At 41.3% G+C, this 576716-nt stretch overlaps 2 protein-coding genes and 1 long non-coding RNA gene across 7 annotated transcripts; 1 reads left to right on the top strand and 2 right to left on the bottom strand.

The window, feature by feature from the left end:
- Positions 1-5624: 5624 nt before the first annotated feature.
- On the bottom strand, positions 5625-11472 carry LOC140211440 (major intrinsically disordered NOTCH2-binding receptor 1-like). The gene is made up of 3 exons (XM_072281149.1): positions 11311-11472; positions 10652-10900; positions 5625-5807 (listed from the first exon to the last, which is right to left on the bottom strand). The coding sequence occupies exons 1-3, from the start codon at positions 11470-11472 to the stop codon at positions 5625-5627; spliced, it is 594 nt and encodes a 197-aa protein (XP_072137250.1).
- A 43189-nt stretch (positions 11473-54661) lies between these two features.
- LOC140211678 (A disintegrin and metalloproteinase with thrombospondin motifs 19-like) lies at positions 54662-441670 on the bottom strand. 5 transcript variants are annotated; one of them, XM_072281716.1, is made up of 24 exons: positions 441585-441666; positions 441356-441439; positions 440628-441103; positions 419645-419807; positions 414947-415119; positions 411501-411584; positions 410477-410634; positions 407947-407990; positions 313659-313764; positions 268819-268959; positions 234775-234925; positions 214994-215095; positions 203579-203724; positions 198506-198675; positions 180411-180538; positions 159714-159834; positions 137900-137980; positions 135382-135539; positions 131122-131275; positions 105064-105199; positions 100646-100850; positions 89605-89757; positions 65905-66082; positions 54662-58208 (listed from the first exon to the last, which is right to left on the bottom strand). In XM_072281716.1, exons 2-24 carry the CDS (start codon positions 441417-441419, stop codon positions 58057-58059), a joined length of 3444 nt encoding a protein of 1147 aa, XP_072137817.1. In that variant the 5' UTR covers positions 441420-441439; positions 441585-441666; the 3' UTR covers positions 54662-58056. The 5 variants fall into 5 exon arrangements, 2 of the variants coding, with proteins under 2 accessions (XP_072137817.1, XP_072137818.1); XM_072281717.1 differs by lacking the exon at positions 54662-58208 and adding an exon at positions 59797-59987 and having other exon boundaries at positions 441356-441670; XR_011889546.1 differs by lacking the exon at positions 54662-58208 and adding an exon at positions 87627-87765 and having other exon boundaries at positions 66007-66082; positions 441356-441670.
- Positions 69813-79755, top strand: LOC140211679 (uncharacterized). The gene is made up of 3 exons (XR_011889549.1): positions 69813-69932; positions 71503-71592; positions 79375-79755. It is a non-coding gene; the product is annotated as an uncharacterized lncRNA (long non-coding RNA).
- Positions 441671-576716: the final 135046 nt, after the last annotated feature.

Genomic DNA, 576716 nt, shown 5'->3' on the forward strand with positions numbered 1-576716 from the left:
GAACAAGGGGGGATAAAACCGTGTCGAGGTATGCAGAAGTGAGTTCGGTGGGGCAGGAGCAAGCTGAGACAATAGGTCGGCCAGGACAGGCAGGTTTGTGGATCTTGGATAGGAGGTAAAAATGGGAAGTGCGAGGTGTGGGAACTATAAGATTGGTAGCAGTGGATGGGAGATCGCCTGAGTGGATAAAGTCGGTGATGGTGTGGGAGACAATGGCCTGGTGCTCCTTAGTGGGGTCACGATCGAGGGGTAAATAAGAGGAGGTATCCGCGAGTTGTCGCTGTGCCTCGGCAAGGTAGAGGTCAATACGCCAGACTACAACAGCACCTCCCTTATCAGTGGGTTTAGTAATAAGGTTAGGATTAGTGCGGAGGGAGTGGAGAGCAGAGCGTTGCGAAGGAGTGAGGTTGGAATGGGGACAAGGTGCGGTGAAGTCGAGACAGTTGGTGTCCCGTTGGCTGTTAGCGATAAAGAGATCCAGAGCAGGCAGAAGACCAGAGCGGGGTGTCCATGATGAAGAGGAGGGTTGAATACGGGAGAAGGGGTCATCGGTGGGGGTGGAAGAGTCCTCGCCGAAGAAGTAGGCTCGGAGACGGAGACGGCGGAAGAAAAGTTCCGCATCATGGTGAATGCGGAACTCGCTGGGGTGTGGGCGAAGGGGGACAAAGGTGAGGCCCTTACTGAGAACAGAGCGTTCTGCCTCTGACAGTTGAAGGTCGGAGGGGATGGTAAAGACCCGGCACAGATGAGAACTGGTATCAGAAGGGGGAGGGGGGAGGCTGGGGGTGTCAATGGAGAGGGGAGGGTTGGGGTGAGAGGAAGATGGAGCCTCTGAGGACCCAGGAGCTGACGATGGGATCTGAAGGAGACGGGATTGCAGAGTATTGGTGTGGGAAGGGGAGATGTGATTGCAGAGTATTGGTGTGGGAAGGGGAGACGGGAGTCACAATAGCAGCACATAAAGACCCGGCCTGGAGTTCAAGGCTCGAATCTTGAGAGCTGGGATCAGAGGCGGGAGGGGGGAGTCTGGGGGTGTCAGTGGAGAGGGGATGGTTGGGGTGAGAGGAAGATGGAGCCTCTGAGTACCCAGGAGCTGACGATGGGATCTGAAGGAGACGGGATTGCAGAGTATTGGTGGGGGAAGGGGCGATGGGAGTCACAATAGCAGCACATAAAGACCCGGCCTTTATCACTGGATTATTATTTAGTTTTTGTACCATTCCCTGTAAACTCTATAAACTGCTATGCATGAAAATCCCAGAAAATCAGCAGTTTCTGAGATACTCAAACCACCGCCTCTGGCACCAACAATCATTCCATGGTCAAACCCACTTAGATCACATTTCCTCCCCATTCTGATGTTTGGACTGAACAACAACTGAACCTCTTGATCTGTCAGTAAGCTTTTCATGCATTAAATTTGTGCTACATGATAAGCTGATTAGATATTTGCATTAATGTGTAGATGTACAGTGGCCACTGAGTGTATCTTTTATTTTAAAGATCATACCAATGGTGATCACAGAGGTAAGGCATTGTGCAAAACACATCAAATTATATGCTGAGGAATAATAGGGATGGCCTCTCTTCTTCAGCCGTTTTAATTTCACTCTTGGCAGCAAGAGGACTAAGGCCAATGCGTTCTCCCACCAGTTTGACATCTATGGGGACAACACCAATCCAGAGCCCATCCTTCCTCACATGTGCACAGCTGCTCCTGTGATTTGAGGAACAGAAACAGAGGCAAAGGTCACCCGACAGTCATATCCAAGCCAACTGGATTTCATCACCGGTCTTCCTTCAGCAGATGGGAACGCTACCATTCCAGTAGTTGTGGACTGGTTCTCCAAAGCAGCCCACTTCATTGCTCTCCCCAAGCTTCCATCAGCTCATGAGACTGCCAGCCTCATGGTTTAGCATGTGTTAAGGATGCATGGCGTCCCTCAGGACATAGTGTCTGATGGAGGATCATGGTTCACGTCCTGTTATTTGAAGCTTTCTGTTCTCTTTTGGGAGCCACAGCCAGCCTCTCATCTGGTTTCCACCCCCAATCTGGTTGGCAGAAGATGGCAGTGCGACGCAGCGTGCATGGCCACTCCGAATTGATATCGTATTTGTGAACTAGGATGCCGTGCACAATCCTGATTTGATGGAGACAGCCGTGAGAAGCATGGAGGAACATCTGGAGAAACTTCTGAAATGCCTGCTTCGCTGCCGCTGCTACTGTGCGACTGAGAATCTCCGGAGGGGAAGGCCCCAAATCCTCGGCTTTGCCTATTGCCTGTTGCCAGGGCTGGGGTCAAAGCACTTGGCAGAGCTGGTGCTCGGTGCTCGGTGTGAGAGAGCTGGTCGGAGGCTCAAAGTTTTCGGACGGACTCGGAGTTGGACTGTGGTCAGGTGCTTCCAGGGTGCTGCATTGGCAAGTTTGCGGCGCTGGAAGCTCATGGCAGGGAGAGTTTCTCCCTTCAACCATCTGCGTGAGATGATGGGACTTTCGAGAGACTTTGAGACTTTTTTTACCGTGCCCATGGTCTGTTCTTCTATCAAATTACGGTATTGCTTGCACTGTTGTAACTATATGTTATTATTATGTGGTTTTTGTCAGTTTTTTAGTCTTGGTTTGTCTTGCGTTTCTGTGATATCACACTGGAGGAACAAACTGTATCATTTCTGAATGCATGCATTACTAAATGACAATAAAAAAGGACTGCGTGTCCTCATAATCTAATAATCTAATCTAACGGCCAAACTGAGAGAGTGAATCGGGAGCTGGCAACAGTCCTGCGCCACTTTCTGTCTTCTAACCACACAACCTGGAGCTCCCCATTGGTATGGGCAGAGATCGCCCACAATAACCTCCAGCCACCACTCTTCCCTGACAAGAGATTGACATGGGAGTCCGTGTTGCTGAGTAGTTGGTCCAACACTACAAGCGGACATGAAGAGTGTGCACCTACAAACAAAATGCCTGACAGGCCGAACAGCTCTGCCGACAGGTGAGGCCTCTCAAGCCAGTAAAAAAAAGTCTTGCTGGTGTCTAAACATCTTCCACTGAGAGTTGAGTGCTGCAAATTGACACCATATGATATGGGACCATTTGTAGTGGAGGGGGTTATCAACAGAGCCTCCGGTAAGCTGTGCCCACCATCATCCATTTAGTTTCACCCAGTGGTCCATGTTTCTCAGCCAATGCCGGTGACTTCTGCCCTCTTTGCTCAAGACGCCGCCATCTTCCTCCCCATTTAGTGGATGGGTCCCAGGTCTATTCTGCACAGTGCCTCCTAGTTTCTTGTCCAATGCATGGATTGAGAGGGGTATGACCCAGAGGATATTCTTAGATTCCAGCCTAGGATATCTTAGTCAGGACTCTCATCCCAGCCTTCCAGCAGGCACAGGTGTCCGGCACTTTGGGAGTGGTACCTAGGGCAGGTCCCTGTCACAAGCACGGAATCTGCGGAGGAGCCTAAGCGAACTCACATGCAGGCAGCTGGAAGAAAACAGCAATCTCACATATGAGAATGCATGTTCTAGCCAGCTGGAGTTTCCTAGTATCTGTATTTTACTCCCTTAAGGAAGCACAGCAACAAAAACACTCCCTTGCTCTCTGTTGCCTACGTTCTGGGAAAGAAGACTAGTGGTTTAAATAGATGCTGTTAAAGGAGTGGTATCTGTTCAGTTCAAGGTTAGTGCTTTCAATCTGCGTTGATCGCATGAGTTTTATTTAGCTTAAGAGTTTCTAGTTGGTGGCTCTGTTGGCCTGGTGTTTATTATTTTTCTTTGTTCTGTACAGTTCTAATTAAAACTAAGTGAACTGTTCATTCAGAGTCTGTGTCTCTCCCTCTGTACTTGGGTCGTCACTGAACTCATGTCATAAACTTTAGATTTCTAATGCAACCAGGTTGAAACTGCGGTGAGGGTGGAAGGAGGATGGAGCTGATCCTCTGTCGTCTTGCACTCCATGGCACTGGACGCGGACCTCAATCTGTCATGACACTTGTGGTGGCTGCCTGTGCTTCAGCCTCCCCACGTTAAACAAATTTAGACATAGGTGTTCTCCATTAATGGAATCCACCCTAACATCCCAGATCGACCTCTACAGCCACTTGAGGATCCTTCAAAAGACAACCCCTTAGGACAGGGGTTCCCAACCTGAGGTCCACAGACTCCTTACTTAATAATATTGGTCCACGGCATAAAAAAGGAGAACATCGTACTTGACTTGAGTGATCACGCTGTAGCCTTTTGGAGATAAAAAGGTGGAGGTGTTTTATATTTCAGAAAAGACATAGCAATTCATTTATTGAACACCAAAAAACTGAATGCAAAACCCACCACAAACCCTTTATGTAATCAGGCCAGCCTCTTAAAATGAAACCCCAACTCAATGTTGGTGGTTGTGAATTACGTATATTTCCACCCTTAAGTAACACTAGAATTCATATCCAGTCCTCCCCCCAGAATTCACTAAAGCTGGCCTCGTGAGCCTGTGCAGAGCTCAGATGAGTTGCCTGGCTCAGGTCCCATGTTCCAAGGGTAGAGAACAGCGGGTACCTCTGGCTCATCCAGTGTTAGTTAGCACTGACACGCTTGTGGCCATGTCATGATGCCAGGGGCATGGTAGTGGAATTCTACAAATCTTGGTGGGATGGTTTAAGGCAATCTCCCGAAATACATTCAGGTTTACCCCTCTGACCTATGATAAAAGTCTATTCGCTCCATTCTAAAGCACGGAATGGGCCACCATAAGGGGGCCTAAGGGGATGTTGGTGTCCATCATGGCAGACAAAAACAAACGAGATGGAATGTAGGTCAACAGGAACCCAAGAGTGCTGTACGCCACGATGGGAGGTAGGAACAGGTGAAAAGGAATTGAATTTACTGAGGAGGATGAAACATTTTGTACTTATTCAGGAATGACAGTCACCGTGCTGGGCAAAGCAGCTGGTGCCTCAGTATCCAACTGCAGTTGCCTGATCTGTCAGTTTTTGAGGAGGTCTTCTGACTCAACAGCTTATCCGTTTATTTTAATTTACACGAGATCCATTCTATACAGCTTTGTCTCCAACTTATAATATATAGAGTTTTCTCGTTCCAACTGTTGATAGTGCCAGTAAAATAATGAATACTAAGAGTCATGGAGAACTGTTAGAACATCCATCTTTTTTATTTCACTCTCTTTAATTAAACTGTGCATGATGTACATGACAAACATGTCATATGTTTACGCAAGTTAGAGTAAACTTATAAAGAACATGAGATTTAGAATTCTTTCAGCTCTATTGTTAATCAGCATTTTAATTTTGAGTGTTAGTTTAATACATGATAGTAATAATATGAATATAGTAAGAAGCTAACATTTTAATTGTTGAGGAGGGTGCGAGGGTGGAAGAGAGAGAGGATGATTGACAGCAATGGGATACAAAGTTAAGGTAACCGGAATCACAAAATGATGGTGGAAAAGGATGGCGTTTACAGGGCTAAGAGGGAAGAGCAGGAGAGTGAGATAAATTGGATACTCATTTGAAAAACTAGCCTTGTCAAATATGACCAGTGCTACTTTAAGAACCTATGTATAACATGAACAGGATTACTGAAGTTTTTTACACAAATCTACATTAACTAATTTAGTAGATGACAACAACTAATAGTACAGTAATTACAGTGATTAAAATGCAAGCCGCCAGAACTATCACAGTTACTAATTTACAGCATTTGGCTCTTTCCAGTTCAGCCTCCTTCTTTTTCAGTAAAGAATCGTATCCTGGTGTATAAATGTCATCCAGCCAAAACTTCACGTCATTGGGATCCTCCTGAATGAAAGTAAATCAAATCAAATGGTTGAAATCATTACAAATGCATCTTTTTGTTAAAAAAAGATTCCTCAGATGCAAGGAACGTGACTGTAGGTGTCAAAGCCAGAGCCCAACGGAATTCGGGAAAGAGAGGATTGAAGGAGCATAACCAGACAAGGCCAGTCGTTTTGGGCTGTGCAGGCGCAAGAATAGTTGGCATCGGAGGCCTAAACTGAGCTGCAAATAGAAGGAGGCTGAACTCAAGCAGAGCAGCCATTGTTTGATTAAACTAGTGATAGAGTGTGAAGGCTTTGGCTCAACAGGCTTCAGCATGAACAGACAGAGGCACAGTTAAGAAGAGGCAAGACTTTTTCCTTTTTAGTGCAGAGTAGCCAGCTTCGAAAGCTCCTCCTGTCGGATGTGGGAATTCAGGATACCTGACAGTTTCCTTGATGACTATATTTACGGGAAGTGCATCCAACACCAGCGGCTGACTGACCGGGTCAAGGAGTCGGAGCTGGAATTGGATATACTCTGAGTCATTCGGGAGGCTGAGGATATTATAAACGAGTCTTTTGAAAAGGTGGTCACACCCAGAGTGCAGGCTTCGGTGACCACCAAGAGAGGTAAGGGGATTAAGAAGTCGGTGCAGGGTTCCCCTGTGGCTATTCCCCTCAGCAACAACTATACCTCTTTAGATACTGCTGGGGCGGGATGACCCATCGGGGCATGGCAGCAGCTGCCAGGCTGGTGGCACTGTGGCCGGCTCTGAGGATCGACAGCGAAAGGTAAAGTCAAGCTGTGCTCTAGTTCTAGGGGACTCGAAAGTTAGGGGACAGAAAAAAGATTCTGTGGCCACAAAAGGAACACCAGGATAGTGACTTGCCTCCTTGGTGCTAGGGTCCAGGATGAATCGGAGTGGCTGCAGGATATTCTCAAGGGGGAGAGGGAACAGCCAGAAGACATGGTGCATGTTGGAACCAATGACATAGGCAGAAAAGGGGAAGAGATCCTATGCAGTGAGTATGTAGATTTAGGAAAGAGGCCTAAGAGAAGGACCTCCAAGGTTGCAATCACTGGATTACTCCCTGTGCCATGGGCTAGTGCAGGTAGGAATGGGGTGTTAGCACAGATGAAAGAGTGGCTGCAGAGACGTACAGGGGACAGGGTTTCAAGTTCCTAGATCATTGGAACGTTTCCTGGGGAAGGGGTGATTGTGCAAGAGAGGACGGGTTGCACCTGAACTGGAGGAGAACCAATATCCTGGCTGCGAGATTTGCTCATGCTACTTGGGAGAGTTTAAAACTAGTTTTGCAGGGGGCTGGAAACCAGAGCCCCAGGTCAGTAAGGGAAGGATCGGACCAGAAGACAGATGTCAGGGAAAGTTTTGAAAGGCAGAAATCGAAGTAACTGGTGTGATGGGTCGGATAGTTTGAAGTGTGTATATTTTTAATGCTGGCTGGCTGGTGGTGTAGTGGCATCAGCACTGGACTTCAAAACAAATGGTCCCAAGTTCGAATCCGGCCAACTCAATGCACGCTTTCCATCCGTGCTGGGTTGAGGGTCAAGCTAACAAATCGGCCTCATAATAAAACAGTCAACCGCTACGGAAATGGTAAAAATGTCGCCCAATGCGTCACAAGGTGTGAAAAGGAACAACATCGCATTTTAATGCTAGGAGTACTATGGGTAAGGGTGATGAACTTAGATCATGAATCAGTACAAGGATCTACTAAGTTGTAGCCATTACTGAAACTTGGTTGAGAGAGGGGTAGGAATGGGTAATTAATGTACCAGATTTTTGAAATTTTAGAGAAGATAGAGGAAGAAGTAAAGCCGGGGGGGGGGGGGGATGTTGCACTACTAATCAGGGACAGTATCACAGCTGCACTCAGAGGACATATAATGGAGGGGGGGGGTCAGATACTGAGTCCGTTTAGGTGGAACTCAGGAATAGGAAGGGTGCAATCACACTGAAGGGATTGTATTACAGAACACCCCTCCCCCCTCCAATAGCCGCCGGGACGTTGAGGAACAGATAGGAAATCAAATTAAGGGAATGTGTAAAAATAATGGGGTTGTTGTCATAGGTGATTTCAACTTCCCTAATATAAACTGGGACCTTCTTAGAGCAAGGGGTTTAGATGGAGAAGAATTTGTTGAGTGTATCCAGGAAGGTTTCTTAAATCAATATGTGTATGCTCCAATGAGAGGAGAGACTGTACTGGACATGGTGTTGGGTAATGAGCCTGGCCAGCTGACTGACCTTTCAGTGGGTGAACAGCTAAGGAACAGTGCCCACAACTTTTTAACTATCAGGATAACTATAGATAAGGATAGATATGGTCCTTATAGGAGGGCTTTAAATTGATGTAGGACAAATTACAGGAGCATTAGGCTGGAACTAAGAAACATTAATTGGGAACACCTTTTCTCTGGCAAGTCCACATCAGACATGTGGAGGGTATTTAAAGATCAATTACACAGAGTACAGAAAAGGTATGTTCCTGTCAGAAGGAAGGATGGGGATAGAAAGATAAGAGAACCTTGGACATCCAGAGAGGCGATGAATTTAGTCAAGAAGAAAAAGGAAAAGTGTGTAAAGCTTTGGAAGTTAGGATCAAATGAAGCACATGAGGAGTATAAAGAAGCTAGAAAAGAACCAAAGAAAAGAATTAGGAAAGCCAGGAGGGCCATAAAAAGTCCATTGGCAAGAAGGATTATGGTGAATCCCAAGGCATTCTATACAGAGATCAAGAGCAAGAGGATCACTAGGGAGAGGATGGGACCATCAAGGATAAAGGGAGGAACATTTGCTTGGTTTTAGAGAATGTGAGTGAGATCCTTAATGAGTACTTTGCTTCAGTTTTTATAAGGAAAAAGATATGGAGGACCAGGAGATCAGTGAGTATATAAATATGTTAGGACATTTAGAGTGTTTGATGGCTCTGGGCCTGTACTTGTTAGAGTTTAGAAGAATGACAATGATCTCATTGGGTGGAGCTAAAGATGGCACCAGTGGGCAATTTCTCCCAGCTCATCAGCAAAACAATTGAATTGTTCCTATCTAATAGCTGTATTTTCCTTTTCAGGATGGCTTGTGTCCTAACAGGATCTTTGATCTAAGAACATAAGAAACCAGAGCAGGAGTAGGCCATCTGGCCCATCGAGCCTCCTCCGCCTTTCAATAAGATCATGGTTGATCTGGCCATGAACTCATCTCCACCTACCTACCTTTTCTCCATAACCCTTAATTCTCCAACTATGTAAAAATCTATCCAACCTTGTCCTAAATATATTTACTGAGGTAGCGTCCACTGCTTCGTTGGGCAGAGAATTCCACAGATTCACCACTCTTTGGGAAAAGTAGTTCTTCCTCATCTCCATTCTAAATTTATTGCCCTGAACCTTGAGGCTGTGTCCCCTAGTTCTAGTTGCACCTACCAGTGGAAACAACTGCCTCTATCTTATCTATCTCTTTCATAATTTTATATATTTCTGTAGGATCTCCTCTCATCCTTCTGAATTCCAGCAAGTACAGTCACAGTCAACTCATTCTCTCCTCATAGTCTAACCCACTCATCTCTAAAATCAACCTGGTGAACCTCCTCTGCACTGCCTCCAAAGCCAGTATATCCTTCCGCAAGTAAGGAGACCAGAACTGCGTGCAGTCCTCCAGATGCTGCCTCACCAGTGCCATATATAGTTGCAGCATAACCTCCCTGCTCTTGAATTCTACAGGGACACTCAAAAAGCTGTGGTTCCGCATGACGATATGTTCCCGTTCTTGGAGCTCCCCAATCAGCCACCTGACATTCTCAACTTTCTAGCATACTGCTGGTAACTTCCACTGTGAAGACTGACACAAGACACTTATTCAGATCATTCGCCATATCTTTGCTCCCCATTATTACCTCTTCAGTGTTATTTTTCCAGCTATCTGATATTCACTCTCATCTCCCTTTTACTCTTTACTGTATATACCTGAAAAACAACTTTTAGTATCTGCTTTTACGTTATTGGCTAACTTAAGTTCATATTTAACCCTTTCTCTCCTTATTGTTTTTTTAGTTGCCTTCTCTTAGTTATTAAAACAATTTTCAATCTTTTAACTTCCCACTGTTTTTACTATATTATATACTCCCTCTTTTATGCTGTCCTTGACTTCTCTTGTCAGCCATGTTTGCCTCAACCTCCCTTTGGAATACTTGTTCTCCTTTGGGATGTGTCTGTCCTGTGCCTTCTGAATTGCTCCCAGAAGCTCCAGCCATTGCTGTTCTCTGTTTTCCCTCCTAGTTTCCCCATCCGAACAACTTTGGCCAGCTCCTCTTTTGTACCCCTGCAATTCCCCTTACTCCATTGTAATACAGAGAAATCTAATTTTACCTTCTCCCTCTCAAACTGCAGGTGAATTCTATCATATTATGATAACTGTCTCCAGAGTGTTCCCTTACCTTAAATTCTCTAATCCAATCTAACACAACACTCAACCCGGAATTGCCTTTTCCCCAGCGAGCTCAACTTCAAGCTACTCTCCTCCACATGGCATAATGCTCACTGCGTTCTGGGGTCTACCATGCATTCACTTCACTGTCTGTTTCTTGCACCCCCCTGAACTAGATACTTAATCTATTTTGCAAACACACCAAAATATTCTTTCTAAATCCTTTTACTATCATGTTGTCTCTCTTCTTTTGTTTGAAAAGTTTTTATAATCAATCAATGATTCCAAGCCTCTGCTGCTCTAAGAATTCTCAATCAATTCTTATGTCCAATTTACATTATGATATTTGATAGAAGAGCAATGGAAATGAATGTATTAGTATCTGTCCATCGTGATTTTTTCTATAATATATCACCTTGCTTAGATGCATTGCTAAGTTTGTTTGCATTGATTGTCTGTCGTAGTCCTGAATTGTCCAAGAAGGTTGAGCCTTGCTCTGTCCCCAGCCTTCAACTAGCCTACAGTCTTTGTACAGAGGATTCTTCTTAATGGTTGACTTCAAGGTTAGAGGAGTGATATGTTGGCTCAGTACTTCATCGATGAGAACCGGGGAGTCATCCTTCCACTGCAAGCCGATTGTTCCTACTAACTTTTGGTGCTTACTCTGGAAGACAGTGCATTAACTGCATTATTATCAGAATTAATTTGTGATCTGTTAAAATCCATTGATTTATATCATACAGTAAATCAGATGCAATTAATGTTTCTTTTTCAGTAATGGTTGGAAGCGTCGAGCTGATTTTTTAAAAAATTTAGCAAACTGATACAGCTAATTGTTAGTAGTTGCAAGGATCAATTACATAATTGTATTCAATTGCACTCAGTTTATTTGTCCAACCTGGTCATGTTTGTAACTAAGGGGTCATTTACAGCAGAAGTTTCCATCCTTATTATTTAAGCAAAATTATTTTAATTACAAGGTTAAAGAATATTAGAACAAAATTCTGCAAAGACTTATTTTCATTTCTCATCACAAGAATTAAGGCACTGATCAGAATCGTTCAAAACTCCTACCTGTGAATAGACTTGGTTGTGCCACTGCTGACTGTGCAGAACTGCTCCAGAGAGACCCATGAAACCAACTGGACCAAAACCAGGTCTTGTACTCAATGCCTTTACATCTAACTGCAGAAATTTATCAGGATGATTGTTATTTGGCAAGACAGATAAGTCCATGTTTCACTCTAATATTGCACTCCAGTCACACGTTGGTTCTGACAAGCAATACGCTCACTTCTAAATTATGCAATAACCATTGAATGTTTAGGTAGAAAGCTGAAACACCATCTGTCTAAAGAGCTCCTCATGAATAATGCACACCTTTTGTTGATGGATCACATGTCAGATTACGTGATGGTTTTGAGGCATTATGTAAGGATTGGATGGAGTTGGTGGAAATGAGGAGTTTCCAGCTGTTGATTGGTTGAATGGTCTAAGAATGAAGTGTGTGAACACAAGATTGGGTGTTATTAGCTCCTCACTAAGCTTACTATAAGGGAGACAGGACTGTTACCTGAGTGTTGCAGCCATATTTCAATAGCACCTTTCTTTCACAGGGATGGGAATCTTTAAGTAACTGTAGGAATGGCCAAACTGACAGTTCTCTATGATTACGTAAGTCCATCTGACCTTTACGAGCATTACAAGTAAGACAAAGAATATTTAATCAGATACTCATCTATTTTGTGTCACCTTAAAAAGCTGATTATGTTGTATTAGTTAATGTATTGTCCCTGCCCGTTTTCCCTCTCCTGCATATATTTTCCATGCTACAGAGACAGATTCCGTGGACTAGAAAGATTGCTGCATAATTACTTACAAAACTCTTTAACAAGTAACCAAAAAAATTAAGTATTTAATTTTCAGATGACATATTTTATCTTGGAAAAAATAAAGGTTTTGCATCTTATCCAAAATCTTATAATTAAGCTTTTTGCAACAAGGAAATGTTATTGGCATTTCAATTGGTATTTCAAACATGACTATGAATATACAAACTTATTCTATATTTCCTGCTGGTATCAAGAGGAAATATTTCTACATGGTTCTCTTGAAAGTCCACCTCCTCCAACTTTATTTACTGCATTCAGTGCTCCCAATGTGTCCTCCTCTGCACTGGTGAGACCAAGTCCAGACTCTGTGACAGGGTTGCAATGTGCTTGTGCTCTGTCTGTAATGGCCATCTCAAGCTCCTTTTCCCATTCCCACACTGATCTATCAGTCCTTCGCCTTCCTTACTGCCAGGGTGAAGAAAGCAGAAAGGCAAATCGTGTATTTCCTGGATGATCTACAACCCAATAATATGAGCATTGAATTTTCCATTTTAAAGTTATCTTTACCTCCTGTGTTTCCCTCCCTCTTCTTCTGATCCATTTTCAGTCTTCCCATTTTTGTTCTCATTCCCATATCCACCCTACCCCCACCCAGCCGCCATTCCCTATGCTTTTAAATATTTTCAACCCACTCACTACCTACACACCTTTCCCTCCTTATCTCCTCCCCCACCTGGGTCTATCTCCCCTTCATCTCTCCCTTAATTGTTCCTATTATCACCTTCCTTACTTATTAGATTCCAGTGCTTGTGACATTTGTGACCTAGTTTATCATCCAGTGGCCTTTGCCTTCCATCTCCAGCCCCCACCCCCACCCCCGTCCATGAACCTGACTCCATCTACCCATTATCCTTCACCCCTCTTTAGTCTACATGTCAGCCCTGACTTCATCCCTCCCGGTCTCACCTTTATTCTTGCAATCTTTGCTCTCTATCCTCAATCTTGATGTTGGATCTTAACCCAAAACACTGTCAATTCCTCCCCAGGGAACTTTGAAGAAGAGGAGGTGCTGCACAATAACACATTGTGAGCTTAGGCTCCTGCACAATGCCCACCTTTCACCCACCCTGTTGTTCCTGATTTTCTCTACTTTCTTTGCTGTTTCCTCATGAGAAAGACTCCTAAAGATTAGCTTTGCTTGTTACATGTACGTCGATGCAAACAGTGAAATGTGTCATTTGCGTCATATCAATGTTAAATAGGGTACCATGAACAATTCTGATTTGATGGAGACAGCCATGAGAGCACGGAGGAACATCTGGAGTAACTTCTGAAATGCCCGGTTTGCGCCGCTGCTACTGTGCGATGGAGAATCTCTGGAGGGAAGACCCCAAAATCCCCAGCTTTGCCTGCTGCTGGCGGCCGGAGTTGGGGTCGAAGCGCTCGGCAGAGATGGTGCTCGCTGCTTGGTGTCGGAGGGCTGGTCGGAGCTCGAAGTTTTTGGATGACTCAGAGTCGGACTGTGGTCGGGCATGGCAGGGAGAGTTTTCTTCCTTCTCCCGTCTGCGTGAGATGTGGGACTTTCGAGAAACTTTGAACTTTTTTACCGTGCTCATGGCCTGTTCTTCATCAAATTATGGTATTGCTTGCACTGTTGTAACTATATGTTATCATTATGTGGTTTTTGTCAGTTTTTCAGTCTTGGTCTGTTCTGTGTTTCTGTGATACCACACCGGAGGAATATTGTATCATTTCTTAATGCATGCATTACTAAATGACAATAAAAGGGGACTGTGTGTCCTCATAATCTAATCTAATCTAATCTAATCTGCAACAATTATGCTGGGCATCTCGCAAGTGCTGCTACGCTTCCGGCACCAATATAACAAGCCCACAACTCGCTCACCCTAACCGTACTTCCTTGGAATGTGGGAGAAAGATATGAGCACACACAGGAAACCCATGCTGAATGCAGAGGGAACATGCAAGCTTCTTACAGACAGTGGCAGGAATCGAACCCTGATCTCACATCTGGCACTGTAATAGTGTTACACTGACCGCTCTTCTCCAGTGTTGAAGGCAGAACACAATGACTGGAATGAACTCTCTCCAAAAGAAATCAGAACCAATCTAGAACCAACACAAAGGTATTGACTGTGGTGAAAATTCAATTATGGAATGCAGAAAGCATGATCAGAAGTGAATCAACAAAGTTTAGAGAACAAATTAGCAAACAATTTGAAACTGCTGAAATATGATGTAATCTCTTTCCTAACTAATCGCGCAAAGTATTACAAATCAAGTTTATTGCAACATGTCACAAAAGGGTCATTGAGCAGGCATATTGCAATGTTAATAAACCATTGAAAATACTAGTATAATTATGGAAAAGATGTAGCATATGCAAGGATCAATGCACACATTGCCATATTTATTCATCCATTTTTGACTGAGAACCAACTCCGGCGTTAATGAATTTTTTACCTTTTTTATTTTAGGAATTGGCTCAATGCTGACATCAGGTATCCAGGCAATATGTCCTATTGCCTTAAATTTGCCTTATAGTCCCAGTCTTTGTACCCTGTAGACAGAGGTGGAGGAAAATAACGAAGATAATGTACATTTAATAAGAAGCAAGTTAATGAATTTTGGCTCATTTATTGCCAACTTTCTCTTTTGTTATAATTTTGGAACAAAGTGCAGTTTTCCCAGAGTGTTTTATAAACTTCTAGTGTTTTCAGGCCTGCACGTGTAGGCTCCTTCCAGTCTCCAGCCAGCTAACAAAAGTCACCTGCCACTTGTTTCCAACTCATCGCCTCATCAGCCAGCTCTCATCCACAATCCTTATTCACTCACATGAACCAACCAGTTTCAACCAAGTTTTCAATTGCCTTGTTGTGTTAAGTATCTGTTCTCTCTTGTGGCCTCTCATGGCTTGTAATTTTGCAGTTTATTAGTAAGATGTTACTTATTGCTAAGATGTCTCTGCTGCTCTGCTTTTGGGTTAAATCTCCTCTACATTTCCTGACAGGTTGAGTGACCCAATGATTGACCCAGCAGAGTATGCGTGGTTGTCTGTTGACAGGAGCGTCTGATCCCAAACCAGCAGGAAGCCACTCTCGACCAAGTCTCTGCCTCAATACCGCAACCATGCACCAGTTAACCTCCTCTCTCTGAGCCATGGAGTCCAGTGCCCAAACACGCTGTTGGGTCCACAGCCTGATGGTGTATTTTCCTGTCCCAGTGTGTCTTAGACTTCGAGCTCCAGCCTTCTCTGTATTCTATAGAATGAGCAAGATTGCCATTGTCATCTCTCTCTTCACTGGGTGAGCTCTGACCTGGTCTGCCACTAAATGGGACAATAAAAACCATCATTTAGATTAGACTATGAGGACACTCAGTCCTCATTTATTGTCATTTAGAAATGCATGCATTAAAGAATGATACAATGCTCCTCCAGTATGATATCACAGAAGCACAAGACAGACCAAGACTAAAACTGACAAAAACCACATAATTATAACATAGTTACAACAGTGCAAAGCAATACCGTAATTTGATAAGAGCAGACCATGAGCACAGTAAAAAACAGTCTCAAAGTCCCGATAGCCCCAACATCTCACGCAGATGGTAGAAGGGATAAACTCTCCCTGCCATGCGCTTCCAGTGTCGCAAACTTGCCGATGCAGCACCCTGGAAGCACCCAACCACAGTCCGACTCTGATTCCGTCTGAAAACTTCGAGCCTCCGACCGGTCCTCCGACACCCAGCATCGAGCACCATCTCTGCCGAGCGCTTCAACCCCGACCCCAGCCGCCAAGCAACAGGCAAAACCGAGGATTCGGGGCCTTCCCCTCCGGAGATTTCGGATCACACCGTAGCGGCGGCAGCGAAACAGGCATTTCAGAAGTTTCACCGTATGTTCCTCCGTGCTCTCACGTCTGCCTCCATCAAATCAGGATTGTGCACGGCATCCTACTTGACAGATAACAGATATCATTCACCGGAGAGGCCGCCCGCGCTGCGTCATGCTGCCATCTTCTCCTCCCACAATAAAAATGAACAATTCACCACTGCATGTGCTGGATTTTCTACCATTTGGGAAGTGGAACAGGGTAGCGGATCAGGTACTTCACCTGCGTTAAGGCTCACACTCAGTGCTGGATTACACCGTGGAATTCAGTCAGGACCCTTGTTGCAGAGTGCAGCTGGAATGCAGAAGCATTGCTGGCCCGTTACCATCACGGCCACTCAGTGCATTAGAAGGACAATATGTCTATCAGCAAGATGCCCACAGACCTCGAAAGCCTCATCACCTTGGCCCTCCAAATTGACAAGTATCTTATACAGCGATGCTCCAGATCATCAGCCAGAAGGGTAGTTCTGTTCCCAGAACCATTTCAGGCTGCAGGATCTCAATTGGCAATTGGTCCACGTCCCCTGCAGATCGGGAGAGCACTCTTAAGCCCCCATAAGCATGAGAGTTGGTGGGGAAACAGCTGTGATGCCGGTCATCCACACATCAAATCCCTGCTGCATCCGTGAAGAAGACACCACCAGGTAGAGATGAGGCCTCTTCGCCTCTTGTTCCAGCACCATAGCCCAACCTACACCCTCTGTGCCCCTCTACACCCCGATAGCTCTACACACACAGAAGATTCCAGCCAGCAGGCAGCTTTCTAGACCAGATTCTGTGTGTGCAGCTTAGATTCCCCACCCAGCCTGTTGCTAACTCTGCTGCATCATGGTCATTGAGGGATGTCCCTTGGGGTCTGGGATCGTCAGAGTGAGCACACAGCCAATGCACATCAGCATTAAGGAACATCTTGTCGTTCTCCTCATTGACTCACCCAACACTCCTCTCATCTTGGGTTACCCCTGCTCTCCACTCACGCCCCTCACTTTGCCTGGTCATCTGGTTCACTGCTGAGCTGGGGACCCACCTACCTGTAGCCTCAGTTGCCCTTACCCCGTAAAGTCATGGAGATGGAGGAAACTCTCGACCTCACCAAACTTCCAGCGGTATCACGACATTGCCATTGCCTTCAGTAATAGGGAAACCAGCACCCCACTTCTTCACAGTCCTGATGACCTCATCCTGGGTAACACTACCCCCCAAAGCCATCCATTCTCCCTCTCTCCTCCTGATGCCCAAGCTGAGAACAACTACATCACCAAAGCATGACAGCATAGCTTTATTTGACCATCCCAGTCCCCAGCCAGTGCAGGATTCTTCGTTGTCAAAAAGAAAGATGGGGGTCTTCGTCCCTGCATTGACTACCGTGGACCGAACAAGAATGGCTATTCTCTCCCATTGATGGATAGTGCATTCAGAACACACCACGGGGCCCAGATCTTCACCAAACTGGATCTATGGAGCGCGTACAACCTGATCTGCATCCGCCAGAGAGATGAGTGTAAGATGGCATTCATAGCAACCGCTGGCTACTACGAGTACTTTCGGATCTTACTGCAGTTCATCTGTTTTCCAAGCCTTCATCAATGAAATCCTCCGAGACATGCTACACACGTATCTGTTCCTCTACTTCAACGACATCCTCATCTTCTTCAAGGACCCCAAGACCACATCTGTCACACTATACAGTCGTACAGTGACTCCTCTGCACTGCAAATTAGAAAAATGCTAGTTTCACACCCCAGTCATTTCCTTTTTGGGAAAGTCCTTTCATCCCAAGACATAACCATGGACCCAGAGAAAGTGTGCGCTGACATTGAATTTCCACAACAGCACTCCCTCAAGCAGCTACAATACTTCTTCGGCTTTTCCAACTTATATGGCCGTTTCATCAAGTGCTACAGCCAAATTGCTGCTCCTCTCACCTCCCTCACCCAATCACTACCTCACGGATAACCTGCTCTGCTGCCGCAGACCATGCGTTTGAGGAGCTCCAGAGATACTTCACCACTGCTTCCATTCTCCACCATCCGAACCCCTCTGGACCTTTTGTGGTAGAGATGGGTGTACCTGATGTGGTCGCTGGGGCCATCCTCTCCCAGCGCGGACTGGATGGGAAGGCACACACTGTTGCTGCCTTCTTGCGCAAATTTAAAGCTACACAGTGCTGTTATGGAGTAGGAGACAGGGAGTTATTCACCATTAAATGGACCTTGGAGGAATGGAGATATTGGCTGCTAGAAAACACCGAGCCCTTCCTGATTTGGACTGACCATCAGAAACGGGTATCTAACTGACCCACTACCTCAACCCAGGTCAGGCTGCCTGGGCCTTCTTCTTCAAGCTATTAAACTCACCACGTCCTCCAGGCCTGGCTCCAAGAATACTAAGGTGGATGCCCTGTCATGTCAGTTCGACCCAGCTGAGATGGAGATCGATCCTTAGCCCAACATTCCATCCTCCCAGATCTTCGCCCTGTTCATCTGGGACCCTGAGAACCTGATTCACAAGAGCATAAGCCTATTCTGGCCAACACACCTGACAACTGCATGTACGTGCAGGTGGCCGTGGGCTCTTGGTTACTCCAGTAATCATGAGCCACATGCTGGAACCTGGATTTTCTGCGACACCAGTTCTGGTAGTCCATTGTAATCACAGATGTACACCAGTTCACCACAGCCTATCCTCAATGTACCCAGTTCAATTCCTCCACCCAGCAGCTCCCTGGGCTCCTGCAGCCCCTGCCGGTCCCTCGACACCAGTGGTCCCACATCGCCATAGATGTCAACATGAATTGCGGCCTCAGTGATCATGACATTGGTGGACTGGTTCTTCAAGGCAGCCACTTCATTGTTCCCCTTAAACATCCCTCAGCTGCTGAGACTTCAGACCTGGTTCTCCAACATGTAGTTCATCTCCATGGTTTCTCCCAGGACATTGTGTTAGACTGGGGCCCACAATTCATCTGCTTCTGGCGAGCCTTCTGCTCCCTCCTCTGCACTTCAGTGAATTTGTCCTTTGGTTGTATAGTGTTATTACTGTGTACCAAAGAGGACAATATGGGTGTTCCCAAACCAGAAACCATGTATGCACTGGGAGATCCACTCTCTACTGAAGTCTTGAACGGCAGTTCAAAGCAGAGAAACAAGAAATCAAGATACTACTTCTATAAAACTATCCAGGATGCCAAGAGACAATGCCAGTCCAAAACTGAGTCCCAGACCAGCTGTCACTTATGGCATGGCATACAATACATGCTACGCAGAGTAAGTCAAGCATCATTGCCAACAACAGCACTCTCCTTCCCAATAAGCTCAACATATTTTTTTTGCATGTTTTGAACAGAAGACTAGAATGTCACCACTCGCCCTGACAATCTCCAATGCATCTGAACCCACAGTTACTGTTCTGGATGTAAGATCAATCTTCTGGCGAGTGAACCCACAGAAAGCATCTGGCCCAGATGGTGCGAGATTAGATCTTGCTCGGGTTAGCTGGTGTGTTTATTTGCAGAAATTTTTAACCTCTCCTTGATTCAATCCGATCTTCCCACCTTCTTAAAGACCATTACAATCCCAGAACCTAAGGAAATCAAGGTAACATGCCCAACTGACCACTACCAGCTGGCTCTGTTGGTCGCCATCATGAATTGTTTCAAGAAGCTGGTTATGTCACACAGCAGCTCCAGCCTCCCTCACAAACTTGACCAACTGTACTTCACCTACTGCTGAAACAGATCTACGGCAGACACCATTTTGCTAGTTATTCACTCATCCCTGAAGCATCTGGATGGTAACGACATTTACACTAGGCTATTGTTTATTGACTACAACTCTGCTTTCAGTCCTATAATTCCAAACAAACTTATCTCCGGTCTTGTAAACCTGGGCCTTAATACCTCTCTTTGCAACTGGATCCTTGACTTCCTGACCAACAGACCGCAATCAGTAAGGACAGGCAATAATGCTTCTGCCATGATTACCCTCAACACTGATCCCACACAAAGCTGCGTCCTCAGCTCTTACTCTACTCCCAATACACGCATGGCCATGTGGCCAGATTCTGCTCTAACTCAACTTACAAGAAGGGTTCCCTACCTTTTTTATGCCATGGACCAATACCATTAAGCGAGGGGTCTGTAGACCCAAGGTTGGGAACCCCTGATCAATTTTGCAGATGATACCACTGCAGTGGATTATCTCAAATAACAATGAGTCGGAGTACAGGAAAGAGATTTACAGCTTAGTGACATGGGTTTTGTTTTGCTGTTGTCATTTTGTTTTGTCACTGTTGTTGCTTGTGGTGTTCTGCTGAAAACTGTAGGCATTCTATGTTGGCGCCAGGACATGTGGGAACTCTTGGGTGCTGCCCCCAGCACATCCCTTAGGTTTTTAATGCAAATAATACACTTCACTGTATGTTTTGATGTACATGTAACAAATAAAACTGAATCTGAGGAGACCATCAACAGGGCACTTAAAGGAATAGGATAAGAGCGGACTATAAGCCAATTACGGGAAATGTTATGAATGCAGTCTGTCCGAGGCTTGAAAAATGTAAAGCTCATTCCTAAGGTACACTGCAATTTTATTGCCATTTCAGTTGTTTTCCATTTTTCAATGGCAGGCCTTTGATGATTTTCCACTCACAGCAAAAGACATTGCCGTCTGTACAGAGGAAGAAATTGCATGAAAATGCCTTTTCAAGATGGAATGAGGAAATTGGATCCCTCTGGAAAAGAGCATGAGAAATGAGTCGGGTTGCCTGAAATGGGACTGATGTGATTCAGGGAGAAGCTCCTCAGTCACTGCAAGTACCGACTGAAGGGCACCCTGGAAATGTTTATTTGTGACAGACAGGACATGCAAAATGTTGGTAGTGGGTCATCAGCAAACTGCAGTGTAAATTTTAATTTGAGAATGATAATAATACTACCTTTTATAAATCTAATTGTGTCGGCTTGAGGAGCTAGAACATGGACCAGTACAGCACAGGAAGAGGCACTTTGGCCAACAGTGTTGTACCAAACTAATATGGCTAATGATGCCTAATTGCACTAATCTTTTCTGCCTGCATGTGGTCAATATCTCCACTCTCTACCCTTTAATGATAAAGCCTTTTAAACACTGCTATCATATCTAAAGACAGATGGATGGACTATAGCCTCTTCCTATATTCATTGATATATACCCAAAACTTTGATGATTCCTTTCTCCTAAAGATGCTACTCAACCTATAAACACATGCGATCTGCAGTTGCTGGAAATCTTGAGCAACACACACACCCAAAATGCAGGAGGAACTCAGTAAGTTAGGCAGAATCAATGGAGGGGCATAAACAGTTGACATTTTGGGTCAAGACCCTTCATCAGGACTGGACAGTAAGGGGGCAGGAGACAAAATAAGAAGGTTGTGGCAGGGGAAGAGGTTCAACTTGGCAGATGATAGGTGAAACCAGGTGATGGGGAAGGTGGATGGGTGGGGGAGGGACAGTTAAAGTAAGAAGATGGGAGGGGTAGGTGGAAAAGGTAAAAGGCTGAAGAATGAGGGAATTATTTCTGAACCCCTCTTGTGTATTTCTTTATCAACACCATGAATCCACCATTTTCTGATTTCAACATCCTTTTCAAAGTAGTCTCTGATTAACTGCTGCTTTAGTTTTCATCTTCATTTGCAGGAATGTAATAACCTGCCTCAATGACATTTGTCCAATAAAATATTTGTCCACCAAGATGAAATGCTTTGAAGGGTTGGTCATGAAATATATCAACTACTGCCTGAGAAGTGATCTGGATCCACTCCAATTTGCCAACCGTCTCAACAGGTCAACAGCAGATGCTAGTTCATTGGCCCTTCAATAAGTTGTGGAACACCTGGACAATGAGGGTGCATATGTCCGGATGCTGTTTGTTGATTACAGTTTGGTATTCAATACTATCAACCTCTTGAAACACACCACTAGGCTTCAGTACTTCCCTGTGCAATAGGATCCTCCATTTCCTCACTTGCAGACTGCAGTTAATACAGATTGGCAATAACATCTCCTCCACAATCACCATCGACACAGATACACCACAGGGCAGTGTGTTTAACTCCCTGTTCAAATGACATTATACCTAAGATTGTGTGGCTGCATACAGTTCCAATGCTGTATTTAAGTTTGCTGATGACAGCCCTGTGGTTAGCTGAATTAAGAGTGGTGATGAATCATCATGTGGAAAGGAAATTGAAGGTCTTGTTGAGTGGTGCCACAACAACCATTCATTCAACATCAGAAAAACCAGAGCACAAATCTCAACTACAGGAGGAAGAAAGAGGAGGTCCTGTTGGGTTCTGTCCATTTGGGTTATGTAAGCACTCAGTCGGGATGTTCACTTTCCTTGTTATGGGCCTGTGCATGAGGGTGATTGGGGGAATGTTGGATAAGAAGATGACAGCCTGGTGTACTAAATGTGAACAGAGAAAGTAAAGTTATTACAATGAAAGAAAGCCTTTGTTGTTTGAATGTTAACGTTGGTAGCAGAGGATGCTTAAAAACAATAAGGTTCCATTGGCATTCGATGAGAACAAGCTGGAAAAATGAGATTGGAGTATGGACTTGGGTTACTGAGCTTGAGAAGAAGTAGGACCTTGCAGTTGTACTGTCACTTTTGGGAAGAGTGAGAGAGACTCTGATGGGAATTTCAGTAGAAGACTTGAACAAAGATGACAGTATGACTGCACTAATAAATGCACTTGAATCAGTTTATCTGACGGGAGAAAAGGATTGGATTTATGAGACATACTCAGATTTTGATAAAATTTCCAGAGATACTTTTACAAATATGACTGATTATATTAATGATTTTGAACACAAGTACAGATACAAAATGGAACTTCCTGATGCAGTATTAGCTGTCAAATCATTGGATATTGTGTATCTAGACATAAAGGACAGATAGTTAGCGTTAACTGCATGTACAGAACTTACATTTACATCTATGAAAGTGGCATAGAAGAGGATTTTTGAAATTAAGGTTGCAAGACAACAATTGGAATTAGTTGGAGTCAGAAAATGGCATACTTTACTGAGCAGAAATGAGAGAGGAGCAAGCATATATCCCAGAGTGATCAGATGAGGATACCATTACCTGGCACAAATCCACTAGATAAATATGGCATGAGTTCGAAATGTGCTGTTTTTCAAAGTACTTACCACTGGGCAATAAACTGTCCACGCAGAACCGATTAAGCTAACTGAAGAAAACAACAAATCTGAAGATGTAGAAGAATGCTATGTAACATTGCTTGCAAAGGCATCACTTACCACTGCAGAGATTTTGATAATAGAATCTCTAGGGTCTGCTGTTATTGATACAGCATGCGCACATACTGTGTGTGGAGAAAAATGGCTTGATAGCTATGTAAGTGAATTAAACAAGAATGAAGTGCATAAACTGGTGAACACAGATACACAAAGCATTCAGATTTGGAGATGGAAAGATCATTTATTCTGCTAGAGAGTGAAAATTCCTGCAAAAATTGGGCAGGCAAAATGTTACACCTATAAAGGAGTGGTACCAGTGTACATTCCATTACAGTTGAGTGAAACTTCCCGACAGAAAGTGGGGGCAGTACTGGAGATGGAGAATGACCAAGCAATACTGTTCCAGCAGCCAGTGTCTTGAACTCACCAGCTCTGAAATTTGTGTGAACATTTTATAGAAAGGCATCACTGAGGATCCATGTGAGAATAGGCACAGAGATCATGACCCCAGATGAGAAGCACAAAGCGTTGTTCAAGCTTCACAAGCAGTTTGGATTTGCTTTGACTGCTAGATGCAGTTTACTTTTCCATTCTAAAGCAGATAGTTGACAGCTGTGAGACATGCCAAAGGCTTGGCAAGTCCAAACCTAAGCCTACAGTTGGTCTGCCACTAGCAACTGAATACAATGAAACAGTAGCCGTGGACCGACATGAACTTGAGTAAGGTGTGTGGTATCTTCATATCATTGATGAGTTCACACGTCTTAATGCTGGTAGCATTGCAAACACAAAGAAACCCTCAGTGGTAGTGAAAAAAAATTCATCCATTCCTGGATAAATGCATGGCCCATCTCAAAAATTATTCAGTGAAAATGGAGGTGAATTTAATAATGATGAATCCAGAGATATAGTGGAGAACTTCAACATTGAAACAAAGACAACAGCATCAGACAGTTCTTGGAATAATGAACTTCTGGAGAGACACAATGAAGTGCTTACTGAAATAACGCTGAAGGTAAAGAAGAGCAATAGCTGTGATTGGAACACAGCTACGGAGTGGACCCTTATGGTGAAGAATATCATGCACATGGTTCTAGCCTGTTTCAGTTTGAGTTCAACCAGAATCCAAACCTTCCCTCTGTACTGGTTGACAGACCACCTGTTCTAGAGGGCATTACATGGAGTGAACGGGTTGGGAAGCACATTTCAGCACCTCATGCATCAAGGAAGGCTTTCATTGAAGCAGAGTGTTCAGAAAGAATTTGAAGAGCACTGAGGGCACAGCTCCGTCCTACAGATGAGAAATTTGAGAAAGGCGGCAAAGTGTGTTGTAAAAGGCGAGACTATACAGAATGGAAAGGTCCTGGAGTTGTCACTGGTCAGGATAGAGTTGTGGTATTCGTGAGACATGGAGGTATGTATGTGAGAGTGCATCATTCCAGACTACTTAAAGCAGAAACGGAAGACAATCAGAACTTTGTGGAGAATGACACAAAAATGAAGTGCATTTACCTGCTACAGTGTCACAAAGCAGAGACAGAACTGAGAAGAGTACAGTTGAGGACCCCACAGAGTTGCTCAACAGTGCTGAAGAGAGTGCAGTTGGGTACTCAACAGACAGGAACAGGAATCATCATGTGCCAAGACAACATGGCAGCTTCAGTCTTAAAACAGGACAAACTGTGAGACTTATAGACTAAAACAATGGTATCTCATACAAAGTTGAAATCTTAGGACGAGCAGGCAAAGCCACTGGGAGAATCAAAAGTTGGCATAACTCGAAATACCTAGAACCAGTCATTGTCACTGACTCTGCAGCGTCTGTTGACATGTCATGTGTAGACAGACTTCATATTGAACCAAGTAAAGATCAGGTTGGACTATCTGGGAAATGTCAAGGTGAAGATGTCCTAGAAACTAAGGAGATGTCATTTGAATCTGCTAAAAACAGAATGAAATCAGAATTCTGAGAAATAATGGAGTGTCTGAGGAAGTCAGCGACTCTAGCCAAAAGACAGTGTCTACAAGATGGGTGAGCATCCTGAAAGAAATCTCGACAGGAATTACACCAAACGCACGTCTGACGGTTAGATGTTTTGAGGAACTGAACATAAAAGAACTCCAGAAAGATTTACCAATATGTGCATCAGAGTCTCTCCAATAAGTTCTCATAGTGATATGCCCAAAGCATTGGCAACCTCATTGCATAGACATAAAATCTACATTCTTACAGGGAATGGAACGGTCATGTGACATTTACATTCAAACCCTGCCTGAAGACAGTAGTGAAGGAACACAGTGGAAACTCAAAAAGTATATGTATGGTCTAGCAGATTCATCACTTTACTGGTATAAAAGAGTCAAGGAAATAACGTTGATAACAGATGGAAAGATGTCACAAGTGGATCCAACTGTTTTTTTACTAGTAAGATTCAGAATGTCATGTAATTGGAGTACTTGCCTGTCACATAGATAACTTTATATGGGGAAGCTCACAAACTTTGCCACAACAGTCATCCCTTCAGGTTGAGCATGAGGAATATGAAAGATTCTGCTATGTAGGGATAGACATCATCGTTGTTGATGGAACAGTACAAGTGCAGCAAGAAAGCTACATCAGGGATCTTCGCATAATCCGCATGGAATCTTCACATGCACCCCTCAGTGAAGCTGAAGCTGAGCAAGTCAGGTCAAAGATAGGTCAAGTTCTATGGGCGGCAACTCAGAGCAGGCCTGACAGCATGTTTGATGCCTACAACTTGGCATCCAGCACAAATCCCACCGTGCAAACTTTACATGAGGCAAACAAGATACTGTGCAGAATTCAATCTGAAAAAAATAGTCTTGAAGTTTCAACAGCTTGGAAAAGATGGCTCACTGAGGCGCATTGCTTTCAGTGATTCCTCACTTGGAAGTCTCCCTGATGGAGGTACTCAAGGGTGACATTTTATTGTACTGATGGAAGAGGGGGGAAGATTTTTACCTCTCTGTTGGCAATCAAAAAGGACCTGAAGAGTTGTACGTATTATGTAGCATGCTGACAGGAGAAGTCCTGACGAAGGGTCTCGGCCCGAAACGTCGACTGTGCTTCTTCCACCAGCATTTTGTGTGTGTTGCTTGAATTTCCAGCATCTGCAGATTTCCTCGTGTTTGCAAGGAGAAACGCTTGCAATGTCTGACGGTATTGACAATGCCATTTATATGACCTCACTTTATTCTGAGCTTGTCTGTGGCGACCCAAAGAAAACACTGCAAATAACTTGTGTCACAGACAACTATCATCTGGTTGATGCCATCAAATCCACCAAGTCAGTTACAGAGAACAGGTTTCATCCAGAGGTAAGCAGCATCAAGGAACTCATCCAAGCACAGAAAATTCATCATTTGCTATGATCAACTACAAAGGAGCAACTAGCTGACTGACTGGCAAAGAAGGAAGCACCAGTTCTTGTGCTGCTGAAGGCATTTGATACCTTAAGAAATATCCAAAAGGATATCTGAGTTGATATTTATCATTTTTTATTTTGAAGTACTCTGAAGGCATTAAGTATGCGTAAAGGGTATCTGAAGAAATTTATTAGGCCTAACAACTACAGGTAAAAGTAATACATCTTAACCAATGGACATTTATTTTTTTATACATAATAAGGATGGGAGATTGTTAAGTTCTGCTCATTTGGGTTATGCAAGCATTTAATTGGGATGTTCATTTTCTCTGTTATGGGCCTGCACATGAAGGTGGTTGGGGGGAAAGTTGGGTAAGAAAATGGCAACCTAGTGTATTAAACATGAACAGGGCAAGTAAAGTTGTTGAAATGAATATCTTGCCTTTGTTGTTTGAACTTTAACAGTCCATGAGCAGTCCTCATTAGGGGAGCGGAAGTGGAGGGGGTCAGCAGCTTTAAATTTCTTGGTGTTAGCATATAAAAGGATCTGTCCTGGGACTAGCACACAAGTGTCATCACAAAGAAGGCACGACAGTGCCTCTGTTTTCGTAGAAGTTTGCATAGATTTGGTATGCCACCAAAAAACTTTGACAAATGTCTATCGATGCACAATGGAGAGTATCCTAACTGGTGACATCACTGCCTTGTATGGAAACAACAATGCTATGAATGGAAAAGGCTACAGAAAGTGATGAATACAGCTCAGTCCATCACAGATAAAGACCTCCCAATCATTAAGCACATTTACAAAGGCCACTGGCAAAAGAAATCGGCATCCATCATCAAAGAACCCCATTATCCAGGCCGTGCTCTCTTATTGCTGCTACCATCAAACAGGAGGTACAGAAGCCTTAGGTCCCACACCACTAGGTTCAAAGTACATAAATGTCACCATATTTAACCTTAAGATTCATTTTCTTGTGGGCATACTCAATATATCCATGGAATAATAACTATAACATAATCATTGAAAAACTGCACCAACTATGCTCCATTATTCCTAGATCCCTCTGTTCTAAAGCATTCTTTAATGCCCTACCATTGACCATGTATGTCCCATTTTGATTAGTTCTACCAAAATGTAGCACCTCACATTTTTCAGCATTAAACTCCATCTGCCATCTTTCAGCCCACTCTTCTAACTGTCCTAAATCTCTCTGCAAGTTTTGAAAACCTACCTCATCATCCACAACACCACCTATCTTAGTATCATCAGTTCTATGTTGTCGTTTAAAGTTAAATTGGATAGATATATGGACAGGAAAGGAATGGAGGGTTATGGGCTGAGTGCAGGTCAGAGGGAATAGGGTAAGAGTTCAGCACGGACTAGAAGGGCCGAGATGGCCTGTTTCTGTGCTGTAATTGTTACATGGTTATATGATTATTGGGTGTTCAATCAGTGTACAAAAGACAATAAACTGAGCAAATACAAAAAGGAAGAATCAGAATCAGGTTTATTATCACCGGCATGTGACAAGAAATTCATTAACTTAGCAGCAGCAGTTCAATACTATACATAATATAGGAGAAAAAAGGGGTAACAATAAATAAATAAATAAATAAATTATAGTATATGTATACTGAATAGATTAAAAATCATGCAAAAACAGAAATAATATATATTAAAAAAGTGAGGTAATGTTCAAGGGTTCAATATCCATTGAGGAATCGGATGGCAGAGGAGAAGAAGCTGTTCCTGAATCACTGAGTGTGTGCCTTCAGGTTTCTGCACCTCCTACCTGATGGTAACAATGAGAAAAGGGCATGCGCTTGGTGATGGAGGTCCTTAATGATGGACACTGACTATCTGAGACTTTCTGAGACAACGCTCCTTAAAGATGTCCTGGGTGCTTGTAGGATGGGTACAAGATCAAGCCAACTAAACTTATGCAGCTTCTTTTGGTCCTATGCAGAAGCTGCCCAACCTCCCACACCAGACAGTGATGCAGCCTGTCAGAATGCTCTCCACAGTATATCTGTAGAAGTCTGAGTGTTTTTGTTGACATACCAAATCTCTTCAAACTCCGAATTAAGTATAGTTGCTGTCTTCCCTTCTTTATAGCTGCATTGATATGTTGGGACCAGGTTATAGATGGTATTTGAGCTATGTCTAGCCACACAGTCATGGGTATAGAGAGAGTAGAGCAGTGAGCTAAGCACACAACCCTGAGGTGCACCAGTGTTGATTGTCAGCAAGGAGGAGATATTATCACCAATCCACACAGATTGTTGTCTTCTGATTAGGAAGATGAGGATCTAATTGCAGAGGGAGGTACAGAGGCCAATGTTCTGTAGTTTATCAATCAGGATTGTTGGAATAGGAACACTCACAACACACTGGAGGAACTCAGCAGGTCGGGCAGCATCCATGGAAAAGATCGGGCGACGTTTCCGGCCAGAACCCTTCATCAGGACTGTAGAGGGAAGGGGCAGAGGCCCTATAAAGAAGGTGGAGGGAGGGTGAGAAGGAGAAGGCTGGTATGTTCCAGGTGAAAAACCAGTAAGGGGAAAGATAAAGGGGTGGGGGAGGGGAGACAGGGAGGTGATAGGCAGGAAAGGTAAAGAAAGAATAGGGGAAAACACAATGGGTAGTAGAAGGAGGCAGAACCATGCGGGAGGTGATAGGCAGCTGGGGGAGGGGGCAGAGTGACATAGGGATAGGGGAAGGGAGGGGGAGGGAATTACCGGAAGTTGGAGAATTCAATGTTCATACCAAGAGGCTGGAGACTGCCCAGACGGTGTATGAGGTGTTGCTCTTCCATATACCGTCTGGGTAGTCTCTAGCCCCTTGGTATGAACACAGAATTCTCCAACTTCCGGTAATTCCCTCCCCCTCCTTTCCCCTATCCCTATGTCACTCTGCCCCCTCCCCCAGCTGCCTATCACCTCCCGCATGGTTCTGCCTCCTTCTACTACCCATTGTGTTTTCCCCTATTCTTTCTTCACCTTTCCTGCCTATCACCTCCCTGCCTCCCCTCCCCCACCCCTTTATCTTTCCCCTTACTGGTTTTTCACCTGGAACCCACCAGCTTTCTCCTTCCCACCTTCCCCCCACCTTCTTTATAGGGCCTCTGCCCCTTCCCTCTTCAGTCCTGATGAAGGGTTCCGGCCCGAAACATCGACTGAGCTTTTCCACGGATGCTGCCCGACCTGCTGAGTTCCTCCAGTGTGTTGTGAGTGTTGCTTTGACCCCAGCATCTGCAGATTATTTTGTGTTTAGGATTGTGAGAATGATGGTCTTAATTACTGAGCTATAGTCGATGAACAACATCCTGACATAGGTGTTTGTATTGTCCAGGTGGTCTAAGGCCATATGAAGAGCCATTGAGGTTGTGTCTGCTGTTGATCTATTGTGGTGATAGGCAGATTGCAGTGGGTTCAGGTCCTTGCTGAGGCAGGAGGTCAGTCTCGTCATGACCAACCTCTCAAAGCATTTCATCACAGTAGATGAGGAAATAATAAGAAGAAATAATGATAAATAAATAAGCAATAAATGTTGAGAATGTGAAATGAAAGCAAGTCCATAGGTCAAGGGAACATTTCAATGATGGGGCAAGTAAAGTTGAGTGAAGTTACACACACAAAACGCTGGAGGATCTCAGAAGGCCAGGCAGCAGCTGCGGAAAAGAGTGTAGTCAATGTTTCGGGTGAAGACCTGTCATCAGGACTGGAGAAGGAAAGATGAAGAGTCAGAGACTCTGGACTCTGAATCATCATCTTTTATTCTCCTGTCCTGATGAAGGGTCTCGGCCTGAAATGTTGGCAATATTCTTTTCCATAGATGCTGCCTGGCCCTCTGAGTTCCTCCAGCATTTTGTGTGTGTTGCTTGGATTTCCAGCATCTGCAGATTTTCTCCTGTTTGTGTTGAGTGAAGTTATTCCCTTTAACTCAAGATCCTGATGGCTGAGAGGCACAATTATTTCCAAACCAGGTGCTACAAGTCCAGAGGCTCCTGAACCTTCTTCCTGATGGCGGCAGTGAGAAGAGAGCATGTCCTGGGTGATGAGGGTCCCTAATGATGGATGTTGCTTTTTTGTGACAGTGCTTTGTGTAGGTGTACTCAATGATGGTAAGGGCTTTACCTATGATGGACTGGGCTGTATCCACTACAACTTGTGGGATTTTCTGTTCAAGTGCATTGGTGGGTATTTCTATACCAGACTCTAATGCAGCTAGTCAATATACTCTCCACTACATGTCTATAGAAGTTTGTTAAGTTTTAGATGACATGCTGAAGCTTTGCAAACTCCTAAGGATATTGAGGTGCTGCCGTGCTTTCTTTGTAATTGCACTTTAGTACTGGGCCCAGGACAGGTCCTCCAAAATAATAACTGAGAAATTTAAAGTTGCTGACCCTCTCAGCCTCTCACCCTCCGATGAGGATGGATTCATGAGCCTCAAATTTCCCTCTCCTGAAGTTATTTATAAGCTCCTTCGTTTGGCTGATATTGAGTAAGAGGTTGTTGTTATGGCACCACTCAGCCAGATTTTCAATCTCCCTCCTGTATGCTGATTCATCGCCACTTTTGATTTGGCCTGAAACAGTAGTATCATCAGCGAATTTGAATATGGCATTGGAGATGTACTTAGCCACACAGTCCCAAGTTTAAAATGAGTAGAACGGGAGCGAAGCACACAGCCCTGTGGTGCACCGGTGCTGATGGAGATCACCGAGGAGATGTTGTTGCCAATCCAAACTGACTGGGGTCTGCAAGTGGTGGAATCAAGGATCCAATTACTCAAGAAGGTATTTGCACCTAGGTCTTGGAGCTTATTGATTAGTTTTGAGGGGATGGTGGTATTGAATGCTGGGCTGTAGTTGATAAAAAGCATCATGATGTACAGTATAGAAACATAGAAACATAGAAAATAGGTGCAGGAGTAGGCCATTTGGCCCTTCGAGCCTGCACCGGCATTCAGTATGATCATGGCTGATCATCCAACTCAGAATTCTGTACCAGCCTTCCCTCCATACCCCCTGATCCCTTTAGCCACAAGGGCCTTATCTAACTCCCTCTTAAATATAGCCAATGATCCCCCCTCAATCTTCTAAATTCCAACCAGTATAAGCCTAGTTCATCCAGTCTTTCATCATATGAAAGTCCTGCCATCCCAGGAATCAATCTGGTGAACCTTCTTTGTACTCCCTCTATGGCAAGGATGTCTTTCCTCAGATTAGGGGACCAAAACTGCACACAATACTCCAGGTGTGGTCTCACCAAGGCCTTATACAACTGCAGTAGTACCTCCCTGCTCCTGTACTCGAATCCTCTTGCTATAAATGCCAGCATACCATTTGCCTTTTTCACCGCCTGCTGTACCTGCATGCCCACTTTCAATGACTGGTGTATAATGACACCCAGGTCTCGTTGCACCTCCCCTTTTCCTGATCGGCCACCATTCAGATAATAATCTGCTTTCCTGTTTTTGCCACCAAAGTGGATAACTTCACATTTATCCACATTAAATTGCATCTGCCATGAATTTGCCCACTCACCTAACCTATCCAAATCACCCTGCATCCTCTTAGCATCCTCCTCACAGCTAACACTGCCGCCCAGCTTCGTGTCATCCGCAAACTTGGAGATGCTGCATTTAATTCCCTCATCCAAGTCATTAATATATATTGTAAACAACTAGGGTCCCAGCACTGAGCCTTGCGGTACCCCACTAGTCACTGCCTGCCATTCTGAAAAGGTCCCGTTTATTCCCACTCTTTGCTTCCTGTCTGCCAACCAATTCTCTATCCACATCAATACCTTACCCCCAATACCATGTGCTTTAAGTTTGCACACTAATCTCCTGTGTGGGACCTTGTCAAAAGCCTTTTGAAAATCCAAATATACCACATCCACTGGTTCTCCCCTATCCACTCTACTAGTTACATCCTCAAAAAATTCTATGAGATTTGTCAGACATGATTTTCCTTTCACAAATCCATGCTGGCTTTGTCCAATGATTTCACTGCTTTCCAAATGTGCTGTTATCACATCTTTGATAACCGACTCTAGCAGTTTCCCCACCACCGATGTTAGGCTAACCGGTCTATAATTCGCTGGTTTCTCTCTCCCTCCTTTTTTAAAAAGTGGGGTTACATTAGCCACCCTCCAATCCTCAGGAACTAGTCCGGAATCTAAAGAGTTTTGAAAAATTATCACTAATGCATCCACTATTTCTTGGCTTACTTCCTTAAGCACTCTGGGATGCAGACCATCTGACCCTGGGGATTTATCTGCCTTTAATCCCTTCAATTTACCTAACAACACTTCCCTACTAACATGTATTTCCCTCAGTTCCTCCATCTCACTGGATCCTCTGTCCCCTTCTATTTCTGGAAGATTATTTATGTCCTCCTTAGTGAAGCCAGAACCAAAGTAGTTATTCAATTGGTCTGCCATGTCCTTGCTCCCCATAATCAATTCACCTGTTTCTGTCTGTAGGGGACCTACATTTGTCTTAACCAATCTTTTTCTTTTCACATATCTATAAAAGCTTTTACAGTCAGTTTTTATGTTCCCTGCCAGTTTTCTCTCATAACCTTTTTTCCCCTTCCTAATTAAGCCCTTTGTCCTCCTCTGCTGAACTCTGAATTTCTCCCAGTCCTCAGGTGAGCCACTTTCTCTGGCTAATTTGTATGCTTCTTCTTTGGAATTGACACTATCCCTAATTTCCCTTGTCAGCCAGGGGTGCACTACCTTCCTTGATTTATTCTTTTGCCAAACTGGGATGAACAATTGTTGTAGCTCATCCATGCGATCTTTAAATGCTTGCCATTGCATATCCACCGTCAACCCTTTAAGTGTCATTTGCCAGTCTATCTTAGCTAATTCACGTCTCATACCTTCAAAGTTACCCCTCTTTAAGTTCAGAATCTTTGTTTCTGAATTAACGATGTCACTCTCCATCTTAATGAAGAATTCCACCATATTATGGTCACTCTTACCCAAGGGGCCTCTCACGACAAGATTGCTAATTAACCCTTCCTCATTGCACCTTTGCTGTCCAGATGTTTCAAGGTTGAGAAAGGGGCCAATAGGATGGCATCTGCTGTGGACCAGTAGGCAAATTGGAACATATCGCTTCTCAGGCAGGAGCTGACATGTTCATCACCAGCCTCTCAAAACACTTCACCACTGTGGATATAAGTGCTACCAGTTGATAGTGTTTGAGGAAGGTCACCACATTCTTTTTAGGCACTGGTATAATTGAAGCCTGCTTGAAGCAGATGGGTACCTCAGACTGTCAAAGTGAGAGGTTACAGGTCTCAGTGAACAGTCCAGTCAGTTGATCGGCACAGGTCTTCAGTACTTATTCAGGAACAGTTATCACTCTACAGCCATCAGGCTCCTGAACCAGCTTCGATAACTTCAGTCACCACTAATCTGAACTGATTCTATGACCTACAGAGTCACGTTCAAGGACACTTTACAAATCATATTCTCAGTATTAGTGTTATTTGCATAATTAGTCTTCTTTTGCAAATTGGTAGTTTGTCAGTATTTGTCTGTTTATATACAGCTTTCTGTCAAATTCCATTGTACTTTTTTCCTGTAAATGACTGTAAGAAAAAGTAAGTCAAGGGATATGGTCCAGGTGCAGGTCAGTGGGACTAGGCAGAAAAATGGTTTGGCACAGCCAAGAAGGGCAAAAAGGCCTGTTTCTGTGCTGTAACGTTCTATGGTTCTAAGGTAATATACGGTAACATATGTGTATTTTGATAGAAAATTTACATTAAACTTACTTTAAACTTTGAACTCACTAAATAAGTGTTTTGTACACTTACCTAGTAGTTTCAGAAGATGAAGAAAGGATACATTCTAGAAGATGTGGGGTGATCCAGTCAGCCATATTACTGCTCTGGTGTCATTAGAGATTGATCTTTCCTCTGTAATCATCACTCATTGTACATTATTCTACATGCACTCTTCACAATGGCATTTTTCCAAAGCAGATGTATCAATATGCTTATCAATTTTTCTTTTTTTTTTAGTGAATGTGTTTTTGAAGCAATCCTCAGAATATTTCTAAACAGAGGAATCACATTCTATTGATGTATTGTATTGGAGGCTGCATCACCATCTGGTATGGGGTGGGGTGGGGTGGGGTGGGGGGTGGGGGGTGGGGTTGCTACTGCCAGGATTGAAGTAAGCTGCAGAGGTTCATATACCTGGTCTGCTCCATCATGGGCACGAACCTCCATAGTATCCAGGACATCTTCAAGGAGTGACGCCTCAAAAAGGCGGTGTCCATCATTAAGTATCCCATCACCCAGGGCATGCCTCTGCTCATTGCTACCATCAGGAATGAGGCACACACTCAATGATTCAGGAACAGCTTCTTCCCCTCTGCCATCCGATTTCTGAATGGAAATTGAACCATTGAACACTACCTCACTACTTTTTTAATTTCATTTTTTGCACTACTTACTTAATTTAACTATTTAAGATACATATTCTGTAATAGACTGTAATTCACAGATCTTCTCTACTATTACGTATTGCATCGTACTGCTGCCACAAAGTTATCGAATTTCATGACATAGAGTATGCCGGTGATATTAAAGCTGATTCTGATTCCGTTTTTTTCTCATGGTTCATGAAACTTTAGCACTAAAGTTAGTTGGCAATGGAAATTGTAGTTGCTAATGGCAAAATTAAATTGAAAAATATGAGACAACATAAAGACGACATAAAATATAAAAGATGCACAGGATTATGCTATTACTTTTAACAAGCTGTCAATTACTTTAGATGACAATGTAATTATTAACATTTTAACCAATAAATTTTTACTCATATGAAGAGTGTTTGCTGGCTCTGAGCCTGTAGTCATCAGAATTCTGAGGAATGAGAGGTGAACTAATTGAAACCTATCGAAAAGCCTTGATAGAGTAGATGTGGAGAGGATGCTTTCTATGGCGTGAGAGTCGAGGACCAGAGGACACAGACTTAGAATACAGGTGCATCCTTTTAGAACAGAGATGAAGAGGAGTTTTTTTAGCCAGAGAGTGGTGAATCTGTGGAATTCATTGCCACAGGTGTCCGTGGAGCCAAGTCTTTACATGTATTTAAGGCAGAGTTTGATAAATTCTTGATTGGTCAGTGCATGAAGCAATATGGGGAGATGGCAGAAGATTAGGCTGAGAGAAAAATTGGATCAGCCATGATGAAATGGCATAACTCTGCTCCATTATTCTTATGGTCTTATAAGCGAATTGTCAAAACTTTGAAAATGTAGGAGTTGTCTTATGAACCTTCACTTCTGACTTTCTGTCTTGTAGACAAATATTCCAGTTCAAGATATCAGGTCTAAAGGTCCTGCTGCATTTTTTTTTCACTGGAACGTTTTAAAGACTCCGTCAATAAAGGACTTTTGTTCAGAGCATGTTAAGCAGGACGATGAGTTTTTCTGCCTGTCAGTTAACCATGTTATCTAAATAGAAAATACACTGTTTGCCTCAACATAGAACATAGAATAGTACAGCACAGTACAGGCCCTTTGGCCCACAATGTTGTGCCAACCCTCAAACCCTGCCTCCCATATAACCTCCCACCTTAAATTCCTCCATATACCTGTCTAGTAGTCTCTCATTAGATTATTAGATTATGAGGACACGCAGTCCTCTTTTATTGTCATTTAGTAATGCATGCATTAAGAAATGATACAATATTCCTCCGGTGTGATATCACAAAAACACAGGACAGACCAAGACTTAAAAACGAACAAAACCACATAATTATAACATATAGTTACAACAGTGCAACAATACCATAATTGATGAAGAACAGTCCATGGCACAGTAAAAAACTTCAAAGTTTCTCGTAAGTCCCATATCTCACGCAGACGGGAGAAGGAAGAAAACTCTCCCTGCCATGCCTGACCACAGTCCGACACCAAAAACTTTGAGCTCTGATCAGCCCTCCGACACCAAGTACCGAGCACTATCTCTATCCGATTGTTTCGACCTCAGCCTCGGTCGCCAGCAGCAGGCAAAGCCGGGGATTTTGGGGCCTTCCCTTCGGAGATTCTTGATCGCACAGTAACAACAGCAGTGAACCAGGCATTCCAGAAATTTCTCCAGATGTTCCTCTACTTCTCACGTCTGTCTTCATCAAATCAGAATTGTCCACGGCCCCTATTTCACAGATACGATATAATTTCACCGGAGAGCTGCGCGCACTGCGTCGCGCTGCCATCTTCTCCTCCCGCCTTCACTAGTGTATCTGCCTCTACCACTGACTCAGGCAGTGCATTCCACGCACCAACCACTCTCTGAGTAAAAAACCTTCCTCTAATATCCCCCTTGAACTTCCCACCCTGTATCTTAAAGCCATGTCCTCTTGTATTGAGCAGTGGTGCCCCGGGGAAGAGGCACTGGCTGTCCACTCTATCTATTCCTCTTAATATCTTGTACATCTCTATCATGTCTCCTCTCATCCTCCTTCCCTCCAAAAGGTAAAGCCCTAGCTCCCTTAATCTCTGATCATAATCCATACTCTCTAAACCAGGCAGCATCCTGGTAAATCTCCTCTGTACCCTTTCCAATGCCTCCACATCCTTCCTATAGTGAGGCGAAATGCCTTCTGATTGATAGTACAAATTAAAACGTACTGTCTGCACAATCTACCCTGTTCGATTTTAGAGGAAATAATGGGCATGATTTCTAACTAGGCTCATCACTTGACTTGTTACCTCACACCTAAATTGTTATCCATTATTCTGTGTGGCTAAATGAAACTTTAAAATTTTTCTACAAACCATGGAAACCATGTATTTTGTGCCACAGGTCATGCTGTAGCTCTCCACATGGAAGATTATTCAGTGAGAACTGATAAAGATTTTACAATAATAGAACAGGAGGGGGCCTAATTTCCTTAGCTTTGGTGTTGAGGATTTGGAATGTGCTAGAGAATGCAAAATAGAATCATTTAACAGATTGGTTTCTATAGATGTCAAAATAGTTTTAACTTCATTATACAGCATATATTATCATTCTTCATCTACCACAGGGAGTTGGAGACAATTGAAAGTATATGTAATTTTCAGTCAACATCAGCAAAATGTGTATTGGTGTAAGCTGGAAGTACTGTGAATTTTAAAAATATGATGTTTATCAGTGTGCCATCTAAGATATATGATGCCAAATAAGGGAAAGAATACACAAATAAATAAAATTCAAAAATAACATAAAGAAACTGGATCAAAATATTCCAGTCAGTAGATGATCACTATATGACAATGAACAGCACTGAATATTACTATTAACATTGCATTCTGACCGTTGCTATATATTGTTCTCAATATCGCATACTGTCCGTTGCTTTATATTATCAGCCTTCAGTGGCTTGAATGCAAAAATTAAGGACTGTCTGTTGCAGAACGTGACTAGCAAACATTCACAACGAATGGCAAGAATATGTTGGAGGCAAGAAAGAGTGACGGAGGAGCAGGTGATGGAGTTGCACAGCATCAGAACTCCTGAAACCACACTCATACCACACAGTTATGACTCTAAAAAGCTGGTCCTTCAGACCAACTGGTCCACGCCAACCAAGGTTCCCATCTAAGCTTGTCCCATTTCTCGCACTTGGCCCATCCCCTCTCACCCTTTCTTATCCATGTACCTGCCCAAGCACCTTTTTAAGTAGATGCCTGCCCTCTTCAAAGCTGTCAATATAAGCCGGCTAACAAGTTCCAGGAAGTTCAATAGATGCTCAATGACACTTATCATGTGAGAATCAGGAATGGAAAGATGAAATCCATTGCCAAAGTTTCCTGAGGTTATGTTACAACATGTTGTTTGCAAACCTGTAGTGCCTTTTTTTTTGCCGGTGGGGGGAGGGGGATTGTTGCTTGCTGCCACATACGTGCGGGAGGGAGGGGAACTGGGGGGACTTTGGGGTTCTAACATTTAACTGTCATTCATTCTTTGGGGCACTCCTCTGTTTTCGTGGATGGTTGAGAAGAAAAAGCATTTCAGGATGTATATTGTATACATTTCTCTGATACTGAATGTACCTTTGAAACCTTTTACATGATAAATCTACACATATTTCCATAGCTGTTTTGTACACATTTATTCCTAATAAGTTTAAACATTTATCTATGATAATAGTGGATTTATTTGATAGAAGAAGAGGAAATCAATGAGATAGGAAAGCAAAGGAAGGGAGAAGAAAGAGATGCAGTCCTATTTTGGCCTGGCTGTTGAAGGCCCATCCATTAGATTGTGTTATTAGTAAATGTAACCTCACGAAACTTTGGCAATTGATTTCATCTTACCGTTCCTGATCCTCAGAACTTGACCATGAAACAAAAACAAGAGATGCCTTAACATCAGTAAACTTTATGTACTGTCTGCACTGGATTGAACAGGTGCATATCCTGATTTTTAGATAGTTGATTTAATTGTTCCATACTACCCAGTTGTACCATGATCTCTGTGTTAAAGCAGAGAAAGAAGATACCAAATGACCACTGCAGGCACCCAGGTTAAATACAGTATAACAAAGTTAGTCCCAGCCAAATCAACTGTTGGCCAGAAAGAACTACAGTCTACAAATCAGTGAATTTGAATGAATCAAGGACAGTGGAAGCAGACAGACTAATTACCTTTGTCCTTGCTATGAAGGAGGAGATGGAGGCTGCCATTTTATGAAGAGACACTCCATTTTGTGATCTAGTTGCTGGGCTTGGTCAGTGTTTTAAAGTCATCACAATGATTCCTCAGGTAATCCGCTGAACAAGAGATCATTTCTAAATAAGAAGTTATTTGTGCGGTAACTATGAGAAAATCTGCAGATGCTGGAAGTTCATGCAACACACACAAAATGCTGGTAGAACACAGCAGGCCAGGCAGCGTCTATAGGAAGAGGTTCTTTGCTTGTATATAACATGCAGGTTTGTGAATGTTGGGGTCTGTGTCTGGTCTGTGAGATCCAAGCTGGTTGCTGATTGAGAACAAAGAGCAATAGATTACCAGTTGTCACTTGCTGGGAAAAGGGCAATAAATGGATGCTGGCAGAGCCAATAAAAAGTTGTTAAAGGTCAGGCACATGACCTACAGCCAATGACACTGGAATGCAATATTTGAATTGGTAAGCAATGAATATAAAAGCAGATGCTTCAAGTGTCCTGGTGGTGGTAACTCTGTAGAACAACTATTGCAGATGTAAGGTGCCCCATGGACACGTGGCGATTCGAAATGGGACAATGATGAACATGTGACCAGCAGCAGAAACTCCTTTTTATCTGGTATCACGTTTTCTGTTCTTTGACTGTACATGAAAGGTCAGGAAAACTTAGCTGGTGTGCACACAGGTATTGTTCTCATGTGTTCTTTCATTGAGACAATAAAGTTACCTGCCCTTCTCAACCATTGAGGTCAGACTCAGGCCTATAATTTCCTTTCTTCTGTTTGTCTCCCTTCTTGAAGAGAGGAATGACATTTGCAGTTTCCCAGTGGAATCATGCCAGAATCTATTAATTCTCGAAAGGTCAAGATTCAAGTATATTTATTACCAAAGAATATATAAGTTATACAACTTGAACATTTGCTTGCTCACAGGAAGCCACAAAGCAAAAAACCCAAAAGACTCCCAATAAAAATATAATAATAAAGGACCAACACTCGATGAGCAAGAAAAAGGGGAGAAAATGCAAATCATGCAAACAATTGAAGTGGACAACAACATTCCGAACCAAAATGGAGTCCTCAGATCTGAGCCCCGGAGCAGGCCCAAGGCCTTGATTATCAGTTCATCATATTAACGGGTACAGAGCCCAGCAGGTGGGTCAATCTTCATAGTCTCAGCACCGCGGAGAGAGGAGCGACCATCGTGGAGAGTGAGTGAAATCAGCTCTCGTCCCAGATCCTGACTCCCTGCCTTTTCAGTCTATCTGGGCTGGTATTTAAATTGACCAAATGATGAAAAGCTCTGGCGCCTGGAGAGAGAAGTTAACATTGCGGAGAGCGAGCAAAATTGGTTCTCGCCTCCGATCTGGGCCAGTGCTTAAACTGTGTTAACGGCAAATCCTACCTCACATTAGGACCTGGCTGCAGTGAAAGGCCCTGGGCCTAGACCACGCTGCCCAGTGACATGCTCTGGGCCCAGATTTCACCAGCTAACCCAGAGCCATGCTCAAGCTCTTCAAATCAGCTTGGCACCCAGAGCAATCCAACCTCTTGATCCAGGCCAGCTGAACTGGCATCAGACTCTGTCTGGGCCCCAGTTGCTCCTTTCCGCGACCAGTGCAATCCATTCTCGCACCTGGGCCAGTTGTATGGGCACCGTAACCCTATCTGCAACAATTTTGCAACACACCATCTCGGCTCATCCCCCGAGCTCACCTAGCCATCGCTCACCTCTTCATTGTTTGCAGCAATAACTTTACACAACGTACCTCAGCAAATGTAATTTTAGTGACGTTTTTAGTCCAATTTTTAAATTTTTTAACTACCCCGGAGAGCTATTGCACGTGTTCGGTAGTGCTAGCTTAACCTTACTAATACCTCCGCAATCTCTTCAACCACCTCTTTCAGAACCCTGGCATGTAGGCCATCTGGTCCTGGTGACTTATCTACCTTCAGACCTTTTAATTTACCAAGCACTTTCTCCCTAGTAATGAGAACTTCACACATTTCTGCCCCGTGATTCTCTTGAACTTCCAGCATACTGCTAGTGTCTTCCACAGTGAAGACTGATGCAAAAAGGAGAGGAAAGAAAGAACAATCATCCTGTTATATCTTCCTTAATTTTTCTATATATAGGCTGATAATTCCTCTTTTTATGCCAGGATGAGGCAACATTCAGGATGGAGGAGAAACACCTTATATTCTGTTTGGGTGGCCTCCAACTTGATGGCATGATTATTGATTTCTCCTTCCGGTAAAAAAATCCACACCCTCACTTCCTCCATTCCCCACTCTGACTTTTTACCTTTTCTCACCAGCCTATCACTTCCCCCTGGGTCCCTTCCTCCTTCCCTTTTTCCTATGGTCCACTATCCTGTCCTAATACATTCCTTCTTCTCCAGCCCTTGACCTGCCCCACCCACCTGGCATCTCCTGTCACCTTCCATCTCGACTCATTCCCTTCCCCGACTTTTTTAATCTGGCATCTTCCCCCTTCCTTCTCAGTCCTGAAGACTGGGCCTGAAATGTCAACTGTTTATCCCTTGCCATAGATGCTGCCCAACCTGCTGAATTCCTCCAGAATTTTGTGTATGTAGCTTTGGATTTCTAGCATCTACAGACTTCCTTGTATTTATGATATGGAAGTTCTTCACTGGATGGTGAAATTGTGAATCTTGCCAGTTAATAACTGTTTATCAATGCTGTCTCTGGACATACAACAGCTGCACATTGAGGGAACGGAAACTTTCAGTTCGGTGAAAATGTCTAATTTCAGAAAAGGTATACAGTACACCAGGCATTATGTGTGCAGTCAGTAACACTGCACTCATGGGGAACACTGTACTCTTGAGAAATTGCTTGAGCTCCCTCTATCTGATTGTCCATGGCAAGAGGAATGAATGAAAGGCCAGACTCTCTGTGACCAGAGAGCCTCATCATTGCCACTCATCCAACATTGGACAGCGAATTATAATGTATATTTGTCTCTTCAGCAACAGCCTGGAAAAGGAGACAAATGCAAAACCATTAATTGATTGATTTTGCTTGTGTCTCTTTGGCAATGCTGCCAGTACCTTATTCTATGGTCATAGTTATGCCTGCAGTACTCAGGCATTACTGACTTCTTTTCTGAAACAAGTAGCCTTGGTATTGGTAAACGTCGACTGTACCTCTTCCTAGAGATGCTGCCTGGCCTGCTGCGTTCACCAGCAACTTTTATGTGTATTGCTTGAAATTCCCGCATCTGCAGATTTCTTCGTGTTAGCCTTGGTATTATTCCTTATTGAAACTGTTGTTAGAAGATTTCTCCATAAAAAAGCAAAGATAGCTTTTGTCAATTTTTTTTGTCTCCACATTGGCCAACTGTTTTGCTTTCATTTGCATGGCCTCTTTTCATTCTCACAAATTTGCTCACTTCCAAGAAACCTCACCAGGCCACTCATGTCTGGAAGCAGCTCAAGTTAGCACAAGCTTTTCAACGAACTGAAGATCACTTCAGCAGAAATCACTCCCTGTAGACTCTGCATACTGTAGCCAAGTTTAAGCAAGTCCCAAAATTACACTGATATTTAGAAGAAATAATCCTGCAGCTGACCAGTCAGCATTTCATGGTCCCTTTAAATTGAAGTGTTTGTAGAAACAGAGGGGCTGAGTTGTACCTTGCTACATGCCATGTTCAGCTGAGTGAAGTGAAGATGGGTATTAGCTGGAAGTCTTGGTGTTGTAATCCTGTTCTGTTTGACCTAAAGGCTATTAGGAGAGTGATTGAATTTAAATGGCTTGCATGTACACACAGACATCTGTCTGTGAGTGTGTGTCTCTGTATGTGCCAATGTGTTTGTGCGAATGAGAGTAGGCCACTTTACCAATGCCGTACGTGGCATCAAATCTGCAGGAAGCATGTGAACATACTGTATATTGAACTTTTTGCTCATTCTGAAGGTGGTCATGTTATACTACAAGGCAGGTATCACAATGCCAGCCAGTATCACAATTTTATGGACTGCCTTCAAGGAGAAAGATGTAGCTAAGCACAGAGAATTAGATGATGAATTCCAGAGCTGAAGATAAGCTGCCATTGATTTAGTATGCAATACCTCAGAGTTGCACAAATTCAGAAATTCCAAACGGATAGTGGGGTTGGAGATGGTCATAGAGCACTTCATTTTCTGACAGAATGTTTGACCCTTTATTCATCTTATTAATATCAAAAAATTGGGAACTGTTTTTGCTTACCAAGGCAATCAATAATGAGGCACTGACTAGCTCAAAATATGATTGGTAAACTTAACTATTAGTTAATTAGCTCCTGCCATATTACATCAACAGGTGGCAAAAGTGTCAGGAAGTGATAGTTCTGAAATATGAAAATATAGGTGTTACAATGTACAGTTTGTACTTAATAAATCCAATTCCCCCATTTTTTGACTAAGATGGCTGGAAATACTATGAATTCTTTGAGTGGTTATGTAGGCGGTAAAGCCAAAGGGTGCTCATCAAAGAACTTTGTAACAACTGGCTGCACACAGCAACAAGAATATTCACAGAAAGGTTAGAGATGATTAGGTAATTCCCCTATCAATCAATCTGTTTGATTGCATTAGTATAGATGACTGTAATTAATTCAATGTACAATATTTTGTATTGAACTATTCCATATTCACTGCATATCCTGTATTTATTTGAATAAGTTGCCATGGTTTCCCTTATAAGTTCTGTTCTTCTTCACCTTAAACAGATTGTTATGGACTAAATTGGCATTGTTTGCTATACAGACATTCATACAAACTAAATTTGACAGAGTTGTCAATAGACACCCTGTAATTATTTTTGTTGGAACATGAGATGGCTCCAAGAGTTTGCTATTGGAAAGTGTGTACTTCTGTCTGCACTATTGATTTGTTAACATTTCCAATGAAACACATTCAACAAGGTCTTATCCTTCGAAATGTATTGTTTTTTGTCAATGAGCATACAGTTCAGCAACGATCATACCGTCATCTGAATGTGGGTTCAGATTACTGAATTTAATTTCTATATTTGGCACATTAAAATACCATCAACAACGCAATCATGAATTATTTTGAAGAATTAAAGAAAAATCTTTACATTGCTGGAAGCTGAAAACAAAAAGCAGTATTTCATCTGAATGAAATGACAATTCAACAACAAATAAAGCCAATCTGCCCAAGATAGCGGTTCCAATGCAAGGTGATCAGCCCAAAAAGAAATGTGACTTCTCTCTCAACAGATGCTGCCTGACCTTCTGAATATCTCTTGAAATCTGTTCTTATTTCAGATTTTTGGCTGTTGCATTTTTCTGTTGGTAAGGATATGAGAATCTGCATCAATCACTGCCAGTTAACGTTTATTAAATATTTTGAGACGGTGATATGTGACGTATAGGAGCAGTCAACTCAGCATTGACCCTTGCTAACAACAGAGCTATAGGAAAGTCTACCTTTAAGCATTCTTATTAGGAACATCTTAAAGTCTTGGAGCTATTGGTTTTCTAACCAACTTTCAATCATTTTGATCAATTTCAAATGGATGTGTGGGTAAAAAGTAGCTGAATTACAATTAGAAATGGACTTCAAGTTAGGCTTCATTCAAAAATTAGAAACACAGAAACATAGAAAAACCTACAACACAATACAGGCCCTTTGGCCCACAAAGCTGTGCCGAACATGTACTTACTTTAGAAATTACCTCAGGTTACCCATAACCCTCAATTTTTCTAAGCTCCATATACCTATCCAGGAGTCTCTTAAAAGACCCTATCATATTCACCTCCACCACAGTTGCCGGCAGCCCATTCCACGCACTCACCAATCTCTGCGTAAAAAACTTACCCCTGACATCTCCTCTGTACCTGCTTCCAAGCACCTTAAAACTGTGTCCTCTTGTGTTAGCCATTTCAGCCCTGGGCAAAAGCCTCAGACTATCCGCACGATCAAAGCCTCTCATCATCTTATACACCTCTATCAGGTCACCTCTCATCCTCTGTTGTTTCAAGGAGAAAAGGCCGAGTTCACTCAACCTATTCTCATAAGGCATGCTCTCCAATCCAGGCAACATCCTTGTAAATCTCCTCTGAACTATTTCTATGGCTTCCACATCCTTCCTGCAGTGAGGCTACCAGTACTGAGCACAGTACTCCAAGTGGGGTCTGGCCAGGGTCCTATATAGCTGTAACATTACCTCTTGGCTCTTGAACTTAATCCTACGGTTGATGAGGGCCGATACACTGTATGCTTTCTTAACCACACAGTCAACCTGCGCAGCAGCTTTGAGTGTCTTGTGGACTCAGACCCCAAGATCCATCTGATCCTCCACACTGCCAAGAGTCTTACCATTAATATTATATTCTGCCATCATATTTGACCTACCAAAATGAACCACCTCACACTTATCTGAGTTGAACTCCATCTGTCACTTCTCAGCCCAGTTTTGCATGGTATCGATGTCCCACTGTAACCTCTGACAGCCCTGAACACTATCCACAACACCCCGAACTTTTGTGTTATCAGCAAATTTACTAACCCATCCCTCCACTTCCTCATCCAGGTTGCTTATTAAAATCACAAACAGAAGGGGTCCCAGAACAGATCCCTGAGGCACACCACTGGTCACCAACCTCCATGCAGAATATGACCCAAAAACAACCAGTCTTTGCCTTCTGTGTGCAAGTCAATTCTGGATTCACAAAGCAAGGTCCCCTTGAATCCCATGCCTACTCATTTCCTCAATAAGCCTTGCATGGGGTACCTTATCAAATGCCTTGCTGAAATCCATATATACTACATCTACTGCTCTACCTTCATCAATGTGTTCAGTCATATCCTCAGAAAATTCAATTAGGCTCGTAGGGGATGACCTGCCCTTGACAAAGCCATGCTGACTATTCCTAATCATATTATATCTCTCCAAATGTTCATAAATCCTGCCTCTCAGGATCTTCTCCATCTTCTTACCAACCACTAAATTAAGACTGACTGGTCTATAATTTCCTGGGCTATCTCTACTCACTTTCTTGAATAAGGGAACAACATCTGCAACCCTCCAATCCTCCGGAACCTCTCCCGTCCCCATTGATGATGCAAAGATCATTGCCAGAGGCTCAGTAATCTCCTCCCTCACTTCCCACAGTAGCCTGGGGTATATCTCGTCCGGTCCTGGTGACTTATCCAATTTGCTGCTTTCCAAATGCTCCAGCGCATCCTCTTTCTTAATGTCTATATGCCCAAGCTTTTCATTCCACTGTAAGTCATCCCTACAATTGCCAGGCTCCTTTTCCATAGTGAATACTGAAGCAAGGTATTTATTAAGTACCTCTGCTGTCTCCTCCGGTTCCATACACACTTTACCACTGTCACACTTGATTGGTACTATTCTCTCATGTCTTATCCTCTTGCTCTTCACATACAGTAGAATGCCTTGGGGTTTTCCTTAATCCTGCTTGCCAGGACCTTCACATGGCCCCTTCTGGCTCTTCTAATTTCATTCTTAAACTCCTTCCTGCTAGCCTTATTATTTTCTAGATCTCTATCATTATCTAGTTATTTGAACCTTTTGTAAGCTTTTCTTTTCTTCTTGACTAGATTTCCAACTTCCTTTGTACACCACGATTCCTGTACCCTACCATCCTTTCCCTGTCTCATTGGAGCCTACCTGTGCAGAACGCCATGCAAATATCCCCTGAACATTTGCCACATTTCTGCCATACATTTCCCTGAGAACATCTGTCCCCAGTTTATACTTCCAAGTTCCTGCCTGATAGCTTCATATTTTCCCTTACTCCAATTAATCAGTTTCCTAACTTGTCTGTTTCTATCCTTCCCCAATGCTGTGGTAAAGGAGATAGAATTCTGATCACTATCTCCAAAATGCTCTTTTACTGAGACACTTGTCACCTGACCAGGTTCATTTCCCAATACCAGATCAAGTACAGCCTCTTCTCTTGTAGGCTTATCTGCATACTGTGTCAGGAATGCACCTAACAAACTCCACTGCATCTAAACCCCTCGCTCAAGGGAGATGCCAATCAATATTGGGGAAATTAAAATCCCCCATCATGACAACCCTGTTATTACTGCACCGTTCCAGAATCTGTCTCCCTATCTGCTCCGCGATGTCCCTGTAACTATTGGGTGGTCTATAAAAAACTCTCAGTGGAGTTACTGACCCCTTCCTGTTTCTAACATCCACCCACAGAGAGTCAGTAGGCAATCCCTCCATGACTTCCTCCTTTTCTGCAGCCGTGACACTATCTCTGATCAGTAGTGCCACGCCCCCACCTCTTTTGTCTCCCTCCCTGTCTTTTCTGAAACATCAAAAGCCTGGCACTCTAAGTAGCCATTCCTTCCCCTGAGCCATCCATTTCTCTGTAATGGCCACAACATAGCTCCAAGTACTGATTCATGCTCTGAGCCCATTCATTTTGTTCACGATACTTCTTGCATTAAAATTGACGCATGTTAAATCATCAATCTGAGCGCATCTCTTCTCTATCATCTGCCTATCCTCCCTCTCACACTCCCTCTCTATTTGTGAACCAGCCGCCCCTTCCTCTGTCTCTTCTGTTTGGTTCCCACCCCTTAGTTTAAACTCTCCCCAGTAGCCTTAGCAAACCCCCTTAGATTCAAGTGGAACCCGTCCTTTTTGTATAGGTCGTGCCTGCCCCAAAAAAGGTCCCAATGATACCGAAATCTGAATCCCTGCTCCCTGTTCAATCCCTCAGCTACGCATTTATCTTCCACCTCACTTTATTCCTATACTCACTGTCGGGTGGCACAGGCAGTATAGTATAATTGTTAAATGAAGGTACTGTTACTAGCTACAATTTCTGTTACTCTTTCAACCTTAACCTTAATTCAACAATTTGCGCTCTAACTAATGATCTTATTTTGTTTATTAAGGTATCACAAGATCTAGTAAACATATGTTGATAGAAATGTATGCTCACAATAAAGATGGTAAAGGAAATAGCAGGAAGAAACTTTGTCCCACTTCATAAAGTGTTAGCCAGATGTAGATATATTTTATTATATATTTTTTCAAGGTTCCCTAATGGTTTGTGAGTGAAACACTTGGTTATGTCATTCTAAATCCTATAGGGCACAATCCCTGAACTCCAATGAAGTGGATAAATCTGAATTTTATGAAATTGCAAGGGGCCTCCCTGTTGCTGGGTTAACACAAAATAATTAGTAAGACTCGTCACTCATGATTACTTTCCAGCAGTCCCGATGGAAAAGTATACGTTTATTAATATAACCTCTTGTACCACCTCAGATCATCCCTAAAAATTGCATGGCCAATAAGGCAATTTTGAATTCTAAATACTGTTAACTTCTATTTATAATGTACACTCTGTGGCCACTTTATTAGGTACCTTCTCTACCTAATAGAGTGGCCACCAAGTGTATGTTTGTGATCTTCAGCTGCTGTAGCCCATCCACTTCAAGGTTTGACATTCAGGGATGCTGTTCTGCACACCACTGATGTAACATGTGGTTATTTGAGTTACTGTTGCCTTCCTGTCAGTCTGAACCAGTCTGGCCATTCTCCTCTGATCTCCCTCATTAACAAGGCAATTTTGCCCACAGAACCGCTGCTCACTGGAAGTTTTTAGTTTCTTGCACCATTCTCTGTGAATTCTGAATGTTCTGTGTGAAAATCCCATGAGATCAGCAAGTTCTGAGATAGTCAAAACACATAGTCACTTAAATTATTCTTTGTCCCTATTTTGATGTTTGGTCTGACCACTGAACCTCTAGACCCTGTCTGAATGCTTTTATGCATTGAGGTGCTGCCAAGTGTTTGGCTGATTAGATATTTGCATTAACTAGGTGTACAGGTGTACCCAATAAAGTGGCCACTGAGTGTATTTGTTCTATAGCAAAAACCTTCTGCAACATTTCATAGGCACTTAGTCAAGCAAAGGACTCGAAGCTAAGCTACAGAAGAAGTTAATTGGCCAGATGACCAAAAGTTTCAATGGAGGGCAGTCTTTAAGGAGAGAAAAGGCAGAGAGCTAGGTGTGAATTCTAATGCTAAGGTTCTTAAGAGCTGAAGGCATGGCTGCTAAAAAGAGAGTACTTAAATTTAGGAATATTCAAGAGAACAGATTTGGAGCAGCACATATTTCTTGGAGGATTAAAAGCTGGAGGTGATTATAGATGGAGGAAAGAATTGATGCTATGGAAGGGTTTGAAAACAAGGATAATTATTTTTAAATGGAGGCGCTGATTAATCAGGAGCCAGAGTCACCCAGCAAGCATAAAGGTATTAGCTGAACAGCACTTGTGAGTTGGGGTGGTGGGAAGTGGAATAGCAGGAAATCTGAAATAGGACAGAGGCAGAGAAATTAACACTGCTGCTGCTGCGTCACCCTTGTAACCAGTTTCAGCTCTGCCCTCTGGTGCTACCCATGTGAAGTTTACTTGTTCCCCCTGTGATCTCATAGCTTTCCCCAGTGCTTCAGTTTCTTCCCACATCCCAAAGAGTGTGAGTTCGAAGGTTAATTGGTACTGTAAATTAATTCAAATGTTCGTGGGTGGCAGGAGAATTGGGAGGAGATGTCAGGCATATGTGAGAGAAAAAGATTTCAGGGAAATAAGTGGGAGCTAATGGAGATGTACAGAGAACTGGCATAGAGAATATACTAAATGTCTTTCTATATTGTAAGAAAATCTGAGCTTGTGCAGGAACAGTCGTCTTGAGTAATAAATATGTGTACCGAGAAACAGAGATTAAGGAGATGAAAATATGTGATCTTTGAGCTGACGTAGATTTATATGCCAAAATTCAACTCAGCATCAAATTTGAGACCCAAGATTACAAGCAGTCTGATTCAGGATTGGACAGTCACAGAGAAGAGAGATGGTGTCAAGAGTCAGGGAATGGAGTTTGCAACAGAGAGTGAAGGTAGTGCCTTCAGCTTTTACTTAAACTGCGAGGGAACATCTGTTAACCTAGTCCTAATTATTGTGTAGAATGCCTGACAATTCATAGAAAGTGAAAGCTCAGGACAGGTGGTGATGTAAAACTAGGTGCCATATGCACACATGAACTATTTATGGATAACTATTGACAATCTTTTGTGATGGGTGTAACAACAATCTAGCCCTTTTCATCCTCTACAACTCTTTGGGAATGTTGACCATCCCTTTCCCCTCCCTATCTTTATCTAGTGGGATTTAACGAGACTGATCTCATTTACTTCCATTCTTATGTATGCAGACACATCCAGGGTATCACCAGCACAGGCTTTGTACTAAGATTCGTCCTTGCTCCCTTCATTTTTCTCACCTACTTGCTGCACCTTTGGAACCCCAACCACTGTCAGTCCCCATCTCCAGCTTGAATTCACCAGCACGTTTCAAGTCTTCAGTTTCTCTAAATCATCAGGCTGCAGGATTAAACAAGGAATTCTGCATCACAAGGACATATATTTAGGAGCTTAGAAACTTGGAATCATAAATAATTTCATAGTAATGTTACCAGACTCCTTGTTCATTTATTAAATAATTAGATATGGTGGCAGCTTGCAATTTTTAATCCATGCCTGATTGCTAATCCACCATATAAGGTTAACCTGAGGTCACAAAGAGTCCAGAATAGGCAAGAGTGGCAGATTTCTTTTCTAGGACACCAATTAACAAGGTGAGTTTTATAATAATTTGAAACTTTCATGGTTATGTTACTGAAGATAGCCTTAAAAAATTCCAGATTTAATTTGACCTTATGTTTATGGATCAATGGTCAAGCAACTTAACAATTGAATTACTGTGTCTACTTACATGCTACCAAGCTGCCAAAAAACATTGTATGTTTTTGAATTTCACATATTTAAAGACTATTAAAAAGTCATACTATTAAATAGATTAATCTTCAACTTTTAAGATTAATTTAAGTAATTGAAACACTGTAAACAATGAAACCAGTTGGTATATTTAAATATATAAAAATCAACAATCAGATACATTTAAATTTAATTAATTTGAAGAATGTGAATTACATGAAACTTTGCTCTCAGCATCATTTCTCTTCATTGAAACAAACAGAGATGTCGATGGTCTACTGCGGCTGAAGGATTTTCCAGCTTCCTTGCTGGGTTCTGTTAGGATCGGAGATAGTTCAAAACAGTTCAAATATATAAAGAGCAAAAAAAAAGCGTGAAGTAGAATAGAAAAGAAATAAATTTATTTGAAGTCCCTTAAAATACAAACCCCATTTCCAGAAAAGTTGGGATATTTTCCAAAATGCAATAAAAACAAAAATCTGTGATGTGTTAATTCACGTGAACCTTTATTTAACTGACAAAAGTACAAAGACAAGATTTTCAATAGTTTTACTGACCAACTTAATTGTATTTTGCAAATATACACAAATTTAGAATTTGATGGCTGCAACACACTCAACAAAAGTTGGGACAGAGTTAAAATAAGATTGAAAAGTGCACAGAATATTAAACACCAGTTTGGATCCTTCACATTAAGCAGGCTAATTGGTAGCAGGTGAGGTATCATGACTGGGTATAAAAGTAGCGTCCATCAAAGGCTCAGTCTTTGCAAGCAAGGATGGGTCGTAGCTCACCCCTTTGTGCCAAAATTTGTGAGAGAATTGTTAGTCAGTTCAAAAGGAACATTTCTCAACGCAAGATTGCAGAGAATTTAGGTCTTTCAACATCTACAGTACATAATATTGTGAAAAGATTCAGCAAATTCAGAGACATCTCAGTGCGTAAAGGGCAAGGTCGGAAACCACTGTTGAATGCACGTGATCTTCGAGCCCTCAGGTGGCACTGCCTAAGAAACCGTCATGCTACTGTGACAATTATAGCCACCTGGGATCGGGAGTACTCGGAAAACCATTGTCACTCAACACAGTCCGTCGCTGCATCCAGGAATGCAACTTGAAACTGTATTACGCAAGGAGAAAGCCATACATCAACTCTATGCAGAAATGCTGGTGAGTTCTCTGGGCCCGAGCTCATCTCAGATGGACCAAAAGTCTGTGGAACCGTGTGCTGTGGTCAGATGAGTCCACATTTCAGCTAGTTTTCAGAAAAAACGGGCGTCGAGTTCTCCGTGCCAAAGATGAAAACAACCATCCAGATTGTTATTAGTGAAAGGTGCAAAAGCCAGCATCTGTGATGGTATGGGGGTGCATCAGTGCCCACGGCATGGGTGAGTTGTATGTATGTGAAGGTACCATTGACTCTGAGGCGTATATTAGGATTTTAGAGAGAGATATGTTGCCATCAAGGTAACATCTCTTCCCGGGACATCCATGCTTATTTCAGCAGGACAATGCCAGACCACATTCTGCACGGGCTACATCAGCGCTGCTTTGTAGACACAGAGTGCGTGTGCTTGACTGGCCTGCTGCCAGTCCAGATCTATCTCCTATTGAAAATGTATGGCGCATCATGAAGAGGAGAATCAGACAACGGAGACCACGGACTGTTGAGCAGCTGAAGTCTTATATCAAGCAAGAATGGACAAAATTTCCAATTGCAAATCTACTACAATTAGTATCCTCAGTTCCAAAACGATTAAAAAGTGTTATTAAAAGGAAAGGTGATGTAACACAATGGTAAACATGCCTCTGTCCCAACTCTTGTTGTGTGTCTTGCAGCCATCAAATTCTAAATTTGTGTATGTTTACAAAATACAATTAAGTTGGTCAGTAAAACTACTGAAAATCTTTTCTTTGTACTTCTGTCAGTTAAACAAAGGTTCACATGAATTAACATATCACAGGTTTTTTTTATTGCATTTTGGAAAATATCCCAACTTTTCTGGAAATGGGGTTTGTACTAAAAAACATTAAGAAAAGTAAAATAACAAACCATTGATTTGCACTTAATTTTTGTTCAAGGTTGTAGACACCAGTCAAATGAATGTGTTCATGTTATATCTTCAACCTAGAAGTGAGGATTTTCAGTATGGAATGCATTCAAACCCTTATCTCAAGAGGCTTATCACCACTGAACTCAGCACCAGGTCAAGTAGTGGAAAAGAATGTTTAGATATTTTGGTATCCGACTTTCAACAGGTGCCTGGCATCTATTTGTGCCGAGGAGTTATTGGTGAGATAAACTGGCCAGTGAGGAGTACGTTGACAGCACTTCTTAATGGTAACCTTGGCACAAGAAAAGCTCCAATCCACTGAAACAGGAAAGCATTCATATAGGGGTAAGTGAAGCTGACTGACAGACAGTGGCCCTGTGGAGAATTGCCAGGTATCACCCGCATCTAATTTTGGATGTCTGCGCAGCCTTGGCAAAGCAAATAACCCTGAAACAAATTGAAAGTCAGATGCCAGCACATGTAACTTGCTGCTGGATTCACCTCTGAGTCTGGTACAGTGCCACTGATGTGCTGTAAGGATGGGTTAGATGTGAAATGCATCAGCTTTATGGCAGAGATCTATGGCACATAGACAATGGAACTATTCACCAGAATGAGGCTGATGTCCCTGTGAAAGTGATAAGTGCAGGTAACAGAATGTTTTCATTTCTTGAATGATTTCACAGCATCTCAGTATCAATGTGGGAACCACATCAGAGCTGCTTGAGTACCAGTTTATGAGCTTCTTCAGTGCTGTCGGAATATCAGTTCAGATGCTCCCTTAGTAATAACCAAAGATCAGTTTATTGCGCTGACCCAATATCATACTGGATGCTCATGAAGTTTGCTGCCAAAGAAAGACGTTTCTTGAGCAATGTCCCATTTTTGCTTTGTTCTAATATCAATCCAGGCCACTCTTAGCACTGACCCCGTCTCTGTCTGGGCCCTCTCTCAGAGCTGCCCCAGTATCAGCCCAAAGACTCAGTTAACATCTTGGTTACTGGAGCATGCCTGCTAGGGATCTATTTGAAATTTAAACTTATATTCCTTTTTGTCATTAGGCAGCCCTGCATTACTGCCTGAAAGTAGACCAAATAATAACTATAGATGGAAATTGGTTTATGATAACCCTCATGACCTGTGCGAGCTGTGTGTGGAGTGAATTCAGAGCTTTTAAATAGTATACTTACCAATGCACATGTGCTGAAGTGCAGACGTTTGGGCACACAAAATTTCTGTCCAATAAAATGAAATGCAACTAGGTTAAATTCCTTTGTTACTTATGTAAAAATCAAGTTGATGTTTTTTGATTTGATAAATATTTAGTGCTCATAAAAGTCAGGGATGCAAAGCATGCAGAATTTGCTCGTAATTAGACGATATTTGAGAAATCAACACAGGCAATCAAGTGGATTTGCAGATCAATGGACTCATACTGTAGCAAAAACAGATTTTAATATATTGTTTATTTCACAATTTACAGTTTGGAGAAATGTCTGGTGCTGTGAGGCATTACATACATAAGATAGTTGATTAATACATACAATTTCACAAGTTTGCAAATCCCATTACACTCAGCATTTCTTCAAAACTTTATTAAAAGCAAAGAATGCAAGACAATAATAAAGGGAATTATTTCAATATTACACTTCTAAGATCTACAGTTTTATAAAGATAATTTCAAGTAATAGCACCGAAGTAAAAATTAAAAAAAATTCAGAAAGCTGCCAAATAATATCTTTAACTATTTATATGATTCTGGATGAGTTAATATGAAATTTCTTCCTAAAATAAAGTAATTTGTCATTTAGTCTTCAAATAAAGAAAAATATAAAACTAAAAGGGGAAACCAATGGATAAGAAATTCTTGCTTCTCCACTGTTGCTAGCTTCTTGTTTTGGTTCATATGTCAATGATCATCTCGTTCACAATTTAAAAATTGGCAACCGAGGAGAGCTGGGTAATTTTTTATTAGTTATATGAAAGAGTCCAGCTGTTAAAATGCACCAGATCTGGGCATATCAAGAGACAGAAGGAGCTTCAGTACAGCTTGCTCATTTAAGTTGAAGTGTTTCAGCTTCGTTGGTATGCTGCCACATGGAGTAGATGTCCACAAACTAACTTTATGTAATCAGGATGTTTTCACTAATGTCAGGTAACTAGAGTTTCCATAGACACAAATGAAAGTGTGTACATAAACAATAAGTCATCCTCTTTGAAAAGGATTTATTGTTCATTTTCTGAAGAATACTATTTAAGTTAACTATGGTGCCAAGAGAGATAGAGCCAGCCAGCATTTCTGAAATAAAACATTCTTATAAAAAGCTACATTTTACTGACAGTCTGAATACAGCATTGATGCTTGCGCTTAGTCATCTGAATTCAGATTTTACATAATTCTCTAAAAAAGCAAGCCCTTAATTTTTGAAGCCTGAAACTCAGATCAACCCATCTTTACTTTTTCAGAGAGTGATAGTTATGTTTAAAATAATGACTGATAAGATGCAAAAGTTTTTAAAAAATGATATACTTTAGTTTTATACGCAGTACCCAGCTGGACGAGGAGCTCTGATGCACTGAATAATAGAAGAATAAGGATCAGCTGCTAGTTCTTTATAAACCTCCCAACTCAAAACATAGAAATGTAATGTGTATGTGTGTTGAAAATAACGTGTTAGTAAACTTACCATTAAGTTTGGAAGAAATATGGGTTATTGCATAATCCATCGAACTGCTGTAAACCTCAGGGGTATGTGATGGAGGCAAAGAACATACTACATAATGACTACAGTTAAAACCAGCATTGTGTAGCAAAGCCTTGAAATTATGCTCTGAAAGACCTCGTAATTTCATATAGGTATTTTACATTAATTTAATTAATACTTCCATAAAAATAGCAGACCAAGATAATTTGGTGTATCTCTGTTAGTTTCATTGAGAGTCACATGTGACTCATTGAACATAAAAAAATACTCATCAATGGAAATATCACAAATAGAGCAAAATTCTAGCAAAGGAGTCAAAAGCTGGAGTTGACCCAGGCCAAGCAGGTCTTCTTCCATTATCCAGTTGCTAGCTAGAGTAAGTGTACTCCTGGATGTTAACCTGAGCAGACAGGTCCTCTGCATGCAGTTTTGTAGCATGTCAATGGGGCGCACTCCCACGCTGATTCAATGCGTGGTCCCTTGAAGGACTTGCTTCTGCTGAGAACAGGCAACTGTCCCACTGCGGGTCTCCAGTCCACAAGGTGAAGAACAAACAATCGCAGAAAGATTGCTTCTGGCTGGAATAGGGATCTCAATACACTCCAGAGAAAGGCTAAATGAAAAGAAATGTTGACCCTCCACGTCATTCGAATTCAACCTGTGGGATTTCTCACTGGGACCCATGTTCTACTACAATGCTATAAATATGGGGACCCAGCCCTATTATTTAAATCTCAGGAAGTTAACATAGAGTCAGGGTGAAATGAAGATGGCAGATGTGGTTCACCCTACTGCTTTTCTAGTGATACAAGTGTCTTTTGCTCTTATGTTGTATCCAAGTCAAATACAGCATAATGCCATCATGGATTTTAATTTGCTTAACTTTTTTGTCTTTATCTTAGTACTTTATAAATATATTAGCTAATTTAAAAATATTGTTGGAAATGTATAGCTTGTCCTAAAGTATCTGAAAATTTAAAAATGTCATTACTAATGATTTGTAAGCCTGCTGTGTATTTATAGCATTATTTTACAGTTCAGCCAATGCAGAACTTTTTTTTTGCTTTTATATCATATAACTTCTTGTATGGGCAGTTCCCAGGTTCCATAAGGGCCCCGTTCCTGAGTATCGTCTGTAAGCCGATTTTTCCGTAATTCAGAAACGTCCGTCTTTTATTACTATCCATATAGTATCGTTCTGCATACACTTCCTATAATCTTTTCATTTCACTAATTATTCACCCTAATACTCTCCACAATTAAATTAAAGCAACAAATACTGTATTCAGTTGTTAATGAATACCACAAAACTTTCTTTTTATTATTATTACCGCTACCTTGAAAAACCTTGTTACCACTATCTTGTTAATGGGAGAAGTGGTATAAAGTTGGATTTCTGTTAAGTCAGGTCTTCTATAACCCGGGGAGGTACATATATTTGTGTATTTTAATGTACAAATAAGGGATCTAAAGTAGAAAATATTAAACATTGGTAAATCTTCACACACCTTATGTGCATCTAAAATTCAATTTGCAGAGATGAAATTCATAATACTTTAAACTCAGAATTTAGCACATGAAAAATTTAGTTGGCACTTGTGATTTATCACAATTCCATTCAGCATTGTTTTACAAAAATTCTAAGTGTAAACCGCAAATCGTGACTTATTTTACAGTACTATGGTTGATGTTTGCTTCTGACTGTAAAACAGTAGACAGTACCTGAATGATGTAAGGTAATTCAGTGTTATGCTCCACAGTGTTTTACTCTCAAGTCACTGTTGTTTCAAGCAATTAATGTCATTGTCAATACTGATTGTATCATGAGAACTACTTCAATATTTTGCTAGTCTCTGAAATGTTTACAGTAAGTGTTAATGCCAGCTGGTTTAACACAATCCATGAACTTATGGCCCACTATGGGTGAACTACATTCTGACAATTGTCAAGTTATTAGTTGCAAAGAATGGACCCACCTAACATATAAAAATCTAAAATATATGGATTTTGAAAACAGTACTCCAAAAAACTCTTGGTAAACAAAAAATAAATTAAAATGAATAAATTATACCTAATACATCAGTACCTTGGTCTAAACAAATTGTAGTTCTGTATTTTTATAAATTAGATTGTACTTATAAAAAATAAGTTTGGTGATCAATGTTGCAACAAAAGAAGATGTCAACTTTTATGTTGTAGCTTTTGTGCATAGAAGTCTCTACAGGTCTCACAGCAGCGTTGATACCACCTCATGTCCTGACAGAGGTTTGTCTCGCGTATTATTTTGCAATACACTTGCCACTGGTCCTTCAAACATTTGAATGTCAAAGCAGCTAAAAGAAACAAAAAGGAAAATAAAGAAAATCAGTTATTTTATACTTACTTTTGAATCATTAACTCTTACTGGGGATGCTGCTTGGGATTTCTTTTGCTTTCCTTCTGAAAGGAAAAAAAAACTGCTGCTGATGCCAAGTTTGATGGCACGCTGGCTGTTCACCAGGATTTCTCATCAGTGGTCAGCACACATGAACTCTGGGTGAGTGTATAGACATAATTCGTTTTTGGTCATCAAGACAACCAAGGCTCACCCTTTCTTTCCTTCTTGCTTGCACTTCAGCAAGAGTCACCAGCTGGGATCACAAGCAGAAACATGAACTATGCTCCAAGTACTTTATTTTTAATTTAACAGAATCAGATTGCGGTTTCTTATCACTGCGCATTACGTAAAATCTGTTGTTGTGTGGCAGCAGTACAGTCCGTTTAGAAATCTGACAGTGGAGAAGACCGATTGAGAACTCTTGCTTCCTACACAACAGATGGGAAATTTATGTGGTTACTGTAAAGATGCTCAACGTCTGTTACTGAATTGATAACAGTTTATTTTATAAGGCTGTATGTTCCAAGTTGAATGTGAGCTGAGTCAATATTTTACTGACCTGTTTAATAACACACATACAAGGCTTAATTATAGTGTTCAAAATGGAAATACTGTACTCTGATGTTTCACCTGTGTGTGTACAAATTCTGTTGCAGGCTGTACGATATTAAATTTTTTGCTTTGCCTTGAGTGAACTACAACCAGCAATGAGCATTACTTTTCTGACAATCTTATATCAGTTTTTAAACTGATATTCCATATTTTCTGTTTAATAGTAATAATTCTGAGATCTTGATAAGCAGCAGAGTGTAAACTTGGTCTGCTCCATCATAGGCACCTAGATTCCGTAGTATCTAGGACATCTCCAAGGAGCGATGCCTCAAACAAGGCAGCGTCCATCACTAAGAACCCCAATCATCCAGGTCATGCCTTCTTCTCTTTGTTACCAACAGCAAGGAGGTACAGGAGCCTGAAGGCACATACTCAATGATTCAGAAACAGCTTCTTCCCCTCTGCCATCCAATGGATGGCATTCTGAATGGACATTGAACCCAAGAACACTACCTCACTACTTTTTAAAATTTCTATCTTTCCACTACATATTTAATTTAACTTGTCTTGCATTGCACTGCTGCCACAAAGATGACAAATTTCACAACATTATGCAAGTGATATTAAACCTGATTCTGATTCTGAAAAGAACTGAAATGAAGGTAAACAATATCACAGAACCTGCTGATTGGGCAAGGTGAAAAGGACATAAAATGAATGAAAAGGAAGAAGTATGAGCTGCAAAGTGTGAATGCAATAACATGAATGAAGGCTATCTAAATCAATACCAAAAGTCTGTACAGGCTCATTATGGGAAAGAGTTATATTGGCCTTTTAATGACAAACACAAAAGTACTGTTGCAAAATGTAATCAGGAAACGGGAAACTTCCTAAATAGTAACACACAATATTCTGGAAGAACTCAGCAGGTCAGGCTATATCAACAGAGAGAAATAAACAGTCAACGTTTTGGGCCAAGTCCTTTAATCAGAAATGGAAATGAAGGGGGCAGAAGCCAGAATAAAAAGTTGGGGGGAGCAAGAGTGGCAGGTGACACGTCAGCATTTTGTGTGGGTTGCTCACAATTTCCAGCATCCACAGAATCTCTTGTAGTAATCCTGAGTAGTAATTTGTATTAGTCTTCACTGCAGATGATGAAGATACTGGAAAATATCAGGGAAAACTGAAACAAAATCATGCAGAGGGATAACTAGTTTAGCTACACAGTTTGAGTAATAATATTGGGATGGATAAATTGAGACAGATAGCTTAGAAATGGATGCACAAAATAGAGTTCTTTTTAAACCATAGATAAACATTTAAAAATCAATGGTTGAATTATGCCCTCCAGCATTGCCCAGGAAATTACAATTAGTCTCTTGAGGTGTGACTGTCATTAGTCACTTCCAAAAATAAACATCCTCTGAATACTGAGGTGGTTTTGAAAGGTTTATTGTCCATTCAGAAATATAATAGGGGTCCTGAAACATTGAGTGTGAGTGTTTAGGCTCCTGTACCTCCTCCTTGATGGTAGCAATAAGAAGAGGGCAAGTCCTGGGTGAGAAGGGTGTTTAATTATGGATGCTGCATCATTTTTGAGGTTTTGAAGGTTTCCTGGATGCTGGGGAGGCTAGTGCTTACATCTTTCTGCACCTTTTACTGATCCTGTGCAGTGGCCCCTCTGTACCAGATGGTGATGCAACCAGTTAGAATGCTCTCCATGGTACATCTGTGTAAATTCGTGAGTGACTTCAGTAACATACCAATTCTCCTAATAGCCACTGTTGTGCCTTCTTTGTAATTGCATCAGTATGTTGGGCCCAGGAACGTGAAAATGCTCACCCTTTTCACTTCTGATCTCTTAATGAGAACTGGTGTGTTTTCCCTCGACTTCCCTTTCCTGAAGTCCACCATCAATTCCTCAGTCTTACTGGCAATGAGTGCAATGTTGCTGCAGTGACACCACTCAACCGGCTGATTCATCCCACTCCTGTACACTCCCTGATCACCAGCTGAAATTCTGCCAACAATAGTTGTGCTGTTGGCAAATTTACAGACAGTGTTTGATCATGCTGCTGCTATCACTGCTGTACCAATTTCAGAGAATATCTGCTTTGATTTTAGATTTCTCTTAATGTAGTAGTTGGTTTTCTGTTGAAGTCTATGGAATGCTAGCCTTCATCTCAAGACAGCTGAACTCCAGAAGGATGAGAGATATGCATAAAGGACCAATTAAGCCAACTTCTGGCGCGAGACTTGCGAGAGAGATAAATTGACCTGTGATGAGGGCTGCAACATGAAGTCAACAATCCCCCTCAAAATAGAAAATCGCATTATGGGGTGATTTCAATGGATTATTTAGACTTAACATAGGAATTGATACTTCAAATAGAGGGAAACTTATTTCCTTATTTGGTGAGCCTAAAGCACACAAAATCTTAAATTAATCTTTGGATATTCAAACTTAATATCAGGAGTCAAATTCAAAAAATTACTGATTGAAACCTGACAACAGATAAACAATCTGACAATACAGAAGGCGGCATTATGGTTAGTACAACAGTTTACAGTACAGGTGACCTGGGTTCAATTCCCACCATTGCCTGTAGGGAGTTTGTACATTCTCCCCGTGACCGCGTGTGTTTCCTCCGGACGCTCCAGTCCTGCCCCCCACCCCCCCACCCACAGTCCAAAGAGGTAGCAGTTGGTAGGTTAACTGGACTTTGTAAATTGTTCCATGATTAGGTTAGGATTAAATCGGGAGGATTGCCGGGCAGTGTGGTTCGAAGGGCCAGAAGGGCCTATTCTGCCCTGTATCTCAATAAAAAAAAAATCTCAATTGGTGAATTAAAGCTGAAAATTTACATGGAAGATTGATCCCCAAGGGGAAGCGAATAGGCGAGAAGTACGAGGGCAGCAAGGCCAGATCCCAGGGAATAGTCTCAAATCTGATGCTGTGATCAAAGATCACATGTTTCTACACTTTAAGCCCTGGATACATTCTGCAGTATTCTAGACAACTTTTCTTACAGCCTATTCAATACAGGGAGAACTCATGGAATATTCTGATACATGGTATTTGACCTGAAATATTAACTTTGTTTTTCTTCTCTTCCTGATCTGCTAAGTGTTTCAAGCACTTTTTTTTTGTTTACACTATCAATGTTAGGAAGCACTTTTTTTGCATAGTAAGTAAGCAAGCAAGTTTATTTGAATAGCACTTTTCAAACTGTTCAAAGTGCTTTACATAGAGCAAGATATAAAAATCAAACATCAAATTTCAGACAATATATAAGAGAATAAAGGCACACAAAAATAGATATGATAAATAGAAGTTACAGTGCAGGGAATTCTAATTAAAAGCTGCAGCGAAAAGAATAGTTTTAAGCCTCGATTTAAAAGAGCTTAAAGTTGGGGCAGACTTCAGAGGTTGTTCCAGATATGCGGAGCATAGTAACCAAAAGTTGCTTCACCGCGGTTAGTTTTGACCCTAGGGACGGTAAGCAGACCCACCCCAGATGACCTGAGCACTCAGGAAGGTTCATAATGGAGCAAGAGATCGGAGATGTATTTTGGCCCTAGACAACTCAGTGCTTTATAAATCACGAAGTTTATTATCTGTAATAGAAGTATAATATGGGCATAAAGTGTCATAGAGGTCCGGACTTCTTATCCTCTGCAAGTTCTTCAGGCAATGTCAGTTGGACATCTTTATTTCTGTGACTGATAAATTTTGTTAGGCAAGGGAATTAAGGATCATGAAACCAAAGTGATTACACGGAGTTAAGATAAAGTTCAGCCACATTATAATCTGGGTGGCATTACAGACTTATAGAGCAAAATGGTCTGTTCTTGTTTCTGTGTTTCGGAGAGTCTGGATCGGAGAAAAGTATTTTAAGTAAGGGAATTATATACCATAGTCTTTGAGAGTTCTGATCTATTTTGTTAATATGTGGTCTGATATGTATGCAAATTTCTAACGTAATTAATTTTTATTTATTTGCGCTATTTTGATATCTTTTAATTTAAAGTGGAATTTAAAACTTAGAAAACTAAAAAGTATATCGCTTAAATAAATCCAACTTATGAAACCAATTATTGTGTTGTACCAAAATGCCATTGTACAATAAAATAAGTTTTTTTGCCAAGCTATGCTGAATGAGCTGGCTGTTTTTGTTAGTCTTTAGTATGAAACTACCTGGTATGAGCTTCCAGCAGAAGTGGTTGAGGCAGGTTCGATGCTGTCGTTTAAAGTTAAATTGGACAGCTATATGGACAGGAAGAGAATGGAGGGTTATGGCTGAGTGCAGGTTGTTGGGACTTGGTGAGAGTAAGAGTTTGGCACGGACTAGAAGGGCTGAGATGGCCTGTTTCTGTGCTGTAATTGTTATATGGTTATATGATGTACTTTCGAACTATTTATTGATTACAGCTAATTCTAGTTAACTTTAGAACAACAGGTCTGATAAACGTAACTAATGATGTAAACTGCCACTGGCTCCACTGGTAGAAAGGTGGTAGCAGTACCTTGCAATGATATGGGAAAACTTGCCTCTCTATCCTAGCTCCCAATATTGTTTTGTAAATGGATTATCAATGCAGGTTAATGTGCATGACTGAAATTCACTTCCTTTGTTTGAAGACTAACAGTCGCCAATTTACAAAATGGAGCACAGGACATACAGTGTTTTGTTAAGTCTTGTCATACAGCTGAAGAGGACAAGGCATTCTCCAAACAACACAAAAAAATTACCTGGGATACCGACATCCTCCTACCTGACCTACGATACTTAAAATGGCTCAAGTGATCATTTCATGACCTGTAAGAAATCATTGCAAAATACTTCCAATAATCCTTCTGGGGCCAATACTGGTTGGAAGATAATGGAGGTCCTAGAATTAGACTTTCATAACTCAAAGGACCTGCCTGAGGATTATAATTTCTTGGAGTTGCTCTGGAAAGCATACATTCCCTTGCTTCTCTCCATCCTTCTTTCTCTGCAACGTATTTGTTGCCGAAGGTAAAGGAGCAGTTCCAAGCAAACTCCAATTATTAATTGGAGACACAAAAGAGGTGAAGGTGAAGGAACCTGGAACAACAAACAATCTGCTGGAGGAACTCTGATGGTTAGGCAGGTAAGGGGGAAAGGTTGAAACCCTGCATCAGGGCTAAATGTTTCTACAATTTCAGACAATCAATAGTTACTGCTTGTATCACTTATAATATAAGATTATCTTCCTGTAACATTACTGCCTCTCCACAGATGCCGTCTGATGATGTGCTGAATAGTTCTAGTTTTCTCTTTTATTTCAGATATCCAGCAGTTACAGTGTTCAGCACTCACAGTTCCAGCATTTTACTTCTCTCTCCTGTACTCATTCAGCTCCCTCTATTTACACTGACAAATCAGCCATGAATAAGCATTCATCAACCTCTGACAGATGAATTAATGGCAGTTGTGCCAACTGGCCAGCTGTCCTGTTACAAACATTCCCTTGATTCTCTCCACCTTTCCTTCTTTGCAAATTAAATCCTGCCATGTATACGTTATCACTTTTTCTGTACTGACAATATTTTGTGTGTGTTGCTCTGGATTTACAGCATCTGCAGAATCTCTTGCGTTTAAAATTAACTTTGTTCCTCTCTCCCCAGATGCTGTCAAACCCACTGAGAATCTTCAGCACTTTCTGCACTTCTTTCAATTTTCCAGTATCAAGATTATAAAAACTTTTTGGTATCAAACACGATCTAATTTCTGTTTTGGTTTTTGTTTCTAGCACACATGCCAAAAGGATGCATGTTTTAGATGGGCCATATCCTAAACTTTAAAACCACTTTACATTCTAAATAAATAATAGATAAGCTCATCATTTATTTCCAGTGCATATTTGCCTAATGGACTGAAGTTCTATCATAATAACCCTTGCTTACACACAGCAAAAATAATAAACAAAAACAAGCATGGCTGCAATTTCCACGCTGGAACTGTGGTAAACCATGTATATAGGTTGTAACTGGGTTACCTGTCTGGACACGCCTGGACACGCCCCTCTGCTGACTGCTCCTGTGGCTTCTCTCACAGACCCCTGAATAAAGGCGATTGTGTCACTGCTCCTCCCACAGTCCAGGACAGATACTCAGCAGGGACGTGGATCCATTTTACTGTTAATAAAAGCCTTTCAGTATTTACTCTACTTCCAGTCTTTTGGAGTAATTGATAGTGCATCAGGAACACAGGGGGACAACAGAATTTTGAAAGAAAGGTAGCACTATACAAGACAATGAAGCTTAAAAAGAAATGACTTCTACTGTGCACTTCACTCAGATGCTATCTTTTGATATGACAGTGGATGTAATTTAGCAGGATTTGTTTAGTGCTGCAGTTCCCAGCCTTTGCTGTGCCATGGACCAATTCTATTAGGCTAGGAGTTTGTGGACTCCAGGATGGAAAACCCTTTGTTTAGTAGGATCTAATTATTATTCATTCCAATCCTTCCTGAACTATGCCATACCTTGGTAAAAAGCAGCTAATTTTCCAGTTGGGAGGGTAAGGGAGCAGGAGACAGTTGATTTTTGTGGGGATAGATTGTGACGTAAATATAGAGCAAATGTGATTTCATCAAAAAAGGCACAGAGGCTTCCTGCATGGTAAAGTGTACTCTGAATTTTGCCAGTGACAATCTGGAAACTTCATGTGATGATATTTCATATCTATTAACAAAGTTTTATTTGTCTCCTTTACAACAATGACTATTGTTCAAGTGCATTTTGTTTGTTCCAAAGCACTTGGCAATGTCCTGAGATTTATGTGGCAAACTCTTTAAAATGCAAGACTACCTTTTCCTATTAAAACCTGTGGTATTGCATGCCAAAAAGAAACAAGGGCATTTATTTAAGACAGCCCAAAACACGTCATGTACAATAAATTAATTTCAAACTGTAGAGACAGGTTCATGTAGTAACTCACCTTCCTTATTTGCAAGTACAAAAATGAAAATTCAGCTGTAAAGCCTATGGTATGTCGTTTACTCTACCTTATAAAATAAGATTGTGAAACTTACAACTGGAATGAAATAACAGCTGGGATGTGGCTTCATACCTAGTCTGGGTGAAGTTATAGTATTCACATTAACTTTTTCATTGCATGGTTTTAAGTGGCAGGGTCTATAAGCTGCAGGCTTTTCTGATGGGAAACAATCGGTTCCATGTCTTCCAGTCACTTTGTGCATACACTGGATCACTCGTGATTGCATTCCTTTTCCACAGGTGATGGAACACTGTAGGTAAAGACAGAAATGCTGTTAGATCTGAAACCTGTTCAATGCTAACACAATTTCTTTCAGAGTTGTTCTTTTACAAGGAGAAGGACCATGACTTCTTTAATACTTCACCAATCTGCAACCCTCAATATGAGGACAAGGGTCACGGGTACGTTGGCACACCACCCAATACAAATTCTTTAATACTTCACCAATCTGCAACCGCAATATGAGGACAAGGGTCATGGGTACATTGGCACACCACCCAATACAAATTCTCGTCCAAGTCAGAAACCATTCTAACTGAGAAATATATCACTGTTACTGCACTACTAGTGTGTAAAATCCTTGAACTCCACTCCCAACAGTACTGTGTCAGTTCCTTTACCAATGGGACATTAGTGGTATGAGGATCACCACTAACTTCTCAAGAGTCATTTGGAAAAGCCATTAATTAGTTGCCTTGTTAGTGGCCAAAGATCCCAAGATGATGACTGAATTAAAGAACTATTTAAACCATCTCTGAGGGATACATAAAATCCATAAACTCCACCTTCGCAGGGAATACACTTCAACTTCTAACCACACACGGTGCAAAAATGTTTTTCCTCATGTTACTTTTGATACTTTTGCCTGTTGTTGGAAAACCATTTCACTTTTTTTTTTTAGTAGCACTTCATCATATTTAAGTCTCAACTCTTGCTTTTCCTACTCATCTATAAATCTGATTTCCCTCATCCATGAAATCTCTTCTGTTCCCTTTATGAAATCCTCATCCTATTCCTAAAGCGTGGTGCCCAGAACTAAATACAATTCTCTAGCTGGGATTGAACAAGTGATTTATAACTTCCAGGCTTTGGTACTCTCAACCGTTGTTGATAAAAGCTCAGATTCCTAGATACTTTATTAGTTGCTTAGTTGTCATGTTCTGCTATTTTCAACCTTTGTGCAAAAGCACAGGAGTCTCAACTTTCTCTTTAAAATTTTACCATTAGTATGTGAGGTTTTTACTCATACTTCTACTTTGTCGATTCATCAACACCATTCACTGCTAAAGTTGACGTTTGTCCACTCATCCCACTTGCTTCCTTGTGTCCTCCTTTGATCTATTAATATAGTCCTGTTCACAAATCTCCTAAGGTTTGTGCCATCTCTGAATCACGATACGTGCTTTCTCCTCTCAATCTAAATCATTAATCAATATCAAAAATATTAACTGTCCTGAACTACAAATATTGGGGCACATCACTCTACAGACTATTAAACAGCTATTTCCTACAATCTTTTTCTGACATTTTAGCCAATATTGCATTCTTTAGTGTTCATTTTTTTCCCCAACAAACCTTTTAACTAATTAAGGTGAAGCAGAATTGTAAACACATGAAATTGAAGAGGGGCAAAATGCAAAATGAAAATCTTTAGTTTATATAGTAAATCAGTTACTTTACTGTTGTGTTGATTATAGCTAAAATTATATTGTATGAATATTCTGAATATAATGCAATTTTGATAAATGCTTAAGTGATAACAGGTTGCGAGATTGAAATCTGTGATCCTTACATAAGTGGACTGGGAATAAGTAACAAAGTGTATAAATTGTATGCATGAGTAAAATGTTGGGAGTTTATTGTATCCCACAAATGAGACTGGGTACGGGACTTACAGTTGTGGGAATTTAATACATTAGGTTGCAAGGTTGACATGAAAAGTTATGATAATCGAAAAAGGGAAGGAGTAGTCTTAGTGATGGAGGAGTTCAATTCAATGGATAACAGAGGAGGACATAACAAAATGCAACGAGGCAGCTGAAGGCTGGTGAATGGAATGAAAAAGATTTGCGACTCTATTAGTGGTTGTATTTTTCTTCTTCATACCAAATGTGAAGTGGTAGGAAGCATATTTACAAAGACCTGTTTCGTATTTGGTAAAGGAAGAATAATTTTAACGGGAAATGTAAGTTACACGATTAAGTAGTAAAGCAAGCATGTTGAATTCTGCTTCTGAAATTTCAGTTCACTAACTTTAGTCAAACACAATGTTTGAAGTGGAGTTCAGTGGTACTACACCACATGTTTAGCACATACAAGAGTGGTTAAACTCCCATCTGCTCTCCTTTCTAAAATGACGTACCATTGAAGAGGGGGGCAATAAATCAAAGCTGTAATGAAAAACACAATTGGCAGAAATGGGAAGAATTAGCAATAGTAAGGGATGAGAGAAGCAAACCAAGGCGAGAAAAGAAAAAGGAAGGAAAACTTCAAGAAATATTAAATCAACACAAAGTTTGTCAAAACATGTTACAGGAAAATAGTCAGGAGCAAAGGGAGCCTCTTAAAGACATATAATACTGATAATGTAAAATTAAATGGTTGTTGGATATAAGTGTATAATTACTTTTCTCTAGAATATTCAGTAAAATAAAAAGTAACTTCTTGCATGCTCCTGGAAACTGCTACAGATTCAAGAGGAAAGGAGATACCATATTGAAAGAAAACATAGAATAATGGTACAGTACATAAGAAAAAAAAAATCCTCAAGATCAGAGGGTTTTGATGCTGTTTTAAATGAAGTAAGTGAGGACAACTTAAATGTTCAACTATGTTCTAACAAAGCTCTCTTGGTTCAGGAAACAAAAACATAGAAAACCTACAGCACAATACAGGCCCTTCGGCCCACAGAGCTTTGCCGAACATGTACTTACCTTAGAAATTACCTAGGGTTACCCATAGTGCTCTATTTTTCTGAGCTCCATGTACCTATCCAGCAGTCTCTTAAAAGACCCTATCACATCCACCCCCACCACTGTCACCGGCAGCCCATTCCACGCACTCACCATTCTCTGCATAAAAAAAACTTACCCCGACATCTCCTCTGTGCCTACTTCCAAGCACTTTAAAACTGCGCCCTCTCGTGCTAGCCATTTCAGCCCTGGGAAAAAGCCTCTGACTATCCACAGGATCAATGCCTCTCATCATCTTGTACACCTCTATCAGATCACTTCTTATCCTCCGTCACTCCAAGAAAAAAAAGGCCGCGTTCACTCAACCTATTCTCGTAAGGCATGCTCCCCGATCCAGGCAACATCCATGTAAATCATCTCTGCACCTTTCTATGGTTTCCACATCCTTCCTGTAGTGAGGCGACCAGAACTGAGCACAGTACTCCAAGTGGGGTCTGACCAGGGTCCTATATAGCTGCTGCATTACCTCTCGGCACCTAAACTCAATCCCACGACTGATGAAGGCCAATGCATCATATGCTTTCTTAACCACAGAGTCAACCCGCGCAGCAGCTTTGAGTGTCCTATGGACATGGACCCCAAGATCCCTCTGATCCTCCACACTGCCAAGAGTCTTATCATTAATACTATATTCTGCCATCATATTTGACCTACCAAAATGAACCACCTCACACTTATCTGGGTTGAACTCCATCTGCCAATGTTCCTTAAGATTGTAACGTCAGCGTAACACTACTCTTATTCTTATATAAGAACAGGTATTTCTCAATATTTCGATATTCATTCTACCTTGACTTTTTTTATGTTTAAAGGGCAGTAATTTTACAATCTTTGCTTCATACCATTAACTTACTTGCAATGGCTTCTGAAGAATCATTAACTGACCTGCATCATAAAAGGATTACTTCCTTGTGTTGAGGTACAGAGCAAATAATGATTCTGGTTCAGAGGATGTGCAGTAGGCGATATGACAATTTAAATGAAATATATGATGGTGTTAAGTGGAGCAATTGTGACTTGACTGGTATGATTAATTTCTCTTAACATTTAAATTTGTCCCCTGTGGGCTAGATCTTGCTGATGGTTTTGCACAGAACTGCTGACAGCATACAGAACTACAGCATACAGGTAGGCTTACTCTAAACTTTCTTGCCAGCATCATACTGCATGGCAGTATGGAAGGTACTATAAGTTAGATGTGAACACTCCCACTTGCTGAGGTATCGAGCAAAGGGGCTATATAATGTTTGTAGAAACTTGATACCAAACATAAAGTTAACATTAACATCAATAGAAATGAAAATTGGGAGAGATGGGAGCCAGACTGCTGTTTCACTATCACCCACTTTGCACTACAGCTTCCCCCCCACAGATTTTGGAGTAAACAGAGCTGTTCCACGGATAGTCTTATAAGGAATTGGCACTATACCGATGACAACGATCTTCCAGACATAAATACTACGTGTAATTCTTTTGACAGAAGCCCGATTCTGGACATAACACATTATACATAAGACAGCAGCTGTGGAAGAGAGGGTACTGAACAGAGAACACTCTGCTCCAGCTGGCCCGAGTGCCTGCACAGAGCTAACTGACAACTCTGAATTGTCATCATAACATCCTCTGGGCTGTAAAGCATGTAAGAATGGAAAATGTGCAATCAAGAAGTCTGCTGAGCCAAAGTGTAATGAGATGCCAATATCTTCCCCAAAGAGTGAGATAATGTACTGACCAGAATAAACTGGTTTAGTTACAAAAAACTTGTAATACATCACTGCAACATTCAAAGCTGAAGGATATTCTCATGAAGGATATGGCAGGATTTTCCAGTCCTATGTAATATTTCAAACAAAGTGGTAAATAGGGATAAAAGGCAGAGATTCCTAGCTGTTTGAAAAGTAACCGTGGTCCATAGATGGTGATGAAATAACTACAACTAAATTCTCTCATGATCAAGTGCAGTCTTCAGCTGAAGTTGAATTAGAAATTGGAGATGAAAAGCAGGAAAACAGTTTCAAACGAAGTGGTAAATAGGAATAAAAGGCAGAGATTCCTAGCTGTTTGAAAAGTAACCGTGGTCCACAGATGGTGATGAAATAACTACAACTAAATTCTCTCATGATCAAGTGCAGTCTTCAGCTGAAGTTGAATTAGAAATTGGAGATGCAAAGCAGGAAAACAGATTGGCAGAATTCAGTCTTTGCTTTTAAGCTGAAAACTCCTCTCCCAACATTCTACTTCCACCATCTGATATCCACAATTAAAATGGAAATGGCAAAAGTGAACTTGTTAAACTGTAATTATATCTTCCTGCCAACAGTTAGCGCTACAGCGCCTCCACAGGAGGAAAAACACTACTGCAATTTGACAGATTTATGCAGGCAATCGCCATCCTAAATGTTGAAATAAATGGCAACAATTTCTGCCAGGTTTCTCAATCTTCCACTGCAAAAACATGGATATTTCAAAAGAATTTTAAGCAGCTGTCGATGCTTCTTCAAGTTTATGTTAATCGTCTGCTGAAGTCAGGGTGGAAATTCTACTCCGTCATATAATTAAAATTGTTAACTGGGAATGGGACACATATGGATGATGTTCATTCTATTGCTGACATACTTGCATATGTATCACAATTTATTGTATGCAGACATTTCAGTTCTTTATAAATAATTAATTGCTTTGGAACTATGTGTTTCAGCAAATATGGCAACCAGTCTGGACCAACAACGTGATATATTCATTGAGGGAGGAATGTTGGCTGGAGCACGTGTTGGAGCTCGTTGTTCCTGTGAGTGTCATGGGATGTTTAACATCCAAATAAGACAGAATCTTGGTTAATATCTGATCTGAGGAGTGCTATCTTTAACAAGCAAAGCTCCAAACGGTCTGCATGACTCCTGTTACTAAGCACAAAGAGTGAGCCCAACTTTTTCTAACCCAGCTTGAGCCAAACATCAGATAGTCTTCAGAAAGAGCAACAAGGATTGTGATGCTTGGTCAATCCAATCCAATGCAAAGCAGTATGTTTGGTGTTCCCTACTTACTTATATGATTGTTCAGTGTTTTCACTGCTAACTGTACTATTCTTTAGATAACACACCTGTGGAGGGCCCAATTTTGTTTGTGGTGAGCACCTATTTAACCACCTTTGAGTTTTTAAAACCAATCGGCATTTCTTGAAGGGGAAGTGCCCAATATTTACAATAGGTGCTGGCTTAATGGATCTATTTAATTGGTATTCCACATTAATTATTACTAGTCCAAAATATTGCTCAGGCAAAGCCAACAGCATCTGTCAGACCCAGGACTACTACTTTAAAGAAGGACAAGAAGAGCATATGCATGTGATCACTGCCACTCTCAGGTTCCCTTTCCAACTGTCCACTATCCTGACCTGGAAAAATATCATCATTCTTTCTTGTTACTGGGTCTAAATTCTGGAACTCCCTGCCCGATAGCACTGGAGGAGCTTGTTCACTACAGCAGTGGTGATTCCTGGTGACGACCTTCTCACGCCCTACTGGAGAATACATGGATATGAACAGACTGGAATTGAATGGAAAAACATGCTCTTTTACTTTTTGCTCCAAAAAGTACAATTTCTCATTTTCCCAGAAGTTATTCTATTTACCAACCCGCTCACTTAAAGTGTCAGCTTCTCGTAATGTTTCCTTTTAACACTTACTTTTTATTTCTGTTTTTGTGCCATTAGGAAATTCAGCAACCATAACTGTGATGCCTTCATCCAAGTTCTTTACAAACACTGTGAGGTGTTATGTCCTTGCACTAATCCCTATGTCACTACTTGTTTGACCTTGCCAATCATATAAAGCCCCATTTATTTCTAGTCTCCTATAACTAAACCAATGTTCTAACCATAACAATCTGTTATCTCCTACAGTACACCATGGGTTTTTATTTTCCTATATTGTCTCTGCTGTTGCTCCTTATCAAATGCTTTCTAGAACCTGAGGAATCCATTGTACAGGCTATTTCTTCAATAAACTGATCAAACATGGCTCTTCCTTCGCAAAACTATGTTAACTTAGCCTGATTTCCTCAACATTTTCAAAGTGTCCTGCTTTGTTAATGATTTCTAATATTTCTCCTATGTCAGATGTTAAAGTACCATTCTTCAGTTTCTGGTTTTCTGTTTCTTATTATCTTTAATAATCAGTCATATTTATTTCCCAATCTAATGGAACCTTGCTCAAATCCAGAGAAATTTCGCCAACACATCAAGAATCTCACCCACTACTGATGAATTTCATCAAACCCTCAAACTTGTCAACCTATAGATCCAACAATGCACAAGGGTGGCTAGTGACATTTCAATGCACTGTTTCCAGCTTTGATTCCTAAATTTGGTTTAGAGTGTTCATTTTGCTTTGCCTTTCATTTTCAGTTGGTGGCCAAGTTGACATTGTGTTGCTTGTCACCAGATCGTTACAGAACTGGGCTTGTGTTTATTCATATCTTTGTCAATGCATTGATTAAAGACTGTGCAATGTGGACTACCAGGAATAGCTCTCTTTCATGATATATTTAGTGGCAAGAGCTAATCCCTAATGCAGATTTACAGTATATTGCAAATTACCTTGAATTCAGAGATGTGTATTTTTGTGTGTGGTAAGGCTCCTCCAAGAGATATGGGCAGTGGAATCATTGATTCAACATATCAGAGGTCTGCTCCATCTCATTTTGTGCAGCAGCACGGGATTGCACACTAATCAAGAGGCAGGCCTCTAGATAACTGTATGTAACCTGGTCCTCATAACTTCAGAGAGGAAGTGAAAGGAGAAATGAAAAGGCCAAGAGGTTGAATATGAAATGATTGAAATCTGGAAATATTCTTCAGCATGCAGAATAGCAAAGGGTTTATATGAGAAGTGTGCTGATCAGAGACCAAAAGACTAAATAAGTGTTTAAACAGGTTTTAGCACGTGGGCAGCACAGTGGGGCACCAAGGAGAGGAAGGGGCTGAGTGTAGTGACACAACCCCAGCACCTTGGGTTCAATATGAACCTTAGTGACCGACTGTGCAGACTTTTATGTCCTCTTTGAGATCGAGTGTGATTCCCTCCAGGCCCAAACTTGTGTCAGCAGACTGTGTGTGTGTAAACTACCTTGGTGAACACTAAGAATCAAAGGAGCGTGGATAGGCAAATGTGAGAAAGAGTAAATTACAGAGGGACAGAGGAAAATGAGGGGAAACGGTGCTAATAGGAGCGTCCCAGTGGAACAAGTACAAACCCAATGGGCTGAATGGTCTCCTTGAGTATTACAGTATTGTAAGTATAAGAAGATTCTGCTGGAGTTGTAGCAAAAGAAATTGCAGTTGAGATTGTGGATGGACTAAAAATAGCTAAAGAGGAGTTTCTGGAATGGCTGACATATTTAAAGTAGGTAAATCACTCAGTCAAGCAGGGATAGCAAAAATGTTTTTTTGTTCCTGAGGGAAATGTGGGAAGAAACTATAGAGACCCAATAAATTTCCATAGATTCATGGGTGGTGCTTGAGGACCAGAAATTTACAGAAATGATATATCCTCATCAAAATATAGTGTAACGATAATCTTTTTGGGCAAACTTCTAGAAACAAGCATGAGTGTCAAGATAAATGTGGATTAATTAGAGAAAGGCAGCATGGCAAAGTATCCTTAACCAACCTGATAACTTTATTGATGAGTTAACATGGAGTAGAAGAGGAAAAATGTATCAGATTCAGAATCAAAATTGGGTTTAATATCACTAGCAAATGTCGTGAAATTCTTTATCTTTGTGGCAGTGGTACATTGCAATGCATAAAAAAAACTGAATTACAGTAAATATATAATATATATAAATAATAGTTAAGTAAGGGCAAAAATAAAAAAAATAAAAAAGGTAGTGAGGTAGAGTTCATGGTTTCAATGCCCATTCAGGAATCAGAAGGCAGAGGGGTAGAAGCTGGTCCTGGATTTCTGAAATTGCTGCATAACAGATCATGATTGGAGCCCACTGAAGCAACACTGATATAAATGAGCATGTAACAGTAAGCGAAGAGCAGTCTTGAAATCATTTTTGAAATGAAAGGAAACGTATGGTGGAGATCCCCAGGAGGCCAGTATTAAGGCAACTATTTTCCTCAAAATATATTACAGACCTGGATGTACTGAATACAGTTCCTAAATATGCAGCTGACAGAAAACTTGAAGGCAGAAATAACAAAGGTGGCAACAGACTTCAAGGGGATTTAGCCAAGCTGGTAGAATGCATGCTTTATAGGCAGAAGAAATTTATTGTAATGCTGAAAAATGTGAACTGACACATCTTGGAAAGAAGAATGAACAGAGGGTGTAAGTCGAGTTCTAAAACGATATAAGATTGAGTAACATGGGAATACGAAAGCTTATCACATATGTACTTCCTCAGTTGTAATGAGGAGTCTCCAAGTTGAGAAAAAAAACTTTCTCTTTCTGCAGATGCTATTTGTGCATATCCAGCTTTTACTGTTTTTCCTCCTTCATATTATTACTTTAATATGCAGATTTGTTGAAAGTGGCAGGATAGTTAGTGAATGTTGTTAAAAACACTTGGGATTCTGGGCTCTCTAAGGAGAGGGATAAAGCTGAGGCGCAAGGAGGTTATAAACGGGCATAATGAGAGTATCGCATTCAGTTCTCAGTGACACACCTTCAGAAAGGCTTTAGAAAAGATGCACAAAAGATTAGCAAATTTATTCTTGGGGTGAAGGTCTGTAATTACAAGGATTGACGGAAGAACCTATATCCTTAAAAAGCAGAAATTGTGAAGGGATCTGACAGAGGTATTTAACTTCATGAAGGGAATGACAGAATAGATAGCAAAAAAACTGTTGCCATCCGTGGAGGGGGTCAAAAAGCAACAGAATGAGAATGAAGTTGATTGGCAAAAGAATCAAAACTGACGTGAAGAAAAGCCTTGTGTTAGTTTGGGTCTGTGATGCACTGTCAGGAGTAGTAATGAAGGTAAATATGGGGCTCGATGGGATGAATGGCTTTCTTGCATGCTGCTTGCAATCTGCGATGAACAGATAACCATTGTTGCCTAGTAACCACGCTTTGGTTTAACTTGCTGGCAGATGGGAAAATGAATTGCGGCAGATAGAGAGCATGGTGTCTGCCTCACGATGAACCATATATGGTCACCAGCAGCTGGAGTTTAGTGAACAGAATTCCAGAGCTGACATCTGGTATTTACCAAGCAACATGCTTGCTGTCTTCAGCATATAGATCTGCCTATTGCGATTTGTAACTTGTAATGATGACTTTCTTACTGAAGCCCCACCTACTCACACACTGTTCTTTACTAAGGTTTCAGTAACAGAATTATTGCTGGAACACCTGGGATGATCCAGCAGCCTGGTATTAAGTTTTTGTTTCTGAAGTTCCTTCAAGTACTTTTCTCCCGGTAAATGGATTTCCTTTTTAACCTTATTTTAACTTAGTTGCAGGTGTAGGTGTCAATGAGAAGGCTGGTATAATTTTGTCTATTGTTAGTTGCCCTCACATTGAGTGGGGTACTAGGCATTACAGAGGCCACCAGTTGCTGTGGGTTTGGAATCACATACGGGCCAGAGACAACGTGTTATGCCAGTTGGTGCATTTCCTCCTGTGAAATAGATGGGTTTATTGGTCATAATTACTGCTATGTTTATTTAAGTAACCAAATTTAAACTCTCCCTCTGCCATGGTAAAATTCAATCTTTTGTCTCTGCATTGCTGGTCTGGTAGGGTGATCTCTATTTGACTGTATCCTTTGCACGATTACTGATTGATAATTGCTTGCGGCTGCCTGTAAGGAGTTTGTGTGCTCTCCCTGTGACTGCGTGGGTTTCCTCCGGGTGCTCTGGTTTCCTCCCAGTCTAAAGAGGCACTGGTAGGTTGGCCAATTGATCATTGTAAATTGTCCTATGACTAGGCTAGGGTTGAATTGGGGGATTGCCGCACAGCGTGGCTCGGAGGACCAGAGGCGCCTGTTCCATGCTGTATCTCAATAAAATAAATAAAATAATGGGCTGGATTGGGCTTGGCCTCTAATATTGATTGGAATCAAGAAAAGAAAACCTCACTTTTTACATCCAAGTCAGGGACAACGTTCAAATGTATAGACTCACACTAGATACATCAGCAAGTGAAAAGCTGAGGTGCCAAATACAAAGAGTTAGGTATGAGCTTTGCCCTTGAGTTCAGCCTACTACTCTGGAAGGTGAAGTAAAACTAAACAGTGGGGGATGCATGGGCAGTGGGTCTTTATTAGAACCAGGCACCAATAAGATTAATGCAATAGGCTATAACAGATCCAGACTTAAATCTGTTAACTCTGCTTTGAAATGTTTCACATTTGCCTGTTTATTGTTTCTGACACTAACTTAAATTAATTTACCAAACAGGCAATAAAGTAACCCTGGGCAACAATGAACACTCAATTAATGTTTGTGTTCAGTCCAAAGTGACTTTTTTAATATAATAATGCTGCAAAGCACTGTATAATTTTCTGGCTCGGAAAGTCCTGCTAACAGGTTAATTCCTCGGAGGTATTTTGTAGAATTGTAGTTCATTTGTCCCAGTATCAGCATGTGCAGCTTGCTCAGCAGGTGGCACAATCTAGACAGCTGTCATGTTCTCCAGCTTGGGAGTGAGAGCGTGTTGTGCTCTTGAGTATATGGCCAGGGAACTTTCAGAGGTGATGAATGATTCTGCATTGAGGCAGTTGTCGACAGTCAAAACCTCTTACAATTGCATGCAATGTACAACTGCATCCTGGGTAATGGCAAGAAAAGAAAATATTGATTCATATATTCACAGCGAAGCTTACTACAACAAAATTAAGGGAAGTGAAATGGGGTGGGTGCGGATGGAATTATTTTAAGCTTTATTGTTTGCCAGCACGTTGGCCATTCTGATCCATAAATATAAAGGACTGATTTCTGCTAAGGCCACCTTACTCTTAATGAGTATTACAAAACATAGAGGTGGTGTTGTGTTCTTTTGTTATGGACCATGAACCAGATGCAACAATTTTCCTCTACATTATCTGCTTATTTAATAATTATGAGCATCTTAATTATATAAATTTTATTCTCAAATTTACAAACCTAGACTATACAATCTAATCTCAAAACATAACATCCTCTAAAGCTAATTATTTCCTCCTGAGGTTCTGTGCCCAGAACTGAAAGGAGGGTCTAACCATAGCTCTACACAGCTCCAACATTCCTTGCACTCAGTCCTCAGGAGGTTAAGGTGTTTTTTTTAAAAATAAAGGCCCTCCTTAAAGTTGGGGGATGAACTTCAAATTTTGTGGCTAATCTATAGATAAGTGAGACAGAATTGTCTAAAAATATTTACTTTCTATTAATCATTGTACTTGAGGGGGAGAGGGAGGGGGAGAGGGAGACCCCCCGGAAGTGACCAAGTGAGAGGCCAAAGGCTGGAGATACTGCGAGGGAGGAAGAAGCCTAGAAGCAAAAATGCTAGTGACATTCCAAAACATAAATTTGGCAGATGGGATAATGCAGAGGCCTAATACTGTGGGATCTTCAATATCACAATTTAAGTAGGCCATTACTTAAGCAATTCTGGACACATACCTCTGTACTTCCACAACATCTAATCTTGACATTTGAAAAATGCTCTGATCAAAAGTGGATTTTCTCATAAGTCCAAAGTGGATGACCGTGTGTAGGATGAATACCTGTAATTGAGTGATGTCCTTTTGCAATTTTAGCTTCTCACTATGATATTTATTATGCCTCTCGGTGTAGTATTGCCAGCATTTTCAGATTTATGACTCACTTTCATTTCAATCAAGTCATTTCTAAACATAAAGGCTCAGTACAGATTCCTGGTGACAATAAGAATCAAACTCTGCTGATTTCAGTGTTTTCTGTCCTTATAATCCTAATCAATGTTTCATTTTTGTCACTAGCTGTGGCATATTAATGTACCCTTTTGATAAATCCACATGAATGTCACCCACAGGTACACCCCAAAGAGCTCCTCAAAAAAAATCAAACTGAACTCATTAGATAAGACTTACATAATTCCTATATATCCTAGTCCTCTGTCAATTATAGAATGTAATGCCCAGTTAGTCAAGTGACCCATTCTGATAAAACAGATTGGACCAATAAGATCAGAGTTTACTTTTCTTACTGATGTCATATATTGTCACTTTTCCATGTGAAGGCACATTCTCCAAATATAAAGAAAATTGCTTATCCTGACAAATTCTCACACAGCTTTGACAATCCCTTCAATTGAAAAGCAAGGCCTACTAAATGGTGCCCCCAACAGCTTCTAGAAGATGTGCATCCTGAAGATAAATTTACAAATTGATAACGGTAATACTTACATTTTTAGAACCTAACAGTCTTCAGTTCAACCCTTCTAAATTCTTTGATCGTCCCTGTATTTTCTGACTTGGATGTGCAGCCCATCCTATTTCCATTCAGGGCAATAACTTGGATATAAATAAGAAATCAAAAATAAAGCTGAAGAGTTCTTTTAACAGACTCTATGTTTTGATTTTTCTGCTTTGTTTCCAGCAATTTTCTATCCCTAGCTGCATGACAGAAGAAAGCCTATCTTCTCAGTATGGCTCCCAAGAAAGAGGAAACTCACATCTTGCCCAAAGAACCAATCCCGCTTGCTGAGCCCATGGTTTGAATGCCAGCTGGTTTTATTTATACCTTTAAAATTATTTTGCTTCTTTGTGTGTTTAAGCATATTTTCAGCAACTGCTAAAAGCAATCTAACTTGGTGTTCATTTCCACTTAATGTATAAACCTTGCATGGCTTCATTCACAACAGAGATTATGTACTAATGCAAAAATGTAATATTAACTGAGTAGTTTGCTACTTTACAAACTGCAAATGGCACAGAAGTAGTTCTTATGTAATGTGTGAGCAAATCAATATTTGTTGTACCCAAGGGATAAATATGTGTCTAAAATGCTGAAAATTTCAATACCAGCTAACATTTACATTAAACATCTTTCAAGTATGAGAACTGTAATTGCTTAAACATGTGGTTAAGCTGTTGCTGAACACAACTGCCAAAGCACACATTTAAAAAAAAATCTGTGGCTGCTAGAGATTTGAAAATATAAAATGTATGCTGTTAGAGCTTTCTCAATGCAAGAAGTTTCCTGCACCTGATTTGCTGAAGGTCATTTACAAGGTCAGAACACTGAAAGCAATTATTTCACCAGCTGAATTCTTGCACTTTGGGAAGTAAAATTGTCTAAAAAGAAGTTTGAATTCCCAAATTGTCCAATTGAAGGTAATTTGGCATTGCAGCTTGCCAGTACAAAACCTCAGATGTAGTATAATGCCCCCAGGTACTTCAGAGAAGCATTAAGAAACTGATCTTGACACTGAGCCATACATGGTGATATTTGGACAGATGGTCAAAAGTCTGGGCAAAAAGGCAGGCTTTAAAGAGCATCTTAAAAGAGGAACAAAGAGAGAAATGGAAATATTTAGGAAGGAATTATGATGCTTAGGATTTTAGTAGCTGAAAGTAATCCTGCCCATGTTGGAAAGAAAAAAAAATCATTATGCTATATAGAAGGGAAGTAGAAAAATTAGCTCATTAGATCTAAGTCTGCTCTTTGAATAACTCTCTTTTATTCTTTTTTATAAAACAACTGAAATATTCTGTTTTACCTGTCTAAAGTTATTCTGCAGTTTTCTGAGTTTGCTATCTGATTTAATTTGGCCAATGAGAGCAAGTAAAAAAAATTTACATTACTTGATTGTGTCATATTTATGCAGTTAACAGAAAGTCAGAGGTTATGTTTAAACATCAAGATGGGAGACAGCTCCTATTACCTTCTGAGAGCTATTGACAGAATACAAGTTCATTGTCATAATTCCAGTAAATTTTATTCTATGAAGAAGGAGGCACAGAATAATAGCCTAACACTTCCCCAGGGGTAAGGGATTTGATAAAAATGCTCGGATGTTTTCAGATCAGGTTTCTGAAATCTGGAGGACATTTAGATAAGTGGAAATGTTTTACTTCACCATTGGTATCTTTACTTCCAGATTTTCAGTCTCCACTGTAGATGAGTTGACATAATATAAACCAACAAAAGAATCGCAAAAGAATTACTCAGAGGGAGACTTGAAGATGTACGGGAATAGAAAAGGCATGTAAAAATTTGAACGTTAATGAGGCAAATTCCAAAGCCCTTTTCAACTTGACGTACTTTTCGATCTGTTGAGGAGGTAATCTAGGTAAATAGTGGCAAGAAGAAAATCCCTCTTTCATCTTATCAAGAAAGTGTAGAGGGAGGAAGTCAGCAGTCGGTGCTCAGTATTTGGCTCAGTCAGTGGTTTCGCAATCTGACCTAGCCTGATCAGGAAAGGCAAGCACAGCTGTTGATTCACCTATACCCTTCAGTACATGGTCTGCCTTTCACACTGTCTTTCCAAATTTGGGCCATCAAGTCAGTTTTCAGAACTATGTACATTTTATGGCTGTCCATCGTTCATTTCCTACATGATTCTTCAAACCTCACTTTACTCACTTATCTGATGATTTTCTGGCCACCCACCCCATTCCTCATGCAATGTGATAGCACCTCAAAAAACCATGTCCACACTTGCATACTAATGGTGCTTTTCAATCTTACAGTGCCTATAAAAATGTACTCACCCCCTGCCCCCGGAAGTTTTCTTGTTTTATCGCTTTAAGATACTGAATCACGGTGGATTTAATTTGGCTTTTTTGACACTGATCAACAGAAAAAGACTTCCATATCGAAGTGAAAACAGATCTCATCATACAAAGTAATCTCAATTAATTACAAATATAAACCTCAAAATAATTGATTGCACAAGCATTCACCCCCTTTAACGTGACACATCAAATCATCACTGGTGCAGCCAATTGGGTTTAGAAGTCACATAATTAGTTAAATGGAGATCACCTGTGTGCAGTCAAGGTGTTTCGATTGCTTGTAGTAAACATACACCTGTATCTGGAAGGTCGACCTGCTGGTGAGTTAGTATCCCAACTTGTTCAGGCTGTAGTGAAAACATCTGTACAAAGTAATCTAAATTAATTATAAATATAAAACACAAATAATTGATTGCATAAGTATTCAACCCCTTCAAGTCAATTTTCAGTAGACGCACCTTTGACAGCAATTACAGTCTTGAGTCTGTGTGGAGAGGTCTCTATCAGCTTTACACATCTGGCACTGCAATTTTCCCCCATTCTTCTCTAGAAAACTGCTCAAGCTCTGTCAGATTGCATGGGGATCATGAGGAAACAGTTCATTTTAAGTCTAGTCACTAACTTTCAATTAGATTGAGGCCTGGACTCTGACTTACCACTCCAGGACATTAACTTTGTTGTTTTTAAGCCATTTCTTGTAGTTTTGGCTTTATGCTTTGGGTCATTGTCTTGCTGGAAAACAGATCTTCTCCTAATTCACAGTTCCTTGCAGACTGCATCAGGTTTTCCTCCAGGATTTCCCTGTATTTTGCTGCATGATTTTACCCTCCACTTTCACAAGCCTTCCAGGGCCTACTGCAGTGAAGCATCCCTGCAGCATGATGCAGCCACCACCATGTTTCACATTAGGGATGGTCTGTTTTTGATAAAGTGCTGTGTTTCGCTCAGGCCAAACGGTGTTTAGTTTGATGGCCAGAGAGCTCAGTTTTTGGTTTCACATACCTCCTCACAAACTCAAGCCTAGACTTCATGTGAGATTTTTTTCAACAATGGCTTTCTCTTTGCCACTCTCCCATAAAGCTGTGACTGATGAAGCACCTAGGCAACAGTTGTATATGCAGTCACTGAATCTTGTAACTCCTCCAGAATTGTCATAGGTCTCTTGGTAATCTCCCTCACTAGTCCCCTTCTTGCACAGTCACTCAGTTTTTGAGGACAGCCTGCTCTAGGCAGATTTACAGCTCTGCCATATTCTTTCCATTTCTTGAAGATTGACTTAACTGTACTCCAAAGGATATTCAGTGATTTGAAAATTTTCTTGTATCCATCTCCTGAATTGTGCTTTTCAATAACCTTTTTGTAGAGTTGCTTGGAGTGTTCTTTTGGCTTCATGGTGTAGTTTTTGCCAGGATACTGACTCACTAACAGCTGGGCCTTCCAGCAACAGGTGTATTTTTACTGCAAGCAATTGAAGCACCTTGACTGCACAGTGATCTCCATTTAACTAATTATATGACTTCCAAAACCAATTGGCTGCACCAGTGATGATTTGATATGTCATATTAAAAGGGGTGAATACTTATGCAATCACATTTTAAAGATCTGTTTTCATTTTGACATGAAAGAGTCACTTTGTGTTGATCAATGTCAAAAAAGCCAAATTAAATCCACTTGTGTTCAATGTTGTAAAACAATAAAACATGAAAATTTCCGGGGGGGGGGGGGGTGAATACTTTTTATAGGCACTGTACTTCTCACACATAGGAGGCCATTGCACAGTACTACCCACTGGGTCTGTGCTAGTACTCAAATTATCCCATGAGTTCTATTCCTGTATTCCCCATTTCCCCGTTACCCATTTTCCCACATGTCCATTAACTGCTTTTGATTCCTGCTGTCACTCACCTACAGCAAGGTAGCTTTCCAGCATACAGGATGCAGGAAGGAACTAGAGCACTGGAGGGAAGCCCCCACAGCCACTGGGAGAATATGCAAGATCCACTCGGACAGGTCAGGGTCAAGACTGGCTCACTAGAGCTATGGATAGGCTCTAACTGTAACTTCTGTATCATTGAGTCAACTATAGTTAGGGCAATACATGCCTATTCCCAATGATTTCTGCCATTCCATCACAGGGACCAGACTCACCTCTATGGACTCAGTCTGCACTTGGTACTGTCTTGCAAAGCAGCCAGTATAACCAAATCCCCACCTACCCCTGACATTCTCTCTTCCTCCCTCTCCAATTGGGCAGAAACTACAAAAGCCAGAAAGCACATACCACCAGGCTCAAAGACAGCTTCTGTCCCACTGTTATCAGAGTCCTGAGCAGACCAATTGTATAACAAGATGGATTCACAGTCCACCTCATTGTGATTTTGCACTTTATTGTTCACCAGCACTGCATTCTTCAGTAGCTTTTACACTTCATTCTGCATTGCTGTTGTTTCAACTTGTTCAAGTTCAATACACTGTGTAATGATTTGATCTGGATGTACAATATGCTAGACAAACTTTTCACTGTATCTTGGTGCAGCTGAAAATAATGAACCAATACCTATACCTGTTGAAATCAAAAACCGCATTGAATATGGTGGAAGAAAGAAGATACAGAGAGGACCTGCACAAATAGTTCAGCTGATATCTGCAGAATTTGTCACTGATGTATAGTACATCTGTTCCTTACCATCAAAGAGGGAGAGGCGTGGACTTTGCAGCAGCTTGGTTGACAGCATTAAATATCCAAACTTATTTGTGGGATTGATTTGATTTTGGCACTGTAAAATGCAATCATCTCACTTCTTTTCTGAAGCAACAATCCCCTTACTCATTCATCTCTCTCCTAGGACTATTATGTGAAATACATCACCTTGAAATCTACCTGAGCAATGACACCTTGAGATACCTGATACCTGTTAAAGATGCCTCAACACCAACAAATGCATCTGTACCAGGCACTTGTGCAGAGCGAAGGACTTCAGTACTTTTGACTGGTCTTTAGCCTGTAAATCAGATTTATTATCACTGACTTATGTCCTGAAATTTGTTGTTTTCTGGCAGTAGTACAGTGTAATACATGAAAAAACAATAAGCTACAGTCAGAAATATATAAGTAACTAGTACAAAAGAGAGCAAAATAATGACATATTGCTCAAGTGTTCATTCAGTAATCTGAAAGTGGATGTGAAGAAGCTGATCATAAAGCATTGAGTGTGCGTCCTGAGGCTCCTCTTCCTCCTCCCTAATGAGAAGAAGGCATGTGCTGGATGGTGAGGGTCCTTCATAGGGTAGGAGGAGAAGATGGCGGCGTGACGCAGCTCGCAGCAGCCACTTCAGTGGTGATGTCTGTTATCTGTCAAGTAGGGTGCCGTGGACAATCCTGATTTGATGGAGACAGACATGAAAGCATGGAGGAACATCTGGAGAAACTTCTGAAATGCCTGCTTCACTGCCGCTGCTACTGTGTGATCCAGGATCCGGAGGGGAAGGCCCAGAGTTCTCAGCTTTACTTGTTGCTCGGCAGCCGGGGCGGGGTCGAAGCGCTCGGCAGAGGATGGTGCCCAGAGGGGCTGTGTCGGAGGCTCAAAGTTTTCGGATGGACTCAGAGTCCGCTGTGGTTGGGTGCTTCCAATGGTGCTGCATTGGCAAGTTTGCGGCGCTTGGAGGTTCATGGCAGGGAGAGTTTCTCCCTTCTACCATCTGCGTGAGTCAATGTGGCTATCGGGACTTTGAGACTTTTTTTTTTACCGTGCCCATGGTCTGCCCTTTATCAAATTACGATATTGCTTTGCACTGTTGTAACTACATGTTATAATTATGTGGTTTTGTCAGTTTTAGTCTTGGTTTGTCCTGTGTTTCTTGTGATATCTTTCTGGAGGAACATTGTATCATTTTTTAATGCATGCGTTTCTAAATGACAATAAACGAGGACTGAGTGTCCTCATAATCTAATCTAATGTAATGGATGCTGCCTTCTTGAGTCACCACCTTTTGAAGATGTCCTCAATGGTGAGGAGACTAGTGTCCATGATGGCGCTGGCTGACTCTACAGCCCTCTGCAGCTTTTTCCCATCACCTGAGTACATTCTGGTGAGGGGAGCAGCCCAGCTTTAGGCTTCCTTAATTGGACAAAGCTCCCCATTTACCAGGAAGGGGGTATTCATATTGGGTAAGCCACATAATTGGGAGGCACCAGCAGTTTTGCCAAGCAGAGTGTTCATTATCAGAGATAGCACGGAGAAGTCCATCAGAAAGATTAGTCTGCGGAAGATGAATGAAGCCACTGTAAGGTTTCCTCCTGTAGATAACCTGCCTCCTATGGATTTTAAGTGAACAGAATTTTGACGCAGTTGTGATATCTTGATTGTGGAGAGATGAGAGTGAACTGCCTCCACTTTATTATGTTCTTGTCAGTCAGGATCAGACACGCTGCTTTATCCTGTAAGAACAGAGGCTTCCTTTGAATGAACAGGTGGAGCAGTCAATGAGGGGAGTGCTCATGGCCTCTTGAAAATCAACGGTATTCAGTTCTGAGAATCACAGCTGGCAGAGCAGGGATCAAAGCAAGAAATCTTTGGCAACGATGTGAGTGAGTGTGTTTTCCTCTTCTTCCCGTACTCACTCTACATGCCTGGAATCCTCATTAGATGACAAGTAGTGAGAAGTATTTCCTCCTTGCCTTTTTGCCCTCTCTGTGCATTATGTTGTGCAGAACACATTACAAAATATAAATCCTCATTGTTGGATACTAAAGGACACCTCCAAACATATCAAGGACTTCAAGTGCATCCCAAGCAAGAACTGATTGCCTGATTATACAACTAATTATTAAATGGCTCTCACTACAGCAGCCTTGGAGTTCATCAGTGGGTTCTTACAATTGTTGCCTAGCAGCCAATTCCTACATGTGCTTCCAAGTATCACCAGGTTGATTTTGTTATATTATAGCAGGATGAAGCCACAAGACCAGTTTCCAGGGAAGGTAATCCCTCCATTAACATCTTCTTGTGGTGAAAGGCAAGCAAAGAATTTCATTAACAAGAAACTAATCTGAAATGGAATGAAATCCGACGTGGTTGATGCTTTTCTGGGTGTCCACAGACTGCTCCACATGTGCAATCTATGACATTCGGTAAACTATAGGAGCCCAGTCCGGGACACAAATTCAAATGCACAGTTGATCAGGTTATTATCTTCTTAAAAATCTCCACACAATTTCCAGCTATCATAAGCCATCAATTCATGAACCAAATCCCTCATGCACTTACGATAGAGCCAACAAAGAGACACCCTGGTGTTTTCAATAGCATCCCAGAAAGGAACTAGGGACTGATTATGCACAGGGACTATATCCACTTTACAAAACAGGATCAGCTCTCAAAAGCACACTCTTCTAAGAGATACCTAAAAAATAAGCTACTGTCTTTCTCATTGGTAATGCTTTGTTGCTTTTAACTCCTTGACCCCCTTTCGCCCTCTGTTCACCTACAGCTCTTCACACAGCATGCTGTTGCAAGTGCTGACACTCTTCCTGATCTTAAGTTCAGTCCAACACACTCACAGCACGACCCACCCTGAAAGCTTGTGTGTGAGTCCAAATTATGCAAACAAATTTCTTGCAACAACTACTTTCCCTAAGCTATTTCCCAAAGACAACTAAGTAGCTGTGAACACACAACCTTTATGAATCCCGAACAACCTGACCTTTTGGTCTCCCTGTGAAAGCTACAAAACATGCCTCCACTTAAAGCTAAGTTTTGGGAATCTATTATTGAAGATGACACCTTTAAATTCAGGTGAAAATTACAGGGAAGCACTAAGATTCAAGTCAATTACCTACTTCCCTTGTGACATAATCAAACAGGGAGAAGGTACATTTGTACCAGGTCAGATTCGGATTCTAATTTTTTGTAGATTTAATTCCAACCACCTCGCACCCCCTGACATTTGCATTTGCTGCAGGGCAGGCAGGGGTGGGTAGATGAAGTTAAAATTCCATTTTGGAGAGAGTGATGCAGACCAGTCTAGGATAGATTGCTTTCACCATAAAGCACACCCTAGAGCTGTGTAAAGTTACAAAGTAGCACAAGCAGTTTCGTATTGAATTTTTACCAGTTTGTACATCTCCCAGTTGGCATCCAAGACACAGCCAGATGGGAATTCTAATGAACCCACTTGCCAAAAGATCTCATTATCGACGCCAGCTGACTGGCTCCCAGCTGTGTTACAAGACCTGATGTGATGGGTCAGTCTGGGAAGAAAAAAGGAAATTTAAGAAATAAAGCAGCCAAGAATGAATGGTTTCCATACTTAATACTCCCTACTTTGGATGATTGCATTTACACTAGAAGTCCGATTACACTTAGACAGTTTAACAGTGGCATGGAAGTCTGGCACCAGGTTTAAATGGAAGTTAAAAGATTGATGGAGAAACTTAAACTGCAGGGGTAGCACAAGAAACCGGTGCTGTAATTGCAAGAAATAAAAACAGAAAATGCACAGTGGAAAATCAGGCTCTGAGTGAAATAATAAATTTCCAAAAAAAAGTGCCAAGTCTCTGCAGAACATTTCTGATGAAGGTCCATTTTGGCAGTTAACTCTACGTCTATTACAGAGGTTGATTGACCTCTGCAATAAACACTTTTACAAGGGGTGATTGATAAGTTCGTGGCTTAAGGTAGAAGGAGATGAGTTATTAATTTCAAACTTTCTGCATTATCACTCAAAGAGTTGAATTGCACGCGCATGTAACGAGAGCGTCCTGGACCTCCAGGTTGTCCACAGCAGGGGTGATTGATAGGTTCATGGCCTAAGGTAGAAGGAGATGAGTTATACAGCTCTCATTACATTCACATGCAGTTCAACTCTTGGAGTGAAAATGCAGTAAGTTTGAAGTTTCTCCTCACCTCCTTCTACCTTCAGCCACAAACTGATCAATCTCCCCTGTTGTGGACCACTTCTGGAGGTCCAAGAAACTGACTTCTACAAAGAAGGGATCTGTATGCTCCATGACCACTAGACTAAGTGTGTAAATTTAGCAAATATAAATGTGCCAGGTTTTCTAAAATTGACTCCTTCTTCCTTAGGCCACAAACTTATCGATCACCCCTCGTAATAATGAAATAGGAAATTTAAATTTAAGCATTCTCAATGTTTCCTGACAATTTTTCAGCTTTCTTCACAAAGGCACTGACTGATTTTTGAAAAGTGGTTCCCTGGAGTTTGACTGCCCTCAATGCTTTGCTCAAACAGCTCTATGTCTTATGTGAAACTTGAGAATTCAGTATTTTTTCTCTCTCTGTGCCTCATGGCACTTTGGGTGGCAACCTTGCTGCTTCTTTAGCATTTGTCTGTTTACTACAGACAAGTGAGAAGTAGCTCGAAGCTCACCCCAGCATGAACAGAAAGTGTGCAAGGATCCGGCCAGATTTCGAACCTATGACTACTCGCCTCGAAGTTTGGTGTGGATGCCACTATACTACTGGCCACTGTTCAGTATAAGTATGATGGATATTCAATGTGTAAGCATCATGGCTGAACTTGATTTATCTAATTCTCAAGCTATGTCCTGTTTGTGCACCATAAGCCAAGATTCCTACATATTCATCCCTCTCCAATTTTATTCTGCATAACATGGGATAAAGTCACTTTTGGCTTTTCCTGTAACTCTACAGTAGGAATTAACTGATTCAATGTAAATAAAGACCAATTCTATTCCATGTTGATGATGACATTAACGTTGTGACCTTAGGGGGTTCTTCTGTGATTTTAATCTACATTACATTACAATCTTAAATTCATAATTCTGAACATATCTTGTATAATAAAAGTTTGATAAATTTATCTCCAATTATTTCATCTGTTATCATCTATTCAAAAAACACATTCACTACAAAATCTGCTTTACTTTTCACTGTAAAAGCTTAGCCCACTGCATCTTTGATTTGTTGATCAATACCAGACAAATGATTGTGTTAAAACACTCTAGGACCTTACGCCATCTTATGCAGCTGTAGACAAAATACATTGAGCACCCTTAATAAATTGACAGGAAATTTACATGAAAAAAGATTTACTGACTATGTACCACCTTAGACCAGTCTCCTGTTCTCCAGACATAGCATTTTGAATAATCCTCGCAATCTTCTGCCTCCTTTGGGCGTGTTGATAAATCACATTTCTTGCGTGGATTGGTGCACTTTATAGTTCGGTGTCGAGCCCCTTTGCCACATTTCACAGAACACTGTAATATACACCAACATAAGGATATAATTTACAGTAACATCACACCCTATCCAATACTGCTACAGATGTTGACATAGTGCTCAACTCATCTGTCCATAAAAATCTCTAAAGGAAACTAAAACTCTGAAAACACACGACACAACAATCAGAAGAAAGTGATAAATCAACCAGGAAACGTCAGGATTTTGTGACAGCTGTTTCTGTTGAAATCTGTGTTCATTTATATCCACAGGTGAATTACGTTGTCTGCATTCCTAAACTGAGTTGACAGTAAATCATAGGGCTTAACTACTCTGCACTAAACCTCAGCTGGTTCAAGCTATAGGTATCTTGTCTCAATTTATCTTCCTCATAAAATATGTCATGCCAATTTATTGCATCCTTCGAAACTACAGTTTTTTTTGTTTTGGTCAACATAAAAAAAGCACAATGCAGACCACCGTGGTTAGTTAACTGCTTCCTCTCTTGAACTTGCTAAATACTCATTGCTAATACCCATTTGACCATGCATTGCCATTTTACTTTTTCAAATATTATTTATTTGGAGGACGATCAATTTTTAAAGTATTTTAAGTATTCAAGTTTGTTGATCAGATTAACTTCTGTTTTACTAAAATCATTTCTGAGAATATTATACATAACTGAATGAAATTCAAGTATACATATTCACATCAGATTATGGGGAAATCCTGATGAAGGGTCTCGGCCTGTAACGTCAACTGTTTATTCCCATCCATAGATGCTGCCTGATCTGCTGAGCTCCTCCAGCACATTGTGCATATTGCGCTAGATTTCCAGCATCTGCAGTACCTCTTGTATCTATGGGGATATTCTGATGTTCTATTTTCTATTACTTCCTTTAAACTCAGTTAAATAAACACCATTTTTGAACTTTAATCATGTAAATAAAGTGGAATACTGTGGACTCCTAATAAAATTACTTTTGTTGAAAAGAGTGAGTAAACAGAAATATTCTAAATATTTTTAGTCCTGACGAAGGGTCTCGGCCTGAAACGTCAACTGCACCTCTTCCTAGAGATGCTGCCTGGACTGCTGCGTTCACCAGCAACTGTTATGTGCGTTGCTTGAATTTCCAGCATCTGCAGAATTCCTGTTGTTTGTATTCTAAATATTAATGTTTTGCTGAGTACAGATCAGCTAGTGAAGAGTAGCTGTGGAAGATCTACAAAATGCAGTCTAATAGTGAATCACACTGTATATACAGTATATTGACTACCCAAATGAGTGTTGTTATTAATATAATACTGACAGATTTTGTTGTTTACAATATCATTCTTCTTGTTATTTCTGGAATTCATTGAATAGCTGGTACTTAGGATAAGAATTTCCTTTTATTTAAAGATATTTAACGTGGCCCTTAACAGTGAGATTTTAATTAGAACTGGGAGCCTGAAGTGTACCAGACTTTGATTTTGTCCCTTCACAAATTATTTTCTCTGCACTATTTATTATTGCAATGCATGTCCTTGAATTTTTAACAAGATGGGAGTGTGATCATTCTGTCATAGTTCTGTCAATAGATTTTGAATGTGAAATGATTGTCGTCTTTGGATATTTGTTGTAACAGGCCAATCATAAAATGGTGATATTCTGCTCTTGCCAGACACTTGTCTAGTTCAGATTAGTTCAGCATCCCGAGAGAGACACTACAAGTACTGTGAAACCGTACTTGCAAAATTGTTCGGTTTCTGCTTCCAGTATCTTCAATGATGCATTGTGGAAAATAATAGGAAAGTCCGTCAAATGGCAGCTGAGTGAGTGCAGTTAGATATGTTTCTAGCATCAGGTTTGGATTATACCTTGCAAACATAATAATTCTGAACATTTAATTATTACTTAATGAAGTCAAATCAAGACTTAATTTGCTTGTTTTCACAACAAATGAATATACTCAAAAATATCAAATTTAATTTATCCAATTGTTATAACTTATATTTGTTTTAAAACATAATTAGTTCAAAATTCTTCACCATATCAGCAAATCAATGTGTACAAATAGAAAGTAGTCTGGTGGTATTTGGCCTTCTTTTGATCCTAAAGCAGGCGTGGGGCCGTAAGCAACATACATAACCCAAATGCCCAAAACTCAACCAAAACTGGCCCCGGGACATCCGTAGGCCGCTGATCCAAAGATAAGCTTTCGAGTCTGCTGCCTTGTTGGCGGAGTCTTGGAGGGTGGGAATCAACAAAAGAGCAGAGCCCCAAGCATGAGCTTGTGGCAGCTTACAGTTGTAACCTCCCGGCTGCACAGCGTTTGGACTTGGAGATAAAATCACCAGTCTTCCAACATTGAAAAGGTTTAAGTCTTGCACGCAAGAATGTTGTGGAGTCATCTTAACACCATCATTTCAAGGTTGATTAACGATGGCCAAGCATTTACTACTGTTGTTCAAATCATAAAATGATTTGGAAAGTACTGTAGCATCAGGTTCAGTAACTGATGAATGGTAAAGACATGTTCTCTGTCTTTTTTTTTGGAACAGAGGAGATCATTTAGTGTGTACTCTGGACAGTTTCACACAAATGCCTCTAGGAAGAACCCGGGACAGAACCAGGATTCTTAGAACATATGTTTGTAGAATAGTACAGCACAGGAACAAGCCCTTCAGCCATGATGCTGTGCCTAGACTAATTAAGGTTATCACATCTAATCTCTTCTGCTTGGACATGATTCACATTGCTCCACTCTCTGCATTTCCATGTGCCCATCTGTGAGCCTCTTCATTGCCTCTATCCTATCTGCTTCCACTGCCACCCCGAGCAGGACATTAAATGGCATCCACTGCTCTGTCCCATACATCACCTTTGAACATTTTCCCTTCACCTTAAATGCATGTCCTCTGGCATTAGGCATTTCGACTGTGGAAAAAAGATACTGATTTTCTACAGTGCCTTGAAAAAGTATCCAACCCCCCTCATTCACATAAATGAATATTACAGCCAAGGATTTATGTCACATGTATTGCTTAATGCTGAGGCCAAAAGTTGCACTTTAGTCTCATCTGACCACAAGACCTTCTTCTACATCTTTACAGAATCGTCAAAGTGATGCTTTGAAGTCTTTACAGGCGAGGATATGCTTTATTTTAACGGTATGTATGGTGTAAATCTAATGCTGCACATCAGCCAGGTAAGCCAGCCCTACTGTAAAGTATGCTATGGGGATGTTTTCAGCAGCAGGGACTGGAAATCTGTTCAGGATTGATAGGAAGGTGACAGCTGCTAAATACAGAGAGATCCTGGATAAAAACCTGCTAGCCTCTGCCAAAAACCTTAAATTGGGGAGGAAGTTCATCTTTCAGCAGGACAACAACCCAAAGCACACTGCCAGAGCAACCGTGGAGTGGCTCCAAATGAAGAAAATTGATGTCCTCCTGACCTTAACCTGAACAAACATCTCTGGCAAGACCTCAAGATTGCTGTCCACCACCGCTCCCCAACTAACCTGGCACAGCTTGAGCAATTTTGCAAGGAGGATTGGCAAATCTTGCTCCATCATGTTGTGTAAAGCTAATAGAGACGTGTCCAGAAAGACTACTGGCTGTAATAGCTGTGAGAGGTGGTTCAACTAAACACTGAGCAAAGGGAATGAATACTTTTGAACTGCTGTTTCTGAATTTTTAGTTTTCTGATGTTTTACAATTTTCCCCTTTTTTGGCTCGTCTGTGAAAAAGATGTGGATCACAAACAAAATTCTCAGTTAAATTGATCAGAATCCCTGATTGTGATGCTCATTTGTGTGAACAAAGGATTGGGGGGATGAATACATTTTCAAAGCACTGTATCAAAGCCTCTTGTAATTTCATAAACTTTGATCACATCTCCACTCAGCCTCCTCCACATTGGAGTTAACAGACGTAGTGTGTCCTATCTCCCCTTGTAGCACATACACTTTAATCTAGGCAGCATCCTGGTAAACTGGTTCTGCACCCATTCCATAGCCTCCACACCTTCTCATGACTGAGTGAAATATCCCAGCTGGAATCATTCTTTATATATTTAAAATAGGTGTTTCTCCTGATCAAGGTTTTGCTCCCAGATGATCTTAAAATCTTTTATGCTCACTTTGATGGACAGAATATTGAGGCACCCTCATAAATTCACATAGGCTCCCAGCTGACAGTCTCTGAGGCTGATGTTAGAGTATCCTTCAGGAGGGTGATGTCCATCTGGCCCAGGTAGCAGGTGCTGAAAACCTGTGCTAATCAACCAGCTGGAGCGTTCACTGCCATCCTTAACCCCTTGCTTCAGCAGTCTGAGGTACCCACCTGCTTCAAGCAGGTTTTAATCATAGAAGTGCCCAAGAAAAACCCATTAACCTGCCTCAGTGACTATAGTCCAGTAGCGCTTACATCAGCTGTGATGAAGTGGTTTGAGAGGCTGGTCATGAAGCACATCAACTCCTACCTGAGGAGTGAGTTGGATCTGCTCCAGTTTGCTTAATTTCATACACAGGTCAACAGCAGATGCCATTTCATCAGCTCTTCAGTCAACTCTAGAACATCTGCACCGCAAAGATGTATACATCAGCATGCTCTTCACTGACTACAGCTCAGCATTCAACACAATCAACTCCTCAGGAGGAATCACTAAACTTCAAGACTTAGGCCTTGATACATCCTTGTGCAATTGGATCCTCAACTTCCTCCCTTGCAGATCCCAGTCAGTTTGGATTGGCAACAACATCTCCTCCACAATCTCCATCAGCACAGGTGCACCACAAGGTTGCATGCTTAGTCTCCTGCTCTACTCGCTTTATATATATGACTGTGAGGCTAAGTACTGCTCCAATGCCATATTTACATTTGCTTTTGGCCAAAACAAACATGGTGATAAACCAGCATATAGGAGGATGTTTGAAAATCTCATTGAGAAGTGCCACAACAACAACCTCTCACATACATTGGTTGTTTGTCAGTCTGTGTTTTTGTATATTTTTCCAATGGTTGGATTATATTTATTTGATTTACTGTGAATGCCTGCAAGAAAATGAATATCGAGAACATAAGAAAAAGGAACAAGAGTAGGCCATCTGGTCCTTTGAGCCTGCTCCACCATTCAGTAAGATCATGTCTGAGATGGCCATGGACTCATCTCCAGCTACCTACCTTTTCCCTTAATTCCAGCTACTATGCAAAAATCTATCCAATCTTTTCTTAAATATATTTACTGAGGTAGCCTCCACTGCTTCATTGGGCGGAGAATTCCACAGAGATTTCTGAGAAAAGCAGCTCCTCCTCATCTCCATCCCAAATCTACTCCCCGAATCTTGAGGCTACGTCCCCTAGTTCTAGTCTCACCTACTAGTGGAAACAACTTTCCTGCCTCTATCTTCTTTCATAATTACTTTTCATAATTTAATATGCTTCTATAAGATCTCCTGTCATTCTTCTGAATGACAGTCCCAGGCAACTCAATCTCTCCTCATAGTCTAACCCCCTCATCTCTGGAATCAACCTGGTGAACCTCCTCTGCACCACCTCCAAAGCCAGTATATCCTTCCTCAAGTAAGGAGACCAGAACTGCATGCAGTACTCTGGATGCGTCCTCAAGGTAGTATATGGCGACATATAATTACTTTAATATAAATTTACTTTGAACTCTGAACTTTGATTATACAGCAAAGCTGACAAAATAGTGCAGAATATACACTGTATTATCATACACAGAAACAGGCAAATTGGTGACCATTTAATGCAGAATGCAGGTTCAGTAATACCAATGTCTTACAGTTATGTTTATCTATCCAGTAGTATTGAATTTTCTCAGGATGCCCTATGCTTGGCCTTGTAGATTCATGTTTAAAAGACTGATATTGGGGATTTCTGTCTTAGATATTTTGTCCTCATGTTGATTTGTGAAGATGTGGAGGGGTTTAAGGTAGACAACCTCCTTCTCAGTCCCTAATTTCTGCCATAATTAAGGCAAGAGATATTCCAAGACAAATGTACGTGTTGAAAAGCTCTCAAGCGAAATGACCATTGTTAAGAATCTTCAGGGAAAAACATCCTGAGTAGTATTTTAATTACATGCTGCCTCAGTGCATTATCAAAACAAAACAAACCCTAAAGCAGTAAGTTATTTCTAGTTCATTTCTGTGAAACAATAGCAAAATAAAACTGGACAGGTAACTTCAATATGGGAGGAGGGAAATCACATCTCTCCAGAATGATTGTGTGCAGTTCTGGGCACCCCACAACAGGAAAGATGTGGAAGCTTTGAGAAGAGCATGGAAAAGGTTTACCAGGGTGCTGCCTGCATTAGAGGGTATGAGGTTTCTCCGAAGTGCCAGAGGCTGAGATGAGACCTGACAGAAGTTCACAAAAACTATGAGAACCAGTCAGCATCTTTATTCCAGGGTATAAATATCAAATACTAGAGGACAAACAATATATTCAAGGTAAGAGGTGGAAAGTTTAAAGGAGATCTGTGGAGCAATCTTTTTTTTATATACTCAGAGAGGTAGGTGTCAGGAATGGGCTATCAGGGGTTACTAGCTCTTCTTTCAGTTAGTCCTGACGAAGGGTCTCGGCCCGAAACGTTGACTGTACCTCTTCCTAGAGATGCTGCTTGGCCTGCTGCGTTCACCAGCAACTTTTATGTGTGTTGCTTGAAATTCCAGCATCTGCAGATTTCCTCGTAATGGCTTTTAAGAGGGTTTCATATAAACACATTGATATGCAAGAAAATAAGGGATATGGTTCATGTCCAGGCAGAAGAGACTGTTTAATTTAGCATCATGTTCAGCACAGAGATTATGGGTCTGTTCTTGTGCTGTAATTTTCTATGTTCTAACAGATATTTAAAAATGACAATACCATGCACACATGGAATAAAGTAACAGTTGAAATGGTTACATGTTTATGCAGAAACTGAGTTAGAGTTCTAGCCCATCAGCCTGAGAAAATGACTTTCCATTTAAATGACTGACTTACTTTGTGTATCTGTTTAAAGCTGTCAGAACATGTGGGACCTAATTATAGAATTTCTGCACTTTATGTTGTACCTAACATGCCAGTAAATGTTTAAACATACTACTTAGACTCAGATGCAACAGCAATTAACGGAGGCTCTGTTTTTATTAAACACCAAAGAGTCTGTGTTGACAGTTCTGTTTCACAGAGAAAATTTGGGACGGCAGAAACTTCATTAATTTTGAGAAATGAGGGGTGCACACAGGAATATGGAAATGCATTTACAGGACATTTTCCTCCTAGGCTTGAGTAACCGAGACAAGGGATTTATTTGTCTCAGTTGTGATTCTCGTAACGTTATTTCCACCAGTCCTCATTAATATCCTTTTACAGAAGGCCAGAGAAAATCTCTGCTTGCTTAGAATGTTTCGGGTTGTAGCACAGACTGTGTAGTGCTTTTAGGTATCCTGAAATAGAGAAAGGTGCAATTTAAGTGCGTAAGACACACAGAATGCTGGAGGAGGTCGGGCAGTATCTATGGAGGGAAATAAACAGTCAATATTTTGGAGCAAAGCCCTCGATCAGGACCTGAAACACTGACTGTTGATTTCTCTCCATTGATGCTGTCTGACTTGCTGAATTCCTCCAGCATTTTCTATGTGTTGCTCAAGAATTTTTCAGCATCTGTAAAATTTCTTGTGTCTGCTATTTAAATTTTAAGTCCTTTCAACTGTTGTGCTATAGTTGGGTCAAGTTCTAAACTGACAGAATCGACCAATTATTTTGCAGTTTAAAATTTGTGTTAAAGGTTTTGGTCGAGCTAATGCACCTGAAAATCAAAATGATGATCATTCCAGCTTCAATCCATTTTTATAGTAAGGGAACAATGCTCCAGAATATTTGGCACTAAAGATCCACAGATATTCTGAACTGGCTGGAGATGGGACATCCTTTGAATAATATAAACCTTAACTTAATAAGTAAACCTGTCACCCAGATGTGCCTGAACTAGAATTATGCCCTGGGCTATCGACGTCTTTCCCTGTCCTCATGCAGACAAATACTATTGCAGGTGTGATCTCATACAATGGTTTCATGGCGAAACAATGAAACTATTGTGTTTCCATGTAAACAAGCATCTGAATTCTCTAATTGTGTGAACCTGTCACACTGTTCCCATCAGGTAACTGGATTTCAAACCTATTTCAACTTCATATAATTCTTGCTTTAGCATTTATGTGTGACTTTATGCTCATGATAACACAGCCGTAATGAATTGCCAACATGTCACTGGCCGCACCAGGGGTCCCAATGCACTTGACACTGTCACAAAACTATTAGGAAAGCCTACTGTTCCATGGCTAGACTGCATTGCTGGAAATCTGATCACTTGGCTGTCCTCCTACCTGTATACATATAGAGGCTAAAGGGCAAAGCTCCAGAGATAAGGACAACAAAGGGGGGGTCGTGGGAGGCAGGGGAGTGGCTATGGGATTGCCTTAAGTCAATGGACTGGGCCTAGTTCAAGGACTCATTGGAGGATCTGAGCGAGCCAATACACCATGGTTGTCACAGATTTATAAAAACAGTCATAGATGAGTCATAGTTGAGGGCCAGATCAATGGCATTCAGATCTGATGACCAAGCAAAATACAAGAGGTCCAGGTGTGATCACCAAAAAAAACCATCTCACGTGTGAAATGGCAATTCTGGACCGATCTTGAATCATTGAAGGATGCTTGACAGCACTGGCAGGGTGTGAATGCCATCACCTCCTACATAGTGAAGTCAAGCGACATAGGTGAAAACAAGGCTTTGCTCCCAGATGAGCTCAATGTCTATTATGCTTAATCTGATTGTCAATGCATGGGGCACCTTCACGAACACCCACAGCCCCCAATGACCCTGTGTTTTCAGTCTCTGGGGCCAACGTAGAGCATCCTTCACGAGGATGAACCCACGGAAAACATCCGCCCAAGCGGGGTACCTGAGTACCAAAGACTGATCAACTGTCTGGAGTGTTCACCAATATCTTTAACTTCTCAGTTTGGCAGTCTGAGGTACTCACCTGCTTCAAGCAAGCTTCAATTATACTGGTGCCCAAGAAGAATATGGTAATCTGCCTCAATGACTATTGTCCAGTAGCACCTACATGCAGTGTTTTAAGAGACTGATGATGAAACATATCAACTCCTGCCTGAGAAGTGACTTGCATCTTCTCCAATTTGTCTACCGTCACAACAGGTCAACAGCAGGTATCATTTCATTGGCTCTTCGCTCCATCCTGGAACATCTGGACAGTAATGATGCATACAACAAGATGCTCTTTATCAACTACAGCTCAGCATTCAATACGATCATCCCCTCAAAATTAATCATGAGCTTCAAAAGACCTTGGGCTCAATACCTCATTGTGCAACTGGATCCTTGATTTCCTCACTTGCAGACTCTAGTCAGTTTGGATTACACATCAGCATACTCTACTGACTGGAGCTCAGTATATTACACCCTCATCTCCTCAAAATGAATCACTATATTCCAAGACCTAGGCCTTGATACCTCTTTTTGCAATTGGATCTTCGATTTCCTCACTTGCTGACCCCAGTCAGTTTGGACTGACAGCAACATCTCCTCCATAATCTCTATCATCACAGGTGCACCACAATGCTGTGTGCTAATCCCCCTGTTCTACTCACTTTACATTTATGACTGTGAGTATAAGCACATCTCCAATGCTACATTTAAATTTGCTGATGACACAACTGTCTTTGGCCAAATCAAAGGTGGTGATGAGCTATCATATAGGAGGGAGACTGAAAATCTGGCTGAGTGGTGCCACAACAACAACCTCTCACTCAATGTCAGCAAGACCAAGGAGATGATTATTGACGTCAGGAGGAAGGAACCAGAGGTCCATAAGCTGGTCCTCATTGGGGGATCAGAGTTGGAGAGGGTCAGCAACTTTAAATTCCTCTGTGTTAACATTTCAGAGGACCTTTTCTGGGTCTAGCATGAAGAAAGGAGCGCCTCTGCTTTCTCTGAAGTTTGCAAAGATTCAGCATGACATCTAAAACTTTGATAAAATTCTATAGATGTGTGGTGGACAGTGTATTGACTGGTTGCATCATGATCTGGTATGGTAACACCAACGATGCCTTTGAACGGAAAAGCCTAATAAAAGTAATGGATACGGCCCAGTCCTCACCATTCCCCCCTCCACCAATGTGCACACGTACGTGGAAAGCTGTCACAGGAAAGCAGCATACTTCAGCAAGGACCCCTTCATCCCGGCCATACTCTCTTCTTGCTGCTGCCATCAGGAAGAAGGTACAGGAGCCTTGGGACCCACTCCACCAGGTTCAGGAACAATTACTACCCCTTAACTATATGGCTCTTGAACCAGTGGAGATCACTTCATTCGATTTTACTCACCCCATCACTGAAATGTTCCCAGAACCTATGGACTCACTTTCAAGGACTCTGCATCTCATGTTATTGATATTTATTTCTTCTTCAGTATTTTTTTTTCTTTTGTATTTGCACAATCTGTTGACTTTTCAGCATTGATAACTTGTCTGTCCTGTTGGCGGTGGTCTTTCATTGATTCTATTGTATTTCTTGCATTTACTGTGAATGCCCACAGGAGAATGAACCTCAAGGTTGTGTAGTATATTGTGATATATATGTACTTTGATGATAAATTTACTTTGCACTTTGAACAAAGGATGAATTAAAATCTAATCTGACAACATCCTAAATTCTAATCCACTTTTAAGATTTAAATTCTAAGCTTCTTAAATAGAAGGTTAATTGTCTCCATTAACTTTGGACCTCGGAGAATGGTGGACTAGGTTTATATCAATTCCACTGACATAGTAAGAAGCATAGCTTTGCAAGTATTTTTTTCCTATGGAATGAAACACTAAAAAATGTTGAGGAAGTTTCATTTACCTCTGACCATATTCCAGCTTCCCACACCGTCAGACAGTCCTGACCCTCACAGCGTTGTAATGATGCAGGTTTTGGTCCGGGACAGTCTCGCTCGTGAGCTCTAATCAGTGTTCCATTTCGGAGCTGCTGGGTGCATGCCACTTGCCTGCTTTGACTTCCTTTACCACAAGTACGTGAGCATGGTGTCCACTCTGTCATCATCCACCTGTTGTTACAATGCAATTATAATTATGAATCGTTATAATGCAATTCACTGTTATCAGTAATGTGGTAATTTAGGAAGAGTAAGACAAAGGGCTTGAAGTTCCACTGAAGTGCTGGAAATGCCAGCATCCGACGTGTATTCATCATCTCTGCTTTGAATGTTGGACCATGCTCATAATATGAATTTATAATGCCATCTTTGTAAAACCAATACTCAGAAAGTAACTTGGCATGATCTAGTAACTAGTACTTCAGAAATCTCTCATCACAGTTCAGCATTTTCCAACTGCAGAGATACTTTGCACTTGTCAGTAAATTCACCTAGAAGAAGGGTCTCAGCCCGAAACATTGACTGTTTACTCTTTTGCTGTCTGGCCTGCTGAGTTCCTCCAGCATTTTGTGTGTGTTGCTTCTTCTAGACAGTTTACCAAGTACAGAATTGCAGGAACGAACACCATGCTGGAGGAACTCAGTGGTTCGAGAAGCATCTGTGCAAGGAAAGAAATTGATGATGCTTCAGAATGAAACCCTACATCAGGGCTGAGATTGGAGAGGTGAGGTATCAAGCATAACGAGGAGAAACGGTGTGACAAGAAAGGATTCTGAGGTGACTGGTGGACTGAGGAGGGGTTTAAGATGACAGGCAGGTTATTGGCAGTTCAGGAGTTGAGGGGAGCTGGAGTTGGAAAAATGTGGCGAGTAAATGATGGATGAGGGCAGACAGAGAGAGAGGAAGAAGGGAAAAAACATGTAGAGTACAGAGAGGGGGAATGTGAATCCAAAAGAAAGCTGCTGAAGGCAGGAACACAAAGTATTACCAGAGCAGTATTCAGATGAGTAAAGGAGGTGAGAATGGAAGAGGTGAGTGACAGTTGTAACTAGATGGGGTTGTGTTGTGTGCGTGCGGAGCCTGGACATTGTGGGTGGATAGTGCCAGGACGGAGAAGGAGACAAAGATGATTGAAGGGCGACTGGGTGGGGGGGGAGGGGTGAGAAAAATGACAAAATCATTGGAACAAATAGCAAGACCAAACACAGAGGGGTGAAAAGGGAATTAAGAAGGGAGGGGATGGGAAGAGGGGGGAACAAGGAAAGGGGTGAGGAGGTTACCTAAAATTGAAAAGCTTAATATTCATCATTGCATTGTAGACTACCAAGGCTGAAAATAAGAAGTTGCTCCTCCAGTTTGTGTTGGAGTTCATGCCGGCTATGGAGATGGCCAAGGATGGACAGGGAGCTGGACGGGGAGTTGAAATGGCCTGCAACTCGGAACTCAGGGTAGCCATTACAGACTGAGGTGTTCTGTGTAATGGTCGGTAAGTCTGTCCTTGGTCTTGCTGATGTAGGAAAGGCCACATCAGGAGCGCCTGATGCATCAGACAAGGTTGCACGTGAATCTTTGCCTCACCTAGTAAGACTGAGTGGTGGTAAAGGAATGAATTGTAAGGGCAAGTGTTAAATCTACTGCAAGGACAGGAGAAAGTGCCGGTGCTAAAGGAGGGATGGGTGGACACAGAGTCATGCAGGGAATGATCCCTGACGAAATCAGACAGAGTGGGGAGAACATGTGCTGGCAGTGGGATCGCGGTACAGATAGTAGAAATGATGCAGGGCTACCTGGTGGATCAGAAGCTTATAGTGAGAAAGGGAAGGTTCGGGAAACTCTATCCCTGTTCTGTCTGGGGGAGGAGGGATGAGAGCAGAAGTACAAGAAATAGAGGAATACGCTAATGGAGAAACTGGGAGAAAGGAATGGAATCCTTACAAGAGACAGGGGTGAGAAGTGGTGCTGTCCAAGTAGCTGTGGGAGTCTACAGTTACTATAGCCAGTAAATATCAGTAGATAGATCTAAAAAAGGGAGAGAGGTGTCAGAAATGGTTCACGTGAATTTGAGTGGAGGGTGAAAGTTAGTGAGAAAGGTGATAAAATTGATGAGTTCTGTATGGGCACATGAAATAACAATGCAGACTTCAAGGTAACAGAGAACGCGCAGGGAGTGGTACTGGAGAAGGTTTAGAATGGGGACTGCTCTTTACAACCAACAAAAAGCCTGGCATACCTATGGCCTATGATAACACCTTTGATCTGTAAGAAGTGAGAGGAGTTAAAAGAGAAGCAATTTAAGGTAATAACAAGTTCAGCCAGCCATATGAATGTATTGTGGGCAGGGAACTGGTTGGATTGTAAACACAAAATAAATTGCAGATGCTGGGGTCAAAGCAACACTCACAAAATGCTGGAGGAACTCAGCATCGGACAGCATCTGTGGAAACGATCAGTCAACGTTTCGGGCCGAGACCCTTCGTCAGGACTGAAGCGGGAGGGAGCAGAGGCCCTATAAAGAAGGTGGGGGGAGGGTGGGAAGGAGAAGGCTGGTAGGTTCCAGGTGAAAAACCAGTAAGGGGAAAGATAAAAGGGTGGGGGAGGGAAAGCAGAGAGGGGTTAGGCAGGAAAGGTGAAGAAGGAGTAGGGGAAAACACAATGGGTAGTAGAAGGAGGCAGAACCATGAGGGAGGTGATAGGCAGCTGGGGGAGGGGGCGGAGTGAAACTGGGATAGGGGAAGGGAGGGGGAGGGAATTACCGGAAGTTGGAGAATTCTATGTTCATACCAAGGGGCTGGAGACTACCCAGACGGTATATGAGGTGTTGCTCCTCCAGCCTGAGTTTAGCCTCATCATGGCAGTAGAGGAGGCCATTTATGGACATATCCTAATGGAAATGTGAAGCAGAGATGAAGTCAGTGGCAACTAAGAGATCCTGTCTGTTATGGCGGATGGAGTAGAGGTGCTCGACGAAGCGGTCCCACAATCTGCGTCAGTTTTCACCGATGTAGAGGAGGCAGCACCGGATGCAACAGATGACCCCAGCAGACTCACAGGTGAAGTGTTGTCTCATCTGGAAGGACTGTTTGGGGCCCTGACTGGTGGCAAGAGAGGAGGCGTAGGGACAGGTGTAGCACTTACACTTAAAGGGATAAGTGCTGGGTGGGAGATCCGCGGGGAGGGACGTGTGGACCAGGGAGTCGCGGAGGGAACAATCCCTGCGGAAAACGGAGAGGGGTGAAGAGGAAAAGATGTGCTTAGTGGTGGTTGGATTTTTGTTTAGAGGGATGTGGAGGGCTTTAGGACTTCCCTGATAGAGGATGGAGGTATGTAAAGATTGAACAGCTATAGTGAAGATGAGGCAGCTTGGGCGGGGGAGTCGGAAATTGTCCAAATGGTTGAGGTGTGAGTTGTTCCAGACATAGATGGGAAGAAAATGGACAAGGGGAGGCCTATTTATGGATCTTGTGTAAAAGAAGTGGGAACTACGAGGTTGAGGCACTATCAGATTAGATGTTATGGAGTGGAGATTAGCTGATGTAATGAAATTTCTGACAATGTGGGAGTTGATGGACTCTCTTTTCTTATATAGATATAAGATTACTGAGGAATAGAATAGCCAGTGTTACTATAGTACAGTGTTCCTATGGTATAGTGTTACTATAGTATAGTGTTCCTATGGTACAGTGTTACTGTAGCCAGTGATACTATGGTACAGTGTTACCAGTATGTCAAATGTTATGGAGACGCAAGACTGCCATTTATTTCTGTTTTCCTCTCTCTGTTGGTCTGTCTCCAAGTATATTTACCTGCTACAGTCTTCCAACTCAACCCCTGCTCAGACCTCACCTCCCCTACCTGGCAATGCCTGTCAGTCATATCGCTCTTCCCCAGTCCACCAGTTCCTACAATCCTTTCTTGCCTCTCCCCTTCTCCTTTCTATGCTGGCCATTTCATCTTGCTGCTCTACTCTCAGTCCCATTCCAGAGTTTCAACTCGAACCATTGACAATTTCTTTCCTCCTACAGATGCTGTACAACCTGCTGAGTTCCTCTAGCACATTACTTGTCGCTCCACATTACATCATTTGCAGTCTCGTGTCCCCATAGCATTCAACGTACTGGTAACACTGTACTATACCATCACTAGCTATAGTAACACTGTACCATAGGAACACTGTACTATAGTAACACTGGCTATTCTATCCCTTAGTTTCCTTATGTCTATATATTCTACTGTGCCTACAATATAATGAAATTATTGGGCAACATAACCTTTGATTTACCAGCAAGTTTAATTAAACAGCATCTGCAAAGCCTAGCACATGCCAGATAACAGTGTTTACTGGATAAAAGCTGATGGTTGATTTAGATCAATGTCTGTACCTTACCTGGTCTGACAAGGCTGCTGATTGCATTTGCGGACTAGTGGCTCAGGTCTTCTCAGCTGCTTGCATTTCCGGTTATCCACAATAGTTGTAGTTTTGCTCATAATTTTTGTGCAAGTCACAAGTGTTTTTCTTTCTCCTAAAAAAGGGTAAATAAAAGGCTGGTGGTTCACAAAATGATGACTCTTTGTGCTCTTGATCAAAGGTCACACAGGTATTACTTATGCTGCTTCCCCCTCTATCTTGTTTCAATAGACAAAGAACTCTCCTTTCGTTCAGCAGAAAATAAATTAGTAGTTGAAGAGGCAAACTGCGAATTCAGTTAGGACAAGAAAAGTGGTGTACATTGCCAATCAACATTGGTCAGCAGGCAGCATTAAACCTTTCATTTACAAAATGACACATACCAAAATCTGTTAAAAGGTGCTGTATCTTCACATGTGAAACTGCAGAATATGTAGAACATCAGTAAAAGGAGCATGAGTCAATCAGTCCCTTTGGCCTACTCCACGGTTCAGTAAAGATCATGGTTGATCCATTCCTGGCTTAGTACCACTTGTCTCTCACCTTACCCCGTGACTACTGTCTTAAATGTGCCATTCTCTGCTTTGAATATATTCAGTAACTCCACCTCAACAACTGTCTGTACCATAAAATTTGAAAGATTTTGGGACCCTCTGAAAGACAAACTCTTCCTCTCAGATGAGTGAAAACATATATTGCAACCATGCCTTCCAGTTCTAGATAGCCCCACTGGAAAAATCATGCGATCAGCATTATCAATGCTGATCTCCCTCAGAATCTTATATTTCAATATGATCAGCACTCTTTTTTTCTTTCTATAGTTTGAAGAGTTTAGGCCTTCCCTGCGCAATCTCATTTCATATGTGTATCACTTTGCCCCAGGATCAACCATCTGTGCTTTCTCTGAATTGCCTCCAACAGAAGTGTAACCCTGCTTAAAAATAGGGAACATTGAATGCAGTGCTCCAGAGGCAGTTTGTCAGCATTCCGTAAAATTGCATCGAATTTTCCCACATTTAACTCTAAGTCCCTTTCAATACTGGCCAACATTCCAGTAGCTTTCTCAAGTGCTTTCCTTTGTTCTTTCTTGTTTTTCTTTTCTTTTTCTCTTTCTTACCAAAACCAAATTATATGGGCTGAAGGGGCTGTCTCTGTGCTCTAATATTTTATGACTCTAAATCAGGGGTTTCAAACCTGGGATTCACAGACCCTCGGTTAATGGTAGGGGTCCATGGTATAAAAAGATTTGGAACCATTGCTGTAAATTCTGTTCAAGGCATTAAACAAGAGAATGAAAATCCAGGACCTTACAGTTATCCTAACATAATTGATCTTAATTTCCAGGCAAAAGATAGTGATCTAAAATTTCCAATAAACTAAACAGTTAGATAAGATATTGTTTCAATTAGAGATAAATAAAAACTGTGGAGACCTCTAAATCTTATTACTTGTGTTGTGGCAGCCTGCACACGTGGGACTCGAACTGCCATCGGGAGCCACGGGCAGACACGCGGTAGCGCGTTTGGAACTACCCGCTTGGGGCGGACCTTCTGGGGACAGTCTGATGTCACGTCCGCCCCACGGGTCACAGGGGCCCATGGGAGGGGAGATTTAAGTGCGTGATTTTGAATCAGTAAAGGCATTCTGAGTTCAGCTCTATCTGCCTCCATGTTTTTCTTTAGTAGCACGTTTGCGCACGACTACAGTGTCACTTTGAAGGTTAAGATATCTCAGTACTTGCTGCTTTCCAAATTCACCAACCCCTGTGGTCAAACCTGTTTAAATGTAAGCGCCTACCTCTGCCTCCTATCTTAAGACTATAACCTATGGATACCAGGCTTGAGGCAGACGAATCACAGGCAGATATCCTCACTGATGCCCTAAGAAGTCCTCAGACCCTATTTCAGGATCACAGACAAATTCAGAGTAAATTTATTATAAAAGTATATATATGTCTTCATGTACTACCCTGAGATTCATTTTCTTGTGGGCAGCCATAGTTACCACAAACACAATAGAATGGATGAAAAAACACACAACAAAGATGGACAAATAACCAATGTGCAAGAGACAACAAACTGTGCAAATACATAAAAAACACAAAATAACAATTAAGAAAAGCAATAAGTATTGAGAATATGAGCTGTAGAGTCCCTTGAAAGTGAGTCCATAGGTTGTAGAATCAGTTCACTGTTGGGGTGAGTGAAGTTATCCTCTCTGGTTCGAGCTTAATGGTTAAGGGAAAGTAACTGTTCTTGAAACTGTTGGTGTAGGACCCAAGGCTTCTGTACCTCCTTCCTGATGGCAGCAGTGAGAAAAGAGCATGGTCTGGATGTGGTGGTCTTTGATGATGGATGCTGCTTTCCTGCAACAGCACTCCATGTAGATGTTCTCAATGGTGGGGAGGATTTCACCCATGATGGTCTGGGCTCTATCCACTACATTTTGTAGGCTTTTCCATTGAAGAACATTGGTGTTACCATACCAGGCCGTGATGAAACAGGTCAATATACACTCCACCACACAACTATAGAAATCTGTCAAGGTTTCAGATGACATGCCAAATCTTCACAAATTTCTAAGATAGAGGCACCTTGTGCCTTTTTTATAATGGCAGTTATGTCCTGAACCCAGAACTGATCCGCTGCTCAAGGTTCGAAGTTCAAGGTACATTTATTAACAAAAGTATATATGCAGTATACAATTCTTCTCCAGACATCCATGGAACAAAGAAAACCGTGGAGGCCATTCAAAGAAAAACATCAAACCCCCATGCACAAAAAACCCAAGTCACTAAAACAGCAATAAGAACATCAACTGCCGCCCCCCCCCGCCACACGCGCAAATGGCAACAAGAAAGAATTGGCGAAAACACAGAACATTAATAAAACAAAACTGAGAGTGTCCAATTGAACTACAGCGCAACCTAGGTAGATCACAGACCCAGAATTCAACATCAAGGAAGAGAGATCACTCAAACTCAGGGGCCTTCCCTTGGGAGCAGTGAGCAAGAGACTGTCACACGCAGACAGCTTCTCCAGCAGCAGCAAGTGAGAGGCTAGTGGATGGTGCTGAACACTTGCTCACCTCTTTAATCTTCCTCAATGCTTTAATCAGCGAGAAATGGAGACGATCATCAGCTCGTAGCTTCTGTCTCTGAGCTTCTAGGCCTCGAGGCAGCTCACCCTCTGGTACCGTGTTGGAGACAGCAAAGCTCCACATTGCTCAGTTAATCTTCAAACTATAAATCATAGGCTCCAACAGCACCAGAAATGCGTTTAAAATAAATAGAAGATCGAAAAGAAGTGAAAGAAGCATTCCATGGACTATCTGGAAGATGTTGACCAAGGTAGCATTATTTGCTGGCACCATCTTGACCGGATATGATTAACACCAAGGAACTTAAAGTCACTGACCCTCTCCACCTCTGATACCCCGATGACAACTGGCTCATGAACCTTCTGGTTTACTCCTCTTGTAATCAATAATCTGCTTCATGGTCTTGCTGACATTGAGTGACAGGTTGTCGTTTGTGGCACCATTCAGCAAGATTTTCAACTTCCCTCCTATAAGCTGATTTGTTTGTCACCACTTATGATTCTCACATCAATAGTGCTGTCATCAACAAACTTAAATATGGCATTGGAGCTGTACTTGTCCTCACAGTCATCAGTATAAAACGAGTGGACCAAGGGGCTCAGCACACAGCCTTGTGGTGCACCTGTGCTGATGGAGATTGTGGAGGAGATGTTGTTGCCAATCCCAACTGACTGGGGTCTGCAAGTGAGGAAATCAAGAATCCATATGCACGAAAATGTATTGATGCCAAGGACTTGGATCTTATTGACTAGCTTTGAAGGGATGATAGTATTTTATGCAGAGCTGTAGTCAATGAAGAACATCCTAATATATGCATCTTCAATGTCCAGATGTTCCATGGTTGAGTGATGAACCAATAAAATGGCTTCTGCTGTTGATCTGTCGTGATGGATGGGAAATTGGAGCCTGTCCAAGTGCCTCCTCTGGACATTAGGTTACTGTGACAGGGTGCTTTCGATCTGCCACGATCCACACCTTAGAATATAATTAAATTTTATAAATTGCCAGCATTCATCAGAAATCCAAGGAGTTGCTGGGCGTGTGTTAAAAGCAAATGAATGCACTTGGATGAATTGTTTGAAATACTTTTCTCTGGTTTAATTAAACTTGGTTTAATTTTGACATCCGTGTTCCACGAGTGATGTATTGAAAATTTTGATGTTCAGCAAACAAAAGCAGCAAGTGTTCATTTTGAAAGTACATCTCACATGTTGGAACACACTTCAAAATACTTTATGTTAATGATGACAAATTAGATGCCAAGCAGAAAGAGAAAATGTCACAAGTTAAGGTAGTAAAAAAGAGACAATTTTGAAGAGCGGTAAATAAAATTTACATATCAAAAAATTTAAGTGATAAACCATTTCTAATATGGGGTCTGAGGAGGCATTGCATAAGCATTTTAAACGATCAATTGCGTCTAACAAATTCCTCATTTGCAGTAACAAACTGTGACATGGAATTTCAATTGTATAATACTGTGCTTTTCACTGTGATGCATTAGGATAATATTTTGCAATTTGAAAAGTTTTTAAGACGTTCCCAGTTTTTCACACTGACAAAGTTTGACTGGACAATTTCTGTTGTTATTCACATCTCTAACCCAGTGCTAGTTCCAGCTCAGACCACTTAAAAACATCATCATGGGTGCAGGAGAATTACTAAACCTAATGGTATTAAAACATAATAATTAAACCACAACATTTTGTCAAATACAGTAACTTCACTGGATAAATGTTTGAAAGATCTTGGACTATGGAACATTTCTTGATGGGAAAGTACACTCAGGATCGCTGGCTCTGATTAATGTTTTGGGAAGTTTACTGTATCATGGTGGAGCTCAGATCTCCGCAGTAGGCTGAGTTAGTTACAGTGTCTTCAGTGGGTAGCTATCCAGTCAGCAATCCACAATCAGTTCAGACTCTGGGCTAACGGTCTCAGTAAGAGTGAGAGACAGCTAATTTGGACAGCTCCTGATTACGGGCACTGGAATGGCTATGCATGATTAATCCGTGTCTGTTGATTGTTATACAGGCAGCGAGCCAGCTTCATACTGCCTGCTCACAATCATTGCTGCGTACTGTCAGTACTAATTACTTTGTTCATTGGCTGGATGCATTGGTAGGGGGCTCAATGTTGCAAATGGGTAACCCCAATTAAAAGCTACTCTGCACTGTCTAAAGGAGCCAGCTTACACATCCTAAAGGAGGTTGCAGAACATGGTAGTCATTCTGCAGACCTAAAAGAACAGTGAAAATTGGCATGATTTAGGAGGTGGTGAGCTCCAAGGTTTTGGATCCATCAGCAGAGGCTTTGGCTGAAGAACTGGAAAGTGTGAAGGATGTCTCACTCCTGGCAAGGGGCCAGGAGGACATTCAGATAAATTTCTCAATTGCAATTGAATCATATCCGAGGAGAAGTCTTTTTTCCAGAGAGAGTGGTTGTGATTTGGATCTCACTGCTCATAAGTCTGGAGAAGGTAGGATAGTGGGACTGATAGGTTGCTCTCTAGAATGCCAGCATTGGCTTGATGGGCTGAATAGCTCCTTCCTGTGCCAATACAATTCTGTGTTTCTATGTTGAGATGTAGAGATGTAAGAAGGAGATTCTAGGGCATATGGCAACTGGTGTGAAAGCTGGTAGTCACATTATCTATTAAATTTTCACACTGTGAGAAGGTCTGAAATGAATGACAACAGAGAAACTGGAGGCTTGTAGGACTTACAGAGTGGGATGAGGCTGGTGGCTAGGAGCAGAGTTTGTGATGGAGACCAAAGACAGAGGCGCTCATGTTCCCACTATCTAATTGGCAAAACATAGTGATCTGACGAATTTGATCTGGCAAGAAACAAGAGATCTGACAGATTAGGATTTGGAAACTTCTCTAGAAAAATAAAACTATGATGAATAACCACAATGTTCCTATTTACACACATAAGCAATTGTGACAAAAATGTACAGCTGCCTTGGGATAACGATGCATCTAAGCCAGAAATGCAGCTTAGCGATAGCATAGTCTGTTGGGCATTATATTAAGGATCGTAGATAGGGAATTCCATTTCATGCGCAAACTCGGCAAATATCCTCTGAACTGAACCAAGTTATAACTCTTATTGATGACTCTGACTGCAGTTTTACAAGTCCATCTTGAACACTTAGTTCAATAGTTTTGTCAGAGTTTAACTAACCAAGCGAAACATATGAACTGACATCAACTTCCTTGTAAATCAAAAAAAAATTGCTGGAAATCTGAAATAAAACAAAAAAGGTTAGAAAAGCTTGACTGGCCAAGCAGCATCAGCTTCAGTATCTGGTCCTCTGCAATTGTGATTTCAATATTGACTTTCTTGTACCTCCAGGAATGGTTGTAGGGAGTCTGACATCAAGCTCGGTGTCATGGAATAAAATCGCACCAAAGAAGATCATTTGTAAGAGTACATCTGTGTCCTAGAACAGTTCCTGGAAGATGCACATTACCCAAGAGATGACATTGCCTCTGAAATTTCCCTATTGTAGAGCTGCCATCATAAATTAGAAGTAAAGTTCAATTTAGCTTTTAAAACTGTCCCTTCCATTTCCTGTAAGCTAGGTAAGGTTGCTGAAAAAAAATGCCGTTTCGAACCAATTTTGCAAATCTGCAAAATATATGGAATATGAAGACTTATGACACCTCGCACAAGCATCCTGCCTGTGGAGAAAAGCCAGTTGCAATAATATATCAGCATTGGCATAAAAATACTTAACTTGAATATTTTACTAAGATATCACGTACAATACCAAAAAGAAAATGAAATATGCCTGCACAGTCCTTCAAAAGCTATTGTTCCCAGGAGGAGATTATTTGAAAATAATCTGCTGTTATTTAAGTCTAGACAGAATTTGATTACTGTTAAAGAAACACAAAAGTTTTGGACTGCTGTAGTAATTACACAGCCAATCCACCATCAATCAATATGCATTACCCATTTTCTTCTGCAGTAACAGACCTTGTAGTTGTTTCCATAGAAACAAGTGCGTTTAACTGTCTACAACAAAAGTTACTTAATATAAAAGAAATGCTATTCAAAAGCACCATAAAGACACTTTAATCACGTATTGCTTCATCGAAGTATAGGGAAACTAGCATGCAAGGAAATTTCTTACCACAAATAATTTATTAAAATCAGATTATTTGCATTTTTTGTGGAGAAATCCAAAAGAGACTAATTCACATTTTTTGTTTAGACATACTGATCAGCTTGGAGTTTCATAGTCCTTTTCGTTTTCTTCTCTCTCTCTGTGCATTTATCATTTCCTAGTTTTATTTGCACATATGTTAAATTTGAATTTCAAATATACAACAGTTTCAAATGAACTGAAACAACTCAGAGTCTGGGATCATACACTGGAATAATCTAAAGTACACACTTCCAACTTCCCTGCAGTGCTTTTTCCCTTTCGTGTAGTTTATTTTCTTGAGCTGCATAGAATTGGAAATGTTCTAATGCTAATGATGGGAACTTATTTTTGTGTATGCAACAGAACTGTAACTTGTTTGTAAAGGAAACTAGGCTTTCCAATTTCTTACACACATTTTTCCACAGTCTTTTCAAATAAAGACTCAGATATTCATTTTCATCTCAATCCTGTCTTTTGATTTGATATTAAATTGGGGTTCTAGCCAATTAGAAAGTGTTATGTTTTGCAACTTCAAAACACTAAAATAATTCAAGGGAAAACAAGAGGTATGAGTCTAACTCTGTTCTTTACTTTAATCGAGGCACGCATGTATCACATGGTTGCATCATGATGCATGCGATTCACGTATTTTTACATAGAACAATGAATTATATAAACAACAATATACATGATTACTCAAATATTACTGAAATATTAAACACACAACTGAAAACATCATGTAAAATATGACTTAAAATTTCATTTTCAAGGTGACAGACTTTGACATATGCTTGACAATGACTTGAGCAATTGTGTGCATCATGAGCAAAGATCCTTATGATATCCCTACAGAAAACAAAAATAGCTCTCAGGCAATTTATTGGTAAATATAATATGCAGGGCATTACTCATACTTTAGTTACCTGTTCCTGTGTAGGTCAGTTCCTATAAATCTTTTTGCAGGATCCGAATTGTAGTGTTTTTATTGCATTCAATGAAGATGAAAAGCTTCATGGAATGCATGCCTCATGCCTCATGAGGATACCCACCCACTTTCTGGCGAGGCCACAGTACTTGATTTACTGTCCTGGGGAAAAGTAGCCATTCATGTAGAGTAAACACCACATCTTTTTGCAACCACATTGCAATGAGGTCCTCATGAGGCGAGGGGTGCTGAGGGGGAGCAGGGACGGTAGGGAGTGGTTCAATGGCAGGAGAGCCTTGCAACAGCACATTACTCTAGTTTGTCAAAGCAGGTGACAGTAGTTCAACAGAAAGGCACGTTCAAACACAAAAATCTGAATATCTAATTTGTGCCCATGATTGAGAAAATCCATGCTGTGATGAACAACCTTTCGCAAAATGTTTTCAATTTGAAATTTCAATCAAAGTGTTGATATAAAAAAACTACTGCAGATGTTTAAAAGTCTGAAATAAAGACAGAAAATACTGCCATAATGGGCATATTAATCTGTATCTATGGATGAAGCGTTGCAAATCTGGAACACTGACTGTTCCTCTTTCCACGGCAGTTACCTGACTACCAGTTACCGCTTATTTTTTTTTCCCAGCATTTTTACAGATTTCCAGAATCTGTAGTTTTTAAAAAAATATATAGCTTATTTAATGACATAAGGTGACATAAGGTAATGACATAAAGTCAAATATAAGGTGTTTCATTATTAAACTGAATAATCTTTGGGTGTTATTAGATATACTCAGACCCTGCATAATGCTACCTCACATAGCCATGATTCGTTATGACGCAGTTATTCAATTCTTTATTGACATTTTAAAAAATGACAAGAAATCATTCTATATAACAGTTAAAACATCTCAAGAGCAGCCACCATTACAGCAAAGATTCAATCAGCCAATGAAAGCTCTGAGCTACTTACAACCAATCATGTATTAGTTCACGCTCTGCCTTCCCTGCCGTGTATAAACGTTCTTGTTCCCTCTCCAATTTATTCTATTTTTTTCACCCATAATGTCTGGAAAATGGCCTGCAACTTCCAGGGAAGGTAGTATATCCAGGAAGTCTAGGAAAAGTATTAGCACGGATGTGAAATTCCTAGGATTTCAGGCAGAACCAGTCATCATGGACCAGTTCATCGATAATGACCCTGACTGGGGATGAAGCAAAAAGGCGAAGAGTGGTGTTCTCGACATGTCTTCCTGTTACCGAGAACTGCTTCATGAGATGGAACTTAAGAAAAGGCAGTCAAACCTTGATGCCTACTTGAAGAAGAAGCCAAAGTTAGAGAAGGGCCCACAACCTGGACCCTCCTCTAAGGTGTAACCACCACCTGCTTCTCTCCTCTGCTGCGATGTGTTGCTGCTCCACTGATGTTAGGCCTATCTGCATGTTTCTTACTCCACGGATTACTGTGTATACATAATATAACACATCGTATATCTCGGGTTTGATTTTTTAAAAAAATCAGGCACGCATGTCCATTAACGTAATGTTATAATGACCCTGCATAGCACTGATTTACATAGCACTCCATCTCAGAGGAACGCATCCTCAGCGTGAAGCGGGGTCTGAATGTATAGTGAAAACAACCATTAAATTAACCATTGTAATCATTCGCGAATTACAAAATCTCAGGAGACTTTGGCGTGTCTTTTGTAATCATGAACTTCAATCTAATACTAAAGAAGAGCAGTAATATTAGGAGGTTAATTTACATTAAACTGCAAAGTAGGATCCTAAGTGGATTTAAATGACCCATAATGCAATTAGAAGTGCAAGAATGATCTTTCCAAAAACTGATAATTAAAATAAAATATTTTTTTCTTTTGTCCTTTGACTGTACTATCTATTGATAGGTTTACGTTATAATGATGATTTATGGTAAATTGCTATTTACATTGTAAATAATCTGTCATGTTAAGGTGGCACGGTAGCATAGGAGTTAGCACAATGCTTTACAGTACCAGTGACCTACTTCAGCCGGTAAGGAGTTTGTACATTCTCCCTGTGACCTCGTGGGTTTCCTCTGGGTGATACAGTTTCCTGCCACCGTCCAAAGGACATACTAGTTGGTAGGGTAAGGGTCATAATAAATTGTCCCATGATTAGGCTAGGGTTAAGTTGGGGGATTGCTGGGTGGCGCAGCTCGAAGGCCCGGAAGGGCCTATTCCGTGCTGTAACTCAATGTGCTCAGATGCATCATTATTACTGTGGCAGAATATCTTGGGAAAGACACTACGTTTTATGTGTTTTAGCATTTCTATTTTATTTATTCAGAGAAACAGTACAGTAACAAGACCTTCCGGCCCAATGAGCCTGCGCTGTACAATTTCATCTTTGTGACCCATTAACCTAGTGACCTGTATGTTTTTGGGATGTGGGAGGGAGCTAGAGCACCTGGAGGAAATCCGCAAGGTCATGGGGAGAATGCGCAGACTCCTTACAAATGACGGCAGGAATTAAACCTGGGTTGCTGGTGCAGCAATAGCATTACGCTAACTGCTACCGTGCACCCCATGTGACAGCTGGCAAGTGTTATGCTCTGTAACTCCAGAACATAAATCCAAAAGCAGTGCAAAAATAGAAATAACAAAAATAGTGAGGTAGTGTTCATGGGTTCAATGTCCATTCAGAATAACGTCGTAGTTTTGTTTTTACTTTAAGCAATGCACGTACGTATGATGTGGTGGTGTGATGACGGAAGCCATTCATGTACTATATATATGTATATACAAAACTATAATGAATTATTTAAAGAACAAAGAATGATTAATCAAATAGAATTTATTTTTAATATTACTCAAATATTACTGATATACTATATCAAATACACACTTCTACCTGTTTTGCTATAAACTCCAACTCAATATATAATGTACCTCAATTTATATACATATACTGTATATACAGTATACTATATAATACAACTACTATACAGACATTATAAAAATAATAATAGTAATAATTACAATAATAATAAGTGCTTTACTGCTCCGGAGTGGGAAATTATTTTGTTAGAGCAACATTTAAAAACACACTTAGTAGTGTGCAGACAACTAATAATAAAGTACAGAATAATAATATAGAGTGCGGGCATATGGCCAAGTGGTTAAGGCATTGGACTAGCTACCTTAAGGTCGTGAGTTCGAGCCCCAGCTGAGGGAACGAGTTGTGTCGTTGAGCAAGGCACTTAATCACACATTGCTCTGCGATGACACTGGTACCAAGCTGTATGGGTCCTAATGCCCTTCCCTTGGACAACATTGGTGTCGTGGAGAGGGGAGACTTGCAGCATGGGCAACTGCTGGTCTTCCATACAACCTTGCCCAGGCCTGCACCCTGGAAAGTGAAAAGTTGTATGGAAGACTTTCCAGGCACAGATCCATGGTCTTGCAAGACTAATGGATGCCTTAATAATATACACAATAATAATTTACCAATGTGCAAAAACAATGTATGAAGTAATAAAACAGAGACTATTGTACCATGATGTGTGTTCTCCTGTTGCACAGAGATGAACTGTTGTATATGCTTATTGCATTTAGTAGGAAAGATTTTCTGTAACAATCCTTGTGACAGCGGAGCTGAATGAGTCTGCTTATTCAGTAGGTCATGGAGAGGATGTGCCAGATTGTCCATAATGGATAACAGTGTTTAGTAACCTTCTCTCCACCATGAACTCAAAAGAGTCCGGGTTGTAGCCAAGGATGGATCCAGCCCTTTTGATGAGTTTATTTAATCTTATTCATCACCAGCACTGATGCTGCTCCCCCAACATAAAGCGGCAAAGAAGACTGCACTCGCTCCATCGGACCGGTAAAAAATCTCCAGCATCCTGCTGCACACATTGAAGGATCTCAGCTTCCTTAGAAAGTAGACTCTGCTCATCCCCTTCTTGTAAACAGCCTTGGTGTTGGTTTTCCAGTCGTCTGTTGTCAAGGTGAACACCAAGTATTTGTACTCCTCCACCTCTTCTGCCAGAATGTATACAGGACTTGTCACAGTCTTCTTCCTCCTAAAATCAATCACCATCTCCCTGGTTTTGGCCACATTCAAGAGCAGGTGATTCCTCCTGCACTACTCCACAAACTTGTCTACCAGTCTTCAATACTCCAACTGCTGCCCATCTCTGATACAGCCAACTACTGCAGAGTCATCAGAGAACTTCTGCAAGTGGCAAGACTCAGAGATGTACTGAAAGTCTGAGATGTACAGTGTGAACAGAAAGGGAGACAGGACAGTCCTTTGTGACGCTCCAGTGCCACTCTCCAGCATCTCAGAGAGAGAACTACCCAGCCATACAAACTGGGCCTATCTGCTAGGTAGTCAGTAATCCAGGAGATAGTGGATTTTAGCATCCAGACCGTAGTAAATTTTAAATTGTCCCATTCAGGCCCAAAGATATAATTGCTGTGGAGATTTCTTACTCTGATCGGTAAACACCTTTCCTGACAAGGGAGGCCACTCTGCTTGGTAGGTGAGACTTGTGGCTGTGGAAATAATCTCAGGTTCTGGGGCCTCCTCTGTGGTGCTTGGAGGAATTGACTCTGAGACTGCATGAGGTGCTTCTGACAGCTCTGGATGTCTTTCATTCTCCTTTTCTCAGCGTTTCTCTCTCTGAATCGACTTGGATCCTTGCTTCTCACCAGGTCATGGATTCTCTCTCTTTATTTCGTTCTTGATCCCTTTCTTGGTCGCACTCACTTTCCTTATCCTTCATTCTTTCATGATCCCTATCAGGGACTTGTTCACACTTTCATTCCCACCTTTTCTTTCTCATGTTCCTTCTCTCTTTCATTCCTTTCTCTTTCTCACTCTCAAGAAATTAGGTCTCACTTAATCTCTTCCATTTCATAGAAACATTGAAGCATTGAAAACCTACAACACAATACAGGCCCTTCGGCCCACAAAGTTGTGTCGAACATGTCCCTACCTTAGAAATTACTAGGCTTACCCATAGCCCTCTATTTTTCTAAACTCCATGTACCTATCAAAAAGCCTCCTAAAAGACCCTATCATATCCACCCCCATCACCATTGCTGGCAGCCCATTCCATGCAATCACCACTCTCTGCATAAAAAACTTACCCGTGATATCTCCTCTGTACCTGAGCATTAATTCCATAGCACTTATCTCATCCTTCTCTTTCTTTCCTTTTTCTTCTTTCTAGGATGTGTATCTTGACCTTGGGAAGCTGCACTTAGTTCACTGGAATATTATCTTATTAACCCTTCCATTGCTTCCTTTAGAGTCTGATCACTCCTCTGTTTCCTCATCCACAACATCATCTAATGAATCGTCTATTTTCTTTTCTTCATTGACTCCTTTCTTTTGGCCTTCTATTCATCCAGCTGGGCTTTGGTCTTTGCATCTACTTGAAGGTCATGCAATAACCTTAATGCATGCAGAGTAGATTCTGTTTTGTTTTATACTCACAAAAGCTGAATGCTTGCAACTTTCCTGAAGCTCCTTGAGCTCTCTTCCAGATTAAAAACAAACCACATTTTTGCAAGTAACTGCCTGGTTAACATATCAGAAGCTTTCTCAGATATGTTGCCTAAAAAAAAAACTGTTGTAGTTGGACCATTGCTTTCATCACTTTCACAGTTCCTCTAAGCAGTATGGTCTTTCCTTGGTCCAATATGCTTTCCAACCAGAGGCACAGAGGTTGGCACCTACACCTGTTGCCCTCTATTGGTTAATGGTTCATGGTGCAGAAAATGGAGACAGTTGTGGCCTCATTCAGTATCTATCTTATTTCACTTTTAGTTGACTCTATTACAGGGGATGTGGCATGTAAATGGTGAATGGATCTCCAATCAAGTTGTAGTTGTCACAGCCAATCATGACCCCATAACGTAGGTCTTTCTGTTTTCACCACATTCAAACCTAAGGCTGGTTGCTTGTTGTATTTCACTGTTACAAATTTTATTCCCACAGGAGTTATCTTTTCTCCAGTATAAGTTCTTAGTTGGATATCTGCAGGCTTCAGCTCAGTATCTTTGAAATGCCATTCAATCTCATTCTGTAGAAACAGCTGAGCCAGTGTCCAATTCCATTTTAATTAATTTGCCATTCACCTCTGGTGTAAGTCACGTTATGTGTCACTTGTTAGCTTTCACATTCCTACCCAGTCCTATGTTACGCTCATCATTGTCAGATTTTTTCATCAACAATATATGTATTTAGTATCCTTTCTGAAACTGCCACTTGACTTTTTATCTTTTTTTTCCCTGTGCAGATAAACTATTTTTGTCTGCCCGGCATGCCCTCTGTATGTGTCTGACTTTGTTGCATTTTCTATAAGTTTCAACATAAATCTGCATTGGTCTGGTGTACGTGAGCCCCTGTCACAACAGTAACACAATTTGTTCAACCAGGTAGTCTCCGTCTAGTCACTGTAATTTTGTTCATACTCATTTTCATTCTTGACTGCAACTCAATTGTGTCTCTGTCTGCTGTTTCCATTGATACAACAAATTCAACTGCTCTTTTAAATGCAAGTTGTGTTTCAGTTAGCAGCCATTTTGAATGATTTCTTGTAAGATTCCACGAACTAAACTATCTCTTAGTGCATCATTAAGCCCACCATAGAACTGACATATTCAGACAATCACTTCAATTCAGCCACATAAGCTAAAAAGAACTCCCTTTCCTTTTGTTCCTGCTTAAGAAACCTAAAACATTCTGCAATCAACAATGGCCCTGGTTCTAAATATTCTTGAATTGCTTTCACAATATCAGCAAAGCTCATTTTGGCTGACTTGGCTGGAGAAGTTAAACTTCTGAGTAAACTGAATGCCTTTATACCCAAGGTTCTCAGCAAAACTGGCACCTACTTCTCATCGGCTATTCCATTTGCTCAGTAAACAATATCCATTCATCGTTTGTGTAAATCAAATGCATCAATCCTTCCAATGTAGCCAGCTATTTCTATCCTTTCTAAGTGATTATTCTCACTTGGTACTCACTGTTTGTCAACCTGTGAATTCTACCATTTTCTGCCTTTGTTTAGTTCGAAAGTTTCTGTCCATTTCCGAAGAAACACATGAGGAGTTATTTTTCCACTTGACCATTTCTTGCTGCGCTTGTCTAAAAATGTGAACGTCTCTCTGCACTTCTCAGGTTCATTTTAAAAATACCTCATCACCATTGTTATAATGTGTAGCTCCAAAACATAAAATCTAATCGAAATAAGAACATGGAACTGGGAATAACGTCTTAGTTTTGTTTTTACTTTAAGTGAGACACGTACGTATGACATGGGGGCATGATGACACATGCCATTCATGTATTTCATACATAAACCATAATGAATTATTAAAACAACAAAAATACTTGATCAAACAATGTATTTACAATATATTCTTGATTTATTAAATACACAACAGTAATAACTTGTACTCCTACTCAGATCTTAATGTGGTTAGAAGATGCTTAGTTTTCAGTAATACCCTGATTAACATGAAAGAATTTGCTGTTGGATGTTGAGAAAGACAAGATACTTAGGAAGAACGTGCAAGAGAGCTCTTGTTACAGGAGGTAGCGGTGTGAATTCAATCGGTGAACTGCAATCAAGAATCAATTGATTCTGGCATGGTTCTAGATGACCGGAAAATTGAAAATGTCACTGCACTCTTCAAGAAAGGAGAGAGTAAATTATAGACCAGTTGGTCGACTTCAGTAGTTGAGAAGATGTTGGAGTCAATTGTTAAGGATGTGGTTTCAGGGTGCTTGAAGGCACATGATAAAAAGGGCAGTAGTCAGCATCGGTTCCTCAAGGGGAAAATCATGCCTGATAAACCTGATGCAATTCTTTGAAGAAATAACAAGCTGGATAGACAAAGGAGAATTGGTGGATGTTGTGTACTTGGATTTTCAGAAGGCCTTTGTCAAGGTGCCACCCATGAGGCTGTTCAACAAGTTAAGAGTGCATAGTATTACAGGCAAGATACTAGCATTTATAGAGTATTAGCTGATTGGCAGGAGGCAAAGTGTGGGAATAAAGAGAGCCTTTTCTGGGTGGCTGCTGGTGACGAGTGCTGTTCCACAGGGGTCTGTGTTGGGACCGATTCTTTCTTTTACATTAAATGTCAATTATTTGAATGACGGAATTGATGGATTGCAGACAATACAAAAACAGGTGGAGGGGCAGGTAGCTTTGAGAAAGTAAAGAGGCTACAGAAGGACTTGGACTGACTAGGAGAATGAGCAAAGAAGTGACAGGTGGAATACAGTGTTGGCAAGTCTATAGTCATGCTGTTTGGTAAGAGAAATAAAAGGGTTGACTATTTTCTAAATGGAGAGAAAATTCAAATATTTGAGGTGACTCGGGAGTCTTTGTGCAGGATTCCCTAGAGGCTAATTTGCAGGTTGAGTTGGTGGTGAGAAAGGCAAATGCAATGTTAGCATTCATTTTGAGAAGACTAGAATATAAAACCAAGGATGTAATGCTGAGGTTTTATAAGGAAATGGTGAAGCCTCATTTGGAGTATTGTGAGCAGTTTTGGGACCCTTATCTAAAAAAAAGGATAGCTGAAATTGGATTCAAAGGAAGCCCATGAAAATGATTCTGGGCTTGAATGGCTTGTTGTATGAAGAGCGTTTGATGGCTCTGAGCCTCTATTCACCGGAATTCAGAAGAATGAAGCACAACCTCATCGAAACCTATTGAATGTTTAAAGGCCTTGATAGAGTGGATGTGGAAAGGATGTTTCCTATGGTGGGAGAGTTTGGGACCAGAGGACACAGCCTCAGAACAGAGGGGCATCCTTTTGGAATAGAGATGAGGAGGAATTTCTTTAGCCAGAGAGTGGTGAATCTGTGGAATTCATTGCCTCAGGCGGCTGTGGAGGCCAAGTCAATGGGTACTGAACTGTATATTTAAGGCAGAGGTTGATAGATTCATAATTACTCAGAACGTGAAGGGATATGGCGAGAAGGCAGGAGATTGGGGTTAAGAGGGAAAATGGATCAGCTGCAATGAAATGGTGGAGCAGGATTAAAGGGTCAAATGGCCTAATTCTGCCCCTATATCTTATAGTCTTATGGAATTGCAGTTCAGAGCATACATCAAGCCATTAACATTTCTAGTATTTTTTTTAAAAACATCAGATCTTTCAGACATACTTAAATTGCTAAAGAAACATTAGATACATTAAGTGCAAAACAAGTTCATCGCAAGCATTGAAAAAAAAGGAAAGAAGAACAGCAATTTCCATCAGACCATCTAAATGAACATAGAGAAGCTGTAGAGCGTTTACAATGTTTGGACTGCCTTAAACTCAATGTTAACTAGCATCTCTGAAGAGAATCATGGACTTGATACCACAAAACATTAGGACTGGTTTTGTGAGAATGACAGTGAGTTTCGAAAGCTAGTTAACTGCAAATACACAGCACCCTTGATTTTGAAAATCCACCACAACCCAAGGGAAAAGAAACAGCCCTACCAGCACTGTGAGGTTGAGGCCTAAAACAAATCCTGCAAACCAGTGAATATATGATGAGTAGAAGAAGGGCAGGGGGTCCTGTGACAGTCTTATAACCACACGTGAAGTGTTCCATACTGTCAAGGATGCCTCTGGCCCAAACACACAAGAATCAAATGTGATGCCAGTCAAGAACAGAAGGGGGCAGGGAGGCAGTCAGCATCCACTGTAAGGGACACTTCAAAGGACTTTTGAATTATGATGCTGTTGAGTATCGAAGAATTCTGACTCATACAACAAAAAAGCTGGTTGGTCTAACCACAGCCAAAGCTGACTGAATTTGGAAAGGCCATACGCCAACTGAGAAACACCAAGGTCTTTCTGATGCACTTAAATTATTAAAGAATTTTAAAATGCATTAAGTGCAAACCAACTTAATCACAACAATTTCTCATAAAATTTAATATTTTGATAAAGAGGAACCTCAGTCATAGTTCACAACTTTAAAACCTACTCTAAGGAAGAGGGCAGAGGATTTCAGTGGCACAATAGTCAATGACCATCTACAAGAAGGTAAATTTAATGTGGTAATTACATATGGATCTGTTAGTGGTCTGGTACAGTGAAAGTCAATGTGGCTACAAAATGACCAATTTGCACCTCAGAAAAGCCTCTCACTCTATTAATTGAGAAGTGACTATGGAAAATCCTTCTCAGCTTGCTTCTGTGCAGAAACTCTCTTCCATCTTCTACCTGCTCCATAACAGGTTTAATCATTTCATACCAGTGTCCAGAGAGATGGTGTTATTATCCTGACACTTTTCACAACATTTCTTGCCATAAAAATGCATCTTACCTCCAACAAGCTTCCTACTTAAGTGGAGCTAACCTGCTACATAAACGGGAAATCACTGACCCATGACTTCTACACGACAGAAGCAAGGCCATTCCAAATGAGCTTACATATATGTGAGTTCCCAGACTGATATGCAAGTCATAATCAACTTGTTCAGTGAAGGAGACAAGTTCTGTTCTACTTGCTCTGCATGCAGTAGGACTTGCAGTTCCCAGATTGGCCTCTTCCGCCATCTCAAATCCACAGAACTGCAGTGCCTGACAAGTCACCCTCAACCCAAGGAAATTCCTAAGGGAAGAGTTGACAACTTAATCATGATCATGAAAAAAGTGAAAGAGGACCAGCAGTTACCAATGGATCCCCTTAGTTTATCAGCACTTAAGGATGAGAATGACAAAGGTGTGAACATACTAACATTTCATTAATAAGTTGTACTTTATGTTGACTTAAACAACATCAGATAATACTCTCCCAGAGCCAGAAAACAGCCGTGTAAAACTGACCACTTCTCTCCCAAATCAAGATACAATTATTTGGCTGCATGCTTTCAGAAGTACATGGGAAAAACTTGACTGCATACATAGAATGTCCTCACATTAATTTACTATCGTGTTGATTTTGATACAACGATGGGATTTCAAGATCCACAGCAGAAATTGTAAACCTTTCCCAATCTCTCATTTTTTGGACATTAAGTTAACAAATAGATCTGGTCTCAGCAACGGGTCACAATATTTATTATGTGAGAACCGTAATATCACCAGACTGGCATTTGCTTTGGCCATATAAAATAAAAATGATTCAGCAGCAAAGGCGCTTGGCACAATATTTCAAAATAGTAATCCAAGGAACTACAGACAATTGGTGCTGTCCTGTAACGCTGATAGTTGGTCTCACTACCTGCATCGAGGGGTAAACATGCCAGTGTTTGGAGTCATATCTCTTACTAAGGAAGATGGTTGCATTTGTTGGAAGTCATTCATTACTGCATGAGTTCCTCAAGGCAGTATTCTAGGCCCAATATTTTTAACTGTTTCATTAATAAGCTTACTTCTATCATACAGTCAGCTGAGGGAGTCTTAGCACACTCTTCAATTCCATTTGCAGTACTTCAGTGAATGAAGCTGACTGCATTTATTAAGCCCAAAACAATATATAGACTTGGGCAAGTCAGATTAATGAAATAAATGTCCATAGCCATCTCCAACAAGGAAGTGTCCAACCACATATCCTTCATATTCCGTGACATTACCGCTACCATATTCCTGACCAGCAACTTCCTGGGCTGCATCTTTGATCAGAAATGCAATTCGACAGGCTGCATAAATGCTGTAGCTATTAGGTCAGGTCAGAGGCTGGGTATCCCAGACAAGTGTCTCACCTTCTGATGCCTCAAAGCCGTTTCACCATCTACCATCATAAATTAGCACCGTGATGGAAATGTTTCTACTTAACCGGACCAGTGTAGTTAAGTACATTCAAGTCTCACTGACTACTCTAAACACTTTATCTCCCACCACTAATATTCAGTCGCACTGTGTACCATCTACAAAATGCACTATTGTTGCTCACTCAGGTTACTTCAAATGCAAAGCAACACACACAAAATGCTGCAGGAACTCAGCAGGTCAGGCAGCATCCATGGAAAAGAATAAACAGCCAACGTTTCAGGCCAAGACCCTTCGTCAGGACTGAGAAAGAAAGTGGAAGATGCCAGAATAAAAAGGTGGGGGGAGGGGAAAGAGGCTAGCTAGAAGGTGATAGGTGAAGCCTGGTGGGTGGGAAAAGTCAAGAGCTGAAGAAGAAAGAATCTGATAGGAGGGGAAAGTAGAGCACAGGAGAAATGGAAGATGGAGGGGATCCAGGGGGAAGTATTAGGCAGGTGAGAAGTAAAAGGTCAAAGTGGGAAATAGAAGGAGAGGAGGAATTTGTTTACTGGAAGGAGAAATTGATATTTATACCATCAGGTTGGAGGGTCAAATTTCTTCTTATTTTAATTTTTTTCTGAAAAACCATGCAGATCATAAATTGGCTGAAAAATTACTGCAGAAATGAGAATAAAAATAAAGGAATGGCTGGTCAGGTCTGCAAGAAAACTGTTCTTTCACTCATGTTTGAGATTTAGGAACAGCTTATATAAAACATGGAAGATGCATTAGTAGTGGCACACACTATAATCCAGTGGTCTGCTGATTTGGCTAAAGGCAAAGGCAGTTCACCAGTATTCTTTTGCCATCTTCCAGAGTCTCGGATTTGTAATACATTGGTGCACTGAGAACTAGATTGCAGCTTGCCCCTCATTTATTTGGCAGAGCTGTATACCGTGGGCACTACTTACACGTTATGTCATTTCAGCTCTTGTTTTGTATTTATTTTGTAAAAATATTTCAGCTGTGGTTTTGCTCTATGGGAAACCACATCACAATGCAACATGATCATTCCTGAATAGAATTACACTCAGACACATTCCATTAAGCTAGCGACAGACACATTTAACTCTACTTTTCCTTCTCTTTGACAATCACTGGAATTGTGCTCTTATATTGCCTGCATATTTTGAATATGAAACAGGTTGAAGATTTACATATTTTTAACAATAAAATAGATTTGAGTTAATGTAAAATCAAATGTTTCAATTCAGAGTTTCAGAAAAGGGCATTCTACTGATGGTTGTAGAAAGTTCACTTTCATTCACAACTTCTTAGAAAATAAAGTAATCCACACCCGCAGGTGGTAAGGACTGGATAATGTTCAGGCATGGGCTGAAAAATTACAAGTGATATCATGTGTCACCCAAGTACCTGGCAATAACTATTTCCAAAGTGACAATCACGTAAACTTGGCTTTCATTGGCAATACTATTGCTTAATGAATATTACACACAGTTCTATTCAAATAGGATGTGAAAGCTTTGGAGAGGTGCAGAATAGTTTTGTCAAGATGTTGTCTGTATTTGAAGAGGAACAGAAAGAGGTTGGACACACTTGGATTTGTCCTCAGTGTTGGAAAGTGAGGAGTGATGTGATAGAAACATTCAAAATTATGAGAGATATAGATAGAAAGTATTTTATTCAGGATGGAAATGTCAAATACTAGAGGGCATAGCTTTATGAAGGGAGGGGGAACTTTAACGGAGATTTATGAGGCACGGATTTTACACATGGATGCTGAGAGATGTAGTGGAACCATACAGTATATGTTTAATAGCTTTTACAGGCAAGGAATGGAGGGACATAGAGCATGTGCAGGAGATGGCATCACAATCGCTCCCTTGTTTTATGGATCCTCTATCATTAAGATTCTAGAGTGGAGGGTATTGCTATAAAACAATGACTACAACAGCAGCATCTTCTGACACCCCAAAGCATTTCCACCACTGACAAGGCATACATCAAGAATGTGATGGAATACTCTTCACTAGTCAGGATGAGCAGTGATTCTACAACACCCAAACGTTTGATGTTGCCTTGGAGAAAATCCCACTTAATTGATGCCTATCCAAAACTCCTACCCCTATCCTTACCCCTCCAGGACTAACACAACATCATTAGAACAAGGAATATAGAACAGTACAAGCCCTTCGGCCCATGATATTGTGCCAACTTTTTAACCTATTCCAAGATCAATCTAACTCTTCCATCGCACGTAGCCCTCCATTTTACTTTCATTCATGTGCCCAAGTCTCTTAAATGACCCTATTGTATCTTCCTCTACCACCTTCCCTGGCAATAAATTCCATGCACTGACAACTTTCTGTGTGTAAAAACTCTACCTCTGATGTTTCCCCTATACTTTCCTCCAATCGTCTTAAAATTATGACCCATCATATTAGTCATTTCCTTCCTGGGAAAAAGGCATTTACTGTCCACTCCATTTATGCATTTTATTATCTTAAACTTCTCCATCAAGTCACCACTCATCCTCCTTTGCTAACAGAGAAAAACCCTAGACTGCTCAATATTTCCACATCCTTCCTGTAATGAGACTACCAGAACTGAACACAATATTCCAGGCATAATCTAACCAAAGTTTTATAGAGCAGCAACATAACCTCGCAGGTTTTGTACTCAATCCAAAAGGCTAACACACCTAACTCAACGTGCCTTCATAACCACCCTATCAACCTGTGTGGTAACTTTGAGGGATATATGAACGTGGACCCCAAAATCCCTCTGTTCCATCACACTGTTAAAAATCCTGCCATTAACCCCATTCTCGGCCTTGAAGTTTGACCTTCCAAAGTGCATCACTCTACACTTCTCCAGACTGAACTCCATATGGTACCTCAGCCTAGCTCTGCAGCCTATCAATGTCCTGTTAAAATCTACGGCACCCTTCTGCACCATCCACACCACCACCAATCTTCACACCATCTGCAAATTTACTAATCCACCCTTCCACTTTCTAAGCCATTTACAAAAATCATAAAATCAGAGATTCCAAAACAGATCCCTGCAGAACTCTGCTAGTTACAAATCTCCGGGCAGAATATCTCCATCTTCTACCACTCTCTGCCTGGTAGTAGAAATATTGTGTCAGAAATCATTCCTGGACACACCTAACAAATTCTGCCCTAAGGAGGTGCTAATCACCCATGACAACAACCCTGTTATTTTTGGACCTCTCCAAAATCTGCTCTCTGATTTGCTCCTCAGTGGCTCTGTTGCTATTGGAGGGCCTACAGAATACTATAAATGGAGTAATTGTTACGGAATTCCTGTTACGGGATTTCACCCACACTAACTCAGTAGACAACACCTCCCTTTCTGCATCTGATTAGCAACGCCACTTCCACACCTCTCTTATCTCCATTCCTGTATCTTTTGAAACATTTAAACCCTGGAACATCCAGCAGCTATTGCTGCCTTTGTGACAGTCAAGTCTCTGTAATGGCCATAATGTTGTAGTTCTACTTACTGATCCATATTCTCTTAATCACCCTTGCTTCTGAAACATCTCACACTAAAGCAGATACATTTCAAAGCATCCACCTGACTATGATTGTGCCCTATCCACTGCTTATTTTTCCTCTCAGTCTCTCTGCACATTGCATCTACCTTTACACCAACTGTTCTATCATTTGACATATCGTTCTAGTTCCCATGTTCCTGCCAACCTAGCTTAAACCCACCCCACCATTCCAGCAAACTGGCCAAGTATATTGGTCCCCCTTGAGTTCAGTTGTAACCAGTCCCTTTTGTACAGGTCATGCCTTCCCCAGAAGAGATCCCAATGATCTACAAATCTGAAACCTTGCCCTTTGCACCGACTACTCAGCCACAAATTCATGACCATAATACGTATGAGCAGAATTAGGCCACTCGATCAGTCGGGACTGCTCTGCCGTTCCATTGTAGCTGATTTATTCGCCCTCTCAACCACAATATCTTGCTTTCTCACCGTAACCTTTGGCACTCTGACTAATCAAGAACCTATCGCCCCCCCACTTTAAATATGCTCAATAATTTGGACTCCACAAGCATCCATGGCAATGAATTCCACAAATTTACCACCCTCTGGCTAAAGAAATTCTTTCTCATCTCTGTTCTAAATGGATATCCCTCTATTCTAAGATTGTGGCCTCTGGTCCTAGACTCACCCACTATAGAGAACATCCTTTCCACATCCATTCCAATATTTGATGAGTTTCAATGAGCTCACCCCCCCCGCCATTCTTCTAAACTCCTAGATTTATTCTTCTGAACCACCTCTGGGTGGATATGCAGCATATCTTTTCTTAGATAAGAGGTCCAAAACAGAATACTCCAAGTGTGGTCTGACAAGAACCTTATAAAGCCTCAGCATCATATCCTTGCTCTCATATTCTAGCCTTCTCAAAAAAAATTCTTCCATTTTATTTGCTTTCCTTACCACTAACTCAATCTGCAAATTAACCTTTAGGGAATCCTGCACAAGGACTCCCATGTCCCCTTGCACCTCTGATTTCTGAACTTTCTCCCCCATTTAAAAATGTTTTATGCTTTATTCCTTCTACCAACATGCATGTTCATACACTTCTGACACTATATTCCATCTGCCACTTCTTTGCCCATTCTGCCAATCTGTCCAAGTCCTTATATAGACTCCTTGCCTCCTCAACACCACATGCTCCTCCGCTTATGTATGTATTATCTGCAAACTTGGCCACAAAGTCATCAAATCCGTTATTCAAATCATTGACATATAATGTGAAAAGAAGTGGTCCCAATATCGACCCCTGCAAAACACTACTAGTCACTGGAAGCCAGCCAGCGTAGATTCCCTTTATTCCCACTCGTTGCCTTCTGCCAGTCACTCAATCTTCTATGCATGATGATATCTTTCCTGCAATATTGTGAGTTCTTATCTAGTTAGGCAGTCTCAAGTGTGGCACCTTGTCAAAGACCTTCTGAAAATCCAAGTAAACCACATCCATTGACTTTCCTTTGTCTATCTTGCCTGGTATTTCCTCAAAGAGTTCCAACAGATTTGTCAGGAAAGATTTTCTCGAAAGGAAACTAGGCTGACTTTGGCCACAGGGGTATTCTGCAGTGTCTGTCTATTTCAATTCATTCTCCTGACAATCACCCAGCTATCTGCCTCTCTTTAGCTCCTATCTATCAACTCCTCATTCTCCCAAATGATCTATACGTCACTCAGCTCCAGCTCCCTAACATGGTCTGTGAGGAGCTGCATCTAGATGTTCTTCTCGTAGATGTGGCAACTAGGGATAGCTACTCCCAGATTTCCCATATCATGCAAGAGGAGCACACTAATGCACTAAGATCCATTCTCACTACTCTATCTATGTAATAATAAAGATATAAAAACATCAGAAATCTCAATTTAGTCTTCTTTTCTCGCCAAAGCCTCTTGAGCTAAAGCTTCAGTTCCCCACTCTAAGCCTGCCCACTCCAACAATGCCCATTCCGACAGTGGCCGCTCCACTTATATTTAACTTCTTTTTATTGTCCCTTGCCAATTGCCTACTTACCTGAACAGTTTAAAACTGAACAGAAAGTTCCGAATGGTCCCAACTTTTTAAACCACCTGCTTCTTGTAACACTTAACGGTTCCTGCTACCGAAACCAATAACTGTCTCCACAATTGATGAAATATACTGCAATTATTTAATGGACCACTCTGCCATAATCTCTCAAACCTGCAAGCACAGCTCCATTGACACAAGGGTGAAAGTGCAGGGAAAATCCTTCAGTTACAGGTTTCACTCTAAGTGTCACCGTGCAGTGACTTGGAAATACATTATCAACTTTACATTATGATTAGGACTAAATCTAGGAAATCCCCACATTACAGCATTGTGGGATAGCTTTCAATCAAATGATAGCCATGTTTCAAGAGGCAGCATTACTCCATTTTCTCAAGGGAAATCGGTAAGAAAAGCTGGTCATGCCAACAGCAACTATTGTACATCTTGTAAATGAAGTAAAACAAAACTCTCAAGGCTCTCACTAAAAATTACTTTGTATATGTCACTTTCAAAGAGAATATATTAAAAAAGTACATTTCCCAACCTCCACCACACATGGCACCGCAGTCTTCCCAGCCAGAGTGAGTCCACATAAAGTGAGGTACACTGGTCTTAGCAGTGTGATTTCCTGGTCTTGGCTCAATTGGAATTGTATATTCATAGTGAATGCCATAATTTTGATCATTAAAGAGCAATACCTGCAGACAAAAGGGAAGATCAGTCAAATAAACAATAAAATGCTTTCTTGAGTTAATCAAATTGTCAATTCAGAACTAAGCAATTATGCAAATACAGTACATTAAACCTATTAAAAAACTGTTGAGCACTGACAACTATTTTTGTTTTTTTTAATGAGTTTACAGCTCATTTCATTGCATCCTATTATATGATAGTGAGGAATTCTCACTGAAGAGCTGACCACAAGTGCAGATAATTAGTCAAAGGCCTGGAATGATTGACAGTTGGACCTGGACGGACTGGTCAGCTGGTGTGATTAGCCATAGGCAACACTGTGTGTCTGTTTATAAGTTTATGTGCATCATGACCAAAGGAACTATAACAATGGGTGATGCATAAGTAGGGTAAGGTTAGTGATGGGGTGAGTGAAGTTATCCCTTCTTGTTCAGGATCCTAATGGTTGAGGTGTAGGAACTATTCTTCAACCAAGTGGCGTGGGCCCTGCGACTCCTGTACCTTCTTCCTGATGGCAGCGGCAAGAAGAGAGCATGGGTGGTGGGTGTCCCTGATGGTGGATGCTGCTCGCCTGCGACGGTGCTCCATGTAGATGGGCTTAATGGTGGGGAGGGTTTTACTCATTATGGACTGCACCATATCCACTACTTTTTGTAGGATTTTCTGTTCAAAGACATTGGTGTTTCCATACCAGGCTATGATACATCAGTCAATAGACTCTCCACCACACATCAATAGAAGTTTGTCAAGGTTTTAGATGATATGCTGAATCTTCGCAAACTTTTAAGAAAGTAGAGGTGCTATTGCACTTTCTTCCCAATGGCACGTACATGCTGGTGCCAGGACAGATCCGCTAAAATGGTCACAATGAGAAATTTAAAGTTGTTGACCCTCTCCACTCATCATTTGCTGACGAGGACTGAGGACTGGCTCATGGACCTCGGGAAACTTGCTGAATATGGGTAAATAGCAGGCTGATATGATTTGCAACCCTGACACAAGTCTAGATTAATAAATCATTTTAATAGTTACACCCTCTGCTTACCCAACATTAACCAGCTGGTTGCTAAATAAAAAAAAAAGAAATCCTGACTGCTTAGAATAGAGACTTAGACTGATCACTGGTGACATAATGGAGCTGTTCACTGAAGGAATCATTGCTGACATCAAGGCAGTGGTTTCTTGCCAAACACCACATTCAAATGTTAGCTCACTGCAGGGCAGTTGGGAGTCAACCCAATTCTTCCTACCAGAACGGCAAGGCATAAATGCATGAAATATTTTACCTCAAAAATTTAATTCTTAAATATTTCCTTCAATATTATAGTTGATTTACAATGAAAAGAATAGTTAAATTATTCAGTTACTAAAGAGATAGGCGTCATCAGTATTTACACATTTTTTATAATAATATCTACTGCAGTTAAATTTACCTTTGATGTTCTACTAAAACTCTGATCTAAAATTATGACAATTTCCAGAGATAGATGGAGGGAATTATTTGTTAAAACGTGTGAGTGTGTACAAACATATTGCTAGGATGCCTATGACTTTTGCACAGTACTATATTTATCAATGTGGAGCAGTCAGCAAGTTTGTAAATCTGACAAGAGCAAAGGATGTTGGGAATGGTGAGGACGGAGTGCTGTGGTGGCAGAGAACGAGAGCCAGAGGTGGGAGGTGGCAAAGGTGCAGATACACCCAGCTCTCTGACACCAGGCAAGGTCATTTGATTCCAAACAATTGGCTGATTGTTCATTACAGAATGACTTTCTGCTGCTTCCTGCTCCCTCCTTTCTCTCTTCCCCTTTTCCCAATCATGATTCCCCTCTCCCTGCTCCTGCCCACTCTCAGTCTAAAGTACTGACCCACATCTGAATCAGGTTTATTAACACTTGTATATGTCATGATTTTTTTTTTGCAGCAGGGTAGTGCAATAAATAAAATTACAACAGTACTGTGCAAAAGTCTTGGGGACTATATATATATAGCTAACTAGGGTGCCTAAGATTTGGCACAGTACTGCAGATTACAATGCTCTGACATTCATCATTTTCTGGACACTTACATTTACATCACTATAAAGAAACAGTTTTTGAATAGCTTCTTTTCACCCAAGTGGTTGGGTAGTAAAATTGCTAAAGAAACACGTCTATTGGTTTTTGATTCAATGTATTACTCCAATGTTAACGCAATAATTATTGAATGAAATGCTGGTTTTCTCAGTACTGACATTTGTTTTGAGTGAGTATTTTTTTAAGCAAATAGCTCATGTTGACCTTGATCTTAATCAGTACAAATAGGCAAGATGCCTTAACAAAAACTATTATTTTTGTAACCATTTGTAATGCCTAGGTCAAGATGTATAGTGCTAGTGAAATATCCACTATGAAAGGAGGCAGATAACACATCATCATAAAATATTATTTGTGAATATTGCTCCAGCTTACTTATTTGTACCCAGTGATACATTAATCTATGTGATATTCCATTAATTATTTCTTGGGAAGGAAGTTTCCTCCTAAGCAAATAGTTCTCTATACCTACCCCAGAGGCAAGAATGCCCTAAAATAGTCTGTAAATGCTTTCATACAGCACAGCTCTGATGATGAACTTGCCATTTGGAAAATTGTATCATTCTTCTTGTCCTCTTCAATTTATCCCAAAACATTTCATTCTGTTGGCTGACCCCATTTACAAATGAAATAAAGATGTAAAAGCATTGTGCAGACTATAAAACTACTTGGATAACCCATGCTGGCAAATGTATTTATTTCTAATAAATTCTCCTCCTTCACAGTTGCAGACCTTACAAGATATTTACCATAAAGACAAAAAGAAGCATGAAACAAGCAGAAGACACAAGAGATTCTGCATAAAATGTGAAATATGGAGCAACACCTACAAAATGCTGGAGGATCTCTGCAAGTCAGGCAGCATCTGCGGAGGGAAATGAACAATCGACATTTTTGGCTGAGTCCTTTCATCAGGGAGGGTGATAAAGTGTTCTGATGATGGATCCCAGTCTGAAATGTCAAATGCCCTTTTCTGTCCATCAATGCTGTCTGATTTGGTAATTTCCCTCAGCGTTCTGTGTGTGTTAGAACAAGTAGGGATACTTCAGTTGGAAATCACTTACATTATGAGAAGGATGGTGAATTCAAGAATATAGCAACACTGCTGAAATAGGCAAGCATGTGGCAGCTACAATTTAAGCAGAGAGGTGCAAAATGATGTGGTTTGTTATGAAGAAATAAGATAATTAATATAACAAATACAAAAATACAAAACACTGAAGGTGATGTAGGCTTAGTGGAAAGACAGAATGACCAGCTGAATAAGTTGTTACAAAGCATGCTGGGTCCCTAACCTCATACAGCAAGGAAATGATGTTAAACCTTTATAAATTGCTGCTTGAGTTCAGTGCTGGTACTACCCTTTAGGAAAGATGTCAAGTCCTTCATAAAGCTGGAGAGGAAATTTACCGGAGTGGTCACGGAGATACACTGTCTCAGTTATGTAAGTGATCAGAGTACGGAAGGTAGAATTGTTCACGTGAAGCACAACAGCTTAATGAGGACATTTCCGGAAGGTACAAAAAAATCAAAATGATTTTATTGGTTAAATAAGAATAAAACATCTCTACCAGCAACAGAAATGTTTGAGGTCAAAGATAATTGACAAAAGAAGACTAGATTACTTTAATCTAATTTTATGTGTTTTTTTTTGGATCAGGAATGGTTATGGAAAATAAGGTAGAAGTAGATTTGGGACTAATTGAATAAGTCACAAATAGGAAAGAGTCTCTCTGCTGCCTTTCCATGGCAATACTGACATTTTGTACATCCAGTTGGAATCTCTCTGCTGCCTTTTCAGGGTAATACTGACATTTTGTTCAGTTGTCCAGTTGACTATTATGGATCAAATTGTTCAACGAAACTACTGAGAACATCCCAAATACAGAGTTTGTTTTTGTGGTTATCCCGGCTGATTTGCAAAAATCATACCTGGAATTTTAAAGAAGATTATAATTCTTTACAAATTCTATTGACAGCAACTTTGAGCACAAAAAAACAGAATGGAGAAAGACAAGACATTTCAAATACCATACCATAAGATGCAGAGGCGATGTGGTTGGACCTTTAGCAGAAATTTTTTCCCAAAATCCTCTTCGAACATAATGCACCATTGTTCCAGCTATGTTAAAAGTTCCTGGATGTTCGATCTTCCAATCACTATTAATGGAATGTTTGCTGGTATCCCGCAGAGCTACAAGAAACATTACGTTTTAGAAAATAAACATTTAATAATGTTAATGATGGAAACAGTAAATTGCAGTGTAGTTTGAGTACTGAAGGAGTACAAGCGTATTTAAAATTGTCAAGGGTGCAATCTATGAGATGAGTACACTTATTAATAGGAACGATTTTCATTCCTCCTTTTATGGCCTGTATATGATGCATGATCCGAGGACTGAAAAGGGGCGGGGGTGATCTAGTGGTGGAGATATGAGATGGAGCTGGAATGCAATACTTGAGGGAGAACTATCACAACAAATAAGCAAACTCCTAGAAGATGACCAGGCGGGAATACTTCCATCATTGGTCCCAGCTGGGGACCTGCTTGTACAAGAACTTTTAACATGGCAAAGGAGACCTGTAAGCACTGCTAATGTTATCTTCTACATGAGCAGAATGTGCCATCTGTTGATCACAAATGTATCATCCAAAATCACACGGACATCCTGGCACATGGTTCTCATTCACTGGACTCACCGAATATGTCTGGTGGGTAATGCACCGGTAAGGAAGGCTCAAAAGGGGAAATAAAAGGGGCAGGTCCTTTTACTTGTGGTAACACCGTGACCTTCTTTTGCAAATGCTTCTTTTAAACAAAAAGCTGAAATTTAAGCATGTGAGGCACAGAAGTGTGGCATTTTGCAATGTGATTATTTCTAAATGCACATGCAGTAAATGCAACATATTCCAATGGAATTTTGCTGCGAATGTCTCAGTTTCCTTCATGACTTTGTAAGTGGGCCAATGCACGTGAGCTGAGGATTTACTTGGCAATCAATGAATGATAGAACATTGAGGAAATTGCTTCCTGCGTTGAGAAAGGAGTGAGCTCTTAGACTAGCACCATTTATTTTAAAAGTAAATCAGTTTCAAAAAGTCCATTGTTTGGTGGATAATCCAATAAATGCAACCATAATTTGAGGACATTATGATACAGCACATGGCAAACACCTGGTTATAAGTAGTAAATTTCATACAGGACCTTTATGGTTTTCCCAAATGATTAATTGACACCATAGGTGTCTGTTTTAATCACGTCTTTTGGTTAATAGAGAAAGTCTGCATATGTACCTTGAGGATACCCATAAACTATTACTGATAAACTATTTCATGCTGTCACACAGCAGCTTAACCTAATATAACAATGTAATATTTCTATCATTGTCAGACTTGGTCTTAAATTATGTGAACTTATATTTTATTCTTTGATGTCTCTAAATTCTTCAAAAGCACTGTACACATTTAATGACATTTTTATTAAAGCCTCATTTTATTGTCTTATACAAGGTGAAAAAGAAGCATTACTGAAGATCTATTATATCTCTGAACATGCATAACAGAGTGTAAAATTTTCTCTGTCAATATTAATGATTTTTATTTCATGCAGATTTCTGAGTGTAATTAAGAGAAAGTTTTGGGAGAAGTGCACAGTCTATTTAAGAACTGAGAATTCCTGGAAGAGGGAAAAGAAATAATATAAAAGAGAAACAAACTTTGGTGGATAAACATGCATAAAGAGGTGGGCCAAATCTTAACCTCCTGGTTACCTGTTACAAAAGTTAAGTAGTTCTAAATACCTGCATCTAACTTCAAAAACATTATATAGGAGTTGATACTATAATAATATCAACAAGACATCCTTACTGTGAATGTGTTTTTTTTGTTCATGTTCATTTGATCAAATAATCTATTGTGAAATGTTCCAGGATGTAAACTCCTCTTGGTATTACATACTTCAAAAGAAACGTGGACAATTCACCTTTATATCACATCCTGTTCTACAGACAGGTAAATTAATGCCTCTTCACCATTTGTTCCTTTAATTAGATCGTATAAATCTGGCCATAAAGTAAGAACATTTGCTTGAAGAAAATAGCTTATCCCAGCACAATTAGGAATATAGATTCAATTTCTGTGGAAGTTGGCAGATACGAGCACAATTTCCTAAAAATAATAGTGCTTAGCGAAATGCAATTTGATACTCAAAGTCTCCTGAAGATTTTTTAACTTTTGTGTTCGTTATTCTGGAATAATCAAAACCATGCACATTATTTATAAAGTCACATTGATGGAAAGGCATTCAAAAGAATATGGAATAATTACATTAATATAGATTTAATGAAAATAAAGTTTGGTCAAAGGATCATACACCAAAGCATTCCTTTGATATTGAAATTGTGTCCTGTCATGAAGGCAATTTAGAAGATAAAGGATGAAAACAAAAGGGAATTGCAAAAATAGTCTTTGAAAGAATGAAATGAAGTACTTCACTGGGATTTTCTTATTAGCGGTGAAGATGTTGGTCAGTTTAGCTCAAGAGGTGTCAATTACCAAGATAACTGTGGGCCGGTTTTTCTTCAACAACTCGAATCCTTCTCGCTCCTGCAGGTATAACTAGAGCTTCCACGTAGCCTGTAAACAAACCACAAACATTAGAAAGCTGTTGGGAAAAGAGTATGGGAACCCTAGTTTGCAGACAAATATAATAATCAATGAAGAGGATTGTTGCAGAGTTCAAGTGGACATCAAGAATTGGCAAATATGATGGATACATAGTGTTGGTTATATATAACAGGTGATAACTTACTTACTGCCCATTATGCCGCTGGCGTTTAGGGTAGCAATGAAGGTCCCCTATCTCTGTTGGTGTTATTATGTCAATAGCTTCTTCTTGGTTTTCACTATTGTCAGTCATGTACATCCCAGATGGAGTCTTAGGAATATCATTGCACTTAGATGTAGAAGGATTATTTATTGCTGTTTGTGTAACAGCTTTGTTTTACCAGTCAGGGTTGTTAACCATCAGCTGAACCCCTGAATCTGGAGGTCCAGTAGTCCACTCTTAGTCTGGCCTCCTCCCTTTGGCCTGTTTGGCATGGGTGACCCTACCAAGAGCCAAAGCACAAGGCCCTAACTCCAGCCAACATAGCTCACCAGGTCACTGAAGCAAGCAAGCCTGCAATCCATGACAAGGTTGTGAACCTCTTGGACACAGCTGATAAATAATGGGGAAAAAGATAGGGAAGAAATTTTGCTGATAGAATAAGCAAATTCAAGAATTTTGGAGCATTGACAAGTAGGATATATTGAATATATTTGAATCACGTTTCATTTAAAAGAAGATATTTCCAACGGTGCTGGGCTCCCGAAGTTCTGCCTTGAAGAATTATTCTGAATTAGACTCAAGTGTCTGAAGTGGGCAGAAATGCACACATTTCCGACTTCAGAGGCAAGAGCTGCTGGTCTATCATTAGTAATGCATCCAAATATATGTATGGATTTGTGTGATTATAAATATTTTGTTAAGTGTGCAAAATGAAACATAATAACTGATGTAAATGTAAATATGGTCCAATGCTTACCAGATATCCCATCATTTAAAGGAATGCATTTAAATTTAATCAAGATAATATCTATTAAATAACAACTATCTATAACAAATATTATTGAATACACATTTAGAGTTGTTTTGAGATTGCTAGGATATTATTTTGAATATGCAATCTTGTAGAAACAGAAGCAGTGGATAAGTCTAAGCTGAATATTGGGATGACCTACAGATACATTTTATGTTTTCAATTTGTTGATAGCATAAAAGAAAATGATAACTGCTGAGAAATGCACAGTACATACAGGTAAGTATCATAGCTGATCTGCCTTCTCCTGTTGATATAGGAATCCACAGCAATTAGTGTGAGGGAAAAGGGCAATCTAGTGCACCTTTTCATTAATTTTAACAAATTCCTCACAGATATTTTCACCTTCTTTCTCTTTGCAATATTTTACATACATTATATCTTTGTTTTTTTCTATTATTCCAACAAATAACTGCTTGCTTAGTTTACACTTATTATTGAATATGCATTCATTATTACCAATCTTAATTTACAATGTCCAATATAACAATAACCAACAATAATTTACAGTCGCTCCTGTTAGTGCATTCTTCATTTTTCTATATGCATATTTTACAACCATCCTTGGGAAGATTATCCTTATTTACACAAGTAAATAGGGAATACCACTGGAAAGATGAGAAGCAACCTACTATAATGGACTTCTAGCCGTTCAATATTGCGTTTTAGTTAAATTTTGAATTTAATTTCAAGAGTATTTGCCATTTTATTACTAATTTATCAAAACTAATCCCAAATTAAATGTCCATGCACTTTCCTAGATTCTAAGCAAATATAGTGCTCAGGTATGAATTGCTAAAGTTGAGGGTGGTGGATAATTTTAAATCAGTCTAGAAAAGAGGAAATGAACCATTTTTACAGAATTGTGATATCTCTAGTTCTTTTCTAAGTTAGGTAATTGAAGGAGATACCAAATAGAAAAAAAATGTTGCCTTAGCCTCACTGATTCTTGTGTGAAAACTTTGGGGGATAAATTTCTAGACTGGATGTCCATGCCCAATAACTTGATCTTTCTTACCCAGTAGCTGCAGTCATTATAGATATCAATTAGGTGCTAATTATATCCTATTTTAAGATTATTATGCCATATTCAGCCAAAATTGAGTGGAGCATGTACTGTTGATACATTTTTGTGCCATTGTTATTGAGGATACTTTTCTTAACATGCACTGGTGGAATGGCAGGAATAATGTCACACTGCTCAGCTTTTGGTTCTATTCACTGGTGGCGTAGTGCAGCGGTCCCCAACCACCGGTCCACAGACTGGTACCGGGCCGCAAAGCATGTGCTACTGGGCCGCGAGGAAACGATATGATTTGGCGATAGGAGTCAGCTGCACCTTTCCTCATTCCCTGTCACGCCCACTGTTGAGTTTGAACGCACGCGAGGTCATGACCCGCGCGTCATCCATGTCAGCGCAGGAAGGAGATCAACTCCTCGAGCTTGCTAATGACGGCGGGCTGAAAAGCATGTTTGACATAACATCTCTGCCGGTATTCTGGATCAAAGTCAAGGCTAAATATCCTGAGATAGCCACGAAAGCACTGAAAACGTTGCTTCCACTTCCAACATATCTCTGCAATGAATACAACGAAAACTAAATTGCGGAATAGACTGGACATGAGGAACCTCCTTCGAGTATCGCTGTCTCCCATCACCCCTCGATAGGACTGTCTTGTTGCAGGAAAACAAGCCCAGGGCTCCCACTGATTCAGCGATATTGGTGTGTTGCAATGATTTTATATGTTCATATGGGGAAAATATGTGCTGTGTGTTTAATATCCAAACGTTACTTAAAATGTTGTGATGCTATTGACTTATATAACCATATAACAATTACAGCAGGGAAATAGGTGATCTCTGCCCTTCTAGTCCGTGCCGAACGCTACTCTCACCTAGTCCCACCGACCTGCACTCAGCCCATAACCCTCCATTCCTTTTCTGTCTATATAACTATCCAATTTTTCTTTAAATGATAATACCGAACCTGCCTCTACCACTTCTACTGGAAATTCGTTCAACACTTACTTCAAGCTCCCCTGATAATTGACTTATCGCTATATTCATGCAAGGAAAATATGCGCTGCGTGTTTAATATTAAATTCGTTAGATAAACCCTTTTAGAAACGAAATTGAGTGTATTAGCCACTTATCACCCATATTGCATTCGTGATTAACATCCCCCCCGACAGAATCGCCAAAACCGATTTGTAGAAAAAAATCGGCACGTACACGCATGCGCACTGGTGCCTGCGCAAGGCTTCATGGTCATTGTAGTCTTTCTCGGGGTGCTGGACTTCAGGACGAAAGGCTTCCATCCGTGCTGGGTTATGAGCTGGTGATCTCTTTGGAAACTCACCCAGCAGAAGGCAATGGCAAACCACTGCTGTAATTTTCCTCGTATGTGGTTCCCCACTACGTCAGAGAGGTGTGGAGGGAAATCGTCCACTAACCGGAGAAACTCTGGATGCGATGTACCTTTCCTTCCTTCCACATTCAGTATTATCACATAGGACAGCATTGCAGCAGCAAGAAGGAACAAGTCCCTCTTGCTAAATTATTCCCAGCTGATTCAATTTTGGAAGTCCTATACGTAAATGAAGTTTGAAAGTCCTCATGGAAATGATTTCTTCTCACGAGCTTTAAAATGCGAGTAACTATTTTTATAAGACTTCTGTGTTTTCCAAATGACAAACTCAAGCCCTATTTTTTCACTAATATGAAATTTTTTCAGCTTCTAAAGGCGGTTGTCAGTTTTGATGCTTGTATATCTGCTTTGGTGGAGGCACCACATTGTTTTAAGTTAGTCATTAGCCCTGCCTCCAAAAATCCTGTGATAAAACTCTTTCTTATGTCCTCTTCTAAACATACTTTCCTATCTACCTTTGTGTCATTAGCAAATTAATCCACCATTCCTTTGGTACCTTCATCCAAGTCATTTCTTTAAGACGTTAAAAGTTGAGCCCTCAGCACCAGTCCCTATGGCACACTACTTGTTAGCCTTGCCAATCAGAAATAGACCTGTTTATGCTCATTTTGATTGGTCAGCCAGTCTTTTATTCATGTCAGTGTTACCTCCTATACCATGAGTTTCTGTTCCCCACACTATTCATTTGACAAGCAGCTTATCAAATGTTTTCTGGAAACTAGCACATCCACAAGACCTCCTTTATCTTGAGCCCATATCACATCTTAAATTGTCCAAATGTAATTTCCCTTTCACAATAACTTTCTCATGTAGTGAGTGGTGTGTATGTCAAATGAACTGCCAGACGATATGGCTAAGGTAGGTACAAAAGCATTTAAAAGAAATGTTGACAGGATCAAAGTTCGAAGTAAACTTTATTATCAAAGTACATATATGTTAGTATATACAACGCCGAGATTCATTTTCTTGTGGGCATACTCAACAAATCTATAGAATAATAACTGTAACAGAATCAATGAAAGACCACCTAACTAGGGTGTTCAACCAGCATGCAGAAGATAATAAATTGCGCCAATGCAAATATAAATAAATGGCAATAATTAATAAAAACATGAGACGAAGAGTCCTTCAAAGTGAGTCGCTGTGGGAAGTGATGTTGAGTGAAGCTCTCTCCTTTGTTCAAGAGCCTGATGGGTAAGGGGTAGTAACTATTCTTGAGCCTATATGGATAGGAGAGGCTTAGAGATACATGGGTCAAATGCAGCAACTGGGACTAGCTTAGTTGGGCATTTTGGTCAACATAGATCAGAGGGTTGAAGAGCCTAGTTTTGTGCTGCATAACCCTAAGACTATAAATAAAAGGTAAGATCTTTTATCATATTTGCTTTGCTTCATTGAGCAGGCAGAAAAAAAAGTTTGCAGTCAGGATATGAAAAGAGGAAAATATTTTCTTTTTATTCTTTGGAGTTTGTGAAGGAATTGGAGCTAATTAAGATGTTTTATATGTTCATGTTAAAAATCTGCATCTAGAAATAAATTCCTTGTCATGGCACTAAGCAGAATAATATACTCAGTAATAACAGCGGATTATACTCTTATCTTCCAAATTTATTTCTTGAGGTCAACGGAATGAACTTCAGAGTTGGAATAGAACTTGGTGATGCTACTAGATATCCTGTTAGCACTACTGACTGGGATTGAATTACTAGGCAATTATTCTTCAAAATACATATATACTCCTACTCTAAATTTAGATAATCATAAAAAATGCATTGGAGTGCTTGAAAATTTACTGCACTTTTAATATATTGTACCTTGACAGCTACAACCTTACATCAGTTTGTGCCTTGGGAAAATTACTTGCCAATTTTAAGTGCCTGCCATAACTCAATAATACCATTGAAAATTTCAAAGGAAGCACTATTAAAATAAAGCAGGGACACAATCATTGTTTTTCAGGGAGTTAATCAAGCAGCTCTGTTTCTTTGTACTTTAACTACCATTTATTAACTTTGATAGACAGGTTCTTCCGATGCTCAATTATAGCCTTGTGTTTTCAGGAATGATAATGGTAATGGGGAGTTAAATTTTAATTATTTGTCAGAAGAAATGTTATGGAAAAGGCAGTGCCTCAACAGGTTATAAGAACAGAAATAAATATTCATGCAGTGAGCTGCTGATTGCATTGGCTGATTATGTGTAAGTACTTGGCAATGGGAAAGTTCATTGCAGTTCATAGACAAAAAAAATCCCTTGGCCAATCTTCCCAAGTCCGTTCCTTTGCTTTTATTCTCTCTGTGCAAGTAGAAGTAGGCGATGTTGTAGTAGGTGTTGCTGCAATAGGTTGAACTTCGGTCCTGTTATAATCTGCACCACTTTCACTATTGGAGGGTCAAACATTTCCTCCAACTGACATTGGGAAGAATAAAGTTATCCAACATTTATCTTCTCCATTTGCTACATCTTGCACTCCATTATTGGAAGCTCAGTCCTGTCAGTTTGCACCACCATGTCTGTAGCCACCTCTCTTAAGTCCTTTAGCCTCTCCATTAATCTAGTTTAAGTCTCCACCGTAAACAACTGCCCCCATCAATCCAATCTCTGGCAACTACCTGAGGCTGATTTATTTATTTATTCATATACCGTGTGGAATCGACCTGTCCAGCCCTTTGAGCAGCACCATCTACCACCCCCGATTTAACCCTAGTATTTATTTATTGAGGCACAATCCCATTCTTTATGACCTGATGAACTTCTGACAATACATGCACTACCACACAAGGAATACCTGCCACTAGCTCTGTAACACTGCTTGCTTCCGAACCCATCCACTCACCTGTTCTCACCTATCACCTGCCAGTTTGTACTCCTTTGCCTCCCCCCACCTTGAGTTTCTGGCTTCTGACCGCTTCCTTTTCCAGTCCTGATGAAAGCTTTCAGCCCAACACAGAGACTGTTTATTCCCCTCCATAGCTGCTGCTTGACTTGCTGAGAGTTTCTCCAACAATTTGTGTGTGTTGCTCCAGATTTCCAGCACCTGCAGAATCTCGTGTTTATGATTTGCCTCTGTTTCAACCTATTATCACCGGAACAACCATTAGTGATTTTGTTACCTCTTAACTTTAAATGCAACACATGTTTGCTGAGACTTTTTTTTCTACATCCTTTCTTAAAAACTTAAGTTTATCCAAATATCTTCTGTCCAATTTCCTAAATTGTATCAGCTTCTATTCATCAATCACCCCTGTATAATTACAGTGCATACACCAGCAGAAGTGCAATCACTTGAGACAACTACAATGTTCTTATGTTGGCTGTGGATTAAGCAATGCGTTGATTTCAACATTCCCAGCCCTGTTTTCAAATTGCAATAGCTTTGCCTCACTCAATTTCTGTAACCTTAGCCGTAGTAACCAAAACAGCCCCCAGATTAGTGTCTTAATTATTTGATTTTGGCCTCCCCATTAGTGGTCATTTCAGCTACCTACGCACTAAATTTAACAATTTTCACTTAATGTCTCTCCAAATCATTTCCAAGACATTCCTACCTCTTTAACCATGTTTTTGGGCATCTGTCCCAGTATCTCCTGATGTCACAGTGTTAAAAATCTGCCAGCTAACATATTTGAGGAGTCCTACATTAAGACCGACATAGAAATGCAAGATTGTATTTGCTGTGCAGTAGACGCACTGTGTTGTCTTTACTCCCTGTTAAAGGAAGGTCGGCGAGACGCTTTAAATGTAACATCAAAATCAGCCTGAGGAAATTTAAAATTACATCTAAGGACTGGGAAGATATTGCACTCAACAGATACACCTGGAGGAAACCTGCTCAAGGGGAAGGCTGTGCTACATGAGAACAACCTCCCCTGTGCCACAGAGAACGAGTGACAGCTGTGAAAGGAGAACACTGAAAAACTAAGAGCCAGCCGCTAACCACAACCACCACTTACTCTTACCCACACTGCACCACAACGTGTGGATCCAGATCGGCCTCTACAGCCACTAGAGAACCCACCAATAGACAACCTGTTAGAAGAACATCATATTCGCCTCAAGTGATTGCACTTCTACCAGTATATGCACTGTAAAATCTGCCAACACTAACGCAATTCAAAAAAAAACGTTTGTTCTTTCAGTTTATAAATCATATTATCCACCAATAAACTTTGTCTGAAAGTTTTCTAACTTCAAACATAAATGCTTTGTCTCTGCAGATTTCTTTCTCCTTAACACAGTTTTTAAAGTGCATTCCTACTGCACTGGGGAACGATTTTTAGTTTCAGGATCATTTCAGGCCTAACAAAGCTTTCATTATTGATACCAGTCACCTTTTCTATCACTCATGTTTGTGTTATGCATTGAGGTGGAAATTATTCCATTGAGAATCCAGTCACTGCATTTATAACTAGCCAGACAGCAGGAATGGAACATCTCATCTGTGTTACATTAAGAAGCATTTACTCTTAAGATTAATTTTTCACTCTGAACCCTGAAGGGTTACATTGCACATGTTCTACTTCATCAAACTTTGACCAGGTTGTGGCAATATATCATTCAAACTTTTCAATTGATTAGCATACATTTAAAAATCTAACCACTTTGTTGCAAATTATCTATTGAATAATCTGCCTGGCTGTTACTATACATTGAGCACTAAAGTTTAGTAAGTTGCGATACAGAAGAAATGTGACTTCCTAAGATGTAGTACCACTTTGTTTCTGATGTACAACAACTCGTTTCTCTATTTACTTAAATGATACAACGTGCTTTATTGGAATGAAGTCTGGTAAAAATTGTCACCAGGGTAAACATCTTAAAGGAGGTGGGAATAGGTGGAGAAGTGGAGAATTCCACACCTCAGGGCCTAAATGATTGAAGGCAACGCCACTAACAATGGGTTCCAGGGAGAGATGGCTGGCTAAGATACCAATATTCCAGGAAGCCTATGCACTTTATGGCGTCACAGAAGACAGGGGGACAAGATGGTTTCAGCAGGAAGGTGAGAATTTTAAGATCAATTTTCAGTAAATTGTCAGGCGATGTAGATCAGGAAAGTTTTTGGATTTTGGTTTTGCTGTGGGTACACAGGCAACAGTGAGAGAGAGGCCAGTGGACATTAGGAAAGCTTAAATGTGTAGCATGAAAACAAATGTAGGCAGAAAATGAAAGTAAATTACATGTTATGGAAGTAAAGATAGTCCAGATTGGTCAAGGATTTAAATTATTGCTCCGCTAGTTACAGACAATTCCTTTTCACTTTGGAAAATTTGCAGAATTCTTTAATGCTTGTACTTCCAACAGCTGGAGAGGAACTAGTATTTATAAAACAAACAGAATACTTTCAATGTGATCATCAGTGCAGGCAGACCACAGCAGAATAAAAGTCTGGGACCTCTGGAGTTTTAAGAGCGATAGTTTCACATATTTTATTGCCACCTTTAAAAAGCACTTCATAATAAATTAGTGACTGGTTGGGCAACTTATTTATCTTTTGACTGTTTTCCACAAAATATATGCAAGAGACTTTGACCAAGTAAACGGAGAAATGAATTCATGTCAACCTAATATTTGTCTCAACAGGCTTTAATTAATCTGCTGAAACAGATTTCAATACTCACAAATTAACAAATTCAAGGAAAGGAAAATCTAAGGGAAGTTTAAAAGTGTCAAATCATCAAATCATATACTTAATTGTGGAAGTGCATCAATACAAAGCCCAATTTCATGAATAGTTAACATCAGTTCTAGTTAGTCTAGTTAGTTGTTCGGGTTAAAACTAGCCCATATTTCCTATGGGGTGGGGAAGGAGGTATTCAGGCTGCAGGTAGATAATTAATTTATTAAGTTAATTTATGAAGATAATTAAGTTATTTCAAGGATCAATACAGTTTATAAGAGACAGAACAAGGCGGGGAAAGGTATGATTCGGGACTTGCCAACAGGGCATAAGAAGCTTCATTTGATGAATCATGAAAAGATCCCATCTATACTCAGGGACTAGGGAGCCCTTTGGATACAAACTGAAAAATCAGTGGTATGAGTCAGCAGTGGAATTAAATGTGTGTGCAGTTGCAAGCAACTTGATAGAGCATTGCAAAACTCAAAAATGTGCGGGTCAAGATTAATGACTGCAATATTCAGATATGAATCTCACCAAAACATCACTCATTTCAGACCAGATCCCCATTAGTTACCGACCAGATACCAGATCGGGTCTTGACCCGAAATGTTGTCTATCCACAGATGCATCCTAACCCACTGAGTTCCTCCCAGTGTTCATTTATATTTTGTTTTCATCCATCATCAAACAACTACCTCAGTCAATCAATCAGGTGACAGAGACAACATTTCTGTCACACCCCATCTACACACCCACACTCAGAGCTATACACTCACATCTCACAGCATGCTCCAACTGTTAACAAACCATCACTAAAAAAAACAGTCCATGAAAATCACTAGCATTGTTTCTCCCTGGTAGAGCATAATTATAGACAGCAGCAGCCAACCAACAGTTGATATGCAGCTGTATCACAGTACACAGTCAGAGGAGAGCTTCTGTCGTTAGCACCAGTGCCAAGTGCTATCCACTATAGTGGCAGCCATGACAGAATCGGTGGTAATCTGTGGAACTGAGACCACTTTTGGTCACGTAAGATATTCCTTCTTAGAGCCATCATCCCACTACCTAAGTTGATGTGTTAGCCGCAGTATGTATGCAAGTACGCACTTAACGACAGATGCACTGTTGATAGTGTCCTGGCTGGTAGCATCATGGTCTGGTACGGCAATTCCAACACGCAGGAATGCAGCGGGCTGCCGAGAGTTGAGGACACAACCCAGCTCATCACAGGCACAGTCTCCTCCACTTCTGAAAGCATCTACTCGAGGTGCTCCCTCAGGAAGGCGGCACCTATTATTGAGGATCTCCAGCCTCCAGGTCATGCCCTCTTCACATTGCTAACGTCAGGCAGGAGGAGCAGAAACATGAGCTTCAACACCACCATGGTCAGGAACAGCTAATTTCCTACAGGCATTAGGTTTTAGAACCAACTTGCACAACACCTCACCCTATCTCAGCAATGGAATATTATGGACTGCCTCTTGTACTCCCATGGACCTGCCTCTAATTGTGCTTTTCCATTGGGGTCTTGTATTTGCACAGTCTTCTTGTTACATTTTGTATAATTTTTATGTAGTGTATTGAACATATAATTTGCATTCTTTGTGTTGTCTGTACCTGCGCATCTGTGATGCGGTTGCAAGCAAGTTTTTCTTTGTATTGCACCTTACCATTCCTGCACACACAGGAGAATAAACTCATCTCATCAATCCCATCTTGAAAACGTCTCCTTACAAAGCAGTCAAAAACTGTAACCTGGCTAGGGGGTCAAATATCCAGAAAGCGAAGATAAAGGCACATTGTTTTGCGATTTGACATGTTTTGATAGTGGTTCATTATTGTCACATGCACCAAGATATAGTGGAAAGCTTGTCTTGCATATACTGTTCATACTGATTAGATCACTACACAGTGCACTGAGCTCAAATGAGATAAGAAACAATAACTATGCAGAATGAAGTGTAAAAACAACTGAAAAAGTACACCAAAGGTAAATACAGAACATTGAACAGTACAGCACAGGAACAGGCTATTCGGCCCACAGTGGTGTGGCAATCAGCTAAGAAGCAAATCAAAAATAACCAAACACTAATCTCTCCTATCTGCCCAATGTCAATATCCCTCCATCATCCTTACATCCATTTGCCTATGCAAACGTCTCTTAAAAGCCTCTAATGTATTTGCCTCTGTCATCATATCAGGCAACACATTTCATGTATCCACCACTCTGAGTAAAATACTAGCTCCTCACATGCCCTTTGTACCTATCCCCTCTCACCTTTAATTCATACCTTTTGTTATTAGACTTTTCAACCCTGGGAAACAGATACTCCCTGTCTGCTTTATCTTTGTTTCTCATAATTTTATAAACCTCTATCAGATCTCCCCTCAGCCTCCGGCACTCCAGAGAAAACAGCCTAAGTTTATCCAGTCTCTCGTGATAGCAGATGCCCTCTAAACTAGGCAGCTTCCCAGTAAACCTCTTCTGCATCCTCTGTAAAACCTCAACATCCTTCCCATAGTGGGCAACCAGAACTGTACGCAGTACCCCAGGTGTGGCCTAACCAGAGTTTTATAAAGTTGCAACATAACCCCCTGACTTTTGAATTTAATGCCTTGACTAATAAAAGCAAGCAATCCATAAGCCTTCTTAACCACACTATCGACCTGTGTAGCCACTTTCAAGGAGCTATGAACTTGACTCCCAAGATCTCTCTGCTCAGCAGCACTGTTAAGGATCTTGTCCTTAACAGTGCACTGTTTCCTTGCATTTGCCCTATTAAGGTGCAACACCTCACTTATATCTGGATTAAACCCCATCTGCCATTTCTCTGCCCATATCTGCAACTGATCTATATCGCACTGTATTCTTTGCTAGTCTTCTGCACTAATCACAACTCCACCAATCTTAGTTTCATTCACAAACTTACTAATCCACCTGTCTACATTTTCATTCAGGTAATTTATATACATAAGACCATAAGACACAGGAGCAGGATTAGACCATCTGGCCCAGTGAGTCTGCTCTGCCATTCAGTCACGGCTGATCCTTTTTTTTCCATCTCCTCAACCCCAGTTCCCAGCCTTCTCCCCGTAACCTTTGATATCATGTCCAATCAAGAACTTATCAATCTCTGCTTTAAATACACCTAACAACCTGGCCTCCACAGCTACATGTGGCAATAAATTCCACAATTTCACCACCCTTTGGTGAAAGAAATTTCTCCGCATCTCTGTTTTGAAAGGGTGCCCCTCTATCCTGAGGCTGTGCACTCTTGTCCTAGACTCTTCCACCATGGGAAACATCCTTTCTACATCTACTCCGTATCCTCACCATTGACTCAACCTGCAAATTAACCTTCAGGGTGTTCTGCACAAGGGCTCCCAAGTCCCTCTGCATCTCAGATTCCTAGAGTTTCTCCCCATGAAGAAAATAGTCTGCACATTTATTTCTACTACCAGAGTGCATGACCATGCATTTTCCAACATTGTATTTCATTTGCCATTCTCTTGCCCATTCTTCTAATCTGTCCAAGTCCTTTTGCATCCTATTTGTTTCCTCAACACTACTTGCCCCTCCACCAATCTTTGTATCATCTGAAAACTTGGCAACAAAGCCATCTATTCCATCATCTAAAGCATCTATATACAGCATAAAAAGGAGTGGTCCCAACACTGGCCCCTGTGGAACACCACTAGTTACTGGCAGCCAACCAGAAAAGGATCCTTTTAGTCCCACTTGCTGCCTCCTACTAAGCAGTCAATGCTCCAACTATGTTAGTAACTTTCCTGTGAAAACATGGGCTCTTAACTTGGTAAGCAGCTTCATGTGTGGCACCTTGTCAAAGGCCTTCTGAAAGTTCAAATATACAACATTCACTGCATCCTCTTTATCTATCCTACTTGTAATCTCCTCAAAGAATACATCACAAACAGCACAGGTCCCAGCACAAATCCCTGCAGAACTCCACTAATTACAGACCTCCAGCTTGAATAAGTCACTTCAACCACTACCCTCTGTCTTCTACAAACATGCAAGCCAGTTCTGAATCCAAACAGCCAATTCGCCGTGGACCCCAAGAATCTTAATCTTCTGTTTAGCCTCCAGTGAGAGACTCTATCAAATGCCTTACTGAAGTCCATGTAGACAACATCCACTGCCCTACCCTCATTAATCTCTCCTGTCACCTTGTCAAAAAAGTCAATCCAATTGGTAAGATACGACCTGCCCCACACAAAGCCATGTTGGCTCTCCCTAATTAGGTCATAAGTTGCCATAAATGATAAAGTGCAAGGTCATAATCAGGTAGATTGTGAAGCTAAGATTCCATCTTATTGTATAAGAGGTCCATTCAAGAGACTAATAATTGCGGGATGAGAAGCTGTCCTTCAGCCTGCTGGTACATACTTTGAAGCTTTTATCCTCTGCCCAATGGGAGAAGGAAGAAGAGAGAATGTCTATGGTGGGTGCAATCTTTGATTATTCTGGCTGCTTTACTGAGTAGTGGGTATTCTAGACAGAGACCAGAGGGGTGACTGGTACCTGTGATGTACTGAGCTGTACTGAAGTAGTGGGTATTCTAGACAGAGACCAGAGGGGTGACTGGTACCTGTTATGTGCTGAGCTGTACTGAAGTAGTGGGTATTCTAGACAGAGACCAGAGGGGTGACTGGTACCTGTGATGTGCTGAGCTGTACTGAAGTAGTGGGTATTCTAGACAGAGACCAGAGGGGTGACTGGTACCTGTGATGTGCTGAGCTGTACTGAAGTAGTGGGTATTCTAGACAGAGACCAGAGGGGTGACTGGTACCTGTGATGTGCTGAGCTGTACTGAAGTAGTGGGTATTCTAGACAGAGACCAGAGGGGTGACTGGTACCTGTGATGTGCTGAGCTGTACTGAAGTAGTGGGTATTCTAGACAGAGACCAGAGGGGTGACTGGTACCTGTGATGTGCTGAGCTGTACTGAAGTAGTGGGTATTCTAGACAGAGACCAGAGGGGTGACTGGTACCTGTGATGTGCTGAGCTGTACTGAAGTAGTGGGTATTCTAGACAGAGACCAGAGGGGCGACTGGTACCTGTGATGTGCTGAGCTGTACTGAAGTAGTGGGTATTCTAGACAGAGACCAGAGGGGCGACTGGTACCTGTGATGTGCTGAGCTGTACTGAAGTAGTGGGTATTCTAGACAGAGACCAGAGGGGCGACTGGTACCTGTGATGTGCTGAGCTGTACTGAAGTAGTGGGTATTCTAGACAGAGACCAGAGGGGTGACTGGTACCTGTGATGTGCTGAGCTGTACTGAAGTAGTGGGTATTCTAGACAGAGACCAGAGGGGTGACTGGTACCTGTGATGTGCTGAGCTGTACTGAAGTAGTGGGTATTCTAGACAGAGACCAGAGGGGTGACTGGTACCTGTGATGTGCTGAGCTGTACTGAAGTAGTGGGTATTCTAGACAGAGACCAGAGGGGTGACTGGTACCTGTGATGTGCTGAGCTGTACTGAAGTAGTGGGTATTCTAGACAGAGACCAGAGGGGTGACTGGTACCTGTGATGTGCTGAGCTGTACTGAAGTAGTGGGTATTCTAGACAGAGACCAGAGGGGCGACTGGTACCTGTGATGTGCTGAGCTGTACTGAAGTAGTGGGTATTCTAGACAGAGACCAGAGGGGCGACTGGTACCTGTGATGTGCTGAGCTGTATCCACAACTCTACAGTTTCCTGCAGACATGTGCAGAGCAGTTGCCATTATGCATCCAGACAGAATACTTTCCATGGTGCATTGATAAAAAAAATTGGTAAGAGTTCATGGGGATATGCTGAATTTCTCTTGTCTCCTGAAGAAGTAGAGGTACTGTGAGCTTTCTTGGCCATGACGTCAATGTGGTTGAAACAGAACCGGCTATTGGTGATGTTCATACCTAGATCCCTTGAAGATGTCCTTGATGGGAGGAGGGTTATGCCCATGATGGAAGCAGCTGAATCTATAACCTTCTGCAGCTTCTTGTCATCTAACGCATTGGAGGCTCCATATCAGGTAGCAATGCCACCAGTCAGAATGCTCTCTACCATACAGTTGAAGAAACCATACAGTTTTTGATGACATACCAAATCTCCTCAAGCTCCTAATGAAGTTGAGTCACTGGAATGCTCCTTTGAGGTTGTATCAAGGTGTTGGGCTCAGGCTAGATCCTCTGTAATGTCTATGCCCAGGAACATGAAACTGCTCACCCTTTCCACATTGTCCCTTCAATGAGGACTGCTGTGCATTCTCCTGATTTGACCTTCCTGAAGTCCAGAATCAGTCCCTTGGTCTTACTGACCAAGGCTGTTATTATGATGCCCCTCAACCATCTGATCCAACTCACTCCTGTAAGCCTCTTTGTCACTATTGAGGCTCAGAGCGCATTCTTTAATTGAAGAGGTGGACAACTCTACTTCAAATTTTGCATAGAACCTGGTTTGGGCTTTTAATGGATGCATGAAAACAACATTGCATTTAACAGTAATGCCAGATCAGGTGTCCTCCAAAAGCATTCATGATATTGGTGATAATCAAGTCTGGAATAGTGCAAGGGTGTTTTTGGTACTTTGCTGTGTACCGATTCAAGGAGGGATAAATTGTCCACAATGGAGATAGCAGTTCAGACAAGAGTGTGGCTGGCTGTCTGACAGAATATCACATATCTCTTTAAAAACCTGAGCCACAAATGCACTGTTATTAGAGAGGACCAGAAAGGATGTGGCATCTTTGAAGACTCTAGGTATAGTCTCCTCACTGATGGACAAGTGTTTGCTTCCTCACCCACACTGAGGGCCCAGCAATGCACAAATACGCACCTCTAATAATAAGCACTGCTAACAGTGTCACCTGTGAGGCATCAATTGAATGAATACCCTAGCTGGAACACGCTGGATAAAATGTTTACTGTTAACTTTAACACTCTCTGCACTTTGGGTGTTGCCTGAGCAACTCGCATTCAGTTCTGGAGCTGCTTTGATAACTCTTTTCATGCCAGCAGAGTGTCCATTTTGATAACAAGAAAAACAACTAGCTGGAGCGATATGTTCCTCATTTAAATGCAGCTTTCTTTAAGGTTTAAGCTGCAATTTATATTGGTTGAAATGGAAATGAGAGTTGTGCAAAAAGGGTGCACTTCTGCCACTGGGAAAAGATCAGGCAGACATGCATGGATCATGGTTCGAAGTGCCCGCTTCAAATTCAGTATTAAATTATCATTACTCCTCTATTCAAATTTACTCCGGCCAGAACAAAACTGAATTGTGTTAATTTTACAGTCACACAAGAGGCTGCAGATGCTCGAATTGTGTTCTAAATTAGCAATTAGACTCAATTTCTGCATCTCCCAGCATCCAGGAGTAGCATAACCCTTCTGAACATCTTTCCCAGTATCTCGTACCTTTATATTTAAAAAATACAGTCTGTACAGTAAATGTACACATACTATGGGAAATGCGGGACCCCCTACAATTCGCCTACAGACATAACCAATCGACAGATGACGCAATAGCCATAGCTCTACACACTACCCTTACACATCCGGAGAATGCTGTTGTTCAGCATTCAACACCATAATTCCTTCCAGGCTCAACAAGAACCATAGAACCATAGAACACTACAGCACAGAAAATGTGCCATTCGGCCCTTCTAGTCTGTGCCGAAACATTATTCCGCTAGTCCTATTGACCTGCATCCAGTCCATAACCCTCCAGACCTCTCCCATCCATGTACTCATCCAATTTATTCTTAAAACTTAAGAGTGAGCCTGCATTTACCACGTCAGATGGCAGCTCGTTCCACACTCCCACCACTCTCTGAGTGAAGAAGTTCCACCAATGTTCCCCCTAAACCTTTGCCCTTTCACCCTAAAGCCATGTCCTCTTGTATTTATCTCTCCTAATCTAAGTGGAAAGAGCCTATTCACATTTACTCTGTCTATACCCCTCATAATTTTGCAAACCTCTATCAAATCTCCCCTCATTCTTCTATGCTCCAAGGAATAAAGTCCTAACCTGTTCAATCTTTCCCTGTAACTCAATTCCTGAAGACCTGGTAACATCCTAGTAAGTCTTCTCTGCACTCTTTCAATCTTACTGATATTCTTCGTATAGTTAGGTGACCAGAACTGTACACAATACTCCAAATTTGGCCTCACCAATGTCTTATACAACCTCCCCATAACATCCCAACTCCTATACTCAATACTTTGATTTATGAATGTCAGGATGCCAAACGCCTTCTTTACAACCCTGTCTACCTGTGACACCACTTTCAGGGGATTATGTATCTGAACTCTCAGATTTCTTTGTTCCTCTGCACTCTTCAGTGCCGTACCATTTAATGTGTATGTCCTACATTGATTTGTCCTTCCAAAATGCAACACCTCATACTTGTCTGCATTAACTTCCATCTGCCATTTTCTGGCCAACTTTTCCAGTTGGTCCAGATCCCTCTGAAAGCTTTGAAAGCCTTCTCTGTGAGTCTCTGAAAGCTTTGAAGCTCAGAGACCTCTGCTTTCACCCTGCCTTGTGCAGCTGCATCCTGGACTTCCTGTCAGACTGCTGGCAGGGGGTAAGAGTGGTCTCCCTCACTTCTGCCCCTCTGACCCACAACACATGTGCCCATCAGGGCTGTGTCCTAAGCCCCCTCCTTTACTCTCTGTATACTCATGACTATGTTGCCACCCATAGCTCCAATCTGCTAATTAAATTTGCTGATGATACTACATTGATTGGCCTAATCTCAAATAATAATGAGGCAGCCTGCAGAGAAGAAGTCATCACCCTGACATGGTGGTGTCGAGAAACCAACCTCTCCCTCAATGTTGCAAAAACAAAGGAACTGGTTGTGGACTACAGGAGGAATGGAAACAGGCTAGCCCCTATTGACATCAATGGATCTTGGGTTGAGAGGATGAACAGGTTTAAGTTCCTCAGCATACACATCACCGACGATCTCACGCGGTCTGTACATGGTTGCTGTGTAGTGAAAAAGGCAAAACAGTGCCTCTTTCACCTCAGACGGTTGAAGAAATTTAGTATGGGCCCCCAGATCCTAAGAACTTTCTGCAGGGGCACAATTGAGAGCATCCTGACTGGCTGCACCACTGCCTGGTATGGGAACTGTACTTCCCTCAATCACAGGACTCTGCAGAGAGTGATGTGGACGGCCCAGTGCATCTGTAGATATGAACTTCCCACTATTCAGGACATTTACAAAGATGGGTGTAGGATCATTGAGGACTCTAGTCACCCCAACCACAAACTGTTCCAGCTGCTACCATCTGGGAACTGGTACCACAGCATAATAGCCAGGACCAACAGGCTCCCTGACAGCTTCTTCCACCAGGCCATCAGACTGATTAATTCATGCTGATACAATTGTATTTCTATGTTATATTGACCGCCCTGTTCTACATACTATTTATTACAAATTACTATAAATTGCACATTGCATATTTAGATGGAGATATAACATAAAGATTTTCACTCCTTGCGTATATGAAGGATGTAAGGAATCAAGTCAAATAAATTCAATTCAAATGCAGCAATCTATGATAGCAACATGTTAGAAATATCAAATATAAAAAAAGTCTGCAAATGCAATTTGCATGCTCCTGTGTTTTCTTTAATATTACAGTAGCTCAGTGTATCAGATAAAAGACATAAGGGGCTTTCATTTTGATAAAGAAACATAATTGGAAAGTGAGACATGAAGCAAAGAGTTTTGGTTAGTTATTAAGCAAAGTGTTCTCAGGGAACCTGATTTAAAGTTGTTGATGAATAACTGTCAATCAGTTTTGATTTACAGTTTTAAGAATGTAATGCTTTGAAACTGTATGGAAAGTTCTTTAACTGTTATATTGCATTCCAAAAAACAGCATAATGGCCATATTTGTACTTTCTGGTCTTGGTTAATTAGCTGATGTTTAGTTTCTCAAACTTATTTTCAGATTTCCAATCACAGGTAATGCATCAGTTATAAAGGTATCAAGCTCAGCTAACATGATACTATAAGCAGGATGATGAAAGCTTGCTTTGAAAATATTGTTTTGAAAGTGAAATGCCACTTCACTTAATTCATTGTTAATTGTTATTGTTAGCAATTCCACTGGTGAAACTTGCAATCTATAGTTATTCCAGTTAGATGACATAGTTACTTTCATTTAAAGTACTCATGCTTCCAAAGATGAACATCAGTGAAGCAGATGACCTTCACAATTATGTGTAAGACAAATAAATGCAAAACATGGGCTGGGTTTAAGAGCTTCATGTCAGTCGATCAGCTCTAAATTGACAAATTAATAACTTAATGGCAGCTCTTATTTGAGCTACTATAGAAGATCACTGATGTTCTCATTGATAGAATGTACATTTTTCATGTCACAGAGTAATTATATCCTCCTGATTAAACATTGAAATGACCAGACACCATTGCCTGCTCCCACCAAATATTATGTTCCATGACCATTGAAACTCTTCTGGTTACAATCTCAAGCTGAAAGAGACTCTGAGCTGAGCCTTTAGTATCTCCCTGTTGCTGAGATTTTCTTCTTTCCCTTAATTAACACTGGTTAGTCTTTTGTCTCGCCTCAGTTTAGCTGCTGGTAAAGCCCTTAACTATTGTGTATTGTTTCCCTACCCAAGATTGTGATTCAGATTAGTTTACTGTTACGCAGACTAATGAAATCCTTGCCCTCATGACGTTCATAGAGTAGGGAGTACACACTGTAGTAATAAATACAACACGTGCAGAAGCACAGAAAGGAGCGCAGTCTGAGGAACAACAGAAAGAAATGCTAAAGTGGCAATAATGAAATAACCTACAGAGATAGAATTCAAAGTCTGAGAATATGGCAGCACCACAAGAAAGTGGCTTGTGAATGAGGTGATTGGTTCAAAAGTCTCACCACAATCGGCAAGAAGGTGTTCTTGAGTTTGGTCATTTGGGCTTTTAAGCTCCTTGTTCCAGAAGGCAGAAGGGAACAAAGAGAATGGCCCAGGCTAATGGGTAAACTTGATGACTCTGTTAGTCCTCCTAAAGCAATGCTCAATTGAGATGGACTAGAATGAAAGATGTGATGAGCTTAAATGCCACTTTGATAACACAGACTGCTTTTAGGGATGCTCATGAGAAGAGAGCGAACTGACTGGGACTGTATTAATTTTATGGATTTCAGGAGAGACGAGTGGTGTGCCACAAGGGTTGGCTTTAGGACACTTGTTTTCATTATTTATATAAATGATTTGAATGCAAGTGTACAAGGCTGGATTAGCAAGCTTGCAGATGACACAAAATTAGGAGGTGTTATTGATAATGAAGAAGGTTATCATAGATTACAGGGGATCTTGATCGGTTAGGGAAATGGGCTGAGGAATAGCAAATGGATTTCAATACAGATAAACATGATGTGACTTCATACTCATCTGTATTGAAAAGTGAAAGGACACACTATGACTGGGTAATATAGTGGAACTGGGGGTCAGAGGGTCCTACGAGTACACGTGAATAATTTGTTCAAAGCTGTATCACAGGTAGACAGGGTAGGGAAAAAGATTTTTAACAAACTGGACTTCTTTAGTCAGGACATTGAGTATAGGAGTTGGGACGCAATGTTGCAATTGTATAGATTGGTGGTGAAGCCACTCTTGGAGCACTGTGTACAGTTTTGGTCACCGTGTTACAGAAAAGATGTGGTTGGGGCACCATGGTACCGTAGTGTTTAGTGTGACGCTATTATAGCTCGGGGCTTCGGAGTTTGAATCTCAGTGCCGGTGTCCTCTGTAACCAAGTTTGTACCTTCCTTCCCATGTGCATGTGGGTTTCCTCTGGTTGCTCTCATTTCCTCTCACAGTTCAAGGGCGTTCCGGTTAGTAGTTTAACTGATCATTATACGTTGTCCAGTGATTCGGCTGGGGTTAAATAGGTGGGGTAATTAGGGCAGGTGGGTGGCTCGGCAATGCGGCTGAAAGGGCCTGTTCTGTGCTATAGCTCTAAATAAATAAATGAACTGGAAAAAGCACCGTAAAAATTGACAAGAATTTTACCAGGATTGGAGGGCCTGAACTATAGGGAAAGGTTGATCAGGCCATGTCCTCATTCCTTGGACAGATTAATAGTTCCTTGATGTAATGGAGTCCAAACTAGGGGGCATGGAATTAGGTTGAAAGGAGAAAGATCTAAAAGGATCTGAGGCGCAACTTTTTCCACAGAGGGTGGTGAGTAAAAGGAATGAACTGACAGAGGAAGTGGTTGATCCAGGTGCAAGGGTATCATTTAAGAAGCTCTTAGGATAGACACATAGAGGGGAGGGGGCTGGAAGGATATGGGTTCAAATTCAGGAAACTGGGACTAACTAGGTACACAATGTGGCAGCATGGACTCATTGGGGCAATGGAACTGTATCTGTGCTGTATTGCTCGATGACCCTACTTAGTTACATCACAAGTTACAAAAGTCTTAAATGCCTTGACAGGCAGAACAAGGTGGATGTTTCCCCTAACTAAGGAATCTTGAACCAGGGGACATGGTTGGGGAACATTTTTGGGCTGAGACACCTAATACATTGAAATCTTCTACGTGATGGTAATTCACATCAGAAAAGACTCTATAGACCAGAAATATTTAATGTTCACAGAAATAAGCCAACTTGCCTGCCCCTCTGGTGTGATTGAAATCTCCTTTGATGACCTTACATGATCTTCCGTTCCCATTACAAACTCCGCAATGATCTTCTCTGGCAGAGGATCCTAGTATATCATCACAACCAAGTTTCTGCAAAAAAAAAATGCATTTTCTTGTTGAATGACAGATAGTTATCCCCTTGTGACACATTACTGTTTATATCACACTTTACTGTATGTCCTTTGTAATATTGTTTGTATATCTCCAGAGAAGCTCTGGACTGAACATAACCATACTCAGTGATCAAGCATCTGGCTACAATTACCTTGGAGATCTACCCACCGAGGTCCCAATTCTCTCCTTTAGTTTTCCCTTTTAACTTAACATTTTCAGTCAGAAGGAAAAACATTTGCTATAATAGAATCTTCCTCTTTAAATATATCAAAACTGGATCCCAATTACAATCCTTGTCATTGGCAACAGGAAGAGCAGCAGACAAAATAATTCACCTAAACATTATTTTACTTTTCTTGTGGTACCAGTAGGGCCAAATAGCTCAATTTTGCTCAGCCACCTTAAGGCCCAGAAAAAATGAATTCCTTGGAGTTATATGAATCTCAGCGGTTTTCCTCAAATCACTTGGATATGAGTAAATTTCCTCAACATCCACGGTCAAACTCGAAGTTTTCGGACAGACTCAGAGTCCGCTGCGGTCGGGCGCTTCCAATGTATTGGCAAGTTTGCGGCACTTGGAGTTCATGGCAGGGAGCGTTTCTCCCTTCTACCGTCTGCGTGAGCTAATGGGGCTATTGGGACTTGAGACTTTTTTTTTACCGTGCCCATGGTCTGCTCTTTATCAAATTACGGTATTGCTTTGCACTGTTGTAACTATATGTTATAATTATGTGGTTTTGTCAGTTTTAGTCCTGGTTTGTCCCGCGATAGCTCTCTGGAGGAACATTGTATCATTTTTTAATGCATGCATTTCTAAATGACAATAAACTAGGACTGAGTGTCCTCATAATCTAAAAAAAACATCGACCAAATGAAGACTTTCATCCAAAATGTATCACACAATACTCACTGTAACAAATCTGGGCAGAGCTCTTATGGAAATTGTTCTAATTTGATCATATTTTCTATGTCCTATATGCTCAAGAAGGAACTAGGAAGCAAGACATCCCTTTTCCCAGACCCAATGCATAATTCCTGAGCCCTTTTAAGTTTTCATAGCAAAAATGCTAGCTGTGGAAAATTAAAAGGGCTCAGGAATTAGGCAGGTTATTCTCATACCTAAAACCAACTGCAACTTCCTGACTTGGTTTGATTCTTGTCCCTCCCTTCCTGTTGTAGTCAAGTACAGTCCCGGTTAAAATCCAGTTTTACAGATTTCACTCCTAGTGGGCAGAGCTAGCTATTGCTAGAGTAAACCATTCCTGAACAGTGAGACTTCAATTGAACAGGAAGATGTATCAGAGTGCTCAGTGATAAATTCAGTACAGCTTTAGATGATGTAGGACTATTCTTTTGGCTATCTGAATCTCTGAGAACTTCAAATTTGCCATTGTACCTCACGCCATAATACCTTTTGCTGTGAAAACTTAAAAAGGCTCAGGAATTATGCATTGGGTCTAGGAAAAGGGATGTCTTACTTTCCAGTTCCTTCTTGAACATATAGGGCATAGAAAATATGGTCAGACTTGAACAATTTCCATGGGAGCTCTGCCAAGATTTGTTACAGTAAGCATTGCACGATACACTTTGATGGAGGTCCTCCTTTGGTCGAGTTTGACCATGGATATTGAGTCCTAGCTATCTATGTAGTCGATACGCAGGCCAGGGCAGTGCAATATGGAGAGCAAGCTGTTGCTATTGCAGCAGGCTCCCCCTCTCCATGCAGCTGATGAGTCCAAAGGAACGGTAGAGACTGCTAAAGTCTGGCACCGGTGCTATCGCAGGGTTTGCTAGTCAACATTGAACTCAACGTAGGACTGCCTTAGGGACTCCAGCTCCGGAGCTTCCCTTGGGGTTTATGCTTGGATCCTTCCCTATGAGTGTGTATAGCTGCCATGCAGCGGATGTTTCAGATCAGGCACACTTACTGTGGCTAGAAACTGGAACTATTCAAACCTGCAAGCTGTGGGATATCTGGCTCTCTTGGCAGCAAGCTGACCTGACAAATGGCTAAACATGGCTCCTGAACTATTTAAAACTCTGTTCCAGAACATATTCCAAACTAGTTGCAGGCACATTTTTTATAACCTTCTACTGGTAGCTATCTGCAAGGATAAGACGAATTTGTGAAAACTTAATGACAAGATTTACTTGCATCACAACTAATTCATGATGTAAAACTTATCAAGATGCAATTAAGGTACTTGCGGCTTCAAAATCACAAATTAAATAGTACTGATTTATCATAGAATGTAGACATTTTATACAAGGAAAGAAAAGGGGAGCTTTGTACCTTGTAAGCAGTTCTAGTTTTGTGTGCTGCGGCAGTTTGTCCATAAAAATGCACTTATAATGATATGGTAGCTTTTCCTAAAATGGTTCAAGTCTTTGTTCAGATCAATTTGCATAATCACAAACATTAAGTCAATAGTGAATGCACACTATAGAACAACTTCAATCCATTAGAAATGAGAAGTTAAAAATCTTAACTAAAAATAGAAAATTTTGGAGATAGCTAATAGGTACGATAGGGAGAGAAAGAAATAGATTTGATGGACCAAAAGAGGTGAGTGTTGATATTGGACTACTGGAAAATGATGCTGGTACCTATTAGTAATGGGGGACAAAGAAATGGCAGATGAACTTAATGGGTACTTTGCACCTGTCTTCACTGTGGAAGACACTAGTAGTGTGCTGGAGGTCCATGCATGTCAGGGGCTGGAATGAGTTCTATTACAATTACAAAGGAAAAAGTCCTAGACAACCTAAAAGGATAAGTCACATGGGCCCGATGGACTACATCCCAGAATCTTGAGATAAAGAGGTTGTTGAAGAGATAATGGATGCATTGTCATAATCTTTCAAGATCATTTGATTCTTGCATGGTCCTGGAGGACTGGAACATTGCAAATGTCACTCCACTCCTTAAGAAGGGAGGAAGACAAAAGAAAGGAAATTATAGGCCAGTTAGCCTAAACACAGTGGTTGTGGAAGTATTAGTGTCTATTTCTAAGGATGAGGTTTCAGAGTACTTGGAGACCAATGATACAATAAGTCAGTAAGTCAGTTAGCGTGGTTTCTATGAAGGGAAATCTTGTCTGACAAATCTGTTAGAGTTCTTTGAGGAAGTAACAAGCAGGGTGGACAAAGGAGAGGCAGTGGATGTCATTTACTTGGATTTTCAGAAGGCGTTTGATAAGGTGCCACACATGAGGCTGTTAACAAGATAAAATCCTATGGCTTTACAGGAAAGATACTGGCATGGATGGTGGAATGGCTGACAGGCAGGAGGCAGTGAGTGGGAATAAAAGGGTCCTTTTCTGGTTGGCTGCCAGTAACTAGTGGTGTTCCTCAGGGGTCGGTATTGGGACCACTACTTTTCACATTATTTGTCAATGATTTGGATAATGGAATTGATGGCTTTGTGGCAAAGTTAGCAGATGATATGAAGATAGGTGGGGGGGGGGTAGGTAGTGCTGAGGAAACAATGCGATTCAAGTAGGACTTAGACAAATTAGAAGAATGGGCAAAAAAGTGGCAGATGGAATGCAGTGTTGAGAAATGCACCATAATGTATTTTGATAAAAGGAACAACAGTGCAGACTATTATATAAATGTGTAGAAGGTTCAAACTTCAGAGGTGCAGAGGGAGTCTCCGTGCCAGACTCCCAGAAGGTTCATTTATAGGTTGGGTCTGTGATGAAGAAGGCAACTGCAATGTTGGCATTTATTTCAAGGGAAATAGAATATAAAGGCAAGCAGATAATGCTGAGCCTTTGTAAGACACTATTCAGGCCGCATTGGATATATTGTCAACTGTTTTGGGACCCCTTCTCAGAAAGGATGTGTTGTCATAGGAGAGAGTCCAGAGGAGGTTCACTAGAATGATTCCAGGAATGAAAGTGTTAACACATGAGCATTTGGCAGCTTTGGGCCTATACTCACTGGAATTTAGAAGGATATGGTGGGGGGGTGGTCTCATTGAAACCTACCGAATGTTGAAAGGACTAGATAGGGTGGATGTGGAGAGAATGTTTATATGGTGGGGGTATCCAGATCTAGAGGGCACAGCCTCAGAATTGAGGGGAAATCTTTTAGAACGGAGGTAAGGTGGATTTTTTTTTTTAAGCCAGAGAGTAGTGAATCTATAGAATGCTCTGCCACACACTGTGGTAGAGGCCAAGTCAGTGGGTATACTTAAGGTGGATGTTGATCATTTCCTGATTGGTCAGGGCATCAAAGGATATGGCGAGCGGCAGGTGTATGAGGTCGAGTGGGATCCGGGGTCAGCCATGATGGAATGCCAGAGCAGACTTGATGGGCTGAATGGTTTAATTCTGTTCCTATGTTTTATGATCTTATGGACTAGATAGTTCCAGTCAGAGGGCACTAGGTCTAGTATTCTGTACACATGTTTGAAAAGGACTTCTGCCTTTGGTTTTCATAAGGAGCGTGGGACTGTATCCCAGTCTTACTGGAACTGAATCACCACACAGATCCTGGACAGTGTCAATGACTTCCTTGTTTTCAATGAGGGATACGATGCGAAGACGTAAGGTCATAGAAGAGGGTAGGTTACCTCATTTAATTATTTTGCTCTTTTTAATGTTTTTACATTCTGATTATGGTTAAACTTACTTTTAAAATGTTATAAAAATACTTAATAATTATCTTTTATTCCATTTACTTCAATGTTTATAGCTTTTAAATTCTTCTAAATATCAGTGATATTAAAATTAAATGTGAAAGTCCAACTCTTCTTATGGGAATGAGGAGGCCGTCCTTTCATTAAGATTGCAGATAAACATTCAGATCTGTTGCTGTCCATGAATGTTCTGTCATCCCAGGTCCTAATTCACATTGACAACTGCGTGTTGCCAATTCATGATTTAGTTTGGAATATGTTGTTCAGCTGCCACATGGATCTGACTGGGAGAGATCTTGAACTAGTGGTGAGAGTTTCAGGAAGACCCCAGACTGCAAAGGTCAATTAGAGCTCCTACAGCTTACAAAGTCTGCTGGCTGCCAAACTCTGTCAGAGCTGCTCACACGAATTGCCTTTTTAATGGTGTCCTGGATGTTTGGGCTGCCAATTTGCTACCTATGAAATCCTTACTTACTTTCTTACTGAAACTCACTATTTATGACATTGATTATAGTCTTGAACAAACTGTTCTTTGCAGCCATATTCATGAACATGTCTATTTGATAATCTGGAATATTTGTCCCAAATTATTCAATGCATGCAACTCACTGAACTTCCTTTTAGTTTTGACAGTGTGTGTTGTATATAACCTGCTAATAGTTACAAATACAGTGGATTCCACACATAGGAACCAGTATATTTTGGCCCAATTAAGTGGCGGCCCCAATGAGCTGAAGTTTCATGAAAATATTTTAAAAGGTATAAAAAAGAAAAACTGAGCAAATGAAATACAGAATAAACTGGAACAGTACAGATAGTACTACATTACCATATATCCTGCGTATTAGTTCTTAATAGTTATCAATGAAGTGTACATTGTCGTGCTCTTTTGATTGACTGTAAATGAACAAAATCAGCACAGACACCTAGTGAAGATAATGGCCTGCCTTTATACAATGCTATTGACAATTTGGTCCTCCAAATCTTCACTTTCTTTGTAACATTCAAGATGATTGTTGATACCTTCAAATTCCTCGTAGTTCCTAATTTAGTGAAGTAGTGAAATTATTTCATTTTCACTCCTGGCCGTTGCTGGTATCTCTAAGCTTGAATGCTTGAAACCACAGTGAGCAAAACAGTTCTGAATTGTCTTACTGCTTATTTCTCACCAACTATCAGTGGCAAAAATCACTGCTTTTGAACACAAACACACGCAACTGACATTGTTTAAAAACTGTTTAGCAAGTCACCTACCTTTGTTAAGTGGCATTGTGTCCCAAATAAATGAAGGGCACTTCAGCAATTTTCTCAATTAGTTTTTGTTCTTTCAGAGTTTTCTCAAATAAGGGGCTGTCCTGAGTTTTTTTGTTCTGCGCCTGACATGTCCCATTTTATACCTCGTTCTTTTCTAAACTCACAAAAGAAGTTGTCTTTAAAATTGATAGATGAATTCAGTTAAAAGGGACATTAGTATTATGTTTGAGGCACTAAATATAATACAGTTGTTCTAGCACTGAAATTTTCTACAAATCAACTGTAATGTCAAATACACTTAGAATTAAAGTAGAACTAAAAGTTTCATGTTCATCTAGATGAAAGCAGGAAAAAATTTAAGGGTGAGGTCATCTTTATCTACTGTTTATAGAAAAGCAAAAACAGGGGTCTAGCAGCTGCTTGAAAATCAGCCCTATGGCAATGCATTCTAACATCTAAACTTGTCCACACTGCTAACACCATCTATCATACAACACAGAGCTCATCCTACAGTTACTGTTGAAAGCAAAGCTCAAAGAAAACTCATTATCAAAGTACATATATGTCATCATATACATTCTCTTGCGGGCATACTTAATAAATCCATAGAATAATAACCACAACAGAATCAATGAAAGACCACAACATACTGGGCATTCAACAAGAGTACAAAAGACAACAAACTACGCAAATACAAAAAGAAAAAAGAGATTATAATAAATATATAAGTAATAAATATCAAGAACATGAGATGATGAGTTCTTGAAAGTGAGTCCACAGGTTGTGGGAACATTTTAATGATGGGGCAAATGAAGCTGAGTGAAGTTATCCCTTTTGGTTCAAGAACCTACTGGCTGAGGGGTAATAACTGTTCTTGAACATGGTGATGTGAGTCCTGAGGCTCCTGATGGCAGCAGTGAGAAGAGAGCATAGATGGGTGGTGGTCCTTGATGATGAATGCTGCTTTATGTTGTGATGCAAACAGTGTTTCATGTAGATAGATATTTTATTGATCCCAAAGGAAATTACAGTGCAATACAAGTGCACAGATAGAAATATTACAAGAGAAGTAGAAAGACTAAGAAATAAGTTACCATGAACAGTCTAACAGGAGGCTGTCATCACTTCCCCGGCTATAGTTTGATTCTTTATGTAGCCTAATTGCCCAGTACAAGAATGACCTCATACAGCTCATATAGATGTTACACTGGTGGGGAGGGTTTTAGCTGTGATGGACTGGGCTCACATAGATGTTTTCAATGGTGGCGTGGGCTTTACTCGTGATGGTCTGGGCCATAGCCACTACATTTTGTAAGCTTTCCATTTAAGGGCATTGGTGTTTCCATACCAGTCTGTGATGCAACCAGTCAATATAATCTCCATTACACCTCTATAGACAAAATTTTAGATGTCATACCGAATCTTCACAAACTCCTAAGGAAGTAGAGGTACTGCTGTACTTGCTTCGTAATTGCACTTACGTCCTGGGCCCAGGACAGGTCCTCTGAAATATTAACACTGAGAAATTTAAAGTTGCTGACCCTCTGCACCTCTGATCCTCTGACAAAGCATGGCTCATGGACCTCTGGTTTCCTCCTCCTGACGGCAGTAATCAGCTCCTTGATCTTGTTGATGTTGAGTTAGAGGTTGTTGTTGTGACACCACTCAGCCAGATTTTCAGTCTCACTCTTATACGCTGATTCATCACCATCTCTGATTTGGCCAATGACAGTGGTGTCGTCAGCTGCCTCCCAACTTTCTACCAACATAATCAAGGGTTGTGACAAGGATGAATAGGGCTGCAGATTGGTGAATATGCTAAACAATGCAGTGGTTTTATGTTTAAATAGGAGTGTGAGTACTTTCAGGAAAGTACTGGAGATGGGTAGCACTACAGGAGAGGAGTGAACCCAGTCACTGGATCCATGAGGCAACAGCTTTACTAGTTGCCCCACTGTGTCTGCCGCAGGAGTTATCCCAGAGGAAAACTGGTGAGCGAGTGACCAAATCCCATCACACCAACTCATCTTGGAAGAACATGGCTTAGCTTCGCGAACGAAAATTTAGGAAGGGGGTCGCCCACATCTTCTGCAGGCTTCACGAGGCTAATACGGGACAGACAGGCCCAGCCACAGCAGCTGCAAGGGAAATTCTGTTCTGGGTTTGGTGTTGCTGTGTCACGGTTCTTCCTCCTTCTCCTTTTGTCCTCAATGCCAGCCCTGCGTGTGTTCTCGAAGGAGGAGACAGACTAGTGAATGGTGTGTCGCCAGGCCTCGCAATCAGAGGCTAGATTAGACCACTGGCAATGGTCAATGTGACAGGCACCAAGGGATTTCTTCAGAGAGTCCTTGTACCTCTTCTTCAGTGCCTCTCTGTCATGGTGGCCAGTGGAGAGTTCGCCACACCGCACAATCTTGGGTAGGTGATAATCCTCCATCCTGGAGATGTGCCCTGCCCAGCGCAGCTGCGTCTTCAATAGCATGGCTTTGACGCTGGTGACCTCCGCCTGTTCGAGGACTTCAATGTTGGTGACAAAGTCACTCCAGTGGATGTTGAGGATGGTGTGGAGGTAGCGCTGGTGGAAACGCTCAGCGAGTCGTAGGTGGTGACGGTAGGTGACCCATGACTCGGAGCTGTACAGGAGGGTGGTCAGTACAACGGCTCTGTAAACGCTGATCTTTGTGGCTTTCTTCAAACGCTTGTTGTTCCACACTCTTTTGTACAGCCTGCCGAATGTGCTGTTTGCCTTTGCCAGTCTTTTGTCGATCTCTTTGTCAATCTTGGCATCTGACAAGATGGTGCACCCCAGGTAGCTGAACTGGTGGACCGTCTTCAGCTCTACCTCACTGATGGTGATGCGGAGAGGGTGGTAATCTTCCTGAGGTGTGGGCTGATGGAGAACTTCTGTCTTCTTCAAGCTGACTTCCAGTCCGAAGATCTCAGCAGCATCTGGGAAGCAGGGTGTTATACACTGCAGGGCTGTCTCTGTGTGGGCAACAAGGGCAGCATCGTTGGCGAAGAGTAGCTGTCGGATGAGTTGTTCCAATGTCTTGGTGTGGGACTGTAGTCGCCTCAGGTTGAACAGGCTGCCATCGGTGCAGTATCGGATGCAGACACTGTCCTCGTCATCAAGGTCTTCTGTGGCCCTTTTGTGCATCATGCTGAAGAAGATGATGAAGAGGGTCGACGCGAGGACGCAGCCTTGCTTTATTCCATTGCCTATTGGGAAGGGTTCTGAGAGGCCATTGTTGTGTCTGACTTGGCCACTCTGATCTTCATGTAGCTGGATGACTGTGCTGAGGAACTTTGGGGGGCATCCCAGTTGTTCCATGATGTGCCACAGACCTTCCCTGCTCACGGTGTCAAACGCTTTGGTAAGGTCGACAAACGTCACGTACAATCCCTTGTTCTGTTCCCTATGTTTCTCTTGGAGCTGCCTGAGAACAAATATCATGTCGGTGGTGCTCCCGTTGACTATGAAGCCACACTGGCTCTCTGGGAGGTGTTCTTCTGCAACGATCGGCCCCAATCTGTTCAGGAGTACTCTTGTGAGGATTTTTCCTGTGATAGAAAGCAGAGTTATTCCCTGGTAGTTGGAGCAGTTGGACTTTTTCCCCTTGTTCTTATACAGGGCGATGATGACTGCATCATGGAGGTCCTGTGGTAGCTTACCTTGCTCCCAGCAGCAGACAAAGAACTCATGGAGTTTGGTGTGTAACGCTGGGCCCCCATGCCTCCAAATCTCAGATGGGATTCCATCAACTCCCGCTGCCTTGCCACTTTTCAGCTGCTCTGTGGCCTTGACTGTCTCTTCTAGGGTTGGAATCTTGTCCAGTTCTGGTTTCTCTGGCTGTTGTGGGATGCGATGAATTGCTGAGTCTTGGACCATGTGGTTGGCGTGGAAGAGAGTCTGGAAATGTTTCGACCACCGGTTCAGGATGGACGCCTCGTCTGTGAAGAGCGCCTGACTGTTTGCACTGTGCAAGGGAGTCTGGACCTGGTGTGAAAGGCCGTACACCACTCTCAGGGCTTCATAAAAGCCTCTGTAGTCACCGGTGTCTGTGCAAAGCTAAGTTCTCTTTGCGAGGTTGGTCCATCACACATTCTGAATCTCTCGAAACTTGCGCTGGAGGTTGTTGCATACAAGGCGGAAGGCTGCTTTCTTATCAGGACAAGACGGCTGAGCAAGGAGCGCCTGGTGGGCGGATCTCTTCTTCGCCAGCAATTCTTGGATCTCCTGGTTGTTTTCATCGAGCCAGTCCTTGTTCTTCTTTGTGGAAAACCCTCGGACTTCTTCAGAGGTTTGCAGGATGGTGGTTTTTAGGTGTTCCCAAAGCACTTCTGGAGAGGAGTCTATGGGGAAACTGGGATCATGAAGCCTCGACTGAAGATTCATCTGGAAGTCAGCTTTCACTTCAGCTGACTAGAGGTTGCCAACCTGAAACTTCTTCCTTGGAACGCCGCCTCCCTTTGGCTTGGGTTTGAAATGGAGACTGAGCAGCGGACAAGATGATGGTCCATATGACACTCTGCGCTGGGCATCACTCGGGTGAGTAAGACGTCCCAAAGTTCTCTCTGGTGCACCAAGATGTAGTCAATGAGGTGCCAATGCTTGGACCGAGGATGCATCCAGGTTGTCTTCAGACTATCTTTCTGCTGGAAAATGGTGCTAGTGATGGTGAGTTGCTGCTCCACGCAGAACTCTGACAGAAGGCGCCCGTTGTCGTTGCAGTTTCCAACACCATGTTTGCCAAGTACTCCTTTCCAGGCTTCTGAATCTTGGCCTTCTCTGGCATCGAAGTCGCCAAGGATGTGGACCTTGTTGTCTGCAGGGGCGTTCTGTACAAGGTTGCGCAGATCAGTGTAAAACTTGCCCTTTTCTGCAGGATCCACTTGAAGAGTGGGGGCGTACACGCTGAAGAGTGTGGCATGCTGCTTGGCTCGAAGTGGGAGGCGCATGGAGATGATACGGTCGGAGTGACCCATTGGCAATTTTTCAAGTTTGGAGGCAATGGAGTTCTTGACCATAAAGCTAACACCAGAAAGGCATCTCTCAGTCTCTGGCTTGCCTGACCAGTAGAGGGTGTAGCCGGTGCCATGTTCTTGAAGGTTGCCTTCCTCTGGGAAGCGGACTTCACTGACAGCAGTGATGTCGACATTCAGTCTTGGAAGTTCATGCGCAACTAGAGTGGATCGTCGTTCTGATCGTCGTCCCTAAAGAAGGTTGCTCGGTCGTTCAGGGTGCTGCTGAATGATATCGTTGTCTTCGGGGTCAACATAAGACAACCCATACACCTGAACCGCCTGCATGCAGGATTGGAACTGCGGCTTCCAGTGCCATCTCCCACCTGCCGTTTTCGCCTCCTGCCTAGCAGGCCAGACAGTGACCACGCGGCGATCACTACACCGGGAAAGGAGAGGTGATGTATTGCGCGTTCACTTTCCCTGGGTGAGTGGGACGTCAGGCCCAGACCTCACCTGCCCCCCTCTTGGAAGATATAGATATGATATATCTCTAAGCAACTGAAGGTCATACAGTCCATTGCCTCAGTGCGCTCACATCAATCTTATTCCTCAACTGAAACACAAAATACTCTGCAGATGCTGGGGTCAAAGCAACACTCACAACACGCTGGAGGAACTCAGCAGGTCGGGCAGCATCCGTGCCTATTAATGACCCACAGATTCACCCATTAGCCACCCACATGGTTGGGGTAACCAGTGTGAATTTCTGGAAGATATTAGGAAACCAGAGGCAGAATGTGTAAACCGGAGGTCTGAATCATATCGGTGTCACTAGAGCTGTGAGATAGCTATGTCATCTAATTTACAACTAGAAGCGGAAATAGAGTTAACATTTCCACTTCTGATTTAACATGATATGATATCTCATTTTCTCTCTTTCCACAGGTGTTGCCTAACCTGCAGAGTGACTCCACATTTTTTCTTCAAATTTGTGACAATAGCAGTCTTTTGCTTTGGGTTAAGTCAGGCTTTTGGGTGAAACTTTCAACTATTCTGTTCTTTAAACTGCATTGTTAAGAATCCAGGTGGTGGCGCCAGCTAATTGCAGACTTCCAGCCCCTCTGGGGTTTTTACGTTAGCTGAGAAGATCTCATGTAGCTAGCTGCCTGTTAATTTTGCAAATCAACCAGGCAACCTGCTGGATAAATAATCTGACATCTACTTGATAAGAAGTTGCTGAGAAATATTTTTATACTCAAAGGATGGTTACAATCTGGGCCATGATGTCTGAGAAGATGGTGGAGGCAGGTACTCTCACAACCTTAAAAAGCATTGGAACGGCACTTGAATTGTCAAGATATAGGTGGCCACACACCAAGTGCTGGTAAGTGGACTAGTATAGATCAATGGTTCCCTAAGTGGGTGATATCACAGTCCTGGGGGCAGTGGGTGGAGAGTGAGGGTGCTTGGTAGCAAGGGCAGGCTGCTGAGGGATTACAGGCTTAATTTAAGAAATGGATTACTTATTAAAACCATTTGATCCTCATTGCCCCATAATTGATTACAACGACCACATAATCACCTCATCTCTTGCTAACCCACCGTTCTGTTGGATTTGCTCAACCACATTATAGTTGTTGAAAAGTAACATGACACTTCTGTATTTGGCATATCATGAGAATTCTGGACTGAAAAAAACGTGTTATTGTAGTGAGATCATTACCATTTACTACTGTAGTATAGGACAATTCCCATACACTAATCACACAGTATTAGGATTAGGGTATGGATATGTGAATTAGGATATGGATATGTAAATTAGGATATGGCATTCAGTGGGGTAAAGTTAGAATCTGCCCTTTCAAATGGTCTTGACTGCATTTCTTTAGCATATGGCCCAATCGAGATATCACTACTTCACTTTTTGGTACCTGCAGGTAGAATCGGGTTTTGCCTGAGCTGTGATGATGCCAGAACTTTCCCCTTTATTGACCACAGAGCTTGACATTGGAAGTAAACAAAAGGTGATTGACCATGGTTATTATTCTATCAATGAGATGTGGCTGAAAGAAGATCATAGTTGAGAGCTTAGCATTATTGAAAGGGACAGGCATATAGGCAGAGGGGGTGGAGTTGCTTGTTGGTTGAAAAATGAAATAAAATCCTCAGAAAGAGGTGACATAGGATTGGAAGACACAGAATCCTTGTGGGTAGAGTTCAGAAACTGCAAGGGTAAAGACTCTGATGGGAGCCACATACGGGCCCGCGAACAGCAGCCAGAATGTGGGATATTAATCACAACTGAATAGAAAATGCATGGCAAACATGCAATGATATGATAGTCATGGGGAATTTTAATATGCAGGTAGATTGGGAAAATCAAGTTGGTGCTGTATCCCAAGACAGGGAATTTGTAGAATGTCTACCAGCTGGCTTTTTAGAGAAGCTTGCTGTGAACCCACTAGGGGAAAGGAATTCTGAATTGGGTGTTGTGTAATGAACCAGATTTGACTAGGGACCTTTGGGTTACGGAACCCTAAGCAGACAGTGATTATAATATGATAGAATTCACCATGCAGATTGAGAGGGAGAAGCTACAGTCAGATGTATCAGTATTACAGTGGAGTAAAAGGAATTACAGAGGCATGAGAGAGGAGCTGGCCAAAATTGATAGGAAGGGGAAGCTATCAGGAATAATGGCAGAACACCAATGGCTGAATTTTCAGGGGAAATTCGGGAGGCACAGGATAGATACATCCCAAAGATGAAGAGGTATTCTAAAGGGAGGATAAGACAACTGTGGCTGACTAGGGAGGCAAAGACAGCATAAAAGCTCAGGGCGTATAATATAACAACACTAGTGGAAAGTTAGAAGCTTTTAAAAACTGAATGCAGCTAAAAAAGAACCGTAAATAGAGAAAAAAATCAAATATGAAGGTAAGCATGCCCATAATATTAAAGAGGATATTAATTTTTTTCAGATATATAAAGAGTGAAAAAGAGGTGAGAATGGATATTGGGCCATTGAAAATGATGCTGCAAAGGTAGTAATGGGGCAAAGAAATGAATGAAGAACTTAATAAATAATTTTTGCATTATCTGCACTGTGGAAGACACTATGGCGGAAATTTGTGAGTATGAGGGACAGAGTGTAATCACTATTACTAAGGAGAAGGTCCTTGGGAAACTGAAAGACCTGAAGGCACATAAGTCACCTGGACGAGATGGACTACACCCCATAGTCTGAAAGAGGTAGCTGAAGAGATTCTGGAGACATCAGTATTGATCTTTAAAGAATCACTAGTTTCTGGAACGGTTCTGGAGAACTGGAAAATTGTACGTAACACTCCACTCTTTAAGAAGGGAGGCAATTATAGGCTACTTAGCAGTGGTTGGGAAGGTGTTGGGTCCATTATTAAGGATGAGGCTTCAGGGGTACTTGGAGGCACATGATAAAGTAGGCCCAAGATAGGTGGAGGGACAGATAGTGTTGAGGAAGCAGGGAGTCTGCAGAAGGACTTAGACAGATTGGGCAAAGCAGTGGCAGATAGAATATAGTGTATGGAAGTGTACGTTCATACAATTTGGTAGAAGGAATAAAGGTATAGACTATTTTCTAAACAGGGAGAAAATTCAAAAACCAGAGGTGCAAAGGGACTTGGGAGGCAAATGCAGTGTTAGCATTCATTTCAAGGGGACTAGAAGGAAAGAGCAAGGGTGTGACGCTGAGGTTTTAAAAAGCATTGGTTGGACTGTACTTGGAGTATGGTGGGCAGTTTTCAGTTCCTTATCCAAGAAAAGATGTGAATGTATTGGAGAGGGTCCAGAAAAGGTTTACAAGAATGATTCTGGGAATGAACCAATTAACATATGAGGAGCACTTGATGGTTTTGGGCCTGTGCTTACTGGAGTTTAGAAGAATGTGGGGGGATCTCATTGAAACTTATCTAATATTTAAAGGCCAAGATAGAGTGGATGTGAAGGGGATGTTTCCTATAGTTGGTGACTCTATGACCAGAGAGCACAGTTTTAGAATAGATGGACATCCATTTAAAGCAGAGATAAGGAGGAATTTCTTTAGCCAAAGGGTGGTGGATATGAGAAATTCACTGCCATGGATGGCTGTGGAGGACAAGGTAGTGAGTATATTTAAAGTGGAGATTGATATACTCTTCATCAGTCAGACCATCAAAGATTACAAGGAGAAGGCAGTAAAATAGGTTTGAGAGGGCTAATAAATTGTCTGTGAGCAGACTCGGTGGACCAAGTGGCGTAATTCAGGTCCCATGTCTTATGTCTTCTAACAAAAATGGCAGAAGCAACCGAGAATAATAATGAAGCGTAGATAGTGTAGTGTGGAGTATCTGAAATAAGGATTTATACCAGCACCAGGTAAGCAACAGCAGTCAGTTTGCATGTTGTGTGAAAGTTTTTTTTCAAATGAGGCAATGAAACCATTTTTGAACAGTTGAAGAGAAAATACTCTGATAAAGCAATAAGAACTTGGCTTATTTTCAGGCACTTTGTGACAGCTTTCAGAATTGGAAACACTTCAAAACACGTTTGCCAGCACTTCAAAACAAAACCGAGATGGCTTACATGCTTCATACGTTTCATTGCTCATTGCTAAATCTGGAAAGCTCCATACAATTGGAGAGAACTGATTCTACCAGCAGTAAGGAAGGTTCTGAGTACAATTTTGCACAAGTCACCACGCCAAGTAATTAAAGTGATTCCACTCAACGACAACTCTGTTCAAAGAATAGATGAAATTTCTGAGAATGTGGGAAACACATTTTGCAACATAATTAGGACAACAGAATTTCCTCTGCAGTTGGATGAGTCAACTTTGACAATCGATGGATCTTTACTTCTTGGTTATGTTCGCTTTATAAAAGACAAAATCATGGTTCAAGATTTGTTATTTTCAATCGGACTAGAAAAAGATACAAAGAGGGGTTCAATATTTCAGGTTGTTGAGCAAGTTTTCAAAGAGAAGGACATTCCGCTCACCAATATTTTTGCTTGTGCAACAGTTCCAGCAAAATCAATGACAGGATACCACAGTAAGGTTATTACTTTCTTGAGAAAAGCTCTACCTAACATATTTACCATTCATTGCGTAATCCACAGACAACATCTGGTTGTAAGAAACCTATGTCATCGGCTGCACAAATCATTAAATACTGTTATCACAGCAGTAAATAAAGTCAAGTCTCAAGTTCTTAATTCTCAACTTTTTTTTTGAGAATGATGAACAGTTTGAATGCTTTCTGTTGCACACAGAAGTGTGGTGGCTCTCGAAAAGGAAAATCCAGGAGATGCTTTTACGTGCTTTTTCAAACTGCGATAAAATTCTTTGAAGACTTAAATGCTTCATTCTGTAATCAACTCAAGAATATTAGGCTTGACACTGCTTATTTGTCAGAATTATTCATAAAGTTTAATGAATTCATTCTTCAATTGCAAGGAGATGATGTGAATCTTATCAAAGTCAAATCACCACATTTCTGTCCACGTTAACCCTATTTACAACGTTGGCTTTTGCAACACTTTCGAGTTTCCTAACCTCTCTGAGTTGGAAGAGAAAGAAAGAATACCAGATGATGATCTTCAAGTACGCTACATAAAGACATGTAAGAGAGATCTTTGGAATTTCTCTTGATGCACATTCCAGATTGGGTAATAAATCCATTCCTGAAAACTTATGATGAGGAATTAGCAGGAAGGATGGAGGAAGAACTAATCTTGCTACAAAATGACTTTGAGCTGAAGTAAAAGTTCAAATAATCAAACTTGTAGTTGCAGAAAGAAATCTTGGACTTTATTGTGCACTGTGGAGAAAGATCAAGATATTATCAAATGTCCATCCAACATCATATTTAGTGAGCGCAGTTTCAGTGCAGTTACCCAACATCTTTCAAAGCAATGAGACAGATTGAAAATTACTGAGTGAGGGGATCTGAGACTCCTTCTGAGTGACACTCAGCCTGAAGTTGAGAAGCTGATATCACTGTGCCAAGCCCATCCATCTCACTGAAAGGTGACAAAGCAATGAAGTGGTGGACAGTTGACTACTAACATATGCTCTAAAATTATTAGTGAAAATTGTTTTTGCTGTCATTAAATAAAGGCATAATTTTATTTGAAGCTTTATATATATTTGAATAACCTTTCCAAATATTTGTCACTGCTTTGAATTTGCAGCTCCTATTTTACTGTGCATCATAAATCAGAACTCTTCATAGATTTCATGTAATGGCGGGAAAGGGAGAGTGGGGATGTGGTCTGGGAGCCAAAGGGGTACTAACCTAAAAATGTTTGGCAACCACTGGTAAGGTAGATACTTGAATGTCAGCATTGAGTCAGTGGAGGGCTAAGTTCTGTGCTGTATCACACTATGGCTTTTAAGGTGATCGCAGTGGTCATCTACAATGGTGGAAATTATCCTGGATCCAGCAAATTAAATCACTGGTCTCCATATCCGCACATTCGCCTCACACAAATGCACGATGGAATTTTTCTGCGTCTCTGGATCCTGGAACTGCCTAGCAAAGATCAAGAGATGAAGCTTCAAGTGACACAGAGCAGGAAATACTGGAATCAAAGCAGGGCATGGGGATTGGCTAATACCAAGGGTGAGAGATTTTTTAAACAAATTGAAATATCTTTAAAAACTTAAAATTTATGTAAATATAAACAAGTTAACAGATTAAAAAGTTAAAATCCACTAAAGCACAAAATTACTTACAAGTCATTAATTTAATAAAAATCAAACAAAGGTAAAATAATTTAAAAAATGTTATTCAAACTTCATTTTGAAGGGCGAGAACACCTTTCATACTATGAAATGAGGAGTCTCTCATCCAACACTAAGTCTGACTAGCTGTAATACTAGAGAATCCCAGCAAAGCCAAGATTGATGATTGTTATAAAAACCATAAATACGATCTGTGGTTCTTTTGTTATGAACCTGAGTTTAGTAGTTGTGTAATTTATCTGAAAACATGCTTGTATTAGTGATGGTACTATTTTGCTTCCAATATAAGGTTTTCATCATGGTTATCTGCAAAATGAATAATTTCTTGTGGTATATGTAGTCTTTATACCTTTCTTATAATGTAAACACCTGAGGTTAGTTCATCATGAAAAAGTACTTACGATAGATAGGGCTAAAGTTTGGGATGTCTACCCTGTGACATTTATTGTAATTTGCAATAAAAAGTCCTCATAAATTTGTTTGGTAACAGTTTTAACATCACTATCATTGAAATTATGGTGGTATTGTTGTCATTTTTTAAACTTTGCCAAACTCGCCTTCTACTGCTGCTATTTTTAGTCAGACAGTCCAAGAGCATTCATTGCAGTACTTTACTTCAAAGGTGCTCATTTTTAGACACTTGGAAATCCATAGCACTAAAAAATACGGCTGGATTTAAATGCACCAATGATATAGGAATATTTTCACGAAAAGTCTGCACTTCATAAGTGTAGTTACTGATCTGTTACTTGTGTTTAAGTCATCTGGTTTGATTTTAGGTCATCAACACTTATATGAATGAAGACTCCTTGCCTTAATATATTTGTTTTAAAAGTTTACATGTGCTAAAATTTAATCATATGACATGCACAATAAGTGAACTTCTGATCAATTTCTGAATTGCATATCCGATAAATAAGTCTTTTGCTGGAAAAAAAATGTTGTATCTTGATGACTACAAATCCTAGCTTTATACCAGATTAAGGTTTAATTTTTGGTATCATGCTTTAATTTTTTTTCCAATAGTATTTATTTACATTTTTCACAAGGCTTTGCATAATTGGTTTAAGGAGGGGCAATGCTGTTGAGCAACTGGCAGAGATGCAGCCTTGTAGCACTAGAGTGTAAGGTGGTGCTCCAAATCCGACACTCAGTGCCTCAGCTGATGAAGGCAAGCATATGATACCTCTTCTTCCACACTCTGTCCACCTGTGTCACCACTTTCAAGGAATTATGGAAAGTTTTGAGGTCTTTCTCTTCAGTAACACTTGCCAGGGCCCTACCATTCACTGTGAACATCCAGGTCTGGTTTAACTACACATGCCTGCGTTAAGTTCCATTATTTTCCTTTGCATATGTTCCCAGTTAATCGGGGTTCTAGTGTAAATGTGAGACAACCTTCTTCACTATCCACCGTACCACCAGTTTGGGTGTCATCTGTAAGCTTACCGATTAGGCCACTTAGTGTTATCTTCCAATTTTTAATATGTATAACAAACAATATGGGATGGAGGACTGTTTTCAGATCTCCAATCTGAAAATGCAACACCCCACTACCACCATCTGCCTCCTAGCTCATATTGTGCTATTTCACTCTGGACCCCACTTATTCTAATCTTTCAAATCAGCTTAGCATGCAGAACCTTGTCCAAATCCATGGAGACAACATATACCACCCTGCCTTCATCAACCCTCTTGGTCGCATTCTCAAAAACCCCTTCAAATTTGTGAGACACAATCTCCCTCAAACAAAACCATGCAGATTATCCCACATTAGTCCTTGTCTTGCCAATGGAAATAAATCCTGTCCGTTAGAATCCCTCTAGTAACCTTCCCATCACCAGCCTGTAGTTCACTTCCTTGTCCTTGTAGCCTTCTTTAATAAATACGACACATCTGGTCAAGCAAGAGGGATTTTTTTATCTTTAAGCATGTCAAATTATTAGCATCTCCTTTTCTCCTCTTTTTGTAAAGATATTCGGTGCAGGAAAATCTAAGTTGTGATAACAGAGTAGTATTGCTTATGAAGCTGCTGCCTCACTGCTTCAATGACCTGATTTCAATCCTCTTCTCTGGTGCTGTCAGTGTGGAATTTCCATGTTCTCGAGGTGCACGGATCTCCTACATCCCTAAAATACATGGGTTGGTAAATGAAATGCTCACCGTAAATTGTCTGTGGTGCGCAGGTGAGAGGTCAATTCTGGGAGAAGTTGATGGCAATGTTGGGGAGTAAATGAGATGAGATTAGTGTAACTGGTTGCCTCATGGTTAGTGTGAACCTACTGGCCTGAAGAGCTAGCTGCAGTGTTGAATGACGCCATAACAACTCTAAAAGTGTGGCCTTGTATTTTCTTTGTGCCTTTTAACAAGTAGTCAACAAAGTGGATATCCCAGGATACATCTGGTCAAGTGAATACCTTATGAATAAAACTTTATTCCTTATTTATGATGTGAAATTAAAACTTGAACAACTTTAAAATTTGTTGAACAATGTTAAAATAATTAAATAAAAGTTCATCTCTGATCTTTAGTGCAAAACTCCCCTGAATGTATCAGTATCTAATCCTGACAACTTCAATGAAATGTGGTGTTAAGAAATCAGTTCAATTGAGAAATGATAATCTAGTATCCCTCTAATGCTGAAGGCTGTAAAAAAAAATCTCCAGCAGAATATCCAAGAAAATAAATTTCTTGTGCCACTAAGACTTATTTTTTTTCTTCCAATTCTGTGATTCTGTATTTGTATTGATATTAAACAGCTGGAATTGTAGTTTCTATAGTTTTGAATTATTAATGTTTTAAAGTACACTGCTTTGCAGTTGTTTATGCCTGTTAAAATATTACCTGCACATTTCAAAAGAGAGTAACAAATGATTATTTGCAGCATTGAACTTAACCGTTGCTATTTTCTGATGTTATTGTACATACCTGGCATGTGCCATTAGCACAGATGTCTGCTTCATGTGGACCACATGGCGTTCCATCGAGCACTTTTTCTGAGATCAGTATCGGTTGATCTTTCCCCAGGGGAGAGCAAAAGAGTGCACAAGGCTCCTCTGAACAGGAAATCAAACAATATATAACACATCATACATTAGTCTCGTCTATATAACCAAGCCTTGTGTAGAAGTATGTCTTGATCATTTAACTTGACAGTTCTTCAGCTGATTTTTATTGAATTTCCAATATCCATGACAAAACTATACTTATTTAGGTACTTAAATATAAAAAAAAACTAAGTGCCACTATGAAATTTAACAACTCGAGTGGCTATTTTCCCCTTTTGATATCACAATAATCAAACAAAACACCATATTGGTAGAATTCACACTTCATTATATTTTATAAACCTGTGTACCACAACATATAAGCTTAAGACTTCATGAAACATTAGCAATAATTGCAATATTGTTTAGAGTTCAAAAGTAGGTCAATGCTTCATAGCTATTATGAACTATAAATTATTAAAATAATTTGCATTAGAATTTCACCCGGACACAATCATATGTATTGACTAATATCTGAAGTACTGTATAATTTCCTCAGTAAAAATGCATCACAAAATAAACCAAATCTAAATCTACAACTCAGTTTTGAGTCTTAAAATGCACTAACTGAATACTTTTTGTGAAGTCAGTGGTCTCTGGTACATGAAACAGACAGACCCGGGAAGATGGTGGGAATATAATTCTGACAGGTTGTATTGAAATAAGATTTGAGGACAGTTGTTGAATCTAGAATTAAAGTTATACTCAATTTTGACTTGTTTCGTACTGCATAAAGCTATTAAAAGGCTGATACATCTCTCAAATATCTAACATCTCTGTGTTCTTTATAGCTGTGCGAGTTTTCCACTTCTCTTTCTGAAGGTGCTGACTCACAACTGGTATATGGCTCCAGAACATAGACAGCTAACTCTGATCTGACCTTCCAGCAAAAGCGTACATATTAATCTGGAATTGATACCTCAGGGCTTTTTTTTTATCTGTTCACTGAATCAGGATCCATGCAATGTCCCCTACTCTTCCTCCAGTTTCCTTGGTTAATGAAAAGTAAATATGATTATTTTAATATATTAGCTTTTTCGAACATTGGACTGGTATTTTGCAAGTAAAAATGTAATGTATTGAATATTGCTTCCTAACGAGAGCATTCTTCAAATTGCTCCAACTGTAAAAAAATATATATATATTTATCTGATCAGGAGCAAGGTGAGATCATTCACAAATTCTTTGAGAGGATTGAAATAAAGCAGGAATGGCATATTCACGGACCTATAGTTATATGCAAGCCTCTCTTGATCACTCTAACTGCTTATTGTCCTTCAGTTCCCTATGATTCTGATTTATTTATCCTATGTACATCGAAACATCCAGTGAAATGCGTTGAATATGTTAACAACCGACACATCCAAGGACACGATGGGGAAGACCAGAAGTATCACCACACATTCTGGCACTAACATAGCAAGGCCACGATGTTCAGCAGAACAATACAAGCAGCAACAATGACAGAACAAAACAAGACAACCACAGCAAACAAAGCCCTTTCCTGCCCCTCCCACCTACTCTCTCTCTCTCTCTCTCTCTCTCTCACATACACACACACACAGTCCTCTAACCACAGTACAGGCTGTTTTCGGGCCTCCAGTCCTTGGCCAAAGACTCACAAACATTGGCCTCCAACCTGGACTCGCATAAGTGACCTTGGGTCCACTCCCTCCAGACTCACCAACTTCGGTCTTCAACCTTTTGGGATTTACATTAGAATGCAATTTTCCCTGTATTCTGAAACCATGAAGCTGAAATTCCATTCCTAGTACACTTTTGACACAGACCCCCTTTTTTTTAAGGTGCTTCTAACTTTCAGAGATGACTTTCCTGATTCAGTGGAATTCGCACTATCACAGGATGATCTTCTTGAGCCTGGGTGTGTCTAATCCGGTGGTATTTATACCCCTGTTGACTGTCCCTCCTTTATTGATTAGTCCTCATCAAATCAGATTTCTGCTGTTCTAACTTGTTTACAATTGAATTCCAGTTCTTACTTAGAGCAAAACCGTCTTTTGTTAAAATTCTTTTCCTCCAGTTTCATTTCAATGGCTTCATTCACCAGGTGGTCCCAAAAGCCATTGGTGCGGCAAAGTCGTTTTATGCCATCAAAGTCAATCCTATGGCCATTGCGAATGCAATGTTTTGCTACCACCGTTTTCTCCGGGTAACCCAAATGGATACACCTCCTGTGCTCCTTGATGCCGGTTTTCACCGTGTGTCCCATGTGCCCAATATACACTGCTCTGCATTCACAGGGAATTCTGTAAAAATGCCAGCTGTCCTGAGTCCCAGGTCATCTCTGACCCCCCTTAAACTGTGATATGAGCTTCCTTATGGATTTGTGGATGGTAATAATTTGGTATTTCTTCAACCCATTGCTACTGCCTGTCTTCCCTATATTTCCATGTTTTCTGGAAGGATCGCCAAAATTTTATTTTTATTCTTTTTTTTCTTTAATTGGGTTCTTTTGGACTTTTTGCTTTGTGGCTACCTGTGAGCAAGCAAATCCCACGGTTGTATAAATTATACATTCTTTGATAATAAATGTAATTGAGTGGAATATACATATACACACACAGTATACAATACAATATAACTACAATGTACACATCCACATCATAGCAAATTTTAAATTGTCCCATTCAGGCCTAAAGCCTAAAGATTTAATTGTTGTAGAGGCTTTCTTTCTCCTGTGGGATAATGTCTTTCCTGCCAAGGGGGATCACTTTGCTTGACAGGTGAGACTTGTGGCAGTGAAACAATTTCAGGTTTTGTGGCCTCCACTATAGTGGTTGTACAGTTGACTCTGGGACTGCAGGTAGTGGTTCTGCCAGCTGTGGACATCTTTCTTCTGGATGTGTTGGCATCCTGAACAGTGCATGGCAAGGTTCACTGGATGATATGGATCATTATGTGCGAGTAAAATGTGGCAGTGGATCCGGCCCAGTGCACGATGGGTAAAGCCTTCCCAACTATTGAGCTACACGAAACATTGCTGTAGAAAAGCAGCATCCGTCATCAAAGGTCCCCACCACCCAGGCCATGCTCTTTCCTCGCTGCTGCCATCAGGAAGAAGGTACAGCTGCCTCAGGACTTGCTCCACCAGGTTCAAGAACAGTTACTACCCTTCAACCATCAGGCTCTTGTACAAAAGATGATAAGTACATTCTATTTCTGGTGTTGCCACAACCGATGTTTTAAGGACTCTTTATCTTGTTATTTTATGCTCCTGTTATTTATTTATATTTGCACTTGCACAGTTTCATTGATCCTGTTTACAGTTACTGCTCTATAGATCTGCTCAGTTTGCCCGCAGGAAAAAGAACCACAAGGTTGTATGTGATGACATGTATGCACTCTGACAATAAATTTGACTTTGAACTTTGACATCATCATTTTCCTTTACCTTTTGTAAAACCACCTCACACTGCTTTGTTCATTGCCATTTCTTTGCAGTCTGTATCATGGAGTTCAAGGGGTGGCGCACAGTAGACTTGTTTAGCAGGAACATGTTATAGTAATCAAGAAATCCTCAAAAGGACCACACTGTGACATATCCTTTAGCCTTGGGCATCCACCACTATTTGAATTCTCTCAGCACATTTGTGTAATCCTTGTGCATTGATAGTGTGACCACAGTAAGTGATGCTTGGTTTAAAGGACTCACAGGTATTGTGTCATGCTCTGAGCCCTTAATCTTCTATTCTTTTTGTCACTGCCTTGAGATTTTGGAGATGTTCCTTGTCATTCTTACTGGCAACAATGATAACATCCAGGTTCACTGAGTACCTGGGCAGATTTGCAGCACATAGTCCAAAGCTTTCTCTTGGAGAGCAAGCACAGATGTGATTCCAAAAATAAGCCTATTATAGCAATAAAGCCCTTTGTGAGTGATTATGGTGAGAAACACATTCGGCTCTTCTTCGTCTGCATCTGTAGGTAGCTCTCAGCTAAGTCCACTTTCCTGAAGTGGTTCCCTCCAGAAAGGATTGCAAGGATATCCTCAGGGGACATTAATCTAGTTTCAGTACTCAGTTAACAGTGACCTTCAAATCGCCGCAGATCCTGACAGATACATTCTTCTTGGCAACTGAGTCCACAGGTGTTGGTCATGGGGCTCCACTCTCCTTGGAAAGAATTCCTTCAGCCTCCATGCGATCTAATTCACTGGCTACTTTATCACACATGTATGTATAAGGAATCAGACAGGCTTTGTGAAATTTGGGAGTGGCACTTTCATTTAACAGAATTTTACCTTTGATATGTTTGAGTTTTCTAATGTTATTCCTAAACACCGTGGTGCCATTATCCCGTATTTTCTTAATTCGCTTTCAGTTAACCCTTTTGCAGGGGATGTGGCATGCAAATAGTCGATGAATTTCCAATCCAGTTGTAGCTGTCTTAGCCAACCACGTCCCCACAATGCACGCCCTTTAGTTTTTACAACATGTGACTCATTGACTATTGTAATTCACTGTTAGAAATGTCATTCCCATGGGAGTTATCGTTTTTCCAGTATATTCTTAGTTGGATATTTGCAGGTTTCAATTCAGTATCTTTGAAATGCTGTTCAAACTCATCTTGTGGAATGACAGGAACAGCCAAGCCAGTGCCCAATCACAATTTTTTGTCCGTAGATGGGTGACCTTCCTTTTTGTCTGTAGACGGGCGATCTTCTGTTTCATCTGTAGACGGGTGATCTTCATTTCCTTTTAATTAATTTGCTACTCACTTCTGGTGCAAGCCGTATCGCTTGTCAATTGTCAGGTTTCACATGGTACACCTTCAGGCTATCAGTCCTGTGTCACTCTCATCATTATCAGATTTTTCATCAACAGCATGCAGAATAGTGCTCTGTTTTGAAACTGCAATTTGACTTTTTAGCCTTTTCTCTTCCCTGTGCAGTCCATTTATTTTCATCTGCCTGACAGGCTCTTTGTATGTGCCCTTCATTATTGCATGTTCTGCAAGTTTCATTTTTAAACCCACATGGGTCTGGTTTACGTGAGCCCCTACCACAAAGGTAATACAATTTGATCAACCAGGGAGGCTTCTGTTCAGGTGTTACAATTTTAATCACACTCACTTTCATTCTAGACTGCAACTCATTTGTGATCCTGCTGTTTCCATTGATTCAGATATTTCAATTGCTCTTTTTATGTAAGTTGTGCTTCAGTTAGGAGCTATTTTTGAATTCCTTCTTGTAAGATTCCACAAACTAAACAATCTCTCAGTGCACCATTAAGTTCTTCCCTGAACTGACAATGCTCCGAGAACTTCAATTCAACTATGCCTACTGAAATGGACTCCCCTTCCTTTTGATTCTGCTGATAAAACCTAAAGTATTCTACAATCAATAATGGTCCTGCATTACTTTCGCAATATCAGTAAAGCTTATTTCGGTTGGTTTGGTGGGAAAAATCAAATTTCTAAGCCAACTGTATGCGTTTAAACCCAATGCATCAGCAAAGTCGGCACTCACTTCTCATCAGCTATTCCAATTGCTTTAAAATACTGCTCAATCCACTCAGCATACAACATCCAGTTATCTTTTTTGCGATCAAACATGTCTAACATTCTGATGAAGACAGTGATTTCTACTTTTATAACTCACTGTTTATGAACCTGCGAATTTGTGTGTTTTCTGCCTTTTTTTAAACTTGACTGTGTTCTCTCCCGAGACACATGCTGCACTGCTTGTTTTATAAAACTTGAATGTCTCACTGCGTTTCAACAATAAGGTCTTGGGTTCATTTTAAAAATACCTCGTCACCACCGTTTTGTAACTCCAAAACATAAAAACTAATTGAAGGGAAAACAAGGATGCTGGGAAATAACTTGTGTACACTTGTTTTCACTTTGAGCGAAGCACGACATATAATGTGGCAGCATAATAACATATGCCACATATGACCTGCAATGCATTATGTAAACAAAGAGTGCTTAATCAAAAAATGTATTTATAACATTACTTAAATATTACTGAAACATTAAATACACAACAAGTACAGTCTTTCGAACAAAATCAAGAACACTAATTTAATCCAGTTTTGTCTGCAAATGCAAGTACGTCTATGGTAAGGAACAACATTTTTCCCCTAAAGTTTGCATTTGTTCCACATGGATTCAAGGATGACTAATTCAAAGGGGTGATATTAATCCTGGTAGAGATTCCCCAAACTCTTCTCAGGATAAATGCTCATACCATTTTTACAGCACAGACTCACACCTCCTGTAGGTCTCAAATTGTTTCATGCCCAGTGAAGCGTAGCACCTACATTTGCAATGACTGTGTATGCATTTGCATCTACAAGAAGCAAGATTACATGATGCAGCAAAATGCCACATTGGTAAATTTTGAAACACATCATGGGATTTGACACTTAATCAAATGAATTTTATACCCGATTAGAAAGCTGTTGTGAAGAGAAATCAGAAAGTATTTGTTATAATTCTCTAACCAAATATTTTCAAAACAAACTTAATTAAAGACTAATTTCCACAATTTAAATGGTCAGAATATGCTTGTAATAGTTATGGCTTGTAGAAGTTAACATGACTAAACTTGTGGAAGTAATTTCTTAATATGTTTAAAACTTAATTTGGAATGTACTGGACAGAGAGAACATCAAGAATACTGTGAACAACTGATCTGTCTTTATGCCTTGTGACTGATTGCCAATAGGCTGTATATTTGCCCACAGTCTTTCATCAGTTAAGTTTATTAAATATGGTGCATGTCAGAATTTTTTGAACAAACTGTTACCTGAAGCTCACAAATTCTGGAAGGGAGGTTGCAAATCAATAAACATATCCAATACTGTAGTTGAAAATAACCATAGAATACTATATAAGCTCAGGCTACTCTCTCATACGCTCTCATTTTTGGTCTGCCGTGCAGAGTACTTTCCCATAAATGATTATCTCTACTGACTGTCATAAGATACTGCTAATAATAAGTAAATTTTAATTTTCTGCTATTTTCTATCTCTAGCAGCAACTTTGATGGCTTGCAACACAGAAGCCCAAAGAAAAGTTTTGATTTTTCACTAATAATAATCATGTCAAAATAATAAAACCATAAGACATATGAGCATATTTAGGCCATTTGGCCCATCATGTCAGCTCCGCCATTTTATCATAGCAGATTTTATTATCTCTCTCTACCTTATTCTCCTGCTTTCTCCCCACAACTTGAGACGTTTACTAAACAAGAACCTAATCATCATTAGAAAATAAATTGAAGAACTTTTTCTGGTGAACACATTGGCATGATTAACCATTGGCCTGCTTCTGCACAGACTGTGCTATAGTTCTAACTCATAGATAGAATGGGCATTGAAATCCAAGTCAGAGTTGCCCATAATTACCAATGACACATGAGCAAATTTTAAGAAGTTTGAAGAATAAAAATGTAGGTAATTTTTTAATTACATAAGTGATAATGGCTGGCAAACAACTTCAAAACCCTCAAGATTTAATCTTATATGTGCAAAGTTTCATTCTGATAATGCTTAATTAGTGCCTGTCAGTTTTAAAAATAACTTTTTTTCAGATTCATAATCAAACTTCATTTACTTCTGAATGAGATTTTTTTCTCCATGTTAACATAACACTGCATCTCAGTTAGAATTCTTCAGTCCAATTCAGTGAAGAATCAGTCGCTTTCTTGCTTTCACAGGCCGCAGGTAATCTCTGCAAGGTGCTGCATGAGATACACTACCAATAATTCCAATTTTATGGGCAAAAGCTTCAGGCAACCATCAGCGAAGTGAACCATTAATGTGATTCCTTCACCGTTGACTGCAAAACAGAGGCTTATGGGTTCTTACACAGACTAGTTATTCTTTCAAAATATATTAGGCAAAATATTTTGTCTCTTGCACTGTAAAAAGATATTTTTGCGTCTAGTTTTTTTTCACAAATATTCAGGAGAAGAAACAGAAACTGTAAAGTTCAACCTTCCTTAAATATCTTATTGAAGTATTTATGATATGAGACCTGTTCTGTAGAACACTTAGTTTGTAATAGAGTTGTAAGAATAGTACTATAGCTATACCCTTTCACACTTCAAACATAATCTGTGGTTATGACTTTCTAAACTTGGCTGCCTGAATGAGAACTAAGTAAAAAAAATGTGTTTTTTTCACAAAAGAAAGCATTGTGAGTCAGTGATATAGTGCCATGATAGCATTTCTCTTAGTATCTACCAGTGGAATACATTCAGAGACAATGATGTAAAGGAGAATGTTACTTTTTCAAGTTTTCTATCAAAGCAACAGGTCACAGCACATTTATTTTGTTTCAAATATTAGTTTCCCTTCTCATTCTTTTCATCTGCAGCTTTAACCAGTGTCAAAGCAATAAAAAGATGGGAATAAAATTTGTAAGCAACATTTGTCTTTGCAACTTTATTATTGATTTGAGCACACTACTTGGGCTGGTTGTCAATTCTTCCAGCTGCATTATGGTGATAATTGCTGCAACCGATTTGATTTTTTTTTCAGATTGTTTCTCTATTTCTTATTTATCTTACAGAACAAGTCGTTCTGTGCCAACTTCAAGAACACATTCATGAACATATCAAAATTCGTGCCTGAGTTCAAACAGTACTCCTATAAGTCAATAATGATATAAAAAAAATTGGCTTTTTAAACTGGGATGAGAGCATTGCTGGAAATGCCAGAATTAATTAATCATTTCCTAGTACTCTTAAGGCACCTTCTTGAACCACTGCAAAGATCCACTGAATTTATTGACTGAAAATGTCGAAGGTTCAATAGGAAAGGAACAGCAAACTCAGGATAGTCTTCAATATAAGAGCATAGTACCATAAGGCCATTTGGCCCATTGAGTTTGCTCCACCATGGCTGATCCATTTCCCTTTTATCCCCAATCTCCTGCCTCCTCCCTATAACGCTTCATGCCCTGACTGATCAAGAATCTTTCAACCTGTGCCTTAAATATACCCAATGACTTGACCTTCACAGCCACTCATGATAATGCATTCCACAGATTCACTACTCTCTGGCTAAAGAAGTTCCCCTGCATCTCTGTTCTAAATGGACTTCCCTTTATTCTGAGGCTGTGCCATCTGGTCCTAGACTCCCCCACCATAGGAAACATTATTTCCACATCCACTCTATCGAGGTCTTTCCACATTCGATAGGTTTCAATGAGAACTCCCTCATTCTTTTGAATTCCAGTGAGTGCAGGCCCAGATCCATCAATCAGTCCTCATATGGTAACCGTTTCATTCCTGGAATCATTTGTGAACCTCCTCTGAACCTGTTTCAATGTCAGCACGTTTTTTCTTGGATAAGGAGCCAAAGCTGCTTACAATATTCCAAGGGAGGCCTTAGCAGTGCCTTATAAAGCCTCAATGTTATACCCTCGTTTTTGCAGTATATTCTACCCCTCGCAAAGTGAATGCTAACATTGCATTTGCCTCCCTCACCACCAATTCTACCTTAAAATTAACCTTACAGGATCCAGTACGAGTCCCTTTGCACCTCAGATTCTTGAATTGCCTCCCATTTAGAAAATAGTCTACACTTTTTATTTCTTCAACCAAAGTGCGTGACAAATACCTGGGGATACGAATTGACAATAAACTGGACTGGTCAAAGAACACTGAGGCTGTCTACAAGAAGGGTCAGAGCCGTCTCTATTTCCTGAGGAGACTGAGGTCCTTTAACATCTGCCGGATGATGCTGAGGATGTTCTACGAGTCTGTGGTGGCCAGTGCTATCATGTTTGCTGTTGTGTGCTGGGGCAGCAGGCTGAGGGTAGCAGACACCAACAGAATCAACAAACTCATTCGTAAGGCCAGTGATGTTGTGGGGATGGAACTGGACTCTCTGATGGTGGTGTCTGAAAAGAGGATGCTGTCCAAGTTGCATGCCATCTTGGACAATGTCTCCCATCCACTACATAATGTACTGGTTGGGCACAGGAGTACATTCAGCCAGAGACTCATTCCACCGAGATGCAACACAGAGCATCATAGGAAGTCATTCCTGCCTGTGGCCATCAAACTTTACAACTCCTCCCTTGGAGGGTCAGACCCCCTGTGCCAATAGGCTGGTCCTGGCATAATTTACATATTACTATTTAACTATTTATGGTTTTATTACTGTTTAATTATTTATGGTGCAACTGTAACGAAATCCAGTTTCCCCTGGGATCAATAAAGTATGACTATGACTATGTACCGGCACCATATCCCATCTGTAACTTCTCTACCCACTCTCTAAACAGTCTAAGTCCTTCTGCAGCCTCCACAAACAACAATGTCCCCAGCACCTTCCGGTAGAGGCTGAGGGTTTGGAAGATGCTGCTAGAGTAGCCTTGGTAAGTAATTGTAGTGCATCTTGTAAACGGTGAAGCCACAGTAAAATGGTAAGTGTGGGAACAATTTTTTAGGGTGCTGGATGGAATGCTAATCAAATGGTTAGTTTGGGGCAAAATGGCTTGAATGCTGTGGAAACTGCACTCAGCTAGAAAAGAGGATACAATTCCAATAGATCCCAAAAGTGGCTTAAAATTTGATGGGAATTTTTTTTTGGGGGGCTGGGGGGGAAGAGAAAGAATGCAAGTTGCCTTTTGCAGGTTGCCCAGTATTCAACTTTATCTTATTACCAGGATACTGACATGGCAGATCTATAGATATGCAAATATATCTATACATTGTGATAGATAAATAGATATCATGTTTGTACAATTTGTCCTCTTTGCAGACTGGTTGCTGTCCATCTCTGTTTATGCGCAGTCTTACATTGACTCTATTGTGTTTCTTTGTATTTACTGTGAATGTTGACAAGAAAATGAATCTCTGGGTAGTACTTAGTGAGATAAGAGGGGTGATTGATAAGTTCATGGCCTAAGGTAGAAGAAGTCAATTTTAGAAAACCTAGCACATTTATTTTTCCTACATTTACACACTTAGTCCAGCGGTCGTGGAGCATACGGATCCCTTCCTTGTAGAGGTTGGCGTCTTGGACCTCCAGAAGTGGCCCACAGCAGGGGTGATTGATACGTTCATGGCCTAAGGTAGAGGGAGATGAGTTATTAACTTCAAACTTTCTGCATTTTCACTCAAAGAGTTGAATTGCAAGTGCATGTAACAAGAGCTGTATAACTCATCTCCTTCTACCTGAGGCCACGAACTTATCAATCACCCCTGCTGTGGACCACCTGGAGGTCCAAGATGCTCTCATTACATGCACGTGCAGTTCAGCTCTTTGAGTAATAATGCAGAAAGTTTGAAGTTAATAACTCATCTCCTTCTAGCCTAGGTCACAAACTTATCAATCACCCCTGCTGTGGACCACTTCTACAAAGAAGGGATCCGTATGCTCCACGACCACTGGACTAAGTGTGTACATGCAGGAGGAGAGTATGTTGAAAAATAAATGTGCTAGGTTTTCTAAAATTGACTCCTTCTACCTTGGGCCATGAACTTATCAATCACCCCTCGTAATAATTAAGATTACTTTAATCACTTTACTTTGAAGCTGGATCTGTAGATGGCTAAAGAATTCACTGCTCTTAACTACAAGTGATAAAATGTTATAACTATAAATGTTGTAAGTGATATAAGTGTTATAACTCTATCCTGTTGGGCTAAAGCCTGGCCACTCTAACACTGATTACTCCAACATCGGCCAATCCACTTCCACCTCACTTCTTTTTATTCACCCCTGCTGAGTCCCAGGAGATTGTTATGATTACAGCCCACTGAAAGTCTCTAAAGGACCCAAGCTCTTTTTAAACTCGTGGGTGAAAATCCCAGGAGATCAGCAGTTTCTGAAATACTCAAACCACCCCGTCTGGCACCAACAATCATTCCATGGCCAAAGTCACTTAGGTCACATTTCTTCCTCACTCTGAAGTTTGGTCTATACATGCAGCATGACCATATTTGCATGCTTTTATGCATGGAGTTGCTGCCACATGATTGGCTGATTATACATCTGCAGATGCACAGGTTTACCTTATAAGGTGGCCACCGAGTGTACTCAACTACAGTACTTAGAACGTTGGTAATTGTAATACTTGCCTACCAAGAGTATTTTCCTCTGTGATCCTGACCACAGTTTACATACCACCAAAAGCTTATGTTAATCAGGCACTCAAGATATTGAATGTTGTCATCAGCAAACAAGAATTAGCCCATCCAGACACATTTCAAATCGTTCAGGCTTGTCTGAGGAAATCTCTGCCCAATTATCATCAGCGTATAACCAGCAGCACCAGGGGTCCCAACACACAGGACCACAGCTAAACTACGATTATGAATTGCTACCGTTCCACTCTTAGACTGGATTTTGGCTAATCTGATCACTTGCTGTCCCTCCCCTAATAGTACACAAGTAGAGGTCAAAGAACAAGGCTCTAGAGATAAGGACAGCGAAGAGATGGTCAGGGGACGCAGAGGGATGGTTATGGGATTGCTTTGAGTCAGTGGACTGGACTGTGTTCAAAGACTCATCTGTGGATCTGAATGAATGCATCATGGTTGTTCCAGACTTTAAAAAATCAGTCACAGACAAGTGTGTCCCCACAAAATCATTCAGGGTCTTCCCAAACTAGGAGCCTGGATGAACCATGAGATCCGCAAACTACTGAGATATTTAGCGTCATTCAAGTCTGGTTTCAAAATAAGATACAAGATGTCCAATTATGATCTCCGGAAAGCCATCTCACGTGCAAAATGGCAATTCTGGACCAAACTTGAATCACTGAAGGATGCTCGACAGCTGGGCTTGAATGCTAACGCCTCTTACAAAGTGAAACCAAGCGACATAGGTGACAGCAAAGTTTCGCTCCCAGATGAGCTAAGTGCCTTCTATACTCACTTTGACAGTCAAAACAACGAGGCAGCCTCATGAACTCCCACAGCCCCTTATGACCTGATGATTTCAGTCTTTGAGGCCGATGTGAGAGCATCCTTCAGAAGAGTGAACCCACAAAAAAGCATCAGGCTCAAATGGGGTACCTGATTGATTGCTTAAGAGTTGTGCAGATCAACTGGCTGGAGTGTTCTCCAACTCATTTAACCTCTCATTCCACCAGTCTAAAATACCCACCTGCTTCAAGCAGGCTTCAATTACAGTGGTGTCTAAGAAGAACACGATAGCCTGCCTTCCAGTAGAATTACATCCACTGCTTTGAGAGGTTGGTGATGAAACATATCAACTCCTGCCTGAGAAGTGACTTTTATCTGCTCCAATTTGTCTACCATCACAACAGGTCCACAGCAGATGCCATTTCACTGGCTCTTCACTCCTAGAACATCTGTACAGCAAAGATACATACAGCAGGGTGGACTTTATCGACTACAGCTCAGCATTCAAAACTATCATCTCCTCAAAACTAATCTAAAAGCTCCAAGACCTAGGCCTTGATACCTCCTTGTACAGCTGGATCTCGATTTCCTCACTTGCAGACCTCATTCAGTTTGCATTGGCAACAACAATTCCTCCACAATCTCCATCAGCACAGGTGCACCACAAGGCTGTGTGCTTAGTATCCTTCTTCACTCCCTTTATACTTATGTACGTGAGGCTAAGCAGAGCTCCAATGCTAAATATAAATTTGCTGACAATACCGTTGTTGTTGGCCAAGTCAAAGGTGGTATGAATCAGCATATAGGAGGGAGATTGAAAATATGGCTGAGAGGTGCCACAACAACCTCTCACTCAATGTTAGCAAGACCAAGGAGCTGATTATTGACTTTAGGTGGAGAAAGTAGGAGGTCCGTGAACCAGTCCTTATCGGGGGGATCAGAGTTAGAGAGGGTCAGCAACTGTAAATTCCTCGATGTTATCATTTCAGAGGATTTGTACTGGGTCCAGCACGTAAATGCTATTATGAAGAAAGCATGGCAGTGCCTCTGCTTCTTTAGAAGTTTGCGAAGATCTGGCATGACATCTAAAACTTTGAAAAGCTTCCATAGGTGTGTGGTGGAGAGTATATAGACAGGTTGCACCGTGACCTGGTATGGAAACACCAATACTCTTGAATGGTAGATCCTACAAACAGTACAGAATGCAGCCCAATCCATCACAGGTAAAGTATTCCCCACCACTGAGCATATCGACACAGAGCTCTGTTGCAGGAAAGCAGAATCCATCATCAAGGACCCAGGCCATGCTCTCTTTTCACTGTTGCCACCAGGAAGAAGGTACAGGAGCCTCAGGACCCACACCACTAGATTCAGAAACAGGTATTACCCCTCAACCATCTTCAACTTCATTCGCCCCATCATGCAACTGTGCCCACAACCTATAGACTCACTTTCAAGGTCTCTTTGTCTCATGTTCTCAAAATTAATTGCTTATTTATTATTATTTTTTCCTTTGTATTTGCACATTGTTGTCTTTTGCACACTGGTTGTTCATCCATCCTGTTGGGTGTGGTCTTTCACTGATTATATTGCGTTTCTTGGATTTACTGTGTATGCCCATAAGGAAATGAATCACAAGGTTGTATATTGTGACTTATATGTACTTTGATAATAAATTTATTATGAACTTTCTCATGCAATCAACTGCCTATCTCCAGACTTTGAGTCTTTCTACTGCAAGTCTCTGTTCCTCAGCTTCCACCACCACCCCATCCCCACCTTCACACCAGCATTAGATGCAGTGTCCTCTTCAAAACATCTGCTGCACCATCAACTTTGGGCGGCTGGTGGCACAGTGGCATCAGCACCGGACTTTGGAGCAAAGGCTCCCGAGTTCGAATCCAAGTCGGGCCACCCCCCGAGCACGCTTTCCATTCGTACCAGGTTGAGCATCAAGCTAGCCACTCGGCCTCGTAAAGAACAAGGGTTGAGTCAGGAACATTCATATCGTGACCCGGTTAATCCGAAAGGAGACCAATCCTGACACTACACGCCAGACAAGAATGGCTGACTGTCTGATGCGACACACTAGGAAGGACCATCAGCTTCAAAACTCAGGTGGACACTTGTACTTCTGCTTCTATTGTTGAATGTACTATACACCCCAATACAGAAGATCACGTGATCAATTTTTGTGTTTAGTCACCCCAGTGGGGATCAGCAAAATTTGATGCCTCCCTGCCACAAACAGATTTAACAGACTGAATTCCTAAAATACTCAATGGCTAGGAACATACAGCCCTTTGGCTCCTATCATGCTCTAGATTTTATTTCTGTCATGACCTCTGTGATACAGCTCCCCGGAGTCTCTCATCTTTCGTGCCGTAGTGTGTGCACCCCCCCCCATGCTTGCCCCTGCCTCTGAACCCGTCCTGATGGATCACTGTGCATTGTTGCAATTGTCGTTGCTGCTGGGACCTCTGAGTTAAGTTTTCCTTGTAGCTTCTGCTTGCCTCGTGACAGAGTCTCTGCCTCCCTTCTGTTAATTATGCATACATATATTTACAACGGCCACTTCAACTTATCCTGGCAGATATGGCCAAAAGCCTGCACAATATATCTACATGCCATTGAAATCTGTAAATCCTGTCAGCGGCCAGAACTCTGCCCATAACTATTTGACTGAGATTGTGATGCCACAGATTTAAGTCTGATTGCTATCAAGTCCTCCCATGTCATGGTCAGGTACTTCAGCATCAAAATCATTACTTCTCTGCTATGCTGCCCTACTCATCTTGAGCATCCCTCGAGCTCATCTTGAGATATTGTGGATCTGCACTGATTCAGCTCTTTAGGCATTTTGCACTCAGGTCCCACTCCAACTGAGAAAGAGGTAAGCTTGCAGACATCAGATGACATCACCTCTTTCAAAGTTTCAGAAAGAGTGCAGTACATTCAAGGTAGAGATGGATTCATTTTTTTGGTTCCTGGGAAATTAGGGATTATGGGGACCATCAGGAGAGTGGAGCTGAAAACATCAAATAGATCAGCCAGAATTTTCAATGCCAGCTCAAGAGGAGATCTTCTCCCATTTCTTACGTTCTTATGTTCTTAAAACGAATAATATAATTCAATTAACAACATAGCACAATCACCCCCTATCTCAGTGGACAATAGGGAAACAATTCCCCTGATATCCTCTAAAAGGCAAAAATCTTCAGATGCCAGAAATCTGAAATAAAAACAGATTTGTTGGCATTACTCATTAAATCCTGAAAATTGATGGAGACAGAAATCCATTCAATATGTAAGGTCAACAATTGATTGTCAATGGCTAGAAATATTAACTCTCTGTCCAAAGGTACCACCCAAGCTGCAGATTAACTAAAGCATTTTCTGTTTTCGTAACCTTCCTACAATTACAATTGTATTCCTACAATTTATTTAAATTTCTAATTGTGATGTCAATCTCCTTTTCCTACTATGTTAAAATTAGGACATCAGAGTCATCCTATCATGAATTAATTCACAATACTTTTCATTTCAATCTCATTTCTTCAACACTCAGCTGTTGCGGGACCAGAAACTGAGAATGATGGGAGTCCTGGCAACAATAGCACCTTTACTTGGTACTGGCCAGATATGAAAGAATACAAAAAAATCAAAGATTCATTACTTAGCCACGTTCCTGATGTGGTCAACAACTCAAATGCATTCTATTCATCTGGGGATAACATGCACGCAATGAAAATATAGATAACACTTGTAATGACGTTTGAATTAAGGAAATTCACCTTATGGAAATCACAAATTACTACATGGAATAAAATTGGCTCTTACAGAATTTATGCGGGAAAATAAATAAATGAACACAAAATGCTAAAGAAACAACAAATGTTATCAATTTTTACTTCTAGTTACCCATTCCTGAGGCAATAAGTTCTGGCTATGACAACACTGCATCAACTTGGTTGGCAGTCACAGACAAGTCTCTCTTTGCTATGCCCTCTTCAGTCCAAGGGCCTGTGAACAGACATCTCAGAGTGCAATGTTGTTGTGCTCTTCATCTTTGAGGCATTTGTGCTGATGCGCTGCATTGTGGGGACCTGCAGCGGCCATGGCGAGCTCCTAAAAGTAATCCCTCTGCATTTACTCCATCTCCATGAAGTCACTGGGCTTTATTCCATTAGACCCTGAATTCCTTACACCACTTATTTGTTGTAGTTGTAGAAAACCCACGTACTCACAGGGAGAATGTATAAACTCCTGTTAGACCGTCACGGCTTTGAATATATACTGCTGACACTGCAACAGCATCATGCTAACTTCTACACTACCGTGCAGCCCTTTCCTTCATGGACTCATCCCTTTCCCTGATATCCTCACTGGCTGAACCATGAGCCTTGTGTCTCAGTGAAAATGCTTCTCAGTTGAAGAGCATGGCAGCACAGCATAGTGAAATGTCTCCTCCTTCGATGGGAGAGGGCATGGCTGTGGCTGCTAATCTAATTGATGCATTGAAATCATAATCCAAATATTATCATCATAGTATTGGGGGACTGAAAGTAAGAATTAACAGAATTGTTCTTTTTTGCTTGTTTTGCTTAAGCCTCATTCATCCCTTGTCTAGTGTCGGCTTCAGTTGTTATAGTGGTGGGTCACTTTGTCATTGCTGATAAAATGGCTCAGTATGAGAGAAAAACATTTCTGCAGGAAAGCGTCTTTGCTTGTAACATAGGACAATGGGAAAGGGAAGTTTGCATTACAGAAAATGGCAGTACTATTTCTGGGAATGCAAGCCGTCTGTGATACGGGCGTTGCCTATCATACTTCTGTTGCTATGAACCACTGTGATACCTCTGCATTACTTAATAGAACTGGCATCAAACATCGGCCACAAAATACGTGGCTTTTATTCTGTGACTTCTCAGAGATCACTGTTGAGTCACTGATAACCAATTTACTTTGGCACCACTTTGTCAGCTGTCATATACAATCATGATATACTGTATATCAGATTTGCAAATTCTATCAATTCACAAAATTGTTAACAGGAAATCAATAGATTCAGTTGCCTGAAGGGAGCAAACTATATTTTAAGTTTTTAATAGCATAGTTACCTTTATCGGTGACAGCATACCACTGCAACGAATGCTTCTGATATGATGGTCTTTTGAAAGACTGGCATTGTAAATCTCGAAAACTTGCTACTCCTGTTGGACAAGGGGGATTTCTGCATATCCTGTACTGTACACGGGAACCCTGACAGTTTTTGCCTTCAGGACCTGGCCTGCGATGGAAATAAAATAAGTCTGAGATTTGTTGAGAAGGTGCAGTTCCAATAAGTTAGATCATTTAGCTCTGCTTGTAAATAATTTCCAAACCTTTTCCAAGATAAATCTCAACTCAAGAGTTATTGCAATTTTGTACTGACATTGATAGATCTCCCATATTCACCTTAGAGTATCCTGACCAAATAAGTAATTTTCATGGCAGAAAAGTTTGCCATAAATTACTTTCCATTTTGTTTTCCATCTTCTCCATAGCCATCATTCAAATCACTTGAAAAAATCGGCATATTACATGAGGAAAATCAGCCACTTATGCTAGATCTGAATTCTTTTCAATATATTGACACATATTGTAAAAGAGGTTACCTTTTCAGCTGGTGCAACCAGTTGAATAATCAGAAAAATATTTTTTTATTGAAAGTGAAACAACAATGCCTATCCTACTGAGTGCCAGGGCAAACAGTGGAGTAAGAACATCTAAAAAGACACTAGATCTCCTTGAAAATAATCCGATCCCAATTGTTTATTCATGTGGCAGCTCACCAGCTGCCCCAAATATATTTGATAATCTAATGCTTGACACAAGGTTGTCATGGACTTCATAAATTGCATATTTAATTTTAAAGCTGGTTGCTGATTTAAGGTGTAACCTAAAGATCCTTGTTTAGCAGACTTAAGGATTTTGTCCCAGTTATGTATTCTAAAGATAACAGAAGGCATTAGACCAAAATTTGAACAACATAAAGTGGCATCATCTTTATGAACATTTTTTGAGCTCATTTGTGAAAAAATCACTCATACAAATAATCCATCAGGATTAAAATGGATACAAAGTTTTTCTGGATGTTCATAAATTTTCCTAATTACTGCTCTTCAGGCTGATCTCCTTTCCATTCAGAAGTACCTTAAACTGCTCAATTTGAGGTTATTGATTCTCAGTTCTATACATGCAGGTAATCTATTCATTTCACTTTCAAAGTCTGAAACAATGGAAGCAAAACACTGATTGGAATGGCTTTAAATTAAATTCATCATCTTGAGGTCCACTACAATCTTCATATTTGACAATATCCAGGTTTAATTTATTTGTCTTTTCCAGCAAGGGATACACATGTCAGCAACCACTTATAATTAGACTTTACAAAACATTAGGGGTGCAGTCAATAAAAAAAAATGACACATTCATGGTTAGGACATGTAATTAACGCCTGGTCAGAGAGATGAGAAGCATCTTCATGTAGGAAGAAGTAGAGAGATGATGTAGTTTAAACAGTCATTATCAAAGTTGAAAGACTAAACAATTAAAAGCACGATCAATATGGTAGAATATGAGAAAATATCAGAATCAGGTTTAATGTCACTGGCATACATTGTGAAATGTGTTGCAAAACAAAAAAAGGAACATAGTTAAAAAAATTAAATAAGCAGTGCAAAAAGAAAACAAAAAGAAATAGTGAGTTAGTATATATGGATTGATGGTCCATTCAGAACTCTGATAGTGGAGGGACAGAAGCTGTTCCCGAAATGATGGGGGTTCTTAATGATGGATGCCACCTTTTTGAGGCATCACGTTTTGAAGATATCCTCGTTGCTGGGGAGGCTAGTGCCCATGATGGAGCTGGCTGAGTTTACAACTTTCTGTAGCTTTTTCCCAATCCAGTGCAGTGGCCTCTCCATACCAAGCAGTAATGGAAGCTGTTAGAATGCCCTCCATGGTACATCTGTAGAAATCTGTAGGTGTTTTTGGTGACATATCAAGTCTGCTTTAACTCCTAATGAAATATAGCTGCTGTCATGCCTTCTTTGTAATCGCATCAATATGTTTGGCCCAGGATAGATCTTCAGAGATACTGATACCCAGGAACTGAAACTGCTCACCCTTTCCACTGCTTTCACCCTTTCCCTCAATGAGGACCGGTGTGTGTTCCCTCAATTTCCCCTTTCTGATGCCCACAATCAATTTCTCGGACCTAATGATATTGAGTGCAAGGTTGCTGTGGTGACCCCACTCAACCAGCTGATTTATCTTCGTCACCATCTGAAATTCTGTTAACAATAGTTGCGCCTTTGATAAATGTATAGATAGCATTTGAGCTGTGCCTATTAATGGATGTAGAAAGAATGGAGCAGTGGCCTATCCACGCATCCCTAACGTGCGTGAGTGTTGATTGTCAGTGAGGAGAAGATTTTAATGCCAATCAACCCAGACTGTGCTTTCCTTGTGAGGAAGTCGAGGATCCACTTGTAGAGGGAGGTATAGAGGCCCAGGTTTTGGAGCTTGCTGATTAGAAATGAGCGTATGATTGTGTTGAATATTGAGATGAAATCAATAAACAGCAGCCTAACATAGATATTACTATTGTACATGTGACCCAAGGCCAATTGGCGAGCCAGTGAGATAGGATAGCATCTGTTGTAGACTATTGTGGCAATAGGCAAATTGCAGTGCATCTAGGTCCTTACCTAGTCAGAAATTGATTCTGGCCATGACTAACCTCTCAAAGCACTTCAGCACATTTTCTGGGAGTGCAGCTGGGTGACAGTCATTAAGCCAGCTCATCCTACTCTTCTTGGGCACTGATATAAATGCTGCCCCTTTGAAGCAGGTGGGAATATTGAGGATGTCACTGAACACTCCCACCAGTTGGTTGACACAGGTTTCAGGGCCCTACCCGGGACACCATCAGGGCCTGACACTTTACAAGGGTTCACCCTCTTGAAAAATGTTTTGACATCAGACTCCGAGACAGGTATCATAGGGCCACTAGATGTTACAAGGATTTGAGCAGGTATATCTTTATTCTCCCTTTCAACACATACACTAAAGGCTTTGAGCTCATCTGGAAGTGAAGCATCACAGTCATTCATGAGCAGGTTTAAGCTCCTCGGAACCAAAAGGCAGTCTGGCATTCAGTATGATCACACCCGTTCTGTTCCTGGACTCATCTCTTTTGTGCCAATCCTCTACAGCCCTCAAGTTCCAGATCTTTCAAAAATGTATATCACATAGCGGCCACTTATTGGATACCTCTTGTACCAAATAAAGTGGCTACTGCAAGCATGTTTGTGGTCTTCTGATGTTGTAGTCCACCCGCTTCAAGGTTCAACATGTTGTGCATTTAATGATGCTCATCCGTGCATTACTGTTGTAACGAGTGGTTATTTAAGTTACTGTCAACTTCCTGTCAGCTTGAACCAGTCTGGTCATTCTCCTCTGACCTTTCTCATTAACAAGGCATTTTCACCCACACAACTGCCACTCACTGGATTTTCTTTTCTCTTTTGCATGTTCCTCTAAACTCCAGAGAGTGTTGTGCGTGAAAATCCCAGGAGATCAGCAGTTTCTAAGATGCTTAAAAACCCTATTTGCTACCAACAACCATTCCACCGGTCAGACTCACCTAGATCACATGTCTTCCCCATACTGATATTCGGTATGAACAACTGAACCACTTGATCATGTCTGCATTCTTTTATGCCTTGAGTTGCTATCACTTGATTGGCTGTTTAGATATTTGCATTAACCGGCAGCTGTACTCGTGCACCTAACAAGGTAGCCACTGAGCAGATCTCTTCTTTAAGCTCTTCCAGTGATCCATCTCCCCACCTCCCTGAAGTAGAAAATTCTCAACATTCATCACCCCATGGTAGAAGTTCCTGCATACGTCAATATCATCTGACTGCATGCATATCTTCTGACTATGTCCCCTGGTTTGAGATTCTCCCATAAGCAAAGGCAGCTACCCTGTCATGTCCTCTCAGCATCCATCTGCTTCAACAAGATTTCACCATTCTTCTCAATTTGAAAAGAGAGCAAGGGAGGCTTGGGAGTTGGGAACTGCATGAGAGTTGAAGAGATTCTAAGTTTTTGAAGGGCTGTACGACTGGAATGAACACCAGAGAAAGTGAAGAATAAAACCATAGAAAATCTTAGAGACAAAAATGATCATTTTAAATGCAAGAGCAATAAATGGATCAATAAAGCTTGGAATATTTGCCTGGAGGGGATCAAAGTATGGACAAGAATTTCAGTGGAAAAGTATTTGTGGAATTTGGATTTAGAGCAAGTAAGCAGGAAGTGAGTCTGACGGATAAGAAATCAGAGACAAATAAAGGAAGAAAGGAGAAAAGATTATGAACTGATGGCTAAAGAAGGAATGCAGGCTTCATCAACAAAAGGAAGAGAGGGATCTGCCAGAGATGAACATGTTGCCTGAACTTTCATGATATGAGCTCATGAGCTATTCAGACCTGTTCTTGAAGGTAAAGGTTGATGAAGTGGAGAAGGAAAATAGATTTAAGAAGATGTTTGCTAGTGGAAGGAAGAAGCTGGGAGGCTACTTCTACATTTCAGGCAAGTGATCAGTTTGTAGTATTCTCTCCATTGTGCTGGTAAATTTGGTTTCAACAACTATTAGACAAACCAAATTTAATATAAGTAGAATGGGTTATATTTATCCATTTCCACAGGTTTGGCTACACTTAATCAGCAGTTAAAATCCAATTAGAAAATCAATACTTTGACTATTGTTTCTATTCTCCAGAAACTGAAGAGAGATTTATTGCCCCATTTTAAAGCAGACATTGAAGAGTTGCAAGAGGAACAAAGGGTCAAGTGGTCACTTTCTATACTTCAAGCTTCATATTTCTAAGGGCTATGGGGAAGGGGACTTATGATTGCAGCAAACAGGAGACAAATAATGAGACAGATAGAGGAGAGCATAAGCAGGTGTAAGATTTCTGATTGGGAATAGTCTTGGTTGCTACAAAGACCAGGCTAAAACAAATATGTAAATCAGGATACTTTAGACCTGCTCTCCGAATGTCTTATCGAAATGAAAAGCAAGAACATGCTGTGAAATATGAACAAATTAAATGATTAATACGACAAAGTCAATGTACCTGGGATTATCGCATGTACGCTGCCGGAAATGTACCCCGACATCACATGTTCGACTACAAATGCTCCACATGCTCCAGATACTCCATTCCCCATCTATGTAGTCAGGATGAGGTGCTTTACTCACACATTCACCAGCCTTACACCACTGCAAAAGCAAAAAGATTACCTTTACTGCCAACAATCATCGTGATCAAATTACATTAAAATTCACCAGAGGAATTCACCAATAAAGTCAAAATAAAGCAAATAAGAAATGGCAAATTTATAAAGAAATAGTTATAGTTTACAAGTAATATATGCCCCTTTAAGGTAACAGGAAAAGAAGACCAGCTATACATATCAAAAGAAATTAGAGATAGCATTAGATAATTTAAATAATAATAACGTTGCCAACAAGCAGCAAGTCACAGTATTGAAAAAATAATTAGAATTCAGTAAAGAAGAATGAAGGTATTGATAAGGAGAGAGGAACAAGATATTGGAGTAGGTAAACAAGAAACATAAATAAAGATTTTAAATATTATGGGCGTATAAAAAGTAAAAATACAGCTAGAGCAAATACAGATCCCTTGAAATGGAAGCAGGGGAAATTACACTGGGGATATAGAAATGGAAGGGAAATATTTTGTGACTGCCTTCACTGAAAAAGACTCAGAACACCTCCCATACATAGTGGAAAAATACAAGTCTTGTGTAAATGATGAGCTCAAGGAATTGGCATTAACAAGAAAATATCACTAAAGAAATTAATGTGTCAGAAAAGGAATAAATTCTTAGCACCTAATGACTTAGACCTGGGGGCTTTGAAAGATGTTTGATGGCTCTGAGTTTCTGGGTTAAGAATGTGCTAGTGAAGCTTAGCGACTATTTACTGGCAGCAAACAAAACAAAGAATACAACTAAACATGTTATTAATAACACTTTTTCTTATAAAACTTATGGTAAATGATCACTGCAAACAATTGAGAGGCAAGCAATGGTGAGACTGAGTCAAGGTTCGAAGCATGCGGGTGTGAGGTGAAGTCGAGATGAGGTCAAGGAATATTCGAATCAAGGTTGGCGCAAGTGAAGTGGAATAAATTTGGAGTGGAGGAAAGGCAAATTTAAGGTCTGTCTACTTGAATCGAGAGCGAAGTTTGATCAATCTACATGCCTGGTCGATTTGGAAAGGTCGGGTATGGGCCAAAACTTGGAAGCAGGGCCCGGATCCAGACTGTATTGATGCAACAGGGCCCAGGTCCTAGTGTGAGTAATGACCTGATGTTTGAATGATTTAAACATGGGGCCAGGTGGATTGAAATGGCAGAGTGTCGGGACGAGAGACAAGGATCGGGCCAGTTCTGCTCACTGCTCCGTGATGTTTACTCAGCTCCGTGCTAAACTGAGGCTCAGGCTGTGGCCTGCTCCAGGCTTCGATCAATGGACTTATTTTCGTTCCGAATGCCATTTACTTACTTTTATTGCTTGCACATTGGGTGTTTGATAGTCTTCTTTTTTATAGGTTCTTTTCTGTTTCCTTGTTTTGTGGCTGCCTGTTAGGAGATGAATCTCAAGGTTGTATAATGTATACAAACTTTGATAATAAGTGTATTTTGAATTTTGAACTTGCTGGAGTTTAGAATAATGAAGGGAGATCATATTGAAACTTATTGAATATTGAAAAGCCTAGATAGAGTGGATGTGAAGAGGAAGTTTCCTATAGTAGGGGGTGACGAGGACCTAAGGGCACAGACTCAAAAAAGAGGGACATCCATTTAGAATAGAGGATTTCTTTAGCCAGAGGGTGGTGAATCTGTGAAATTCATTGCCACAGGCGGCTGTGCAGGCCAAGTCATTGGGTATATTTAAGACAGAGGTTGATAGCTTCTTGATTAATCAGGGCATTAAAAGCCTCTAGGGAGAAGGCAGGATAACGCAGTTGGGAGGGATAATAATCAGCCACGATGGAATGAATGGTGGAGCAAACTCGATGAGCTGAATTGCCCCTAATTCTGTTCCTATATCTCATGGTTTTATGTGACTGCTGAGGAAATTCTCTCATGTGAATTTCCACAGATCATAGCAAGGTTCTCACAGATTGGAAGATAGTAATGCAAACCTACTTTTGAAAAAGGGAAGGAGTGAGATAAAAGAAACAATTATAGGTAAATTATTAAACATCAGTGGCAGTGACCCTGCACAATGGAAGTGATAACAGAGTACTTGAAAATGCCAGCACAGAGAAAACCAGTATAGGATTGCAACAAGGAAATCATGTTTGAAAGAGCTGTTGAAATATTTTGAGGTTGCAATGAACAGAATAGATAAAAGTTCACCAAAAATACTGCAGCTATTAGAAATCTGAAATAAAAACAATCAATGCTCTGGATCAAGGAGCCTTCATCAAAGGTAGGAGAGAGATGCGATTAGGTTTATGGTAGGAGGGAGGGTGTGGGATGGATGGGAAACATCTGTAATGAGTTTAAAAGGCTCAGTAGGGATAGTTTTCAGCACCTTTAGCTACTAGGTGTCTGTAATGAGCTGCTAATAGTAAATTGTAAGGATTTGCTCCAGCAGGCTAAACTTCTGCATCTACAATGAGAAGAAGAAAGATAAAATAGAAATTGATGGATCTTTACATTCAGTAAATAATCAGGAAATTTAAAGTAGAAATCAAGAAATGTTTAGAAATTAAGGGAATCAAGGAATAAAGGGTTAGCACAGGAAATAGGTGCTGAGATAATGATTAGCCACTTTCTTATTGAATGGCAGAGCAGACACAATGGACTGATTGACCAACTCCTGCTTCTAGTTCTTGTTCCTACCGTCAAGTACATCTGCTCCCTCAATCTACTATTAGCAATCTCAAAGGAGGTTCTCTGCTATGACTCTCTGTTTCACTCTTCTATCTCCACCAACACACACTTCAGTTCTCACAGCACCTTAGCTTAAGATGGCAGGAGTTGTTACACCTGCCCTTTTACTGCTTTGCTTTCCTTTCCACTATCTAAGGACCCAAACAGTCCTTCCAAGTGAAACAGTAATTTGCTTGTACTTTGACCGATTTAGCATACTGTATTCGGTAGTCACAGTCTGATCTCCTCAATGATGATTTTGAGTAAGACCAAGTAACCACTTTGGAAATTATTTCTGTTCAATCCAAATGGATAACCTTGGTTTGCAGTTGCATGTCACTTCCATTCTCTATTCCACTCTCTGCTTATACTGTTCCAATAAAGCCAAACATAAGCTTAAGTAAAAATAGCTCAAATTTCAAACAGGCTTCTACAGCACTTGGGACTCAAGATTTAACTTAACAACTTCAGATAATCAGTCTTTCCAGTGTCAATCAGAAGGTGCAGTTCTGATAAAGGTCATTGTCATTTACTGTGTCCGGTGCTCCCGGTGTGCCCTTCCATATATTGGTGAGACCCGACACAGACTGGGAGACCGCTTCGCTGGACACCTACGCTCTGTCCGCCAGAGGAAGCAGGATCTCCCAGTGGCCACACATTTTAATTCCACGTCCCATTCCCATTCTGATATGTCAATCTACGGCCTCCTCCACTGTCGAGATGAAGCCCCACTCAGGTTGGAGGAACAACATCTTATGCTCCGTCTGGGTAGCCTCCAACCTGAGGGCATGAACATTGATTTCTCTAACTTCTGTTAATGCCCCTCCTCTCCTTCTTACCCCATCCCTAATTTATGTATGTATGTATGTATGTATGTATGTATGTATGTATTTATTTATTTATTTTTCTTTCTATTTCCCTCTCACAATAACTCCTTGCCTGTTCTCCATCTTCCTCTGGTGCTCCCCTCCCCCTTTCTTTCTTCCAAGGCCTTCCATCTCATGATACTCCCCCTTCTCCAGCCTTGTATCCCTTTTGCCAATCAACTTTCCAGCTCTTGGCTTCATCCCTCCGCCTCCGGTCTTCTCCTATCATTTCGGGTCTCCTCCTCCCACTTTCAAATCTCTTTCTATCTCTTTTTTCCATTAGTCCTGATGAAGGGTCTTGACCCAAAACGTTGACTGTACCTCTTCCTATAGATGCTGCCTGGCCTACTGTGTTCCACCATCATCTTGTGTGTGTTGCTCGAATTCCCAGCATCTGCAGATTTTCTCGTGTTGTCATTTGATATTAACTCTATTTTTCTAATTTTATAGACATGGTGAGGATTTTCAACTTTCTGTTTCATTTCAGATTTCAAGCACCTGCAGGTTTTGATCTCTCACAATTCCAGCAATGTTTCTCTCTCCCTGCGTGCCCTGTTTTCATTCACTTCCTATTTACATCACAAGACAGCTTTTTCTCCGTTGATCTCATTATCACTTGCATCTTTCAGTCTCTCTAGGTCCTGACCATATCACATAAATCCCCTTTGTTCATCCCTTTTTCTTCCCTGCATCTTAAAACATATCTGACTTCTACCTTCTACCTGTTTTAATGGAAGGGCATAAACTTAAATCAGAATTCTGTTTCTCTCTCCACAGATGCTGCTTCAAATTCTAAGTACCTCCAGCATCTTCTGTTTGAGGCACATTGTGTAGTTTAACACTGAGAATAGGTGCAGTACGTTACTTACAAGAACAAAGTAGTACAGATGGTGTACATATAAAATAAAAAAACTGAAAATGCTGGAAACACTCAACAAGTCAATGCGATTGTAATTGGGAGATTACCGTAGCAACCTTGCAATTGGGCGTCAGGATAGCATACATAGCATGACATTATTGCAGCGCAGGGCATCAGAATTTGCAGTTCGATCCTAGCATCCTCTGTAAGGAATCTCGGTACATCATGGAATGAATGCATGGGCTTTCTCTGGGTCCTCTGGTTTCGTACCCCCATCCAAAGATGTACTGGGTGGGTTAATTGATCATTTTAAATTATCCAGTGAGTAGGTTAGGATTAAATCGGGAGTGTCAGGGCTGTTGGGTGGTATGGCTCCAAGTACTAGAATGTCCTATTCTACATTGTATTCCAAATACATGAAATAAAAAAAATCTTTGGAGAGAGTGGAATCTAATGTTACAGGTAATCAAACTGAGCCAGTAACTATTTCTCTGTCCATGGAGATTATCTAATCTGCTGAACTAACTGCATTGCTTACAATCACAGTTTGAAAAATAAATTATTTATTATTGCTGAAAGAGAAAAGCTCTTGCTAGGACTGTAACAATCTTTTACAGAAAAAAAGAAATAATGGTATATATTTACACAGATTAAAAGTAGCTCCACTATAACTTCGCTGTCCCTGGAGACGAAATGAGCATTTTAATAACATGACTGACTGATTGCTGGCATCAAACAAAGGTAAGGGGAATCATTTGAACTCAAGCCAAAAACTTGGTTTCATTTGTCAGTCTTCTTCACAGTTGAATTCTGGGTTAAAATTCTGGATTCATCAATATGTGAAAGTCCACATGACCAGTCTTCACTGATGGTATTTATACTAAAGCTACTCCTCTCCTCCAAAACTACCCAGTTAACTTAGCACTGGAGGACTTTCACACTGTAAACTCCTGCCCTCTTGAAACTGAAAATACCGCACTACCACAGTGCAAATGATCATGTGATGACGTGAATAAAGTCTGCCTTTAGAATTGCATCAACTCCACGTGACACTTCCGTAAACTAGTGATAATGAAGACCTTGTTCGTGTCTATTGTCTACTATAAGATTTATTTCTTCCTTGGTCGGTATCAACTCTGGGGTTACCATGAGACCTCAGAATTTTTCTTTTACACATGCTGGACCTAAAGCCAGGAACAAGGAGGTTAAATGCTGAGATTTACCATTAATGGATTCACTTTCCTGAATATGTATATTTGTACACAATTACAGTTTTCTGATCTCTGGCCTGTGATGAAAGTGTGAATATAAAATTATGCAGGAAGTCCTACTACGATTCTCAGGGTTTCGACCTGCAAAGGGTCTGTGCCTGCAGTAGATGAAATTAGTGAATCTTTATACTGTATTTGGAAGGAATAATAGAAGAGCAGATTATTACTTAAATGGTGAAAGATTACAGCATGCTGTTGTGCAGAGGGACTTGGGAGTGCTTGTTCATGAATCACAAAAAAGTTGGCTTGCAGGTACAACAGGTTATTAAGAAGGCAAATGGAATGTTGGCCTTTTTTGCTACAGGGATTGAAGTCAAGAGCAGGGAGGTCTTGCTGCAACTATACAGGGTACTGGTGAGGTCGCACCTGAAGTATTGTGTGCAGTTCTGGTCTCCGTACATGAGGAAGGATATACTGGCTTTGGAGGCAGTGCAGAGGAGGTTCACAAGGTTGATTCCAGGGATGAAGGGGTTAACCTATGTGGGGAGATTGAGTCACCTGGGACTATACTCTCTGGAATTCAGAAGAATGAGAGGGGATCTTATAGAAACATACACAGTTTTGAAAGGGATAGATAAGATAGAAGTAGGAAAGTTGTTTCCATTGGTAGGTGAGACTAGAACTAGGGGACATTGCTTCAAGATTCAGGGGAGAAGATTTAGGATGGAGATGAGGAGAAACTGTTTTTCCTAGGGAGTGGTGAATCTGAGGAATGCTCTGCCTCAGAAGGCAGTGGAGGCCAATTCTTTGGATGCCTTCGAAAAAGAGTTAGATAGAGCTCTTAATGATAGCGGAGTCAAGGGATATGGGGAGAAGGCAGGAATGGGGTATTGATTGTAGATGAGCAGTCATGATCACAGTGAATGGCAGTGCTGGCTCGAAGGGCCAAATGGCCTACTCCTGCACCTATTGTCTATTGTCTATTATCTGTGGAATCCTCTGCCCAGGGAAGCAGTTGAGGCTTCTTCACTAAATATACTTAAGATACAGTTAGATAGATTTTTACATAGTAGGGGAATTAAGGGTTATGGGGAAAAGGCAGGTAGGTGGAGCTGAGCTTATGGACAGATCAGCCATGGTCTTATTGAATGGCGGGGCAGGCTCGATGGGCCGGATGGCCTACTCCTGCTCCTACTTCTTATGTTCACTGTGTATTTTCTATGAATCTAATATCACTCTGATACCGTAATAGTGCAAATGAATTTCTTATCCAATTTGTTTCATTTATGGAAATAATATCATGATTGCACTGGAAAACTAGAATAGCTCAATATTTTTTGCCACATGGACTAAAATAATAGAAAATAAAGAACTTATTGTGTCCAAGATGAAAGTATGGGAGGGATCTCAGATGCAAGGTTTTACACAGAGAGTGCTGAGTGTGTTGAATGCCCTGCCAGGGGTGGTAGTAGACGTAGATACATTAGCGGCATTTAAGAAACTCTTAGAGAGACAAAAGGATGATAGAAAAAAATGAATAGTTATGTAGGCGGGAAGGGTTAGATTGATCTTAGAATACATTAAAAGGTTGGCATAACATCATGGGCTGAAGAGCCTGCAAGGCGCTCTCGTGTTCTCTGTTCTATTTACCCAAAGGTTCATTGTGCATTGCATTGAATTAAAGGTTTTGAGAGGACTCATAACCCTGCGTAATATCTGGTTTAAATATCCTCTTTTGTTCTAAACTCAACTGACACTCATTGTGAACAACTGCCTTTCCTTCAAAGCATCCTCAGGTCTGTAGCTTTCCACAAAACTGACTGACTGAAGGAGAATAAAAAAAATATATTGAATCATTTCTGTATGTTAACCGTTTCATCAGTGGCGGCATATCCTCAATGAAGGTGGTCAAATTTCTGACCAACAGTCATCAAGTTTCTTTATTTATTGACGATGCTATTTTAAGCACTGAACATAGAAAAAAATGATTTCAACATGAGAATAATTTTTGGTTAATTTTCAAAAGGGCTTGCATCCTCAGAGAAACATCAATATTTGCAGCATCCCATGCAAATACACTTCTCGAAGTCATCTGTGTTGTGCCTTCAAAAAGAAGACAAGTCTTGCATTTAGATAGCATCATTCAGGTCCCACATTGTACATTTGATTTTACCCTGCAAATGATCAATTGTTTGAAAAGATTGCCAATTTTAACTCCTACATAATGATATAGGGCAAAATCATTGTGTTAAAAGTGGATTGTAGATTGACAACTTCTTTGTCTACTTGGGACAAAAAGTTTGAGAAACCAAATAGCCATCTCCTCTTCTCGTATTCCTATAAAACGGGATTAACTATCAAGATGGAACTGGAGAAGGGGTAAAATTTGCAGGGATATGGCAGAGGTACAGGAAATGGATCATTCAATTTGCTCTTTCAAAGTACAGGCACAATAGGCCAAATGATGCCATATGGTTCTAAGATAATGAAGACAGAGGACTTCAGTGTTCAGTCCTTTTGCAGTGTTAGGAAGGCAGCACCAATCAGAATCATGGTACTAAATGTGATTTTTGAGTTGCTGCCCAAAGAAAGTGGTATTGTCTCTTAAGATCAAGAACCTGCTGTTCTCTCTCAACATGGCAGGATTTAAGATTTGCTGTTTATTCTCCAGTCCACACTCCCAGCCACTCAAAGTGAGGTGATGTAATAAGGAGCTGGGCCAGAACTGCTGGAGACATTTGACCATCCAACAACATTTTAAGTCTCAGCTTCGAAACCCTTGGGCCATATGATGCAGCTAATGGCAACGACAGCACAGGAGCACCAGTATAGTGCAAGGCACCAGAACAAGCTCTGAAGGATGTAGGGCAACAGTTGATTTTGTTTGGAAGTTAATTGTGTGTTGGGTTTAATTTTTGAATTGAAACCAGGCCAATGTAACTGAGTCCTGAGTTCTCGGTTCTGACCAGAAGTTAAAAATTCTGCTTAAAGAATTTACACTATCAAATCATACTCACAAATAAATCAACTGAAGTTCAGAATTTAAAGATTCTATGAGTAAAATAAATGGAAATTCCAAATGTTTGCTCGTCAGAGATCCAAATAAAGCTAGTCAAATCACTCAATAATTTAATAGAAAAAGAAAGCTTCAAAACACAAGAGATTGGGTGGTGTTCAGTAGTTTCTAAATGACCTTTTACTTTGGGTTCAAATCCAGATAGATGGTTAAGAGTTTCTTTATGCCTTGGCTGAAATAGTTCAATGCATAATGATTTTGAGCAGTCTCAAACAGTTTCATTTGGCATGGACACAATGGATAACCTTTTCCTAATTTTGTATGAATTGGCAATCTCATATGAGGCCACAGAAAATGGGAATGTCACACTAACACAGCAAGTTGTGTTCATTCCCTTGTCCATTCGTCCTTCCCCACTGCTTTCCCACCTGGAATTTGTCCTTGCAAGCAGAACAAGTGCTACACCTGCCCCTACAGTTCCTCCCTCACTACCATTCAGGGCCCTAAACAGTCCTTCCAGATGAGGTGACACTTCACCTGTGAATCTGTTGGGGTCATATACTGTGCTTCTGGTGTGGCCTCCTGTATATTGTGAGACCCAACGTAGATTGGTATACCAATTCGCCAAACACCTGCGCTCCGTATGCCAGAAAAAGCAGGATTTCTATTGCCCACTCATTTTAATTCTACTTCCCACTCTCATTCTGATATGTCCATTCACGGCCTCCTCCAGTGTCATGATGAGGCCACACTTAGGTTGGAGGGACAACTCCTTATATTCTATTGGGTAGCCGCCAACCTGATGGTATGAACGTCAATTTCTCGAACTTCCGGTAATGCCCCCCACCCTCTTTCACCATTCCCCACCTCCTTTTCCCTCCCTCAACTTATCTCCTTGCTTGCCCATCGACTCCCCCTGGTGATCCTCCCCCTTTTCTTTCTTCCATGACCTTCTGTCTCTTTCACCAATCAACTTTCCAGCTCTTCACTTCATCCCCCCCCCCTTCAGGTTTCACGTATTACCTTGTGTTTCTCCCTCCCCTCCCCCTACCTTTTAAATCTACTCCTCATCTTCTTTTTCTCCAGTCCTGCTGAAGGTTTTCGGCCCAAAACATTGACAATACTCTTATCCATAGATGCTACCTGGCCTGTCGAGTTCCTCCAGCATTTTGTATGAGTTGCACAGTAAGTTGAGGTTGGAGCTGAAGTTATCCTGATGAAACGGTGTGTGTGACATGCACTCCAAAAGTAACTCTACTTTCACTATTACAGGGATCATTTCATATTTCATGGCTTTGTACTGTTGCATATTGAAAAAGTGCGGTCCGACACTCGATGATTACCTACTCATTTGAAGTAACAGACAAAATGCCATGGTAGCGTACCTGCAATTTACCAAACCACATTAACAACTAGCTTTCAAGTTACATTTTGAATTCCTCATGGGAAAGTGCTTGGTCCTATGCTTGCTTGATTGCAAGCCTGCTACCAGGCTCATCATTCTCTGACTGTAGTTTCATCTTTCTCTATCTGCATAGGCTATGGATCCTGACCAGGGTCCAAAGAGATTTATATATTTCAGGTTGGAGGAATTCTGAGCGAGGATTGTATTTCATTGAGGGAAGAATAAGTTAGATATTGTAAAATACTTGCAATGGTTGTGTGGATCAATGCACTCTCATCTTACAAGTAAATTGATGTTTGCACCCAGATAAAAGAAGGAAGCAGAACTAAACTGGGCAACTTGACCTAGCAGTCTAACAGCATAGATTAAAAATGAGAATATTCAATTACAAATTTAAGCAGCACCTAACGGGGACAAATCCAATAATGAGCTCAAAGTGTAGTTTCCTAAAGGAAACGTTCCTTGTGAACTCGGAGTGGTGACATTCCAAATAGGTCACTGATCAAGGCGTTAATTATCAGTGATAACAGTATTTGATGAAGTTCACACATAATGGAATTTCAAGGTAAAATCAAGATCAATTTGGAAGGCAGAGGAAGAATTTGAGAAAGTTCCAGGTTTCATTGTCTAGAGTGAAAATGAGGGTTGAAGCACCAAAGTCCACAGCATTTTCTCTTCTATTAACACATTAATGACGTAGCATGGTTTATTAGTTTTTAATGGACAAAGTGGATTCACAAATAATCTGATCAATTGTGCTCTAAACCATAAAGCACATCTAAAGACCCCCATGGAGATTGGATAACACCATATAATTTACAATCTAATTTTTACGTTTGGAAATCTGACATACAACAGAAAAATTGATGGAAAAATTCAGCATATCAGGTAATATCTGGAAGGGAGAGAAACAAACCTGAAGTTCTTTCACTTTGGTATGTTAAATCTGTTTCTCTATCCATGGATGTTATTGGACCTGTCAAGAGTTTCCAGCATTTTCTATTTTTATTTCATGCCTGAGATTTGATTTGCAAAGTGAGTCCATGTTATTTTGCATTGTATGAGCAAATTGTGTCTTTCTTGACTTGTCACGCCAGTTATGGTGATGTGCATCAGAGATGAGGAGCTTCGGGAACAATTTGAAATATCTGCATTTGGGAAGTTTTCAAGTATCACAGAGAAAAACATGGAAGTACTTAAAATACTGAGTTTGGAGTTCTTACCTTTTCTTGTTCACACTCAGTTCCATCTAATGGTGGGTCCAGTTTAGTTTTACACTCTTGTTCACCTTCTAACTTACACCATAGTCCGGTACATATAACATGCTGCAAAATAAAGACAGAATACAATGACATATTCATGAGATAATCATTAAATATTTTTCATCTTCAGAGAAGAAGGGTTTAGTATGAATGAAAATCAGAAAAACTGCAAATGCTGGATAACTAAAGCAAAAACTGATAATGTTGGAAATACTCAGAAGGTCAGGCCACATCAGTGGGAAGGGAAAAAGAATTAACATTTCAGGTAGGAGACTCTTTGTTAGAACAATTTACATCAGAGTTCTGATGAAGGGTCTCCAAGCTGAAACATTAACTCTGATTACCTTTCCACAGACCCATCCTGATTTGCTGAATATTTCTATCACTTTATATTTTCAAAATTAATTTGGATTACAATTTTGCAGTACAAAGGAGTAAAATGTACGGCAATTAACAGCAAATACAGCACAAACAAAATTATAATTGCCACACAAGTGTGGAAATAATACATTGCCATCTGAGTTGCTTTGGTTATCCATACAAGTTACTATGCCAGTATCTCATTTGGAGAGTTAGCATTAAGATATGGAAATGCCATGAAGTTGCTGAATTCATTAAAAACTCTCCATAAACGTTAGTTTGGATAGGTCAAGTGTTTAGTGAATTTTTAGTTGTTTTTCTCCCCAAACAAAATTTCTGATGCTGGATGTTTAATTTTATCCCTTTTCTTCAGATTTCATTACTGCTAATATTTTAAAAAGTCTTTTTATCACTTTTTCATTTCTTATTTTTATTATTACATTTATCCCTCAGTAACATTGTATAAGATGTACGTTTAATCAAATATTATTATAACATCAATTTTAAGCTCTCCAGCTGTACTTTGTTTAAAGGATAAAAACAGCTATATGCTATTGAGACCTATCTATTTGAATGCACAGAATTTGAATACAATTTTAGTTTTAAATGATGATTGCCAGAATTTGACCAGCTTAGTGGTATTAACCAGGTACCCACAGATACCTGGTCCCGCATGGGAGGTTAGTTAGAAAAATTCAGTCGCTAGGTATACATGGAGAGGTGGTAAATTGGATTAGACATTGGCTCAATGGTAGAAGCCAAAGAGCGGTAGTAGAGAATTGCTTCTTCGAGTGGAGGCGTGTGACTAGTGGTGTGCCACAGGGATCAGTGCTGGGTCCATTGTTATTTGTCATCTATATCAATGATCTGGATGATAATGTGGTAAATTGGATCAGCAAATTTGCTGATGATGCAAAGATTGGAGGTGTAGTAGACAGTGAGGAAGGTTTTCAGAGCCTGCAGAGGGACTTGGACCAGCTGGAAAAATGAGCTGAAAAATGGCAGATGGAGTTTAATACAGACAAGTGTGCGGTATTGCATGTTGGAAGGACAAACCAAGGTAGGACATACAGGGTTAATGGTAAGGCACTGAGGAGTGCAGTAGAACAGAGGGATCTGGGAATACAGATACAAAATTCCCTAAAAGTGGCATCACAGGTAGATAGGGTCGTAAGATTGCTTTTGGTACATTGGCCTTTATCAATCAAAGTATTGAGTATAAGAGCTGGAATGTTATGATGAGGTTGTATAAGGCATTGGTGAGGCTGAATCTGGAGTATTGTGTTTAGTTTTGGTCACCAAATTACAGGAAGGATATTAATAAGGTTGAAAGAGTGCAGAGAAGGTTTACAAGGATATTGCCTGGACTTGAGAAACTCAGTTACAGAGAAAGGTTGAATAGGTTAGGACCTTATTCCCTGGAGCGTAGAAGAACGAGGGGAGATTTGATGGAGGTATATAAAATTATGATGGGTATAAATAGAGTGAATGCAAGCAGGCTTTTTCCACTGAGGCAAGGGGAGAAAAAAACCAGAGGACATGGGTTAAGGGTGAGGGGGGAAAAGTTTAAAGGGAACGTTAGGGGGGGGCTTCTTCACACAGAGAGTGGTGGGAGTATGGAATGAGCTGCCAGACGAGGTGGTAAATGCGGGTTCTTTTTTAACATTTAAAAAATAAATTGGACAGATGCATGGATGGGAGGTGTATGGAGGGATATGGTCCATGTGCAGGTCAGTGGGACTAGGCAGAAAATGGTTCGGCACAGCCAAGAAGGGCCAAAAGGCCTGTTTCTGTGCTGTAGTTTTTCTATGGTTTCTATGGTTTTTATATAGTATTCAAGAACAGATGCAATTGTCATGAAGCTGTTTGCAGAGTTCCTTAGCAATACACAAAATACTGGAGGATCTCAGTGGATCAGGTAGCGTCCATAGAGAGGAATAGACATACAACATTTCAGATCAAGACCTTTCAACTGGATTGTAAGAGAAGATAGTTAATGTAAGGGAGCGAGGATGAGGGATGAGCAAGAACTGGCAAATGATTGGTGGATCCAGGTGAGAGAGTGATTACAAAATAAGGGAAGGAAGGATAGACCAGGAGGAAAGAGAATTCATTAGGTTGAAGATTAACCAAGCAGATAATGAGGTGCTCCTCCTCTAGATTGTGTTTGGCTTCATCAATGTATAACAAATCTTCCTGGGGAATGGGAGAAAGAGGCTGAAATGCAGGAGTTGGAGCATAATTGAAGTGCTCAATGAGCAGACATTGGGAGTAACACACAAGATGCTGGAGAAACTTAACTGCCTTGGCAGCATCTATGGAAATGAATAAACAGTCGACGTTTTGGGCCGAAACACGTCATCAGGATTGGAAAGGAAGGGGGAAGGATGCCCGAATAAAAAGATGGGGTGGGGGGGGGAGGAAGACAAGCTAGAGGGTGATAGGTGAAGCCAAGTGGGTGTGAAAGGTAAATGGCCCGAGAAGAAGTAATCTGATAGGAGGAGAGAGTGAACCATAAGAGAAAGGGAAGGAGGAGAGGCACCGGGGAAGGTGATAGGCAGGTGAGAAGAAGAAGTAAGAGGACAGAATGGGGAATAGAAGAAGAGGGAAGGTGGAGGGGAAAAATTACTGGAAGGAGAAACCGAAGTTCATGGCATCAGGTTGGATGCCATCCAGACAGAATATGAGGTGTTGCACATTGGGTGTAGGGCCAGGGACGCAGTTACACCTTTGACAATACCTTCAGGTCCTGCCAGTTTTTAAGACCATATTATTCTGTGATTGAGGGGAAACAGAGAGAGGACTTTAAAATTATGAATGTGAAACTTGCTATCACAACGACTCATTAAGGCAAACAGTGCAAATGCACTTAAGGTGGCAAATTATATGGAAGGAGAGAAAAATCAAAGGATATGTTAACACAGTTAATTGAAGTTGGGTAGGAGGAGCACAATGTGTGAATAAAGGAGTATTATCTGTGAAATGTCAGATTAAGAGATTTTTTCAATTTACTTCTATTACTCTAAAGGTATTTTCAAATTGGAGAACTTTTAATTAAAACAAACCAAAAGATACACTCTGTTCAATTACACTCAAACCCCACAAAACGCTACTCCGTATAGCACTGATTCATTTCTTGGTTATTCAATTCTTTATTGAAATTTTTTTAAATGACAAAAATTCATTCTGAACAATACTTAAAACTTAGTGGCCGCCATTACAGTAAACATTTAGTCAGCCAATGAGAGTGCTTTACATACGCTCTGAGCCACTCACAACCAATCACGTATTAGATCATGCTCTGCCTCCCCTGTGTGTATAAACGCTCTTGCCAATTTATTCCATTTTTTTCACCTACAATGTCTGGAAAACGGGATGAATCTGAGGACACGGATGGAGAAGAAGAGACACCAGCAGGAAACCTTATCACAAAACTCCTCAGCACTAGCACCACCACGATCGCACAAACCATGGACCAGTTCATTGATAATGACCCTGGCAGGGAGCGAGGCAATACGGCAAAGAGAGGTGTTCTTGACATGATTTCCTGCTACCGAGAACTACTTCACGAGTGGAAACTTAAGAAAAGACAGTGAAATCTCGACGCCTTCTTGAAGCGGAAGCCAAAGTTAGAGAAGAACACACAACCTGGTCCCTCCTCTAAGATGTAACCACCAGCCGCTTCTCTCTGTGGCTGCTGTGACGTGTTGCTGCTCCATTGACGTACAGGTTAGGCCTACTTGCATGTTTGTTACTCCATGAATTACTGTGTATACATAACATATCGACATGCCCATTGACATAATGTTATAATGATCCCGCAAGGCGCTGATTTACATAGCACTCGACCTCTGAAGAATGTGTCCTCAGCGTTAAGCGGGTGAACTGTTACAATATCAATGCTTGGAAAAAGAGCAATACAATCTTTTAGCTCAAGTACTATGTGCTATGAAAAAGTCCTTGACTTCGCTCATACTTCTGATGAAGCCAAGATATGCTGGCTTCATTCAACCCTGTATTTCTTAAGTTTTGGACTGGTGCTGTTGGAGAATTTAAATATGACCCGGCTGTGCATTAGTGAAGGTGATACATAATAATGAGTACATTGCAAAATTATCCCTTTATTAACCTTTCAAAGAGTCAAATTCAAAGCAATTTCCACTATATCAAAAAGTACTGTAGTTCTCAGATGCCTTTCTAAATGGCCTCATAAACTGGAACAGCAGAATTAAAAGTAATTGTACCATACTGCAGGTCAATATGTCCACTGAGAAAAATGATGATATTCCAGAGTAACTTCAAATTCCAGCATACTGAAATCTCAATGCTCTTCTCAAATATGACTTACTGCCAGCACAGAATGGCCCAGGCAGCAGTTCTTCCCTCCAAGACTATGGTATGGGGAATTGTGCACAAACTGAGCCATAAACTGTGACGATGTTAGTCCTGTAATGTTTCCAACAGGGATTAAGTACATTCATCTCTGGATTCGTGCACGTGCCAGATAATGAGTGTATGCTCAATGACAGGATTCTTCACTAAACCTTGTCCTGCTGATTTCACACTTTCACAGCCATCGCTAACTGTCTGCATTCTGGACCTTCACAGGTATAACATTTCTACAACTACATATTAAATGTCTGAATTTCTCCAAATTTTAGAATTCACCCCTATTTACAGATCTATGCCCAAAGGATAGCATGTTGTTCCATAATCATCCAAATTAGTCATATATATATATATATATATATATATATTTGTAATCCAATAAATATTGAAAAACTATTATCAGCAAGATATAGTTTTACTTTAGACTTGAAGGTACTATGCCAAAAGTTTTATATAATATTACACTATCTACATTTTGAATGCAAGTATTAATTCTTGCAAAGAACTAGCATTAACTCCAAGGGATGAGTAACTGATTGTGGGTGCTATTACTATTGTTTTGTTTTGTAACTCTAAAACATGAAACTAATTCAAAGGAGTCCAAAATGTGAGTCTAACTTCGTGCCTACTTTAAGCGAGGCATGCACGTATCACTTAGTGGCATGATGACATATGTCATTCACGTGTTCTTACATATGACCCGTAATTAAGTACTTAAATAAACAAGAATGGTTAATCAAACAATGTATTTACAATATTACTCAAATATTACTGATATATTATATACACAGCATCCATTCTATGATTTCATGAGATTAGCATCTCTGTTCAAATCGCAGACATGTAATGCTCTAAAATATAAAAATATCTGCTATTATTAGCAAGAGTAATTTCTAGTCTCCCTTTACAAATCTGTTAATCCACACAATCATTGTGTGCCAGAGAATATTCATCTTGTTCTGACTGCATTAAAGTGCTGAAAGTATAAAGGGAAGTAATTAATAACAACCTACCTCATACTTTCAGACATTAGTAATCAAAAGACAACAGTGGGGAATTACATGCAGCTACTTCAGTACAGAAGGTTAATGAAAACATAAGGGGAAAATGCTTCATCTTATTTGCTTTAATTCTGTTCCCTTCCACTTCTCCTTCAGGAATACCCACTTTGAAGAAGTTCCTCTTCTCCCTCAGATGGGATTTCTGTCTGTCATCCTAATAACCTCAATGGTTCCTGTTTAGCTTCTTGCCTTTAATAAGATGTTGATAAAATAAATAGTTTCCACAGCTGCATCTCTTTCCTTACAAATGACTCCAACTCCTCATTTTTCAGGAGTTCCAACTGAAGTATCACCTTTAAACAGTTCAAATCTACCGATAATCACAGGCATATTAAAGTTATACAGTGTATCCTGCAAGTCATATATCCATGCATATGTTCTTGACCTCACTATATAACACTGACTCATTCTAGTTCAACACTCTCCTACACTGAGGTTCCATTTTGTTCTTCATTACATTCAATGACTCAATAAAAATACTTTTCTCCATCCTTTCAACTTCCAAACATCAAAGATCACAGATTTCAATGGCTTTAAGTATTCTTTTCAATTCTTCTACCTCTCCACACTCTGTTGAATCAATCTCTGGCTCCAGTCTCAACTCTTGTATTTTTACCCCTCTGAATGAAAAAGAAACCTTCCTTAGATTACAAACAACAGGAATTCTGCAGATGCTGGAAATTCAAGCAACATACATCAAAGTTGCTGGTGAACGCAGCAGGCCAGGCAGCATCTCTAGGAAGAGGTACGGTCGACGTTTCAGGCCGAGACCCTTCGTCAGGACTGGCGAAGGGTCTCAGCCTGAAACGTCGACTGTACCTCTTCCTAGAGATGCTGCCTGGCCTGCTGTGTTCACCAGCAACTTTGATGTGTGTTCCTTCCTCAGATTCCCTTCTCCTAAACGGATAGTCTCCAGACTTAGCCATCTCAGCCGTGGAGAAAAGGTTCCTAGTGTCTACCTTATGTCACCCATACATTCCCCTTCATCCTTGTTCACCCCCAGGAAAACAAGCATAGCCTATAAATTCTCTTCTTGTAACTGAAATTCTCCTTCCCAAGCACATAATGGAAAATTTTCTCTGCACCCTCTCCAGTTCACAGATACTCATTCCAGAGAATTGTCATGTGCCCAGATGATAAGACAAGATGTTCTTCTAGTTACTTTGGCTCTCACTATAGCAGTGGAGAAGGCTTCAAAGAGACAATTCAGAATGGGAGTGTGATTGTGGGTACAGCTGGATTATCATTTGAACATCAGAATGGCTGCTGTGGAGTGAGTGGATAGGCTCTGCAAAGCAATTACTAATTGATGTTGGAGACCACATACTGGACACCGAATGTAGTACACAAGACTGAAAGAAGTCCAAATAAATTGCTGCTTCACTTGGAATGGTTGTGTGGGTGACTAGATGGCGGGAACAGAAGAGGTGAACAGACATTAGTTGTATCTTCTCTGTTTACATGGGAAGATGCCAGGGCATGTGGAGTGGTGGTGGCGGGGGGGATGGAAGAGTAAAATATTTTTTCAAGCAACGTATACAGGTTGTGGCCATACTGGAAAAGGGACAATACTTGATCTCTCGTCTAGGATATTAAACTGGAAAAGTGGCTAAAGTCTCAGTGGGGGAGCATTTTGGGACCAGTGACCATAATTCTATTAGTTTTAGAATAGTTATGGTAAAAGATAGAACTGCTCAGTGCAAGGAGTATTGTGGCAAAGGCGGATGAGGGTAGAGTGTGGATCAGCACATGGAATTACAACATTGTAGCCATCAGTAAGACACAGTTGCAGAAGAGGCAGGACTGGCAGCTCAGTGTTCCGTGATTCCATTGTTTTAGACATGATAGAGTGGGAGGGATTAAAGGAGGAAGGGTAGCATTACTACTCAGGGAAAATGTCACAGGACAGAATGAAGAGCTCATCTACTGTGGCACTGGGGAATAAGAAAGGGATGACCAGGTTGATGGGAATATATAATTAACCACCCAATAATCAGTAAGATTTAGTGGAGTAAATTTGTAGAGAGATCACAATCTCAAGAAACATGAGGTTGTGATAGTAGGTGATTTTAGCTTTCCACATATTGACTGGGACTCCCATACTGTAAAAAGGCTGCATGAGACAGTGTTTGCCAAATGTGCTAGAGAGTGTGTGGTAGTAGATCTCCTATTAGAGAATGAGACAGGGCAGGTGGCAGAAGTTTGTTAGTTCCAAGATAAATATGGAAAAGGTTAGGTCTGGTCCTTGGGTTGAGTTTCTAAGTTGGAGAAAGGCCAATATTGATGGTATCAGAAAGCATCTGGCAAGTGCGGATTAGGACAGGGTGTTTTCCAGAAAAAGTGTGCTTGGTAAGTGGGAGGCCTTCAAAGGCGAAACTTTGAGAGTTCAAATTTTGTATGTTCCTGTCAGAATAAAAGGCAAGGATAACAGATTTAGGGAACCTTGGTTTACAAGAGATGTTGAGGCCCTGGTTAAAAAGGAGGAGGGGCATAGCAGGTGTAGGCAGGAAGGAACAGATGAGGTACTTGAAGAGTATAAGAAATGTAAGAAAACACTTCAAAGGTACATTTAATGTCAGAGAAATGGTATACAATATATATCCTGAAATTCTTTTTCTTCACAAACATCCACAAAAACAGGTGTGCCCCAAAGAATGAATGGCAGTTAAATGTTAAAACCCACCACCCCAGCTCCCCCCACCCACACATAAGCAGCAGCAAAGCAACAACTCCCCCTTCCACCAAGCACTCAAGCGTGTAGCAAAGCATCAATAAAGACACAGACCTGCAGTACCCCGAAGACTACTTGTTCACCCGGTAATTCGACATACCTCAGGCTCTCTCTCTACTAAGGGAAAAAGAGGTGTCCCTGTTTCATAGCGAGAGGGGAGACATAACAAACAACTCGCTGATTTACAATGTTAAAAGTCTGCTGCATAGCTTTTTCCGAGCTTTGTGACCAAAGAACTCAGGTCTCTGGGCACACAGCCAGCTGCCAGCTAGCTGCTTTCGATCCTCCATGTACTCCCATGACACACCAGTTTCCTGCGGAGGAACCAACCTCGAGTCCGCCCACCTCCAGAGCCACAAGATCCTGGAACCCCGAAGGTGCACTAGTCCTCTAGGTTACGTCCTTGGTGTATCGAATAGCAGCCAGTCATGAGACCCCGACAGCAGGTCCCATTCCCGCAAAGAACCAAAGTCAGCGTGTAAAAAGGAAATCAGGAAGGTTCAAAGCAGGCACAAGTTTGCTCTAACAGAGAATGTGAAGGAGAATTGCAAAGGCTTCTACAGATATATTTAAAGCTAAAAGATAGCAAAGGAGAAAATTGGTCCTCTGGATGATCAGAGTGCTAACCTATGCGCGGAGCCAAAAGAGATGGGAGATCCTAAATGGATATTTTTGCATCTGTATTTACTCGGGAGATGGACACCGTGTCTCTAGAAGTGATACAAGACAGCAGTGAGGTCATGGATGATATTTAGATTACAGAGGAGGAGGTGTTTGCTGTCCTGAGGCAAATTAAGGTAGATACATCTCCAGAGCCTGACATGGTATTCTCTCAGACCTCGTGGGACACTAATGCAGAAATTGCAGGGGCATGAGCAGAGATATTTAAAACGTTATTAGCATCATCCTCAGACGAGTGGTGTGACGGAGGGATCGGTGCCGTGCCCATTGTTGTTTGTCATCTATATCAACAATCTGGATGATACTGTAGTAAAGTGGCATAATGGACAGTGACGAAGGCTATCAAAGCTTCCAGCAGGATCCGGACAAGCGGAAAAATAGGCTGATAAATGGCAGATGGAAATTAATGCCGAAAATTGTGAGATTTTGCACTTTGGGAGGACAAACCAGGGTAGGACTTACACAGTGAGCGGTAAGGCACTGAGGAGTGCAGTAGACAGAGGGTCTGGGAATACAGGTCCATAATTCCTTGAATGGGGTGTCACAGATACATGGGGTTGTAATGGGAGCTTTTGACATAAGGCCTTCATAAATCTAAGTATTAAGTGCAAGTGTTGGGATGTTATGTTGAAGATATAAAGAAGTTGGTGAGCCCCAATTTGGAATATTGTGTCTAGTTCTGGCCACTTACCTACAGGAAAGATATTAATAAGATTGAAAGAGTGCAGATAAAATTTACAAGAATGTTGCCAGGACTTGAGGACCTGAGCTATAAGGAAACATTGAGGTTAATACTTTATTCCTTAGTGTGTAGGAGAATCAGGGGAGATAAAACTTAGAGATTCATTTTCTTGTGGGCTTTACTCAATAAATTCAATAACCATAATAGAATCAATGAAAGACAACACCAACAGGGCAGATAAGCAGTGTGCAAAAGACAACAATGTGCAAATTCAAAAAGAAAAAAGATATAATCATAATTAATAAATAAGAAATAAATATTGAGAAAATGAGACGACAAGTCCTTGAAAATTAGTCCATAGGTTGCGGGATCAGTTCAGTGATGGGGCAAGTGAAGGTGAGTGAAGTTATCCCCTCTGATCCATGAGCATGATGGTTGAGGGGGTAATGAGTGTTCCTCAACCTGATGGCATGGATCTTGAGGCTCCTGTTCATTCTTCCTGACGTCAAAAGCGAGAAGAGAACATAACCTGGATGGTGAGGGTCCCAGATCACGGATGCTGCTTTCCTGTGACAATGCTCCACATAGATGTGCACAATAGTGCGGAGGGCTTTATCTCTAATGGACTGGGGCATTCCAATGAGAAAGTATTCTTTACTTTTTGTAATGTTTTTTATTCAAGCGCATTGGTGTTTCCATACCAGGCTGTGATGCATCCAGTCAATCCACCACTCCACCACTCATCCACAGAAGTTTGTCAAAGTTTTAGATGTCATGCTAAACCTTTGCAAACTCTTGAGGAAGTAAAGCACTGTCGTGGTTCATTTGTAATTGTTTATTTGTTATTTGGAATTTGTAATTGCTGGGCCCAGGAAAGATCCTCTAAAATGATAACACTGAGGAATTTAAACCTCTCCACCTCTGATCCCTTGATGAAGACGGGCTTATGGACATCTGGTTCCCTCCTCCTGGAGTCAATAATCAGCTCCTTGATCTTGATCACATTGAGTAAGAAGTTGATGATGAGACACCACTCAGCCAGATTTTCAATCCTCGTCCTACATACTGATTCATTACTACCTTTGTTTTGGCCCGCGACAGTGGTGTCATGACCAAACTTAAACATGACATTGGAGCTGTGCTTACCCATACAGTCATAAGTGTAAAGCAAATAGAACAGGGGGCTAAGCATACAGCCTTGTTATGCATCTGTGCTGATGGAGATCATGGAGGAGATGATGTTGCCGATTCAAACTGACTGGAGTCTGCAAGTGAGGAAATCAAGGATCCAATTGCATAAGGGACTATCGAGGCCAAAGTCTTGAAGCTTATTGATTGGTCCTGAGGGGACGATAGTACTGAATGCTGAGCTGTTGTTGCTAAAGAACATCTGGATGCATGCATGTTTCCTGACCAGATGTTCCAGGGTTGAGTGAAGAGCCAATGAAATGGCATCTGTTGTGGACCTTTTGTGCTAGTAGGCAAATTGGAGTGGATACAAGTTGCTTCTCAGTCAGGAGTTGATATGTTTCATCATCAAACTCTCAGCACTTCATTGTTGTGGATGTAAGTGCTACTGGACAATAGTCATTCAGGCAGGTTACCACATGCTTCTTCGGCACTGGCATGGCTGAAACCTGCTTGAAACAGGTGGGTACCTCAGACTGCTGAAGTAAGAAGTTAAAGATCTGTGTGAACACTCCAACCAGTTGATCAGCACAGGTCTTTAGTACTCGTCCAAGTACTCCGTCTGAGCCAGATGCTTTCCATGGGATCACCCTCCTGAAGGAGGCTCTCACATCAGCCTCGGAGACTGAAGTCACAGAATAATCAGGAGCTGTGAGTGTTCATGATGGCTCCTCCATGTTTTGACGGTCAAAGCGAGCATAGAAGGCACTGAGCTCATCTGGAAGTGAAACCCTGTTGTCATCTTTGTCACTTGGTTGCACTTTAAAAGAGGTGAGAGAATTTCAGCCCAGCCACAGCTGTTGAGTGCCCTTCATTGATTCAAGTTTAGTCTGGTACTGCCACTTTGCAGGTAAGATCATACCTGGACCTCTTGTAACTTTCTTGGCTGGCAAACTTGAATGCCTCTGATCTGGCCCTCAGCAGATTGCAGGTATCTTGTTTCATCCAGGGCTTCTGGTTGTGGAAGACTCTGAAAGATTTTGTGGGGACACACTCCTCTACAACTGTTTTTATAAAGTCCGGGACAACCATGGTATGATCATTCAGATCCACAGATGAGTCCTTGAACACAGCCTAAAGAACCGACTCAAAGCAATCCCATCACTGCTCCTCTGCCTCCTGTGACCATCTCTTTGTTATCCTAATCTCTGGAGCATTGTTTTTTAGCCTCTGCCTGTATGCAGGTAGGTGAAGGACAGTCAAGTGATCAGATCTGCTGAAATGCAGTCTAGGCATGGAACGGTAGGCATTCCTTATCGTAGTATAGCAGTGGTCTAGTGTGTTGGGACCTCTGGTGCTACAGGTTTATATGCTGATGGTAATTGGGCATGGATGTCTTCAAACAAGCCTAATTGAAATCCCCGACTATGAAATGAAATGTAAACAACAGGAATTCTGCAGATGCTGGAAATTCAAGCAACACACATCAAAGTTGCTGGTGAACGCAGCAGGCCAAGCAGCATCTGTAGGAAGAGGTGCAGTTGACGTTTCAGGCCGAGACCCTTCGCCAGGACTAACTGAAGGAAGAGTGAGTAAGGGATTTGAAAGTTGGAGGGGGAGGGGGAGATCCAAACTGATAGGAGAAGACAGGAGGGGGAGGGATAGAGCCAAGAGCTGGACAGGTGATAGGCAAAAGGGGATATGAGAGGATCATGGGACAGGAGGTCCGGGAAGAAAGACAAGGGGGGGGGACCCAGAGGATGGGCAAGAGGTATATTCAGAGGGACAGAGGGAGAAAAAGGAGAGTGAGAGAAAGAATATGTGCATAAAAATGAGTAACAGATGGGGTACGAGGGGGAGGTGGGGCCTTAGCGGAAGTTAGAGAAGTCGATGTTCATGCCATCAGGTTGGAGGCTACCCAGACGGAATATAAGGTGTTGTTCCTCCAACCTGAGTGTGGCTTCATCTTTACAGTAGAGGAGGCCGTGGATAGACATGTCAGAATGGGAATGGGATGTGGAATTAAAATGTGTGGCCACTGGGAGATCCTGCTTTCTCTGGCGGACAGAGCGTAGATGTTCAGCAAAGCGGTCTCCCAGTCTGCGTTGGGTCTCGCCAATATATAAAAGGCCACATCGGGAGCACCGGACGCAGTATATCACCCCAGTCGACTCACAGGTGAAGTGTTGCCTCACCTGGAAGGACTGTTTGGGGCCCTGAATGGTGGTAAGGGAGGAAGTGTAAGGTCATGTGTAGCACTTGTTCTGCTTACACGGATAAGTGCCAGGAGGGAGATCAGTGGGGAAGGATGGGGGGGACGAATGGACAAGGGAGTCGCGTAGGGAGCGATCCCTGCGGAATGCAGAGAGAGGGGGGGAGGGAAAGATGTGCTTGGTGGTGGGATCCCGTTGGAGGTGGCGGAAGTTACGGAGAATAATATGTTGGACCCGGAGGCTGGTGGGGTGGTAGGTGAGGACCAGAGGAACCCTATTCCTAGTGGGGTAGCGGGAGGATGGAGTGAGAGCAGATGTACGTGAAATGGGGGAGATGCGTTTAAGAGCAGAGTTGATAGTGAAGGAAGGGAAGCCCCTTTCTTTAAAAAAGGAAGACATCTCCCTCGTCCTAGAATGAAAAGCCTCATCCTGAGAGCAGATGCGGCGGAGACGGAGGAATTGCGAGAAGGGGATGGCGTTTTTGCAAGAGACAGGGTGAGAAGAGGATTAGTCCAGATAGCTGTGAGAGTCAGTAGGCTTATAGTAGACATCAGTGGATAAGCTGTCTCCAGAGACAGAGACAGAAAGATCTAGAAAGGGGAGGGAGGTGTCGGAAATGGACCAGGTAAACTTGAGGGCAGGGTGAAAGTTGGAGGCAAAGTTAATAAAGTCAACGAGTTCTGCATGCGTGCAGGGAGCAGCACCAATGCAGTCATCGATGTAGCGAAGGAAAAGTGGGGGACAGATACCAGAATAGGCACGGAACATAGATTGTTCCACAAACCCAACAAAAAGGCAGGCATAGCTAGGACCCATACGGGTGCCCATAGCTACACCTTTAGTTTGGAGGAAGTGGGAGGAGCCAAAGGAGAAATTATTAAGAGTAAGGATTAATTCCGCTAGACGGAGCAGAGTGGTGGTAGATGGGAGCTGAATATCAACCGTCTCGACTTCACCGCACCTTGTCCCCATTCCAACCTCACTCCTTTGGAACGCTCTGCTCTCCACTCCCTCCGCACTAATCCTAACCTTATTATTAAACCCGCCGATAAGTGGGGTGCTGTTGTAGTCTGGCGTACTGACCTCTACCTTGCCGAGGCACAGCGACAACTCGTGGATACCTCCTCTTATTTACCCCTCGATCGTGACCCCACTAAGGAGCACCAGGCCATTGTCTCCCACACCATCACCGACTTTATCCCCTCAGGGGATCTCCCATCCACTGCTACCAACCTTGTAGTTCCCACACCTCGCACTTCCCGTTTCTACCTCCTACCCAAGATCCACAGACCTGCCTGTCCTGGCCGACCTATTGTCTCTGCTTGCTCCTGCCCCACCAAACTCATTTCTGCATACCTCGACGCTGTTTTATCACCCCTTGTTCAATCCCTTCCGACCTATGTTCGTGACACTTCTCACGCTCTTAAACTTTTCGATGATTTTAAGTTCCCTGGCCCCCACCGCTTTATTTTCACCATGGATGTCCAGTCCTTATATACTTCCATCCCCCATCAGGAAGGTCTCAAAGCTCTTCGCTTCTTTTTGGATTCCAGACCCAATCAGTTCCCCTCTACCACCACTCTGCTCCATCTAGCGGAATTAGTCCTTACTCTTAATAATTTCTCCTTTGGCTCCTCCCACTTCCTCCAAACTAAAGGTGTAGCTATGGGCACCCGTATGGGTGCTAGCTATGCCTGCCTTTTTGTTGGGTTTGTGGAACAATCTATGTTCTGTGCCTATTCTGGTATCTGTCCCCAACTTTTCCTTCGCTACATCGACGACTGCATTGGCGCTGCTTCCTGCATGCATGCAGAACTCGTTGACTTTATTAACTTTGCCTCCAACTTTCACCCTGCCCTCAAGTTTACCTGGTCCATTTCCGACACCTCCCTCCCCTTTCTAGATCTTTCTGTCTCTGTCTCTGGAGACAGCTTATCCACTGATGTCTACTATAAGCCTACTGACTCTCACAGCTATCTGGACTATTCCTCTTCTCACCCTGTCTCTTGCAAAAACGCCATCCCCTTCTCGCAATTCCTCCGTCTCCGCCGCATCTGCTCTCAGGATGAGGCTTTTCATTCTAGGACGAGGGAGATGTCTTCCTTTTTTAAAGAAAGGGGCTTCCCTTCCTCCACTATCAACTCTGCTCTTAAACGTATCTCCCCCATTTCACGTACATCTGCTCTCACTCCATCCTCCCGCCACCCCACTAGGAATAGGGTTCCCCTGGTCCTCACCTACCACCCCACCAGCCTCCGGGTCCAACATATTATTCTCCGTAACTTCCGCCACCTCCAACGGGATCCCACCACTAAGCACATCTTTCCCTCCCCCCCCCCTGCATTCCGCAGGGATCGCTCCCTACACAACTCCCTTGTCCATTCGTCCCCCCCCATCCTTCCCCACTGATCTCCCTCCTGGCACTTATCCTTGTAAGGGGAACAAGTGGTACACATGCCCTTACACTTCCTCCCTGACCACCATTCAGGGCCCCAAACAGTCCTTCCAGGTGAGGCAACACTTCACCTGTGAGTTGACTGGGGTGATATACTGCGTCCGGTGCTCCCGATGTGGCCTTTTATATATTGGCGAGACCCAACGCAGACTGGGAGACCGCTTTGCTGAACATCTACGCTCTGTCCGCCAGAGAAAGCAGGATCTCCCAGTGACCACACATTTTAATTCCACATCCCATTCCCATTCTGACATGTCTATCCACGGCCTCCTCTACTGTAAAGATGAAGCCACACTCAGGTTGGAGGAACAACACCTTGTATTCCGTCTGGGTAGCCTCCAACCTGATAGCATGAACATCGACTTCTCTAACTTCCACTAAGGCCCCACTTCCCCCTCGTACCCCATCTGTTACTCATTTTTATGCACACATTCTTTCTCTCACTCTCCTTTTTCTCCCTCTGTCCCTCTGAATATACCTCTTGCCCATCCTCTGGGTCCCCCCACCCCGTCTTTCTTCCCGGACCTCCTGTCCCATGATCCTCTCGTATCCTCTTTTGCCTATCACCTGTCCAGCTCTTGGCTCTATCCCTCCCCCTCCTGTCTTCTCCTATCATTTTGGATCTCCCCCTCCCCCTCCAACTTTCAAATCCCTTACTCACTCTTCCTTCAGTTAGTCCTGACGAAGGGTCTCAGCCTGAAACGTCAACTGCACCTCTTCCATGAAATGAAATGTGTTGGGGTAGACCGTTTCTTATTTGGTGACAGCATTATGCAGTATCTCAAGCCCTTGATTATAGTCACCGCCTGGTGGTAGGGAAACTACGGTCAGGATCACAGAGAACTCCTAGTAAACAGATTGATACCTGGGACCACTTAACTCGAAGTCTGGTGTGGATCCCACTACACCACCAGCCAACACGAGGCCGATAGTTGTGATGAATTGGCATATCGGAGAAAGATTTAAAATCTGATTGAATCGTGCCACAACATCAGGGAAACCAAAGAACTGATTGACTACAGGAGGGGGAAATGAGAGGCCCTTGAACTGATCAGTGGAGGAAAGGTGGAGAGGGTCAGTAACTTAAAAATTCCTCACTATTTAAAAGGTATTTAGACAAGTACATGGATTGGAGAGATTTAGAGAGATACTGGCCAAGCACAGGGAAATGAGAATTGTTCAGGTAGGCACCTTGGTCTGGATGGATGAGCTGGGCTGAAGACCTGGTTTTGTGCTGAACAACTTCACTGCTCTATGTGACTAGTGACAGAATCATGTTGGAATTGGTATAAATTGCAAAGGATAAAGTTTTGGATTTGTAGGTGGGGGTGGGGAGTGGAAGATTAGTTTGCGTCCCAGGGGAAATTTATCTTTGAGCTCTCCAGTTGGTTTTGAGAGCAGACTTGAATGAAAGAGAGGAAATGCAGCTGAAACCTCCACCCACTATAGCAGAGAGATACTATGCTTCACGGAGGCGGAGGATGTAACTGAGGCACCAGAGCAGACAGCCTCATTATTGGACAAATGCAATGGAAGCAAGGACACTGGGAAAAAAAAACTTGGCATTCTTACAGGATGCAGGAGGAGAGGATGTACAGTCAAAGTAGCTGTGGGAGTCTGGGATGATTAAAAAAAATTTTAGTGTCTGATAGAGACAGAGCGATCCAGAAAGGAAAAAAGAAATGTCAGAGATGGACCACGCAAATGGGAGAGCACTGACATGTGAAATCAGGTTATATTTTCCTGCACTGCAGTAAACAAGTTCAAGTGTAATTGTAATTCAAACATATATGTGAACACAGCCAAATAAAGCAGCATTTCTTCAGGGCAAGGTGCAAAACAGTACTGAAGATTACACAAAGTACACAGCAGTTCTTCATCACATGCTATGGTAGCTGCAGACAAATACAATTCAGCTTGCCTTCCTCCAAATGAGCACTAGAAAGAAGCACCAGTGGGGGGAGGGGGCAGCCCCCAACCCAACACGGAGGCCTCGGCTCTCTCCTCCAGCCTCTTCTCTCCTGGGTGGCTACAACAGGTGACACCGTGCAATGAAAGGCTGGTTTGTGCAACAACTGTGGCAATGCAGCTCCCCCATCTTTGGTCTTGTCAGTTAACCAGTGAACCAAACTTGCAGTAATCTACATTAGCAATGTCCAATAGGGTCATGTAATCACAATAAAGAAGTCAAAGACAATAATTTGCACTGTTTCTTAGACCACGCACCACCTCCGTAAAACAACGGTTCTGTAACAAGTACAGGTGACAACGCGGGATGCAATAAGTTTGACTCCATTGCAATCCAGCAACACTCTAATGGGGTAGGCCTGTACTTGTTGTTCTTAATATCCATCAGTGTCTTGTAATTGTAAAAAAAGAAAGATGGAAAGGGTGAATAATTACAGCTTTGTTTGGATCTGGAAGGCTGCTGCAAACGTGCACGCCACCATCTTGAAGTGAGTACACTTCAAGGTACTTGTGGCTGTAAGGAGCTTCACAACTTCCTGAGGCTATGAAAACTATTATAGACCATTATTTTTTGAGTTGCTGGTTATTGCTGGACTGGGTGAATGTCAAACAATTTACATCTACCATTGTTCCTCTCAGGATATAGAAGCTCAGATGAATTGTGCTGGACAACAATAACTTGCAGTTGTGTGCATTTTTAACACAGCAAAGTGTTAGAGGGCTACTCTATGCTGTATGGGTAGCTAAAAGCGATGAGTTAGAGTGACACCTTGAAAAGAAATAGAAGAGAGTTCTTTTCAAGTCCAGGATTCATCTAGAATACACAATGATTATTACAGTGGCAATTATGTCAGGGCTGATACATCAATGTTTCTTTGGATCAGCAAACTCACAAGAATTGACAATACATGAAACACCTATTATAACCTCACTCCTTCTTTTCCAAACAACTTGTTGCCAATTTGATCCTTGATTTGTCATGACCTCTTATAGGCTTTTCCTGCATACTCTGGCTCAAGTAATAGAGACAATGTGTCATAAACTTTAAAGTTTTTCACAAAAAAGGAACTGAATCCTGGAAACTTAAAATATATGTCAAGTTGATCAGGGGGGTGGAGGACACCCAAAGATACAATATTCCTTCACTTTAGAGTGAAACACAGTAATGACCATTTCGAGGTCACTTTGTGTTGAACAGAAATTGAACTGGACACCTCTGGATACGAGTCACCACACACGATGACGTAATTCTCCATGCAACATTCATTTTGGAGCACTGCAGAGGAACTTGGACTAAGCTGTCCTCAAGGCAACCATTGTGCTCTTTCCAACACAATCATACTTACTTTTAATCATTCTGTAGCCTGGTCCCTACACAGCCCTAAGCACAGGCTAACACCTCAAATCTTCAAGGTGACAGATTCTTTCATTTCCTTGTTTTCCAACACAAATCCAGGCCTCAATTTTCAAACCCCAATTCTCAATTGCCAGTTAATGTCTAAGGAAGGAAATTATTTCTGTTAACCCTAATGTCAAGAAGCAATCAACATTCAGCAAACCATTCCCTGAAGAATTCAACAACTTTAAACAACACAAGAACAGATCAAGAACTTACAGATTTCCAGCCAATTAAATTCAACCTACAACTAACTTGCAAACAGTTGATATAGTTGCTTAAATAACACTGGTGAAATGTGCTTCCAGATGCTAAACTCATATTCAACTATGCTTTTTTTAACAACTGTGTGATCTGGCATCAAATCAGAATTGCATACTGAATGACATTATGATTATGTATTCCTGCCAACTTCCACCAGTTCTTGCTTGCTGCATTATGCCAGCACCTTAATCAATGAGTCCTATGGGAACTCCGGCACAAATGTGCATGTGCTCACTAGTTGGTTCATTGGAACAATTTGCTACCTACACTGCTGCCCCACCACCAACCCCATAAAAATGCAGCAACAAGTTAAACATTATCTTCGTTCCTTCAGGAACCCAAACAATTCGAAGCTACATGAATACATGAATGCGGTGGATATATACAGGACTTGTACCAGTAAAACCAAATTACCTGCATCTCCTTGCAGAATGTTGCCGTTGGACCAAATAGAATCTGACATTGTTCATCTGCTGTGTAGATCACCCCTGGCAACTTGGATGATAACATCACTGAGTTGAGGCTCTGAGGATCTGTGTGCAGTAAACAATTACTGACCTTTGACCTGCCAATACATGTAAATTCGTGAGTTATAACAAAAAGATGTTGTGCATTTTGTTTTGCTTTTTTTAAAAAATGAAAATAAATTTGCAGCTGGAGTGGTATGGCTTCAGTTTGACAACTTAATAACACTTGGCTTAAACAGCACCAGAACAGGGAAGTAATGTAAAGATAAATTAAGAGATCTAGATCCTATGAGGCAACTGACGTAAAGGGAGCTTTATTAGCAAAACTAACTATTATGTTGTTATACTAACCATTGTTCCCCAAGATCAGGCCCCTTCCAGGATTGGTTGATTTATCATGGAAAATGTTCAAATAAACATCATTTCATTTGTTAGTTTCTGAAGTAAATTTTAAGGAAAGTAGAAGTTTGAAATAATGTGAGTTAAATGCTCTTTAAGATGGTAAAAAGAATTGATATATTGTGATTCTGACAAAATTTTGATAACATAAAATATTTGATTATACCTAATATACCTGTTGTTAAATCCTGCTCATCTCTCTCTTCACTTAGTTCAAATCTGTTTTATATTTACTTTCTTCTTCAATATATTACACCACCTACTACTTCCCTACTATTCTGTTCTTGAATGTGAATTAGAAGCAGAGTCAGGTTGAATATCACTGGCATATGTTGTGAAATCCTTATAGTGGCAGCAGTACATTGAAATACATAATAATAAAAACTATAAATTACCATAAGTATACATAAAAAAGTAAATTAAATGTACTGCAAAAAGAGAGATAAAATAGTGAGATAGTGTTCATGGATTCATTATGCATTCAGAAATCCATGGCAGAAGGGAAGAAGCTCATCCTAAAATGTTGAATGTATGTCTTTAGGTTCCTCTACCTCCTCCTTGACGATAGCAATGTGAAGAGAACATGTTTGGGTGACGAAGGACCTTAATGATGGATGCTGCCTTTTTGAGGCAACGCGTTTTGAAGGTGTCCTTGATGTTGGGGAGGCTAGTGCCCATGATGGAACTGGTTGTGCTTGCAAATTTCTGCAGCATTTTCCATGCCTTGGCCCCTCCATATCAGATGGTGAGGCAACCAGTTAGAATGACCTCCACGGTTCATCTATAGAAATTTGTAGGTTTCTTTGCTGACAGAGTAAGTCTCCTCAAACTCGTGAAAAAATATAGTTGCTGTTGTGCCTTCCATGTAATTGCATCAATATGTTGGGCCCAGGATAGATAGTCAGAGATGTTAACACCCAGGAACTTGAAACTGCGCACTCTTTCCACTGCTGATCCCTCAATGAGGACTGGTGTGTGTTCCCTCGATTTCCCCTTCCTGAAGTCCACAATCAATTTCTTGGTCTTACTGATGTTGAGAGCAAGGTTGTTGCTGCACCACTCTACCTGCTGATCTAACTCACTCTGGTACACTTTCTAATCACCATCTGAAATTCTGCCAACAATAGTTCAGAATCAGAATCAGATTTATTATCACCGGCATGTGACGTGAAATTTGTTAACTTAGCGGCAGCAGCAGTTCAATACACTACATAATCTAGCAGAGAGAAGAAAAAAAAATATAGAAAATAAAACATAATCATAATAAATAAACAAATAAATCGGTTACATATATTGAATAGATTTAAAAAAGTGCAAAAACAGAAATACTGTATATTAAAAAAAAAGTGAGGTAGTGTCCAAAGATTCAATGTCCATTTAGGAATCGGATGGCAGAGGGGAAGAAGCTGTCCCTGAATTGCTGAGTGTGTGCCTTCAGGCTTCTGTACCTCCTTCCTGATGGTAACAGTGAGAAAAGGGCAATGACAATAGTTGTGTCATTGGCAAATTTATAGATGGGATTTGAGCTATGCCTAGACACACAGTCGTAGATGTAGAAAGAGTAGAGCAGTGAGCCAATAACACGTCCTTGAGGTGTGCCAGTGTTGATTGTCAGTGAGGAGGAGATGTGATTTCCAATCTGCACAGGCTGTGGTCTTCCAGTGAGGAAATCAAGGATCCAGTTGAAGGTGTAAGTATGGAGGCGTAGATTTTGGAGTTTGTTGATTAGAACTGAGACTATGATTGTGTTGAACAATGAGCTCTAATCAATAAGCAGTAGCCAGATGTTGGCATTACTATTGTCTAGGTGTCCAAGGCTGAGTGGACAGCCAGTGAGGTTGCATCTGCTGTAGACCTATTGTGGCGATAGGCAAATTGCAGTGGGTACAGATCCTTGCAGTAGAAGTTGATTCTAGCCATGACCACCTCTTAAAATACTTCATTACAGTAGATCGGAGTGCAACCGGGCGATAGTTGTTGAGGCAGCCAGCAAAACCTTCATCACCACTACAGTTTAGCAAGACTAATGACCATTCTAACCAACACACACAAAAGACTGGAGGAACTCAGTGGGCCTGGCAGCATTTATGGAAAACAGTACAGTCGACATTTCAGGCTGAGACCCTTCATTCAGATGTAGGTACTTCCAGCATCTGCAGATTTTCTCTTGTTAATGACGACTCTGATCATTTTGCACTAAGATGGACTGTGATCTTTTTCTTGCAAATGTGCTGTATAATTTATGTTTTTCTGCTGAATATTGCCTATATGATGCTAAGTGCCTGTGATGGTGCTGCAAGCAAGTTTTTCATTGCACCTGTGCATACAGGTACTTGTGCAATGACAATAAACTCCACCTTGACTTTAATTATCACACTGGCAATTAATTATCGACACCTCTTTTCCTCTTTTAAGTCTTCCCTGATCTTGTCTTTCATTCCTAGTTAGTTCTTTGTTGAATCAGGAATTTTAATTGCTTACCAAAGTAAATAATTAGCATATCCAAGCTTTGTCATTTCCTTTCATAAACCTGGGAATTTGAAAATAATCCCACCAGTATCTTGACAGTATTTGGAATCTGGGCAGCTCTGATCAGGATTCAATGTAATTTATACAGAATATTTCATCTGCAACCATGTTTAAAATGTTTCAATTTATGGTATTAAATATCATCTATTTACATTAAGCAAAATTAAACTTTTTAATACATTTCCCGCAATCCAGTTCTTGTAGCTCATCAGAGCTAACATTATTCCCACAAAACTAAAGCTGACCTATTATAAAGATCATTCCCCAATCAGGCTACATTATTAAACCCCACACACCATACAAACGAGTAAGATTAGCTCTTGATTACATTGTCACAGGAAGCACTTTAGATTTGGATAACAAAATATAGAAAAGGGGTCAGGGTCACTGTCTTGTAATAGTAAGAATTGGCAAAATTACATCTCTAATCAAAGCATTCTTATCTCCAAGCTTAGAGGAATTACAGCTTCTGACTGATGACACTTCTTTACTCAAAGCTGGAGGAAAATTGTGCTTACAGGTAAGATTATGTAATAAATTAAAATATGCTGCTCCTAAAATAGAAAGCCATTTCTACTTTAATTTATATTAATTATCAAAATGACACACCACTAATGCTTTGTTTTGCTGAAATAATAAATATGATAAACTTTTTTGTGATTACACTTTAGAACATTGTACTTATGGAAAAAACGGTAGTTTTGATATGAATTTCATCCTACGTTGTTTTTGCACAGATTTGTTCTCTTTCACAAATGTAATATTTTTGCTGTACTTCTGTTGTGCGTCATAGTTTACTTTGCATTACCAATATGACACAGAAGTTGTCACTGAACAAGAAAACATTTTTCAATCAAATATCACATGCTTTATTAAGCTTTCTGGACCAATGACAAAGATCATTGTTCACTGTTACACCGGGTCAAAGTTGTGAAGCTCAATATTTGACTGTATTATGTATATGTAATTAAATTTCAAGGACCTCGGAGTTTAAGTCAGCAGCTCACTATCATTTTCACAGAGGATATGAGGTAAAAATTTTCTGGTACAATCACATCCCATGAGCACATTAAGAAACAAATAGATACATGCTGCTGTATTATTGTTTTTAATTATATCTACCATTATCCAACTTCAGGGTTGATCCAATCTTAATTATTGAAATAGTTAGACATATCCTTTAAGGGAAATCTAACAATGAGGACAACATAAACTTACTTCTCATATATCCTTACAACACTGCAGGAGCCCATTTCCATCTATTGAACTTACACTGGCCCACAGACTGATCCATTCTTAAGTGATTTTCCTTACACCTTACTCTCCCCACATTCCTATCAACAGTTGCTAGATTCTACCATTCATCCACACACCAAGGGTAACTTATTGTGTCCAATTAACCTTCCAACCTGCACCTCTTTGGGAAGTGGGACATAACCAGGGGAAGCACGCACAGGCATGGTGTACACTTGCAATCCCCTCAGCATCAGCACTGGAAGCAGGTCTGGTAGCTCCAGCCTACGTTGCCCTCAAATGCTGACTCTTGCTTATCTTTCTATCATCTGCTCTTTAAATCAATAAATGCTTTAAAAAATAGTGATGTTCATTTTAACTTTACTCAATATAATCTGGCTTGTAAACAATTCAACCTTCAAATGTCCTGATTTGCCAAAAGATATTTCACACATTTTATAATGTAGGTTATAGACATAAATAGACAATACCTATATATTCGAGTATGCAGGTTACATCTGTCTTAACCTAATTAAATAAAGTATTTATCAATTGGACCAAAGGCAGTCACTTGCAACAACATGGTTCATTTTCAAGCTGCCAAATGTTAATCAAATCATCAAGGCCAATTAGCTAAAAATTTATGAACAGAATTTTTATTATGAAGACAATTTTAACCACACAGCAAGCAATCTCTTTATTTGGCAGAAGCATTGTGTTTTACCATGGACAAAATAAAACAAGGAACGGAAACATCTGCATGAGATCTGATGGCTTTCTTAGCTGGCTATCATTAAAGTTAATGGTATTCCAACCTTGCTTAGCAGCTTTACCAGATGAAAGAAGGTGTTTCATCTTTATCCTCCACTAACCATGGATAAATCAGACAACCTTATTTAGGTTGTCATATGATTTCAAAACATTCTTGTCCTTGAACTTCATTGTTTATCCACCAGAAACTGTAGCCCAGAGCATATTGTCCTAGTGTCTCTTTTCTACAACTTAAAGCCTTGGCATCTCCATAAAAATGAAAGAAGACTGGGTATATCTATTCCAATGGCTCTACTATTCAGGTATCATGTGTTTTAGGTACTAATTTAATTGTCTTGATCAATTACCTTAAAAGCCTATTCATTTCCCTGCAGGACCATGAGATGCAACTACTCTGTGGTCGTAAGTGCTTAGCACCCTGATCCCAACGACACATGCTAAATTTACCCACATTAAGGAACGTCTGCCACATTTGGCCCAATTCTCCTTTGTATCCTAATCAATGGTCAGTCTCTTTTAATTTGAGATCCAATCTTTTGGGAACATCTTGAGAGATCATCAGCAAATAGTTTTCTAAGTGCCCTCTAAAAATGCAAATGTGGGACACTAGAAATGAATTTCTACTAACGATTGGATGTATGGAACTAACCATCAATAGGTAAATCCAGTCTACAAGAAAGCATCTGAGATATTTCCCAGCTTAAAATCTTCCTGGCAGTCACAGGATACAAATTTTCTTACCAGAACTTTTATGAATCTTGTTTTGGGGAAAATCAGAGTGCCCAGTGTCTACCTGGATATCTGTTTCCAATGCTGGGTGTTGTAGTTTCCTCCAATATCTCACACACTTGTGAACTGGTAGCTTAATTGGCTGGTGTAAATTGCCACCAATAAGTAGGTGAGTTGTAGAATTGGGTGAATTAATGGCAATGAGGGGAGAATAAGAGATCAGAATCAGATATATTATTACTATGACATGGAATGCGTTGCTTTACAGGAAAAAAAATACTATGAATTGCAAAGTAAATCACGCAAAAATAATGAGCTAGTGTTTTGTTTTCATGAACCATTAAAAATTCCAATAGTGGAGGGGAAGCAGTGATTTATGAATCATTGAGTGTGGGTCTTCAAGCTCTTGAACCTTTTCTCTGATGGTAATGCCAAGATAGATTAATATACGATTAAAATAAATGGATGGCTGATGGTCAGTGTTGACTTAGTGGGCTGCAGGACCTGCTTATGTGCCGTATCTCTCCAAATCTATAATATACTGATTTTGTGACGCAGAAAACTGCTGATGAGTTCATGAGTTATCAGCTCAGCTGTCATCTACCAAACTTGACTGTTCTCTGACAATGAAGATGTTCAAGGCCACATGTACGAGGAGCCTTGCTCTTCTTTCAGCTTTACTACTTATTTGCATGCCATAGATCTGATAGTGATAGCAAGGCAAATGTATGCAATACATGGTCTGTAACTATTAGAGCAGAAGTGGGGATGGGATGGGCAAGTATTTTGGCAATGTTGTTTTCTAGGCCTTCTGTTTTATTGAACAAAACGGATAGACTATTGATTATTCAATTTTATCTGCAGATCCCATTTAATCATTTTGGGAATGTGAAAGATTAATGTTTGTTTTAATTATAAAAACACAACCCCAGAATTCTCAATTCTCATTGAAGGGGTTTTGCTATAATGAATCAACTTATCTTGGATACTACCGGGACAGAATGTTGGATTCCATTCTAAAACTTAATGTTTATGTGATCATCATTTCCAAGATGCAGTACAACTCACAAGATTGAAATCCCATATTCAAATTGGCAATTTGCATAAATAGTTTAGTTTTCCAGAATCTGAGGTTGATACATGATTCTGGACACAAGGCATTATCCAACAAGACTGGCCTCCTTAATGGTAATGAAATGCAGATACAACTGATGCACATACTGGGTAAAAAAAACTGGGATTCAAGTACTCTGCTGTTACATACTTTATAGATATCTTGTGATTGTCTTATGAGGATGTTGTAATAGTCCTGCGGAGGTCACATGATGTCATTTTCCCACGATGTGAGGTCACGTGACCACCTGTTCTCACCAGGTATATAAGTGTAGACCCCTGCTGACGCAGTTAGTTTTCAGTTAGATCGTCAGTCAAATACTTCGCTACTCTGCTTATTAATCTCATGATGCAGTATAGTTTTAAAACGGAGTTTTACTTTCTATTGTAAGGTACAGAAGTGTTGGGCTGGCAGTTTCACCAATAGCTGCCAGATTTGTTGATGTACTTTTTCAGTAATATTGGAGGTGAAGATGGGAACCTGAAGGAGTCGTTCGACAGTTTTGGAGTGAATCGACCATTATTGAATTCGTTCAAGTAAGATTGATCTGCATGAGATAACCTTTGCTAAAAGCAGCAGAAAACGTTGTGCAGTATCTAGTCCACGGAGGAAAAAGGTCAGTGCCTTTAAACCGTTTTATTTCCGTCCTCGTGAGTCCTGTGGACAAGGCAAGTTCCGGCTGGGATCGGCAGTAATGTTGAGTCTTCGAGGAATTCTTTACTTCAGGAAAGTCTCTCCTAATTGACTGTATAAATCTCTTGGACTTTCAAATTTACCATTCTAAGAACTGTGTTTGAATTTACCACTTTAAGACTGTTTTCGCATTTATAAAACCTGACTCACTTCTATATTCATTGTTGCCGGTCACGTGACACTGCACAATAAATTAGAGACTTGCCATCTCACTATACAGAACAGAAGGTCATTCAACTCCATGAGCCAAGTTACACATGCTCAGATGGCTAATTTGTACCTTAGCTCCATCAGGTCTTGAAGAGTCTCCATTTTCTGAAAAAGCAATTACATCGATACACTTTCCAATTGGGTTTATTACATTTGTACATCTGCATCGTAGACATGCCACCTACCATGCGGACTTGTATTTCCTTGCAGGCTGAAACAGGTTTCTTTAAAATGTTTGGAAGCTGTAGGAGATGTTGGGGTATTGCAACTGCTTCCAGCTATCAACTTCAGCTTAATAGTAGCGCTCCTGCCTGTGAGTCAGAGAAGGTCTCCCTCCTTTTTTTCTATGTCACAGTATGATACTCTGTGCAGTGCTCAGAAGTGATGGAATTTTGGAATTGTATTTCCAGTTGAGATCTTAAACCCATGTCTCAGCTACCCTCAAAAGCTGATGCAGGAGAATCAGGAAATATAGGGGAGGCTTGACTGAAAAAGCAGAGCAGCAGAGATGATTCAGCGATGAATGGCAACTTTAGTATAGACCAACAAATAATAAGCTATGCGGGACCTCAAAGCAAGAGAGAACATATACTGAGCACCACAGGGAACAAGGCAACTGAAAGTTAAGATCAACTGGTTGAGTCTGGGTGGTTCAATGGGCGCACAAAGGACTGTGGATGAGAGCTCGGTTGAAATAGGACGCAGATGATGAGATGGAAATGGATGGAAGTTGATTCCGGTTAGCAGAATGGAGACTAGGAGGTGCCTATCTGTGCAGACCTGAAAGGACCCACTCTCCTACGGCCAGTATGAGATGGCTCGGGATGATCTGGATGGGTCCGGTGAAACTCCTTGATGAGCAATGGATCCAAGATGAAACTGCACGACCTTTCCTCTGGGCCGTACCCTTCCCATTTGACTAAGTACTGCACACCTCGCCCATGCCAATGTGTATGCATCAACTGGGGAACCAGGTACACTGGATAAACTTCTACCATCCTACAATCTGGAGATGTAGGCTCAGGTATGTTGAATAGTCCATGGACAACAGGCTTGAGGCAGGACTCGTGGAAAGTAGCTGTGATCTTGAGGGACAGTGGCATCTGGAGACAGTTACCAACTGAATTGATGCAATGGGTAACCTTGAAAAGATTACTCGATGCACAGGGCCATATCTTGAGCGAACAGCCAGAGATGGTCCCCAGGTCAGAGTAGTCTGGCTGGGTGCTTCCGGTGGTTGGCCTGACAGCATTAGGCACAGTTGGCAGTTAGGATGGTCCTTCAGGCCTTCTTCCAAGCTGGCATTGGCAAACCAGGGCCCTGGCATATAGGACCTCCACCATTGGCTCCTCTGTGATGTACAGTGGAGGTTGGTAGCCATGAGGCACTTCAAAGTGTGACATGCCCATGGCAGAGGAGATGTGTAAATTGTGGGATTGTTAGGCGCAGAACAGATACTACTTCCATGTGGACGGTTTAGAGGTGGTGAAGCAATGCAGAAACCCCTCCACTTGCTGACTGGATCTTTCTGACTGACCGATGGTCTGTGGATGATAGCCAGATGACAAACTTACTGAGGTGCAGAGGAGAGAACAGAAGGCTCGTCAGAAGCATGAGACGATTTCTGGGCCTCAGTCTGACACAAAGTCCTGAGGGAAGCCATGGAGGCGAACTCCATTTTGGAGAACCAGGTCCACTGTGTTAGCACCTGACAGATGTCTTGGGTGGGGGGGGGCAAAGTAGTGGGCCACCTTGGAGAAATAATTCACCACCATCATGTTCTCTGTAGTCCCACTGCAAGGTGGGAAACCCCATGATGTAATCCATGACGTGAGACCATGGGTGTCAGGGGGCTGCAGCAGCCCAGAGGGCTGCTCGTTGGAGGTTTTGGAGTGGGCACATTGAGGGCAGGCAGCAATGAACTGATGAATATCTCTGATCATGATGGTCCACCAGAACCAGTTTCGCAGAAAATCCAGAGTCCGTTGTGCTCCTGGATGGCCGGACAGAGTTTTTGAGTGGGCCCACTGGAGTACATCCGTCACTGGCATGTGGTTGTCAGGGCAGGCTTGTGCTGTAGTGTGTGGAGGTTTAGGGTTTCAATATTGCAGATGATTAGGATTTGTGAGGATGGAATGATGGGCTGAGATCGATCTCCGTTTCAGCTGGATTGAACTGCAGTGACAGGGTGTCCACTGTAGTGATTATGGAGTCGGTTAAGTAGGAGATGATGGAGTTGAATTGCTCAATAAAAGGGCCCTGGAACCCTGACGTTGGTTAGGTTGGCGGGTCTGGTGTATGTATGAGGTTCTTGTAGTCAGTTCAGATCAGGACGGGCTCGCTGTTTCCCATCAGCCAAGGTTTCCATTCCTCTAAAACCATTTGATGGTGAGCAGCTCCCTGATTTCTACTCCAGAATGGCATAGTGTAGAGTCGAACTTGTATGGGAAGGAGGAACAAAGGTGTGTCCTCGCATCTGGTCCTTACTGCGCAAGGATGCCCATGTCAGATGCTTCCACCTTAACCACAAATGGTCCAGAGGGGTTCAGATGGCGGAGAATGTGAGCAATGGTGAAGCATCTCTTGAGCTCCTCAAAAGCATGGTTTGCAGCAGCAGGTCAGGTTATACATGAGGTAGTGATTTGGTGAGGGAGGTGAGAGGACTGATGATTTGTAGTTCCTGATAAAATAGTAGTAGAAGTTGGAGAAACCCAAGGTGCCCTCTAGCTTTTTGAGGGAGCACAGTGTTATTCAACACTGCACACACTTTCTCTGGGTCCATGGTTATTGTTTTAGAGAGAACAGACATATTTCAGGAAGGAAATGACTGTGTATGGAACTGGCATTTTTCCAACATGCAGTACAGACAGCTGGCTTTCAAGGAGATGCTGAAGGACTGAACAGATGTGACAGTCCTTGTAGAAGATGAGAATGTCGTCAAGGTAGACAAACACGTACCTGTGTAGCACGTCTTGCAGGATCTTGTGAATGAAGGCTTGGAAAATGGCTGGACTGTTGGAAAATCCAGAAGGCATCACGAAGGCTGTGCTGGAATCCACCAGAGCCTTATAGGTATTAATCATGATGGTTTTATTGTCCCAGTTAGCAGCAGCCCAGACTAGAGTTCGTTCAGTCAAGAGAGAAATGAAGAAGACAATCTTGGCTTGGTTCATAGAAAACAGAGATGGCTGGAAGTTCAAAGTCTGAGACACACTGAGACAGGAAGCTACAGCATAGAGTTGGGGATCCATTGAAGCATTCGGGCACCCAAATCTGGCGCTCTGAAGGAAGACGTTGACTAGCATGGGGTTGCTGCAGTGAGACAGAAAGTTGGTTGAGAGTGGCGAGCAGATGGTCAATGGATTTTTGCTGCCTCTGGATCCTATACCTGTGTCAGCAGTAGACTTCCATTAGGCGAGAAAACTCTGCTGAGTCAATCGCATGTTCACCTATCCTGTCAGGATTTGTACAGGAGGCTTGACACAAAAGCAGAGCAGCAGAAACAGTCCAGTGATGAATGGTAATGATAGACTGCAAAATAACAAGCCACAAGGGGCCACAAAACAAGAGAGAGCAGATATAAACACCATAGGCAACAAGGTAACTGAAGACTCGGGACAACCTGTTGAGACTGGCTGGTTCGATGGGTATACAAGAACTGTGGCTGAAAGCTGGGTTTAAATAGGCTGCAGGTGATGCATTGGGAATGAGTGGCAGGTGACTCCTATTAGTTGTGTGGAACTGGGAGGTGCTTGCTTGTGCAGTCCTGACAAGAAATGCCTTGACAATAATTTTAAAATATCTGGTGATTTCTGATGGTTCTCTATCAAATATCTATTGCTCAGATGTGACTAAAAACAAATTATTTAATCCTTATATATTTATAGTTTCTGTTATCATGTAGAAAAGGTAATCGGGTCTTGTTTCTTCCCCTACACTGGAAAAGGCACTGTACTTCAAAATACTTTAGCAAGCTTTAAGGCATTTCAGATTGTTCTGATATCATGAAGAATGTTGAAGAAATTGAAATTCTTTCTTTTATTGTTATAATAATGTCATTGTCAAACTGATAACCGAAAATATCAGGATTGAACATCTTATATTGCAGGAGGAACAAGCAGGCTAGTTGGCTAACTAGAGTGGTATTACTTTACAGCACTTGTGGTGAAGAACTCAGTAATACATTTTCCATTAAACTTTTTGTTGTGTACATTAAGTCAGATTCCAGTAAATGGAAAGAATAGAATTTAAATTATATTTCAATCTCCATTTGTTGTAGCAGTCCATCTTGCATTTAAACTCATGAAACTGCCATTTAACCTCATGTCATCTTAGTCTCTTGGTTCTTCACTTGGATTTGCAATGAACTGATGTCATTAATTAAAAGTTGAGAATGGATTTGCTTTGACCAAATATCTCAGTTGAACCGTATAATGTGATAATCAACCCATTTTCTTGCAATGTTGATTGTGCAAAATTTCAATGCTGAGCAATCTTTTCTTGTGAGGAAGATGACCAAGGATTTAGTTACAGATACCCTTATCTAACATGTTTCATAAGAGCTACAATAGCAAGCATCATAAATAATCTATAATGCAATCACTGCAACACACACAAAATGCTAGAAGAACTCAGCAGGTCAGGCAGCATCTATGGAAGAGAAGGAACAGTCAACGTCTTGGGTCAACACTCTTCTTCAAGATGCATTCTTTCTAATTATTTTCCTCAGAGAAACTCTTTGGAGTGTGCCTGCTTATTATCTAAAACAAAGGTAAGAAAGGTGAAAGCATGAGCAGTCTTTACTTGACTATTTTGACTGACATACTGGAAATGTCAAACTTTTAAGATGTAATATATCCATGCTCACCCCATCTTTCTGCTGCCTTAACAGTGATAGAGCTCCCCTTCATCTTTATCTACCAACTCATGAGCCTCCATGTCCAACACGTCATTCTGCGCAACTCTGCCATCTCCAAAGGACAAAACATATCATTACTTCCCACCTCTCACTCTTCGCTTTCCACAGGAATCACTTTCTCCATGATTCCCTTGTCCATTTGTGCCTCCGCACCAATCTCCATTTTATCACTATTCCTGCAAGTGATCAGAGTGCGACACCTGCCCATTCACCTCATTTCTCACCTTTATTCCGGGCCACAAACAGTCCTTCCAGGTGAGGCTACATTTCACCTGTAAATCTGCAGGGGCCGTCTATTGTGTCTGGTGATCCCAAAGTTCAAAATAAAATTTATTATCAGAGTACATACATATCACCACATACAATCCTGAGTTTCTTTTTCTGTGGGCATACTTTGCAAATCTATTGAACAGTAACTGTGGACAATGGACAACAAGCTGTGCAAATGCAGATATAAATAAATAGCAATAAATACTTAGCATAAAAGAACAATATAATAAGAGTCCTTAATTAAGTGTAGCTATCCTCTTTTGTGCAAGAGCCTGGTGGTTGAGAGGTGGTGACTGTTCTTGAATCTGGTGGTGTGAGTCCTGAGGCACCTGTACCTTCTACCTGATGGCAGCAGCGAGAAAAGAACATGGCCTGGGTGGTGAGTATCTTTCTTTATGGCAAAGTTTCATGTAGACGCATTCAACGGTTGGAAGGGCTTTACCCGTGAGGTACTGGGCTGAATCCACTAACTCCTCCACATTGGTGAGGCCCGCTGTAAATTGGAGGACGGCTTCATCAAGCACCTCCGCTCCATCCACCAGAAGCTGAACATTCCAGTGGCCAAATACTTAAGTCCAATTCTGTTCTGACATGTCAGTCCGTGGTCTCCGCTTGTGCCACAATGAAGCCACCCTCAGGGTGGAGGAGCAACACCTTATATTCTGTCTGGATAGCCTCCAACTTGAAGGCTTGAATTTTGATTTCTCCTGATGGTAACCATTCTGGCCTCTTACCTCTTCTCACCTACCTATCACTTCCCCCTGGGACCCCTTCTTCTTCCCTTTCTCCTGTGGTCCACTCTCCTCTCATGTCAGATTCCTTCCTCTCTAGCCCCTTACCTTTCCTACTCACCTAGTTTGTTACATTATATGTCAATGACTTGGATGATGGAATTGATGGTGTTGTGGCCAAGTTTGTGGATGATATGAAGACAGGTAGAGGGGCAGGTAGTTTTGACGAAGTAGAATGGCTACAGAAGGACTAAAACAGATTAGACGAATGGGCAATGAAGTGGCAGATGCAATAGGATCTGTGTTAGGAAGTGTATGGTCAGGCACTTTGGTAGAAGAAATAAAAGGGTCGACTACTTTCCAAATGGAGAGGAAATTTATAAAATCTGAAGTGCAAAGGGACTTGAGATCCTCATGCAGGATTTCCTAAAGGTTAATATGCAGTTTGAGTTGGTGGTGACGAAGGCAAATGGATGTGGAGAGGGTGTTTCCTGTGACGGGGGAGTCTAAGACCAGAGGATATAGCCTCAGAATATAGGGGCATCCTTTTAGAATGGAGATGAGGAGGAATTTCTTTAGCCAGACTGTGGTGAATCTGTGGAATTCACTGCCGCAGGCAGCTGTGGAGGCCAAGTCATGGAATATGCTTAGGCAGAGGTTGATATATTTTTGATTAGACAGGGCTTGAAAGTGTATGGGGAGAAGGCAGAAGATTTAGAGGCTGAGAGGGATAATGGATCACACATAGTGAAATGGTGGAGCAGACTCGATGGACCAAATGACCTAATTCTGCTCCTATATCTTATGGTCTTATGACTTCACCTTACACCTTCTGAACCTTGAGTGATGAGATCAAGAGGCACAAGGGGTATAATTTTCCCACTTCCTGTATAATAACAGCCACAGTAAATAGTGACACACTTTACATTTTCATGGTCCATGGAACACCAATAAAAAGCCAGGATACCCAGAAGGCGAAAATGAACCAGAAAGTTAAGCTCATGCCAACATGAAACAAGTCATCACTAAATTCAAAGTGACAGGTTGGAGTGATACTGAATCTCCAGTAAACTCTGTTAACTGATTCCCAGGGATCCCCACACACCCATATACCATATCAAGATCAGTGTAAACTTAAATTAAGGAAGTTACATCTTAGTTTGAGATGAAGCCTAATAACTAGGCCTCAAAACATTCTACTCCCCAAAAGGTCAAAATAAAACCAAATAACGATGTCTAAGATACCCCTTAACCCTCGAAACTAAGTGCCTTTCATTACCTTGGTCCATGGGAAAAACACAGACTGACCCTGATCAGACCTTGGCTGGGTCACCTGAGTGAGGGAGTCTAGTGTTTAAAGACTTGAAATACCCAAAGACCACAGGTTTCATTACTGATGATGTGTCCCAGTGCACACCCAGTTAACTAAGCCAAGTGGTGTTGGGCAAGATCAAATTGGTAGGGTCAAGTGACAATGAATCTCCAATAACGAGATCAAGAAGAACAAGAAGGATAATTTTCCCACTACCCACATAACTGCACTCTAGCCCTACCCCTAACCCTAAACCTAAAACTGGCTATTGCACCCCCATCAATTATTGCCTAGACACCACTACACCTGAACACTCATTCCCCACAATCCAACATCACCCCCTCAATATCAAACATAAGTAACAACTCATCACCTTAGCATATTCTTAAACATAAACCTTAAAACTTGTGTAAGGAGGAGGAAGATCCCAAAAAAGGCAAGTGTTAGTCCTGGTTAATGAAGGTGTGGGCCAGATCATATTGGCATGGCATTGAATCTTGAGTAATGAGATCAAGAAGCACATGGGGGATGATTTTCCCACTGCCCATATAATCACACCTACCACCAGGTTCAAGAACAGTTGCTAGCCCTCAACCATCAGGCTCTTGAACAAGGGGATAACTACACTCATTTAAGGACTCCTTTATCTTGTTATTTTATGTTCGTTATTTATAGCTATTTACTTATTATCTGCATTAGCAGTCTGTTCAGTTTACAGATCCTGTTTACAGTTACTGTTCTATAGATTTGCTAAGTATGCCCGCAGAAAAAGAATCTCAGGGTTGTACGTAATGACATGTACGTACTCTGACATTAAATTAACTTAGAACTTTTCTAGCTATCTTCCTTCTTCTCCCCCCCCCACTTCCTTTCCTGTCCATAAGCAGGTTCTCAGCCCGAAATCGACTGTTTATTCAGTTCCATAGATGCTGCCTGACCTGCTGAGTTCCACTAGCACTTTGTGTGCTTTGCAACAAGAGGTGCTTCTAGAATAGTGAGGAGCTTTGTTCAATATAAAGAAACTTAGCTAGAGACATGTGTAATTATCCCTATGATGTGTGATGTAAGTATTTGGCCTTTCTGTGAGTAAATCGCATTAGCTGGTTACATTTGGTCATTTTACAAACAGCTCATTCAATCACACAAAAGCAGTGAGTTTTTCTGACAATATGTGGCATCCATAAAAAGCTCCCACTCAGACAAATAAGTAATCAAAGTTCTGAAGCTAAAAACTATTAATCAATTGCCAACCAATAAAGTGGAGGCAATTAGTTAAATGCTACTTGATTTACAACATTCAGATAGTAAACTTTGTAGGTTTCTTGTATTTCCTGTTTAAAGTAAACATTTTGATAGGATTCTAAGAGCAACACGACTGAATATTGAGGCTGGTGATAATAGAAAACAGATGTGACTATTAACTCTATTGTAAATGGAATGGTGCTTCTAATAAAAGAACAATTTTCTTTATGGAATCGTAGAATAATATTTCATAGAAAGGAGGTGATAATACATGTCCTTCCTTGGGAAAAAATACCTATTTTGACTTTCTTGCCTTCCTCTTCCTGTAATGTTCTTCCTTTCAAATCAATTCCTATTAAAAACAACGTACACACTCAAATTCAGGCTACATATTTCAGGCTACAAAAACTAGCTGCATTCCAAAGTAAATTAGAGCTCATTATCTCTATCTCTTAAATTTGCTTTATCTGAAATATTTGGATAATGGGGGCCTACCCTATCAGAAAGAAGCAATCTCTTCGTACTTCATCAAAGCATCATTCAATACCAACTCTTCCTAACCTTTCCCATTTCATGAAGACAAATCCCTTTTTCATAACTCCTCCAAGCAACTTGCTTTCTTATCTCCGGTACCATTCCAGTAAATTTCTTCTTCACAAAGATGCACGAATTGAAAGCGGAATTCATATTGCGGTTAAATCAAAAATTATTAAAGGTTTATCAATTCTTTGTTGCTTTTGGGATGTTTATGCTTCTATTTAAAAGGTCAAGATTTCTTAAAGCTTTTTTTTAAACAACGATTCCAGCATTGAAACAACTTTGTACTTTTTGGACAGAATAAGTTTTTCTAAAAGACATAATTATGTTAAAAAAAAGAAAACATCTTCTAAGTTTTCCTTCAGTTAGTCCTGACGAAGGGTCTCGGCCTGAAACGTCGACTGAACCTCTTCCTAGAGATGCTGCCTGGCCTGCTGCGTTCACCAGCAACTTGTATGTGTGTTGCTTCTAAATTTAAGATTCAGAATTCCTTTGTTCCTTTATGTTTCTTAGCATCTTATCACAGAACTGAAAGTAGCAGAACTAGTTGCTAAGGGTATTAAGAAATCCTAGTTGCTAAGAAATCCTGCTTCGGGTTTAATTCGGAGAAGGAAGTCTGAGAATCGGAGCTGGAGTGCGGAGGAAGCCATTTTTGAATTTTTCGGTTTTTTTTCCCATCGGCGTTCAGAGAGGTGGGACTGCGCAGGCGTGTGACGTCAGGCAGTGAAGCGCGGAAGATTTTAAAGGAACAGAGCCTCATATAGTGGGCAGTGTCATTTGCGGGCTGCAGAGTGATCCGGGAGCAGAGAGAAGGCTTAAGGGCTTTGGCTCAATGGGCTTAGGTGGAAAGGGGCAAGGCGAAGAAGGTTTGGTATTCATTTTTAGTTGTTATTTGAGGAGAGGGACAGTATGAGTGTGAAGGCAGCTTGTTGTTCTCGGTTCCGGATGTGGGATGCCCTGCAGTCTCCAAGCCTCCCGGATGTCCACATCTGCGCCAGGTGCACCGAGATGCAGCTTCTAAGGGACTGCATTAGGGAACTGGAGCTGCAACTCGATGACCTTTGTCTGGTCAGGGAGAGTGAGGAGTTGATAGAGAGGAGTTACAGGCAGGTGGTCACACCGGGGCCGCGGGAGGCAGACAAGTGGGTCACGGTTAGGAGGGAGAAGGGGAAGAGTCATGTAATAGAGAGTACCCCGGTGGCTGTGCCCCTTGACAATAGGTACTCCTGTTTGAGTACTGTTGGGGGGGGACAGCTTACCTGGGGGAAGTAACAGTGGCCATGCCTCCGGCACAGAGTCTGGCCCTGTAGCTCAGAAGGGTAGGGAAAGGAAGAGGAAGGCAGTTGTAATAGGGGACTCGATAGTAAGGGAATCAGATAGGTGATTCTGTGGACGCAATCCGGAGACCCGGATGGTAGTTTGCCTCCCTGGTGCCAGGGTCCGGGATATTTCTGATCACGTCCAAGATATCCTGAAGTGGGAGGCAGAGGAGCCAGAGGTCGTGGTACATATAGGTACCAATGACATAGGTAGGAAAAGGGAAGAGGTACTGAAAGGAGAATATAGGGAGTTAGGAAGGGAGTTGAGAAAAAGGACCGCAAAGGTAGTAATCTTGGGATTACTGCCTGTGTTACGCGACAGTGAGAGTAGGAATGCAATGAGGTGGAGGATAAATGCGTGGCTGAGGGATTGGAGCAGGGGGCAGGGATTCAAGTTTTTGGATCATTGGGACGTCTTTTGGCGCAGGTGTGACCTGTACAAAAAGGACGGGTTACACTTGAATCCTAGGGGGACCAATATCCTGGTGGGGAGATTTGCGAGGGCTACTGAGGTGACTTTAAACTAGAATGGTTGGGGGGTGGGAATCAAATTAAAGAGACTAGGAGAGAGGAGGTTAGTTCACAACAGGGGAATGGGAACAAGTGCAGAGAGACAGAGGGGTGTAAAATGAGGGTAGAAGCAAAAAATAGCAAGGTGAAAAGTAAAAGTGGCAGGCCGGCAAATCCAGGGCAAAAATCAAAAAGGGCCACTTTTCAACAAAATTGTATAAGGTCTAAGAGTGTTGTAAAAGCGAGCCTGAAGGCTTTGTGTGTCAATGCAAGGAGCATTCATAACAAGGTGGATGAATTAAAAGTGCAGATTGTTATTAATGAATATGATATAGTTGGGATTACAGAGACATGGCTCCAGGGCGACCAAGGATGGGAGCTCAACATTCAGGGATATTCAATATTCAGGAGGGATAGACATGAAAGAAAAGGAGCTGGGGTAGCATTGCTGGTTAGAGAGGAGATTAGCGCAATAGAAAGGAAGAACATTAGCCAAGAGGATGTGGAATCGATATGGGTAGAGCTGCATAACACTAAGGGGCAGAAAACGCTGGTGGGAGTTGTGTACAGGCCACCTAACAGTAGTACTGAGGTTGGGGATGGTATTAAACAGGAAATTAGAAATGCATGCAATAAAGGAACAGCCGTTATAATGGGTGACTTCAATCTACATATAGATTGGGTGAACCAAATTGGTAAGGGTGCTGAGGAAGAGAATTTCTTGGAATGTATGCGGGATGGTTTTTTGAACCAACACGTCGAAGAACCAACTAGAGAGCAGGCTATTCTAGACTGGGTATTGAACAATGTGGAAGGGTTAATTAGCAATCTTGTCGTGAGAGGCCCCTTGGGTAAGAGTGACCATAATATGGTGGAATTCTTCATTAAGATGGAGAGTGACATCGTTAATTCAGAAACAAAGGTTCTGAACTTAAAGAAGGGTAACTTTGAAGGTATGAGACGTAAATTAGCTAAGATAGACTGGCAAATGACACTTAAAGGGTTGACGGTGGATATGCAGTGGCAAGCGTTTAAAGATCGCATGGATGAACTACAACAATTGTTCATCCCAGTTTGGCAAAAGAATAAATCAGGGAAGTTAGTGCACCCGTGGCTGACAAAGGAAATTAGGGATAGTATCAATTCCAAAGAAGAAGCATACAAATTAGCCAGAAAAAGTGGCCTACCTGAGGACTGGGAGAAATTCAGAGTCCAGCAGAGGAGGACAAAGGGCTTAATAGGGAAAGGGAAAAAAGATTATGAGAGAAAACTGGCAGGGAACATAAAAACTGACTGTAAAAGCTTTTATAGATATGTGAAAAGAAAAAGATTGGTTAAGACAAATGTAGATCCCCTACAGACAGAAACAGGTGAATTGATTATGGGGAGCAAGGACATGGCAGACCAATTGAATAACTACTTTGGTTCTGTCTTCACTAGGGAGGACATAAATTATCTTCTGGAAATAGTAGGGGACAGAAGGTCCAGTGAGATGGAGGAACTGAGGGAAATACATGTCAGTAGGGAAGTGGTGTTAGGTAAATTGAAGGCATTAAAGGCAGATAAATCCCCAGGGCCAGATGGTCTGCATCCCAGAGTGCTTAAGGAAGTAGCCCAAGAAATAGTGGATGCATTAGTGATAATTTTTCAAAACTCTTTAGATTCTGGATTAGTTCCTTAGGCTTGGAGGGTGGCTAATGTAGCACTACTTTTTAAAAAAGGAGGGAGAAAGAAACCGGGGAATTATAGACCGGTTAGCCTAACATCATTATTATTTGAATGGTGGCCGGTTAGGAAAAGGGGAGGTGCGACGAGACCTGGGTGTCATTATACACCAGTCATTGAAAGTGAGCATGGAGGTACAGCAGGCGGTGAAAAAGGCGAATGGTATGCTGGCATTTATAGCAAGAGGATTCGAGTACAGGAGCAGGGAGGTACTACTGCAGTTGTACAAGACCTTGGTGAGACCACACCTGGAGTATTGTGTGCAGTTTTGGTCCTCTAATCTGAGGAAAGACATCCTTGCCATAGAGGGAGTACAAAGAAGGTTCACCACATTGATTCCTGGGATGGCAGGACTTTCATATGATGAAAGATTGGATCGACTAGGCTTATAGTCGTTGGAATTTAGAAGATTGAGGGGTGATCTGATTGAAGTGTATAAAACCCTAAAGGGATTGGACAGGCTAGATGCAAGAAGATTGTTCCCGATGTTGGGGAAGTCCAGAACGAGGGGTCACAGTTTGAGGATAAAGGGGAAGCCTTTTAGGACCGAGATGAGGAAAAACTTCTTCACACAGAGAGTGGTGAATCTGTGGAATTCACAGGAAACAGTTGAGGCCAGTTCATTGGCTATATTTAAGAGGGAGTTAAATATGGCCCTTGTGGCGAAAGAGATCAGGGGGTATGGAGGGAAGGCTGGTACAGGGTTCTGAGTTGGATGATCAGCCATGATCATACTGAATGGCGGTGCAGGCTTGAAGGGCTGAGTGGCCTACTCCTGCACCTATTTTCTAAGTTTCTATGTTTCTATTAAGAGTTGGAATATAGTGAAAAGCTTTGGTCACTTTACCTTAGGAAGTATGTGTTAGCATGGAGAGGATCTGGAAGGTTACTCAAAAGTCATCCCAGGAATGAAAGGGTTAATGTATGAGAAGCATTTGATGGGTCTGGGCTTGCACTTGCTGGAGTTTAGAAGAATGAGAAGGAATTTCATTGAGACTATTTGAATATTGAAAGGATGTGGAAAAGAAGTTTTGTACAGTGGGTGAGTCCATTCCAGAGAGCTCAGCCTTATAAGAGAGGGGCATCCACTTAGAACAGGGATGAGGAGAAAATTCTTTAGTCAGAGTGTAGAGAATCTGTGGAATTCATTGCTACAGATAGCTGTGGAGGGCAAGCTCTGAATATATTTAAAGCAGCGGTTGATAGATTTTTTGAGTAGTCAGGGAGTCAAAGTTTACCGGGAGAAGGCAGGTGCATGGGATTGAGAGGGATAATAATCAGCAATGATGGAATGGTGGAGCAGACTCGATAGGCCGATTGGCCTAATTCTTCTCTATGTCTTATGGTCTTCTAATCCATCCATCAAAGGTGCTGTATTTGAAAATTGCAACATTATCTCACAACCAGCCACATCTTCTCCACTTCTCAACTTTCACGGAGACCATTCACTTCATGATCCCTTGGGTCCACTCTTCCATCCCCACCCATCCACTCCCTATCCCTAGGCACCTTTTAATGTAACAGAAGACACAACACCATCCATCACCTCTTCCCTTCCCAGCATCCACAGATCCAAACAATCCTTCCAGGTGACACAGAACTTCACTTCTACTTCCTCCAATTTATTCCATTGCATACAGCATTCACATTACTGTGTCATCGAGATTGGAGAAATTAAATGGAGGTCGGGTGGACATTTTGCACCTGTTTTCAGTGCACAGAAGTTGTTGTAGTTATCCTGTTCCATCCCAGTTTAATTCTCCATCCCACTTCTACTCTGATCTGTCTCCATGAGGCCTCTACTGTCATAATGATTCCTAACAGAAACTAGAAGAACATCCTATCTTGTGCCTTGGTAGTCTGCAACTCTGTGGAACGAACGGTGAATTTTCTCGAAGTAAAACATAAAAAAAAATTGCAAGTGCTAAGAATCAAAAACTGATGAAGATCTCTGACCTAAAACTTTGACTCTACTTTTCTTCCACACATACATGGCCTGATCAGCTGATTATTTACAGCATTTTCAGTTTTTGTATTGAATTTTGCAACTTCAAATAAATTGCTTTCTCATCATTTCCCATTTCATTCTTATGTCTGATTCTCACCTGTTTGCTTTTAATGCCTTGATAAGTGTGTCCTCATCCTTCTTATCACCTCCCTCCATTTCACCTTTCACCACATGGCCTTTTGTATTACACCTTAGTCCTCTCCACCACCCAGATTTCTACTTGTTTCTGATGAAGGGTCCCAGACCCAACACATTATCACTGACTTCTCTTTCCACAGATGCTATTGGACTGATTGAGTTCCAACAATTCTTCCAACAATTTTGTTTTTGTCATGTCATTGTAATGTCCTGATTCAAAATGTGATCCCTCCGAAATACAGTGAATGTAAATAAATTCAAAACACAGTCATTCTTCATTTCACTTCACACCTTGGCACAATAGGCTAAAAGGCTGACAGCAGAAATATTTTCAAGATGGACACATACAGCAGTGTTGTGCAAGTGTGCAATTTCAAAGACCTGCTCATAAAGTCAGAAGATACAACAATAATCGTCATTTGATCTCCAGTCCAAAGCTCATCACTGCCTCAAGAAGTAGAGAATGCCTCTGTTTGAATTCTGTCCTATGCAATGATAAATGAGCCTATCACTGGCAGACTGCCTTGTTTGGGTATTATTAAGTGTGTACATAGCTTCCATGAAGTTTTCGTGTGCTTGATATTGATTGTATGTGGTAGTATTAGCACTTGAAATGTGTTCTGCTTTCTAAGAGTGTCAATGTTCATGCAAAACACTAGCATGAAACTCTGACTAAAACTTGCATAAAGTCAGAGAGTACCAATACATTGAATATACATCTTCATTAAGCTGTACATAGTGAGCTATGATTTGTTACTTTTTAAATTTGGAAAATATAGATTGGAGACTAAACTAATTAAGATGGCAAAGACATGATTTTAAATGCTATTCAGAGGTTTATTCCATCAAAATTCATTATTTTTTTGAGTTTATCTTGGTTTGTGAATTCTTAGGATGATAATTCACAAGTACTGGCTAATTTCCATCACTGAGGAGTCATTTTTCAAATGTGTCCTTGGGCATTGGTTGTAGGCAAATTACAGATCATTACCACAAAGGCTTATGTGTATTTGTCTCAATATCTGCACACTTTCCATCTGGGAGTACAAAGCTTTAGATGCAATGATTTGCAAAACCTAGTCCAATTTATCCAATAAAATAAAACCATACGTGATTCAAATGAAGCATTAAATTCACTTGGATTGTTGCTCTTCTGTTTTACATGGGGTGTTATACCACATTATAGAACACTTTGTGATGAGATCCAGCAGAACATTTTCATGACAACAAAGAGCTTGCCAATGAAATATAACAGAGTACAACTGATGGATAGAATCAATTTATTAACAATCAGTGGTTTTCAGCAAATTTTCCACAAAAGTGAATCATGTGAAAGAAACATTGCTGATCACCACTGTGATGCCAATCATTGAGCTCTTAAAAGAGACAAGCGAAGGATGCATTTCACACACAGAATGTTGGAGGAGACCAATAAGTCACACAGTTATGGAGAAGAATAAACAGTTGAGTTTTAGGCTGAGACCATGATGGAACTTCAAGCCTTGTTTTGTATACAGCTGTCTGAAAAAAAGAGCGTGACTGAGTTGAGAAAAATAAATTACCACATCTTTTTGTCCACATTGCAGTCAAGAATTCTGGTTTCAGTTGCATATTTTTTAACTACAGGCATCAAGATTTTGAGTTCGCCCACATATTGCGTTGCAAGGGAAAGCAGAGAGTATCTGACTGATCTGCTGTTAAGTACAGTATATCTTTAATAATTTCAGTAAAGATTACCTAGCATATAAACTAGAAACAACACATTATTAACGGACTTAGGTTTACTGGATCAATTACACTTATCCCCGGTATAAACAAATTTTACATCTTTACTCTTATCTCAAATGATAAGGCTTCCAATAAAGACAGGCACTTTGAGAATCGGGTGCATATAACTGATCAACTCACAAAAAAAGTGAGTCAATTGATGAAAAAGGAATCTGCATATTCTCTTTTCTCTCTTCCATTGCTGATCTTTAGTTTTTCCAAATCAGAAACACACAAAAAACTTGAATGACAGAAATTTTCAGTTAATACTTGCACTAATGCTTCAACTGAACCTGAAATAAATCCTGTTAATACTGGTCTGACCTTAACACAGACAGCATTGAATCACTCCTGTCAGCGTGGAGTTCAAATTTCACCTTTGATCTCGTTACAAAGGTGCAGTGCTTTGTGCTGAGTGAGCCTTTAGCCCCAGATTACTCGGGAGTCCGTCTGACACCAAACAACTATGCTATATAATTATCTTCACCACGAAAGATGATGTCAGTGAAGGGATGAAAGCAATGATATAAATCAATCACAGCCAAGATGAAGGACAGGAGAACTCCATATGGTAGGTAACAATAATGGCAGTAAAATGATGAATCCTCATCGCAGCAACAGATCATCAGCAGTGTGGGACTTCTTGGGATCAACGAAGTACAATATTCCTGAACTGGGCACAAAAGTGCTTGGAATTTGCTCCAAGGGGTTATAGGAGTGAGCAGGTGCAGAGTCAAAGTTTAATTAAAGGGCATAAAACCTAAAGAGACTGTGCGCTCTGTGACTGCAGCTGGTGACACATGTCATTCCATGTGTTTTGGCACCTTGCAGGCTGCAACGCCGAGTCACAGCTGTGCGGGGGCACTTCTCAACTTTTTGACCAACAAGATGAAGTGAGGAGGTTTTCTGTCCAGGGGATGACAAACAGATTGCCACTGACTGACCGCCACTTTCCTCTCACCTGCGGCCTTTCTTCATTCCCTGCAGTGAAGGCACGAAGCAAGAGTAACATGGAACTATGGTGTTGAGAGAGGCACAGGAATGAGTGCTTAATGCCCCAAGATCTTGCTATTTTAGAAAAGATAAAGAGCCAAGTAAAAGAGATGGGGGAGTTTAAAAACCAGTCAGGAACAATATTGCAGATGCACTCAGAGGGGACATAATGAAGTATAAATGCCTCGGTAGAAATGGTCCACTGCTCATCACAGTGAGTTTTTAATGGTGAAGTTCAGGCCCTTCTGCTTACCGAGGCAGTTCACTGGCACTGTGATTATTGCTGTTTATATCCCCCCACTGTGCCAGTGCTGGGGGAGCTCGACAGTGCTCATCCAGATGGTGTCTTCTTTGTTTCTGGAGACTTCAATCATGCCAACTTAAAAACAGTCCTGCTCAAGTTCTACCAACATGTCACCTTCGCAACCAGAAGAGAGAATATATTAGATCTGGTTTATTCCGATGCTTACGGCACCTACAAGGCTATCCCTTGTCCTCACCTTGGATATGCAGGCCACATGTCCATTTTGCTAATCCCTGCACACAGACCACTAGTTAAACGAGTCAAACCAGTTCACAGGGAGAACAAGACCTGTCCAGAAGTTGCCATCTCAGCGCTGCAGGCCTGCTTCAACAGCGCGGACTGGAGCATATTCAGGGGGCGGTTACCTGTGATCATCACGTCAACCTTGATGAAAATGCAGGGTTGGTGACTGGCTACAAAGGAAAATGCATTGAGAATGTGACGTTGATTAAACAGTACATTGCCAGGGCAAACCAGAAACCATGGCTAACCACAGAGGTTCAGGCACAGCTTTGGGATCGAGACTCTGCCTTTAGGTCGGGGGGAAGACAACTCTAAGGTCAGCAAGAGCCTCTCTCTCCCATGTCATCAGGGAGGCAAAGCGTGAGTATGCACAGAAAATCCACAGGCACCTCTGTGACACCAAGTACACAGAGAGCATGTGTGCAAGATATACAAACCATAACCGATTACAAGCCCATCCTGCATTTCAATGACAGCAAAGCCTCCCTTCCTGACAGGTTGAATGCCTTCTGTGCACGATTTGACCAAGTGAATGATGGGACATCAAGGAAAGGCTCCACTCTTCCTGAGGAACAGGCGCACTGTCTGGTCTCAGCCGAGGTGAGGAGGATCCTAGCCAGGGTAAACCCATGCAAAGCTGCGGGGCCGGACAACATACCTGGTCAGGTGCTGACCGACTGTGCAGCCAAGCTAACAGAGGTCTTAATGGACATCATTAATATCTGTAAGCAGTCCACTGTCCCTGCAGGCTGCAAGGCAGTCACCTTCATTCCAGTGCCCAAGAAAGTGGTGGTAACTGTCCCAAACAATCACCACCAAGTGGCACAGACTTCAACCCTCATGAAGCGCTGAGTGGTTGGTAATGAATCATATAAAATCCCACCTTCCAACTACATCGGAAACTTTCCAGTTCACTTACTGCTCAAACAGATTTGCAAGGCTCCCTGCCCCAATTCTCACAGACTTCTATAGGAACAGCATTAGGAGGGTCCTGTCTGGCTGCAACATTGTGTGTAATCGAAGCTGCAAGGCAACAAACCGCAAGATCCTACAGAGGACAGTAAAAGCCTCTGGGAGGATCATCAGAGTCTCTCTCCTCCCATTTGTGGCATTTACCAGATGAAGGGCCCAAAGCATTATTGAGATCCCTACCACCAATCCCGCAGTGCCTTTGATCCCCTATCACCTGAGTTACAGCTTCTTCCCTCAGGCTGTAAGACTAATGAATACCCTGCCACCACTGGGGTCTTGCCTCTAAGGACAGTCCCTGTTTACTGTTCTGTTATTGTTTACTGCTTACCTGTGCTGTGCTTTACTACACAGGGTTGAAGTTTATGTATTGTGTGTAACATACAGTGCCTTGTAAATTTATTCAGCTCCCACAACTACTTTCATATTTCCCTCTCTCATTTTCTAAATTTAAAATATATTGAGGTAGGATTTTTGAGCTAATCTACAAAACATTGTCCATCATGTCAAATCAAAAGATTTGATTTGGAGATACAGAGATGCTTTTCAGTAGTCAGAACTGCAAATCTTGTCAGGATTGATGGGAAGATAAATGCTGCTAATTACAGAGAGATCCTGGATAAAAACCTACGATCCTCTGTCAGAAAGCTGAAAGTGGGAAGGATGTTCAACAAGCCAAAGCACACTGCCACAGCAACCAAGCAGTGGCTTCAAATGAAGAAAATTGATGTCCTTGAGTAGCCCACTCAGAATCCTGACCTTAATCAAATTGAACATCTCCGGCAAAACCTCAAGATTCTTTATGCTGTCGCTCCCCAACTAACCTGGCACAACTTGAGAAATTTTGAAAGGAGGAATGGGCAAATTGTGTTCCATCACATTGTGCAAAGCTAATAGGGACTTATCCAAAAAGACTGTAATAGCTGTGAGAGGTGGTTCAACTAAATACTGTGCAAAGGAAGATGAATACATTTAAACTACTGACATTTCAGTTTCTGAATTTTTAGATTTTCATGCTTTATAATTTTTCCTGTTTTTGGGCTCTACTGTGAAAACAAGAGCATGTGATTAACAAATTAAAATTCTCAGTTAAATTGATCAAAATCACCGGCTGTAATACTCATCTTTGTGAACAAAGGATCAGATGACTATAAACTTGAACTTGAACTCATCTTTCCATATCAGTTGAGCAACTAGTCCAAGTAACATGATCATGATGTTAAATGGAAACGAGTTCAACAATCAGTCAAAACTTAATCTACAGCTCTGTACTACCAATGACTCTAAATTGTTAAATTGTTACATAGCTTGTCTCACATCTAATCCTAGACGGACAAAAATTTCTTCCAACAAATATCAGAAGACCAAATAATTTCTTCGTTACTTATCCCATATTCAGTTCCATAATAAATTTCCTTATCAGCGGCCCAAGGTTGCACCAGGCTATTCACAGCCCAAGTATCATAGTTGATTTGAAATATGCTTCACACCCCATATCTATTCCATCATTATGACTCCTGTGTCCATCTCACTCCCTATCTTATTTGTTGCTTTCAAATTTCTTCATGAACATGCTCTGTAATCTGCTTAGTCCCATAATCACAGAAAGTTTCTTGGTGAATAGTCATCATTGGCTGGACATCACACAGACAAGGACTTAATAGGACCTGATGAAAGGTCTTGGCCTGAAACATCAGTGGTTTATTGCCTTCCATAGTTGCCCCTTGGCCTGCTGAGTTCTGCCAACATTTTGTATGTGTTGCTGACAATTCCCAGCAGCTGATGAATCTCTTGTGTTTATGCTTTTTGTTCTGGGTACTATTGTTTTGTGAAGTAATATTATAATGCGTAGACTAGAATGGACACGATGAATAGAATGGCCTCCTCTGAAGCAGAACATAGTGAAAACCCATCATTTGTTTATTACCAAAGGATGTATCTTTACATTGTTTGTGATGTATGTTTAAGATCCTAAACTATTCAAAACTCAAATGCAGAAGAAAGCCTCAAAAGCAATCATAAATCTTTTCTTAGAAATGTTTTGTTAACAGCAGCAGAAATTACGGTTATTAATGGGCAACATTACAAGGAAACTTTAAAAAATGAGGTCATTCGATCTTTATGCAGAAACAGCTGGCACAATCAGAAAATCTTTAGTTATATAAATGACTGAAAGCTGCCAAAATCAATTATCAACTGTATTTTATATTATCTGTTGTGTTTGAGCCAAGTCTGCACTTAACATGCAAGCTGTTTGAAACTGTTATAGATATGCTATTACAGATAATTGGACTGGAGAGGACAATATTCCTTTTGCCCTATCTGAAAAGATAATAGTCCTGAAGTCATTGGAGTTTTGGCAGAGCAAGGTGTCCACTCATTCCAGGCAACATACCGCTGCATTATTTGCATAAGGAGCGCCTGTCTTGTTGGACAATAGGGGAGACAGTCCAGTTACCATGAGGAACATGGGGCTATAGCAGAATGGTTTGGTTTAAGTCATTCTTTATTTCCTGCTCGTTTCCTATCATTGAGATATTGCTGAACAACTGTGTTCCAAATGAAAATGATTTATTCCATGTTCAGTTTCCTAATGGTTGGACATGCCAGTACATCTTCATCAGGCCCTGATGGCATTGATCTACATCCTGTTTTACATAACTTTCTGCTACTTTCAAAACTTTACAAAAATCAGCATAATTAAATCATAATTATAAACCAGTTCTGGCAGATTCACAAGTGAATTGACTGAAGATTGAACACAGGAAAGGGAATTCAACCTTCTGTCAATCCATTTCTCTGTGTTTTCAATGGAGACTAAAGTTATAATGATTTTACCAATATAATAGCTGGCGTATGTCAGAGCCTCCTGCAACACTGGCATTAGTTTTAAACTTCTAAAATAGGAATGATATCTTAAAATTTCTCAACTATAACTGTTAAGTTTTGTAACTCCAAAAAACTAATCAGACCTGGATGCATATGCTTTGGTTTGTTTCAGTGAGGTGCTCATATATGACGTGGTGACATACTGATGCACGCCATTCACATACTTTTACATATAATCCACAATGAATTATGTAAGCAACAAAGAATGCTTAATCAAACAATATTTTTACAAAATTACTTAAATATTACTGAAATATTAAGTGCACAACACTCCTCCCTGCTCAGCTATAAGCTATAACACAATCAAGAATGCTTTTCTGCTGTATACACCGAATACTATATAATAACATTTCTATATACAGATATCCACAACATAATAAATTTTAAATTGTCCTACACAGGCCTAAAGATTTAATCATTGTGGAGGATTTTTTACTCTTGTGGGATAACAGCTTTCCTGACAAAGGGAATCACTCTGCTTGGCAGGTGAGACTTGTGGCTGTGAAACAATCTCAGGTTCTGGGGCATCTTGTGTGGTGGTTGTAGGAGTTGACTCTGGGACAGCAGGAAGTAGTTCTGACAGCTCTGGACACCTTTCTTCTGAACATGTTAGCATCCAAAAAGGTGTATGGCAAATTGATCAATCTGCTGATCTAACCCAGGCCACCAGGCAAAGCTTCAACCCAACACTTTCATTTTGACTATGCCTAGGTGACTGGCATGTAGCGCCTCCAACACCTTAGCTCTCAGCTTAGATGGTACAACAACTCTCGATTCCCACATAAGGCAACCCAGTGCTGGTAAAAATGGAGGAACTGGAATTTCTGCTGCACACTCCAGCCATCTTGGGTGGTCATGGCAGCCGTGTGGTGTCTTTTCTGGCTTTCCTTTGCATCATCTCTGCCATAACAGGGAGACTTTTGATTCGCATTAGGGAGAATACATCAAGAGGACGTCCTCGTTTGTAAATTTTTCAGTTATTTCCTTTTCCAAGGGTAAATGGGACAATTCATCAGTATTTTCATGATTAGTTGTCCACTTGAATTCGATCCTGTAATTGCGTCCTCCAATAAACAGAACCCATCTCTGCATTCATGCTGCCGCTGCTAGTGGAACAGCCTCCTATGGATTGAAAATGAATACTGGTGGTTGATGATCAGTAATGAGAGTAAACTCTCTCCCATACAGGTACTGGTTGAAATGTTTTAGATCCCAAGCCAGACTCAAGGCCTCTTGGTCAATCAGTGTGCAATTTTTCTTGGCTATGGAGCACTCACTTTCATCTATCATACCATATGACATGTCTTGCAGCATCATAGGCAAGCTTCACTGGATGGTGTGGATCATAATGTGTGAGTACAATGTCTGACATCACCATTTCCTTTGTGTTTTGGAAAGCCACATCACACTGCCTGGTCCTTCCTGATCTGCAGGAAATGAGTTCAAAGGGTGGAGCACAGTAGCCAGGTTTGGCAGGAACCTGCTATAGTAATTGACAAATCATGAAAAGAACCAGAACTGTGACATGTCCTTTGACCTTGGAGAATCCAACACTGCTTTAATTTTCTCAGCTTACATGTGTAAATCTTGTGCATCAATGGTATGATCACAGTAAAAGATGCTTGGTTTAAAGAATTCACACTTGTCACATTGTGCTCTGAGCCCATAATCTTTAACGTTATAATGATGACTTGAGATTTTGCAGATGTTCCTTGTCATCCCCACAAGTAACAATCATGTCATCCAGGCAACACTAAGTGCCGGGGCGGCCTTGCAGCACGTGGCTCATAGCTTTCTGCTAGCATGCAGGTACAGATGTTACTCCAAAAATAAGCCTATTGTAGCAAGGAAGCCCTTTGTGAGTGTTTCTGGTGACAGACCCTTTCGACTTATCTTCCATTTCTAACCCTCAACTAAACTCATTTTGCCATAGAGTTTCTCTCCAGAAAGGTATGCAGGGATATCCGCTATCCTTGGCATAGGGTATTGATCTACTTTCAGTCCAGAGTTGATGGTAACCTTAAAATCACCACAGATCCTGACAAACCCATTCTCCTTGGCTACACGTGACCACCGGTGTTGCCCATGTGCTCCACTCAACCTTGGAAAGACTCCTTCAGCCTCCATGCAATCTAGCTCACTGGCTACTTTATCATGGATGGTATAAGGAACAGGACGGGCTTTGTAAAACTTGGGTGTGTCATTTTCTTTGAACACTATTTTACCTTTGACATGTTCAAGTTTTCCAGTGCCATCCTCGAACACTGTGACATTATCCAGTACCTTTACGAGTTTACTTTTATTTGCTTCTTTTACTCGGGACGTAGCATACAAATAGTTGATGGATCTCCAATCAGTTTGTAGTTGTCTCAGCCAATCACATCCCCACAATGCTGGCACTCCTGTTTTTATGACATACAAGCTCAATGTAGTTTGTTGGCTATTGTATTTCAATGTTATAAATGTAATTCCCACAGGAGCTATCTTCTATCCAGTATAAGTTCTTTGTCGGATATCTGCACACTTCAGTTTAGTACCTTTGAAATGCCTTTCAAACTCATTTTGTGGAATGACTGAAACAGCCGAGCCAGTGTCCAATTCCATTTTAATTAATTTGCCGTTCACATCGGAAGTAAGTCATATTGTTTGTCTATTATTAGTTTTCACATTGTAAATCTCAAGGCTCCCATGTTGCTCTCATCATTATCAGATTTTTCGTCAACAGCATGCAGATTTGTGCTCTGTTTGAAACTGCAATTTGACTTTTTAGTTTTTTATCTTTCCAGTGCAGTCCATTTATTTTTGTCTCCCTGACATGCTCTCTGTGTGTGTCCTATTTGTTCCATTTTGTGCAAGTTTCACATTTAAATCTGCATTGGTCTTGTGTACATGAGCCTCTGCCACAAAGATAACACAATTTGCTCAGCCAAGCACTTTTATGGTTAGTTCACTTCAATTTTGTTCATACTGACTTTCATTCCAGACGGCAACTCAATTGCATCTTTGCTGCTGTTTCCATTGATATCGTAATTTCAACTGCTCTCTTATATGTGAATTGTGCTTCAGTTAGGAACTATTTTTGAATACTTTCTTGTAAGATTCCACAAACTAAATTATCTCTCAGTGCATCATTAAGCCTATCACTGAACTCACATTACTCGGACAATTTCTTCAATTCAGCCACATAAGCTGAAATGGATTTCCCTTCTTTTTGATTCTGCCTATGAAACCTAAAGCATTCTACAATCACTACTGCCATGATCTCAGCAAAGCTCAGTTTGGCTGGTTTGGTTGGAGCTGTCAAACTTCTAAGTAAATTGTATGAACTGGCACTCAGCTACGCAATTTGGTTCACAATACTGCTCAAATCATTCAGTATACAAGATGCAGTTATCTGCTGTGCAATCGAATGCATCTATCTTTCCAATATAGCCAGCCAGTTCTGTTCTTTTTAAAACTTTTTGATTATTATCACCTTTTACTCACTGTTTATGAACCTGTTTCGTGCACTTTTTTTTAAACATGACCGTCTTTCTCCCCTCATGAAGAAAAAAGTGCTGCAGTTTAACTGGTAGGTGGCCTTCTCAGGTTGATTTTAAAACTTACTTGTCACCACTGTTATGTTTTATAACGCCAAAAACTAAACACAAGAGAAACACGGGAGACTGGGATGTGTGTGCTCAGTTTTACATCAGTGGAGCACTCAAATACGATGTGGTGGCATAGTGACACGTGCCATTCACATACTTTTACATATAATCCATAGCAAGCTATGTAAACAACAAAGAATGCTTAACCAAACAATAGATTTACAATATTACTCAAATATTAAATACTCAACAATAACACAGCCAGTGCAACCAATTTACAACTTTATCAGGTTCTGTAAAAACTATATCACAGTTGGCAATCATGCATTCAGTGCAAATGTACATTGAGACAAGAAGCATCAATGATCAACTCAATCACAATGAAGTACCATGTGGGAATGCTGCTACAAACAAAGCGATATTGAAGGTTAACAATGATATATATTTCATTATGGAACGTTCCATCTAAGAGAACATAATTGTGCCATTAAGTTATCAATTTAAAATGATTAAGTGCATATGCATGTTCCAATGCATTTAATGGTTTAATTTTCTCTGCTGGCATCCCAGTTAATACATTTGCACTTATTTTCACCCAATAACTTTAAACAACCTAATGTTGGCTTCAAAAGTGCACAAAAATTACCAATGTCTGTTTTAATCAAACAAGCAGAGGAAATTTAAACCTTACAACACTTCTCTATGTCCGTTCTCACTTTAGATCTAGCAATGGAAACAAACAAAATATTTGGCTAAGAAACAAGTATTACCTTACGTCTATACATCTATTGTCTATTACATTAATTGCTGCAACAAGATAAAGTAAAATGAATCAGGTATGTACGTACCTTAGAAATCTTTCCAGGTCATCCTTGCTGCATTGTGACCAGGATACATCTCCCAAATTTTGTCCTTTGATCCATTCCCCGGACATGATATGGAGGCCATCTGCACAGGATGGATGATCATTGTCATGATTCATTCCCATACTGAATTTGAAGGAAAGTTTAAAAAAAATGCATATTGTTTTACTGACAGATAAAAACAAATTAAAAGAACATCTGCAGTTTGTCAAGAGCAGGCATTTAATATATAACCACACAAATGACTCTTAATCAATTCAGATATGTTAAATAAAGTCTTATAAAGGATGACACTTAGTATTTTACTAATTAAATTGTTCAACTAGACTTCATTTTATTTTATTTGTTATTTACATCATACCCATAAACAATTCTACAAATTGGAGAAAAAGTAAGTTTATCAAGGTATTTGTATTGTTACTTATGTTAAGTATCATGGCAGACAAAACAAATGGCACATTTTTTAAGAGCAAAATTCAATGATAGGACCATAAATGTAAGAAAAATTACTCCTTTCCTCGGAATATGGAGTATGATTACTCCACATTTGCACTTGGTAGATTGGAAAATATGCAAGGTGGAAAAGCGGCCACCCACCTTCACCTTCTACAGATAATTGACTCAACTCAGTTATATAAAATTATTGATTAGAATGTCCTGCAACGCTGTTTCCTGACCTCCCCATAAAAGACAGTCGACAATGGATGGTTACCTACGTCCACTTATTACTCAAATCCAGGTTAGTTCTTAGAGAATGGTGGAACAGAGTTGATGGGCTGAATGGCTAAATTCTGCTCCTTTGTCTTACCGTCCTATGGATTTTGTGAGAAATATTTCTATGTTCTTTCTATGAACACAGCTGCTGGGTGAGGAAGAATTTCCATCTTGGGCATAAACCTCTAGTGATATTAATCATGTGGTAGTTACAAGAGCAACAACAAGAGGAAGAGGGAAGATGCTTAAAGTAAGAAGAAGCAGTTTTAAAGGGGATTTGAAGGGATTTTTTTTTACACAGTGAATGTTTGATATCTGGAACTCATTGCTAGAGGAGATGGCGTCAAATACAATTACCCTGTTTGAGAGACATTTAGATAGACACTTAAATTATATTGAAAGCTACTTAATAACTAAAACAAAGGTAACCAGCAGAATCTGCTCATGTAACCAAAATCAAGAATCAATTCAGTCAGTATTTTTTAACAGAAAGTAGTTAATCTTATCAAGATTCTCCAATTGATTTAAAATTTCTTTATTCAGGATAAGAAGACAAGACAGGGTTTACTAAGTCTTCCCAATTATTTTTTGTCATACTTTACAGCTAAGATTTTAGCTCAACTAAGTGTAGTAAAATTACACCATACTAAAACTACTTAGAATTTCTAGCACTCTGAATCATCATCAGATATCTTGGATGGGATTGACACCAGCTTTACGACAGGTTCCATGAGATGCTTCAATGAAGTGCCAGAAAATTACCACACAGTTCACAGTGAAGGCCTTTGAAGAACAAAGATTCTTTTTGAGATGTACTTTGTTCAGCCTAGCCTAACTTTCATCAATATGCCAAAAGGATTGTTCTTATCATAACTTTACTTCTGAAGCTGTTATATTATCTAAGGCAATTATTTCTACTAATATTTTCGAGTAGATGTTGCTTTGTCCTAGTACTTCTGTGGCTCAACATTGATTTACAAGAAACCAACACTCAAATATGAAAGCTTGAAGACAATTTTTTTGACAAATGAGAACATTAATGCTGAACTGAATTCCAGACTGACATAAACCTAAAGAGAGCCAATTTTCACCTACTTACAGTAAATCCCTAACTATCAGTTTCTTTCTGAAATTGTGTTACCTTAATAAGGACTCTCTAACAAAAGCACTCTTGACTCCATTGCACAGTGTAACAATCTCAGCACTACCTCAGCCTAGCACTGGATTTAAAAGGCCATTCACCAGCTGACAAATAACAAAGCCTCTGGAGCAACTAAAACCCCTGCTAATGGATGAAAACATGGCAAGGAAACACTTTTGGCTTCAATCCATCACCTCATTTTGGAACACTATATCTCAGAGAAGATGCACTCTTGACCGTCTTCAAGAAAGGAGACATTCAATTGCAGTAACTACAAACAAGTCTCCCTGCTATTTGCCACACACACAGTTATTGCAAGGCTCCTCCACTAATGTTCCCACTCAGTGGCCAAAGAGCTCCTCCCCAAGTCTCTCTGCTGATTTATTTTACTAAAAAATACAATGAATACATCCAAGCAAAATGTAGAGACCAGGACCAACCGCTATACATGTCCTTTAGCAAACTGTTAAGGCCTTAGACTCTATGAACCACAGATATAATGGAGAAACTTTGTCAACTTTAGCTGCTTTGCAAATTTGTTACCGTTCTACACTCAATTACCCTTTTATTAAGCACCACCGATAAAGTGGCCACTGAGTGCGTATTTATGGTCTTCTGCTGCTGTAGTCCATCAATTTCAAGGCTCAATGTGATCTGCATTCAGGAATGCTCTTCTGCACATTACAGAACTGTTGTAATGCGTAGATATCTGAGTTACTGTCATCTTCCTGTCAGCGTAAACCTGTCTGGCCATTCTCCTCTGATCTCTCTCATTAACAAGGTATTTTTGCCCATAGAACTGCCGCTCACTGGATTTTATTTTTTTCGCACCATTTTCTGCAAACTCTAGAGACCGATGTGCATGAAAATCCCAAGAGATCAGCAGTTTCTGAGATACTCAAACCACCCTGTCTGGCACCAACAATCACTCCACAGTCAAAATCACTTAAATCCCATTTCTTTCCCATTCTGACATTTGGTTGCAATAACAACTGAAACTCTTGACTCTGCCTTTATGCATTGAGTTGCTACTACATGATTAGCTAATTAGATATTTAATGAACAGGTATAACTAATTAAGTGGCCACTGCATATATGTCGGCTCCGTGATCACATCCGTGACACAGACCTAAGCATTGTGTTCAAAACGTTCAATGTCATTGCAGGATTCTGATCAGAGACAAGAATGATAATCACTTGAGGAGGAGGGAGAGGTGAATGACAGCTGGAACCAGGTGGGAGGTGGGGATGGGAAATTTGTGAGTAGTTGGTGGAGGGAGGAGGGAAAGGAGACAAAGATGGCTAAAGAGAGGTCCATGTGTAAAGGGGTACAAAATGAGAGGATTAGAGGATCAGAGTGAAGGTGGGAAGTGGAAGTGCGGAGAATGGAAGAAAAAAGATGAAAAAAAGTGGAGGGTTACTTAAAATTGAAAAACTTGATATTTGTGCTATTGTGTTGTAGACTACCCAGGTGGAATATCAGGTGTTGCTCTTCCAGTTTGTGTGGGTTTCGACCTGATGGTACGAAAGCCAAGGATCGCTGGTCCATCCTGTGCCTTCTGTACTGGCAAGAGAGCTGTCTGAATACAAGGCTAGAGCAGACTAAATTTTGCATCACAGGAGAATCACAGGGAACAGAAAGGAATATGGAATTGATGCCAAGGTTAGGCTTTCTATGATCTTATCAATTGTCCGGTTACGGTTAGGGTTGTGGCTGTTAAATCACCTCAGGTTCTGGGGCGTACTCTGTGATGGTTGTAGAAATTGACTCCAGGACTGTAAGAAGTGGATCTGACAGCTCTGTCCACCTTTCTTCTCTAACAATTCACTCTGCTCTCCTCAACTGATTGACGTGTTGTCTCCAGATAACATCTGATGCACCATGTAGGAGTGTGCTCCAGCTCTGTCCTTAATCATTGCAAATACCCATTTTTGGTCATCTCTGTCATCCCTCACCACCACTGTCTGAAAGGAGTTTATACGTTCTCACTGTGACTGCGTGGGTTTCCTCCGGCTGCCCCGGATTCCTCCCACATTCCGTAGATGTACAGGTCAGCAGGCTAATTGGTCACTTGGGTATAATTGGGTGGAGTAGGCTCATTGGCTCGGGAAGTCCTGATACGGTGCTGTATCTTTAAATTAAAAATAAATTGATAATTTATTATACTCAGATTTCTGGAAGGCATTTGATAAGGTGCTGCATCAAAGCTCAATGTGGGATATAAAACCCTCTGATGTAGGAGTTAACATACTGTTTTGATAAAAGCAAGGCTGGCAATCAGGATACAGAAAGTAGCATTAATGGGCCCATCTTATGGCAGGATATAACTTACAATATGTTACAAGGATCAGTGCTCAGCCTCAAACTTTTCAATTTGTGTAAAGATTTGTATTAAGACACTGAAGGTCCACAAAGAAAACCAGTAGGTCAGTCAAAAATTATTTTCTTTTCACAATTCCACAATGGTTTTGCCTATTTTGCTTGATTTTCCCCCTCAATGCCTTGCAATAACAATAGCTTCGAACATCTTCCATATGACAGATGTTAACGGCCTGTTGTTTTCTATTCTTTTGTCTCTCTCCCTTTTTGAGTTTGTTGATGACACCAACACACAAACAGAGCAAAGTCCATGAGTACTTAAGGAGGCTATAAAGTGTATGTGTGTGTGTGTGTGTGTGTGTGTGTGTGTGTGTGTGTGTGTGTGTGTGTATATTAAGTAACAAGATCTTTCAAATGGAGTATAATGTGGGAAAATGCAAAAGAGTCTATTTTGGCAGTAAAGGTTTCAGAGAAAATGTATAATACTCATCTCCCTGTTCAATGATGTTAATACATTGGAAGTAATTCAGAGAAGGATTCTCAAACTAGAACCCAAAAATGCAGTGGCTACCTTAAGGGGAAAGGTTGGCCAGGCTACGCTTGGAGTTTAGAAGTGAAAGAGGAGTTGACTGAAATGTACAAGATCCTGAGATGTCTTGACATGATGAATGTAGAGAGGATGTTTCCTTGAGTCCAAAATCTAGAACTAGAAATAACTGTTTAAAAATAAGGAGAATCTCATTTAAGGAAGTGGGAAGTAGATTTTTTTTTCTCTCAGAGTATCATGAGTCTTTGAAATTTTCTTTCTCAAAGAACATGAAAACAGTCTGAAAAATTGAGGATGAGCTAGACAGATACTTGGTAAGCAAGCTAGTGAAAGGTTCCTGTGGTTAGGCAAAATGCAAGGTTACGTTAACGGTCATATCAGTTATAATATGTTTGAACAGCAGAGCAGACCACAGGGGTCAAGTAGCTGACTCCTGTTCTGAATTTGTATGTTTAATGTATTTTCCTTCCAAATGTTCATTCCTATACCTTCCTGTTTGGCCTTAAATCTCTCCACTCTCTGTAGATTATATTCCATCACTTCCAAACAAAACTCCTGTCCTAGCTGTCCTAACCAGCTTTCAGGTATCTAAGTTCAGAAGTTCAAAGGTTAAGGTAAATTTATTTCACCATATACTACCCTGAGATTCATTTTCTTGCAGGCATTCAGAAGTAGAACAAAGAAATACAACAGAATCACTTAAAAACAACACAAAAAAACTGATAAATGACCAATGTACAAGAGAAGGTAAAATAATAATAATAAAAAATTAGTAAATAAATAACACCGAGGACATAACTTGTAGGTCCTTGAAAGAGAGTCTGTAGGTTGTGCTCAGTGTTGAGGTGAGTGTAATTATCCACGTTGGTTCAGTAGCCTGAAGATAGGATATAACTCCCTACCCTTGTACTTAAACCTGTTTATAACCTCATCCTTCCCAATCCCTGCAGTTACTTGCTTCATAAAGATCACATCTTCCCTACAATTGGCACCAATGCCTCTCCTGCGTTTTACTCCCTAATATCTTTGCCTCCATAATATTCTCTTTTCACGACAGGTACTCCATTAAATCAAGCTACTTGACTCTTCCTTAAAACCTACATTGTTTGGCTTAGCATTTGCTCATCATTCCCTCTGCTTTGCACTTGGGATGTTTTTCCATAGGAAAAGTATAAAAGAAAAATCATTCTGCTGGAGGAACTGAGGGGTTTGAGCAGCATCTATGGGTTAAAAGTAATTATCGATGATTCGGGTCAAAATCCTGCCCTGAAACATGGCTAATTCCTCCCCCCTCCCCACCAACAGATGCTGCTCACCTCATTAAATTCCTTCAGCAGATTATTCGTTGCTCCAGATTCCAGCATTGCAGTCTCTGATGCCTCCAAAATATAATAAAAATTGTAAATGCTAGCATGGTATTTAAGCTCTTTGATTAGCCCTGGCAAAATAAAATATTAAAAGGTGTCCTAATTTACTACAGAATTTAGACAACTTAATCTTGATTACAATGAAACAAAATTGTAAACCTTGTATATTTACAGGGAGATAGACTCGCTGTCAATCAATCGTACTACAGTGCCAAGATTAAAGGTTCATCTGCCAATTCCAGGCATCATAAAATCCAAGATCTTCCAAGTGGTCAAGCTCCAGGTGTGGCAGAGGAAAGCCTGACACAGAACATCAGTCCACACTGATGCCTCAATCCCCTTAGCAACTATTAATGGGGATATTTGGCAACGTTTGGGAAGCAGGCAAGCGAGCCATTCTACAGCAGAGCAATAAGTCAATTTGTATTTAAAATGTCATGGGAACAATTTAATCAAACAAAATTAAAAATTATTGTCAAAGTGAGGGTACAGGGTCACTCACACAACTGAGGCAGTCTGGTGGGCAACACTATTTGTATTACCAGAACATCGTGAAACTGCTCTTAACATCAAAGATGAAGAAGAACGTCTCCCTAATTGTTCCACTCAATCATAGTCCAGAATCATGAGTTGTACTTCGTTGCTGTGGTACAGACTTGCAAAGCAATTTTCCAAAGATTTTTGAACCCCAGCACAGGTTCAATAAGCAAACAATTACTTATAGATGTCTGTAACCTAGTTATAATCTTTGAATGATTTATGTTTATATCTTTTATAAATAGAATGTAACTCCATTCCTTTCACATGCTGCCACGTATAATTCAAAATAAAATCATATTGTGTGCTAGATTTTAACTGTGGGCTATTAACTATGAACATTAACAGCTGTCTAACAAGGTTAAAATAAACATCTGGTGTTCGCAAAAACAGCTTACGTCAAGTTTTAGATACGCAGAGTTCTTCATGACTAAACAATGTAATTCGTTTACATGAGATAATTCTGAATGTTTTCTGGCAGGGTATTTTGAGATGAAGCAAAGGTGGAGAGAGAGTCTGGTCCAGGTTTATGCCAATCCAAGCCCCTTTTCAGACCTTGCTCTGCTTTTGAACCTCTCCATGCCTTAGTTGTGAAGTTTCTTTTCTTCCTGCCCTGCTCCTTATCCCTGATGTGGTGTACAGTTCACAACTTCTCACTTCAAACAGGATTTGCTCAGGAGCAGAAAGAAACAGAGCAAAGTCCAACAAGTTGAGTAGGCAGCTGGAAATCCTTTGTAAGTAACTGCAAGTTATCTGCAGTAAAAGTTCTTCCTTTTCCTAAGTAGCTCTTCCAGCCACAAGATATGCAGTCATCCCACTGTAGCCTCCTTTTAATGAACAACTAAATTGAATCAGTTGCAATATTTGCCTCTCCATTAAATTAATTCCCTGTTTTATACCAGAGCAGAAGTAATCTTTCACTAAAGAGAGTCTACAAATAGTGTGTAAAATGTGTCAGCACAAGTGGGCGGCATAGTGGAACTGCTGCCTTGAAGCTCCAGAGGTTCAGGTTTGATCCTGACCTCTGGTGCTATCTGCAAAGAGCCTGCACATTCTTCCTCTACCAACTGGATTTCTACCAGATTCCCAAAGGTATTTGTGTGGGTGGGTAAGTTCATTGACTATGTAACTGACTGGTAGACTTGGGCCAAAGGACCTATTACTGAGTCTCATCACTATGACATTTGATTATTGTTCTTAAACTTAATATTAAACATACAATGAGGCAACACTTGTGGGGAATAAAATGGGGCTTAAAACCCATAAGCTCCCTACTAGGTATTTTGAAGAAATAGAATATGGTTTACAAGATACATAAAAGTGAATGGGAAGTTGAAACATGGTTAGATTATGAGGACACTCAGTCCTCGTTTATTGTCATTTAGAAATGCATGCATTAAAAAATGATACAATGTTCCTCCAGAATGATATCACAAGAAAACACAGGACAAACCAAGACTAAAACTGACAAAACCACATAATTATAACATATAGTTACAACAGTGCAAAGCAATACCATAATTTGATAAAGCGTGGACCACAGGCACGGTAAAAAAAGTCTCAAAGTCCCGATAGACTCATCATCCCACGCAGGCGGCAGAAGGGATGAACTCTCCCCGCCATGAACCTCCAAGCGCCGCCAACTTGCCAATGCAGCACCATTGGAAGCACCCGACCGCAGCGGACTCTGAGTCCGTCCGAAAACTTTGAGCCTCCAACCTGCCCCTCTGACACATCCTCTCCGAGCACCATCCTCTGCTGAGTGCTTCGACCCCGCCCTGGCCGCCGTGCAACAAGCAAAGCCGAGGACTTGGGGCCTTCTCCTCCGGAGATTCTGGATCACACAGTAGCAGCAGCAGCGAAGCAGGCATTTCAGAAGTTTCACCAGATGTTCCTCCATGCTCTCACATCTGTCTCCATCAAATCAGGATTGTGCACGGCACCCTACTTGACAAATAACAGACATCACCACCGGAGTGGCCGCTGCGAGCTGTGTCGCACCACCATCTTCTCCCTCCTGGTTGCAAACAGTTCTAACTGTATAGCACTGAGAGTCCGCTAGCAATAGAAAACCTAAAGCTGATGTAGGTTTGCTCCTGCTAGAGGAAAATCTAACCCACTGCTCTGAACTAATTCTTCAGTTGTTCAGGTCTCCACAGGCAGGCATCTCTCAGTCTCCACCCAACCTAACAGGAGTCACTTGGCACTCGTTTCCAACTCATCACCTGCAGCCTATTTAAACCCAGCTCTCAGCCACGTGCCTCGACCAGTTGCTCCTGGCCTTTAGTTGCCTTGCTCCTTGTGAATTTAGTATCAGTTCTCTCTTGTTTTGTGGCCTCTCATGGTTTGACATATTGCAGTTGATTAATAAACGTATCAATCACCGCTAAATCGTCTCCGCTGCTCTGCTCTTGGGTCAAGCCTCCTCTACATTTCCTGACAGAATGGATGTACCCATGATACACCCAGCTGAGTTTACTTGCCTAAAGGAAGTTGTCCACCAACGAGAGTGCACGATCCAGAAGCAGCAGGAAACCATTGACCATCTGCTCACCACTCTCAACCAACTCCCATTCTCATAATGCGGCCCTGTGCCAGTCAACCTTCTCGTCTGAGACCCAGATTCCAGTGCCCGAACACCTCAATGGATCCCCAATGCAATGCTGGCAACTGCCTGTTTCAGTGTGACTTAAACTTCGAGCTCAAGCCATCTCTGTATTGTATGGTCTGAGCCAAGATGCTTTCATCATCTCTCTCTGACCTGGGCTGCCATTAACTGGAATAATAAAACCACCATTTCCAATCAATATGAGGAATTCACTGCAGAGATATGCTTGGTTTACGACCATCCTGGAAGTAGAAGAAGGGAGGGAGTGGATCGGATACTTGATTTTTGTCAAGGCTCACACTCAACACTAGATTACACTGGAACTCAAGTCCCTCATGGAGGGCTGCGGCTGGAAGGTGGAACTGCTGCTGGCCCATTACCATCGCCGCCTCTTGGAGTGCTTGAAAGGTGAGTTGTCTTCCCAGGAGATGCCATCTGACCTTGAAAGCCTCATCACTCTAGCCCTCCATATTAACAATGGAACAACCCTCCAGATCATCAGCCAGAACCCCAGTTCTGTTCCAAGAATCATTACGGGCCACAGGACCCACATCAGCAATGCCTCCAGAATCTATGCAGTTACGAAGAGGTCCCCTAACCAGCTCCCCGCTCCCCCAAGAGCATGAGCATCGATGGAGATACAACGTGAGCGCTTACTGCAGAGCACCTGCAGAGCATCAAGTTCCCAATGTGTCCGGATAACGGCTCCTCAAATAGAGACGAGTGGCCTCCTATCTGGTAAGCTGCCTCCAGCCCCTCGTTCCAGCACCACAGCCTGACTCACTCTTTCTAACGGGCTGGATTAGTCACATTCAACATTTCAAGTACCCAAGAGATATGGTAACAAGCGTACATGCACAACCAAATAACTTAAGCCTGATTTATTATCTTAAAATAGAAAGTACAAATAAACCACACAAATACTACATAGCACATCACAAAGATTTCAGGGCTCACAATTCTTAGTCACCACAAGATTGTCGTTGTTGTCGAGGGAACTCTGAATTCCAACTCCCTCAGGAAATCACGACATTTCAGTAGTCCAATGAAACCCTATTAAGTATGAGTTTTGCAAATGCAGAGAGACCCAGGGACCGACAAACTTTTTGATCTTTTGTCTCAACACAGCCTGACTTTTTTGATGCACATCCAGTGTCCTTTAACACAGTGTTCAGCATACCCTCATTAATCAATTAGACATTGTAATGGTCACTTGTCATTAGTCCACCATTGTTTTGGACACAACATTCCTTTGGACTTACAAAGGAACATTAATATGATACATAAGCGACAAGCCTGAATCCAAGCAAGAATCCATCAAGCCAACTTGACATATATTTGCATTTTAATGGTGCCTGAGACTAAGAAAGAAACCAGCTACTATCAACGTACATCAGATATTAAAAGATCTGCAGAGTTTACCTTGTACAGACACTCTACGAGCTCAGAAAGAGTTAAATTGTCATTTTACCTTCCAAACATTCATCCAATGTTTTACAAAATTTAATATAACACACTCTCTCTGCTCTCCTCCACACCCTGCCTACACAATGCACACAGGAGGCTCTGGTGGATTCCAGCGCAGCAGGCAACTTTCTGGTCTTGACTCTATATGTGCAGCTTGAACTCCTTGCAGAGCTTCTCTCACCCCTTCTGCATCAAGGCCATTGACGGATTTCCCATGGGGTCTGGGCTGGTCAGAGTGCACACGGCCTGTGCACATGAGCATCAGAGATCACCACAACTCCACCCAATTCCTCCTTATTAACTCGCTCAACACTCCTCTCATCTTGGATTACCTCAGCTTTCCAGTCACAACCTCACTTTGCCTGGTCATCTGGTTCACTGCTGAGTTGGGGACTCACCCGCCGAACCATGTGCTGTAACCTCAGTTGACTTCAACCTGTAAATCCGTGGAGACAGAGGAAATGCCTGAACTCACCAAACTGCCACAGGAGCACCATGACTTAGCCAACGGCTAAAAGGGAGGCCAACACCCTGCTGCCTCAGACCACATGTTTACACAATAAACCTACTCCCAAGCACCATCTTTCCTCAAGGTCGTCTGTTGTCCCTCTCCTGCCCTGAGACTCAAACCATGAATAACCACATCGCTGAAGTGTTGCAGCACAGCTTCGTTCGACCATCCCAGTTCCCAGCCAGTTCAGGATTCTTCATTGTCAAAAAGAAAGATGGGGGTCTCTATCCCTGTATTGGCTACCATGGACTGAACAAAATCACCATTAAGAACCTTTACCATCTCCCCTTGCTGGATAATGAAACACTCCATGTGCTCCAGATCTTCCAAACAGGATCTGTGGAGCTTGTACACTGGGAGTGATTGGAAGACGGTGTTCATAACACCCACTGGCCACTATGAATACTTGATGATACCTCTCGGACTTTACCACAGACCAACTGTTTTCAATGCCTTCATTAATGCGATCCTCTGAGATATGCTGCACAGGTGTGAGTTCATCTTCCTCTACGTCATCTTCAAGAGCATCACGTCCAATCAGTCCTTCAGCATCTCCTTGGAAACCAGCTGTACTACATGTCAGAGGGATGCCATTTTCACACCCCAGTCATTTCCCTCCAGGGATACGTCTTTTCACCGCAAGGCAAAACCATGGACACAGAAAAAGTGTGTGCCATCGTTGAAGGACCCTGATGGCTCTCCCTTATACCGCTACGGTGCTTTTTGGGCTTCTGCAACTTCTACTGCCATTCCGTCAGGCACTACAGCCAAATTCCCGCACTCCTCACCTCCCTCACCAAATCACCTACCTCACCGATAACCTGGTCTGCTGCTGTGGACCACACTTCTGGGAAGCTCAAGAGACGCTTCACTACCGCTCCCATTCTCTCCGTCTGAACCCCTCCTTTTGTGGTAAAGGTGGGCGCATCTGAAGTGGGTGCAAGGGCCATCCTCTCCCAGTGAGGACCAGGAAGGCACACCCTTCTGCCTTCACCTCGCATGAGTTCAACCCTATACAGTGTCGTAATGGAGTAACGGACAGAGAGCCATTCACCATTAAATAGGCCTTTAGGAATGGAGACACTGACTGATGGAAAAGACTGAGCTCTCTTCCTGATCTGGACTGAGCACCCAGTCATCACATCTATATCACAGACACACCAACTCAACCCACGTCAGGCTTGCTGGGACCTCTTCTTCGAGCAATTCAACTTCACCATTTCCTACTGTGAGCAGTAAGGCGAACATTCTGTCACAACAGTTTGACCCTCATGCCATCATTCCATCCTCTTAGATCCTTGCCCCAATTGTTCGGGATCTTGAGAACCAGGTCTGCCAGGTCCTACAGCACGAGCCTAGTCTAGCCAACGCACCTAACAGCTGCATATATGTGCCAGTGGCCATGCGCTCTGAGCACTCCAATGGGCCCACACCTCACCCCTCTCTGCCATGCACATCCAGATAATTGGAAATGAAGGGGGTAAGCTTATATCTTTATCCCAAGTTTGATTTCAGAGAAAAAATATGAAGATGCAAATTTGCCTCATGATATTATGGTCCAATTGCTTTTTTTTACCCTAACTCCTTGGAAGTTAACTAACTTGGTAAAGAAGATCTATGAAGATATGGAATACAGAGTAATCCATATAGGTCAGTTGTCAGATACTTTCAAGGTGAACACTGGAGTACGATAGGGATGCTTACTGTCACCTTTTCTCTTCCTGCTAGCAGTGGACTGGATTATGAAGCAAACAACAGATGGCAAGGAGAATGGAATACAGTGGACATTGTTCAGACAGCTAGATGATCTTGACTTTGCTGATAACTTGGCACTACTGTCACACAGCCATGCCCAGATGCAAGAGAAAACAGATCTTCTAGACTCTACCTCGCAGAAAATAGGGCTATACATCCATGTAGGGAAAACAAAATTACTAAAAGTAAATGCAGGAAACAACACAGTTATCCTGAGAAATGCTCCTCTGGAAGAAGTTGAGTCACTTGTCTATCTGGGAAGTATTGTCATCAAGGAAGGAGGTACAGATGAGGATGTAAAGACCAGGATCCAAAAAGATGGAGAAGCCTTCATAATACTATGTCCAGTTTGGACAGCAAAAGAACTAAGGTTAAGAACCAAACTGAGAATCTTCAACTCAAGTGTCAAATCTGTCCTCCTATATGGCTTTGAAACTTGGAGACGGACATCAGAAGTAATCAGAAAAATCCAGACGTTCGTCAACAAACGCTTGCATCAGATTTTGGGGCTAACATGGACAGATTATGTGAACAATACAGAATTATGGCAAAGGACCGACCAGACACCAATTGAGGTAGAGATCAAGAGAAGGAAGTGGTGCTGGATAGGACACATGTTGAGAAAGCCCCCAAATAGTATCACCAGATAAGCTCTCACATGGAATCCTCAGGGCAAGTGAAATCGAGGTAGGCCCAAATCCACATGGAGGAGCGAAGTGCTAACCGACGCCAGGAGAGTGGGAATGACATGGTCACAGCTGGAGAGATATGCACAAGACAGGTTGATCTGGAAAGAGATTGTTGATGGCCTATGCTCACTAGTGAGTTGAAAGGCAGAAGAAGAACTCCTAATACACCTACAGTATATAAAGCTGTTTTAAGAATAAAAAAAAACTATTCTGGTTGATGTTAGAGGTGGAATTGGAGGCACATCAGCTCTGGTAGTGTTTGCAGGCCATTACTTCCTTCAAGGCAACAGCTGGCAACATGAATGGCAGTGATGTTTTACTCCCAGATGAGCTCAATGCCTTATATGCACACTTTGAAAGGGAGAATAAAACTACTCCTATGTGAATCCCTGCAGCATCTAGTGACCCTGTGGTCTCTGTCTCAGAAGCAGACCAGAACATCTTTCCAGAGGGTAAACACTCGCAAGGCACCAGGCCCGTATGCTGTACCTGGTAGGCCTCTGAAAACCTGGGCCAACCAACTAGCAGAGTGTTCAAAGACATCTTCAGTCTCTCACTGCTGCATTCAGAGGTCCCCATTTGCTTCAAGAGGGTGACAACCATACCAGTTCCCAAGAGAAGAGCGAGCTACCTCATCGACTATTGCCAGTGGCACTCACACCTACTGTGATGAAGTGCTCTAAGAGGTTGGTCATGGCCAGAATCAACTCCTGCCTAAGTGAGGACCTGGACCCACTACAATCTGCCTATTGCCACAATAGATCTACAGTGGATACAATCTCACTGGCTCTCTATTACCTGGAAAATAACAGTACCTATGTTATACTGTTGTTTATTGATTACAGGTCAGTGTTCAATACCATCATACCCTCGATACCAATAAAGAAGCTCCAAACCCTGAGCTTCCATACCTCCCTCTGCAACTGGATCTTTGTCTTCTTCATCAGGAGACCACAGTCTGTGCAGATTGGTAATAACATCTCCTCTTTGCTGACAATCAGCATTGGTGCACCTCAAGAATGCATACATAGCTCACTGCTCTGCTCTCTCTACACCTGTCTAATAGCATTATAATTCTCGCTCCTCAAGTTAAATTCTTACCCATACCATCTGCTTCTAATCCTGTTCAAAGCTGTAATAAAGGTCAGAAAGTTGTAGTCACTGAGAGATATGACATCTGACCTGGTCCATTGCCCAGCACCAAATCCAATGTGGCCTCTCCTCTAGTTAGCCTGTCTACATATTCTGGGGGAGGGATGAAGCAAACAGCTAGAAAGTTGATTGGTGAAAGAGACAGAAGGCCATGGAAGAAAGAAAAAAGGAGGAGGAGCACCAGAAGGAGGCAATGGGAGGGCAAGGAGATAATATGAGAGGGGGAAAAGGGGTTGGGAAATGGTGAAGGGGGATGGTGGGGGGAGGCATTACTGGAATTTGAGAAGTCAATGTTCATGCCATTAGGTTGGAGACTACCCAGATGGAATATAAGGTGTTGTTCCTCCAACCTGTGTGGCCTTCTCACGACAGTGGAGGAGGCCATGGATGGACATGTCAGAATAGGAATGGGAAGTGGAATTAAAATGGGTGATCACGCTTGATTTGGCGGACAGAGCATAGATGCTTAGCGAAGCGGTCTTCCATTCTATGGCGGGTCTCACCAATATACAGGAGGCCACACTGGGAGCACCGAACACAGTATAGGACCCCAACAGACTTACAGGTGAAGTGTCGCCTCACCTGGAAGGACTATTTGGAGCTCTGAATGGTAGTGAGGGAGGAGGTGTAGAACTTATTCCGCTTGCAAGGGTAAATGCCAGGAGGGAGATCGGTAGGAAGGAACGATTAGATAAGGGAGTTGCATAGGGAGCAATCACTGGGGAAAGCAGAAAGTTGGGGGGGCGAAGGGAAAGGGAAAGATGTGTTTGGTGGTGGGATCCAATTTGGGGGTGGCGGAGATTTCGGAGAATTATATGCTGGACGTGGAGGCTGGTGGAGTGGTAGGTGAAGACAAGAGGAACCTTATCCCTGGTAGGGTGGCAGAAGAATGGGGTAAAAGCAAACGTGCGTGAAATGGAAGAGAAGCGGTTGAGGGCAGTGTTGATGGTGGAGGATGGGAAGCCCCTTTCTTTGAAAATGGAGGACACCTCCTTTGTTCTAGAATGAAAAACCTCATCCTGAGCGCAGATGCGGTAGAGACCAAAGAATTGAGAGAAGGGGATTGCTATCCTGATGATCATGTGACAGACTTCCACTTCTTTCTGGCCAGTGTGTCTGTTTTTTCTGCTAAAAACAAGAAATACATTGAATACCCCAGTCTCCTTTCAGTCATGAGACTGTGCCACATAATGATAGTCTTCCAGTACCGAAGCCACCAGAGACATTGAGTCTAGAGGAGGCTGACTAGGATGCCATGGTACACGAGCCAAGAATGGAAAATGAAACTGATACACATTTTGAACCCTTTACGTTGAGTGAGCCTCATCTGATAACTCAATCTGAGTTAAATGTCCTGGTCAGGGACTTGGGTTGGTCAAAGGTAACAGCAGAATTACTGGGTTCAAGGCTGCAAGGATGGAATCTGCTGTCACCGGGTACACAAACTTCCATGAAAGATTTCGTTACTTGAGACAGATGTTTCCCAGAGTAACTGATGCCAGGATTAAGGAAAGCAGTTTTGTTGGTTCACAAAGACGCATTAGGCATCAATGACAAGCAATTCGATCGGAACTGGTATCGGAGAAAAACACATGGACGGTTATTGTAAATTTTCTTGGCAACAGCAGAGCACCAAACTACATGCAGATGGTTGACAACATGCTTCAAGCAGACAAAACCACGAAGTGCAACATGTCACTAAAGATTTATTTTCTAGATTCCCATTTAGACTTCTTCCCTGCCAATCTTGGCAATGCCAGTGATGAGCGTCATGAAAGCTTTCAACGGAATATTGCAGTCATGGAGAAATGGTATCAAAGCAACTGGAATGCATCAATGCTGGCTGATTATTGTTGGACACTTAAGCAAAAAGCTTCAGACACTGAAGACAAACAAAAATAGTCAACTAAACTGTTGTGTCTGTCCATATACATATTAAAATAAAAGCATGCACGCGGGAGGTAGCTTTAACTAGTATGTTTGCATCACAGGAAGAGAGAGAGAGATCAATGTGCATGTGTGAACAACAGATCAATGCACATAGTAAGTTATCAGTCTATACACACTGCTAAGGGGAGTTGTTGCTCTAAGAGAATTAGATCCATACATTACAGAAACATTTTTAGCTTCATTGAACTATTGCAAAGCATCAGCACCGTTATTCAATCAAACATATTATACTCAATAAAAGTCAAATTCTCGTTTCCCCAAATTCCTACATGATAGTAGCAGACTGAGATTATATTTGTATTCAAATTCAAGCACTCTATCACAACCTCAAAATATTTCTGAGGAAGCAACACTTTCAAGAAAATTTGCTGTCCAGTATAAGTGTATGTGTGGAGCCAAAAGAGATGAGGGAGATCTTAAATCAAATTTTTCCATATTGACTCAGAGGATGGGCACAGTAAAGCAGCAAAAAAAACAAAATAGCAATGAGGTCGTGGGACATATACAGGTTACAGAGGAGGAGGTGTTCGCTGTCTTAAATCACTAGGGCGTGACAAGGTGTTCTCTTGGACCTTGTGAAACGATAGTGCAGAAATTTCAAGGGCTCAGGCAGAGATATCTAAAATGTCCTTAGCAACAGGTGAGGTGTCCAATGATTAGAGGATAGCTAATATTATTCCATTGCTTAAGAAAGGCTCTAAGAATAACCCAGGATAACATAGGCTGATGAGTCTGACATCAGTAGAGGATAATTTATTGGAAGGTTTCTATGGGACTGAATATTTAATATTTGGATAGACAAGGGCCGATAAGTGATAATCAACATAGCTTTGTGCCTGGTAGGTCATGTCTAACCAACCTTATAGAGTTTTTTGAGGAAGTTATCAGGAAGGTTGATGAAAGCAAGTGTTACGTACCCCGTAACTGGGTTGCCAAACCAGCAGAAATGGATCACTCAGTTGGAGTCTGGATTACTAGAACTAAGGAAGTTTTATTAAAGAAACAAGCAACACAGTACTCTAATCAAAAGGATAATAAATGCAACAGTTCAGCAATGATAAACACACATGTACACAGAATTAGGATAACAGGATCAATCAAGCTCTAATCGTCGTCTAGGGGTAAATGACCAGTTTCAAAGTGACGCAAAGTTCAGTTCAATTGAATTCAGTTCAGTTCGCAGTAATCACTGCCGTGGGAGATGGACAGTGGGGGGAAGGAGAGAGTGAGCAAAACGAATGAATATTCAAACAGCTTCCACACAGACCTTTGATATTCTTCGCAGTCAGCTTTCGGGCGAGCCCTTTGTGATGTCTTCTGAGGTCACCGACCATGACCCCTCCGTTTCCAGATACGATCGTTTCTCTGCGGTGAACCTGGCACCCAGGCAAGGGCGGACACACACCAGGTTCCCGCTGATCATGCCTTTCCACCCTGTGCGTCTATGGCTTGGTCCCGCGACCTTCCAAGACTTCCCACCGACTTGTGGGAGATGCACCGCTTCCAGGGTCTCGTTACCTCGGGGTGTCGTGTGTCTTGCCTTAGCGAACCTGTCCCTTTTTATCCCCCTGCTGGGGTATTGCCTGTCCATCACTTCAAACAGTTCAGGGTTCAAAGGGGGAGCCGATCTTGACAGCTCTCTCTCCCGTCCCTTCATTAACATCTCCAAATGCTGCTCCATTGTTTTCCTTATCTCTCTTTCTCCTGAGGACAGGTGGCAGACCAACTGCTGATCCCACTGGTGCCAGCACAGAACAGCTAACATCTTAATCTATGTGTACTCTCGTCACACAAGGCAGTGGAATTTGTCTACATGGAATTAAGCAAGGCATTTGACAGGGTCCCGCATGGGAGTTTGCTCAAGAAGGTTCGGTCTCTTGGCATTCAGGATGAGGTAGTTCATTGGATTGGACATTGGCTTCATGGGAAAAGCCAGACAGTGGTAGTAGATGGTTGCCTCTCTGACTGGAAAACTGTGACCAGTGGCGTGCCGTAGGGACCGGTGTTGGTTCCATTGTTGTTTGTCATCTATATCAACCATCTGTACGATAACACAGTAAACTGGATGTCATCAAGATTGGGAGCATTGTGGACAGTGAGGAAAGCTATTAAAGTTTTCAACAGGATCTAGAACAGCTGGACATGTGGGTTGAAAAATGGAATATGAAATTTAATGCAAACAAGTGTGAGGTGTTGCAGTCTGGGAGGATACACCAGGGTAGGACTTGGATGGTGAAGAGTTGGCAACTAAGAAGTGCAGTAGAATACAGATCCATAATTCCTTGAAAGCATCATCACAGGTAGATAATGATTTAAAGAAAGCTTTTGACACAATCAATGTATTGAGTACAGGAGTTGAGATGTTCTGTTAAAACTGTTAAAGACATTGGTGAGGCCTAATTTAGAGTATGGTCACTAACCTGCAGGAAAGCTAAGAATAAGATTGAAAGAGAGCACAGAAAATTTACAAGGATGTTTCCAGGACTTGAGGACCCCAGTTATAGGAAAAGTTTTGAGTAGGTTAGGAACACAAACACGAGGAAATCTGCAAATGCTAGAAATTCAAGCAACACACACAAGATGCTGGTGGAACGCAGCACGCCAGGTAGCATCTATCGGAAGAGGTACAGTCGACGTTTTGGGCCAAGACCCTTCGTCAGGACTAACTGAAAGAAGAGCTAGTAAGAGATTTGAAAGTGGGAGGGGGAGGGGGAGATCCGAAATGATAGGAGAAGACAGGAGGGGGAGGGATGGAGCCAAGAGCTAGAAAGTTGATTGGCAAATGGGATACAAGGCTGGAGAAGGGAGAGAATCATGGGACAGGAAGCCTAGGGAGAAAGAAAGGGGGAGGGGAGCCCAGAGGAAGATGGAGAGCAGGCAAGGAGTTATAGTGAGAGGGACAGAGGGAGAAAAAAGAGAGAGATAAAAAAAGGGGAATGAATGAATGAATGAATAAATAAATAAATAAATAAATAAGGGATGGGTAAGAAGGGGAGGTGGGGCATCATTAACGTAAGTTAGAGAAGTCAATGTTCATGCCATCATGTTGGAGGCTACCCAGATGGAACATAAGGTGTTGTTCCTCCAACCTGAGTGTGGCTTCATCTTGACAGTAGAGGAGACCGTGGATAGACATATCAGAATGGGACTGGGATGTGGAATTAAAATGTGTGGCCACTGGGAGATCCTGCTTTCTCTGGCGGACAGAACATAGGTGTTCAGCGAAATGGTCTCCCAGCCTGCGTCGGGTCTCGCCAATATATAGAAGGCCGCACCAGAAGCACCGGACGCAGTATATCACCCCAGCCGACTTACAGGTGAAGTGTCGTCTCACCTGCAAGGACTGTCTGGGACCCTGAATGGTGGTGAGGGAGGAAGTGTAAAGGCATGTGTAGCACTTGTTCCGCTTACAAGGATAAGTGCCAGGAGGGAGATCGGTGCAGAGGGATGGGGGAAACAAATGGACAAGGGAGTCACGTAGGGAGCGATCCCTGTGGAAGGCAGAGAGAGGAGGGGAGGGAAAGATGTGCTTAGTGGTGGGATCCCGTTGGAGGCAGCAGAAATTACGGAAAATTACATGTTGGACCCGGAGGCTTGTGGGGTGGTAGGTGAGGATAAGGGGAACCCTATTCCTAGTAGGGTGGCAGGAGAATGGGGTGAGAGCAGATGTGTGTGAAATGGGAGAGATGCGTTTGAGAGCAGAGTTGATGGTGGAGGAAGATAAGCCTCTTTCTTTAAAAAAGGAGAATGTCTCCTTTGTCCTGGAGTGAAAAGCCTCATCCTGAGAGCAGATGTGGCGGAGATGGAGGAATTATGAGAAGGGGATGGCATTTTTGCAAGAGACAGGGTGGGAAGAAGAACAGTCCAGGTAGCTGTGAAAATTCATAGGCTTATAGTAGATATCAGTAGATAAGCTGTCTCCAGAGATTGAGACAGAAGTATCAAGAAAGGGGAGGGAGGTGTCAGAAATGGACCAGGTAAACTTGAGGGCAAGGTGAAAGTTGGAGGCAAAGTGGCAGGGTGAAAGTTGGAGGCAAAGTTAGGACTTTATTTCCTAGAATGCAGAAGAATGAGAACTGATTTGATTGAGGTATACAGAATTATGGGGAAACATAGAAGACACATATTGTTCATAATAGAGATATTGTTCCTATAGAAACATCGACTGTAACTCTTCCTACAGATGCTGCCTGGCCTGCTGCGTTCCACCAGTATTTTGTGTGTGTTGCTTGAATTTCCAGCATCTGCAGATTTCCTTGTGTTTGCGTTGTTCATAATAGAAACTATTCTACATAATTCATAAACACTATTATTGAGTTCTTATGTTCCCATTAAGAGATGCTGTTTGATGTAATGACATTAAGGTGTAAGGTGGCAGCTTTTGGTTTGTTCACAATGGAAGTAAAAGGCTGTGGCTTTTGTTAAGCACAGAAAATGACTCTCACATATTTTATTCACAAAATCCTACATTGGGTAAATGCAAACAGGCTTTTTCAACTGATGTTGGGTATGACTAGAACTACAGGTCTTGGGTTAAGGGTTAAGGGTGAAAGGTGAAATGTTTAAGGGAAACGTGAGGGGGAGCCTCATTCAGAAGGTGGTGAGAGTGTGGAACAAGGAAATGGTAGATACAGGTTTGATTTCAATATTTAAGAGAAATTTGGATAGGTACATCGATGGGTGGATTATGGTCCAGATTCAGGTTGCTAGGTCTAGGCAGATAAAAGGTTTGGCATGGACTAGAAGGCCAAAGGACCTGTTTCTGTGATGTAGTGTTCTATGACTATATGTACAGCTGATATTAAACTTAAATTCCTAGATAAAGATTTTATTTCTTAGTCACATCTGGTCTCTAAAATTCACCAAAGGGAAAAAAAGGTGTTATGTAAGGACTATTTTTATATTTTGACTCATTAAAATACTTATAGCTACTACTTGGCAGATCAAAAAGCCAGTAGCGTTCAGAATATTTACAACTTAATTTCAGTACATAAATTGCTGCCAGCAACAACTGAACAGTCATATCTTTATAAAATTCCCCACCCCTCTTAGGTCAGGCCAAAACTATGCATTTCTGAACAGAGAAAACACAAGTTGGGGTAATAGCCATCCATGGGCACTTATTCCATATTTCTGGCTGATTCAAGGGGTGGCATTGATAAAGCTCTGAATGCAAGCTGACCATGTACAATTAGAACCTCAGTAATTTGCAACAAAGTATATCCTTTCGAAATCCCATTTCAAAGACAGGTAGAAATCAATTCAGAAATGCAAATATACAAATTGAAAGGATTATGAAATCTTTAAAGCTGCCATAGGCAGGGAGGTGAGGGAAGTGGGGATAAGCTCCCATGACCTATTAAATACTGCTAATGGCATGTGTCCCAAATAGCATCCGCAGGACTTGCCGAAGGGTTTCGGCCCGAAACGTCGGCTGTACTTTTTTCCATAGATGCTACCTGGCTTGCTGAGTTCCTCCAGCATTTTATGAGTGTTGTTCCTGTTCTTCACATGTGGCTATGGTACTCAGCCTGGCAGAACCATTTCTACTGACAGGAGAAGGGGCAAAAGCGGGCTACTGGCACCTTAAAACCAGTCGATCCAGGCCGATGGGGTGCGTCAGCCATGGTCGGCAGCTCATCTAGGAAAAGGAAATTCTGATCTCAAACCCCCACTGCCTTGCAGCTATACCCACTCATAGGGAAACCCCAAGCAAAAATCGGAAGTTGGAGTTCCTCAGGCATTCCAATGCTGAGTTCAACACCGGATTGGTAACTCCTGTGACAATGCTCATGCCAAACTGCATTGGTTTCTGGCATTCCATAGAACCATAGAACCATAGAAACCACAGCACAGAAACAGGCCCTTTGGCCCTTCTTGGCTGTGCCGAACCATTTTCTGCCTAGTCCCACTGACCTGCACACGGACCATATCCCTTCATACACCTCCCATCCATGTATCTGTCCAATTTATTCTTAAATGTTAAAAAAGAACCCCCATTTACCACCTTGTCTGGTAGCTCATTCCATACTCCCACCACTCTCTGTGTGAAAAAGCCCCCCCTAATGTTCCCTTTAAACTTTTCCCCCCTCACCCTTAACCTATGTCCTCTGGATTTTTTCTCCCCTTGCCTCAGTGGAAAAAGCCTGCTTGCATTCACTCTATCTATACCCATCATAATTTTATATACCTCTATCAAATCTCCCCTCATTCTTCTACGCTCCAGGGAATAAAGTCCTAACCTATTCAACCTTTCTCTGTAACTGAGTTTCTCAAGTCCCGGCAACATCCTTGTAAACCTTCTCTGCACTCTTTCAACCTTATTTATATCCTTCCTGTAATTTGGTGACCAAAACTAAACGCAATACTCCAGGTTCGGCCTCACCAATGCCTTATACAACCTCATCATAACATTCCAGCTCTTATACTCAATACTTCGATTAATAAAGGCCAATGTACCAAAAGCTCTCTTTACGACCCTATCTACCTGTGACGACACTTTTAGGGAATTTTGTATCTGTTTTCCCAGATCCCTCTGTTCCACTGCACTCCTCAGTGCCTTACCATTAACCCTGTATGTTCTACGTTGGTTTGTCCTTCCAACGTGCAATACCTCACATTTGTCAGTATTAAACTCCATCTGCCATTTTTCAGCCCATTTTTCCAGCTGGTCCAAGTCCCTCTGCAGGCTCTGAAAACCTTCCTCACTGTCTACTACACCTCCAATCTTTGTATCATCAGCAAACTTGCTGATCCAATTTACCACATTATCATCCAGATCATTGATATAGATGACAAATAACAATGGACCCAGCACTGATCCCTGTGGCACACCACTAGTCACAGGCCTCCACTCAGAGAAGCAATTCTCTACCACCACTCTCTGGCTTCTTCCATCGAGCCAATGTCTAATCCAATTTACCACCTCTCCATGTATACCTAGCGACTGAATTTTCCTAACTAACCTCCCATGCGGGACCTTGTCAAAGGCCTTACTGAAGTCCATGTAGACAATATCCACTGCCTTCCCTTCATCCACTTTCCTGGTAACCTCCTCGAAAAACTCCAACAGATTGGTCAAACATGACCTACCACGCACAAAGCCATGTTGACTCTCCCTAATAAGCCCCTGTCTATCCAAATGCTTGTAGATTCTGTCTCTTAGTACTCCCTCCAATAACTTACCTACTACTGACGTTAAACTCACTGGCCTATAATTTCCCGGATTACTTTTCGATCCTTTTTTAAACAACGGAACAACATGAGCCACTCTCCAATCCTCCGGCACTTCACCCGTAGACAGCGACATTTTAAATATTTCTGCCAGGGCCCCCGCAATTTCAGCACTAGTCTCCTTCAAGGTCCGAGGGAACACTCTGTCAGGTCCCGGGGATTTATCCACTTTAATTTTCCTCAAGACAGCAAGCACCTCCTCCTTTTCAATCTGTACAGTTTCCATGGTCTCACTACTTGATTCCCTCAATTCCATAGGTGTCATGCCAGCTTCCTTAGTAAATACAGACGCAAAAAACCTATTTAAGATCTCCCCCATTTCCTTTGGTTCCGCACAAAGCCGACCACTCTGATCTTCAAGAGGACCAATTTTATCCCTTACAATCCTTTTGCTTTTAATATACTTGTAAAAGCTCTTCGGATTATCCTTCACTTTGACTGCCAAGGCAACCTCATGTCTTCTTTTAGCCCTCCTGATTTCTTTCTTAAGTATTTTCTTGCACTTCTTATACTCCTCAAGCACCTGATTTACCCCCTGTTTCCTATACATTTCATACAACTCCCTCTTCTTCTTTATCAGAGTTGCAATATCCCTTGAGAACCAAGGTTCCTTATTCCTATTCAATTTGCCTTTAATCCTGATAGGAACATACAAACTCAGCACTCTCAAAATTTCCCCTTTGAAGGCTTCCCACCTACCAATCTGTACAGTTTCCATGGTCTCACTACTTGATTCCCTCAATTCCATAGATTCCTTTGGAATCGTCAGCTGCGTGGAGAGGGAGAGCCTCTGCATAAGGAACAGCTCGCTCTCTACATTGTACAGCCTTGGCTTGTGTATCGACTGATGGCCTGGCACCAACAACGTAGGCAGCAAGGATGCAACATCCATGGTTAACACTGACCAGTGGAGACCCTCTGCATAATCACAGAAATAATGCTACTGTATCTTTTTCATTCATACACTGAATGTAGGCATCACGGTCTAGGCTAGATTACTGCTCATTGCTCAACGCCCTCAGAAGCTAATGATGGTGAATTGCTTTGTTGATTCATTGGGGTCTATCCAGCACAGCTAAATAGCTAGAGCTGTTGGATTGAGAGGTTCCTCCCATTGATGTTAGAGGAAAGGCAATGTACTGTATTTCCAAAATATGTCGATTCGGAAATGGAACCATTTCCTAAGTGGTAGAGATTATGGATGTTGCATGTGCCGTTGAAGAAGCTGCAATACTGCATCTTTAGAAGTTAAACATTCCCTCCTCAGTGTAGTGGCGTCAGTGTTCATGAACAGTTAAATTAGTAGCTGGGTTGGCAGTCAAGTCTGCTTAGGATGGTGTTGAGCTTCGTGATTGTTGTCAGTCTTGCATTTGTCAAGGCAAGCAGAGAGCATTCCATTGCATTCTTGACTTGAACCCTGTAAGTGATGATAAGGCATCAGGAGGCGACGATAAAGATTTAGGAGCTGGTATGTATCTGAGGGGTAGACAGAGCAGTTAAGAGCCTATCACATTACTCTGAGCATGGCCTCACCATCTGATTTCCTTCACAAGGGCATAAGTGCATCAGCTTGAGCTGCCTAGACATGTCAAACAATGCTGTTTTTACAAACTGAAGCAGGCAGACACCATAAAGCTTGCTGAAACTGTTCCATTTATCACTAAGATCAAATTCAGGTTGGGTTGAACTATGTATCTCAATTCCCTTAGTACCTGTCAACCTTAGCCTTGTACATACTCAAAAGCTGATGTTTTACAGGCCTCTGCTATTGAGAATTCCAAAGATTCACAAGACTTGGTGTAAAGAAATGGATCTTCATCTTACTTCTAAACGGCTGACCCTTTAATGTGAAACTACAGACTTACTGTCATTCAGGAGAAAAAAACCTTTCCAGCTTCTACCTTGCAGAATCATATCTCAGTCTTATAAACTCTTTTTTGAAAAAAAGTGTGTGTGTGTGTGGGGGGGGGGATATTATTATTTAATTTGAATAGAACATCTTGACTTAACCTTGTGGCACTAATTACAATTAAATAGTTAGACAATTACATTTGCCTTTTCTGAAATAGTGTTAAGCCAGTCTCAGCCATGTGGCTGGGGCTACGTGGGAAAGAGAACTTGGATCACAAAAACATGAACCATTGCCAAAGGCTGACCTTTCAGTAGCCAGTTTCAGAGTAATATGAGTACAGAATGGCTACACTATACATTATTCAATTAGAAATACTGTTAGTTATATAAAAATCACCTGAGAATTTGCATTCAAAATGGCACCAGTGACCAACGGTAACATCCTACAGACAGCTCACAAAACAACTTCTTTTTTCCTTTCAATATGTCATTTCTCCTGAACTGAAATCAATTGCAATCTGTAACTTCTACTTTGATGATGCGTTTTTGGGCCAACTGAGCAAGCTGGTGCTTTTGCCTTCCCTGGAGAATTGGGCAAGGTTGGGAGCAGAGTGTGCAGCAATTGGTTCTTAATGGCGGAACACAAACCCATGGTTCACTCTGTTACTCCTCATCGATTAAAGCATCAACCAAGTTTGAAATCGACGAGGATGAGAGCAGAAGACGAGCAAGTGGTCAGCGCCATCTGCCTGCGTTTGGCCAGCCTCCTCCTCTCTGCTGATGGAGGAGGGTGCAGGTTTGATCTCAGTGTTGCTCATGGCTGTGGGACTCTTTTTCAGGGGATGTTGCACTTTGATGTCTAATGTCCTCAGCGCTGAATGCACTACATGGTCGTCGACTCATTTTTGGAGGACTCTGTGTTTCATGTTCCACTTGTTTCTGGTCGCTCTCTTTTGCTAGTTGCGCGTTTTGATCAAGGCTTTTTGGCACAGATCTGGCTCTGCGGCTGAGGCCTGCAGTCATTGACATGGCACTGAACTGAACTGGCTCAGTGGCAGTAACTCCTGGACTGTTTTTGAGGACTTGGTGGTTTCATGTTTAATATCCTCTGTGTTATTCACTTGCTTTTTGCTATTTGCACAATTCGTTCTTTTTTGTGTGTTGTGTGTTTGATGTTTTCTTTAAAAGAGTTTCATGGTGTTACTTTGTTTCATGGCTGCCTGGAGGAGGACGAATTTCAGGATTGTACACAGTATGCATACTTTGATAATAAATGTACTTTGAAACTTTGAAACATGGAATAAGCTATCATCAAGCGAGTAGAATACATTACAAATACGAGAAAATCTGCAGATGCTGGAAAGTCAGCTCAACACACACAAAAGGCTGGAGGAACTCAGCAGCATCTGTTGGGAAAAATAAACTATCGACCTTTCAGGTCGAGACCCTTCTTCAGGACTGAGAAGGAAGGGGGAAAGGTGCTAGAATAAAAAGGAGGGGGAAGTGAAAGAGGCTTTCTGGAAGGTGACAGGTGAAGCCAGGTGGGTGGGAATAGTCAAGGGTTGGAGAAGTAAGAATTTGATTTGAGAGGAGAGTGGACAATTGGAGAACGGGAAGGAGAGGGGAACCAGGTGGAAGTAATAGTCAGGTGAGAATAAGTAAAAGGTCAGAGTGGGGAACAGAGGGAGGGGGGGGATGGAATTTGTTTACCAGGGAATACATTATCTTTCTTCTCTGGATATCAGAGAAGAACAGATAAAACTGTATTTGAAAGTGCTGAAACCACATCATTGAGTTACATTCATTTTGTTCAGATTCAATATTTTTGAAATTTGAATGAAATACTTAGATCAAGTCTCAAACCTAAAACAGTGAGTTCAAGTAAAGCCATTCATTCTGATGATTAATCTTAATGTTTTATGTTCTGAGAGATTACCCAGCCAATGGAAACATGAATAACAATTTTAAGCAGATTAAACATTTCATTTTCAGGGTTATTTGTCAGCAAAATACTCATGTTTGACCCACTTTTGACAAGACCATTGAATAGATTGCCAGAAAAAAAGGAAGTTCTATTTCAGGAAAGATATATAAAAAAAAGCACCCATCTTTCTCACCTAGTTGAAGTATTTCATTGGATAAGAGTGGAACACCATTGTATGCCATTGTTCAGTTCATGAACAGAAGAGATTCTGCAGATACTGGAAATCCAGAGGAACACACACAAAATGCTGGCGGAACTCAGTAGGTCAGGCAGCATCAATGGAAAGAAATAAGCTGCCGACGTTTTGAGCCGACCCCTTCATTCTTTCTGTAGATGCTGCCTGACATGTTGAGTTCCTCCAGCATTTTGTGTGTATTATGCAGAACAAATCTTTCGGGTGCTCAGGCAGAAATGAGGAGTAAATGCTACAGACAACACGTAGGTGAAGTCAACAAAACCTATTTTATCATTAATTTTGCTAAATAGTTCATTCTATCACACTACTGAACCAGTGGAAAAGCTCTGCAATGTGCATTTATCTGTACATTCACGTTGAATGGAATACAAATATTTATATATGTAGCACTTTCAGTTCTATTAGTGTTGTACACAAACCAAACTGCTACCTAATACCTTTGTCCAGAACTAGCATAAAGTTTACTGACAGAAATTTTGTATTGAACATGGTTTAAAAAAAAGTCTCTTTCATCCTTCACGAATTCTGCAGATCATTAAATAGTTACCATTATAGATCATAAAAGAAATTACCATGAAAAATGAATTTGCATGCTGGAATTTAGTATGCTAATTCTTTGCAATGCTGGATATTTGCTGGCCACTTTTCTTTATGTTCTAATATTTATTCCCGAATTTCCACTGAATAGCTGGAGGTTCAATTTTAGAATTGGGATAAACAATTGCCTCAGTTGCTATTTGTTTCAAGGTTCAAGCAAATTAACTACGTGGCACTATTTAAAATGATGTAGAAAAGGGGGTTGAATTTTAATGTCTGGAATTTATCTTTTAACTCCTACTCAGGTTCCAAAAACAGAAACACTTTAATCTTAAATTACGCATTGCTGTAAAATTCCGAGTTGGCTGATTCCACTCGGCACTTTATCTTGCCAGAGATCATGGGGGTCAGCTCCAGAGAATGCAGTGTCCTTTGTTTTTTAATCAGACATAACACAGCGTGGGCTTACATTACCTTACTGAACTTTGTTTAGGATGAAAATTAGGCACTCAATCCAATTAAACCATTCTGAATTCAACAGCATCGGTAATATCATTTTTCCATGACAGCTTTCTTTTTTCTCCCTAGGTTTAGCTGACCTCAACAATAACCTGCAGCACAAAATCCAGAAACGTTGTCACAGCTGAACATTGTAGTTATGTACACGAATGTTGCCAAGACATGACAGATCCCTTTCTAGTTTCTTTGACAAGCCAGCAAATAGACAAGATGTCATCCAGTTCGCCTGCTTGTTCATTAAGTCATGCAGACAGATTTAACTGAACAGCTAAGTTGTTTTCAATGTTCTTAGGACCGTTAATTACACAATGCACTTGGATGATACATTTTCATAAAAACAATTTAGATATTTTGTTATAGCCAATTTGTTTGAAAAACTAAACAAACTGATTCTGTATTGATTTTTCTATAAATACAAATTTGTTCTAAGTTTTGCATGAGTGCCTTCAAAAAATAATCAAAAGTCTGAAACATTATCCCCATAAAGTTCAGATCATGTTGAAAAAGCAACGCATGATTTATATAAATAGAAATAAAAAAGGCATCTGTTAGTCTCGTGAGACCATGGATTTGCGCCTTGGAAGGTTTCCAGGGCGCAGGCCTGGGCAATGTCGTATGAAAGACCGGCAGTTGCCCGTGCTGCAAGTCTCCCCTCTCCACGCCACCGATGTCGTCCAAGGGAAGGGCACTAGGGCCAACACAGCTTGGCACTGGTGCCGTCGCAGAGCAATGTGTGGTTAAGTGCCTTGCTCAAGGAGCAACACACTGCCTCAGCTGAGGCTCGAACTAGCAACCTTCAGATCTCTAGACCGATGCTTTAATCACTTGGTCACGCGCCAACACAGCAATAAACAGTAAGGGTGTTGACTGCAATTGACATCAAGAACAGTGTCGTTGGAAAACCTGTATCTACTTTTATGATATTAAAACTAACTCAGAACACGGTAAAACGTCTGTTGCCTTTCCATGCTCAGATGGAATACACACATTTCCCAGGAGATTGTCTCTGTATTAGAGCTTCATGTCAGACAGAATTCCCAATACAGCAACCACCTCATTAACTTTGTGTTGGATTCTGAGTAGGAAGGATCTTCTGATTTACAGGTAGACAGGGATGGAAAATCCAACTGTATCATTTTAAGTCCTGTCACAATACTGAACACTAAGCCCTAGTAGTCCAAAGATAAGCTGCAAAAAATAACCTCAGACAAACCTGCGAACACAAAGCGCTTTAAAATTTTTACAGGCTTCCAAGATGTGTTTCAAGAGATTTTTTAATTCTGCCAACTCATTAGTTTTTAAGATCCAATTTTCCTTCATTTGTTTGGCCACAACTTTCTTAAATAATAAATTAATGATGATATAATTATATCATAATTATATAATAAAATCCGTAATGAAAATAAACGTGATTCTGATTCTGACAAACTCAGAAAATGGATCTTCTCACTTGATGCAGTCAGAAGAGGAGAAATTACGAACAGTTGCTCTGTTCTCTTAATGGCACAGCAGCTACAGAGAAAATTAACACATCTCACTTTATAGATGTTCAGTTGTTGGTAGCACACTATCGCTATGCATGAAGAGGCTCTAACGACATTTCCTTTACAGAAGTCCCAAACAAGAACAAATGATGGGACAGACAAAAGATCAATGCTCTGAAAACGCCCTCCTGTTCCTTTGCTAATGAAGTGCCATTTTGTGAACTATTGGTTTCATCATTGTATAATCATTACCTCCATTTCCCCAACTAATCCACTAACACAATTAGTTTAAACCATATCAATCATCTACAGAAACACACACAAAATGCTGGAGGAACTCAGCAGGTTAGGCAGCATCTACAGAAATGAATAAACAGTTGACGTTTTAGGCAGAGGCACTTCTTCAGGACTGTTCTAATCGTCAGCATGTATCCACAGTGGGACACATAAGAGAGCAATTGGTACAGTCACTTAAAATGTATGTCTCTGAAATTTGAATTCTTCACTAAAATTAGATCCCTCAGTAGTTATATTATGGAAATTGCAAAATACAGTGGAAAGTGATTAATCAAAACTGATTCAGGATTGTATCTAAACTGGAGTGGGGCTAATATCCTAGTGGGAATGTTTGCTAGTGCTTCACGGATGAGGATGGGGGTGGGAATAGGAGCCAGACTGCCAGAACAAATAATGCACTGGATGTGGAGAAAGCTGTTAAGTTTACATACAATGCCAGGAATCAATGGTGGGACTATTGTTTAGTGCTGCGTACATTTCAATGCAAACTGTACTGTAGGAAAGATGGATCAGTACCTGGAATTATGACATTGCAGCCACTTGTGAGACTTGGTTGCAGGAGGGGCCGGACTGGCAGCTCAGTGTTCTGGGGTTCCATTGTTTTGGACATGATTGAGCGGGAGTGACATTACTAGTCAAGGAAAATGTCACAGCAGTACTCAGTCAGGATAGACTGGAGAGCTCGTTTAGTCAAGCAATATAGGTAGAACTGAGAATTAAGAAAGGTACAGTATGACCACATTAATGGGATTACAACAGTCTGCAGGATTTAGGGGATCAAATTTGTGGAGAGATCACATACTGTTGCAAGGAACATAAGGTTGTGATAGTAAGTGATCTTAACTTTCAACATATTGACTGGGACTCCAATCCTATAAAAGAGCAGGATGGGAAAGAGTTTGTCAAACGTGTTCAGGAAATTTTCCTTATTCAGGACATAAAGTCCCAACTAGAGAATGTGTGATACTAAATCTCATATTTGGGAATGAGACAGGACAGGTGACAGAAGTTTGTGTAGGGGAACGTTTTGCATCTAGTGATCGTAATGTCATTAGTTTTGTCATGTGTGATGCCAAGCAGAGCTACCGGATGGACGATGCTAATGAGAGAGATAACGGAAGACAATGGAGAAACATTCAAATTGCTAATAAGAGAGAAGAGAGGGATTAACGAGAAAGAAACACAATTCAGATATTGACAGACTGTTTGCTTTGAACCTGAACTGTTTGAAGTTTGATGGACAGGTGATACCCCAGCAGGGGGATAAAAAGAGCAGGTTTGCTAAGGCACAAGACACGCCACGAGACCCTGGAAAGAGCAGTGTGCCCCCACAAGTTGGTGGGGTTTGGAGGACTGGTTCGCGGAAATCGGTCAGAGGCTCACAGGGTGTAAAGGTGTGATCGGTGGGAACCTGGGGTGTGTGTCCGCCCTTGCCTGGGTTCCGAGTTCACCGCGGAAGAACGATCGTATCCAGAACGGAGGGGTCACAGTCGGTGACCACAGCGGGATCAGAAGACATCAAAAGGTCTGCCCAAAACCAACTGCATCTCTCACTCTCTCTCTCTCCAACGGTACAACAACAGCAATTACTTCGAACTGCACTAAACTGAACTGAACTCTGCTTCACTTAAGACTGATCATTTTACCCCTAGACTGCGACAGAGCTTGGTTGATTCCTATTACCTTAGTTCTGTGTATATGTGTGTATTATCATTGTTAACCTGTTACATTTATATCCTTGCGATTAGTGTACTGTACTATTTATTTCTTTAATAAAACGTTACTAGTTCCTAGTAATCACAGACTCCAACGAGCGTTCCATTTCTGCTGGTTTGGCAACCCAGTTACGGGGTACGTAACAGTTTCAAGGTAATTATGGAAAGGGGTAGGTCTACTCATCAGCTATCCTGCTCCTGATGCTATCAGAAAGGATCTGGCAAGTGTGGATTGTGATAGGTTGTTTTCTGGCAAAGATGTAGCTGGTAAGTGGGAGTCTTTCAAAAGCGAAATTTAGAGAGTACAGAGTTTGTATGTTCCCGTCAGAATAAAAGAGAAGATAACAGGTTTAGAAAACATTGGTAATCAAGTGATACTGAGGCCCTGGATAAGAAAAGAAACGAGGTGAATAGCATTTATATCTAGGTAGGAACAAATGAAGTACCTATGGAGTACAAGAAATGCAAGAGAACATTTAAGAAAGATATCAGGAGAACTAAAAGAAGGCATGAGATTGCTCTAGCAGACAAGGTGAAGGAGAATCTTAAGGGCTTCTACAGATATATTAAGAGCAGAAAGATAGCAAGGGACAAAACTGTCCTCTGGGAGATCAGAGTGGTAATCTCTTCATGGAGCTGAAAGAGATGGGGAGATTTTAAATGGATTTTTTGCATCTGCATTTCCTCAGGAGATGGACACAGAGTCTATAGAAGTGAGACAAAGCAACTATGAGGTCATGGACCCTGTACAGATTATAGAAGAGGAGGTGTTTGTTATCTTGATTCAAATTACGGTGGATAAATCTCCAGTGAATGACAAGGTGTTCCCTTGGACCCAGTGGGAGCTAATGTAGAAATTGCAGTGCCCTAGCAGAGATTTTTAAAACATCCTTAGCCACAGTGAGGTGCTGGAGGATTAGAAGAAGCTAACGTTATTTAAGAAAGGCTCTAAGAAAGGGCCAGGAAATTATTGGCTGGTAAGTCTCACATCAGTTGGGTGAAAGCTATTGGAAAGTATTCAAAGGGACCAGATATAGAAACATAGAAACATAGAAAACCTACAGCACAATACAGGCCCTTCGGCCCACAAAGCTGTGCCGAATATGTCTTTACCATAGAAATTGCCTAGGGTTACCCATAGCCCTCGATTTTTCTAAGCTCCATGTACCTATCCAGGAGTCGCTTAAGAGACCCTATCGTATCCGCCTCCACCACCGTCGCTGGCAGCCCATTCCATGCACTCACCACTCTCTGCGTAAAAAACTTACCCCTGACATCTCCTCTGTACCTACTTCCAAGCACCTTAAAACTGTGCCCTCTCATGTGAACCATTTCAGCCCTGGGAAAAAGCCTCTGACTATCCAGAGGATTAATGCCTCTCATCATCCTAAACACCTCTATCAGGTTGCCTCTAATCCTCCAGCGTTCCAAGGAGAAAAGGCCAAGTTCACTCAACCTATTTTCATAAGGCATGCTCCCCAATCCAGGCAACATCCTTGTAAATCTCCTCTACATTCTTACTATGGTTTCCTCATCCTTCCTGTAGTGAGGGAACCAGAAATGAGTACGGTACTCCAAATGGGGTCTGATCAGGGTCCTACATAGCTGAAACATTACCTCTAGGCTCCTAAACTCAATCACACAATTGATGAAGGCCAATGCACTGTATGCCTTCTTAACCACAGAGTCAACTTGCACAGCAGCTTAGAGTGTCCTATGGACTCGAACCCCAAGATCCCTCTGATCCTCCACACTGCCAAGAGTTTCACCATTAATACTATATTCTGCCATCATATTTGACCTACAAAAATGAACCACTTCACACTTATCTGGGTTGAACTCCATCTGCCACTTCTCAGTCCAGTTTTGCATCCTATCAACATCTCACTGTAACCTCTGACAGCCCTCCATACTATCCACAACACCCCCAACCTTTGTCTCATCAGCAAATTTACGAACCCATCCCTCCACTTCCTCATCCAGGTCATTTATAAAAATCACTACGAGTAGGGGTCCCAGAACAGATCCCTGAGGCACAACACTGGTCAAAGACCTCCATATGACCTGTCTACAACCACTCTTTGCCCTCTGTGGGCAAGCCAGTTCTGAATCCACAAAGCAATGTCCCCTTGGATCTAATGTCTCCTTACTTTCTCAATAAGCCTTGCATGGGGTACCTTATCAAATGCCTTGCTGAAATCCATATACACTATATCTACTGCTCTACCTTCATCAATGTGTTTAGTCACATCCTCAAAAAATTCAGTCAGGCTTGTAAGACACGACCTGCCTTGACAAAGCCATACTGACTATTCCTAATCATATTATGCCTCTCCAAATGTTCATAAATCCTGCCTCTCAGGATCTTCTCCATCAACTTAGCAACCACTGAAGTAAGACTGACTGGTCTATAATTTCCTGGGCTATCTCTTCTCCCTTTCTCGAATAAAGGAACAACATCCACAACCCTCCAATCCTCCAGAACCTCTCCCATCCCCATTGATGATGCAAAGATCATCGCCAGAGGCTTAGAAATCTCTTCCCTTGCCTCCCACAGTAGCCTGGGGTACATCCCATCCGGTCCCAGTGACTTATCTAACGATGCTTTCCAAAAGCTCCAGCACATCCTCTTTCATAATATCTACATGCTCAAGCTTTTCAGTCCACTGTATGTCATCCCTACAACCACAAAGATCCTTTTCCGTAGTGAATACTGAAGCTAAGTATTCATTAAGTACCTCTGCTATCTCCTTCGGTTCCATACACACATTCCCACTGTCAGACTTGACAGGTCCTATTCTTTCACGTCTTATCCTCTTGCTCTTCACATACTTGGAGAATGCCTTGGGACTTTCCTTAATCCTGTCCTCCAAGGCCTTCTCATGGCTCCTTCTGGCTCTCCCAATTTCATTTGTAAGCTCCGTCCTGCTAGCCTTATAATCTTCTAGATCCCTATCATTACCTAGTTTTTTGAACCTTTCATTTCTTTACTTCATGACTAGATTTACAACAGCCTTTGTACACCATGGTTCCTGTACCCTACCATCCTTTCCCTGTTTCATTGGAACGTACCTATACAGAACTCCATGCAAATATCCTCTGAACATTTACCACATTTCTTCCATACATTTCCCTGAAAACATCTGTTCTTAATTTATGCTTCCAAGTTCTTGCCTGAAAGCCTCATATTTCCCATTACTCCAATTAAATGCTTTCCTAACTTGCCTGTTCCTATCCCTCTCCATAAGTATTTGGATAGACAGGGGCTAATTAGGTATAGACAACATGGCTTTGTGTTTGGTAGGTCGTGACTTACCAATCCTATAGAGTTTTTGAGGAAATTACGAGGAAAGTTGATGAAGGCAAGACAGTGCATGTTGTCTACATGGACTTTAGCAAGGCCTTTAACAAGGTCCTGCATGGGAGGTTGGTCAGGAAGGTTCAGTCACTTGGCAGTCAAGATGAGATTGTATATTGGATTAGACACTGGCTTCACGGGAGAAGCCAGAGAGTGATGGGTGCCTCTCTGATTGGAGGCCTGGGACTAGTGGTGTGCCACAGGGGTCAGTACTGGGTCCATTGTTGTTTGTCATCTATATCAATCATCTGGAAGATCATGTGGTAAACTACATCAACAGTGAGAAAGACTATCAAAGCTTGCAGCAGGATTGAATCATCTGCAAATATGGGCTGAAAAATGCCAGATGGAAGTTAGTGCAGACATTGTTAAGTATTGCACTTTGGGAAGATCAACCAGGGTAGGTCTCATACAGTGAGCAACAGGACACTGAGGCACGTGGTAGAACAGCGCAAGTGGTGGATGCAGATTTAATTTCAACAATTAAGTGAAATTTGGATAGATGTATGGATGGGAGTGGTATGGAGATCTTATGGTCCAGGTGCAGGTCAATGGCACTAAGCTGATTAATGAATGGGCACAAATGAGATGGGCCAAAGAGACTATTTCTGTGTTGCGGTGTTACTTGACTCTATGACACCATGACAAGGCACACCAAGCTTTGATAGCTCATCTTACCATGCCAGATGCATTCTATTTAATTTACCAAGAAGTAATTGGGAGATTTGTATCATTCCTGATGTTGATCATCAAATAACAATTAAAACCAATCCTCACAGTCAGTGCTCTGTTAGCATTTGATTATCGGATTGTGAGTAACTACAGCACCATCTCTGTATCTTTTGGCCTCCTCATTCATGTTTTTCCTTGTTGTGCACATTGAGAAAAGTTGGCTGCATCAAATGGACTTGTATTGAGTTGATGTCAAAATTTCCCTCCATTTATTTTATTTCAGTGAAAGAGAAAACTGAGCGTTATGTAAAATCAGCAGTCAAGACATAGTGAGTAGACTATATGTGCAAGGTGTGTGTGTGTGTGTGTGTGTGTGTGTGTGTGTGTGTGTGTGTGTGTGTATATATACACACATGCGTGAAGGGAGTGCAAAAATGGACATGTAATGTGAGGTTATGCATTTCAGCAAGAATTTGTGCACTGGCCCCTCCAAAAACTGGCAAAATGTAAAATCCTGAACAAACCCCTTCCTAACATATTACTGTAAATCAATTTCATCCCTTTATCCTTTCTTCTTTTCAGTATCACCAACAAATTTGCTTCTTTCCAATATTATCAATTCATTTTATTCAGTTAAATACTGAAAGCAGTTTTTCCAGATGTCACAAAACTTGGAAGCATAGTGAAACTGAGGAAGCTACTTGAGGTTTTTGCAGGAATGGGTGGAGATGCCACACATGAAACATAGAAACATAGAAACATAGAAAATAGGTGCAGGTGTAGGCCATTCGGCCCTTCAAGCCTGCACCATCAGTCAGAACGATCATGGCTGATCATCCAACTCAGAACCCTGTACCTGCCTTCTCTCCATACCCCCTGATCCCTTTAGCCACAAGGGCCATATCTAACTCCCTCTTAAATATAGCCAATGAACTGGCCTCAACTGTTTCCTGTGGCACAGAATTCCACAGATTCACTACTCCCTGAGTGAAGAAGTTTTTCCTCATCTCGGTGCTAAAAGGCTTCCCCTTTATCCTCAGACTGTGACCCCTCGTTCTGGACTTCCCCAACATCGGGAACAATCTTCCTACATCTAGCCTGTCCAATCCCTTTAGAATTTTATACGTTTCAATAAGATCCCCCCTCAATCTTCTAAATTCCAGAGAGTATAAGTCTAGCCGATCCAGTCTTTCATCATATGAAAGTCCTGCCATCCCAGGAATCAATGTGGTGAACCTTCTTTGTACTCCCTCTATGGCAAGGATGTCTTTCCTCAGATTAGGGGACCAAAACTGCACACAATACTCCAGGTGTGGTCTCACCAAGGCCTTGTACAACTGCAGGAGTACCTCCCTAATCCTGTACTCGAATCCTCTTGCTATGAATGCCAGGATGCCATTCGCCTTTTTCACCGCCTGCTGTACCTGCATGCCCACTTTCAATGACTGGTGTATAATGACACCCAGGTCTCGTTGCACCCCCCCCCCCTTTTCCTAACCGGTCACCATTCAGATAACAATCTGTTTTCCTGTTCTTGCCACCAAAGTGGATAACCTCACATTTATCCACATTAAATTGCATCTGCCATGAATTTGCCCACTCACCCAACCTATCCAAGTCACCCTGCATCCTCCTCACAGCTAACACTGCCGCCCAGCTTCGTGTCATCTGCAAACTTGGAGATACTGTATTTAATTCCCTCATCTAAGTCATTAATATATATTGTAAACAACTGGGGTCCCAGCACTGAGCCTTATGGTACCCCAATCGTCATTACCTGCCATTCTGAAAAGGTCTCGTTTATTCCCACTCTTTGCTTCCTGTCTGCCAACCAATTCTCTATCCACATCAATACAATACCCCCAATACCGTGTGCTTTAAGTTTGCACACTAATCTCCTGTGTGGGACCTTGTCAAAAGCCTTTTGAAAATCCAAATATACCACATCCACTGGTTCTCCCCTATCCACACTACTAGTTACATCCTCAAAAAATTCTATGAGATTCGTCAGACATGATTTTCCTTTCACAAATCCATGCTGACTTTGTCCGATGATTTCACCGCTTTCCAAATGTGCTGTTATCACATCTTTGATGACTGACTCTAGCATTTTCCCCACCACCGATGTCAAGCTTACCGGTCTATAATTCCCCGGTTTCTCTCTCCCTCCTTTTTTAAAAGCAGGGTTACATTAGCCACCCCCCAATCCCCAGGAACTAATCCAGAATCTAAAGAGTTTTGAAAAATTATCACTAATGCATCCACTATTTCTTGTGCTAGAAATGCAATGCAAGGTGATACACTTTGAGAGCATTGACAAGGAGAAGAAATATAAACTGGAAGGCACAATTCTGAAAAAGGACCTGTGGCAAAGATGTGCAAGAACTGGCGTAGACTCAATAAGTTGAACGGCCTCTTTTTGTGATGAAGCCTTCTCGGTGTTTCTACAATTATGCACTGCATATCACATATCCCATCATGCACAGAGTGACAATCCAAGACCAAAAAATTGGACTGTGCTGACAACTATTCTTGAATGGCAAGGGACCCACTGGAATGCCATTGAAACCCAGGGACCATGTCATTGACTAGTTAACACCCTCAAAACCATGATCAGAGATATTTAAAATCCATTGTTTAAATATAATTACTGTAATCCTTTTGGATGTAAAAAGAACTTATCCATTGTACTTCCTAAAGGCTGGGACAATTGAAGTTGGTGGTATTACTCTGCCAACAGCAGAGATGAAATCTGAAACTGTCTTAGAGAGGAAAGGCAGAGCGTACCAACAAACAAATTGATTTTTTGTCTGAAGGCAAGTGTTCGGTGGTGTTCTCCATAGCAGAGTATTGGAACTACTGCTTTATGATGTGATTAATGACCTGGGCATGGATATGGAGTCTTAATTTTAAAATAAAAGTATGCCATACAAAATTGTGAAAAAAAACTAATTCCTTTAAATTGGAGTTCAACATCTTTTAGTGCATTATAGATCTGAGGTGGAAAGTTCTAGCACCCAGATGATCTGAAAAAAAAATCACAAAGTCAGGCCAAAATATATCAAAGATAGCACTGTGGGATTTAGTGCATGACTTCATAAGCAATAATGGGACCTGTGTGATTCCCATTTTGAGCTGCCAGCAAAGATCACAGATCCTGCATCAATGCCATGCTGAATGCTTGGAAGCAAGCCAGTGCTTACAGAACACTCCCCATGGCATTAGAAAATGTTGCCATGGAAGTGAGGAAAAATACAGGCAATGGATAACGCATTGGGTCATCCCTGCCAAATGCAATGGATCAACTGGTATGTCACAAGTGGCCTTAAGTCTCTGTAAGCCATGGGTTGAGGACCAGTGAGCACTACCAGAAATTCACAAGGAATTGTAAGTACAAAGCAAGTGATCAGTGAGTTCTTTAACATATTGTTAGCCACTGAGAAGGGGAGCTGGCGAATGCTGTGTACAGTGACAGCAATGTGACAGAGCAGAGTACTTAACCGTGATCTCACCGTAACCCTGTGTAATCTGCACGTGCTTTTTGTGAGTGGGCAGCGAAGAACACTGATGTAACTCACAGGCTTTAATTTCTCTCAGCAGTGAAGTAAAGATAAGCACCTGACCTGTGACATTAACTGTGCAAAGGTTACTGAGAAACCATCAGGTCTGCCAAGGTGAAGTTCCTCAGGCCAATTTTATGATAATCGCTAATCCACCCAGGACTGATGATATGTGATGCAAGCAGGTACAAGCAAAGAATTTATGCATAATCTTGTGCCAGTGGGTCCAATTCCTTGACACAAAGAAGCAATGGGCTTTGGGAGGTGAAATTTGCAGACGTATGGCAGGTGACCTATAATTATGAGAAGAATGATACAATGCATTCTCGGGAGAGGATCGAGGGCAGGTAATATAACTACATCATGTAATTCTAAAGGGAAAACATTCACAGAGATTTGTGATTATGCAAACAAATACTTTAAATTGGCAGCACAAGATGAAACGGCGGTTAAAAATAATGGGTCTTTGAATTTATTTAAGGAGGCACACAGAAAAACAAGGAAATTATTCTTTATAAATCACTAGCTAGGTCTCAGATGGGGTATTGTTTTCAGTCCCAGGCATTCAGATTTTATTAATGATGTTGAGGGAGAGTACAGAATAATTTTATCAGAATATCACCAGTGAACAGTGATTCTGTAAATTGGAGGCTATTCCCTTTAAGAGTGCTGAGGGTTAAGAGGTAATTTGACAGAGGTGTGAATGATCGTGAAGCTGTAACACGTGCAGAAATGTTGCTTTGTACAGTAGGTACAATGTCTGGAGTGTATCATGTGGAATCATGGTGTTAGAAAGTGGAATAATAACTTTTAAGAAAGAAAATTGTTTAAATTGCTGAGGGGAAAAGTTGTAGGGCTATGGGGTTAAAGTGAAGGAATGGAATTAATTTGATTGCTCTTTCAAAGGACGTGCATCAGCACAATTTATCAAATGCAATTTGTATTATACGCAGCTTTATGAAGATTGTGTTGCAGTGCTCCGGGGATGGGGGTGCTGGCCAACAGCTCGCCCTGCATTCCTAGTTGCAAGCACTATTTATTGTCCTTGTTTTAAAATGTGTTTGTGGAATTATGGTGGGATGTTCAAGTTAATTTATTGGTACATTTTAGCTTGGGTCATACAGTTATTCACTTGTGCATTTGTGATTCGGCCTGACTATAACAAGGATGTGCAATAATCACCTCCCCCAACTGTATTTGACTGAAGGGGTTCCCTCCCCGGGTCATAGCGCCTGGTCCGTTTTTGTGTTTATCACAATAAAAATGGCTTTCGAGTTAAACGAGCTTTCTCATCTGTCATCACAGACCAAATGCTTGCCTTGTTGGTGTTAGAAGTGAGATTAGAAACTGACAGTGAGATTGAAGAGCTATGTTGGATGGAACACCTTAAGACCCAAGGATTGAGCAATATGCCTCCCCCACGTCCCCAGGCTGGGCACCCAAAGACGGGGCACTGATTCGGGCGGAGGACCTGGGAACCAAGCATCGTGCCTTGCCAGAGAACCCCAGTGGGGCAACCGTACCCTAGCTCCACAACCTGGGGGACACGGCGGAGCACATCACTCAACTCCTCGGGGCCCACACCGGGGAACTCAAGATACTGCAGCCACAGGAGGGTGGACAACATGGCGGGCATCACCGACATCACAGGAGCAAGAGGAAGACTGATGGGCCTCAGCAATTCATGCCATATCGTCCACCCTAAAGCTCCTCAGATACAAAGGTGCCAGCCTCCTGGAGCCTTACCTGGTGCAAGTCTAACTTGCCACATGGCACAACAGGTTGGGCCCCACCGAGACAGCAGTGGTGCTGGAGGGGGATGCCCTGCGGGCCCTTCGAGACCTAGTGCCAACTGAGCAGCAGGACTACAGGGCCCTCGTAGTGGTTCTGGAGCAGCGTTTCGAGCAGACGCTGCTGGAGGAAGCATTGAGGGAAGAACTGGTCAGCAGGTGGTGCCATGTGGGAGAAAGCCTGGGGGCATTAGCCGCAGATCTCCGCCACTGTGCTTGGCATGGCCAACCCCATTTCCCTCCCGCGGCCCGAGAAGAGCGCCTTCGTAAAGGCAGGGATGCATCACCGTCATCGCTGGCCGAGGTGCTAGCAGAGGCAGAGAAGACAGAAGCAATTTTAGCCTCTCAAGCTGTTGCAGCATCATCTCACACACTGGGAGCCCGTGAGGCAGGTCCGACCAGCACTGCGGCGGCCCCGCTGCGTGTCACGGAGCGATCCCTGCTACCGGTGTGGTGAGGCAGGCCATGTGGCCCTGAACTGCCCCATACCAGCACCACGCCACAGCCCAGCGCAGCCACTGGGAAACGCCAAGCGGGCAGTACTCCTGCGCCCTCCAGCTGGATTCCTGCATTGTCGCCTCTCCAGGTTAGCCGTTTGAGTGAAGAACAAGGTTATACGTGAACTGCGTAATTGAGGGTATCAGATGCCACACGTTGGTGTACACGGGGACAACCATCACCATCATCCGTCCGGGTGTCCTACCCAACACAGACCAGCTATCCTTGCCTGGGTGGATGACAACAGCAGTCCAGCCGCCTTCAATTACCAGCGACCGAACAATGATGAGAGGGAAGAGGTGGCTGCTCATCGCAGTGGCGAAAAGCACACTGGAGCACAAGGTCTAGCTACCTGACATCCGGGAGTCCTGCATCATTGGCCTGGACCTGTTGTCTCACTAGGGGTCCATGTGGATCTGCCAGGGGTAACACTCTACCTTGGCACTGAAGCCGTGGCTCTCCGGCAGAGAAACTCCAGAAAGCAGAGCTGGCGGAGGCAGCAACAAACACTCACTGGTCTCACAGAGGCCTACCGCAGTGTAGCACAGCTCACAGTGGCCCAACGCCACACAGCAAAACCAGGGACAAATGGTGGTGGCAGGCACCCAGTGGCGAGGTAGACCTTCCCACCATCGACCAGGAGCTGCACGGCGAGCAGCTGAGCGATCTGCGCTGTCGCAGGTGAGGGAACGGCTGAGCGTGGGATAGGGCCCAGAGTGGGCAGAGGTGTCCAACCCAGATTCAGAGACCAAAGGCCTATAGTCTCAGTGGAGCGTGCTGGAGATGCACAACGGGTCACTCTTCCAGCGGTAGCCATTCTCTGACAAGGACAGATATCTCCTGCAGCTGGGGCTCCGCGCCGTGGTACTGTGGTCAGTGCACAGGCTGGTGAGGGCTGGCCATTTTGGGGTCGCAAAGCTGCGTGAACGCTTCTATTGGTCTGGGCAGAGGCATGACGTGGAGCCATTCGTGCACTGCTGTGACACTTGCATGTTCCAGAAAAAGCCGGGCTGCCAGTCTAGGGCGCCAATGCAGCAGAACCTGGTGGGGATCCCAGAATGGGTCTACTGCCCCACCCGGAAGAAGGGACTATCCCCCAAGCTTGGAAGCCATTAGAAGGGGCCGAGAGAGGTGCTTGGCTGTATCTCTGATGCGGTATACCGGGTTGCCTGAGCAGCGGAAGGCAGCCGTGTTGCACTGGGATCGGTTGGCACCGTATCAGGGCTTAGTCACCACTGAAGGAAGGAAGTGACACTCTGGGTGCCCTGCCTCTCGCCTCACCAAGCAGTGCCTCCCATGGGCCACCACTGGGATTTTTGGCTTTTGTTGTGGACTCTGGATTTGCTGGGGATGGCTGACCGCTCAGGTGTGGGCAGTGTAGTGCTCTGGGGAGGGGGCATGGTCTACAGCCCACTACAGCATTCCTAGTTGCCAGTATAATGTATTGTTTTTGTTTTAAAATGCTTTTGTGGGATTATGGTGGGACGCTCAAGTTCATTTATTGCTACATTTTAGCTTGGGTTAGACTGTATTTCACAAGTGTGCTTGTGGGTTACCCTGACTGTAACTGTGGTGTGTGATAGTCACCTCCCCTATCTGCATGCGACTGAGTGGGACCTCTCCCCAGGTCATAGCATCCGGTCTCTTTTTGAATTTATCACAATAAAAACGGCTGTTGGTTAAACAAGCTTTCTCATCTCTCATCATGAACCAAATGCTCACCACAGCATGTTCTGTGCACAGGCTGCATCAAGTCAATGAGTTAGATAAATGTCTTTCTGATATTTTGTGTAGGTGCTTTACTAACATGAGGGGAGTGAGCAACTGACAAATTCCCTGGACAACAAACCACTGAGGAAGATTTCAAATAATGCCCATTTTAATACATTTTAAAACAGTTTCAGGGACCCAGGCCATTAGAATTACTCCTTAAAATATTATAACTGAACATATTTGAGTCCACTTTGAAGCTCTACAGAGATAAATGAATCTGCATTTCGAAATTAATGTGACATACTTAGATCCTTCACATCTGTATGTCATGCCCGCCTGTTGCTAAAGGTTACCAGTAAGATGATTACCTTGACCTGATTATGTTTTCCTGAGATAACAGTTTATTAAGATTTATATTTAACCCAAATGGGAGGTGTTCTATAGAGCTAAAACAATACAAATCTCAAAAACAAGAGTGAACTTAGCTGCCTACACTGGACGGGCAGATAACATGAGGCGATGAGCTGACTACTTACTAAATGCTTATCTGATTTTCTTACTTATTTAAGCCAACTTAACAACATTATAAAACAGGAAACCGTCTACAGCTCACCAGTGAGAACAGTTAATTTTATGTGATTATTTATGGTTCTTACTTACTTGTGACCCATCTCATGTGCAATTGTAAATGCCAGATTCAGTCCATTGTCCTCAGCAAGAACACACTTTCTTTTCTCACTGCACATTCCACTAAGATATGCTATACCTGCCAAAAGAAAATACTAGTAAAAACAAAATCTAAACAGTAACTCATATAGATAAATAATAACTCAGTCTGAAAGACTTACAACTTTTTAAAGGTCTATAGTCTTAACATTTATTTAAACAAATTTTGTTTAATGTTATTGTCTGAGTCTTAAGATTGCAATAAATTTTGAAGTACAACATAAAGTTAGCAAAAATGTAAATGTAATTGAAGCAAAAATGTTTTAAGTGTTTTCTTTAAAAATGTCACATGTACAAAAAAAACACACCAGATTTCAAGTAGCTTCAATTATTGCTTCTATGATATTAAGTCAGCAGAATTTCATATCTGAGACCATCACATTAAAATAGTTAAATTATAAACTGACTATTTTAAAAACTTTGAGCTACATAGCCATAACTTCTCAAAGTTTATTCAGCCACTGACAATCAATCTTGATTATAAATCAAAATCAACACAGAGTAAATGTTGGAAATCTATACTAAATTTTCCTAGAAACGATTAGCAGGTGTAGGAAGAGAAACAGAGTGAGCAGTTCGGATTGCTCACCTTTCACCACCAGTATATCAATTTGAATGCATTAAAAAAAACAAATCAGAGCTGTGAATGAAACAATATAGGGTCAAAATTCCAGAAATCCTAACTTATGAAATAAGAGACAGACCCACTATGCAGTAAGATCATTGCTGATATTTTACCTCAGCACATCCTTACTATTCCAGTCCAATTTCCCTTGATTCTGTTTACATCTGAAAACCTATTGACCTCTATCTTGAATATCTGTGACTCCGCTATCTTTTTGGGCAATAAATTCCAGAAATTGATCATTTCCAGAAGAAATTTCTTTTTGCTGTCCTGAACGACTGACCCCTTATTTTAATACTATCATTCTTGATCTGCACCCCAGAGCTAGGCAAAATCTCAAATCCACATCTACCCTGTCAACCACCTTAAGAATGACGTGCATTTCATTAAGTTCACCTCCTACTCTTCTAGGCCCTAGTAAGACGGCCTCTCCTTCTCTGATATCTCCTATCCCACCCCGTATCAACCACCAACGGAGTGAATTTTCTCAGTACTCCCTCTATTGCAGATATATCCATAAGTAGGGAGACCAGATGTGTATAAAATTTTCCAGATGTGATCTTCTCTGTGCCCTATGTAATTGGACCAAGATTACTCTACTTACAACTAATTGTATATGTTCGCTGTACCTGCATGTTAACCATCAGTGCACAAGGATACCCAGGTCCCTCAGAACACCAACACCTTTCACTTTCTCAATAATTTGCAACTAACCACTTTTCCATTCCTTCCACTGACATGGATGATATTTAATCTTTCCATATTAGTTTCCACCTGCTACATGGAAAATAAATCAGTTTTCTTACTTTTAACCAATCCTCAGTCAATACCTATATATGTTCCTCACTGCTGCGCTCTCTTATTTTGGTAAACAGCATCTTGTAAGAATTGAAGGACTTTTAAAAATGAAATGGTTCCTGTTATCTATCAGACACAAGAGATTCTGCAAATGATGTAAATCTGGAGCAACGCAGCAAATCAGGCAGCATCTATGGAGGGAGATAAACAGTCAACATTTTTTGGGCCAAAGTCCATCATCAAAGTCAGGAGCTAATGAAGGATCTCAGTCTGAACGTTGAGAGTTTATTTCCCTCCATAGATGCTGCCTGACTTTCTGAGTTTTCTCAACATTTCAAGTGTGTTGCTCCTTTTATCTATATGTGAGCTCAGTTTCATAAAAAAGGGTATAATCTAATGGCTTTTAAAGATATGTGGTGGCAAAGAGCAGGGTTAGAAAAGAAAGAATACAGGTAGTTGATTTTAGAGAATGGGATAAAAGACATAGTGAAGATGGACCTTGGCTCTGAAAATCAAGTTATATCAATTTATTTTTCATTCGAAGGATCTGAATTTGATTTTCTGCAAGAACTGTTATTTTTGCAAAGAGTTTGATAAGTTATTAAATGAGATTTACTTTGTTTAAAAGTTGTGATGTTGGAGAATTGTTGTGAAAAGAGTTAAGTTATAAATATATATTTTTGGGGGGTTGAATTTGAATTTTTAGATATACTGACTTGAACTGGAACTGAAGTTAACCATAATACTTAAGAATAGAAATTCAATTAGTTCATAACTAACTAGGGATAAATAAAAAGACAAGTGTTAGTCTGTAAACCTTTAAATAGGGAATAACATTAGATGTAATTAATTTGAGAAACTGGAATAATAAAGGTTGTTCTAATGAATCTCACTGATTTTAACTAAAAAGGAATTTGTTTTTGTTTGATATTTGAGATTTGGAACCTAAGTCAGAATGCTGGAATTTTGATTTGTTCTTACTCATCTAAATATTTTGTATATATTGCTATTTTTATAAACAAACTTACCTCCAGAAGTGTGTGTTTACTATTCACTGTCTCCTTTCGATACCTAGAGCTTCTGATAGTCCACTTGCACCTAGTGCAGTACTATGTGATTTGATTTTCCCATAAAGAGTGCAGCAACCAGTCACTCAAGATAAGACAAACGCTACACAGGTGTTACAGTCAGGTAGACACACAAATGTGCAGGGAACAGAGGTATGGAAACAATTTAAGGTAGAATAGATTTAATTTAATTCACCTCATGTTTGGCACAGGCATCATGGGCTGAAGGATCAATTGAGTAAAAGAGGTAAAATTAACATAGAGCAACACTGAAATAGCAAATAAGAGCTGGAGAAGTCGAGGGCTAATGATATTTGGCATAAAGATGAATCGCAGAGTTCCTTCACCTGGTGGCAAATATAAGAATACATTGCTCAAGAGTTGAATGATATTTCCTGAAATATAAGAATTTAGCAGAGGAATAAAAGACATAAAGCAGTCGGCAAAGGTGGAATGGTTTAGGTCAGTTTGGGGCTTGAGCAGCAAGACATTTGGATGCCACTATCAAGGAAACAGCAGGTTCATAAGCAGCTGAAAGCATGGACGATGAAAGCATGAAAGGCCAGGGGAGTGCAGAAAAGATTACAGATTTTAGCAAGGTCAAGGCAACGAACTGAGTTAGAACATACATTTGTGCTTTTAAATTTGATGAGATCAAACTGAGAAGGAGGGCAAGCACAAGAGTGTTGGGGAAGGTGAAAGGTTACAGACAGATGAGATTTAGAAAGCTAAGAGACTGATAACAAAGAAGTTATTGGAATCAGGTGCAGAGATGAAAAGGGCCATTTGAGTTAAGACACATAGGGAGGGGCTGGGCAAGTTAGGTGCAGGTAATTGCTCTTCTGAAGTGGGTACAAAGGTCAGGGTAGAGGCATTGATGTGAAACAATGAAGTTAAATAGTAAAAGTGAACAAAATTAATAGATAGAAAAAGAGCTTAAGCTTGATACTAATGATGAATTTCCAATTTTAGCCTGCATTGCTTTCTGCCTTCTCTTTCATTTCAGATATGAATGGAGCCTCTGCTGAACAAGCTATTCTGCATCAAATACTGTCTCTCCCATGGAGAACTGACCACTTTTTCCCCTTTGGGTTTGATGAATGAAATTTAAGATTTTTGGCCACGTACAATTTACAGACAAGTGCTGAATCAGTGCTAAGTTTGAGACTGAGGTTACCACTTCGATCATCTAAATGATTTTTCAAGCCTTCTTTTCTTCAAAGATTAGCAAATCTCACGAAAATTAATGTTCCAGTGACTAACACCAGGGAAGTAATTTGCCACAAGCACAGAATGGATTTGTTACAGTTGTCAAAGATCTTGACTGTAAACAACGTACACAAACGTAAGGGATTCTGCAGATGCTGGAACTTCAGAGCAACACACACAACAGACATGAGGAACTCAGCAGTTCAGGAGCATCTATGGAAAGACACAACAGGTGGAATTTTCCAGTGGCCACCCATTTCAATTTGACTTCCCAATTCTCATTCCGACATGTCATTCCATGGTCTCCTCTACTGTCACAATGAGGCCACACTCAGGTTGGAGGAGTAGCATTTCATAATCTGTTTTGGTAGCCTCCAACCTAATGGCAGGAACATTGATTTCACTAACTTTTGGTAATTTTTCCTCCTCCCTTCCTCCTTTTCTCTTTTTTTATTCTGCATTCCGGCTCTCCTCTAACTCCTTCCCTTCTCCACACCTCCCTCTCGTGCCACTCATTCTTCCCTTTCTCCCCTGGTTCACTGCTCTCTGCTATCAGATGCCCTCTTTTTCAGCCACCTTTTGCGTCTTCCACCTGTCACCGATCATTCCCTCTCCTGCACCCATCTACCTACACACTCACCTGCTTTCACCTATCACTAGCCGACTTGTACTCCTTCCCCTTCCTCCCAACTTCTTATTCTGTGACTTCCCCCTCACTTTCCAGCCTTGATGAAGGGTTTCAGCCCAAATCATCGACTATTAATTCCTCTTCATAGATGCTACCTGACTTGCTGAATTCCTCCAGCATTATGTGTGTGTTGCTCAACAATATACATAAACAAGTTTATACCATTTAGCCCCACACAAGAAAATCCCCAAAACTAATTCTGTTACAACTGCTAAGTGTTTCCAGAAATAACTTTGGATCTTATTTTTACGGCTCAGCATAATTTCCCAAAACTGGTCATCTCAAACTCCTAAGCGGGTCCGGTCCGACTTCCAACTATGTTTTACTGATCACGTGCCCTGAATAAATTCACATGGGAACACTTGGAATTTCTATTTGCAGTCATGATATTTGCCTAATTATAAGAGATTTGGCCCCATAGAAGCAATGTAAGAATATCAGGGAAAAAGAAAATGTTAGAAGTATAGGAGCCCAGAAAGTTATGTGTGGAAACAAGCAAAATGCTTAAGGTTTTCAGCATATTAGAACATATTATAATTTATAAATGTATTAATGTATTTAAATCATTATAATGAATGTACTAAAATTTCACCCCACAATGGGTCATATTTTCTTTCTCTAACTTCCTTCTCTCCTAAATGCACTAATCTGCTTTCACAAGTGCAACTCTATTGATAATGGTTGACTTCCAGTATATAAACTAGTAAACTGGTAAGTTGGTTTATTATTGTCACATGTACCAAGGAACATTACCTTGTTTTTCTTAGGCACTGGGGCGATAGTTGTCATTTTTTTAGCAAGCGGGAACCTCAAACTGAACCAGGGAGAGGTTTAAAATGTTTGAAAATACCCCTGCCAGCTGATCTGCAAAAGATCAATGTACATGGCAGAATGTGTTAAGCTCATCAGGATGGGATGCACTGTTCCAGCGATGCTACCTGACTTCATTTGGAACCTGTTATAGCACATAAGCTCTGCTACAAATGATGACTGCTCTGGCACACAGTTCTGGACTGGTATTATTTCTTGGCACTTCTGATTGTTTTCTGTAGGTTGTAACGTAATTTCTTGTAAAGGTCAGGTTCACTTAATTTTTGAAACTGCAGTCCTAAACATCAGTCGTGAGTGGATCTCCTGATTCATCTACGATTCCTGGTTGAACTGGGAACGGTCCTCAAGACTCTTGCTGATAAAGTTCCTGTCAATGGTGATATATTCATCTTGGCTTGCTGCTGAGCTAGAATGGACCTGATGACTTGAATGGCCTGCTTCTGTACTTTATAAGCAAATGAAGAAGAAGAAGAAGAAGAAGAAAGCCCTTAACTCCAAGTGGAGTCAGCAGGACGCTGTCATGACAGCGTTTTTTTTAGCAGGCTTTCATATTTTGACGAGGCAGAGTTGCTAGCTCGACGCTCAACCCAGCACGGATGGAAAGCGTGCAAAGGATTCGAACTCGGGAGCCTTCGCTCTGAAGTCCGGCGCTGATGCCACTACGCCACCAGCTGGCATAAGCAAATGAATTCAAGTTGTCAATGCCGTATAAAAAGAGAGAAACAGGATGAGGCATTTTATTCTATGGGTCATTCTCTAGGAAAATGAGCCACAGCCACCAATGATAAAGTGATACAGGAAAGACTAAACTTCAAGGTCTGAGGGGAGAGAACAGGGAGGAAGGAGAACTAGGAGGTGGAAGGAGGGAAGCAGGGCAGAGGGAAAGGAGAAGGCCTATGGATCGCTTTGGGAACAGAATTGTTTTTTTAAAAAAACAGACATGAGTTGCATATCTATTTCATGCTTGCATCTGCCTAGAAATCAGAATTCACCCATTTTTGGTGTGCTAGACCATGGCTATATTTAGCAATAATGTCTAACAGTATAAATGCAAATAAGAAAAAAAAAATCAAGAGCTTGCCAAAAATCTAATTTGGAACAGTGTTAGCATGGTTTACACCCAGTATCTTGTGCTAAATCAGGACTATGCAGTTCCTGATGAGACCACACCCAATTCCATGTATCTTATGGCACTTGGCTACACAACAAATAGAAGAGGGTGTAGGTCCTCAAAGGCCCAATCCCCTTGAAAGCCACAGAGCAGTAAGACACATCAGCTGCCATGAAGAAGACAATGTCTACAGGAGAGGGGACAGTAACTTACATAATCGCTCAAATCACCCCAGGCCATGGAGAAATGTCTGAAGTACCAGGAAGCCCTCCTGGCATCCCAGAAGAGCCTAGCACAAGGTAGAACTCAGTAGTCTCTCCTCAAAATGATAAATCCCACACAATGGAGCAATGTGGAAAGAAACTTCATGACTTCACATGAGATGTCAAGGAGACCTGCAGTTTGGAGATACTCACAAAACTTAATACAGACTTTTAAGTTGTTTAAATGAGGTGCCATTCATTTTAAAGACAGAGGGATTGTTGTAAGCTATTGAAAATAGCTGTTGAAGCTATTCAATCATGTGTTACATTCAGGGAAAATACTAGAACAGTAAAATGGAGAGATTAATAAAGTGAGATAGAATGGAAGGTTCTCCCTGCTAATACCCATGAATTTTATTTTGCAGAATTCTGGTGGAAGTCTGCTCAGGAATTGTTTAATATCCTTGCAGACAGCGCCTGCCTCCTCTGCAGAAATATGAGATGAGACAGTGGATGCTGGTAACAATCTTTGGTAGTTGACACCTTTGTCCTGCGTTCCAGACTCTGCCTCCGCTCCAAGGTTCTGCATATTCTTTGCTACATTGTTGTTATGCACTGCATGCTGACAAAATATCTGCGATCCGTGGTGAATGCTGCAAGGAGCCCACAGAGTGCTATGGGAATAACATCTCAGCTTCAACAGGCCTCAGCTAAGTCCATTTTGCTGAAGTATTTCCCTCCAGAAGGATTTGCAAAGATATTCACTATCCTGGGCAGAGGGTATTGATTTACTTTCTGTACTGGGTTGACAGTGACCTTAAAATCACAACAGATCTGGTTACTGGAACTACTGGGGCCCTTGCAATCATGAAAATAATTTCTTCAGCTTTGAAGTGATCTAGCTCACTGTTTACATTATCAAGGATGTTATAAGGAATTGGAAGGACTTTGTAAAACTCGGGTGTGGTATTTGCATTTAACACTATTTTACCATTGGTATGTTTGAGTTTTCTAATGCCAGCTTTGAACACCGCTGTGGCATCATCCAGTATCTTTCTTAATTCACTTTCGGTTTACTCTCTTGTAGGAGATGTGGCACGCAAATGGTGGATAAATCAATTTGTAGTTGTCTCAGCCGATCAGAACCCACAATGCTGGTCCTCCTCTCTTTACCACATGCAAGCCCAATGTGGCTCATTGGCTACTGTAGTTCACTGTTATGAATGTCATTCCCACAGGAGTTATCTTTTCTCAAATATAGGCTCATAGTTTGGTATCTGCAGGCTTAAGATCAGTATCATTGAAATGTCATTCAAACTCATTTTGTGGAATAACTTAAACAGCCGAGCCAAGGTCCAATTCCATTTTAACTAATTTGCAATTCACTTCTGGTGTAAGCCAAATTGTTTGTCTCATTAGTGTTCACGTTGTAAATCTCAAGGCTAGACAGTCCTCAGTAACTCTCAGCATTATCAGAATTTTCATCAACAGCATACAGATTAGTGTTCTTTATGAAACTGCAACCTGACTTTTAATCTTTTTCTCTTTCCTAAGCAGTCCATTTACTTCGCCTGTCCAAGATGTTCTTTGTATGTGCCCTATTTTGTTGTGTTTTCTGAAAATTTCATATTTAAACCTGCTTTGGTCTGGTCTATGTGAACCCCTGTCACAACGGTAACACAATTTGTTTAGCCAGGAAGATTTCTGTTTAAGTGTTACAATTTTGTTCACACCACTTTCATTCCCAGCTGCATCTCAAATGCCCCTCCAGCTGCCGTTTCTATTGATACAGATATTTCAACTGCTCTTTAAATGTAAGTTGTACTTCAATTAGGAGCCGTTTTTGAATACTTTCTTGTAAGATTCCACAAACTAAACAATCTCTCAGTGTATCATCAAACTCATCATTGAACTGACAATGCTTAGACAATTTCTGCAATTCAGCTACATAAGCTGAAATGAACTCCCCTTCCTTTTGATTCAGTTTATGAAACCTAAATCGTTCTGCAATCCACGGAAGATTAGATCTAAATGTTCCTGTATTACACTCACAATATGAACAAAGCTCCTGTCAGCTGGCTTGATTGGAGCAATTACACTTCTAAGCAAACTGTATGCTTTTCCCCCCATGGTACCCAGCAACACTGGCACTTGTTTCTCATCAGTAAATTCATTTGCTTCAAAATACTGCTCAATTCCTTCAGTGTACATCATCCAGTTATCTATTGTGCAAATGAACATATCTATCTTCCTGATTAAGCCAGCCATTTCTGCTTTTTTATTATTATTATCACCCAGTACTCACTGATTATGAACCCATGCCATACATGTTTCCTGTTAATTTCACCTGTTTTCTGCCTTTTTTTAAAACTTGAATGTCTCTTTCCCCTTCCAAAGGAAAACTTGTAGCACTTTTATTAACTTGAATGTCTCTCTGCCCTTCCAAAGCAAAACGTGCTGTGCTTCAACAGGTACTGCAGGTAGCCATCTCGGATTTGTTTTAAAAATTAGTCGGCACCACTCTTATGTTTTGTATCTCCAGAAACTAATCAAAAGAAAAACACAGGAGCCGATGCGTACTTAGCTTTTCTTTCGTTTTCTTTTTGTGAGGCACCCAATTATGACATGGTGGCAAGATGACGGATGCCATTCTCTTACTTCTTACTATAATACGTAATGAATAATGGCAAAAACAAAGAATGCTTAATCAAACAATACTGTATATTCCCAATATTTCTCAAATAGTATTGAATTATTAAATATAAATATATTATTAAATTATTAATATATTTAAATTATTAACTATATTACACATAATCCAAAACGGAGCAAAATCCCTTCGGATAAAAGAATCTTGTATGTTTCCTTGAAAAAAGAATTGCCACACAAAAATTTCAGTCATGATTCATAACCATCTTAACATGAAGGAAATTAAAATCTTTCCTTCTTTTGAAAAGATTTGGGCTGTTAATGGAAGTCCTCATGGGTGTATGAGCAGTCAATGGCGTGCTGTAGGAGGCCAGCAATATTGGCAAAGCCCAGTGCTGGAGAAATAGCCTGGTCCTTCCTGAGATCAGAGATGATTCAATTGTTTCTTCATGAAAGCCGTGCCTGGGTAAAAGTCCAGCCAAGGGAACATAGACAAATGTATTGCAGCAGCCACAAAACATCCTAAATAAAACATGCTGGAAGAACTCAACAAGTCAGGCAGTTTCTATAGAATAAGAAACAAAACATTTCATGCTTAGGATTCTTTGATTTGTTAATTCATTCTTTTTCTATAGATGCTACCCATCCTGTTATCTGTTTCCTGGAACTTCTGTTTTCAGTTCCAATTTCCAACATCTGCAGTTTGTTTTGATGTAATATACATCTTGCAAATATATTGTTCCTCAGAGACCTGATTAGAATGACGTGACTCTGAAGAGTCTCTAGATTTTAGTCATGGAGTCATAGAACACTACAGCACAGAAACAGGGCCTTTGGCCCATCTAGTCAATGCCAAACTATTAATCTGCCTAGTCCCGTTGACCTGCACCTGGACCAAAGCTTTCCATACCATTCCCATCTATGTACCTATCTTAAATATTTACATCAGACACACATTCACCATTTACGCTAGAAGTTCATTCCATGCTCTCACCATACTTTGAGTGAAGAAGTTCCCCCTCATGGTCCCCTTAAACATTTCACCTTTAATCCATGACTTCTAGTTCTAGTCTCACCAAACCTCAGTGGAAAAAACCTATTTCCTCTATCTATACCCCTCATAATTTTGCATACCTTTATCAAATCACCCTCATTTTCCTACGCTGTAGGAAATAAAGTCTTAACCTATTTAAACTTTCCCTATAACTCAGGTCCTCAAGTCCTGACAACATCCTTGTAAATTTTCTCTCTACTCTTCCAATCTTATTGATGTCCTTCTTGTAGGTTGATGACCAGAACTCTAAATTAAGCATCACTAACATCTTATACAACTTCAATATTACTTCCCAACTCCTGTGCTTAATACTTTGATATATGAAACCAATTTGTCAAAAGCTCCCTTTATGACCCTATCTACCTGTGAATCCACTTTCAAGGAATTATTGATCTGTATTCCAAGGTCCCCCTGTTTGGCCACACTCCTTGGTGTCCTACCGCTCAGGATGGAAGCCCTACCCTGGTTTGCCCACCCAAACTGCAACACCTCACACATGTCAGCTTTAAATTCCATTTTCCATTTTTCAGCCATTTTCCCAGCTGATCCAGATCCCATTGTAAGCTCTGACAGCCTTTCTCACTGTCCCATATGTCCCCAATCTTGATGTCACCTATAAATGTGCTGATCTAGTTTAATACATGATCATCCAGATTGTTGAAGTAGATGACAAATATCAACAGACCCAGCCCTGTGGCACTCCACTAGTAACAGGCCTTCAGTCAAAGAGGCAACCATCTACCACTCGCAAGCTTCTCCCACGAAGCCAATATCTAAACCAATTTACTACCTCATCCTGAATGCCAAGCAGCTGAACCTTCTTGATGAACCTCCCATGTGGGACCTCGTCAAAGGCCTCGCTGAAGTCCATGTGGACAACATTGACTGCCTTGCCTTCATCAGCTTTCCTTCTAACTTCCTTGAAAGACCCTATAGGAGCATCATGCCACATTTATGCACATCTATGTCACCTGTCCTGATTGGCTATAATGACACCTCTGGTAATGGGAGTGCTTGCAGAGGTATCGCCACTAAGGCACCTCCAGAATGATTCTCTCAGCAACTAAATGTCAGGGGAATCTCTGACTGTTGACTGTAGCATATTTTGGTGTGCCTGTGTGTGAGAGGATTCTGAGCTGCTTGCAATCATGTCTGAAGCGCTCAGACGCAGTTAGTGTGCCTGTAATGCATGAAAATAGCAACAAAATGGTGTGGTGTCATTCTTGGATCTTTGCATGTACGTAAACATGTATTTATGTACAGATACAGTACAGAATAGGCCCTTCCAGCCCAATGAGCCACACCACCCAACAATACACCTACTTAACCCTAGCTAATCACAGGACAATTTACAATGGCCAATTAACCTATAACCTGTATATCTTTGGACTGTGGGAGGAAACCAGAGCACTAGGAGGAAACTCATGCCATCATGGAGGGAACATACGAACTCCTTATAGATAGTAGCAGGAATTGAACCCAGGTCACTGGCACTGTAAAGCCCCCTCCCAACACCTTTTCCCTAAATGGTCATATTGCCGAGATTTCAACACCAGTTTATGGGACATGGGTGAAAATGGGCGTGCATAACTAATGACATCATTTTGCAGCACGCTAATACTGGGGAAGCATCACATGTGCTAAGGTGAAGAGCGCATGAAAGAGCCTGGCCCAATTTCACATGGAAATAATTTCCAGCGTGATGTATTCCGAATAAAGTCAAAATTTTACAAGAGGCGGCCAAAAGTAGTTATTGCACAATCCAGTTTCTAGGCTGTTCTTTTTTGCTATGAGTCCATTGACTAACCACCTGCCTTCTCAGCAGAAAACTAATGATGTGATGATATTCCCAGTGGCGCTTCTCATGTGCGGAAGCAGTGGCATTTTCTGAAAACAGACCTGTGCCTAACCATTTATATTGGCTAATTTTCAGGTATGTGCAACGAGTCCAACTGATCCAATTCAGGACACTTACTATTGGCCCCCGTCCATACTACCGTGGTTCAGAATATTACTGAAGCGTTTATCTTCTCCAATTCTCCTTATTATTGGCCAGCCAGAGGTAATAATGCAGTTTTGCTTCTGAAGATCTTAATACACCAGGCTAATTAATACCACAGCTTGAATATTATTTTACTAAAGAGCTTGACTGCATTTTATTTTGAGATGAAGGAATGCCTTTCTTCGAAATAATACCATAATTTTATAAGGCTGCAATCAATACTTCATTGCTTTATTCTTGGTGAATATAGTTCAAGTCCAACATGAAAGACACATCAAATCCAGCTACTGGGCATAAATCAATTGCTACTACAAGCAAGCTGGTTTTCATTCTATGTGAGGATTATTTACTTCACATGTAAAGAACAGAAGTGATTGAAGCAACCAGCTGTTGTTGCTTAGACCCTACATTGTCAAAGACAGCAAAAGGACTATTTCTTCCCTACATGCAAGTGCATCACAACTTCCTGGTGCTTATTAACACCCTGGAATTTATCCAAATTTAAACTGTATGGAAAGTCATACAATAGTGTTTTTGTTAATGTGAAAGCTACTTCAGCCTGCCCTGCTTATTTACCCTAATCCTGGAAAAAAATCGCCAACTGATTTTGTATGCTGCTCTCCACTTCTGCTATTCAACTGCTGTTTTGTTAAAGTTGCAGGCTAAACATTTCAGCTGCTCTAAAAGCCACATTTAATCCCTCTACTCTCTAGTTGTCAATATGTTCTCTGCTATGGGCAATAACTTCTGAGACTTTTGCTATATAAACACGTAGTCCTAAAACAGTTGTAAATACTGTACTTATTAATGCCAGATCCAAGATGTCAGATAAGAATTTAAGTAAATTCCTGCAATGGGATGACCACAGGACATTGAGATGAAATATGCAGTTACTGTTTCTTTGTATTCTAACAAATCATTTTATTGTGCTGCTTTACAGTGGAAGGCTTGGACTCAAAAGAGTCTGAGTTTTGCAGTTTTGTCACCTGGATCTAGAACACCTTCTGAAGGCTCTAGTGCTCATTCATAAATAGGAACAAAGGCATTTCCCTCAGCCCGTAATAAAAAGAACTGTGTTAAGAGGAGGCACTTCCAATAAAGCATCATTTCTAATTATATTCAAGAAATTAAAATTGCAGGTCAAAATTCATGCATCATTATTTAATTAAAAACATTTGAGTGTCATTCAGCTGTAGGTTGACACTCTCTTCATGCTCGCTGAACATCTATTAATGCCTCCAGGCACTCAGTAGTAAATCTACTCATCATCTGCTTTTGAATCTAATGTCACCAAAAAAATACAATCCATGATGCAAACTGATTACCTCAATAACGTGGAAAAATGAGGAAATAAGAAAGCAGCATCCATCCTTAAAGCGCCCTCACCATCTTCTCGCTGCATCCATCAGGAAGGAGATACAGGAGCCTTATGTCCTACACCACCCGATTCAAAAAAGGTATTACCCTTCAACCATCAGGCTCCTAAACCAGCCTGGATAACTTCACTCACTCAAACGATAAACTGATTCCACAACCTATGGAGTTGCTTTCAAGGATATATTCTCAATATTATTTATTACTTATTTGTTTGTTTATTTTTATTTGTGCAGTTTGTTTCCTCCTGCACATAGGTCGTTTGTCAGCCTTTGTAGTTTCTTATTGATTCTGTTGTATTTATTTTTATCTACTGTGAATGCCCGCAAAGGGAAACTGAATCTTAGGTGATGTGTATGTGCTTTAATAATAAATTTAAATTAGGCATGGCCATGAAACAATCTACACATTGAAAGAGACAGTGTAAACAATCTTAAGTTGAGATATAATTTCCAACTTCAGTTAATTTAACTTCTTTGCCTAGGAAATAATTAAGAATCATACAATTTCTTGAAATTCAGGTACATTTGCTTTAATTTAATGTAAATATTTTTTAAATATACATCTGGCTGGTGCTTTGCTCTTTCTGATGACTTAGGTTTAGACAACGTAAAAAAATGGTATTGAATGACCTTGCATAAATGAAGAGAGAATATGTAAATGCTCATTGCTTTTCTCTTTTAAAACACGTTAAGCAATCTTTAAATTTGAAGAGTCTTCACTTCTGCTAGTTTTAGCCATTCCTTAAACTTTTCATTCTAAAGATTGTGAATATCATCACAAAAATAGGGTAGCGGATCATTTATTTTATTGTATGAAAAAATTCCATAGATTTGGCCTGATGTCCCATTGGAATATATGCAGAGGATTGTTGGAATTCCTGGGGCAAAACTATATATGGTTTTTCGAAGCCGTTTCACGATTTATTTGATGGTTCTCCCATACATCCACATGCTACTTTCCCTCTGTTAATCATTGCATCCCGGCTCATAGAACAAGAAACTAATCTGAAAGCAATGGGAGGCACTAGGAAAAGTCACAACACAAGCCAGGCGGCAGAAATCACCAAATTCCACTTGAATACACAGGTGATAAAATTTTGATGGAAATGTGGAAGAAACTGCTTTTTAATTCTCTGGTTTGCCAAGTGTATATTCCTGATTTTTACAGGCCAGAAATATTTTAAATGGCATGGAATTTTAAAGTCATAAACAAACAAGGCCACTAACCACAAAACAAATGCTTTCTGTGTTTATGCAACCTTGATGAGACTAGGTTACCTATTAATGATCTAGTGCTAGACGTTAATTGTTTCAAGCATTGGTGCATTTGGTAACTATACGCCCAGACATGTGTGCATGTTAGTAATTAGCTGCTTTGATCTGACCAGCTTTCAAGCAGCTCCAGACAAAATGGAGCCATTTCTCCAGCGAGCATTTGCAAAAAAGTCATTTTGCGAAGAGCATCTTTCTCAAAAATGACTAATTTTTGTACACTTCAAATTACACAATAGGGAGGAATAAAAATGAGAGAAGTTGTGAAAAACAAATAAATTTTGAAACAGAAATGGAGGCACAAGGGAATGCAGATGCTGGAATACGGAGGCAAAAATACCAAAGGGTTGGAAGAACTCTGTGGAGAAAGGAAGTCGATGTTTCAGGTCGAAACTATGCTCCAGGACTGACATGGGAGAGGAATTCCAGCCAGTTTAAAGGGAGAAGGGGAATGGTGGACAGGAGTTTGAGGTAATTGGTGGACTGAGGAGGGGTGTAAGATGGCAAGCAGTTTGTGCCAGGTTGGGGGAGGGATGGTGGATTTAGAGATCGTGGCAGATGAATGATAAATGGAGGCAAACAAAAAGAAATTAAATATTGAGAGGCAGATGGGGCAAAGTGGAGGAAGGGGAGTGTAAAGGTGGGAGACGACCACTGGTGGAAATTATACACAAAGGGCCACCTGTGCTGGAAAAGGGAGGTGATACTAGGAGCTAGTAGGGAAGAGTTTAATGGTAGATGGAACCAGAACCAGAGGGAAATGGGGAGGAGAGCCTGTGGGTGAACTGTGTGTGTGTAGTAGATGAATAGAACCAGGAGGGAGAAGGATATGAAGATGGATAATGGTGGGGAGGGGTTTGATGGGACAAAAATGGGAGGACTGGTGGAGGATTTAAAGGAGATAGAGAAGGGGAAGTTGGGCAAAGAAGCGAGGGGGAGTGTTACCTAAGATTGGAAAACTCAATGCTTATGCTGATGGATACGGTGGCAATGAAACAAATGTCATGTTTCAATCTGTAGGTAACACTAAGCGAACATGACAAAGGGAAAAGCTGGGTAGTCGTGGGTAGCTGAGAACCCATTCCTTCAAAACAGCAGAACTTGTTTGTAATGCTGTCAAGTCACAGTAGCATTTAATTGAATTTGTGTATGTTGGTTTTAATTTTTGCATGATAAAGGATGGCCCAAGAAACCTGTTCAATGCTAGAGCAGGAAGTAACCATTAATGGATGAGCATGTTCACGGATTAGTAAAATTCTGCCAGAGAGCAATGCAAGAGACAGTTTCTATCATTGAAATCTGGTCCAGTTTATATAAGGTCTTGGTGCCAAAGGATTAAAAATATTGCAACACACATCAAAGTTGCTGGTGGAACGCAGCAGGCCAGGCAGCATCTCTAGGAAGAGATACAGTCGATGTTTCGGGCCGAGATCCTTCGTCAGGACTAACTGAAGGAAGAGTTAGTAAGAGATTTGAAAGTGGGAGGGGGAGGGGGAGATCCGAAATGATAGAGGAGACAGGAGGGGAAGGGATAGAGCCAAGAGCTGGACAGTTGATTGGCAAAAGGGATATGAGAGGATCGTGGGACAGGAGGCCCAGGGAGGAGGAAAAGGGGGAGGGGGGAAAAACCCAGAGGATCAGCAAGGGGTATAGTGAGAGGGACAGAGGGAGAAAAAGGAGAGAGAGAGAGAGAAAGAATGTGTGTATATAAATAAATAAGTAACGGATGAGGTACGAAGGGGAGGTGGGGCATTAGTGGAAGTTAGAGAAGTCGATGTTCATGCCATCAGGTTGGAGCTACCCAGACAGAATATAAGATGTTGTTCCTCCAACCTGAGTGTGGCTTCATCTTTACAGTAGAGGAGGCCGTGGATAGACATATCAGAATGGGAATGGGATGTGGAATTAAAATGTGTGGCCACTGGGAGATCCTGCTTTCTCTGGCAGACAGAGTGTAGGTGTTAGCAAAGCGATCTCCCAGTCTGCGTCGGGTCTTGCCAATACATAGAAGGCCACATCGGGAGCACCGGACGCAGTATATCACCCCAGCCAACTCACAGGTGAAGTGTCGCCTCACCTGGAAGGCCTGTTTGGGGCCCTGAATGGTGATAAGGCAGGAAGTGTAGGGGCATATGTAGCACTTGTTCCGCTTACAAGGATAAGTACCAGGAGGGAGATCAGTGGGGAGGGATGGGGGGGACGAATGGACAAGGGAGTCACGTAGGGAGCAATCCCTGCGGAAAGCAGAGAGAGGCGGGGAGGGAAAGATGTGCTTAGTGGTGGGATCCCATTGGAGGTGGCGGAAGTTATGGAGAATAATATGTTGGACCCGGAGGCTGGTGGGGTGGTAGGTGAGGACCAGGGAAACCCTATTCCTAGTGGGGTGGCGGGAGGATGGAGTGAGAGCAGATGTGCGTGAAATGGGGGAGATGCATTTGAGAGCAGAGTTGATGGTGGAGGAAGGGAAGCCCCTTTCTTTAAAAAAGGAGGACATCTCCCTCGTCCTGGAATGAAAAGCCTCATCCTGAGAGCAGATGCGGTGGAGACGGAGGAATTGCGAGAAGGGGATGACATTTTTGCAACAGACAGGGTGAGAGGAGAAATAGTCCAGATAGCTGTGAGTCAATTGGCTTATCGTAGACATCAGTGGATAAGCTGTCTCCAGAGATATAGATAGTAAGATCTAGAAAGGGGAAGGTGGTGTCGGAAATGGACCAGGTAAACTTGAGGGCAGGGTGACAGTTGGAGGCAAAGTTACTAAAGTCAACGAGCTCAGCATGCGTGCAGGAAGCAGCGCCAATGCAGTCGTCGATGTAGCGAAGGAAAAGTGGGGGGCGGATACCAGAATAGGTTTGGAACATAGATTGTTCCACAAAGCCAACAAAAAGGCAGGCATAGCTAGGACCCATACAGGTGCCCATAGCTACACCTTTAGTTTGGAGGAAGTGGAGGAGCCAAAGGAGAAATTATTAAGAGTAAGGACTAATTCCTCTAGACGGAGCAGAGTGGTGGCAGAGGGGAACTGATTAGGTCTGGAATCCAAAAAGAAGTGGAGAGCTTTGGGACCTTCCTGATGGGGGATGGTAGTATATAGGGACTGGACATCCGTGGTGAAGATAAAGCAGTGGGGGCCAGGGAACTTAAAATCATCGAAAAGTTTAAGAGTGTGAGAAGTGTCACGAACATAGGTAGGAAGGGATTGAACAAGGGGGGACAAAACCGTGTTGAGGTATGCAGAAATGAGTTCGGTGGGGCAGGAGCAAGCTGAGACAATAGGTTTGCCAGGACAGGCAGGTTTGTGGATCTTGGGTAGGAGGTAGAAACGGGAAGTGTGAGGTGTGGGAGCTATAAAGTTGGTAGCAGTGGATGGGAGATCCCCTGAGCAGATAAAGTCGGTGATGGTGTGAGAGACAATGGCCTGGTGCTCCTTAGTGGGGTCACGATCGAGGGGTAAATAAGAGGAGGTATCCACGAGTTGTCGCTGTGCCTCGGCAAGGTAGAGGTCAGTACGCCAGACTACAATAGCACCCCCATTATCGGCAGGTTTAATAGTAAGGTTTGTCTTGTTTGACAAAAAAAATCAACATGGATAAAACCTAATCTTTATTCTTGTAACTAAGCAATGTTTCCTTTCAATGGCAAATACAGAAGCTGGCAGATACATTTCAGCACAAGTACTTGAGACAGAAAGGAGTTGGGATGGGATATAGCAAAAAAAATGTAGGGACATCGGAATTAGCCACCGGCTTTGGTCAGATTATGATGAACTTTCCATTTCCTGGGCAATCTTATACAGATGAAATAAGAAAGTAAGAAGCCAGCAGTAGAAATCTTGGCTCACACAAATGCTCTGACATTGGGTCCAGATCAGATTCATCCAAATAAGCTGTATAACTACTCACCTTTGTGAATTGCCATACAGGATATGTAATGGATGGGAATAAATTTAATTCTTCAAGCAACTCTTATAAATAAAGATATCATAATATGTAAACAAAAGGAATTCTGCAGATGCTGGAAATTCAAGCAACACACATAAAAGTTGCTGGTGAACGCAGCAGGCCAGGCAGCATCTCTAGGAAGAGGTACAGTCGGCGTTTCAGGCCGAGACCCTTCGTCAGGACTAACTGAAGGAAGAGTGAGTAAAGTATTTGAAAGTTGGAGGGGGAGGGGGAGATCCAAAGTGATAGGAGAAGACAGGAGGGGGAGGGATGGAGCCAAGAGCTGGACAGGTGATAGGCAAAAGAGGATACGAGAGGATCATGGGACAGGAGGTCCGGGAAGAAAGACGGGTGGGGGACCCAGAGGATGGGCAAGAGGTATATTCAGAGGGACAGAGGGCGAAAAAGGAGAGTGAGAGAAAGAATGTGTGTATAAAAATAAGTAACAGATGGGGTACGAGGGGGAGCTGGGGCATTAGCGGAAGTTAGAGAAGTCGATGTTCATGCCATCAGGTTGGAGGCTATCCAGATGGAATATAAGGTGTTGTTCCTCCAACCTGAGTGTGGCTTCATCTTTACAGTAGAGGAGGCCGTGGATAGACATGTCAGAATGGGAATGGGATGTGGAATTAAAATGTGTGGCCACTGGGAGATCCTGCTTTCTCTGGCGGACAGAGCGTAGGTGTTCAGCAAAGCGGTCTCCCAGTCTGCGTCGGGTCTCGCCAATATATAAAAGGCCACATCGGGAGCAAACTGAATTCTGAATATTATTCTGCAGGAACGTCAACAATGGCTGACCATGGGAAAGATCAGTAATAATGCACTGCACTGAAGGCCTTAATAGGAGAGATGTCCTGGATCTCAAGTAGGCCAGGTGCCTTCTAGAGACATATTCTGAATGCAAGGACATAGGGACAAAGTTAAAATCCAAGAACCTGGTTGCAGTGCTGGACAAAATTTAAAAATCTCATACACTATCAACTGCACAACTGACCTCAGGCACTTAACAAACAACATTAACAGTTATTCATTCATGGTAGTGACACAAAAAAAAATTCTACAAGATGCTCACCAACATTCTCAGTACATAATCCTGAGAATCTGTCTGTTCCTTATATTGCCAGTGTTTCTAGCAAGCTCCTCAACCTCCTCATCTTCATTCTCAAAACACTTTGCAACCGCTGACACAGCCAACCATACCAGTAGTCTCTAACTTCTCTCCTATGTTTCACAGCTGAGAAACCCTAGCCCATACATCTCTGAAATATGGGAGGAAACTTGAACACTTGGAGAAAATGCATGTAGTCATGGAGAGAACGCACAAACGCTTTACAGACAGCAGTGGGAACTGAACCCCTATTGGTGATGATCACCAGTGCAATGAAGTGATTGGGCTAATTGGTATGTTATCATGCTGGCCTTTAACCCAATTTCAGATTTGCAAATCAAGTTGCTGGTGAACACAGCAGGCCAGGCAGCATCTGAGAACTATTGCAGGAAAAGCTGCAACTAAAACAAATTTAGACACAATAGAAAAATTTGCAATTTATTTGAATAATTTCCAAGCCTTAGTTTTGTTCTGTAGTTACATTTATCTCCATAATACAAAGTGTAGAATTCCTCGTGCTCAGATTTGCAAAACGTATCTATAGAGCCCATGTCCACTTCTACTTGTACACTCCCTCCCTCTGCCTCACTCTCTCTCTCCATTTACTTCCATCTTCAAAGTGTACATTTATGCAAATGTTGACCTTCACTCCCCAGTGCAAACTCTATCAACCAGTTCTATACCTCCCAACTTGACTATACACAGCCCAGATCAGATTGTTTAATGTGTAACTTGACACAAAATGCTTCCAGCTTCATATCTGTCGAATCACGAAAATCACAGTCTATAAATGAATTGCATCACTTAATATTGCTTCCAGAATTCAGTCATCCCATAATTCGTATAGAACTTATGTAGAGGCAGGACCTAACAGTGCTCATGTGGCCAGTTCCGTTATTACTTGGAGGGGACCTGCCTGAGTAGGCCAACTTGTCAGATTGGCTCCCTCTTGTCACCCTCCCACCCTGATCTCAAAGCTAATACCCTCAGAGCTAAAGGCCCTAAAATCCCAATTGATTTCTTGCACTAATACTTCCTGGCTGCTTCTCTCCCACTTATATTATCCCCTTACCGATCATCTGCTGATGAATTAAAACGCAGTTCCATAACATCAGTTTACACCCTCTGCCTTCATAGATGCTGTTTGCCCCCCTCAGTTCTTTCAGTGCTCCGTTTTTGTTCAGGATTTCAACATTTGCAATTTTCTCTGACCCCATGCAAACTCTGATTTGGAGTTTGAACTACAGCCAATCAGTGAATGGGAGCGTGAGAAGAAGGGGTTACTTCACACAGGTCTGCGACGGAAGATGAAAATAGTAGTGCTTCATGGCTATTTTTGGAGCTTGATCTGCGGTGAATCAGTGAATGGAATTCATTAGCAAGGGCAAATAAAAATAAGGTAGGGACAAGCGGAACGGCCATTGTGTGAGTGAGTAAGTGTTAGAGAGGGCAGGCTTTGGCTACGGCTCATCAGGATTAGGGGAGGTCAGTCTTGGATGACGTAAGAATCTGGTAAGTTTCATCTTCTTCTTTTTTATTCTTCCATTCTCATCTGTTAGGGCATAGTTAGAGCAGTGAGAATGACTCCAGGGGCAGTGATATGTTCTTGTGTAAGATGTGGGAATTCTGGAAGACCCACAGCCTCCAAGATAAGCGCATCGGCACCAGGTGTCTCAGAGAACATGTCAAGGATCTGCAGCTGAACGGCATTCAGCTCATACGGGAGACTAAGGAAATGATAGACAGGAGCTACCTCCAGGTGGCAGGAGGCAGGTAGCTGGATGACTGTCAGGAAAAGGAAGGGAAATGGGTAGCCAGTACAGGGTACCCCTGTGACCATTCCCCTGAATAATAAAAAAAAGGCATCCGTTAGTCTTGCGAGACCATGGATCTGTGCCTGGAAAGTCTTCACTCTCCAGGGCGCAGGCCTGGGCAAGGTTGTATGGAAGACCAGCAGTTGCCCATGCTGCAAGTCTCCCCTCTCCACAACACCAATGTTGTCCAAGGAAAGAGCATTAGGACCCATACAGCTTGGCACCAGTGTCATAGCAGAGCAATGTGTGATTAAGTGCCTTGCTCAAGGACACAACACGTTCCCTTGGCTGGGGCTCGAACTCACGACCTTCAGGTCGCTAGTCCAATGATAATAAATACACTGTTTTGGATACTGATAAGTGGACCGACCTACCAGGGGAGCCACAGTGACTGGCTCCCTGGCACTGAATTTGGTGCTGTGGCCCAGAAGAGGTGAAGTAGTAATAGGAGGTTCCATAGTTAGAGGAATAGAGACGAGATTCCGTGGACATGATAGAGACACCCGATGGTATGTTGCCTCCCAGGTGCTGGGGTCAGGGGTGTCTCAGATCAGGTCCACAGCATTCCAAAGGGGGAGGGTGAACAGTCAGAAGTCTTGGTACGTACTGGCACCAATGACAGAAGTACGAAAGGCGAGAAGGTCCTGCAGAGAGATTTTAGGGAGCTAAGTAGAAAGCTGAGAAGCAGGACCACCAGGGTAGTAATCTCTGGATTGCTGCCTGTACCACCCACCAGTGAGGGTAAGAATAGGAGCATTTGGCAGATAAATGCTTGGCAGAGGAACTGATGCAGGCGGCAGGGGTTCAGATTTCTGGATCATTGGGATCTCTTCTGGGAAAGGAATAACCTGTACAAAAGGGATGGATTATACTTGAACCCGAGGGGGACAGATATCCTTGCAGGCAGGTTTGCTAGAGCTGTTCGGGAGGGTTTAAACTAATCTGGCAGGGGGAATGTGAACTTGAGAGAATGGGCTGAAGATAGGGCAATTGGTTTACAAACAGAGGCAGTGTGTCGTGAGACTGCTATAAAGCACAGGCTGATGACAGGGAAAAATTGCAGTCAGCAGGGTAAGTTGCAAAGTAAAAGGGAGGCATGATCAAAAAGGGTGATGGATACAGGATTGAAGGTGCTAAGATTTGAATGCATGCAATATCTGGAATAAGCCAGATGAACTTGTAGCACAGTTAGAGATTGGCGGGAATAATGTTGTGGACATCACTGAGTTGTGGCTTAAAGAAAATTACAGCTGGAAGCATTACATCCAAGGATACACATTGTATCAAGAGGACAGGCAGGGAGGCAGAGTGTGGGGTGGTTCTGTTAGTAAAAAAATGAAATCAAATCCTTTGAAAGAGGTGACATAGGATCGGAAGGTGTTAAATCCTTGTGGGTAGAGCTAAGAAACTGCAAGGGGAAAAAAAAATCTGGTAGGAGTTATGTACAGGCATCTGAGATGTGGGCTACAAGTTACAATAGGAGATAGAAATGTATGTCAAAAGGGCAATGTTATGATAGTCATAGTGGACTTCAATATGCAGGTAGATTGAGAAAATCGAGTTGGTGCTGGATCCCAAGAGACAGAGTCTGTAGAATACCCATGAAATGGCATTTCAAAGTAGCTCATGGTTGAGCCCACTTGGGGATCAGCTATTCCAGATTGGATGTTGTACAAAGAACCAGCTTAGAGAGCTTAAGGTAAAGGAAACTTTAAGAAGCAGTGATTATAATATGATAGCATTCACCCTGTAATTTCAGAGGGAGATGCTAATGTCAGCTGTATCAGTAAACAGTGGAGAAAAAGGAATGACAGAGAAATAAGAGAGGAGCTGACCAAAGGTGATTTAAAGGGGACTCTAGCAGGGATGACAGCAAAGCAGAAATAGCTAGAATTTTTGAGAACAATTCAGAAGGCACAGGATAGATACATCTCAAAGAAGAAGTATTCTAAAGGTAGGATTATGCAACAATGGCCAGCAGGGGAAGTCAAAGCCATTATAAAAGCCAAAGAGAGTGCATATAATAGAGCAAAAAATCATGGGAAGTTAGGGGCTTTGGAAGCTTTTGAAAACCAAATGGCAAATAAAAAAGTTGGTTCCAGAGAACTGAGAAATCGAAAATGTCATTCCATTCTTCAAGAAGGGCATATGGGAGAAGACAGAAAATTATAGGCCATTTAGTTTGACCTCACTGGTTGGGAAGGTGTTGGAGTTGATTGTTAAGGATGTGGCTTCGGGGTACTTGGAGGCACATGAGAAAATAGGCTGAAGTCAGCATGGACTATTCCTCTTCTCACCCCTTCTCTTGCAAAAACGTCATCCCCTTCTCGCAATTCCTCCGTCTCTGCCGCATCTGCTCTCAGGATGAGGCTTTTCATTCTAGGACGAGGGAGATGTCTTTCTTTTTTAAAGAAAGGGGCTTCCCTTCCTCCACTATCAACTCTGCTCTTAAACGCATCTCCCCCATTTCACGTACATCTGCTCTCACTCCATCCTCCTGCCATCCCACTAGGAATAGGGTTCCCCTGGTCCTCACCTACCACTCCACCAGCCTCCGGGTCCAACATATTATTCTCCGTAACTTCCGCCACCTCCAACCACTAAGCACATCTTTCCCTCCCTCCCTCCCTCTCTCTGCATTCCGCAGGGATCGCTCCCTATGCAACTCCCTTGTCCATTCGTTCCCCCATCCCTCCCCACTGATCTCCCTCCTGGCACTTTTCCGTGTAAGCGGAACAAGTGCTACACATGCCCTTACACTTCCTCCCTTACGACCATTCAGGGCCCCAAACAGTCCTTCCAGGTGAGGCAACACTTCACCTGTGAGTTGACTGGGGTGATATACTGCGTCCGGTGCTCCCGATGTGGCCTTTTATATATTGGCGAGACCCAATGCAGACTGGGAGACCGCTTTGCTGAACATCTACGCTCTGTCCGCCAGAGAAAACAGGATCTCCCAGTGGCCACACATTTTAATTCCACATCCCATTCCCATTCTGACATGTCTATCCACGGCCTCCTCTACTGTAAAGATGAAGCCACACTCAGGTTGGAGGAACAACACCTTATATTCCGTCTGGGTAGCCTCCAACCTGATGGCATGAACATCGGCTTCTCTAACTTCCGCTAAGGCCCCACCCCCCCCCCGTACCCCATCTGTTACTTATTTTTATGCACACATTCTTTCTCTCACTCTTCTTTTTCTCCCTCTGTCCCTCTGAATATACCTCTTGCCCATCCTCTGGGTCCCCCCCCCCCTTGTCTTTCTTCCTGGACCTCCTGTCCCATGATCCTCTCGTATCCCCTTTTGCCTATCACCTGTCCAGCTCTTGGCTCTATCCCTCTCCCTCCTGTCTTCTCCTATCATTTTGGATCTCCCCCTCCCCCTCCAACTTTCAAATTCCTTACTCACTCTTCCTTCAGTTAGTCCTGACAAAGGGTCTCAGCCTGAAACGTCGACTGCACCTCTTCCTACAGATGCTGCCTGGCCTGCTGCGTTCACCAGTAACTTTGATGTGTGTTGCTTGAAGTCAGCATGATTTCCTTAAGGGAAAATCTTGCCTGACATATCTGTGGGAATACTTTCAAGCAGTATAGGCAAAGGAGAATTGGTAGATATGTGTAGATACTGGTAGATATTTTCAGAAGGCCTTTAACAAGGTGCCACACATGGAGTTGCTTAACAAGTTAAAAGCCAATGGTATTACAGGAAAGATACTAGTATGGATAGAGCATTGGCTGAATGGCAGGAGACAAAGAGTGGGAATAAAGGGAGCCTTTTCTGGTTGACTGCCAATGACTGGTGGTGTTCCACAGAGTTCTATGTTGGATCCACTTCTTTTGATGTTATATGTCAATGGTTTGGATGAAAAGGTTGATGGGTTTGTGGCCAAGTTTGAGGATGATATGAAGATAGGTGGAGGGCCAGGTAGTATTGAGGAAGCAGGGAAGCTGCATTAGGAGTTAGACAAATTAGGAGAATAGCAAAGAAGTGGCAGTGGAATGCAATGTAGGGAAGTGTATGGTCTTGCACTTTGGTAGAAAAAATAAAGGTATAGACTATTTTCTAAATGGGGAGAAGGTTCAAAAATCCGAAGTGGAAAGGGATTTGGCAGTCCTGGTGCGGGATTCTCTAAAGATTAATTTGCAGGCTGAGTCAGTGGTGAGGAAGGCAATGCAATGTTAGCATTCATTTCAAGAGGACTAGAATATAAGAGCAAGAATGTAATGTTGAGGCTTTTTAAAGCACTGGTAAAGTCTCACTAGGAGTATTGTGAGCAGCTTTGAACCCTTTATCTAAGAAAGGATGTGTTCACATTGGAGAAGGTTCAAAGGAGGTTCTCGAGAATGATTCTAGGAATGAAAGGGTTATCATATGAGGACTAGTTAATGACTCTGGGCTTAAATACATTGGAATTCAGAAAAATGAGGAGGGGATCTCATTGAAACCTATCGAATGTTGAAAGGTCTTGTTAGAGTGAATGTGTAGAGGATGTTTCCTGTGGTGCGGAATCTAGGACTAGACTGCGCAGCATCACAATGGAGGGATGTCCATTTAGAATGGAGATGAGGAGGAATTTCTTCAGGTGTATCCATGGAATGGAGAATAAAGTGGAACAGCTACTGAGAGAACGTGCAGTACCAGGAGACAGTAAGTTCCAAGATCAGAATGAGATAGATTATGAAGTCAAGAATCTATCTCATTGTACTAGAGAACCACTTAATAGTTCTAACAGGACTTTAGAATTTTCTTATTTCTTTCATGAATCTACCAATAGACAATAGACAATAGGTGTAGGAGTAGGCCACTCGGCCCTTCGAGCCAGCACCGCCATTCACTGTGATCATGGCTGATCATCCACAATCAGTATCCAGTTCCTGCCTTATCCCCATAACCTTTGATTCCGCTATCTTTAAGAGCTCTATCCATCTGATTTTTGAAAGCATCCAGAGACCTGGCCTCCACAGCCTTCCGGGGCAGAGCATTCCATCTATCCACCACTCTCTGGTGAAAAAGTTTTTCCTCAACTCTGTTCTAAATGTCCTACCCTTTACTCTTAAACTGTGGCCTCTGGTTCTGGACTCACCCATCAGCGGGAACATGCTTCTTGCCTCCAGCGTGTCCAATCCCTTAATGATCTTATATGTTTCAATAAGATCCCCTCTCAGCCTTCTAAATTCCAGAGTATACAAGCCCAGTCGCTCCAATCTTTCGACATATGACAGTCCTGCCATCCTGGAAATTAACCTTGCGAACCTACGCTGCACTCCCTCAATAGCAAGAATATCCTTCCTTAAATTTGGAGACCAAAACTGCACACAGTACTCCAGGTGTGGTCTCACCAGGGCCCTGTATAGCTGCAGAAGGACCTCTTTGCTCGTATACTCAATTCCCCTTGTTATGAAGGCCATTACCTTTCTTCACTGCCTGCTGTACTTGCATGTTTGCTTTCAGTGACTGATATACAAGAACACCTAGGTCTTGTTGTACTTCCCCTTTTCCTAACTTGACTCCATTTAGATAATAATCTGCCTTCCTGTTCTTACCACCAAAGTGGATAACCTCACATTTATCCACATTAAACTGCATCTGCCATGCATCTGCCCACTCACCCAGCCTGTCCAAGTCACCCTGCATTCTTATAACATCCTCCTCACATTTCACACTGCCACCCAGCTTTGTGTCATCGGCAAATTTGCTAATGTTACTTGTAATTCCCTCATCTAAATCCTTAACATATATTGTAAACAGCTGCGGTCCCAGCACTGAACCCTGCGGTACCCCACTGGTCACTGCCTGCCATTCCGAAAGGGACCCGTTAATCGCTACTCTTTGTTTTCTGTCAGCCAGCCAATTTTCAATCCATGTCAGTACTCTGCCCCCAATACCATGTGCCCCAATTTTGCCCACTAATCTCCTATGTGGGACTTTATCAGAGGCTTTCTGAAAGTCCAGGTACACTACATCCACTGGCTCTCCCTTGTCCATTTTCATATTTACATCCTCAAAAAATTCCAGATTAGTCAAGCACGATTTCCCCTTCATAAATCCATGCTGACTTGGACCAATCCTGTTACTGCTATCCAGATGTGTCGTAATTTCATCTTTTATAATTGACTCCAGCATCTTTCCCACCACCGACGTCAGGCTAACCAGTCTATAATTCCCTGTTTTCGCTCTTCCTCCCTTCTTGAAGCGACAGGCAACATTAGCCACCCTCCAATCCACAGGAACTGATCCTGAATCTATAGAACATTGGAAAATGATTACCAATGCGTCCACGATTTCTAAAGCCACCTCCTTAAGTACCCTGGGATGCAGACCATCAGGTCCCAGGGACTTATCAGCCTTCAGACCCAACAGCCTATCCAACACCATTTCCTGCCTAATATAAATTTCCTTCAATTCATCCATTACCCTAGGTCCTTTGGCCACTATTACATCTGGGAGATTATTTGTGTCTTCCCTAGTGAAGACAGATCCAAAGTACCTGTTCAACTCGTCTGCCATTTCCTTGTTCCCCATAATAAATTCACCCACTTCTGTCTTCAAGGGCCCAATTTTGGTCTTAACTATTTGTTTCCTTTTCACATACTTAAAGAAGCTTTTACTATCCTCCTTTATATTCTTGGCTAGTTTACCTTCGTACCTCATTTTTTCTCCGTGTATTACCTTTTTAGTTACCTTCTGTTGCTCTTTAAAGATTTCCCAATCCTCCGGCTTCCCACTCGCCTTCACTATGTTATAGTTCTTCTCTTTTATTTTTATACTGTCCATTATTTCTCTTGTCAGCCACGGCCTCCCCTTACTCCCCTTAGGATCTTTCTTCCTCTTTGGAATGAACTGATCCTGCATCTTCTGCATTATTCCCAGAAACACTTGCTATTGCTGTTCCACTGTCATCCCTGCTAAGGTATTGTTTCATTGAACTTTGGCCAGCTCCTCCATACTGACACTTCTGAGTTTCCCTTCTCCCTCTCAAATTGGACAACAATACCAGGACAACACTTCGAATATGTCAGGCTGATACAATAACAAATGATATTCTGAGCCTTGTGAGCAAATGAACTTAATGATGTGGCAAATCTGAATAGATCAGTCACTAACCTGCTGCACACCACTCTAATAAGGCATCACTCAGTACCGAGTTAAATCCACTTCCATGTGCACGTTGTACATCACCAAAAAAGAGACTCTCATACATAACCTTGTTGCTTCTGTGCTTGACTATTCCAATGGTTCCCTGGTTAACATCTGATTCTCAACCCCCACAAGCTTCAACTTACCTCGAACTCTTTAAAATGTACATTCTAAATCATACAAAAGCCCTATCTCCCAAGCAATATTTCACACAATACATTTTACATTCTGTATGTACTAATCCCTGAGTGCCCTGTCACAAACTTCCAGTCCTCCGACCCTCTGATTTGATAGGGAGGGCTCTGTGATGTGGCCACTGTAGATGCCAATACAAAAGCAAGAAAATAACTCTTTTCTATGTTCTGAAACTCTCTCCCGTCCAACTCTCCACTGCCATCTTCCCCTTTAAAATAAACCACTTCACCATGTGCTTACTTGTGCCTTCCAATATAATCAGCTTCCATTCATCTGACCTTTGCCTAATTAAACTTTTGGAAAGTGTTTCAGAATAAATTTTCTCTGCAAAATTTGCCCTATAATTTAAGTTATTTTTGAATTCGGAAGTAGTTTATATTTTTCAAAACTATGAAAGTTTCACGGTACGAAGTCTCATATGCTTGCTGAACTACACTGACTGTGACCCATTGATTTACAATTTCTAACCTTGTGTTCAAATAATTCCATGTCTCTTTAACCCTAAACAGCAGAATAAACAGACAAGGTACATGGCCAAATACTGAAGCCCTGTGCTGATCACTGGCTGCAGTGTTCACTAATATCTTTAGCCTCTTGCTTTGGCCGTCTGAGGTACCCACACCACCAGGACCAGGAACAGTTATTTACCCCCAACCAGCGGGGTTGAACCAGAGGAGATAACTTCACTCAACTTCACTTGCTCCATCACTGAACTGTTTCCACAACCTATGGACTCATTTTCAAGGACTCTTCATCTCATATCCTGATATTTATTGCTTTTTTTGTTTTTTTTAATTTCCATTCTATTTTCTGTGAATACCTGCAAGAAGATAAATCTCAAGTTTGTATTTAGTAATATATATGCACTTTGATAACACATTTAATTTGATCACACTTCAATCCTTTCGTTCATTTTGTTCCACCTTGTGCATCTTTCAGCCACTTCCTCTCACCACAATTAGTGATTATATTTTAATTCTGCATGCCCTGACTTCTAGAGTTTAGTCTGGTAAAGTTGATAGAGCTGCTGCTTCATGGCGCTGGAAATCTGGATTCAATTCTGACCTCTGGTGCTGTCTGTGTGGAGTTTGCATGTTCTTCCTGTGATGACATGCGGGTGCTCCGGTTTCCTTCTACATCCCAAAGAATTGCACACCCTTATTTTAATTGGTCACTCTGAACTACTCCGAGCGTATGGATAGGTGTGCAGTTGAGTCTCGGGGAGTGTTGGGCAGAAGGCGAGTTAATGGTAATATGGGAAGAATAAAATTGGAATTAATGTACAATTAAGGTAAATTGTTAGTTGATGGTCTCCTTGCAACATGCGACCAAAGACCCTTTTCAAAGGTGTCTCTCTCTATGTCTTTATCCTTATTTAATCCTTCTACTCTCTTTCCTCTTCCTTTGAGAAATGTTTAATACCTAGCTCTTTCACTAAGTTTCAATTTGCAAATCCCAATATTTCTCCCTTCCATTTATTATTCATTTTATTTTGGCTAATTGCAATTTTCAAAGTGTTTTGAAACACTTTTCTATGTTAAAGACACCAAATACAGCAAGCCGTACAGCAAAGCAAAAACTGAAAGTGAACAGCAAACTTATCAGGAAAAGTACTCCACCGCAGAGCGGCTCTGCTTTCATCATTGGTTTATTTTTTTTTAAAGAAAGAATGAATGCTGCTTTACATCTGTCTCACTACCCTCAAGCCATTTCAATACTTCTGTATCTATACTTTGCAATCTACAGATTAGATTATTTTTAATTAACTTCATTCCAACTGATGCAAAGCGCAGATACAGAAGAAACTGAAAACCATTCAGGATAGATGAAACTAGAAAACAATACAACTTTTATTTGGATAGTTTTTTAATATAATTTTTGTTCTTGGGCTAAACACAGAGTTATCCCATTTTAAGTTCTATCTATCCATACTGTTCATATAGTCCAATTTTCAGTATTCCCATTTTAGTTTTCTGATCTCGCATTTTCAGCTTCTTTGGATTATAAGAGCATAGCACATCATTTCCTTGTCATAAATGGGCTACATTCCCAGTTTTAGACATGATCTCTTCCAGATTTCATTGAAGTTTAGGTAATGCAATGAAAAATACAGCACTCTCTTCTTTTCGATTGAATATAATGAAATAGAGGGCCAGTGATCTGACTCTAAAAAACATTAGGATAGAATTCCTCTTATTGCCATGGCAAGGGAGGATATCCATCCTTTCTCAGAAGTGGAAGAGAAAGCTGGTGCATGGTATTTATTTTATCTGAACTGGAAATAGCCACAAATCTTAAATGTTTTATTCTTCATGTACACCTGCCTCCTTTTGTGTGTGCCTCAAACAAAATTTCTCTTCAGAAACACTTACTGCCTCTTAAGCCATTTATACTGCTTGTTTCAGTGACATTTCCTGGCAATTTATTCCACAGGTCTGTTACCCTTTATGTGAAAAATGCTGGCTTCAATTTCCTCACAAGGAAACTTCCTAATTTTTAGCTTGTATCCCTGAATATCTGAACCCTTCATAAAACAAATGACTAGCACATTAACTGGAATCTTCAGATTAACTGTGAATGTTATTGTCTCAAGATATAAAAGATAAAGGTAAAAAGAAAACAAATTACAAATGATATACATCTGAAATGTGAAAAGCAAATCCACCGTATGTCTATGAGTATTTGTTTGAACTACCCTGTTCGGGAGACTATTTCGAGTATTCATTACAGTTTTGACAGATTTTAACATTATGTGCACAATGGGAATGAAATTGGAGCTGGTATCATTCATTCACAGGTAGAAAACAGGTGGAAAGAACAATAATTTAAAGGGGCCGATCCCAACACCCAGGCAGCATCAGAAGCATATAGGCATCATCCAATTTGTCAACAAATGCAAGACGATCTGGCTGATTACATTATTCACCATCAGGACTGAACTATTCACAGTTTAAACATACTAACCCAAACCTAATGGATATCTCTATCAAATGAAAGATGACCTAAAATTGAATCTCTGCTCCTTCTCTTCATCTGTCAGTTCTGCCTCCAGAGATGGTGCACAGAGGGAACAATGGTGTAGAAACTTACTCCAAAAAATGTTGATTTTACATTTCATCACACTACCTGTTCTCCTTAGAGGATGGTGAAAGATGTGCAAATCCAGAATTAAATCTGGTGCCACTGCTAATCACTACAGCGAGGTGTCAGCTACAAGAAATACAGAGCCTTCTTTGTCAGATATATCCTTGATCACTGACAGATTTTGCAAGCTGATAGGAAAAGAAATTTGTGCTTTGGGCTATAAATTTCAAGGAATGCAGTTTCCAGTGGGCGCAGCATGGGGAAAGTACTCAGAATTCATGTAGAAAGCCACACATACATCCAAAATGCAGTTGCTTCTCTGCTTCCTATGCTACAACCGAATTTTGAACCCATCCTGAGATAGTGTGCATGCTGTCAATCCAGGGCTTAAGCACAAATCGGACAGCATATACAAATGATTTACATTACCCCCAGAGGAACTAGGTTGAAACATGTTGAGGACTGCAAACTGTTAGAGGCAATGCAGGAAGTTTCCCCAAAACACAGACAAGTTAACCGAGAACTTGACAAGTTACAAAAGCAAAGTAAGTATGCAAAACACATTTTAGTTTTGAAGGTGCACTGATGTATGCTTTGAATAAGAAACTTAACAAGTGGAAAACCGGAAAGGTATAGTAGTACTAATGCAAAGGCAAAAAAAAAATCAGCAGCATAGCCGATTTCTCTGGCCAATATAGCACCCATTCCATTCACTCAGAATGGTAGTGCAAGTTGGGCCAGTTATCGGATGGTGCTGTAGTTTTTGCAAAGCTAATGCATTGTCAAGTATCAGCAGCAGACAGATGTCTACCTGTCAGAAACATTCACATTATGCCAGTCCCATCAAACTGGATTTCAACTGTGTAGCTGACATCAGTTTTTATCCTCATATACCTGGAATGACATTCTGTAGTAGGAAGGAACTCTCGCTCCAGGGCTATTCTACGGGTTTGCAAATTGCTTGCTAATTATTTGTTGATTGATTTCTACTGAGAGTTAGTCCAAATAAATTAAGTGTTTGACACTTCCAGAGCCTTTTGAAATTTGGTAAGTCCACTTGGAGTGCTGTGCCAAGACTTTGGAGTTTACGTAGATTTTGAGGTTGCTGTAGCTGCTCCCAGATTTAGATGTTTCCGTGACCATTCCGCTTAGAGGTCAGGAAAACAGTGAGAATAAGCAGAGCAATGCATATTAAGTCAACTTGTGAGGAGGATGAGGGAGGAGGAGAAAAGCCTTCGACAGGAGACTCTATCCTGCAAGGTTATTCTAACCCCACTTCAGTGAGGAACAATACACAAGATGCCAGTAGCTTTTTCAGAAGGCCCTCACTGAAAAATGTGTCATGCTCCTATGATAACCACAACTGTCAGGATCTCCTCTAGTTTAGAAGCCAAGGTATTTGCAAAATCTCTCAAAGTCAAGGTACATTTATTGTCAAAGTACATACAGCGTATGTCATCATATGCTAACTTGGGATTCATTGTCTTGCAGGCATTTACAGGAAAATCAAGAAATACAATATAATTTATGAAAACTACACATAAATAAAGACTGACAAACAACCAAGGTACGAAAGAAGACAAATAATGCAAATTTTAAAAAAATTATATAGAATACTATGAACATGAGTTGTAGAGTCCTTGGAAATGAGTCTATAGGTTGTGGAATCAGTTCAGAGTTGAGGCAAGTCAAGTTATCCAGACTGGTTCAGGAGTCTGATGGTGATGGTGTAATAATGGTTCCTGAACATGGTGGTGTGGAACTTAAGGCTCATTTACCTCTGGCACTTTGGTAGTAGCAAGAAGAATATGTGGCCTAGATGGTGGGAGTCCTTAATGATAGATGCTGCTTTCTTGTGGCAGTGCTCCATACAAATGTTCACTATCTACCCCCTACAAAACGAAGTTCTCAGACATCCTTCATTTTGAGCACTGCATTCACTTTACTCAGATTTTTCAAAGGAAGATACAGAGCACCGGCAGTTTTGGAAGAACTGCAGCTTCCCAAAGGGGCTCTGCATATCAACTCTTGGCTGTAGTACAAGCAGAAGGAATTCCACCCCATGAACATCTTGTTGGAGTGTGATAAACAAGGCATAATGTTTGCTGATGTTCTGTATCCTAGATGCAATCACAACATATTTACTTTGTCTTCTGTTTCATCCATATTGGAGTCTCCATGCCAAATTAAAAAAGGTTATGGGAGTCAAGAGCTTTCACGTAAACACTGAGTGTACAAATCACACAGCTTGGCTGCACATGTACAACAAAAGTCATGGCTACATTATGAAATGTTATAGGCTTTGATTATCTCATTCTGCTGCGTGGATCCAGCTGGAGCGGTCCAGCTGTATTCACCAGAGAGGGTCTTGAGGTTCATCCTGGCCTGCTGCTCAAAGTTCAAAGTTCAAAGCAAATTTATTACTCAAGCACATGTATGTCACAATGCGCTACCCTGAGATTAATTTTTTTTTCACAGCAGAACGAAGAAATACAATAGAATCAATGAATACCTACATACAAAGACTGACAAAGAGCCAATGTGCAAAAGAAAACAAACTGTGTGCAAGTAGTAAATGAATGAATAAGTCAATACCTAGAACATGAATTTCAGAGGCATTAAAAGTGAGTCCATGTGTTGTGGAATCAGTTCAGTGTTGAGATGAGTGACGTTATCCATGCTGGCTCAGGACTGATGGTTGAAGGGCAATAACCGTTCCTGAATCTGGTGGTGTGGGACCTAAGGCTCTTGTACCACTTTCCTGGTGGCAGCAGTGAGAAAAGAGTATGTCCTGAATGGTGGGGGGCGTTTGATGACGGATGTTGCTCTCTTGTGGCAGTTCTCCTCATAGATGTGCTCAATGGTGCAGGGTGGTGGACTGGACTGCACCTAGCATTTTTTGTAGGCTTTTTTGTCTTTGGGCATTGGTATTTTCATATCTTCCTGTGATGCACAACTAATCAGGATACTCTGCACTGTGCATCTTTGAAGTTTGCCAAAGTTAGGGATGACATGCCAAATCTATGCAAACTTCTCAGAAAGTAGCAGCGCTGCCGTGCCTTCTTTGAAATGGCATTTACGTCAAGGGATTTAAAGTTCACTGGCTCATGGACCAATTTCTTCCTCCTGTAGTCCACAATTTTTCCTCCACAACTACAGTATAATGAATATTCAACTCTTATTACTAGCACGACAGAATGATAGCGGGTCTTCAAAGTTTAAACCACAAGAAGGAGAACAAGGAAAATGAACCAGGGACATTACTCTGTCCACGGCCAACTTATCCAATTGAGCTATTCAATTATTCTTTCTTCCTTCTACTTTCTCTGCTCTGCAGTTACCTGGATCACAAGACTCCTTGAATTTGTTCTGCCTCTTGACGAGACTGAAGCAACTCTGTGACAACTCCAAAAGCCTGTCTTTTTCCTATGTCCCTCAATATTGATTTAAAATTAGTAATTTACTTGGCTTCAATGTCATTTGCAGAAGAGAATTCCAACCTTCATTTATACTTTATACTGATACTTTACTTTATACTTTATTGACGCCAAACAATTGATACTAGAACGTATAATCATCACAGCAATATTTGATCTTGCGCTTTCCGCTCCCTGGATTACAAATATTAAATATTAAAAATAGTAAAAATTAGTAAATATTAAAAATTTAAATTATAAATCATAAATAGAAAATAGAAAAATGGAAAGTAAGGTAGTGCAAAAAAACCGAGAGGCAGGTCTGGATATTTGGAGGGTACGGCCCAGATTCGGGTCAGGATCCATTCAGCAGTCTTATCACAGTTGGAAAGAAGCTCTTCCCAAATCTGGCCTTACGAGTCTTCAAGCTCCTGAGCCTTCTCCCGGAGGGAAGAGGGATGAAAAGTGTGTTGGCTGGGTGGGTCGTGTCCTTGATTATCCTGGCAGCACTGCTCCGACAGCGTGCGGTGTAAAGTGAGTCCAAGGATGGAAGATTGGTTTGTGTGATGTGCTGCGCCGTGTTCACAATCTTCCACTTTTGCTGGCAGAAATACTTCCGATGTTACTCTCAAAGGGGCTGGGTCTAAGTTTTTTTTTTAAGACTTTATTTCCTCACTTTTGAATCGGGAGCAATGGTTCAGTGTTATTTACTTTATTTAAGGATACAGTGTAGCTATAGGCCCATCCATCCAAACAAGCCTGCATTTTCCAAATACGCCAAAGTGAACAATTCACTTATCAACATTTACATCTTTGGGATGTGGGAAGAAATCCACGCAGTCACAGGGAGAACGTACAAACTTATTACAGTCAGTGGCAGGAATTGAACCCAGGTCACTGGTACTGTAAAGTATTACGCTAACTGCTATGCCACCATGCTGCCCTGTATCATTCGAAGACTGTTCTCATTGAACTCCCTATATGTATCCACCTGTACGCTTTTGATGCTGGTCAGTACGTGGTTGGGAGAACACTTGGAAAAACTAGGCCCTCAGCTGATGGAATTCAATAAGGATCTCATGTCTAATTACACCTGCTAAACAAACAAACCTTAATGAGCTAGTATTTATCCTATTAGTTCCTTTAAATCTTTGAAATCAAATAACAGTCTTCTAAATTCTGTAGTCTGTCCAAAACTCCTCAAGCTGTTTCTCTGCATCAGAATTCTTGTGCAATCTTATTCTTTGGAGAGTTGGTATGTTAAAGCTATATTAACTTGACGACAGGAAAAGTTCACAAGTTGCACATGCATGGTCAAAGAGCACACATTAATCCAAACAATGTACCCTAATTATACTCCATTGAATTTTATATATTTAAAAAAAAGTCACAGACATTAAATTATATTATAGATCTTATATGCAGGTATTTTTTTTTACCGTGCCCATGGTCTGCTCTTTATTAAACTATGCTATTGCTTTGCACTGTTGTAACTATATGTTATAATTATGTGGTTCTGTCAGTTTTAGTCTTGGTTTGTCCTGTGTTTTCTTGTGATGTCATTCTGGAGGAGCATTGTATCATTTTTTAATGCATGCATTTCTAAATGACAATAAACGAGGACTGAGTGTCCTCATAATCTAATCTAATATAATCTAATCTAATCAATGCATAAAATAAAGAATGTGATCTGAATTTGTACACTGGTCAGAGCACAGAGGAGTAGGGCTTGTGGAACTGCTCTCTCAGATCTCCACCGATCCTGACCTCCTCTCTGTGCAGTTTTTGCACATTCTCCCTCTGACTGCAAGGGTTTCCTCTGCATGTTCTAGTTTACTCCCACATCTCAAGATTTGTGGATCTGTAGTCTAATTGCCCTGGTGTAGAGATGAGTGGTAACATCTAGGGGTTGCTGAGGAGAACATGGAAAGATTTTTAAAAGGCAGGATTAATATAAATAGATGCATTATGATTAGCGTGAACTCAGTACATCGAAGGGCCTGTTTCTGTGCCATATAACTCGATGATAGGGAGAGGAGCAAATGTCACTCTGTATAGCTAATTCTGAGTGATTAGGAGTATGGAAGACAGTTAAAAGTTTTGCTTGACTGATGCCAGAATGAAGAGGCTAGTAGGAAAAGTTTGACAAACTGTTGTCTTTGCTGGAACGATTTCCAAACTGCATTGTTTTTTTTTTCAAAATCATGAATAACGTGAAGGAATGAGACATTAAAACGGGACTAGATTTTCATCTTTGGCATCTAGAAAGAAGACGAACCTCAGGATTGTATACAACATACATACTTTGATAATAAAAGTACTTTCAACTGTCCAGCTCCATTGCATTAGCAGGAGCAGCTCTGAATATATCCTTCAGCTGTGCCAACTATCCTGTAATTATTTGAAGATTGTGAAGTGTGCTACATTGTGGTATGCAAGGAGGAAATTGGTGAGCTTCTGATTCAGTGTCAGGGTAGTGTGTTCTGTTGACATTGCTCGCAGTGCACTCTTTGGACTCTGAACAAATCTTTCCGCCACGCATTTATAGCTGGGTGGCACAGTGCAGATGTAATACGTCTTATTCCACTTACTTACAGGAATGACTGAAACTATTCCACAACAAACTGTGATCCATTGTCACTGACCAAGTGCCCTGGGTCACCAGTCCTTGAGAAGAGGCTTCTCAACACATCAGCAGTGTGCGAGGTTGTAGTGAAGGCTACTGGGAACACTTCTGTCCATTTTGTAGCTGCATCAACTACAAGCAAGAAATTCATGCCCATAAATGGTCTGGCAAAATTCACATGAATCCTCTGCCAGGGCAATGCAGGCCATTCCCAGGGATGGAGCAGATCTGCTCTAGGCATCTTCTGGGAGTTCTGCCTCATATTCTAGCCATTTTGGGTGGCCATGTAGACCTGAATCATGGTGGGATCATTTCTGGTCTCCCTTTGGGTCATATCTGCTGTAAAATGGAGAGTTTCAATTTGCTTTAGGGATGAATGTTTTAAGAGGAGTGTCTTCCTTCATAAATTTTTCAGGTGCATTCTTTTCCAAGAGTAAATAGGACAATCCATCAGCATTTCTGTAATTAGCTATCCTCTTGAATTCGATCTTGTACTACTGCGCCCTCCAAGAAGCAGAGCTCATCTCTGCATTTGTGCTGCTGCTGCTTACGGAACACCCTAATTCTGCGGATTGAAAATGAACACTGGTGGCTGATGGTCAGTAATGACAGTAAACTCTCTCCCATACAAGTTCTGGTTGAAACACGTTACACGCCAAATCAGACTCAAGGCCTGTGCGTAATTCTACTCTGCAGCTGTAAGGCAGCGGTCCCCAACCACCGGGCCGCAAAGCATATGCTACCAGGCCATATGGAAACGATATGATATGGTGATATGATTCAGCTGCACCTTTCCTCATTCCCTGTCATGCACTGTTGAGCTTGAACGCATGCGAGGTCATTACGTGCGCGTCATCCATGTCAGCCCGGGAAGGAGATCAACTCCTCGAGCTTGCAAATGATGGTGGGCTGAAAAGTACGTTTGACATAACATCTCTGCTGGCATTCTGGATCAAAGTCAAGGCTAAATATCCTGAGATAGCCACAAAAACACTGAAAACGTTGCTTCCATTTCCAACATATCTCTGCGAACCGTGGTTTTCTGCAATGAATGCAACAAAAACTAAATTGCGGAATAGACCGGACATAAGGAACCCCCTTCGAGTATCGCTGTCTCCCATCACCCCTCGATAGGACCGTCTTGTTGCAGGACCGGTATGCGCAAAATCACGCATGTGCACTGGTGCTCGCGCAAGGCTTCATGATCATGGTAGTCTTTCTCGGGGTAAGCTCAACGTATTTGACGGCTACTCTTGTCCGTTGGCAACCATAACCCCCCCCACCCCTATGGTCGGCCGGTCCTCAAGAATATTGTCAATATTAAACCGGTCTGCAGTGCAAAAAAGGTTGGGGACCCCTGTTGTAAGGGAATGGGATGCAAAGGCTATGGGATGTTCACTTCCATCACTCATAATTTGAGATCTGACTGCACCTATACCATAAGGCTAGGTGTCACAGGTAAGCTTCTGGTGTAGATCATAATATGTGAGCACAGTGTTTGATGTCACCATTTCCTTTGCCTTTTGGAAAGCTACCTCACACTGGTTTGTCCATTGCCATTTCCTCCTGATCTGTAGTAATGCATTCAAGGACTGGAGTACAGTAGCCAAATTTGGCAGGAATCTTTTATAGTAATTGACAATTCCAAAAAAACGGCCACAACTATGACACGTCCTCTGATCTTTTGGCGTCCACCACTGCTTGAATTTTCGCAGTGCACTTGTGTCAATAGTGTGACCACAGCAAGTGATGCTTGGTTTAAAGATCAAAGTTGCTGGTGAACGCAGCAGGCCAGGCAGCGTCTCTAGGAGGAAGTACAGTCGACCCTTTGCCAGTCCTGACGAAGAGTCTTGGCCTGAAAAGTCGACTGTACCTCTTCCTAGAGATGCTGCCTGGCCTGCTGCGTTCACCAGCAACTTTGATGTGTGTTGCTTGAATTTCCAGCATCTGCAGAATTCCTCGTGCTTGGTTTAAAGAATTCACATTTGTTGAGTTGTGCTCTGAGCTCATAATCTAACCTTTTTAACACTGTCTTGAGATTTTGAGATGTTCCTTGTCATCCTTACTGGTACTGTGCTCCAGTCTTTGAATGCATTACTACAGACCGGGAAGAAATGTCGTCCAGGAAAAACTGAGTGCCTTGGCAGCCTTGAAGCACCTGGTCTATAGCTTTCTGCCAAAGTGCAGGTGCTTCTCCAAAAAATAAGCCTAATGTAGTGAAAAAGCCCTTTGTGAGTGTTTATGCTAAAAAACACTTTGACTCTTCTTCTATCCCTATCTGCAGGTAGGCATCAGCTAAATCCAATTTGCTGAGGTGTTGCCCTCCAGAAAGGTTTGCAAAGATATCCTTTATCCTGGACAGGGTGCATTGATCCACTTACAGTACTGGGTTGAAGGTGACCTTAAAATCATTGCAGAGCCTGACAGACCCATCCTGCAAGGCTTCTGGAATCAATGGTGTTGCCCATGGGCTCCACTCAACTGTGGAATGAATTCCTTTAGCCTCCATGCCACCAAGCTCACTGGCTACTTTATCACTGATGGTATAAGGAACCGGATGGGCTTTGCAAAACATTGCTTTGGCATTTTCATTTAACACTATTTCACACTTGACTTAATTGAGTTTTCCAATGCCATCCTTGAATACTGCTGGGGCATCATCCAGTACCTGTCTTACTTCACTTTCAGTTGCCTCCATTGCAGGGGATGTGCATGCAAATGGTGGATGGATCTCCAGTCAAGCCGTAGTCAATCACATCCACACAATGCTGGCCCTCCTGTTCTTACCACATACAAGCCCAATATGGCTTGCTGATTGTTGTACTTCACTGTTACAAATGCCATTTCCACATGAGTTACATTTTCTCCAGTATAAATTCTTAGTTATATATCTGCAAGCGTCAGTTCAAAATCTTTGAAATGCCATTCAAACTCATTTTGTGGAATGACTGAAACAGCCGAGCCAGTGTCCAATTCCATTTTCATTAATTTGCTGTTCACTTGTGGTGTAAGTCATATTGCTTATCTCTTGTTAGTTTTCAAATTGTAAACCTCGCATCTACTCAGTCCTGTGGCACTCTCATCATCATCAGATTTTTCATCAACTGTATGCAGATTAGTATTCTTTTAAAAACTGCAACTTGACTTTTTAATCTTTTTTTCCTTCCCTGTGCAGTCCATTTATTTTTGTCTGTCCAACATGTTATTTGTATGTCTCCTATTTTGTTGCATTTTCTTCATGTTTCACCTTTAAACCTGCATTGGTCCAATGCACGTGAGCTCCTAGCTCCTACCACAGCAATAACACAATTTATTCCGTCAAGCAGATTTCTGTTTAAACATTGCAATTTTGTTCATGCTCACTTTAATTCCTCACTGCAACTTCATTGCATTTCTGTCTGTAGATTCTATTGGAACAGTGATTTCAACAGCTGTTTTAAATTTGAATTGTGCTTCAATTAGGAAACATTTTTGAATGCTTTCTTGTAAGATTCCACAAGCTAAGTGATCTCTCCATGCATCATTAAGCCCATCACTGATCTGACAATGCTCGGACAATCCCTTCAATTTAGCCACATATGCTGAAATGGACACCCTTCCTTTTCATTCCGTTTACGCAGCCTAAAGTGTTCTGCAATCAACAATGGTTTCAGTTCAAAATGTTCCCACATTACTTTTATTATAACAGCAAAGCTCATTTCAGCTGGTTTGGTTGAAGCAGTTAAGCTTCTAAGCAAACTGTATGCTTTTCCACCTAATACACTCAGTAAAACTGGCACTCACTCTCCATTGGCTATTACATTTGTTTCAAAATACTGTTCAACTTGCTCAGTATACATCAGCTAGTTATCTTTTGTCCAACTGAATATATCTATTGTTCGGATGTAGCCAGACATTTCTGTTTTTTTTTAATTTATGGTTATTATCACCCAGTACTCACTGCTTATGAACCTGTGAATGTATCTGTTTTCTGCCTTCTATTAAACTTGAACGCTCCAAAGGTTAGGGAGTCATTTTGGGTTCATTTGAAACTCCCTCATTACCACCGTTAGATTTTGTAACTCCAAAACATAAAACTAATGAAAAAAACAAGGGAGCTGGGGAGCTGTGTCTAAATTTTGCTTTTACTTTCACCAAGACATGCAATTATGATATGGTGGCATAATGACATATGCCATTCACTTACTTTTACCTGTAACCCATATTGAATTATGTAAACAACAAAATGCTTGATCACACAATATATTTACAATATTACTCTAACAACCTATTCCTGATCTCCACATTGGAACGGAACGCGGAAGCCAGGAGCAGCTGACCTGTGTGCTTTGGATAGCCAGCCATTCTCTGTAGAGCTGCTAGCCAAAATGCAGGCAATCCTGCTCATGAGATATAATACCATTCACTTGTTTGAGCAATAATTTTTCTTGTTTTAATGAGCCTGCTATTTTCAGACTGTGTATTCTGCACCTTGTCCACAAACAGAATCCTCGTGCTCTAGAGTTTGAAATCTGTGTCTCAGATGTGGAAATCCAGCTGAAAGGCTGCATTCTTTTTTTTACTACATACAGCAACATTTTGCTTTCTTTCTGCTTGAAGGCAGACTTTATTATGGGCAGGTTTCCCAGTAAAAATAGTTCCAGGTGGGACAAATTGTGCAGAAAAATGGACTGCAAAATAGAATGTTGCAGTTAAGTAACAGCTTCACCTTTTAGGAACACTTTTTGTAGAAAACCAAGACCATCTGGTTATCTTATGGATGGACAGCAAAATGTTGTCATTTAGATTATGATGTAAGAGGAAGGAAAGGGTCAAATAAGCACAGCGTTTTGAGGCAGTGAAGAAGCTTTAGATCTGATATTTACATGGAAGCAAGACAGTCTAGCATTTTTGGGAGTAGACCCCTCTTTATCTATGGCTCTCACACCAGACCCAATTTGATCACTTGGCCCTTCCCTTTAAAATAAAAAGCATAGCCAGGGAGAAGCTGCTGAATTAGCCAATATTTACTCCAATCAGCAAAGATACACATGTATTTGCACTCTTATTATAGGATTGAAGGATGGTAATAAATTTAGTACCGAGTGAGTCAGTAGGTTAATTGGTAAATTGCCCCCAGTGTATAGATGTTTAGCAGAATGTGGGGTGGGAGAATTGATGAGAAGATGGGAAGATTAAAGGAACTAGAGTAGGATTAGTGATTGATGGTCAGTGAGGACTTAGGGGTGTCAAGGGCTTGCTTCCATGCTGTATCCATCTGTGATTATACTGCCCAGGACAGTGCCTAAATATTAGCGTTGGCAGCAAACAGGAGAATTTGTTTAGTGGACAGGTAAACAGCTACAACTTCTCTTCAGATTTGAAGAACAAATCTCCCTCCCACTCCTGTGCTGAAGCTGGCCAAACAGCTAACATGGCAGCACCCCCTGCAGCAGGCCCCATCCCGCATTGGGAGGTCAGCTCATTTGGATATGTTTGTGCTGCTGCCAGCATGAATTAAGAGCCAGAACTGTGGGTGTGAGCAGTAATAAAAAGATTGCCTGTTGCCTTTAAAGAGTTTATTTTTACACCTTTGAACAATTATGTTCCACTTGAGCCAAGCAAGCAGGGACATAAACCCTGTGTGACCCTTTTTCGGTGGAAGAGTCACCCAGGAGAAAAACTTCAATCACCACATCAGGCCTCATTTCTTCCCTGTGCGCTCAGGTGATAGCCTGCCTTGTGGGGGAAACCACTTTGAGCAGTGTGGTGTGCTAAGTGCTAGCGCAATCCAACCTTTCTCCAGCACTTCTGTTTGCACTGAACATAGAATAACCCTCAGTTCTCTGCACCAAAAGAGAAAAAAATCACCAAATTACTCTGTCACTGCTCAGCACCTTGCATCTTTCTTTTAACATTTCAGTTTCTCTCTTAAGATTCACCACTTCTTTTGGTGTTGTCGGTATTTTCCCAGGATCCTCTTTGAATTTCTGTTAACTCATCTCATTTGTCAGACTAACCCAAATAACCTGCTGCTTTGGCCAGCAGTGCTGTTCTGTAGTTTATTCAGTGACTGATAACAGTTCACTTCCTCCCTTCTGTTGACTCCTCAGAAATCTCCTTTGGAGGGCTCGCACTTTGCTGGTTTAGGGATCTCAGTAAGCTCCTGCTGCTATGAGGTTTACCGTGTCAGTGGATTAACTTGTTGCATTACTGTTCTGCCTATATGATTGATAATTCAATCATCGCTCCTTTTCACATTTCCATTAGCCCTGTGTAATTTGATATTTGACATATCTGAAGACATCTGCACCTTGGTGTTTACTGATGGTTATCTGAAAATGGAAACAGGGAGGCCTGACCTGAAGAGACACGTTCTTTGATCTGCTCTTTCTTTTTCTTCCCTGTAGGGAAGCACCTGGCCTCTGCCCAGGGCTCTTCTTTGATGAAATAACCATGATTTCCTTCACTCATTATTTGCAGTGAAACTGTAAACATAATCACAGAGCAATTGAATGGTACCACCCGACAAACTATCCTCCAATTCTCTTTGTACAAGAAGATTGCACTGATCTAAGTAAACTACCCAATCACCAATAGAAAATTGATAAAATAATTGGGAATAAAATATCCCATAACTTCTGCATGCATCTTGTCCCGCAGTCCATGTCTAGTACTGCTTTATAGTTACCTTTAAATTAAGAAGTTAAAACAACAAGCAGTGATACATATGTATCTAAGCCAGTTCTCCCTTTGAGTAGATGAGACTTGTGAATGAATTGGGGTTGTCACTGAACTAGTAATGCTGAAAAGTAACTGAGAATTAGACCAGTGATGCAGAGGTACAATCCCATCACAGCAGCTAGAGGAACTCAGAAAATTACATCAATTCACGGACCGCTGATGAGGGGTCTCAGCCTGAAAAGTTGCCTGTTTATTTCTTTCCACGGATGCTGTCTGACATGCCGAGTTCCTCCAGCATTGTATATGTTTACTCAGTAATTAGAGGACTGTCATTAAAAACCAATTTGATTCTGTCATGTCCAGGAGAGAAGAAAATCAGCCCTCATGATTCTGGCTAATTTATTTGTACTGCAGTGACACAGATCTGCTTAATCCTGAGCTACTTTTTTAAATGCCCTCACAATGCATTCAATTCAGTGTTAACAGGGGGGCAGAGGGAACATTGTCAGTGACATCCGCATCCTACAGATTATTCTTTTTTAAATCCAGAGTTATTTTACATGCTTAAGGAAGTGAAGAGAATGGAAACATGAGACTCAACTTGACCCTCACAGGAGGAAAGTTTCAGATCTAACTCAGCTAGTAAAGCTTGTTTTTCTTTGGTTCTGAAAGATAAAGTGATAGCAGATTTACAGAGCAAAAAATATGTTTTACACCATGAAGATCACCCAGTAGCTGTAAAGGAAAAAGACAGGTTAGTGTTTCAGGCTCAAACCTTTCCCCAGCTGAATAGGTTCTGGCAAAGGGATTTTTCTTTTCTGATTACAAGTGCTCACTGGCATGTCCACAATTTTCTGCATTTATTTCAAATTTTCTAAAATTCTAGAAGTAATCTTAATGAACATCTTACATATGTGAAATAACAGAGATTACAATTACTTCTCTGTCCAGCACATCTGTAATGTGAATAAGTATTGTAGAAGCATTAACTGAAAAGAGACTAAAAAAACACCTATGGGTATTACTTGGTTTGGAAAATGTTTAGCCTATTTGACCCATAGACACACAGCTGTCATGTATAAGAATCAGAAGCAGGAGCAAGGCATACAGCCCCTTCTGCCTGCACTGCCATTCAATGACTTCGCAGCTGACCTTCTCTCCTACAGCCAGTTTCCTGAACTAAAGTAAATGATCAAAGTACGTATATGTTACCATACACTGCATTCAGATTCGTTGTCTTGCAGGCATACTCTGTTTAGTGGTCAGCGCAATCACTTTACAGCTCCAGCCTGTAAACTCTGGATGTGGCTCCCATAACTGTACGTAAGGAATTTGTACATTCTCCCTGTGACTGTGTGGGGGTCCCCCGCCCTCCACCCCGAGTGCTCTGGTTTCCTCTCAATCCTAAATACATACAGTTAGGGTTAGTGAGTTTTGAGCAAAGTTTGAAGTTCAAAGTAGATTTATTATCAAAGTACATATCTGCCCCCATATACAACCCTGAGATTCATTCTCTTATGGGAAATCACAGTAAATATAAGAAACACAATAGAATCAATGAAAGACCGCATCGGGATAGATAACAACCAGTATGCTAAAAAAAACCAAACTGTGTAAATACAAAAGAAAGATAATACTGTAAAAGAAATAATCATAATAATAGCAATAACAGCCACTAAAAATCTACGCAACAATCAGATAAAACTTCTAAGGATATACTTTCATAAATGAATGGAAGAGCATGACCCTCCATGGAAGACACTCCCGCGATCTGAGCAGACTAGATGTTGACAAGGAAGCATCGAATGAATGCCTGGCTTAGAGTTGGTGACCCCCTTCCCAGAAATAGAAGGGTTCTTTGTGGCAATACAGGACCAGGTGGTTAACACAAAAAATTGCCAAAAATACAGAATAAAGATCAACAAATTCAAGATGATAAATGTAGAAAATGGCAAGAAAAAAACAGAAACAATCCAACACACTACAGGATCCTGTAGCAGTTTAACACAATCTGATTACTTACACCGGCACAATCAAGTGGCAAACGTCTTTCATTAAAATCTTGCTTTAAAATACAATCTCATAAATGAAATCACACCTTACTATAAGTACAAGCCTGATACAGTTTATAGAGTCAGAATACCACAAATTATATTATGATCAATCAGATATTACAGATAAGACAATCCATAATAACCATTCGCATATAATAGTACAGGATAAACAAGAACAACTTATTTAATAGATATAGCCATTCCAAACACATGTAACTTACAGAAATCAAAAAGTAAAATACACCATAAGTATGCTGAATTAAAAGAGGAAATTGAAATAGTTTGGAACATGAACAAGGTATACATTGTCCCGATAGTAATACTGTATCTACAACTGGTGTCATCCCAAAGGCACTACACAATAGCATTTAACAATTGGGGCTACACAGTTAAATCTATGTAAATCTTCAGAAAGTCACAACACTGAACATCACTAGAATAGTATGAAAGTTCCTAGCAATTCAGAAATGAGCGTGCTAGGCTTTGCCTGTACCTCAGGTTTTACCAGCTTGAGCCGAGAAGAAGTAAATAAAAATACAATAATAATAAACAAATAAACAATAAATCTCGAGAACATGAAATGAAGCGTCATCGAAAGTGAGTCAATAGGCTGTGGGAACAGTTCAGTGATGCAGTGAGCGAAGTTGATTGAAGTTATCCCCTCTGGTTCACAAGCCTGATGGTTAAGTGGTAATAACTGCTCCAGAACCTTGTGGTGTGGTTCTTGAGGCTCCCTGATAATGGATGCTGCTTTCCTGAGACAGCACACCATGTAGATGTGCTCAATAGTGGGGAGGGCTTTACCCGTGATGGTCTGGGCCGTATCCACTACTTTCTGGTGGAGTCCAGTGACACTCATGGGCTGCCCAGCACAAACGATGCCGTTCACTGTCTGTTTCGATATACGTGTGACAAATAAAGTAAATCTACTTTTCTAAGAATCTGTGTGTAATGTTTATGAAAGACTCCACAAATTTTCAGTAACATTTGAGAACTTAAAGTAATTAAAACATTAATAATTTTACATTTATCAATCTGAGCAGCAGCAAGAATTGATTAAAATCAGTGAAATTTAGTTCAACAAATAATACACGTAACTACATACCAGTGTACTGGCAGTTCCACAAGTCTTGGCATGGAAGGACTGCCCTGTTATGCTCACAGTCTGTGTTACTTTTCATCCAAACTGAGCTTCCAACCCCATGCTCTTTCCAAAGTTTTCCAACTTCCACCTCTCAGATCACTCCTCGACAGTCCTGTCTGTATTCACCTGCTGCCAAAGATCTCATTCATGCGTTTCCAGCCCTAGATTTGTTTATTCCCATACTCTCCTAGCCAGCGTACCATTTCTCTTCCACACAAACTTCAGCTGATCCAAAACTCTGATGGCTGCATCTGATTCTGCATCAGGTTCAACTTATAACTCCAAACGACAATGGCTCAAGTTCGCATTTAAAATGTCCATTCTCATGGTCAGTTCTCTTATCAACGTTGCCTCTCCATCTCTGACCTTCTTCAGCCGCACTGAGAACTCTAGTTTCTTCTGCTTCAATCCTTTCATTTGTCTAAACCAGTCAGACTAGTCAACCTTGTCATTAATGCTTACACAGCCTGACTGACTACTGTTCAGAGAAGCACGTCGGAGGATTTCAACGAGCTAATGCACCACATAAATGAAAGCTATTGTTGCCAAAAACACAAATAACAACATTTCAAAGTTCAAAGTAAATTTTATTATCAAAGTACATATATGTCACCATATACAACCCCGAGATTCATTTTCTTGTGGGCATATCTATAGAATAGTATCTTAAGTAGGATCAATGAAACATCAACCAGAGTGCAGAAGGCAACAAACTGTGCAATAGCAATAAATAACGAGAACATGAGATAATAAGATTGGGTCATTATTAACTCCCTTTAATCAAAATAACCACCTGAAATCATGTACTTCTGCCATGAAAGCTACTAAGTTGATTCATATCATCACTAAAAATTCTACTCTTCATTCAACTTTAAAAGATGAAGTTATTTTAAATGACTGTTTGAAGGCACTTTGATTCAAAGATCTGTGAAACAGTTGCGTTACCATTCTGATAGCCAAGTATACAGATCATCTGCCTCATTACTGACTAAATGATTCCACAGTCAGCCCATGACATCTACTCCAAGTACCATAAAAGCTGCAACTCATAAATTGCACAGTGGATTCAAAGTTAGTCAGGAAATTATTTATTAAGAGAATGTTATAATTATCAAATAAAGGTTTTGAGAATAAATTATGTAGATCTTCATGTAGTAAAGTACCCCAGATTAAAACAATGTCTGCTCTTTTAAGTACCTGCTAAAACCAGTTTTTTCAAATGAAGATAATTGCAGGTGGAAATTTCACAGTGCATCACTGGAACTGTAAGAGAAACTTTTATTTATTACAAAGGGTAAAACTTCTGATCAATGTTTGGTTTTTGTCCTTGATTAAGCTATATTAGACTTTCAGATTCTAACATGAATAATTGTGATCCATTAGTCAACAAGCAGTCAATCTACCTGATTAATTACAAATCAAGGTTAGCAAACAGGTCAATAGCAATGGTTCAAAATGCAATTCAAAAATGTTTCTTAGAAGTTTAAGGTGACATATGGACCCAAGATTCATGTAAAGTAGGACAGGCTATTTTCCTGGCGCTTATCCTTGTAACTAAGCACATCTTTCCCTCCCCACCCCTGCTTTCCGCAGGGATTGCTCCCTACGCGACTCCCTTGTCCATTCGTACCCCCCCCATCCCTCCCCACTGATCTCTCTCCTGGCACTTATCCGTGTAAGCAGAACAAGTGCTACACATGCCGTTACACTTCCTCCCTTACCACCATTCAGGGCCCCAGACAGTCCTTCCAGGTGAGGCGACACTTCACCTGTGAGTCGGCTGGGGTGATATACTGCGTCCGGTGTTCCCGATGTGGCCTTCTATATATTGGCGAGACCCAACGCAGACTGGGAGACCGCTTTGCTGAACACCTACGCTCTGTCCGCCAGAGAAAGCAGGATCTCCCAGTGGCCACACATTTTAATTCCACATCCCATTCCCATTCTGACATGTCTATCCACGGCCTCCTCTACTGTAAGATGAAGCCACACTCAGGTTGGAGGAACAACACCTTATATTCCGTCTGTGTAGCCTCCAACCTGATGGCATGAACATCGACTTCTCTAACTTCCGCTAATGTCCCACCTCCCCCTCGTACCCCATCCATTATTTATTTTTATACACACATTCTTTCTCCCACTCTCCTTTTTCTTCCTTTGTCCCTCTGACTATACCCCTTGCCCATCCTCTGGGTTCTTCCCCCCGCTTGTCTTTCTCCCCAGACCTCCTGTCCCATGATCCTCTCATATCCGCTTTGCCAATCACCTGTCCAGCTCTTGGCTCCATCCCTCCCCCTCCTGTCTTCTCCTATCATTTGGGATCTCCCCTCCCCCTCCCACTTTCAAATCTCTTACTAACTCTTCCTTCAGTTAGTCCTGATGAAGGGTCTCAGCCTGAAACGTCGACTGTACCTCTTCCTAGAGATGCTGCCTGGCCTGCTGCGTTCACCAGCAACTTTGATGTGTGTTGCCAGGCTTTTTGAGTTCATCTGCAATTTCCTAGTCCTAAAAATTCTGCAAACCTATTTGTCAATTAGTTTCCATGGATTTTGTATCAATGTTCTTCCTTTGTATGCAATATTTTGAGTCAGTCATACTGCCCAGAAACAAGCTAACCTTGGGCTAACCATATCCATTCTATTAAATATCTGCTAAAACAAAACTTTGAAATCTTAGAAAACTACAATCTTAGAGCACAATTTCATTCCTTTAACTGTCTTAGATTCACCCACTGTGACTGCACCAACCTTCCAAGAACTCAGTTATGATGCAAAAGTATCAGTAAAATATACCATTCCTAACTGTGACCATTATTCCACTCATTCCCCAATATTATGTGAGATTTAGCCACTCACTTGTTAACAATATTTGCATAAATAACTATTACAGTTTTAGCCCCAATAGAAAAACAACAATAAACTCAATTAGTAACTCTGCCACCAAATTCAAAATAGCATTTTATTGGGATAGACCAGTGTATCCCAATCTTTTTAGACCAACACCCCCCTAAAGCACCTTCATTCTTGCCATTGCCCCTCTTAGTCAAAATATACTTTCCGGCACCTCCACAGTGTAAAAACACGTCTACCATATGGTAACATGAGAAAAAATTATTCTGCTTTAAATTTTTATTTATCTTTAAAGCTAGCTTACACAGTACCTGTGCACTGTACAGCAGCTTCAACATCAATGTGATCCTCCAGCTTGGAGATTTTTAGCAGGAGTTGAGATACCTGATTCAAGTTGTGACAGTAAAAGCCTCAAGTCCCCACGCGTAACAATGTCCAAGCAATTTCTGTTTTTTGTGAGTATGTGAAGCCTCTTTCAACAAGGTAGGAGGATTGAAATGCAATGAAGAGCAGATTGGCTCTTCACCAAAGACCAGGAAACTTCATATGAGAGTGTAGCCACATACCACAAAAGATGACATTTTTGAAAAGCTTTTTTTCTTCTTCATCATTCTGAATTTTGATAATTTCTTCTTGCGAGGCTTCTTCCTGTCCTTCCACCTTGCAAACAAATGGGTTAATGACCCTGTCCGCAATTTCCAGATCATTCAAATCCTTGAATCAATTCTGAAAATCCTTCTTCTATGATTGCAGGTGTAAGCAAGTATTCTTGCAAATCACCGTCTGTGAAAGAGAGTGCCATGCTTTCCATGCACGGAAACTGTGAGAACATTCTTCTCCCAATGTTTTGCTTATATATTTCCAATTTTCTGATAAAAGTGGACACTGCACTTTTTGCCTAGATTAAACTGAAATTCTCATCCTGCAGTTTCACATTTAGAATGTTCATTATGTCATATGGATCGGTTAGGTGTGCCATGTTATCACAAGGAAATTTAAACTTGTTTCCCAAGCTCCTGTTCACTTTGAGCAAAAATACATCCACAGTGTCAAAAAGATCAAAGAAAAGTTTTTAGCAGCAGCCTTTTGACAACCAGTGTGAAGAAGCAAGCATTCAAATTCTTCATCATTATCTTGGAATAATGAGTGAAATATTCTACTATTTAACTGATGAGCTTTAATTTTGTTGTTAGCAGATATTACAAGAGTCATGCTTAAAAAAATACATTGGCTTTGGTTTTTGGCTACGAGATATCGATGATGAATTACATAATGGATCGTAAACAGACTTGGACTTTCTTATTTCACAACTGTCACTAACCCAGTATGGTGACCTATCATATACGAGGGTTGATTGATAAGTTTGTGGCCTAAGCTAGATGAGGTCAATTTTAGAAAACCTAGCACATTTACTTTTCAACATAGTCTCCTCCTACATTTACACACTTAGTCCGGCGGTCGTGGAGCATACAAATCCCTTCTTTGTAGAAGTCGGCATCTTGGACCTCCAGAAAGTGGTCCATAGGAGGAGTGATTAATAAATTTGAGGTCTAAGGTAGAAAGAGATGAGTTATACAGCTCTCGTTACATTAGATTAGATTAGATTATAAGGACACTCAGTCCTCGTTTATTATCATTTAGAAATGCATGCATTAAGAAATGATACAATGTTCCTCCAATATGATATAGAAACATAGAAAATAGGTGCAGGAGTAGGCCATTCGGCCCTTCGAGCCTGCACCGCCATTTATTATGATCATGGCTAATCATCCAACTCAGAACCCTGCACCAGCCTTCCCTCCATACCCCCTGATCCCCGTAGCCACAAGGGCCATATCTAACTCCCTCTTAAATATAGCTAATGAACCGGCCTCAACTGTTTCCTGTGGCAGAGAATTCCACAGATTCACCACTCTCTGTGTGAAGAAGTTTTTCCTAATCTCAGTCCTAAAAGGCTTCTCCTTTATCCTCAAACAGTGACCCCTCGTTCTGGACTTCCCCAACATCGGGAACAATCTTCCTGCATCTAGCCTGTCCAATCCCTTTAGGATTTTATACGTTTCAATCAGATCCCCCCTCAATCTTCTAAATTCCAACGAGTACAAGCCTAGTTCATCCAGTCACAGAAACACAGGACAGACCAAAACTAAAACTGACAAAAACCACATAATTGTAACATATAGTTACAACAGTGCAAAGCAATACCATAATTTGATAAAGAGCAGACCATAGGCATGGTAAAAAAAAGTCTCAAAGTCCCGATAGCCCCATCATTTCACGCAGACTGTAGGAGGGAGAAACTCTCCCTGCCGTGAACCTCCAGCGCCGCAAACTTGCCGATGCAGCACCCTGGAAGCACCCAACCGCAGCTGACTTTGAGTCCATCCAAAAACTTCGAGCCTCCGACCAGCGCTCTGACACCAAGCACCGAGCACCATCCTCTGCTGAGGGCTTCGACTCCGTCACGACCGCCGAGCAACAAACAAAGCCGAGGACTTGGGGCCTTCCCCTCCAGAGATTCTGGATCACACAGTAGCAGCAGCAGCGAAGAAGGCATTTCAGAAGTTTCTCTAGATGTTCCTCCGTACTCTCACGTCTGCCTCCATCAAATCAGGATTGTGCACGGCACCCTACTTGACAGATAACAGATATTCATCACCAGAGTGGCCACTGTGCACTGCGTCGCGTCGCCATCTTCTCCTCTCTCGGAGAACCTATGCACGTGCATGTGCAGTTCAACTGTTTGAGTGATTATGCAGAAAGTTTGAAGTTAATAACTCATCTCCTTCTACCTTAGGCCACGAACTTATCAATCACCCCTGCGGTGGACCACTTTCTGGAGGTCCAAGATGCCGACTGCTACAAAGAAGGGATCCGTATGCTCCACAACCGCTGGGCTAAGTGTGTAAATGTAGGAGGGGACTATGTTGAAAAATAAATGTGCTAGGTTTTCTAAAATTGACTCCTTCTACCTTCGGCCATGAACTTACCAATCACCCCTCATATGGTGCTCCACCTGTTGTACTTTCTGTAATTCCTGTTTCTTAGCAGGATTAGAATTCAATACCTCACTGCCTTCAGGCACATAGAGGTTGCACCGTACATATTCATCCGTCATTAACTGGGCTAAGTTAAAATTACATATTAACACAAACTGGGACTATCAGATGTTGACAACAGCAGCAAGTGGATACAGTTGGTCAGGTCTCATGCCTTGTTAGGATGCTGCTTACCGCTCCCCACCCAAGAATGTTGAACGCTCCCCCATCGACTTCTATTTCTCCTAATGCCCCCTTAGGACACATATCTGCTCCCCTGGGGGGTGGTACTGCCTCCATTGGGAATCACTGGGTTAGACAATAGAAGAACACTTCTAAAAGACACAAAATTGTTTCTTGCCACTATAATAAAATTGTCATCTGAATTTAACATTTCTTTAAAAAATTAGATTGATCAAAGCTGATAACATTTTCAGGGTTAATATTAAAAAGTCATTTATTTTTATTCTGATCAGCTGGAAACTAGAAGGTTTCCAAAAAGAACTCAGATAATCCTTCAGTTATATGTTTCTCGAGATGATTTGCAGCAGTCTGTAACTTCTTTAGATGTCAAATCTATTTTTTTGATCTGGTGTCTGATATTTTGGCCCAAATAAAATTTTACAAACACTTGTCACCAAATTAATGCAAATGTTTGCTTTTGCAGCCTATCCAATGTAAGAATACTTTGCCCACTTTACTTTACTTTTACCGTTTACATCTTGAAATGATAAGGAACCAAAAATTCACAAAAGGGAAAAGGAGCACATGAGATCTGAGTGACTGCGTGATTTTAAAGACTGGAAAACTAAATAAAGGAATGACTGTGATGGGAGATGCTTTTAAACTGTGAATTCTGTGCCAGATCATTTGTAAATCTAAAGTAAGGATTGGGAAGGAAAGATTAAGTTAAGAGAGAAAAGATAATAAAAGATAGTTAACAAAATAAAACAAAACTTAACAATTTTTAAATCTGCCCAAAAATGTTAAAAACTTGAAATTTGAATCCACTTATAACGAGTAGTTTTTGGTAAGAGAGAGGCCATATGGCCTTTGTTGATACTCATCATGTCACTAAAATTGCACGTATATTTGTAATTTAACAGCTCTGATTCTCTGTACAGCAGGGGTCCCCAACCTTTTTTGCACTGCAGACTGGTTTAATATTGATAATATTCTTGTGGACCGGCTGACCGGGCCGGGGGGGTGGGGGGGGGCGCGGTTCGCAGTTATTCAAGTAGGGTTAAACTCACCTCAACATGTCTTTTAAAGTTAGGGTTGCCAACTTTCTCACTGCCAAATAAGGAACAAAAGTAGCAGTCGAATACGCGATGGTGTTTACCCTGAGAAAGACTACCATGACCATGAAGCCTTGCGCGGGCACCTGTGTGCGCATGCGCATACATGCCGATTTTCTTCCACAAATCAATTTTGACTTAATCTTCCCGACTACACTGTACATACATTACTTCTACTTTATATAGGCTATGCATTATTCATATCATTCCTGCTTTTACTATATGTTAATGTCATTTTAGGTTTTATGTGTTATTTGGAATGATTTGGTAGGTTACTTTTTGGGTCTGGGAACGCTCAAAAATTTTTCCCATATAAATTAATGGTAATTTCGGCACGAACGTTTACATTGGAACGCTTTACCTTAGTGGGGGAAATACGGGACAAGGGAGGTCCCCTATGGGACAAACCAATTTAGTCCACTACGGGATGTCCCGGTGATACGGGGCAGTTGGCAGCCCTATGTTCAAGTTCAACAGCGTGTGACAGGGAATGAAGAAAGGTGTCGCTGACTCATATCGTTTCCTCACGGCCCGGTAGCACATGCTTTGCGGCCCAGTACCGGTCCGAGGCCCGGTGATTGGGGACCACTGCTGTACAGAATATTGTCAGTATCATTCCTTAAAAAGTATGTTGGAAATTCAGTCCACTAATTTGGCTAGCACCTTTCACAAAACCAACAGTGACAATGTTTAATGTCAATTCTAATTTGACAGCAAATTCTGTACCCGAGGCTTAGGAAACATTTACCAAACTGAGTTGTATTCCATTAGACCATAAAATAAAGGAGCAGAATTAGGTCATTATAAATATCAATGCATACTACAAGCCTTTATACACTTGAGGAGGATCTATATTTGTCATGAGATTTGTTGCTTTGCAGTAGCAGTGTGAGGCAATGCATAAAATTTACTACAAATTACAACAAAAACATATAAATAAATAAACAATGCAAAGGAAGGCAAAATAGAGAAGTAGTGTTCATGACTTCATGGAACAATCAGAAATCTAATAGCAGCTGGGAAGAAGCCGTTGATAAAATGTTGAATGTGCTTCTGCAGGCTCCTGTACCTCCTCCTTGATGGCAGTAGTGAGAAGAGGGCATGTCCTGCGTGGTGCGGGTTCTTCAAGATGGATGCCACATTCTTGTGGCATTGTCTTCGGAAAATGTCTTCGGTGGTGCAGAGGAAATTGCCCATGATGGAGGTGGCAGTGTTTACAACCCTCTTTTTTTCCAGTTCTATACATTGACGCCTCCATATCAGACACTGATGCAACCAGTCAGAATGCTCTCCATGGTACACGTGTAGAAATTTGCATGAGTCTTTAGTGACCTACCAAATCTCCGAAAACTCCTAATAAAATATAGCCGCTGCAGTGCATTCTTCATATTTGCAACAATATAGCCCAAGGTAGATCTTCAGAGATATTGAGTGCGATGTTATTGTGACATCACTTAATCAGCCAATCTATCTCACTCCTGAACATCTCCTCACCTCCATCTGAGTTTCTGCCAACAACAGTTGGCTCATCGGCAAATTGATAGATGGCGTTTGAACTGTGCCTAGCAACACAGTCACGAGTGTAGAGAGAGCAAAGCGATGGGCTGTGCATGCATCCTTGAGGTGCGCCAGTGTTCTTTGTCAGCAAGGAGGAGATGTTATTTCCAATCCACGCTTATTGAGGTCTCCCAGTGAGGAATTGCAGAGGGAGTTAGAAGCCCAGGTTTTGGAGCTTGTTGAGGGATGACAGTGTTTACAGCTGAGCTGTAATCAATATACAGGAGCCTGACTTAGGTCTTGCTGTTGTGCAGGTAGTCCAGGGCCGAATGGAGAGCCAGTAAGATTGCCTCCACTGTAGACCTATCATGGCGGTAGGAAAATTGCAGTGGATGCAGGTCTTCGCTCAGGCAGGATTTAATTCGAGTCATAACCAACCTCTGATAGAACTTTACGAAGTCAATGTAATAGATGTACTACTGGGTGAAAGGTGTTGAAGCAGCTCAACTTGCTCTTCTTGGGCATGGGTATGATTGATGCGCTTTTGGAGCAGGCTGGAAGCTCTAACTGCAGCAGTGAGAGAGTGAAGGTGTCCTTGACCACTCCAACCAATTGGTTGGCACAGGTTTTCAGTGCTCTACCAGGTATTGATGTCAGACTCTGAGGCAGGTATTGCAGGGTCACCAGATGTAGCACGGATTCACACAAGTATAGTTTTAGTCTCCCTTTCAAACAGTGGATTAAAAACATTCAACTCACTGGGGAGTGAAGCATCACAGCCACTTATGAGTGAGGTTTCACCTTCTAGGAAGTAAGTGCCTGCAAACCCTTCCTTAGTTGAACTACATCAACTTTGTCTTTGACTTCTCTCTGACTACTTTTTCACTCTTAAGATAGCCTTCCACAGGTTGTACTGGACTTCTTGCAGAGTTCTAGATCACTAGTTTTGAACACTACAGATCTAGCCCTTAACAGACTTCAAATCGGCTGCTTCATCCATGGCTTCTGGTTTGGGTATATCCAGGATGTTCTTGAAGGCACATACTCACCTACACAGGTTTGAATAAAGTCTGTGACAACTGCAGCGTATTCATTCAGATGAAGATGAGTCCCTGTATATTGTCCAATCCACTGACTTACTCCTCTGCCTCCCTTAAGCATGTCTACGTCGACTTCACCAACAGTGCTGAGGCCCTCAGTCTCTGCATGTATGCTGGGAGTAGAAGTAGAGCCAGGTGATCGGACTTGGCAAAATGTGGGTGTGTGATGGCATGGTAAGTGTTCTTGGCGGTGAAACAGTGGTCAAGTGTGTTGCCTCTACTAGTTTCTCAGGTGATATATTGGTGGTAGTTGGTCAGAGACTTCTTCAAGCTGGCCTGGTTGAAGTCCTCGCAATGACTGGGAAGCATCAGGGTGTGCTGATTCATGACTGCATTGTGCTCAGTTCCTCCAGTCTCTTTCTGGTGTTGGTCAGGGGTGGGATGTATATTGCATTCAGGATGATGGTGAAGAATTCCCTCAGCAGAATGAATGGGTGACACTTGACCACCCAATGTGCCAGTTTGGGGAAGCAGGACTGAGACAGAACCACCACATCTGTGCACCATGACGAGGTAATTATGAAGCAAATACCACCGCCTCGGCTTTTACCTGACATGACTGTTCATGTGGTGGAAGGTGGAGCCCGCGGGCTGAAGTACTGTGTCCAGGGTGCTGGGGGTGAGCCATATCTCTGTAAAGCAAAGTATGTAGCAGTCCCTGATGTCCCTCTGATACTGTAATCTTGTTCTGTCTTCATTTTTATTTCCCAGAAACTTTACATAAGTCAGGAAGATAGGAGTGGGAGGGCTCAGGGCCCTGCATTTCAGTTTTAACTGCAGCCCAAACTGGTGGCCTCACTTTCTTAAAGGGAAACTATGCTCTGTTGTGTATTTAATATTTCAGTACTATTTGAGTAATCCTGTATGTATATATACAGATATATAGGTCGTTTAAATAATTCAATATAGGTTATATGTATAAATACAGTGAATTACATACGTCATCACGAAACCATGTGATACGTGCGCAACTTGCTTAAAGTAAACACAAAGTTAGACTTACATTTCAGACTCACAAGTCTTCCTTTGAATTAGTTTAATGTTTTGAAGCTACAAAACATAACACACTCACTACTTGGGTGGTCTGCAGTCTGAAGTCTGCTGATTTTGAAGACTGATAGCTTGTTTTGAATGTCTTTAAAAATTGTGAGCTTCAGAAATACCTACGACTGTGATTGTAGATTTCAGCTCTCGTAGACCCTAACGAGAGTGCTTGGTGATTACCTTGAGAGCTGCACACAAGAAGTCACTACTCTCCAGTGTCATCTTGTCATCAGCACATGTCAAACTTACTCAGGGCCATCACCCATGTACGTGCTGACTGACCCATATCATTTCCCTGTCAGGAAACACTGGAAACACCTAATCTTTTTCAATTCTCTCCCTGTGCACCTATCAACTCTCACCTCCACCTGCCCACCAACCTTTTGACATTACAATCTCTTGTTACTCTACTAAACCTCGGGACAATTGTTTCTACATGTGAAATAACAACTAACATACAAGGTTTGTTGAGGAAACAGGAGAGAAGTAAGCCAAGCAATTGCAGGCAAATCAGTGTAACACCAGTAGTGGACAATTTAATCAAAACAAGTAACCGGTACTAATTATCATTTAGGAGATCATATTAATCAAGAAAATCGGTTGAAGAGTAACAAAGAGGGTCAGTGAGCTCAGTGTGTCTAGTGTAGTTTACATAGATTTTAGAAGTGCTTCTAACAGGAGCCCATAGGTGTAAAAGAGCATCGATATAAGGTAAAGTGAAGATCATCTTGGGTGTATGGGGTGTCTAGTGTGTGGTAGCATCTCTGGTAGTGGGACCTGCCATGCCCTTTTTCAGGGCAGCTCCTCCACCTTTGGTCCCCACCTGGTGCTCAGCTCTCATCTGTGGCTCCAAGTAGCTGTAACACGCACAGCGGCCACACCCCGGTAAATCGTCTCGGCAGACAGGCTAAACCAGGTGAGGGTAGCTGACGGATCTTCGACCCTCGGTGAGGTAAGGGGTCTACGTATCCCAGTGTGTGAAGTCTGGCCATGGCAGATTGAGTGGAGAAGACGGATTAATGGTCCAACAGTCAAGAAGGCAGGTCAGCAGGCGTTAGTGGAGCACTAAGAGCACGACAAGGCACCTAGACATCCTGGTCATCCACTGCAAGAAGTGGCGTCCTCTTTAAACTCACCCGGCAGAAGGCAAAGGCAAACCATTGTGTAACCTGCCATGTACATGATTTCCCAATATGTCAGCGCGGCATGGAGGGAAATCGTCTGCCAACTGGAAATTCCAGATGCGACCTATGACGACGGCGAAGATTGTCTCAGTGGCAGGAGGTAAAAAATTGATTCATGTTTCAATGGCTGAAAAATTGCTTGCACAGGCAGTCTATGTACTCTACAACAAATGCTGTGTCTTTGTGATGTATGTCAGTGGTTTGGATTTCAACATGCAATCATGATTATGAAGTATTCATTCAGTACAAAAGTCATATGGAAATCAATCTGAGCACAAAGTGAGGCAACACATTTTCAGAAGGCAACAACAATCAAATAAATGTCAAAATACTGACAAGAGGGAAGTTCACGTGGGTGCCAAGGGATCATTTAGATAAGGAAGTCAGGGTTTACAAGATCACAGCAGTTACAAAAGACTTCTTCAACTATAGCTGGAGTGATGGGAATACTCTGGTTACCCATAGGTGAGGCATGTGATAACACAAGATAAAGCAAATAGGAAATTTACAAGGATGTTGCCAGAAACAACTTGGGAATTTTAGATATGTGGAAAAATTGGAAGTAGAGTCTTTTTTCTAAAGGGTTAAGGTGTATAAAATTAAGAGGAACCAAAATAGCTTTCTGAGCTTTACTCAGGTAGAGGTCAGTAATGAGTGAGCGATGATTTAAGAAAGACAATGATTGGAAAGATAAGGGAATTTTTTTCATTTGAGGGCAATAGAATCCATTGCTTAAACAGGCAGTAGGAGTAGAAAAATCCATCACAATCTACTTGATACTCCTTGAAGTGTTATCACCTATAATAAATAAGCTAAGAATGCAGAATGGATAGTTCTTTTTTGCCTGACATCGACAGAATTGTGCATCTGGGCTCATTCTCAGCTCTACATTTCTATGATTCTGTGAAACCGAATACAAAGAAAATAGTGAGCTGTGGCCCTGTAATTTGCTAAGATAATTTCCTGGAAGTGCTACGCCCTGTTGCAATGATGGATAGTGGAATCCCCTCTGATATTATAAATGTAGTTGGTATTAATTTCCTTGGATATGTTAGCAATTCAAAAATACTTTCAGTCACTCTTCACTAATACTTTCAAGTTCAAAAGTAATCAAAGTTTGAACAATTATGGCAAGGTCTAATTATCATACTTCGGTGCACAAAACAGCTTAAGTTAGCTCAGGAATCAGTTGCAGGAAAGAAAGAGATTCGCATTTTACATCATACTTCTGACCTTTTTTTGTGCCAAGTTCCATCAGAATTGAAGTTGGCTAAGCATGCAACTTCAGAATTTGGAACACTTCACAGGTAGTGACCCGAGAAAGACCCATCCCTTATTTCAACAACGGAGAAATGTTGCTTAAGAAATATCAGGCATAAATAGAACCTTGGAAAACAAACAACTGAAGTTAAAACATATTTAAGTGGTTAATACTACATTTCAAAGTGTGAAATGACTGAAGTTTCTATATTTGATGTTGAACCAATGTTGGCTACACAGCTAGACTTAGATTCTTTTAAAATTACCATCTGGATTTCATTTTAAAGTTAGGTATTAACTCCTATTGTATTTGTAGCTCCCTTAGAAACCAGTTGTACTTCCTCGAAGTTTGTACCAAATGCAAAATTTCTTTTCATTCCCCTGCTCCTCTTTCCTCTTGCACACACACAAAAACACACATCAAATAAGTCTGAGCACGACATAGGTGCTGGGAAGCAACTATATACAATCAGGAAAGCTCACCAATGTCTCTAAGTTCTGAAGAGGCTAAAGAGAGCAGGACTGCACACATCTATACTTGTGTTATCCTAACAAGATGCATCACTGCTTGGTACAGAAACTGCACTGGAGCAGACAGGAAGGCTCTGGAATGGGTAAGCAAAATTGCCCAATGCATCACCGCCATCAACCTACCAACCATTGAAGACAAATACAAAAGGTGCTGGAATATCCATGAAGAGCTCCACCTACCCTGCTCATGGACTGTTTGTCCCACTCCACCAGAGAGGAGATTACATAGCATCCATGCTAGGAACACCACAATCAAAAACGGTTACTTTCCTCAAGCGGTAAGGCTGATCAACACCTCCATCTATTAACCCATCCCCTCCACAGCTCTACCATCGCTATTTTATCATTTTGTGTCAGTCACCTTATGTTCAGATACTCCTGTGTCAAAAGTCACTTTATGGACATACAACGTATCTATGTATATAAGCAATCTTACGTATTTATATTTATTGTGCTTTTAAAAATTATTATTATGTTCATCTTATTGTGCTTTTCTTTTGTGTCGGATCTGGAGTAACAATTATTTGATTCTCCCTTACACTTGTGTACTGGAAATGACATTAAACAATCTTGAATTGTAAAGAAAATCAAATTGTAACAGAATAATTATCATCAGTGGCTACTTCCTAGAATACATCTGTAATTCCTTGGGTATTCAAGCAAATCTTACCCGTATCCTGCAGGACTTAGACCAAATACAGGATCACTGATACTTATGTCATACAAAGACCAACCAACGATAATCTCCATCAAGAACTTGATGTCTGGATATAGACAGCAGATTCTCTAACCCTAATCACTGGGGTTTAGCAACACTATAATCACTTTGATCACTTTGGACTGAAATGGACTTTGATTTATTTTCTAATTATGTTCTTTCTTGCAAAAAATGTTTAATTTCTGTTTCTCTTGCAAATGTGACTTATATGATGGCGTGTCCTGTGATGCTGCTGGAAGGAAGTTTCCTATTGCATCTGTGCATACATGTACTTACTGCATGCATAGAACAATACACCCAACTTTGACAAAATCTACCAGCATCAGCATTGTGGCAGGGTTTTGAGGAGAGGTGTGATGGATGGAATCACTGTTAACCACAAACAAATCAGACTGGCTACCCACAGGTCTGAAGGTGGGTACTTTGTAGTGAGTGGCAAGCCTCTCCATTTCCTAAAAGGTATACTTCAGGGATGGGATTGCATACTCTCATTTTGCCACAATAAATGTGGGAGCAACAATACATAAAGGGTCTCAATAACAGTCACATGGTTGACCTCCTTAAAAGTCCAAACACTGTCAAGGCTGCATGGTTTCTCAGATGTGAAAGCATGGCAGCAAATTACCAAACTACTTTGACACCATTTTCAATTTCCGTGGCAAAGGCAGCAAACTTTAGGATCACAATCAGAATCAGGTTTAGTATCAACGGCATACGTCATGAAATTTGTTGACTTTGTAGCAGCTATACAATGCAATACATAATAATAGAGGAAAAAACAGTGAATTACAGTAAACACATATATTAAATAGTTAAATTAAATAGTAGTGCAAAAACAGAAATTAAAAAGTAGTTCATGAGTTCAATGCCTACTCGGGAATCAGAAAGCAGAGGGGAAGAAGCTGTTCCTGAGCCAGTATGTGTGCGTCTTCAGGCTTCTGTATCTCCTTCCTGATGGTAGTAATGAGAACTAGGCATGACGTGGGTGATGGGGTCCCTAATAGCGGACACTGCCTTTTTGAGGCATCTCTCCTTGAAGATGTCCTGAATACTACGGAGGCTGGTGCCCAAGATGGGGCTGACTAAGTTTACAACTCTCTGCTGCTTATTTCAATCCTATGCATTAGACCCCCCCCCAGACCAGACGGTGACATAGCCAGTTAGAATGCTCTCCATGGTACATCTGTAGAAATGTTTAAGTATTTTTGGTGACATACCAAATCTTCTCAAACTCCTAATTAAATATAGCAGCTGCCGTGCCTTCTTTATAGCCGTTACTACCTCCAAACGTATCCCAGCATGGGATCAATAAGAAAAAGTTTTGGCACTGAATAAGATGGAATTGCAACTGTCTAAGATCATTTTTTTCTCCTTTTTACTTTGTCCCTTTTATTGTATTTAATATAATTTGGTATTCGCACGGGGCTCACTCAGCCTGCTGCTGTTGTGAATAAAATCCACACGTAAATGCATATCATGCCATTGTACAATTGCATCAATTTTATCGCTTTGTTAACTACTTTTCTACATGGCACCTCACAAAAGGCGTAGTGCATAATAAACACAAGTCTAATTTGAACAGCCACAATTATTCTCAAAATTTGATTAAATTAAGTGGCTAAATTTGATCTAATTAGTAAACATAATGAAAATGCTAAACAAAGGAGCATGTGTAGTCCTTACAATCCATCAAGCCTGCTCTGCAATTTAATATCTTGGCTGCTGTGATCATCGGTCTCAATTCACTTTCCTGTTTTATCCCCGTCGTCATTGAATCGTCTACATTCAGAAAATCGCAGCCTTGAAGATAATTAATGATTCTAAAAAGCAAAATACATCACAATTTAAATATTAATCCCTTTCCAGTCCTGAGCTGAGTATTGCCAATGTTTTCTGATAATTATTCTCATAAGACATAGAAACTAGTAGCTGAGTTAATCCAGACTACACTGCAAAGCTGGTTTAATAGTTCCATTGCTTGACTTGACAAACGCTTGTGCACATTCATCTGACATTTTGAACATTTTGATGATAATTTCTGACAGTTACAAGCTTCCTTAGTAAGACTAAGTGATTTAAATTATAGGATTTGCAGATACATTACTAAGGCACATTACAAAAAAAAATCACACAGGAAACCACAAACCACATACTTGCAGGCACTTTCCCTCCAATTGAAAAATGCAGTAACCTCACCTGAGGCCAAATGCTTCATACTTCATAATCATTGTTTCTTTGAACTTTATCCAACAAATATGCATATTATCACCTAATTATTTAAGAAAATGCATTTAAGTGCGATAAAATTTCCACATAATTAGGGGAGGTTTGATTTGTAAGGAACACATTGATGAAAGGTGCCTTGCGCACAAGATAATATTGAAAACTCTCATCCATCACCAGCAGGCTGCTGGCTCAAAAAGATCCCATGGTAACCATTTTCTGCAGATATAACGGTTGTTGGATACATCATATAGGGCAATTAGTACATGTGTTATGACGACTCTGTTGATGAATTGCTTACAATATATTTTTCTTTTGTTTTCTTTCTTCTTAGGGTGTGAAAAAATTACCTTCCCTCTGCATTAAACTTCTGCATTTTTTTCTGCCCTCTACTCACATTCACAGGTTAACAAATTCTTTTGATACTGAGCTCCATCCTGGTGCCTTCTAATACATAGACGAGGTCAGCAAAGAAACAGGCCTTCAGTCCACAATGTTGCGCTGATCAAATAAATTAATAATCAAAAGGCCAATTAAACTAATCTCTTCTGACTACACAATGTCCATATTCTTCCATATTCCTCATATTTGTGTGCCTGTCTAAGGATCTTTTAAATGTCCCAAATGTCTCTGGTTCTACCACCACCCTAAAAGAGTCCAGGCACCCACCACTCTGTGTAAAACAAACCTGCCCCTCACATCTCCTTTGAAATTACCCCCTCTCACCTTAAATGCATGCCCTGTGATATTTGATATTTCGACCCTGGGAAAAAGACACTATCAGCTCTATCTACATTGTCTTGTAAAAGTATTCAGCATTCATTTGTTCACATAAATGAGTATTACAGCCAGAGATTTTGATAAATTTAACTGAGAATTTTGTTTCTGAATCACATGTTCCTTTTCTCATGGTAGAGCATAAAAACACGGAAACTGTAAAGCATGAAAAGCTAAAAATTCAAAAACTGAAACACCAGCAGTTCAAAAGTTTCATCCTGCTTTGCTCAGTACTTGGTACAACCAACTTTCACAGCTTCTGCAACCAGTAGTCTTTGCACAGCCTAATTGAATAAGCTTTGCCGATTCCTCCGTGTAAATTGCTCAAGCTGTGCCAGGTTAGTTGGGAAATGGTGGTGGACAGCAATCTTTAGATCTTGCCTGAGATGTTTGATTGAGTTAAGGTCAGGGTTCTGACTGGGCCACTCAAGGACATCAATTTGCTTCATTTCATTGCTCTGTGTCATTGTCTTGCTGAAAAATGAACTTCCTTTCCACTTTAAGCTTTCTGGCAAAGGCTAGCAGCCTTTTATTCAGGATCTCTCTGTATTTAGCACCGTTCATCTTCCCATCAATTCAGACCAGATTTCCAGTCTTTGCTGCTGAAAAGTATCCCCATTGCATGATGTTACCTCCACCATACTTTACAGTAGGGATGCTGTTACCTGGCTGATGCACAGTATTAGGTTTATGCCGTATGTACCACTTAGCATTGAGGCCAATAAGTTTCACTTTAGTCTCATCCAACCACAAGACCCTCTCCCACATCATTACAGTATCTTCTAAGTGATGCTTTGCAAAGCCTTTATAGGCAAGAATAGGTTTTCATTTTTTAGTAAATTGTTGACAGTTCTTGGAATTTTTCTTTTGATTTGCCAAGATGCACAGTGTTTTGTAGATTAGCTCAAAAATCCTACTTTATATTTTAAATTCAGAAAATGAGACAGGAAAATATGAAAATAGCTGTGGGGGGGGGGTGAATAATTTTTCAAGGCTTTGTGTGCTTCACATAATGTTCTCAACTTTAATCAGATCTTCCCTCAACCTCCACCACTCCAGAGTAAACAATTCAAGTCTGTCCAACCTCATTATAGCACATGTCCTGTAATCCAGGTAGTACCTGGATGCTGGTAAACCTCTTCTGCACTCTCTCTAAAGTCGCAACATCCTTCCTGGTAAACCTCTTCTGCACTCTTTCCAAAGCCTCGACATTCTTCGGCCTAAGCATTTGGCTCAGCTGTGGAAGCCTAGGATCTCAGGCCTCTGGAGACGAGTGGATTGAGGTCGGTGTTGTGACAGCAGACCCGTGTGTCGTCGGGGGAGATGGAATATCTGCGGCTGTGTGCCCAGAGAATCGTGATCTTTGGGCACAGAGCTCGATAAAAGCAACATAGTGGACTTGTAACATCATAAACCAGCCAGTTGTTTGTTGTGTCTCCCCGCTCACTGTGAAAGTGGAGACATCTCTTTCTCCCTTATCAGGGAGAGAGAGAACCTGTGGTATGTCGAATGCCGGGTCAACAGTGTAGTCTTTGAGGTAATTGCAAGTCGGTGTCTTTGCTTTTGCTTTGCTCACACTTGAGTGCTCAGTGGTGGGTGCCGATGCTTTTTTTTGCTGGTGGGGGGGAGGGAAGTGTTGCTTGCTGCCACTCACACATGGGAGGGGAGAGCTGGGGGGGAACTTTGAGGTTCTAACATTTAACTGTCTTTCATTCTTTGGAGTACTCCTTTCTTTTCGTGGATGGCTGCGAAGAAAAAGCACTTCAGTATACATTTTCTCTGACATTAAATTGTACCTTTGAAACTCTTTGAAGAGCCTGATGGTTGAGGGGTAGTAACTGTTCCTGAATCTGGTGTGAGTCCTGAGGTTCCTGTACCTTTTTCCTGATGGCAGCAGTGAGAAGAGAGCATGTCCTGGGTGGTGGGCAACTGTGATGATGGTTGCTGCTTTCTTGTGATAACGTTTCATGCAGATATACTCAACAGTGTGGAGGGCTTTCCCAGTGGTGGACTGGGCCATATCCACCACTTTTTGTAGGATCTTCCATTAAAGGGCTTTGGTATTTCCATACCAGGCTATGATGCAGCCAGTCAATATATTATGCATCACACGTCTATAGAAGTTTGTCAAAGTTTTAGATGCCATGCCGAATCTCCACAAACTCCGAAGGAAGTAGAGGTGCTGCTTTAATTTCTTGGTAAGTGCACTTAAGTGCTGGGCCCAGGACAGATCCTCCGAAATAAATATGCAGCAGAATTTAACGTTGCTGACCCTCTCCACCCCTGATCCTCTGAGGACTGGCTCATGGACCTCTGGGTTCCTTCTCCAGAAGTCAATAATCAGCTCCTTTGTCTGGCTGACATTGAGTGAGAGGTTGTTGTTATGGTATCACTCAGCCGATTTTCAATCTCCCTCATGTATGCTGATTCATCACCACCTTTGATTTGGCCCATGACCGTGGTGTCAGCAAACTTGAATATGGCATTGGAGCTGTGCTTAGCCACACAGTCATAAGTGTAAAGTGAGTAGAGCGGGGGCTAAGCACACAGCCTGATCAACATGCTGCACAGAGCAGAGAAACGAGAAGGAATGCAGTGAGATTTCCCCAAGAGTCAGACTTGATAAGCCAAATGGCTAAGTGGGCTCTTTCTCTACTGTAAGGAACAATTAAATCATTGCTTGCTGACTTAATTTGATGGCAACAGCTTTTTAAACTTGTCCATTTGAGTAGCTGCTGCACAATGATTGCCTGTCAGTCATAGAACCTACTTGGTCTTTGATACTTTCAAAAACAAATAAAATCAATCAGGAAGCCTAACACTGCCAGGCTGCACAGTCAGCTGGGTTACTGCTCATGCAGCAATAAAAATAAACAGCCCCCAGTGAATCACCGGGAAAGAGTTCACCAGAAAATTAAAATGATGTGAACTAATGAGTATTTCCACTTTGAATTAAAATCCAAGCATTTAGACAATCTGGGCTGTTTAAAAAGCTCACAAGAGAAAAATGTGGCATTGGACCATGAACCGGCTTTACCTTCCATAGCCTGGAATTTGCTGCGTGTGTTGCCCCATTTGCACTCACCACTGGAGGTGTCTATTGGCTGTGAGCCCAGCTGAGATGGAAGCTGAACTCATAGATAATTCTGAATGCTCAATAATACGGCACAGTTAGACAGGCAAGATCAAATCCCACTCACAAATGGCAAAGCCTTTTTACATTCAAAATAATACAAATATTGAAAAAAAACTAGTGTTTCGAAGTGATTACAATATTAAAATTGAACTAAAAAATTAAACCATTTAAGAATACTTCTGTGTACATAAACACCTCTCTTTCAAGAAAGAGTTAGATTGAGCTCTTAAAGATAGCGGAGTCAAGGGATATTGGGAGAAGGTAGGAACAGGGTACTGATTGTGAATGATCAGCCATGATCACAGTGAATGGTGGTGCTGGCTCGAAGGGCTGAATAGCCTACTCCTGCACCTATTGTCTATTGTCTATTTGACAACAGATTCTTGCCAGTGATGTTAAACATCATCACCACATGGAAGCTAACTAACAATTCCAAGTTTAATCCAAGATTGTATTTTCAGGAAAGCTCACTTATAAGATAAAATATATTTCTGATTCTATAACTGCAAAACCAAGACTAAATACTGTGAATATTCATGAACTGACTAAGGATCAAATCCGATACAAATCAGACAGAATAAGTATGCTGGGCAAATGTTCCGAAAATCTGTGCCATTCATAGCCAGCAATGAATTTGGGGGAATTCAACTCGTGTCAAAGGCTCTCTATCACTCAGATTTCTAATTGACGTCCAAAAGCTGAAGGCAATTCCAGTCTGTGGTTTTATTTTTGGCAAGCATCTCAAAGAGACAGAGACTCTCAGCAGAGCTTCTGCTCTTCATACGACCAGGCAGAATGTTGATGCTAGCACATAATGCAGTAGGTCTCCAGGGTCTCTTCTGGTCAACATAGTGCTCAGCTGCGGTCTCCATCAAGGTTGTGGCTCAGACTTGGTTGTTTTTTTTAGGTTCGTAGTGATGGTTTTGGATTCAGAGAGGGGAGTTCAAAGTTCAAGTTCAAGGTAAATTTATTACCAAAGCACGTGTATGTCACCAGATACTGTACAAACCTGAGATTCATTTCCCACTCACAGTAATTACAAAAACACAAAAAAGCAAGCAGAGTAATAATAATTATAAATACATAAGGAATAAATATCCAGAACGTGAGATGAGTCCACAGTTTCTGGGAACACCTCAGTGTTGGGATGTGTGAAGTTATTCACTCTGGTTCAGGAGCCTGACAGCTGAGGGGTAATAATGGCTCCTGAACCTGGTAAAGTGTGTCCTGAGGCTCCCTACCTCCTTCCAAATGGCAGCAATGAGAAAAGAGCATGGCCTGGATGGTGCGGGTTACAAATGAATGCTGCTGCTTTCTTGCAATAGCGCTGCATGTAGATAATGATCAATGGCATGGAGAGTCTTGCCCATGATGGACCGGGCTGCACCCAATTCTTTTTGTAGGCCTTTCCGTTCAAGGGCCCTGGCGTTTCCATACCAGGCCATGATGCAAACAGTCAATATACTCTCCATCACACATCTAAAGAAGTCTGTCAAAATTTAAGATGACATGACAAATCCACACAAGCTTCTAAGAAAGTAAAAGTGCTGCCATGCGTTCTTTGTAATGCTGGACCCAGGACAGATACAATGAAATGATAACACCAAGGAATTTAAAGTTGCTGACCTTCTCCACCCCTGATCCATGATGAGGACTGGTTCATGGACCTCCAGTTTCTTCCTCCTATAGTCAACAATCAACTCCTTGGTCTTGCTGACATTGAGTGAGAGGCTGTTGTTGCGCCTCCACTCAGCCAGATTTTCAATCTTCCTCCTAGATGCTGATTCGACGCCATCTTTGATTCAGCCAACAGCAGTGGTATCGTCAGCAAATCTAAATATGGCATTACAGCTGTGCTTAGCCTCAGAGTCATAAGTATGAACAAGTAGAGCAGGAGGCTGAGCACTCAGTTTTGTGGTGCACCTCTGCTGATGGTGATTGTGGAGGAGATGTTGCTGCCAATCCAAACTGGCTGGGGTCTGCAAGTGAGGAAGTTGGTGATTCAGTTGCACAAGGAGGTATTGAGGCTTATTGATTAGTTTTGTAGGGATGATAGTATTGAATGCTGAGTTATAGGCAATGAAGAACATCCTGGTGCATCCATCTTCACTGTCCAGATGTTCCAAGGTTGAGTGAAGAGTCACTTGAAATGGCATCAGCTGTTGACTTGTTGTTATGAAAGGCAAATTGGAGCAGATCCAAGTTGCTCCTCAAGCAGGAGTTGGTATGTTTCATCACCAATCTCTCAAAGCACCTCATCACGGCGGATGTAAGTGCTACTGGACGATAGTCATTGAGACAGCTTACCATGTTCTCCTTAGACACCGGTGTAACTGAAGCCTGCTTGAAGCAGGTGGGTACCTCAGACTGCTGAATCAGGAGGTTAAACATCTCATTGAATACTCCAGCCAGCTGATCAGCACAGATCTTCAGTACTCGTCCCGGTACCCATCTGGATCTGATACTTTCCATGGGTTCACCCTCCTGAATGATGCTCTCACGCAGGCCTCAGAGGTTGAAATCACAGGCTCGTTGGGGCTTTGAGAGTTTGTGAAGGTGCCTCCTTGCTTTAATAGTCAAAGTGAGCATTAAAGGCATTGAGCTCATCTGGGAGCGAAACCTTATTACCTATGTCACTTGGTTTCACTTTGTAAGAGGTGACAGCATTCCAGCCCTGCCACAGATGTTGAGCATCCTTCAGTGACTCAAGTTTAGAAGAGTGATGTAGGGAAATTAGAGTTCAGGCCATTGTCCAGACCACTGCTTCACATTTGAAAGCCAGTGATGTTCTCGTGGTTGGATGTTGGATTGGCAGTCTGGCAAGAATGCGGGGAGGTGCCACTCCCCCCAGGCAAGAGATTGGAGTTCTATAGAAACATAGAAACATAGAAAATAGGTGCACGAGTAGGCCATTCGGTCCTTCGAGCCTGTATTCATTATGATCATGGCTGATCATCCAACTCAGAACCTTGTACCTGCTTTCTCTCCATACCCGCTGATCCCTTTAGCCACAAGGGCCATATCTAACTCCCTCTTGAATATAGCCAATGAACTGGCCTCAACTGTTTCCTGTGGCAGAGAATTCCACAGATTCACCACTCTCTGTGTGAAGAAGTTTTTCCTCATCTCGGTCCTAAAAGGCTTCCCCTTTATCCTTAAACTGTGACCCCTTGTTCTGGACTTCCCCAACATCAGGAACAATATTCCTGCATCTAGCCTGTCCAATCCCTTTAGAATTTTATACGTTTCAATAAGATCCCCCCTCAATCTTCTAAATTCCAGCGAGTACAAGCCTAGTCGATCCAGTCTTTCTTCATATGAAAGTCCTGCCATCCCAGGAATCAATCTGGTGAACCTTCTTTGTACTCCCTCTATGGTAAGAATGTCTTTCCTCAGATTAGGGGACCAAAACTGCACACAATACTCCAGGTGTGGTTTCACCAAGGCCTTGTACAACTGCAGTAGAACCTCCCTGATCCTGTACTCGAATCCTCTTGCTATGAATGCCAGCATACCATTCGCCTTTTTCACCACCTGCATGCCCACTTTCAATGACATGTACAATGACATCCAGGTCTCGTTGCACCTCCCTTTTTCCTAATCGGCCACCATTCAGGTAATAATCTGTTTTCCCGTTCTTGCCACCAAAGTGGATAACCTCACATTTATCCATATTAAATAGCATCTGCCATGAATTTGCCCACTCACCTAACCTATCCAAGTCACCCTGCATCCTCTTAGCATCCTCCTCACAGCTAACACTGCCGCCCAGCTTCGTGTCATCCGCAAACTTGGAGATGCTGCATTTAATTCCCTCATCTAAGTCATTAATATATATTGTAAACAACTGGGGTCCCAGCACTGAGCCATGTGGTACCCCACTAGTCACTGCCTGCCATTCTGAAAAGGTCCCATTTATTCCCACTCTTGGCTTCCTGTCTGTCAACCAATTCTCTATCCACATCAATAGCATATCCCAATACCGTGTGCTTTAAATTTGCACACTAATCTCCTGTTGGGACCTTGTCAAAAGCTTTTGTAAATCCAAATATACCACATCCACTGGTTCTCCCCTATCCACTCTACTAGTTACATCCTCAAAAAATTCTATGAGATTCGTCAGACGTGATTTTTCTTTTACAAATCCATGCTGACTTTGTCGGATGATTTCACCGCTTTCCAAATGTGCTGTTACCACATCTTTGATAACTGACTCTAGCATTTTGCCCACCACCGATGTCAGGCTAACCGGTCTATAATTCCCTGGTCTCTCTCTCCTTCCTTTTTTAAAAAGTGGGGTTACATTAGCCACCCTCCAATTCTCAGGAACTAATACAGAATCTAAAGAGTTTTGAAAAATTATCACTAATGCACCCACTATTTCTTGGGCTACGTCCTTAAGCACTCTGGGATGCAGACCATCTGGCCCTGGGGATTTATCTGCCTTTAATCCCTTCAAGTTACCTAACACCTCAGTTTCATGTCAGTGTCCAGTCTTGATTCCCTCAGTTTCTCCATCTCACTAGACCCTCGGTCCCCTACTATTTCTGGAAGATTATTTATGTCCTCCTTAGTGAAGACAGAACCAAAGTAGTTATTCAATTGGTCTGCCATGTCCCTGCTCCCCATAATCAATTCACCTGTTTCTGACTGTAAGGGACCTACATTTGTCTTAACCAATCTCTTTCTTTTCACATATCTATAAAAGCTTGTACAGTCAGTTTTTATGTTCCCTGCCAGCTTTCTCTCATAATCTTGTTTCCCTTCCTAATTAAACCCTTTGTCCTCCTCTGCTGGACTTCGAGTTTCTCCTAGTCCTCAGGCGTGCCGCTTTTTCTGACTAATTTGTACGTTTCTTCTTTGGAATTGATACTATCCCTAATTTCCCTCGTCAGCCACGGGTGCATTAGCTTCCCTGGTTTATTCTTTTGCCAAACTGGGATGAACAATTGTTGTAGTTCATCTGTGCGATCTTTTAAATGCTTGCCATTACATATCCACCATCAACCCTTTAAGTATCATTTGCCAGTCTATCTTAGCTAATTCACAACTCATACTTTCAAAGTTGCCCTTCTTTAAGTTCAGAACCTTTGTTTCTGAATTAACTATGTCACTCTCCATCTTAATGAAGAATTCCACCATATTATGGTCACTCTTACCCAAGGGGCCTCGCACGACAAGATTGCTAACTAATCCTTCCTCATTGCTCAATACCCAGTCCAGAATAGCCTGCTCTCTAGTTGGTTCTTCGACATGTTGGTTCAGAAAACCATCCCGCATACATTCCAAGAAATCCTCTTCCTCAGCACCTTTACCAATTTGGTTCACCCAATCTATATGTAGATTGAAGTCACCCATTATAAATGCTGTTCCTTTATTGCACACATTTCTAATTTCCTGTTTAATGCCATCCCCAACCTCACTACTACTGTTAGGTGGCCTGTACACAACTCCCATCAATGTTTTCTGCCCCTTAGTGTTATGCAGCTCTACCCATATCGATTCCACATCCACCCAGCTAATGTCCTTCCTTTCTATTGCGTTAATCTTCTCTCTAAACAGCAACACTACCTCACCTCCTTTTCTTTCATGTCTATCCCTCCTGAATATTGAATATCCCTGAATGTTAAGCTCCCATCCTTGGTCACCCTGGAGCCATGTCTCTGTGATCCCAACTATATCATATTCATTAATAACTATCTGTACATTCAATTCATCCACCTTGTTACGAATGCTCCTTGCATTGACACACAAAGCCTTCAGAATTGTTTTTACAACACTCTTAGCCCTTATACAATTATGTTGAAAAGTGGCCCCTTTTGATTTTTGCCCTGGATTTGCCTGCCTGCCACTTTTACTTTTCACCTTACTACTTTTTGCTTCTACCCTCATTTTACACCCCTCTGTCTCTCTGCACTTGTTCCCATCCCCCTGCCACATTAGTTTAAATCTTCCTGAACAACAGTAGCAAACGCTCCCCCTGGGACATCGGTTCCAATACAGCCCAGGTGCAGACCGTCCTGTTTGTACCGGTCCCACCTCCTCCAGAACTGGTTCCAATGCCCCAGAAATTTGAATCCCTCCCCTTTGTACCATTTTTCAAGCCACGTATTCATCTGAAATATCCTCCTATTTCTACTCTGACTAGCGCGTGGCACTGGTAGTAATCCACAGATTAGGAGTTTATCTCCTAACTCCCTAAATTCACCTTGTAGGAACCTCATTCAGTTTTTTACCTATATCGTTGGTACCTATGTGCACCACAACCACTGGCTGTTCACCCTCCCACTCCAGAATGTCCTGCAGCCGCTCAGAGACATCCTTGACCCTTGCACCAGGGAGGCAACATACCCTCCTGGAGTCTCGTTTGCGGCCGCAGAAACGCCTATCTATTCCCCTTACAATCGAATCCCCTATCACTATAGCTCTCCCACTCCCTTTCCTTCCCTCCTGTGCTGCAGAGCCACCCATGGTGCCATGAACTTGGCTGCTGCTGCCTTCCCTTGATGAGACATCTCCCCCAACAGTATCCAAAACAGTATATCTGTTTAGGAGGGAGATGACCTCAGGGGACTCCTGCACTACCTGCCTACTGCTACGCTGTTTAGTGGCCACCCATTCCCTTTCTGCCTGTGTAGCCTTTACCTGCGGTGTGGCCAACTCACTGAACGTTCTATTCACGACTTTCTCAGCATCGCGGATGCTCCAGTATGAATCCAATCGCAGCTCCAGCTGCTCAATGCGGTCTGCCAGAAGCTGCAGCTGGACACATTTCCTGCTCACATAGTCATCAGGGACACTGGAAATATCCCTGATTTCCCACATGCTGCAGAATGAACAAACCACGGGGCTAATCACAGCTGTCATGACCTACCCAATACGTTGCCTCAACTTTTGAAATGTGGACGTGGAATGTTGCCGGCTGCCTCGGGAGTGGTATGGGCCTCACTGGGAGCATGCTCCTCCTCAGCCTCTGCTCACTTCAGCCAAAGCAGTAGGCACAAGGACCGATGATACCCCTCAGTATGTGAGCCACTGAGACCGGAGTTCAGGACCCAGTGTTCAAGGTCTTGTAATCAGCAAATCCAGGGTTTGGTGTAGTCATCCAGTGTTCACATTCGTCTTCATCAGTGCGTCCTGGAGTTGGTACCTAAGATCAAGCCTGAAGGCCAATGGGAAATAGCGAAGTTGGGGCCTGATGTCTGAAGCCCTGGCTCTACAATTTTGCATATTCACTGGAGCCTGGAGGTCCTGAAACAGCCTGTCCTGGGGTTAGGAAACTGTCTGTGTGTGCATGGGTGGGTGTGGAGACACTTGTAGGCTGATCCCAGTGCATCCTTAGGTTGTGTTGGTTGCTAATGTAAATGATGCATTCACTTTATGTTTTAATATACATGATAAACAAATGAATATGACTCTGAATCTGGAAGGATATAAGGCTGTGGCCCTCCATCCTTTTCATCACAGCTAGTTGACATATGCACCTAATTCTCCCTCAGGAATCTCAAGGAAAATCCAAGAACATGAGAATAGGATGGAGACCTAATCTTAATGGGTGCATTCCTCTTTTCCTTTGGTTCTGTGGTTATGAACTGTGGTCCTCTAGAGAGTTAAGTCTACCCCACAATCTACCTGTTACAAATTACTCCCCATCACACAAATTCTCTTGTTTTCCTTGTATGTGTCAAACATACATTCCACAACTGTATAGCAGATGTGGGAACTAAGTTCTCTGAGAGGATATTAATGGACTTTCAGAGATGGTATATGCAGCTACGAAACTGAAAGTTAACAACTGTGAACGCTTTTCTGAAACTCGCATACTGCAGTTGCATCGTTACAGAAGACACAACAAACTTTGAAGCTGAAAAGTTAGCAATGCTACCACTTGCACTTCAGTAGTGGAGGGTTTGTCCATGATGAAACTATTTGGAAAAAGTCCAGTTGTTGTAATGGGTTCATCCTTCGAACTTATTTTGAGACAGCATTTGGAAGTACACATGTACTGTAGATGTGCTGTTGGTGTTGATCATATTGACATGATGGATGTAAACTATTAAAATCTTGTGTCAGGAAACATAGAGCCAAAAGATAATGGAGATAATTTAGCAGTAAAATATACTTTACTAATAAACTGCAAAACAACAAGCCACGAGGGGCCACAAAACAAGAGAGAGCAGATACTTCACACAGCAGACAACAAGGTAACTGAAGGCTATGAACAACTGGTTGAGGCTGGCTGGTTTGATGGGTGAACAAGGATTGTGGATGAGAGCTGGGTTTAAATAGGCTGCAGGGGATGAGTTAGAAATGAGTGGCAAGTGACTCCTGTTAGCTGGCTGGAGACTGGAAGGTTCCCATTTTGTGCAGTCCTGGTAACTTTTCAAATTAAAAATATAACTGCACTTATATCATTAATTGTTAGAAGATGCCATATAAGGCTGATAAAGTTTGTGAGGAAGTTCTCATTCTCCTTCAGTGATCCCCAACCATTGGACTGTGGATCAGTACCAGGCCACAAAGACGTGCTACCGGACCATGAGGAAACGATATGATTTGGTGATATGAGTCAGTTGCACCTTTCCCCATTCCCTGTCACACACTGTTGAACTTGAACACCTCCCCCCTCCCACTGGTCGGCCGGTCCGCAAGAATATTGTCAATATTAAACTGGTCCGCAGTGCAAAAATGGTTGAGGACCCCTGGTTTAAATTACAAATTGCCTTTTGAACATGACTGTACTGTACTCAAAACTGGGTATAAGAGACTACATCTGTAATGCTACAATAATATTTCCGTTGTCTACAATTCAGTCCGTTTCTCTCTTAATGCCTGTAAGACAAAGTTTTACATGTTGTGATACTTCACTTTGCTAGCCATTGACAGCAAACTCATCTGCCAATGTAAGAAAGATCACTTTCATTACAGAAGAAAGTTTTTTTTTTCCTTTTAAATTGAGCATTAGTTTTAAAATACCAGAAAATCAAAATTTCTACCGATTTCGAATGCAAAATCCCACATGGCGGGTGGGTTTGAAAGATCACATCCATTACAGCCAGCATGTTGTAAGAACATATTAGTTCAAAGAGATTAGGGTAACATTATCAAGCACAGTTTCAAAGCTTAAACAGTGGCATCAATGTCAGAAACACTGAGATGTGCTGCTTCATTAACACACATTGCTGTCTATTTGAAATTGTTACAGATTCCTACAGTATAGAAACAGCCCTTCCAGTCCAACTCGCCTACACCAACTGTATTGCCTACTTTGCCTAGTGAACTTGTTCCATCTGCCTGCATTTGGCCCACAGCCCTCAAACCGCACATATCTATTTATCTTTTGCTAATGTGCCTGCCTCAACTAATATTTCTGGTGGCTCATTCTCACTATACACTACCCTCGGCATGAAAATATTGCTCCTGATGTTACTGTTAAATATCTTGGCTCTGTTCTTAAATCTCTTATTTTTAACTCTCCTGCCTGGGAAAAAGACTGTGTGCTTTCACCTTGTCAATGCCCCTCTTGATCACACACTATATATCTCTATCAGGTCACCACTCAATCTCCTATGCTCCAGAGAACAAAGCCTTGGTCTGCCTCTCTTTGTAACTCATGCTTCCAAGCCCAAACAATATCCTGATAAGTATTTTTTGCTACACTCTTTCCAGTTTAGTAACATCTTTCCTGTAACAGGGTGACCAAACTGTACATAATACTTCAAGTGAGGCTTCACCAACATCTTATATAAATTCAGCATTATACTCAATGCCCCGACTGATGAAAGCCAGCGTGTCAAACACTTTCTTCACCACCTTATCTAGCTCTTTCAGTAAAACTCCTAAGTCACTCTGTTCTATAACACTCTCCAGGGCCTTACCATTTACTGTATGTCCCACCTTGCTTTGATCTCCCAAAATACAGCGCCTTACATTTATTTGATATGAAAGCCATTTGCCAATCTTCAGCCCACATACTTAGTGAATCAAGATCCCTCTGGAATGTTTCCTACAACACCAGCTATTTTAATATCATCTGCAAACTTACTAACCATGCCATGTACACTTACATCCAAATCATTCATATAAATATTTATACAAGGAATAAAATATTAAAATCAACAGAAGAAATTTAGGTGTGCAATGAAAACTGTCGATATATCTGTGCCAGAGCTGAAATGTTAACTCTGTTTCCCTCTCCACAGAGCATCTGAGCCACATTTTCAACTTTCATTTCAGATATACAGTAGGTTTAATTGTCATAACAAATGACAAAAGAAACAAGTGAAGATAAATATCACCTGGCTATCTGATCTTGAGAAACATTGAGCATAAATCTTTCAGGGTTATTTTCTGGACATGAGGCAAATCTGTGGACTAAAAGAACCCAAACCCAAACTGACTTTGATCTTTGGGGGGGGGAGGGGGAGTGGCATTTCCATTTTCTCAGGGAGTTGCTGACATTTGTTGCGTACTCCAAAGCAGCCTACTGCTCAGCTAACAGCTCAATCTCTGCTCCGCTCTGTAAACAAGATGTTGGAGTAACATAGCAGGTCAGGCAGCATCTGGGGGGGGGGGGGGGAGGAATGGAACGAGATTTTGCATTGTGACCCCTTCATCTGGATTGAAACATAGAGAACAGATAGTGGGAATTAGAAGGTGAGGTGAAGGGATGGAGAAAGAGTTGTTAAGGGATATGTGGATCCAGCTGAAGATGGGCAGATGGAGGAAAGAAGAGTGGAAACAGCAACAGTGGCTGGAGGTGATAGAGGGAAGCCACAATAGATTGCAGGTAATACAATCTGATAGGAAACGAAGATGCAACATGGAATCAAAGAAGGGAGGTAGTGTGGGCAAGTGGAAACAGTAGGAGGAAGGATCATCATGGGAAGAGTATATGGGTAATAGGCAGATGGAGTGGGAGAGGTGAAGAAAGAAACAAGGAATGGGTGGAGGAAGAGTTGGGAGGAAGCTTGCAATGTTGTTGGAAATAGCAATTGGAAAAATGGTTGAGCCCATTAAGATTATTGCACAAACAAACAGCTGATTGTGGCGTTAAGGAAGGGAAAGCAGTTTCCAGTTCCTGGGCATTAGCATCTCAGAGGATCTATCCTGGGTCCAACAAATTGATGCAATCATGAAGAAGGCACGCCAAAGGAGCTTGAGGAGCATGTCACCAAAGACTCAACCAAATTCCTACGGATACACAGTGGAGAGCATTCTGACTGGTTGCATCACAGCCTGAATTGGAGGCTCCAAAGCACAAGATCAGACAAGGTTGCAAAGGGTTACAGACTCAGTCAGACCAGTATGGGTACAACGCTTCCTACCACTGAGGAAATTTTCAACTGCAGTGCCTCAATAAATAAATACAAGGAATTTAGCAGATGCTGGAAATCCAAAGCAATGTGCACAAAGTGCTGGAAGAACTCAGCAGGTCAGGCAGCACCTATGGAAATCTCAGGCTGAGACCCTTCTTCAGGACTGGAAGGGAAGGGGAAAGGCACCAGAATAAAGAGGTGGTGGAGGGGAAGGAGAATAGCTAGAAGGTGATTGCTGAAGCCAGGTGGGTAGGAAAGATAACGAGCTGGAGAAGAAGATAGGAGATCTTCATCTGATAGGAAAGCAGAAAGGGAAGGAGGAGGGAACACAGGGGGAGGTAATAGGCAGGTGAGAAGAGGTAAGAGGCCAGAGTGAGAAATAGAAGAAGGGAGGAGGGGGAAGGATTTTTTTTACCAGAAGGAGAAATCGATAGTCATGCCATCAGGTTGGAGGCTACCCAGACAGAATATAAATGAGTGTGAATGGAAATGGGAATTAAAATGTTTGGCCACTGGGAAATTCCACTTTTGGCCGATGGAGCGGAGGTGTTCAACAAAACGCTCGCCCAATTTACTATGGGTCTCACCAGTGCAGAGGAGGCCACATCGGGAGCACCAGACACAGTAGATGACCCCAGCAGATTCACAGGTGAAGTGTTGTCTCACCTGGAAGGACTGTTTGGGGCCCGAATGGAGCTGAGGGAGGAGGCGAATGGGCCACTGCTGGAATACGTGCTGGGAGAGAGATTAGTGGGAAGGGATGAATGGAAAAGGGAATCTCAGAGGGAGCAATCCCTGCAGAAGATGTAGAGAGGGGGAGAGGTAAAGATATATTTGGTGGTAGGATCCCTTTGGAGATGGTGAAAGTTGTGGAGAATGGTGTGTGGATGTGGAGGCTCATGGGATAGTTGGTAAGTACAAGAGGAACTCTATCACTGTTAAGGCGGTGGGAAGGTGAAGTGAGTGCAGTTGTTTGGGGAATGGAAAAAATGCGGTTGAGAGCAGCATCAGTGGTAGATGAAGGGAAACTCCATTCTTTGGAGAAAGAGAATATCTCTGATGCCTTGGAAAGGAAAGGAGCAGATATGGCAGAGAAGAAGGTACTGAAAAAATGGAATAGCATTTTTACAGGAAACAGGGAGGAAAGAGGTATAGTCAAGATATGCCTGGGAATCAGTAGGTTTGTAAAAGATGCTTATCTCCAGAGGTGGATCCAGAGAGATCAAGAAGGAGAATGGAGGTATCAGAAATGGACCAAGTGAACTTAAGGGCAAGGTGGAAGTTAGAGGCAAAGTTGATGAAATTGCTGAGCTCAGCATAGGCGCCTGAAGCAGCACCGATGCGATCATCAGTGCAATAGAGGAAGAGTTGGGGAACATTAGCGGCGAAGGCTTACAACATGGACTGTTCTGTGTAGCCAGTGAAGAGGCAGGCATAGCTGGGGCCACGCGGGTGCTTATGACTACCCATATGGGCCCCAACAAATGCCTCATTAAGGTGACATCATTCATTAGGGACCTTCACCATCCAGGACATGCCATCAAGGAGGAGGTACAGCAGCCTGATGCCCCACTTTAATGTCTTAAGAGCAGCTTCATCCACCCACCCCCCCCAGCATCAGGTTTCTGAATTGATAATGAATCCTCTTTTGAGCTATTGACAAACGTTCGTATTTATTTTTTGTGACTTCTATAATTTTTATGTTTTCCACTATATTGCTGCCATAAAACAAATTTCACAACAGATATTAGTGATAATAAATCTGATTCTGATTCCTCTGCCTTTGAAATGAATGCTTCAGGCCCCTCCATTGTAAAACTCTGAAAGCAGTGCCTGAGATTAATTCCATATGAAAATGTACATGCCATCCCGCTGCAGAATTCTGGGTCAGTAACGTCATTTTGCTGCCGTATTCTTAACAGATCATATACTCCACTCTATTTTATGTCTAACTTTAAAAAAATAAGGATCTAAATTTAAATAATACATCAGATGTACATTCCATGTCCTACCATATTTACATGAGGGATAATAAATATGTCAGAACAAAAAATTCTGTTATGGTTTTAGTGAACATATTCAAAACATTGACATCAGTAAAATTAATTTGTGGGGCTTAAATTATGAAATTCTCTTGATGGCCACCCCAGTCTTAATCCTTTGACTAACACGCTTAAACAGAGTAATCGTTCATTTACCTCACTGTGGAATCTTGCTAAGTGCTGACTGGCTGCTCACATCTCAACAAACAACCAGGACTGATTGCTTATCTACGTGTGACTTTTAAAAGCTACATACTGTATATCATTCTGGAAGCAAAATGATAATTCTGCACAACTAACATTTACCACTGGCTTAAAATTTTATTGGTATAAAGCATTCTTGCAAAGGTTTTTTCCCCATCCAAAACCAATACTTCAAGCCCACCTTAAGATAGATTCAGTTGTGCCTGAAGAGCTTGGAACATCCTTTGGAAATTCAGGTGCTACAGAAATGCAAAATTCTTCCTTCCATAGTATAGAGTATAATCATAATTTTGAAGTCTGCGCTTCTTTTGAAATCATCTTCCCTCATGGTTAAAAGATCAAATATTTTACAGGTATCCATGCTATAAGATCCAGACTGCAAGTCTGAGGTCCTGGAGAACTCTGTAATAGCCAGAATATATTTGCTTACTTTAATACTTTTCTTATTTAACTTTGAATCTGATCTGAAGTTTGGAAGCGTTAAAGCAGGGCCAATTATTACAAGCTGCAAAAAAAGTTACATGGAAAGTCTGCCGTCTAGCCTTAACAACTTCAAGTGAGTCTCTTAAGTCTACTTACTAAAAGTGCAAAAGAAACTGCAGTAGAACTGTGAGACATGTAACTACAAAACAGCATGAGTATATTCTCCAACACTTTACGAACTTTCATTCATTTTCTTAAAACATTCAAACTTTACAAAAAAAAAGATTCTTCCTTATCCAAATATTAAATCAATGAGCAACTACTTCTTATTATTAATGAAATTGAACTCTGTAACAGAAATAACACCTGTTGAATCAGGAACACAATGATTTTGTGTTCTTAACTGCCAACTGCACTAGAGTTGACAAGATCAGTAGGACAGCAACTACTTTTCATGGAAGGAGATAAGCACGACTGGCACATCTCTAGCACTCAAATGTTGTATGATGGCTGAAAATATTCCCCCCACCCCTCTCATGTGATAATGCTATTTTGGGGCCCTCTAAACTATTCTGAGTACTTAATGTATTAGTGTATTAGTAATTATTAATGTATTAATGTATAGGGTGTCAGGGAAGGGTAGCACCTCTGGTGCAGGAACATGTCACGTCCTTTTCAAGGCAGTTAGTCCACCATTGGTCCCCACCTGGCACTCAACTCTCATCTGTGGCTCCCCGTAGCTGTTTGCATGCGACAGCCGCCACACCCCGGGTAACGGCTTTGACAACCAGGTGAGGGTAGCCGACGGGTCTCAAACCCTCGGTGAGATAGGGAATTGTCTATCCCAGCATGTAAAGACAGACCCCAGTGGACTGAGCGGACGAGACTAATGGAAGGTCCAATGGTCAAGGCGGCGGTCTCTGCAAGCATTGTGGAATGTGTAGAGCACGGCTAGACACAGGAGATGTCCTGGTCATCCACTGTGCCTAGTCCCATCCCCAGTCATCTCGACTTTGTCTTGCCACTGGATCCAGATGGAAATTGCAAAGAGAGAGTGAGGCTGATGCTGTGCAACTCTCCCGCACGTAAATCCAAATCAAGTACTAGTCTCGACACCATCATCATCATAATGGTGTTAAGGTCTTTATCGACGACGACAATGGACGAACAAAGTACTTAATGCATATTTATAGCATCACCATCATTCAGCAGGGAAAGAAGCCCTTCAGCTCACTGTCTATACTGACCATCAAGCATACTTAGGCTAATCATCCATAACTCTATTGTATTCTCTCCAAGTTCCCACAAACTCCTGCCGTAAGAAACAAGTTACAGTGGCCAGTTAACCCACAACACGCTTGGAACAGGAGCACCTGATGGAAACTTGTGGGTTCACATGCAAACACAACATAGACAGCGGCCGAGGTCGGGATTTAACCCAGGTCATTGAACCTGTGAATGAGTGCTTCTACACACTGACATGAAAATAATGACAGCTGATCTAAGATTCCATTGATGTCAGTTATACTTTAACTGATGCATAGTCTGATAAGTGGCAGGAAGTATTTCACCACATATTAACAGCACCTGAGCAGATAGTCCCTCACTCAACAACCTTTCACTCAATGCCAGCAAAACCAAAGAGCTGATTATTGACTAAACCGGAGGTCCATGAGCCAGTCCTCACCAGGGGATCAGAGGTAAAGAAGAACAGCAACTTTAAATTCCGCTGTGTTATCGTTCAGAGGATCTGACCTGGGTCCAGTGCATAACTGCGATTACAAAGAAGGCACAGCAGCACCTCTATTTTCTTAGAAGTTTGCAGAGATTCAGCAGCTCATCTAAAACTTTGGCTAACTATTATAAATGCATGGTGAAAAGTATATTAACTGGTTGCATCACACCCTGGTATGGAAACATCAATGCTCCTGAAGAGAAAAACATACAAGAAGTAGTATATAGAGCCTATCCCATCACAGGTAAAGCCCTCCACACCATTGACCATATCTACAGGGAATGCTGTTGCAGGAAAGTGCCTCCATCATCAAGAACCTCCACCATCTAGGCCATGCTCTTTTCTCACTGCTATTATCAGGAAGGAGGTACAAGAGCCTCAGGGCCCACACCACCAGGTTCAAGAACAGTTATTACCCCTCAACCATCAGCCTCTTGAACCAAAGGAGATAACCACTCACCCCAACACTGAACTGACTCCACAATCTATGGATTCACTTTCAAGGACTCTACAACTCAGGTTCTCAATATTTTTTTCCCTTTTTGCATGTTCACAATTTGTTGTCTTTTGCACAAGGTTTGCTTGTTCATATTTGTCTGTAGTTTTTCATTGATTCTATTGTGTTTCTTTGTATTTAATATGAATGCCCACAATAAAATGAACCTGAGGGTAGTAAAGTGTACACACTTTGACAATAAATTTACTTTGAACTTTTGAACTTTGAATCTAACAATAAATAAAATTAAAGCTATTCTGTAATTATAATCATCATCCTCTGGTCATCTGCTATGCCCTAAGCATGAGCCTAGCTTATTTGATTCTCTAATATTGTCCAAAGTGATGGAAAGTTACATCATCAGTAATGATGACTGCCAAAACACCACAGTATTAACCACCACAATCCGTCTAATCAAGGAAGGCCCAGTGCCAACTTGCTGAAGGGTTCAAAATAAGTAACTCCACTCCACATTGTTCTCTGCGTGTATTCTCTGTATTTAAGTGTATTGCGCCAGTAGGAAAACCAAACAATGTGAACTCCTGATTATATAACAAATGAACTGCCAGCACATAATGAAAAGCTTGTCATTTTTGTGACACCTATCCAGTCTAGAGGAATCAAGAGATTATGCTGTATTTAACAAGCTTGTCAGCAAGTTAAAACAAGATTTTAAAGTTTAGACACTTAAGGGGTAACTAGGGAGAGATTTAAACTTCCTCAAACATCTCTAAGTTCGAAACTTTAATACTGCTGTCAGCGACAAGCATGCATTTCCATTGCCAAATATCACGCTTTAAAGTATAAACCACCCAACTTACCTTGAACTAGCTTCTGACATCTGCAGAGCCTTTTTGATCTAAATGATGTTTGCCAGCATCAGATTTCCGAGTGGGGTGTCATCAGGAAGTGTGGAGGACATCCCATTCCTTAAAACATGTGCAGCAAACAGTAGAGATAGCAGCAAAGACTTTCTGCTACTGATATATCAGTTCAAAAAAATCCTAAGCCATGCAGAGTGGTTACATGGATCAAGCCATCAGAAGAACTGATAGAAGCCAAATATTATTACGGAGTTTAAATTATTTGCTGAGGAACTTGGATAGGAAAAGAGTTCAGGAATGTGATACAATTTGCCGACAATGCCTGTTGATAGATGGTGATAGTTCACCTTACTGCAGTGAGGAAGGACACCTGGTTGAATGGTGCCAAATACAACAACCACTCACTCAATGTCAGTAAAACTAAAGAGATAATTATTGATTTCAGAAAGCAGAACGAGAGCGGATATGCGACCGTTTACACTGAGTGATTAACAATGGAGAAAGTCAGCAGCTTTAAATTCCTGAGTGTTAAGATATTGGATGACCAGTTCTGAGACCAGCAAAAAGCAATCTCTAGAAAGGCACAGAAATGTCGTTACTTTCTTATAAGTTTATAAGGGTTAGCTTGTCACCAACTATTCGATCAAACTTTTACAGATGTGGTAAAAGCATCCTGACTGGTTACAACATTACCTCACAACGTACGGCAGTTTGAATGACCAAGAATGTAGGAAGCTGTCGAATACATTGCAGATATATCTCACCCATCATCAGTAGGCCTACAGGAGGCCAGACTCAAGAAGGCATCACCCATCATGTATGACCCCCACCACCAAGGCAATGCCCTTTTCTCACAGTTACAACTTTGAAATTCAACAGCACCAGTTACAATAACAGCAACTTCCCTTCAACAATACTGTTCTTGAACTATTCTGCAAAACCCTAATTACTACAGTCTAGCAACACCTTTTCATCACTTTGCACTAAAATGGACTTTTTCATTTTCTGTTCTAAATATTTTATTTTTTATAAAAATGTGTGTATAATATTTATGCTTGCTTTTCTTGTGAATGCTGTTTGCATGATGCTACATGCCTGTGATGTTACTAGCATGTAAGTTTTTCCTTCCACATTGCATACATGTACTTGACAATAAACTTGACTTTGAATTTGATGCTGGCAAATGGGATTTGCATAGACAGGTGTAAGGGGGTTTCGACTTTTATGTTATTGCGGAGGCTAATTAAAATGGCGTCTTTGTTATGTTAATCTGGGGAATGCGGCTTTGTTGTGTTAAACGCTGAGAAAGTTTGTGCTAGCAGCTTGTTTTGGTTCAGAGTGTGATAAGAAATATGTTATTAACCAATTGGGATAGTTGTTACGTTTTTGGCTTATTTGAACATACTGTATGCGCGGGGTTTTGGGAGCAGAAGGTGGGAAAGAGAGTCAGAGGACGGACCAGGTGCTGTGATGTCCGCTAACAGGGTCAGACCCCGAGGAGGGCGTTCGGCGAGGAGAGGAGATGGAGACGGACTCGTGTGGAGCGTCTGGTCGACCACCGTTGTTGGTCCCAGGCGGCCGGTCGAGGTGGTCCGAGGGGTCGCAGGGTGAAGAAGAAGGTCCTTGAGCTCCAATTATTTTGTGCACGAAGAGATTGAACTTTGATAAGTGTGGCGCCTGTTATTTTCCTTTTATATTTTATTCTCTATTAATTATATAGTTCCAGTAATATCTATAAACTGTAAATCATTTAATCGTATCTGGTGTATTGTCTGTTATTGGGGCGGCGTGGGGTACCTCACACAGCATCCACACAAACTATTACCCAGTTTGCCGGGGGCCGAGGGCTGTTTCCCTAGACAACAGCGAGCCGAGCGAACCTGAGGGTGGCTGGGGGGCTACACAGGCATCATAACCGGCATGGATGGGTTGATCTGAAGGGCTAGTTTCTATGATGGACAACTCTATGACTCTATCACATTATTCATTCAAATGTAAACAGGACAGCTGCAGGAGCTGCTGGAAGGTGACATGATACATCATCCAACAGCCTTAGGGGCTCCATTCCGGGTTTGTGTAGGGTTTACTCTTTATAGTCATAGTCATAGTCATACTTTATTAATCCCGGCGGAAATTGGTTTTCGTTACAGTTGCTCCATAAATAATAAATAGTAATAGAACCATAAATAGTTAAATAGTAATATGTAAATTATGCCAGTAAATTATGAAATAAGTCCGGGACCAGCCTATTGGCTCAGGGTGTCTGACCCTCCAAGGGAGGAGTTGTAAAGTTTGATGGCCACAGGCAGGAATGACTGCGTATGACGCTCAGTGCTGCATCTCAGTGGAATGAGTCTCTGGCTGAATGTACTCCTGTGCCCACCCAGTACATTATGTAGTGGATGGGAGACATTGTTCAAGATGGCATGCAACTTAGACAGCATCCTCTTTTTAGACACCACCGTAAGAGAGTCCAGTTCCATCCCCACAACATCACTGGCCTTACGAATGAGTTTGTTGATTCTGTTTGTGTCTGCCACCCTCACCCTGCTGCCCCAGCACACAACAGCAAACATGATAGCACTGGCCACCACAGACTCGTAGAACATCCTCAGCATCGTCCGGCAGATATTAAAGGACCTCAGTCTCCTTAGGAAATAGAGACGGCTCTGACCCTTCTTGTAGACAGCCTCAGTGTTCTTTGACCAGTCCAGTTTATTGTCAATTCATATCCCCAGGTATTTGTAATCCTCCACTATGTCCACACTGACGCCCTGGATAGAAGCAGGGGTCACCGTTACCTTAGCTCTCCTCAGGTCTACCACCAGCTCCTTAGTCTTTTTCACATTAAGCTGCAGATAATTCTGCTCACACCATGTGACAAAGTTTCCTACCGTAGCCCTGTACTCAGCCTCATTTCCCTGGCTGATGCATCTAACTATGGCAGAGTTATCCAAAAACTTCTGAAGATGACAAGACTCTGTGCAGTAGTTGAAGTCCGAGCTGTAAATGGTGAAGAGAAAGGGAAACAAGACAATCCCCTGTGGAGCCCCAGTGCTGCTGATCACTCTGTCGGACACACAGTGTTGCAAGCACACGTACTGTGTTTAGCCTTCTCTTCTCCCGAAGATACCCACTGGGCAGTGGGACCCGTAACCCTGGATAGGGGCCCATACCGGGTACTGTCAGCCGAAGCCAACTGAGCCCAGACTCGTGTAAGGCAGGGTCGTCACACCCTGTAGTAGTGACATATGGAGCCACTACCCACTACCCAACATGAGAATTAGTGCCCATGAAACTACCACATAGTTTTAAAAAAAACATCTGATTCAAGGATGTACCTCAGGGAGACAAATATGCCAGCTATATGCATTTTGGTGCAAATGTGATACCAGACACAGACACAGAAATAGGCTAGAAAGTCTGTCAATTAGTAATTGGTTAATACAAGGAAATTAGCAAGGGCAATAAATTTTTATCCTGCCATGAGTGCATTTAAAAAAATGAGGACATCTCCTTGCTTGAAAACTTCCTTAGCTGAGTTAATGAGTACGCTCGCCATATGCACCCTATCCCTCAACTCAATGTTCCCTCTAAGGTGTGCCCGTGTGCATGCGCACACACCTTTTGCTACTAGTGCACAAAGGAATTTCAACTGTGCACAAAAGGTTGTCACCCTCTACCTCGTTGACATGTTGAGTATATTTCACAAATGTACACAATCATATTTCTTTTCCAGTTTCTGATGTGGATGGCATTGACAATGTGGAGTTTGTGATGATTTCTCACAGATTTTAGAACTGGTTATTTATACTGTTTTTATTGAAGAAATTATTGATTCACCATGTCAAATTCCAAAGAAGCAAAGGGCAAGAAACACAAAGGAACTACTAATTCATTTAGAGCGAATGGCTTAATGAAACAATAGAAACTGCTACACTGAAAGCTCATGAAGTCAGGAACGTGCAGCTATGAGAAATATTTATGTACAATACAGAAACTGGTGTTACCTGTGTGTATTGTCATGATGCAAAAGTTGCTGAGAATTTGCAAGTGGGAAGAAGTGGAGTGATATTTGGAAATGACATTTTAAAGGGTCATTTAGCAAGCAAATAGCATTTGGACGGTGTGCAAAATCTCAGGTGAAAAAATCCTTCATTACCCATTGCAAGCCTGCTACGTATGTCTCGTGCAGATAAACAAAAGCAAAACAATAACACCCAGAGGAGATTAAAGTTCATTGACAGTGTTTTGCTTACTTTTAAAATGAATACCTTTATATATGAAATTCAGTGCACACATGTTGTTGTCATTGGGCAAAGAAATTGCATAGCGCAAGATTTTTGTGCGCACTGGTCATTACAAAATAGAGGGAACAGTGCCTCAACTGCATCTAATATGGAGATTTTCCCAAAGGTATCTTTGGTATTAGCCATGTAATTCTCTGCTTAATGGTAGAATAGTAATCTTAGCTTTCATTTTTATTTAATAAATGATAGATTTAGTTTGACCAGGAAAATACCTCCCTCACTGGATTGAGCAAGGCTGAGTAAAACTCTTTAAACATTTTTGTTAATGATCTATATTATCACCAGCTCTTTGCTCACAGTGGCCAAACAGACCATAAATTTCACTGTCTGTCAATGCCTTCTGAATGTCATAATTATGCTTGAAAAGGAGAAGCTGTTTCAAATGTTGAACTGAACCAATGCATACAAGAAGTTATTTAACTACTTCTGACAAATAGCAAAAGAATTGCAATAGAAGCATCATAGGCTGGAATTTGATGACACTGGAAAAATGCACCGAACTATCAAATTACTGTATATTTTCACAATGTGCTATAATTATCAGTAAAAATAAAACATGGTCATACAAGCCCAATGCCTGAAGCAGGTGTTTGATCATTAATGGCTTATTGTTTATCTGAAGCAAAAAACACAGCTTGCTTCAGGCATAGCAGGAAAACATGGCCAAAAAGTAATCGAATCATCCTTCCTTAAAGGAACTTCGCAAACTTTCCTTTGAATAAGGAGCTGGGTAATGGAATATTGCGACAATCTGCCCTATGCAGAATATAATATTAATTATAGGATCTCACTCAGCTCTTACCCAAATATTTTACTTCCGTTCCAATCAATTTGCTCCTTTCTCATTACTTCCCCTGAATGTCCTGTCTGCCTTTCTCATGATCTATCTTCATCAAATAGAAAGCTAACATCATTTTCCCACTCTCAGAACATGAAGAGAGTGTTAGATTTTTTTTAATATTAAGGAAGTCAAGTGATATGGCGTTCGGGCAGCAATGTAGAGCTGAGGTAAAAGGTAGGGTATTAGCATATTCTTATTTGAATTTCTTACATACTTCCATTGACCCAGCCCTCTTTCACAACTTGCTACTCTCATTTAACTGAGCTCCAAGGCCCAATATAAACTGGGCCACGGGTCTATTCTGCTGGTGAAGCAACTGTGTATAGTGACTAATCTGCAACAGCAGCTCACGAGGGCCCTTTCCTGAACTGAATATTTGCATATCACTAAATAATTTATTGTTAATCCTGTGTAACAACTGCAAAACGTTTTGCTAATCTGACATCGACTGAACAGTGTTTGTTGACAACATCGTCAATCTACAATTTACAAGATATGTGGCGGAGCTCACATTAGTCTATAGTACAGCAACCAAAGTCAATTTCTTCAGAAAACAATCTAGTCTGGATGAGGCAAGCCGTTTAGAGAGCACGTGCCCAAATTGGTGATAAACTTCTAAAAAATTCTTGCAGGCCATAGTAATTTTGAATAGAAATTATCATTGAATAATGAAGTAGTAACAGTTATTATGGACTTTTTAAGGAACAGGATGAGCCTTGTTGCTTACTTATGCGGATTTGCTGTTGTTCCATTAATAAATGCTTACCAGAGACAAACTGAAATAAGTAAAGCATTTTAGAAAACCTACCCAAGTATTATCAATATTAATCTTTTAAAAAGACAATTTAAGTAACATCATACATTTCTAAGTAGTATTATTATTGCAACCATTTACTATCCAGATACTGATGAGTACACCAGACTTGCAAGGATTTCAAAACATATGATCCAATGTCATGTTCTTATAGCCACCTAGCTGGCACCAAGTCAGCGTGAGATGCCATTTCACTCCCTTGGGTTGTAAGAAATCAATTGCTGCTTCATTTGGCAGTAAAGATCATTATTATGAATCTATTAATTTTTATACATTTATTTAAAGAAACAGCACAGGAACAGGCCACCCCAATCCAACAAAACAACGAATTTCACAACATATGTCAGTGATGATGAAACTGAACCTGATTCTGATTCTGGACTAAGATCAGTATCCAACAGAATCATCCTATATAAGAACTGGATCTCTGTACCTCCCTCTGCAACTGGACACTCCACCTTCTCATTGACAAACCTCAAACAGTAAGGATTTGTGACACCACCTTCCCCTCAATGATCATCAAAACATGGGCACCTTCAAAGCTGCACGCTTAACTCTGCGCTACTCCTATACACACGTCTGTGGTGGCTAAGCACAGCTCCAGTGCCGCCTTCTAATTCACCAACAGATTGAATTAGAATCTGAGTAGTAGTGCAACAGCAAACTCTTGTTTAATGCCAGTAAACTACAGAGCAGATTATTAACTTCAGGAAGGCAAAGGAGGATGAACATGAGGCAGACCACATTGGGTACTGGAGGTGGATAAGTCAGCCTCTTTAAATTCCTGGATGTTAACAAATTGGATGACCAGGCCTGAGCACAGCACATACTTGCAATCACACCTACAACTTTACTTTCTTATAATGTTAAGAAGGTCCAGCTTGTCACCAAACACTGTAACAAAGTTTTACAATATCTTGACTTGGTTCATCATGGTCTGGTACAACAACTCAAATGTGCAGAAACACGTGAAGCTGTAGAGAGTAGTGGACATCATGGGCACGTCCCTCCCCACCCTTGACAGTATCTATAGATGGCACTGCATCAAGAAGGCATCATTCATCATTAAGGATCATTACCATCCACGCCATGTCATCTTTTTGCAGTTACCATTGGCCCATAACCCTCCAAGTCCCTCCACTCCATGTACATATCCAAATGCCTCTCAAATGTTACAACTATCCCCATCTTGATCACTTCCTCTGGCAGTTCAAACAGCTGATGTTGAGTGTCAGATTGTTGCTGCGGCACCATTCCACTAGTTGGCCTATTGTATGCCCTCTTGTATGCCCTCTCGTCATCACCTGAGATTCTACCAACAATGGTTGTATCATCAGCATATTTATTGATGGTATTTGAGCTATGCCTAGCCACACAGTCATGCGTATATAGAGAGTGGACTAAGCACACACCCCTGAGGTGCGCCAGTGTTGATTGTCAGCGAGGAGGATATGTCATTACCAATCCTCACAGACTGGGTCTTCCAGTTAGGAAGTCAAGGATCCAATTGCAGAGGGAGGTACAGAGGCTCAGGTTCTGCAACTTCTCAATCAGGATTGTGGGAATGATAGTATTAAATGCTGACAATATGACATATGACAGGCCTTTCAATCCCGGGATCATTTTTGTGAACCTCCTTTGAACCCTCTCCAATGTCAGCACATCCTTTGTTAGATAAGGGGCCCAAAACTGCTCACAATACTCTAAGTGAGGCCTCGCTAGTGCTTTGTAAAGTCTCAACATTAAATCTTTGCTTTAATATTCTAGACCTCTTGAAATGAATGCTAACATTGCATTTGCCTTCCTCACCACCTACTCAACCTGCAAATTAAACTGAATAGAACTGATTTTTAGCAGGAAACAGATGCAATGATATTGAATGTATAGCACTAATTTGAATTAATTAACACAAAGATTTCTCCAATGTCAATGATTTGCATTCACAGTGAAAACTTTAAACATTTGACTGAAAGTTTTACTATCACATACGTACTTTTAATGATGTATATGCAGAATTATTGTCCTATTCCCAGTCAAATGTTTGCACGTAAGTTTAGGATGCAGCAAAAAAAAAATCAGAATAAAGCTACCTATGGAAATAAGCCAAGCAATAATGCACAAATGTTTCCTCAATGCAACAGATGTGGCTAATTTGAGATTCAAAATGTATGACTATTTTGGCTACACCTGGCAGACAGCAGAAATTATTTTCCTGTGCATCAAATATTTCGTAATACTAACAACAGGAATTTTACGAAGTACAAAGCTAAAACTGGACCACAAAGGTTTGTTTTGATCTGCAAGCACTAAAGACATGGCATACAAGTGTTAGCACAATAAACTTCACCTCTAAATTTCATTTCCATTGAAGACAACGGAGTCCAGTTTTGACAGAAAGATGTAATGAACACAGACATTCATACTTGAAACCAAAACTGAATTCCTAGATGACTTTTAAAAGCTTAAGGTGTTGATATATTTACACTTACCAACAGTGTCACAAGGCTCATCTTTCTGTACACAGAAATCTTTCCTAAAATGAAAATAAAAAAATAGTAATAATGCGTATAATCCAGAATATCTAGCAGTTGACTACATTTCCTAACTATTGATACCAACCCACAGCCTTCAGATCGCACAAATCAACCACCAAAAGTCTCCTAATTATTAATGTATCTCCAACACTGACTAAATCGTAACCTTCAAACTTTCCTGCTTATCAATGGCTGTGAACCTGCTTCCTTCCAATGTTCACCCTCAGGCCAATTTCCCTAAATGCTGGACAGATGCAGTGTTAACTTGGAGCTGATTCCCTATCCTGCTGTAAGTCTGAATCAGTAGCACCGCAGAATTTCCATGTAGTGACCACAAACTAAACACTTGTTTACTAGCACATGACCAATATCTATTGCAAATTGGTAGGTCTTGGGCTGTTTCTAGGCATCCATGCTGTTAAAAGTCCCCTGGGTTACTATTTTAACTTCTCTAATTCTCTCTAACCACCCTTTTAATGTAACTGAATCGCAAACAAAAATACTTCCCTTATTCAGTTTATTAAAACACTGTTATGATTCTAATATTCCTTATTTAATTGTCTTATCACTCATGAAAATAGGCTCATTTTTATGCTTCATCGTTGCAGTTTCTTCCATTCTTGATATCATATTATAAATCAACACTGCATATAGTTTTAATGTCCTCTCTATAAGTAACCAGTCAGAAATGAACATCATAATTGTAGTGTAATGCTGTATGCTGGAAATTTATAATTATCTTTTTACTTTTTGCCATCTTTCATTGTTCAATGGGTAAAATTTTGACTAGTTTTGAGCTTTCAAGCTCAGACCCCAACTAATGCAAACTGCACAGGCATAAATAAAGACCTGAAGTCAACCCAAAACTGGGTGCCAGAACACATCTACACAGAGCAATCCATTGCTGCTCACTGTAACCACAAAAAGAAATGAAAGCCTAAAGCATAACGCCATAAATTTCAATTTCTGGCTGTACTTGTACTTTCAAAATGTTATCGGAAAAGATTTATTCAATCTTGCTTCATCTACAGCCTTAGCCCCCTTCCATTGAGTGCATATTTTCAGCCCTCTTTTTCCTCCAAGATGCAAAAAAACAACTTCTACGTGCAAATTTTATCTTTTACCTGACCAACTTTTGTTTATCTGTTCATATCCTGCCGTTTCCTTACAGACAGTCTACTATACCCTTCACTGTGCATCATCTTCAAAGATCAGTGTTGAACAATCTAGATACTGAAAACATCAGTATATATCAATAGCAAAAATTGTATCTTGCAATAATACCTGCGTGAAGGCAGAAGGCCACGGGTGTTCCTCCTCCCTTTTCTTTCTTCCATGGCCTTCTGTTTTTTCCTTCTCCAGCCCTGTATCTCTTTCACAAATCAACTTCCCACCTCTTTTCTTCATCCCAACCCCTCCTGGTTTTACCTGTCACCTTGTGTTTCTCTCTTCCCTCCCTCCACCTTTTAAATCTACCCCTCATCCTTTTTTCTCCAGTCCTGCTAAAGGATCTTGGCCCAAAACATCGACAGTACTCTTTTCCATAGATGCCGTCCGGCCTGCTGAGTTCCTGCAGCAGTTTGTGTGGACTTCAGATTCTAACTGTATATCGCAGATTCTAACCATATATTGTGGATTCTAACCATGCAATGTGGATTCTAATTGCATGCTCTAGATCCTAACTGCAGTTTGTAGAATTCCTTTCCTCATTTGGTTCTTTTGTCAGTCGTCACCATTCTATGCAATTTGACTGCTCTGCTGAAGGGAACAGCTTCTTTCTATTTACTGTGTGTGGATTCTTTATTAACTTCAGGATCTACGTTGGATCCTCTGTCAAATTTCTCTATTCCAACAAGAGCAACTCAACCTTTGTATCTTCTCTTCTTTACTCTTTCTAAGGCTTCACATTTTCCAAATCTACCTTGCCACTTTCAACAACCTTTGAATATTTGTACTCCCAGGTTTTACTGTTCATGTAGCCCTTTTACAACTGTGCCCCCTAGATTGCTTCCAATTTGTCTTCCTAGTGAAATGTAACACTTGGCAAGGTTCTGCATTAAACTTGATGTACCATGTGAATGCACATTATACCGAACTGTTTACATCCTCCTGGTATATTACTTCTCTTCACAGTTAAACACGTACCAAGTTTTGTGTTGTACACCAATTTGTATAACATGCTTTTTATACCCATGAGCAAGTTATCAACTTATATGAAGTAGTGCCAGAGTAGTGACTCTGAGGAAACATTCTACTGCCTGGAAAATAACTAACTACTACTCCACTCTTTTTCCTTGAAGCTGCTACTGATCTTTTATTCAATCTTGGTATTCAGATTTGATCACATCAACATTATTTTCTTATCAACCCTTCTGGTTACACTTAAAAAAATTTAAAACAGTTAAATATGACTTGTCCTTAACTGATCCACACTGGCTCTAAATGACAAATTTAATCAAAGTAAAATCTTATTCTCTATTTTTACCTTGTTATCAGAATGGCCGAATCAATGGCAGGTAAATCTTCTCTCCAACTACTGGACATATCACTATTGAAATAATTTTTCTTTCCAAATTCTTCATGTTGCCATTTGCAGAAACTTTCCAACATCTTCTCCCCATGGTACCCTATATAAAGATCTTCCTGCAAAGGAAGAACAGCAGTCCATTTCACCTACATACACATAATTTTCTCCACGAAATCTATGCCTCCATAGGTTTTGATAGTTAATGTGAATTAACACCAAAATCAGCTGCTTTATCTTTAATAGCGTGAATTTTCCATTAAACAACAGAGAAAGAAATTATTTCAACTATTTTGCTACGACATTTCTGAATTAATATTTATGGAATTATATTTCATTCCAAATTGCCAGGAGGCTTTTGTGCACTTTAATAAAGTACAAATTTGTAACAAAATGAGAGTGGCTTTGCTGCTGCAATCAGGTAAAAGTACCTTGATACAACCATGTTGAAGTGGAATATATTATTTCAACCACTCCCCACCCCCGGCTTTTAAAATTACTTGTTGCTGCTGAGGACAATGTCTAAAAAAAACATATTGCAAGACAAAAAAAGAGGTTGTAGCATTATTTGATTAAAATATTTAAATATATATTTTGGTGTGCTTGTTTAGTGGGAGTGATGAGCAGGAGCAAATATTGCTTGGTGTTAGTGCAGATCAGGAGTAAAATCAAACTTTGTGAGATAATTAGAAGAAAATATGTGCACAACTACATCGTATAATCCTGAACAGTAGCAATCAGTCAAGATTTTCTTATCTCTTTATTGACTAATGGACAAGTCTACATATTGGATCTGTTCAAAGATACCTACTGTATAAGCAGACACACAGGGACAAGCAATTCAACAGACAAATGAAGGTATCAGCAGGTTTAAATTATAGGGTGACTGCATTGCATTCACTCACATTTCAAGGCAGTATAAAATCTGATCTGACAAACTGACATTTGCATCTTTAACTCTATAATTAATTAGTATTTTTCTTACCGGACTCTCATGAAGCAGAACAAGCTTTGTCACTCGAAGGTTCATTTGTATGCCAAGACTCTTATGCTGGAATAGATTGAAAACCTACAAAAAAATAGTATGCTGTTAAAGTAGACGTATAGATTTTAGAAACATTAATCACCAGGACAAGTGAAATAAACATTAGAGCTGAAATTTAACAGATATTGTGTTAATGAAAATATCCTGTTAACAATGATGGATTGGGGACGAGGAACTTCAATATTTTTAATTATCTGCTGCATATTACCTTCTATCCATTTATACTTATCCATGGGAGTTTTTGGTCTATATACTTCCTTATTATTATGATCAATTCTTTCAGAAGTCCACCTCCTTTATTAATTAATGGAAGTTCAAAATCAAAATTTTAACTGGCTTTTTTTAAATCAGGAAGGAATGGTTTGCTGGACATTTTCTTTTCTTGCAATAGAATGTAGGCTAAGGAATAGCGAGTGTAGGTTTAATTAAAAGAATTACTCACAGTCATGAAAATGAAATGATATGGAAGGCAGTGAAAGTCATCAAACTCCAACCAATCATAGGTAATGGTCCAATCAGTCTTTTGGACAGATGGACTTTAAAAAGTCTGAATTTCAATAAGAGTAGTAAATAGATATGGATATAATTATTGCTATTAAGTACAAATCCTTAACAGAATTATGAAAAGCACATTGGACATAATCATATAGGCACATAAAGGATACAATGTTGCTTATTCATTCTTGTTTTTATTCTACTGTGGGACTTGGCCATCATTGGCAAGAACAGCATTTGTTGATCTTGTCTAAATACCTTCAAAAAAATTTCTAGAAAACTACAGTTCTAAAGTTTTCCATAATTTGGACCTAGCAACAATGGAGGAAGTATTGCTACTTATTCTCCTGTTAAAGCGCTCTAAAGCTTGGGAGAAGGCCACAGGACCGTTGGCCTTATTTTTTCTGATAATTGTTACGTACCCCGTAACTGGGTTGCCAAACCAGCAGAAATGGACCACTCAGTTGGAGTCTGGATTACTGGAACTAAGAAAGTTTTATTAAAGAAATAAGCAACACAGTACTCTAATAGTAAGGATATAAATGCAACAGGTTAGCAATGAATAAACACACATGTACACAGAACTAGGATGATAGGGTCAATCAGCTGTATCGCAGTCTAGGGGTAAAATGTTCAATCACAAGTGACAGAGTTCAGTTTAGTTCAGTTCGCAGTAATCGCCGTCGTGCCGTTGGGGAGAGAGAGAGCGAATGCTGATATTCAAATCAGATTCAACAGACGTTTGATATTCCTCGCAGTTAGCTTTTGGGCGAGCCCTTTGTAATGTCTTCTGAAGTCACAGACTGTGACCCCTCCGTTTCAGATATGATCGTTCTTCAGCGGTGAACCCGGCACCCAGGCAAGGGTGGACACACACCAGGTTCCCGCTGACCGTATCTTTCCACCCTGTGCATCTATGGCTGGTCCCGCGACAGTCCTCCAAAAACTCCCACTGACTTGTGGGGGCGCACCGCTTCCAGGGTCTCGTTACCTCGTGGTGTCGTTTGTGGTGTCTTAGCGAACCTGCCCCTTTTTATCCCCCTGCTGGGGTATCGCCTGTCCATCACACTTCAAACAGTTCAGGGTTCAAACGGAGCCGATCTTGACTATACCCAGACCGGTGTCTCCTTCCGTTAAACTCTCTCGTCTCTTCATTAACATTCCCAAATGCTGCTCCATTGTCTTACTTATCTCTGTCTCCTGAAGACAGGTGGCGGATCAACTGTTGATCCCACTGGTGCCAGCCCAGGACAGTTAACATCTTAGTCTATGTGTACTTTTGTAACCCTCTTTCGTCACATAATGCAGATTACATTTCAGGAGATACAAATGAGGAAGATTTGACAAGTTGCTACTGCTTGTCTTGTAGCTGGTCTACACAGTGAGTGAAAGGAGGGAATGTTTAAAATGACTCATAGGCTTAGCCATTTGTTCATGGATGGTGGTGTTGGGGTTGCACTCTTCCATGAAAATGGAGAGGATTCCAGCACAACTGTAAAATGGATTTTGAAACTCAGAAATTGAACTACTCACATTGTATTCAGCTTCTGATTTGTTCTCATGATGACAAAATTGTACGGCTGATTCATGAAATTTTTCAAAGATCTTCCATTAAAGGAAAGCAATTTTAAGTCAAGGAAGCATAATTAGGTCCTTAATTGTTGGAGATGCTCAAGGTAGTTTTGGGCAAATATTACTTGCCATTTATTCACTTCAGCCCCATGATCTCCGCATGTATTTGTGTACCGCTTCATCTTTTGAGTAACAAAAAAACAAAATGGAACAAAGGGCAATCCTCAATAAATGTCTTGATGGAAGAAAGGCCACCAATAGCACAGTTGAAAATGGATTGACCTAGAATATAGTCCTGAGAAACTCATGCAGCAACGATCTGGGGGTTGGGAACTGGCCTTCAACAAGTACATTTTCCTGTGTTCTTTGATTCCAGAGGAAGAGTCTCCTCTTGATTCCCGCCAACTTCAGCTGTAGGGCAGTCACTCTAACCTCACACTTCAGGAGCTATCAAATCTATAACCTGGCGATTGAACCAAAGGAAGGATATTAATCATCTCCATCCATAAAGATTTTAGTGACCATCCTGAGGTATCAGTTCATCAGACTTACAATAGAGTACACCTGGACTGTATTCCCAGTGTAGATGCTGGATTACACAATATTATAACCTCAGGTGCACAGTCAGCAGCTATCTGTTCAATCCATGGGAAGCTTTGGAGGCATTACAATATCACAGTATGTAGCAGCGTATGCTGATCTACTGCTGGACCCAGATGCCTCCCCTGCTTCCCCCCGCATCTATCCATCCACTTTATAAATGTGTCCTGCAAGCCTTCATAAAAGAGTCAAAAATAACTGCAAAACGTATTGACGCGATGGGCAGTATTCCTGGTGGGAGGTGTGTGCTAGCCCACAACTATTCTGTTCTGGTGAGGGAAAAACACTAGACTGGAAGCCCTACGATCTATCTATCAAAATGCCCTAGGGTTTGGGACACAATGTATGGATTGGAAGAACTTCCACTTCAAGCCTGGTGCATGAGAAATTAATGGGAAAACCTTCAATTCAGTTGAACTGAATCACAGAACCATAAAATTCATAAAGTTTGCAACACAAGAAGGGACCTCATAGTCCCCACCAGAGAAAATTAGGTTTTCACAGATCTCTTTCTGCAGAACTTTACTGCATTTCAGAATCTTATCTGGGTACCTTACTAGATGTAATGAAGGTTTCAGCTTCTGCCACTGTTATAAGTACTTAATCTTGCAGTACTTCTTGTTTCTGTTTAGTGTTTTTTTATAATATAAAGCAAAGTTTTCAGCTTTGTGGTTTCATATTTAGCAAAATTCTAAAAAAAAGCTGTTATTTATTCTCACCATATTCATCACAGTCAGGATAAATCTCCTTACAGCATCAGCTCCATGATAGTTGACCATTGCTGTGTCGGCAACAACAAGAGTCTCGACATTGTAGTCGGGAGATAATTTATATGTGTACCTCCGGCCTCTTCCTTTGTCCAAATGCCTTTTGTTTTTAGCTCTTCTTTTATCTGTAAAAAATATAAAACATCTTAGTGACATATTGTGGCAATACGGAGAGAGATAGCAATGACATTTTTTTAAAATAGAGATTTAATTCTGAAACTATTCACGCAAAGGCCAGCATTAGCATGACACCTTACAACAAAAGGCTTGCAGCTGATTTGCCATCCCAGCAGGACTTCCAGTGTACTTTGAAACAGTTGGCAGCTAAAATACTGCTTTCGTATGAGACCAGCTGATAACATACGGATGTTAACAGCTGCAGGAAGATAATTTGCTGCCCAGGTCACCTTTGCTATCCTTCCTGAGGTTAGAAAGAAGTGATTGATTTACTCTGGAAGCTGAAAATAAAGCTGTCACCAAAACAAATGTATCTTTGAAAAATAGTGCTATGCCATCTTTTATGTCAACTTCAAAGAGGACAAGCAGGCTCACCTCAGCTTCACATCTCATGTGAAAGACAGCAGTTCTGCAGTGTAGTACCCTGTCAGTATTGCCCTGGAGTGCCTGCCTAATTTTTTGATTTTTGTCCTTGAATCTCTTAAATGAAACATCAACCCAGAACTTTCTGACAGTGAAAAAACACAATGTTGTCTGATTATTTCCACCCTTGGGACATGAGCCAGTAGTTAAAAGCAGTCCCATCACATTAATCCAAATACAACTCTGTGAGTGTTTTACTTTCCCTCATTATTGTGTTACCTGTAAATCTACAATATGCTGTTAAGGCAAACTAAATCAGTCCCCACCAGGAGACTCAATGTTGCCTTATGAATCTGATGACTGACAGAGCATCAACCTCCATCACACCGTCAACATTGAGAAACTTAACCACAAAATTGCAACTCCCCATGTTTAAACATACTTCCACACATCAGCAAACAATCCTTAAATCATAGCACATCTCAAAAGAAGCCATAACCTAACCACTTATACAATAAAACTGGAACAGTTCACGCATAGAAATGCAGCAATTAACTTCTTCATGTGGATCTCTCACTGAGAGATTGAAGAAGTACCATTATGGAGTATATGTAACACGAAGTCATCAGGCTAAGAGTTTTTGACATTTATTGGCCTGCTTCACTACACAATAGATAAAGTTCAGAAAAGTTCTTGACTCACGGTCACTTTCTCAAACCTAGCACCATAAGGAAAAATCATTGGAATTCCACAAGTAAATTGGTGTTTGTGATAGCAGCAAATTTAAAAAGGGAAAAGGAGGGAATCATATAATTTTCACCAAATCATTGATTTCTCTACTGGCTTTAAATTTGTTTTAATGTTTATTAAAATTTTTGAATCTTCGATGTTGAACTCACTTCTTTGGTTTTTAGCAACTTCCCCTCTTTGATGTGTGCCAAACAGATGGTTAGTTTCTCAAAAAAATAGTCTGAGAATGTCTGCAGAATTTACACAAAAAAATGTACAGACTTGTGATACTAGGGATTTGCACCAAATACTATTTCGCCAAAAGCATCCCTATTTAATGAATTTCCTTTCATATGGTTTAGTAATTTTGGATGGAGGCCATTATCCAATATATTTTGATAATAGATATTAAATGGTCAATATTTCTGCTTAATGTCATCTAAAATTATGTTATTCTGGACTGATATACAGTATATCTCTCAAGTAACCACTTAGATGTGAATTAATCTTGTGATTAGTGTACACAACAAAGGGTTCTTGTTCTGATCTTTGCCCATCATTTACTAGTTCTGTAGCTGACCAGAACCAAAAGATAAACATTGCAAATAGTCACTATCAAAGACAGCGGCTATACTTTATTAGGAGATTGAAGAGATTTAGCATGTCAACAAATGCACTCAAAAACTTCTATAGTTGTACCCTCAAAAACTTCTATAGTTGTACTGTGGAGAGCATTCTGAAAGGCTGCATCACTGTCTGGTATGGAGGGGTGACTGCACAGGACTGAAAGAAGCTGCAGAAGGTTGTAAGTCTCGTCAGCTCCATCTTGGGCACTAGCCTACAAAGTACCCAGGACATCTTCAAGGAGCGGTATCTCAGAAAGGCAGCATCCATTATTAAAGACCTCCAGCACCCAGGGCATGCCCTTTTCTCACTGTTACCATCAGGTAAGAGATACAGAAGCCTGAAGGCACACACTCAGCAATTCAGGAACAGCTTCTTCCCCTCTGTGATCTGATTCCTAAATGGACATTGAAGCTTTGGACACTACCTCACTTTTTTAAAAATATACTGTATTTCTGTTTTTGTACATTTTTAATAACCTATTCAATGTACATAATTGATTTACTTGTTTATTTATTATGATGTTTTATTTTATTTATTATTATTTTTTTCTCTCTCTGCTAGATTATGTATTGCATTGAACTGCTGCTGCTAACAAATTTCATGTGACATGCCGCTGATAATAAACCTGATTCTGATTCTGAATCTGATATTTTGTAATGATTAGTGCCTGCTTTGATGATGTTATGGTTATGTTAAACTATGAAATAGGATTGAGAATAATAGTGGCAAAGCATTTCAAAGCAGGATAAAAATAATTAGGTCAATGGCCATTTCTGCTGAAGGTAGCACATCAAAATGAGCCAACATTACAGAGCACCACCAGTCAATAATTATGCTTGAACTTGAATTTCTTATGCTGGTGTGGATGTGTTTATGTTCTACAGTCAGATAGTAGCAGAGGTATGTTCCAAAGCAGATCTTCAGCACTGCTAGCTTACCACGTCTCAGGCTTCAATACACTGCAGTACACAAAAGGCCTCAGTTATTTTAAATAAACTTCTTGGATGTTCTATTTACTTAACTATTTTAACCACTAAGTAACATTAGGAATATTATTGCAACATAACTTTCTGTGTTCAGTGACCTTGGCCTATAACACTCTCCAAACTGCTTAACACTAATGGACTTTTCTAGATGAAACGATATACTGAGTAAAATGACTTTACTACAGATATGACACACTCATAAACTCAAATTACCTCACATACTAAACTCTCTAATCTGAATCAAAAAGAAATTCTAAACACAAGGGATTCTATAAATCCTGGAAATTTTGAGCAACACACACAAAATGCTAGAGGAACACAGCAAGACAGGCTGCATCTATGGAGGAGAATAAAGAGTTGATGCTTTGGGCTGAGATCCTTCATCAGGAATAAAGGAAATTGTTGTTTGATAGGAAATTGGGATCAGATCCATCACTTGCTGCACATCTGACTCAGCTTAGCATTCTACTGATTTTACTAATGACTCCCTGTGCAAACGATGTGGTTGATCTGATTCTACCAATTTCCTTCAATCAGCTAAGGTTAATTCTGCAAAATTTTCATGGGTACAGAGCCAGCAATTGTTTTGTGACTTTCACAGTCCACAGCATCTCTACAGGATCATAAAAGCAATGCCAGCAGTAAGTTGGCAGTCACACAACTGCAAAGAACTCAGTGTAGGTGCAGGTTTAGTACATAGTGATAGCAAAATCTGGTGAAGTACAATGGATCTGTTATGATATCAGTGCTGTGCAATCTAATCAAAATTCAAATCTCACCAAGGCAGCTGGAGAATTTAAATTCCACTACTCGAATAAAAAAACAGTGGCAATGGAAGCTACTGCACTATCACTAATGTCTATTTGGATTATTAATATACAGGAGAAATTCTGCAAGTACCAGAAATCCAAAGCAACACACACAAAATGCTGGAGGAACTCAGAAGGTCAGGCAGCATCTATGGAAATGAATAAACAGTCAATGTTTTGGGCCGAGACCCTTCTTCAACACTCGGGTATTTAACTTATGTAACATTTTCTTGCTTTTTTAATGTAGATGTCATTTTTTATTTTAAAAGGAGTAACACTTCTGAAATATTAAAAAGAAAACTATCATTCCAACCTGTTAATGATTCATTTACCAATATTGCCTAAAGTAATTTTTTGATGTACATGTATGGGATTTTCATCTGTTCACTCTTGTTTTACTCCAAATGGGTAGCACATCTGCCATCTTTCTGTAATGCTTCCTCACCGTGTGTTACTAGTACACTCGTGACAAAAGTATTTATGCCTGCTATGCAATAATGATTTTTTCCCATATAGCATGATAAAATTATTATTAGTACTAATTTGGATTAATACGGACAACAAGCTCCATTTATGTACCCTGTGCTATTACGAGTTTGGTCCTAATAAATATTGAAAACTATAAAATGTGACTCCTAATCAGTAAAGCACAAGTGAATAGATGAAAATCCCATACATTACTTCTGGCAATATTAGTAAATGAATCATTAACAGGTCTGAATGACGGTCTTCTACCCAATATGTCAGAAGTGTAATTCCTTTCAAAAAACAAAAAATGCCATCTATATTAAGAGTGCAAGAAAATACTGCATCAGTTAAATACTTGGTGTCATATTGCGAACTGTACTTTCTTGGCTATGAAGCACAAGATCATACGGAAAAATTTTGTTGACCTTTAGACATACTGCACAGAACTGAAAACTTTCAAACAGAGCCTAAAGATTCTGCTGGAAGAGTACCTGCAGAAATTCCACACAAAGTTTGTGATGTCTGTTTTTCAGCTGGTTTTTCGTCCATCGATCGTTTCCTTCTGTACACACGATGTGCGTATCCTGTTACAGCCATGGTATGATTCAGTGGTTCGATAAATATAAACTCTTCATTAATCTGAATAAATCCCATCTAGAAAATTGAAACAGAAAGAACAGTTAAAAGAAGTCTGTATTTAGATATCAGTGAATCTACTGCATGTGCTCATTTTAGGCAAACAGCGTCACTGTAAGGTGTGTTATAGGTTTCTGCCATTGCCCAACGCCGGCCCCTTAGGCCTGAGTCAACGTAGTAGTAGTAGTAGTAGTAGTAGTAGTAATGCTAAGATTTAGGCCTGGATCCAAAGCAATCAAACAGGATAAAAGTCCTGTACTTCTCTGAGACAGCTGATAAGATGAAAGGTTAAATATGTTTGCATGGACTAAATTTGCTTCTCAAAACAAAGCTAAGTTAAAATTGAAAGGCCACACTGGTAGAGTTGGAGATGTTCTGGAGTTTTACTGTATCAAAACAATGAAAGAGAATCCTTCCTTGCATTTGCCCCTTGTTACCTGGCCTACATTTCTTCAATTTTGTCAAGGAGTTGACAAACGGAAAAATGTTGCAATATCCAGTTTGCTAATTCCTAACTTTGATGGCTAAGCTTACAACCTCCACCTCATTTCCCAGATTCTTCAGAAACTCCAAACCACTCACACAGTAATCTTTTGGAATGTCTTCTTCGTTCCTAGAACACCCAGTAGGATTGATGTAGCAGTGTGACAATATCAATAGAAACTGAATAAAATTTAGTCAATTACCTGTTTTGGCTAACTGAGCTACAAATTCATTGCAGTCAAGAGTACCATAAAAATGTGTACATACAGTATATACATACACACATATACAATAAATACTGTACTTGAAAAAGACACTGATTAAAGTGATCACATTTATGACCCCTATGATTAATATTTTCAGCAACCACTGCTGGCTAAATATTCAAAGGGTTTCAACCTGAAACATTGACAATTCCTTTCCTCCCACGAATGCTGCTGGAACCACTGAATTCTTCCAGCAGATTTCTTGTTACTCCAGGACTAGAGCGATTTAATAGCTAGTTTGAAAATTGTAATTTATGATTACATTTAAAATTATAAGGCAGTTGCAAGTAATTCAGAAAATATGTAGCTCAGGTGGTTGATGGTTGGGTTGAGTTGTTCTTCAAGCCTGGCAACTTACTTGCAAATGCTTCGTCTTCATTTGAGGAGACGTCATCAGTGCAATGTTAATTGTGGCGTGTCCTCTGAATGCTTGGCCTATATACATTTATCAATTTGTAGCTGATTGGCCATCATTTTGGAAACTCAATTGTTATGTGGGGAGGAAATCTCATCACTAATTGGTTGTGTGGCAAAATTTGTGCGTTGTGGTCTGGAAATTTGCTCACATTGGCTCATAAACAAGATCAAGAAATTAATTTGCATGCCATGTATTTGCTTTCCCCATGACTTTCACTGATGCCCAGTAGAACTTGTGCCCCTCCCGACCTTCATGGGTAGAGACCAGGGAGAGTTGGTCACGCCACTTTACAGCCAGCTGATATTCATGGATCCTTGTGGAGAGCTTCCTCCCAGTTTGGCTGACATAATATTTGCTGCAGTTCCTGCATTAGATTTTGTAGACTGTACTGGCCTTGCCCAGTAGCTTGGTTTGTTCTTTTGGTCTGCAAAGTACTCTCCTCAACATTACTGCTGGCTTATTCATGACCGAAATTCTATGTTCTTGGCAAAATTCCAGACGACATCGCAGGAAGTTTGCCACACAACCAATCAGCACTGAGATCTCCACCACACATCACAACTGAGTTTCCAAAATGATGACTAATCAGCTGGTTGATAAGTGTATAAAGGCCAAGCATTCAGAAGACACCCTGCAATTAACAGCACAAAAAACTTGCATATAAATTGCCAAAATTGGAGAACAACTCAACCCAACCGATAAGGTATTTATTCAATGATGTCATTATTGTTATGGCTATTATTTTTTTTTCCTTCCTAACTCCATGCTGTCTTTCTCTAGCTAAAAGTATTTGACTTTACATGACATTCAACACTGGAATCGCAAATGAGGTACAGGAGTTCTGTTAATTAAGTTGTCATTCATAGTGTCCTCCCCTTTTCGTTAAACCTTCCCATTGTCCACTTCTAAACTTCAAGGAAGAAATTTGTCTATGGCCACTAACACTAAATGCCTACAGGAATATTGACTACTAGTTGTAGCTTCCTCCCACCTATTCAGCCCTGTTGACATTAATGGGTTTTGCATCAATAGAGCAGGTGCAACCAGCGGACAACACCCACCCCAGTCTAATGCAAGCAACAAAAGTGAAATTTTGAACCCTCTCTTATCTCTGCTGGCTTAACAATAACTGGTGAAAAGTATCTCTTAAATCTAAGCAACAACGCAAAATTAGCTCAAATCTGAGCTCCTTTCCTCCCTTTTGAGCTGTGCGATCCACTAACAAAACTGCCTAGAAGGAATTATTCTTTACTTCTACGGGCTATACTAGAAGCAATAAAACTTAGTGAAAGCAATGTTGATTATACCTAAAGGTTACAGTACATGTGAACGTGTTCTTCTCATAGGGCTGCAGAATTCCATTGCACTATTTGGAAAAAGCATGACATTTCTGGAAGAAGATGATTTTAATAACAGATACCAAAGCTTGCCACTGGGTGGTGCCTTCTATAGGCCAAAGTGTATCAAAGCTTCCTTCCCTTTACTAAATTGGGAATTTACAATAAATGGATTGTTCCTTTTTGTATGAAAAAGCAAATGAAATTGAACTTAGAACGATTTTGATTTCACCTCTAAGAGTATATAGAGCAATAATGCAACCAAGAAATCCCATTGCAATGGCGAATCTATTAGGAAGAGTCTCCTTTCAGAGGAAGGTTCTGGACTGTGTCTATAACTAAACGTCTTCAGCTTTTTACCCCCTAAAATTTTCCCATGTCATTTGTGGCATAACAGTATTCATCATCCCCTGGAAGGAGCAACCAAGCAGGTTGGAAAGGAAAAAATAACTATCTTACACCATTAGGCCAAAATATAATGCAGCAGAGTGGAGTGGGCTGGGGATAATGATCTCATTATATGGTTGGTAACTTTAAAATCCCATTGACCTCGATGTTCCAGGGAGCTTGACTTTAAAAAAAGAGTCCACCACCCTGGTACCCAGATACCTGCATTTGACAAATGTTTCCCACTAGAATATAAATCGGAGACCCATAACTCAAAAAAGACGCCCAGTGTCACTATTCAGGATTATGACCCTCAATTCAGTGACAGCCTGCAGAGAGAGTGAGGCTCAGGGCTTGTACTCACTGGAATTTAGAAGAATGGGTGGGGGTGGATCTCATTGAAACCTATCAAATGTTTAGAGTGGATGTGGAGAGGATGCTTCCTGTGGTGGGGTAGTCTAGGGCCAGAGGGCACACCCTCAGAACAGAAAGACATCCACTTAGGACAGAGATGAGGAGGAATTTCTTTAGCTGGGGGTGGTGAATCTGTGGAATTTATTGCTATAGACGGCTGTGTCCAATTTAATTAGATCAATATCAGTCTATTGCCTTGCCTGCAACCATTTGCTTTTTGTAACATTTACTATTTCATAAATAAAGGCTAAATATACAATATATCAAAGAGGATTCTTTTCAAGGCCCATTTATGTTGTTATGTTATCTCACGATCAATGTTAAACAAAGTAATACTTTGTGGACTAACGCACACTCAGAGCTTGTTCGTCGCTGGCCAGGAAATTATACAGACCTGGTGATATAGTTTAAATCTGAGAGTTACAGAACATTAACTAAGTCTTAGTCTTATATTCATATCTTTAGTAAAGGCACAACCATAATTTTAAACAAGAGAAAGTCTGCAGATGCTGGAAATGCAAAGCAACACACATACAATGTTGCAGGAACTCAGCAGGCCAGGCAGCATCCATGGAAATGAATAGATAGTCAACGTTTTGAGCCAACATACTTCATCAAAATTGAGAAGGAAGGGGGAAGATGCCAGAATAAACAGGTAGGGGGAGGGAAAGGAGGCTAGCTGGAAGGTGATATGTGAAGCCAAGTGGGTGGGAAAGGTCAAGGGCTGGAGCAGAAGGAATTTATTAGGAGAGGAGAGTGCATCATAGGAGGAAGGGAAAGAGGAGGGGACTCGGGGGAAGTGAATGGCAGATGAGGAAAGGTGAAAAGTCAAATTGGGGACTAGAGGAAGAGGGAGGGGTGGGGTTTTTTTTCATGAAAGGAGAAATCAATATTCATGCCGCTGAGATACAAGGTGTTGCTCCTCCACCCTGAGGGTGGCCTCACCTTGGCACAAGAGGAGGCCATGGACTGACATGTCTGAATGGGAACTGGAAATAAAATGTTTGGCCATGGGGTAGTGAAGTATTGCCTCACCTGGAAGGTCTGTTTGCGGCCCTGAATCGAGGTGAGGAACGAGGTATATGGACGGTCGTAGTACTTAGGCCATTGCAGGGATAAGTGCCGGGAGATTGGTGGGGAAGGATGGATGGACGAGGGAATCACGGAGGGAGCAATCTCTGCAGAAAGTGGGGTGGGGGGGGGGTGGGGGGGGAGGTAAAGATATGTTTAGTGGTAGGATCAATCATTATTACAAAGCAGTTATCCAGATGAGACCAAAGCTCTGTAATTCACACTCTTCAGCCAAGTCACTAAAATTGGAATGTTTAAATTCATTGAGAATTTTTGAAGATAATAGTATGGTAAAAGTAAAATACCATAACTCTAGATTATTTCTGTTGCAATTAGGCTGATGGTTTGAACCTAATTTTCTCAATACAGTGTTTCAGAATATATGGTATTAGAAATGTAAAACAAAATATTGTGATTACTTTTGAAGATGGATTAAAGGAAATGGCTCAACCTTGTACTTCTCTAAAGTGAATTTGACACGCTAAATTGCAACAGGTGTAGAACTAACTGGTGGTCAGACTTTCAAAGTGTAACATGAAACGTAGTAATGTATGTCAGATTTGAATGGCAAAAAAAAACAAATACTTTCACTTTTAAAAAAAGAACAGAAAATGGAGCAACTGAAGTGAACCACGTGTCATCTTCTTAAGATACCAAGCTAATTTGACGCTTTTCATAAATTTATGAAGGTAAATGTCTAGTCCAGTGGTTTTCAATGTGGGCCATATGGCCCCCAAGGGGTCATGCAGGATTTCATAGGGGCCACAAGTTAAAGAAGAAGAAACTAAGGGTAACAGTTACAAGGAAAAAGCTGTAATCTCATCCCATGCAAAGAGATTATTACACTTCCCTTGAAAAACTCAAACTTTCCAGCAGCAGTATTGGACGTTGTAAGTTCACGAAATTTCCCTCACTGGCAACTCTTAAAATAGAATTACAAGATGATGATCACTTGAAACAACTGCACACTGAGATGGAATTTCAGTTCAGAGACCTGCTGGAGATGCATGTTCCAGATTGGGTGGTGGATCCATTTGGGGTGAGTGTGAATGATGTTCACACCACATCGCAAGAATGTCTTATTGAGCTGCAGAGTGATAGAACAGCTCAAGCAAAATTCTCAAGTGTAGCAAGCCAAATTTCTGGATAACTAGTTGTTATGCTTTGTAACTTCAAAACATTAAACTAAGGCTACATCCACACTAGACCAGATAATTTTGAAAATGCCGGTTTCACGTAAAAACAACAGGCATCCACACTAGGCATTTTTGAAAATATCTCTGTCCACATTAAAGTGGATATTTGGGCAAATCTCCCCCTGTTGGGCATGCGCAGGACACACAGAAAACAAGCGAAGAGAAAACCATATACTTGGTGCGCGTTTGTCCAGTTACAGACTAGAAAAACTTAAGAGAAAACTGCCAAACGTAAGATTTGGTGCCTGTTTGTCCAGAACCATTTCCTACAGCCATAGTCTCTTCACTGATGAAAGGGACGACAGCTACAACTAAATGCAATAAGGCCTGTTACTGGGCAAAAATGAAACTTGCTGTTACCTCATTTGTTTGCCTTTACTTTTGCCATGTCTTTGTGTATTATTTTGCTGTATTTAACATGTGCAATAAAACGAGTTACTGGGCAAAAGTGACAATTGCATCTATTGAATGTTTGCGCAAGCAATACATTAATAAAGCACCTTGTTAAATGCATAAAACTTGTCTGCATCAGTGTTATCTTGTATTTCCATACAATGCTACATTAGGCTGTGACACGTCTATTGTCAGATATTGTTGTGGTGTTGGAGGTTGCGTTCAAGAAAACAATGAAATGCCGTGCTGCTGCCACCATTTGTTCCGGCACGTCATGACAGCGGTTTTAAAAATAGCCGGTTACCCCGTACACACTACGCCGGATATTAGGCGTTTTCAGATTTATTCACTCTGGAGAGCATTTCTGGAAAGCTCCGTTTTCAGGGGAGGAAAAAGCCATTTTAAAGTGGACAGAGGGTCAAAATGAAGAGAAAAAGCTTCGGTTATGGATTTATCCGGTCTAGTGTGAATGTAGCCTAACTTAAAGGATGACATGAGAGTCCAAAATGTTTCATACTTCTAATGATTCCTTTCTTTTTGGCCTTCCATTCATCCAGCTGGGCTTTGGTCTCAGCTTTTACTTTTACAAGCAGCTTTTTGTCTCCTACTTGAAGTTTATGCAATAACATTAATGCACACAGAGTAGATTCTGGTTCTTTATACTCACAAAAGCTGAATGCTTGCAACTTTCCTGATGCTTGTTAAACTCTCCTCCAGCTTAACACCAAGCCACATTTCGCAAGTAACTGCCTGATTAACACATCAGAAGCTTTCTCAGATATGTTGGCTGCAAAAACTGTTGTAGTCAGATCAGTGCTTTCGTCAATTTCACAATTCCTCTCAGTAGCATGATCCTTCCTTGGTCGAATGTGCTTTCTAACCAGAGGCACAGAGGTTGGCACCAACACCTGTTTCTCCTTTGTTGTGCAACGGTTCATGGTGTTCGGCATGGAGATAGCTCTGGCATCATGTAGTACCTTTCTTAGTTCACTTTCCATTGGCTTCATTACCGGGCATGTGGTAGATGAATCTCCAATCAATTTCTAGCTGTCTCAGCCAATCACAATGCTGGCCCTCCTGTTTTTACCACATGCAAGCTCACTGTGCCTTGTTGGTTGTTGTATTTCACCGTTGTTTATGTTATTTCTATGGTTTTTCTATTCCCACAGAAGTTATCTTTTCTCCAGTGTAAGTTCTTAGTTGGATATCTGCGGGCTTCAGTTTGGTATCTTTGAAATGCCTTTCAAACACATTTTGTGGAATGACCGAAACAGCCGAAAGAGTGTCCAATTGCACTTTAATTCATTTGCCCTTCACTTTTGGCATAAGCCATATTGCTTGTTTATGTTAATTTTCACACTGTTAACGTCAAAGCTACACAATCTTTTGTCACGCCTATCATTATGAGATTTTTCATCAACAGTGTGCAGATCAGTGTTCGTTTTGAAACTGGAACTTGAAATTTTATCCTTTTCCCTTCGCTGTGCAGTCCATTTATTTTTGTCTGCTCAACATGCTCTTAGAATGTGTCCTATTTTGCAGCATTTTCTGCAAGTTTTGCCTGTAAACTTTCATATGTCTGCTGTATGTGAGCCCCGCCACAACAGTTACAAAATTTGTTCAGCCTGGCTGGTTTCTGCTTAGATGATGCAATTTTGTTCATGCTCACTTTCATTTGTCTCTGTCTGCGGTTTCCATTGAAACAGCAATTTCCACTGCTCTTTTAAACGTAAGCCGTGCTTCAGTTAAGAGCCATTTGTGAATGCTTTCTTGTAAGATTCCACAAACTAAATGATTTCTCAGTGCTTCATTAAGCCCATTACCAAACTGACAGTGCTGAGCCAATCTCTTCAATTCAGGCACATAAGCTAAAATGCACAACCCCTTCTATTTGATTTCACTTATGAAACCTAAAGCATTCTACAATCAACAATGGTTTTAGTTCTAAATATTCCTGCATTACTTTTACAAAGCTCATTTCTGATGGATTGGTTGGATCAAGGCATGCACATGTCACGTGGTGGACATGTAATTAACTTATTTTTACATATAACCAGTAATGAATTATTTCAACTAACAAGAATGCTTAATAAAACAACATACGGTGTATACAAGATTACTCAAATATTATTGAAGTATTAAATACACAACACTAGTGATATTCAAAATAATTGTCCATAGTTTTGGGAGAAAGAAAAGTTGTTTTGAATTGGATTTCCCATCTCTTATCTGGTTGAATGTAGTTTCAGTCAAGCTCTTCACCTGCTATCAAAAGCTCGTAACCATCTTGACATTAAGAAAAGAGATGATCTTCAATTATCTTTAACCAAGTTGCAACTAGATAATCAAAAACTTATTAGTTTGCACCACTCACAAAGATCTCACTAAATACCCAAAGTAGCAATATTAAGCATATTTTCATTGCTTGTTGGAAGAATGTTATGGATATTATAAATAAAGTGTCCTAGTCAGAGCTTTGAAACAGCTTTATTTTTCACATACACCTAGAACATTGTATTTAACATATAAAATACTTATAACCTGTTAAAACATAAATATTGACAGTATATTAGAATAATTAGTAGAGATGACCAAAAAAAAACCATTAGCAGCCAATGGAGGCTATGGAGGTGGAGGCCAGACACCAAACACCACATAGGCATCATATTCAAAATACTTCAACTTGAGAGAAAATGGAGAATGAGATTTACCAGGATGCACAATAACAGCAACAGATAGTGGATGTGGCAGATGTATCGGTGAGTTTAGGAGACATGAGCATTCTCAGCCATTTACCAAGTTTATAAGGAGAAATGTTTCTATTTTAGCTAATATTATTGAGAAAGATAGTGTCATTGCTGGTGACAGGGGTAGCATCTAAAACTTAGCTGAGGCTATGAACTGTATGTCTCGCCGAAGACATCACGAAAAACTTGAGAGGACATTTTAAGCTGGTGATGCCAGTGATTTTCAAGGGATATAAATTTATATTAAACCAGGCTCCAGAAGAAATGTCTGGTGAATACATGGTCAGGCTAAAGACAAAGGCGGGCAATGCAGGAATGCTAAGGGAAACATTACAAGACTCTAGTGTGGGGATATAATGCTTAAAGAAATGCGTAGAATGACCATCAGCTTTCAGGTGGTGCATAAAAAAAGAAGCATTTTATTCTCAGGGCATAGTTCCAAGGTGCCATCAGGAAACAAGCCCATTGAAATGATAACAGAAGTCTTGTTTTCTACATTGCTAAATCATGTGGAAAATTCATGTGGGTTCAGCAGATAACTCATGGACCAGATGAGCAAAAAAGGCAAAGTTCAAAGTACTTTTATTATCAATTATGTACTCTATAAGCAACCTCGAGATTCGTCTCATTGCAGGCAGCCACAAAAAAGAAACCCAACAGAACCCATTTTAAAAATGAATCAATAGAACCAACTTTTTTTAAAAAAAACAGCCAATATGCAGAACAAGAACAACAAAAGTAAGCAAATAACATTCAGAACTGAAGTTCATGAAAGTGAAGCCACAGTCATGAAGCCAGTCACAAGTGATCCAGGGCATGTTGGTTGCAGGCCACAGCGTCAGTTCAGCGGAGAGACTGGTATACCTCACAAGCAGCAAGCTGAACACTGACCCATCCCATACAGCTGGCCCCAACACCCTGAGCTTTTCAATATGGCCTGGAGCTTAAATTAACCAAAAGCGGATCTTCTTCACTCTCAGATGCAAGCCCTGTCACTTCGATACACCCTGAGGCCGGGGACCCGCCACCTCAATTTGGCCCATACTCAACCATTCCAATTCAGCCCAGCACTCAAATCGTAAAACGTTCCTCACTCTCAGTCCCAGACCCCACCACCTTGACTCTACCTCTTATTTACCCCTCGATCGTGACCCCACTAAGGAGCACCAGGCCATTGTCTCCCACACCATCACCGACTTTATCCACTCAGGGGATCTCCCATCCACTGCTACCAACCTTATAGTTCCCACACCCCGCACTTCCCGTTTCTACCTCCTACCCAAGATCCACAAACCTGCCTGTCCTGGCCGACCTATAGTCTCAGCTTGCTCCTGCCCCACCGAACTCATTTCTGCATACCTCGACACGGTTTTATCTTCCCCCCCCCCTCCCCGGTTCAATCCCTTCCGACCTATGTTCGTAACACTTCTCACGCTCTTAAACTTTTCGATGATTTTAAGTTCCCTGGCCCCCACCGCTTTATTTTCACCATGGATGTCCAGTCCTTATATACTTCCATCCCCCATCAGGAAGGTCTCAAAGCTCTACGCTTCTTTTTGGATTCCAGACCTAATCAGTTCCCCTCTACCACCACTCTGCTCCGCCTAGCGGAATTAGTCCTTACTCTTAATAATTTCTCCTTTGGCTCCTCCCATTTCCTCCAAACTAAAGGTGTAGCTATGGGCACCTGTATGGGTCCTAGCTATGCCTGCCTTTTTGTTGGCTTTGTGGAACAATCTATGTTCTGTGCCTATTCTGGTATCTGTCCCCCACTTTTCCTTCGCTACATCGACGACTGCATTGGCGCTGCTTCCTGCACGCATGCAGAACTCGTAGAACTCGTTGACTTTGTTAACTTTGCCTCCAACTTTCACCCTGCCCTCAAGTTTACCTGGTCCATTTCCGACACCTCCCTCCCCTTTCTAGATCTTTCTGTCTCTGTCTCTGGAGACAGCTTATCCACTGATGTCTACTATAAGCCTACTGACTCTCACAGCTATCTGGACTATTCTTCTTCTCACCCTGTCTCTTGCAAAAACATCATCCTCTTCTCGCAATCCCTCCATCTCCGCCGCATCTGCTCTCAGGATGACGCTTTTCATTCTAGGACGAGGGAGATGTCTTCCTTTTTTAAAGAAAGGGGCTTCCCTTCCTCCACTATCAACTCTGCTCTTAAACGCATCTCCCCCATTTCACGTACATCTGCTCTCACTCCATCCTCCCGCCACCCCACTAGGAATAGGGTTCCCCTGGTCCTCACCTACCACCCCACCAGCCTCCGGGTCCAACATATTATTCTCCATAACTTCCACCACCTCCAACGGGATCCCACCACTAAGCACATCTTTCCCTCCCCCACTCTCTCTGCATTCTGCAGGGATCGCTCCCTACACAACTCCCTTGTCCATTCGTCCCCCCCATCCCTCCCCACTGATCTCCCTCCTGGCACTTATCCGTGTAAGCAGAACAAGTGCTACACATGCCCTTACACTTCCTCCCTTACCACCATTCAGGGCCCCCAACAGTCCTTCCAGGTGAGGTAACACTTCACCTGTGAATCGACTGGGGTGATATACTGCGTCCGGTGCTCCCGATGTGGCCTTTTATATATTGGCGAGACCCGACGCAGACTGGGAGACCGCTTTGCTGAACATCTACGCTCTGTCCGCCAGAGAAAGCAGGATCTCCCAGTGGCCACACATTTTAATTCCACATCCCATTCCCATTCTGACATGTCCATCCACGGCCTCCTCTACTGTAAAGATGAAGCCACATTCAAGTTGGAGGAACAACACCTTATATTCCGTCTGGGTAGCCTCCAACCTGATGGCATGAACATCGACTTCTCTAACTTCCGCTAAGGCCCCACCTCCCCCTCGTACCCCATCTGTTACTCATTTTTATGCACACATTCTTTCTCTCACTCTCCTTTTTCTCCCTCTGTCCCTCTGAATATACCCCTTGCCCATCCTCTGGGTCCTCCCCCCCCCCCCGTCTTTCTTCCCGGATCTCCTGTCCCATGATCCTCTCGTATCCCTTTTGCCAATCACCTGTCCAGCTCTTGGCTTCATCCCTCCCCCTCCAGTCTTCTCCTATCATTTTGGATCTCCCCCTCCCCCTCCTACTTTCAAATCCCTTACTCACTCTTCCTTCAGTTAGTCCTGACGAAGGGTCTCGGCCTGAAACGTCGACTGCACCTCTTCCTACAGATGCTGCCTGGCCTGCTGCGTTCACCAGCAACTTTGATGTGTGTTGCTTGAATTTCCAGCATCTGCAGAATTCCTGTTGTTCACCTTGGTTCTGACGCTTTGAATCACCTCCAAGTCTGCTCCAGCAGCCAAACGCTGAATCATTCCCGCCCTCGGGCCTAGACCCCACCTCCTCAGTTCAGCCTGTACACACCATGTCACAACCATCCTGCACCTTCAAGACCTCAGATCAGACCACAAACATGCCAGGTCATTCAGGCTCGACTCTGGAAGAGAAGCTACAGGTCATTGACCATTTTCAAGAAAAAATGTGACTAATAAAGTAGTTAACAGTTGTTTTTGCTGCCAGCCAGTCATTGCTGTGCTTCACCAGTGCCTTCTTGAACCGGTAAAAATGGCAGGAGGGCGATAAAAAAATTTGTGGGATGCAAGAGGCAGGGGGCCTTGATCAGAGCCACCAGTCCTGAGAACACTCATTCAAGATGGTCCAATACTGCAACAGCAACATGGTGTGAATCCTTGCCTGTGAAAATGATAATCCCTGCTTCCTTCAGCAGTGAAGGATAAAGGTACTGAGCGGTCCAGCTGGGCTACTACTATACACACAGGAGAGTCAGGCAATGTAGAGAGAAGCTACAGAAAGTTGTAAAATTAGTCAGCTGCCTCAAGGATGCAAACCCCGGTAGTATCCAAGATATCTTCAAGGAGAGGTGCCTCAGAGAGGCGGTGTCCATTATTAAGGACCTCCACCCACTCTCCCCCATCACCCAGGACATGCCCCCTTCTCATTGTTACCATCAGGAAGGAGGTACAGAAGCCTCAAGGCACACACTCAATGATTCAGGAACAGCTTCTTCCCCTCTGCCATCTGATTTTAAATGGACATTGGAACCCATGAGCCCTACCCCACTTCTTTAATTTCTGTTTTTTGTACTACTATTGTTAATTTAAGTATTTAATATACATATATATACTTGATGTAATTCAGTCTTTTTCCTCTATAATTATCATGTATTGCATTATCCTGCTGCTGCTAAGTTGACAAATTATGGAAATGGAGTGATATAGATCATATGCAGGCAGATGGGATTAGTTTGGATTGGCATCATGATTGGTGCAAACACCATGGGCAATGGGCATGCCCCTGTGACATACTCTTCCATGTTTGGTGAAACAGGAAAGGTCTACTGTCTGCAGAAAGTCAGACTGGGAGTCAGAATGTAAGGCAGTGTAAAAACAAAGGTAGAAGAATAGAGAGCTTTAAGAAGCACTAAGGATTGGATTGTAGATTCAAGACATACAGTAATGCACTGAACACAAACATATAATTCGTATTTGTTAAATAGGATGCCGTGCACAATCCTGATTTTATGGAGATGGACGTGAGAAGCACGGAGGAACATCTGGAGAAAACTTCTGAAATGCCCGGTTCACTGCCGCTGCTACTGTGCAATCGAGAATCTCTGGAGGGAAGGCCCCAAATCCTCAACTTTGCCTGTTGCTGGCGGCCGGGGCTGGGGTTGAAGCGCTCGGCAGAGATGGTGCTCGGTGCTCGGTGTCGGAGGGCTGGTCGGAGGCTCAGAGTTTTTGGACGGACTGAGAGTCGGACTGTGGTCCGACAGGGTGCTGCATCAGCAAGTTTGCAGCGCTGGAAACTCATGGCAGGGAGAGTTTCTTCCTTCTACCATCTGTGTGAGATGTTGGGACTTTTGAGAGACTTTGAGACTATTTTTTACCATGCCCATGGTCTGTTCTTCTATTAAATTACGGTATTGCTTGCACTGTTGTAACTATATGTTATAATTACGTGGTTTTTGTCAGTTTTAGTCTTGCTCTGTCCTGTGTTTCTGTGATATCACAGTGGAGGAACATTGTACCATTTCTTAATGCATGCATTACTAAATGACAATAAAAGAGGACTGCATGTCCTCATAATCTAATAATCTAATCTAATTATAACTATTGAGTTGCTGATAAGACCCCTTAGTCTCAGTGTAAATTTTTTTTATGAACAGTTTGCTGTATACAAGTGACATGAGGAAGGTGGTGTTCGTGAATACATTATAAGTTGTAATCACATTTCTGAAGACAATTATGATAGACCAATGACTGCAGAACAGAATGTGACCCCAGATACAGGTTTCCCCCCGCCATCCAAAGGTAGAGCGTTCCTATGAAACGGTTCGTAAGCCGAAATGTCGTAAAGCGAAGAAGCAATTACCATTTATTTATATGGGAAAATTTTGGGAGCGTTCACAGACCCAGAAATAACCTACCAAATCATGCCAAATAACACATAAAACCTAAAATAACAGTAACACATAGTAAAAGCAGGAATGATATGATAAATACACAGCCTATATAAAGTAGAAATACTTTTCCACAATCATTACTGCGCTACTCTCCGTAGCGAAAATCGCACGCAAGCGCCGTCAGCAGAAAATCTCACGCAAGCGCTGTTGGCAAAAACGCGCAAGCGCTCTCCTGTAACTTTTAAGTGATGAAGCTGTCAAATCATACCAAATAACACGTAAAAATACACAGCCAATATAAAGCAGAAATAATGTATGTACAGTGTAGTATCTCTTACTGGAATTGGGAAGACAGCACAAAGCACACATGATGGTGTGTTAGACTGAATCGTCGCAGGTTGGCTGGTGCAGTGGCCCCCACCCTCCGGGCTGCAAACCGATACATTGCTGTGAAGAACGCAGGGGTCCAGCGGTAGCCGGGAGGTACACAGCACATCTTTAAGAAAAAACCCGAAACAAACATGGTAATTAATTAGGTGACGTCCGTAATTGTCGGCCCAGATCAGTGCCGATTTCCGATTGCGTCGTCTCTGATCTGGGCCGACAATTACATGTCGGCGGCACCTAATTAATTAGCATGTTTATTTTGGCTTTTTTCTTAAAGATGTGCTGTATGCCTCCCGGCTACCGCTGCATTCTCCGCTAATCTGTCCGCGGCCTGGGTGTTGGGGTGGTGGGACACTGGGGTGTCATCTCGTCGTCTGTTTCCATTAGAACAGGCAGCTCATCTTCTTCTATCCCTGCCTGCCTCGATGTCGAAGGTCGAGGTTCGTTGTCTGCTGTGGCTGATGTGGAAGGCTTGCTTGACTGCTGAGCCTCGCGCATTTTTCTATCACACAGTTCTTTAATAAGGACTCAAACCATCCTGCAAATATCCCCTAAACCGACGTACCCTTTCAAAATTAAAGTCGTACTTTATCATTACTCATATGGTTTCCATTGCTATCCTTTTTTCTTCCAATTGCATCAGCTCTTCATCTGTCAGTTCTTGGTGATGGGATGCCAAAACCTCTTCAACATTATGTTCGTCAGCTTCCACAAGCCAAACTCACATTGTCCTTACTTCGTTCACCACGATCAAAACGCTTAATTATATCTAGTTTTACCGTAACACCCTTACGAGCTCCTTCAGGCTTTTCCGATACCATAGAAATCATCTTGCAAACGGCTGCTCACAGGTACGTGTTGAAGCAAAGCAGTTCCGAATCCGGGGGAGAGCAGCTGCTCGGGGCGCACTGCCTTTTATCGCGCGCTGAATTTTCTTTTTCGTAACAGTGAAAAGACCTTCTGAAAGCGAAAACAGGGTGCTAATGTAGGTCTTTCAAAACAGTGAGGTTTCGTAAAGCAAACGTTCGAAAAGCGGGGGACACCTAGATTTATGTGGTCCTTATAGAGAAGTGATCCACTGGGATCAAAAGTTCCTGGAGTGGGTATTGCAGTAATTTCTTTCAGCAGAGACCAGGAGAACAAGATATCAGAAGAGTGAATTAATTAACTGATCTTATATAAATAAAATGATAATGGCTTGCACTATTTCCTTATCTTTTAGTAGGGCACACAAGTTTAAGTATCTTATAAGCAATTACACCATGTGATATAACTTTTAATACATTGTTGTACATAGCTCTACCATAAATCAAAAATCACTGCTTTCAGTAAAGGGTATTCTGTTATAGGAATCACCTCTGTTTATTAGGTACAAAATTAATTGGCCACTGGGGGTATATGAGGAGAAAATGCTGGATTTATAGAGGATCCTCATCAAACTGAGCTGGTTGGGTCAAACAGCCTGTTTCCACATTATTTATAATTTCTGTAATTTCAAAGTAGCAAAACAAAAGGCAAAAGAAAAGTATACTTGTTGCTAAAAGATGAGTCAAGTGCTGATGAAATAGTTACAAGCTGCCATGATATTAGTGGTATGGAGGTAAGGTGAGGGAACTGCAAATTCTCAGAACACGTGGACTATTGAAAATGTAGACCAGAAGTGCAGTGGTCTTGGTGAACCTAAGTTCCCAGGCCTGATCGAAAGCCTGAGTGACTTTGTTTCCATCTGGAATAGAAATTGGCCAAATGAAGGATATCCCATTTTATTGTAGTTTCAAAAGGGACTGTAAAAGTGTAAATGCTTTATGTAATTACTTGCCTATCTCACAAGTAACAAGTTACACTCATTTAAAAATTTTCCAAAGTTATTTTCTATACTCACATCTATTCAAGTACCATCTCTTCTATACAGCCATCAAAAAATGGATGTAACCGTAATCATATGACTCCTCAGTAATGCCGAGACTATCTTGCTCTCTATCATCCATAGCATCACACGGCTGAAACTAGGCCATTCCAGGATACAATGCAACATGGTGCTCTGTTGGTCACTAAAACTGCAATTCACCACCCAGTGAGTGTTTGGGAATGTTGTACAGTGTTTTGATCTCATTAAGTCAGAACAGTGAATTTGGCCATGAAATTTCTAGTGGAAATGGGCAGCTGGTTAATAGAGGGAATGGGATTTTACACAGACTGCCTATAATTTCATGCCTGGTTCTAAGCAGCAAAGAAGTTAATCAGTAGCATCAGCAAGTTGTCTAATGCTTTTGAATTTCATTTCACCGATACAACTGTAGAGTACATTCAGTCTTTCCATTCAGTTAAGAACTTCTGGGCATTCTGCTCTTGAAATGAAATTCAACCTGCCAAAAATTGGGACTTACAATGCACCTTTAGAATTAATGCAGAAAGTCCAAAATTGCTTACACAGGATGACATATGCAATCCCCTGCCAGTAATGGAAGAGTCAGTGGAGTGCTCACCATACCAACATTCATACGACTAAGTCCAACTGAATGACCTTCAGAAGATGTGTACAATGTACTGACCAAACAAAAATGTTTTAGTTACTGGCTTTGGTGAACATTTGGAAGATCTAATTGTCACCGCTAAGAACACATCCTACTCCCTCCTGTAAAATAAGCCATGCTGAGAGAGATCTCCGATTACCCTCAGCTGCTGGTCAAATTTAATACTCTAGCATGTTCAACCAAAGTAATGTTTTCTGGATTAATTAATTTATTGATTTCTCTTTCTGGAAGGGCAAAGAAAGACTAATGACCTGTTCTCATGACAACAACCATTTCCTCAAACGTCAGCAAAACAAAAGAACTGGTTATTGACTTCAGTGCACATGGTCCTGTTAAAATCAGTGATCCTGAGGTTAGGAGGGTTAAGAGTTTCAAGTTTCTAATGTGAACATCACCAATAAACTGTCCTGATCCCACCACGTCCATGGCCAAGGAAGTTCACTAGCAACTCTACTTCCTCAGGAGGTTAGAGGAATTTGCAATGTCTCCTTTGACCCTAACAAAGGTTTATCAATGCATCATAGAAAGTATCCTGTCTAGATGCCCCATAACTTGGTCTGCATCACTGCTCTCCCCTTGACCACAAAAAGCTACAGAGTTGTGAACACAGCTTAGCAAATCATGGAAAACAGCTTCCCCTCCATGGGTTTTGCCTACATAATCAAAGATCCCACCCACTTCAGACGTTCTCTCTCTCCCCCTTCCCCAGACTCGATTGCACCTTCTATCGCCTATTAAATATTCGCTACTATGATAAGAGTGGTTCTTGAGCTCACAACCTATCCCATTGTGATCTTGCACCTCACTGCCAACTTTCTCTGTACTGTAACACTTCGTTCTGCACAGTTATTGTTTCACCTTGTACTACCTCAATGCACTGTGTAATGAACAATATGCAAGGCAAGCTCTTCACTGTATCTCAGTACCTGTGATAATAATAAACCAATTTTCCAATTTGCGGGAATCTGGAGTAACAACTCAATTGGTTAAACAGCATCTGTAAAGGGACAGGAACTGACAATGTTTTGGATCGAAATCTTGCAGCTCAAAATGCCAATGATTCTTCACACCGCCCCACCTCCCTCCTCACCCCGATGCAGTTCAACTGTTAGGTTCCTTCCTTATTCTCTTAGTTTGAATTTGTGTAGTTTCAATATTCAGTTACCGATTTCGATTGCCAGTTTTACACATAGCAAAGGAAAATCTACCCCCACAGTACTGAAAAATAGAATGCTGTTCCTGTACAAGAGGACAGCATGACCTCAAGACAAACCAATGGTCAAAGCCCATGGAGGTATGAGGACTTCTTCCTCTCTTCTGTTGCTGTGTACTTCATGTGGCTCATACCCCAGGTTTTTACCTGTTTTCTTCATATATAATTACCAGTCATGCCATACCAACTAATTTTCATTGTTCAAATAAAATACTATACATAATCATTTGATATCAAGGATTTGAATAGATTTCCTGCCAATAATATTGTAGAAACACTGTACATGTGCCAAATTTGCCTCTGGGGGTAAACTTATTTGGAATAAATAAATGAAAAATTTGATCCAAGTGTGCTTAGGGCTCACACATTAACATTGAAGTTTCTGCATCACTGTTTCCAATCTTTGGTTACAAATCCATTAAATACAGGAAACACTTATCAGGTCTAAAAATGATGCAATAAAAGGCAGCATGCTATACTGACAAATGTGGAGTGGTATTATAGGACAATGTGGTAAACCATGTCAAAGGCTACAGAAAGAACAAGAAGGCAACATGCATTGTAACCCCTCCCACTAAGATTTGAACTTAAAATCTTGATGGAAGGATGCTGAAGATGCCCATGGAGCTTGGAAGAAACAAACCATTCAAAGATATTTTTTGAAAGGAATATATGGAATGCCTAGGAAAAACAAGAAGCATTATAAAAACAATGTATAAGATAATGTTCTAGATGAACTTAGCAGGTAAGGAAGCCTCTGAGGAGAGGCTCTTGACATTATGGGTCAATACCCTCCAGCTGGATGAAAGATAGAAGGGAGATAGCCAGTATGAAGAGGTGCGCGGGAGGGATGGAGCAGGTGCTGGCAAGCAGTAGGTGGATCCAGGCTAGAATAGGCGACAGCTGGATTGGAAATTGTGGCAGAGGCTGGATGCAGATAGGCAGATAAAGCAAAGGGCTGCAGATGATGGAATCTGATAGGAAAAGAAGGAGAAGTATGAGCTCAAGTTGGGGTGGCAGGTGGGAACAGTAAAGAGAGGTTATTCACTGAAATGAATTGCGGATGATTGGCAGATGGAATGGATAGCGGAGGGGAAAGAAAGACGTTTACGGGAGACTGGGTTGGGTGTAGGAGGAACTGGGTAGATCAAGTGGGGAGAGAAAAGGATCAGAGGGGGAGCAGGTTACCTGAAATTGGAGAGCTTGGTATTCATGGCCTGGAATCGTGCGCTACCCGAGTGGAATATGAGGTGTTGCTCTTCTTGTTTGTGTTTAGCCTCACCTCAGCAATAGAGGAGGCTGAGGATGGGCAGAGTGGTGTGGGACTGGGGGTGGGGAATAAAATATGGCTGGCAAAATGGAACTACAGTACACCAGAGGCTCAGCAAGCGATCACCTGGCCTGTGCTGTGCCTCACCAATGGAGGGGAGACCACATCAAGCACTACATGTAATGAATAAGGGTGGAGTAGCGGTAGGTGAGTATCCTGGAAGGACCTGGATGGTGGTGAGATGTAGGGACAGGAGTTACACCTCCCATAGTCGCTGGGCGATGCCTGGGGAGATACTGGTGACAAAAGATGAGTGAACCAAGGAGACCTGGAGTGCACAATAATTCAATGTTTCTTCTCTGTTTTTGTGCTTTTGAGATCTGTAAGTGATGCTGAAAATATGTTCACAGAAGTGAACATCATCTACACACATACAATAATGTACGGGTGGTGTATTATGCTTGGAAGTTGTATAACGTTCTGTGCTGGACATCAGCGAAATGCCAGAATGTTTTCCAGTCACACCAATGCAAAGGAAAATTCACTGGCAATATTTTCACCTACATAAAAGGTAGAAGTCCAAAGAAATGACGCAGGCATTGCGGAATGCTCTATTTTGGAAATTTGCCGGTACCTTTTTGAATAAGTTTTAGCATTGAACAAGGGAATCCTGGAGTCACGATGGGAAGATTAAATGCAAAACCCACACTCATGTAACGGGAGCATCCTGTGTGAATTCAGGAGACCGACAATTGGGTCGACTTGAACCCAATACAGATGCGCCTCCTGTCGGTCCAATCTTGAACGAAAGCGCGAACCTAAGGGGTGTGAAATTGCCTGGCCCAGATAACATGGAAGTCATTCAAGGAGGACAGCATTCCCGCACAGCCCTAACAACAGTTTTGCAAAGAATCTTAGAACGGACGTGGTGTTATATGTCAGAATCACAAACAGTTGCCAATTTCTAGTTTAAAAACAAATGAAGGAAAATTATTTGAAAAAGTGCAAGCAAGTATATGGATAAATAACTTCTTTAAGAAAATGGTCTTATAAACTACAATGCAAAAAAAAAATCAGAATTTTGGGGGGGGGGGGAGGAAGTAAACTTATTCCAAAAAAGAGCGGACCTGGATCGCATCCTCACCAAGGTTACAATTATTAACATTTTATTATTTCTAAGTTGAAATATTGTGCCAAATGCATTGGAATTGTAGGCAGCGGGCCAGTGAGTATCAGTGGTATTTGACAGCTGTGCACTTACCAGACCCCCGCAGGTGCTGAAAGAGGCGAGGGAGCCCCTGGAGTTGTGCACGAAGCCGCTGTAGTAGCAGGCGTGTTCGGCGCGGTATGAGCGCACCGAAATGTGGTGCCGGCTCCGGCGGCTGTGCACGGCGAAGCTACCGGAGAGGAAGCGGCTGTCCCTGGTCAGGCTCAGGTACAACTCCCTGCCAAACGCCGGGATCTTCAATTGCAGCCCCGGGGGAGAGGGCGAGGAAGCGGGCGAGGTGGAGGATGAGAGAGAGGCAGCGGCGCCGCGGTGGCCGGGCGGGGCAGGAGCCTGCAGCTCCCGCGGGTAAAACTCCTGCGACTCGTACTCGTCCCCGTTGGAGATGGAGCGCACCTCTCGGGATGTTATCCCGGGGCCAGCTGCCGGTTCACCCCGTACCGGATACGCTCTACCATCCTGAAGAACGGCCGGAAAAACGATCTCAGATTCTTCTCGGAAATTCTCGAGACCTGTGTAGAGGGAGGAAAATAAAACAATTAATGCAAAAATAATATTTTTAGGGATCGGGAAATTTTACCTCAGGAGACTTACTGCAATCATTTTGAGTCCTGTGCATAGAGTACTGTATTTTAGTATAAAATGTAATTGGGTTAAAAACGATTTTTCCTAGAATGTGTAGAATCAAACGCTGAATTTGATGTTTATTTTAGAGAAAAAATCCTAACTTAATGCAAAGCAAGCTTCAATAAAAAGTTACCTACCTGAAACTATTGCATCCGTGAAATACAGTAGATAGAAAATATAGGAAATGTGACTCTGCAGCATTCTTGTATTCCCTCAGTACCCTGTATTTAATGTTAAAAAATAATCCTTGTTATAATCAGCAACCAAAAAAAAAACCCTCTTTGGGTTAAGAATGAGAACGGTGAGGCGTTGGCTGTTTCTAGATTCCTTGTATTTTTTTTATAGGTTAAGGAAGGCTGCTCTTACAGTAATGAAATGTACTAGTCAGAGAGCGGCTGCTTCCCTGTCTGTCTCTCTCACTCACTCGCTCGCTCGATCTCACATGGTTTGAGTTTCCGAATGAATGAATTCGAGTCCCGCGGAGCTGAGCTCTCACCACACACACACACCAAGGGCTTCCCCCGAACTGCAATCCAGCCCTGATTGGTTACAGTAACTCACAGAGTGAGTATGTGTGTGGATGTTCGTGCAAGAGTTTAATACAAACAAAGCTTATGATTTATATAATACGTAATGTTTAAGTTTATTAGCTATAAATGTTATGAGGCATTAGAGTTGTTTTTGATGTATTATTAAACAATGGAATTGATTGTCAGCTGGGCACGTTTATTCACAGTTTATCAGAAGGAGGCAGAATTTTAAGGTTAAGCTACTTTTGATGTTATCACAACATACGAAAACAAGATTTAAAGAAAATGGAAAATTGTATTGCATGGTTGTGTTTCGAAGTTAGTTGTGGGTGGGAGCAGAAACTGGAACAGACTTAGAAGCACGAAAGCTTTTTTTTAAATTTTACAGGTCAGGTAAAAAAAATAGAACGTACACTACTGTGTGGAGCACACACACACACACACACACACACACACACACACACACACACACACACACACACACTCTCTATGCAAGTCCATGCATTTTTGAGATCGCTGTTGTGCCATAGTAGTAAAATACATGTTGCCAGTTCCCATAATTAGGGCTACTGATTTATGGTCTGTAATTTTAACATAGCCCTCAAGTAAATAAATGGCATGTTTGGGTTAGCCGTTCATTTTATATCCTACACAACTCTGCCTTCCAATGTGATTTTATGTTATGGGCGTATGTAAGAATGTTGGCTCAAAACGGCTTGTGAATCAGGCTAAAATTATCCCCATGGGACTGAAAGAGGGAGTATAACTTTGAATAGTGGTGTAAAAGAGGTGATGTTGACAAAGCTAGCCATTTTAAGCAACACCCAAAGTCAATTGCAGAGAAAAATACATTGAGTAAATATTGAGCACCCTATTCATTATCTCTCAGTTAATACACTTAACCAAAATCATCTAACACAGATTTACATTCTGTTTATTTTCTGGGTTTCCAAGATTTTTTTCAGTAATGAGATTTTATTTTCTTATCTATATTAATCTTTGTCAGAATACAAGGAACACGGGGTCTGGTTTCAATTCCTTACATTGGTTCACTTCAGTTTCCTAAGTGCAAATAATCGAGAAAATATAATGTAGCTCTTGTAAAGATATGGTAATATATTTGAAGGAAATGGTGTCTTTAATGCAAGGTTGCACAAACTTGGAATATGTATGGAGAATTTACGGCTGGGTCTCTTGGGAGATACTATTTCCCAAAGGGGAGAGATGAACAATTTGAGCATGATTCTCTAAAACTACTCTTATCCTTCAATGCACATGCATTGGCCCAGAAATTCACTGAGGGAGGTTCGAACCTTGTCTCTCTCTACTATTGATATCTCTAAGACAGCTAGAAAAATTGTGGCGATGCTACTTTAAATGAGCTGATAATCACCAGTTTGGTTCTGGGTACATCTGGTTGCATCCATGCCACTGAGATGGAATTTCATTAGCAACAGGAACAAAAATATTGAAAGCATCCTCTTATGTTTCTTTGCTTGTTCTGACAAAGTCAAAGAAGCAGTTGGTTTCTTGAAATTGGCCCTGGAGTGTTTAATCACCTTCCCCTTCTGACCCCACCTTCCGCAGGTCTGAGACGCACTAAACTAAATGTAAAAAAGGGCATTGCTAATATGCCTTTTAAAGTGCTTTACTGCATATTTTAAAGACCTAATCACTGCCGTAGTTTTTTTTATACATGCAATTGAGCTGGTGAAGGGCGCTAAAAATGCACCCATACTGATAAAACTTTGTCATTCCCAAGAAATTGCCCTAAGAAGATAATCTCCCATTGTGAAGTCTGGTAGGGAACTTCAGAATGTATTGTTGGATATGCAATAGTCAACCTGTGCATAGCAAAAATACAATGTGATAATGACCATATAATTTAATTTTTCGTAATGTTGTATGAGAGAAATGTCTTGCATTTAAATGAAAATACTCCTACCCATTTGTGGCAATCCTGTAAAAGGTCTGCACCCACGAGTGCCAGGATGTTCATCAGGATCGAAGCGTTATTAAAAGTTGAACAGGAGAAAGTCTGAAGATGTTGGAAATCCAAAGCAACACATTCAAAATGCTGGAGGAACTCAGCAGGCCAGGCAGCATCTATGGAAATGAATAAACTCTCGACTTTTTGGGCCAAGACCCTTCAGCAGGATATTGAAACTTGCTGCCCATGAGTTTTGCTTCAAGGCCAATGTCTTTGCAATATTTGCCGTAAATTGGTGCTGAGCAGCAGAGATTGTATTCACAGTGGCACAGATCTAAGAATTTTCTGTTCAGCTAGATATTGTGGAATTATTTAAGTATCAATAAGCTGAAGAAGTAAAGTGAAAATCTGACATTTACAAAACACTTTTGATCCTTTTATAAGCTTTTTTAGAGAGGCTGGCTGCACTGTGCAGAAAGTAGGAGCCTCAAACTTCAATCCTCATTGGGTAGAACTTCTTGGCAATGATCTAAGATCATGACTACAATACTTAAATGGATCTTAAGATGAGAAGTCCCCACTGCTTTAAGATTGGGCACCTGGTTCATGGGCTGAAGGGCCTGTGCTGTATGTGTTCTGTTATATATTACCTGTTGTAGATTTTTGGAGAAACTGGAGATACTGTGCAGTTGAAATTACATACTAATGCAAAAAGTTTCAACAAGTGGATTTGAACTTACCCCTGTATGCAAATTCACATTAATTTTCACTGTTCATCAGTAAAACAATTTCAAATGTTCATTTGGAAGTTACAGATCAACTACCCTTTGCCTACCAGAGTTATCAAACCCATCTATAACCTAAAACAATATCCTTGTTTCCATACTAACTGATATCAGCCTTACATCAACAGCTAGTTTGTTAATCGCCAATATGGCAATGAGACCCAAGAGGATACATTGTCACTGTCTCTTTAGCAGGCAGTAATCTCAGAGCAAATAACTTGCCCTTCAAGGAACCCATCTACTTTTCACAACTTTGATCGGGGAGTTTCTCACTAATAAAGCAAGAAACTAATTCCTAACTATAGGCAGCTGAAATCAACTTTGAATTCACGCATATCCTATCTGGGTCCACTGTAAACCTTTCCATATAGAATGAAAAGACTTCTTTTGTTGCAGGACATTCACAACAGCTGACAATGAATGTAGTAGGGGGAGGGGGCAGTGGGATCACCTTAAATTGTGCAGCCATAGAATTTCTTCTGTCTGTGAAATATTCAACTGAAGTGTACACTCAGTGGCCACTTTGTTGGGTACACCTGTACACCTGCTCATTAATGTAAATATCTAATTAGCCAATCATGTGGCAGCACCTCAGGGCGTAAAAGCATGCATGCATGGTCAGTGCATGAAAGCATGCTAACATCAGAATGGGGAAGAATGAGCTAAGTGACTTTGACCATGGGGTGATTGTTGGTGTTTTAAGTGATTCATAAACTGCCAATCTCGTGGATTTCAGAGTTTACAGAGAATGGTGTGAGAAACAAAAACCATCCAAGTGGCAGTCAATCCATGGGTGGAAAAGCCTTTTTAATGAGAGAGGTCAGAGGAGAATGGCCAGACTGGTTCAAGCTGACAGGAAGACGACAGTAACTCACATAATCACATGTTACAACAGTTGTCTGTAGAAGAGCATCTCTGAATATGCAGAACACATTGAGCATTGAAGCAGAAGGGCTAGGGAAGCAGAGCACCACAAATAGATACTCTGGCCATTTTACCAGGTACATGAGGTACCTAATAAAGTGGTCACTAGGTGCGGGTAGGTTGAAAAACTCATGAGCATCCTATAATCAACCTTTGATACATATGATATCAAATACACACATTGAATATGTGGCTTCCTGAAAGACTTACACCATTTCACTCTGATCTTTGACTGCAAAACAATACAGATCTACACTGAAATGACATTTTGCTGTAAAATCTCAGTTAAAAAAATACTGGACATAACCTTCTCTGGGTGATTTAAGAAACAATGTTTTCTAGGAAGTAAAGATAACAACCCTGCCGATTGAGACCTCCCTCCCAATGTGCCAGATGCACATTGCCCACAAAGCCCACTTGTTTCAATAATGGAAGATTCTGTGATGTGGAGATTCTGCTAGATTAGGAAAGGTGGCAAAATGTACCATCGCACTTTAGTAAAGATTTAATAGTTCAGATCATTTTGGAGCCTCAATAGTATTCCTGTCAGATTACATAGCATGTGTTTTGATTGCACGTAGACTTCCAGTTACTTCAATATCCTCAAGAGGATACTAGGGATATTAATAGTGTTTTAGTATTATTATTTTGAGACAATTAATGAACTATTATCCCTGCTTCACCAACTATGCTAATGTATAGAATATATGAATAGTATTTTATTAGGCAGTTTTGATGTCAGTTTCATCAGAACCTCATTTCTTTCTCAAAACTCTGATTATTTTTAAGGCATAAGACTGAATGCTCTAAGTTGCAAACAAAGGGCAGTCTTCTGAGCAGACCTTCCATTTTGAAATGATCCAGAAGATTTCCAACCGATGGGATTAACCTGGAGATGGACACCTAGGAGTTTTCCAGAACAAACAACTGGTAAAATTCGGTTCCAGAATTCATGACAGACTTGCTAGTTGCCCTTTAATGCCCATCAAATATTCTTGAAAGCTGCATTTTTGTATGTTTTCTCTTAGTTATTTTCATTTGCAGGATCATTCACAAGATCCAGGTGCAACATTAATCCTAGTAACTTCTTACCAGCTGTGGGAAGTTTACCTTTCTGCTGTGAACAACACCTGACCCTACACATTCATGCAGCATCTGCTCTCATAAGTGATTGACCAGATATAGAACGGCCAGTCTGAAAAGGCTTTATTTGACAGTGCAGGATTTATGAGATTTATAAATGTTATTTACTTTCCAATGAAGTTCTTCTCTTGCTGACCTAATAAAGCTTTTACTTCAAAAATTTATGATGCAAAATCAAGGCAGCTTATTCTTCCGTCCCAATGTAATTTTAACCACTAGGGAGGTTCAGTTATGCTTTAGCACAAATGCCATCCCAATACACTCACCCTACACAGTACATGTATTGTGTAATATATTGGGTATTAGCTGTAAAATAATATTGTATATTGAAATCTCGCAATAATCAATTCGTAAATGAATCCTTTTTTTAACTTAACATAATATTAGAGCAAGAGATTTTTTGAAAAATGTATTTTTGGTTATGGTTACACATCCCACAAACCCTTTTGCAAAGTATGAAAATTAAAACTGTCTTTCAGATGTTAATTGCTTTCTTCTTCAGATACTCCACTGGTCTATATTATGGAAGATACAGTTTGCTGGAAATGACCCAGTTTATTTTAATGGCTTCTATCAATCTGAACTAGTTTGAAGCCAACATACAGCTCAATAAAGACTAGATATTATTGTAAAACACTAAAGATATTGAGAGAGAGTCAACTACCCAGTGGTGGGGGAGGAGGTGAAATCTGAGAGCCAACCTATTATATAGCTTGTAGTTTGAAACATTTGATGGAGAGGGCTTTGAATGGAAAGTATTTCTTTATGACATGTTTCTCCTTGAAGTTTCCTTTAACCTAATTTAGAAAGAGTCACAGACAGATGCATTCAATGTTGAGGATGTCCAGGTATACTTTGAAAGTCTGATACTTGGCTTGAGCTAGGAAGGCAGACTGAGCAAACGTAGTTTACAATCTATAGATAAGGAAGTTTAGTGATTATCTTAAAATAGAGGGAGTAGACAAAATAGTTTGTGAGAGATCTGAGCACCAAAAGTCATAAGGTTAGAATTCATGAGCTGTGCTGCTGGATTCCTTGACATAATTGCCATTTGCTGAACCAGTCCAGCTATAATGGTGAAAGCAATACAGGCTCGGTGGGACATAAAATGTATTTAATTGTGAGATAGATGTAAGGCTCGGTACTTAAATTTCTGCAAAGTTTATCTTCCTCTTCCTTCTACCTCCCCAGAACCAATATTGTAGCTAACTGCAATAAATCAAATTCCAATATTATCACTTTTTCTGCAATTTCCATCTTTGAAGGAAAGAGGTCTTTTCAAAAGAGATCAATCCGCAGATCTTTATTTTCAATAAGGGTCTCTAGCTAACTTTTCAGCTCAGTATCAGAATATTTCTGTCTAAGAGGATATCAGTGAAGTGTTTGGGTGTGAGTCCAAACACTCACAGCTACAAAATACAGGAGATGTTATAAATGCTAATTCAGCTCATGTGGAAACACAGTTTATTATACATCAGAAACATTTCATTTGTGCTAAGTGGAAATGAAGTACATAAGCTGTACAAGTGTCCATAGCTTACAGAATGAAAACAGTGCTTTCATTGTATTTGTCAGACAGTACCCAGAATCTAAACACATCAGTACTGGCACTGTGCTAAACCTGTTACAGAAAGCCAGAAGATGATTGCACAAAACAGCACCCTAACCCTGCCAAATTATGACTACTGAAAGATCGGTAATGATGTAATTATAACTTCACTGAAATCCATCTGTTAGTGGGAACTGTTAACTTACAGCCCGGTACACTGCAATCAGAGTCATACAGGCAGTCACTTCACCCTGCATAAATAAATGAATGAATGTCTGAATAGACTTTTCTTCCACAAACTGTATGTCGATTAAAATATATGATTGCCCACATACCATTAAAACTTGTGGAATGTTGCCCGCTGTATAAATATGTTGCCAACTTCCATGCACAGATGATTTCTTGTTACATTCCTTCTGGCAAGCCTCAGTACAGGATAATACAATCAACCCAATTCTGAGAACTCCCATTATACCCGAGACTTAATAAAATGTATGTTATACTTACTAATTACATTAATGAATACAAACAGATAAACAACGTTAAAAAAATATAAATACAGGCTATGATGATACGTGATTTTTCAACAGGCAAATCAGGTGGTTAAAATATCTGGTTCCTGACAACTGATGTGAATGTAATAGAGTACAACAGAATTATGTGTTCAGTTTATGTCAAAAATATTCCTTTCGATTACAGCATCAAGAGATTTTGGTATCCCCTCTTTGGTCCTCTGCTTCCTATACTGTGTTGGACAGGCAAACATGCAGTCTAGGACAGGAGATCTATTAATGGAACCCTTTTCTGTCAGCTAACCATCTTTCCCAAGTCTTTTTGGATCCAGTGTAAAATTCCAGTGATGAAGATTGGATGCTTCTTCAGGCCTTCCCTGAACTTGGGTGGTGAGAAGAGGTTCAAATGAGATAGTATACACAGTTGAGTACCATTTCCTCCCAGAAGACAGTATAATAAAGATGACATTTTCCTGAAGTATTTGGGGCAGGAAAGTTCCAAGTGGCTTGCATTTCATTAGTTTCACCTGGATTAAACACCGAGGAGCAAAACAAAAGAAGAACAGTTTTACCCTTTGATACATTGATGAATGAAACTAATCTGAAATTTCTAGCCTGTAAGTAGGGAAATTATCAAAGGACAAGCTAAATGACATAAGTATTCACTTTTTAAAATTTATAACCTTTTCCCCAAAATTTGATAAATACTCCTTGCTGAGAGAGATTGTCGGACCAAAGTTTTTTACATCACACAATAAGGAATAAAATGAGGCTAATAGAATCATCATCCATTTTCATTATTCCTCCTAATTTTTCTTTGACTTATGATGCCAAAGATATACAAGGATGTAAACAAATTGAGTTATTGAGCTAATTTGATGTTTTGCTACATACATTTGTTGTTTCATTGGGCAACAAACAATGTCTGCTGCTCCAAATTCCAGCATTTCCAGTGCATTGTGTCTCCATTTTATTTCAGTGACAAATACTATCATGAGTGGATCTCAGTTTCACTTATTGGAAGCACAAGGTGAGGTTAACATACAAACTTGTATGATTTGTGGGTGCCACACTCAAACAAGGACAGACATATTTGGGACTGCACTAAGGAGGAAAAAACAATTATCATTCTCATCAATGGCGAGGAACTGTTGCTTTGACCTGTGGAATACGTGACGTGGTGAAGGACTTCTTCTTCCCACTTCGGGTCTTCTTACATATTGAATGAGTTTCCATTTGGTGAAAAGCTTGGAAGTTGCTGTGGGCCCAAATATGGAACAATTGTAAGAATATGAGTGATGAGGACACTGTCACTCTTTTATTCATCTGTTAATTTAATCCTGCCATTAATTGATATGTTTCTTTGGCAATTTGTAGACCTCTTATAAACTTTGTATACCTTTAATATCTCTCTCCTCCTCTTTCCTAACAAAAGCAAAAACAACTTGGTTGACGATTCCTCAGAACTAATTAAATCTTCACATTTTACTTGAAAGTGTCTTTTATGGGAAGGTGTTCATGCATGTGTAATTACAGTAAGTGTTTTTTTTAATCAAGCATATGATTGTGCAGTCAAATCTTTTCTTAAAAGATAATGAATTCCCAGGATAACAGATTGGATAAATGTTTACATAGTTGGTGTGGCTCTAGTGGTACATTGTATGTTTTTACATTGCATTTTTAGCTCCTGGAAGCATTCATTGCAATAATGACAGGAACACAAGCAAAGCATATGCAAATCTGGGTGCTCCTGTGTCCTCCCACAGTCACAGGATGTACAAGTTAGTGAGTTAATTGGTCATTGTAAATTTTCCCATGATTAGGCTAAGGTTAAATCGAGGTATGGTGGGCAGTATGGCTTGAGGGGTTGGAAGGGGCCATTCCACACTGTATCTCAATAAATAAATAAATACACAGGTAAGGAATCCATAAAAGCATAAAAATCAATTTTATATAGATTAAAGTTGTTCACTTGTCTCGAATAGTAAAAGTGTGAAAAATCATTGTGTATTTAAAACAAAATTCTGCAAAGTCAATTCCACACAGAAGACTGTGTCATCTCCTATGGTTACTTGAATTGACTCATGGATTATAAAGATATGTGAAAATTATTTGTTCATAGCAAAGTGTAACAGTGATGCAAAACTAAAATTTGTTACCTTAACAGCCCATCACCAATAATGATCTCTTTGATATAAGCCATTGTTCTTGGTTTTAATATGATTCTTTTGAGGACTTGAGGAAGAAGGTTACTGATATTTAGCTGACGCATGAAGGAATCCCAAATATTTGGTCTTTATAAAAACTGATCTTCATGATTTTTTTTGTAAATTGGTAATCAAAATATCAATTCTGATGATTCTTGTCATTAGTTCTTGCTGAAGTAAAATGTTTCCTTCTGATGCATCAGAAGTTTGTGGCTGTGACAGCATAATGCTCGTTTATTCTACATGTTGATTCCCTTTGCTTTGTGGATTCTAGTGAGAACATGAAGTTTTTAAACCCATTTATGATAACAATCATTTTGAGTATTTAAGGATCCAGTCACTAAATATTCAGCTCATCTGAGCATGACTCATCAGTATCATTAAGAAGATTGGAACTATATACTTGTGTCTGATGTTTGCCAGGAGGAGACTTTATCTTACATAGAATGAAGATAGAATAGTTCAAATGTCTTCAAGCACTTTCTAGAAGGAGAAAACGTGACATCGGGGATGTGGTCTTTTACAATTTAAAAAAGACAAGCTCCACATTGCGATATCATTGTTTTCAGAATACTGTGACAGTATGTGCTTCTTGGTTGAATTCTGAAAATTATTCAATAGTGTTTACATCTGTGATCGAATCAACAGATGCTTGTAACTAAAGCTGCATTGTTACAGACATTTGTTTCCATGCTTAAAACACCAAGTTCTTCATAAAATTGTACTGTTGGTTAGGCTTGCTATCTTGAATGACCCTCAAGATATCAACTAAATTGGTAGGGACAGTCATCACTGCTTGCAATAAAGCCAAGCAAAGCAAGGTAGTAATAATAATAACATATGAAACAGAAAGCCAATGTAGAAATGAAATTAGATATTTGACTATCTTGGTATAAAATGAAGTAGTTGAGGCATGCAATGGAAGTTTCTGTCAGTTCTTCAAATATGACCCAGGTGTAACCTCAGAGAGGTATATATTATAGAAATAGTTCCTTACCATATGTCAGTAATAAAATAAATCAGTCTTCCTTCAATTTTTTATGAATGCACAAATCTTGGTTTAAAGAAAATTTTATATGCTGGAAACAACAGCAGCAGAAAACCTAAATGGAGGGATTGATATACCTTGGTTGAAATAATTTTTTAACAGCTTTATTAAGCCATCAGCTTTAGTTATTGTGTGGCGTTTGTTTTCTCGGCCCATTATCTCCCCTGTTAAAAAGGTTAATCACTGTTGGTTTTCTGAAGGTGCTGCTTATGGTTCTTATGAATGGCTATGTTTCTGATGCAACATTGAGGTAAGTTCTTTAATAGTTGTCAATTTGAGGCGAAAAACATAAGAACATAAGAAATAGGAGCAGGAGTAGGCCATCTGGCCCTTTGAGCCTACTTTGCCATTTAGTCAGATCATGGCTGATCTGACCATGGACTCATCTCCACCTACCTGCCTTTTTCCTTATAAGACAACTCCAAGCACAAGTTGAAGAAGTGCAAATACCTTCTGTTGATTTATCACTCAACTCACATCATTAAAACCAGATTAATTGACCATTTACCTCACCAATATTTGTTCATCTGTTCTGTGCAAGAATTAGCCACCTCTCTTATCTATATTACAATATTGACTAGAATTCCAAGTTGAATAATTGGGATGCCCTGACTCAGTAAAAAAAAACAGGTTTTCATGATTTTTCTACTTGGTTAACATGAAAAACTTCATGTTTTGCATTATTTCATTTTTTATAAATCATTATTTGATCTAATGCAAGGGGCACAGGACAAGATATCCAGCAAATATTAAATCAGTGGTTCCAGGTCTTGCTTAAAAGGCTTTGGCCCAGGGATTTCATGTGAAATATGTATAAAGCTGGGAAAAGAGTCTCCTTGCTCAGTCACCTGTGCTAATCTATCAGAGCCCAAAATTCAGTTCTTTTATCATTATGGATTATTACAACAGAGAAGATCCATTCAGTCCATCAGGCCCATGCATGGCTGCTGGAAGAGCTGTTATAATGCACACAGACAGTATCCATCTTCAGGATCAAACCCAATTCACTGGAGATGTGAAAAGTAGCATTAACTTCTACACCGCCACGTCTCCCTCAGCCCAGAGAAAGATCATAATCAGAATCTGAATCAAGTTTACCAACATCGAGACATTTTATGAAGTTTGTTGTTTTGTGACAGCAGTATAGTGCAAGACATAAAACATGATTACAATTTACAAAAACAATAAATAAATATTTAGTGCAAAAGGGAGTAATCTTAATAGAGCCAGGGGTGGACCAGAGTTTTTGAGGGCCAGGAACAACACTCCTGCTACTTATAAAAACTGAAAGTGTCCTGGTTTGTTTTCAGGTCAGTCTCCATCAGTTTCTAAGAACTACTGATAATGCTACTCAAATCCTCGATCAAGGTTTTCCAACTTTTTTTTATGCCATGGACCTTTACCATTAACAGAAAAGTGCGTGGTCCCCAGGTTGAGAAATCTTGGCCCTGATCAACGGAATAGAACATGTGTCATCCATTTTTACTTAAGTTTTATGATAGGACCTTAATGCTCATATATAATCAGCCTTATGAAGTATATACATAAATAGGAACGTTTATGTTTCCTTCTTTCTCTGTGCTTTCAAATCTTCTTTCTATTACTCTTCTATTTACTTTTGCAACACGATTACTATTCAAGAAACAAATATGCATTCAGACTATTTTTTACTTTTCAAAGCTAAAGGAATAGTTCAGGTCAAGTGAAGTTTATTGTCATTTAACTACATACATAAATATACATAATGTATATAGAAGTGAGATATTTCTTCGAACCAAGGTATAAAACCCATAACACACATAACACACAAAAACTTATGAAGGGTAAAATCTACAGACGAATCACACATTAAAAAAATTAAAGTGCATTAATATTAAATAGAACAGATTAACCAGTGATACATCGATTATGATGTGGCCGGGAGGTCAGAAGCCTAATGGCCTGGGGGAAGAAACTGTTTCTCATTCTGACCGTTCTTGTTTTTATGAACTGCAATCTCCTTCCTGATGGTAGAAAATCAAAGAGGATGCTGGATGGCTGGGTGGGATCCAGGGATCTTAATACTAAGTGTTCTGTGTATGCAGCGCTCCTGATAAATGTCCCTGATGGCTGGTAGGGCGTTCCCTATCATCTTCTCAGCAGTTCTCTCAGTCTTTATAGGGACAAGGGTTGATGAGAGGAATGTAAAATCATGATAGATTAAATAAAGAAAATTTGTTTTCAAAGGCTGAAGGGTCAGTATTCTATTAGAAGAACCAGAGGTAATTGAGATTTCTTTTGTACCATGGTTAAAAATTGAAATACATTGCGTGATGAAACGGAGGATGGATTCAACAATTTAAAAACAGGGAAATGGATAAAAACTTGAAAATAAGAACTGAAGAGATTTGGAAAGAAGAGAAAATGGGTTATCATTTGAAAGAGACAGTGTGGAAACAAGGTGTAGATGGTCTCGTTCTCACTGTTTCATAAGCCCATTATATGAATAGGTACAAAAAGAAATTTGAAACAAAGGAAAACTGAAAACAAAAAGAAAAAGAAAACAGAAACTTGATTAATCTACAATAGAAATGTCAGCGTTGCAATTAACTGTTCAAGATACCATGGTAACAGCATAATTGCAATGCCTGAACCAATGCAATGTAGCCATTCAGAACCACGGTGGATTGACAATGAATGGGAAAGGCACATATTTAACTTTGCCACACCAATATCACTGTGGACATGTGTGCTTTGTTTGAGAAGTTTGGGCTCCAGTCAAAATAGTAGAGGTATCCTCTTGGACCTTAATTTATTATTATCTGCTCCAGACTCAGCTTTTATCTGCAATATGAGATAATACTGATAAGTTTAGTCTTTTTAAAAATATGTGTGAACTGATCCCGGCACCATTTCATTTTTCTGTCACTAAATGGTGAGATACATTCTCTGCCTGTCATAAACAGCTATATTGAACTTTGAATGAAGTAGTATGTCTTCAGTAATCATTAGTTCTATTTTTTTTTCAGAGTAATTGTTTTCACAGCTGGAACTGTAGCTTACACAAAAAGAGTGATCTTCACCTCGATCATGCATTAAGTGAGATTTGTTACTTGGTGGTCATTTAGAAAATTGGATGTTTTAATAATACACAGAATATAAATGATCAAATCAATGAGCAGAGGACAGATGGAATAATTTAAACTCACATTTATATTTAAAATGGAAAATAGATAATACAACAAAAGGAACAGAATCTGAGCAGAGTGAAGAGAAATAAATAAATATTAAACTAAGGCGAATGATTTAAAACCACTTTCCTCCTACCCTGGAGTAGGCTATTATGATAACAGAGATTTAAATGAGGATCTTACAAAGGATAAGCGCTGACATGGTACATTGGACTGAAAGGCCTCTGTCTGTACTACTGTACTATCAGATCACTTTAATTCCACCTTGTCTGTAAAACAGCAAACAAGACATCAAATGCATCTTTTTATACAGACTGCAGGTGGGATATATTGGGCTGGATGGCTGGAGATCTGATGAGCACCTCAATTAAAAAAAATCTTGTTTCCTATGAATAATTTAACCGATTCTGCTGTTTCAAAATGGAATTTCTCCACTGATTGTCATGCAAATCTGAAATATTTATCAAAGGTTTTGATGAATCTATTGGAATTATTAAGCCTTGGTCAATGGGTCAGGGTAAATGTGGAAACAATCCTATCCACCAGAGGGAAGTAAAGAGCTGATTATAAAACAGCTCAAATTGGTGGTTGTGTTGAGAGATGTGACATGAAGTATGATCATGTTTGCACTATTCCTTGAACACATTAAGCATTTTCAATGAAATTCTCGTGCATTGGATTTAATACAGCACATCAAATACTGCAATGTCTCTCTTGTTGAGTGAGAAAGTGATCAGATGAGCCTGGACAACGTTGAATTGTTCTCACTGGAGTATTGGAGGTCAAGGGAGGGCAGGAGATCCGAGAGAAGTATTTGAAGTTATGAGAGGCAGAGAAAAGATAAATGTCAAATAGTGGGAGGTACAACTTTAGAATGAGAGGGACAAAATTCAAAGGAGATTGACGAGGCACAGTTTTTTTTAACATAGAGAGTGATAGGTGTCTGGAACGCACCGACTGAAAAGTGGTGTGAATAGATAACAGCAACAATTAAAAGACATTTAGGCAGGCAGAGAATGGGGACACTATAGCTCTTATGTAGGCAGATGGGATTAGATTGGATTGGCATCATGGTTTGCACAGACACAATGGGCCAAAAGGCCTGCTTCTGTGCTACTCTGTGGATAAGAATTTCTTTTTATCAATAATTTTTGTCATACATTATTATGGGTCACCTCATTCTTACTTGCTGTTCACTTTAGTAATGAGTAACATGCCCTTCAAGGCTCTGAACATTTGCTAGCAGTGATAGATTGTATGGGTTTATTAATGTCATTCACCAGGTACTTTAAGAAAGGGTTATCAGTGTTTTTCACACCAATAAGTGATGGGTTTGGATGTAATTTCAGTGGAAATCAAAACTGAGGCAGCTAGCCAGCAGGAGAATCACTTGCTGAATGGGAGAACTGAGCAATGATTATTCATGTTAATTGTTTCTAACCGTACCTTTTATTTTGGATTTAATTTATAAAATTGACTGAATGAATGGCAAATGAATCAATATTATACTGTTTTACTGTACTATTGTGTGGTTCATAGGTCTGGCCTGTAAGTTATTCAATTAATTGTACTTAGATTCTCACCAGTCCTCCAAGAGGACTACAACCTGTCATGGGGTTTGGAGGCTTGCCTACCTGAATGACATGGAGAGCTATGCTGGCTGGAGTCAGGGCCTTGTGCTTTGTGTCTTGGCAGGGTCACCAATACAGGTGAGGGATAGAGGCCAGACTAAAGGTGGTCCACTGGTCCTCTGGTCCTCTGGTCCTCCAGATTTGGGAGTTCTTCTCAGAGCTAGCAACTCTGACTGGTCAAAAAACAATTGTTACGGAAACAGCAATGAAGAATCCTTCCATATGGACAAAGATGGAGGACCTTCATTGCTGCCCTAAATGCCAGTGGTGTAACAGACAGTAAGTAAGTAAGATTCTCACCAATAGATACAACAACAAATTAAATGTCACCAGTAATCAATAGACCTTAGGATCCTAATAGAATCAATCAAGGGATACAGATGAGAATAGGAGAGTAACACTGATCAGATACATTCTTGTCAGATGGGAGAGCAGGGACAAGGGGATGAATGACCAACTCCAGCTTCTATTTCCCATGACCATGTTAAAACCTGTATGCATCTGACACACAATTATAACACATGTCAAAGTGCTGTAGCTGGTGAAGAAGTGAAAAGTAAAGTTTTGTCATTCTTTTCCAAACCGGATTATTTACAAGCATAGCCAATGTACAGACTTCCTTTACTAATAGTTGTTCCGAATATTTGTTTCAAGTTTCTTGGAAATTGGACACTCTAGTTAAAAGAAACTGATGAAACTGAAACGGCACTGCTTTAGTCTCCTGCTGTTGTAAAATTTTGCTAAGGTTCTGACCAGTCTCTTGACTGAGCCCCACCTTTGCTTCTCAACCTCCATATCCCCTGATTTCCTTAGTATCTATTTCCAAAACTATTTACAATTAATTGAGCCTTGGGATTAAACGCATGTCAAAGAATAATACAGGAAAATGTAACATTAAATATGGTCACATTCAGAGTCAATTTAAATCAGTTTCAATTATTTGTTGTCAGGAATGAAACTTGAACATTTTGTAAATAATTAAATAAAATCTTTAAAAAATACCATTTCACTTGATATTTTACTTATAGTTGAATTGGACAAAGATGTAGATGGGCCGATATTACAAAAATGGTGGAGTTGTAGATAAAAGGAAATCATTAATGGATTCAGCAGGGCATAGACCAGCTGGAATAAGAGCAGAAAAGTGGCAGATAGAAATTAATTCAGACAAGTATGAGGTGTTGCTCTTTGGGAGGTCAAATGAACAATGAAAATATACAGTAAATGGATGTACAGAGGCTTGGGGTGCATGTCCATAGCTCACTCAAAGTGGCAACTCAAGTAGGTGGGGGCCTTTATCAGTGAGGGCATTAAGTATAAGAGCTGGGAAGTCATATCACAGCTGCATAGAACTTTGGTCAGACCTCATTTGGACCATTTTGTGCAGTTCTGGTCACCATAGTAAAGATTTGGAGGCTTTTGAGAGGGTGCAGATAACTTTCAACGGGATGTCCCTAGATTAGGGAGTATTAGGTATAAAGCGGCGTTAGACAGACTTGGTTTGTTTTCTCTGGAGTGTTGCAGGCCGAGAGAAACCTGATAGAAGATAAAGACAGGTACAGATAGTTAGTTTCCCAGGGTGGAGATGTCAAAAGCTAGAGACCATGGCTTTAGGGTGAGAGGGGAAAAGTTTAAAAAAGATCAGCAATGCAAACTTCTTTACACAGAGTAATAAGTGTCTGGAACATGCAGCCAGCGAGAAGTGCTGGGAGCAGAGAGCATAATAGCAATACCTGAAAGGCATTTAGATGGACTGTTATTTGGGTGTTAGTTTACTTGTTGGTCGAAAGCCGCTTCCATCGTGCTGGTCATTGATTGGCCTCTTTGAGGTATGTAGCAGCTCTTACCCATTGGTTGCCTCATGTGCCACGTCACCTGTGTCCAGTTTCAGGCACCTCAGGGGTATAAGAATAGCATGTGAGGAGGTTTGGCATCTTTCCCCTGTCCCCAGGGTCCGTTTCACATTGAGGTCGCGACCAGTGCTGAAGAATCACTGGAAAAGTATGCTCCAGTCTCAGAAGCCCGCATGTACTTTTAGCTAAGTGTTTCTTGAATGTTTAGTTTTGTAGTTTGTATAACTTAGGGGGGGGGGGACTTAGATGTTTGGTCGAATCTTTTACTGTTTGTAAATGAATGATTAATATGCTTATTTATATTCAGTGTCTTCTGTCTCACACACTGAACCAGTGAATTGGCATGGACACATGAACAGAAGGGAATGAAGGGATAGGGATGATGTGCGGGTGGGTGCTATTAGTTTAGGTTGGCATTGTGGTCAGCATGGACGTTGGGGCCAAATAGTCTGTTCCTGCACTGTACTGTTCAATGTACCATGTTTTATATGAGAATGATTATCTTGATCTGAGCTGCATGCTTTTAGAATCATGGTCTGAAGTAACTAAATTGGAGAAGAATAATAAAGGTAGAATAACAAATTGCCAGAAGAAATTAGTTGAAGGCCTTTTGAGAAAATAAATAATCCATTTTCTTAAGTATAAAATACTAGACTTTAGCAAGTCTTTATGTTTTGAAGAAATTAATCTGAGGTTGTTCTACTTCACCACATTGAATCTCAGGAGATACATCCTTAAGGTAAAAATTGATTTCTGTCTGAATTGCAGATGAGCCTATGATTGACCAAGCATCAGTGATTAAACAGTTCTTTGATGTTGCTGATAAATGTTTAAACAGAATAGAATAAGCATAAAAAAGGAAGAAATTCAATGAGTAATTCATGTCTAATTAATATTTACAAAGGGAGGAATCTTTGATTAAGGGTGGATTTGAAAGAGAGGGGTAGTTAGTTTCAACTACCTTGTTGAGTTTTCCAAAAGACAAATATTTGGTTGTAAAAGTACCATTTCTAACATTATAAAAAATGGACCAATTCAGAGTTTAAGTTTCATTTCAGTGGAATCCAATTCTGACAGTGTGTTATTTGAAACAGTAAACGAATCAGCACAGAATCAGTCATTGCATGAATATTTTCTCATTGGATTGTATGTAGGATTTGATGTTCACTAGGCATTTAATTATTTAAAACTATCTCATGCATCCAGCAGAATTTAAATATATTATAATTGAAGCAAATAATATCTAATCAAAATACAAATCATGTTTAATAAAGTTCACTAAAATCACATTGTACTAAGAAATAATTGAAACATTGGAGTTTGGCAAAGTAATCCGGAGTTAATTTACCCATTGTTTTATAAATCTGTGATCTGTGAACCACTTTGAAATCATTGACTTTAGCGACATATGGAAGGCACAGATTAAGGAGCAAAACAAATAGGTTTTCAGATCCTGTGCCAACCCTGATTAGGATCTGAGAGGTAATTCCTCAGCATAATGCTTGGCCATACTGCTGCCATCAGTGCCGGGGGGTGGGGGAGAAGGTGGGAGATGTAGCACTGAGTATAGAGACAGGTTCGTCACCTTTTCCCCACCACAATCCCAATCTGTCAGTAAATTCCAAAAGTACAGTGAATACAGGTAAATCAAGGACCTACGTTTCAGCTTACATGGTTATGCATCCACTGTTTAAAAAAGAACCACTAGCCAAAGCCAAAAAGACTCAGCCAAAGATTTGCTTTGCAGACCATCTTACTCCACAAACAACTTGGTTTCCAATCAATGCTCTTCATTGTTGTTGTTAACTGGCTGTAATCCATGTTTGTCAAAGCCCATCTGCCACTTCTTTACACTTAAATATAGGGATTTAATAACATTTTGATGCTGTGAAAATCACTGGAGCCCAGAGTTGATATGATTAACTCTAATAGACTACATGTATGAAATAATTTCTCTGCATATTCAGATGATCCCTCTTTGAGGCTCTAAGAATCTCTGGTCATGTTCCCAAACTTACATGAAGCTTTTGACACTAAACTTTTTAGGAATGATCTTTGAAATACTATGATCATAGTTACCAATTTGACTTAAGTGGTTGTATGCTATTTTTTTCCAAACAATTGACGTCTGCAAACCCCTTTGTAGAGAGAGTACTTTGTGGTCTTTCCCATCATGTTGGGAAACTCACCAAAGAACCAATCCCCAGGAAGATGTGCAGACAAAGGTAGAACAAGATAAAAAAACAAGCTCCTTTCTGGCAAAGATCTGATGTAAAGTTCTGGCCAAACCGATCGTTCAGCTTCAAAAAGGAACACAGCAATCTGTCTTACAGATACCAACATCAACCTTCTTTATGTGGTGGTTTAGATTATCCCTGTTTTACCTTGCCCACACTGATGGAATATTGAGCATTGATTGCAAAATTTAGGGAATGTAATGATTATGTAAGTGGAATACATCTTTGCTTCAGCGCCAGACACAAGTTTGTATTATCGTTTTCATCTACTTACAAATTGTTTATCTATTCAATTTATATTGCATGTGCTTTCTTTTGCTTCGTGGACTGTTACACTGCAGAAGAGTTTGGAGGCAATAGCTTCTTTGAGAATAAATTTTCTTCTGTCACGTGACTTACTTTTTCTAAATTTCCTGTGGCTTCTTCACACTAAGTAATTCCCTTTCCTGTTCCCCAAGCTATCTGGATAGCAATTGAATAGAAAGTGCGTATCATGACATCTATAATTTCCTTTTGTATCACCAGCTACATACTTGTTGTTGGCAGCAGGGTTCTTTCTCCTGGCATTAAGAGTCACATTGGTAACCTATTCTTCCTGGATAACGGCTCTGCTCTAAACAGCCTCATTGTGTGGTGCAAAGTTCTATTATTCAAAGTCAGGAAATCAGTCTCAAAATCCAACACTACCATTCCATAAATTGTGCGGAGATTTAACAAAGGACTTGTGCCTTCCACAAAAAACTGATCCTGAGTGAACAGGACAGTGGATACGTATTTCAGTGCAAGGATTTCCTTGTCATCAGCTGGCTACTGCTGGATAATATGACTACCTATATGAACCAATCAGGAAATCCAGTTCAGGTCAAAATAAAAGAGAGAAGAGAGAAGATCAGAGAGCTGACTATATGAACTGGGTTTTAGTGTAATTGAATGCTTTAGCATGGGAAGTTGCTGAAGTCAAAATCATCATATTTCTAAAATGAAAATTGAATGTAATTGAACTAGTGGTAGGTACTCATTACACATAGATCGTAAGGGGTTTAGCTTCAATTTCTCTAGCAAGGTACTAGCATGGCTAGAGTACAGTGACCAGCTGCATTATGCATCTTAAATCTCCACAGTTATACAATCAGAAAATCATACAAAACAGAAGAAAGCTTTTGGCACTTTGTTAATATGGCAATTTGTTGAAATATTTACCTGACTGGTCCCATAGATGTGTTATTTTTCCATAGACCTGAAATACTTCCCTAAACCTATAGCTCTTTCAAAGTTAGTGCTGGACATCCAACAGTTCCCGTTATTTAGAAATGTCACATAGAAAGGTACTGGGAAGACTAAATGCACACTGCTTTCTGAGGATATGGGATAAAAGTTCTGAATCTGTCTCTATACTCTGAGCTGTATCTCCCACCTTCTCCCCCCACCCATAGATTGTTTTGATCCTGAAGCTCAGGAACATCTTGCATCAATTTCCACAGTACTGTCTCTTTAGTGTTACTGGATGCAATTGATTCCCTTATAGTACACATCATGTGAAGAACCATTGAGAAGGGCTATAGCAAAGATATTCATCACAATGCAGTTTTATTTAATGTTCTTAATGTGCTAGCAGAGCGTACATCAGCACCTTTTTTTCCTTCTCTGAGTTACCTTCCTGTCATGATAGTATAAATAAAGGTGAAAGAATTATTTGCAGTCCCTCAAGCAAACTTTTCCAGCGTTAATCCAGATGCTTGTGCAAACAAGATTAAGGAAAATCTTTGGTTCTATGTTACATGAGAAGAAGCTTGGAGAGAGAAAGAGATCTTTCAAACTTTTAGTTAGAGGGAAGGAAATCTTAATTAAAACCTTCCTCTGGCTACAATAGCCTTTCTTTACAATTCAGAATGTTATTTTGTGACCTATACTGTGATGAACTAATCTTTTCGGCCTCAGTGCCAGATTCATGCAAGGTTTTCTGTCGATGTGAGCTTTGCATTTTATGTACATTGTGAAACGAAGAGAACAGCAAATTAGAAAAAAAGAAACACATAATGTAACTGTTGTTCTGTGAACTAAGTTGCTGGAGAAATACTGAAGCTGGTGATATAGAAGTCTTTATTCAGTACAATAAAGGCCAACATGGGAATGAGTGTCCACATCACAGGGCAAGGAGAGTAACAGAAAAACACGAGATGACAGAAATTGCAAGTGTGGAGGAAGAAATGACTGGAGCCAATTTAATAAAAATTAAATGGAGATGTGAAGGATGTTTGTAAAGTGTTGAGGCAGAGAACAAAACAGCACAGCAGCCATATTTGCTGATCAGAGAGAGCCTGAGGGAGAAAAGGTAGTCCTCCCACAGCCAGATGACCAAGTCAAGGGAAGGGAGCTGCCTGAAAAGGCAGGGTTCACTCCCCAGTGGATAGGTGACACTCAGGACAAGTGACAGCAGAGTCAAGGCAACGAGCGGAAATACTGGGCTCAGGTTAAAATGTATAACTCACCTTCTTCACAGACAGAACAAGGGATCAAGTCTGCCCAGTAACAACAACATTACAGAGGATTTAAGAAATAAACACCAGCCTGCTGCTTCACATCTGACCCCTCCTGATGGAAGCAGGCGTGCAGATGAACGGAATGAGAGCACAAATGCAGAAGACAGAGAGCAAGCCTGTCAGCAAGATGCCAACAGCGTGTAACGGTAATGGTACTTTGTAATGAAGGTTGGTTCTGTGAGGTAGATGATTAGTTGTATAGATAGCAGTAGAAAGATATTGGGGAACTAGATGGGAAGGAGTCTGAGTTAAGGCAGAGACATTAGGTTCCATAACCTCGATGGCAAGGCAGACTGAGAAAAAGAGAAATTGCTCACAGCATCAGAAGGCAGCCACCCCAGCTGAATGGGGCATGAACACAAATGAGCTTGGCCCTTTCACTGGTTGGGCCAGCGACTGAAAGACAGTCCGGGACGGGACGCCACTGGAGTGAGGCCCTTGCACCTATTCAAATGGAGACCACACCAAACCCTCCAGTAGCAAGATCATTTTGATAACCTTTTGTCCTGGCATGGAATGTGAACTGTTGCCTGTGAACCTGAGACAAGGTTACCCTTGCTGTGACCCTGCCCTCAGAGTATCTACTGACAGCCACTACTGAAAGTCTTAGCTATTAAAGATTGAATGAGAGAAGAGGATGCGATCAAGTTCATGGAATATTTTGCTGCCATCTCTGCTTAGTCTTGTAGCTAGCCAGATGATAGCGTAGATGTAGATACACATAAGGACATGATAAGTTAGTAATTGGGGAAAGGATCCAAAGGGAAGTGCATTTTTACTGCTCTACTTAATTAGATCCTCCTTAAAGATTGGCCTTCCTGAGATAGATTTCTGTCCAAGGGGCCAAGAGTGGGATATGCTAGGGAGTATTCTGGAGTTATGTGAATGTACTATTAATTCAAGCAAGAAGCAATCTTCAGTTTTTATTGTAAATTGCTGACAGTAAACTGAAGTTAGAAGCCCACAGACTAAGAGATATGGTCTGCAAAATAGTGACCATGATAAGTTTGCATACGATAGATAGTGTTGTGAGACAGGGTGAACAGTTGTGAAAGGTGATTACTAACTATACAGGATGCCACAGGTACACTCGTTCAGGATGCTGTAAAGTAATATACCTGTTTGTGTGTTTTAAGAATATGTTTGAAACTTTGGGGTAATAGACTTTTATATGGCATACAATGGGTACTCATCATTAGACAATCCAGGGAGGGATGATATAGTTTTCCTCAAAATGCTGATGGAAGGTCTAAGCTCAGTTGCTCAAGAAGTGTTTGACTTGGGGATAGCAATGGGATCGAACTACTCTGAGATTGTATTATGGGCCAGGGACTTGGACAAGAGAAGGGGGTAAGAGAAGTCATTAAGTGGCTTTAAGGGTGAGTGCAGCTGCTGTGAAGACATAGAGCACTTGCACTGTGTGCCAGCAACTGAGGCACCTAGCAAGGGAGTGATTTTTGGTTGTGCCCGAACAATGAGGGTACTGTCCTAGGGATCGACATACTAAGTAAGGTAGGTGCTATCATGAACTCAGGAGAAGGAGAAATAACGTGGACAAGACTGGGACTGCTAACATGTGTGATCAACAGAGCAGACAACATGGACCACAGAGAGACAGCAATCTCAAGCAGGGAAGGGAGTCAAGACAATGTGTATAGATCATGTCAGGAATCCAAGTGTGGGGGACAAGCACAGTGAAGAAGTGTTAAAAGTAGTGCAGCTGCCTGCAGAGGCAGCAGAAATTAATGTAAAGGCAGTAAGGACCAGAACAGAACCTGCCTGGTTTGATGCAGGTCAATTAACACAACCCCATTGTCTTAACGTTTGGCTGATACATAAACAATGTTACCATTTTGCAAACTATATCTCAGTCTGTGGGCTTTTAACTTCAGTATACTACTGGCAATTTACAATAAAAACTGGACTGGTTCTTGCATGAATTAATATCTACTATATGCACATAATTGTCAGAAGGACAATGTCAAGATAATTATGGGGGATTTTAATATGAAAGTGGATTGGGAAAGTCGGGAAGGTAATGGATCTCAGGAGAGGGAGTTTATAGAATGCCTACAGGATGGCTTTTTGGAGCAGCTTGTCCAGAAGCCCACCAGGGGACCAGCTGTTTTGGATTGGGTGCTGTGTAACGAACCTGAGGCGATTAGGGAGCTGGAGGTAAAGGAACCTCTTGGAAGTAGTGATCATAATATGATTGAGTTCAGTTTCAAATTTGAAAAGGAGAAGCTGGTATCAGGTGTATCGATATTTCAGTGGAACAGGGGAAACTACAGTGGTATGAGAGAGGAACTGGCCCAAGTCAATTGGAAAAGTAAACTAAATGGAGGGACGGCAGAGCAGAATTGGATGAAATTCCTACAAGAAATAAGGAAAATGCTGGAAAAATATATTCCAAGAAAAAAGAAAATTATGAATGGAAAAATGGCACAAATGTGGCTAATGAGAGAGGTTAAGGCAAAAATAAGAGCAAAAGAAACGGTGTACAAGGAAGCAAAAATTAGTGGGAAAAATGAGAACTGGAAGACTTTCAAAAACTTACAGAAAGAAACTAAGAAAGTCATTAGGAAAGAAAAGATGAATTATGAAAGGAAGTTGGCAATTAACATAAAAAAGGATACTAAGAGTTTTTTTAAATATATGAAGAGTAAAAGAGTGACAAGGGTAGATATGGGACCGACTGAAAATGATGCTGGAGTAATTATAATGGATAACAAAGAGATGGCGGAAGAACTGAATGAGTATTTTGCATCAGTCTTCACAGTGGAAGACATGAACAATATACCTGATAGCCAGAGGTATCAGGGAATAGAATTAGGTACAGTCAAGATAACTAGAGAGAAAGTGCTTGGGAAGCTAAGTGGACTAAGAATAGATAAGTTTCCCGGCCCGGATGAGGTGCACCCAAGGGTTCTGAAGGAGGTGGCTTTGAAGATTGTGGAAGCATTGGAAATGACCTTTCAGGAATCAATAGACTCTGGCATGGTTCCGGAGGACTGGAAGGTCGCAAATGTAGTTCTGCTATTTAAGAAAGGAAGGAGGCAGCAAAAAGAAAATTACAGACCTATTAGTCTGACATCGGTGGTTGGAAAGATATTGGAGTCAATCCTCAAGGACGAGGTTATGAAATACCTCGAGGTGCATGACAAGATAGGCCGAAGCCAGCATGGTTTCATGAAGGGAAGATCCTGCCTTACCAACTTATCGGAATTTTTTGAGGTAATCTCGAATAAGATTGACAAGGGAGAGGCTGTGGATGTTGTGTATTTGGATTTTCAAAAGGCCTTCGATAAGGTGCCGTATATGAGGCTGCTTAATAAGATGAGAGCCCATGGAATTATAGGAAAGATATTGAAATGGGTGGAGCATTGGCTGATAGGCAGAAAGCAAAGGGTGGGAATAAAGGGATCTTATTCTGATTGGTTGCCGGTTACTAGTGGTGTTCCGCAGGAGTCGGTGTTGGGGCCGTTTCTTTTTACGATGTATATCGATGATTTGGATTATGGATTAAATGGTTTTGTGGCCAAGTTTGCGGATGACATCAAGATAGGTGGAGGAGCAGGAAATGTTGAAGAAACGGAAAGGTTGCAGAGAGACTTAGTCAGTTTAGGAGACTGGGCAAGGAAATGGCAGATGAGATACAACGTTGACAAATGTACGGTTGTACATTTCGGAAGAAGAAATAATCGGGCAGATTATTATTTAGATGGGGAGAAAATTCAAAAATCGGAAGTGCAAAGGGACTTGAGGGTCCTCGTGCCGGATACCCTAAAGGTTAACCACCAAGTTGGATTGGCGGTAAGGAAAGCGAATGCTATGTTGGCATTCATTTCAAGAGGAATAGTGTATAAAAGTAAGGAGGTGTTGATGAGGCTCTATGGGGCATTAGTGAGACCTCATTTGGAATACTGTGTGCAGTTTTGGGCCCCCTATCTTAGAAAGGATATACTGATGTTGGAGGGAGTTCAGAGAAGATTTACGAGGATGATTCCTGGAATGCAGGGGCTAACATATGAGGAGCGTCTGTAGGCTCTTGGATTGTATTCATTGGAGTATAGAAGAATGAGAGGGGATCTCATAGAAACGTTTCGAATGTTGAAAGGGTTGGACAGAGTAGATGTGGAAAGGTTGTTTCCCTTGGTGGGTGAGTCCAGGACAAGAGGCCATAGTCTTAGAATTAGAAGGTACCCAGTTAAAACAGAGATGAGGAGAAATTTTTTTAGCCAGAGGGTCGTGGATTTGTGGAATTCGTTGCCACATATGGCTGTGGAGGCCCGATCATTGAGGGTGTTAAAGGAGGAGATTGATGGGTATCTTATTAGTCAGGGTATCAAGGGCTATGGGGAAAAAGCCAGAAATTGGAACTAGATGGGTGAATAGTTTAGCTCATGGGGGAGCTGCGGAGCAGACTCGATGGGCCGAATGGCCTACTTCTGCTCCTTTGTCTTGTGATCTTGTGAATTCCAGAATACTCCCTAACAGTGACCATTTTAAAATGTTCATTTACAACTACTTTTTCTTGTAATATTGCCATTGCCCAGCACTGAACTCTTTTTGACTTGCTCCAAAGGGTAGGAGAGATAATTTTAACTAAAACCTTTATCAATTATTATTGTCAATGATAATTTACTATTAGAAAGAAAATTGATCATTTTAATTTGTATCATGTTTATCACAATGTCATGAAAAGCAGTAAAGCCCATTATGTGCTTGTCAAGTGTAGTCAGTACACAGCATTGTGCAAAGCAGAAATAATAATAATCTGTTTTCACAAAGGCAATGAGTGAGGGGGAAAGTGGTGTAAATATTGCCTGGGGCACTTCACTTCTAATAATGCTGTGGAAAACCTGGAGCAAAAAGTCACATTTGTGGTTAAGGTGCCTTTTTCTTGCTTGCTGTACTGGCATCCATACTCTTCCAGATGTGGGAATTCCAGATCTCTGCTACCTTTCAAGTGAAATGGACCTTCTGGTTTCACTTCTAAATGGTATGGTTCTAATTTTTACGTTATAGATAGGTAGATACTTTATTGACCCCAAAGGAAATTACAGTGTCGCCATAGCATTACAAGTACACAGATATACAAATATACAATTGTTAGAACAGAAGTAAGAAAGAATAAAAAATTAGTTACCCCAAACAGTCTAAGAGGAGGGTTCATCGCTTCCCCAGCTATAGGTTGACTCATTATCGAGCCTCATGGCTGGGGATAAGAATGACCTCACATAGCGCTTTTTGGAGCAGCACAGTTGTCTTAGTCTATTACTAGAAGTGTTCTTGTGTTCTAGATTCTGCAACAGAGGAATTATGTAGCTATGTTATCACTTCAATTCTTATTCTTCCTTACCACGCCATTGCAATTTCTCCTTGCTGCCAATACAATCATTGAGTTGATCTGATAATACTCACCACCACCTCCATCCTACTTTCTTCTTGCCCTTCACAAATGTTCCCCCTTGCTCTGTCAAAATCCCTTCCTTTTAACAATCCAGGCAGTTAAAGGACACCCAATAGTCTGAGCAACTTAACCAGCTGGACACCGAAGGACATCCGGTAGGCATGTGTAGATCATTGGGTCTCTTTAAAAAGAGGCCCAATATCAGATGCAGTCTGTTCAGTGTGGTGATTATTACCTTGACCAGTTACCTCACGTCCATGCAAAGAGATCTCTAGACCATGATTTTAATTATGCCCCAGCTAACAAGTTTCATACATTTGGCATTATAGCTTCACTTTAAAGGTAAATCCTCAAGTTATGTAAATACCATTCCAATCAAGCATTTTCTTATAATTCTTGAGATTAGCATGTAAATAAATAAATTAAATTTATTTTTCTTTGCTACTCTAATTGAGACATTAACCCCCAAAAAATAATGTGAGTATCCATCTATATTAAATCCAAGAGAAAACAATTTCATATGAAGAAGAAGAAAGACTTCTCCTATTAAATCTACTCCATTTTATCTGACTTCTTCCATTCCATTTGAAAGTTGGGAATTAGATAAAATGTAAATGCTGTCACTAACAAGCAGCTTTCTCAGGAATTTAAACTGCGGTACTGTCAGTAGCAGCTCAAAGTCAGCATTATCTTGCCACAAGTCCCTATATGTAGCATTTCAGACAATTTCTTGGCAGCATGATGTGCTATTTTGCAACGTCGCTTCTTACAATCTGATGCAGATGAATACTTGGCTGATAAGTTAACCCAATCACTAAATCATTAGCGAGGAAATATTTCAATATTATGCACTCGGACTCGACAGTAGAGCACATGCTTCGGAGAGACCATCAATCAGCAGTATCTCACCCTTTTCCAGTGCTATCTCCATGTAAGTGAGAGTAATTGGAAGTAACATTTTCACATTGAATTCTACATTTGAAGTTCAGTTTCAGCGATTTCCAATATTCAAAAGTTCCTGCAGATTCTGTTAGAAACTAGAGTCTGGAAGTAAAAAGAAAATATAGATTTTGTAAGAAACGTAAATTGGAATACTGCTTTATTGTAAAATTGTAGATATTAAGTGAAAAAAGGGAGGATGGGTAAAGTACCGGTGTTACAAATTTTTATAATTGGGACATTTATTTATTTTTAAGGAAAAATAAAAAGGTACATTTGTTCATTCATGAGATGTGGACATCACAGATATTATCCATTCCTGCTTTCATAACTGGAACCTGGAGCAAAAAGCAAACTGCCTGAGGAACTCAGTAGATCAATCAGTAAAAGGCATGGTTGACTTTTTGAGTTGACATCCTATGTTAAAAGTCTGGTGGGATCAGTCCTGACGCAGGATCTCAACCCAAAACAGGCCATCCTTTCGCCTTCACAGATGCTGCCTGACCTGCTGAGTTTCTCAATAGTATGTTAATTACTCCAGATTATTTTGCTCTTTGATCCTCCAGTACTCCCCACCACTTCAGTATTTCAGAGAGTCTACCTTAGCTTCAAAAACAAAACATTGGCAATAGTGACAATTGTTTGCAAGTATCCCTGTAAGAGCTGACATAAGATAATAAGGAGAGCTTTTTGGAGTAGCTTATGCATTGTTCCCATGAAAACAAAAGTGAGTAGAGATATTGGAGGTTAAGCAGATTCATAAGATCACAGAAACTCATTTCGATTCTGGACACTTCACAGCAGGTCTATGGCATATCCATGGTCCTCCCATTTGTTGCTGCTGTTGAGTACTGGAGCAAAACGAAAGCAATGGGCGAGTGAATGTTTCTAGTCATTTAACCAATCAGTGGATGCTGTTGGACAATAGTTTTGCATGAATGCCAAAGATTAGGATGAGAAGCACCAATCAGGGATATTATAACCTTTCTGATTAATTCCCTGGAGGGTTCTCTGCTATCGTATTTATATTTTAGATCACCCAGAGGAAACCAGAAGAAGCTAAAACATTTATTTCCTGATGATTTCAAGGCTGTGCTTCATTTATGTCAATTATTGGTAATTAAGTCTTCAGCAATTACAATTGATTTTTGTGGCCAGACGGTTAGTGTACTGATTCCTTTAGAACACATCTGCATTTATCTGAGTGAGAATCCATTTCAGCAACTGTTGGCAGCAGTAGATACAGTAGAATTTATCTTACATATGTCAGAACATGTCAGACGAAACATTCTACAGGTAGTGCAGGCCAACAACATTCCCGATTTTGTCAAACTTTAAACTTCAGAACTTCATACAGTGGAAACAGGACTAAATATATTGAGCAGGTGTCAGTTTAGGTGATCTATATGCTTTCAATAGAAGGAAGGATCCATCATACCGTATGCAGTTTAAAAAACATTTGGTAGCGATTTTTTCATCATCTTTCTGTGGCAATATGTTGTTAAGTATGCATTCTGTTTCACAATATGGGAACAATGCATCAGAAAATTAAATTGACTACCTTGAAAGAGAGGTTTATTCTCAGATAGTACTGTGTCTGTAGTCATAATGTATCTTAGTTCATGGGAGGGGTTTATCCAAATTGTTCTTACCAAACAAGAAAAGCCACTTGTACATCTACCTTGTAGACGGTCATATTCTGCATGGAGGTCGGTGACCAGTGGGGTGCCTCAGGGAACTGTTCTGGGACCCTTACTCTTCGTGATTTTTATAAATGACCTGGATGAGGAAGTGGAGGGATGGATTAGTAAGTTTGCTGATGACACAAAGGTTGGAGGTGTTGTGGATAGTGTGGAGGGCTGTCAAAGGTTACAGCAGGACATTGATAGGATGCAAAACTGGGCTGAGAGGTGGCAGGTGGAGTTTAACCCAGATAAGTGTGAAGTGGTTCACTTTGGTAGGTCAAATATGAAGGCAGAATATAGTATTAACGGTAAGACGCTTGGCAGTGTGGAGGATCAGAGGGATCTTGGGGTCCGAGTCCATAGGACGCTCAAAGCAGCTGCGCAGGTTGACTCTGTGGTTAAGAAGGAGTACGGTGTAGTGGCCTTCATCAATCGTGGAGTTGAATGTAGGAGCTGAAAGGTAATGTTGCAGCTATATAGGACCTTGGTCAGACCCCACTTGGAGTGCTGTGCTCAGTTCTGGTCGCCTCCCTACAGGAAGGATGTGGAAGCCATAGAAAGGGTGCAGAGGAGATTTACAAGGACGTTGCCTGGATTGGGGAGCATACCTTATGAGAATAGGTTGAGTGAACTCAGCCTTTTCTCCTTGGAGCGACAGAGGATGAGAGCCATTGATCGTGTGGATATTCAGAAGCTTTTTCCCAGGGCTGAAATGGTTGCCACAAGAGGACACAGGTTTAAGGTGCTGGGGAGTAGGTACAGAGGAAATGTCAGGGGTAAGTTTTTTACGCAGAGAGTGGTGAATGCATGGAATGGGCTGCCGGCAACGGTGGTGGGGGCAGATACGATAGGGTCTTTTAAGAGACATTTAGATAGGTACATGGAGCTGAGAAAAATAGAGGGCTATGGGTAAGCCTAGTAATTTCTAAGATAGGGACATGTTCAACACAACTTTGTGGGCTGAATGCCTGTATTGTGCTGTAAGTTTTCTATGTTCTATGTTCTACCTGACTTTCTGTTTTGTCAAAAGGACAATACAGTGAATTTAAACATGTTGCTGCCAATTTCTCACCAAGTGGAAACAAAACTACCCCAAAAATGCATCACTACAAAGGCTTGGATATCAAACTGTACTGAGTTCCAGTCTGTGTAGCATCTTTATGGTGGGTTGGGGTTAATAAGTTAAAAGGCAAAGGCATGCTCAACAATGTGGACTGTTTTCCCAAGAAGTGTCCAGAAACAATATCCAGTCTAGATCTGACTGATGAACAATCCACTGGCAAGCTCACATTGTCTAGGGTTCTGTGATTCTATGGAATGAGCTGGGGTGTTCTCTCTATAGACATCAAGGTCATCGGACTTTCAACCTGTTTGACACAGGAGCTTTCCAAGTTGTCCCCACCATGATTCCCAAGTTGTTGCTCACCATAGCATCAGGGAATGCTTGGGCAACTGTATCCATAATATATATCAGTGATTTGGTTATGGGAACAGTAAGCATTATCTCAAAATTCACTGATGATACTAGGCTGAGTTAGATTGTGAATTTGAGGATGATGGAAAAGATGCTTCAAGCCAACCAAATATATGGGCAAAAGGATGTTAAATAGAATAACATGGATTAATGTGAACTTCTTCAGCTTGGTAGGAAAAGCAGAAAGGCAAATTGTTTAAATGTGGTTAGATTGAGTGCAACTGATTACTATGATGCTGGGATTATCACCATTGCAGAGGAAGTTAGCGTGACTAAGTTTGTATTTCAGAGAGTTTACAGGAGTGGGAGGAGGTCTAAATGAAACTTAGAACTTTCTGACAGGGAAAGACAGACCATAATGAGGAAGTTGTTTCTGCCGGATGGGGACACATTCTTAGGTTAGAGAGTTAGAGATTTAGGACTAAGGTGAGGAGAAATGTCTTTACCCCTCACTCAGAGAAACACTGAACCTTTGGAATTCTCTCTCATGGGGGCCAAGTCACTGAATTTATTTAAGAAATCGATAGGCTAATTTCTCAATGCAAAAAAAACTTCAGTAGGCATGGCAAGAAAAGAGGAATACAGATTTGGGACAGAGGATCAGCCATATTGAACGAAGAAACAGGATGAGGGGTTACACGGCCTACTCTTGCTACTTGTTTATGTTTCTAAAAATGAAAACAAAAAGATCTGCAGGTGTTGGAATTCTGAGACACGAACACAAATAGAGCTGTCCTGTTGTGGGTGACCCACCTCCTGATATTCTGAGGTCTTCTTACCGTTTATGAGACACAAGTCAGGAGTGCGGTGGAATACTCTCTATTTACCAGTAAATGTTCATGATCAACTCCCTATTCATCACCTTAAGCATTCATTTCCTCCACCACTGGTGCACACTATTTAGGTGCAATGCATGTAGGCTTTTTTTAACTGTACTCTCAAATGACTGATTTCTGCTACGGAGGACAGCAGGTATAAGAAAACCTCTGCATGCAGGTTCAAATTCATGTTATGTGCAATTATAATTTGAGAATACAGTATAATCTGTTCCTTTTATCATCATTAGAATTAAACCCCAAGCTCCTTTCCCCAATAATATTATGGGCATTACTTCACCAGAAAGTCTGTAAAATTCAAGAGAGAAGCTCACCTGTATCGCCACCTCTAGGACAGTCATGGATAAATAATACTTGTAAATCTTACCAGTGATATCTGTATGCAGTTACACAAAGAATGGAATTGAAATTGCAGCGTCTTTCCATAATAAATATATATTATACATGCCATACTGTGTTACAGTTGATTCTACAAAATGTACAGTCCACTTAACTGAGGGGGTAAATGTTCCTGCAATGCCATTCAACCTCAGAGGTCTACAAAGGGAACTATTAAAAACTATATGACCTTGCACAAAATATAGTTCTAACAAGTATTTAAAAGTTAAATTTTTTTCATCTTTGTTTCTCAGTTTTCCCTCTCTGAATCCAAACTTTCTTTTTACCTTCTGTATTTATTTTGACTCTATTTCATACTTTGTTTTCTTTTGCCATCTTTAAGTGTAATTGTGAGAAAGTCGATTAGCAATAATTCATCAGGGATCTAGATGCCTCATTGGCTTTGTACTTCAGAAATAAGCAGGAGAAAACAATCAGAGCTGAAAGCTGAGGCTAATTATTTATCTCGTACTCTTCACCGGTTGATGCCACTCTCCACAGCAAATTTAATGTCATTAAGCTGAATGAATTACCTTTGTGCCTTTAGATATATAGAGTGAAGATTTAGTGCCTCGGCGTTCAAACTGGGAAATGGGTCCCTCCATGGGAAGGTCAGTTTTAGATGCATGCAGACTTGGGGAGTGATGTGGGAGGCACAGTGTGTGGTAAGGTTAGAAGAGGAAGACAATTATAAAAGTAAATTCTTTTTTGCAGTGTTTATGAATTGATTGGAAAGTGGTGAGGTAGTGGAGGGAAGCAAGCAAAACAAATCCCTCTGATGTGGGCACAAAGAAAAAAAAAGTTAGGGAACCTCCAATTTAATCCATTTACACATAAGGAAACAATTTATTTTTGCCTTTCATGTTGGGAAATGGGAAAATATGCTTCCAGCGTATTAAGCTGAATGAATCGAATTATGTTGACATTAAGAAGAAAGTTCTTGCTATCATACTGAGAATAAAATAGTTCTATGGTGTCCCTTGTGATCAAGCATTGTGGCCCAACAGCAGTAATACCTGTATACAGAGCTACAGTTCTTTTCTCCTGGGGAAATAGAGGAAATAACTGTACAAAGACAATTTACCTGGAACTATTGTGAAGTAGATGTGAAAACGAACATTGTCACAAATACAAGAGGGGTCCACAAAAAGAGTTTACCTTGAATCACGGGGCATTTTTCAAGAAACAATGTCGATCATTGACTTCTCCTTGGACAACAGCATAATAAGTGCAGAGAATGGAGAAGGCTTTGGTGTTTTGCCTGCATTGCTGTCCATTACTTTAATTAGCCTCACTAAGACCTTTGAACATATGCTCAGAATGCTCAAATTGCTTAAAAAGATTGGCTCTCCTCAGATTTCTCAGTGTGATCAAGTTGTTTCTGGAGGATATGAAAGGTACTAGTTAATACACTGGCTCTGCAGTTGAGTCTTCCAGCAAAGAGATGAGCACCCAGCAAGGTTTCATCCTTGCTCCAAATTTGTTGAGCATCTTCTTTGTGTTTCTGCTCAGCACATTCTCAGAAGAGCAGTACAAGGAATATACTGTACCTCCGCACAAGAAAAGCACCCAACCCCTCTGATCGCAGGGCAAATACAAAAGGGCATACAGTCCTCATCAGAGATTTACTGATTGCAAATTATGTGGCAAATGACAAAGGAATACTGTATTGCCATTACTTTATCTACCAATATTCCCATACATACGAGGATTTTATGCTAAAAAATCTAATGGGGCAATATGTTGTTGGGTAGCTCTATCCCATCTATAATTATGTTTTAGTAATTTTGACCAAGTTTACAGGATTCAGCATCATTAACACCATTTCACTTGATCTGCACATCAGTAAACTTTTGGTTGACCAAAAGGTGTAAATGAATTACAAACTGTTAGATTGCATAATGTTCAGTTTATAGTATGTGTGAAGCAAATGACGTTAGGGTTCTACTCTACAGTAACAAGACCTAGACAAAACAATCTAATCAAGAGAAAAGACTAAATAGTTTCTGTGTCACTACCTATAATGTATTCTGGAAAAAAACTTTAAAGGACAGTCATAAATGATAATGTCCAGGATCACACATGGATTGTAGGCATATCAATACTACTTAAATAATGATTCATTAGACTTAGGTGCCAATGCCTATATTTCAGCTCTAGATATCAAAGTTGACAACTGAGATGTAATTGCTCAAAGTCATAGTTAGTTAAGCCAGAAGCTCTGCAAAGGCCTTCAAAAAGCCAAAGAGAAGCAAACACAATATGCAGGAGGGAAAACAGTGCGTAGGAAGAACAAACAGCTCGCAGCCGTGGCTGTACAACTTAACGTGTAGCAGATGCAACCAGGACTGCCTCTTGCACATTGGCCCCTACATCATAGAAGAAGCTGCACTGCTGCAGAGAAAGGATACCTTCCAGGGCACAAATCCATAGTCTTTCAAGTCAACAAAAAGAAAAACAAGAAGGAGGGAGAGGAGAAGAAATTTGTTTCCTATGACAAATGGAGAAGTTAAAGATAGAAAACAATTCACTTCTGCAGAATTGTGTACTTCAGTGAAACTAAATGTTCAACATACTTTTAACCTCTCTTTTTACTTCCCACCGCAAATGAGGTCACAAACAGCTCTGTGCAAATACTTACATAGCACACTTTAAATAAATACTATTTCCAGCCTGTTGAGAGAAAAACAAATATATCCTGAAAACAGTAGTTGCCAGGTTCCTTAAATTGATCTACATAAACACCTTTCAATTTGTAATGGGATGACCTCAAAGTGAGCAGCTGAGGTTTTTGTATTAGCTTTTCGAAGACTAATTTGACTGATGTTAAAAAGACTCATCTATGCTCATAGTTGTAACACAACAGCGTCAAATAAAGCTCAGAAAATTGATTGTACATCGAGTAATGTAAAGGAACTATTGATGGGAAGGAAAGAAGTAACTAGAATATGTAACTGCAACCTTTGGGTCAATTGCTGAGATTACAACAACATTCAGTTAGATGCCATTAATATGTCAGAACAAATGATCATGCAACATTTAATTAAATGTGTGGGGAAAGGGAGCAACTTATCAGTGGAGAGAACAATGGGAGGTGGAAAAATTTACCCAGACTGGCAGAATTACAACTTATTTCAGCAGAAATATCTCTTTAAAAAGCATCCCATGAAGAAATTCAAGAGACAGTATTCATTAGCCAAAGGAATGCCTCAGCCATTGTTGAGTCGAAGTAAAACTTGGAAGGGAACTGACAAAAGTGATCACAGAATAAAGTGCCGAGAGTGAAAAAAGTTATGCACAGCAGCTTCATAAATCTGTTCAAAGCTTGAGCTTACGGACCTGGTAATGATGATACCAATTGTGGATTAAAACTTTATTTGGGTTCATTGCATTGATAGAGTATGGCAGGAAGCATCTTGCTCTGTGTCATTTGAATGAAAGAGCAGTTTGCAACCTTGGTGAAAGTATTGGCTTTGTTTGTAAGTATGTTCCTTTCGGAACACTAATGATTTATGAAAATGAGCCACTTATTATCGAGATATTACACAAACCTGCGAGTCTTGGTAGGGAAATCCAAAGCACAAGTACAACAGAAGTTTTGTTTTGCTGAACTGTATGCATCCTGAAATGTCTTGGTCTATCTGTTGCCTTCCTGCCATAATTAAACTCGTTTGTCTGAGAATTGTTTCTCTTATGTGGCAAAGCTATTAACCATTTATTTTTAAGTGGTTAATGCTTCCCCTAAGAGGATCCATTTGATTTTCCATTCATTAACTCAAATGAATGGAAACTTGGGCAATCTCCCTTTGTGCATTCCATCTGTCCAATTTTTTTGTATTCACTATGTCTAGATAATCTAATAGCCCAAGGCAGCAAACAAGAAAGTACATCAAGATCAAATTTTACTGGAGTTCAGGGGTCAATGTACTTAGATATTGCATATCTGCAATACCCAAATGCAAGATACAATAATCCCATGGCATAATACAGCTCAACTGTTGCTGGGTAAAAATGATAGAGGTCCCTAAATAGTAATATTATAGAGTATCTTCACCATGAGGACAATGGTGGTCCAAGGAGACTATAACCACTACCTTCAAGTTGACAATTAATAATAACTATTAAATAATATTCGGAAAGAAAGATCCTGGAACTCAGAAAGATTCATCAAGCAAGTCAGTACTTCTGGAGAATAAAATGGAGTTATTGTTCCATGTGTTTCTTCTTTTAAGGGCATTAATCTGAAAGGTCATCTCCGTAATTCTTTTTAATGATGCTGTCTGATCCACTGAGAATTTCTAGCATTTGGTATTTTTAATTACATCCATTAAATTTTGACATTCATGCTGAAAAAAAGATTCAAGGATTCAAAAATTCAGATTCAAATTCACAGGTTTATTACCAACCTGTGCATGTATGCAGTATGCAACCCTGAATTTTGTTCCTCACGTACAGTCATGAAACCAAGAACCATGGAACCAACCCATTCAGAAAAAACGATCGAACACCAAACACCCCTCCTGCCCACATGCAAATAAAGTGGTGCAAAAGGCAACAAAAAAGACAGAGAAAAGCACAGAATATAAAACACAAAACCAAAAGGAATATTTCAGTTCATTTCAGCTCAGTGTTCATTAGATGCAGATCACCCTAAAGTAGGACAAAAAAAGCAAACATCAGTGGAACTAGAACTAGAACACATCGTTAAAACTGAATTAGAGTCCAAGTCTACAATCCTTGTTGATTAAACTTTGCTCCAGCACCATCTGCTGAAGGCATCAAGGGAGAGAGAGTGAAATCATCCAAACACAAGGGCCTTCTCTCAGGAGAGGCGAGCGAGAGAGAGAGTGAGAGACCGCCACATGCAGACACATTCACCAGCAGCAGCAAGAGGCTTGTAGGCGCTGTTGAGCACTCGCTCGCCCTCTGCAAATGTCTCAATGATTTCAATCTTCCTTGGCTCTTTAATCAGCGAGGTTGGTACGAGATGGAGTCGATGATGAGCCCGCGTCCCACCACCCGGCTTCCTGACCCCTCCTCACCGCACTCTTTGGTGGCAGCCTTGTGGAACACTCTCAGAATCTGCAAAGTGCTAGCTCACCCGATCGGTCTGAAATTACAGCTCCAGAATGTAGATAACAGGCTCTAACAGAAGCAGAACCATATCTGAAATAAAAAGAAGATGTAAAAGAAGTGAAAAGAATTGCTACCTACACAGTCTTGAGGATGTCAGCTTTGGTAGCATTATTCACTGGCGCTATCTTCTTCTGGAGTTTTTTTTAAAGGGTTTTTAAAATGTACTTTTAAAGGGCTTATATCAGTAATTAGCTTGAATGCTCCTGTGCAGTATCTTGAATGATACATGCTGAATATGGATTGCCAAAGAGATCAATGGACGACAGACAGAATGGCCAGATTTAACAATATCTCACCAACTTATCTGCAGATCTTTATATATATATATTTGACTCTGTTCAATAGTGTCTTGGCCAACATTGAGCAAGTTGCAGAGTTATGCCATCTGCTTGAAACTTATGCCTTAATTAACCTGCATGGTTGGAATGGCACCAATTATTGAGATGACCTTTCTACCATCGCCAAGGAGTCATTTTCAGTATCAGTTAACATGACAATTGCACAGATAGCAAACAAGTTGGCGAGAAAACTTGTTTTTGATTTGTTCCGTTTGCAACCACATCTGCTATAACAAAATGCATTTTTGACTAGTATGATCTGACAATAGATTCCCAGTTTGGGACTGATGAAGTTATTACTAATGAAAACTCTTGATCATAAATGGGGAAAACTGTGTACAGTAATGCGAAATTTGTTCTTTAAAATATCTCAGCTAGTCCATAACATACCAGAACTGCCATAGAGGTCAGAAGCCGGAATGTCAGGGGCCACAGCACACTGGCTTTCAATCAAATTGGCGGCCTGCTTGTTGCATTCATTTTTTTTTAAACAAGTAAACTGTTCTGGTGCAAAAACTGCACTGTGAGTGAAAGATTGTTTTTAAGAAAAGATATGCCATCCTGGAAAATGAGTGAATAGTACTACAGTTATTTCATTGTTCTCTCTTTTTTTCCTATTTCTTTCATATTCCAGAGGATTAGAATATAAAAGCGAGGATATAATTTAGAGGATTTATAAGGCGGTGGTGCGGGCCTCACGGAGTATTGTGAGCCGTTTTGGGCCCTTTATCTAAGAAAAGATGTGCTGACTTTGGAGAGGGTTCGAAGAAGGTTCAAGAAAATGATTCCAGGATTGAAAGGCTTTATCAAATGAACTTTTGATGGCTCTGGGCCTGTACTTACTGGAATTCAGAAGAATGAGGGGGACCTCGTTGAAACTGATCCAATGTAGAAAGCCCTGGATAGAGTGGATGTGGAAAGGTTGTTTTTTATGGTGAGGGCATCTAAGACCAGAGGACACAGCCTCAGAATAGAGGAACATTTGTTTGGAACAGAAATGAAGATGAATTTCTTTAGCCAGGGAGTGGTGTATCTGTGGAATTCATTGCCACAGGTGGCTGTGGAGGTCAGGTCACTTGGTATATTTAAGGCAGAGGTTGATAGGTTCTTGGTTAGTCAGGGCATGAAGGGATATGGGGAGAAGGCAGGAGACTGGGGCTGAGAAGGAAATGGATGCCCTGTCTGTCCTTATTTCACATTACCAAGGGGAAGCATGATTTCAGTAAGTCAGAATCAGGCTTATTATGACTGACATATTTGATGTGAAATTTGTTGCTTTGCCACAGCAGTACTCAGCAAAGATATAGAAGTTATTATAAATTGCAAAATCAATAAATAATATTAACAAAAGGAATAACGAGGTAGTGCTCATGGGATCATGATCTGTTCAGAACTCTGTAGTGGAAGAAGCTGTACGTAAACCATTAAGTATGGGCCCTCAGGTGCTGTATCTCCTCCCAATCGTGGTAACGAGGAGAGGGCGTGTCCTGGATGACAAAAGACCTTGGTAATGGATTCCGACTTCTGGAGGCATCAGCTCTTGAAGATTTCCTCGATGTTGTGGAAGGTTGTGCCCATGATGGAACTGGTTGAGTAGAAAACCATATGACATAGGAGCAGTGTGAGACCACTCGGCCCATCGAGTGCTCCACCATTGCATCTTGGCTGATTTATTGTCCTCTCGCGCCCATTCTTTGATCATTTCCCTGAAACCTTTGATATTCTGACTAATCAAGTACCTACCAACCTCCGCTTTCTATATACCATGCTCTGGCAAAAGAAAATCCTCCTCATCTCTATTCTAAATGTATGTCCCCATTGACTATGTCTGCATTCTTTTATACTCTGAGTTGCTGCCACATGATTGGTCGATTAGACATTTGCTTTAATGAGCAGGTGCACAGGTGTACCTAATAAAGTGGCCACTGAGTGTATGTCGTGAAACTTGACGTTTTGTGGCAGCAGTATAGTATAAGACATAAAATATTACTATAAATTCAATAAATAAATAATGGGTCATTGTTCATGGGTTCATGAAATGATTGGAAATGAGAGGGGAAGAAGTTGTTCCTAAAATGTTGGGTCTTCCAGCTCCTGTACCTCCTCTCTGATGGTAATAATGAAAGAGTGAAATCAGATTCAGATTCACTTTCAGACTCATTTTCAGTTATTTATCGGAGGTAAGTTGAAACGTACTATGAAAGGTGATGGCTGCTCTAATAACCAATAGAACCCAAGGCTGTGCTGGAGGCAGCTTGCAAGAACCTAAGAACTAAGAGCACAAAAATTAGGAGCAGGAGTAGGCTGTCTCGCCCATTGAGCCTGCTCCACCATTCAATAAAACCATGGCTTATCTGGCCATGGATTCATCTCCACCTTCCTGCCTTTTCCCCATAATCCTTAGTTCCCCTACTATGCAAAAATCTATCTAACTTTGTCTTAAATATATTTACTGAGGTAGCCTCCACTGCTTCATTGGGCAGAGAATATCACAGATTCACCACTCTCTGGGAAAAGCAGTTCCTCCTCATCTCCATCCTAAACCTATTCCCCCGAATCTGGAGGTTATGTCTCCTCATTCTAGTCTCGCTTACCAGTGCAAACAACCTTCCTGCTTCTATCTTATCTATCCCTTTCATAATTTTATATGTTTCTATAAGATCTCCTCTCATTCTTCTGAATTCCAGTGAGTACAATCCCAGGCAACTCAATCTCTCCTCATAGTCTAACCCCCTCATCTCTAAAATCAACCTGGTGAACCTCCTCTGCTACACCTCCAAAGCCAGTATATCCTTCCTCAAGTAAGGAAACCAGAACTGCACGCAGTACTACAGGTGTGTTCGCACCAGTATCCTGTACAGTTGCAGCATAACCTCCCTGCTCTTAAACTCAATCTCTCTAGCAATGAAGGCCAACATTCCATTTGCCTTTTGATAGCCTGCTGCACTTGCAAACCAACCTTTTCTGTTTGTGATTCATGCACAAGCACAGCAGCATGTTGTAATTTTTTACCATTTTAATCATAATCTGCTCTTTCATTTTTCCTTCCAAAGTGGATGACCTCACATTTGCCAGCATTATACTCCATCTGCCAGATATTTGCCCACTCACTTAACCTATCTATATCTCTCTGCAGACTCTCCATATCTTCTGCATAATTTGCTTTTCCACTCAATTGAAGTATCATCAGCAAACCTAGATACACTACGCTTCTCCCATCTTCCAGATTGTTAATGTATAACGTGAACAGTTGTGAGCCCAGCACCAACCCCTGGGGCACACCGCTCACCATTTATTGCCAACCAGTGTAACACCCGTGTATCCCAACTCTCTGCTTTCTATTAGTTAACTAATCTATCCATGCTAATACATCAACCCCAACTCTATGAATCCTTATCTTATGGATAGGTCTTTTATGTGGCACCTTGTCGAACACCTTCTGGAAATCTAAGTAAATAATGCCCCTCTGTTTCCCTCTATCCACTGCGCTCATTATATCCTGAAAGAGCTCCAGTAAGTTTGTCAAACAGGATCTGCCTTTGCTGAATCTATGCTGCATCTGCCTGATGGATCCATTTCTTTCCAGATGCCTCGCTATTTCTTCATTAATGATAGCTTCAAGCATTTGCCCAACTACAGATGTTAAACTAACTTGCCTTTTGCCCACATCCCTTTTTGAACAGTGGTGTGACATTTGCCGACTTCCAATCCACCAGGACCTGCCCAGAGTCCAGAAAATTTTGGTAAATCATCACCAAAATCTCTACTATAACTGCTGCCATTTCTTTCTGTACCCTGGGATGCAATCCATCAGGAGCAGGGAACTTATCTATCTTCAGGCCCACAAGTTTGCTCAGCGCTATCTCTTTACTGATAGCTATTGTATCCAAGTCCTCACCTCCCATCGTATCCATAACATCTCTCTTTGGCATGCTAGATGTGTCCTCCACTGTGAAGACGGACACAAAATAGTCATTCAAAGCCTCAGCTATCTCCTTATTACTCAATATCAATTCCTCCTTCTTGTCTTCCAAGGGACCTACATTCACTTTAGCCACCCTTTACTGCTTTATATAATTATAAAACCTTTTGTTATTTGTTTTTATACTTTGTGTTAGTTTATTTTCATAATCTAGTTTCCCTTTCTTTATTGCTTGCTTAGTACCTCCACTCATTCTGGCACCAACACAGCACGCCCACGGTGCTCAGCAGAACAACACAAGCAATGGTAACAACTACAGAACAACAAAACAATAATAGTCAAATAAGCCCCTACTTCCCTAGCGCCCACCCACCCACTTAGACAGTTGTCTAACCGGAGGTCAGGTCACCTCAAGACTCATGGACTCACAGACATTTGGCCTTCATCTCTCCCTGTGGACTCGCAGAATCAGGAATATGGCCATTGGGCCTTGACTTCTGAACTTCCAATTGACCTTCGGGATTCAGTCTTTAGTATTGACCCCAGGACTTGTCAATGTCAACTAATGAGGGCCCCAAAATCCAGGCCTCAAATTCTGGACTTGCCATTGACAGGATCCCAGAACACTAGGCCTCAAGCTCCAGTCTCACTGATTTGCGTAATTGGGAAGGGGTGGGTGATTCACTGGTCTGCTGGGCCAACATCCAATCATCACACGTCCACATCAACAGCCTTTGGCCACAGAAAGCAGAATGGAAACCTGGACGCTGGCACGACCTCCAATTCACCCTGACTCCCTAACTCCCCTCTCTGTCCCTAAAACCATCCCTACAAACCTAAAACAACAAATAAGTCTGAGCCACAACTGTGATGGAGACCACACCTCAGCACCATCTTGACTGGAAGATGTCCCATATAGTGAGGATTCTTAAAGATGGATGCCACTTTCTTTAGGCACTGCCTTTCAAATATGTTCTTTTATTGTGGGGGAGCTTGAATCTGTGATGGAACTGGTTGAATCTACAACCATCTCGGCCTCTTTTAATCCTGTGCATTGTACCTCCGCATCAGGCAATGATGCAGCTGGTTGGAACACTCTCCATGGTGCATCTGTAGAAATTTGTGAGTGATTTTGGTGACATACCAAATCTCCTCAAACTCCTAATGAAAATGGCAGCTATCTTGCCTTCTTTATAGCTACATAGATATGTTGGACCCAGGATAGATTCTCAGAGATATTGACACCCAGGAACTTGAAATTGCTCGCTCTTTCCACTTCTGATCTCTCCATGAGGACTGGTGTGTGTTCCCTCATCTTACCCTTCCTGAAGTCCACAATCAGTTCTTTGGTTTTATTGACACTGAGTGTAAGGTTATTGCTGTAACACCACTCAACTAGCTGACATATCTCACTCCTTAACACCCTTTCATCACCATTTGAGTTTCTGCCAACAATGGTTGTGTCACCAGCAAATTTATAGATGACATTTGAGCTGTGCCTAGCCACACAGTCATGGGAGTAGAGAGTAGAGCAGTGGGCTAAGCACACATCCCTGAGGTGATCCAGTATCGATCATCAGTGAGGTGGAGATGTTATTTCCATTCGCACAGATTATGGTCTTCCGTTTAGGAAGTTGAGGATCCAGTTGCAGAGGGAGGTACAGAGGTCCAGGTTCTGGAGCTTTTTGGTCAGAACTGTAGGAATGATTGTGTTCTACGCTGAGCTGTAGTCAATAAACAACAACCTGACACAGGTATTTGTATTGTCCAGATGATCCAATGAGAGCCAATGTGAATGCATCTGCCATAGAACTATTGCGGAAATAGGCAAATTACAGTGGGTCCAGATTCTTCCTGAGGCAGGAGTTGATTCTAGCCATGACCAATCTCTCAAAGTATTTCATCAATGTAGATCTGAGTGCTACTAGACAATAGTCATTAAGACAGATCACCCTGCTCTTCTTGGGCACTGGTGTAATTGCTGCCTTTTTGAAGCAGGTGGGAGCTTCTGAATGTAGCAGTGAGAGATTGAAAATACCTTTGAACACTCTGCCAGTTGGTTGGCACAGGTTTTCCGAGCCTTACCAGGTTTTCCATCAGGTCTGTCACCTTGCGAGGGTTCACCCTCTTGAAAAACAGTCTGATGTCAGCTTCTAAGACAGAGATTACAAGTGCTGCAGGGATCCTCATAGCTGTCATTTTATCCTCCATTTGAAAGGGCTATAAAAGGCATTGAGCTCATCTGGGAGTGAAGCATCACTGCCATTAATGATGTTGGGTTTTGCTTTGAAGGAAGTAATGGCCGGCAAACCCTGCCAGAGTTGACATGCCTCTGATGTCATCTCCGACCTCGATCAGAATTGTTCCTGTATTCATTCAGACTTGAAGATGAATCCCTGAATACAGTAAAGTCCACCAATTCAGAGCAGTCTTGTAAGCACTCCCACACCTCCCTTGTCCATAGCTTCTTGGTCCTCACTATTGTTGCTGCAGTCTTGAGTCTCTGCCTATACTCAGGGAATAGAAGTGCAGCCAGGTGATCAGACTTTCCGAAGTGTGGGTGTGGGATAGCGCAGTAAGTGCTCTTGAGTTGTGCAACAGTTGTCTAGTGTGTTGTTTCCTCTGGTACTATATGTGATTTGTTGATAATGATTATTTAGAGACTTATTTATTTGTTGGTAATAACTATTGAGAGACTTCACACAGTTTATAGTTTTTGAATGGAGATGATGGGTCACAGGCTTCTCACAAAGCCATAGCCCTAGCCAAAACCTTCATCTTTCCTTGATCTTAGCAGTGACCTGTAAGTTTTAAGATCGGCTGTCTACAATACAAAGCAATTTGTATTGTCAAGCCAAGAGTCTTCTTCTGAAGTTTACCCCTCGGTGCCTTGCTGATCTGTTCTTGCTTGTTGCTCTCTGGTGCTTCCTGTGTATCTCTGTAACAAACCAAAATCTACTCCAGCTTCTAACTTACTTGAGATGACAGGCTCTGAACTGCCACCTATGATGGTGGAGCGACTGAGATCATGCTTACATCCTTTCCCATATCCTCTTTCTTTCTCCTCTTCCAGATCCTCCAGGTGTTAAGGTGAATCTTCTTCCTGGGATCTTTTGCTGTTAAACTGTCAATTGTTGGGATACAGTTCCAGTGTTCTCTGAAGCTGGATTTATGTAGTGAGACTTTACATAGTCATGTGTGAGTATAGTGTTAGCGACTGAGGGAACAGGAGTAGTTGCAAGTGTATAAGGAATCAAGATTGGCACATCTCAATGGGTGGTGAAAACCATGTATGGCATGTGGCAATATTTTCTAGCACTGATTTTGCCACCTGCACAACCTTTCTTCACGCAGACAAGTCTCATGCACCTGTGCTTCTTCTGTGAGTTGCGTACTGCTGATGTCAACAAAGCATGTAGCGATCAGAGTAGTGACTTTGATATCTCACATGGTTGCTGAAGTGTAGGTTTAACCCGTGAAGGATTTGATAGCTTGGGTTCTGTGAAAACCAATGTATAGTGAATTGGTAGATGCAATGTTTTAAGACTGTGATGCTTTTATTCAGAAATATCTTTGTCGGTTTGGATCAAATTTTGATGTTTTATGCCAAAGCATTGTACTAATGTTCTTATAACAATGAGGATCCATTTTGGAGCAAAGCGTAGAGATCCCTCTATATCAGGAGTGCCCAACCTGGGACGCATGGACCCTCTTGTTTAATGGTATTGGTCCATACCATAAAAAAGATTGTGAACCCCTGCTCTATATCCTCACTAACTCCTCCAACAGCAGCTATACTAAGTACCTCCAAGGTCTCTCAACTTTTCACCCACACCCTCTTCCCAATTGCTGGACGATTATTGCTGGACATCCCTCTTCCAGTCTATCTCTGATCTCTCTCTCTTGATTGCTGAGCCATGCTAAGAAGCACCACTGCAATACTCACTCATTTACTATACTGCCCACCTTCACTTCAAGTGTACAAGTGGAGAATGTCCTACCAATTAGCATCAATAGCAATCCTGAATCCTTCCAATATAGGCACCCAGGTCATAGTAATGTCTTTCATTCTCAACGTTACAGGCTTTCAAATAATGTGACGTATTTACACTGCTAATTCTTTTAAACTCCACCACCTTTTAAATGATGATGTGTAAGCTGTAAAGTGTACTGATAGTAAATACGTAGATGCAATTCCCATTGTGAAGTTATGGCAGCAGGGCAGGAGCCATTCTCAGGTCCATGATGGAGTTGTATATTTTGAGATGCAAGTGAGGTCCATTTGTTTAAAGGTGCAATGTTCTTCTATAAGAATCTTGCACTGTCCAGCCTGCTCAAAAAGGCCAAAGAATTGTATAATATAATGTTCCCTAAAGTTAGAAGGTAAGAAAACACTCTTCACATCGGTGACAATGTGGGAGTAGAAATTCGCCTTTGGTCACTTGTACATGAGATGTAGAAACCGGGTTTTTTCTTCAAGTGATTCCATTAACTTCAGCTCTTTTTTTAAATATATTTTATTTAATTTTTTTAAAGAAGAAATATAAGGACTCATTAAAAAAATTAATTCAAATACATTAATAAGTCCGAGAGAAAAAAAGAACACCTATCCCAACAGCATCTCCCCGCATTTAGAAAAAAGGAGGGAGAAAAAAAACAAACATAAAAGACAGAGGAAAGGAAGGAGAGAAAAAAAAAGAGAAAAAAAAAGAAAAAGAAGAGTAGACATCCAGCTCTCAGAGTCAGTTTAAAATACAAATTAAAGAAACTAGCTTATAATAAGGGATATATTAATTTTAAAAAATTAAAATAAATAAATTAAACAATATGGGCATTTAAGTAATCCATATATGGTTGCCAAATCTCAATGAACATAGTGTATCCATTCCGAAGGATGTAAGTAATCTTCTCAAGGGGTATACAGCTTTGCATTTCTTTATTCCAATGATCAATACGTACAAGGGAATCGGATTTCCATGTTACCACTATACATTTCCTGGCCACTAACAACGCAATTTTAATAAATTTGGATTTATTCCTAGGGAGGTTAACTTTCAAAACTGCTAAGTTCCCCAGAAGAAACAATTCTGGGTCCAGAGGGAAATCCATCCCCAGAATCTTTCCCAGTACCTCCCCCAGTTCTATCCAAAAGATCTCAGTTTCGTGCATAGCCAGGTGGAAAGCAAAAAGGTACCAACATCTATGCCACACCTGAAACACTTGTCAGAAATTTCTGGTTTATTTTTATGTATTTTTTCACGTGTGGGATACAACAGATGTAAAAAATTAAAATGTATCATTCTGTATCTCGAGTTGATAAGAGTGGTAACACTATCCAAGCATAGATGTGACCAACATTGATGATCAACTGCAATGCCCAAATCTGACTCCCATCTCTCCCTCGATCTGTATATACCAAGCTTTGGGCATTGGTCCTGAAATAAAGAATACATATTAGAAATAAATTTCATTGTATTCCCCTTTTGAATTAGAATCTCCATGTCTGAGCACCCTGGTAGAGCCAGTGATGGACCCAAACAGTCTCTCAAAAAAGATCGTAATTGGAGATAGCAGAAGAATGTGTTATTAGATAAATTATATTTATTTTTAAGTCCCTCAAAAGACATAAATTGCTTCTGCTGATTATAACAATCTTCAATGCGCCTGATGCCCTGTTGATACCAGGTGACTAGAAATTTATTAACCAGAGTCATGGGTATTAATCTGTTCTGAGATAGAGGAGTCTTTGAGGATATTCGATTTTTTAGACACATAAATTGTTTAATTTTTTTCCCAGATATAAATTACATGTCTCAGTAAAGGATTGTCGGTTTTCTTTTTAATTAATCTGGAGTCCCGTTTATATATAAATTCTTCTGCCATCTCTTCTCCTACCATATGTAAGCAAATTGTAACCCAAGAAGGAATAGTTGTCTCATCAAAAAAAGAAGCAATAAAACATGCTTGTGCAGCTAAATAATATTTTTTAAAATCTCACAGTTTTAACCCTCCCAATTTATAGTCCCAGGTCAATTTTTCCATGGAGATTCTAGATATTTTACCCGACCATAAAAATAGACGAATATGTCCATTGAGAATCTTTAAAAAATTATTGGATAATGGGATAGGTAAAGACTGAAAAAAATACTGGTCTTGGTATTATCTTCATTTTTATACAGTTTACTCAGCCCATCAACTTCAGCTCTTCAGTATTTCCCCATATACTGCATATCAAAACTGAGTTGAATATTCCAGAGAGATCATTTCATTCCCAATGAAAGACTGAACTTGAGAATCCAATAAACTAGTGTAATGCCCTGGGAAAGGTTTCACTACTAATGTAATGGTTTTTCTGTAGCATCAGTGTTTGGGTTTGGGCTTTGGAATGTGCGCCGGTCAGTGAGAGGAGTGTTTTTTTCTTTCTTGTGTGCCCGGGAGTGAGGTGTTTGCGGTCTTCTGTTCAGTGGAAGATGGAGAGAGAAGATGCCTGAATGGGGAGCTCGTAGACAGACAAGAAACCATGAGCTCCAACATACGTGTTAGACTGTTCCATTAAAGTGGGTCCTTTATTTTTGTTTTCTTTACTAACCCTCTAGTCAAATTAAGAATGATAAAGCTAAATTGTTTAATCGCATATGGTGTACTGTTTGTTTTTTCGTGGTACTGATTTGTAACAGGGGAACACATCATGCAGCATCCACACAAACAAGAGGTTTTGCACCTCAGATTTCACACGTTTGGCAGGCCAGAGACTGTCTTCCCTAGACTAATGCCGTCCGCTGAACGTGAGAGTTGCAATTGTGGGGGTATCGTTCTGGGACTGATTTTGTTGGATGCTGTGTGATGGCCCTGAGCATTGAACCAGTGAGTTATATGTTTAAGTTTGTGCTACTATGGATGCTGCCGGGGTGGAGGGGTGGTGTGCATCCACAGGGTTACCGGTAATTAATGCGCGCCTGTTGAGTGCGGTAGATATTCGTACTCCTGATGAATTGTTAATTTGACTTTTAAGTACTGTTAAAGCTGTAGGCAAAGTTACGATTGTGGGGCAGAGATTTGATAAAATGGCGGGCATAGACTTTGTTTTAGTTCAGACTAGCGCTGACGTAACAGCAGTGGGACTGCCGGGTATTATTGGGGTGGGGGGGGCGCCATGGACTGTCCAGACTTTCCGGGGAGAGGAGAGTGTAGATGAGCGGGCTGAATTGCAAGTCAAATCTGCAGTAGCTGGGGGCGGAGACTTCAAAGACAGGGTGCTCTCGTTTCTCCTGAGCGATGGGAAGGAGTGGTTTGATTTGAAATGTCTAATGAGTCCCCATCCACCAGGGAAGAGTAAGAATTCCGAGTTAGTATCTGCCCTTACCTTTCTGGCGAATAAATGGAAAAATGCCCAGGTCCAAAGTACCAGCTATGGTAGGCTCCGCCTATTCTCTGGAATAATGCCCACCCCTAAAGGGCAGAACAGCCCTCTCAGTAGTCTGAGGAGTGGCAGTGCTCTGATGACATAAAGCAACAGAGATTGGTTGAGAGTTTGAGGGGGCGGGCTGCTGACGTGGTGAGAGCTGTAAAGTCCCGGTACCCCCTAGCCATGGCTGCGGAGTACGTGGGAGCTCTGGAAAGTGCATTTGGCGTGACAGGAAGCCCAATGGAGCTCATGACGGGTTTTCAGAACATGCATCAGGAGAAGCGGGGAGAAGCTTTCTGCCTACATCTTTCGGCTAGACAGGTGGCTAAATTACTTGTGGCGCGGAGAGGCCATTCAGGCGGCTGAGGTGGATCAGTTAAGAATGGATCAGATAGCAAAGGGTGCACAGTCCCAGGACCTGATCTCGTAAGACCCGTCCCCCCTTCCTCATTTGTTGACCTGAATAGAGAAGTATGAGAGAAGGAGAATGTGTCGGAGGCCTCTGTAGGCAGGGTACAGTCCTCGGTAGTAGTCTGCTGTGGTGAAGTGACCAAGGATAGACCGCCCCAGGGATTGGTAAAGCTGATTGTGGCAGAGTTGAGAACTGAGATGTCCCAGTTGTTATCAGTGGGTGTGAAACCGCCCCCCTCCATATGATGGAGCTGATATGGGAGCAGATCCTGCAAGGGGACAGACTATGTGGAGGGCTGCTAGCAACTGGTGTCACGCGAGGAGGAGAGTGGCCGGTATTGAAGTGTCCCTCTGCGGTGAAGAGGGACACTTCAGGCAGAAGTGTGAACAATGGGAAACCCTTCGGTGAGTGAGCCCCCAGGTACCTACGCAGAGAGAGTCGCAGGGGAAACTTAAAAGAGACCCAGTGAGGGGATGGCCTGGCATATTGAGGTGGGGGGAGAACACATTCCCAGCCATACACTTTTTGTCTCTCTTCCCTCCAGGAGAAGGCTCAGGAGCTTGAAGACTCGTACGGCCAGATTTGGGAACAGCTTCTTTCCAACTGTGATAAGACTGCTGAACGGATCCTTACCAGGATCTGGGCCGTACCCTCCAAATATCTGGACCTGCCTCTCGGTTTTTTTGCACTACCTTACTTTCCATTTTTCTATTTTCTATTTATGATTTATAATTTAAAATTTTAATATTTACTAATTGTTACTATTTTTAATATTTTTAATATTTAATATTTGTAATCCAGGGAGCGGGAAGAGCAGAATCGCTGTGATGATTGTACGTTCTAGTATCAATTGTTTGGCGACAATAAGGTATAAAGTCTATCAAGGAACACCCAAAAGCAAAGAACCATATTCCAGAAGAGTTAGTGGGGCCAAGCTCCAGTGTATCACTACAGATAGAGGGTATTTATGCTAGAGCCATACTTCACACCAGGTCTCAGGTCACTTTTTTGTACCATTCATTTTACAACCAGCATTTGACACACTCACCATTGATGCCATTCAGTGCACTAGAGATTTGGGGTCTTAGTGCGGGTGATTACCCGTATGATGGCTATTTGTCCGTGAAGATGGAGTTTTCGGAGGCCGATGTGGAAGTATCTGAGGCCCTTGATACATTAGCACTAGTTTGTCCAGACACTGTTGAGAAGGACGGCGTTTCAATTTTTGTAGGGACCAACACTCTTCCTGTGAGGAGGCTCACGGGAGCCTGCAAGGAGAAAACTGGAGAGAGCTCCCTGAGGACATTGTCCGTTCACCCGGTGTTTCGAGCTGCTTTTGAGGAAGTGCGTGTCTGCATTGGGCTGGATAACAGGTTTAGATAAGGGACTGTGTGGTTCACCCAGTCCAAACCAATCATGTTACGACCCAGGGAAGTAGCGATGGGAAACCCCAAATTTCCTGGAAGGCCCGAGGGCAAGGACCTCTTGGTGGACACTCCGGAAGACCACAAAGAGGAGTCAGGCTTACCTGCTGGGGTACTGGTGAGGCCCGAATTGCAGAAACCCTCAGTTGTGCAGGTGAACAGGATGGCAGTGATTGTCAGGAACACTATGGAGAGGGAGGTCACCCTCAAGTGGGGGATGCTGCTGGTGCATCTGTTCCCAGTGATGTTATTGTCTAGTGTCCCTGTGAGACGAGCTGGGGAGAAACTATTGGAAAAAGGGGGAAAGTTGACTGCAGAGTCATTCAGCTTCGGGACTCCTGGGTACCTGTGGGTTGGAAGAGGAGGTTGGTAGAGAAGATGTTGAAGCTGGAAGGTGTCTTTTCCACTGATGAGTTTGATGTGCACGCGTCACACTATCTGGGTGACCAAGGACACCCCGTTCAGAGAGAGGTCGCAGCAACTGGCCCCTGCGGAGGTGGAGGACGTTCGGCAGCATTTGTATTAGTTGAAGGAAACACTCATCACTGAGTCCCGAAGCCCCTAGGCATCTCCAATAGTAGTGGCCAGGAAGAAGAATGGGATGGTACGGATATGTGTGGACTATAGGACTCTGAACCAGCGTACCATCCCCAAGCAGTATATGTTCCCAAGGATTGAAGATGCGCTGGCCTGTCTGAGTGGTGCGAAGTGGTTCAGCGTGCTGGACTTGAGGAGTGGATATTACCAGATCCTCATGAGTGAGGCTGACAAAGAGAGGATGGCATTTTTATGTTCCTTGGGATTTTTCCTGTTCAAAAGGATGCCCCAGGGCATATCAGGAGCTCCTGCAACCTTCCAACATGTCATGGAGAAAACGGTGGGGGATATGAAATTGCTTGAGGTATTGGTATACCCGGATGACCTCATAGTGTTTGGGTCCACCTTGGAAGAACATGAAGAGAGGGTACAGAAGGTGCTGGGCTGCCTGAAAGCTGAATGGTTAAAACTTTCCCTGGAACAGTACCAGTTCTGCAAGACGTCAGCTATATTGGGCACATAGTCTCATGAGGTGGAGTAGGTACAATCCGTCTAAGATAGAGGCGGTGACCACCTGGCCAGGGCCCCAGACTGCGAGCGCTTTGTGCTCATTCTTTGGGTTCTGTGGTTACCATCGGAGGTTCATGAAGGAACATGCAAAAGTGAGTCACCTGTTGAATTAGCTTCTGTGTGGTCACCTTCCCTTGTGAAGAAAGGGAGGAGGACAAAAGGAGGGGAAGGTAAAAAGTATCTTAGCCCTTCGGAGCCTTTTGGACCAAGGTGGGTGTGAAATATGAAGAGGCCTTTCACTCGCTGAAGGAGATGCTGACCCAGGCACCTAAACTGGCTTTTGCAGACCCCCCGATTGCCATATACACTGCACACTGATACCAGCAGAGGAAACTTAGAGGGTGTCCTATATCAGGATCAGGGCAACAGGTTGAGACATAGAAACATAGAAACATAGAAAATAGGTGCAGGAGTAGGCCATTCAGCACTTCGAGCCTGCACCGCCATTCAGTATGACCATGGCTGATCATCCAACTCAGAACTCTGTACCAGCCTTCCCTCCATACCCCCGATGCCTTTAGCCACAAGGGCCAAATCTAACTCCCTCTTAAATATAGCCAATGAACTGGCCTCAAATGTTTCCTGTGGCAGACAATTCCACAGATTCACCACTCTCTCTGTGAAGAAGTTTTTCTTAATCTCGGTCCTAAGAGGGTTCCCCTCTATCCTCAAACTGTGACCCCTCATTCTGGACTTCCCTAACATCGGGAACAATCTTCCTGCATCTAGCCTGTCCAATCCCTTCAGGATTTTATACGTTTCAATAAGCTCCCCCCTCAATCTTCTAAATTCCAATCACTATAAGCCTAGTTGATCCAGTCTTTCATCATTGAAAGTCCTGCCATCCCAATAATCAATCTGGTGAACCTTCTTTGTACTCCCTCTATGGCAAGAATGTCTTTCCTCAGATTAGGGGACTAAAACTGCACACAATACTCCAGGTGTGGTCTCACCAAGGCCTTGTACAACTGCAGTAGTACCTCCCTGCTCCTGTACTCGAATCCTCTTGCTATAAATGCCAGCATACCATTCGCCTTTTTCACCGCCTGCTGTACATGCATGCCCACTTTCAATGACTGGTGTATAATGACACCCAGGTCTCTTTGCACCTCCTCTTTTCCTAATCGGCCACCATTCAGATAATAATCTGTTTTTCTGCTTTTGCCACCAAAGTGGATAACCTCACATTTATCCACATTAAATTGCATCTGCCATGAATTTGTCCACTCACCTAACCTATCCAAGTCACTCTGCATCCTCTTAGCATCCTCCTCACAGCTAACACTGCCGCCCAGCTTCGTGTCATCCGCAAACTTGGAGATGCTGCATTTAATTCCCTCATCCAAGTCAGTAATATATATTGTAAACAACTGGGGTCCCAGCACTGAACCTTGCGGTACCCCACTAGTCACTGCCTGCCATTCTGAAAAGGTCCCGTTTATTCCCACTCTTTGCTTCCTGTCTGCCAACCAATTCTCTATCCACATCAATACCATACCCCCAATACTGTGTGCTTTAAGTTTGAAAACTAATCTCCTGTGTGGGACCTTGTCAAAAGCCTTTTGAAAATCCAAATATACCACATCCACTGGTTCTCCCCTATCCACTCTACTAGTTACATCCTCAAAAAATTCTATGAGATTCGTCAGACATGATTTTCCTTTCACAAATCCATGCTGACTTTGTCCGATGATTTCACCGCTTTCCAAATGTGCTGTTATCACATCTTTGATGACTGACTCTAGCATTTTCCCCACCACCGATGTTAGGCTAACCGGTCTATAATTCCCCAGTTTCTCTCTCACTCCTTTTTTAAAATATGAGGTTACATTAGCTACCCTCCAATCCTCAGGAACTAGCCCAGAATCTAAAGAGTTTTGAAAAATTATCACTAATGCAACCACTATTTCTTGGGCTACTTCCTTAAGACCTGTTGTGTTTGTCAGCCAGAGTCTGCCGCCCTCTGAGAGAAACTGTCTCACACACAAGTTGGAGATTCTGGTGTTGAAATAGCCTGTGGTAGATAAACTGAGTGACTACCTCTATGGTGTCAAGTTTGATGTGAGGGTGGACAACAGTCCCCTAACTTAAATCCTGACCTCAGCGAAATTGGATGCCACAGGCCACCGGTGGTTGGCAGCGTTGTCTGCCTATGATTTCAGCCTGAAGTACCGGCTGGGAAGTAGGAACATTGATGCTAATGCTTTGTCCTGACGTGCGCATGAGGGTCTGGACAAACAGGAAGAGTGGGAGAGCGTTCCTGCCCCGGGAGTGAAGGCCATGTGTCAGTTTGCCATCACGGTGAAGGCAGATTGAAGGCAATGGCAGGATCGAGCAGTAGATCAATTGGGAGCTTCTGATGGTGTCATTCCACAAGTTTACTGCTCTGAAGACAAATCTGTTGCCAGAATTGAGTTCTGGGGAACTGGCAGCTGCTCAGCGAGATGACTCAGGCGTCGGTACCAGTTGGTCAGCGGTCGAAAAGGGAGACATGGCTCAGGCGGAGAAGGCGGAACACGCCGCGATGCCTCCATTACTGAGAGAATGGCCCAGGTTGAATTTGCGGAACCAGATCCTATACCGGGTCACATCACCTCCGGACCGACCTCGGCATTCCCAGCTGGTTCTGCCAGAGAACTGTCAGAGGATCTGTTGAAGTCACTTCATGATGATTCTGGACACTTGGGGGTTGAAAAGACATATGGATTGCTCAGAGACCAGTTCTACTAGCCCCAAATGAAGTTGGATGTCAAAGAATACAGCAAGTCGTGCATTTGATGCACACAGTGGAATACACTGCCTGCGTTGGCAGCTCCCTGACCCACTTGCAGGCCCCTGGACCTGCTGTGTATGGATTTCCTGTCAATAGAACCAGATGTCAGCAACATGGCGAATGTCTCCACCAGATAGGTGCAGGCTTTCTCTACCAAGGATCAGAGGGTGTCCATAATGGCCAAAGTGTTATGGGAGAAGTCTTTCAATTATTATGGCCTCCCAGGTGGATACAGAGTGATCAGGGATGGGATTTCGAGAGCAGACTCATCCATGAGTTACTAAGCATGCTTGGAGTTGAGAAGTCAAGGGCAACTCCCTGTCATTCGCAGGGTGAACCCCAGCCCGAGAGGTTTAATCGGACCTTGCTAGACATGCTCAGGACCTTGGAGATCAGCAAGAAGAGCAGGTGGAGACAGCTTTTTGGACATCTGGTCCACAGTTACAACTGTACTCGAAATGAAGTTACTGGGTTAGGAACCACCAGATAGCCTGACCTATGTAGCACTGGGGGAACAGAGCGTGGCCCCTACCGCTGTGGGTTGATATGTCACTGCCTTTTACACCTGGGTTGTACTTTGTGCTTTTCATGAAGGGTTAGCAAATTATCTCAAACTCATGAGGGCATGACTAAATTTGGCGGAGGGAGAGTGTAACGCTCTGGGAAAGGTTTCACAGCTAATGCAATGGTTTTTCTGTAGCAGCAGTGTTTGGGTTATGACTAAAGACAACAGGGCTTTGGCATGTGCACCGGCCAATGAGGGGAGTGTTTTTTCTTTCTTGTGTGCCCAAGAGTGAGGTATTCACAGTTTTTTGTTTGGCGGAAGATGGAGAGAGAAGATGCCAGAACGAAGAGGTTGTAGACGGCAGGACGTAGTGGACTTGGAATGGGGTCGGGAGTCGACGCCGCCCGGGAGGAGTTGATGGAGGATTAACAGACGGGAAACCATGAGCTCCAACATGTGCATCAGACTGTTTCATTAAAATGGTCCCTTTTCTTTTTGTTCTCTTTACTACCCCTCTAGTCAAATTCAGAATTATAAAGCTAAATCCTTTAATTGCATATGGTGTACTGTTTGTGATTTCAAGGTATTGATTTGTAACAGGGGAACAGATCACACAACATCCACACAAACAAGAGGTTTTGCACCTCAGATTTCACAAGTTTGGTGGGCCAGGGACTGTCTTCCCTAGACTAACGCCGTCGGGCGAACCTGAGGGGTACACTAGGCATCTGCATCCAGCATTTTGCATTGGTCTCCTCTTTATCTATTTGGGAAGTTGACAGGAATTTATTAAATTTTTAAAAAAAGCACAAGATTTTATAGTCACTTTGAGAAAATGCTCCTGTGTGACATTTGATAAAATCATTCATCCATTTGTGGCACTTGAGGGTAACAAGGTACTTCATATGGACTTTAAAAAAAAATTAAGCCTACACATAGCTTATGGGTTAATGACTAGTCCTTTCTGAGTTCTGTTTAAATTTTCAGTACAAATGATTGTAAAGGAAAAGGATTATTTTGAGCAATGAGGTGGCTGAGGTTCAGTAAGAAAGAAAGTGCATTTGAATTGAATGGTGAGGATCTTACCCTGTTGTGATGCCACTGAATGCTTTCCAATATTGGGGCTGAATTTTCATTAATTCTTTTGTTGTTGCAGCTGATGATCTTGTTTTCTGAAAGAAACTGAGTCTCGTTCTTCCCACCTAGCAACAGAGAATGATCCCAGTGTCGCACCTGCATTCCTCACCTAGACCTCTTGCACATTGTTCTTTATGCAGACAATTTATAACTGCTAACAGTTTGGGTACACCTCCTACATGTGAGATACTTAAAAATGTTGTAAGTGAAGCTAATTTCACTTCATTCAACTTCCCCACTACAAAAGAGGCACACAATCAATAAATTTTTGTTGCTATCTTCTGCGATTTTGATTGGGGCGAACTGGCTGTGCGGCACGTGGCACAGCACTATTTTGAACTGAACTGAGCTGAAACTGAACATTCCTAGACTGTTTTATTGACTTTGGGGTTTGATGCTTTATACTCTGTGTTGTTTGCTCTTTTTTTGCTGTTTGCACGTCTTGTTCTTTTTTGAACATTGGGATTTGATGCTTCTCTTTCAAAGGGTTCCTTAGTTTCATGGCAGTCTGCGAGAAGTCAAATTTCAGGATTGTACATTGCATACATACTTTGATAATAAATGTACTTTGAATCTTTGAATCTTCTAAATAGCTTTGGTTGCACTGTAGGCTCATGTTATTAACACACTGACATCAATTAAAGCTGATGACCTCGTGGAGAGGCTTGTACAGCACAAAATTTCCTCCTGTGCAAACACTTTCAGGCACGACTGAATTCCTGGGTCTCATGTTCTATCTTAGACATAAGCTGAATGCACAGCCACATGTGATTAACACTATTTGAAATACACAGAAAAGTTAATGGAACAGCAAACAATTGCTGAATTGAGTTAAGTGATTTGCCTTGACATAAGTCATGGTAGAAAAAGAATTGATCAAGTATGTGGTAAGAGAGGTTAAAGTTTGTGCAATTATGGGGATTATTATTCACCTAAGGAAGTAGTTCAATCTGTTTCATTTAGTGCACAATTTTAAGTGCTAAGGTCAGCTGATCCTCTTCAACGGAAGCCCCATGGTGCATGTCTACATCAGATGACTTTTCACACAGCTAAATATTATGGTGGGTGGGAAGCTAATTGTCAGCATGGAAGCTGACAAACAGTGAGGCTTTTAAAAGAATGTTTCTGTTAGTCTTGGACCAGAATACTGATTCCATGTCCAGAGACAAAGAAATTACTTTCACATTTTCTCTCTGTTTTGTATTTTCTCTCACTTCTAATCCTCAGATTTGTCAGCACTTCAATCTTTCCCAACTCTCTGGACTAGAAACTCGACAGTCCCTGCAACAGAATGACAAGGAGTTAGTCCTGAGCAGAGGACGCCATGCATCTTGCTAATGAATTAACCCTGTTTTATTGGCCAACTGTGGTAGTACCAGTGGTCCTCCGCTACATCACGAGAGAAAAGGGGGCAAGCAGGAAAAAGGAAGACATTTGAACGGAAGAAAAAAGCACTTTGATTAAATGGAACTGATCAAGACATAGGGGGGCAACAAAAAGAAGAACTGAGAGAGAAGAAGTTGAAGTGAGAGAATGGAATGTGATAGGACATGGGGTGACTAGGACAGGAGATGAAATTGAAAAGAAGAAGGGTGAAGGAGGAAAAGAAGTGGTTAAAAATTTCAGAAAGAAATAGGGAGCCATGATACTAGTGACTGAAAGATGAGGGAAGCAACTGGTCAAGGCCCAGGAAACATAGAAACATAGAAACATAGAAACATAGAAAATAGGTGCAGGAGTAGGCCATTCGGCCCTTCGAGCCTGCACCGCCATTTATTATGAAGCCAATAAAAGTTCTTTTGAATCAGCTGAGCCTCTAATAATATTATGTGATGAGGAAAATCATTGATACCTCTCAAGCAAACATGTTCTAATATGTGATGCATGCAAAAAATAGTATTGTCAAAGTTCATATATGTCACCATATACAATCTGAGATTCATTTTCAATGGGTATACTTAATAAAACCATAGAATAATAACCATAACATAATAATAACCATAATCAATGAATGACCGCACAAACTTGGACATTCAATCAGTGTGCAAAAGATAACAAACTGTGCAAATACAAAAAGAAAGAAATAATAATAAATAAATAGGCAATAAATGAGAACATGAGATGAAGAGTCCTTGAAAGGGAGTCCATAGGTTGTGGGAACATTTCAATGATGGGGCAAGTGAAATTATCTCCTTCAGTTCAAGAGACTGAGAGCTGATGGTTAATAACTGTTCCTGAACCTACTGGTGTGAATCCTGAAGCTTCTGCATCTTCTTCCTGGAGGCAGCAGTGAGAAGAGAGCATGCCCTGGGTTGTGGGGCTCCCTGATGATGGATGCTGCTTTCCTGTGGCAGTATTTGATGCAGATGTGTTCAATGGTGGGGAGGACTCTACCCATGAAGGACTGGGCTGTGTTCATTACTTTTTTGTTGGATTTTCAAGGGCATTGGTGTTTTCACCTCAAGCTGCAGCCGCTCAATATACTCTCTACTACACATTGATAGAAATTTGTCAAAGTTTTAGATGCCATACTGAATCTTCACAAATTCCTAAGGAATTGGAGGCACTACTGTGCTTTCCTTGTAATTACGGGAAAAATCCTCTGAAATAGTAATACCGAGGAAGTTAAAGTAGCTGACCCTCTCTATCTCTGGTCCTCCGATGAGGACTGGCTCATGGGCCTCTCATCTCCTTCTCCTGAAGTCAATAATCAGCTCCTTGATTTTGCTGACACTGACTGACAGATTGTTGTCATAGTGCCACTCAGCCAGATTTTCAATCTCCTTCCTATATAATGATTCATCAACACCTTTGATTCAGCCTATGACAGTGGGGTTTAAATATGTTATCGTACCATATTTAAGTTCATACATTTCGATAAGCATGATTTTTGGTGAATGATAGCATGATTTCTATGGGGCTTACAGTCTAAAACTCAGTCACTCATGAAAATCTGCAGTCAATGATACAGCAGAAGGGCTCCACTCCATTGTGTCTCACAGCATATGATTTTTATGCCTGTCTCGGGTAAAAAAAAAACATGTTTGCTTGAGAGATATCAATTATTCCTAAGTAATTTCAGGAGTGCCAGCTGGTATTAACCCATGCAGATCCGCCTCATGTCTGCCCCTCTTAAGTTGGAGGTGAGCAGCAAATCATTGTGTACAGTACTTTAAAAAGCACTAGTAGTGATGGCAGCTCCACCATAGGAATGGACACTTTGTATCACCGACACTATTTTTGGTATCTGGTGAAGGACATAGATGCCTCGACAAATTCCTGAATCAAAATAAGGTCAGTGGAAATTGCAATAATTCCACTTACAGAAAACACAAATGCATAATCATTGGCTCAACACCCATCATAACTTCATCACGCAAATTTCTCAAGAAGTACTCATAAAACGCTGGAGGTACTCAATGGGTCATGGAGCATCTATGGAAAGGAATAAAGAGTTCATGTTTCAGGCCGAGACTCTTCATCAGGACTGAAAGGAAGGGACTGAATTTTGCCCGAATAAGAAGGTGGAGAAAGGGGAAGAAGTGTAAGCTAGAAGGTGATAGGTGAAGTTAGGTGATGGGGAAGGTTGTGGAGGGGTTTGAAGTAAGAAGCTGGGAGGTAATAGGTGGAAAAAGTTAAAGAACTGAAGAAGAAGGATTCTGATAGGAGAGGAGAGTGGAGCATGGGAGAAAGAGGAGAAGAGGCACCAGAGGAAGGAGATAGGCAGGTGAAGAAAGAGGTAAGAGGGGAGACAAAATGGGGAATGGAAAAAGAGAGAAGGGGGTGGGGGAATTATCTGAAGTTAGAGAAATTGATGTTCACGCTGGCAGATTGGAGGCTACTTATCACTGTCTGCAATTCACCATTTCATTCAAGATTCTACATATACTCTCTATTCAAGCAGAGGAGAATTCCTGTCTTTCACTGAAAAGAGAACATCCTTCAAAGCATTGATTTTGCAAGTTCAAAGTTCAAAGGTTCCGATCTCCTACAACACTTCATTCGGCAACACTGGCAAGGAATCAGGTCATCCACAGGCTGCAGGGCCACACCCCGAGGGTGCACATCCTCCAGGCCACTCCTGGAGATATCAAAAATGCAAGGCCACTTGGCGAGATCCGAGAGTGGGAATCTACCAGCATGAAAAACCGCAGTTTGAGTGCAGCTGTAGATCATGGACTCCAACAGGTCTCCAGCCACCTTGAAAAGAAAAGGGGCACTAGAGAGAAGAATTTAAACTGTTTCACAGATGAACTGGAAGAAGTCACCCTATGATGCCGTCTTCAGCTCTGCCCTTAATGGCACTCACCTCTTGGCTTTGTTAATTCCAGCAACATCAGTGATAATTTTGCTCTCTAGCTTGACCTGAAGGTTGGATTGGATTGAGGAGAAAGGCCTTGAACAATCAATCCATCCAGTATGAGGGGTGAAATATGCTGGCCACAATGTTTTCTCATAGAATCAATATGTTGTGTGAACTTCCCAGAAGTGCCAGTTGTGACTATTTTCCTTCCAATGGTGATATACAATTTTGATGTTCAGGGAATGATGGCAATTCATAAAGAACTTCAGATTGATACCTTAAGCCCTGAGCCCTTAAGCCCATTATTCCGGAAGTCCACAACCTGAGAAGATGAATCTCAGAGTTGTATGTGGATACGTGCCTTGATAATAAATTAACTTTTGGACCTTGCGAAATCATTGTTTTGAATGATGTTCTCCACTCAAACTCAAAAAGAAATTCTCCTCTGCTTGAATAGAGAGTATTTGTAGCTTCTTGAATGGAATGGTGAATTGCAGACTGTGATAAGTAGTATTTACCAGAATTGCCAGCAAGAACAATATGAAAGGCAAGGCATTCTTGATACAGTGACCTATGTCACTACAAGTGGAGCAGGTCATAGGAAAATTTGCAAATAATGCTCTGTCTGCACAATGCCAGCTTTTGCGTGGTTGATTCTGGACTCTTTATGCTGGGTATACTTTCATTGTGCATTCCCATCAGCCCTCTCCTACAGTTTACTAGTCTGAGTCTTCAACAGAAGGGTTATTTGCATTCCTATCTATGTTTGATCAGAAATATACATATCCTTTCTGTTCACTGACCATTTCTGCTCAGTAACCCACCCTAACCTGATCCTGCCTCCATGCTAATTTTAAACTGCATGCAATGTCAATAAATGAAATGATGGCTTTCACTCAAAGTTGGAGTGTGATGTGTTTTCATCTTCTTGTTTATCTGAAAGGACAAAGGCACAAGAGTAAGGTTGTGAGAAAGGAAGGAAGGGAGAAAGGAATGTTGCCTACTAATATCACTTCCAATTGTAAATGAAAAAAGTTGATTGGATGAGGGGATATGGGGTAAACAAATGAAGATTGGGCCCGAAGATACCTTTAATGTCTATTGCATTAGCCCCACAGCTAGTCATAACCCTCAGTAACACCAATTATGGTGGATATTCTTCCTCTATATGGGTAAGGTCAGGCAGCTGCATATCAGCATCATGACATTAGGTGACCTAATCAGCAGGGGGATGAGTAGATCAGTGAGTGGCATGCAATGAGTTAGTAAGATGTGACTCTCAGAGTTGAATAGGAAATTTTGTATGTGCCAAGTGGGAGATGTACTATAGGTGTGAAGGTGGAAAAGTGGTATGAGTCATGATTGATAAAAAAAATGTTGAGTAACTGAGTATTGGAGGCATTTTTCCAGAAAACATTGCTATAGACATGTGTCATATGGTTTTTGAAGATGAAGTCAAATGACCTATGCCATTCTGTGAACTTTCCCATCACTCCATCCAGATCCTCAGAGCGTGGTTCTTTTACTGATTATCATGCCAACGCATTTGAAATGACTCTGATTAGCTGTGGATCAATCACATCTATCCTTGGCCTTGGGAAATCAGCCAGGATAATCAGAGTCCTCACAGCCTGGCCATTCCCAATTCTTCCACCTTCCATCCAGTAGAAGATGTACAGAAAATGCTTTAGAACACATATCATCAGGCTCAAGGACATTTTCTGTCCTGCTGTTCTAAGATTCCTGACTTGATTTTTTGTACAATAAAGATAAACACTTGGCCTTCTGATGCTCCTTCCACATTATTTTTCTATCTGCACTGAACTTTCTCTGTATTAGTAACACTATATTCTGCGTTCTGTTATTTTCTTTTCCTTTTGTAGTACTTCGATGTGTGAAATGAGCTGTTTGGATGGCATGCAAATGAGTTTTTCATTATTTGTTGATATGTGTGACAATAATAAGCAATTACCAGATACTTTCCTCAACTTCCTGCCCAGGGACTCCGGATACACAGAAACTGTGTAGCTCATCCTCTTGCTTGCTATTCTAATCAATGTTCTTTGTATCATCTGTTCCAGAATACTGTTCAACAGCTGCTTCAGTCAATGCACACTTTTCTTTTTAGAAGTGTGGCTTGTCATTAAGTATTGCATTCCACCATGTGTTGATGTTGGAGAGAATTAATTGTTAGTGCAGCTGATAAGGTTCAATTTAAGTTGGTACTTTTGTCCTGGATGTTGTTGGGCTTCTCGAAAGCTGTTGGGGTTGCTGTCATCCAAGGAAGCGGAGAGTGTTCCATCACATTGCTATTCTATGCCTTTAGATAGTGGAAGGCACTGTAATGTTAGAAGTTGAGACTCTTGCATAGAATACTTAGCCTTTGACCTGTTCTAGTTGTCACATTGTTTATGTTACTGATTCAGTTGAATATCTGACCATTGGTGACCTCCAAGATGTTGGTGGGTTGGGACTAAGTGATAGCAATGATATAGAATGTCAAGATGAAGTGGTTCAGACCTCTCTTATTGGAATGCTCGTCGTCTGTCATCTTTGTGGTGTAAATGTTGCTTGTAACTTATCAATGTGTGCCTCTTCATTGTCTGGGTGTTGCCGCTTGCAAGCATGGACTGCTTCATTTGCTGAGGAATTGTAAATGGATTTGAAATTTGTGCATTCAACAGCGAACGTCCTCATTTCATGATGGAAGGAAGATGAAAGTTGAAGTAGTTGAGGATGGTTGGGTATTGGACACCTTCTGGGGAACTCCTGCAGTGATGCTCTGGGGCTGGAATTATTGGTTTCCAACTACAGACCCTTTTTGTGTGAGGTATGACTCTCATCACAGGAGTGTTTCCCCTTTGATACACATTCATTTCTATCAGGTTGACTCAATACCACATTTGGTCAAAATCCACCTTCAAGGGCAGTTGCTTTTGTTTCAGGCTGGAATTGAGTTCTTTGCTCAATGTTTATGCCAAGGCTTTGATGGGTTCTGGCACTTTTGAGACCCAAAATGGACGTTGATGAGTTTATTGTTGGTTAGCAAGTGCCAATTGAAGGCAGAATCAACAATAGCTATCGTCACTTTTGTGACTATTCGAAGGTGATTTGTTGGATTGGATTTGCCCTGCTTATCATTGACCATCTGTTGATTTGTGCAACATAAACAGCATGAGAACTTTAACTTCCAAGGGAGATCATTTGACAGAGTAGGCAAAATTAAACTGTGAGTTCAGACTCCTTTATGGGAAATTGTGGATAGAGTTTAATCATGCAGTGTGTTCACCATTTTCAGAGCTAATGAATTTAGACTCCATTGAGTTTATACATAGACAATATGAAACTTCAACCCAAAAGAATAATAATTACTATCATCATTCGAGTACTTATTGAGCAGTGGTTTTAAAATATTTTTCCAATAAACATGTGTTCTTATGAAAAATGTATTCAACTACTCTGAACAGAATTTTGTTCCTAATCCTTCCACCAATTTGTTTACTCAACTGAAAAGCAAAACTAAGTTCCCTGAACTACCACAAAGCCTGAACCTTCTTGGGATTAAACATTGCTTTATTTCTTTCTTATATACCATTGGATGAATAATTTCTCTAAGTATATTGGAAGAATACAAAAGCCACTCTCTCCCATGTATTCCTCTGGCAACAGATGAATAATAAAAATGTTGAAGCTGCATAAACCTTAGCAAAGGATTATAAAAATGTCATCTTTGACTTGGAATACATCTTATCCTCTGTACTCTTGTGCTTTAATTGGGCATAGAGCATCTGGATGATTTGGAGGGCTGACTTGCTGATTTACTGATTGTTGACTATCATCACTCAACTACTTTTAAAACCTATACTTCTCCAAACAACAGGCCTCCGACAGATCTGATACATCAGTCTCCAACCTTATTATTTAAATTAATTATTTACCTTATTATTTCAATAAATGTTTGGAATATATTATATCTACCTCTAACTGTAGGTGTAAACTTTCTACATTGTGAGTTATTAGAATTTAGCAAGAATACAATTACACCACACTTTTGAAAATAAAACTGAAATTCCGTCAGACCTCTAAGTGTGTCTTGAATGCTTCAATGAGCTACAAAAGTGAAGTTGCCAATATCACTGGCAACAGTGCAACCTTTCTCAATAAGCTCAATGCATTCACGGCTTGTTTCAAACAGAAGGTCAGGGAAGTGCAACCCACCTATATAAGGTTTGATGCACAGTCACCATCATAGAAGTCAGATGAGACTTGCTAAAGGCTAACCCATGGAAAGTGACTGGCCCAGAGGGAGACCCAAGCCATGATTTTAGATCCTGCACCAACTAACTGACAGGAGTATTTTCGGAAATGTGTTATTTCTCTCTACTCCAATGTCAGGTTCTCACTTGCTTAAGACCACTATCATCCTGAAGCCAAAATAATAGATTAAGATCGTCTTAATGACTATTGCCCGGTGGTTCTAATATCCATCATTATGAAGTGCTTCAAGAGGCTGGAAATGACACAATCAACTCCAGCCTTCCACTGCAATTCACCTACCACTGAAATAGATCTTTGGTGGATGCCATCTTTCTGCCCTACATTCATCTCTGGAAAATTTGCATAACAAAAGCACCTATGTTAGACTGTAACTTTACCTATAACATAATTCCGAACAAACTCACCACTAGTCCCTGACCAACAGACCACAGTACGCAAATATAGACATCAAAACCTCTGCCATGACCATCCTCAATGCTGGTGTTCTGTAAGATTGTGAGATTCAAATCCTTAGGTATAAATATTATGAACAAGTTGCCCTGGTCCTGCTACATGGTGTTACATCCAAGAAAGCACACGGATGTCTCTACCTCAACAGAAGGCAAAGGAAATTCACCATGCCCCGATGAGCCTCAGCAATTTTATAAATGCACCATAAAAAGCATCTTATCCAGGTGCACCAAATATGGAAATTGCTCTGCCCAAGACCACAAGGAAGTGCAAGGAGTTGTGAACATAGCTCATAATATCTTGCAAATTGACCGCCCCTCCACAGACTCTGTCCTTACTTCCCATTGTCTTTGGAAAGCAGCCAATATAATCAAGGATCCCTTCCATCCTGGTTATTCGCAACGCTCTGCTTTCCTGTTGGGCAGAAGATACAAAAGCCAGAGAGCAGACTCAAGGACAACTTCTATCCCACTGTTAAACAGATTCTGCCAGGGTCATCCACTGTGTAGATCAGCCCATGAATGCTCACCAAGCCACAGCTGCAGGTCCCTGGCTTCTTTCTCTGGGTTGGCCTGATGGTTCGCTGCTGACAAAGACTATTAAAAATTGCTTTTGGTGTTGTTTTATTATTGTCATATCTACTGAGATACAGTGAAAGACATTGTTTTGTATGCCATCCAGACAGATTATGCCTTACATAATTACGCTGAGGGAGTAGAAATAAACTAGAATACAGGATATAATGTTATAGTTACAGAGAAAGTAGACAGTAGAATGCAGGTAGACAAATTGCAAGAGGTAGATTGGGAAATCAGAAGTTCAAAAGTTCATCTTTCAGCATATGAATTGCCTAGAGTTCATATGAACCCACTAAACCCAAAGAGACTGGTGTGACTGCAGGGATGGTGCATATGCTGTTTGTGAGATGTAAGCTGGCTTGATAATAATCATTTCTAGCTTTTGATTTTTTTTATGTGTATTGAAATCCGAACATTGCTGAGAAGATTTTTTTATTGTCAATTCTTAAGGGTGTTTGTAAAGGTTGTGTCAAGCTGCCTTCACGAACCATGGCAAACTGTCTAGTGAAGCTACCCCTGCACTGCTTTTAGATAGGAATAAAAATAATTTTCCAAGTTAGAATGGTTTTTGACTTGGAAGGAAAGCTGCAGGCAGAAATATTCTTATGTCCCCGATGTCTATGCTTGGGGAGTGCCTCGGAGTAGCCTTGTTGAATAAGTACTGTGCTCTTTGAAATAGACCTAAATACATAACCAATAAAGAAGAAAATTGATAACATATTTGACAAAGTTAACTTACAAGGCAAGCTGAAGAAATGTTATTATGAAGACCCAGCATGCAAATGTTTACATCTTATTGCTTAAATTGGTTGCAGTTGGGTTAAAGACTAAACTATTTATGGATCAAATAAATCAGAACAAAAAAAAGGGAATGCATTTAAAAGGTAGATCAGGCAGATAGTCTCTCAGTATAAGTGAAATCGCTTCCTGAGAGAGGTTAATTACCAAGGCTGTATTGCTGATGCTGAACTTAATTTTGCTCTGAGCCTTGCTAACTAATGGTTTTTCTTTGAATGCAAGCCTTAGATGTGCATAATTTAAAGACCTCATTGATGTTCATAAATCTCATATTAAGCCATTTATTAATTGCTCCTATTGAATAAAATGAATAGCTCACTTGTCTTAGAAGACATTCCACCTCAACAAACAAAGTTGTTGAAAAATGTGACTTAGTGGTGCTTCTCTCAGATGCAGCAAGGTGCTAGCTGCCCTTTTCATTCCCTGCACGTTTCCCCACCAGCTATAAATAGTGATTTTTGATCAGGATACATGTTCAGAACCAACTTCCATCTTCTTTCATGCTGGACCCTGAATTGAGGTGACCATGTCCCAAATATTATTAACAGAGAGAAGAAGCCTCAGAAGAGACATACATTCCTCTATTTTTCCCTACGTGCTGCCAACTGATCTCCCATGAGGTGAAATAATTACCGCATTCCTCAGGGATCTCTGACCCTGTTAACTTGACCCCTGCTTCTTGTACTGCAGAGCAAGTTTTGATACAAGCTTTGGATCAAGTGGTGAGTTTCCAGTTGATATCAGACATTCAATTATAGTGAGTGCAGAAATGTATAATCCAAGAAAGAGAGCATTATCGAAGGATCCAAGTGAGCAATATTATCCTCTGTAGGGGCAAGTAATCTTCCCTATCCACCAGTTTGAGCTTGTTCAGGCACATATGACAAAAGTGAAAGAGAAAAACCTAACCACAATACTTATCGTTCTTGTTTTTTATACATTTTTTCACAATCCATATTGTCTGTTTATCTTTTGCAAAATGGAAAACATATCACGTTTACATTTACTATTGATAAAGGCTCTTTAGTTTCCTGTGACTTTATGTGCATCCTCACTATATCTTTGACTAGATTTTTTGAGAAGTCAGTGCAATAAGAAATATCTTATAGACATAATTCAATCAGTATAAAGCCAGTTTGCAAAATATTCCCTGTATATTCAGTTAAAAAGTGATGGCAAAAATGAATAGTATCAAGTCTATGATTGGAAGTACTCGAGGCAACATGGCAGTTCAGTGATGACAGGATTGTAAGAAGGTTAGTTGGACAAGCCATGTAAATACAGTACAAAAACCATGTTGAGTGACTATCTTATAGATTTACAGGTAGTCTCTAGTCATTTAGCATAGAAATGGGCTTTTCAGCCCATCCTCTCCAAGCTGATCAGAAATGTTAACTTTGTTTCCTTTTCTACAGATGCAGCTTGATCTGCTGAGCATTTCCAGTATTTTCTCTGGAAAAGACCGATTTCCCCAAAAGGCTCTAAAAGAATCCATGAGAACCCTAAATAACATAGCAAAATCATAATGTATAACTTAGATAGTCGCCTTAGAAGCCTGAAGATCAGCACTGAATAATTTTCAGGTGTGAGTGATGCAGGATTCGGCTGTTATCACTGATCATTTCTGCTTCATGTTTGATAAGGCAAACTGGCGTATTTTAAGTAAATTTCACCTCTTTGCTTTCCCTGGAATTAAAACTAACACAAAACTTTTCACTTTTCATAACAAGGGTCTGTACGGAAAGAAGTTTTACTTGCAAGCTCATCATTGTCAGTGTCAGTAATAGCCTAGTCCCAAAATGTCAATTGTTTCAGCGAATATTGCAATGTTTCCTTTACGATTGAAGAAAGAACAATTTATCGGATCAGATATTGGAAAATGAGGGGTTGAATCAGGATGTGATCTGGACTGTGAGCTGAGAGTGTGGGAGACAAAATGGTTGGGGAGGTGATGACTAGAGTTCCTTGCCAGGCCTGAAGGCTGGAGGTCAGGTGGCCTGAAGAATTAGGAATATTAGCGCTTTGAGCGATCAGAAGATTGTGAATGGAGAGCAGGACTGGAAGGGTGGGCAGGTTTCTGGAGTCAGAACCAGTGTATGTGGAGTAATTGAGTTTTGAGATTGAGATCAGTATCTAGGGTGAAAAGAGTTTGGTGGGGGGAGGGGTGAAATAGGAGGAAGGAAAGTGTGTATGTCACATCTTAGTATGAAGCCGCACCATAGAAACGTGGTTGCTCAGGGAGGGAGTAACAAGTGACATGCACCTAATGTGGAAAAGATGCCAGAAGCATAAAACTGATTCATGCCCAGAGATATTAGCGTGTTATAAAATGAATTTGAATTATGGTGTTCCTCTCTGTTCAAAGTGTATAGTGCTAAGAGAAACAGCAATTGAATTTCTAAGCTACAGAAATGTACCTCTTGCATACTTTCCATGAACTTGGACCAAGTTTTATATGCTAAAGTATTTCATTCTACAATAAAAGGCCCAGTTTCTCAACTGCTCCGGATAGTTGATAATCAACATGCCTGTTTGACTAAACTTAAAATGTGGCAAGGTACTGTAGGTAAAATTATTTTTAATTCTAATCTATGTGTCTAATCTATTGAGACTGCTAAAGGCCCATATGTTCTACAACCATCTGTTCTCCAGATTTGCTTCCAGAGCAGGAAAGGAGGTGTGAATTGCATATAGGATGGTGATGATTGTTTCAGTGAGACACCAACTTTAAAAAATGGCTTTGTCTCTCTACCACCCTCTGAGGAGGAATTAAATCTATGATGATCATTATATGACTAATGCTACTAATGACCATCTGTAATGGCCTCATAAAAAGAGGTATCTGATACAACAATGATGGTCACTACCATCAGTTCCAAAGTAACATAGGCTTTGGCTACGACTCTATGGCCCAGCCTAAAAGATACCAGCTGTTTCTTTATGTCCAGGAAACATTCCTCTGACAGGAATAGAGTCAGTCTGGAATTTGGAATTTGGCTTCTGTGAAAGTTATGTGCTGGGAGAATTCCAATCTCAGTTCCTCCAAGTTCAATAGGAGGCTGTCAAGAGGGAACAGCTTGTGCTTCTCTCCTACAGGGAAGAAAGCAAGAATCTTTCAAATCTCTTGCTCACAGCTAATTTTCCAGGCAGGTTGCCTGTATAATGGTAAATAATGTAAACATTTTGGATTCCTCTTTAAGACCTACTAACAGTTTCGTTTTCTCTCAGGTCAACAATTGCTGCATTGCCGATTGCAGTAGGAACAGCAAAATATAGCTGAGAATAACAAATTGATTAAACACTGGGGCACTTTAATCCCTGACCTCTCAAGCTTGGCAGCACAAGACTAATTCTGGGAGGAGTGGGTAGGAGAGGGTAAAAAAATATATAACATTACTGATTAGATAATGTGCTTGTATTTTAGAGAAAAATAGAAAATATCTTTCACAGCTATCTTTTTTTCCCCCCATTTGCCCTGATTTATCTTCATGAATGTTGATAGAATATTTCATAAAAACATCATTTGGAATTGTATATCCTGCATATTCAAAACTGACTTACATATAATATGTATGACTGATAATTTATTTTTTAGTTTATTGTTGTGAGGACTTAATGTAGGTTTTGTCAGTGTTACACCTAAAAAAGTTTGTTCCAGTTGTTTGCACATTCTAAGAGCTGGATCTGAAATGTATTTCCATCAAGAGTTCACTCTGTTCCTAGTCTGCTTGGAATGTACATAAATTTTGCTGCATGCACCTGATATATCATGGTGCAGATATGATGTGTCAAATCTGATTATATTGGATATTATCATATCAATTCCTTATCTCAGGAACATTAACTTCAGTCAAAAGTTCATTCTGTTCTCACATCTGCTTGGAATATGCATAAACTTTGCTTAGTGTACCTGGAATATGATAGTGCCTAATGTCCCTAATGTCAAATTTGGTTATTTTGGATATTTGTCATAGAAAATTCTTTTCTCAGGATCTGTAATTGGTCCAAAATGAACACCTAACCTTATGGTGCTGTGTCTTGAAAGTCTTCTATTCCTCCATCACTCACTAATAGATAATGAATAGGAACCCAAGAATTACTGCTTTTGAAAGCATAGTCTTAGGGCAGGAATATGACCATTGTAAGGTATTTCTTAAAGAATATGTGGTGGTCAACAGCTACTAAACTAGTACAGATCAAATGCTTTACTCTCTTCCACTAGTTATAGAATTTAACTTTTATTTTGCATCTTTTAAGATTGATCAGAATCCTAACACCAGTTTAAGTGCAGTGATAAATGTAGCAACTGATCCTTAACACCAACATGCAATTTTGACATGCAGGAGGGATTACTTAATCCATTGACCATCTCCGTACGGATTTCAAAACCTCGAATAAAGTATGCCAGCAGAAATTGCAAGACAGAGTAAAATTATGGCAGTAAGTGAAATCTACCTCTGTAAGTTATAATGTCTGGTGTAATTCTCATGTGGCTGAATAGAAGTTACAAGTCAAGTCAAATTTATTTATAAAGCACATTTAAAAACAACCCATATTGACCAAAGTGCTGTGCAAACCATAACAGGTAGCTAAAATCACAAATACAAGAAACACAGATATAAACAACAAGGCACACAGCTTATAGGCACAAAAGAAACAACACATGAGCCTAGGCACAAGCTAAAAAATCAGCCACATCAGGAAGATTCAAATGCTAGTTTTGAGCCTGGACTTAAAAGAGTCAATGGAGGGGGCAGATCTGATAGGGAGGGGAATGCTGTTCCACAGTCTGGGGGCTACAACAGCAAAGAGCCTGTCACCCCTGAACTTAAATTTAGATCGCGGGAAAGCCAGGTGCCCCAAGTCAGCCGACCTGAGGGACCTGGAATAATTGAAAGTCTGACTGCTCAGAAAGAGGAATGTCCATATATACTGTTCTTCAAATTGCATAGGTGGGGAACCATCAATGGAGAATTTGTGAGAGTTGTTGGAAGTTGTTGCTCTCTCTACTTCCTCTGATGAATCAGAATCAGAATTAATATCAATGGCATATGTTGTGAAATTTGCTGTTTTGCTGTAGCAGTACATTGCCATACATAATAATAAAAACAATAAATTACTGTACAATGAGTATATATAAAAAATAAATTAAATAAGTAGCAAAAAAGAGAGGGAAAAATAATGAGGTACTGTTCATGTATTCATTGTCCATTCAGAAATCTGGCGGTGGAGGGAAGAAGCTGTTCCTGAAACAATGAGTGTGTGTCTTCAGGATCCTACACCTCTTCCTTGATGGTAGCAATGAGAAGAGGGCATGCCTTGGGTGATGTCCTTAATGATTAGCTTCTCTTTTTAACAAAAAGAAGGCGTGTTTCTTTCTGCCTCAAAAGCCTGAGCAACCCATGCCTTGTGTGACTAGCAATTTAATGTCAAAAATGACTCTGACCGATTATTTTTAAAGTTTCGGAGATTAATTTGTTAAGGTACAAGAAAAGTGCAAATAGGTGTAATGTTGAATTAGGTTCATAGGTCTAGCGAGTGAGACAGAAAACACTGGCTGTGAATAAGTATATTAATCAGTTATTTACAAACAGTAAAAACTTGACCAAACATTCATGTTCCCCAAGTTGCAGAAACTACAAAGCTGAATATTCAGCAAACATACTTAGTTAAAAGTGCGTGCAAAGCATACCTTCCGAATGGTTATGTGCACTGCTTTCCTTATGCAAAGGAAGAGAGACCAAACCCCTCACGGGCGCAATTTTATACCTGGGACGTTTGAAACTGGACACCGGATGGCTAACCAATGGGAAAAGCAGCTGCAGTTTCTACGACAAAGCGACTTTTGACAAGCAGAATATCCCCCACAGAATACTCCACCCCTCGCAAGTTGCGAACATGGTGATCCAACTCTCAGACTACTTTGACTCTCACAAACTCCCTAAGTTATGTATGAAATACAAGAGTGCAATACTCAATACTGTAAACCCAACAGTCATCCCCATTACACTACAGTGGTCTAGCAGTCCCCTTGTTCCCCAACAGGATACCAGCCTCATCCCGAAGTGTAATAGCCAATGAGCTGGTCTCCCATTTAATCTTATACACTGATACTCAGGTGTGATCAACCAGGTGAGTGATGTTCTCCAGCTTGTCAGGAATGTAGGTGCAACATTCTTGACTAATAACAGTACAAGTGCTACCTTTCTTTGTGAGCAGGTAATCTAAATCAGTTCCCGGGACAGTCTGATCTCACCGTGCTGAGAAAGGCTATCATTTAAAACCTTCCTTTCGTTGTAATAGTCCTCTTGTCGACCAGCATGGACAAGGTGCTCATCTAGGGCACTGGGGTGGCATACATGTGGCACCACATATCAACTGCATCACCATGTGGGAACCACGGGTAGGCCGAGGAACTGCACATCCAGTAAGTGCCATTCAGTGTCCAAAAAATGCCGAACTTCACAACACCATTTGGCACAGCCACAGCTGTCCCAGGATACTGTTTCTGCTCACACTTGCCATTCACCTTGCACCTTGTACCTGTACTCAACATACCACCTCTGCCAACACTCCCTCAGGTGGGGAAATCACTCTAAGAGTCAGGACCTTCCAATTAAGCAAATTGCATGCATAGAAATAATAGCCCTTAAAGCACTACGCCATCAGGGTAACCAAGGCTCAAGTTCCTTAAGGCTGTTACCATACTCTGGGTCAAAGTTGGTTGGAATAGACTGCTCACTCCCCGCTCCCCCAAAACAGAATGCTTAAACCCGAGAAGCCAGATAATTTCTCCCGAAAGTCTTTTTCTTTGTCAAAGGGATCAATATCCCTTTTTTAAAGAAAGGGGCTTCCCTTCCTCCACTATCAACTCTGCTCTTAAACACATCTCCCCCATTTCAAGTACATCTGCTCTCACTCCATCCTCCTGCCACCCCACTAGGAATAGGGTTCCCCTGGTCCTCACCTACCACCCCACCAGCCTCCGGGTCCAACATATTATTCTCCATAACTTCCGCCACCTCCAACAGGATCCCACCACTAAGCACATCTTTCCCTCCCCCCTTCTCTGCATTCCACAGGGATCGCTCCCTACGCGACTCCCTTGTCCATTCGTCCCCCCCATCCCTCCCCACTGATCTCCCTCCTGGCACTTATCCGTGTAAGCGGAACAAGTGCTACACATGCCCTTACACTTCCTCCCTGACCACCATTCAGGGCCCCAAACAGTCCTTCCAGGTGAGGCAACACTTCACCTGTGAGTTGACTGGGGTGATATACTGCGTCCGGTGCTCCCGATGTGGCCTTTTATATATTGGCGAGACCCAACGCAGACTGGGAGACCGCTTTGCTGAACATCTACGCTCTGTCCGCCAGAGAAAGCAGGATCTCCCAGTGGCCACACATTTTAATTCCACATCCCATTCCCATTCTGACATGTCTATCCACGGCCTCCTCTACTGTAAAGATGAAGCCACACTCAGGTTGGAGGAACAACACCTTATATTCCGTCTGGGTAGCCTCCAACCTGATGGCATGAACATCGACTTCTCTAACTTCCGCTAAGGCTCCACCTCCCCCTCGTACCCCATCTGTTACTCATTTTTATGCACACATTCTTTCTCTCACTCTCCTTTTTCTCCCTCTGTCCCTCTGAATATACCCCTTGCCCATCCTCTGGGTCCCCCCTCCCCTTGTCTTTCTTCCCGGACCTCCTGTCCCATGATCCTCTCGTATCCCCTTTTGCCTATCACCTGTCCAGCTCTTGGCTCTATCCCTCTCCCTCCTGTCTTCTCCTATCATTTTGGATCTCCCCCTCCCCCTCCAACTTTCAAATCCCTTACTCACTCTTCCTTCAGTTAGTCCTGATGAAGGGTCTTGGCCTGAAATGTCAACTGCACCTCTTCCTACAGATGCTGCTTAGCCTGCTGTGTTCACCAGCAACTTTGATGTGTGTTGCCTCAATATCAGTGTATCACTTTCGTGATGTAATAAGGCATCTTCATACAAATTCAGCAGTCTGATCTGTTGGTCTGGTGTGCAAATTCAAACGCCATCCCCAGGAATTTATCACAGGGTCTCCCACCACAAGGCAGCTTCCATCACTTTGCCATTCTGTAATGTGGACGATACAAAGGCACTTGCTCCTGATTCATCACTGGATATTTAGAAAACACAAAAACAACAGAACTACCGGAATTAGTCCCAAATGTTTATGTCCCTCTGAAATGTTGGCATCTCATATCCGGAATAAAGTTGCTCAAATTTCTATCCCATCAACTTAAATTTCTTATGGCCAGTATGAAATGAGTCATCCCTAAAACCAATTGCATGGGGAAAAAGTAACAAAGGAACATGTAACAGTTTAAGAAATCAATAAATAAAGTAACTAATTAAACAAACACAAGTAACAAAGTAGCAGATTAGAACACAAAGCACAAAACCCATTCCTCTTCTTTAAAACCTTGTTTGGTACTGCAAAAACTCAAAATAAACAGTTGATTTCTCATAGAGAACACTTATCAGAGAAGAACTGAGAAGGAAAAGACAACTGATTGGGGCCCAACACATTCACAAAGACTCTAAATGGCAAAGTCCTCACATACACACAAAAGCAAACTGATACATGTAGCCTCGTGTTTCTCTGCATTCAAATACTTCACACTCTGTTTAGAGAGAAGTGGGATGCAGGTCAAATGCCCCCTCCCTACAACAATGAGGCATGAATGTTCTAGCCAAACATCCGCCCCACGATTCCCACTGCTATCGAGCGTTAGCCGATGTCCTTTGCAGGGAATCCTGAATGGAATTCCAGGAATCTGGTGGAGGACAAAAGGAGCCCTTATCTGCAGCGGGCTTGAAGAATGGCCCTTCCCCCTCAACAGTCTTCCTTCCTTGCTTCTCCTCACAGTACTTTCTCCATATTGCATAGAGGGTGGTGGTGGGAGCCCCATTTACCTGTTCTCCGGGATCCCGGCTTTAAGTAAGGCTAAAAACATTTCTTTACAGAATATACGGGATCCCCACTCCCTGTCTGCTTATCCAACATCAGACCCTGGCTACATACGCACTCTAAACTTTGTAATAATTAAATCACTGTACTAATAGGATGACCAACAGCTGATGCCATTAAAGACAACACTACTCCTTTTATTGGAAAAGCCACTGACATAGCCACATGTCCTATCATTCCAGAAGTTAATTCAACATTCTCTGGCCAGATACCACTATCATAGTATAATTCTGGGTGATAAGAGCACACTAGCATAGAACTTTGGTATCCTCCTCTACTGTGCTCCGTTCCACTGGGGTTTTAAATTCCATTCAATGAGAGAATGATACTTAAGTTTAACTGCTACCATTATCCAATCCCATAGTCATACATTATGCTTGGGGGAAGCAAGCAGTGTCCTCAGGGCCTTACTGATCATGTGTTGGGATGATAAGTTCCCTAAGGCACCCACCTCTCTATTAGATAGGCTTACTCTGGTACCCCCCTCATCCCATATCCTCAATAACCGAAGACTCCCCAGCCTTTTGACTGTACCTATCCCCTAAAATCGCTGATTCCTTAGCAGAGAATTCCCTGATCTCTACGGTCTTGAAGGTATCCATTACACCATCCCTCACATATTCCTGACCCTCCTCTACCTCCCCCTCCTGAGAGGAAGAAGCCGTAGGCCAATGCTCCGATAGCAGATCTGGGAATGCGTGATCACTGGCCTGGCCCACACTGTTTCAGACACATAAGAGAGAGGGTGATCATTCTGAGAATTCAGTCAAGGGGTCCACGCTACCCTCTTTCCCTTATTTTCATCATCAGGCCAGACATCTCCATCCCTCAGCCCCAGAGTAGGATTATCGGCCTGCCTCATTGAAGCTCGAACCTTAACAGGGTCGTGCTGCCAACCAGTTCGGCGTGCAGCGTCTAAGTGCTGTAGCTCCATTGGCTCTATATTTTTATCTTGAGGAGCTTGAGTCTGGACCATCAACAATGATTCTCTCTGAATAATACAGTGCTGACTGAGGTTTTTCAATTTATTCTTCAGACCCGTAATGGTTTTATACTGATGTCTTACAATCACTGTAAACAGTCAGAAAGGATCCCACCGGATATCCTTCCTTCTGGGAAAACCCATTGATTTAAGTGTGAAAAATAATGTGGTGTTCCATTTCAGCCCTGGCAAAATCTAACTGTTCTGACCAATACATTGACATTCCACAACACATTTGTAGGTTAGAGAGACTTCCAAAGCGTGCACTATGACCTGTCCGACCCGGAACTCTGCATCTTGCATGGGGGGGGGGGGGGGTTCTCTTTTAAAAATAACCTTTTAAAGAAATGCCTTTCTGCTGAAAAAGCCAAATGTGCTCACAGCGCCAAGATATAACACTAAATCAGGTCCGTGGATCTGTTGAGTGAAACAGAAAACAATGACTGCAAATAAATATATTAATCATTTATTTACAAACAGCAAAATTCGAGGCCATGTTCCCCAAGTTACAGAAACTATAAAGTTGCATATTCAACAAAATTTAGTTAAAAGTACGTACAGAGCATACCTTCCAAATGGTTATGTGCACCACTTGCCTTAAACAATGGAAGAGAGAGCAAGCCCATTCCATGTGCTGCTTTACACCTGGGACATTTGAAACTGGACACCAGGTGGCTAACCAATAGAATAAGCAGCTGCAGTTTCGAAACTCACCAATCACCACAAAGCAACTTTCGAAAGGCAGAGTAAGCCAACCTCCCCTCACCCACCACAGGACAATATGTCTGGTCTCTGTCAGCATGGATGGATTCTTCCAAGGAGAAGACACCAAAGTATTTATGATCTGAAACGTGTCAAAAAATCGAATACATTAAAACTTTCAATTGAATAAACAGATTATTAAAATGAAATAAACAATAGCCCTTCCCTCAGGCTATAAAATTAACAAGGTAAGTTCAAGTTTACTGGGTTATTGCACAATTCTGAGAGGTAGATAAGATAGAAAATAGGCCATTACGGTATTTTTCAACAATAGTGACTATTTAGAAATAGTGGTACATGGTCCAAATGTGGATATACCTTTTGTATTTGGATACACTATGTAGTATGACTTTTGATACTATACTAGAGTCATAGAGTCATACCTCAAGGGATTAGGCCCTTTAACCCTTTATATCCATACGACAAGCACCCTTTTAACTAATTGCTACAGTAAAGACAAATTGCAAAAGACTGTGCTTGAATTCTCTTGAATATTAAGATGGGAGCTTGTTATCATTCTGTGTAACTTCCTGAATACTTGATTAACATTCCTAAACGCAAGTGCAGCAGTGAGGAACTCACATCTTGTTATTTCCAGCTTGATGGTTGCAGCTGCGTGCCATCTGGGTCTCAGTGGGTTATCTCTTCCAGTGCAACCACATCTCAGAATTAGAATTAGAATCAGGTTTTAATATCGCTGGCATATCTTGTGAAGTATGCTGTTTTGTGCAGCAGCGCTTTGCCATATATAATTAAAAAGCAATAGATTACAATAAGAGATGTATATTAAAACAGTAAATTAAGTAAATAATGCAAAAAAAGACCAAAAAGAAAGAAATAAAGTAGTGAGGTAGTGTACATGGGTTCAGTGTGCATTCAGAAATGTGAATGCACTGGGGAAGAAGTTGTTCCTAAAAAATCAAGTGAGCATATTCAGGCACCTGTACCTCCTCCTTGAAGGTAGCAATGAGAAGAGGGCATGTCCTGGGTGGTGGAGGTCCTTAATAATGAATGCTGACTTTTGAGGCATCGCCTTTTGAAGATGTCCTTGATGCTGGGGAGGTTAGTGCCCGTGATGGAGTTGGCTGAGCTTGCAAACTTATGCAGCCTTTTCCAATCCTGTGAAGTGTCCCCTCCATACCAGCTGGTGATGCAATCAGTTAGAATGTTCTCCACAGTGTATTTGTAGAAATTTACGGGAGTCCTTGGTGACATACCGTCTCCTCAAACTCCTGATGAAATATAGCTGCTGTCGTGCTTTCTTGTTGCATCAGTACGTTGGGTCCAGGATAGATCTTCAGAGATGTTGTCACCCACGAACTTGAAATTTCACCGTTTCCATTTCCAATCCCTTGATGAGGACTGGTGTGTGTTCCCTCGACTTCCTCTTACTAAAGCCCACAATCTTACTCACATTTAATGCAGGGTTGTTGTTTCAATGCTATTCAATCAGCTGATCTGTCTCACTCCTGTACAACTCCTTGTCACCATCTGAAATTCTGCCAATGTGTAACCGGCAAGTTTATAGATACTGTTTGAATCGTACCTAGCCACACAGTCGTGGGTGTAAAAAGAGTAGAGCAGTGGGCTAAGCACAAATTCTTGAGGTGCACCAGTGTTGATTGTTAGCAAGGAGGAGATGTAATTTCTGTTCTGCGCAGACTGTGATCTCTCCAATGAGGAAGTCAAGGATCCAGTTGTAGAGGGAGGGAAGTACTGTAGGCCCAGGCTTTGGAGTTTGTTGATTAATACTGAAGAGATAATGGCATTGAACACCAAACTGTAATCGATAAACAGCAACTGGACATAGTTATTGCTATTATCCAGATGTTCCAAGGTTAAGTGGAGAGCCAATGAGATTGGATCCACTGTAGACCTGTTGTGATGATAGACAAATTACAGTGGATCCAGAGTCCTTGTTTAGGCAGGAATTGACTCTGTCCATGACCAACCTCTCAAAGCACTGAGGCCCTTCACCCTGCTCTCCATGAGCACTGATATAATTGTCACCCTTTTGAATCAGCTGGGAACCTTTGACTGCAGCAGTGAGAGATTGAAAATGTCCTTGAACCTGGCTGCCAGTTGGTTGACACAGGTTTTCAGTATCCTGCCTGGTACAGCATCAGGGCCTGATGCTTTGGGATGGTTCACACTCATTAAAGGTGTGCTGAAATTGGTCTCTGGGTCAGAGTTTACAGGGTCACCGGATGCTGCAGGTATAGTTTTATTTTCCTTTTCAAAGTGTGTATAAAATGCATTGAGCTCATCTGGACGTGAAGCATCAGAGCCATTCATGATGTTAGGTTTTGCCTTGGAGAAAGTAATGGTCTGCAAACTCTACCAGAGCTGATGTGCATTCAATTCCATCTCTAACTTCAACCAGAATTGTTTTCTCGCTCTTAAAATAGCCATCTGCAGGTCACACCTTGACTTCATGTACTGTATAGTTCTGGACCATCTATCTTGAATGCCACAGATCTAGCTGGCAGCAGACTACAGGTACTCTGGTTCACCCATGACTTTTGGTCTGGGTATGTCTGGTATGTTCTCAAAAGCACACACTCATCCACACAGGTCTTAATGGTCGATGACAACCGTGGCGGATTCATTCTGATCCAAAGTTGGTTCCCTGAATATCGTCCAGTCCTCTGACTCAAAACAGTCCAGTTAACACTCTTCTGCCTCCCTTGACGATACCGTCTTAGTCCTTACCACTGGTGCTGCTTGTCTTTAACCTCTGCCTTTACGCTGAGAGTACAAGTACAGCAAGGTAATTGGGCTTTCCAGAGTGTGCCCATGGAGTGGCACGATAAGCATTCTTGATGGTGGTATAACCGTGGCCAAATCTGTTGGTTCCCCTGGTTCTACATAATGGTCACTCTAATTTGTAATGACCAGTGTGCGTAAAAACCTTGTGTTGTGCAATTTTTTGCCTGGTGAGAACGACATGTGTGCACTGAATAAGTTCTTCAATAAAAGTGGTATCAATAAGCCAGTTCTAAAATCTGCAGACAGATCACTGCAAACTCCATGTTGTCAACACCATTTACATCAGAAACCGGAACAGGAAATGTGATTGTGTACGATTATGAAATATACATAACATGCCAACAAGGAAAAGGATGACAACCTTTTGTACGCCAGTTAAATTCCTTTGTGCGCTCATAACAAAAGATGTGTGCGTGCACACACGTGCACATCTTCAAGGGGACGTTAGTTCCACAGGTGATATGTTGGTGCTAGTTGTTCAGACGCCTCTTCCAGCTAACCTGGTTGAAATTCCTCGCAATCAAAAGGAAGGCATCCAGGTGCGCCGTTTCATGACTGCCGATCGTGGTGCTCAGCACCCCCAGAACCTGCCTGACATTGGCCTGAGGGGAATGTACACCGCTACCTGGATGATGGCAAGAAGATCTCTCAGCAGGTCAAATGGACGATACTTGACCACTAGCTGTTCCAGGTCGGGTGAGCAGGACTGCGACAGAACTGTCTCTCTGCAGAAGCTTTGTCTTCAGGGAATTCAGCCTTAAATGGGGCTTTTTGTATCTTTGATAGGAGGATCTAAGTCCTTATGCAGGAAAAAGGGCAGTGTTGCTCCATTAGTTTTGGGAGTCAGACAAGCAGCAAGTAGTCATAGTCATACTTTATTGATCCCGGTGGAAACTGGTTTTTGTTACAGTTGCACCATAAATAATAAATAGTAATAGAACCATAATAGTTAAATAGTAATATGTAAATTATGCCAGTAAATTATGAAATAAGTCCAGGACCAGCCTATTGGCTCAGGGTGTCTGACCCTCCAGGGGAGGAGTTGTAACGTTTGATGGCCACAGGCAGAAGTAGGCTGATAATTTAATGGTACTACAGGAAGCAAGTCATTGCAAGCCACTGGAGTAATGTCCTTGGCTATCTCAGAACTATGCTATCAAATTGCCTGAATGTTGACACTGAATTTGAAGAAAGCATAATTGAAGAATGGCACAATGCACTTCTAATTTATTTAGGTACTTTCTGATGACTGGAGGATGTTGTTGATTCTTATTTGAGCAGAAACAGCTAACAAGTATTTGAATAAACTATTATTTTATGTAATCATTTTTAAGATGATTAATACAAGTTGGCGAGACTAGGATGGCTATAGCTTATACGCCCTCATTCAATTATCAGCAATGGTGCTGATAATTTAATGCTCGTTGCTGAACCTACTACTGTTTCTAGGTTTTCTTTCTACTCCACTGGAAAAATTTCAAATCCACTTAATCATAGAATCATTAAAATTATGCAGCCCAGAAGGAAATTATTGAAATTTGCATAGCTATCCCATGCCTTTGAAAGTAATAGTCCTGCATTACTGCCCAGAAGAACATGAAAATATTGGAAAAGGAACAGGCAGGCTGGCCTATTCATTCTCCATAATTCCTGATGGATTAGGACTGAATTGCTCCTTCACTTATTGAAATATCTCTTGCTTTCCATGGAACCAAAGTATTTTCTGAAATATTGTATATTTTAAACTCATTTTAATTGGAAGAGGCACTTTCTTTCATACAACACCATTCTGTGTAAGCCCATTCTCACTTGCACTCAACTTCCACTATGCTGTAGGCTCGAAGAGAAAAGTTCCACACACTCTTAACAATGAACTGAGAGCCTCATGCTGCTGATTGTATACACCAACACGTCCACTTTATCCAGAGTCCGAACAGACATGCTGTCCTCTTACTCTGTTTTTTTTTCGCTTAGCAGAACCGATCACATTGCTAGAGTGTATTCTGGACTGAGGGTATATAATAAATATTAATTTCACCAGCAACAAATCTTCAGATTTGAATATGGATTGCAGATTGAATTTAAAATGCAGCTCAGAACAATTAGACTCTGCTGTCTGCATATGCATGAATCCATGTAGAGTCAGTGGAGATCAACAATCATTTTGGGTGTCTGGAGTGTGGGTGTGAAGAAGGAGGTGTGTTGAAACTATATGTAATTCAAATGAAGCATTGTAAATAAATTATAGCTGCTATTACCTTTGATCTTTAGCATATAACAATGTCATGTAATATTAGGTCGGGGGGAGGCCCTCTTCTTCTATGAGAATCTCAATATGATGCCTACTGCTCAGTTTGTTGAATAAAACTCTTCTATGTTCACTATTTTCAGTGTCTCTCTGGTCATAACATTTGGGGGCTCTCATCCAGGATATGTTCGTGAATCATCGTGTGGCCAGCAGTCTAAGTGGGTGAGTATTTTTAAAATTAGCACTCACATTTGATTCTCTTCAGCTCGGTGACCACGGGATCACGAAGTATCACAAACATGGTAGAGAGCTGAACTGGTGGACGTAAAGCAGTGTGTGTGTGTGTGTGTGTGTGTGTGTGTGTGTGTGTGTGTGTGTGTGTGTGTGTGTGTGTGTGTGTGTATTTATGGAAAAGATTAGACATTTTTGTATTAATTTAGTGAGACAGGGCCACCAGCTGTGAAGGGTGGTTACTGACCATTAGGGACGCCAGTGGAGTATGTGTATTCTTGTCTGGGGAACTATAGTAACAGACGTGTTTGCGAGTGTGTTTGTGTGTTTTAAGAATAAGTCTGTAACCTTGCTGTAACAGTTTCTAAATGTCAAGCGATATAACAGGTATTATGAGTTCAGACACACATAAATGGCAGATTACAGAGTTTGTACTTCATGATTTTAAGTATGTACTGTTTAATTTTTGTCCATCATTTATATTTTGCATAGTATGGGAACTAATGTGGAGATATTTTAAGGAGAGGTTACATACAGATAGATCTATCAGTATGGCACCATTTGAGGATAGGTAACATCAGATCGAGAACCCTGATGACCCAAGCCAGTGCTTGACCTTGATTACGACCATTCATAAGCTCTTCAACCTGGGGAGAAGGAGAGTATTTTGTCAGAATTGCCCTCACTTAAAGTCATTTGTGGGAATGCAGAATTCTGGCACAAGCATGGGGAAATGATTGAAATTCACTAGATGCATCCTAAAGATATCCATGTGTTGGTAAAAGCAAAGTGGCTGAAGAATATGTGGGACAGTATAGCCCGGGGGTGCAGGATGGTACATGGGCAATGACCGGGAACATGAGCAATGAACTGAGATATTGCTTCTTTAAAGGGGAAGTGAGGCAGTGATTGGGGGGAGGTGAGAGTAGCTGGGAAATGACAATGGCAGTGAATCAAAGAACTGAAGAACCAGCCTTGGATTATGCAGAATGTAAATAGCAAGCAGATGAGGTGTATTCAGGATTGGGTAATCCCGTGAGGGATGATCCAGTCTTCCTGAAGTTGCTGAAGGAAGGCCAGAGCTCTGCCCATCAGCAAGTTTTAGATTTGGGAACAGCTGTAGTATCACGGGCCAGTGAGATGGACCAGAGGAAGTGGCAGAGAAGTTGTAAAGTGGCTGTAGTGAAAGAAGCTGCTGTGACACCACAGAGAACTTGCTTTGCATACCAGCAACTGGCCATGTAGCATGGAACTGCTAGAGTAGATGTGAGAAAGTTAGGGAGATGACTTGTTACAGCTTCACTTTCTCAGGCCATGGTTTGAGACAGTGCTCTGAAAAATGCAGAAAGTGAAAAAATCACTTACCAAAGTAGGTAGAATCCACAGCAGTACCCTCTCTTTCTGAATTGGCTGCTGACCAGATTATAGAGCTGGTGAGGTCAGACAGATGCTGACGGCAGCCTCGACTGCCAGTGGTGATCATCCACAGATGTACACAAGAGGTTTAATAGGGGGCCGGCAATGTGAAATGTTCACGGACACGGGATCATCTGTATCAAATACTGATCTACCCTTGCCCATGACTGGACAGCTGATTAACATTACAGGGCAGGAGGTGAAACAATGAGGGCAGAGAGAGGTCAGCCCCAGGTACTTGTGATTGAGGGGATCCAGCTTCCCGTAGATTTCTGGGTGTCCCCAAACAATGAAGGTATTATCCTGGGAATAGACACACTGAGTAAGGCAGGTAGTATCATAGACCCAGGAAAAGGAGAAATAACATGGACAAGACAGGGACAGTGAATATGTGTGACCTGCAAAGCGGCCAACATGGCCCATAGAGAGACGGCAGCCCCAAGCAGAGAGGAGAGACACGGTGTTGTGCGGGAATTATGTCAGGAGGTCCCAAGGGTAGGGGATGAGCGTAGTCAGGAGCTGTCAGAAGTAGTGCAGTGGCCTGAGGAGGGAGCAGTGATTAAAGTAAAGGCTGACCGGAAAGGGGATAGTAAGGAGCCGAAGGAGAACGAGTGGGCAGACATCAGTGCAAGCAGGGCAACAGGAGAACAAGAAGCAACAGAAGTTACAAGTGTACAGGAAGAAACTACAACTGTCAATTTAGTAAGATTTCATAGAGACGTGAAGGACCACTGTAACCAGGGTAACATATTGAGGGATGGTGCCAAGCAGATGCAACGTATTGTGGATCAGAAGGAGCCAGAGGAAGAGAAGATAATTCTGCCACAGCTAGATGACCAAATCATGGTAAGGGAGCTTGTTTCACTCCCGGTTGGATAGAACCAGAGCCACAGGCAGTGCTCCCGACAGAAAACAAAGGCAGCCAGTGGAAGCACTGGACTCAGGTTAAACTTTATGCCCCATCTCCTTGTCACCCTCACAGACAAGACATGTACCCGGTAACAATGTCATTGCAGAGCACTCAAGTGATGAACACCAGCCAGCCGCTCAGCCATGACCACACTTGACGGAAGCAGACCCGCAGCAAACGCAAAGAGTGAGGACACCGAGAGAGTGCGACAACAAGCTCTGACTAGAATGTTAACTGTGCTCTGTAATGAAGGCTGGTTGCTGAAGATAGATTATTAGTTGTATAGCTCATAACAGGAAAAAAGTATTGGGGAAAACAGGTGGGAAGGGATCTGAATTACAGCAGACACATCAGGGTTCCACAACTTCGGTGCATGGCAAACTGAGAAGTAAAAATAATTACCACGGTTCCTGAAGGCTGTCACCCCAGCCTGCATAGGGAGTGAATACAAATGAGCTGGGCCCTTTCAGCAGTCCGGCCAACGATCCAATGGACAGTCCGGAAGGGGGTGTCACCGGGGACAGGTCCTTGCAGTCATTCAAATAGAGACCACCCCAACACCTCCCGTACATCAATGAGAAGGGCCTGTGAGTCTGTCATATTTACTGGTGTCCCTGACGAGGGAATAACCATTGATTGCCACTGCTGAGTTTTAGCTATCAGAGGATGAAGGGGTGAAGATAACGAATGTGACTAAACTGTAGTCGATCAGCAGGGGAAGAGGCAACAGGCATACGAATGCCAGAGCTCCATTTTAAAGATTGTGGTCAAACATCTGGAACAATCTCTGCTTAGGGTCTCATACGTAGCCATTGTGGATGATAATGTAGATGTAGACACACGTAGGGGTATGATAGGTAATTGGAGAAAGGATTCTGAAGTACAGGGCATTTGTGCTGCCCTATTTAATTAGATCCTCCTTAAAGTTTGACTTTTCCTGGAACAAATTTATTTTTGTCCAGGAGGGCAAAGAGGTGGGACTGTTAGGCCATATTCTAGAGTTAGATATATAGCAAATATTAATTTCACCAGCAACCAATCTTCAGATTTGAATGTGGATTGCAGATCGAATTTAAAACACAGCTCACAACAATTAGGCTTCTAATGTCTGCATATACATGAATGCCACCTAGAATCAATGGAGATTAACATTCACTTTGGGTGTCTGGAGTGTGAGTGTAAAGAAGGAGGTGTTAGAAAACTACACGTAATTCAAAGGAAGCACTGTAGATACATTGTAACTATAGAATTGTCCTGCTGTTACCTTTGATCTTTAGTATATAAAAATGTCATGTAATATTGGGCTGGGAGGCCCCTTCTTACAAGAGTGTCTCAATATGATGCCAATTGCTCATTTTTGTTGAATAAAACATTTTTTATACTGACCAGCTCCAGTGTCTCTCTGGTGACTTTGTTCACATCACAACAACATCACAAAGCTGTTGTCAAAGGCATTATATTTTCCCCATCTTTCCAGTGCTTCCCGAGTTCACTGGACACAATCTGTAAATCGAGTATACCAAAACCTGCAAAGCAACTCTGACACTTTTGAAACTGTTAGGAGCCTCCTTGTCCCAGAATAATGCTGCTTTTCTGGCCAGCCAATAAATGCCCTGCTCTGTGAAGTGAGACAGGGCCAATCCTCATGCAGAGATATATTGAGGAACACCTCAAACCATGCTGTTCGCTCTTCTCAGTCAGGGTCTCAACCAAGTTTGGCTGGTGATCTCTTCAATGCTCTTACATACCAGTACTTACTAACAATTCCTGGTTGTCGTGCTTAGCAATTCTGCCAATACCTCAAACTGTTACAGTTTTATCATCACTGTTGATTGTTATGTAAGTTTCTTTTTGTTTGGACGCAAGCACTTTCTTTTCTTCTTGTTTCACAAGGGGTCTTTGCATCCATGCTGCCAAGAACATCAGAACAAAGCAAAAGTATTTCATTTTGCCCCTCCCTCCTGCTCTATGTTCCACAAGATCATGTATTTCCTTTCGTAAATCCTACATGCTTTGATATCCAAAAACATCTTCATACCTGCATTAAATACATTCTATAACTGAATAAAAATCAATAGCATTGAATTTACATGTAGAATGTGTATATCTTATTAATTCAGTTCTATACTTACATTGCGTTTTAGTACTGCGGTGGTTATTTTATTAAACATTTTTCAAAATTCCATTCACAAGGCAACATACGCACCAACTAACCTTCACTGTTATTGTGTAATGGACTTCAGTCAAGTCAGTCATCTGCACCTTGTCTTCAAAAAAATCTTATTTTGGATATGAACAACAAAGTCACAGCAAATCAGGTGACACTTGAAACCACTGCTGAAGGATATAGTTCTTGCTCATAATTCAAGCATCTGTAGTACACTTATGTCTCTGTTACTTAACGTTGACTGGATTGATCTAGTTCAAGATTAATAAGAGAAGAACATTGATTTGTGTCAGTGACGTTGACTGATACTTTCTACCCTTTAATTTCAGTAATGGGACTTATTTAAGAGAGAGATGGAGTGGAGAGTCAGTACAATGAGCTTTCATTTGGGATAGAATCAATACAGAGCATTTCCCAAAGGACAATTTTAATGCATGACCTGCCAGATCTTAATGACTACCCATAAGATAACATAATGTCCAGAGGGACCAACCAAAAAGATAAGGATTATCTAGATATACATTGACAGTTCTAAGAACGAGGAATATTTTTGAGGAAAGAAGAGATTAGCTTTGTGCATTAGAAGTAGTCTGTTTTGGTTATAAATTGATGCTGAAGGAGCCTACCAGTTGAGGACAAGGATAAAGCAGCATCTAATTTCATTACTCCCAGTATAGATGAAAGTTGTTATCATATTGCAGAAAATAGCATTAGTTAAGCAACCAAAGTGGTGTAATTCCTTGTGGATCCAGAGGTTTTTGCAATACATAAATTATGCTGAAATAGTCACGGAAAGGTCATACTAGTCAGAACTTTACATTGTCTTTAAAAAAAGCTCCTTACATAGAGTGACACATAGTTTAAACTGTCAAACTGTGTTATTTTTACTTGACTTCAACAGGTTAAACAGCATGCTTGTCATAACTGAGTCCTGTTACAATTCAGCTTTACCATTGTCGTTTATGCAATGTATATATTCATTCAGTTACTCATGTCTCACTTGCTTTGTGAAAAAGGAGCTGATTTTGTGACAGGCTAACATTGTGTGAAGAAATCTGGAATGTTCAGTTTGAAGACTCGATATGTCAATAGTTTAAGTGTGCTGCCTTGGAACTAAACCATTACCTCTTTAGGTAAACACGTTTCAATGTATTTATGAGGATATTTCATATGTCAGTCTCACTCCAATGGCCAAAGTCTTGAGACTTGGCTCAGCATCAGCTCCACTCTCAGCGCATCCCCATTTTACAATTGCACTGATATGTTTTTCTTTACTTCTTTCAATAAAATATGAATGCATTGCAAAGTTCTGTGTGAATATGGCCTTTAAATAAATTAATGTAAAGATGATAGTTTGTTCCCCTTAGCCCTACTTCTCTCCCCCGACATGTAGGAAAATTTAAAAAAATACACACGCTATCATTTTTGATACCTAATTTGTTTCAGGTTCCTTCCAGGAGTGCCTCTGGAATATGGTCAAAAAACATCTTCTTTTCTTTCATCTCTGTGTGCTGTCAGCTTCTGAAGGACTGGACCACCCACTTGCTCCATTCAGTGATTCCCCCAATAGTTCTTTTCATGGAAGCAGCTTCTTGCACGACAGAATTAGGTGCTCAGGGTGAAGGGGAGTCTACCTAAGTGTGGAGGATGTTGACACTCATTGTGCAGCAAGTAAGACTCCAATAAGCCAGTTCAATGGTTGTACTTTAATGAATTGTTTTGACTTGAATTGAAACCAATAAACCAAAATCTAATGCACAATATTTTCTGCGAATTAAAAATAAAATCGATAATTCCAAACATTCACAGTAGTCTCTGGATGAATTTATTTTGAATGACTATATTCAAGCTTTGAAAGTCACTATCTTGTCCTTCATAGTCTGCACCCCCAGAGCTCTCCTCCCCAGCTCTATAGCCAATATACTGCCACATATTTAGACTCTAAATTTGACCAACGGAACAAATGAATGTTAAAACTTTGATTTTAGATGACTGCCATTCCATTCTGCTCTATTTGTCACAATGGGAGGCACTGGGAACAGACCCAAATACAAGACACAGACACTGAAGTACTAGGAACAGGACTTGACAAGAGAACTAGAGTTAGGGACAGGACTGGATGCAGACAAGGAGTTGGGACAGGAGCACAGACTAGGCTAGGGAAGCAGGACCAGGACAAGGGACTGGGAACAAGAAATCTGGGTGTGGACTCCGAGCCAGAGACTGAACAAGGACCCAGAACCTAGGTCCTGACTCGGGCTTGGACCCCAAAACTAGGTGAAGACGTGACAAGGCTCGGGTTCCTGGAGATCAGGTGAGGACGTGACAAGGCTCGGGTACTTCGAGGGGACTCCTGGGCAGAACGCGGGACTCCACCCCACGGAGGCAAGGACAGGGAGGGATAGACCCAACCGCGGGGTAGTGGCAAATTGCCTGGCTTACCCGACAGAGGCAAGGACAGGGAGGGATAGGCCCAACCACCGGGTAATGGCAAACGGCCTGGCTTACCCGACAGAGGCAAGGACAGGGAGGGATAGACCCAACCGCAGGGTAACTGCAAATGACCTGGCTTACCCGACGGAGGCAAGGGACAGGAAGGGAGCTAGGTCCGGGTGGCTTCAAGACTCAAGGCAGCCAGTAACCTCAGCGGGCTACAGAACAAGCAAATCCATATCTCAATGACTGCACTAGCCTTCCACCGGTGGGTTACCCCAGGAGAAGACTGATGAGATGACCCAGCAACCACACTCAATCCCAGGGCCACTTATATTCCCAGCCCCAAGATGAGTATCAGGTGCCTATGGTTAAGTCCAACCGAAACCAGGGACAGCCAGAAGACCCAGAGCCCGGAGTCCGCAGACTGGACCGTGAACTGGAATGCGGACTTTGGACTTGACCATGACACTATTCCTGTGCAAAAGGATTCAGTCTTGGACTTCTTTATATTAGAATACAGAATGTTAACAGTGTGGTAACTTCTATTTTGAAAAAGGCACATTCGACAACTTCATGCCCAAAGAAACAATTTTATCTCGAATGTCAAAACCGTTATGTATATACAGAGGCTTTCACAGCCCATATGGCATGGCAGGAACACTATATACAAAAGCACACCGGAAGTAAAAAGAACGGAAGTAAAACCCCCACCCCATTATTCTAATTAGTATTAACTTACTTTTAATAATGCTCACATTACAACACTTCTCCCCCTTTAAAATCCAATATTCCCAAATGTAAAAACTAGGAAATAAAAACGGTGGTGTAATTAACTTGCGTACCCCTGAAAACTTATAGTAGTATCTCAGCAACAGTTTACCAATACAAAACATCTGGAAAACATGACAGATTCAACATTCAATCTAACAACACAAAGTAAACTGTCCCTTCAAAGACTCAGTCTGTCAGGAGGTTTACAAGTGTGTTGTGATCTGCGCACTACCCCCGGTGACCCAGCAGGCACCGCTGGTGAGGGTGCTTTGAGTGGGTCTAGTGTTGGGGGCATGAGAGGGGTCTGTGTGTCTGCGTGAGACTATCCATCCTCCTCAGGGGACCCCGACCCCTATGCCAGCATCTCGCCCTCCGGCAAAGTCACTGGTGGACGTGCTTCCACCATAGTCTGACTCACAAATGGAAACTCCATGGAACTGTCTGCCTCTGAGCTGGTATCATGACGCAGGCGCACACGGTCCTGATGTCTGCGGAAAACACATTCATCAGCCAGCTTAACAACATAGGAGACGGGACCACTCTGCTTAAGAATAACCCCAGGCAGCCATTGCTGATTGTTTCTCACATAGACATTGTCATCCGGTTTTAACTGTCTCTCTTGTGCATGTTGAGCATGTCCCTCCTTCTGCTTTTCCTGCTTTCTCTCCACTTTTGCCTTCATGTCCGGGCGCAGCAGGTCCAATCTTGACTTGGGCCTACGCCCCATCAGCATCTCTGCTGGAGTGCGGGCAGTTGTAGTCTGTGGCGTGAGGCGGTATTTAAACAGGAAGTTGAAAGCCAAATGCTAAGAGAGTCCCCGTCATCTGCTTCAGGCCTTTCTTCACTGTCTGAACAGCCCTCTCAGCCAAACCATTGGAGGCTGGGTGGAAAGGGGCTGTCTGAATGTGATGAATGCCATTCTGCTGCATGAACTCACTGAACAGCTCACTGGTGAATGTCGGGCAATTATCAGTGACCAGAGTGTCAGGTGGCCCGTGGACTGCAAACACTTGCCTGAGTTTGTCTATGATTGAGGGGGCTGTGATGTTGCTCATGATGTGAGCTCCAATCCATTTAGAATGCGCATCTACCATTACAAGAAACATCTGCCCCATAAAAGGGCCAGCAAAGTCCAAATGTAGCCTAGACCAGGGATGGTCTGGCCACTCCCATGGGTGCAAAGGAGCTGGTGGTGGCATATTCTGATTAGTCTGACATTGCGTGCATGATTTTACCTTGTTCTCCAGATCCTGATCCATTCTTGGCCACCAAACGTAGGATCTTGCAAGGCTTTTCATTCGAGACACCCCTGGGTGAGTCTCATGAATTTCCGCTACAATCTGTGAATGGCCGGGGGAGGCACGATGACCCTCGCCCCCCAGAAAATGCAGCCATCCTGCAGACTCAGTTCTGTCTTGCGTCTGGTGTAAGGCCTCAGTTCCTCTCCTTCCACAACTCTGGGCCAACCTTGTAAAAGAAAAGTCTTGACTTTGGACAGGACTGGGTCCCTCTCTGTCCACTGCTTGATCTGGGTCGCCTTTAAAGGTGTCTCTGACAGCCTCTCCAATGTAAACACAGTCTCTGGAGGCACATAGGTAGTGACAAGTGTCTCAGGTAAAGATAGTCGACTCAGTGCATTGGCGTTATCCCCACCCGCTCTGTACACTATAGTATACTGGTAGGCTGACAAGATAAGAGCCCAACGCTGTATCCTGGCTGAGGCTAGCGGCGGGATGCATCTAGTCTCACTGAACAGGCTCATCAGTGGTTTATGGTCCATATAAATTGTAAATACGCGTCCATAAAGGTACTGATGAAAGCGTTTTCCCGCAAAAAACATGCCCAGACCTTCTTTGTCTAGCTGTGAATAACCCTTCTCAGAGCTGTCAGGGTACATGAAGCAAAACCAACAGGCTTTTCTGAACGACCTCCATTACATGTGAGAGAACTGCCTTGACTCCATAGGGCGAGGCATCGCATGCAAGGGTGATCTCCTTGTTTGGGTCATAGTGAACAAGCAGCTTCGCTGAGCGGAGGAGTTCTTTTGCTTCCTTGAAAGCTTTCTCCTGCTCTTCACCCCACTGGCACTTAGTGTCATTGTGAAGCAGCTTATACAGTGGGGTCAAAACCCTTGAGGGGTCAGGAAGAAACTTGCCATAATAATTCATCATGCCCAAAAATGATCTGAGTTCCGAGACAGTCTTAGGGCTTGGGGCTTCCTTAATAGCTCTCACTTTGTCCTCCACAGGGCAAAGCTCCTCAGCTGTGATCTTGTGTCACACTCGATGCCAGGAACACACATTTTCCACGTTTCAACCGCAGCCCTGCGTCTGAGAGTCTCTTCAGCACCTGTTCTAAATTAGCCAGATGCTCCACAGTCTTACCTCCACAGATACTTATCAGTCTGAAGGCTGGTAAGTCCCCGGGTCCTGATGGTCTGCATCCCAGGTCCCCGGGTCCTGATGGTCTGCATCCCAAGTCCTCGGGACCTGATGGTCTGCATCCCAGGTCCCCGGGACCTGATGGTCTGCATCGCAGGTCCCCGGGACCTGATAGTCTGCATCGCAGGTCCCCGGGTCCTGATGGTCTGCATCCCAGGTCCCCGGGTCCTGATGGTCTGCATCCCAGGTCCCCGGGTCCTGATGGTCTGCATCCCAGGTCTCCGGGTCCTGTGGTCTACATCCCAGGTCCCCGGGTCCTGATGGTCTGCATCCCAGGTCCCCGGGTCCTGATGGTCTGCATCCCAGGTCCCCGGGTCCTGATGGTCTGCATCCCAGGTCCCCGGGTCCTGATGGTCTGCATCCCAGGAGGAGGTTTTAGAAATCGTGGACGCATTGGCAATCATTTTCCAATGTTCTATAGACTCAGGATCAGTTCCTGTGGATTGGAGGGTGGCTAATGTTGTCCCTCTCTTCAAGAAGGGAGGAAGAGAGAAAACAGGGAATTATAGACCGGTTAGCCTGACGTCGGTGGTGGGAAAGATGCTGGAGTCAATTATAAAAGATGAAATTACGACACATCTGGATAGCAGTAACAGGATCGGTCCGAGTCAGCATGGATCTACAAAGGGGAAATCATGCTTGACTAATCTTCTGGAATTTTTTGAGGATGTAACTATGAAAATGGACAAGGGAGAGCCAGTGGATGTAGTGTACCTGGACTTTCAGAAAGCCTTTGATAAAGTCCCACATAGGAGATTAGTGGGCAAAATTAGGGCACATGGTATTGGGGACAGGGTACTGATATGGACTGAAAATTGGCTGGCTGACTGAAAACAAAGAGTAGCGATTAACGGGTCCCTTTCGGAATGGCAGGCAGTGACCAGTGGGGTACCGCAGGTTTCAGTGCTGGGACCACAGCTGTTTACAATATATATTAATGATTTAGATGAGGGAATTAAAAGTAACATTAGCAAATTTGCCGATGACACAAAGCTGGGTGGCAGTGTGAAATGTGAGGAGGATGTTATGAGAATGCAGGGTGACTTGGACAGGCTGGGTGAGTGGGCAGATGCAGTTTAATGTGGATAAATGTGAGGTTATCCACTTTGGTGGTAAGAACAGGAAGGCAGATTATTATCTAAACAGAGTCAAGTTAGGAAAAGGGGAAGTACAACGAGATCTAGGTGTTCTTGTACATCAGTCACTGAAAGCAAGCATGCAAGTAAAGCAGGCAGTGAAGAAAGCTAATGGCATGCTGGCCTTCATAATAAGGGTAATTGAGTTAAAGAGCAAAGAGGTCCTTCTGCAGCTGTACAGGGCCCTGGTGAAACCACACCTGGAGTACTGTGTGCAGTTTTGGTCTCCAAACTTGAGGAAGGACATTCTTGCTATTGAGGGAGTGCAGTTTAGGTTCACAAGGTTAATTCCCGGGATGGCGGAACTGTCATATGTTGAAAGATTGGAGGAACTGGGCTTGTATACTCTGGAATTTAGAAGGCTGAAAGGGGATCTTATTGAAACATATAAGATAATTAAGGGATTGGACACGCTGGAGGCAGGAAGCATGTTCCCGCTGATGGGTGAGTCCAGAATCAGAGGCCACAGTTTAAGAATAAGGTGTAGGCCATTTAGAACGGAGTTGAGGAAAAACTTTTTCACCCTGAGAGTGGTAGACATATGGAATGCTCCACCCCAGAAGGCTGTGGAGGCCAAGTCTCGGGATGCTTTCAAGAAAGAGATGGATAGAGCTCTTAAAGATAGCGGAATCAAAGGTTATGGGGATAAGGCAGGAACTGGATACTGATTGTGGATGATCAGCCATGATCACAGTGAATGGCGGTGCTGGCTCGAAGGGCCGAATAGCCTACTCCTGCTCCTATTGTCTATTGTCCACCTCCGTAGTCCCTGTGATCAAAATATCATCAAGATACACTACTACGTGCAGAATCCCCTGCAGCAAAGTGTCCATTGTCCTTTGGAAAATGGCAGGGCTGGACGCCACTCCAAACCAGGCGATTGTACTTGAATAATCCCTTGTGCGTATTAATTTCGACATACTCCTTTGAATCCTCGTCGAGCAGCAGCTGTTGGTAGGCATGGCTCATGTCCAGCTTTGTGAACAGCTTACCCCCTGACAGGGTCGCAAACAGGTCATCCACCCGTGGCAATGGGTACTCCTCCAGCCTAGAGACCTGATTCACCGTAAGCTTATAATCCCCACATATCCTCACCATTTTGTCTGCCTTCAAAACTGGAACAATGGGAGCTGCCCACCTTGAAAACTGGATGGGCTCAATAATGCCCAGCTGCTGTAGACGTTCCAGCTCCTCCTCAACTTTGCCTTTCATGGCACAGGGCACTGACCTGGGCTTAAAAAAATGTGGTGTTGCCTCAGGGGTGACATGGAGTTTCACTGTCACGCCCTTCAGTGTTCCCAGCTCGTCCCTGAAAACGTCACTGTACCACTGCAGAATGTCTTCCTTCGTATGTGCATACTTAATTTCATGCCAGTTTAGCTGGATTTTATGAAGCCAATCGTGACCCAAAAGACTGGGCCCCCTGCCCTTAGCTATCACTAGCCTGGCTTCAGCCTTCTGAACCCCGGCTGAAATGTCCACATATAGGGGAGAAGAAGATGGCGGCGCAACACAGCGTGCGCGGCTGCTCCGAAATGATATCGTATTTGTAAGTAGTATGCCGTGCACAATCCTGATTTGATGGAGGCAGACGTGAGAAGCACGGAGGAACATCTGGAGAAACTTCTGAAATGCCCGCTTCGCTGCCGCTGCTACTGTGCGATCAAGAATCTCTGGAGGGGAAGGCCCCAAATCCTTGGCTTTGCCTATTGCCTATTGCCTGTTGCCGGGGCCGGGGTCAAAGCGCTTGGCAGAGATGGTGCTCGGTGCTTGGTGTCGGAAGGCTGGTCAGAAGCTTGAAGTTTTCGGACGGACTCAAGAGTCGGCTGTGGTCGAGTGTTTCCAGGGTGCTGCATCGGCAAGTTTGCTGCGCTGGAAGCTCATGGCAGGGAGAGTTTTTCTTCCTTCCCCGTCTGCGTGAGATGATGGGACTTTCGAGAGACTTTGAGACTTTTTTTTTACCGTGCCCATGGTCTGTTCTTATCAAATTATGGTATTGCTTTGCACTGTTGTAACTATATGTTATAATTATGTGGTTTTTGTCAGTTTTTCAGTCTTGTTTGTCTTGTGTTTCAGTGATATCATTCTGGAGGAACATTGTATCATTTCTTAATGCAAGCATTACTAAATGACAATAAAAGAGGACTGCGTATACTCATAATCTAATCTAATCTAATATAACACCCCTAAATAAGGTATGGGTTGCCCTATATAGGTCCAAAGTTTGAGCTTTGACGGTCTAATGGGAGGCAGATTGGACCCCCATGTCCTCCTGTAGGTCTCCTCACTAATGACCGATGCAGTAGCCCCTGAATCAATCGCAAATTTAATGTCTTTTCCCCTGACAGTGACGGTGGCATAATGTGATTCAGGTACATCCTCATCTGTTTCCACTGCAAACATGTAGGCACACACTGACTCTTCATCTGCTTCTTCTAGATGGTGTGTGGCTGCCTGAGCCTGTTGAGCTTTACCCTGTCCTGACTTAATCTTACCCTTTGAACTTCTGCGTTTTTTAGCTAAATGTCCCTTTTTGCTACAAGCATGGCAGACAGTGTCTTTGAATTTGCAATCATTTGCATAGTGCATCCCTCCACACTGGAAACATTCCACCCGCTTTGCCTGTTTACCAGTCTCCCTCCTGACTTCTGCATTGCTGCCGACTGCGACCCCCCATGTCCTTTCTGGATATCCTTGACATTTTTAGCAGCCATCTCCATGCCTTGGGCAATCTCTAAGGCTTTCTTGAAAGTCAATGGTGGGGTTTCCCCTAACAGGCGGCGTTGTATGCCGTCATTATTAATGCTGCATACCAATCGATCACAGAGCATGTCATTCAACACCGCTCCGAAATCATAATGCTCTGACAGTTGCTAAAGCTCGGCCGCGAAATTGGCCACAGACTGACCTGGCTTCCTGAAATGGCTGTGAAACTTACATCGTTGGACTATCACAGAAGGTTTCGGATTGTAGTGGTTCCCCACGAGCTTGACCAGTTCATCATATGGAATGTCCCCTGGTTTCCGCGGTGTGGCTAAATTCCTTATTTAGTTTGTAAGTCTTTGCCCCACATACACTCAGGAGAATAGAGCGCTTCTTAACCTCCTTGGTAATTCCATTAGCACTGAAAAAATGTCCCAACCTTTCCTCATACTCCAGCCAGTCATCCGTTATTTCCACAAATTCAACGATAGTCCCAAACGTAGCCATCTGAATGTAAGGCCCCTTATCGGCTCTGCTGCTCCCATTCGAAACGTGCCGAAAAATATGTGGCGACTTCTACTTTGAAAAAGGCACAATCGACAAATTCATGCCCAAAGAAACAACTTTGTCTCGAATGTCAAAGCTGTTATGTATATACAGAGGCTTTTACAACCGATACGGCATGGCAGGAACACTATATACAAAAGCACACCAGAAGTAAAAAGAATGGAAGTAAAACCCCCCATGCATTATCCTAATTAGTATTAATTTACTTTTAATAATGCTCACATTACAACAAACAGGAATCTGATAAATGTGTCTTTGGTCAAGGTAAATAGTATAGAGTTATTTCCAGGTTGTAGAACTTGGGAGCTAACTGAAGACATGGAACACCAGTCTAACTTGGCACCAAATCACATAAAAGTCTCAGAATTAGAGCTGTAATCATGCATTTACTGGATGCCAAATGGGAACAGCATTTGCATGCAGACACCTAATTACCATGAAGCATGCAGTGCAACAAGATGCACATGGATTAAGGGCGCAAGGCTGATCTGAAGTTGTTGCAGCTAACTTCCAATTGCCTACCTCTTGTACAGCGCAACACAGTATTAAATAGAGTGAAGGGCCCACCAGCAGCAACATTTAAAGGATTATGAGGTTAATGTCTGTATTATTTATCTTGGCTCTGGTACAAGCTTTTGCATTGTTGGAGGTTTCTTATTCTTGGCTGATGTTTGACTACCCTGTGGGGTGCCCTGTCTGGTCTTATAGAACTTTTTTTTTGTATAAAATATTGTGCTATAAGAAGTTGTGTGTAGGCGTATGTTGAAGATTGAGCTGGGGAGGAGAAGGAGAATAAAGAGAGATCATAAAGAGCAGGCCAGGATGCTAAGCAGAGGGAAAACAACAGGAGGCAAAATAGAGGGAGAAGGTGAGAAATGAAATTTCAAGTGAGGACAGTACTTATTGCCTGTGCTCGGCATTGACAAAAATAGAACTATGATCTCCATTGTGATATCCAGCTTGTCTTCATTACTGACCGTGACATCATCTTCATTATGGCAACACAGAAATAAATACTACCAGAAAATCCAAATTCAAGAATAAAGCTCTAAATTCAATAATGGATTGAGGTGAAGATATTTGATCCTTCACATTGTCCTAATGGCTATGTTCCTTTCCTTACGTTCTCTCAAGTTGCACTCCTAGTGGCTGCATCGAGGGGCAGAAGGACCTTACAGAGGTAAGGAGGAGTTTTTTTAGCTAGAGAGTAGTAAATCTGTGGAATGCACTGCTACAGACTGCAGTGGAGGCCAAGCCTGTTCATATATTGAAGGAGAAAGTTGATAGTTTCCTGATCGGTCAGGACGAGAAGGCAGTGTATGGTATTGCTTGGGATCCGGGATCGGCCTTAATGGAGTGGCAGAGCAGACTCAAACAGGCTGAATGGTCTTTTTCTACTCCAATGCCTTCTGTTCTTAAGGACATGGGTGAAATACAGCAACTGAAAAAAATAGAAGTAGGCCAGTCAACACTTAGAGTCTGCCACTTTTCCAACATTTAGTACAACATATCTATTTTCTCCCCATTTCCCTTGATTTCTTTAACCTTTACAATCATATCCAACACCGATGTGACTGCATACTTAATGAGGCAACCTCATCTTACATTCGATAGAGAATTCTATGCAATACATTGCAGTTGGCTTGAACAAATTGGGCCGGGGGTCCCATTTTTGTGTTGTACAGCTCTCTAACTATATAACTCTAATTCCACAGCTTCACCAGAAAATAAATTTCTTTTCTTCTCAGTCCCACCTTGTATCCGGAAACTCTCGCCCTTAGATTTGGGCTGTCCCACTAGCAGGAATATCTTTCCTGTATCTTGGCTGTCCAATCTCATCAGGATTTTAGAAGCTGTTCTTTTAAAATTGAGCAAATAGAAACACAATCATTCCCATCGCTCTTCTTATGTTAGTCCTGTCATCCAAGGAAGACATTAGTCAAGTGAACCTTTGTTTCACTCCCTCCAGGAGACTGCTCGTTGTTATGGAGGATGACCTCATAGTTCTGGCTTTAGAGACGTAATGATAGAAACCAGACCTAAACACATAATACAGTAATGCAAACCCATGGTACTCCATTTCAACAATTCACTTTCTTTGACAGAAATGTGTGGCAATCGTCTAAGATTTCAATGCAGTTCTCAGATTTTGGTGGAAAGTGTTCAGGAAGCAATGAAAACCAAAGTATTAGCCCCAACTGCTGCATGATGGCTGGGTGCACAGTGAGTTGGACAACATTTGGATGCTGGAATGGTTGGAATCTAAGCCTGTGTGAAACCCTGTACCAATGATATTATTATATATTTTATGTAATATTATATTATATTTCTTATGATATACATAGAAAAAAGGCCATTCATCAGTTCAGAGAAGATTCAAGAGGATGTTGCTAGGACTGCTGGGCCTGTGATATATGGAGAGACCAGATAGGCTGGGACTGTTTTCCATGTGTAACCTCCCCTCATCCAGCTGGTATGTTAACTTGGCTTGACAGCTAACTCTGCTAACAGCCACATGACTCAGCAGTGAGAAGGCCACCTTTCACAAACAATATACAGCTCGTGTCTGTATGATTTGAGGTTCAACCAAACAGGAACATCGCGATGTTTCGATTAAAAAGGCCTTGATTTGAGCAAGTGTTGTGTGAATACTGTCCATACACAATTATCAGTCAGCAAGAAATAACAGATCATGCACTGTATAAAATTATAAAGAAAGTATATTTACTAATTTCAGCTTTATCAAACAGTTAGTAAGAGAAAGAAAAGAAAGAAAAGAAAAAATATATAAAAGGGCCCATTACAGATAAACAAGTCTAAATGTGCACCTGACTGTTGGAGCCCATTTCTTTCAAAAGCTGGGTATAGCCATTACTTACAGCACCAAATCCATGGTCTGCGTGAAAACACCAGCCACAGTCCAAACTTCACTTGAAGTCCACCTTGAGCAAACTGACTTTCTCTCTCAGGAGTATTGGCCCTCCTCCTTGAAGCCATTCAGCTGCACTTCTTGCAATGGGGACTCTCCTTCCCATGGCATTCTACGGCATCTACTCTATGTCCCACTCCGTAGCTCCCACCAAAACAACCCCAAACCGGACTACTATCCGTCACAAATCACTCTCCGGCCCACTCTCTCCAGAACTTTCTCCAGACCCACCATCCTGATCGGCTGACACAATATTCCTAAGCTGAATAGCAGGGCTTCTTATCTTAGCTGAAACCAAAACTTTCTACCAACAGGACACACTATGTTTGCAGAAAACTTCCAAAATGAATACAAGGTTCCTAAGGAGCCATGTATATGGTGGGAAGACTTTGCATCAATTGATCCAGGATAACTAATCTCTGACTAGCTCTTATCCAGTTTAAAATCTGGTGAATGTTAATCCCCAGAATACTGATGGTGGAAATATTGAACATCAAAGAAAGGTATTTATGCTCTCTTTTGTTGGAGATGGTCATGGGTGCCGCAGTAGCTTAATGGTCAGTGTGATGCTAATACAACTTGGGGAAGTCATAGTTTGGAGTTCAATCTCGACATCCTCTGCAAGGACCCTCTGTATATCCTCCCTGTGGAATGTGTAGGTTTTCTCCAGATCCTCTGGTTTGCCCCCGCAGTCCAAAGGGGGTCATTGTAAATTGTCCCCTAATTAGATTATGGTTAAATCAGGGTCTTTGGGGGCTGCTTGATTTTCTGTGGGACTGAATATTGTGCCAGCATTGGTGAACATTCCTGTTTCTGACATTATGATGGAAGACTGTTCATTGATAATAAAGCTGAAGATGGTTGGAGCTACAGAACTTCCTTGAGGGACACTAACAATGTTACCTTGGGGCTAGAATGCTTGTCTGCTGACAATAACTATCATCTTTTATACAAGATATAACATCAACCACTGGAATATTTTCCCTTTATTGCCCATTGACCAGATTGACTTTATGAAGAGGAGGTGCATAGATAATTTTCCACATTGCTGGGTTTATATCAATATTTAAACTAGATTGAATATATCTGCTGATTGGCACAGCTTATGTGCAGGTCTCTAGTACTGCATCTGGGATGTATCTGGCTTCCTACCTTTATTAAATCTTGATATCTTGTGGTGAAAATCAAATCGCTTGGAGACCGGCTTCTGTGATGATGGATTTCTCAGAAGGAAGCCAAGATATATTACCTATTCAGCGCTTTTGCCTGAACATGGTTGAAAATGCTTCAGCCTTTTCTTTAGCACCAATGTTTTGGGCCCTGCCATCTGAGATGAATATGTTCTTGCATTGTCCTCCTGTCTTTTGTATTTGTCCATAGCCATTTACAAGCAGGTGTGCTCATTCTGCAGAGCTACAATTTGTTCCATCAGTTGTGAGATTGACTTGCTCAGTTCAGTACCTGCTACTTTCACTGTTCAGCAAACCTGTATCTTTAGCAGTCTGTTTAGAGCCCTGTATTTCATTAGGCTAGCACATCATCATTTGCCATTTGTCAGACACATAAATCTGGAGGAAAGCTGTTATACATGGTTGATGTTCTTCACATGTTAACTGGCTTCCTCGTGTAGGAGCTTCAGATGCATAGAAGACCAGAAGAGAACTACAAAGTAACTAATCAGATTTACAAATTGAGTTTTAGATGAAATTCTTTTGCATGGTAATAGAATTTCCCACCATAATTTGCTTTTAAAATGAAATTTCAACATACACATGTGGTTCCATTCCAGAAAGGCATGAATTAGATTAGTCCTTTGTACCATAAGTATTACAATCATGTGACATTCTAGGGATTGGATGATATTAGATCATTATTAAGTTCCAGTTCTGTACACATATCCTAACTAACTAAAATATACTAAAGAACTTGTAGCAGAAGGAGAAGGAGAGCGAGCTTGCACCAGTCTACATTGGGGAATCAGCAGTGGAGAAAGCAACTTCAAATTTTTGGGCATTAACATATCAGATGACTTGTCCAGAGCCCAGTACATAGATGCATAACAATAATCACTATGGTTTATTTACACCATTCAACCACTTTGCACTAAATTGACTTTGTTGTTTTTTTGTTCTTGTTATGTTTTCTTGTAAAAGTTGTGTATAATTTATGTTAAATATATATTTTTCTTGTGAATTCTGCTTACATGGTGTGCTTCTGCATCCTTGCACTTGTGAGTGTGACAATAAACTTAACTTTGACATTCATTTTCTATAAGAGGACCAAATTATTTGTTTAATATTAAAGACTGGTAATCAATTATGAGGAAGAATTCAACGTTTCAATGTTTTGTCATTATTTGTTGGTAATATTTCATATATTAGGAGATAATCTGTTTTGTATTTGTACCCCATAAAGGTTTCCTGACTCAGACATCTGAAAATGCTGAAAAGTAAGAGCGAGACAGCTCTAACTATTGGTAAGGTGCCATACATATTCATTGCACAGTACCTCCTTAAGATGTGACAGATACCTAAGACGTGATGTGATGTCTCCCATTTAAAGTCTGCTTAGCCAGAAACTCATAAAGCCTGGCATGAAAGAGAATTTTGTGCAGCCGTTTATACTGTCCTGAGTTATACTAGCAAATAAACTCACCTCTCCAGCTGTGCATACCTTGGCAAAGTTTAAGTGATGTTTTACCTTTTGTGTTGAGCATAAAATACTTTCACAGAAGGATAAAACTTTAATAATGATGAAATTAAAGTTTATTTCAATAAAATATTCAATTTATACATACTGTATATATATATATACACACACACACACACACACACACACACACACATAGATAGATAGATAGATAGATGTATACATACACTAATAAATAATTGGGGAGAATAACATCAGTTGTAGACAATTGAAATAAACAAAAGGGTCTCCAAAAGCCAAACACAAAATAAATTTAAGAAGTAATACTGCAATCCCAGTTGACAAATCTCAGCATTTCCATTGTGTAGTTCATGGTCTACTAATCCAGGTTCAACAAACAGTGCTTAGTTCTCCAATTAAGCACTTACATGTACAAACAGAAGTTTGAACAATGATACTGTTTATGAGAGACGTCTATAATCAGAGGTGATTTATGAACCTTTGCCAGTGATATTTTGGATTTGGCACAGAATCAAAAAATACTGTTGATATTAAGATTTTATTAGAATACAAGTTGAAGTGGAAGTGACTGTGACATGGAGAAATTTAAAGACCTGGGCATGTCCCATTAATATTTGTAGATACAGTTGAATTAGAGGTCTTACCCCTGAAACAGGTGCAATTACGGCATATCTGTTCATTACTGTATATTGTAGGGTAGAGAAGAGCTTTGTGCTCCAATACATGATTTCTGACTGCAGTAATGGCTCTACTCACAGATGGATGTCATCAGTATAAATAACAGATCTTTGCAATGCTAGACTGCACCCTTCAAAAGGAGGATGTTTTGTAGCCACAGCTGATGTATGAAGATTTTTGTGAGTTGAACTTGACCAGCAAAGGACAGAAGAATGGCTCAATTCATAGGGATCAGGTTTTCAGGTATTTGGATGTTGCCTCTGATTGCTCAGTGGAGGGGATGGAAACGAGAGGTGCCCCATATGTGCAGCATGTTCAGAGGGCAATACCAAGAGTTTAGTCTAAAATCATGGAGAAAGTCTTTGTAAAAAATTAAATGATCTTCTACAAGGTTGATAAACGCATTATCAATTTCCATATTCCTGCTGAATCTACCACTGTGGTCAACCAGAGATTAGTCTATTCCATCCCTATAATTCATCTACCAGCTAACATTCATAAGCTTTAGCTGAAGCTCCCACGTGCATTTCTCAGCTTGATTGCACTTAGAAGTGGACTCCAATAGATGAAGCCACAAAAGAAAGCTGATGGATATCAGTAATGAAATGGTTGGAGCACTTGTAAGACTGCACTAAGATCAAAATTCAATACTGATAACCAGAGTGCAAATTGTGGTTTGTTTTTTTTTAATTAAATGCAATCATGAACAATAGCCAGATCAGAAATGCTGATCAAGTCAGATAGTTCCCAAAGACAACTCTGATAGGCCAATCAGATGTTTCACTGCTGCTCAGTGATAGAACACAAAAAAATCATATGTACAATTAAAAAATATTAGAAATACTGGAGTCGTGATGATCATGATGAGGTTTGCTGGAGAGAGACATTTATACACAGGCTGCCCTCCATAATTCAAAGAGATTGAAGGATAAGGTTGCAGGGTGACAAAACGTGGCAGGAGCACTCGGAACTAAAAACTAATCCCTCCCGGGAGAAATCAGCACCTGTTCTTTCCACACTGTTCTCCAGCAGTTTAAGGACTAAGTCCAGCTGGAACATAACTCACAAATGTTCTTGAAAGTCAGGTATTAGCCCTACCTACCAACAACCAAGCATTGCCATCCTGGTCCCCTTCATGATAGCTTATGAAGAAGCATGTGACTTCCCTCCCAGAGATGATAGGTGTTTGTGGGCGCGACTCTTTGGTTTGTGGTACTAAAGGCAGTGTGGCTGTCTGACAATTCCAGCAGACTGGGTTAGATTCTCGGAAACTTTCTGCCCGGAGTTTGCACAATCTCCCTGTGTCTGTACGGGTCTCTCCCAGTTACTCCTGCCTCCACACACATCCCAAAGATGTGTGCCTGGTGCATTAATCGACAGCTGTAAATACCCTTAGTTATCATAGTTGGTAAGAGAATCAGGGTCATTGTTAAAGGGCATGAGAGAAAGAAAAGGTCACAGAGAAATAAATTGGGGAATGAGATTGCTGGGATTGTTCTAATAGGTGGCACAGATTTAACAAACTGGAGTCACAGAGTTAAATAGTTATAGAGTACAGAAACAGGCCTTTTTGTTGATCTCATCATGGCCAAACAATACATCTTCCTGAGTTTGTCCCATTTGTCTGCTTTGGTCCATGTCCCTCTAAACTATTCCTGCCTATGTACCAGTACAAGTACCTTCTGAACTTTGTAATCACGCCTGTTCTGCTATCACCTCTGGCTGCTTATTCCATATACCCACTACCCTCTATATGAAAGTACTTGCCCCTCATGTGCTTTTTTAAATCATTTCCCTCTCATCATAAACCTCCAGTTTTACACTCCACTTCCTCTGGAAAAAGACTGTGACTCTCTACATGATCCATGCCCTTTGTGAATCTACAAACCTCTATAAGGTCACCCTTCAGCCTCCTTAACAGGGAAAACAGTCACAGCCCAAAGAATCGCTGAAACCCTCTCAGCAGCAACCTTCTCTGCACCCTCCCTAGCATAATTATTTCCTCCCTATAGTATGGCAGCCAGAACTGCTCACAATACTCCAAGTGCAGTCTCACCAACATCTTGTACATCGTGACATGATATTCCAGCTCTTGTACACAATTACCCGAATGATAAAGGTGATCCCTTCCTTGCCACCCTGTCTACTTATGTTGTCACTTTTAGGGAACGATGTATTTGTATCCCTGGGTCTCCCTGTTTTGTAACACTGTCCAGGTCATGAAAATCACTGTATATATTCTGCCCTGCTTTAGCTTACATCAATTTGCAGTTGTCTGAACTAAATTCCACCTAGCATTCCTTGGCCTACATTTCCAGTCGGTCTAGATCTTGTTGTAACCTCAGACAACCATCTTCGTTTTCAACTACACCATACCTGGAGTCAAGCCTCGAGTCTCTTCAAAGAGTAATACTGACTTCTCTGATGTTCTTCATGGAAATTTGGATGTTAACACCTCCACAACCCCATTACTCCACCGTATTCCCAATACTCAATTTGACTTCCCCATCAATCTCCTCACTGACATTCTCAGTATCCCCCTGGTGCCCTCATTACTCTCTCATAGATCATCTCCCTGTCAACAATCTTCCCACATTTTCCATCAGCCATCATCTCCTCTCAAGTTCAAGTTTAATTATCAATCATACATGAACATAGCTAAATGAAACAGCATTCCTCTGAGGTCAAGGTGAAAAATACACTACTGTCAGCACCCAGCACATAACACAGATATGATTTCAGAAATACAGAGAGTCACAAATAAAAAATAATGAGACCAAGTCCTTGAGTGTCATGACTACAGATTGATGATAAATTGTCCAGGTCCAGCTCGTCCACTTTCCACTGAGTGAACACTGGAGAAGAGCACTGGCAAGAGAGGCCAGACCCCGAACCAGTATGGATTCCAGTGCACCCATGGAGGCCCCTGCTCTCTCTCACACCACTTCAGTGACTCCTCCATGGGTGGCTGCAACAGGGGACATCGCTGCAGGAGGGGCCTAGACCGTGCCACAACCAAGGCAACGCAGCTCGCCCGCTGTCGGTCTTGCCAAGGAACCAGTGAACCGGACGTGCAGTATTCTACATTACCAATGTCCAAAAGGTTCTTGCAATCATTATAAAAATGTCCAAGGCAATCACTCACACAGCGCTCTGTTCAATGGTACACAACAAGTTCAGGTGGCAATACTATAATAATATGCATTAAGTCCAGATCCATTACCATTGAGCAGCTCAGATAGTCCTGCGTTTCTTGAGGTTCTTAATATCCAGCAGTGACTTGTGACCATAAAAAAGAAATACAAGATGAACAAAACATCTTTGATTGGACCCGGAATGGCGGCAGCGTCCAAACACACCGCCATCTTACCGGAAGATAATATCCAAACTTGGATAATACCCAAAAATTCCTATAACCTCTCTTACCCTGTTCTTTTCAGCCTGATGGCATGAACATCTATTTCTCAAACTTCCTGTAATGCCCCTGAAACTCCCTCCCCTTCACCATTTCCCATCCCCTTTTCCCTCTCTCACCCACCCTCCTCACCCACCCATCACCTCCCTCTGGTGCTCCTCTCCCCTTATTCTTTCTTCCACGGCCTTCTGTCTCTTTCACCAATCAACTTCCCAGCTCTTTACTTCATCCCTCCCCCTCCAGGTTTCACCTATCACCTGGTGTTTCTCTCTCTCCTCCCCCCACCTTTCAAATCTACTCCTCAGCTTTTTCTCTCCGGTCTTGCCGAAGGGCTTCCGCCTGAAACGTCGACTGCCCTCTTTTCCATAGATGCTGCCTGGCCTGCTGAGTTCCTCCAGCATTTTGAGTGTGTTGCTAGGATTTCCAGCATCTGCAGATTTTCTCTTGTTTCTTTTCAACCCTGTCTGTTTTCTCTCCAATCTCACCCAAAGCCCTCCTGGTCTCTTCCCCTCCGCCCCTTAGCAATCTTCCCCTTAACCTTACAGCCACAGATCTTCACCATCTCCACCCACAAAGCACCTCTCACCAATTACTTTTCCGCCATCATCACCCTTCCACACAGCTTGCTCACAATCTCTCTGCAGCTTTTGTTTCTCACTATACTCTAAGATCACAGATGAAATACACCTGTGTGCAAGGTTAGAATTGTCAGTTCTACCATTCTACACAGCCCTCTAAGGATCTTGTAACACATCCAACTGTAAAACATTCAAGGATTTCTAAGCCATAACCTTGAAATTAGACTTTGACCGTAAGAGGCCAGTTATTTTTTTTGCCAGCAAAAAGAGGAAAGCTAGATTTCATTACTTCGAACATACGTGGATGCTGAGATAATTAGAGCTTTCAGAATTGAGATAAATAGATTGTATTTAGCCAAGGATATCAAGTATATAAAGCTAATGTGCTAAATGGAGAAGAGCAACAGATCAGTCAAAAGTGAAACTATGTAATGTTCGGACACTCAGTTAGAGCACATCAGAGGAAGGCATGGGATTGATAGCATCTGAATGGTCCATTCTGCTGAATAGCCAAGGTTTTATTATTGCTGTGTCCATCATGTAGCGGCCAGCAACACACCAATAGCAGAAGAAAGTTTCAATTCAAGCTGTAACTTGCTTATACAGCCCTAGCAAAATCTCTGCTGCATGTAATCATATGTGCACCTAGTCCATTTCCTATCAGTTAAAACTTTAATTTAACATTTGGAGTATGCTGCACTTCTATGGTCTGATCTCCTAAATTAATTTCATACAGGTTTGAAAACTGCCTGGATAGAGTAAGTACCTTCTATTAAAAAGGAAGGGATGAACATTAGTATAAATGTACAGTGGTAAGAAATTGTTAACATTGAAGAGCAATAAAAGAATGTGAAGAAATTATCATCTGAGAAAACTAAGAAGTTAAACACAAGGGAATCTGAGTAAGAAATCCAGAGTAACACACACAAAATGCTGGAGGAACTTGGTAGGTCAGGCGGAAAGGAATAAGTAATCTATGTTCTGGGCCAAGTATTATAAAGAAAACTTATAGTGAGGGAACACAAGTGAAGAGTATTTTACAAGTATATCAGTACTTCAGAATTGATAAACGTAACATGAGACTATTTTCGGGAGTGGATTATCAAATGAAAGGTCCGCTGGAAAATACAACAGTGGAAGGTTTGTTGAAAGAGAGGTGAATATTAAAGTTGCAGAAGCACAAATAGCCACATTAAATTGGAGGAAAAGAAAATATCAATGGGGTTAAGGGAAAACTAAGCAGTTGGGCCTGAGGGAGAACATTGTCATGCTTCTAAAATGTATGGCACAGAAACTGCTGGAAATATTAGAGCAAATTGAAGCATCAGCCTTTATTAGCATTAGATTCCATTAGTTCCAATTCTCCACAGATTGCTGAACCATTTGGTTAATTGTTGACACTTGTCACACTTCACATGCAATGAATAGTTGAAAAAATTAATATCAAATAGGTAACTCACGTGGGGCAGCGAGTTGTTGAGGGGCGACTTAAGGTGATGGGGAGATTGCAAATGACATTTCATAACTTCACCAGAAAAGCATCATGGTGATCCAACCATTCAAGAAGGAACAATCATACAGAATAGAATGACATTGGATTATCTCCTGGCAAAGAAGGGAGGTGCCTGTACCATTATAGGCCAGAGGTGCTGTATATGCATCTCTGATGAGTCAGAAAATAGAACAGATTTGGCTAACCACATCCAATGGTTGGTAGATAAGAAACATTACATAGGATATCAGTTCCATAACTGCTATATCCTAGGAAGGAGCTATGGAGTGTCAGAGGTTGGTGGGCTACCATAGCGCACTGGGGTGTTACTATAGCCATTTTGCTTTTATGCTTAGTAGTTTTGTGGTTTTCTTGTATTATGATGGAGCGTCTGTGGGGATTGCATTAAAGCCCATGGGCAGAAGGTAATGGGGTTGTGACATTTGAGTGGTGGGTGTACCATACTTGAGACGTTTGTGCTTGTTGAATGTCTCACCACCACTGTGACCTTGAACGTGACAGAACTAGCTGCGGGAGCTCTGATTACGACTATGGGAATAGAACCATTGTTCTGGGGACATGAACGTAAGGTGAATACAGGGGTGGGACTTGTGAAAAGTAGTGACCAGTGATGATTGGCTCTGGTTCGGTGGTTTAAGCTGGTGCTAATTTATTAGTACACCTACTGCATTCCATATCAGCGGAGAGTGTATAAAATAGAGTGTTTGGGGGTGCTTGCTGGTCGTGAACTGTGCAGTGGATCAGCAGAACAGAGGGATATGCTGAAGTAAGGGGGGCCTGCGCATAGCTAGATAAGCTTGCTCTGTTCTGTCCTAATAAACATAGTTTTGCAGTTCTATGTAGATCATTGGAGTTCGTGTCTTTCTGTTTAACCTAGTCGATCCGGGAACCTATGGTGTCACGTAATATGAGCATAGGGAATGAGGGAAGAGGCCGTGAAGCAGCATCTCAAAGGTAGTAATGGCGCCATGTGCTAGTCGAGGCAGGAATTGAAAGATAGAACAGATGAGTGAGTGGCTGAGGAACTGGTGCAGGCTACCAGGTTTCAGCTTCTTGAATCCTTGGAACGTATTCTGGGAAAGGGGTGACTCATGCAAAAGGTATGGGTTGCACCTTAACTGGAGGACAATGCTGAGATGTTTGCTAGTGCTGCTTGAGAGAGTTAAAATTAGTTTGACAGGGGACTAGGAATCAGAGCACCAGTTCAGAAAGTGGGGGGATTGAGTGGAGGGTAGATGTCATGACCAGTAAGAACAGGCAGGGGCAAGGTAATGAGCACAATGGGATGGGTGAGTTGAAGTGTGTGCATTTTAATACTCAATGAATCACGGGTTTTGGTGATGAACTTAGAACATGGATCAGTACATGGAACTATGATGTTGCAGACTTGGTTGAGAGAAGGGCAAAAATGGATACTTCATGTTACAGGGTTTCAATGTTTTAGAAAAAGCAGGGAAGGAGATAAAAGGGTGAAGTTGTGCTATTAACCAGGAACAATATCACAGCTGCACTGAGAGGGGTCATCCATTGAGTCTACATGGATCGAACTCAGTAATAGGAAAGATGCTATCACTCTGATGAGATTATACTACCAACACCCATCAGCTACTAGGAACTGATATGCAGGAAAAGCTATAGAACAATAGGGTTGCTGTAGTGGGTAACTTCATTTTCCTTACTATCGAGTTGGACCTCCTTAATGCAAGAGGTTTAGTTGGGGCAGAATTTGCTAGGTGCATCCAGGAAGGTTTCTTAAATTAATATGTAGATAGTTCAGCAACATATTGGACCTAGTGATGAAAATGAGCCTGAGCTGGTGACTGGCCTTTCAATGAGAGAACAATTTTGCCAAAAATAATCACATGTTTTAAGACAGTTAGAGATAACGATAAGTATTTACCTTGCGGGAGAGTATTAAAATGGAGCAATGTAAATTACAAGAGTATTAGGCAGGAATTAGGGAGAGTTAATTGGGAACAATTGGGAACTTGCTTTTGGGCAAGATCATATCTGAAATGTGGAAGGCATTTAAGCAAATGCACAGAGTACAGGGCAGGTATGTTGTGGTAAGCAGGAAAGACAAGGAAGGATATTGAGAGATGTGGTGAATTTTGTCAAGAAGAAGAAGGAAATATATTTCAGAATTAAGAAATTAAAATCAAACAGAGCCTTCAAAGATTATAAAGAATCCAGAATAAAATTCAAGAAGGAAATTAGGAAAGCCAGGAATGGTCATGCAATTTCCTTGGCAAGTAGGATTAAAGAGAATCCCAGGGCATTCTTTACATATATCAAGAGGATAACTAGGGAGTGAGTAAGATCCCTCAAGGATAAAGGAGGGAACACATGCTTAGAGTTGGAGGATGTGGGTGAGGTCCTGAGAGAGTATGTTCCATCAGTATTTAACAGTTTTGACCAATATCTTTGTGTCCTCTATGGCCCCGGGCAAGGCACCAGAGCACTGGCAAGTAGCTAATGTTCCATTATTCTAGAAGAGAAATAGGGATAATCCTGGAAACTATAGACTGGGGAGTTTCATGTCCATGGTAGGAGAGGATCCTTAGGGATAGAATTTATGAGCATTTGGAAAACCACAGTTTATTTAGGGACAGTCAACAGAGCAAGAGCAAATCATTTATTACTAATTTGATCGAAATTTTTGAGGAGGTGATGAAGGTAGAGCTGTAGATGTTATGGGGCACAATATTATCACAGCTCGGGATGTCAGAGCTTGGAAGTTTCTGGGAGCAACTTGGAAACTGCAGGAAACCCAAAGATGGTGGGGTATTCTAAAGGGAGAATGAGGCAACCATTACTGACAACAGAAGTCAAAGACAGCATAAGCGCAAAAGAGAGACTCGATAATATAGCAAAAATCTGTGTGAAGGTAGAGGATTGGGAAGTTTTTAAAAACCAGCAGAAGGCAACTAAAAAGCCATAATGAAAGAAAAGATGAAATATGAAGGCAAGATAGCTAATAATATAAAAGAGGATACAAAAAGTTTTTTCAGATAAATAAAGACAAAAAGAGAGATGCGAGTAGATATTAGACTGCTGGAAAATGACACTAGAGAGGTAGTAAAGGAGGACAAACAAATATTGGACGAACTGAAAAAGTATTTTGTGTCAGTCTTCACTGTGGAAGACACACATAGAATGCTAGAAATGTGAGAATGTCAGAGAGGGGACAGATGTGACTGTTGTTACTATTACTAAGGAAAAGGTGCTGGGGAAGCTGAAAAGTCTGAAAGTAGATAAGTCATCTGGACCAAATGGACTACACCCCAGTGTTCCAAAAGATGTAGCTAAAGAGACTGTGAAAGCATTAGTAATTATTTTTCAAGAATCACTGTATTCTGGAACCATTCCACAGGACTGGAAAATTGCAAATGTCACTACCTTTAAGAAGGGAGGGAGGCAGAAGAAAGGAAATTATAGTCCAGTTAGCCTGATTTCAGTTGTTGAAAAGATCTTGGAGTCTATTACTAAGGATGAGGTTTTGGGATATTTGGAGGCACATAACTACATGGGCTAAAATCAGCATGGTTTCTCTCAATGGGAAATCTTACCTGACAAATCTGTGGGAATTCTTTGAGGAAATAACAGGCAGGATAGACAAAGGAGAGTCAGTGGATGTTGCTTACTTAGATTTTCAGAAGGCCTTTGCCAAGGTACCCACATGAGGCTGCTTAACAAGATAAGAGCCCATAGTATTACAGGAGAGATACTAGCTTGGATAGATTAGCTGACTGACAGGAAGCAAAGTGTCAGAATAAAGGGGGTCCTTCCTGGTTGGCAGCCCATGACCAGTGGTGTGCCACAGAGTTCAGTGATGGAACTGCTTATTTTCACTTTATACGTCAGTGATTTGGATGAAGAAATTGATGGCTTTGTGGCCAAGTTTGCAGATGATTTGAAGGTAGGTGGAGGGGCAGGTTGTGTTGAGGAAACAGAGCCACTGCAGAAGGATTTAGACATTGAGAGAACGGGCAAAGAAATGGAAGATGGAATATAGTGTTGGGAAGTGCATAGTCATTCACCTTGGCAGAAGGAATAAAGGCATAGGTTATTTTTCAAATGGGAAGAAAATTTAAAAAATTAGAGATGCAACGGACTTGGGAGTCCTTCTGCAGGATTCCCTTGCAGGTTAAGTTGGTAGTAAGGAAGGCAAATGCAATATTAGCATTCATTTTGAGAGATCCGGAATGCAAAAACAAGGATATAATGCTGAGGTTTTTTTAAGGCATTGCTCAGACTGCACTTGGAATATTGTGAGCAGGTTGGGCTTTATGGCCTCTTATTTAAGAAAAGATATCCTGGCATTGGAGAGAGTCCCGAGCAGGTTTATGAGAATGATCCCAGGAATGGAGGGGTCAACATATGCAAAGCGTTTGATGGCTCTGAGCCTGTACTTGCGAGAGTTTAGAAGAATGAAAGGAGATTTTATTGAAATCTATCAAATATTGAGAGACCTAGATAGAGTTGATATGGCGACCATGATTCCTGTAGCGGGGGAGCGTAGGACTAGAGGGCATAGACTCAGAATAGAGGGATATCCATTTAGAACAGAAATGAGGAAATATTTCTTCCACCTGAGGATGGTGAATCTGTGGAATTCATTGGGGGCTTGCATAGGTGTGTCATTTGGTTTTCTATCAAAGCATTGAGCTCGTAAAGAGAATGCACAAGGTTCACCCAGACAGCACAAAAGGTCAAGATTGTACCTGAATCAATGGAACTGTGAGGTAGCAGCTTCTGCTGCCATCCATGATCCATATAAATTTACAGGTCTGTCCTTTATAATAAAAATATTAGTTGACTCTCTACGTCCTACTGCTCTGCATAGAGCCAGAAAGCTGTCAAAGATCATCAGTTCTGATAAAGAGTCTCAGCCGAAACGTCAACTGTTCATTCATTTCCATAGATGCTGCCTGACTGCTGAGTTCCTGCAACATTTTATGCATGTCTGTCTGGATTACCAGCATCTGCAGAATCGCTTATATTTATAATCTCTCAGAGAGATTCCATTAGCATGGTGGTAAATTTATAATTTTAAGTTAAAGTCCTTCCTTTCTTGATTAGCAGAATTGTTGTTACTCTTACATTGATAAACCCGCCAAAAGAACCAATTGAACATTTTGAGGAAAGTATAGAAATATTAAAATAACAACTCATTCATGGAAGTTTAGATGACTTAGTTAAGTAACTACTTTTATGTAAATTATGGAATCATATTCTATAATAATATAATTCTTATTGGAGGCAGCCAAAATTTGGACAGTCAGAATCTGAATTGCATTATTGGATGTTTTCCAGTTTGGGTGAACATGATGTACAAGTTCCAAGCATTATTCTTCACTGAGGACAAATACCCAAAGGGAAGTGTGTCAATGACTATTGCACGTCATTAAAATCTAAAGAATTTTACCTCTTGATTGGAATCAGAATCAGGTTTACTATCACTGGCATACTATACGTCATGGAGTTTGTTGTCTTGCAATAGCAGAACATCTGCTGATCTCTTTGCATCTGCTGATTGGTTTCTGTGAAAAACAAACTACCACCATTTCAAGTGAAACATTCCAAAATGAAATGTATCTCTTATGAAACATCTGTCATTTTTATGGGAATTAAAAGCAAAGATAGGAAGCTATCACTTTACCTCTGTTTTTAACATCACGTTGTCTTTGAAATGCTTATCTATGTTGTCAAAAATGTGACCATCCAGGAATACAATAAGTTGAGAACAGTAACATGAGTATAACCTTTTTTCACACCCCTTTTCAAAATGTTCAATCTGAAATTATCTGATTTCTGGTAAGACTATAAGACCATAAGATATAGGAGCAGAATTAGGCCATTTGGCCCATTGAGAATGCTCCACCATTTTATCATGACTGATCCATTTACCCCTCAACCCCAATCTCCGCCTCTCCCCTGTATCTCTTCATGCCCTGACCAATCAAGAATCTATTAACTTCTGCTTTAAATATACATAAAGACTTGGCCTCCACAGCTACTGGTGGCAATGATTCACCACTCTCTGTTTAAGGAAATTCCTCCTCATTTCCATTCTAAAAGGATGACCCTCTATTCTGAGGCTGTGTCCTCTGATCATAGAGTCTCCCACCATAGGAAACATTCTCTCCACTTCCACTCTATCAAGGCCTTTCACCATTTAATAGGTTTCAATGAGATTATCTCTCATTCTTCTGAATTCTAGTGAATACAGGCCCAGAGCCATCAAACGCTCTTCATGTGACAAGCCATTCAATCTTGGAAGCATTTTCATATACTTCCTTTGAACTTCCTCCAGTTTCAGCATATCCTTACTAAGATAAGGGGCCCAAAACTGCTCAGAATACTCCAGGTGAGACCTCACCCATGCTTTATGAAGTTTCAACATTACATCCTTGCTTTACTCGCTATTATTTAAATTGCAAGTGATTTGTTATTGTAAAGATTTTAAAACTTTACTGAAGGGCAAAAGGGGAATTGCTGACAAACTTTCTTTTTCTCTTCCATTTTTGATGTGTATGCTTGCATATGTTGCAAATTCTTTACATTATGCTTGGGTATCATTTGTATCTAGAGGCTACTAGAAAACCAAGTCTTATTGGATTACTTGAAATAAACATGTTAGAGGTCTGAAGTATCTATCTAGCCATAGTAAAGATGACCCTCTTTCTTACATTAGAGTTGCATTGGATTAAGGTATTTATTAAAACAAATGTATAAGAGATTGGGCACTGACATGACATACGTTGGGATGAAATAATGGTGATGAGTTCCAAAGAGGTAACCGTGTGCCTGTGTCATGTGTATTTTAATTTTTTGAATTAGAGAAATCTGTGAAACCTTGGACACAGATGTACTTAGAATACTAATTTTTTTTGTTCTACACGTACAATTAAATCTAGAAATACTGTTCAGTTTGAATATTAAAAACTTCTAAAAGCTGAGTTAAAGAAAAATTAACCTTGACATCGACGGGAGGAGAGAGAGCAGCGCGCTGGTGAAAAATGATATTGTATCTGTTAAATAGGGGCCATGGATAATTCTGATTTGATGGAGAATGGACGTGAAAGCACAAAGGAACATCTGGAGAAATTTCTGAAATGCTCGTTCGCTGCTGTCGTTACTGTGTGGTCGGGAATCTTTCAGAGGGTAGGCCTCAAAATCCCCAGCTTTGCCTGCTGTTGGCGGCGGAGGTTGAGGTCGAATCGTTCGGATAGAGATGGCGCTCAGTACTCGGTGTCGGAGAGCTGATTAGAGCTCGAAGTTTTCGGATGACTCAGAGTCGGACTGTGGTCGGCATGGCAGGGAGAGTTTTTCTTCCCTCTCCCGTCTGCGTGAGATGTGGGACATTCGAGAGACTTTGAACTTTACTGTGCTCATGGACTTCTTCATCAGGTTATGGTATTGTTGCACTGTTGTAACTATATGTTATAATTATGTGGTTTTGTCAGTTTTTTTCAGTCTTGGTCTGTCCTGTGTTTTGTGATATCACACCGGAGGAAATATTGTATCATTTCTTAATGCATGCATTACTAAATGGCAATAAAAGAGGACTACGTGTCTTCATAATCTAAGACCAAGTTGATTTCTATGAGGCTATTCAGCATTGTGGACTTTTCCAATCATCTCTACTAAGGGTTCCATGCTAGTGTAGCAGTTAGTGTGACGTTGCAGCCGCTTGGGGCATCAGAGTCCAGAGGTAACTTCCAATGTCCTCTGTAAGAAGATTAGTGCGTTCTTCCAATGTGCATGTGGCTTTCCTTTGGGTACTCTGGCTTCATCTCAGAGTCCAAAGGTGTATCAGTTAATATGTTAACTGGTCATCATAAATTGTCCTGTGATTAGGCTAAGGTTAAATCAGTGGGTTGCTGCACAACACGGCTCAGAGATCCAGAAGGACCTATTCCACGCTCTGTAGACAAACAGATAAAAAATGAACAAAAAAAAAACAAATAATCGGTGGTTCCATTGTTGCAGATCAAAGAGGAATTTTCTTCTGAGAAGTTTCCAATTTCTCTAATTTCCTATGGTAACTACTTCCAGGAATTCGCTTTTAAGGACTTTATTGGTTGTTCACAGCCTAACTTTACATCAAGCCGTAACTGGAACTCGTAGTTTTTTTGAGACAGACTTCCTGAAAACAAGGCATCTTCTGTAGGCATCACTTCTAAAAACAAAAGAGAGAAAGCTTTACAGTTTTTAGTGGTAGAAATGATTAATGGCACAATGTCGTCACTCTATGAACAGTCATGTCATTTTGCACTGCCATTTACATTTCCTGTTCAAATGTTATGTCAATCAATTTATATCAGTAAAGAAGGTCATTCATAAGGGAACTGGTATCTCATGATTAGTCATGATGAAACAAGTAAATTTAATTTCTCGAAAATAAAACATACAAATTTGTTTCAAAGTGAACAGAGAGTAAGAGCTGTTCACAGCCAAACTTTACATCAAGCCATGAACGACACTAATAGTTACTTCAGACATGACTTCCTGAAAGCGGGTGGGTCTTGTAGTGGGCTAAAAGGTTATTGGGGAATAGTTTGGAAATAAGGGCCTAAATCTGCAACAAAAAAAAAGGCTGGCTAAATTTATTCAAACTGTCAGACTACATTCATGGTGATGTGACATCTTTGACTAATTCTGTCCCCATGACTGACTAGCCCTCTAAAATTCATTGCTCATTCTCATACAGAAAGACCACTTAGATAAGACTGTTCAAGCTGCATAGGACCTGCCAGAAAGTGTGAATATTTCAAAAAGCAGGCAGAAGTTGATTGAGGTGGAATAAAAGTGCTGAACCTACTGTACGTTTTTTTTAAATGTCTGCCAGAAGTCCTGAACTTCTAGGCAGATTGTTTTCAGCTCTAATGACTTAATATAATAATAGAATCAACTCAAAAACCAGAAAAGCCTTGACTCCAATAATAGAGGAATGGATTGAAAACAAGCAATTTGTTCAGAGGCAGACATACTCTTAGAGTTTCATATTTCCTGGTGACACAGAAGGAAGTGATCCAGCCCTTCAAGTCTAGGAAAAGGTATCAGAGCATTTTTTGTAGTCCCAGACCTCCCGCCACACCCACTTATTCTTCTGAAATGTGTTTTCCTCTCATGTGCCCATGAACTTCCTCTATTCCCTGTCACCCACACTGCGCTAAGGGCCGTTTACAATAGTCAGGGTCGCTAACCTGCATGACTGTGGGGTCTGGGAAGGAATTGGGGCAGCCAAGGGAAGTTTACCAAGTCAAACAGGGGACATGCAAGCTCCATGCAGCAAGAAACCGAGGTTAGAATTGAGACCAGAGCAGCAGCAGCACCTCTGTACTACCCAAAAGCATAACAGGATTAATCAAATTAAGGAACTACAATATGATTTCAGATTTTAAAAAATTATAAGAAACGCTCTCCCTGCACTTCAATTGTATTCCATTTTTATTTTCATTTTCCTTCTGCTTTGGTTCTGTCCTTTTCCTTTATTTTAATCTTCTCTTTCATCTTTCTCTTTGTGCTGTTTAACTCATTGCTTTTCTTTTTGCTTTTCTTCCACCATCTGTCCATTTTGGATTCTGAGTAAAATGGATATGCAATGGATGAAAATCATCACTGATGCTATTAGCATGAGTAAATTATGAAGGACAACAGATCAGCAAAAGGCAACAACTGGTAATAGAGTCCATTTAGTATGAATGTAGTTTGCAACAAATAGTTTCCTTGGACGATTCAGCAAAACTTGAAAAAAAGGGTTACTATTTTTGGTCTATGTTGAAAATAATCAAGTACACTTTCAAGTAAAGTACAGTCTCATCAGTCCAGAAGTGCATCTGTTTCCAGCATTTTGGGATTTTTTTTTTTCAGATTTCCTGTGTTCCAGGTTTTTGGTTTTCATTAGGTGTATGGCTCCTCCATACACACCAAACCATAGTACATATTCAAATACCTGTTACAACTCTACATTTTTATAATTAGCTAAAAGTTCTGATCCAACTATTATCTTAATCAAGTATACTAGACTACTAAACAGGCATATGGAGGAATTTAAGGTGGGGGGTTATATGGCAGGCAGGGTTTGAGGGTCGGCACAACAATATGGGCCGAAGGGCCTGTACTGTGCTGTACTATTCTATGTTCTAAGTTCTATAAATAGGCTTGGCTGATAGGTTAGAAGCTTACCAGCATTTGGCTCTGTTAGATGTTGGATTAATCCATTGAACTCTCTCCGTTCTAATCATTCCTCCTCTTTTTAAATTGTTTATTCTACTGATCCCAGGACTTAACATTTCCACACAAGTTCCATTGAACTAATGGAGCATCTTATGATTATTGTTGTAGTCCTGAGTTATACAACACCAAACCACTGTTTTGTGCCAACCAGCAAGTACTCATGTATATGAATGCTAAGTTTTTTCCCCCATTAATCCTATCAGCTCCCCTAGGATTCTACTACTCACCTACACTCAAGGGGCAATTTACAGCATTTCATCTATCAATTGCTTGACCTACGTGGGTGGAAACTGCTGAGGCCAGAGAAACTAACAGCCATAGTGAGCCGTGCAAAGGGAGTGTTTCTTTAACAAAACTGGTAAGTTTGACTTGCATTATTTGATATCTTGAGTGCAGCCCTGTAGAAATTATATTGTATAGATATGCCTGCACATACTTTTGTTGTTTGACTCATTAAAGAGGAAATAATTGACTCTGCATGCAAGTTACTTGACATGCAAATAATTTCATGCTGCTCCAGTATCATCATAAATCAACACTTTATAGAACAGCGCTTAATAAAACCCATGAAAAAAATTGCACCTGCAATTTACTCAAATAGTAAAAACACTCCAGCACATATTTTTACAAAGATCACTGCCAATTATTTGTTCCTTAAGTACTGTCTGATGTAAGACTGTTGTCAAAAATATACACTGAGTGGAAAAAAATAGGCCAGCAGGAAATATGTGCAAGGGTTTGTACATTTTAATAAAAATAAGTCTAATAGAAATGTGAAATGGAAATAGTTTGGTAATTTTCTTGCACTTGTCTTCCAAAGACAACTTTCCTTTGACAAACTGACATATTTGGTGTTTCATTACTGAACGTCATCATTGTAATTCTGCATGGTGTTGCAACTCAGTTTGTGATCCAATTAAATGAGACAGTCCTACAGTTATTTACTTTATTTGAAAATTAACCATTTCCTCACCAATACATTTGGAAAACAGAAATAGAGCTAATTCTTTTTTTTACACTTCGCAGAATTTCAAAATACAGCAGCAGAACAAATGTCTCTGCTGAAAACTGACCTAACTATACACTATATGCAGCAAATTTTTCAGGAACATATAGCCTGAGTTTCACCATATTTTTGCCTTAATCAGCAGTGATACTTGCACCAATATACATGATCTCCAAACACAGGGAGCCGACACAGCACCACCTTTCCTCCAGCCCTGGCTACACTGGGGTGGGAAATGATCTTACCTCAAAGCCATGCTCTGTAGAATGCAAAATGTCCATGTCTGATATGACGTCTATGAATGGCAAATAGACTATAGACTTTTTTTTGTCACCTTCTTGTTCAATGGCTGATGCCAAAGCAGATGCAAGCCCTTAGTGCTGTGAAAGGAGAAAGGCAGGTATGAAAATGAGTGGAAGTAATTGTCATTATTGGTGATCTCTGCATTGGCAATGGGCACAGATTCAATAATATTCCGTGGCCAATAATATTCAGTATTGCTTCCTCCAGGCCATCAATGTGACATGGGAACTCCCTTTGTCTCTTCAGTCAAACTGAACCTCTGTAAGATTCAACTCTGCCACAATCTGCTCATATAGAGTTGCTTGTGGATCTGGAGCAGAATCCTGCTGACCCCGACAGCATTTTAATTGCCCATCCCACTCCTCCTCTGATGACCATGGCAGTGAGCATGTGCAGAACCTGTTGTGATGTCTTTACAGTGATCTCATGATGCAATAACCAAATCTTAATAAAGTTCACTAGGCAAGCACAGATCTTCTTGGAAGTGCCTCCTGAATGTCTTACAGATATAACAAATACACCTTCTGTGAAGAAAACCTTTCAGTGTTGCTCAGAAAGGCAGCAGTGAAATGGAAGTACTAAAGAATATATTGCCATCTCCTCAAACTGCCATCAGTTTAAACTAGTTTGACAGAGGGAAGGAAAGCAGGGGATGGAGCAGCTGGGGTAAACATAGATGATATGGAATGTCTGTGAAGGAGGATAAGCGGTGGATAGGGCATTTATGCAGTCAGTTGGTTAGGTTAAAATGTGTCTACTTTAATGCAGAATGCACCAGAAACAACGGTGATGAACCTAGAGCATGGATCAGTACTTAGAACCATGATATTGTGGCCTTTACAGATACTTGGCTGTCACAAGGGTAGGAATGGCCCCTGGATGTTCAAGAATTTAGATATTTCAAAAGGGACAGGGAGGGTGGAAGGGGAGTTGAGGGAATAGCATTGCAAATCAGGATAGTATCGCAGCTGCAGAATGAGAGGATGTCAGTGCGGGTGGAAGTCAGAAACAGGAAGGGAGCAATCACTCTATTGGGAGCATTCTATAGACACCCCCTCCCAAAAACAACAGAAATCAGGAAGCATATTTTGGAAAGCTGCAAAACTAACAGGGTTATTGGTTATTGTCATGGGTGACTTCAACTTTCCTAATGTGGAATGGCATTCTTTTAATGCAAAAAGTTTAGAATAACAGAATTTGTTGAATGTGTTCAGGAAGGATTCCTGACACAATATGTAGACAAGCTGACTAGAGGAGTGGTCATACTGGACCCAGAGCTAGGTAATGAACCTGGTCAGGCGACAGAACTCTGGGTGACCATTTCAGAGACAGTGATTACAATATGATACTTACCATAGCCTTGCGGATGGTACGGGAAAGTATTTAATTTGTCGGAGTGTGAGTTATGATGTTATTAGGCAGGAACAGATTTACTCTGGAAAATGCACAACAGAAATGTCGGGATTGCTTAGATAGCACTTGCATGGGATTCTGGAGGGGTTTGCTCCACTGAGATAGCAGAAGGATGACAGGGTGAGAGAAGCATGGTTGACGAAGGATGTGAAACATCAGTCAAGAGGATGAAAGGAGCACAACAAAGTCTTATGAAGCAAGAATCAGGCAGGGTTCTAGAGAGTTATTAGGTAGCCCGGATGGAGCTTAAGAATGGATTTAGAAGATTAGAGGGAGACATGAGAAGACCTTGGTGAGTAAAATTAAGGAAAACCCCAAAATGCTCTACATGTACCTGAAGAAAAGAAAGATGAATAGAGTGAAGGCAGAATTGGATATACAGGTGTCCCCTGCTTTTCGAATGTTCGCTTTACGAAACCTCACTGTTACGAAAGACCTACATTAGTGCCCTGTTTTCGCTTTCAGAAGGTGCTTTCACTGTTACGAAGAAAGGCAGCACGCGAAAAAAAATCAGCGCGCAGTAAAAGGCAGCACGTGCCCCAAGCAGTCGCTCTCCCCCAGATTCGGAACGGCATTCTTGCTGGCATTGCTTAAACACGCGCCTGTGAGCAGCCATTTGCAAGATGAGTTCTAAGGTATCGGAAAAGCCTAAAAGAGCTCGTAAGGGTGTTACACTTAACATAAAACTAGACATAATTAAGCATTTCGATCGTGGTGAACAAAGTAAGGACAAAGTGAGTTTGGCTTGTGGAAGCTGACGAAGATGATGTTGAAGAGGTTTTGGCATCCCATGCCCAAGAACTGATAGATGAAGAGCTGATGCAATCGGAAGAGGAAAGGATAACAATCGAAACCGAATGCAGTAGCGAAATGAACGTGAAGCAACTGCGTGAGATTTTCGCTGCAATGATAAAGTACGGCTTTAATTTTGAAAGGGTACGTAGGTTTAGGGGATATTTGCAGGATGGTTTGAGTCCTTACAAAGAACTGTATGATAGAAAAATCCAGCAGTCAAACAAGCTTTCCACATCAGCCACAGCAGATGACAAACCTTGACCTTCGACATCGAGGCAGGCAGTCATAGGAGAAGATGAGCTGCCTGCTCTAATGGAAACAGACAACCATGAGATGACATCCCAGTATCCCACCACCCCAACACCCAGACCCCAGACAGATACCGATTCGCGGAGAATGCTGCGGTAGCCGGGAGGCACAGAACACATCTTTAAGAAAAAAGCCGAAATAAACATGCTAATTAATTAGGTGGCTCCCAACACGTAATTGTTGGCCCAGATCAGAGACGACGCAATCGGAAATCGCCACTGATCTGGGCCGACAATTATGTGCCGGGCGGCACCTAATTAATTAGCATGTTTATTTCAGCTTTTTTCTTAAAGATGTGCTATGTGCCTCCCGGTTACAGCTGCATCCCTGCATGCTTCGCGGTTCGGTATCGGTCGGTGGCCTGGAGGTGGGGGCCACTGCACCACCCAACCTGCGACAACTCAGTCTAACACACCGTCATCAGTGTGCTCGGCGCTGAACCAATTCCGATAAGTGATACTACACTGTACATACATTATTTCTACTTTATATCGGCAGTGTATTTTTACGTGTTATTTGTTATGATTTGGCAACTTCATAGCCTAAAAGTTACTGGAGAGAGTATTTCTGCCAACAGCGCTTGCATGAGATTTTCTGCCGACAGCGCTTGTGTGAGATGTTCGCTACGGAGAACAGTGCAGTAATGATTGTGGAAAAGTATTTCTACTTTACATAGGCTGTGTATTTATCATATCATTCCTGCTTTTACTATATGTCACTGTTATTTTAGGTTTTATGCGTTATTTGGCATTATTTGGTAGGTTATTTTTGGGGCTGCGAACGCTCACAAAATTTTCCCATATAAATAAATGGTAATTGCTTCTTCGCTTTACGACATTTTGGCTTACGAACCGTTTCATAGGAACGCTCTACCTTTGGATGGCGGGGGAAACCTGTACAGTAGGTTACTATGGGAAGCAAGGGAATAGATTGCTCTGCCTTTGTCAATGATCCTTGCATCATCACTGGTCACAGGAGCAGTATCAGAGGATTGGAGGGTTGCAAATTTTATTCCTTTGTTCAAGGAAAGTAATAAGGGTAATCCATGCAATTAGAGACCAGTAAGTCTTGTGCCAGTGGTGGGCAAACTATTGAAGATGATTCTTAGAGACAGGATTGACAAGCACTTGAAGAAGCATAGTCTGATTAGGAATAGTCAGCATGGCTTTGTGAGGGGCAGCTCTTGCCTCACAAACCTGACTGAATCCTTTGATAAAGTAATAGAACACATTGATGAAGGCAGAGCAGTGGATGCGGTGCATATCGATTTCAGTAAGATGTTTGTGGTAAACCATATATATAGGTTGTAACTGGGTTACCTGTCTGGACACGCCTGGACACACCTCTCTGCTGACTGCTCCTGTGGCTCCTCCCACAGACCCTGAATAAAGGCGATTGTGTCACTGCTCCTCCCTCAGTCCAGGACAGACATACAGCATGGACGTGGATCCATTTCTTAAAATTACTGTTAATAAAATTGATGCACTATCAATTACTCCAAAAGACTGGAAGTAGAGTAAATACTGAAAGGCTTTTATTAACAGTAAAATGGATCCATGTCCATGCTGTATGTCTGTCCTGGACTGTGGGAGGAGCAGTGACACAAAGGCATGGAACACGTCCTGAGACCCGACAAGTTAGACCTCAACCCCCAAACACCTGAAGCCGGAAACGCTTTCGAACTCTGGCTGGCCGGCTTCGAATCATATCTGGAGGGATTGAAGTGACCGAGTCCGCCGCGAAGCGCAGAGTTCTCCTCTCCAGGGTCAGTCCACGGGTCTACTCAATGATCAGAGACCAGCCGAGCTACGATGGCGTGATGAGTGCCCTCAGAAGACAATACTTGCGACAGGTAAACACCGTCTATGCGTGACATCGCTTAGCGATGCGGCAGCAGCGGCCCAGGGAGTTGAGTGCTGAGTTCGTCTGGGCCCTACATACAGTCGCGTGGGCCTGCGATTGCTGTGGGGCGTGGGCTGACAGCCGAACAGCATGCGGAGCTCATAGTAAGAGACACCTTCGTCACGGGGACCAGGTCGGTGTATGTGCACCAGTGGCTGCTGGAACACGCCGATCTTACCTTATGTTTGGCGACTGAGCTGGCCGACATGCTGGAGGCTGCTCTGCACAACACTGACGCTCTCCAGGCACGCGATCTCCCGACGGCCTCGTGGACGCCACAGACACTGCAACCCGTCAGCAAATCGACCACGGCTGCTGCCAGTCGTGAGTCCGTGAAGTGTTACTTCTGCGGACACGAGAAGCACCCCCGGAAACGCTGCCTGGCACGAGAAGCTACGTGCTCCAGCTGCGGAAAGGAAGGCCACTTCGGCAAGGCCTGTAAGTCCAAACCGCGAGTGGGATCGAGCGGCACCGCGTGCGAGGCATGGGGTCGCCATTTTGGCTGTCGCCATCTTGCCTGCACGCCGCCACCATGTGCGAGACATGAGGGCGGCCATCTTGGTCGGCGCCACCTCACACCGCCTACGACCCATGGGTGCTCATGCACCCCACTGCGCCGGACCAAGACAGTGACTCAACTCTGGTCTCTGTGACCCTCGACCAAAGTACTCCCCACCAGCTTGCAAGGTCAATGATGGACATCCTGGTGGAGGGGCGCAGGACAAGCTGCCTGTTTGACACGGACAGCACGGAGAGTTTTATCCACCCGGACACGGTGCAGCATTGCGGACTCATGACACGGCCGGTAAGCCCGAGGTCACCATGGCTTCCGGGTCGCATACAACAGACATTGGGGGGGGGGGTTGTGTAGCGACGCTAGTGGTGCAGGGCACAGAATATCGAGACTTTACATTACTGCTCATGCCTCAACTGTGTGCCCCTGTGCTACTGGGGCTCGACTTCCAGAGCCACCTGAAAAATGTGACAATGGGGTATGACAGGCCCCTCCCACCAATCACTGTTGGAAATTCTCAGTTTTGTAGGAATATGTCACATACCCTGCTACTGACCACACACACACACACACACACACACACACACATACACCGACCTGCACATCCCACCCAACACCATGCCAACTGCCACACTACCGACACCACTTGCGGCCTCTCTACTCTCAAGATCCCGCCCCCACCGCTGTTTGCCAGCCTGACCCCTGACTGTAAACCTGTGGCAACTAAAAGCAGAAGGTACAGCGCGGGGGACAGAGTCTTCATTAAGTCGGAGGTGCAGCGGCTGCTCAGGGAGGGGGTCATTGAGGCAAGCACAAGTCCTCGGAGGGCCCAGGTGGTCATTGTTCGGAACAGGGAGAAATATAGGATGGTTATGGACTATAGCCAGACCATCAATAGGTTCACGCAGCTCGACGCGTACCCTCTACCCTGCATTGCGGATATGGTCAATCAAATAGCACAGTACAAGGTGAACTCGACCATAGACCTAAAATCCACTTACCATCAGCTCCCCATCCGCCAGGAGGACCGCCCTTACACTGCCTTCGAGGCGGACGGCAGGCTTTATCACTTCCTGCCCGTCCCCTTCGGTGTCACGAGTGGTGTTTCTGTCTTCCAGAGGGTAATGGACCTTATGGTGGACCAGTGCCAACTGAAGGCCACATTCCCATATCTGGATAACATCAACATCTGCGGTCACGACCAGCAGGATCACGACAACAACCTCCAAAAATTTCTCCAAGCCGCCAAAGCTTTCAATCTCATCTATAACAAGGACAAGTGTGTGTTCGGAACCACCCGACTTGCTATCCTTGGGTGTGTCGTGAAGAACAGAGTCATTGGCCCTGACCACGACCGTATGCGCCCCCTGTTGGAACTCCCTCTTCCCAACATCCTCAGAGCCCTCCAAAGGTGTCTGGGCTTCTTTTCATATTACGCCCAATGGGTCTCTAACTACGCAGACAAGGCCTGCCCCATGGTCAAGTCCACCACATTTCCCCTCTCAGCTGAGGCCAGTGTGGCCTTCAGCCGCGTAAAAGGGGACATTGCCAAAGCAGCAATGCATGCGGTGGACGAGGCCATTCCCTTCCAAGTAGAGAGTGACGCCTCCGACTTCGCGCTGGCTGCTACCCTCAACCAGGCGGGAAGACCGGTGGCGTTCTTCTCCCGTACCCTTCAAGGCCCTGAAATTCGGCACTCCGCAGTGGAGAAAGTGGCCCAGGCCATAGTGGAAGCTATTAGGCACTGGAGGCGCTATCTCGCCGGGAAAAAGGTCACCCTGCTGACTGACCAGTGCTCAGTCGCATTCATGTTTAGCAACCAACAGTGGGGTAAAATCAAAAATGATAAAATTCTGAGGTGGAGAATCGAACTCTCCACCTACAACTATGACATCATGTACAGGCCTGAGAAGCTCAACGAGCCCTCCAATGCCCTATCCCGGGGAACGTGCGCCAGTGCGCAGATCAACTGGCTATACGCCCTACATGTAGATCTTTGCTACCCGGTTAAGCCCGGAACCTGCCTTACTCCCTTAAGGAGATCAGGACGGTGACCAGGGACTGCCAAGTCTGTGCAGAGTGCAAACCTCACTTCTACCGACCCAAAAAGGAACAACTAATCAAGGCCACCCGCCCCTTTGAGCGACTGAGTGTCAACTTTAAGGGCCCAATTCCCTCCACCGATTGCAATTTGTACTTTCTTAACGTAATCGACGAGTACTCGCGGTTCCCCTTCGACATCCCCTGCCCTGATATCACTACCACGTCAGTCATAAAAGCCCTGCACAAGCTCTTCACTCTGTTCGGATACCCATGCTATATCCACAGTGACAGAGGGTCCTTGTTTATGAGTGACGAGCTGCGCCAATACCTACTGGCCAGGGGTATTGCAACTAGTAGGACGACGAGCTATAATCCCCGGGGGAATGGACAGGTGGAGAAGGAGAATGCCACGGTGTGGAAAGCCACACTCTTAGCCCTCAGGTCAAAGGGACTGCCGGTCTCCCGCTGGCAGGAGGTCCTTCCCGAGGCACTCCACTCCATCCGCTCCCTGTTATGCACAGCCACTAATGCCACTCCTCATGAACGGCTCTTTTCTTTTCCCAGAAAGTCGACCACTGTGATCACCCTACCAACTTGGCTGATGTCCCCGGGGCCAGTGCTGCTCCGGAAACATGCAAGGAGCAATAAATACTCCCCGATGGTCGAGAGGGTTCACTTACTTCATGTGAATCCCCAGTATGCCTATGTGGTTTTACCTGATGGGTGGGAGGACAAGGTCTCCATCCGCGACCTGGCGCCCGCAGGAGCACTGGGCCCCTAGCCTGAACACTCCGTGGTGACTATTGACCCCGTATCCACCGATATATATACCCACGAGACACCGCGCACTCCAAGCCCTACACAGACACCACACGACACTCCTATACCAGGCGCGACGCACACGCACGAGGAATTACCGATGCCTAACATACTGACACCTCAAGTCAGGCCGGAGCCAGCACAACCGCCATCGCCGGTGCAATCACCGCCGGTGCTACGTAGATCACAGCGACGGACTCGACCGTCTGATAGATTTGACCTGTAAGTATACTTGTTTTAAATATTGTCAGTCACTTCACCCCCAGGACTCTCTTTTTTTTAAAAAAGGAGGGGTGAATATGGTAAACCATGTATGTAGCTTGTAACTGGGTTACCTGTCTGGACATGCCTGGACACGCCCCTCTGCTGACTGCTCCCGTGGCTTCGCTCACAGACCCCTGAATAAAGGCAATTGTGTCACTGCTCCTCCCTCAGTCCAGGACAGACATACAGCATGGACATGGATCCATTTTACTATTAATAAAACCCTTTCAGTATTTACTCTACTTCCAGTCTTTTGGAGTTATTGATAGTGCATCAGTGTTTGATCAGGTTTCTCATTGTAGGCTCATTCGGAAAGTCAGAGGGCATGGGATCCAGGGAAACTATGCTCATTATAGGAAAGGTGTGGAAAACTAAAGGAGGGTGCAAAGGAGACTTACTAGGATGCTGCCTGGATTAGAGAGCATGCCTTATGAGGCTAGGTTGAGCGAGCTGGGCATTCTGTCTTTGGAGTGAAGTGGGATGAGGTCTGACTTGCTCGAGGTGAAAAAGAAGATAGAAGGCATAGAGAGCGTAAACAGTCAGAGACTTTTATTCTGAGGGCTGAAGTGGCTATATAAGGGGGCATGATTTTAAAGTGTTTGGAGGAAAGAATAGGGGGGATATCAGAGGTAGGTATTTAACACAGAGAGTGGTGGGTTCATGGAACACGCTGCCAGGGTGGTGGCAGAGGCAGATACATTAGGGCCATTTAAGAGGATATAGCTGGGCACATGAAATGGAGGGCAACAGGGGAGTGAAATGTTAGGTTGATCTTAAAATAGGTTAAGTGGCCAGTACAACATCGTGGGCTGGAGGGCCTGTACAGTGCTGTAGTGTTCTATGTTCAGTGCTGCCACACTCTTGCTAGAGTTTGTAAGCAAGTGCAGGAAGTGTCAGAAAAGTATAATCTCTTAGCATGGGATTTATGTCTGTAAGTTAACAACAATCATTCTGAGCATGTTTCATGAATTTATATCTATTCATTAATATTCTTCTGCTGCAGACATTGAGTTACTTATCTGACTGATGCCTCACCTAATCCCTGAACCATCTCTGCAACTTGAAATAAAGGTTCACCTGAAGAAGTAAGTTGCCTCTGATGAGTTAAAACCATTAACTATGTGGCATACTGACCCACAACAAGTTATGTCACAACTCAGTGGTTTAAATCTCATTTTATAGGAGATGCAGATACCTTTATTACAGTTTTCATTTGTGAGGATTATCCTTCACTTTGGTTAAAATACAGAGCTCAAAGAATTCTTCTGGTTTTGTGCTCATCATATTCCAAGTGGAGTACAGTACAGTATTGAAATTTGATTTTAAAACTATAATGAATGCTTAATATTTATAAGGATACATTTTCCTTCTGTGGGTTTAGATGATTTTAAGTGCTAGTCTGCTGTGAAAAATACTTGGCTTCCCACTGTCTGGGTATGGATGAAAGTATGCTCACTGCTGGAAAATATAATATAAAATATGGCCACTGCCTGCAACTTCATGCCACAAACTGGTTAAAATATACCAGCTTTTTAAATCCAAAATGACATATCTTTAAATATTCCCATGTCTGTTTGTTGATAGCACAAATCGTCATGCAGGAAACCACTTCTGAAGGTGGTAGAAATGTGAAATATTACAATCAAAGTGGGCATTTTTCTCCATGATAGAATGCAGCTGAAATACAGGAGAAAGTTGAGATTTCTATTTCTTTCCACAAGCTAGAGACTTTGGATGAGTAATTAATGCATTTTTTCCAGGCATTTTAAACTACTATGCAATTTGTGGTATTACAAAATATTTCTGCTCACTGAAAATATGTTTATGCAAATATTTCTATTTCACTCATTGTTCAATCTGGGATGAAATGGTGGTAGGGATTCTGGTACCTTTATTTATATCAAACAATTTAGTTTGGAAACAACAATTCCGGTGTCTGATGGATGGAGTACGTTTTTAGAATAAAACTGATGGATTGCTTGTTTAAATACTTCGGGGCTTGGTTCTCAACCAGCATAAAGCGGTTTGGGCCAAGTCTGTCTGTCTCTGGCACATGCTTCCTTCATTTAATTCAGTTCTGTCAATCTCAGCATGACGTTAGATGCAGCCTGTGGCAAAGACTGGGAGAAACAAGTCATCAAGGCTAAACAGAAGCTGGTTAAACGGGTTGAGAGATAATAGTGATAAGGTATATAAACTTGTGGCATTGATCTATGTGGCCTGTTCTCTATTACACAATCATCCAAGGGATCTTGCTCTTTGCAAGCATGTCTAAGGCTGAGCAGATCTACAAATAGGCCTCAGAGAAAGCGGGAGGAGACTCCCCAATCCTTTGTTTGCAGCTTCCTCCTGGACTGTGTACTGTCCAAAGTATTAACATGAAATGAGATACGAACTGTCCCACACTCTGAGAAAGCTTGTTCTGACTATATGGGTTGGGAGGAAGTGATGTATCATAGAAGTTGGCTTTATCAGCCACATGGCAACTTCATTTATTTTTCTTTCAGCATTGGGATTTTGGAAACAAAAGGAAAATGAAAGAAATAGACATCGGAAGGTACATACGCATCCTAGGAGAGGCACAGAAAAAAAGGGTTCCCTTAAATCATTAAATTCAATATCAAGTCCTAATGGCAGTAACAAAAACAAACAAAATGCTAGGTGCTGTTTTTTGAGTCTGGGTTGGCGTTCTTGAAGAAAATATCCTATCAAAAATGGTGGATATTAAGACAAACTGAGTGACCGCTTTACAGAACACATCCCTTCAGCTCACAAATGTCACTTAGCTTTCTGTCCATTTCCAATCCCACCTATGTCTTCATCTCCAACATTGTGCTAGTGATGTCCATTGCAATTTCGAGGAACAGAATGTCATCTTCCATCTGGATGTATAACCACTACCGACACTTAATATAAGATTGTTAAATTTAACCTTTTGTAAGCCATGGACGTGGCTGTATCTTCTTCTTCCAACCTGCCTCATTTTTCCTTTCAATCTCCAACTGATGCTTTTAAAATTAATTGTTACCTTGGCAAGAATAGTCCTCCACTGATCACAGACATCTTATTTATGTACTTATTTTCTTTGTACATTAACAGGAGGCCATTTAACTGATTGAATGCCTCCCAGAGCAATCCAGTAATTCCATTTCACTAGTTACTCCCTGCATTTTATTCTTCTCTGACATTCCTGCACTAGAGACAATTTATAGAAGCAAATTAAACCATCAACACAATTTTAGGATGCCGGCCAAAATCAGAGCACCTGTGGAGAAACCACTGTGTTTATAGCAAAAACGTACTGACTTCATACAGACAGCACTGGAGGTCAGAATGGAAACCTCATCCCTGGGACTGTGAACCAGCTGCACTGTCTGCTACGGCACTGTGTCACCCTTCCATGTTTTGCTTGCCTTCTCAATGGTTTTCCAGTTCTGATGAAGGTTTTGTCCCAAGGCACTGACTTGTATTCTCTCCTCATCGATGCTGCCTGACCTGCTGAGCACTTCTATCATTGTCTATCTGCAGTTGTCCTGCTCTACCACAAGGACATCTGCCTGTCATAATGCTCACGGACGTTTCAGCCCAGGTGCACCAGCAATCTAGCAAAAGAAATGACCAACATGGGCAGCTGACGATGATCTCTGCCCTTTGTGTACTTCAGAGGGTGTACATGTAGAACTGATAGCAACCAAATTCACTAAACCAGATTTGTCAAGGTAAGCTGAATATGAACTAGGAGAATCAACAATATTTGATGGTCTATACTCCTAGATTGTTACTCCTACAGTAACTTATACAGGGTTTCAAATTGTCACTGAAAATTGCTCCAATATGCAATCGGAATGGTGTACCACTGCCCTTAATTAACAAAGAAGCATACATGAATGCCATTACAGCTCAAAAGAAACAAGTGTGTGTTCATACAGAAAGAAGTGGTTTATCTTGGGTTAAGGGTGAATAAGCATGAGTTGCAAACAGTCCAAGAAAAAGTAAAAGCAGTTGAGAAGTTAAGGAAAACTGAAAGCACTCCAGAATTTAGGTAATTCTTGGGCATTTCTGCCAAGTCTTGCAACAGTACAATTGAAGAAACACAAGAAATGGAACTGGGACAAAGAGCAGCAAAAGGCACATCAATTATGTTGGAACAATCTAGGGAAAGAGTTAGTTCACTGTGACATAACAGACTTCATATTATGGAGGAGGTACCATAATAATCTGTGTAACGAATGGTTGTTGAGAAAATCCAATTGCGTTTGTGATAGTCTGTATAGGTTGCTGGAGAGTGAGAAAAATCCTGTGAAAGTTGTGAAAGGAGAGTTGGAATGGGTCTTTGGAGTGACAATGTTTTCATGGCTCCATCTGTCTAAGTAGACAATGGATGCACCCGTTCCAGGGCGCAGACCTGGGCGATGAATATGGAGATCCTGGGCTGCCCAGACATCAAGATCCCCCTCTCGGCCTCGCGGATGTGGTCCAAAGGAATGCGAAGCGGTACATTTGGCATCAGATTGGCTGCAGGAGCTGCCGGGAGGTGACGTGATACGTCATCCAACCGCCTTAGGGGCTTCACTCCGGATTTGTGTAGGGTTTACTCCTTAGCCTTCTCTTCTCCCGAAGATACCCACAAAGCAGTGGGATCCGTAATCCTGGATAGGGGCCCATACTGGGTACTGTCAGCCGGAGCCAGCTGAGCCCGGGACTCGTGTAAGGCAGGGTCGTCATGCCCTGTAGTAGTGACATATGGAGCCACTACCCACTACCTGTGTGTACCTGTACACACATATGCTTTATTAGCTTCTATATTGGGCAAACTTTTTTACACTGGGTCACAGATCAAAAGTCTCAGTTGTAATTCTTGGTTCAAGGTCACCGATATTAACAATGAATATATTGAGAACGCAAGGATAGCCTAATCCTTTCATTTAGGCACATAAAAATAATGATACAGAAAGAGGTTCTTTTGTTAATTGTGTCCGTGCTGGTCAAGATGAATTAATCTGACTAAAATTTCCTGCCTGTGCCAGGTCTGTAACCCTGCAGATCAAAGTTCTTCCAGCACGTTTTCAAAGCTTACTCATTCTTCCCTCATCCCATCTCCTCACAAATCCTTCCTCAAATTGTTTTTTATCCATGTCCCATGTTTTCGACCCCTCTACAGAAAATAGGTCCTTGCTACCTAGACCTTTCATAATTCTATACATCATAATTATGGTTTTCCCACCTCCCGCCTGAAGACAAAAAGCCCAGTTTACTGGTTTTCTTCATATCTACCATTTTCCAATCTTGACAATAGATTAGAAATATCTTTCTGTATTCTGTTCAGTGCGATCATACCATTTCTGTAATCACATCATTCCCAAATTGTATGTAGTTGGTTTATGATTGTCACATGTAGCAATTAACAGTGAAAAACTTTGTCTGCCTGCCATCCCAATGACTCATTCCATACACAAGTACATTGAGGTAATATGTAAGAAAAAAAACACAGAATGCAGAGTATAATGTTACGGTTAAAGAGAAGGTACAGAACAAGTAATCAGTAAGGTACAAGGAACAAGGCAATGTAGACCAAGAGCTGAAGAATCTTTTTTTTTGTATCAGGGGTCTGTTGAGAATCTTGTAACAGCAGGACAAAAGTTGTCTTTGAGCCTGGCTTCTCAAGATTTTGTATTTTCTGCCTGATAGAACTGGGGAAGCAGGGTGGAGTGGGGAGAAGAGAGAATGACTGGAGCGAGAGACTCTTTGATCATGTTGGCTCCCTTCCACAGGCAACAGGTAATATACAGAGAGTCAGTTGAGAGGAAGATGGTTCCTGCCTATCTCAAAAACCAGCCTCCCCTCCACTGACTCACGCTATACTACCTACTGCCTCTAGAAAGCAGCCTCCTCTTGCCCCTGTCATTCTCCCTTCTCCCCCCTTCGGAGAGCAGTTGCCATAAAAAGCTGGGATACATCCTGATAAGGTATTTCTATGGTGCCTCTGTAAAACTTGGTGAGGGTTATGGGGACATGACAAATTTCCTTAGCCTCTAAAGGCATAGAGGCACTGGAATTGGTCATAGCGCCCTGGTGGCTGGTCTAGGACAAATTATTCATGAGATTTACACTTAAAAACTTGATGGTCTCAACCATCTTCACCTCAGCACTATTGATACAGATAGGGGCATGTATTCGACTCTGCTTCAAGTCACTGACCA

Source organism: Mobula birostris, chromosome 17 (assembly GCF_030028105.1).
Source record: "Mobula birostris isolate sMobBir1 chromosome 17, sMobBir1.hap1, whole genome shotgun sequence".
NCBI lineage: Eukaryota > Metazoa > Chordata > Chondrichthyes > Myliobatiformes > Myliobatidae > Mobula > Mobula birostris.

Bases quoted from the DNA above. Each gene is read 5' to 3' on its own strand.
- LOC140211440 (XM_072281149.1), bottom strand. From the start codon at position 11,472: ATGGACTTATCTGTCTTGCCAAATAACAATCATCCTGATAAATTTCTG. The intron at 10,901-11,310 runs GTAGGAGTTTTG...ACTGTCTTCCAG, and splicing joins ACAACCAAGTCTATTCACAG to AGTAAGCACCAAAAGTTAGT. The intron at 5,808-10,651 runs GTGATATATTAT...TTCATTCAGGAG, and splicing joins TAGCAATGCATCTAAGCAAG to GATCCCAATGACGTGAAGTT.
- LOC140211678 (XM_072281716.1), bottom strand. From the start codon at position 441,419: ATGCTGCAGAGTCACATTTCCTATATTTTCTATCTACTGTATTTCACG. The intron at 441,104-441,355 runs GTAGGTAACTTT...CCCTCTACACAG, and splicing joins CACGGATGCAATAGTTTCAG to GTCTCGAGAATTTCCGAGAA. The intron at 58,209-65,904 runs GTATGAAGCCAC...TGTTTCTTTTAG, and splicing joins TATAACTTCACCCAGACTAG to CTGCTTTGACATTCAAATGT.